We start from the raw sequence: 545,384 nt of genomic DNA, 5'->3' as shown, positions 1-545,384 counted from the left end.
GAGAAGAAAGAGAGAGAGAGAAAGAAGAGAAGGTGAGAAAGAGAGAGAAAGAGAGAGAGAGAAAGGAGAGAGAGAGAGAAGAGAGAGAGAGAAAGAGAAGAGAGAGAGAGAGAGAGAGAGAGAAAGAGAGAGAAGAGAAAGAGAGAGAGAGAAAGAGAGAGAGAGAGAGAGAGAGAAGAAAGAGAGAGACGAGAGAGAGAGAGAGAGAGAGAGAGAGAGAGAGAGAGAGAGAAAGAGAGAGAGAGAGAGAGAGATATCTACAACAGCTCAACAAGTTCAAGACTACAAACACCCAGGCCTGCACCTTTAAAAGAGGCTGTCCTCCTGAGAAGATTTCAATTGATTTACTGTAAACCACGAACACCTACCTCACTTTGAACTACATTCTATCCTTTTCTCTCTATCTATCCAGTGTGTGGGTGCGTGCGAGTGTGTGAATGAATGTGTGCATAAGTGAGGTTACAATCATTTCAGGAATTGTGTAAAAATAAAGAGTTTTTTTTAAACCTACAAGAAAACCTATCACTTGGCTGTTTATTTGACCCTAAAAACACTCAGGTGCTAACTTCTTATTTTAAATAAAACCCCAATTGCGGACTGTTGGGAGGGTGAACAGTGGGAACCACCCACACCCCTTACCACCCTAACACTATTTATATGCTATGGAAGACTTTTGAATCCCTTCTATGTTAGTTACCAGTCCTCTCTCGTACTCTCTTTTTGCTTCGGATTTCCTTTTTTACTTCCTCTATGAATTTCCCATTTTCAGCCTGGTTCCCATTTGTATTATCAACCTGACATCTGTCATGTACCCCCCTTTTTCTGCTTCATCTTACTTTCTACCTGTCTTGTCATTCAGGGATGCTCTTGTTCATTGGGCTGGATACTGATCAAGAAAATTCTCCTGAACAAACTTCAGTAACTCTTCCGGGCTCTGACCTTTACATTATTACTACCCCAGTCTATCTTAGGATAATTAAAGTCCCCCATTATCACTACTCTATAGGTTTTACACCTCTCCGTAATTTCCCATTACGGAGACTTGGATATCACAGGGGCAGGAATGGATGTTGGATGTTCCGGGGTTTAGATGTTTCAAAAGGAATAGGGGAGGGAGGTAAAAGAGGTGGGGGAGTGGCATTGCTAATCAGGGATAGTATCACAGCTGCAGAAAGGGAGGTCGTCGAGGAGGGTTTGTCTACTGAGTCAGTATGGGTGGAAGTCAGAAGCAGGAAAGGAGTTTTACTGGGAGTTTTCTATAGACCCCCCAATAGCAACAGAGACACGGAGAAACAGATTGGGAGGCAGATTTTGGAAAGATGCAGAAGTTACAGGGTTGTTGTCATGGGTGACTTCAACTTCCCTAATATTGATTGGAACCTCCTTAGTGCAAATAGTTTGGATGGAGCAGATTTTGTCAGGTGTGTCCAGGAAGGTTTCCTGACTCAATACGTAGATAAGCCGACTAGAGGGGAGGCTATGTTGTATTTGGTGCTTGGCAACGAACCAGGCCAGGTGGCAGATCTCTCCGTGGGAGAGCATTTCGGTGATAGTGATCACAACTCCCTGACCTTTACTATAGTCATGGAGAGGGATAGGAGCAGACGGGATGGGAAAATATTTAATTGGGGAGGGGAATTACAATGCTATTAGGCAGGAACTGGGGAGCTTAAATTGGAACAGATGTTCTCAGGGAAATGCACGACAGCAATGTGGAGGTTGTTTAGGGAGCACTTGCTGCGACTGCTGGATAAGTTTGTCCGATAAGGCAAGGAAGGGATGGTAGGGTGAAGGAACCTTGGATGACAAGAGATGTGGAACAGCTAGTCAAGAGGAAGAAGGAAGCTACTTAAGGTTGAGGAAGCAAGGATCAGACAGGGCTCTAGCGGGTTACAAGGTAGCCAGGAAGGAACTGAAGAATGGACTTAGGAGAGCTAGAAGGGGACATGAAAAGTCTTGGCGGGTAGGATTAAGGAAAATCCCAAGGCATTGTACACTTATGTGAGGAACAAGAGGATGGCCAGAGTGAGGGTAGGGCCGATCAGGATAGTGGAGGGAACTTGTGCTGGAGGTCCTTAATGAATACTTTGCTTCAGTATTCACTAGTGAGAGGGACCTTGTCGTTTGTGAGGACAGCGGTGAAACAGGGTGATATGCTCGAACAAGTTGATGTTAAGAAGGAGGATGTGCTGGAAATTCTGAAAGACATGAGGATAGATAAGTCCCCGGGGCCAGATGGGATATACCCACGGTTTTAACGGGAAGCGAGGTAAGAGATTGCCGTGCCTTTGGCGATGATCTTTACGATCTCATTGTCCACTGGAGTAGTACCAGATGATTGGAGGGTGGCAAATGTTATTCCCTTGTTCAAGAAGGGAATAGGGATAACCCTGGGAATTACAGACCAGTCAGTCTTACGTCGGTGGTGGGCAAATTATTGGAGAGGATTCTGAGAGACAGGATTTATGATTATTTGGAAAAGCATAGTTTGATTAGAGATAGTCAGCATGGCTTTGTGAGGGGGGCAGGTCATGCCTCACAAGCCATACTGAATTCTTGAGGATGTGACAAAACACATTGATGAAGGAAGAGCAGTGGATGTGGTGTATATGGATTTTAGCAAGGCGTTTGATAAGGTTCCCCATGGTAGGCTCATTCAGAAAGTAAGGAGGCATGGGATACAGGGAATGTTGGCTGTCTGGATACAGAATTGCTGGCCCATAGAAGACAGAGGGTGGTAGTAGATGGAAAGTATTCAGCCTGGAGCTCGGTGACCAGTGGTGTTCCGCAGGGATCTGTTCTGGGATCTCTGCTCTTTGTGATTTTTATTAATGACTTGGATGAGGAAGTGGAAGGCTAGGTTAGTAAGTTTGCCGATGACACAAAGGTTGCTGGAGTTGTGGATAGTGTGGAGGGCTGTTGTAGGTTGCAACGGGACATTGACAGGATGCAGAGCTGGGCTGAGAAGTGGCAGATGGAGTTCAACCTGGAAAAGTGTGAAGTGATTCATTTTGGAAGGTCGAATTTGAATGCAGAATACAGGCTTAAAGACAGGATTCTTGGCAGTGTGGAGGAACAGAGGGATCTTGGGGTCCACGTCCATAGACCCCTCAAAGTTGCCACCCAAGTTGATAGGGTTGTTAAGAAGGCGTATGGTGTGTTGGCTTTCATTAACAGGGGATTGAGTTTAAGAGCCACGAGGTTATGCTGCAGCTCTATAAAGCCTGGTTAGACCACACTTGGAATATTGTGTTCAGTTCTGGTCGCCTCATTATAGGAAGGATGTGGAAGCTTTAGAGAGGGTGCAGAGGGGATTTACCAGGATGCTGCCTGGACTGGAGGACATGTCTTATGAATAAAGGTTGAGGGAGCTAGGGCTTTTCTCATTGGAGCGAAGAAGGATGAGAGGTGACTTGATAGAGGTGTACAAGATGGAGAGGCATAGATAGAGTGGATAGCCGGAGACTTTTTCCCAGGGCGGAAAGGGTTATCACCAGGGGGCATAACTTTAAGGTGACTGCAGGAAGGTTTAGGGGAGATGTCAGAGGTAGGTTCTTTACACAGAGAGTGGTGGGTGCGTGGAATGCACTGCAGCGGCGGTAGTAGAAGCAGATACATTAGGGACATTTAAGTGACTCTTGGATAGGTACATGGATGATAGTAGAATGAAGGGTATGTAGGTAGTTTGATCTTAGAGTAGGTTAAAGGGTCGGCACAACATCGTGGGCCGAAGGGCCTGTACTGTGCTGTACGGTTCTATGTTCCCTACAAATTTGCTCATCTATATCTTTCCCACTAACTTTTAGACTTTTGTGAGGATACACACCCCAATTTATTTTCATCTTATAATGTAACAAAATTCAACATTTTGATGGTTTACTTATTGGAATGTTTCTTGTTGGCCACAATTCAGAATGTTAAAGTTAGGTACTATGAGCTGGCTTTCAAGGCTGCAAAAGGAATTGCACTAGTGTAGTTGACATTCACAATTCAGGATAAGGCAAGCATGCATGGATCGGGGGGACCTTGGTATGTATTGTTTGATTGTGATCACCTGCCTAAAAGAGCATCAGAGTGTTTGGTACCGATTAAGGAGTCATGCCATTCTATTCAATTCAAACATCATGTGAATCTTTGTAAAATTACTGGTTTTATCTGAGATACATGCATCTGAGATGGAGACATCAGTTAGGCCTGAGGGAGAAGCAGGGTCATAATTTTTTAAATAGTGCCTTTTTCTATAGATAGCTTTGTAACCAGGAATTGCCGATTGTGGCTTCTGTTTGGCCAAGTGACTTAGGAATTTGATTAACTGTTTTTCTACTAGCTATTCGTAGTTCAGGTCCATTTTTCTACTTTAGTTTACATTGTCAATTGGATATTTGATGGTAACTTAATAGATAAGCAAATACTTCAGCCAATCACTATTTTATTTACGTACCCAAGTGATGCCTTCGGAATATACATAAAATACTTTCTAGAAGCAAGTATTTTAATTATAGCTGCATAGTTAGAAATCTTGAATAAGGCAAGTATTTTCCGAGCGCAAACCATAACGCTTGATGTCATGATTTTGTGTCACACATTTCAGTCAACATTTACCATTGTAAATTTCTAAGTCACTATTCAAACCGTAGAATCATACACAATGAGGCCATTTGGCCCGCTGTGCCTGTGCCTGCTCTCTAAAAAGAGCTTTCAACCGTCACTGCATACTTGCAGGATTTGACCACTAGGTGACTCTGTGGGGCACATTTCTGAGGTCTTTTCCCAATCCAGTGATCCTCTTGTACATGAAAGAACCTTATATTTCTAATTTACTAGAAGATTTTTAGAACTGTGTATGCAAGTATAATTGAAGAATACTAGAATGCCAGAAAAAACTATGAAAAAAAATAAATACACAAGCTTTCTACATGAAATCAATTAAAAAGTTCACTGCCTCTAAAGCACACAAAAATATTTACAACTCATTATCTGCACCAATCATTCAGAAGTTATTCTAAAACAAAGCATTAAACAAAAAGTTCTAAAAAGTTTCAGTAACTCCAGCAGACTGTTGAAAGTACCATATTTGAATGCTGATCCCTACAGTCTATCTCAATCATTATTTCTACTCAATCACAATGAGTACCTTATTGTGCGTCTGGGTAGCCATCAAGTATGAACATAAAGAAAGACAGAAAATGCTGGAAATACACAGTAGGTTTGATAGCATCTGTGGAGAGAGAAACAAGAGTTAACATTTCAGGTCGATGACCTATCAGAATTAGGAGAAGTTAGAAATTGAACTGGTTTTAAGCAGGTGAAATGGAGGAAGGTGGGAAAAAGAACAAAAGGGAAGGTCTGCGATAGGGTAGAAGATAGGAGAGATTAAATGACAAAAGAGTTAGTCAGGCAGGGCCAAAAGGAGTGGTAATGGGACAAGAAAGAAAATAAAGAAACAAAAAGATGTGCCTAAAGCAGGTGTGAATCGCAGAATGAGGAACAGCTGCTGTCCAAAAGCAAAGAGAAGATAAAAACATGGGAATGTCCGAAACTTGCAAAGAAAAGGAAACAAAATGGAGGCAGAGATTATGGCCTGAAATTGTTGAACTTAATGTTGAGTCCGGAAGACTGTAAAGTGCATAATCGAAAGGCGAGATGCTGTTCCCGGAGCTTACTTTGAGCTTCACTGGAACACTGCAGTAGGCCGAGGACAGAGAGATCAACGTGAGAGCAAGGTGGAGAATTAAAATGACAGATGACCCATAGCTCAGGGTCATGCATTCAGACTGAACAGGTCTTCCACAAAGTGGTCACCCAATCTGCATTTGGTCTCCCTAATGTACAACAGACCCCATTGTAAACAGTGAATACAGTATACTAAATGGAAAGAAGTATACATAAATCACTGTTTCACCTGGAAGGCGTGCTTGGGGCCTTGGACGGTGAGAAGGGAGGAGGTAAAAGGGGAGGTGTTGTATCTCCTGTGCCTGCATGAAAAAGTGCCATGGGAAGGGGAGGGGTAACTGAGGAATGGACTAAGGTGCTGAACAGGGAACAATCCCTTCGGAATGCTGAAGGGGGGGGAGAAGATGTGTTTGGTGGTGGCAACATGCTGGAGGAGATGGAAATGGCAGAGAATGATCCATTGAATATGGAGGCTGGGGGTATAGAGACTGCTGGAGTGGAAGGCGAGGACAAAGGGAACCCTATCATGGTTCTGTGAGGGAGGGGGAAGGGGTGACAGCAGAAGTGCTGGAAATGGAATGGACACAGTCGAGGACTGCATCAACCATGGTGCGGGGGGGAATCCACTGTTGAGGATAAAGGAATACATAACAAAGACTCACCAGTCGGATCCCTGGGATGGTGGGACTGTCTATGAGAAGAGATTAAGGATACTGGGCCCGTACTTTCTAGAGTTTAGAAGAATGAGAGGTGATCTCACTGAAGCATATAAAATTCTTAGAGTGCTCAACAGGGTTGATGCAGGAAGAATGTTTCCCCTGTCTGGGGTGGGGTTTCGAACCAGGGGACACATCCTATTTTCCTATGTTCCTATATCAGAAGCGTTGATCAGAAGTATGAACACGTGCTGTTCACCGGTTTACTCAACAGCTTTTGTGACAGATGGGCAATGTAAAGGATGCACAATATTATTGATCATTCCTGTAAAATATAGGTATATACATCTTAAAAAGATTTAACTTTAGGTGGTCAATTAAAACTTAATAGTGGCATCTTCCCAAGAGGAGAGTGTTGAGGTAATGGTCAGGGTATTTATGTACTATTCACATAGAATCGAGAGCGCAGAAACAGGTCACTCAGCTTAATGGGGATACACCAGTACTTACACTCCAATACTAGTCTCCTCTCAATCGAATTACCTTTATTCATCCTACCTAGGTATCCCTTTATTCTCTTCTCCCCCAGATATGCAAACCAGAGGCACATTAATACACATGCATTGAGGCCTATGCCTTGAGGTCCTAGTCAATTCTGGGGCCCTTCAATTTTAAACAGTACCGCTTGTCAGTTTTATAGTTCTGAGTGGATTCCCATAGTTTTGTACTAAGGAGACTCATCTTCCCTGTACCTTGCAGCCAGCATATGCTCTTAGCACCATGAAGACAAGGTTGGAGGCTCTGGGCAGGACAGTGACCCTGGTGCCTTCTTGACAATTCTCAATTTATGCTTCACCTGTGAAAATGACAGCAATGAAGACAACATTGGGGTGAGCGTGGCAACAAATTATGGACCAGAAATTAGAATTAGATGGGAGTTGCAAAAGAACTTACATTTATCTAGTATCTTCCACGTCCTTAAGGACGTCCCAAAGCATTTTACAACTAATGAAGTACTTTTGAAATGTTGTGATGTTGGTTGAAGGATATAGGTTGGCCAGGAAAACTGCCTACAAACCCCAAGAATGTTTAATGTGACTGATGTAAACCAAGGCCACCACACTCACTCAATTGTGCACCTTCACGTTTGCATCAATGCAGTGTCCCATAAGTGCAGTCATTTGTCTTGCGAGCCTGTACGTTGACCAAAAGGCTTTCCCCAAATCTATTCTGCGACACAAGTGTAATCCCTTCTCCAGGTACCAGGCTGCATGGGTGCGAGTCGCTTTTCTGGACCTCAATAGTAAGGCACCAGTAGAGTCGCGACCTCCCTGTCGGCCACAGCCGCATAACGCTGAGACTGAGTTCACACGATCTTTCATTCTTTTCGCCCCGAGCGAAAACATCACAGAAAGACCCTCAGCCTGGGATAGTTGGACCGGACTTGCCTCGGCACAGTGAGAGGTCCAAGTACCTCGGCGTGTGTCAGTCACAATTCTCCCAGCGCAGCTGCCGCGGGGGTGGGGGGGGTGCATTTGTTCATATAAAATTAGGAACGGAAACGGATGGTGCTCACTCACTAAACTATCATTTTTCTTTTGGTCTATGAACTTTTCCACAAAAAAACAGCCCGACTTTACCTCATGAATTGACGAAAGCGGCCTGATCGCCGTTGCTGCTGTTAGTGGCGGCACCGCTATCCAGCCATCGCGCACTGGTTCCGCTCAGCGGCCAGTTCTTTTAAAAACTCATTTGAATAAAACGATTACGTGATTGCGTCACGTAGCGCACGTCTGTACTCCCCGCCCCCACGCTTTGGACTCGGCTTTATGGCGCATGCGTCACTCTCTGGGTCCGTTCGGCGTCTTCGCCATTTCGTTGTGCGCCTTGCAGTAGGTAACTGGACAGGGACTATCAACATTCCCAACAGTGTGTATTTATATAGCGCCTTTAACACAGTGGAATATCCCAAGGTGCTTCATAGCAGTGTTATCAAACAAACTTTAACACCGAGCCACCTAAGGAGACATTAGGACTGAAAGTTTGGTCAAAGAGTTTTAAGGAGAGTGGTAGAAAGACAGAGATGTTGAGGGAGAGAATTCCAGAGCTTGGGAGTGGTAGCTGAAGGCATAGCCACCAGTGATAGATGTAGGTGATTAGAAAGAGAGAGGGGCCAGGTCATGGAGGGATCTGTAAACAAGTTTGGGAGTTTTAAAGTTGAGGGTATTATGAATTTAAGTCTGAGATCTTAAGTAATATGATAATCTCTTGATTTCTTCAGAGATACTGCCTGAGCTGAGTGTACCTCACAGCCTCCATTTTCGTTTCATTTCCCTTTCTTTCCTCCACCCACCCCTGGCCTACATACACATTTCCCCCGGTTCTACACTTGCTCAAAAACTGTTAAAAGCTCTCACTTTCCGTTCTGATGAAAGGTCATAGACCTGAAACATTAACTTTCTTTCCACAGAGGCTGCCTGACTTGCTGTTTCCAGCATTCTCTATTTTTATTTCAGATTTCCAACATGCACATTATTTTGATTTTGGATATATTGTGGTACAGATATGCTCATAACATGGCAACTGCAATTTGTCCAGATCTAAGTGATCTTTATTGCTTCAACATCCCTCCTATAGTATGGAGCCCAAAACTACACAGTACTATAACTGCACTGTCACTAAGATTTTATAGATTGTTTGATTACATCAGCTTTTATATTCTGTCTCGTTGCATAAATCCAAGTTTCAATTAGCTTTTTTAAATTACCTTTTGCAGTTGAGGTGCTAATTTTAATGTCTTATGAACCTGAACTCCCAAATTCCTCTTCTCTTCCACATCGCCCAACCTTCCCTTTTCAAAATATAATTGTTAAATTTTCAACAAAATGTAACAACTCACATTTACTGCCACTGAATTACTTTTTTGCCAATTCCACCATCTTATCAGCACCCCCTTGCAGCTTTCTGGTCCTTACAATGATTTGCTATGCCTCCTATTTTAGTATCATCTGCATATTTGGACTGGGGTAAATAGTTTTTAAAAATCATTCTTTGGGATATGGGCTTTGCTAGCAAGGCTAGCATTTATTGCCTATCCCTAGTTGCTCTTGTGAAGGTAGTTGTGGGTCTAATTCTTAAACCACTGTAGTCCATGTGGTGAAGGTATTTCCACAATACAGGAGGGAGTTCCAGGATTTTGACCCAGTGACAAGGCAGGGATGCTTAAGTAAGGACATGGTGTTGCCGTGCATGTACTATTATGACTCAAAGCCTCATATGACTCAGTGTCATCCATTCCATCACCAAAACTATCTACTTGCACTCTGGATTATCACTCATTTGCATCCCTCCCTCAACCCCTGTATCTCATTCATGCTTTTATCATATTTAGACTCAATTTCAACAATGCTCTCTACCAGAGATCTACCCTATATAAATTTCAACTCATCCAGAATTCTGGTGCTGATAGGTGAGCAAGTCTTTGGGATAAACTATCACCTCTATAATTGCCAATCTCCACAGGCTCTCTGTCCCTCAGCACATCAATTTCAAAATACATGGCCTCACTCCACTTAATCTTTTGTAGTCCTGTGTATCTGTTTGCACTCTCTGATCTGGTCTACTGTGTATTCTCCACCGCCCCCAACCCCTCATTATTTGGTGGCCATTTAGTTCTCACTAATTCTGTCACTGACTAACCTTTGCTTCATCTTTCTCTCCAAAGGTCTCCTTAAAAACTACTCCTTGGGCCAGCCCCCTAATTTGCCTCCTAATCTTGGTAAGCCTTTGGTGCACTAACGATAATCAAATTTATTGTCTCATCATGACTGCCTTTAGAGATGCAGTTGGAGCTTCTTCTCAAATTGGATTTGAAACCACTGTATCGCATGTCAATCGCTTCACAAACTTCTCTAATGCTAACCCCGAGTAGCAAACACTAGCTCCAGGCATAAACTTGCTTATACTCAAAAATAAAATTTGAATTTATGAATTGTGATGGGAATGCTGCCATCTTATGCAAGAATAATACATTGCAGTTGGCATAATACATAATGGCCTATAAATTTGCCCACTCAGTTTCCCATTTTGTGGGTGCCAACAGGTCTACTGAGCTCCTCGTATGGCAGGTAGGAAATGGTACACATCACTGTCCCAAGGTGTGTTGCCTGCCATATTGAGAAAAGAAAGAGTAGGTGTTCTTTACACACTCCTGAAAAAGGCAGAGTTGCTATGCATATGCAAATAAGTGTTCTAATGCCTCCACAATTGGTTTTGTCAAGCTCAGGGAAACCAAACCATGGGGGTTGCCTGCAACCTACAAGGTAAATTTCCTACACTTACTTATCTGAATGTGGAGCCAGGAGGCACAGGTCACTCCCAACCCTCTTCTCTCCACCCCCCCAAAAAAAAACTCTTTTCTTGACCCCTGATCCCCTTCATCCCTGAAATCTCACTCCATCCCCAATCCCTGGATCCACTTACCTGAGGCCTGGTGTGATGCTAGCAGCAGTTCGATATTACACCACTCTTCACTCGGGCTCTGACATCGCATCAGCTTTATTATAACGAGAGCAGAGGCCCAGTATCGGAGGAGCATTGCCAATCAGGCACAGGGAATGTAAGCTGGGCATGCCCAAAATTCTGGGTCATTGAATACTGAACTTAGATGCTGTGAGGAAGTCTGTGAAAGTAGATTGTGGTGGTCCCTCAGTGATTTTCCTTCATTTTCAATGTGGAGGTATCTGACATTTACATGACACAAAAGTGATACAGCCCAGTGAGAGAGAGACTGGAGGGGGTGGGTTGAGGAAATCACAGTAATGAACATGAATCCAAACACCTATTTCACAATATGCAATCACAACATTTTTTAAGAACGTTTAAAAAAAAATCCAAAATGCAGATGTATCCACTTATCATGCACACTTTAGGCAATATTCTGCTGGAAATTTGCTTCAAGATATCGAATGTGTAAAGTACTATAGACTGGATGAAGGCAGTTTTATTATAACATCTGATAATGCTGCTAGATTTTATTATCTTTCAGTAGATGCATCTGCCATAACCATATATGATATGCTAGGGGGCCAGGGAAGGTGGTCAGAATTCCAAACTACATTAGTGTCTTTATCCTTTAAGTACTAGAGCTATATTCATCATCCCTGTGGTGCCGGTCTATGCCCTAATACACTGAGGTATGTTTTTAATTACATAGAATGTTCACAATACAGGAACAGGCCACTCACCCCAACAGGTCTATGCTGGTGTTTATGATTCACAGGAGTCTCCCCCCACCTTACTTCATCTAGCCATGTCAACATATATTCCTTTTCTACCTCAAAAAGAAAGATGGGGGAATATATTGAATTGCAGCAGGAACATATGGAAATACCATCAGAAACACTCATGCTGTGAGAAAGTGCTTTGTACTGCTCAGTCACACAGACAAATCAGCAAGATGCCCAACCTACTGAGATCCACAGCTGAGCTGGCTAGTTACAAACGAACAAAAAAAGTTTCTAAATTCTGCATTCAGAACCTACAAAAAATTCTTATCTACAAAGCATGATCTACAAAATATAAAATTTGCATTGAATGGCAAACACCCATATAACTGTCATAAATTGTGAAATTTGTCTCATTTTATTTCAACATAAAATACCTATGATTTAAAAGGATGACTTTGTAGTTTAAAAGAATTTAGTCACCTTAGTTATTGTAAATTAGACTAATTAGGCAATTACTGATTCTGATGTTTTGTAGGTGTTAATGGTATGTGGCCTTATGAATTGTTCCCAGCCGTTCCATTCAAATTCAAGAAATCATTTATACGAATTAAAAAGTATTAGAAAGTATTTACAGCACGGAAACAGGCCATTCGGCCCAACAGGTCCACGTCACTGTTTATGCTCCACAAAAGAATTTTTTCAAAACTTGCATTTATTTCACAATTTTCATGTCTTCAGGGCATGCCAAAATGCTTTACAGCCAATTTAAGTACTTTTTTTTTGCAAGTGCAGTCACTATTGTACTGTAGAAAATGCATGGATTTTTTTTGTTCATAGGATGCGTCACTCGCAAGGCCAGCATTTAAATGCCTATTCTTAACTGCTCTCGAGAACGTGGTGGTGAGCCGCCGCCTTGAACCACTGCAGTCTGGGGTGTACATATGCCTACAGTGTTGTTAGGGAAGGAGTTCCAGGTTTTTGACCCAGTGAAGTGAAGGAATGGCAATAAAGTTCCAAGTCATGATGGTGGGTGACTTGGAGGGGAACATGCAGATGGTGGTGTTAATGTGCATCTGCTGCCTTTGTCCTAGGTGGTAGAGGTCACAGGTTTGGACGGTGTTGTTGGAGTTTTGGTGAGTTGTTGCAGTGCATCTTGTAGATGGCACACACTGCTGCTACTGTGTACCAATGATGGAGGGAGTGAATGTGAAGGTGGTAGAAGGGGTGCCGATCCAGTGGGCTGCATTGTCCAGGGTAGTGTTGAGCTTCTGGAGTGTTGTTGAAACTGCACTCATCCAGGCAAGTGGAGTGTATTCCATCACACTCCTTACTTGTGCCTTGTAAGTGGCAGACAGGCTTTGGGGAGTCAGGAGGCTGGTTACTTGCTGCAGAATTCCCAGCCTCTGACCTGCTCTTATAGCCACAGTATTTGTATGGCTGATTCAGTTAAGTTTCTGGTAATGGTGACTCTGAGGATGTTGATGGTGGGAGAATTCAGCAATAGTAATGCCATTGAATGTCAAGAGGAGTTGGTTAGATTCTTTTTGGAGATGGTCATTGCCTGGCACTTGTGTGGCATGAATGTTACTTGCATTAATCACTGTGTATCATCAAACTCAGTCATTTTGTTACAGTTACATGTTAAAATTGGCCTTGTTAAGTGTAGATGTGGGATCGTGAATAGGCCATGCAATTAGATCATGCCTGATTTGCATCTAATCTCCATCTACTGGCTTTGATTCTGTAACCCTAAATATACTTGCCTAACAAAAAGCTATCAATCTCAGATTGAAATTTGCAATTGACCTAGCCTCAACAGCTTTTTTTGGGGAAAGAGAATCTAAGATTTCTACCATGCTTTGTGCAAAGAATTGCTTCCTGACATCACCCCTGAATGGCCTAGCTCTAATTTTAAAGTTATGCCTTGTTCTGGACTCCCTCACTAGAGGAAATAGAACACCTCAATTAGATCACCGATTAATCTTCTATACTCAAGGGAATACAAGCCAAGTCCATGCAACTTCCCCTCATAGTTTAACCCAGTATCATTTAGGTGAATCTGTGTTGCACCCACTCCAAGGCCAGTATTTCTTTCCTGAGGTACAATGCCAGAACTGAATGCAGTACTCCAAATCAGGTCCAGCTAATACCTTAAATAACAAACATAACTTCCACTTCTTTGTATTCCTTGAGACAAAGGCCAACATTCCACTAGCCTTTTAAATTACTTTTTGTACTAGCTTTGTGAATTCTAAGGGTTATTCCACTATATTTTTGTCTGGCTATATAATTTAACATTCAAATACTTAAGAGAAATGAATGTATCTTTAAATCTTGCTGGATTCTGATGATTGTTCAGTTTAAACAATTCTGTGAACATTTGGTTTTCATATTCCTCATTAAAATCTCAGGTAGTTAGTTTAGACAACATTTTGTTATCAAGGAGCATAAGAAAACTGGACCATATAATTCGCTGTGACAGTACTGAAGATATTTGTTTAATTCTATTCTAACTGTTGGACAGGTTAGTGAATGCTGTGATTAATTGTTATAAATCATAATTGCATTGTAATTTAGTATTATCTAATTTTGTACATAAGTTTGTTTCTACGATCGAATCATTAGTCTGCATGAAAATTTCTCCCTATCCAAAGTGACCTACCCTTAAACCAGTATCAGTACTACAATTGGGATAATTATTAATTGACAGATCTATAGATGCTACAGCAAAAGAAAGCAAAGAGATTTAGATCTTAACAGGCTCAGTCCTCTTCCAAAAAACTGTCATTGGATTGTTAAACATTGAATTAGAAATTAGAGCTTAATATTCCAAAACCAGTACATTTAGCTCATGATACACTGTCAAATCCAACCAACTCAATGTGTAAAACCTACATGAAGTACAGAATACTCAACAGAATGCAGCACAGTTGAAGAATTCCATTTTTTCCCCAATAAATTTTATTTCACAATCTTTCCAAAACTGTAGTTTCATATTCATCTTTTGACATCCATGAGGAATCACTTAATGAATAAAATTTAGCTTGACTCTGTTTGGAACATGTCATCAAAATTTAGATAAAAAAATCATCACTGTATTTACAGTTTAATCCAAAGCAAGGTGCTGTTTAAGATCACTGTTCTGTGGTTTAATAGGCAGCAATCAGAATTCCTGCTATACAAGAGCAGACTGTTTGCACAGAATGAGATCTGGGCTATTATTGCAACAAAAGGGATCATTGCTGAGTAGCAAGCTGTGTATCAAACTCAGAATCCAAATGATTAACATGCTCTCAGTCAGACATATGTTTAGTACAGCAGACTGCTCAGTCCATGATTCTCCTCTATTCACAAATCACTCTTCCAGTGATAGAAATCTCTCACCTTGCGATTAATGTTCTGTTCCCTGATCCTCAATCCATAGCTGCACTCGTGCTCTTGATCTGCCTTTCCACAAATTAAGCCTGGTACCCTGGATCCCCCAAACCATGATCAAAGCCCTGTCCCTTGGATCCACCTTGCTTTGGTTTACTCATTAAGACAAGCAAAGAATGAGGTGGGAGAACATTAGTCTGCTTTGTACCCCTAGTTAACTTGTCAAACTATCTTAATTCAGATCCAGTGCAGCTATTCCTCGATCCAAAAAACTTCCTACAAATTCATTTACCCAAAAGACCCAGATAGCTCGAAGTTCAACACTTCTAATTCCTGCCGAAATCAGCGGACTTCCCCCACCTTCAAGAGATCTGCAGCCATCTTTCTTTTCTCATCCTCCCTGGAAGAGATCCACAGACTCCTTCCTCCTTCTGCCTTTTCCTGTAATCCCCTCCTCCTTCCTTCACACATCTGAAGCCCTTTTCCCTTCCCCCACACAGACTTACAACTTTTTCCTACAGGGAACTGTAGCCCTTCTCCAGCACTGCACAAAAACATGCAAGTCTTTTTCTCCTTCCTGCAGAGAACTGCAGCTCCCTCTTCACCATTTACAGTCCTTCCCCAGCCTTCAGAAAAGTTATGCATCTCTCCTTCACTCTTTCGAGGGTGGTAGTCTTCCTCTGAGATCTGTAGCCCTCTGGGTCCATTTAAAAAAGAATCCATTATCCAATGTTTCACTTCTCCAGTCTACCTTCGAGGCAAGAAGATTTATTGCATTTTAATGTTTATCAAGAAGAAAGGACTTAATTTTCCCTTTCTAAGTACTTAAGATATGAACAGCTATAGCAAAGCATGCTGACGGAATATAGTTCCTGTACTGTTTTTCAACCAAAAGAACAGGATTAGGCCATCCAGCCCCTTGAGCCTTTTCCACAATTCTGTTAGAACATGGCTGATCTGTACCTCAACTCTCAAATATGCTCCATGTCCTTTGATACCCTTATTGAACAAAAATCTACTGATTTTAGTTCTGAATATTTCAATTGTCCCAACAACCACAGCCTTTTGAGGAAGTTCCAGATTCCATTACACTTTGTATGAAAAAGTCCTTTCTGATTTTACTCCTAAATGGCCTAGCTCTAATTTTAATTCTTATTCTGGATTGCCCCATCAGAAATAGTTTCTCTAAGTAAACCCCATCAAATTGCTTTAATGTTTTAAACACCATAGATCATCACTCAACTTTCTAAACGCAAAGGAATATAAACCAGGTGTACCCAACCTGTCTTGATTTAACCCTCTAAAACCCAATATTATTCTGGTGAATGTGTGCTGTATTCCCTCCTAAGCTAATATATCCTTCCTGAAATAAAGTGCCAAAACTGAACCTAGCAATCCAGATAGGAGCTCATCAAGGTTCCGTACAACTGAAGCATCATTTTTATTTTATTTAGAGATACAGCACTGAAACAGGCCCTTCGGCCCACCAAGTCTGTGCCGACCAACAACCACCCATTTACACTAACCCTACATTAATCCCATATTCTCTACCCACCATTCTCCTACCACCTACTTACAATGGCCAATTTACCTATCAACCTGCAAGTCTTTGGCTGTAGGAGGAAACCGGAGCACCCGGCGGAAACCCACGCAGACACAGGGAGAACTTGCAAACTCCGCACAGGCAGTACCCAGAACTGAACCCGGGTCGCTGGAGCTGTGAGGCTGCGGTGCTCACCACTGTGCCACCCTTTCTCTCTTATATTCCAGACCCTTTGAGATAAAGTCCAATATTTCATTATTGATTACCATTTGTACTGATGGACCAGCTTTTAACGATAAAGGAAAATACCTAACCTATTGTAGCACCTGTTTTTTTCTATCCTCCAAATCAGTTCAGGCCTTGACCGCTGCTAGATATCCCTTCATCATCCAACAGCCCAACCTTATTATAACACTGTACTTTCAGACACCCCACAAAGGTGAGGATTTAAACATTCTGCAAACAGTGATACATCAGGACAAATAAAATGAGAAGGTCCAACCAAAGCTCCAATGGTACTCTGCAAGCTCAGAGCAGCAAGTACCAGCTTGGCCACTACCCAAATCCTAGATTCCCTGAAGCTGGATACTTGTGGAATCACTTCTGCCATCATCACCTGGAGTCTTAAAGCCAGTTTCCTGTTGCAGCAAGTCCAACGGCATTGGAACTGAAAGGACGATACTGAACCTCCCACATCTGAAGTGGTACAGCAACTAGGTGAGAAAAAAACATTAAAATGCATTCAGTTAAGCAAACACTCCATTAATAGTTCCCTTCTTTCTTTACTCTTCAATTCTCGGCTGAAGGTATCGGTCTTCACTGTGCTATTATTCCATGGCCTCTAATCCACAATTTAATTAAATGGCGAAACAAGCTCAAGGAAAAAAATGGCCTTCTCCTGTTCCTATGTACCTCATCCAAGTGATCATTCTTCATGTGTGAGCCTAAACATTAGTGTTATCAAGCCACACAACTATAGGGAATATCTCAGTCACACTCCATTGTACTCTCACCCCATCACCACACAGCAGAGATGTTTGGATATTCTTTCATGGGATATGGGTGTCACTGGCAAAGCTAACATTTCTTAACCATCCCGAATTACCCTTGAGAAGGTGGTGGTGAGCTGCCTTTTTGAACCACTGCAGTCCATTTGGTGAGGGTAAACCGACAGTGCTATTAGAGAAGGAGTTTCAGGATTTTGATTCCGCTACAGTGAAGGGTCGGCGATATATTTCCAAGTCAGGATGGTGTGTGACTTGGAGGGAAACTTGCAGATAGTGGTGTTCCCATGCATCTGCTGGCTTTGTTCTTCTAGGTGGACAAGGTCGCGGGTTTGGAAGGTGCTATCGAAGGAGGCGTGGTGAGTTGCTGCAGTGCATCTTGTATATGGTGTACACTGCTGCCAATGTGCGTCGGTGGTGGAGTGAGTGAATGTTGAAGGTGGTGGATGGGGTGCCGATCAAGTGGGCTGCTTTGTCCTGGATGATGTTGAGCTTCCAGAGTGTTGTTGGAGTTGCAGTCATCCAGGTAAGCGGAGAGTATTCTATCATATTCCTGACTTCTGCCTTGTAGATGGTGGATAGGCATTGGGGAGTCAGAAGGTGAGTTACTCGCCATAGAATTCCCAGTCTGACCTGCTCTCGTAGGCAAAGTATTTATGTGGCTACTCCAGTTCAGTTTCTGTTCAATGGTAACCCCCACCCCAAGATGTTGATATTGAGGGATTCAGCGATGGTAATGGCATTGAATCTCAAACGGAGATGGTTAGATTCTCTCTTATTGGAGATGGTCATTGCTTGGCACTTGTGTGGCCCGAATGTTACTAGCCATTTGTCAGCCCAAGCCTGAATGTTGTCCAGATCTTGCTGCATATGGACATGGACTGCTTCAGTATCTAAGGAGTTGCGACTGGTACTGAACATCCCCAGATCTGACTTTACGATTGAGGGAAGGCCATTGATGAAGCAGCTGAAGATGGTTGGGCCTCGGACCCCAACTCTGAGGAATTCCTGCATCAATGTCCTGGGGCTGAGATGATTGGCCTCCAACAACCACAACCATCTTCCTTTGTGCTAGGTATGACTCCAATCAGTGGAGAGTTTTCCCCTGGATTCCCCTTGACTACAGTTTGGCTAGGGCTCCTTGATACCACACTTGGTCAAATGCTGCCTTGATGTCAACGGCAATCACTCTCACCTCACCTCTAGAGTTCAGCTCTTTCGTCCATGTTTGGACCCAGGCTGTAATGAGGTCAGGAGCCGAGTGACCCTGCCAGAACCCACCAAACTGAGCATCGGTGATCAGTTATTGCTGTTTAAGTGACGCTTGATAGCACTGTCGATGACACTTTCCATCAGTTTGCTGATGATCGAGAGTAGATGGATGGGGCAGTAATTGGCTGGATTGGATTTGTCCTGCTTTTTGTGGATAGGACATAACTGGGCAGTTTTCCACATTATCAGGTAGATGCCAGTGTTGTAGCTGTACTGAAACAGCTTGGCTAGGGGTGCAATTAGTTCTGCAGCACACGTCTTCAGTACTATAGCCAGGAGGTTGTCAGGACCCATAGTCTTTGCAGTATCCTGTTCCTTCAGCTGTTACTTGATATCACGTGAAATGACTCGGATTGGCTTAAGACTGGCATCTGTGATGGTGGGGACCTCAGGTTGAGATGGATCATTCACCTGGCATTCTGGCTGAAGATGTTTGCAAATGCTTCAGCCTTTTCTTTTGCACTGATGTGCTGGGCTCCCCATTATTGAGACTGGGGATATTTGTGGAGCCTCCTCCTCCTGTCAGTTGTTTAATTGTCCACCACCATTCATGAGTGGATGTGGCTGGATGTCAGAGCTTTGATCTGATCTGTTGGTTGTGCGATCTGTCTGTTGCATGCTGCTTCTGCTGTTTGGCATGTAAGTAGTCCTGTGTTGTAGTTTCCGCGGATTGACACCTAAATTTTAGGTATGCCTGGCATGCTCTCCTGCACTCCTCATTGAACCAGGTTTGATCCCCAGTGATCACAAATGAGTATCCCAGCTGATGTTTCCCTTCACAGCTCAGGAGCATGTAGTTTAATTGCATTATGTCAACTGCTGCCCCAACTAATATCAGTTAACTCAACACAGTTCAGAGATCAAACCTGGGACCTTCCTGATCTGCAAGGCCGAGTAGTGTGCCAGGCAATGGAACTGCTAATAACATTCATGAGTCAAGATTTATAAGTCCAATAAATCTCTCAGTTACAATGTTCCCATCAAACCATGTGTATCTGTGCAACAGAGATGTTATCTCAGTCATACTACATGGCAATAAATGGTAAGATTCATTTTAAAATTAAAATGTTAAAAAAAAGGAACAAAGTGAAAGTGGTATAAAAGACCAAAACTGTAAGAGGAAGACTTGGGGGACAAGGCTATTGGAAAGAATGAGTTTGAGTAGGGGATGCAATACTGAGCTATATTGGTGAGGATGCACATACTGAATGGCTACTGATGATATCATTAAATTGTTGTATTACTGATGACCTAAATCTGCAGGTAATGCAAGGCCCACACTGTTACCTGGAGCTCTAGTTCATCCACATGCTGAAACTCATCTCGAAGTACCAGTAGTTTCAAGAATTTGTGAGTAACGTCTGCAATTAGTAAGGTAGCATATTTCACTGCTGGCATATACCAATCCATGTCTGTATTAGAAAGAATAGGAATCTGAAGTATACATATGATATAAAATCACACTGTCCCACATCGCTATCCTGCATACCTGTTTCTCCAGGTGAAAGCTGCAGGGTGTAATGGGTGCATGTGCTTGCACATATGTCCTTGGGTAAGAGCTGAACCTCAAAGACCCCCTGTAGCTGAGCGATCCACATCAGCAGATCCCCATCATGATCTCGCACCTGTGCAAAAAAAAAAATCAGCATCTCTCTCTATCAGTTCACGGTTAATTCACATGGCTGCTCTAGTTGCCAGAATGACTAAGCTCACAAACTATCAGTATCAAAGAAATAAAGCAGTACCTGATCATCTATCTAAGGTCCAGAAACAGTTGTAGAAATGTTTGTGCAGATACCATCCAGAATCAAAACTTGAGAAAGGTGAGAAAGTATCAGGCCCATCAATGCTCATGCAACTGCAATGAATCACAAACCACTCATTCACATCCTTATCCAACTAAAGCAAATACTGTTTTACCTTCACAAATGTGTCCTCTATTCCACCATTCTCTTCTCGCGATGCCATCAGCAACCAGTTGGATTCTGCCAATTCCACTACTGGAGGGAGGAAGTAGGGTCGCTGGTAAAAGGCACGGATCACCTTTGCAGCTGCTTTGTTGCAATTCTTCCTGTGTAGAAACAACTGTCATATCTCTGTCACTATTAAATGGTTAAATATCATGGCTGAAATGAGCTCCAACAGCCTCAGCTCAGCTCACACAAACAACAAATCTGCAACACCAACTCGTGTGAACTTCATTCGCAATCTGAGCCAGTTCACCATACCCATTCAGTAAATCTGCTAATTCAAAGAAGACCATTACTGTTTCACAGAGTACTGATGAATACAAAAACCAAGACAGTATCCATGAGAAACAATATGGAGAGACATGATCTCAATGGAGTAGTGCTCTGCAAAATTAAAGATTTACAGGAAGATTTGCATCAGCAGGGCATGTATCCTTTGGATGAAGATTGGGACCCTCAGAAGATGACAATGAGTGGCAGCTGTGAATGACTATGTGGAAAGCCAAACTGAGATGGTGGGATTACATCTGGACGGAGGTTATTGGCAGAGTCAACAGGTACAGAATTGTGGGAGTGTACAGTGGCAGTGTGTCATGATATCCTTGGGAAGTCCAGTTCTGATAACTCAGCCAATTAGCAATCAACTAAGTGCAGGAAATGTTATTAAATGAATCAGATGCGAGAGGGTTGAAACTCCCCCATTTTATTTACGATTTCGGAATCTTCAAAAGATTTAAATGACAGTGCTATTGATGCAAAGCAAATGGCCAAGCCTTATGGACTCAAAACAGATCATAAAGTAGTTTCAGTATATGTTTCCAATAAAAATTAACCACCTACAACAGGACATAGATAGGCTAGCAGAGGGGGCAGATGGAATTTAATACTGACAAGTGTCAGGTGATGCATTTTGGAAGAAGGAACAGGGGGAGGCAATATATACTTAATTGCATAGTTCTAAAGAGTGTGCAGGAACAGAGGGACCTGGGAGTGCATGTGCATTGACCTTTGCAGGTGGCAGGACATATTGAGAGCGGTTAGTAAAACATATGGGATCTTGGGCTTCATAAACAAAGGCATTGAGTACAAAAGCAGGGGAATTATGCTGAACCTTTATAAAGCTCTGGTTAGGCCCCAACTGAAGTACTGCGTCCAGTCTGGTCACCACACTTAAGGAAGGATGTGAGGGTCCTTGAGAGGGTGCAGAGATTTACCAGAATGATTCCAGGGATTGGGGATTTTAGCTACAAGGTTAGGTTGGAAAAACTGGGGTTGTTCTCCAAAGAACAAAGGAGATTGAGGGGAGATTTAATAGAAATGTACAAGATTTTGACAGGCTTAGATAAGTTAGACAAGGAAAATCTTCCCACTAACTAATGGTACAAGGACTAGGGGACACAGATTGAATTTCTTTGGTTAAAAGATGCAGGGGGAATATAAAGAAGAACTTTTTTACACAGCAAGTGGTAATGACCAGGAACTTGCTGCCCGCAAGGGTAGTGGAAGCAGAGACAATCAATGACATCAAAAGGAAATTGGATGGCCACTTGAAGGAAATAGACTTGCAGGACTACGGGGATCGAGTGGGCGAGTGTGACTGACTGAATAGCTCCATGGAGAACTGGCAAGGACCCGATGGGCTGAATGGCCTTCTTCTGTGCTGTATATGGCTCTATGTCAATTCATGATTAAGAGCCTTTTTAACCACACAGGGATATGTTCGAGTAGTAAAGTGCATCTCCCCAGCCCCCAAGAGATTTGCCAACTTTAATTTGAGTGTGGAGTCACAACTGAAAAGTTAAGAGTCAAGAAATTTGGAGCAAAGCTATACAAGGCTGTAATGATTTTAATGGATGGCTTAAAAAGTACTCCAATCCTGCTGAAGAAATGATGGACAGGAAAGACTGCTGAAGTATTAGATTTGCTGTTTACATATAATAGAGACAAGAAGCAATGAAAAAAACTAAAGGGGCTCATCAGTAGAAGAAGTTTCAGAAAAAGACATTTTTGGTGATTAAAGTAGAAGTTTCAGAACTCAGTTCAGTTCAGAGAGAAGTTTAGCAGCTGTTCTGGCAAGTTAACCCAGTAATCAAAGTTCTCAAACTGTTAGTATAGAGTAACAGTTAAATGGAGAAGATGTCAAGTGAACCAGGAACTAAAGGTAACTATGGAGGACTCAGTCACTCTCTATGCTGCCATTTGTGGCATTTAAGCACAATGTAGTGATGGAACCAACTGTCAGAGGTGATATCAATTATTGAAAAGTACAGATAGTGAATCCATATTATCTCAAGAGCATCTAAATTCTCACCAAATTCCTCCACAGCCTTGCTTCACCCAATCTCGTGACCTTCCCCTGCTTTATAAACCAAACTCTCAGGCACTCAGTCCACTGACTGGCCTTTTGTGCATGCCCCTCCCTTCACCTGACATTAGTGGCAGAGTCCTCAGCTGCCTTGGTCCCTCTCTCTGGAGTCCCTCTCTTAAATCCCTTCACAGCTCCATCTCTCCTCCTTTAAAAGCCTTCTCAAGGCTCATCTATTGACCTTGCTTTAGATCACCCTGCTGAACCATTCCCTCGATTCCTTGGCATCTTTTCAGCAGTGTATTTCCATTGTGAAATATCCTGGAATAATTTAGTTTAGTTTAGAGATACAGCACTGAAACAGGCCCTTCGGCCCACTGAATCTATGCCGACCATCAACCATAATAATAAAAGGTGTTATATAAATGCAAATTATTATTGTTATAGTACATCAGGTCACAAGGACATAAATGTAATTAAGCCAAGATATTAGGAAAATTATCTTACTCAAAAGAGCAATTATTGTTTAGAATAACCTTCCAGATAAGGTTGTTGGATTCAAAGGTAAGTTAGTTAGGAATACTAGAGAGATGGGATTTCCTCATTCCTGACCAGTTTTGGGACTTTTAAACCATTAATCTAGGCTGGATACCTCTTTAGTCTTGGACAGGGTGCACCAATTCCCCCATACCCTCAACCGCCAAGTTCATTTTTCTTTAATTGGTGTTCTTAAAATACATATTAAATGGCGGGTGAAGTACGACGTATTTTCATCCAGCCTTCTCAGACTGTTAGAAAATAAACATATTGCTCCCGTTAAGTCAGAAAATAGTTTTCTAATAGGAACATTATATTATGTACTGCACAATGCATAATATAATTAGAAGAGTTTTTGTAGTTTGATAACCTTTCCCGAAAAGCAGAAATGGACTTTCTTGAAGAATGATGTCAGCTGCTAAAGTACAGTGGTGTCTGATTGTTGCCTTAAAAGGGAAGGCCAAAGTATAACTGAATTAGAGAAATTTTTCAACCTGCTTAACTATTTCCTGTCGGGACACAGTCTTAAGAATACACACCCATAGTCATCTACAGGTTAATTGCTATTTTTCAGCAAAGTTTATCTGTGGGGAAAAAAACTGAAGCAGCAATCCCATTTTTCTTCCTTCTGACTGAGCAGAAGGGAAGAATTAATTGGCCTCTTGATATTGTGGATTATCAGCTGCTTGCAAATCCCTCATTCCTTCCTTCGGGGGCAAGTCAGGTTATCATAGCCAGAAGAAATCAGCAAGAAGTTACCAATTTTCTTTTAAATGTTGCTTATTTATTAGTAGGTCATCTACCTGTTTGGTTGTGATTTCTTGCCTCAAGCAAAATATAACATACACTTTGTGTTACAATGCCAAGTGATACACTGAGATATAACCAAGGTGTTAGATGCAAGACTTTTACAGACAAACATTTCTGTGTGCCATTGAGTTTTGATGAAATCACGGCAGAGGTTTAGAAGAATCTAACATAGCATTTACCACACAAGCCTTGTATCTTACCACTGAATTGCCCACTGGGCAAGCCCCTTTCGATTGATCTTTTCCAGGAAGGCACCAGGGCTGTTCTCCAGTGAGTGATGAGAGTCCCAATAACTGCACACCTTTGTGTTCTGCAGTACTGGATGGCCACTGTATAACTGCAAAACAGACAGCAACTCAGGATCAGCCACATGCCCAAATCTTAGTGTTACTTGTCTGCTCTCCCCACTCCATCCAAGATTTCAATGTTACCATTTCGCCAGCTCCCCCCTCATGCCTGGAACTGCGTAATCCATCTCTTCTCCTGTCTCACCCCACAATGTGCGCTCACCCAACCCCATTCAGTTTCTTCCCCTGGAAGCAATGCAGTGCCGTTTCAGATTCCCAACTGTAAAGTGACTCCTGCAGCTCCAGCATAGCAGTCCTATCATTGCAAGGTGAGATTTAGGTTTGTTGCTCTGTCACCTCACTTCACCAACCAAGGTAGGAGACCTCACACCCTGGTGAAAAACATATCAAAAGCACTGAGATCAAGAAATCAAAGATCAAACAGATCACAAACTTATAACCATACAGTTCATAAGGAATGGCTTTAAGTCCCTAAATCTACCAGAGGTAACAAGTGAAAGCATTAACAAGGTTCACAAGTTTGGACATTAACTGTTTCTTATTCCCCTCAACTCAGGAAGGGCACTGTAACTCTGGAGCTAAGTGCTGAGATGGATTTACAGCGACAGCCTCTGGTAAAACCAGGGAGCAGCTGAAAAAACTGAGGAAGCAAGGGTTGAAATTGTATACCTAGAAGTTTTACTTTTCCCAGAGGGTGACTGAATGTGGAACAGGATTCCAGAAATGGTGGCAAAGACTTTTTTTCAAAAAGTAGCTCTTAAGGAAAGCAATAGATGGATATTTGGGACGTGAGTATGAAATCAGCCTGGATACAAGCGTAAACAACTCTTGCATCTACTACTATTTAGTTTACAAATGAGCACATTAACCTATTCACACATCAAGGATTAATGTACTTGTTTGTTAGCTGTAGATGCAGTGGTTAGGATCCAAACTAGATGTCTGGGAGCTCCAGCAGTCAAGCAGTAGGACTCCTGCCTAGGTGTTTCTGGGACAGAACAAAGGATCTCATTATAGGGCACTCATCAACAAGTACAACAATGGAACATTTTGAGGAGACAATTCCCACACCTGGAAACCAGAGTTTAAATCTTAGTTAGGCACTAGTCCAGTAGTTATAATTTCAGCTGACCATGATGCAGTATCACTGGCCATTGTGGGATTGCCTCTGTGCCCTCAGCACATTGTGTGATTCCTACTTCATGAGTGAATACAGTAGACAGAGGTTAAAATAAACTTTTTACTCACTGACCTGGGTTAGGAATCGCACATTAAACTCTCTTTGCGCAACCCATTCTTCTGCCCCATCCATTATTATAAGGGGCATATTTTGACGCAGGTAATTCTGGAGAACAACTTTTGGATCCACTCTGCGCAGAGATTCCACTGTTGGGTATCTTTGGCATATCTAAACAGATACCCAAACACGTCAGGTTTAAAAAAAAACTCAACTTAAAGCAGACGGACATGTAATTCCCAATGATCAGCACAAATTCCCTCCAAAAAAACTAACGGACACTACAGTATGGCTCACAGATGGTAGGCATCCTACAAGTAGTCGCTATCCATGCATGAACCTGGATTGAGAGTGTAGACAGGCTACTCAACTGTGGTGCCCAATACTATCCCAAACTTAATATCCAAACATGCATACTTTACAGCACAAGTCATTGGATAGTGACCAGGAGTTCAAACTCTGGCTGATTTTTCCCCTTCCTTGAACAGGGCACTATAATTAGCCCCAGTGCCCATAACATTCCTGAGTGAGATGAGCTACCACAGCAAAGACTGGGTACCAAATTCCAGATATTTTTGGTCTGCACTGCCCACTTGTACACCAAGAATCTTTATACACGGAGCCATCAGGAAAGTTCCTGTTCTCCAAACATTATAACTTAAGAAATATTTTACCATAAATTAAATAAATCAAATTACCATTTGCCTTTTGCTGCACTGGTGATTTAATCACCAACAGGAAACATAAGCTTAGGTCAAAAGGACTTTGTGTTTCTTATTTTCTACTTGACAATGTGTTAGCTTCAATATAGTGCACCTTCATTATGAGCATGAGACAGTCCAGTTGACATATTATTTTGGAGATGACAAAAGACACCTTGTTCAATCACAACCCTTGATAGCTTGACCACAATGAAGAAACTTGACCTCAAGGGGAACCTGAGTGCCAATGTCATTTGAGTTATGAATAAGATTTGAATGCTCTGTGGAGGTCCCACTCCAGCTTTATTAGGATCTCAAGGTATAATTTTAGAAACTCATGTCACACTGCTTCTGAACTCACAGTGATGCAGTCTGTGAGTTGCAAGGATTCAAGGCCTCTCTCAAAGTAATAGGGGTTCCTGATCAGGCAGTCAGTGTTGGAGTACAATGTCCAGTCCCAGTAAGGCAGCAACTGAAGAGAAGAAGAAATATGTTTCCATTAGAAATTCTCCATCATTCAAACTTGCTTCCTCTCAAGAGATTTTCATCTCATATTGGGTGAATGGGAACCCCAGAAAAAGACGGACCTAGATCTGACGTGGAAAACACAGTACTGGCACTGGCACTGTCACTGCCCTTGACCTGGAGCCAGGATCCCCAATACCAGCGTTTGCCCAGGGCTTGGGCCAGGATCCCAATACCACCATCAATATAGACTTGAGACCAAGATCCACAATACCATCAATTGCCTAGGCCTGTAGCCAGAGACCCTGACCAAGGTATAGCTGGGATCTCTCATGACAGCACCAGACTCAGCTTGGAACCAGGACTTTTTTTTTAAATTTCTAACCCTGCAGCTGAAATCACCAATACAGCATAAACAGGGTCTGGATCCCCTACCAGTCTAGTGTGGGCCAGAATCCCTGGTACCAACACCTATCTAGGCTTGTGGCTGAAATCCCTCTTGCCAGCACCATCCTCAGCCTAGAACCTGAATAACAAAACTGATGTGTAGTTTATAACTGAGCTGCCTCTATATAGGTTTTTCCCCCTTTCTTCAAAATCTGGCCAATATTCTCTGTATTGTTTGAACAGTAATTTAAAAATGATTTTTATAAAACTACAGCCACACAATCCCAATATGTTAAGTTACAACTGGTTCATCAGAAACCATGGCCATCTTCAAAGAATCATAGAAATTTACACCAAAGGAAGGAGGCCAATTGGCCCATCGTGTCCAAGCCAGACAACAAGGTGCCATCCAGTGTAATTCCACTTTCTGGCTCTTGGTCTATAGCCATATAAGTTACAGCACTTCAAGTCTACATCCAAGTACTTTATAATTGTTGAGGGTTTCTGCCTCTACCACCCTTTCAGGCAGTGAGTTCCAGATCCCCATCACCCTCTAGGTAAAAAGAATTTCCCCTCGAATCCCCTCTAAACCTCCTACATCTTACCCTAAATCTGTGCCCCCTGGTTATGGACCCCTCAGCCAAGGGGAATAGAGCCTTCCTGTTCACTCTATCTAGACCCCTCATAATTTTATACACTTCAATTAGGTCTCCCCTCAGCTTCCTTCGTTCCAAAGAAAACAACCATAGCCTATTCAATCTTTCCTCATAACAAATTCTGCAGTCCAGGCAACATCCTCATAAATCGATATCTTCCTGTAGTCCATAGCTTTCTTCATTATCAACCACATGGCCAATTTTTGTATCATCTGCAAATTTCTTAATCATACCCCCCTACATTCAAGTCCAAATCATTGATAGATACCACAAAAAACAAGGGACCCCACTGGAAGCAGCTTTCCAGTCGCAAAAACACCCATCGACCATTACCCTTTGCTTGCTGTCTGAGGCAATTTTGGACCCAACTTGCCACTTTTCCTTGGATCCAATGGGCTTTTACTTTCATGACCAGTCTGCCATGTGGGTCCTTATCAAAAGCCTCACTAAAATCCATATAAACTACATCAAATGCACTATCCTCTTCGACCTTCCTTGTTACCTCCTCAAAAAATTCAATCATGTTAGTCAGACACAGCCTTCCCTTAAATCCATGCTGACTGTCTTTGATTAATCCGTGTTTTTCTAAATGAAGGTTTATCCTGTCCCTCAGAATATTTTCCAATAATTTTCTCACCACTGAGGTTAGACTGGCTGGTAGTTACTCGGTCTATCCCTTTCTCCTTTTTCAATAACGGTACGTTAGCTGGTCTCCAGTCTTCTGGCTACACGTGTGGTGCTGGAGAGGATTGGAAAATGACAGTCAGAGCCTCTGCTATTTCTTTCCTTGCTTCCCTTAACAGCCTCAGATACATTTCATCTTGGCCTGGGGATTTATCCACTTTCAAAGATGTTAAACCCCTTAATACTTCCTCTCTGACTGTCAATTGCATCCAATATTTCACAGTCCTCCTCCCTGATTGCAATGTCTGTATCATCCCGTTCTTTTGTAAAAACAGGCGCAAAGTATTCAACAACCATACCAACATCCTCCACACAGTTACCCTTCTGGTCCCTAATAGGCCTTATTCTTTCTTTAGTTATCTTCTTGCTCTTCATGTATTTATTTTAAAAAACTGGGCTTTCCTTGTAATTGCCAATATTATTTCATGCCCTCTCTCTGCTTTCCTAATTCCCTATTTAATTTCACCCCTACACTTTTTATACTCCTAGATTAATCTGCAATATCTGTCATTAGCTTCCTTTTTATTCTTTATCCTCTCCTTTAAGCCCCTTGACACCCAGAGGGCTCTGGATGTTAGTCCCACACTTTTCTTTTAAACAAGGGAACATATTTGCTCTGAACCTCACTATCTCTTACTTGAATGCCTCCCACTAATCTGGCACTGATTTACCCAAAAGTAGCTGTTTCCAGTCCACTTTAGCTAAATCACAGCTCAGCTTAGTAAAATGAGCTTTTCCCCAATTGAGATATTTTATTCCTGGTCTACTTTTGTCCTTTTCCTTAACTACCCAAAACGTAACTAAATTATGATCACTTCCACCAAAGTGCTCCCCTAACCAATACCCCTTCCACCTGCCCAGCTTCATTCCCTAAAACTAAGTCCAGAAGTGCCCCATCTCTTGTTGGGCTTGCTACATACTGGCTAAAAAAGTTCTCTTGGATGCATTTAAAAAATTCTGCTCCCTCTGTGCCTTTCACACTAATTCTTTCCCTGTTAATATTAGGGTAGCTGAAATTGCCCGATTACTGCCCGATTGCTTTTGTACTTTTCAGAGATTTGCCTACATATTTGCTGCTCTAGCTCCCTCTGACTGGGGTCTATAGTACACTCCCAGTGGTATGATTGCCCCTTTTTTGTTCTTCAGTTCATCCCATATGGCCTCCTTCTACCGTATCATCCTTCCTCACAGCTATAAATTGTTTCTTTAAATCAATATTGCAACGGCCCTCCCTATTTTATTCCCCCCATCTTGTTGAAAACCATGTAACCAGGAATGTTGAGCTGCCATTTCTGCCCTTCTTTCAGTTATGTCTCAGTAACTGCTATATCATAGTCCCACGTGTTAATCTGTGCTCTCAATTTATCTGCCTTACTCTCTAGACATCTTGCACTGAAATATATGCCATTTTACCAAACTCCTTCATGTCTATTTTCTAGCTTTTGTTTCTTCTGCCTTCCAAAGACAGTCACTAATTTTTTGCCTTCCATTTTCAACATTTCTTTTCTCATTTCTGAATGTATTCTCAGGTTCCCATCCCTCTGCCAAACTATTTTAAACCCTTCCCAACAGCACGAACAAAATACGACCATATGAATTAGGAGAAGAAGTAGGCTATTCAGCCTGTCGAGCCTGCTCCGCCATTTAATAAGATCATGGCTGATCTGTTTCCATCTTGAATTCCACACTCCCATGTACTCCCAATAATCTTTGATTCTCTTGCCTAACAAGAATCTATCGTAAAATATTCAATGATCCCACCTCCACCACCTTCTGAGGCAGAGAATTCCAAAGTCGCACAACTCTCAGAAAAAATTTCTCCTCGTCTCGGTCCTAAAAGGGTGACCCCTAATTTTCTAACAGTGCCGCCTTGTTCTGGACTCACCCACAAAAGGAAACATCCTCTCCACATTCACCCTGTCAAGACCGTTAAGGGTCTTATATACTTCAATCATGTCTCCCTTCACTCTTCCAAAATCCCTGCGAGGGTCTTGACGTCGAAGAACAAAAACAGAAAATGATGGAAATTTTCAGCTGGTCAGGCAGTTATCTGTTTTTATTGCAGATTTCCAGCATTAGCAATATATTGCTGTTCTTGACATTTTGGGCTATGTGATCACCTGCAGTCTGGAAACAGAGTCCAATTTAGCTGCTTTGGGTAAGTTGCTAAATGGTCCAATGCCTTGGCTGGTTACGGATATAATTGCTAGGTACAGTATATCCTGAATCCAGTGAATAGAGTAACAAGACACTTAATTTGTGCAAACCATACACAGTGCATGGACCAAACCTATAACCTTCTTGATCTACATGGCTGACAGCTCACCTAAGGGTATTGGACATATATCCCCTAAGCTAAGTAGAGAAAGCTTTAACAGTTGTCAGATCTACCTGTTTATCCTAGCAGATCAAAAGTCCAGATAAAAAAATTACAAGTTCTGGAACTCAAAAGGCTTCTGACAAAGTACATGATAGATGTGTTGGCAAAATTGAAAACCCTGGGATTAAAAGGGACAGTGGCAGATACAAAATTGTCTAATGGACAAAAAGCAGTGAGTAGTCATGAATTGTTGCTCTTCAGACTGGAGAGAAGTATACAGTGGTGTTTCCCAGGGATTAATATTGAGACCACTGCTTTTTTTGATATATGTTAATGGCCTGGACTAGGGTTTAGAGGGCATAATTTCAAAGTTTTTAGATGACATGAAACTCAGAAATGAAGTAAAAGTGAGGATAGTAACACACTTCAGGAAGACATAGACAAGTGAAATAGGCAGACACACAACAGATGAAATTCAACAGAAGTGTGAAGTAGTACGATTTGGTCGGAAGAATGAGGAGAGGCAATATAAACTAAATGCCACAAGGTTAAAGGCAGTACACGAGCAGAGAGACCTGGGGGTGCATGTACACAAATCTTTGAAAGTGGTGGGACAGGTCGGGAAGGCTGCTGAAGTATGTGGGATCTTTGCTGCAACAAAGACATAGAGTACAAAAGCAAGGAAATTATGTTAAATCTCTATAAAACACTGGTTAGGCCTCAGCTGGAGTACTACGTCCAATTCTGGCCACTGCAACTGTAGGAAGGATGTCAAGGCCTTACAGAGGGTGCAGAAGGGTTTTACTAGAATAGTACCAGGGATGAGCGACTTCAGTTATGTGGAGACTGGAAATTCTTGGGTTGCTCTCCTGACAGCAGAGATGGTTAAGAGGAGATTTTACAAGGAGGTGTTCAAAATCATGAATGGTTTTAATAGAGTAAATAAAGAGAAATTGTTTATAGTGGCAGAAGGGTCCGTAACTAGAAGACACAGATTTAAGGCGACTGGCAAAGAACCATAGGGGACATGGGCAAATACTCTTTTTTGCACAAAGTTGTGATCTGGAATGCAATACCTAAAAGGCTGGTGGGAACAGATTTAATTAATAATTTTCAGAAGGAAATTGGATAAATACTTGAAGTGAAAAAATTTACAGGGCTATGGGGAGAGGGTAGGGGAGTGAGAGTAGTTGGCTAGCTCTACCAAATAGCCAACAGAGGCACAGAAGGCTGAATGGCCACCTTAAGTCGATCATTTTATAGATCCAAAAGCAGAAAATGCAGGACTGCTCATAACATTTACTTTAAAACAGAATGTTACAACTTGGAAAATTAACTTTATAAACCTCCCTTCACTTTAAATTGAGCCCCAAACCAAAGGTGAGTCCTAACCAGACAATGGCCACTTGAAACTCAAGCCCTCTCCAGACACCTCAAAGAGAAAAATAAACAGCTACCCACCCCCCCAATTTCTGAAGTTCCCAAAGTTGTTCAGTAAATCGCACCCACAGCAGCAAAGGGAGGAATTGCATAAGTAGAAGTGTATTCAATTTAGGGGAGTTAACTATCCTCAAGTGCACTGTACAAATCGGGGGGAACAGATTGATGAGTTCAGCGGATCATTTGATGCCAGCTCAGAACGGGCTGCTACTATTCTTTGGGCGTTGGGTCCATATTAGTGATTAAGATTTACGGTGTTTCTTAGAATCTTTCTCACATTAACTCTGATGTAATTACAAAAAATATATATATCAAAGTATTTTCAGTGCAAGCTTGTAGATGTCGAGAGGGACACCGACCTGAATGAGCAGAGCCCGACCACAGAAACTCAGGAATCTAGCGCCGGGGCGGCTGCATAGTAAGAGGCAGCCGAGCAAGAGGAGGAGGCCGGCGGCGAATGCAAACCTGGCGCGGCCACCGCCACCGCCACCGCCGCCGCCTCGGTTCTCGCTCGGAGGAGCCCCGCAACGCAGCAATGGTTCCATCACCCGGCACCATTCAGACTCGGAGACGGGGAGAAGCCGGCGCCGGTACAGCCTCTCGAACTCGCCGTCAAAGTAGGAGAGCTTCCGAGAGAAGGGCAGAGATCGCAGCCCCGCACAGTTCCTTCCCCGCCGACCCACCATCACTGCTTCTCTTCCGCCTTCCGCCAACATCACAGGCATTGTCTTAAAGCGGGGGCGGCAGTCCAGATGTTTCTCCACCCGCTCCCCCAAAAATGTAGAGACAGCAAAATGAAGAGTTTTACTACTGGCGGAATGCAACAATAATTCTATTCTAATAAATGCATTTATATAGCGCCTTTAAGGTACTAAAATATCCAGAGGTGCTTCACTGACCTTTATAAACAAAATGACAGCCACATAAAATATTAGGTCGAGACACCAAAAATTTGGTCAATGGGGTAGATTTTCGAGCGCCTCAAATGGAGAGACAGAGGCGTTGGGTTGACTACTCCAATGCTCTCCTGGCTGACTACCCATCCCCTCCCCACCCCACCCCACCCCTACCCCATCCAAAACTCTGCTGCCCTTATCCTAACTTGCACCAAGTTACCATCACCCCACCATTCCTCTGTTAGCTGACAGACACTGCATCCCAGCCCGGCAAAGCCTCAATTTTTAAAATTCTCTTCCTCGTTTTCAAACCCCCTCCATGGTCAGAAATCATGAAGGATTCGTTATAAATGCAAGTCTTTCTTTCTTTAAATCTCTCAACAGTTTGCATTTTGCAGTTTGCACCTCAATGAAGCCTAGTCTCTGCCAGTCATGGATGAGCCGGACGAACAGCCAACAAAATCGGAACTCAGTGATGCCATTGATTCTCTAGCCAGCGGAAAAGCCCCTGGGAAGGACGGCATTACCCCTGCAATCATCGAGTGCCAAGCCTGCTATACTTTCAGCACTGTACGAACTACTTTGCCAGTGCTGGGACGAGGGAGCAGTACCACAGGACATGCGCGATGCCAATATCACCACCCTCTATAAGAACAAGGGTGACCACGGTGACTGCAACAACTATCGTGGAATCTCCCTGCTCAGCATAGTGGGGAAAGTCTTCGCTCGAGTCGCTTTAAACAGGCTCCAGAAGCTGGCTAAGCGTGTCTACCCTGAGGCACAGTGTGGCTTTCGAGCAGAGAGATCCACCATTGACATGCTGTTCTCCCTTCGACAGCTACAGGAGAAATGCCGTGAACAACAGATGCCCCTCTATGTTGCTTTCCTTGATCTCACCAAAGCCTTTGACTTTGTCAGCAGACGTGGTCTCTTCAGACTACTAGAAATGATTGGATGCCCACCAAAGCTACCAAGTATCATCACCTCATTCCATGACAATATGAAAGGCACAATTCAGCATAGCGGTACCTCATCAGACCCCTTTCCTATCCTGATTGGTGTGAAACAGGGCTGTGTTCTCGCACCTACACTGTTTGGGATCTTCTTCTCCCTGCTACTCTCTCATGCGTTCAAGTCTTCAGAAGAAGGAATTTACCTCCACACAAAATCAGGTGGCAGGTTGTTCAAACTTGCCTGTCTTAGAGCGAAGACCAAAGTACGGAAAGTCCTCATCAGGGAACTCCTCTTTGCTGATGATGCTGCATTAACATCTCACACTGAAGAGTGTCTGCAGAGACTCATCGACAGGTTTGCGGCTGCCTGCAATGAATTTGGCCTAACCATCAGCCTCAAGAAAACGAACATCATGGGACAGGATGTCACAAATGCCCCATCCATAAATATCGGCGACCACACTCTGGAAGTGGTTCAAGAGTTCACCTACCTAGGTTCAACTATCACCAGTAACCTGTCTCTCGATGCAGAAATCAACAAGCGCATGGGAAAGGCTTCCACTGCTATGTCCAGACTGGCCAAGAGAGTGTGGGAAAATGGCGCACTGACACGGAACACAAAAGTCTGAGTGTATCAAGCCTGAGTCCTCAGTACCTTGCTCTACGGCAGCGAGGCCTGGACAACGTATGTCAGCCAAGAGCGACGTCTCAATTCATTCCATCTTCGCTGCCTCCGGAGAATACTTGGCATCAGGTGGCAGGACCGTATCTCCAACACAGAAGTCCTTGAGGCGGCCAACATCCCCAGCATATACACCCTAAGCCAGCGGCGCCCGAGATGGCTTGGCCATGTGAGCCGCATGGAAGATGGCAGGATCCCCAAGGACACATTGTACAGCGAGCTCGTCACTGGTATCAGACCCACCGGTGTCCATGGCTCCGCTTTAAAGACGTCTGCAAACGCGACATGAAGTCCTGTGACATTGATCACAAGTCGTGGGAGTCAGTTGCCAGTGATCGCCAGAGCTGGCGGTCAACCATAAAGGTGGGGCTAAAATGTGGCGAGTCGAAGAGACTTAGCAGTTGGCAGGAAAAAAGACAGAAGCGCAAGGAGAGAGCCAACTGTGTAACAGCCTCGACAACCAATTTTACCTGCAGCACCTGTGGCGAGTCTGTCACTCTAGAATTGGCCTTTATAGCCACTCCAAGCGCTGCTTCACAAACCACTGACCACCTCCAGGCGCTTACCCATTGTCTCTCGAGACACGGAGGCCAAAGATGATGAAGATGAATGTCCCAATGCACATCACAGGAGCATTATCAAACAAAATTTGACACCAAGCCATACACTAGGAGAGTTGACCAAACATTTGGTCAAAAGCTAGTTTTTAAGGAGCATCTTAAAAGGAGGAGAGGGCTGCCATGAGGCAGAGAGGTTTAGGGATGGAATTCCAGAGTCTCAGGCCTAGGTAGCTGAAGGCACAGCCAGCAATGGTGGAGCAATTAAAATCAAGGATCCACAAGGGAGCTAGAATTGGAGAAGTGCAGAGATCTCGATGGTTGTAAGGCTGGAGGAGGTACAGAGATAGGGAGGGCCCTGTAAACAAGAATGAGAATTTTAATATTACAAGTAACAACCAGCTTCCCACCATAATTCAGTTTGTACATGCTGACAGAAAAGGAGATGACAGGTGCAGTTCTTACCATGGGTTGTGTCGGGGGAGAATGTTACCAGAGGGGTTACCATTGGTCTCAATGCTTTTGGGCTAGGAAGATGGGCAGGACAGGGTTGAGAAATCAACAAGTATTCCTGATCCTATCCAAGAATTCCTCCTGGAAAGTGAACTGATTATGGATGCCAGGTGAGGCCCGTCAGTTCGGATCTTTGTCAAATGCAAGCACGTCTTCAGGCATAGGTAGTATTTATCCCAGAAAGGCTCTAAACAGGAGATTACAGAATAGTACAGCACAGAAGGAGGATATTCAGCCCATCCAGTCTGTGCCAGCTCTTTCGAAGAGAAATCCAGTTAGTTTCACTCCCTCACTCTTTCCCCATATCGCAATTTTATCTACTTCAGGTATTTATTTAGTTCCCATTTGAAGGCTATTATTGAATTTGGATTCACCACCCAATGAGGCAGTGCATTCCAAATCCTTACCATACATTATGTAGAAAAGCTTTTCCTCTTATTGCCTCTGGTTCTTTTGCCAATCACCTTCTCGTTATTGACCCTTCAGCCACTGATGCACTGAAAATTACTGGAAACGAGGGTAATAATAGACTGGTGCCCATATTTAAAAAGGTCACATACTAATACAGAGACATTGGTCTTATTTCCATTCATATAAAACAATGGAATTAAGTATCAGGAGTAAATATGAATATTATTTGTACAATAATAACCAAGTACAAAACAGTCAACGGATTCAGAAGGAATGGACCTGCCTGACCAAACTCCTGAACGTCACTGAGGAAGTGGCAACCCAAGTGGACTGTGATAAGTCTGCAATGTAGTGTGTCTAAATTTACAAAAGGCATTTGACAAAATTCTGCGAAAGGCTATTTCTAAACTCAAAACATTAGGGAATGGGTAAGAAATTGTTTTCTAACTTTCAGTCATTCATTTGAGGAGTTGTGCTGGTGTAGGAAGTACAGTGTGGGGTACCCCAGAGCTTGGGTTTGGGACCACAACTGTTTCTAATTGACATAAATTACGAATTCACAAACTCATTGCAGAGTGGTGAAATTTGCAGATGCCAGTGATTTTTTTTTAGAGTAAGCAGCTCATCGATTACAGAAAGAGTTGGATAAAATTTGCAAATGGGGAGAATAATGGCAGATGACAATCCCAGGCACTCCGGTCAAAGCCCCCTGTACATGGACGACGTCACCATCTTCTGCTCGGATCTGCTGTCAATTAGCAGACTGATGAGCAAGTACGACCAGTTCAAACTGGCCTCAGGAGCCAAAGTAAATTGTAATAAGAGTGAGGCCATGTTTTTTGGGAACTGGGCTGACCGATCCTTTGTCATCTTCGCTGTCAGGTCAGACTACCTGAATGTGCTGGGGATATGAATTGGAGGGACTGGCGTGTGCCCCAAAAACTGGAAGGAGCCTATAGCCAAGGTGGAACAGAAACTGGGCATGTGGGAGCGATAGTCCCTCTCCATTACAGGTGAGCTCCTGGTCATCAGGTGCGAGGCACTCTCGGTGTTGCTCTATGTGGCACAGGTCTGCTCCATACCCCGCTTCACCCAAGGCATCTTCCACCTTATCTGGAGATCAAAAATGGACCATGTCCGCAGGAACACGATGTTCAAACCTCTAGATAAAGGAGGATAAAACGTACCCAATGTCGCCCTCGTCCTAATGGCCACCTCTGTGTGCGGCTGCATCAAGCTGTGCGTAGACCCTTGGTGCACAAACACCAAGTGTCACTACGTGCTGAGATTCTATCTGTCCCCAGTGTTGCAAAGGATGGGTCTGGCCACGTTGCTGCGGAATGCTCCATTCAGTTGGACTGTGCCTTACCACCTGTCCCTCATGGAGAAAACTGTAGAGAAACACCTTTGACCACAAATCCATCAGGCGATGGTTCACACGTAACATCCTCGAGACCCTGTGGGGAAAGGAGATGGTGGATCCTGTTGGATGGTTCCCGAGGAGACCGTCAAACTTATTTGGCAGAGTACCTCATCACCAGAACTTTCAAACAAGCACCAAGATGTAGGTTGGCTGGTGGTGAGAAGGGCCCTCGCTGTCAGATCCTTCCTGCACACCTGGAGCCTCCACACGGTGCCCTCAAGGCAGCTGTGGTGGGGAAGAGACCATCACCTACCTTCTACTGGAATGTGCCTTTGCAAGGCAGGTCTCAAAAAAGATGCAATGGTTTTTTGTCGAAGTTCATCCCGAGCAGCTCTGTAATGCAGGATTCTATACTCGACAGGCTGTTCCCAGGGATGCACAATGAGATAAACATCAACTGCTACTGGAGGATCATCAACTTGTTGAAAGATGCACTTTGGTCTGCCCAAAACCCACTGGTCTTCCAGTGCAAAGAGCGAGTGAGTGTTGACTACTGTTGCAGACTGGCACATTCCAAGGTCCAGAACTATGTGCTGAGGGACACACTAAAGCTTGGAGCAGCTGCCACGAAGTTTCAATGGGAAAGGCCACTGTGTAAGGCTTTCCCACCACAATATATCGATGGGCTAGAAACCCCTTGGATTGTATGCACCAGAGAATGTTTGACATGTAATGTAAATGTACTTTGTAAATATAACTTGTACAGGCAAGTGTATGAGGCCCCTCATGTACTGTACTGAAAAAAACATAATTTTTCTATGACACAGAAGGAGGCCTTCAGCCTATTGTGTCTGCACAGGCCAACAAAACTAGCCTCCCATCTTCCAGCACCTGGTCCATAGCCTTGCAGGTGCAGGTCCAGGTACCTTTTACATGAGTTGAGGGTTTCTGCCTCCACCACTGATCCGGGCAGTGAATTCCAGACACCTACCACCCTCTGGGTGAAAAAGTTTTTCCTCATATCCCCTCTAATCCTTCTACCAATCACCTTAAATCTGTGCCCCCTAGTAATTGACCTCTTCACTAGGAGAATAAGGTCCTTCCTGTCTACTCTATCTAGGCCCCTTATGATTTTGTACACCTCAATTAAGTCACCCCTCAGCCTCCTCTGTTCAAAGGAAAACAACCCTAGCTGATCCAATCATTCCTCATAGCTGCAACTTTCAAGCCCTGGCAACATTCTTATAAATCTCCTCTGTACTCTCTCCAGAGCAATTATGTCCTTCCTGTTTTGTGGTGACCAGAACTGTACGCAATAAGAACATAAGAAATAGGAGGAGTAGGCCATTCGGCCCCTCAAGCCTGCCCTGCCATTCAATAAGATCATGGCTGATCTGCCCCAGACCTCAACTCCTCTTTCGTGCCAGCTCCTCATAGCCATCAACTCCCTGATATTTCAAAAATCTATCTACCTCCTCTTTAAACACTTTCAGTGATCTAGCCTCCACAACTCTCTGAGGTAGAGAATTCCAGAGATTCACTACCCTCTGAGAGAAGAAATTCCTTCGCATCTCAGTTTTATATGAGTGTCTGGCCTAATCAGTGTTTTATACAGTTCCAGCATTATGTCAAGAAATGCTGGAAATATTCAGCAGGTCTGGCAGCATCTGTGGAAAGAGAAGCAGAGTTAATGTTTCGGGTCAGTGACCCTTCGTCAGAGTAGTGTTCTGATGAAGGGTCACTGACCTGAAACGTGAACTCTGCTTCTCTCTCCACAGATGCTGCCAGATCTGCTGAGTATTTCCAGCATTGCTTGCTTTTAATTTCAGATTTCCAGCATCTGCAGTATTTTGCTTTTATTTCAGCATTACGTCCCTGCTTTTGTATTCTATACCTCAGTCAATAAAGGAAAGCATTCCATATGCCTTCTTCACCACTCTATCTACCTGTCCTGCCACCTTCAAGGACCTGTGGACATGCACTCCAAGGTCTCACTTCTACCCCTCTCAATATCCTCTCGTTTATTGTGTATTCCCTTGTTTTGTTTGCCCTCCCCAAATGCATTACCTCACACTTTTCTGGATTGAATTCATTTGCCACTTTTCCACCCACTCAACCAAACCATTGATATCATTCTGGAGTCCACAGCTATCCTCTTCACTATCAACTACACGGCCAACTTTTGTGTCATCAGCAAATTTCTCAATCATGCCTCCCACATTTAAGTTCAAATCATTAATATATACCACAAACAGCAAGGGACCCAACACTGAGCCCTGTGGAATGCCACTGGAAACTGCTTTTCATTCACAAAAACATCTGTCGACTACTACCCTTTGTTTTCTGTCACTGAGCCAATTTTGGATCCAACCTACTACATTTCCCTGTATCCCATGGGCTTTCATTTTACTGACCAGTCTACCATGTGGGATCTTGTTAAATGCCTTACTAAAATCCATGTAAACCACATCCACTGCACTACCCTCATCAATCCTCCTTGTTACTTCCTCAAAAAACTCAATCAAGTTAGTAAGACATGACCTCCCTTAACAAATCCATGCTGCCTATCCCTGATTAATCCGTGCCTTTCTAAGTGGCAGTTTAACCGGTCTCTCAGAATTGATTTGAATAATTTACCCACCACCGAGGTCAGACTGACAGGCCTATAATTATTTGGCCTATCTTTTGCACCCTTTTTAAACAATGGTATAACATTTACAGACCTCCAATCCTCTGGCACCTCACTCATATCCAGTGAGGATTTGATGATGATCCTCAGCGCATCCGCTAATTCCTCTCGGGCTTCCTTTAACAACCTGGGATGCAATCCATCTGGCCCTGGCAACTTATCCACTTTCAAGGATGTCAGACCCTCTAGTACTTCCTCTCTCATTATGCTTATCGTGTCTAATATTCCTCCTCTTTCACTACAATGTCTGCATCATCCCTCTCCTTTATGAAGACAGAGACAAAAAAACATCAAGAACTCTGCCCACATCTTCTGCATTCACACATAAGTTCCCTTGTACATATCTGATTGGCCCTACCCTTTCCTTAGTTATCCTCTTGCTCTTAATGTACTGATAAAACACCTTCGGGTTTTCCTTGATTTTACCTGCCAATAATTTTTCATGTCCTCTCTTTGCTTTTTTAATTTCCTTTTTTACTTCACCCCTGCACTTTCCATACTGCTCTAGGCTTTCTAAAGTATTACATTTTTTGTGACTGTCATAAGCTTACTTTTTCTGCTTTAACTTACCCTGTAAGCTTCTAGATAACCAGGGGGCTCTAGATTTGGCTGAACCACCCTTTATCTTTGTGGGAACATGCCAACACTGTGTCTGTAGAATCTCGCTTTTGAATGCCTCCCAGTGGTTTACCACTGATTTTCCTTCAAGTAACTGTATCCAGTTCACTTTCGCCAGATCACCTCTCAGTTTTGTCAAATTTGCCTTCCCCCAATTTAGAACTTTTAGTCCTGTTTTATCTTTGTCCTTTTCCATGATTATGTTAAAACTAACTGTACTATGGTCGCTATCTCCAAAATGGTCACTCATCACTACTTCTTCCACTTGCCCAGCTTCATTTCCTAAGACTAAATCTAGAATTGCACCCCCTCTCGTTGGGTTTATTACATGCTGGCTAAAAAAGTTCTCTTGAATGCAGTTCAAGAATTTTGTGCCCTCTGTGCCCTTCACACTGTTTGAATCCCAGTTGATATTGGGGTAGTTGAAATCCCCAACTATTTTTGCCCTATAGTTTTTGCAATGAGAAATTTGCCTACATATTTGTTCTTCTACCTCTCTCTCACTATTTGGGGTTCTATAGTACACTCCTAGTAGTGTGGCTGTCCCTTTTTTATTTGAGCTCCACCCATATGGCCTCATTTGATGATTTGTTTCGCACATCATCCCTCCTCACAGCTTTAATTGATTCCTTAACCAATAATGCTACACTCCCTCCTTTTTTATCTCCTCTCTATCCCGCCTGAAAACTCTATATCCAAGGATGTTGAGCTGCCATTCTTGCCCCTCTTAAAGTCAAGCTTCCGTTATAGCAATATCGTGTTGCCATGTGTCTATCTGTGCCCTCAGCTCATCGGCTTTATTTGCTATACTCCTTGCATTTAAATAAATACCTTTTAACACTGCCAAATTCCTGTGCTGCACACTTTTTAACCTTTGCTTCTTCTGTCTTTCAGAGTCACTTGCTAATTTTCTGCCTCCCGTTCCCTGCCCTGAAATTATCCTATCTGAAACTGCCCTCAGGTTCCCATCCCCCTGCCAATCTAGTTTAAACCATCCCCAACAGCACTAGCAAACCTTCCTGCAAGGATATTTGTCCCAGTCCTGTTCAGGTGTAGACCGTCCGGCTTGCACAGGTCCCACCTTCCCCGAACTGATCCCAATGCCCCAGAAATCTGGAACCCTCCCTCCTACACCATCTCTGCAGCCACACATCTGGTGTATTCTCCTATTTTTATTCTCAATCACAGGTGGCCTTGGGAGTAATCCAGAGATTACTACCTTTGAGGTCCTGCTTGCTAATCTCTTTCCTAACTCCCTAAACTTAGCTTGCAGGACCTTTTACCTCTTTCTTCCTATATCGTTGGTACCAATGTGGACCACGACCTCTGGCTGTGCACCCTCACCCTCCAGAATGCTCCATAGCCGCTCAGTGATATCCAGGACCTTTGCACCAGGGTGGCAACATACCATCCTGGAATCACGTCGGCAACCACAGAAACACCTATCTGTTTCCCAAACTATAGAATCCCCTACTATTGCTCTCGTCTTTTCTTCTCCCTCCCTGCATAGCTGAGCCACCCATTGTGCTCTGGTCATGACTCTCGCTGCACTCTCCAGAGGAACCCCCTCTCCCATTGGTACTCAGAACTGAATACCGGTTAGAAAGTAAGATGCCCTCTGGGGACTCCTGCACTACCTGCTTTGATCTTCTTGTCTGTCTCGCAGCCACCCAGTTCCTCTCTGCCTTTGCACTCTTAAGCTCCAGGGTGACTGCCTCCTGAAACATGCTATCCACTTAGTTCTCTGCCTTGTGGACGCATCACAGTGACTCCAGTTGCCGCTCGAGTTCCGAAACCCGGAGCTCAAGCTTCTGCAGCCGGTGACACTTCCTGCAGATGTGTTTGTCAAGGACACATGGTGCATCCACGACTTCCCACATACCACAGGAAGCACATTCCACTTGGCTGAGCTGCCCTGCCATTACTTAGCTTTCGAAACTAATTATTGTTAATGTAACAAGTAGAATACTTACCAGTTACTTGCCAATCAGCTTCTTTCCCTGTACCGTGGAGGCTTAAAAGGCAGAAAAGAAAGACTGCACCTCCCTCCCCTCGTCAGTGAAGTCCCTAACACACAATCACAGTCTTACACTCTGTCCAAGCAGCACTTTCTAATTAGTAATTATTAATAAATTACACTAACTAAAACCTTAGTAGTACTAACGTTACCACTTACAAGGTAACAATGAGAGTTTAAAAAAAAAGAACTTTTCTTCTCTCTGACTTTTTAAGCTATTTACAGGCAATAACAGCTGTTACTTACCAGCTAATCAGCTTACGGATTTCCCGTGATGTCACAATATTTTTCCACTTTTCAACCCAGCGCGCGGGGACACAGCTACAGACTGCTGCTCAGGTCTTCGGGTAAGTGTAGGCCTCGAGCCCCGCTCTTTATTTATATCTCCTTCTCCGGTCCCGGTTCCTCCTAGGTCCGCCGACTGCCACTCCGGTTTTCAGGTAAGAAAGAAACTGATCCATTTTGCCCTTTTGTAATGTCAATTTTGAACTGTCATGTAATGTATTTTTACAAATCTTATGAATAAAGTATATTTTTGGGAAAGAAAACCCTCCCAACCCAATGAGGCACCTCATGTACTGTATTGAAAGAAACTGATCTGTATTGCATTTTATGTACTCAAATTTGAACCATTAAATAATTATTTGTAAAAAATTTTAAAATACAAGTATATTTTTTGGGGAAAGAATCAAGGTCATCCACACCCCCGCATACCACTTTAATTACTTACCTTGGTAGTTGCTGCTAGCATCATAGCTGGCTGTTTCCTAATTTTTTTAATTCATGTTTTCCGCAAAATTCAGTTTCCCACAACTCTTTGGATCTGAAACTTACACCTTTAAGCATGTTATATATGGGAGTAGCGTAACATACAATTCACAAATCACAAAGACACCGAGGTTTGAAGAAGCCCACCATGCACTCTTGCAGTCTCTGAAAAGGCAGAAAACACCATGCCATAAGACCGCATGTTCAGGTTAAATCAAATGATCAAATTTATTTACACCATACTTAATTACACAGAAGCAAGAGATTATACAGCAGATAATTTGCAATACAAAGCTTGATTTACATACTACTTTAAACTTCCTGTATCCAAAATAATAGTTTGAAATCAGATTCTTTATAGAATTATTTTAATGAGTCTTTAATGATCATAATGTGGGTACATCTCTGCCTCTTAGAATTCTGTTTCACTCATGTGATGCAGAAACAAATGGTTGAAAATAGAGCTGTAGTATAGGGAAAGTCAGGCTTGTACTTGTACATTGCTACACAGGCCTTTGCCACCTGACAACAAAGCAGTTCTTTCACACTTGGCATGTTCCTTTGAAGAAACCCTTCAGTTTTTTCTCAGCAGCCTGGTAATTATATGGTTAATTATTTCTATCACTTGAATGATTGGGATGTAGACAACAGCCCCTTTGCTGTTTGTTTACTAGTTAAGGACTAAAACAAAAAACATTGGAATTCTCGCCTGCGGTAGCCATCTCAAACAAGCTCCTCCACTGCCATCGTGAAAAATTAGCACACATTACAATTTGAACAGCCTGAGAAACTAGCCAAAGAAATTTGATCTGATTAGATTCTGGTTACAAACAGACCACTAACAGAAGGGGCCACCTCCCCTTGAAACTAATAGCTATCAACATAGGTTTTCACACACTTTCACCATGCAACGACAAAAGAATTCTTCTGGAAGTGCAGCTGAGTGTTTTGTTTTAAAATTGCATTATTTTGACATGTCTAAAACTCACATTAGAAAGATATAATAGTAATTTTATGATTTAAAGTAAGACCAGGCTTTGCATCTGTCGTATACCTGTTCTGTGGAAGGAGCTGAATCATGTTCTTGTTCTAGCTTTCTAATGTACCAAATTCAACATAAACCACTGCCCAGCATGGCATCAGAAAAGAAACATATATGAAAGTGCTCTGCTCATCATTCCCAATGGCTTAAGGATACATAGCACAAATATTTGAATCCAGTGCATAATCAATTAAATATTTAATTGAGTCTGTGCCCTCAGAGAGGATGCATCCCTTTCTCAGAATTCCTGCAGAATGAATGGAAAGAAATATATTACATTAATTGGTAATCATATAACCTCTTTAATGTAGCAAAAACATCTAAAGGCTCTTCACAAAGTGGGCAGTTTGGCCTAACAGGCATAGGAAAAGTTAAGGATGATGGCTGAAACTATCGTTGAAGGGGCATATGCTAAGGAAGCTTTGAAGTTGGGAGAAATGTGGTAAAGCAGATGGATTTGCAAAGGAAACTGCAGAGTCCCGGGGCAAATTATTTAAAAGTTGGTCATCAGTAATGGGTAGGATGCCCAGTAGACAAACCTGAAAGCTGGAGCATGTAAGAGGTAAAGTGCAGCATGGCCAAGGAGGAATGTGCCAATGAGTCCAAGGTTTTTGAAACAAATCGACTGGCAGATGCACGGACATTAATAAAGATAAGAAAATGGAATTTATTGTGGGATAGAATGTTGGCAAAGGAGTTTTGGAAGAACTAGAGATACATATGATGGAGCTTGGGAGGCATGCAAGCAGAACAATAGAGAAGTGAAGCTAGGAGATGACAAAAGTATGGATGGTTTTATGATAAAGTAGGAAGGTGATGCTTTTTCAGAGGACAAAGTAGGTGATTTTGTTGAACTGGATATTGTGTTTAAAGCAATGACTTTACGCCCAGTTGGATTCCTCTTGAGGGATCAGTTAGGAAAGGGGATGGGATAAGGGGGTAAAGTGCTTGGTTTATGGCTGAAATCAAAACAGGATGGCTTTGGTCTTGGTAATGTTGAACTGCAGAAAGATTTTGAACAATGCTACCAAGATAGCTGGAATTAAAGGCAAGCTTGAAGAGGAAAAGCTGGGTTTTATTTGCATATATATGAAAACTAATCATGTTTATGAATTATATTGCTGAGTATTACTATTATATATTACTATTTCGATGACTACTAGGGAGCTGTGCAGGTCAAACAGCTCAGGAAGATAGTGTGATCAGCCTTATTGAAGGCCATGGAGTGTTGGGGAGGGATAATGAGCTGTAATTGCAGTCATGCATGAGGATCATTGCAGTCTTGGTTGAGGTAGAAATCAGACTGAAGGTGTTTAATTAGGGGTTGATGGGAGAAGTAAGACCAGCGATTGATGATGCTGCATTGGAGGGCATTAGAAAGGAAAGGAAAGTTGGAGCTGGGATGGTAGTTCATGTAATGGAGGAGTTCAAGGTGGCCTTTTTAAGGAGTAACTTATGATAGTAGTTTTGAAAGGGGGATATTGACAAAAGAGATGGGATGAAGAGAGGTAGCTAAGTGATCAGGAGTTAGGTCAAAGAAGCATCTTATGTGTCTCAGTGCCAGCTGTGGCTCAGTATTAGCACTCTCACTTATGAGTCAGAAGGTTGTGTGCCACTCGAGACTTGAGCACAAAATCTAAGATGACACTTCAGTGCAGTGGTGAGGGAGTGCTGCACTGTCAAAGGTACGATCTTTCGGACAAGAGATTAAACTGAGGCCCTGTCTAGCCTCTTAGGTCGATGTAAAAGATCCCATAGCACTATTTTCAAGAGCAGCAGGGCGATTTTCTCTGATGTCCTGGCAAATATTTATCCTGAACCAACATCATAAACACAGATTATCTGTTTATTATCGCATTACTGTTTTTGATAGCTTGCTGTGTGCAAACTGAATGCTGTGTTTCCTAGAACAGTGGTACACTTCAAAGTTACTTAAATGGCTGTGAAGCACTTTGGATGTAAAATATTCCATGGCACGATTTGAAGAGCAGGGAAGTTCTCCTATGGTCCTAGCCAACTTCATCCATCAGTCAAAACCACTAAAAAGAAAATTATCTGGTCATTAAATTCTTCTCTGTTTGTGAGACCTTGCTGCGCACAAAGTACCCCTGCTATGTTAGCCTATGGTTCTATGGCCTGAGGTTGTCAAAGGTGTTACATCAATCCAGTTTCTTTTTTAAAAATTATAGACATCTATTCTGTACTATAACTCTATTCCAAAAGAACAGCCTCCAACATTAGCATTTTTATTTCTCAAATTATTGATGCCTGTGGCCGCTTTGCTTTGCTAATTTGCGCTGAATTGTTTTGTTTTTTTATTTAGAGATACAGCACTGAAACAGGCCCTTCAGCCCACCGAGTCTGTGCCGACCATCAACCACCTATTTATACTAATCCTACACTAATTCCATATTCCTACCACATCCCCACCAGTCCCCCTATATTTCCCTACCACCTACCTATACTAGGGGCAATTTATAATGGCCAATTTACCTATCAACCTGCAAGTCTTTGGCATGTGGGAGGAAACCGGAGCACCCGGAGGAAACCCACGCAGACACAAGGAGAACTTGCAAACTCCACACAGGCAGTACCCAGAATTGAACCCGGGTCGCTGGAGCTGTGAGGCTACTGTGCTGCCCAAATTGTTTTGTGTTGTGGACCCACACCAACTAACTACTGACGAAACTCTTCACTACAGAAAGCTGTGAGGAAACTTTAATTCCCTTTAATGTGGGCTGGATTCAAACATATGCTGTTCATAGACATTTGTGCTGTGGGTGCTATTATCTGACTAGCTCATTACAGAATTCCCTCATGTTCTGATTTCTCATTCCAGGAAATAACAGACTGAAATAGAAAGTTCTATTGGACCTATTTGTGCCTGGAATCTTCCACACAATAAATCAGCCACTAACCACCAGGAGGGAGCAAAAAATGGCTCTTCCTGTGGCAGACTGGTTTCAGAGTGTTGGTGTACCTCAGCTTTCACTTAGGGATGGTGTGTAATCAGAAAAGAACTAATTTAAAGAGGGGCCCCAAAATTCCTTGGGATGTATGCAAAAATCTTGATTTCCACCTGTGGGGTCACAAATACTGGGTGGAACATGGTTACCCTGGGATTCTGGCTTGTTTGTACTAGCCTTTTAAATTCCAAAGTGGGAGGGGATTGTGGGTGGATCTACCCCTCCCCCCTTCAAATGAGTGAGTCAGGGGAGTTTCCAGGCCATAAGCTGCTGTCAGTCCCAGTAAGGGCTTTAAGAGACTGAAAGGTAATTCGTCCTAGATGGCTTACTTGCTCCAGTGGGAACAGAAAGTATGAGGAGCTTCTTTTGACCCTTGCTGGGCCTCCACTATGCTGGCGCCATTCTGCCGTTCTGGCTGGCAGCTTCGGGCAGATGCTGCAGAGCATTCTTGCTGGCATGATGCACTAATTGACCCCAACCCTAGGAAAAGTGGTCCTCTAGGAATTTCCAGGTCAGAAATTTCACCCTCAGCAAAACTGTCCTTGGTGAAAGTTGCAGTGATTGGATGATGTTCAGCATCCATCATGATGTCCAGATGAGTGATAGGGTGCAGGTATATAGCTATGATTCTCCACACACACTGGTGAGAACGAGAGGGCACAGATTTAAACTGATTGGCAAAAGAAGCAAAGTGACATGAGGTAAAACTTCTTCATGCAGCGAGTGGTTAGGATCTGGAATGCACTGCCTGAGTATGTGGTGGAGGCAGGTTCAATTGAGGCATCCAAAAGGTAATTAGAATGTCATCTGAAAAGGAAGAATGTGCAGAGTTATGGGGAGATGGTGGGGAAATGGCGTTCAGTGAATTGCTCATTCAGCCAGTGCAGACACAATGGGCCGAATGGCCTCCTTCTGTGCTGTAACAATTCTGTGATTCTGTTAAGTTGAAATTATTTCTGATCTGGAGCTAGCACCTGTATTTGGATGATGGGCTGGATGGCCTCCTGTGTTGAAATTTCTACAACTCCTCCAGTGCACATTCTTTAACCCCACACTAATTCAGCCCCATAACCTTTACTACTGCCAGCTTGTGCAGGTTTGGCCTTTACTGATTTTATAGCGTCATATAGGATTTCAAATAGTTGACTATATGAAGTGCAGTTAGGAGCTGCGAAATTATTTATTGGTCTGATCTTAAGTACTTTTAGTAGATTAAATTACAGGCTGCTCCTCTGCAAACAAGCATTTTCCAGATGCTGCTGCTATTATTAGAAGAAATCTTGGAAATATGTTAATCATTGTAAAATATTATACAGACAGATGGAGAAACTGACCATTTTCACTTCTTACAAAAGTACTAATCTGCACTTGGAAACCTGTGAGTCATGTCAGATATAATAGATTGAAATTACAATATAAAAGATGCACAGTTCCAGTATCCTGCTGGGGTGTGATTAACAGAATAATGTACTCCCACGCAGAGTGCTCGCTGATACATTAGCAACAAACTGTGTAAATAACATTCACTGATATTTCGTTCAAAAGCTTGTTTGTGTCAAAGTCCATTTAGAGTGATAATTGGAAATAGAAATCCTGATATCACTTCTCAATCAGTATCTTAACTATATATACAAGAACTGTCATATTAGTGGTTAAAAGCAATGAATGTGATTCACCTGAATTATATAATTTAACAGAACAAAAGTTAGTATGATGTAATCGTGCTCATGTGGAGTATGGTGAAATGGGATTTTTAACCACATTCTGCTGAAAAATTCAAATAAGTGACATGGTGCCATGATAAGTTGTGCAATATGTAAATCTCTTTGTTAAGGACCTTGTGGTTGCAGATTGTAAATATGGAATGTTGTAAAGAGCTTTGACTTTTAAAACCACAAAGATACCAGCACAGATGAGCAGAATTCTCAGATTAATCTATAAAGAAGAACGACTTGACAGTAAATGTTGAGTGAGTTCCCAGCAACAAAAGGAATAATAGTTTTAGCACAGATCCCAGCATCCATTCTGTTTATAGAACAAGTGTGGGAGCAGTTTAAATGAAATAAAATTTTAGTTTTTGCAGAGTGGGAGAGGGCTTTACCATTGTCCATTATGCCAATTAGATAGGCCCACACTTTTCTCTAAATGTGATCTGGCCATCATTTTGAAGTATTACATTCCTCTGAGGTTGTGGCAGGATTATTGCTGTCTAATTTCAATCTCTGTATAAGTGACTCATGGAACAAGTGTGAAGAATTGTATTTCAGGCAGATCCTAACTGTTTAATACATTATTATTTTCACCCCTGCTAGCTGTATCAAGATGAATGCTGCTCTAATTCTGTACACCAAACCACAAGTCACTGTGCTCCCAACAGTAATTAATCTGGTAAAGTGCTTTGAGACATTTCATTGTGATAAGGTGCTTTATAAATCCAAATGTTATTAATACTACAATACATTGCAAAACCACCTCAGTGGGCAGGTTCATGGCACTCCAGTCAGCTAGGAAGAAGTAGCTACTGTTACGATAAATGTCATGGTTCACATTGGAAGAATAAAATATTTTTTTCTTCCATTTTTTTTCCCTCCTCTCTGAAAGAGTTGACTCTTGCTGGGATATGGTTCCAATTGGTGCCAGCAGCCCTCTGGTACCTAGCCCAATTGGCGATTCTTCATGTGTAAGCCTACAGAGCAGGAGGAACCACAAACAAGCCCAATTCTGTTCTCACAATGCCCACACATGTCTACTTTCCAGAAGATGGTTATTGGATAGCAATTAAGAGTGGGAATGTTGGCTAGTTTTCTTTTCAAGCCAGTTTCAATGGCTCAGATCAGGTCATACTACAGAAACAGGAAACTGAGCTACTATTCTGTATTCAGAAGAAAAGTTAGGGAACACTTCTTCACACAAGGGTGGTAGAAGTGTGTAACTAAAAAAGCAGCAGATGCCAGTTCAATTAACAATTTTAAATTTGAGGTGGATAGATTTTTGCTAGCCAAGGGCATTAAGGGACACAGAGCTAAGAAGAGTAGATGGAATTAGGGCCGGAATTTTACATTGGGCGGGAGGCCGAAAAGTCAGTGGTGAGCCCGCCTCCACCAGGCCTGGTGAGCCAGGCCAGGATTTTTCGCTCTCCAGGCCATTAATTGCTCTTGGGTGGAGCTTCCATCTCCTTGAGGTAGGAAGTCCCGCCGAATGGAGCTGCTGGCTAATCAGCTGGCCGGCAGCTCAGTTCCAGCAGCACCACCTGGAGCGATGGCCACTGCTGGGACTACACACAGCCACCACAGCAAGAGGTAGGACGGCTCCGGAACTACGATAAGTTTTTGGGGCCTGGTTGGAGACAATCGGCTGGGTCCCGGCAAGGTGGGGGGGGGGGGGGGGGGGGGGTCAGTTGGGGAGGAGGAGTAGAGTGTAGTGTGTTGGGGGCGGTTGGGGCATTGGGGATTGCCCTCCGTGGGGCACAGGGTGCCCGATCAGTATGCCCCCCTCCCGGCCCGCTAGAAGGCAGCCTGGTTTTACCAGGCAGGGTTCTTAGGGCTTTTGCCGTCCAGCCGCTGAGGGTAGAATCACGGTGGTGGGAGGAGGCCCTTAACAGCCAATTAATTGGCCACTTAAATGCCTTGATTGGCCTCGGGCCACGGTTTCACGCTGCCGTCGCCTCTCGTAAAATTGCAGCAGGGGCGGGAAGGAGTCGGGAATGGCCTTCCCCCCCACCCCCACCGGCCTCCCACTCAATTTCACGCCACCACCAGCCTGCCCTTTTGGGGGCCGTAAAATTCCAGCCAATGATTCAAATCAGTCATAATCTCACTGAATGGCAGAACAGGCTTGAAAGGCTGAATGACCTACTCCCGTTCACATGTATGGCTCAGTTACATGCTGCCTTTAATAACTATTCCACCAGAGGAGGAGAGAATGTCCATTTACATTTTTGGGATCAATCTCCACACCTGAGTACATAAAAATACCTGAAAACCTCAGATTAGGCAAAGAATCAGAGAAGCAATAAAATGACCACATGCACAGTAATGATTCAGACGAGAGTTCAGTTTGGAATGTCAGAATGTCACAATGATGAAAGGACAGGTTCACAATAAATAACATAACATGTCTTTCTGGTCCCTCCCCCTGCCCCCACCCCACCAATTTTGACTTTTACACTGAAGATAGCATGGCACCAAAAATATACAGCTGCGTCCTTGGCACAGTACACTAGAATCCTTTTTAAAAAGATACAGATTGACGACTGAGGAATAGGGAAGAGAGGGAGGGATGAGGTCAGACATTCTGTATATAGGATGATTTTTTTTAGAATATATACACATCAGTTTTGATATACTAACAAGATTCAGTCAATAAACAAAAGCTTAAAAACATTTTTTCTTTTTTTTTTAAATTCAAGCACTGTATAGAAGTTGAAGATGCAGCATATCTTTGTGGGGGCTAATGTGGGCTTTGTACCAAACATATAGTCTGACGTATGTGTCCCACTGAATATGACAACAGATATGCTCAACCCTGGAATATCCCAGTCCTGGTGCTCTGCACCTTTTATTAGCATAACTGACCAGATTAAATAGCAAAGGGTTAGGGGTTGGACAAGTTTGAGGATATATGAGCTTCATGAGCTTTTACATGATTTACTTTTCATTTATTATGCTCTTTAAGTGAAACACTGCTGATGGTCATCCTTTCATTTGTTTGAAATGAAACAATCTTCTTGGTTACCAACTAGCCACTTTCTGTGTGGAATTCCAATTTTGGTCAAATCAAAGCCTTCCATGATAAACATCAGAATGTGCACATCCCCGAGCCCAAATTTCCTGGAGTTTCTTTATAAGATTCTCCACTGTGCTGCAGGTCAATTGTTTTGGGTATGAATCTGAGCGTGGTCAGATCTCCAGGATCAAGCTTAAGCATGCTCAGAAATCATTTGAAACACATTTGCCAACCACAGGAATCATGATCAAAATAGCTCATACCCCTCCCCGAAACAGCCCTCCCCTCCCACCAACTTACACCCGACTTCCTGGAACTTGATTTGTGAAACTTGGGGCACAGTAACAGGGGTTAAAGCACTTTTCTGTTAAACCACGTAGGCCACCACTAGAAATGCTGCAACTCTCAATACATCCTTAAAAGCATTTCTTCAGCAGTATAAAGTACAGGAATTAACCCGATTCAGACAGCCTCATTAATGCAAAGCAGCTTCTTTCACATCCCTGAAAACTGGTGCAAAAAATATGATTTTAAAGTAAAAAAAAACGATAGAGCTAATGAAAATCAAATTATTAATTGTGCAGAGACTCAAAAGGGCACAAAATTTACCACAAGCTGATGCCATAAACCACTGCTTCATTGCTATGACCTGCCAGTATGAATTTCACAATGAACAGTAATTAAATTAGATTTCAGCAGAAAGACCTGCCCACTTACCTAGCTGATAATGCCTTGTTGCTTTGTTTCTTGCAAATTTATCTCACTGCTCAACATTATCCCTCAATTGCTGATACAAGTCTTTCTGCCTGAAAGGTGAGGAAATGGCTAGCTTTAACAGGTCTAAATGAGTGGGGAATATTAGAAGTGAGAATTACATGATCAAAAAGAGTGAAATGGGTTGGAAACCCATTTAAACAGATGGAGATCTGCTTATTTATAGGAGTAAATTAAAATAATTATGGCGGGCAGCCATAAAGACAGGGCTAAATTGTGGCGAGTCGAAGAGACTTAGTAGTTGGCAGGAAAAAAGACAGAGGCGCAAGGGGAGAGCCAACTGTGCAACAGCCCCAACAAACAAATTTCTCTGCAGCACCTGTGGAAGAGCCTGTCACTCCAGAATTGGCCTTTATAGCCACTCCAGGCGCTGCTTCACAAACCACTGACCACCTCCAGGCGCGTATCCATTGTCTCTCGAGATAAGGAGGCCCAAAAGAAAAAAAGAAAAAAAAGAAAATTAAAATAAGTGAGACACACTCCAAACAAGTGAATGTTGGCATCCATGTACTATATCTGAGTGGGAAATACTTGGTTAAAAAAAAAAAATGGCTTTTAGGATTTTTTTCCACAAAGAATGCTCTTTGTTGTAGAATATGGGCAATGTGAGATGAGCCCAAGTTGAAGAATAACATATTTAGTTACATTTTGCTATCAGCCCTTGGTCTGTTAAAATCAGCGACTTCCAGATTAAAATCAACAGAGATCCTACAGAAAGGGTCTATTAATGGTGGCTGGTTATTTTTCCTTAACTTTGTCAATACAGTCCTGATTCTATCACATTAGCCCCTGCTTTGTAATGCATGCTTATGTTTCTTTAGGGTTCTCCCCATCAACTATAGGGCAGCCAAATGAACAATATTGAGAGACTGTATGCAGCAATAGTTTGTTTTACGGTACACCAATTAACCTTCCAAACTGTGGAAATGTTATGTGGATGCAAACAAGTGACAATGGCACAGTGTGTAGCTAAATTTGCTGGGGATTCAAAATGGTTACTTTAGACCCACAGAAGATTTGGATTGTCACAAACTCTTGATTTATTCTGTTTCATATACAATACACCAGTACAGTCATGAGCTAAGTGTGGGTACATTAGAAACATGAGTGATTGTTCAGAAATAAATGTCACTCTCAATATGTGGGGAAACTGAAAGATCTGCACTATCACCAGTGGGGTCAAAAGTATGAAAGAACTTCACAACCTTTTTGTAAATGAAGATATTTTTTAGATGTAATAATTGTTTTAAAATTCGAAACTGATGTAACCCAATCATTACTTCCTCATTTTCTCTACAATTCCTTTCAACCTTAATGATATCCTGCATTGAATAAGATCAGAACATTTACCAGAAATGTCAAAACCTATCTTCCAGATGATGACTAACCTGTTCAGTAGTTCCAGCAGTTTCTGTTTTTAGTTCACTTTTCCAGAATTTGCAATTTCCCTTTATTTGATATCCATGATTATGGGTCATGGTTTCCAGTTTAAAAAAACAATTGTTTTGAGTTCTAAACATTAAATTCAAAACGATAATTTAAACCAATACATGTCTGATGGGTAACAAGCGTAAACTCAACTGAGGGATTTCAATGATATTAGACTTAGTAAGAGTGAAACTTAATCAGTTTATAACCATTGGAACCCCAAGATTCGATCACAGCTGCACAATCATTCCTTGCTATCGTTAATATTGTAAGAACCGCATATGAGGTTCTTGGTGACATTTTTGGTGTACAGACTGAGAGTATGATGAAATTCTAGGATGTCAATGCACACAACAGCATTAACAATTGCGACTGAGAAATTCTGTGTCCACACTGACAGTGGGGCTGCAAATCCATGACTCTTCTGGCATACCCCTGCTGTAACCCTAGTGGGAGTGCACTGGAAGAGCTGCAAATTAAACTGAAACATTGATATACCAGGTCTTGACCTTACATTGAATATTCTGCGGAGCCTTGTTTGTGGTGAAGCCAAAAGCCCGCTTCCAACAAGGTCAACAGCATAGCAGGGGACTCCCAACACCATGACTTCACGTACATAGCTATGCATTAGTCAGATAGATCACTGGCTCCGCCTGTACACCATGTGAAAATATAAGTACAGGTTAGCTAATGGTGGATATGGACCCCAACTGGGATCTGTGGCTTGAGGATAGATTGGCCTTCTTTCTGGAGAGTAGGGGGCACGAGCATCCCCTGGACTGGTCGTGTACCTCCTATTTTCTGGCCTCTGGGTCAGATGGGCAGCCCACCATTCACATTTTAATGAATGGACCTCCCCTGACCATGCAGATTGCTGGCCCCAGAATGTTTAAGTTAGAATGTGAAGGTGACTCAAACAACATTAGGAATGCAAATTGGATGATTCTGATTGGATGACAATTACATCTAACTTCATAAATGTGGTACCCTTCATTCCCATTTTGATTCTGATATGTACTTATCAATATTACTGCACAAACTTACAAACAGATTTCTTTAGTCAGAAAATTGGTGGATTTCAATATTGAAAGACATACCTCAGAGGTTATTTAGCTGATAACAAAACAGGGGTTACAGCACCATTCCAAGTTACAGTGTCACTGCTGGTTGATTACCTGCAGTGACATGGTGGGGGTAGGGAGAAGAAAGCCCTCATCTTCACTAGAGATGCTTTTTAATGATCTGTAAATCCTTTTGCCATTGCAAATGAAAGTAATTTAAGGAATATTTCCAAACCTGCCTTTACCTATTTCATATTTATGATATTTCTACTCTTTGAAGATGGGCAGTTATTCCTTTCCCCTCATGGTACCAGATTGCATCATAAGTAAATAAGCAGTGTTAACTTAGTGAGTGTTATTGGTTTAAGCACCCCTGGTAAGATCGAGAAGACACGAACTGAAATGATGTTTACTCCTACCTCCCCTGCAGCTACCTTAACTTTTCAATGGGTTACCTGGGCTGTGGTTATATGATAAATAATTACTGTCCAAAAGGCACATTAACAAAACATAATACTGTAAAAAAAAAATTCAGATTTTACCTCTGCCCATTTGTTGCAAAAACAAAGACTAAGCAAATACTTGTCATCTATAATCTTACATACTGCATATGCAAGGCACAAGAATTAAAATCTGCAAAGTCATCCTTAAGCTCCCTTCCAAGAAAATTTAGTTCTGAGATTTCCCAGTTTATAGTGGTTTATGAAACATTATGGTCAAATAGTCCACTTGCAGATATGGTGGGAAGGGGAACCGTGTACACAACCAGCAGAAATGAGGGTGCACATAGTTGGCGTCCATTTGGGTATTCACTGTTTTTGTTAATGAAATATATAATGCAATAAATATAAAACCATTATAAATAAATATACAATCATCATAGCTACTTCAATATGATATGCCATAGTTTTACCTGCACTAAGGCCAATCCTGGACAGCCTAAAAAGTCTTGGGTACTGGTTAGGTGAAATTTTCTGAACATGTCTTTTGCCTATTAATTACTAAAGAATATCATTACTGAGGTACATCCACTTCATTCCTAAAATTATGCACAGCATTTTTTCAAGGTACTTTCAATCCATGGATGGCCCCTTGCCATCACAAACCTGCTTGCAGCCTCAATTTCCCAGGTTAAATTAAACCTTCCGTCCTAAAGTCTCATTGGCTATCTTTGAAAATGTTCAGAACAATGGCTGTTCAGTAGTCTGTTGCAAAGATAGAAGGAGGGCGCATAGAGGTGAAGGCATGTTCACATAAGAAACAATGCAGAAAGAAAGAGGAATAAAACATTTTTCACAAATAAATAAGGGGTTAGAAAGAAACTTTGATGATTGTCCTTTTGGGCAAGATACTATAGGACTTCTGACATCTGTGGAACTTTACCCCAGCATATGTCAGTGCCTTCAGGCGACAATGGAAGGAAAACTTGGAAAATACTTAGTACTTACATTGAAGATGATGTCACTTTCACAGTCTATCTTTCCCCAGCCCCAGGATAGCATGAAGAGTGAGAGGGTTTTCTGGAACTACCTGTGTCTCTTAAAATTTTCTGTTCTAGTGGAAAGATCCCAGTTTCTCTAGTCTCTTCTAATAACAGAGGTTTCTCATCTTAGTAAATCTCTTCTGTTCTTTATTCATGTCGTTGACAGTCTTCATAGAGTAAGGCACTCAGAATTGGACGTAATATTTTAACTGTTGCCTAACCAAAAATCTGTTCAGGTTTTAGCATTACTTCTTTGCTTTCATATTCTGTGACCCTGTTTTTATAAAACTTATGATTCCAAATTGCCGTGCAGTTTTACCTGAACCTGAACCCATAATTCTTGCTGTTTTCCTCCCCCTTTGCCATTTTATGCATATTCTCTCCCCTTGCTCTTCTTCCCACATAGTACCAACTTTGGGGGTAGAAAGAAACTTTGCAGAATTGTTCCTTAGGAGACAGAATGGTATTGGGTAGGATACATCACAAAGCAAACTGAACATGTTCTCTAGAAACAAGGGGCTTGATTGACCAAAATGGCATTTTATCATTCATGGTTTTGAATGTTCTTATGTGGTTTTGTAGCCTCATTTTGATCATATATTTCTCACCATAATACTGACAGAATGTGCATTGTTTAAGAATATTTCATTAATGCAGATATATAAAACCTCACTGCAACATTCAAAAGTAGAATGGGGGCTGCTCACTAATATGGAGATCATATAAAGCACTTTCTCTAAAACTCATTCCCCCCTGTAACACATTATAAAATGTGCATTAAGAATCTTTCAAAATTCAAAAGCCAGAAGCTCTCGATCAAAGAGGAGATACTCCCGAGTTAAAAGATCAGCTGCTTCTAATAAGCAACTTCCCTTTACCATCATTTGGGATTAGATTGGGCGGCTAGTTTTTCCAGCCGGCACGAATCCGACGGGCTGAATGACCTCCTTCTGTGCCATAATTTTTCTATGGTTCTATGGTTCAAATAAAAATATGTGCAATTGGCACTCTGTTTTTGTACTCAGGACTTACTTATTGGGTTCGGTCATCAGAATAGTTAGCCTTTTCCATGTTGCTTGTGTTTTTCAAGATTATTTTTATAACAATCTCAGCAATTGTACATTATTAAACCACCTCGGATCATGGTTAATCTATGTTGACTATTTTAGCTCTCAGATACAAAGTTGATATGTAACACTAACTGATATAATGTGTGTTTTTATGGCAGCCTCACTTCTGGAGGAATCATACCAAGCAATGATTGAAAGACAGTGGGATAAATTTTGTCTTTTTGTTAAGCACAGCTTGTGTGCAGCAAAGAGGGGGAAACTGGACAGGGAGGATGGCATGCCTTTTACAGAATCCATCTGATTCTCTTTCCATTAATTTAAATGGAAGGAATTCAGGGAAGTTCTGTTAGGGATCTGCAATCTTCCCCATCCAATTTTCCTCTCTACTCTCTGCCCGGATGAAAATGACAAAATTCTGCTGACTGTTACAGGATTATATGGTTACTATGGTAACAAAGTCATTATCAGAAAAGATTCTGTTGAAATAAGTTAATTTTTGACCAGAAAATAAAACTACAAAAATCAAACTGCACTATCAGAGATAACTCCTACAACAATACGGAACTGGAGAGTTATTGATTTAGCCAACTAATTGGTTGAATCATTTAACTGCATGATTTTGCATTGGCATACAACACTGTAGGCACTTTTTATTTGAAAGGTGGCCAGTACACATTGACCTTGTGCATCTCACTTTTAGAAACATATAAACTGCACCAATATTTCCTTTACGAGGCTAAAGCGTGACAATATTACACCAATTAAGAAAGCCTGAAAGTATTTTTGAACTTGAGAAAAATAAAATGATCTTTTGTCCATGGAATTGCTCACCAATGTTGCCTTAACACCAGGTGGCGCTGTGAAATAGAACAACTGCAGTGTATCTATTTTAATTTCTTTTGGCAGCGTGGGAAGGGAGGAGAGGAGAGGAAAGCAACCTGTTAAAATGGCGGTAAAATATTTTCCTGGAAAAATGAGAGATGTATATCGGTTTTCTTATTGCATCATAGGCACTAGTATTAACCAACCAATCCTATAACTTTCTTTAGGTTCAACAGTGCCGCCTCCGCACACCCTTCTGACAAGGCAAGGTACAAATTCATCATTGATTCAAAGAGAAAGCTAGTAACATCATCCTATGTGGCAACAAAAATCATTATTATGACATCATCCTTCATGGCAATCATTTGGGACTGACCACAGCCTAATTCTGTTCCATCATTCTGACTCTCATTTCTGTTAAAGCAGCAGACCATGGCAATAGTTGTGGCAAATTTTGTGCCCAGTCCTGTCCTTGTTATTATTATTTTTCAGTACGCACTAAATGCAGTAGTCCTAAACAAAAATATAAACAGAAAAAAACTATACACATCATCTTTGTGTTTTTTTTTTACAGTCGAAATATGAGGTTTAAACATTTTAGTGGTACTGTAGCTAAAACAAAATACAACAAAATAAAATGAATTTCAGCGTTGATGTTGCTCCCTAAATTCGGATTAATAGCTGACCCTTGTTGCGATTGACCAGTTATTAAGATGTAGCAATGCATTGTCACTGTTCATTGAAGACATGTCGATAAAGCAACTCATGCTACGCAATCACCATTTAAAGATATTCTCAAGTTGTTACCACGGATTCTTGGTATATTAGTTCTTAAACATTATGTACACTTGCACAGTAATATCTATGATAAATATTTTACTTTTCTCTTAGATCATTGTTTTTTGAATCTTCCTTTATCTGTAAAGTCCATTGGCACTTTGCACTTCACGGTGGGAAGGGGACAATGACTTTACAAAACAAATCATCTGCTGCGTGGATCAGAAGTGTTTAGAATGTAGGGATTCCTAAACTTTTTCATCTCATTGGAGTAAAGGTGTGGGTTGCAGCACACGCTAATGTCCCATCAACGCAATGATTTCAAAATCTTCCAAACTGTGACAAGTAATATAACAACGGAATGGTGTCCAGTAATCCTGTGAACACAGAAACCAGAAGCAGGCTGGGTCTGTAGATCAGCAGCTAATTAAGTACAATAACTGAAAATTGCCCAGCAGTAGCAGAATCGTCCACGGCTGGAACCAGGCATCACAGAAGCACGATGGGTCATGAATCAGTAACTATAGTTATATATCCAGTAACCATAGACACTTGGCAAAACACAGAGCCATGTCATTCGTTATCCATGGAAACTCGACAATGAAGAGTGACTGTGTCATCTAGCAACCACTGAAACCCTATCAACAAAACAGACCACAAAGCAGCATCCAAGTAGCCGTGAAAACTTAGCGACAGCTGAGAGAAAGCGGTTATTAACACGTTGGCAACCTGGCAATCCAGTGTGGTAGCAATCATTCTCTTGCCATCATTAGAAACATTGCAATTAGCAGGGATGTGGGGAAGGGAAGGGTGGGGGAGTCGGGGGAAATTAAGCACCAACACACCATTGTTTATCACAGTCCGTATAACAAAAATCAAATGTAACTGCTCTGGTAACCATGGAAACAAAGTAATTCATCTTCCAACTGATGTTGAGTACATACAGAAAGCAGCAGCTGGTAAACACAAGATATGTGGCATGATAGCGAGTCTGAAACATCAAAAGTAACCCAGGTTAGATGACGATGATACTTATTGGCACATGGTGCTATTGGTGACAGATAACGTCACAAAACAGCATTTTGAGAGTAGAGAAACCATGGCGACGGATGGACCACTGATGATGGATCAATGTTCTATGTGATATGTTGCAGTCCAGGAGCAAAGAAATCTGAGTGAATCAGTGACTGAAAACATAGGTCCAGTCAGCCACTTGCTTTATATGTCAATGTTCCTCCAACCCTCTGATATGAAGCAAAGAACACCACCAGGGCGCAATGACACATGGCAAAATAAATTCTCCAAAATTATTTGGCAACATCCTCTAGTCCATTCCTGTGGAGTTGGCTCATGAACCGCAGTGGTCACTGTGGTTGCAGTTAACAGATGCTACACTTGTTCATCAATACTTCCAATAGAAAATACACAGCCAAACTGTTCCAAAAAGTCTCACATTCTTATCTATATATGTGTATGCATATGTATGTATATATATGTATGCATATGTATGTATGTATATATATATATACACACACAAACACACACACATATATCTAAATATATATATATATATAGATTTCTATATATATATATATATATATATATATATATATATATACATACACACCCTGTTTTGTGGGATCATATAATTAACTAATAACAACACGCTGGACCACATACGAGGTGATATAGAAGTAGTTTGCACAAAACCATCCTCAGGTCTCTTGTTTCTGTTCCCCCACTCACACAAAAGTGCTCTCTCTTAAAGTCCATTGCTGTTCCTGTGGCTGAGAGGGGGTTTGGTCAGCTCTACCACCGCTGAACGTGACTTATTCAGCATCTTAGGGGCTCTTCGCAGGACCCTCTGAGCCTCGTTGAAGGCTTCCGTTAATTCTTTCTTCCACTGGATGAACTCTGGGTCACTCTGGAGAAAAAAAGAGTGCACAGAAATCAGCATGAGACACTGTGCTTTTATTTGGATTTCCCTATTTTCTCCTGAAGTCACGGATTAGTGGTAGGGTACTGGTTTTACGATACCTTTTGGTATCTTCCCCAAAGTTGTCATTCCTTATTTGGGATTCAAGACAGTCAGTATTAGAAAGATATTTGATTTTGAGGGAAATTTCAGCCCAGTCTGATTCTATCCTCACCCAAAGTTCTTCCATGGGTATTTTATGATAAGGGCTCCTAGACAGATTACCCAGGCAATTTTTCCCTCAAAAGAAATAGACTTGTTTAAAAGAGAAATGGCCCACTCTCTAGTTGTGATGCAGTACAATAACCCAAGGGTGAGCATGCTCCCTTTTTCCATTGTGTTACGTCTGCAATTCAACTTCGTCATAAAGAATTTTTGTTTTGGTCAACCTGAATAATGGACATCCTGGGGGATGGAACATTTTCCTACTACTTCTCCATTAAGTATAATGAGGTCATATGGATCGTAAAGCACCCTCTGTCTCAATTAGTGTGAGGATTTCATTCTGTGTATCACTCATCCTTGCAGCCTCTCTGAAAGAGAATGCTGAGTGTCAAATTGTGCACAATTCAGTGTGTGGGCCCATGCCCATTAAAAACTAAATTGAGATTGGCAAATCAGCTCATGCAGTGCCCTGAGAGAGAGTAGACTAAGGCTTTCACCCAACAGTCTAAGGTGGATTTATCTCTAGTCCCCAGAAGTGAAAGATCAATGTCTAACCAACACACCAACTGGCTCCTCTCTTTTTTTTGAAAGACAAATCAGCTATGGCACTAACCCGTGTACTACAAGTTATATTTCTTTAATACAAATGGCCTTCACAAACCCTCATCTAGTCAGAATGTTGTGTATTATGTTGAGCCAAGTCCACTCTTGCATGTCCTGGTGCAGCAATGTAACATTTCTATTTTATAGTCCATACTACCTTTATAGTCCATTGCTACAACCAGGCATGTATAAGGTTATGCTAATAGTTCACACCAATTGTATTCAAAATCTAGACTGTTGTGTGCCCTGAACACTTATTACCTAAAATCTAGGCTGAATGCACATCGTCACATGTCATTGGGGGCACTTACACAGATTATAGGGAGAAAGCTTCCAATCTTCATGTGGGATGAATTCAGAAACAATAAAACACACAAACTGCATGTGTGCAGCATCATGGGGAGAAAACCCTGCCAGAGTGGAAACCCAATTCTAGTGGTGAAAGAATAATGATCAAATTTCACTCACTTCAGGAAGAGGAAACCTTTATCAGTTAGGGAACCACACATGCTCTATGAATAGAGCCTTTACAAGATTGATATGATATTGAATAGTTGAAGAATAATTGTGAAAACCTTTCTTAATGATTGGGACTGTCACAATTCAGCTCAGCTCTTGAAATGCCAGACTTGTAAAATAAAAACAAATTGGGGGTAGTGGGAAGGGAATGAATGCTTTGCACCTCCTCCCTGTGACCACTGAACCAGTGCCAGCATATCTTCAGTTTGATAAGATACAGCACAGATATCCACACCTCCCTATCTTGCAGGAACCACTTACCTCACACTGCAGCACAAATTGCTTTCCTCCCTTAATCCGCAGGAGGATACATTTCTTATCCTTAACCTGAGTCTCTTCCACCGACACTATCAGCTCCATTGTCAGCAGGCTTTGCTAGATTAATAAAACAGAAAAGAAGTAAATTCATTCAGAGATACATCTTAAATGCATTGTTACTTTGATTTTGCTGTGGGTTGCATCTGGTTCTGTGCTAGAATCTTATCACTATTTACTACCTAAGATATAGCATCCTAGCTATGGGAGAAGCCACCTTAGAAAGAGAGGTGCCTAGCTAATAACACTTCTGACTACACATTAACAAATGCACAAAGTAAGAGGGATGTTGGATGAACAGCTGACATCTGAGTTGACTTTTACGGTGAAGCTCAGTGCTTTTTTGTGAGGGTTGACCTGCTGCTGGAAATATGTTGGTGTTTGGCAAATGGTAAAGTCTCTGAGACTCAGTTGCTGACAGTGCTCAGCCTTGCCTGCCCCCCACTTCCCACTTTATGCTAGGTCATCATATGCAGTATCAAGCACAGGTTCAGAGTCTGACTAACTGGAAGAGGGAAGGAGAAAAGTCAACAAGTGAAATCGGATTCAGACTGTAGGAATATCAATGGTTGCCTGCTCTTCCTCTGAGCCTGCGTCCACATCACATGACTGGGAGGATTAGATTAGAAGAAAATATATCAGTCTAAAAACCCAAAATATCACCATAGTTTTCTAATTTACAGCATATTTATCAGATATGTTATTTCAAATAAGTTTACTACCCAGTCTACAAAGGAATTGTAAAGCTTGTATGCTACAGTAAATGGCACAGCCAATAAAAAGATCAAATGACATCTACCTAAACATCTCCAGGCTCTGCCGGAGGATTAAATTAAGACACACTACCTAGCATTTTCTTTTCTGTCATTGTGCATTCATTGCTAACCTAACAAATCTGAAACAGAAGATTAGACATGACTTGCACATTGCAAATAGTGACCATAATATGGCTGAATTTGATATTAGGTTTGAGGGGGAGAAGGGAGAATCATAAACCAAGGTTTTAAATCTACGTAAGGCAAATTTTGAAGGGATGAGGAATAAATTGACCACAGTGAAGTGGGTGGACTATTAATGTGCAAATTTACGAACAGTGGGATTTACTCAAAGTAGTATTTGGTACGATACAAAACCAGTACATACCCCGAAAAGGCAAAGGCTCCACTTGTGAAGTTAACCAACTGTAGTCAACAAATGAGGTGAGAGATAATATCAAGCTAAAAGAAAAGGCTTACACAAATGCAACGGAAAGTAGAAATCCTGCAGACTGGGAGAGCTATGAAAAATAACGTAATACAGGTGCAAAAATGCAATAAAATTAAAACAAATTGCAAGGGTATCAAAGCTAACACCAAATGTTTATTTTTCTGGAAATATATCAAGAAAAAGAGTGCTGAAGGGGAATGTAGGACCATTAAAGATAGATTTAGGTGAGATTTCAATAAGTAATATTGGCGGCACAGTGCGGCAGTGGTTAGCACCGCAGCCTCACAGCTCCAGGGACCCGGGTTCAATTCTGGGTACTGCCTGTGCGGAGTTTGCAAGTTCTCCCTGTGACCACGTGGGTTTTCGCCGGGTGCTCCGGTTTCCTCTCACCACCAAAGACTTGCAGGTGATAGGTAAATTGGCCATTGTAAATTGCCCCTAGTGTAGGTAGGTGGTAGGGAATATGGGATTATTGTAGGGTTAGTATTAATGGGTGGTTCTTGGTCAGCACAGACTCGGTGGGCCGAAGGGCCTGTTTCAGTGCTGTACCTCTAAATAAATAAATAATAAATGCCAGACTTGTTGCATGAACATTTTGTATTCATTTTCACAGTGGAGTAAGAGGACAAATATAAGCAATACAGGGGAACCAAAAAATAATGGGAGGAATTTGGACAATTTGATGTAAGTAAAAAAAAAAATAGAGAAAACAATGGGACTTAAGATAGATAAATCTCTGGGCCGAACAGTTTTCACAGTTCTCTAGATTCAAGAATTGTGCCTTTGGATTGGAAATTTCCCAAAAGTCACTCCATTATTGAAGGAGGACAGGATTTAGATTACTGGAATTTATCATCGGAGACGGAATGACTGAGCACAGACAAGCATGAGCTAATCAAAGAGAGTGAGCATGGCTTTGTGAAGAGTAGGTCATGTCTGACTAATCTAGTTGAATTTTTTGAGGAGGTCACTAGCATAGCGGATAGGGGAACGTCTATGGATTTTGTCTATATGAACTTCCAGAAGACATTTAATAAGGGAGCATTCACTGATTGGTGGGATGTGACAGGTGGTGTTCCTGAGATATTTGTATTGGGCCCTCAACTTTTCACCATATATATTAATAATCTGAATGAAGGAATAGGGAGCTATATATCCATCACCTGTGCAGGTGATGTTAAATTAGGAGGCACAGTAAGCTGTGCAGATGATAGCAAGAAGCTACAAAGGGAGATAGACTGCATGAGTGAGCAATACTATGGCAGATGACATTTAATGTCGAGAAGTGTGAAGGAATCCACTTTGAATCTGAGAAATATGAATCAGAATTAATTTCTTAGCGATGAGAAACTGGAAAATATGGAGGGCAAAGGGATTTGGGCGTTCATGTACTCAAATTACTGAAAGCTAGTGCACATGTATAAAATGTAAGCAAAAAGGCTAATGGAATGCAGCCATTATCTCAAGGAGGTTGGAATAGAGAAGTGAGGATGTGATGTTTCAGTTGTACAGAGCCTTGGTCAAACTCCATCTGCAGTACTGTGTTCAGTTTTGGGCATGAAACCTCAGGAATTATTTATTGGCCTTGGAGAGAGTACTGTGCAAATTCAGCAAAAGAATACCAGTGTCTAAAGGGTTTGATTATGAGAACAGGTTGTATAAACTTGATTTGTATTCCACCAAGTTCAGAAAATTGAGGGGTGATCTAATCGAGGTCTTTAAAATATTAAAGGGATTGAATAGGGCAGATACAGAGAAATTATTCTTCTGGTGGAATAAGAGGGCATAAACTTAAAACTAGAGCTAGGCCATTTAGGAGTAAATCAGGAAGTAGTTTTTCATAAAAAGAGTAGCAGAAATATGTAATGTTTCCCCCATAAGGCTGTGAATGATGGGTCAATTGAATTTTCAAAACTAAGATCAATAGATTTTTGTTAGGTAAGGGTATCAAGGGATATGTATCAAAGGTAGATAAATGAAGTTGAGATACAGATCAGCCATGATCTAAAAGAATGGCAGAAGGGGCTCAAGTGTATGAATAGCCTACTTTTCTTCCAATGTACCTCAAAGAGTCAGCAGTGTTAGAATAGTGGAACTTGCCATAGAGAAGGTGGCCAGTCGGCCAATCATGCTATATTTTTGCTAAATATAAATGACTCGGATCTTTGAATACAAAATAGAATCTCAAAATTTGCTGATGACAACAAACTTGGAGGTGCGACAAACAGTGAGGATGCCATGAGCTGGAATATAATATGGACAAGTGAGAGTGATACATTTTGGCAGAAGGAATAGGGAGAGGCAATATATACTTAATTGCACAATTCTAAAGAGTGTGCAGGAACAGAGGGACCTGGGTTTGCATGTGCATCGATCTTCGAAGGTGGCATATGGGATCTTGGGCTTCATAAATAAAGACATTGAATACAAAAGCAGGGAGGTTATGTTGAACCTTTATAAAGCTCTGGTTAGCCCCCAACTGGAGTATTGCATCCAGTTCTGGCCACCACACTTCGGAAGGATGTAAGGGTCCTTGAGAGGGTACAGAGGAGATTTACCAGAATGGTTCCAGGGATGTGGGATTTTAGTTACAAGGTTAGGTTGGAAAAGCTGGGTTTACAGCAAAGGAGATCGAGGGGAGATTTAATAGAAGTGTACAAGATTATGACAGGCTTAGTAAGTTAGACAAGGAAAAACTGTTCCCATTAACAAATGGTACAAGGACTAGGGGACACAGATTGAAAGTTGTGGGCAAAAGTTGCGGGGGGAATATGAGGAAGCACTTTTTTACGCAGCAGGTGGTAATGACCTGGAACTCACTGCCCACATGGGTGGTGGAAGCGGAAACAATCAATGACTTTAAGAGGAAGTTGGACGGCTACCTGAGAAAAATAGACTTGCAGGGCTACGGGGATCATGCTGGGGAGTGGGAATGACTGCATAGCTCTGTGGAGAGCCGGCATGGACTCTATGAGCTGAATGGCCTCCTTCAGTGCGTAAACGACTCTATGCCTGTGCCAATTCATAGGAAGAGCTGTTCATTTAGCTGCACTTCCCTGATCTATCCCCATAGCCATGCAAACCTTTTCCTTTTCAAGCCAACATCCAATTCCCTTTTGGAAGTTAGATTGAATCTGCTTCCATCACCCTTTCAGGCAGTGCTTTAAGATCATAACAACTCACTTCGTAAAAAAAAGTTTCTTATCTTCCCTCTGATTCTTTTGCCAATTATCTTAAATCTGTATCCTCTGGTTACCAACCCATCTGTCAGTGAAAATAGTTCCTCTTTATTTATATCAAAACCCCATATAATTTTGAACAGCTCTATTAAATATCCCCTTAACCTTTTCTGCTGTAAGAAGAACAATCCCAGCTTCTCTAGTCTCTACCTAACTTAAATCCCTCAACCCTGCTATCATTCTTGTAAACCTTCTCTGCACTCTCCTTTTTAAGTGTGGTGCCCAAAACTGGACACAATACAATAGCTAAGGCCTAATAAATGATTTGTAAAGGCTTAACACAACTTCCTTGCTTTTGTACTCTTATAGCTCTATTTATAAAGCCAAGCAACAAAATGCTTTAATGGCTTTATCAACTTGTCCTGCCACTAAAAGTTAATAAAAGTTAAACATGATCAAGCTTACTGAGGTTAACAATTAGGAAATTGGAGGGAACTTTTTAGTTTCAGGTTACTAGAGTTATGGAATTAGTTAACAGGGAAGGTCATTAAAAAGACAGTATAAATGAGCTCAAGAAACAATTGGGTGCATTTCTAAATGAAAAATGGGTTAGTTTGGAGGTAAAAAGCCTTTTAGCTCATTCTATCATATCCTTTCAGAATACAAATCAAAACAGATATATACTGTCCCCATTGGATAGAACTGGATACAAAATACTCCCGTCATACTACCAGAGTGACAAGTATATGTTGCATACTCTGCTAACACTATCAGATGAGAATTAACACAAACTGCAGTGCAGGCAGATCATCACAACAATCAGCATGCAACGCTGATGTGATGCCAGTGGTGTCACTTTGGAGCTCAACACTCCAGCTATGCCATCTCTTAACAGTGCACAGATGAACACACAACACGAAGGACCCTCATTCAGTGCTACTTAAAGAGATCATCTATTAGTTACGACTTAGTTGCTAGCTGATTTCTTCCGACTATTGCTATGATTCTATAGGTGTTTGGTGCTTTCTACAGTTGTTTAAAATTGCAAAAGTCTACAAGAAGTGGTGTGACAAGTGCTGAAGAAGTTTTTGTTTACTTCAAGGCTTCTGCACAAACCAGTTGCTCCCAGACAAGGGTGCACAAGTAGGCCTTCCTCTTGGAATACAGCATGACTGGGAGAATGAACAGAGGGCATGTAATGCAGGACAAGAGGGAGATGGAGAAGACAAGATCAGTAAATTAGAGAGAGAGGATCTTAGATCGAAGGATCAAGATGTAGAATCAATTTGGGTGGAGCTAAGAAACAGCAAGGGGTAGCAAACATTGGTGGGAGTTGTTTATAGGCCACCAAACAGTCGTGGTAATGTTGGACAAGGTATAAGTCAGGAAATTAGAGGTGCATGTAACATGGATAATACAGTAATAATTGGTGACATCTATTTGTATATAGACTGGGTAAACCTAATCAGCACTAATACTGTGGAGGATGAATTCCTGATGTGTGTACGAGATGGATTTCTGGAGTAGTACATTGAAGAACCAACTAGGGATCGGGCTATTTTAGATTTAGTATTATGTAGTGAGAAAGGGCTAATTAATAACCTTGCTGTAAAGGAGGCTTTGGGAAATAGTGACCATAATATGACAGAATTTAACATTAAATTTAAAAGTGATATAATTCATTCTGAAACTAGGGTCTTAAATCTGAACAAAGGAAACTATGAAGGTATGAGGGGCAAGTTGGCTATGGTGGATTGGGAAAATACACAAATGACATTAGACAGGCAAAGGCTAGTATTTAAAGAAGTATTACATGGTCTACAACAAATATATATTCCTCTAAGACACAAAAACCCAACAGGAAAGATGAATCAACCGTGGCTAACAAAAGAAGTTAAAGATTGCATTTGATCAAAGGAAGTGGCTTATAAGGATGCCAGAAAAAGTGGTAAACTCAAGGATTGGGAGCAATTTAGAATCCAGCAAAGGATGACCAAGAAACTGATAAAGAAAGAGAAGAGAGAATATGAATGCAAGATAACAAGAAACATAAAGGTGGACTGTGAAAGCTTCTTTAGCAATGTGAAAAAGGAAAAGATCAGCAAGGACAAATGTGGATCCATTGCAGGCGGAGAAAGGAGAATTTATAATGGAGAATAGGGAAATGGCAGAAAAATTAAACAATTTCTTTGTATCTGTCTTCAAGGAGGAAGGTACAGAAAATCTCCCAGAAATACTAGGGAACCAAGGGACTTGTGAAAATGAGGAACTGAAAGAAATTAGTATTAATAAAGAGGTAATACTTGAAAAATTAACTGGATTGAAGGTTGATAAATCCCCTGGACCAGATGAGCTACATCCCAGAGTGTTAAAGGAGGTGGTTATAAAGATAGTAGATGCATTGATGGTTATGTTTCAAAATTCTATAGGTTCTGGAAAGGTTCCTGCAGACTGGAAAGTAGCAAATATAACCCCACTATTTAAGAAAGGAGGGAGAGAGAAAACAGGGAATTATAGTCAGCAGTAGAGAAAATGTTAGAATCTATTAAAAGGATGTGCTAACGGGATACTTAGAAAATAATGATATGATTGGGCAGAGTCAACATGGATTTATGAAAGGGGAAATATGTTTGACAAACCTGTTGGAGTTTTTTGAGGATGTTACTTGTAGCATAAAGGAGAACCAGTGGATTTGGATTTTCAGAAGGCTTTTGATAAGGTCCCACACAAGAGGTTAGAGTGCATGGGATTGGGGGTAATATACTAGTATGGATTGAGAATTGGTTAACAGACTCAAAGCAGAGAGTAGGAATAAATGGTTCATTCTCAGGATGGCAGGCTGTTACTAGTGGGGTACTGCAAGGATCAATGCTGGGGTAGCAGGCTCCATGAACATCCCCATTTTCAATGATGGCAGAGCCCAGCACGAGTGCAAAAGGTAAGGCCAAAGTGTTTGCAATCATCTTCAGCCAGAAGTGCTGAACGGACGATCTATCTCAGCCTCCAGCCGAGATCCCCATCATCATAGATGCCAGTCTTCAGCAGATTTTTATTCACTCCACTTGCTGAAGGCACTCGATATAGTCAGGGCAATGGGGCCCAACATTTTTTTTTTATTCATTCAAGGGATGGGAGCATCACTGGCAAGGCAAGCATTTGATACCCATCCCCAACTGCCCTCGAGAAGGTGGTGGTGAACTGCCTTCTTGAACCACTGCAGTCGATGTGGAGTAGGTACACCCACAGTGCCTGCATCGCAAGAAACAGATGTGGGTTAATAGCGCTTAGCGAGACTTGCACCTATTTTCCGGGATTATTGCATTTTGCCCCCAATGTCTCCGATAGCGCTGCTGAAATTGGCTCATCTGATTGGACAGATTGAATCTCTCTCCCAGCACTCTCCCAGGGTGCTGCCGTCCTTACCTGGTCTGGCCTACATGTGACTTCAGACGCACAGCAATGTGGTTGACTCTTAACTGCTCTCTGAAACAGTCTAGTAAGACACACTTGTCAAGGGCAGTTAGGGATGGGCAACAAATGCTGGCCTTGCCAGTGATGCTCACATTCCATGAAAGAATAAAAAAAATTGTGAAGTATTACCACACAGCACCAATTACTTTCAAAAGCTTTCAAAATAAGAAATGCCTAGCTGTTTAGCAGGACAGTGTTAACGAATGTTTCCACCAGATTACAGCAATAACCAGCTATGTCACTCAGTGACGTATCGTCAATTCAGTAAAGCTGTGTTTAAGAAACATAAAAGAGTGATTCACTTTGCAGAATCCCAACCAGGTATTTACCTGTAAAAATGGCAAGCATTTGTGGACAAGGTGGTTAACTGTCACTGAATGGTATTACTCCATAAATTATAGTAATGCTAAGTAGTGTGGAAACAATATGGTATAGTTGGGGCAGGTGTGTATATCTTATCAGTTTCTTCCACTCCTGCAGTCTCCCTATGCTGTGGACCTTCCCTGATCATGTACATGGACTGGGATCTTCTCCCAGTCCTTTGTCAATGCTCATTTATCAAAGGCACCCCTGTATAGTGAACCCAGGTAGCAACTGACCTCCATTCAGCACATTCTCGCAGTGATATAGCTACTTTGGAAATAGAAAAACCTAAGAAAGTGCATATTGAGAAAAGTCCATTCGGCCTATCAAGTCACCTTTTGCCACAGATCATGTACAATATCCTGCATCACTGACTTTACCCAATAATTTAACCTCGAGGAAAATGTCTTCAGAAAGTTCACAATCCTCAAAGATCTCACTATTATGGAGGTCATAATCCAACAATCTATCATTCCATATTACATTTCAATTCCTGTTGTTTTTGGTAATGTAGAATGCTGAGTGCAATATAGCAGACAGGCGGATACAGGTGAGCTGGCAGCTATCCTGGTCTGCACTTAGGTCACTGAATTCTGCCTGGGTTCAGTAAGTGTACTACAACTGACTTCAGTGTTCAGCGTCCCTGGATTAGGGAGGGGATAATTAACCAAAATTTCTGCTCCTGATTGCCGTTCTGTGGTCCCTGGTCGTCATGAGGATTTCTGTATTTTATGTTAATTTTTAATAGCTATGGGTAAAATGAAAATGGATATTTCTTTGTAATGTTTCAAAATGGAAGAAGGAGACAGGCTACCTGCAGGAACCAGATAAGGTTGATTGATCTGTAAATTACTCAAGATCAAAGGGGCTTTAAGTACCAATTGAATTCTCATTATCCTTGCCCAGCAAACAGTCAAGACCATCAGGACAGGAGGGGGCAAGAGAAAACTGGCAGAGAAGTATGGTTAAATAAAGGACTTAAAAAAAAATGAATCTATGGATAGTGTAATATATTTTTACTCCTCAAGGGCATAGTTGGACCTACTAATCGTGTAAGCACGGCATCATGTTGGTACTCACTGTACATTACTAACTGCAGGTACTTCAAACTTGCATTCTTATGCCACAGTGGTTTACAGAGAGTAGGGGAATGTTCTCAACAGAATTTTAAAAAAATACTTCATGAAAACAATCACTGCAGCAGGGATGTCACAAACAAATGAATCAGGAATATGGACACTGGATCATAAGGGAGAGTCCTTACACAGAGAGGGTGGGCCACCAGGGAAGATTCACACAGGAAGGGTGGTAATGAACATGGATTTTGTGTCCAGTATAACCCTACTTCCTGTGGCTTTATACTAAGTAATTTAATTGCTTCAATTTGATTGAGTTTTGTCAGTTTTCAGCTAATTTTCCAGAAAGACTGTCATGTGTCAAATCCTATTTCCTGCCACAGGAGAAAAGGAAATTTCAGCTCAAGTTGCTCTCCCTTCCCAGTGAAGGAGGGCTGAGGTGATGTTGAAGAAACTAAAAACAAAATACAACATTTAAAGGCATTCCTCAAGTTGAATAATCAAGATTGCAATTGCTAAGCTGCTGCTTGAAGGAGAGCGGAACAATGAGAGACAGAGACACGATGTAGGATGAAAAAGACTAACTACATGTTAATAAAGCTCATCGTGACATCCCCACAATACACTCATAAAACTTCAACTATAGCATGGGAGAGCAGGGTAGATGCTATAGTTTGATAGCATTGTTCTTACCAGCCTACGTCTTTTATAAATAATCCAGGCATCCTAGATGGAAAATAACATGACAAATCCTTTGTTTGATTAGATCTCACTTTATAGAGCATCGTTGCACTGATCTACTCACTGCAATGAAGCCCTGTTAAAATTCAAAATTTTTCAAATGCAGTCACATGAGCCTGAGTGCGCTCCTCAGAGTGAAACTTCTAATAGTGGCTTATCATCATGGCAATAAAATACCACTGTGTATATGTGCGTGATCAAACACGTGTTATCTGGCATTGACATTTGAAGTATCAAAAAAGTTATCCAAGATTCGCTACATTAGTGAAGATAGGATGTTTTCCATCACAGAGATGAAACCATTACTTCAAACAGTTATTTAAACAAAAAGATGTAAAACAACAAAAGCACACATTTGTGTATAGATTGTTACATTCAAATGGAGTTAGATGCTGATCTCATCTAGGACTGCACAATCAGACTGTGTACAGACATCACCACTCTGGATCTAACTTGTGCCGTGGCTGACATATATGCGAAACAACACAGTAAAGAGAAAAAGTCTGTTTACCAGAAATATCATCCCTCACTCCCATAAGCACAAAACATTTTCTGGAAAAATTCGAAAAGAGAAACCCAAAATAAATGATTAACTGTGGTGGACAAATGACAGTACGTTTGTGCGGCATGACCTTTCAACTCAGGCAAGACTGATGTATGTATGCAGTGTTCCTCAAATCAGTGGCTTATTTTCAATGTATGTCCAGCATCTGCCTTTTATCTTGCGCATCAATCCTTGGATTTGAGGCAGAGTACAACAATCTTACAATAGAGCCACTTATTCCACCAGCATGCTGGCTGTGGCTGGGTTAAAGATCATGCTGCACAAATATGATGCTGTTTGCCCACTGCAGTTAATCATTTATTTTGGGTTTCTCTTTGGATTTTTCCAGGGAATGTTTTATATTCATCATGGTGAGTGATGCTATATCTGCAAGACAGAATTTTTACCTTTGCTGTGTTATTAAACACTACAGGTCAGGTATGTCACAGAGTAGATATAGAGTGAAGATCCTTCTGCACTGCCCTCTCAGTCAAGCCCAAATCTGGCACAGAATGGGTTAGCTGCAGACTTAAGCTCCCTCTACACAGTATGATTGAGAAATCCACAGCTAGGTACAGGACTAACAAGATGCAGAGCAAAGTTCCGTTCCTACTGCCCCAATGTCAGCAGAGTGCCCTTACCTCATCATGGTGACATTTCCATTAGCACCCAGTTATTCTTCTGGGCTCTCTTAAAAAGCAATGAGTGTGTGACTGGGCAATGAGAAGGTACCAGTATATTGTAAGCAGGACAGTGTGATGATGCATATTCAAAAAGGCAGCAAATTAGACACAGGCAACTGCAGATCTATAATCTTGAACGCTGTGTAAAATAACAGAACCTATTACCAGGGGTAAAATCAACGGTAGTTAACAATGAGGCAGAAGGATTTCTGCCTGACCAAGCGCCTCAACCTCTTTGAAGAAGTGGCATCCTAGGTGGCCTATGATAAGCCCTACCAATTTAATACAAATATAAGGCAATGCATGTCGGAAGGAAAAATGGGCATAACATGTACTGCATTAATGATGTTGAAATAGCTAAGGGTGAAGATGAAAAAGAGCTAGGAGTCTTAATGGACTCAATGTTCAACATGTCCAACCAGTGCAGAGCAATAATTAACAAAGTCAACAGAATGATGAACTATATTGCCAACTTAGCTTAGTGGTAGCACTTGCATCTGAGTCAGAAGGCTGTGGGCTAAAGTCCCATTCAAGTTATGGTTTTGAGTCCGTAACTTAGGCTGACGCTTCAGCGAAGTACTCTCAGGATATTTCATTGTTGGTGCTGGTGCCTTTCTTAGATGTTAAACTATCAACCTATTCAAGTGAACATAAAAGGTACCGCAATACTATCTGAAGAGCAGCAATGGTGTTGTGTTGGTGTTCTGGCCAATATTTATTCCTCAACCACTACTAAATCATATGAACTGCTATTTGTGGGACTTTGCTGGGTGTGAAATGGCTGTCATGCTTGCCTCAATATCAGTTACTGCACTTTAAAAGAACTTAATTAGCTGTTAAGGGCTTTGAGACATCTTGAGAATGTGAAAGATTCTATATAAATGCAAGTTCTTTCTTCCCTTATATAGCCAAAACAGTAAATATAAGTGACAAAATCATGATCAAACTGTGGTCAGACCACACCTTGAGTACTGTGCCCAATTCTGACCACTGAGACACAGGAGTGTTGGACAGTTGGATGATCTCCAATCTTAGAGGTCTGAGTTATGAGGAAAGACTGAAGACACATTAGCTGATCAGCCTTGAAAGAAAGTGCCTGAGAGATGATTTTATAGAGGTATACAAGATCATAAATAGCATAAAAATGTTAATCTGGAAAATTAAATTGCAAGAATGGGACAAAGGAACAGAGGTTCAAACTAGTAAAAGCCAAGTTTAGAACTGCTATTAGGAGCTTTCTTTACAAAACAGTGATCAATACATGGAATGGACTCCTGGATAGAACTGTGGAACAAAACCTTTGAATTGTTCAGGAACTAACTAGATGTTGAAATGGACCGACTTTAAGGTCATTGACCGAACAAGATAGGTGGAATAGCACTCCTCAACCTCAATTATCTTGTAATCTTGTGGAGGTACAAAGTTTAAGAATGCAACACAAATTGTACTGACTGATTTTGCTGATGAAATACTGCCTCAAGAGGCTTCAGAGTGACTGACAGTGTGCTACAATCTTTAAAAGACCAAAGAGAGCAGTCTTTGGGGATACAGGTGAGGGTTACCTAAGTTTCCCTTGCCCCCACCCTTCTCCAAGGTCTCATGCAGTCTTCATTGCCCCATGCGTAAAGGGGCTGATCTACATTTTTTTTTTTAAATTGGGGTATTCTTCAGGGAACCAGCTCAATTTCCCCATTTCTTAATTTGTTTTTTAATTAGCATTTCTTTAAGTTAAAACCTGAACAAATTTGAAAAGTGTGTGGTGGGCACTCAAATTGAGACGTGTGAATAAAGTCACTTCTATGAATTTGTTTTCATAATTTATCCAGAGATGTCACAATCAAGAACAGGCCACACTGTCAGAAAAAATGTTTCATGGTGAAGTTACTGGAACCACTAACGTAAAATCCTTGTAGCAATTTAAGGAAAGACTATCTGCTTTGGCATTCTGGGTAAACACCACCAGGAAACTGAGCATCCTCAATTTCTGATTTTCTGTACATTAACATTAATGGATTAAAATTATGGGCTTCGGTTTGAAACTTTTTCTTTGTGCTCTATGAATGCACAGGCAGTGCTGAAGTGGAGAGCTTTCCATTTAGCTCCCATTTAAAGTTTAGCTTTATATCATGCCTTTAGCACTTTAATTTCAATTTCTTAATATCATGTGACAAAATAGATGATGAGGAACTGTAGAAGGTGATTGATACCCCATGCATGGTGTTGACGATAATTGACTTGGGGCTTTATTTCTTGTGTTATCAAATGAGTCCATAAATGGGATATAATGGGAGATTTCTCACGTTGGTGCTCCTGGCACATTATTTTTTAATAAAAATTCATGGGCTGGATAAGCAGAAAGTCACCCCAATTAAACCCACCCAAATGGTTTTTTTTTAAAACTTTAGTGCCCTATACACTCAACACTCAAAGATGCTGAGTGAAAGACATTAACCTTGGTAAAACCTGAATAGCCTGATGCTATTCTGATAGTGACATGCCTACTCACAGAACAGTCTCTTCATTTCAGTCAGTCTAACATTGCTTACCCGCGACTCGCCCTCTCCTCTCCACTCTAGCCGATTTGGAAAGAGGTAGAAATAACGACGTTGCCACTGGGTAAGGAAAGGGTTTCCTAATTTCAGCATATAACCATGCATAATGCAATCTTTCCCTAGGGCATAATCTGCAAATAATATAAAAAGTGATGTTAGTCCAGGTCCTCTTCAGGATGGGGATAAAGAACTCATTTTCACTCTTTGGATTTCTTAATGTAATTTATCCCTAGTTCTTTCATTTTGCTTGTAAGCATGGCTGTACCCCTGTGGGCAGGCAGACTACATGCTTTGTTAAAGTCACCTTTAGTACAAAAGGTACATGACACCACTCAGGCAGGGCACTTTCCCATTTTTCCTCTGCATATGCAAGGCCATTCTACAGCCCCTGCCTGATGCAGGCAGAGCAGAATGCTGGATTGTGCATGCAGCATTCTAGACCATGGCACTGAGCATTAGGGTTTCAGTGGAGTACAAATGGGTGGAAGCCATGTTACCATTATGTAATAGTCCAGTTAGATTCCAACTTGAGTACTTCATTCAGTTCTGGGCACCACACATCAGGAAGGATATTGTGGCCTTGGAAGGATGCAGCGCAAAGTCGTCAGAATGCTACAGGACTATAAAAGGTTAAATTACGAGGACAGGTTGCATAGACTAGGCTTGTTTTCTTCGAGTCTAGAAGATTAAGAGTGATCTAATTGAGGCATATAAGATATTTAAAGGAGCCGATGGAGTAAATAAAGAGAAACTATTTCCTCTGGTGGGCAAATCCAGAACAAGATCAATAGGGAATGGTTTTTAACCTTAAAATTAGGGTTGAGCTGTTCAGGGGTGATGTCAGAAAGCAATTCTTCATAGCAAAGGTTAGTGGAAATCTGGAACTCTCTCCCCCATAAAGCTTTGAGGCAAGGTCAGTTGAAAATTTCAAAACTGAGATTGACAGATTTTTGTTAGACAAGGACACTAAGGATTATGGAATTGAGATGCAGATCAGCCTCAATCTAACTGAATGGCGAAACAGGCTTGAGAGGCTGAATGGCCGACTGATATTCCAATGTTAAAATAGCAGACAGAAGAATTTCATTTTAATGCATCCATTGACATGCAATTTTAACCTTTTTATCAGGAGACTAGTAGCACATAAGAGAAATAAAAGACAAGAAAAAAAACAATAAATGACGAAAAAATGAAAATACTGAAAATACACAGGTCAGCCAGCATCTGTAGAAAGAAAAGTCAACATATTGCGTGTGAAGGTTCTACACCCAAAATGTCAACATGTCTTGTCGCTTTACAGGTATTTACTGTATTGCTGGGTATTTCAAAGCATTTTCAGTTTTTATTTCAGATCAATAGAGAATGGTTTATGAAGTATCTGTGTTGGAAATATTTCATAAATGAACTTTCCTACCTTCCTCGTGACCAAGCATCTTATTCTTTGCTCTCTTCCTGACCTCGTTTTTATCAGTGTCACCATTGACTGCATCGTACACAGTTTCTGCCACCTCCTGTTGCCAACGCTCCGATATCACCAGAGGAAAATTCTTATATAGCTCCTGGTCACTATCCAACAGCTATGAGGGAGAAATCAGAGAGACAAGGGGAGAGAGAGAGAGGGGTGGAGAATAAGGGAAGAGAGGGACATGGTAAGGAGAGCAAGAATTGAATATCAGGTGGTAGGGGAGAGAAAGAAAGACAGAAAGGATTGGTGGGAGCAACAGGAAGAGGAAGAATGGTGGGTGATGACAATAGAAAATTGGATGAAAGGGAGAGGGGGATACAAAGAGGGAAAGGGAAAAAAAAGTGTGGTAAAAAGATTATAGAGGGAGAGAGAAACAATAGTAGCAAATGAATTATTAGCATAGCTTTACTCCAGTGTATTCTTTTGTTATGAAAATGATTAAAAGTTTAATGAAGTTTCCCTTCCCTTAAACTATTATTTGGCGGTATTTAAATTTGGCCATTTTGTGTTGTGAGGACCATGTTTTTACCTGCTTAGAAACTTTTGTGATATACAGTAATATACTTTGTTCAGTATACAGTATTTTATTTTTTGATAACTTTAGACATTTACTATCTGAAAGCAAATTCTATCATAATCAAACTTCTTAAAATTATTTTGCATAACTTTTGTTTATAGATACTAAAACTCCAGACTAATAGGTATTGTGCAATTTACAGATAGACATTGATCACAAGTCGTGGGAGTCAGTTGCCAGCATTCGCCAGAGCTGGTGGGCAGCCATAAAGACAAGGCTAAATTGTGGCGAGTCGAAGAGACTTAGTAGTTGGCAGGAAAAAAGACAGAGGCGCAAGGGGAGAGCCAACTGTGCAACAGCCCCGACAAACAAGTTTCTCTGCAGCACCTGTGGAAGAGCCTGTCACTCCAGAATTGGCCTTTATAGCCACTCCAGGCGCTGCTTCACAAACCACTGACCACCTCCAGGCGCATATCCATTGTCTCTCGAGATAAGGAGGCCCAAAAGAAAAGAACAGATAGAGGTGCCCAAGACTTGAGACTCTATTGTATCAGATATAGGAAATGTCCGATATCAAACTAGAATGTCAAGATAGAGGAAGGATACCATCACAAATGGGACAAAACCACCATGCACAGACCATGCCAGTCACACAAGGGCCGATCACCAATCAAGAATAACCTGCCATTCTACTCAGTTATACATATATGGTTCACAGCTATCACCAGCATCCACTCATTACACGACTGTATAGAATCCACCGGTTACTTGAAACACTGTCTTTGTTAAGTCATCTACTAGTTATTTAGGTGTTACTAGTATGCACTGGTTGCACAAGTGTGATTAGTACAAGAAGCTGCACAGAAAGATCACCATATACTGGTTATACAGGTGCCACCAATATTGGGTGGTTGCATACGTGCAATTAGCACCCACTGATTACACAGATGCCACGAGCACCTACTGATCACAGGAATGCCACTAGTATTGCTTGTTATGCAAGTGCCATTAGCACTAGAACTAGTGCACAAAACCACAGCATTAGCACTAGAACACAGTTCTGGCAAAAGGTGATTGACCTGAAACATTAACTCTGTTTCTCTCTCCATAAATACTGCCTGACCTGCTGAGTGTTTCCAGAACTTTCTGTTTTTATGCCAATAGCATTTACTCATTACATGAGTGTCACTTGTTCCATTGGTACTTCTCATGTTACTGGTATTCACTGGTTACCAGCATCATGTCCACAGAAGAAAAAAAATTTAAGAACAGGCAAATAGTACCTTGATGCCTTTCGTGTCTTCTTCGTCAAATGATCCTATGTCAAATGCGTCAGCTGCATTCACCTCTCCCCGGGGAGGAATGAGTGGAGGTGGATACTTGAAACAAAGAAACAAGATGGAAGTCATTTTAACATTGTAGTAGATCGAGTACAATCCAAACAGAACCACAACTTTGGTAACATGACATCTGGCGCTATTAGTTATTTTTGCCAGTAACCACTTAGTAAAATTGTTCTTGGGGGTGAGAAGTTTTTGCAAAATAAACATCACAGCTCAGAGTTGGGTTCAATGCGATAGCCAGCTAGAATACAGTCCTTTCATATCTATTACCTGGTGTTGCGACTGAGGAGTAATGTACTGTCAATTCAGTTCCATTACTCCACAGGTCACAGCATATTATTAAAGTTTCCCACCTACCGGAAATTAGCCAAATTGAACACTTAGTTAACCCCCAGAAGAAAACACACCAAACCAGGTATCTTTAAACAACAACAAATTAACTATTTGTTAATAAGCTAAATCTTAAACAATACTGAGATAAATCTATGTCTGAAAAGACTTTATAACTTCTTATTCCTCCTAACCCTCATGCACATACATTCAAAAAACAATGGTTAACCGGTTCTAAAATGATGTTTTAAATTAGAGCTGTTTCTTAGGAATAATAAAACAACTGGGTTGTAAGTCTTGGCAGGTTACACTCCCGGTTTGGTGAGGTGTCCCAGAGTTGAATAGCCAGATGCCACTCGAAGTCTCCAGGTGAGTTTGATGAACAGTCTGTAATGGATAGGCATTCATGGTACTTTGGCTGCAGTAGGCGTCACACAGATCTTTCAACAAGAAGTATAACAACAGGTCTATTTAGATTTTTGAAAGGTGCAGTCTAAAAGTAGAAACTTTACTGAGTTTCCAGAACTCCCAGAAACATGAAAGGCAACAGAAACTCACTCCTGAAGTAGAGACTTCTTAGAGACTGGAAGTAAAAAGGAATAATGCAAATTTTCCTTTCCAGGGGTCGTTTCCTCTGTAGACGAAACACAGCCATTTTCTGCTGAGACAGACAAATTCTTCCTTCCTTCAAAAGAGCACACTTTGCCAGTCTGTTAGTTTAAACTGGTTCTAGCCAGTCTTTACACAGTCAAACTGATACAGCATGGCAAGTGATCTCTCGCTCTTGCTTAGGAAACAGGCCAGGCCTGCAGCTCACACACTGTTCCCAGAGAATATAAAAACTGCTCTCATTCTTAAAGGCACACGGACCCCATCAAGATTTTAAAGAGAGAGAGAAAAAAACACTTCCATGACACTGTTTTGAATCCAGTGGGAGGGTTAAACTCTTTTTTTCCTCTGTTGGTTGTAGAGTTCATAATGAAATGAGTTTGAGACAGTCTCCTCAGTTTTCATTTGGCAGAAGACCGTAGCACAAATTGGCTAGGTGTAGCAAAGTCACTTAAATTAGCAATCTCACTCAGAGGCCACATAGAAACAGTATGACAAATGGAGATATGGGCCAGCATTTTATTCAGGTGATGGCGGATGGGGGGGGGGTTCTTGACTACCGGCAAAAGCGCTGGTGAGAGCACTGCGTCGGTTCCTCTGAGGAGGGACTGCCGGATCAAGTGCCAATTAGGCACAAGTGGATAGGGCGGGCCTTCCCCAGGATCAAGGGCCCCAGAGGCTGAGGTCCCGCCTGGTGAGAGCTGCTGGCCAATCAGATGCCGTCAGCTCTTTAACTGAGCAGCGCCACTGCAAACGCTGTGGCTGTTGCTGGTACTGGACTCACCCGAAGCCCTGGACCCAGGCTACAGTTAAGTTTCAGTGGGAGGGGTTTCGCGGATGGGGGCCATGGAGGAGGTGGGTTTGGGGGGGTCGGCAGCAAGGGCCGGCTCTCTGTGGGCCCCCCTTCCCGAAGGCCCTCATTTAGGTACTAAGTGCCTTTTAACGGTGATCCGCATGGGTTTGCTTGGCGTGTTCCCTGTGCGGCGACAGGCCCGCCCACCACTGGGCTAATTCCGGTGGTGGCAGGATTAGGCTTCCAATTGGGCACTAATTTCCCACTTAAGGGCCCCAATTGGTGGTGGGGTGGGAAGGCTGTTCACAGGCCTTCCCGCCATAGACTTAATTTGGATGGAGGTCCCCCCACCCCGCACCACCATCCCGCCCGATTATATATCCTCCTTGCCTCCAAATCAGATGTGGGGAAGAGCTTAAAATTCCCTCCAGGGTGTCTGAGGATAGGGTTAAAGATGAACAGTTGAGGAAAAACGGAGGAAACATTATCCTGTATGTAACCCATGCTGCAACCTGAGTGCATGATGGGGCAAAGTACATCTAAAATGTGCTTTAGCTGACCTGGGAGAAATTGATGCGACAGTGTAGAGTAAGTTCTACTGCACATTTTTGGCCACAATTGACAACTTTTTTTTAATCAGTTGAGTGATTGGCACACAAAGACACTCATCACCATATTTGAGAGCCTCTAAATCAAGCTAGTGAGAAATCTACAACCACCTGCAGGCATTCCATCTGCTACAAACAGCCTCACACTCCTTCCCTGTAGGAAGGCATTTCACTTAGCTATATCCAGAGAACTTTGGATGCAGGTTGATAGAGCTAAAGCTTAAGGACTCGCAAGTCTGTGCAGTGGTACCACTGCCTCTCCAGTTACGAACATTGAACTCATTTAGGGGTTTGACCTGCCGGATCCTCTCCTCTGTGACAAGTCTCCTTGTTCGGGTTTCATTATTGTTCCAGGTTGTCTTGTAAATCATGAACAATGTCTTGTAGTATTGCAGAACTGTCTGCCAAAGTATCGGATTATCAAGCCTGCCGTGAAGCACTGAAGAGGTTCAAACTTCAGTTCCTTAACATGAATCACCTGAATTCCCAACAGACCTTGCTTACCTCTCCCCTCCCAGCCAGAGGAAAACTGCCAGTTGATTATTCGAAAACTTACAAGAGTGGGTTTGAGCCCTTGGTACGTGGACAGTAGGCACTGGAAGCTCCTCATAAGTGGCATGGTTCGACACATCTCACCATGAAATGTGAATACATTGTGCCATCCAAATCACAGCAAGAACACATACACCGTTGAATGGTGGTTCCATTACAGAGCAGCAGCTCCTTCTCTCTCTGCAACCTATTTGAGGGTAGGCACTGAGCACTGGCAATACAAGATCATGTCTTTGCATTCAGCCTGCAGTAAAACTTCCCTACAGCTGCTCTCCCAAGTCTCAGAAGAACCTATGCAAAGCAGTTTGTGTTGTGCCAGCGACACAGTCATTCAAGTCCACTGACATGGCTTAATCATCTGTTTAAGACAGATTCTCATGTGAGGTTCTTTGGCAGAGAAATGGACACAGAAGCGGCATCTCATCTGTGACAAATCCACCCCATAGCTTGGTCCTGGATCTCCCATGGCCTGGAAGAAGCTCTTCCATTGTCAGTCTAGGAGTTCTGAACCATGAAGGAGAACTGTTTAGACACCTCTTATATGCTACAAATCTAATCTGTAGCAAAATCATGAATGCGCAGACAGGAAATCTTTCCCTTAAATTAGCAATCTCACTCACAGAGGCCACATAGATATTAGTATGGCAAGTGGAGATTAGATGGCTGAGGATAGGGTTAAGGTGTACTGTAAGGAAAAAACAGACAGACTAAAATGCATTTAATCTCTTCTCACTGGTTTCAGAAGACCATCCAGGCTGAAGCTGGCATCCACCAGGACCCCCAAGTACTGATACAAATCAACAAACAATACCTTTAAGATTTTTCTTTAACCAAGGCCATAATGCTTGCTGAGAATTGCACCACCATTCTTATTTCATTTGCTTCTAAAGAAACACACAAAATGAGCCATGTCTTACCTTCTGCAAGTAGACCTGCTGCCAGTCAATGCCTTTAAAAAAAGGATGTTCTTTCACTTCTACCGCTCTGTAGAGACAAAATAAATTCAGTAACCTTGGCACTGAACAACAAAAATCTTCAGCAACTGTTGCACTAAGAAACAAGATATCATCAGTAACCCTGGCACTGAGCAACAAGAAATTATTTACTAGCCTCTCCATGTAACTGAAGTCCCTCATCCATGGAACCATTCTCCTCTGGACTCTCTCCAAGGCTTTGACATCCTTCCTAATGTGTGGTGCCCAGAATTAAACACAATAATCCAGCTGAAACCTAACCAGTGATTTATAAAAGTTTAGCTTAATTCCTTGCCTTCTCAACTTGCCCTGATATCATCAGTAACCCTGGCAGTGAGCAACAATAAATCATCAGTAACCCTGGCACTAAGCAACAAGAAATTATTAATCCTGGGATGAAGCAACAAGACATGATCATTAACCCTGGCACTAAGCAACAAAATGTAATTATAAAGCCTGGCACTGAGCAGCAAGATACATTTCGTACCTTGGGAGTGAGCAACAAGAAATCATTAAGCCTGGCAGTGAGCAACAAGATTATCATCAGCAACGCTGACATGGAAAAACAAAATATAATCATTAGCCCTAACACTGAAAATGATGTATAATCGTTAACCCTAGAATAGGAAACAAGGTACAATCATTAACACTGGCACTAAGCAACAAGGAATAATCTGTAATCCTGGCATCGAGCAATAAGATATGATCAGTGAACCTGGCACTGAACAACAGGATATCGTCAGTAAATGATCAGTAATCTGGTATTGAGCAATAAGGTATGATCAGTAGTTAACACACTACCTGATTAGAGGCAGGAACCCTCACAACATTTAAGAAGTATTTAGATGAGCACTTGAAATGCCATAGCATACAAGGCTACGGGCCAAGTGCGGGAAAATGGGATCAGATTGGATGGGTGCTTGATGGTCGGCGCAGATGTGTTGGGCCGAAGGGCCTGTTTCTGTGCTGTATAACTCTATGACTCAGCACTGAGCAACAAGATATCATCAGCAAACCCGGCACTGAGCAACAAGATATCATCAGCAAACCCAGCACTGAGCAACAAGATATGATCAGTAATCCTGGCACTGACCAGATAGACATGATCAATAACCCTGGCACTGAGCAACAAGATATGGTCAGCGCAGACGTGTTGGGCCGAAGGGCCTGTTCCTGTGCTGTATAACTCTATGACTCAGCACTGAGCAACAAGATATCATCAGTAAACCCGGCACTGGGCAACAAGATGGGCGGCACAGTGGCTAGCAGCCTCACAGCTCCAGCGACCCGGGTTCAATTCTGGGTACTGCCTGTGTAGAGTTTGCAAGTTCTCCCTGTGTCTGCGTGGGTTTCCTCCGGGTGCTCCGGTTTCCTCCCACATGCTAAAGACTTTCAGGTTGATAGGTAAATTGGCCATTATAAATTGCCCCTAATATAGGTAGGTGGGAGGGGAATATAGGGACAGGTGACGATGTGGTAGGAATGTAGGATTAGTATAAATGGGTGGTTAATGGTCGGCACAGACTCGGTGGGCCGAAGGGCCTGTTTCAATGCTGTATCTCTAAATCTAAAATCTAAAAGATATGATCAATGAACCTGGCAAGGAGCAACAAGATATGATCAGTAACCCTGGAAGTGAGCAACAAGATAAGATCAGTAACACTGGTACTGAGCAATAAGATATCACCAACAACCCTGGTAGTGAGCAACCAGCAATCATTCAATCTGACACTGAGCAACAAGATATTATTAGCCACATGACACTGAGCATCAAGATATCATTAGTCCTGGAATTGAGCAACTGGGGGAGATGGTGGTGTAGTGGTAATGTCACTGAACTAGTAATCCAGAAGCCCAGACCAAAGTCCTGGGAACATGGGTTCAAACCCTACCATGGCAGCTGGTGGAATTTAAATTCAATTAATTAATTTTAAAAATCTGGAATTGAAAGCTAGTCTCAGTAATAGTGCCTTGAAACTAGCATTGATTGTCGTAAAACCCCATCTGGTTCACTAATGCCCTTTAGGGAAGGAAATCTGCCGTCCTTACTTGGTCTGGCCTACATGTGACTCCAAACCCACAGCAATGTGGTTGACTCTTAACTGCCTTCTGAAATGGCGTAGCAAGCCACTCAGTTGTCAAGGACAATTAGGGATGGGCAACAAATGCTGGCTTTGCCAATGGCGCCCACATCCCATGCAAGAATTTAAAAAAGTATCATCACTAACACAAGTACCGACTAACAAGGTATTACCAGTAATAAAGACACTGAGCACCAAGGTAATATTCTAATTTAAGGTATATATAACTAGGATCAGCAATAAGCAAAATAATTGAACATTAGCCTGTAGCAAGATATTAACTTTGGCACGACACAAGATATTAGCCCTGGCACTTAGCAACAAGAATCAGCAGTAACCCTGACACTGAAAAAGAAAGTTTCATCATTAGCCTTGGCAATGAGTAAGAAGATATCATCCATAAGCCTGATACCAAACAAGATATCATTAGTTACCTTAGCACTGATCAATAAGATACCAACATTAGCTTTGGTCAACAAGAAACCAACATTAACACTGGCATAGAGCAACAAGATAACATTAGCCTTGACGCTGAGCAACAAGACACCAATATTAACCCTGGCACTGACCAACAAGATAACATTAGACTTGGCATTGAACAAGATACCAACATTAACAATGACACAGAGCAACAAGATATCAGTAGCCCTGGCAATACAATACAGTGCACACTTTACTAATGTTACGACCGAGGCAGGAGGAAAACATTTCCCACTTACTAATACGGTCAATCATATACTGTATTTTTTCCAGAATAGAACACACTAACCAGGTTTCTTTAATTAATAAAATTATCAGTTTATAAAACAAGTCTTAACTAGACCCTCACACTTACACACCAGTTAACTGGAAAAATAAAAGTTTATTTTTAAATTCAGAGCTCTGTTACAGACAAAAAAAGCATGTGGGCTTAATACTTGCTCATTCCTGAAGAAAACAGCAGATGAGATAGGTTGTGTTCCAAAACTGGCATACAGTCTAACTTCTCAGGACACGTAGACAGGTCACTGGGATCTTTTAGAACAGTTCTTTTCAGGCAGCGTTGAGAATTAATCTAGCAGGCTTTTCTTCAGAGACAGGGGAGGAGATGAATTGATACAGTGGACTTCTCGAGATCTTTTAGTGTTTCTGGAAATCGAGCTGGGTTGTTGTCTTCTCTCCTTTGACACTTCTTCAGCAGATTTGACTTTATCTCACTCCAGAAGGTAAAACACACTGATGCTACAACCAATAGCTTGTGAGTTTTCTGTCCTCTCAGGTGCTCTCTGCTGCTCCCCAGCTTGTCCAATCAAGGGGAGCCTATCACTTCTCTGCCCATTTCTTCCCGTTACCAGGGTTTCTGTTCTATTTTAACTTGATTCATGTGACAACCAGTAAACATTGTTGCTAAACCAGTCTGTCAGCGTCCCCTTGATGACTCTCTTGAAAAAAACTGGTCCAACATTTATTCAGTTTGACCATGAATTCCTTAAAAAATATTTTAACAAAAAACAGAAGCACCTTCATAACACTAATCATAGAATTTTGAAGAATATTTCTTCTGACAAACCAACATTTATGTTATTCTATCAAACATTATTATGAATATCCTGCAGTTTGCTGTTGGATTAAGGATGTATAGTAAAATGATCTTTCACAATAGGATCCTGTACATTGGAATCATTAGAGGAACTAGATCCCATATTTACTAATTTTCAATAAAAATTCTGTTATTTAATTTAACTCGTGGAACAGCTAGGAACCAAACATATTGAATGTAGTCTCAATGGACAGATTATGATTTCAATAGGGATTAGAGGGATAAGAGGGAACTGTACAAAGTATTATAAATGCTGGCACACTTTTTCACCTGAATATTAAGCTTCCAATACATCCAAACATTTTGGTTCACTATACTCATTGCAACCATGCATTTTTGCGATAGCTTCGATTCATCGATAATCAGGATTTTCTGATCTTTTAAATTTTCCCTATGCATTATTTTCTTTCCTTTTAAGTAATAGTTCTTTCCTGGATTTTCCCTCCACCAATATGAAGCACTTTGCATTTCTGTACATTGAATTTAATTTGCTACCTATCTTGGCAATTGCAAGCATATTCAAATCCTCCTATACTTTGTCCTGTTCAGCTTTGCAGTCTGGCAACTTCATTAGCTTTGTATCTATCATATGCAAATTAACTATTATGCTATCATTGCTAGTTTCAGATCATTTAAGAAGATATTAAACAAAAGAGACCACAAAATAGACCTCTGTGGAACCCACCGGTAAATCTCCCAGGCTGATGACTATTCCTGTACTCCCAAAATTTGGCTTCTATCAATCAACAAATTACATATCCATTGTAAACTATTTCCATCGAGTTCACCTATATTTATTTTTAGTAGCTAACATTCCTGAGGAACTGTATCAAAGGCCTTACTTAAGTTCAAGTACACCACATCCATTTGCCTTATCGCCCTCAAACTCCTTAATCACACCCTCATTGAAAGCCAGTAATTTAGATTGGCAAGATATCTCCTTCATGAAGTCATATTGGTTATATTTTATTTAGCATCATGTAACGAATTTCATCAAATTGCACATTAGGGGTAAATATTCCAGCTTTAGCTCTTGTTCCTTAAGTCATGAGGATCATAAAATTGAATTATAGCTTTAAAATAACAACCAACCATCATTTATCTTGGTGTATTCAACATTTGAGAAACCATATCCTCATACTGCTACAGGCCTGTAACCCACTCCACAGCATAAGAAAAGCATAAAGCTACAGCCTACCCTCGTCCCAGGCACCCCAGCCTCTTGGCAACATCTCGCTGTAGCAGGCCTTCCAAAAGAGACTTCAACTCCGCAGAGAAAGAATCTGGTAATTCCACATTCTGAGGGAGGAAATGAGAAAATTAAACACTGGTGAAGTCCAGGGCTCTAGTATGTATGGAATGGAAGTACACCGCTCCAATGTACTTGGGACTTTCTGACATTAAACAACACTGCTGAGAAAATCAGCAACAAAACAAAAGAACTTACATTTATAGTGCCTTTCACATTCTTGGGACATCTCAAAGTATTTCACAGCCAATTAATTTGTTTAGGAGTGTATTTACTGTTGTAATGTCGGCAAATGCAGCAGTAAATTTACAAATAGCAAGGCCCCACAAATAGCAATGAAATAAATAAACTGCTTTAGTGGAGTTTGTCAAGGGATAAATATTGACCAAGACATCAAGAGAACTTCCCTGCTCTTCTTTGAAAAATGCCATGGGATTTTTATGCCCACCTAAGGAGATGGACTTAGTTTAACCTTATTTGAAAGATGGTATCTCTGACATTGCAGTGTTACCTTAGTACTTCAGTGAAGTGTCAGCCTAGATTACGTGTTCAAGTCTCAGGAGAAAGACTTGAATCCACAACCTTCTGACTCAGAAGCGAGTGTGCTACCCAAGTACTGAAAAAAAAGGCTGTCTACTGAGGCAATCAAATCAGCTAATTTGCTGATTTTACTGTAAACCAAATCGTGTTTGGAGACTCAGCCTCTGAACACTCTGCATGCAGCTTAAACAGCATGCATACAGAAGTCACAAATTAACCCATTCAGCACCAGTACTTGAAAAGTTGCCTTTACCTGGTAGTTCTGTAAAATATTCTGAATCCCTTTCCAAGTAAAACAGCAAACTTTTACTGCTATGTATTTCCCCCTCACCAATATTTTATTTTTCTTTCTCTTCCTACCACACACCCCACCTCCCCACTACCCCCACAACCTAAACTTCAGGCTCAACCCCAACTCCCACTGCAACACATCATTCTCTTACTAACATGGCAGGCAGATACCTTTTCCTAGGCCTCTGCTGAGGTCACACCGTTTCTATGCATTATGAAATGTCAAGATGTTGAGTGACTTTCTTGCACAACGTATTCTCCTCTGCATCTCACTTTAACCTGGGACCTCCCCAGATTGTTTACAATGAGAATCTGTTGATCTCTGCAAAGAACTTGAGATACTAACTTCCATTCTTGTGCCAGTGGTCCTGATACCACTTGAAAGAAAAAATATGCGCTTTAGAACCTAATGCTTGACTCTCAATAACTGTATTGACATACAATATTGTCACTGGTGTAATATGAGCTGTTTTTACTTCAATGTTTGCCTTTTTAGAGTCTGAACTACTTCCTCTCTCTGTAGACTGCTGTCAGCAGCACTCCTTCGCAGGCCCAACAGAAGAAACAGTTTAAATAACAACTTACGCTTATATGACACATTTAACATAGTAAAACATCCCAAGGCGCGTAACAAGAGCGATATCAATAAAAACATCGAGTCACATGAGAAGATATCAGGACATATGACCAAACACTTAATCAAAGAGGTAGATTTTAAGGAGCATCTTGAAGGAGGAAAGAGAGGTAGAGAGGTAAAGAGGTTTAGGGAAAGATGTTCAGAGCTTAATGCCAAGGCAGCTGAAAACACGGGCACCAATGGTGGAGCGATTAAAATCAAGAATGCAGAAGAGGCCAGAATTGGAAGAGTGCAGAGATCTCAAAGCCTTGTGAGGCCGGAGAAGATTACAGAGAAAGGGAGGGGGGAGACTACAGAGGAATTTGAAAACAAGGATGAAGATTTTAAAATTAAGGCATTGTCAAACCAGGAACCAGTGGGAAAGCAAGCGTAGGGGGTGATGGGTAAATGGGATTTGGAGTGAGTTCAGATACAAGCAGCAGAGTTTTGGATGAACACAAGTTTATGGATTGTAGAATGTGGGAGGCTGGCCAGGAGTATGTTGGAATAGTCAAGTCTAGAGGTAACAAAAGCATGGATGAGGGGTTCTGCAGCAGATATACTGAGGCAGGGTTGGAGTTGAGTGATGGTATACAGGTAGAAATGAGCAGTCTTGGTGATGGTGTAGCTATGTGGCCGAAAACTCATCTCGGGGTCATACACAACAACAAGGCTGCGAACGGTCTTACTCAGCTCGAGAGTGTTGCCAGCTAGGACCTGAAACGATAGTCAGGGAATGGAATTTCTGGCAAGGACCACAGACAATGGCTTCTGTCTTCTCAATATTTATTTGGAGGAAATTTATGCTCACCCCATATTTGATATCGGAAAAGCAGTGTGACAGATCAGAGGCAGTGGAGGGGTTCAAAGAGGTGGTGGCGAGATGGAGCTGAGCATCGTCGGCATACATGTGGAACCTCATGTGTTTTCGGATGATATCACCAAGTGGCAGAATGCAGATGAGAAAAAGGCGGCGGCAAAGTCCTTGGGGGACTCCAGAGGTAACAGTGCAGGAGTGGGAGGTGTAGCCTTTTCTTTTCTTCTTTCAAGGCATGTGGGTGTCGCTGGCTAGGCCAACATATATTGCCCATCCCTAATTTCCCTTGAGAAGTGATGGTGAGCTGCCTTCTTGAACCGCTACAGTCCATGTGATGTAAGTACATCAACAGTGCTGTTAGGAAGGGAGGTCCAGGATTTTGACCCAGTGACAGTGAAGGAACGGTGATGTAGTTCCAAGTCAAGATGGTGTGTGGCTTGGAGGGGAACTTGCAGGTGGTGGTGTTCCCATGTGTCTGCTGCCCTTGTCCTTCTAGGTGGTAGAGATTGTGGGTTTGGAAGATGCTGTTGAAGGAGCCTTGGTGAGTTGCTGCAGTGCATCTTGTAGATGGTACACACTGCTGCCACTGTGCGGTGATGGAGGGAGTGAATATAGATGGTGGTGGATGAGATACCAATTAAGTGGGCTGCTTTGTCCTGGATGGTGTCGAGCCTCTCGAGTCTTGTTGGACCTGCACTCATCCAGGCAAGTGGAGAGTATTCCATCACACTCCTGACATGTGCCTTGTAAATGGGGAGTCAGGAAGTGAGTTACTCGCCGCAGAATGCCCATCCTCTGACCTGCTCTTGTAACCACAGTACTTTTATGGCTGGTCCAATTCAATTTCTGATCAAGGGTAATCCACCCCCCCCCCCCCCCCCCCAGGGTGCTGATGGTGGGGGATTCAGCGATGGTAATGCCATTGAATGCCAAGGGGAGATAGCTGGATTCTCTCTCGTTGGATTGGTCATTGCTTGGCATTTGAGTGGTGTGAATGTAACTTGTCACTTATCAGCCCAAGCCTGAATGTTGTCCAGGTCTTGTTGCAATATGGACACAGACTGCTTCAGTATCTGAGGAGTCGCAAATGGTGCTGAACATTGTGCAATTATCAGTTAACATCTCCACTTCTTATGATGGAGGGAAGGTCATTGATGAAGCAACTGAAGATGGTTGGGCTTAGGACAACACCCTGAGGAACTCCTGCAGTGATGTCCTGAGACTGAGATAATTGACCTCCAACAACCACAACCATCTTCCTTTGTGCTAGGTATGACTCCAACCAGTGGAGAGTTTTCCCCGATTCCCATTGACTCCAGTTTTGCTCGGGCTCCTTGATGCCACACTCGGTCAAATGCTGCTGTGATGTCAAGGGCAGTCACTCTCATCTGACCTCTTGAGTTCAGCTCTTTTGTCCATGTTTAGACCAAGGTTGTAATGAGGTCAAGATCTGAGTGGCCCTGGCAGAACCCAAACTGAGTGGCAGTGAGCAGGTTATTGCTGAGTAAGTGCCGCTTGATAACATTGTCAACGACACCTTCCATCACTTTGCTACTGATCGAGAATAGACTGATTGGGTGGCAATTGACCAGGTTGGATTTGTCCTGCTTTTTGTGTACAGGACATACCTGGGCAATTTTCCACATTGTTGGGTGGATGCTAGTGTTGCATGGCCAGTTCTGGAGCACAAGTCTTCTGTACTATTGCCAGAATGTTGTCAGGGCCCATAGCCTTTGCAGTATTCAGTGCCTTCAGTCATTTCTTTATATCATGTGGAGTGAACTGAACTGGCTGAACACGGACATTTGTGATGCTGGGGACCTCAGGAGGAAACAGAGATGGATTATCCACTCAGCACTTCTGGCTGAAGATGGTTGCAAATGCTTCAGCATTGTCTCTTGCACTGAGGTGCTGGGCTCCCCCATCATTGAGGATGGGGATATTTGTGGAGTCTCCTCCTCCTGTCAGTTTTTTTAATGGTCCACGACCATTCACCACTGGATGTGGCAGGGCTGCAGAGCTTGGATCCGATCCGTTGATTGTGGGATTGCTTAGCTCTGTCTATTGCATGCTGCTTCCACTGTTCAGCTTGCATGTCGACCTGTGCTGTAGTTTCACCAGGTTGACACCTCATTTTTAGGTATGCCTAGTGCTGCTCCTGGCATGCCCTCCTGCACACTTCACTGAGCCAGGGTTGATCCTCCAACTTGATGGCAATGGTAGAGTGGAGGATATGCCGGGCATGAGGTTACAGATTGTGGTGGAATACACTCTGCTGCTGCTGTTGGCCTACAGCGCCTCATGGGTGCCCAGTTTTGAGTTGCTAGATCTGTTCGAAATCTATTCCATTTAGCACGGTGGTAGTGCCATACTGTAAGATGGAGGGTATCCTCAATAAAGAGATGGGACTTCGTCTCCACAAGGACTGTGCAGTGGTCACTCCTACCTATACTGTCATGGACAGATGCATCTGTGGCAGATAGATTTGAGAGGACAAAGTCAAGTAGTTTTTTCCCTCACTACCTGCTGCAGACACAGTCTAGCAGCTATGTTCTTTAGGACTCAGTCAGTAGTAGTGCTACTGAGCCACTGTTGGTGATGGACATTGAAGTCCCCTATCCAGAGTACATTCTGTGCCCTTGCTACCCTCATTGTTTCTTCCAAGTGGTGCTCAACATGGAGGAGTACTGATTCATCAACTGAGGGTGGGGGGGAGGGGGGCGGTGGTGGGAGGAGGTAATCAGCAGGAGGTTTCCGTGTGCATGTTTGACTTGGTGCCATGAGACTTCATGGGGTCCAGAGTTAATGTTGAGGACTCCCAGTGCAATTCCCTCCCAACTGTATACCACTGTGCCGCCACCTCTGGTGATGGTGGTGTCTGGGACATTGTGAGGTATGATTCCGTGAGCATGACTATGTCAGCCTATTGCATGACTAGTCTGTGGGGAAGCTCTCCCAATTTTGGCACAAGCTCCCAGATGGCAGTAAGGAGGACTTTGCAGGGTCGACAGGGCTGGGTATGCCATTGTAGTTTCCGATGGCCTCCGTCGATACCGGATGATCTGCCTGGTTTCATTCCTTTTAGACTTTTCTCTAGCTGTTTGGTACAACTGAATGGCTTGCTAGGCCATTTCAGAGGGTATTTAAGAGTCAACCACATTGCTGTTGGTCTGGAGTCGCATGTACACCAGACCAGGTTAGGACGGCAGATTTTCTTCTCTATGGGACATTAGCGAACCAGATGGATTTTTACGACAATTGACAATAGTTTCATGGTCACCATTACTGAAACTAGCTTCTTTAATTCAAGATTTATTAATTGAGTTGAAATTCCACCAGCTGCTGTGGTGGGATTTGAACCCATGTCCCCACAACATTAGCTCGGGTCTCTGGATTGCTAGTCCAGTGACATTACCACTACGCCACCACCTCCCCTTGCAGATGATTCTCTGGCTATGAATTGACAGGTAAGAATGGAACCAAGCAAGGGCAGTTCCACTCAGCTGGATGACATAGGAGAGGCGTTGGAGGAGGATGGTGTGGCCTACTCTATCAAAAGTTGCAGATAGGTTGAGGGTGAGTAGGGATGGTTCATCAGGGTTGCAGTCACAAAGAATGCATTAGTGACTTTGACTAGGGCTATTTCAACAGTGGCCAGGGCGGAAGACTGATTGGAGGGTTTCAAACATGTAATTGCTGAAAAAAACGATGCAGATTTGGGAAATAACACATTCAAGGACTTTGGGGAAGAAAGGGAAGTTGGAAATGGAGTGGTAGTTTGCAAGGACAGAGGGATCAAGGGTAGGATTTTGAGGAGGGGATCGATGACAGCAGACTTGGAGGTGGAAGGAGGGGGAGAACAGTACCTGAAGAGATGGAACTATTAACAATATTAGCTAACATGGGGCCCAGGAAAGGAAGTTGAGTGGTCAGCAGTTTGATCGGAATAGCATAAAGGGAGCAGGAGGTGGGTCTCATAGACAAGATGAGGTCCAAGAAAACACTCCAGGAGATGGGATAGAAGCTAGAGAAAAATGAGAGTCTAGGGCTATGACAGTGGGGAACATTTGGGGGAGTTCATCTTCATGCGCTCTGGGAAGGGAGAGAAGTTGCAGAGGCAGCTGAATGGATCGTTGCGATCTTTATGACAAAAAAGTCCATGAGGTCATTGCATTTATTGTCGGGTGAGGGTGGAGGAAGCACAGAGGTTTAAGAAGATAGTCTGAGGTGAAGAGAGAAGTCAGGAATTAACTTTGCATTCCTGGATGTTGAGTAGTTTTAGTGATGGAGAGCATAATCTGATGATGCTTTTAAGTGGTCCAGCCAGATCTGGCAATAGATGGTTGTGCCAATTGTTTGCCAAAGATGTTCAAATCTGCAGCCCTTGAACTTAAGGGAGCAGAGATGAGTGGTATACCAGGGGAAGGATCAGAGTGAAAGAGAGTAACAGCTCTAATGGTGCCAAGGACATAAAAGATAGTGGAGAGGATATGATTTAGAAAATCGGTAGCTGCAGAAATATGATGACTTGTAGGCCAAAAGTTAGATAATTGGGAATTTGAAAGTGAATTAGTATGTGACTCATGGGAGAATGTTTAGCAGGGATGGGCACAGCAAGAAGTAGGGTTGAGAGGGTACAGGGGAATATGGATAGTGAACAATAGTGGGAACTGATCAGAGATTGCCTTATCAGCAATAGTTACAATGGGAGTAAAAAGGCAACATGAGATGACAAGATCGAGGAGGTGACCGTGTATGTGGTTAGGAGAGTTTCTAAGGAGGTAAAACTCACTCCCAAAATGTTTGCCCACGTTCCTCTGTTCAACCAGTACTGGAGAAACTTCACCAAAGAGGTTACATGAGTAGATTTTAGATGTTTTTTTAGATTTAGAGATACAGCACTGAAACAGGCCCTTTGGCCCACCGAGTCTGTGCCGACCATTAACCAACCATTTATACTAATCCTACACTAATCTCATATTCCTACCACATCCTCACCTATTCCAATATTCCCCTACCACCTACCTATACTAGGGGCAATTTACAATGGCCAATTTACCTATCAACCTGCAAGTCTTTTTGGCTGTGGGAGGAAACCGGAGCACCCGGAGGAAACCCACGCAGACACAGGGAGAACTTGCAAACTCCACACAGGCAGTACCCAGTATTGAACCCGGGTCGCTGGAGCTGTGAGGCTGCGGTGCTAACCACTGCCCCACTGTGGCAAGGACTAGAACTGAATTCATAATTCTTTATACAAAAGGAAAATACCGCAGATGCCGGAAATCTGAAATAAAAACAGAAAATGCTGGAAATACTCAGCTTGTCCGGCAGCATTTGTGGAGAGAAATAGAGTTAACTTTTCAGGTCTGTGACCTTTCATCAGAACTGATCAAGGTCACAGACCTGAAACGTTAACTCTGGTTCTCTCTCCACAGGCGCTGCCAGATATGCTGAGTATTTCAAGCATTTTCTGTTTTATTTCATAGTTCCTTAGGCTGCTGTTTCTAAGCTGCCCAAGAATTATTTTTAAAAAAACAAATTAAATCAAATAATCAAAGTTTACTATAAATGTTTATTTCCTAATAACTTGAGTTAACAGATTAAATCAGTTTAAATATAATGTTTCAGCAGTTCTTTGACAGAGTTCTGAAGCAGCTCAGCAGCAGGACTGATTCAATTTAGGAAATCTTGCTGCTTCACTGTTTCATTTGTGAATGATGTTTTTGTTGAGATCCATTTTCTTACCATTGTGAGTGTCATGCGGTCAATCTCGTGCTTGTCCTTCGTTTTGTGCTGCCGGAATGGGCTGTGCCTAATGGGGGAAAAAAATAAAGTTTAATATTAACAGACTGACTGTAACACTGTTGACTGACTAGATGGCCAATAGTGTGGGAATGATGGGGGAAAGGGGAAAGAAAGGAAAGGGAAAGTCTATAATGTCACTAAACTTAACAACTCAAATGTTAATACCAGAAATTTCTATTGGGAGGTTGGACATTTTGAGGCTGAAAGGCTTGCATCCTGTGATATATCAAGGATTACATGGAGAATGACAGGAGAACAACTTTTTGGTCGTATATTTTTTCAACACCGTTGTTTTAAGAAGCGGACTCATGCATTATTTTTGAATTGTTTTCTCATTCTTCCATTTCGTTCCCAATCGACTCTGTCCTCTTTGCTTTACGACTACAATGCAGGTCAGTTATAGGCATTGTGCAGCTACTGTCAATACAGTAGTGGTACATTCAAGATTTCATTTTGTTTTTTTGAAAATACATTTACAGTTGAGCCTCCAGCTAACTCTACACAGGAACAGAGAGATGCTTAAAGCATGAAGTATGTCAGCATGGACTCCCTATTAACTCAGTTGGTAGGTGCACTGCCAAGTGTGGAAATGAGCCATATAGACCAGGAATTCTAAGAGTCCAATCCTAGTCTGTAGTGAGTTAGCTTATCTGAGCAATGAAATTTGTGCCAGTGCATTTGGGCTAGGGAGGGGACAGTCAGCCAGGGCTTCTGCTCCCAATCACTGTCCAATAACTCATGCTTGAATTAGCCTGGTAGCACTCTATCCCCAGGCTCATACATGAAGAAGTCACTTGGGTGAGATACCAAAGGGTATGGAAAACTGTTGGTATTATAATCCAGCAAGAAATAGTGCCTTCAGGAGATAAAGGGAGAAAATTTGAGCACTAAAATAAATTACGCCATAATGCAGTCTCCTTTTCCAGGGACAGGTTCATCTACTTTTTAAAACTTAAATTCACTTCCCATCTTTCCTGAATGCATGACTTTTGCTGGTTTACAGCTGTATGGGCACCAACAGCCCTTCAGTACCTTCAGGTGTGAGCCAAAACAGTGAGTGTCAGAAGGCTATTCAACTACAGGGTCAAGACATTACATCTAAGCCAATGTTTTCCTCACCTGGGAGCCACATATATACATTTTCCACCAAGGGGCAGTATACAATGATTATGAAAAGGAACCCTGGCTAATTTTACCCTCCCTTGCCTAAGCCACTGAAGCAAACTGTAGTGCCCCATCTGCTGCTACAGCTGAGACAAGCTAAATTCACTGCAGACTGAGGATTAAGCCTGGAACTATCTAGTTTGCAGCATTGTGTAGCAACAGACTGGATAATCCCTTTACTCAAAAAGCCCTCTGGGGAGCTAGCAAAGATTTTTCTATTTTAACATCTGTGAATATACTTTATCTGTACAGAATTTGAACATTTCTTCATTCAGAGTATTTCCCGAATAGACTAAATTTACTGTAGCTGGGTTTGATGTACGAATAGGCTTATTGTCCCTTTCATCCGAAAAAAAATATTTTCTTTAGAATATATACTGGGGCATACCACTCCAAACATTGAATGGGTCGAGTTTATTTTTTAAAAAAATGTAATTTGTTTGTTGAACCACCAGACAGTAGTCCTGTTGCATGAGACTCCACTTCAGAGTGTACGTCTAACTCAAAGGTTCAGTGGCTGACGAGCTGCCTAATTTATTCTCCTGCTGCTTTGCCGACGAAGGGTCTAATAGCAAGAGGACCCTTTTTTTTTTCTCCTATCTGATCTCTCTGGCTTCTCTGACTTTTACTCCATGACACTTCAAGGTCTCTTTCACATCAATTGAATTGGAGCATCCCACAGGAGGTCACTGCTGCTGTCACTGCCATCTCTTTTCCTTTATTGGATCAGTCTGCACACCTCTTCAAAGGGCAACATCAGACAGTGATTTTGCTTCTGCTGCATAGAATCCTGCCTTCCAAACCACATTTAAAAAGAACTGAATCATGCCTTACTGGCAGGCTTTCTTTTTGAAGAGAATTGAGGAGAAGAATTAATTAAAGCTGCTCTCGGAATTGTGACTGTGTTGACTTGAGAAAATTCATTTTCATTATCCATGGTTTTGCTAATTTCTTTCCTTATTTTTTATTTTTCATAAAAATGAACTAATGGGAGAGTTTATTTGAAAAATAAGTATAGTTCTATTTCACTGTACTTGTGGAATAAAGGCATTGTGGAGGCAGGAGAGCATTAACATTCTGTTTCCTCTAAGCTACCAACACCAAAAATTCAGTTCCAAACTTCTCAGCATTGTAATTTAGGCTGTGGGTGTGCAACCAGTAGCCTCTGAGCCTTGGTTCAGCCCCAAAAGCCCAGATATATCCAATTTCTGTTCTTCTATTTCTTGTTTCCTGGTTTGCTGTTTGAATTTCATGAGCCTTTAGATTTGGAAAGTGTTGTTTTTAGTGCTGTTCCTTCATTGATCAGTACACCACTATCTTTTGGTAGCAGCAACTTGAGATATATGCATATTAATAGGAATATGGCTTTAAATCTTATGTGATCATTCTCCCTCCCAGGCCTCCCATGGTGGTCTATAAAGCCAAAAGTATGTCCACTGCCTACAAGGCACAAGTCAGGAGTGTGATGGAATACTCTCCACTTGCCAGGTTGACTGCATCTCCAACAACACTCAAGAAGCTCGACACCATCCAGGCAAAGCAGCCTGCTTAATCAGCACCCCATCCACCACATGAAACATTCACCCCCTCCACCACTGGCGCAAAGTGGCAGCAGTGTGCATCATATACAAGATGTACTGCAGCAACTTGCCAAGCTTCCTTCAACAGCACTTATCAAACCTGCGATCTTTACCAGCGAGAAGGATGAGTGCATCAGACGCATGGGAATGCCACCACCTGCAAGTTCCCCTCTAAGCCACAGCTCACTGAAGGCAGCAGCACAGGTAGATAAGGTGGTTAGGAAGGCATGTGGAACACTTGCCTTTATTAGCTGAGACACAGAATATAAGAGCAGGGAGGTTATGATGGAGCTATATTTATTTATTTATTTAGAGATACAGCACTGAAACAGGCCCTTCGGCCCACCGAGTCTGTGCCGACCAACAACCACCCATTTATACTAACCCTACAGTAATCCCATATTCCTTACCACCTACCAACACTAGGGGCAATTTACAATGGCCAAATTTACCTATCACCTGCAAGTCTTTGGCGGTGGGAGGAAACCGGAGTAAAATGCTAGTTAGGCCATAGCTGGAGTACTGTGTACAGTTCTGGGCACCACACTATAGGAAGGATGCGATTGCCCTGGAGAGGGTGCAGAGGAGATTCACCAGGATGTTGCCTGGGCTGGAGCATTTCAGCGATGAAGAGAGACTGAAACGGCTACGGTTGTTTCCTTAGAGCAGAGAAGGCTGAGGGGGGACATGATTGAGGCATACAAAATTATTACGGGCATTGATAGGTTGTAGAGGAAGAAACTGTTTCCCTTAGCAGAGAGGTCAATAACCAGGGGGCATAGATTTAAGGTAAGGGGCAGGAGGTTTAGAGGGGATTTGAGGAAAGATTTTTTCACTCAGAGGGTGGTTGGAATCTGGATCGCACTCCCTGAAGAGTGGTAGAGGTACGAACACTCACAACATTTAAGAAGTATTTAGATGAGCACTTGAAACATCATAGCATACAAGGCTATAGGCCAAGTGCTGGAAAATGGGATGAGAATAGTTAGGAGCTTGATGGCCGGCACAGACACGATGGGCCGAGGGGCCTGTTTCTGTGCTGTCTAACTCTATGATTCTATCATTCTGATTTGGAACATTGTCGCTGTTCCTTCACTGCCGCTGGGTCAAAAACCTGGAACTCCCTTCCTAATAGCACTGTGGGTGTACCTAACCAGATGGACTGCACTGGTTCAAGAAGGCAGTTCATCACTACCTTCTCAAGGGCAATTAGGGATGGGCAACAAATGCTGGCCTTACCAGCGACGCTCACATCTTATGAAACAAAACCCTTGCAGATTCATTGCTTCACCCTTTTATAGAACAATATATGAACTTCTATAAATGAGGACAGCTGGACTGCCAACCTGATTTTTATGCACACAGGAACAAGGGTGAAAATGGCAAGTCAGAATGTGGAACTCCACTAAATGTTGGCAACCTGGTATTCATAGCAATCACAGAAATCATAAAATGGTTACAACACCGAAAGAGGCCATTTGACCACGCTGGCGCTCTGCAAGAGCAAATCAGCTAGTTCCACTCCAGTCCTTTCCCAGAGCTCTGCAAATTTTCTCTCTTCAGGTACTTATTCAATACACTTCTGAAAGCTACAATTGAATCTGCCTCCATCACACCCTCAGGCACTGCATTCCAGATCCTAACCACTCACTGCGCAAAACGATTTTTTCTCATGTTGTTATTTCTTTTGCCATTTACCTTATATCGATGTCCTCTGGTTCTCAACCCTTCTGCCAGTAGGAACAGTTTCTCCCTATCTACTCTGTCCAGACCCCTCATGATTTTGCCATCACATCCTTCCTAAAGAGTGGTGTCCAGAATTGAACAGAGTACTTCAGTTGAGGCTGAACTATTGTTTTATAAAGGTTCAAATAAATTCCTTGCTTTTGTACTCCGTGCTCTATTTATAAACTGCAGAATCCCAGATGCCTTTTAAATGCTTCTCAACCTGTCCTGCCACCTTCAATGATTTGTTCACATATAACCCCAGGCCTCCCTGTTCCTACACCCCCTTCAGAATTTCACCCTTTATTTTATATCATCTCTCCTTATTCTTCCTACCAAAATGCGTCACTTCACAGTTCTCTGTACTAAATTTAATCTGACACGTGTCCGCTCTTTCCACCAGGCTATGTCCTCTTGAAGTCTATCACTATCCTCTTCACTACTCACAATACTTCCAAGTTTTGTGTCAATTGCAAATTTAAAACTGTGCCCTATACACCCAAGACTAGATCATTAATATATATCTCGAAAAGTAGTGGTCTTAGTACCGATCCACGGGGAAGGTATCCACTGCATACCTTCCTCCAGTCTGAAAAACAACCATTCTCCACTACTCTATTTCCTGTCACTCAGCCAACTTCATATCCATGCTGCCACTGTGCCTTTTATCTATGAGCTTCAACTTTGCTGGCATGCCTACTATGTGGCACTTTATCAAATGCCTTTTTTCGAAGTCTATGTACACCACATCAACCGCATAACCCCATTAATCCTCTCAGTTACCTCATCAAAAACTCAAATCAAGTTAGTAAAACACGATTTGCCTTTAACAAATCTGTGCAGGTATTCATTAATTAATCCACACGAGGTAGTGCTCAACCCAGTGGTCCATTTGTTTGCGCTGGTCAGTGATTATGTCCCCGATTTAGATTTGAGGGGGGCGATCTTCTTGATGGTTGGCCCAAGAGCTCTCTTCATGCCATCATACATTCCTCTGATGGTTCCGGTGTCTGAGGCCAGCTGAATATGACTGCATAGGTGTTGCCAGTAGTCGTTTGCGCAGCGCCTGGCTGTTCTTTGTGCAGTGCTTCTGGCTGCTTTAAGTGCTGTGGATGTTAAATCGCTGGGGGCTTTCTTGTAGTTCAACAGTGCAATGCGCTTAGCGGCTATGACAGGTTCCAGCTCTTCATTATGAGATTGAAACCAGTCTGCATTTCTCTTCGCACTTTTGCCGTAGGTGGTCAAAGCTGACTCATAGATGGCGTCTCTGATGTGGGCCCACTTGGTCTCAGCATCCCCTGTGGGAGTGTTTTGAAGGGCTGTTACAAGTGAATTTAGAAATTTTTGTAACAGCTGTGGGTGAGAAATTCTGCTCGTGTTGATGCGCGGGTGGCCCTTCTGCTTGGAATGATGCAACTTCTTTGGTCTGAGTCTAACCTTGCTGCACACCAGGGAGTGGTCGGTGTCGCAGTCTGCACTGTGGAAGCTGCGTGTGATTTGAACACTGTTTAAGGCGGCTCGCCTTGTGACAATGAGGTCTAGCTGGTGCCAACGACGCGATCTTGGGTGCCTCCATGAAACCTGGTGACAGGGTTTAGTGTGAAAGAACGAGTTGGTGATGCAGAGGTTATGATAGGTACACAACTCAAGCAGTTTCTGCCCGTTCTCATTCATCCTTCCAACGCCACAGCGTCCAAGGCAGGAGGGCCATGAGTCATGGTCGGCCCCAACCCTGGCATTAAAGTCCCCCAGCAGGAATAGGTGTTCGGTGTTGGGGATGCTGCTAATGATGTTATGGAGTTCCTCGTAGAACTGATCTTTAGCTTCAAGTGGGGAGCAGAGTGTTGGAGCATAGATGCTGAGTAGTTGTACAGGACCAGAGGTGGTGAGCAGTCGGATGGACAGTACGCGTTCCGAGAACTGTACTCCAGGGAGAATGCTGTCACTGAGACTGCCCTCAATGCAGCCCAGCCTCTACCAGTCATGGAGGAGCTGGACATACAGCCAACCAAATCGGAACTCAGTGATGCCATTGATTCTCTAGCCAGCGGAAAAGCCCCTGGAAAGGACAGCATTACCCCTGAAATAATCAAGAGTGCCAAGCCTGCTATACTCTCAGCACTACATGAACTGCTAAGCCTGTGCTGGGACGAGGGGGCAGTACCCCAGGACATGCGCGATGCCAATATCATCACCCTCTATAAAAACAAAGGTGATCGCGGTGACTGCAACAACTACCGTGGAATCTCCCTGCTCAGCATAGTGGGGAAAGTCTTTGCTCGAGTCGCTTTAAACAGGCTCCAGAAGCTGGCCGAGCGCGTCTACCCTGAGGCACACTGTGGCTTTCGTGCAGAGAGATCGACCGTTGACATGCTGTTCTCCCTTCGTCAGATACAGGAGAAATGCCGTGAACAACAGATGCCCCTCTACATTGCTTTTATTGATCTCACCAAAGCCTTTGACCTCGTCAGCAGACGTGGTCTCTTCAGACTACTGGAAAAGATTGGATGCCCACCAAAGCTACTAAGTATCATCACCTCATTCCATGATAATATGAAAGGCACAATTCAACATGGTGGCTCCTCATCAGAGCCCTTTCCTATCCTGAGTGGCGTGAAACAGGGCTGTGTTCTCGCACCCACACTTTTTGGGATTTTCTTCTCCCTGCTGCTTTCACATGCGTTCAAGTCCTCTGAAGAAGGAATTTTCCTCCACACAAGATCAGGGGGCAGGTTGTTCAACCTTGCCCGTCTAAGAGTGAAGTCCAAAGTACGGAATGTCCTCATCAGGGAACTGCTCTTTGCTGACGATGCTGCTTTAACATCTCACACTGAAGAGTGCCTGCAGAGTCTCATCGACAGGTTTGCGGCTGCCTGCAATGAATTTGGCCTAACCATCAGCCTCAAAAAAACGAACATCATGGGGCAGGATGTCAGAAATGCTCCATCCATCAATATTGGCGACCACGCTCTGGAAGTGGTTCAAGAGTTCACCTACCTAGGTTCAACTATCACCAGTAACCTGTCTCTAGATGCAGAAATCAACAAGCGCATGGGAAAGGCTTCCACTGCTATGTGCAGACTGGCCAAGAGAGTGTGGGAAAATGGCGCACTGACGGAACACAAAAGTCCGAGTGTATCAGGCCTGTGTCCTCAGTACCTTGCTCTATGGCAGCGAGGCCTGGACAATGTATGTCAGCCAAGAGCGACGTCTCAATTCATTCCATCTTCGCTGCCTCCGGAGAATACTTGGCATCAGGTGGCAGGACCGTATCTCCAACACAGAAGTCCTCAAGGCGGCCAACATCCCCAGCTTGTACACACTACTGAGTCAGCGGCGCTTGAGATGGCTTGGCCATGTGAGCCGCATGGAAGATGGCAGGATCCCCAAAGACACATTGTACAGCGTGCTCACCACTGGTATCAGACCCACCGGCCGTCCATGTCTCCACTTTAAAGACGTCTGCAAACGCGACATGAAATCCTGTGACATTGATCACAAGTCGTGGGAGTCAGTTGCCAGCGTTCGCCAGAGCTGGCGGGCAGCCATAAAGACGGGGCTAAAATGTGGCGAGTCGAAGAGACTTAGTAGTTGGCAGGAAAAAAGACAGAGGCGAAAGGGGAGAGCCAACTGTGCAACAGCCCCGACAAACAAATTTCTCTGCAGCACCTGTGGAAGAGCCTGTCACTCTAGAATTGGCCTTTATAGCCACTCCAGGCGCTGCTTCACAAACCACTGACCACCTCCAGGCGCGTATCCATTGTCTCTCGAGATAAGGAGGCCAAAGAAAGAAATTCACACTGTCCAAGTGACTGTTAATTTTGTCCGGATTATCGTCTCTGAAAAATTACCCACCGCCGAGGTTAAACTGACTGGCCTATATAGTTGCTAGGTTTATCCTTACATCCTTTTTTGAACAAAGGTGTAACATTTGCAATTCTCCTGTCCTCTGGCACCACCCCGTATTGAAGGAGGATTGGAGGATTTAAATCAGCGCTTCCACAATTTCCTCTCTTACTTCCTTCAGTATCCTCAGATGCATTCCATCCGGTCCTGGTAATTTATTAACTTTTAGTTCTAATACTGCCTCTTTATCAATTTTTATCCCATCCAGTGTCTCAACAACCTGCTCCTTCACTATGATTTCGGCAGCATCTTCTTCCTTGGTAGAGACAAATGCAAAGGACTCATTTAGTACCTCAACTGTGCCCTCTGTCTTCTTGAGTAGATCCCTTTTTTTGGTCCCTAATTGGCTCCACCCCTCCTCTTACTAGCTTTGTGTGCCTATGGAAAACTTTTGGATTCCCTTTTATGTTAACTACCAGTCTATTCTCATACTCTCTTTGCTTTTCTTATTTCCTTTTTCACTTCTCTTCTGAACTTCCAGTATTCCACCTGGTTCTCACTTATATTATCAACCTGACATCCGTCATATACACCCTTTTTCTGCTTCATCTTATTCTCTCTGTTGTGTGATTGCTTTTAAGAGTAATGTCCCTTTAAGATCTTAGTATGCTAATGAACTAGGCACTGGGATGCAGTCATGTGACTACATGCCACAGTCACTCTGCAGCTGTCATGCCCAGAGTAAGGTTTTGTAAATAGTTTGCTCTGTATAGTACATAATAAATTAGCTGTAATAAACCTGTTTGAGATCTTCAACCAGTTGGACTCCATGCATCTCATTTATGTTGCATCAAATAACATAAAGAACTCATTACATGGTGGCAGCTGTGGTGAGACACCAAGGGTACCCGCATTGAGTCAATCCACGACCTACAACAAATGTATCTGGACAGGCTTGACGCCATAGAAGATTTCAAAGGCGATGGCATATTGCATCTCAGAGAGGATGCAATTCCATCAATCGACCCTCCCAGAAAGTGCAATGGGCACATACAAGAAAAGCTTAAGTGCGAGTTAGATGACATGGAATGCAATGGCATCATCCGTCGTGTGCATCATCACACAGACTGGGGCAGCTCAATTACGTGCATGCTAAAGAAGGATGGAGCAATCAGGGTATTTCTAGATCCGAGGCATCTAAAGAGATACCCCCACAAGATTCCGACATTAGAGGAACTGAATACCAAGGTCACAGGAGCCAAATTCTTCTCCTAGTTGGACGCTATAAATGGATATTGGTCGGTACATATTTTGCTTTTATTATATTGGTCGGTACACCTAGCTGAGGAATCTCAATAAGTCACCACCTTCAGGTCACCATTTGGAAGATGCTGCTTCCAGAGACTACCCTTCGGCTTATCTGTCAGTCAAGATCTGTTTCAGCAGCATATGGACAGAATTCCAGAAAACATGCTTGGTTGCATATGCATTGCCAATGACATTGCGGTAAAGAGCAAAACCAAAGAACATGATCGAAATCACCATTCACTGATGGAAGTAGCTTGTCACGAAGGGCTCATTTTCAACAGCAAGATGTAAGTCAGATCAATTTCTTTGCCTCCATCTATTCCGGTTGCGGAATCCATCATGACCCAGGCAAAATTGAAGATGTAAGGCATTTGCCTACCCCACAAGACAAGGAAGACCTCCAGAGATGTCTTGGATTTTTCAACTTCTTGGCACCATACAACACTCTCTCTCTTTCGTCATCCAGGAGCCCTGGTTTTGCTTGCCCTACCTTTTCCCTTTGTGGGAAAGTACCGCGACTGTACCCGTACTGTGTCCTCCTTAAAGTCATACGAACATACGAATTAGGAGCTGGTGTAGGCTGATCTGATTGTAACCTCAACTGCACATTTACGCCTACCCCCAATAACCTTTCACCCTCTTGCTCATCAAAAATCCATCTACCTCTACCTTAAAAATAGTCAAAGACTCTGCTTCCACTGCCTTTTGGGGAAGAGAATTCCAAAGACTCACGAACCTCTGACAGAAAACATTTCTCATCTCTGTCTTAAATGAGCGACCCCTTATTTTTAAATCGTGACCCCTAGTTCTAGATTCTCCAGCAGGAAACATCCTTTCCACATCCACACTGTCAAGATGCCTCAGAAACTTATATGTTTCAATCAAATCGCCTCTTACTCTTCTAAACTCCAGCGGATACAAGCCTAGCCTGTCCAATCTTCCTCATCAGATAGCCCGCCCATTCCAGGCATTAGTCGAGTAAACCTTCTCCGAACTGCTTCCAATGCAATTGCATCCTTCCTTAAATAAGGAGACCAAAATTGTACACAGTACTCCAGATGTGGTCTCACCAATGCCCTGTATAACTGAAGCATAACCTCCCTACTTTTGTATTCAATTCCCTTCGCACTAAACAATAACATTCCATTAGCTTCCCTAATTACTTGCTGTACCTGCATACTATTGCAGTCAGCCCATTGTTCCGTTACAGATTTGCCTGCCAATCTTTGATTCCAATTTACCTGGGCCAGATCTGTTCTCACCCTACTGCAATTGGCTCTCCTCCAATTAAGTATTTTTATTCCAGATTGCTCCTTGTCCTTTTCCATAGTTCTTCCGCTCTGCCTTTCCCAGTTATCCCAGTTTATAGTAAGATAATTAAAATACCCCACTATCACTATAGTTTTTGCATCTCTCTGTAATTTCCTTGCAAATTTATTCCTCTATATCTTTCCCATTAGTTGGTGTTCTATAGAATACACCGAGTAGTGTAATGGTACCTCATTTGTTTCTTAACTCTAACCAAATAGATTCTGTTCTTGACCCTCTAGGACAGCCTCTCTCTCCAGCACTGTCTTGGACATCCTCTCCATTTATGGGACAGAAATTCCAGATGGTGACTTTTCCTCTCAATTCGATCAAACCCAGGTTCAAAAGGAAAGCACAGCTGCCATGACAATGCATATACAATTTAAAATGATGACAGTCTTCAAAGCTATTTCCAAGGCACTTACTTTTGGCACCAATAAGACAGACCTGATTACGCTTATTCTTATATAGCATTTTCTGTTTGGTGACTTACCCTCGAAGGAGTTTGAAGAGCATGCACCCCAGAGAGAACCAATCTGCACTGCTGTCATACGCTGTTCCTTTTTGTAACACCTCTGGAGCCATGTATCCATGGGTCCCACTACATCAATAGAAAAAAACTAAGCTTCAGCATCAATAAAAAAAAACCCCTCTGGTTACATATCACAATCTACCTCTCCTTTTTGGTAGCAACAACAAAAATTGTAGGGAAAAAAAGGACTTTAAAAAAAAATTCATTCACGGAATGTAGGTGTCACTGGCAAGGCTCATCCCTAAAGGTGCTTGAGAAAGTGGTAATGAGTCACCTTTTTGACAACTCAGTGGCTTGCTGGGCCATTTCAGAGGGCAGTTAAGAACCAACCACACTGCTGTGGGTCTGGAGTCACATATATGCCAGACCGGATAAAAACAGCAGATTTCTTTCCTTAAAAGGACATTCGTGAACCAGATGAGTTTTTACAACAATGCAATAGTTACGTGCTCACCATTACTGCTACTAGCTTTTTATTCCAGATTTATTTAATTAACGTAATTTAATTTTCCCAGCTGTTCTAGTGGGATGTGAACTTATGCCTCTGGATTACAAATCCAGGCGTTTGGATTACTAGTCCAGTAATGTAACTGCTATGCTACCTCTCCCAGGGATCATCTCTGCCAACAGCTCAAAGAGGAAAGGCACCACACAGTAAAGAGTCCTGCAGAGCAAGTCAGCTTCAAGTTTCATTCCTCATCTTGGATGAATTAGCTAATCTGAAATTGTTTGATGGTGATGATACTACTGTTGGTCTTGGCACCTGTGGGCTAGGGAAAGAAAAATAATCTGCCCATATTTTGGTTCCTGATTGTTATCGAGTAACTGTGCAGCAAATGCATTTGTGGGCATTGGATGCGGAAGGAATAGGTTGTGTAGCATGCTTGGAAAATGTGCTGGAGAGTTGCTGAAGCCTGTAGAACTGTATATCAGCAAGGATCAGAACCTTCAGGTGAGAAGGGCTAAAAGGGAGAAAACTGAAAAAGCTAAAATAAAAATTGAAGAAATGATGGCTATCACTCCAATTTGATATTTGTACAACTAGATCCAGCTGCAAAGTACATGAGTGAGGGAGTTGCAAACATATTAAGTAACCAATAGCCAAGGGGTATAATATTTATAAAATGAAAATTCTGTGACATATAGAGAATGGGTGAGCATGATCCCAACAACACTGCTCTGTTAAGTCTATCATTTAAATTTAAATACAAAACAAGAGTTGTCGCTGCCAACCTCAATGCATCACAAGGAGACACCTTTGGGGTCTTTCCCCCTTATTGTCTCCTTGAAGCTCTTGTTACGTCACAGATTTCCAGCAGCTGAGATAGGGAAGTGGTGAATTTTAAAAGATAAACAATATAAATAAGAGAGAGAAAAACAAAAGGGTGCACTTGTCTACCAGCACAAGACTGGTCTTGTTCATGCAAAGCTGTCCACATTAACAGGTTAACAAGTACATACACACTGGCATGGGGCTTCTTTTTTGAGAAATCGCAGGCAAGCCCTAGGTCTGATATCCTCACGTGACCATGCTCATCCAGTAGAATATTTGCTGGCTGTAAAACACAAAGTAACAGGGTACATTGCTCTAAATCATTTTAATTTCATAGTAGAACTACAGAAAAATCTCAACACTCATTCTGGTTTGAATACAATAGAACCTAAGTCAAGTCGATTTATCCTTTCCCTCCTTTCTTCCTCATTATGCACACTTTCCTTTTTGTCATTTGGTCCCACTTCACACAGCAGTTTTCACCCAAGACAGTGTCCAATCAATACAGCCACCAGTATGTGCATAACAGCAGTGAAGTATGACTGGTACTTTTGTTCTTCAACTTCATCCTCCCTGACTGTCAATGTTCCCTCTAAGCTGCGTGGGTGCAGAGTTGCACAGCAATCTGGAATGTACTACACAGTGCAATAAACAGGCTATGCACAACCAATGTTGCCTCTAAGATGCATTTGTGCCTCACTGCACAGCAAACTTGAAAGTACTGTGCAGTGCAATAAACAGGCTGCACACAACAAAGAAAAATTAATGGGAACATTGCTTACACAAAAAATAGACCCATCGAGCCTGCTCAACCATTCAATACGATCATGGCTGATCTTAGGCTTCAACTCCACTTTCCCGCCCACTCGCCATATCCCTCGATTCCCTGAGACACCAAAAATCTGTCTATCCCAGCCTTAAATGTATTCAACGATGGAGTATCCACAACCCTCTGGGGTAGAGAATTTCAAAGATTCACAACCCCCTGAGTAAAGAAATTTCTCCTCATCTCAGTCGTAAGTGGCTTGCCCCTTATTTTGAAATTGTGTCCCCTGGTTCTAGACTCCCCAACCAGGGGAAACATCTTACCTGCATCTACCCTGTCTATCCTTTTAAGTATTTTGTAGGTTTCAATGTGATCACCTCTCATACAGGCCCAATTTACTCAGCCTCTCATCATAGGACAACCCCCTCATCCCACGGACTAATTTAGTGAACTTTTGCTGTACCACCTCCAACGCAAGAATATCCTTTCTTAAATGTGGAGACCAAAACTTCACACAGTACTCCAGATGTGGTCTCACCAAAACCCTGTAAAATTGTAGCAAGACTTCTTTATTCCTGTACTCCAATCCTCTTGCAATAAAGGCCAACATGCCATTTGCCTTCCTAATTGCTTGCTGTACCTGCATGCTAACTTTCTGCATTCCAAAATGCTTACTGTCTGCCCTGACAGCAATTTACTAAGTGGAGAACTATGGGGAGTGGAATAATGCTCCAAAGAGCCACAACTCAGAGTTGCACTTAACTGACATATATTCGCAAATGAGCAATAATCGTGGGTAATTTAAACTTCATATTGATTGGACTAATCAAATTGGCAAAAGTAGCCTGGAGGATGAGCTCATAGTGTATTAAGGCCAGTTTCTTAGAACAATACATTCTGGAACCAACCCGGGAGCAGGCTATGTTAGACCTGATAATAGAACCAGGAAAGCTTGAGGAGGTTGGGCCCATACTCATTGGAGTTTAGAAGAATGAGAGGTGATCATATTGAAACATATTAGATTTTGAGGGGCTTGACAGGGTAGATGTTGAGAGGATGTTTCCCCTAGTGGGGGAATCTAGAATTACGGGGCACTGTTTCAAAATAAGGGGTCTCCCATTTCAGATGAAGATGAGGAGGAATTTCTTTTCTCAGAGGATTGCTAATCTTTGGAATTCTCTTCCCCAGAGAGCAGTGGAGGCTGGGTCATTGAATATATTCAAGGCCGAGTTAGATTTTTGATCTCCAAGGGAGTCAAGGGTTATGGGGGGCATGCAGGAAAGTGGAGTTAAGGCCACAATCAGATCAACCATGATCTTATCGAATGGTGTATCAGGCTCGAGGGGCTGAATGGCCTACTCCTGCTTCTATTTCTTACGTTTTATAACCGTAGCTTCAGATGTGATGTATCACAACATATTTGTCTCAATGGTTTGGCAAGTAAAATTGCCAGACAGGCTTTCTGCTAAAACTGGGCCACAAAAAATTAGTAATTGGGAAGTCCCTCCCATGAGTTCACTGTGACTCTAATCACCTGCTCGAAGTCCACCCAGATGTACGCAGATAAAGGAGGGAGTGGCATATCGATGGTTCCTGGGATTTCTCTACGTTCCTACCCACTTAATTCCCCAGCAAATCACTACGACTATAAAGATGACAGCTGATCCTGTATGGTGCCCAACAGGCGGAAGGAGATCAGGAAAATAAAACATCACATGGAATGCCACTCTGAAACACTGTCTTGGCTGGCAGTTATTTCCAATATTTAGAAATTACAGTTACACAGTACATAAAAAAATTACCGGATAGTTAAGGTACTTTGTGAAACTTACTATGAGCTTAAAGGGAACTGTGTATAATGAAATTATGGATTTCCCTATTATTATTCTCCATATTCCTGTGCTTTGATGAGGAGGGTAATGACGACATGGAGGAGGAAAGGATGATCCTCACTTCATGCCTTACCCTCCTTCATGGTGTGACAGATGTGGTTTGTGGCCTACTCCAACATTAACACCATCTGCAACACATGAAACAAGACTGCACTGCCTGTAGATAAAGAAAGAAAGAACTTGCATTTATTTAGCACCTTTCACAACCTCAGGACCTCCCAAACACGCTTCACAGCCAATATGTGCACAGCAGTGTTCCATAAACAGCAATGTGAGAATGACCAGATACTCTGTGCTAGTGATGTTGATTGAGGGACAAATATTGACCAGAACTCCCTTGCTCTTCTTCAAAATAGTGTCATGGGATCTTTTATGTCAACCTGAGAGGACAGACATCATCTGAAAGACGGCACCTCCAAAAGTGAAGCATTCCCTCAATACTGTGCTGGAGTATCATTCTAGATTTGGCGCTCAAGTCTCTGGAGTGGGACTTGAACCCACAACCCTCTGACTCAGAGGCAAGAATGCTACCACTGACGAACAGTTGACACCGTACTGGAGATCTTTTAAAGACTGAGCCCTTGAGATCCTGGTCCTTGTGATTCTCAGTCAACAGCAAAGTTGGGGGAATGGCTCTTTCGGAAAGCCGGTGTGGACACGATGGGCTGAATGGCCTCCTTCTACACTGTAACAATTCTGGTCTCTGGTGAGAAATGCCGGTTTCCTCAACATGCCCTCTCAACTTTGCATGTTTACTGGTGTTCTATGAATTATCTTGTTATATGCCCTTCTCCCAAGTGGGTGTATCTGGGCTGGTGCTGGAATAAGTAAGTTGCAATATTGGAGTGGATGAATCAGACATGGTCCTTTGGAGGTGCCAGATTTTCTTTGTCAAATCTTCAGCACCTGTGAGTGACAGATAGGACATTCATTTCAGGAAGGTGCACTCTGAGTAATGAATTAGAATGTGTGATTGATCAGTAATAGGAAGCCTTTAAAGTAATCAGAATGTCTGAAGAAAGAAAAAGCTCGCAATACTCTAAGTGTTCCATCCCATTACTAATCTGAACCTGACAGTTTTTCTCCAACTTCTCCATTGCCCACAAGCTTCCTAAAGTGTCTGCCTAGGGTTACAGATTTGCCTCCTTATGCCTACTCAGGGGCTAGATGCTTGCCTTTCCTTCATCTGTGGTAGTCTTTTGCTTCTGATTGTGTGAAAGCTTCTCCTTTGCAAAGAACACAAATATTTCACACTACAGACTAATTCACTATGTCTTTTCACTCAGTGTCTGCAGTGTCCCTTGTGAACATGCTGTCAGCTGTTGGCAATGCAACTGTCTCTTCACAAGTTCGGATGAAAGGTCACAGACATGAAACGTTAACTCTGTTTCTCTCTTCACAGATGCTGCCAGACCTGCTGAGTATTTCCAACACTTTCTGTTTTTATTGCATCTTCGCTGTCATTGTAACATTGCATGAAAGGTAATATGCAACAGAGGATTGAGAGGAGCTGTACCCTTGAGGGGTTTGGTGAGGGTATCTTGTATTTACAAATAGTCTCAATTCAAAACTTCTTTACATTATGTCCTCAATCTCTATTGCTCCATTAGGTTTTGTTGTTCACCAGCAGAAGAGTGTATTCATTCATTCATGGGATTGCTAACAAGGCTAGCATTTATTATCCATTCCTAAGTGCCCTCCAGAAGGTGGTGGTGAACTGCTTTCTTGAACTGCGGCAGTGCTGTTAAGTTGTGAATTCCAGGATTTTATTTATTTTTTATTTAGAGATACAGCACTGAAACAGGCCCTTCGGCCCACCAAGTCTGTGCCGACCAACAACCACCAATTTATACTAATCATACATTAAACCCATATTCCCTACCACATCCCCACCATTCTCCTACCACCTACCTACATTAGGAGCAATTTACAATGGCCAATTTACCTATCAACCTGCATGTCTTTGGCTGTGGGAGGAAACCGGAGCATCCGGCAGAAACCCATGCGGTCACAAGGAGAACTTGCAAACTCCACACAGGCAGTACCCAGAACTGAACCCAGGTCGCTGGAGCTGTGAGGCTGCAGTGCTAACCACTGCGTCACCCTTGACCCAGAGACAGTGAACAACAGTGAGTTGTAAGCAAGTATCCTGGGTAAGTTAACTTGTATATAAAATGACATAAGTTCTGGTGTAATTGTGTTCTAAAATCACAATGAGCAGCTTAGGCCCAGCAAACTTAAATGCAGAAGTGGTGTAACTACTGTAATTACAGTGTCTTCATTAGAGCACTTGGGATCAGCAAGAGTTGCAGAGATTCTTTCCTCAATCCCTTTGCAGTATTTATTTTTACACTCCAGGCATTCCCCCGCCCCCCCCAATCCAAAGAGCCTTTTGCTAGAACCATGAGCAGTCACAGGCCAGCTACGGGGCAGTATCTTAGTGAGAATCTTTCAGAAGATGACCTGCAAGCTCTCCTGGAAGAGATGAAACAGATGAGGGACAGACTCCTGGATAGCAAGCCTTGCCGCCAAGAGGATGGTCGCCCTGGCACTCTGCCAACTCCCTCATACTGAGGATTACACAGGATAAAATAGATCAGGGTAGTGCAGTTAATGTGGTCGAAATGGATTTTGGCAAGGCTTCTGACAAGGTCCCACATGGCAGACTGGTTATAAAAATAAAATCCCATGGGATCCAGGGAAATGCAGCAAGATGGATACAAAATTGGCGCAGTGGCAGGAAACAAAGGCCAATTGTTGACGGCTTTTTTAGCGACTGGAGGGCTGTTTCCAGTGGCGTTCTGTAGGGCTCAGTACTGGGTCCCCTGCTTTTTGTGGTGTATATTAACAATTTTGCCGTAAATGTAGGGGGCATGATCAAGAAGTTTGCGGACGACACAAAGATTAGCCGTATGGTAGATAGTGAGGAGGATAGCTGTCGGCTGCAGGAAGATATTGATAGTCTGGTCAGATGGGCAGAAAAGTGGCAAATGGAGTTCAACTTGGAGAAGTGTGAGGTGATGCATTTGGGGAGGTCAAACAAGGCAAAGGAATACACAATTAATGGGAAAATACTGAGAAGTGTAGAGGAAGTAATGACCTTGCAGTAAATGTCCACAGATCCCTGAAGGTAGTAGGACAGGTCGATAAGGTGGTTAAGAAGGCATATGGAATCCTTTCCTTTATTAGCCGAGGTATAGAATATAAGAGCAGGGAGGTTATGCTGGAATAGTATAACTCATTGGTTAGGCCACAACAGTAGTACTATGTGCTGGTCTGGTCACCTCATTACAGTAAGGATGTAATTGCAGGAGAGAGGGTACAAAGGAAATTTATAAGGATGTTACCAGGACTGGAAAAGTACTGCTGTGAGGAAAGATTGGATAGGCTGGGGGGAGATCTGATTGAAATGTACAACATTTTGAGGGGCCCGGATAGAGTGGAGGTGAAGGGTCTATTCACCTTAGCAGAGAGGTCAGTGACGAGGGGGCATAGATTTAAAGTGATTGGTACAAAAATTAGAGAGGAGATGTGGAAAAACCTTTTCACCCAGAGGGTGGTGATGGTCTGGAACTCACTGCCTGAAAGAGTACTTGGGCAGAGACCCTCAACTCATTCAAAAGGAGTCTGGATATGCACCTCAAGTGCTGTAAGCTGCAGGGCTAAGGACCAAATGCTAGAAGGTGGAATGGGAATAGGTGGATCGTTTTTCGGCCGGCACAGACACGATGGGCCAAGCGGCCTCTTTCTATGCTTTAAACTTCCCATGATTCTATGATAAGAATCAGGGCAGGTAAGATTCAAAGCATCCGTTCCTTTCTTCCTTGTTCACCCTGGGCACCATCTCACTCCTGACCCTTTTAAAGCAACACTCATACTTAATAACCCTTAAAAATCCACTCTGCTTAGCACCTATAACTCCCTATCCCACATTATGTCTATGCCCCTTGCACAATCACAAAATACCTTCCTCCAGTTGGCCCTATTCATTTCTCTCTCATCTCCCATTCCTATTACTCTTGCCACATTCTCCTCAAGTCATTTAATTGCCTTTTTTCAGATGTGGGTATATAATGCCCAAGAAGTTGACCACCAGCGGGGACAACAGATTTCTGACACCGACGAGGAGGTTCCAGACATCCACATCACTGCAGCTGATGCCAATGTTGGCAGAATATTGCCAGTGCCTGATGAAAACCTCAACATTTACAATCGCATCCTGCTAGCTCACAACATAACCACATGCACTCTCTCAACCTACCAACTTCTTTTCCATCTCCCTTTCAGCCCAAGGAGGTCATGATCACTCCTCCTCTCTTTCTGTCATTCTTCCCTGCATTTGCACCACAACTACAGAAGCTTCAAATTAAAGGAGAGTACTCTAGGAAGAGAAGGAAATGAACCATCATTAACAATGGAGCAGGAAGCAGATGTTGAGGAGAACAGGCCATGCCAGAGAGCCAGCATAGTGATTCTAGCTTGTTTAAGCTCATTCCCAACCCACCCGGTCTATCACCCATGGAAATTGTTTCCGCTGGGGGAATGTAGGCGGTGAGTGTTACGAAAGTACTTCTTTATTTTTTTTAATTATTTGTTTTTGAGGACTTGTATTTAAATTGAGGAGATGGATTCATTGGAAGGCTGAAGATTTCATAGAAACTGGACTTTGCTTTGTTGTTGACAGTTCACTGAAAGGACACTGCGATGTTGTTTAAAACAGCCTTGCTGGAAGTCATGTTCTTTAAACAATAAACAACAGAAACCTTAGTGACCTGGGGAAAATGTTTACAGAGATGTCATGATCCTGTACTTTTTTATCGGAATATGCCGTTTGCCTTTAAGGCTTGCAAGGGATCAGTATTGCTTTAAGAGCCAGCAAGCCTTGGGAGGCTGCTGCGATTTGGAGACTGCGATTCAAAGAGTGCATTCTCGATACCACAGAAACATCCACTGGGAGTGAGCCTGATGCGATACATTTGTTATAATTCAGTTTGAACTAGCAGTTAGTAAGACAGTTTGTCCTAACTGAACACAGACAGAAGACAGACAGCTGTGGTGTCACTTGACCATTTAAACTGAAGGAAATAGGTTTTTTGTCTGTTTAATTATAATCTCTCGAAATTCTAAAAAGTCAAGCAAAGACAGAGATCTCTGGTAATTTAAATTGAAGAACGGGAAGTTAGACTGTGACAATCTTTTATCCCTTAAAAAACTCTAAAGTCAGATTGATTCCATTGACAGTGTTTGCAAGTTGTTAATTGTTGAAATTCACTGGAGAAGGAAAGCATCACCTACTGAAGTTAGACTACGAACCTTTTTTCCCCACAGCAGACGAATGCGAGGGACTTCGAACAACATTGGACTGTAAATTTGCAAGGACTCCAATGTTTCTATTTTTAAATGTCCATATTGTTTAAGAATTTAGTTCTTTTAATTAAAGAGTTAATTTGTTGATTTAAAGACACCTGGTTTGGTTAGCCTCATTCAGGGGTTAATAGATGGTACAATTTGGTGGGTCTTCCTTTAATTTGGAAAGTTTTTAAAATGATATGTTAGCCGATCTGTGGAAGAACTGGATTGAATTAACAGTGCGTTGGTCCCAATCTGTGTGGAGTTTGCAAGTTCTCCCTGTGTCTGTGTGGGTTTTCTCCGGGTGCTCCGGTTTCCTCCCACAAGCCAAAAGACTTGCAGGTTGATAGGTAAATTGGCCATTATAAATTGTCACTAGTATAGGTAGGTGGTAGGGAAATATAGGAACAGGTGGGGATGTTTGGTAAGAATATGGGATTAGTGTAGGATTAGTATAAATGGGTGGTTGATGTTCGGCACAGACTCGGTGGGCCGAAGGGCCTGTTTCAGTGCTGTATCTCTAATCTAATCTAATCTCAGGATAAGGGGCCATTCATTCAGGACTGTGATGAGCAGAAATTACTACACTCAAAGGATTGTGAATCTTTGGAATTCTCTACCCCAGAGGGTTGTGGATACTCCATCATTGAATACATTTAAGTTTGGGATAGATAGATTTTTGGTCTTGCAGGGAATCAAGGGATATGCGGAGCGGGCAGGAAAGTGGAATTGAAGCCCAAGATCAGCCATGATCGTATTGAATGGCAGAGCAGGCTCGATGGGCCATATGGTCTACTTCTGCTCCAATTCTTGTGTTCTTGTGAAGGCCACATCAGTCCTTTGACCCTTCTGTTCAGCATTTGAAGCCACCCATCTCCTGCTAGCCTCACCCTGAGGTGGCGTGGCGCTCAGAGGCAGCAACAGATGACAGGATTGGTAATGATGTGCAGTCACAAAGGGAAATCAGTGTAAATAAGGAGTACATCATTTGTTTGTTGAAACTGGAAAATTAAATTTTTATTACTGTATATTTTGCACTTCTTCTTTTGGGCCTCCTTATCTCGAGAGACAATGGATACGCGCCTGGAGGTGGTCAGTGGTTTGTGAAGCAGCGCCTGGAGTGGCTATAAAGGCCAATTCTGGAGTGACAGGCTCTTCCACAGGTGCTGCAGAGAAATTTGTTTGTCGGGGCTGTTACACAGTTGGCTCTCCCCTTGCGCCTCTGTCTTTTTTCCTGCCAACTACTAAGTCTCTTCGACTCGCCACAATTTAGCCCTGTCTTTATGGCTGCCCGCCAGCTCTGGCGAACGCTGGCAACTGACTCCCACGACTTGTGATCAATGTCACACGATTTCATGTCGCGTTTGCAGACGTCTTTATAACGGAGACATGGACGGCCGGTGGGTCTGATACCAGTGGCGAGCTCGCTGTACAATGTGTCTTTGGGGATCCTGCCATCTTCCATGCGGCTCACATGGCCAAGCCATCTCAAGCGCCGCTGACTCAGTAGTGTGTATAAGCTGGGGGTGTTGGCCGCTTCAAGGACTTCTGTGTTGGAGATATAGTCCTGCCACCTGATGCCAAGTATTCTCCGAAGGCAGCGAAGATGGAATGAATTGAGACGTCGCTTTTGGCTGGCATACGTTGTCCAGGCCTCGCTGCCGTAGAGCAAGGTACTGAGGACACAGGCCTGATACACTCGGACTTTTGTGTTCCGTGTCAGTGCGCCATTTTCCCACACTCTCTTGGCCAGTCTGGACATAGCAGTGGAAGCCTTACCCATGCGCTTGTTGATTTCTGCATCTAGAGACAGGTTACTGGTGATAGTTGAGCCTAGGTAGGTGAACTCTTGAACCACTTCCAGAGCGTGGTCGCCAATATTGATGGATGGAGCATTTCTGACATCCTGCCCCATGATGTTCGTTTTCTTGAGGCTGATGGTTAGGCCAAATTCATTGCAGGCAGACGCAAACCTGTCGATGAGACTCTGCAGGCATTCTTCAGTGTGAGATGTTAAAGCAGCATCGTCAGCAAAGAGGAGTTCTCTGATGAGGACTTTCCGTACTTTGGACTTCGCTCTTAGACGGGCAAGGTTGAACAACCTGCCCCCTGATCTTGTGTGGAGGAAAATTCCTTCTTCAGAGGATTTGAACGCATGTGAAAGCAGCAGGGAGAAGAAAATCCCAAAAAGTGTGGGTGCGAGAACACAGCCCTGTTTCACACCACTCAGGATAGGAAAGGGCTCTGATGAGGAGCCACCATGTTGAATTGTGCCTTTCATATTGTCATGGAATGAGGTGATGATACTTAGTAGCTTTGGTGGACATCCGATCTTTTCTAGTAGTCTGAAGAGACCACGTCTGCTGACGAGGTCAAAGGCTTTGGTGAGATCAATGAAAGCAATGTAGAGGGGCATCTGTTGTTCACGGCATTTCTCCTGTATCTGACGAAGGGAGAACAGCATGTCAATAGTCGATCTCTCTGCACGAAAGCCACACTGTGCCTCAGGGTAGACGCGCTCGGCCAGCTTCTGGAGCCTGTTCAGAGCGACTCGAGCAAAGACTTTCCCCATTATGCTGAGCAGGGAGATTCCACGGTAGTTGTTGCAGTCACCGCGGTCACCTTTGTTTTTATAGAGGGTGATGATGTTGGCATCGCGCATGTCCTGGGGTACTGCTCCCTCGTCCCAGCACAGGCATAGCAGTTCATGTAGTGCTGAGAGTATAGCAGGCTTGGCACTCTTGATTATTTCAGGGGTAATGCACTGATCTCTTAATTTGTTAGTCATGGATATTAACACTATTAAAGAAAGGGAGCATTCAACATTGGGGCATTGAGGACTGCTCAACAGTCACGTTCTAAGGTTGGTAGTGGTTTCAAGGAAGATCTCTTTTTTGGCAATTGGCACAGAAGGAAGCGAGCGTGCAGTATGATATTGTAGCTGATCAGTGGCTGAACACCTCCTGCACAATCGGATTTCAGATGCCCCCTGCAGCAGCCAGGGATGAACCCTCCAACTCTTGATGCTCCTAAATTGCAGGGGCATGCAGCTCCCTTTCCTCGGATGGCACTGACTCCTCATCATCAAAACAAATTAGATAGCCTTCCTGCAGCATGCTATGATCGTCCTTGTGACCCTCTGGGGCACGTACCTTAGGCACACATTCCCTTGAATTTATAAGAATGAGGTGTGATCTCATTGATGCAGATACAATTCTTAAGGGGCTGAGGGTAGATGGTGGGAGGAGGTTTGTCCTGGTTGGGGAGTCTAGAACCAGGGGTCACAGTCTCAGAATAAGGAGTCAGCCATTTAGGACTGAGATGAGGAGAAATTTCTTCATTCAAAGGATTGTGTTTTTTTGGAATTCTCTACCCCAGAGGTCAGTCGATGCTCAGTCTTTGAACATGTTCAAGAAAGAGATCAGTAATTTACTGAATCTCTCCCCATAGGACAGTTCTCTCATCTCAGGAATCTCTCTAATGAATCCTCATTGCACTTCCTCCAAGGCTAGTGTATCCTTCCTTCAGTAAGGTACATGCCCCAGAGGGTCACAAGGACGATCATAGCATGCTAAAGGGCAGCACAGTGGGTAGCACCGCAGCCTCACAGCTCCAGGGACCCAGGTTCGATTCTGGGTACTGCCTGTGCGGAGTTTGCAAGTTCTCCCTGTGTCGGTGTGGGTTTTCGCCGGGTGCTCCGGTTTCCTCCCACAGCCAAAGACTTGCAGGTGATAGGTAAATTGGCCGTTGTAAATTGCCCCTAGTGTAGGTAGGTGATAGGGTATATGGGATTACTGTAGGGTTAGTATAAATGGGTGGTTGTTGTTCGGCACAGACTCGGTGGGCCGAAGGGCCTGTTTCAGTGCTGTATCTCTAAATAAATAAAAGTAGATTTCTGTATACTAAGGAGTTAAGGGATATGAGGATTGTTCAGGAAGGTGGAATTGAGGTAGAAGATCAGTCATGATCATACTGAATGGCCATATGACCTACTGCTGCTCCTATTTCTCATGCCCTTATGATTCCATTGGATCTGACCAGGCAGTCAACAGTCCTATGGTCATTTTGATCACAATGGCTGTTGCTGTATGGACCTGGTTGCATGCATCCTCTGCCTCATGTTCTCGGTTGCCTCAGTGGAGTCATGAGCCACAGCTGTATTGTCTGTGAGGAACCATCTTTGGACACGATTGCCTTCATGGAAGAGATCACAAAGTACTGAGTAGTGTAAAATGAATGCAAAGTGGCAGCTGTCTGCATAGTTGGGATTCACATGTAGGATCTTGTGGTTGGCATTGCAGATAATCTAAACATTTAGTGAATGGGACGCTTTCTTGTTCAACAAATCTTAGCAGTTGTTCTTCTGCTGCCTTCAACGTCATATATAAGCCAACAATGGCAGCCTGCACTCTGAGCAACTGAGTAATGTGGTAGAACTCCCTGTCTTCCTTTCTTTGCTGTCTGGGTTTGATACCAAGCGACTTGAACACTGCAGCTCAGTTGAGGATTATGCCCACGACCTGTCACATAACTACCATAACTACTCTCTGGCTGAAATTGCACAGATCCTCTGACACTGTGAAAGTATCCAGTACCAAAAAAATAAAGGGTAGTGGTCACTGTAATAGGCTAAACAGTGGAGAAAAGTTGAAAATCTTTGCAAAGTAGGTCACACAAATATTCAATGGCAGCCTTGGATAATCACACTTTTTGATCAAAGGCTCCTCTGACAGATCCTTGAAGTGCCTATAGACACACTGTGGAGGTCAGTTGCTGATGTCTTCTGCCAAGCTGTCTTATTGTTTTCGTCTCAGTAACTCCTCTCAGTCAACACCATGCATCTCTATTGATATTTATACAGGCCAATCACACTGTCAGGATCAGTAACTCCCTCCAAACAAATGTCTCAGTATCAAAAATTAAAGTTCAAAGAATGTATAAAAACTCATCAGCAATAAAAACTGATAAATGAAAAACTTGAGAAATGTGGACCTCTTTTCATTGTAACAGTTAATTTCATCTTTAAGTAGCAAAGGTCACAAACAGAAAAATGTAAAAGCTGATCTTAATTCTTTTCAAGTATCTACTTATTTTTTTTCTGAAAACAGCCTTAATGCCAAGGTTCTCTCTTCTTACTCCAGGAACAAATCTGAATATAATGATTGGTCACTTAATAAGTACTGGGATGTCTGACACCTCAGCAGTCATTACTGTGTGGTTCTCATAGGGTGGCCGATGTCTGATTATTTACATTCAATGAGCTCCAGAGGCCTGTGACAAATGAAGGCAGGAAACCTTGTTGCTTTGTCAGATCCCTGTAGAGAAAACAAGTTTTCAAAGCATTCTCTTCAATTAGAGTCGTCAACCCTCCAGGATTGCCCAGGAGTCTCCAGGAATTAATGTCCAATCTCCAGGATACTGCTGCAAGCAACCAAGGAGAGAAAACACAAGGGCAGTAAAAAAAACTGTGTTTTTGAAAAAAAATTCTTTCAACTCTTTTGTTCATTAGTTATAAAAATATCAGACTTGGGGACTGACAGTCAAGAATTATCCAATCAGGTAATGAAGAATCTACTGGCTTTTCAATTAGCCTGGGAAGGCAGTGCGCCACAAGCATGGACATGATGGGTGTGTGAGGTTCCAGCAGTTGGAGGCAGCAGGTCATGTGATATGGAATATGTTCAAGGAGAGCTGCCTACCCTACTTTTGATAAGCTGTTGTTGCTCTTCCTTCACTGCATGTGGTGCTGAATGTTCTGCTGAATTGATTTTAGTCATTTTTTAGAATCTAACTTGACTATAATGATTGATCTACAGACTGCATTTAAGGGGTTGGGTGTAACACAGTAAACAGGGTATTCCTGAATGCATTTACGAAGTTTCTACACATAGCACCATATGCACTTCAGTCTGTCTGTGCTCAACAGGTCCCCAGGAGAGGTTGCATTTTATTGATATAATTGCATAAATTTATTCAACTCATGATGACGAAAATTGCAGCCATGACTTTAGGTTTGATGAATATTGTATCGAGTGGGTATCCAGCCTGTTTCTTGTTTATTCTGTTACATATTGATTATAAAGCAACCTGAGTGAAGACTCAAGATCAATAACACCTTCATGGTTGAAAACAGCATGAGAGAAGCTGAGGTAAATCAAAAGGTATTGTTCAGATGATGATCAGTGTGGCTTTTAAAACTTGTAAGTTGTAGGATGAAGGTGAGGCTTAGGGCAATAATGTGAACCATCATTCTGCGGCGTTGGAAACAGATAATTTCTATTTTATGGTTTATTCAGTGAGACACCATTGAATACGTTTCACAATAGATGTTGGCTTTCCTTGTATACATTTTCTGAAGTGATATTTCTTCCTTATCAAGATGAAGAACACGACTGCTGGAGACTGAAATACTCTTCCACTATTAGCTTTAACATCCAGTATTGGGTACAGTACAAATTAGATGCAAAGGACCTTGTTGCGCCCCAACCTCAGGAGAACATCACACCATTCTGAGTTATTCTACCATTTTTGTCACATCCTTGTGCCTTTTCTGATCAATTGGTCCTGAACGATGATCAGTTTTGCGCTACACACTCAGTGATTACGACCACCCAACCATGCTTCACTCTCTGAATATTACACAGCAGAGAGAAAAGACTTATTTCTATTAATCTGGGCTGGATCAAACCCAGCTCCCAGAAGTGAGATTCATGTTCAGACCCAACACACCAGCCAGCCTCCCACCAAACCCAGCCTCCCACTTTGAGTTACACCGTTAAACTGTCAAACAGCAAAATTATCCCACTGCATGTTTACATCAAGTAATTGGAAATGTATCATTTTGGTCATAGAGTCATAGAGCTTTTTTTAGCACAATGCGCCTGTGCCGACCATCAAGCACCCGTCCTAACTAATCCCATTTCCCCGCACTTGGCCTTGTATGTTATGGCATTTCAAATGTTCATCTAAATACTACTTCAATGTCGTGAGTGTTCCAGCCTCCACCACCTCCTCAGGCAGTGTGTTCCAGATTCCAACCACCCTCTGGGTGAAAAAGTTTCTCCTCAACTTCCCCTCTAAACCTGCTAAGGGAAAAAAAAGTTTCTTCCTACCTATCCCATCAATGCCCCTCATAATTTTGTATACCTCAATCAGGTCCCCCGTCAGCCTTCTCCGCTCCAAGGAAAACAACCCCAGCCTATCCAGTCTGTCTTCATAACTGAAATGCTCCAGTCCAGGCAACATCCTGGTGAATCTCTTCATTGCGATCACATCCTTCCTATAGCGTGGTGACCAGAACTGTACACAGTACTCCAGTTGTGGCCTAACCAGCGTTTTATACAGCTCCATCATAACCTCCCTGCTCTTATATTCTATGCCTCGGCTAATAAAGGCAAGTATCCCGTATGCTTTCCTAACCACCTTATCTACCTGTGCTGCTGCCTTCAGTGATCTCTGGACAAGCACCCCAAGGTCCCTCTGTACTCCCTAGGGTCCTACCATCCATTGTATATTCCATTGCCTTGTTAGACCTCCCAAAGTGCATCACCTCACACTTCTCAGGATTAAATTCCATTTGCCACTGCTCCGCCCATCTTACCAGCCCATCTATATCGTCCTCTAGTCTAAGGCTTTCCTCCTCACTATTTACAACACCACCAATTTTCATGTCATCTGCGAACTTACTGATCATACCTCCTATATTCACGTCTAAATCATTAATGTACACTACAAACAGTAAGGGTCCCAGCACCGATCCCTGCGGTACCCCACTGGTCATAGGCCTCCATTCACAAAAACAACACACTATCATCACCCTCTGCCTCCTTCCACTAAGCCAATTTTGAATCCAATTTGCCAAATTGCCCTGGATCCCATGGGCTTTTACTTTCTTCACGAATCTCCCATGTGGGACCTTATCAAAAGCCTTAATGAAGTCCATGTAGACTACATCAACTGCTTTACCCTCATCTACACATCTAGTTACCACCTCAAAAAACTCAATCAAATTTGTTAGACACGATCTCCCCCTGACAAAGCCATGCTGACTATCCCTGATTAATCCCTGCCTCTCCAAGTGGAGATTAATCCTCTCTCTCAGAATTTTTTCCAATTTCCCTACCACTACCATCCCTACCTTTCATTATCAAAAAGGAGGAAATGTTGGGTGTCTTGCAAAGCATTAAGGTAGATAAGTCCCCAGTGCCAGATGGGATCTACCCCAGAATACTGAGGGAGGCAAGGGAAGAAATTGCTGGGGCCTTGACAGAAATCTTTGCATCCTCATTGGCTACAGGTGAGCTCCCAGAGGACTGGAGAATAGCCAATGTTGTTCCTTTGTTTAAGAAGGGTGGTAAGGATAATCCAGGAAATTATAGGCCGGTGAGCCTTACATCAGTGGTAGGGAAATTATTCGAGAGGATTCTTTGGGACAGGATTTACTCCCATTTGGAAACAAACAAACTTATTAGCGAGAGGCAGCATGGTTTTGTGAAGGGGAGGTCGTGTCTCACTAATTTGATTGAATTTTTTGAGGAAGTGACAAAGATGATTGATGAAGGAAGGGCAGTGGATGTTATATGGACTTCAGTAAAGCCTTTGACAAGGTCCCTCATGGCAGACTGATACAAAAGGTGAAGTCACATGGGATCAGAGGTGAGCTGGCAAGATGGATACAGAACTGGCTCTGTCATAGAAGACAGAGGGTAGCAGTGGAAGGGTGCTTTTCTGAATGGAGGGATGTGACTAGTGGTGTTCCGCAGGGATCAGTGCTGGGACCTTTGCTCTTTGTAGTATATATAAATGATTTGGAGGAAAATGTAGCTGGTCTGATTAGTAAGTTTGCAGACGACACAAAGGTTGGTGGAGTTGCGGATAATGATGAGGATTGTCAGAGGATACAGCAGGAGATAGATCGGTTGGAGACTTGGTCGGAGAAATGGCAGATGGAGTTTAATTCGGACAAATGTGAGGTAATGCATTTTGGAAGATCTAATGCAGGTGGGAAGTATACAGTAAATAGCAGAACCCTTAGGAGTATTGACAGGCAGAGAGATCTGGGCGTACAGGTCCACAGGTCACTGAAAGTGGCAACGCAGGTGGATAAGGTAGTCAAGAAGGCATACGGCATGCTTGCCTTCATCGGTCGGGGCATAGAGTATAAAAATAGGCAAGTCATGCTGCAGCTGTACAGAACTTTAAGTTAGGCAACACTTAGAATATTGCGTGCAATTCTGGTCGCCACACTACCAGAAGGACGTGCAGGCTTTGGAGAGGGTACAGAAGAGGTTTACCAGGATGTTGCCTGGTCTGGAGGGCATTAGCTATGAGGAGAGGTTGGATAAACTCGGATTGTTTTCACTGGAACGACGGAGGTGGAGGGGCGACATGATAGAGGTTTACAAAGTTATAAGCGGCATGGACAGAGTGGATAGTCAGAAGCTTTTTCCCAGGATGGAAGAGTCAGTTACTACAGGGCATAGGCTTAGGTGAGAGGGGCAAAGTTTAGAGGGGATGTGCGAGGCAAGTTCTTTACACAGAGGGTGGTGAGTGCCTGGAACTTGTTGCCGGGGGAGGTGGTGGAAGCAGGTACCATAGAGACGTTTAAGAGGCATCTTGACAAATATATGAATAGGATGGGAATAGAGGGATACGGACCCCGGAAGTGCAGAAGGTTTTAGTATCAAGATCGGCGCAGGCTTGGAGGGCCGAATGGCCTGTTCCTGTGCTGTACTGTTCTTTGTTCACTGATGTTAGACTCACTGGCCTGTAATTACCTGGTTTATCCCTGCTATCCTTCTTGAATAATGGTACCACATTCGCTGTCCTCCAATCCTCTGGTACCTCTCCTGTAGCTAGAGAGGATCTGAAAATTGTGTCAGAGCCCCCACTATCTCCTCCCTTGCCTCACATAGCAGCCTAGGATACATCTCATCTGGGCCTGGGGATTCATCCACCTTTAAGCCCGCTAATACAGCCAATACCTCCTCCTTTACAATGCTAATTTGATCAAGTATATTCGCAATCCCCCTCTCTGATCACTACACCTACATCGTCTCTCTCCTTAGTGAGCACAGATGAAAATTAATCGTTCAAAACCTCACCTATGTCCTCCGGCTCAACACACAGATTGCCTCTATGATGCCTAATAGGCCCCACTTTTTCCTTGGTTATCCCCTTGCCCCTAACATACTTACAAAACGCCTTGGGATTTTCCTTTATCTTGTCTGCCAGTGATTTTTCATGCCCCCTCTTCACTCTCCTAATTACTTTTTTTTTTTAAGTACTTCCCTACACTTTCTATACTCCTCTAGGGCCTCTGCTGTTTTCAGCACTCTGAATCTGCCATATGCCTCCTTTTTTTTCCCTTATCCAATCCTCTATATCCCTTGACATCCAGAGTTCCCTTGACCTGTTGGACCTACTCTTCACCTTTACAGGAAGATGCTGCCACCTGAACCCTCATAATTTCCCTTCTAAATGACTGCCACTGGTCTGACGTAAACTTTTCTATAAGAAGCTGCTCCCAGTTCACTTTGGCCAGATCCTGTTTTATCATATTGAAATCTGCCTTCCCCTAATTCAGTACTCTTATTTCCGGACCTTCTATGCCCTTTTCCATAACAACCTTAAATCTTACAGAGTTATGGTCACTATCCCCGAAATGCTCCCCCACTGCCACTTCTACCACTTGTCCAGCTTCATTCCCTAGGATTAAGTCCAGTACTGCCCCTTCTCTTGTAGGACTCTCTATATACTGGCTCAAAAAGCTCTCCTGAATGCACTTGAAGAATTCCGCCCCCTTTAAGCTTTCTGCACTAAGACTATCCCCTCTCATATAGGGGAAGTTGAAATCCCCTACTATAATTACCCTATTATTTTTGCATCTCTCTGAGATTTGCCTACATATCTGCTCCTCTACTACTGCCTGACTGTTTGGAGACCTGTAGTACACTCCCAGCCAAGTGATTGCCCCCTTTTTGTTTTTAAGTTCTACCCATATGGTCTCAGTAGAGGAACCTTCTAGGATATCATCCCTCCTTACTGCAGTAATTGACTCCTTAATCAACAGTGCAATGCCACCTACTCTTTTACCACCACCCCCCCCCCACCCCCACCAATCACGTCTGAAGATTCTATACCCTGGGGTATTAAGCTGCGAATCCTGCCCTTACCTCAACCATGTCTCAGTGATAGCAATATCATATTACCATGTGTTAATCAACGCCCTCAATTCATCTGCCTTACTAGTAAGACTCCTTGCATTAAAATAGATACAATCCAGCATTGCATTATTTTCCTGAACCTTAACAGAACTACATTTACTGTGTCCTCCAGTAACTTAGCTACACATTTATATTTGATTGTACATCACCCCCTACTGTGCTTCCACTCTGTATCCCATCCCCCTGCCAAATTAGGCCGAGCGCGTCTACCCTGAGGCACAGTGTGGCTTTCGTGCAGAGAGATCGACTATTGACATGCTGTTCTCCCTTCGTCAGATACAGGAGAAATGCCGTGAACAACAGATGCCCCTCTACATTGCTTTCATTGATCTCACCAAAGCCTTTGACCTCGTCAGCAGACGTGGTCTCTTCAGACTACTAGAAAAGATCGGATGTCCACCAAAGCTACTAAGTATCATCACCTCATTCCATGACAATATGAAAGGCACACTTCAACATGGTGGCTCCTCATCAGAGCCCTTTCCTATCCTGAGTGGTGTGAAACAGGGCTGTGTTCTCGCACCCACACTTTTTGGGATTTTCTTCTCCCTGCTGCTTTCACATGCGTTCAAATCCTCTGAAGAAGGAATTTTCCTCCACACAAGATCAGGGGGCAGGTTGTTCAACCTTGCCCGTCTAAGAGCGAAGTCCAAAGTACGGAAAGTCCTCATCAGAGAACTCCTCTTTGCTGACGATGCTGCTTTAACATCTCACACTGAAGAATGCCTGCAGAGTCTCATCGACAGGTTTGCGTCTGCCTGCAATGAATTTGGCCTAACCATCAGCCTCAAGAAAACGAACATCATGGGGCAGGATGTCAGAAATGCTCCATCCATCAATATTGGCGACCACGCTCTGGAAGTGGTTCAAGAGTTCACCTACCTAGGCTCAACTATCACCAGTAACCTGTCTCTAGATGCAGAAATCAACAAGCGCATGGGTAAGGCTTCCACTGCTATGTTCAGACTGGCCAAGAGAGTGTGGGAAAATGGCGCACTGACACGGAACACAAAAGTCCGAGTGTATCAGGCCTGTGTCCTCAGTACCTTGCTCTACGGCAGCGAGGCCTGGACAACGTATGCCAGCCAAGAGCGACGTCTCAATTCATTCCATCTTCGCTGCCTTCGGAGAATACTTGGCATCAGGTGGCAGGACTATATCTCCAACACAGAAGTCCTTGAAGCGGCCAACATCCCCAGCTTATACACACTACTGAGTCAGCGGCGCTTGAGATGGCTTGGCCATGTGAGCCGCATGGAAGATGGCAGGATCCCCAAAGACACATTGTACAGCGAGCTCGCCACTGGTATCAGACCCACCGGCCGTCCATGTCTCCGTTATAAAGACGTCTGCAAACGCGACATGAAATCGTGTGACATTGATCACAAGTCGTGGGAGTCAGTTGCCAGCATTCGCCAGAGCTGGCGGGCAGCCATAAAGACAGGGCTAAATTGTGGCGAGTCGAAGAGACTTAGTAGTTGGCAGGAAAAAAGACAGAGGCGCAAGGGGAGAGCCAACTGTGCAACAGCCCCAACAAACAAATTTCTCTGCAGCACCTGTGGAAGAGCCTGTCACTCCAGAATTGGCCTTTATAGCCACTCCAGGCGCTGCTTCACAAACCACTGACCACCTCCAGGCGAGTATCCATTGTCTCTCGAGATAAGGAGGCCCAAAGAGAAATGTGTTAATCAACGCCCTCAATTCATCTGCCTTACTAGTAAGACTCCTTGCATTAAAATAGATACAATCCAGCATTGCATTATTTTCCTGAACCTTAACAGAACTACATTTACTGTGTCCTCCAGTAACTTAGCTACACATTTATATTTGATTGTACATCACCCCCTACTGTGCTTCCACTCTGTATCCCATCCCCCTGCCAAATTAGTTTAAATCCCCAACAGCACTAGCAAACCTCCCAGCAAGGATGCTGGTCCCGTTCTGGTTCAGGTGCAACCTGTCCATCTTATGCAGATCCCACCTTCGCCAGAAACAGGCCCAGTGATCCAAGAATCTAAAGCCCTCCCTCCTGCACGATCTCCCCAACTATGCATTAATCTGCTCTAACCTCCTATTCATATACTCACTAGCCCGTGGCACCGGAAGAAACCCAGAGATTACAACCTTTGAGGTCCTACTTTTTTATCTGCTGCCTAGCTCTGTAAATTCTTTTTGCAGGACCTCATCCCTCTTTCTACCTATGTCAATGGTACCAATGTGGACCACGACCTCCGGCTGTGCACCCTCACCCTCCAGAATACTTTGTAGCCGCTCGGTGATATCCAAGACCCTTGCACCAGGGAGGCAACATACCATCCTGGAATCAAGTCTGCGACCACAGAAACGTCTATCTGTTCTTCTAACCATAGAATCCCCTACCACTATTGCCCTCTTGTCCCTTTTTCTCCATCCCAGCACAGCCGAGTCAGCCATGACATTCCGGTCATGACACTTGGTGCATTCTCCAGAGGAAACCTCTCTGTCATCGGTACTCAGAACTGAATACTGGTGAGAAAGTGGGATGTCCTCTGGGGACTCCTGCACTACCTGCCCTGACTTCTTTGTCCATCCGGCAGCCACCCAGTCAGCCCCCAACTGTGCTTGCCTAGGCACCGGCTTGACTACCTCCTGAAACATGCCATCCACATAGTCCTCCACCTCACGGAGGCGCCACAGTGACTCCAGCTGCCGCTTGAGCTCCAAAACCCGAAGCTCAAGCTTCTGCAACCGGAGACACTTTCTACAGACATGTTTGCTAAGGTCACATGACATGTCCGCTACTTTCCACATTGAACAGGAGGTACATTCCGCTTGGCCAAGCTGCCCTGCCATTACTTACTCTTACAATGAAAAAAAAACTTGCTTGTGTAATATCTTACCAGCTATTTACAATCAACTTTTTTCCCCTGTACCTTTTGAGGCTGAGAAAGAAAAAAACCAAAGAGTACATTCCACCGCCCCCAGACAACGAAAATACCCACACCTAACTTACAGCCTCACTCCATGCAAACGGCACTAGTATAGCCAGTAAATACTAAAAATTTACAGATAGCTATCCTAGGGCCATACTGAAAATAATGTTATAATTTTAGCAGACGTGCTGTCGCTGCTTTGGCAAAAATTCTGTCACCTCCAGCAGGTTGACTCAGCACCATTCCTCTCAAAAGGATTGCGCTGCTGTTCTCAAAGGTGATGATTTCTCAAGAACTGAGTACAAAGCTGGATCTCTGATGTTTAGAGAATTTTATATTTGGGTAGATCGTTGATTAATCCAGGATTTCCTCATAAATTGTTTATATACTGGAAGCTCAAGTATTATTGTACATGTTAGGAAATGAGTCTTTAATTATATTCAGACTTGGAATATACCACATTTGGACAAGTATTGCACAAAGTAACTCATTATTTTACACAGCATTTACGGATTATCATGATGCATTCTTGTATCATTTTATTTCTTTTTGTTTATTCCAAATGATCATTTAATTCATGCTTGAATGAGAAAACCACTTAATTAAAAGTTAACAAATAATAGTATATCACCTGGGGGAATAGAGGAACCAGAGGTTCATAAAAAGTTAAGCCTAATGGCAGGTCAGAGTAGTGGAAATTAAGGAATGGTGGAGGGTGGGGGATGCGGAAAGCTGTTTACATAGAACGATCGCAGTTTGGAGGATGAATTGAAGTACGAGAGCAAGCAGAACAGGAGGGACAATATAGAGAAAGCTATGAGGTGCATTTGGGCAGGGTAGCAACAAAGGAGAAGAGGGTCAGTGGGATATGTGGGAATGTTAGTGATGCGAGGGGTGGAGAAAAATGGCAGTGTTTCCTGGCAGGGTAGAAGCAATACAGAATAGAGTTGAGGGTGTCTGGGCAGGTTGTAGGTATGCAAAAGGGCTTAGTTTCTGTATTCACAGACATGAAAGCTTTGGAGAGAGTACAGAAGTGACTTATTAGAATGGTTCCAGGGATGAGGGATTACAGTTATAGGGATAGACTAGAGAAGGGGAAGAAAGTTCTACTTAGAGTAGAGAAGATTAAGAGGAGATATAATAGAGATCTTTAAAATCATGAAGGGTTTAGATAGAGTGAATAAAGGGAAACTGTTCCCAATGGCTGAAGGGTCCATTAACAAGAGGGCATAGATTTCAGGTGATTGGCAAAAGAACCAGAGACAACATGAGGAAATAACTTTATGCAATGAATGGTTAGGATTTGGAATGCACTGCCAGATAGGATACTACTGAATCTAGATCTACCACCCTATGAAAGGAAACTGGATAAATATTTAAAGGAGAAAAAATTGAAGGGGTATCGGTAGACTGGGGGAGTAGGTCTGATTAGATTGCTCTTTGAAAGTGCCAGCGCAGACTGGATGGGCCAAATGGTCTCCTTCTGTGTTGTACGATTCTACATTTAATAAATATAAATAACTCCCACGGCATTTCTCACAGTAAGTCAAATGATATACTGTTTTACAAAAGAAGTGCTACAGTGTGCAACACACAAAGTATTGTTCTGCTTCTATGGTGGAGTTATGTATCTTTAGTGCCACCAAATATAACTATTGTTCAATAAATACTACCTCAGGTCAATTAGTGTTTAATTGTTGCTTTGTATCACAACCTTGCAGATCAAAAATGCTTGTAAATTTCAAGCTCCTGGTCAACTACAGGCTTACTGGCTTGCTATCCCGTTATTTAAAAAACGGATTATTTTGCATCTGTATTGTGATGTTATATGATGGCAATATTTTGTAGATGTAATATACTAAAACAACTCCCATGGGCTTGCTCGAAGGTAATCTGGAGTCTGGAGCATTGGCCTGTCAATTTAAGGCCAGAGGTGAAGTGGGATCACAAGAAACTGTAGGCACTTGTAATTACAGCTAGTTGTAGCTGCCAACATTTAGGGGATCAGTAAACAGTTTGCAAAATTTCAGTCTCCAATAATTATATTTCTTTATTTAAATATAGCATTGCATTTCTAACAATGTGTGGTGTGTGGCTTGCAACATCTGGAGCATGATGAGTTGCATACTAGATGCAAGGATTTAATATATGCACAAGCAAATCCCCTGTACTGCTGTCACTGTAATTCAGAGGATGCTATGTTTTATAAATGCAGGAGCATTGTACTATATAAAATATGTGGGGGAAGAAATCCAACTCACGGTGATTCTTTTTCCACCTGAAAAATGGGCAGCCAGCAGTTGAACCTCAGCCACCCCACTGATGCCCAAAGCCAGTCAGATTTAGGCTAGCCTGTAAATGGGCGAACAGCCTACTCACTTGAAACAGGCGTACGGCTGCTTAAATATACAAATCAGGGTCCTTTTGTGCTGGATTACAAGATCTTTGGTATATTCTTCATTTCCTTTACAATGGGCGGTTTGTGATATGTTGTTGAGCATGTCTACATTGAGGTGGAGGGAAAGCTAATTTCATGTATATGGCTGAGACTGTTCACCAGAACACAATGTTGCCAGGGGTTTGAGTCCACGGTATGGATTTTTTTTTAAACTCTTCTCGGAACTAGCAGACCCACTATGTTCTGGAAGTATTTAGTGTTTTCATTTCAGATCTTCTCCATTTGTAGCTTTTCCTTGCTTCCTCTTTAATTTTGCTTATTTTCTCATCCTTTTGCTCGTGGACCTCTCTCATATCTTTTCACCCTCCTCTATTTGCACATTCTATTGTACCTTTTTAAGTTTCAGTATCACAGTGCTGATTTTTTAAAAATAGTTCCTATTAAGCAGTTTGCAGGTCATTCAATCCACTTACTTTCCCCTGTGATTGAAATATCTGTTGATCCTCTCCCCTTCTCTGTCCAGTTTTTCTCAACCTTACTAAAATACCTGTTTATCTTTCAGTCTTCAGTTCTGATGAAAAATTTACACATCCAAAATGTCAATAACCTGTCCTTTCAGACCTGTGTACAGTTAGCATTTAGTTTTGAGAAAATTTCCCTTAAAATCTTTTTCAAGCAACATTGTACGGAAGCTGACTCAACCTGCTCTGTACTGTTTTTATATGAAGTATAACTTTAAAAAAATTTACAGTTGTAGAAATCTTATCTTACCTTCAGGTCTCTGTACACTACAAATCGGTTGTGCATGTGCTCAAGGCCCAGCATAATCTCAGCAGCATAGAACCTCATCTCCTTCTCGGAGAACACTCCGTGCTGTGAAAGATGATAATGCAAATCTCCACCTAGAAACAGGACAAGCAATTAGACACATGATTCTGGATCTATTAAAACATACCATATGCCTTGTAGTCTGTTAGGCCTATACCAATGATCCACCTTTCATCTGTTTGGTCCATTATTGCTGCCTTCACAATTATTTAGTTAACTAGAAACCTGGTGTAGTTGGGACTGGTAGAGGAAGAAAAAAGATTTGCATTTATTTAGTGTCTTGTCTGCCAGGGCCTCAGTTTTATGTCTCATCTAAAGGACAGCACCTCTGGCAACACAGCATTCATGACTGAATCAGGATGTCTTTCAGGCGGCATTTCTCAAGTATTCGGGTGCACCTTTAACCTATTATCATCTAAATCAGAGGCGAGAATGCTACCAAATGAGTCAAGCCAATATGGCAGTGTTTTAATTTTTCAAAGGAGATTACAGGGTAATTTAATGTATTTCAAAATTGAGATGGGGTAGAGTAGATAGACATAGACTGTTTCCATTTATTGAGGGCATTACATAAAGGGGACATGGAAAGAAGTTTAATTGTAAGAGATTCAGGACAGAGAGGAGAATTTTTTTTTTTTTTTTACACACTGGCTGGTGTGGCTGTAGGATTCATTACCCCTGTCAACACTTAAGAATAGGTCAGATGAGTGGTTGAGGGAAAGGGAAACCGGGGGAATGGAAATGGGGCAGGTACAAGGGATTAGGACTACTGCTTCTTTGGAAGATAAACACCTACATAGACTATTGGGTTGAATGTTCTATTTTCTTATTGTTATTTCTCTAATTCTATGTGAAAGGTAACACTCGGGGAGGCATCATTAAATGCAACAAGAAGTAATTACTGAGTGAGCAAATACATAAATCACAAAGACCATGAGGTGCTAGATTCAACTTCTATTTTCTGATGAATGCTATTCTCAATTGGAACAGCACCTGGTGCACTATTAGCCTAACTGCCCCTGAGCTAGGTAGGAGAAAAATTAACCATTGTTCCCAGGGCTCATTGCTATTCAGTGATCAGTGATGAAAAGTATGCATGTACAACACAGAATCACAGAATTGTTACAGTGTAGAAGGAGGCCATTCGGCTCATCGTGTCCACACCGGCTCTCCGAAAGAACAATTCACTGACTGCCATTCCCCCGACTTCTCCCCATAATCCTGCACATTCTTCCTTTTCATATAACAGTCTAATTCCCTTTTGAATGCTTCAATTGGACCTGCCTCTACCACACACTCAATTAACCACTCACTACGTGAAAAAGTTTTTCCTCATGTCACTTTTGCTTCTCTTACCCATTACTTTAAATCTGTGCCCTCTCGTTCTCGATCCTTTCACGAGTGGGAACAGTTTCTCCCTATCTACTTTGTCCAGACCTCTCATGATTTTGAATACTTCTATCAAATTACCTCTCAGCCTTCTCTTTTCCAAGGAAAACAGTCCCAACTTCTCCAATTTATCTTCAAAACTGAAGTTCCTCATCCCTGGAACCATTCTCATGAATCTTTTCTATACTCTCTCCAATGCCCTCACATCTTTCCTAAAGTGCGGCACCCAGAACTGGACAATCATGCGAGGATCAGCTCAGCTGCGATTCCTCTCTGACTGAATACCCTATTGATATTCACTGTCTATTTAAAGAATGGCCATTTGGATAAGGTACTGGAAGGGTACCAATACCTGGCAAGAAACAGCATCTCAAAAAGAAGTGAGAAAACAGGTGAAAAACAATTAACAAGTTCACATGCAAGAGATATAAGGGTACAACTTTCGATCAAAAAAATTCATATCCCGGCACTTCATCTGCTTATATTTATTACCTTTGTGTGTGTGCAGTTTTTTGGGTTCATGACTACATAAAAGTAGCACGCACAAAACTGCAGTAAGCTTTAAACAAACTTTGTCAATTAGAAGCTATTAACTTCTGGAATACTCAGCACCCAGTGAAGTGAATGGGGAAGAATTCAAAAAGGAGATGGATAGTTTCCTAATCCAACAAGAAGAAAAATACTATCTTGCTGCCAACGAATATATTTGGAGTAGGTCAGGTATGTACTATCTCTCATTCCTACCATTACGAGTTACTATTCGGAATGTTGTACTCAACAACATAGCCTATCCTGGGTCACTTTTAATGGCAAAACTATTCATAATTTTGCCAGCAAAAAAGCAAGCAAAATGTTGCCGTCTTTTTGACTAAAAATGTATTGTTTAGGTTAAGAATACGAGGCAAAGAGACAGCCTCTCAAAGTGCCTTAAGTCCATCATTATTTTGTTAAATATGGGTTGTAATTTTGTTTTAAAAGTGAGAGCAATGTTATGACAGTACTGAGTTGTGAAGTACTTAACAATAGAAAGGATTAGGTAGCATAACCAGTTATGCTCTAACCTTATAGTGCTTGATGGGGCTGTGTTGAAAGTGATTTATTCTATTTCTAACCTGATGGGACAGTGCAGAGAAAGCTTTACTTGGCACCTAACTGTGTCATATCTGACCTGAAAGTGTTTGATGCTGACATTCAGCAACTGCATTTATCAACTGGTGGACACAAAAGTCACCTGAAATAGGTGATCATATAAGACGGAGCTGCTAATAAAAATTTGGTGAGCTTTAATGTTCACTGAACTATATAAATGAGGAATTAAACAAGAAAGCAGAGATGGACTCATCTAGACAACAGAAGAGTTTTAAGCTCATCCCTCTTGCCTCATTATACTGCCAGCTGATCAGTAATTGAGTGGAGCTAATCTGGGTGTCATCCCAGTGTACAAAGACCACAATATTTTGTCTTACCATTCATCAAGTCGAGAATAAAACACAACTTGTCAGGTGTGTGGAAAGCGTAGGTCATACAGACTATAAAAGGGCAGTCCTGGGGGAAAAAAGGAAGAAAAAGAGGCAGCAAATAAGTGATCAGACAGACTGTTATACAATGCAGCAAAACACCTTCTAAGTACTACAGTTAAGAAGACAGTTCCCCTTCATCCTTTATGGCCTGCAGTAAGAACTTTGCATAAATTCAAAAATAGAATGAAATTAAAATTTTTTAAAGCAAGGTTTCCCCAAGGGTGCTAAAACTTAAAAGTGATCAATGGGCCTATGCCCATGTCTCTCGTCCCCTCCATCTTTTTATGTCAACTGCAGCCTGCATTCCTTCTTAGTGACAAGCACCATCCCTCAATTAAAACCTTCTGCCCCACCCTCTCAGTGACACCCAGTAAAGAAGTAAGCAGAGGTTTACTAATGTTGAGCTTAAAATAATATGACACTTAGCTTATCCCTCGTGCAATTGTGACATGCAATTGGAACATGGCGTAAGCAAATAATGTGCTAAACTGGCTATTTATAAGACAGCAAAGAAAGCGCTGAACACCAATAGAAGGCTTGGGGGCCTAGGAAGTATTGGGGCTCTGTACATGTCTAAATGCAGGCCAGCAGGTTTATATCTGACAGTGTTATCCACTGCTTGGACCCCATACATCACAATTCACAGTATTATTGTAAAATATTGACCATTCTATATCACTTTAGCAAGGCCTGAAAGGACAGAACTGCCCCGTTTATGTTTCATTGGGGGAGTTTTACCAGGCCTTTGGAAGTGAGTTTGGAGGCAGGGGAGCGAGCAAAGTCAAAGAAACATAAATTGTGCCAGTTCCCCGTGTTCCTGCCGCCTCTCACCTTTCCTGGAGGCAGCTTCTGTGCAGTGATGGCAATCCGCTTGGCAGGGGTGGGAAGCCAGTTAAGCTTGTAAAGTAGGCCAATAGTAGCAAGTTTCCAAGGGCAATGCAATTTTCATAGTGTCACACAGGCCTCATGCTGTGTCAGAACCATGGCTACTCAGAGGAGGCGGCTGCACAGCGGGAGGTCAGAGCAGCATGAAAATAAAGATACAATCCAATCGTTTAAAGGTGCAAACGGCAAGCCTGAGGGCAGAAGCTGGCCATTGCAAGAGCAACTTCTAGAGGCTGCTCTCATTGACAGTGCTCGGGGTACAGAGATGACTGCCAGTTCCCTCAGACTTTTCTTGCAGCCATTTCACTTCGCCCTCTTTTGAGGCTTTCATCTCAGCAGGAGACTGACACTCCAGCTGCTGTGAATGCGGCTGGCACGCTGACTGGCCCTCCCTCCTCCTCAACCTGCCCATCGTCCCTAATTGGGAGGTGAACCCGGAGGCGTCTTGCTAATTGGTTGCTTTCCGGAAAATTGACCCAGAAGGCACTGCTCTGATGGCTGGGTTACAGACCTGGAAATGGTCCTGATGGCTGTAAATATTCTATACCTGGAAAATTCAGCCCATTATTGTATATTATAGGCAGGATAAAGACAAAGGCCTCCACTCTGAGGCTTCAAAGGACTCCCTACTAAGATTCCCTAACAATCTGGGATTCAGTGTTTCAAATAACTTGGATAAATATAGGGCTGCTTGACAAGTCACCTCAGGAGCAATGTTGATGTGCAATAACCTGATTTATAGTGATTTGGCATTTCAGTACATCTCTGACATTTTGCAAAGATTCTGACATTCCACTGAGCCTAATTCACTAATAAGTGCAGTGGTGTGGGCCTCACCAAATTGTACCAGTAAAGAGCATTGGTAATCTTCCCTTTTGTTTGTCCAGTCTTTAGTTTGTCTAGCCAGAGCCCCCTGTAGGGACCTTGGCTTGTAGAATTATCTGGAAGTGAGTAGGAAGAATCCCAGTATCCTGGGATCTACCCTTCTAGGCCCATCAGTGAGCCAGTCTGTTTGGGGAGCTCCGTTAAGGACTGACTAGAGCCTATCCGTCAGCACACAGTGCATGGAATAAATCCATTCCATGAGCTCCTTTCAACCAGTTCCTGCTTTCCATATTAAACACACAAAGTCAATTTGAACTTCAGTTAGTTTCACTGAGAGCTAAATTTTGCATGAATCAGTCCTCCAGCCCAGGAAGCCAAAGAGCTGAGGTCGTAAATTGCTCATTTTTGGGTATTTGGGGGAGGAGATGGACAGATTGGGAGGGTGGACAATGGGAAGGGTGAGACAGCTTGAATCTTTTCCATATATGCGCTCTAACTTTTACTGACAGCGCTGTTTTTTACATATGGACAGGTTTTCATTTTGGTCTATGGAGTCTTGCAATTTTTGTGCACAGGAACTTTAAAATGTTTTTATTCATTCTTAGGATGTGAGCGTCGCTGATAAGGCCAGTATTTATTGCCCATCCCTAAATGCCCTTGAGAAGGTGGTCGTGAGCCACCTTCTTGAACTGCTGCAGTCCATATGGTGTAGCTACACTCACGGAACTTTTTTTCAGTAGTAGTTTGCTATAACTAAGTGGCTTGCTAGGTTACTTCAGAGGGCAGTTAAGAGTCAACCACATTGCTGTGGGTCTGGAGTCACATGTAGCCCAAACTGGCTAAGGATAGCAGATTTCCTCCCCTGTTTGAACTTTATGTATACGTAGAAATGCAAGCCCCAGTAATCATTTGGCCCACTCAGTGGTTTTGACATGAGTATCCAATCTCCAGCTCCAAAAGGTTGGACTCTCTGCTCTATATTACTGCATACCTGCCTGGTTCAAGTATCAGATCATCATATTCTTTGCACTGGCTTGTTCCCAACAAAATTCACCTATCCCCCCTCAAGAAAGATGGTAAACCTTCATATAAAGTAAATATATACGTTCATAGTAAAAAGACAATTCTATAGTGTTACTCACACAGAACAAATAATTATTTTACTGAGTGTCAGTCTATTAAGAGACAGTCACCATATTATAATGTGGCCAGCATCTCCTGCTTTATCTTGCTGCATGCACTCTTTGCTGTTGCTGCAGGCATTCTACAGAAGACTTAAGGACATAGCCAAAAATAACTGAGACAGAAGATAACATTCTTGCCTTTCAGACAAAGATTCATGGGTTCAAGCCTCACTTTGGACTCGGGCACACAATCTAGGCTGACATTTCAGTGCATTGCTGAGGGGTGCTCCATTGTCAGACGGCATGCCTTTTGGATGAGATGCTGAACCAAGGGCCCATCTGCCAATTTTGGTGACTGTAAAAGATTCCCAGGCACTATGTAAAGAACAGCAGGGAGTTCTCCCTGTGCCCTGGCCAACATTCCTCCTTCAGCCAACATCTCCAATAACTGACTACCCAGCCATTCAATCATTTGCAGTTTGTAGGATCTATTTATATTGTATCAGGTGCTTTGTTTGCCGTTATGACATCAGAGACTGCACTTCAAAATGTAACTAATTGATTTTAAAGTCCTATGGGATGTCCTCGGGATGTGATAAGGTGTTAGACGTTTTTAGAAAATTAGTAAGCACATGCCTGAATGCGAGAGATTTGTTTTGTTATGCTGGGATGAGTTATCGATAAACTTCTCCAATTGCCACAGTCTTTGGCAAAGTTGTCAGGTATTAAATTGGCATGAGATTAAGATAATCTTTTTAAAAAGTGTTCCTGAAAATGGGTCAGCATTTGAAAGGCTGGGGCTAGACCGGACAGTGCCTGCAATCTGCCATTTACAGCACGTGGTGCTGTTATACATATATATACCCCATAATGGAGTTCGATGGACCTCCTAATTATGTGCATACTTCTGCATTATTGCTTTAAATTTGCATTTGTGTGCAAAGGAAAATGGTAATGAGAGGTTGGGGAAGAACAGATTTTAAAAATGGGGGGTGGGGGGGGTGGGGTTAACTATGGGATTTTTATACTTGCTGTGGGTGTAAAGATAGAAATGCCTAATTATGTTTTTTTTAGAACATTACAGCGCAGTACAGGCCCTTTGGCCCTCGATATTGCGCCGACCTGTGAAACCATCTGACCTACACTATTCCATTTTCATCCATATGTCTATCCAATGACCACTTAAATGCCCTTAAAGTTGGCGAGTCTACTACTTTTGCAGGCAGGGCGTTCCACGCCCCTACTACTCTCCGAGTAAAGAAACTACCTCTGACATCTGTCCTATATCTATCACCCCTCAACTTAAAGCTATGTCCCCTCGTGTTTGCCATCACCATCCGAGGAAAAAGACTCTCACTATCCACCCTATCTAACCCTCTGATTATCTTATATGTCTCTATTAAGTCACCTCTCCTCCTCCTCCTCTCCAACGAAAACAACCTCAAGTCCCTCAGCCTTTCCTCGTAAGACCTTCCCTCCATACCAGGCAACATCCTAGTAAATCTCCTCTGCACCCTTTCCAAAGCTTCCACATCCTTCCTATAATGCGGTAACCAGAACTGCACGCAATACTCCAGGTGCGGTCTCACCAGAGTTTTGTACAGCTGCAGCATGACATCGTGGCTCCGAAACTCGATCCCCCTACTAATAAAAGCTAACACACCATATGCCTTCTTAACAGCCCTATTAACCTGGGTAGCGACCTTCAGGGATTTATGCACCTGGACACCAAGATCTCTCTGTTCATCTACACTACCAAGAATCTTCCCATTAGCCCAGTACTCTGCATTCCTGTTACTCCTTCCAAAGTGAATCACCTCGCACTTTTCCGCATTAAATTCCATTTGCCATCTCTCAGCCCAGCTCTGCAGCCTATCTATGTCCCTCTGTACCCTACAACATCCTTCGGCACTATCCACAACTCCACCGACCTTAGTGTCATCCGCAAATTTACTAACCCACCCTTCTACACCCTCTTCCAGGTCATTTATAAAAATGACAAACAGCAGTGGCCCCAAAACAGATCCTTGCGGTACACCACTAGTAACTAAACTCCAGGATGAACATTTGCCATCAACCACCACCCTCTGTCTTCTTTCAGCTAGCCAATTTCTGATCCAAAGCTCTAAATCACCTTCAACCCCATACTTCCGTATTTTCTGCAATAGCCTACCATGGGGAACCTTATCAAACGCCTTACTGAAATCCATATATACCACATCCACTGCTTTACCCTCATCCACCTGTTTGGTCACCTTCTCGAAAAACTCAATAAGGTTTGTGAGGCACGACCGACCCGTCATAAAACCGTGCTGACTATCGCTAGTGAACTTATTCTTTTCAAGATGATCATACATCCTGTCTCTTATAACCTTTTCCAACATTTTACCCACAACCGAAGTAAGGCTCACAGGTCTATAATTACCAGGGCTGTCTCTACTCCCCTTCTTGAACAAGGGGACAACATTTGCTATCCTCCAGTCTTCCGGCACTATTCCTGTCGACAATGACGACATAAAGATCAAGGACAAAGGCTCTGCAATCTCCTCTCTAGCTTCCCAGAGAATCCTCGGATAAATCCCATCTGGCCCAGGGGACTTATCAATTTTGGAAAGTGTGAAAATAGATAACACCTCCTCCTTGTGAACCTCAATCCCATCTAGCCTAGTAGCCTGAATCTCAGTATTCTCCTCGACAACACTTTCTTTCTCTACTGTAAATACTGACGCAAAATATTCATTTAACACTTCCCCTATCTCCTCTGATTCCACACACAACTTCCCACTACTATCCTTGATTGGCCCTAATCTAACTCTAGTCATTCTTTTATTCCTGATATACCTATAGAAAGCCTTAGGGTTTTCCCTGATCCTATCCGCCAATGACTTCTCGTGTCCTCTCCTTGCTCTTCTTAGGTCTCCCTTTAGATCCTTCCTGGCTAGCTTGTAACTCTCAAGCGCCCTAACTGAGCCTTCACGTTCTTCATTGATATTATTTGCATCTGCTATCCTGTAAGCTCATTGGACATTGATTTGGAAAACAGAAAGCGGGGCTTTTGCACATAGGCAATAGGCCTACAGAAAAATGGAGCACTACATGGTATATTACATATATTCCTTTAAAAAAGAAAATCAGAGTGAGCTTGGGGCATTAACAAGCATTGAGCTTGCATCATACATCTGTGTATCCTGACACAATTAGACAAAACGAGCTTACTTATACGGGCATTAACAAGCATTGAGCTTGCATCATATATCCGTGTATCCTGACACAATTAGACAAAACGAGCTTACTTATACGGGCATTAACAAGCATTGAGCTTGCATCATACATCTGTGTATCCTGACACAATTAGACAAAAGGAGCTTACTTATGGGCCAAGGACAGATTGAAATGCTGGTTTCACAACAAAGAAACACCAAAAGAAACATGAAATGAGAACTGTGAACATCAGTAACATATGCGAAAAGAGGCAATCTACTACAGGGAGTGATAATGAGTTATTGAAACTTTAGAAGTTAAAGGAGGAAGGAGCCCCATGTCATAATGAAAGTCACTGAAACAGGTTATTTGCTGCTGAACTTACAGGGCTCAGCTATGATGTCCCACACAATCAAAAAAGCCTGTCAGCACTGTCTTTACTTACATTTGCAAAATAGTCATTTAGGTAGGGTATCAGATTTATTGAGCCTTTTACAGAATGGAATCTCTTGCCTTCTTCATACTGTTACAAGTGCTTCCATTTTTTTGTTAAATTTTGAGGATTTGTGTTTTAAAACTGAAAAGGAGTCATGGATTTTTTTTTTAACCAGGGTCACTGAGAGTTCTGGATTATAAACAGTTACTGGAAGGCACCTGTCTTCAAATAATTAACCAGCAGGGGTTGTTTTTGACTTGGGGAAAAAGGTTTACAAAGAAGTGACAGGTCAAGATTTATAGGTGTCAGGAGGCTTGACTCTTGTGACCTTTTTTTTGTTTTCGCTTTGGACAGTGAGTTGGGATATGGACAACGGTTTGAACAGACATTTGGAGAAAGTTTGCTGAGAGCAAAACCCCAGCTCAGTCTGTTCCAGCTCTTTGAAAAAGCCTGCCAGTTTTCCATCTCTTGAGAAGCTGAGAAGCAAGTGTAAGAAACTGCCTGAAATCCCTGTTACTGCATTTTCCCTGGAAAGCCTTCCCAAACTGGTCTTCAACATTGCCTGTTAAGAACTGTTCCAGAGAGATCGGAGTAATAACCATCTAGACATATTTGGGACGCCAAACCAGAAAAGGACTTCTAACATCTTTTCATAACTTCTCTTTTTTTCTTCAAGAATTAGCAAGTATTTTTGACCAACGTATTCTTGTTTCCTTTTTGTACCAGAGTTCTAAAGAGTAAATCTCTTTATTTTTTTCAGTTAACCGGTGTATGTATGTGTGTGTGAGGGGCTAAGGTAAAAAGGGAACTTTTATATTTCAAACTGTGTGTCTATGCCTTGCTTCATTACTGGTTAAAATTTGTTTTATAACAAACTGATAATTTTGTTGTTTATTAAAGAAACCTGGTTGGTGTGTTTTGTTCTGGGATAAAAATAGAGTTGTGTGACTGACCAGGTCAGTAAAGAACAAAGAACAGTACAGCACAGGAACAGGCCATTCGGCCCTCCAAGTCTGTGCTGATCTTGATGCCTGCCGAAACTAACACCTTCTGCATTTCCGGGGCCCATATCCCTCTATTCCCTTCCTATTCATATATTTATCAAGATGTCTCTTAAACGTCGCTATTGTATCTACTTCTACCATCTCCCCTGGCAGCAAGTTCCAGGCACTCACCACCCTCTGTGTAAAGAACTTGCCTCGCACATCCCCTCTAAACTTTGCCCCTCGCACCTTAAACCTATGTCCCCTAGTAACTGACTCTTCCACCCTGGGAAGAAGCTTCTGACTATCTACTCTGTCCATGCCGTTCATAACTTTGTAAACCTCTATCATGTCGCCCCTCCACCTCCGTCGTTCCAGTGAAAACAATCTGAGTTGATCCAACCTCTCCTCATAGCTAATGCCCTCCAGACCAGGCAACATCCTGGTAAACCTCCTCTGTACCCTCTCCAAAGCCTCCACGTCCTTCTGGTAGTGTGGCGACCAGAATTGCACGCAATATTCTAAGTGTGGCCTAACTAAGGTCCTGTACAGCTGCAACGTGAATTGCCAATTTTTATACTCTATGCCCCGACCGATGAAGGCAAGCATGCCGTATGCCTTCTTGACTACCTTATCCACCTGCGTTGCCACTTTCAGTGACCTGTGGACCTGTACGCCCAGATCTCTCTGCCTGTCAATACTCCTAAGGGTTCTGCCATTTACTGTATACTTCCCACCTGCATTAGACCTTCCAAAATGCATTACCTCACATTTGTCCGGATTACACTCCATCTGCCATTTCTCCGCCCATGTCTCCAACCGATCTATCTCCTGCTGTATCCTCTGACAATCCTCATCATTATCCGCAACTCCACCAACCTTTGTGTCGTCCGCAAACTTACTAATCAGACCAGCTACATTTTCCTCCAAATCATTTATATATACTACAAAGAGCAAAGGTCCCAGCACTGATCCCTGCGGAACACCACTAGTCACATCCTTCCATTCAGAAAAACACTCATCCACTGTTACCCTCTGTCTTCTGTGACCGAGCCAGTTCTGTATCCATCTGGTCAGCTCACCTCTGATAGCGTGTGACTTCACCTTTTGCACCAGTAAGTGGGGAAAAAATGTAAATATATGTTGTGACCTGTGGAGAAGTGGAACTAGAATAAACAGTGCACTCCTGCTTGGTCATAACAGTACACAGAAGAATCAATACTTCAGAGAACATTTCAACAAGTAGAAGTGTGCATCACTCAACTCCAGCAAGTGAATGTATTGCCATTTAATTCCCGCACCTATTCAAAGAAGCCTAAACATACAATTTGCAGTGACACAGAACATCCATCAGTAGCATGTTCCATCACAGGAATGGATGTTTCTACACCTGAAACCCGAGCATAAAAATCTAGGCTGACACTCCAGCACAGAACTGAGGGAAATGCTGCATGGTCATGGATGCCATATATGAATAAGATGTTCAACCAAGGCCCCATCTGCTCTTTCAAGAAGACGTAAAAGATCCCATGGCATTATTTTCAAGAAGAGCACAGGAGTTATCCTCAGTGTCCTGGTCGATATTTATCCCTCAAGCAACATCAGCGAAACAGATTACCTGGTCATTACCACTTTGCTCTTTGTGAGAGCTTGCTATGCCCAAAATGGCTGTTGTGTTTTCTACATTACAACAGTAACTAAACTTCAAAAAGTACTTTTTTGGCTGTAAAGCACTTTGGGCATCCTGAGGTTGTGAAAGATGCTATATAAATACAAATGTTTCTTTTTCTTCTTTTTCAATGTTATCAGCAAAACATTTTTACTGTTTGTCAGAAAATAAGATAGGAGGTAGAAAGAACATTAAAATTAGGAGCAAAAAAACTAAGGAGCACGAATTTAGGACTGAATTTTTGTAATGGGGTCGGGAGCATTTCTGGGTCCCAACCCCCTGCTGTGTCAGCTCTATTTTTAAGTGGAAATCAATTAATTAGCCTGGGTGCAAGTCTGGCGCCCAATTGGAAGTGTCCTGGAAGCGGGAATTGGTCATTGAAGGCAATCTTAAAAGGCAAGCAGCAGCCATGACTGGGTTTGCTGTTGCTTTCAAGGATGCAGCACCAGGAGAGATCGGAGGGCTTCTGTGGGCATGGGCACGCATCCCGGGATGGCACTCCGTTTCTCTGACGCCTCCCTAGAGGCACTAATTGATGCAGTATTCGAGAAGAGACAGCTTTTCTTCCCAGCCTCAGGAAGGAGACATCAACCTAGTGGGACCAAGAGGGCGTGGCTGGAGGTGGCCAAAGAAGTCAGCAGCCGGGGACCCACACGAAGGACCCGAGTACAGTGCAGAGGTGGTTCAATTACCTCGTGATCTGAAAAGATGAGTAGCCAGCAGCATCCAGTTCATTGGGCACTAACACTCCAAGGACCAGAATGCACGTGAGCTAACCTCACAGAATGTTCATCGTTCTCCCTCACATTGTCAGAGTAGGTCAATGGTTGCTACACTGAGACACAGCAACCCTCACATATGGGACAACATGCAGATGGAGACATCACTGAGGGGAGCATTAGCCTACAGATAAGTTTTATAAAGGGATGAGGGATACAGCCTATTCATGAATCTCTCTCCTCTCATCCTGCAGGTAAAGAGACCTATAATATGCAGGAGATGGCCAGAATGGGAGGTGGAGTGGCCCAGCTCCACACGCTAACAGCAGCGGAGGAGACAGCGCTGGAGATCACCAGGGAACCATCGAGGCATGCAGTGGAAGATGATGAGATGGGAGGCCATGAGCAACAGGGTCATTGGATGGTTCTTTCTTGAGATGAAGGGCATGGAGGAACTCCTGCCCAATGCAAGCTATGGATCTTACACCGCTGTCATCAGAGGTTGGTTGTGCTGGGGCACTTGTTGAGGAGGACCAGTTCTCCACCATTTTCTTGTGCCTCCCACAGGGCCATGATGCAGGTGCGGCAGCCTGTGGAAGGGCCCCCTTGGGCAAGATGAGGATGGAAACCAAGGGCATCTCAGCCGGTGGCAGAGAGTAGGGAGCAGGTTGCCTCCATCTCATCCTCTGCCACAGGGGGAGCACCCGTTGAAGTGCTCTGGAGAGAAAAGCATTGCGGCGTTGAAGTCACCTAATGGGCCAGCTGAGTGCTATTCTCTACATACGGCCGTAATGTTTTTTGCTTCACAATACAGTCTCTTTATTTCACCAGTCTGACAGGTGTGTTGTGTCTCATCTCAAAAGGGATCATCACATTGTGAGGTGGCTGACAGGGCCATGGGGTTCTATGAATATTATGTGCCATGCCGTATGATGTTGGACAATGGTGGATGGAGGAACCCTCCATGTGCATGTTCTTGGCTGCCAATGCGACCTTGCAGTTAAGAGTCATAGCAAAAAAATAGCTCTGTATGCTGGAAGGTGAGTTGTGGGGTTATCAGCCTTAAGGACTCGAGGGAGATCAGGTGAAGCGCTGCTGAATCAGCGTTGTCATTGCTGACAATGCCAGCCTGCAGTTCACCCTAAGGTATGGGACAGCATGACCAGGTATCCTCCGCTGCTTGGGCGTCTGCCATCCCTGGAGCTATCCCTTCCTCCTCTCAGGTGGAGTGGCATTCCAGCTTCTCCTCTTCATTCATCTCCAAGCTTCTTTCCAGTGTCGTCATGCAAGACTCACCAAACAACCATGAAACAGGACACTGGCTGACTCATATTGGAGGGCACCACCCGACTGGTCAAGACAACAGATGCGCATCTTCAAGAAGCCAATGGTCTGTTCAATGCAGGTCCTTGTTAGGAGATGGTTGTAGCACCTCTCTCCATCCAGGTCTGGGTCTCGAACGGGGTCAGCAGCCACCTCATTAGGGGATAACCCTTATCCCCCAGCAGCCAGCCATGGAGTCTGGATGTGGGCCTGAAGAGGTGCAGCACCTGGGACTCCTGCAACATCAAGGAGTCATGATAGCCGCCTGGGAACCAGGTGCACACATGCAAGATTCACTTCCTGTGGTCACAGACCAGCGGGACATTCAATGAACGGTAGCCCTTTCTACTGAGGAACCTGACTGGCTGGTGTGTTGGTGCCTTGATAGCTACGTGGGTGCAATCGATGGCAGTGGGAATCCACTGATGGCAGCAAACTCCAAAGCCCTCTGTGCCTGCGCTGGCCTATATATGTCAAAGTGGATGTAGACAAGGCTTGATGGTGTGATGAGCTGCTGATTGCGAGATGCCACCTAGGATTATCCAGGATGAGCTGCAGCAGATCCCTGGAACGGGCCAGTGCCATAGAAATTAAGGGCAACAGCGACCTAAACAGCTGCAAGTAAAGGACTGCCATGGGGGCCACTACACCTCAGGTCATTGTGGATCAGAGCACAAACGTCCAAGAACATCTGCCTGGATAGGCGTAGCCTCCCATGGCACTGGCGCTCTGTCTTTTATAGGTGGCTGACTCTTGGGCAGTAGACCTGATCTCTTGGGTAGTGTCTTCTTCCCCTTGCAGCCCCCCGCTGTGCTCCACTGACCGCCTCCTGTCCAAGAAGTTGGATCTGCTGCAGCTCATCCTGGATAATCGGTCCAACGTCAGAGTAGTGTGTTCCCATCTGGCTTCCCTCAGCTAGGCTTTGTGCATACACCAGAGGTGGAATCTTATCATTGCCATGGTGTTCCCGATGGTGGGACGGGAAGTTGTCGTAACTTCCCCTCCCTCTGCAAATCCAGTTTCCCACGTGATTTTGTATTTAAATTAGCCATGCGACAACGGACAAGGGGAATAGCGCGACGGGGGCGGCCTTTCATTGGTGGAACCCGCCGTCATTGCCCCAAGCACCATGATCGCCACAGATATAAAACATTCTGTGCTTACAGCCTCAAGGATCAGCAGCCTTCCTTTCATCTAAGTATCTTCAGAATAACTTAGTTGAAGCTTTCAATTAAATCAAAATGTTTTTGCCTCCCTTATTCTGTGAAACTCACCACCAACTTAATATCATTTATTTTCCCTACAGCCAAAGTGAATGACATGGCAGCCAGCAAGCAGAGTCCTGCCCCACAGTTCACTGATGCCTCCAGGCAGGTTCTCCTCCAGACTCTCCTGCTTCACGAAGGTGTCCTGGATGGAGGTAGTATAGGAGGTTTCGAACCATGGAGTAACTCTTAGAAAATGGGTACAATGCCGCAAGCGCATCAGCCACTTGCTCAGATCAGCGAGGCTAAGTGGTCTTGGCGAGGCAGCTCCATTGATTTATTCCATGGCTGGGTGTCTTTAAGGCAGAGGGTATGCAAGGAATGCAGTGGAACGCGTGAGCAACCTTGGTGCCATCTACTAAATGAAGACTGGCATTGTTTATGTGATTGGATGTGTTGTGTGAAAGACAAATGCAGAATGAGTGATGTTGATGCATGTATGCAATGGTTGTGATGCATCATTTGCTATGTCATTAAATTTGCACTGTCTGTTGCAGAAGAAACGAAGCCACAACCAGCATGAGCGTGCTAAGACAGGAGAAGGGGTCCCTGGCATCAAGCTGCTGACCAGGGCTGAGGAGGCAGCTTCGGAGCTCGCGAGAGAGGAGGAAGGCAGGACGAGCAGAGACGGCGATGCAGGAGCCACAAGGCGTAAGGATGAAGTGTCATCTCTGTTCTTGCAGCCATTAAGTGGAAACTGAAAGAAATTATGTGAACTCATGTGAAGCACATGCTTAAAGTGCCTCTGTTTGTGTCTCCACTGTAGGTATCCACACTCAAGTAGCAGAACACCACGTGGACCAAGAATGCTCCTCTGGGGAGGAACTATAGAACCATAGAAAAGTTACGGCACAGAAAGAGGCCATTCAGCCCATCATGTCTGTGCTAGCTGAAAAATCTAGCCACCCAATCCAACTCCACCTTCCAGCACCTGGTCCGTAGCCTTGCAGGTTACAGCACTTCAGGTACAGGTCCAAGTACCTTTTTAAATGAGTTGAGGGTTTCTGCCTCCACCATTGATCAGGGCAGTGAATTCCACCACCCTCTGGGTGAAAAAGTTTTTACTCATGTCCACTCTAATTCTTTTAAAATGAGGTTCTCCCTGATGTCTTTTGCATGTCGCCCCATGGACACACAGGACTCAGACGTCAACACCGGACCTCCCTCCTTTTAGGCCGCTCATGACCATCAGTTTTCTGACAGGAACATATCAACCCACCACCCCCTGCAACCCACACAGCCAGCCTCATCGTCAAAATCAGCCACTACATATCCCAGACTCTGTCCTCCTCCCTTCTCTGCTCCTCCATGCACCCAAGTCCCAATGCTGTCTTCCCCGAGTACCCTCCCCTGCTCCTCTATGTAGTCCCTGCTCATGCCGTTGCTGCCCTTCTCTGAGATGATTCACCCTTGCTGGTGCAGAGCCCGGAGGCAAACATCCATTTCAACGCTGGGGTTAGTTTAGTGGCTGACTTAAAGAGAGAGAACCACAATCCTGAAACTCAACTGCACAAATCCAACTGTGCATGCCACGTTGAAACATTTGTGAACCGGGTGGCATGGGAATATCGCTCGCTATTCACTTAATCTGGCAGGTAGGACTAAATTGTAACTATGTAGGGTAATCAGTATTCATGTTATTTAAATGAATGCAAAGCTGCAATCCGCCACCATGCTGGGGAACCCCGGAATGCCACAAACTCATTGCCAATTTAATTCCTCTAAAATATCCTGTTGGAAATCTGAAAAAACACCTCTCGCCTAATTATATCACCCACATGCAACCAAATCCGCCACCGTGGACTGCATAAAACTCCCCCCAGGTCTTCCCCTGCTGACCCCAGGTGCCCAAGTAATGCCAGCAGGCTAAAGTTTCTCTCTAGATTCCTGCCACTCAGCACTGAGAAAAGCAAGTCCTCCAGCTACGGCTACCCCATAGCACTGTTGGAGTAGCTGCGCTTTATTTTGTGCCTCTGCATTATTTTAATCAGTCCTTCCAATAGCCCTCATGGCCCCCCGCATTGTTCACATCTGATAATGAGCTCCTCAACGTTTCAACAGGCACTTAATTGCAGGTGTGCAGTGTTGCCATTCCCTCCCTCCCGGCATCCCTTTAAAAATGATGTTGCATTCCGGAAGCGGTGAGCCACAGTGCCAACCCCGAGAAGGCGATCTTTAAATCATCCTCGCACCCGCCCCCTCATCGAGCAGACTTCTAAATTCCAGGCCTTAGAGTCCCCTGATGACTCAGTTAATAACTGCGCTGTCCAGAGTAATACTGAGCCATGTTGACTCGGAAGGTCAAAGTTCCACTCCTGCTCTGTGTGCGAATTAGCTGATTTTAGCTGCAGGTGGCATTCTGGGTGCTGCAAGTGTCAGCATTCCCATCTCTGAAGCTGGAGCTCAAGGCCCACTCTAAGGCTTGAGTACATAGTCAAGGCTGAAGGACTACTATGCCATCTTTCAGATGAACTGCCAAACTGACGCCCTACCTACCAGTTCAAATAAATGTAAAAGATCCCAGGGCACTATTTGAAGAAGTTCTCCTGGGGTCCTGGGCAACATATATTCGCTCAACCAACATTAATAAAAAAAAGCAAGTGTACATAAAAATGAGATTGTAGCAGTACAAAACATTATTCTTTCATGTATAATGTTTAACTGAGGATTCCGATCACTTCAAAATAGCTTCATGAATGAGGAGTAAATTTGTTGAGACCTTCTCATTTTTATTAAATGTGAACTCATGCAATGTTCCACAGTGGCCTTATGTGGCTCAACTCTTGCTCAGTGATTCTGAAATAGCTACATTAATTTAGCTTTTTTCCTACATCATTTACTTTTAGATAATTATGAGGGATAGTCTGATCATACCTGATGCTGGCAACTAAAAGCATTAGAGAACCACTTTGTTACCAGAGAGTGCAGTTTACTGCAGTGGAGCAATAAAGCACGACTCATTTAACACAGCAGCAATGCGACACTCACACTGTCTTCTGCCATCGTAACCAGTGACTACACAAATCAGGCACCAGGTCAGCTTGATGACACTTTGAAGACCATGACTGAAAAATAAATATGAAATACTGTGTTGGTAGTGATGTACTACAGAAGTTCCATTATGACTTTGAAAAGCCTGGAAATCAGAAGTGGATTAAGTGCAATTACATAGTCACCCATCGATATGACTGAAAGAACCTCAGTAATGCACCATCTGTGATGTGAAAGCTGTTATCTGGTTATTTGTTTTTAAATGTGTTCTGAAACATGTTGGAAAGGAAGAACTTTGTATTTATGCAGCACCCAATCATGGTCTCAAAACTTCACATTGAATTAATTACTTTGGAAGTGAGTTATTTGGGAAATATAACAGCCAATTTCCAAATAGCAAAATCTCACTGGTTGCAATAGAATGGCAGCAATGATTTTGATGGGGATTCCCAGAGAAATTTTGAATACGATTGAGAGAACTCCCTGCTCTCCCTTGAATAGTGCCATGGGACATCCTTTTTCTCCAGCATTGCAATGCTCTCCTTAATCAATACTACTACCCCTCCCCCTTTTTACCCTTTCCTATCTTTCCTGAACACTTTGTATCCAGGAATATTTAATACCCAATCCTGCCCTTCTTTGAGCCAGGTCTCTGTTATAGCCACATCATCATATTTCCACGTCAATCTGCAACTGTACCTCACCAATCTTATTAACCACACTCTGTGCATTCACATACATGCACATTAACCCTGATTTAGACTTTATTACCTTCTCCCTTACTCTGATCACACCTAATAACTTACTATTCCCTACTCTTGTGCTAGCTATCTCTCAGTATTCTGTACACCTTGGTATTCCTCTCTGATATTTCCTCCTGGTTCCTGATAAGTTATGAGTTTTGTTTCCCTCCAATCTGAGCTCCCTCTCAAATTCCCATCCCCCTGCCAATCTAGTTTAAACCTTCCCCAACAGCGCTAGCAAATCTCTCTGCATATTAGTCCCAGTTCTGCTAAGATGCAACCTGTCCATCTTGTACAAGTCCCACCTGCCCCTGAACCAGTCCCAATGCCTCAGGAATCTGATGCCCTCCCTCCTGCACCAGTTCTCCAGCCACATGTTCAATTGATCAGTCCTCCTATTCCTCTGCTCATTTGCACATGGGACTGGGAGTAATTCTGAGATTACTGCTCAAGGTCCTGCTTTTTAATCTCCTTCCTAGTTCCCTAAAATCTGCTTTCAGGACCTCATCCTCTTTCCTACCTATGTCGTTGGTGCCAATGCGGACCAATGTGGTTGTTCACCGTCCCACAGAAGAATGTCCTGTAGCCACTCTGTGACATCCTTGACCCTGGCATCAGGGAGGCAACATACCATTCTGGAGTCACGTCTACGGCCACAGAAATGCCTGTCTGTTCTCCTAACTAATGAATCCTCCATCAATACTGCTCTTCCACTCTTCTTCCTTCCCTCCTATGCAGCTGAGCCACCTGTGGTGCCACAAACTTGGGTCTGACTGCACTAGCGAGTGACTTATTAGCGAGTGAGATCATCTCGGGGGACTCCTGCACTACTTGCTTGTTTCTCTTATACTGCCTGGCGGTCACCCATTCCGTCTGCCTGCACGTTCCTAACCTGCGGTGTGACCACCTCCCTAACGTGCTATCTAAGTAGTTCTCTGCCTCATGTATGCACTATAGTGACTTCAGCCATCTCTGAAACCTGGAACTCAAGCTTGTGCAGCTGGTGACACTTCCTGCAGAGGTGTTTGTCTGGAACACATAGTGCATCCATGACTTCCCACATGCCACAGGCTGTACATTCCACTCGGCTGAGCTACCCTGCCATACCTTAACTTTACAGACTGATTATAACAACGAGCAGAATAGCTTACCAGTTAGTCACCAACCAGCTCCTTCCGCTGCACTGAAGAATCAAATACTGGAAGGTGAAAGAGTACTTCCTCCCCCCTTCACAGAACTTCCCACTCACCAAAATCGTATCTCCACACTCTGCTTGCAATCTGCACTCTGTTTTCAGAGTGCATTCTTGGGCAATGTACATAAGAAAGCACATAACAACTAAAAAGCCACTTAACCTATCCAAGCTCACTCCACAAATAAGTACACTTACCCTATTATAGACCGTATCTTAAACATTTAATCTCCAGAGGGAAAACTCTGCATAAATGTTCCCCTATCCCAAAACCTGTGTTGAACTCGACAACATCTGTATTTCATTACAACTCTATTATTTCACTCAAAGCACAATTGTAAGCTCTTCCCTATGAGAATGATCCGGTCCTATGGAACATTTAATTATTTGTTTTTATGCTTAACTCTGCACCCTTTAATTTCTTACTAAACAGATATTTATCTGGGTTATTTTGAAGGAGTCAAGCTCTATCACTAAATAAACAGTCAAGGTTCATAAGGAGTTCAGGTGTTGTAATGAATTCGTGCATTGTCCCCTTCTGCCCTTTGAAATGGCCTAACAAGAAAATCAGTTGTATCAAACTGCAAGCACTTAAAGAAGGAGGCCTGCCACAACCTTCTTAGGGCAACAAAGGATGGGCAATAAATGCCATCTTTGCCAGCAATGCCCACATCCCGAGAATGAATTAAAAGAAAATCCCAGGCCAATGCCACATGCTTCCAAGTAGCTAGCTCATTACAGTACAAATGGGTTCTTTGGAGCAGGTTGCCTGACCACTCTCTCTGCACCAAACTCGTGAGGCTCCAGAAGATAAAAGAAGAAAAAAAGATGAGAAAATACCAGCAATTTAAATACACCCAAATTAATAACTAAGTAGCGTGAGTCAGAGGAAAAATTCAGTCATAACTTATAAACTAATTAAATACACGAGGCATAAAGTATAAGAGCAGGGAGGTTATGCTAGAACTGTATGAAACACTAGTAAGACCATGCTAAGAGTATTGCAACCAGTTCTGGTTACTGCATTACAGGAAGGACGTAATCACTCTAGAGAGGGTACTGTGGAGATTTACGAGAATGTTGCCAGGAATGGAGAATTTTAGCTATCAAGAAAGAACGGAAAGGCCGAGCTTGTTTTCATTGGAAAAAAGGAGACTGAGGGGAGATTTAATTGAGGTGTATAAAATTATGAAGGCCCTAGATAGAGTGGATAGAAAGCACCTATTTCCCTTACCAGAAAGGTCAATAACCAAGGGCATAGATCTGAAGTAATTGGTAGAAGGATTAGAGGGAAGTTAAGGAGCATTCTTCTCATCAGAAGGTTGTAGGATGTCTGGAACTCACTGACAGGATGGTAGAAGAACAAGTCCTTATCGCATTTAAAAATATACTTGGATAAGCACATGTAGTGCCATTACAGGGCTGTGGACCAAAAGCTGGAAAGTGGGGTTAGGTTGGATGGCTCTTTTTGGCGATGGGCTAAATGGCCTCCTTCTATGCCGTAAATATTCTATGTTTCTGTGTTACTGAGGCACACAGACCAGGCAGCCCATAGGTCTGATCCTTGGTCTTTGCCAAGTTAGCTGATCTCAACAAAGGGTGTTAATGGAGGTGCTACAATTAGCAACAATTTCCTTGAGCTAGAGATAGGAGGAAGAATCAGCCAGGACTTCTGATGATCCTTTACAGGGAAGTGCATGTGTGGTAGTCAGCTCAGAACAGCCCTGCTGACAAACACTGTTCAGGCTCAGGAATGAAAAGTATTTGTCTGAAGTGGTGAAATGCTCCCATACCACGTGGAACCATAACCTTGCAAGAGTTAGCACAAGCGTACAATTTGCTACATGAAATACTGGCAAAGCATGATGTGATACCTTTATCATTGTGCTAACAGGAAATCACTTTATTCTTTCAGACCTGACAATTTACAAACGTGCTTTTCCAGACAGGAATTACGACAGCAGAGCTCTTTAGCTGCCTGCCATCTGCTTTATGTTCTCATTGTCCAACAGCGACATTAAGACAAGTATTAATTTGAAAAAATAGACTGTTGCAGTTCCTATTCACTGCAATATTACAACTCTGACTTGTTGCTCATTTTCTCAAGGTCATTTAATTTAGTTTAGTTTAGTTTGGAGATACAGCACTGAAACAGGCCCTTCGGCCCACCGAGGCCGTGCCGACCATCAACCACCCATTTATACTAATCCTACACTAATTCCATATTCCTACCCCATCCCCACCTGTCCCTATTTTTCCCTACCACCTACCTATACTAGGGACAATTGCTAATGACCAATTTACCTATCAGCCTGCATGTCTTTGGCATGTGGGAGGAAACCGGAGCACCCGGAGGAAACCCACGCGGTCACAGGGAGAACTTGCAAACTCCACACAGGCAGTACCCAGAATTGAACCCGGGTTGCTGGAGCTGTGAGGCTGCGGTGCTAACCACTGCGTTATTGTGCCGCCCCTAATTTAGTAACTTATACAGGAAAATTGCTGAAAATACATATTTTTTAAACACGACACAGCAATGACTAACCTGTACAGTGCATAAATTTATGGATCATTTCTGAGTCCTGACCCTGCTGGTGTCTGCCATATGCATGGTGTTGTGTTCTTACAGGATTAAGGATGGCAGGCAGGACCACAACAATGGAGGCCCAATGAGTGGGCCTGCAGCATTGGGCAGCCAGCAGCCCAACCAGGAGAGGTGGGCACTGCTGAGGCAGGTAGGTGAGGAAGAGAGGCACTCTTGGATGGCTGCAGAACATTTTGGAAAAAAAGGCCCAATGGTGATAGGGCCATCAGTGTGGAGGGGGATTCACCCATTTGCTCTATCAAAACCTGTCATCTTGAAAACCTCTACTGGGTCAGCCGATTGGATCAGAATCCAAGAGAATCTGTGCTCCATGATAGAGTGCTTTTGTTTACCAGCACATTGCATCATTAGACATTTACCAGTTTCATATCCTAAAGAAAACTATACAGGTTCTCATTTTTAAAAAAATGTTCAGGGTGAATTGTTTGTATTGAGAATAGTGAGGAATGACAGCACTGGGGAAATGTGAGACTGAGCTTACTGGTATTCAGTTTTGAAGCATGAGGGGCATACTTTTTTATTGAGGACATGGCTGCATAGTATATGGAGTTGAGTACACACTGCCAGTTTCATAAAGGGCATTTATAGGTTATCAGAGATTGGAACCTGCAGTGGATTCAAAGCCAGATTCAAGAGGAGGAAGGAAAGCATTCTAAATGATGTATTATCAGGAGAGATAGGAAGAACTTAATCATTTGCCACTGGAGCCAAATGCAGGACAGCGTTTTAGTTCATGGTGGCACCCAGTTAACAAGGTCTGAATAATCCCAAAGTTGCTGGGTGGGTGACACTGATATTTGGCTAAAATAAAATGCAATAGTTAACATCAATCAGCTTAATATTTTCACCAGTGCCAAATTCAAAAAAGGCACCATCTTAAACAAACAACATGCATATAAAAATAAATTTCATCTGAACTCACCCCAGTGCTGACTAGTGACAACATGATTCGTTCATTGAGGGCTAACGTTTCTCCCTGTTTCATCTTGATTCGCTTTTTATCTAAACACTTCATGGCATACCTGAAAATCACAAGCAAAAGAGGATAATTACACAATCTGTCATGCTACAGAAAAGCATGATTTATCAAGAAAAAAATGCACAGGTATGAAATGGATCTATGACTCAGATTAGGTACAGAGTGAAAGCAAAGGAGGTGAGAAACTTGATCAGTCAATTCTTTCTCAATTCATACCTAAACTAGAACATCCAACAGAAAGGCAAATTACTTTGTTATAAGCCAAATATGACCCTCCTGGAATAAAATAATACATTATTAGAATGGTGTTCCTTTCTCCTTGGGGTGGGGCGGCAAAGAAGGAAATGAGGTCTCTTTGGGATTGTGTTGGCTTTAAAATGACATATACAGACATGGAAGATTGGAACTGAGTAAACCCTCCAGTGCAGACTGTTGAGCTTTGTCAGTACAGTGCAAGTCCAACACGGTCATGCTGAAGCTTAATAATGCTTTGGTCAGGCTCCACTTTGAATAATACATTCAGTTTCCATCACCAAGGCATAAGGGAAACACTGAAGATATGAATACAATGTACAGAAGCGTAATCAGACTTATCCCTAATGTCAGAGGAACAACTTATGAAGGTCTAAAAGCTTTGGCAGGATGTATATGAGAGGCAACCATATATAGATGTTTATTAAGGTACTAACTGAAACAGAAGAAGTCAATCATGAGCACTTTCAAATTCAACCACAACTGCAAGACAAGAAATATAGATAAAAATGCTAACGGGCGAGTTTACAATTGCTGTTAAGAAGCATTTTTCACATAAAGTGTGATTAAAACCTGGAATGGTATTCTGGATAGGCTGGTGGAGGTGTAAACTGTGGAATCATTAAAGAAGCTGGATGCTGTTCAGGAGTGGATTTTATATAAATATCAATTAGATTGGCTAAAAGGCCTCCCTCATCTTTACTTGTGTTTGTGACCTTTATAAGGGCATTCTTTTGGGCCTCCTTATCTCGAGAGACAATGGATACGCGCCTGGAGGTGGTCAGTGGTTTGTGAAGCAGCGCCTGGAGTGGCTATAAAGGCCAATTCTGGAGTGACAGGCTCTTCCACAGGTGCTGCAGAGAAATTTGTTTGTTGGGGCTGTTGCACAGTTGGCTCTCCCCTTGCGCCTCTGTCTTTTTTCCTGCCAACTACTAAGTCTCTTCGACTCGCCACAATTTAGCCCTGTCTTTATGGCTGCCCGCCAGCTCTGGCGAATGCTGGCAACTGACTCCCACGACTTGTGATCAATGTCACACGATTTCATGTCACGTTTGCAGATGTCTTTATAACGGAGACATGGACGGCCGGTGGGTCTGATACCAGTGGCGAGCTCGCTGTACAATGTGTCTTTGGGGATCCTGCCATCTTCCATGCGGCTCACATGGCCAAGGGGCATAAGGGCATTAGAAAAAAAAAATACACATCTACATTCTGCTCATGCATTATGAAAAAGACACCTTGCCATACATTATGAAATTGTATAATCTAACATTTTTTTAAAAGCTATATAGCAAGCTGTTTTCAATTTTTCTTATATAGCTGGTGTACTCTTACTGATTTATCCATCTTTAATTGAATGCCAGGCTACTATTCAAACTCTTGCTGTGTCAGGGAAAATCATCTAACTGCACCAGAGTTGACTTATTTTCAAACGCAGTTCTTGTCAGGAAGAATAAGGGTAAAAATATTACAGTTTGGAAAATCATGGACCTTGATTGCATACTTTTGTGATTCTTTTGTCCCATAATTAGGCAAATAGAACTGAACTCATGATTTTCAGGAGAGAGATAGAAGATTTAGAAACCAGTCTGTACTTCAACCAAAATGTGCCTATGTGACCTTCTGCAGCTGGGAGGACAGATAGCCTGGACTCCTCACTGGTAAATTCCCTTCCTCAGCCAGAAAGACGAGATGATCCGGGTTTCTAACCACCATGTGACTTCCCAAACTGAAAACATAGGATGATCCATGCTATAAACATTCCCAAGAGCACCCTTATTTTAAATCAGTGGATATCAAAAAGGAGGAATGCTCTTTTGTCTATAATTATTTTTAAGTTTTTTCTTGTCTTCCCTCTCTCCAAGTTAACCTCCCACAACCACACTCTTCATTTGGACATTTCAGTGATTGCGATCAAGAAGCTAGTGAGGAAACAAGTGTGTCACCATAAGAAGAGACATGGAGGTCTCATGCAAAATTTTATTGGTCAACCTGAGAGAAGCTATTGAGTAGGGCACAAACAGATACCCTTTTTGTCCTGAATAAACAATCTACAATTTGGCAAAATGTGGCAATATATTTAGGAGTGCTGGATTCCATTTTTCCTTAGATAGATACCTGGATACAAATTACAAGCCTGTAACCTGTTCGAAGTGTTTAATTAAACTTCCATTTGGTGGTATAGGATGTTATCATTTGATAGAATTGGTTTCTTAATGTTAGCATCAGCTTCCTATCCTGTCTACATAAAATTCTCGCTCAGATGAATTTCACTATAATTTTTTTGTCACAGCCATTAGAAGTGTCCATAACTCCTTCTAAATGCAGAAGTAATAGTGATATGCAACCAACTTATTTTGTAGCATTTCCATTGCAAAAATGGTTGATATTTAATTTCCAAGGAGAAGTCAAAATTGGGGTTCAAGTTAAACACCACTGTTGTCCTTTCAAACTTGAAGAATTATTTTTCCTTTAAAGCAATTCAGGTAGAGTGAATGTAAATGAAACTCACTGTACACTCAGAATCTGTAATGTAAAGGGTGACACTCAGGAAATGTTGGGCATACCAGCACACTGTGCCACCAGAAAACATGTTATTGCTCATACATAGCCAAGTCTGTTGGTTTTCAATCTTGGCTGAGTTGTCAAATAGAAAATATTCAGCCATGGGGTGGGCTGGGGTAGTGAGGAATTGACAGCTTCGCACTATGTTCTAACTTGTGTATTATTCTATAGGTGACACTCTGGCCTTTGTGCTATGCCGAATGTAATGTATTCTGGTTCCTATACTATTTTGTATGTAACACACTTTGGCCTGTGTATTATCCTGTATTTACTGCATGTCTGCCAATGTGTTAATCTGTATGTAGTAACTGCAGCCTGGATGTTATCTAGTCACACACTACAGTCCACTTATTATCCTCCATGTAACACACTACAATTTGGGTGCTATCTTGTATGCTACTGTACTGAATTAAAAGTGAAGCTTTTGGGGAACTAAATAGTGAAAGTAGGAATAAAATTACATTTTTCCAGTATCAGCTTTCCTGCATCCATACACCTCTCCAAATCCTCCCCTTCCGATTATTCGATGTACACTGAAGTCATTCATAGTTAGCTGTAAAGGAAATGAAATATCATTACTCCAGAGCACTGTCTGGCATAAACACACTGGTATGCCATTCAATAGGTGCAATCTCCACAAAAATCATGTTGAGAAAATGTGCCGCAAACATGTTGTGTTTTCAATGTTTTACGCAAATTTATACACTTTATTTTAAGTGAACTTGCACTTATTCTCTCAGAGAGGGTATTACTGCAAGATGTTATCTAAGACAGTTGTTACTGCAGGAGCTAATGCAAAAATGGAAGTATTACTTCCTGTACGGTGCAGAGAGTATTACTTCAAGAAGTGTCTTTGGACAGAGATTACTATTGCAGCATCAAATGTAGAACAGAGGCTGTTATTACAGGAAGGGGCACAGGACATGCAGTGATAATGTGAAACACATAAACCTTCAATTATTCAATAAATGTTTTATATCAGCATATGAAATGTCAGTTCCCTATATGTAAAGCAATGTGAATGGCAACAAATTAATGGCTTATTTGGAACAATTTGCGATTCTTGCTGATACCTCAGCAGTAAGAGCAAGCTCTGACGACTATCCAATTTCAACATCACTTGAATACAGCTCCCACTTCCTGCATGTTTCAATAAATGCAAATATTATTCTTTAGCTGCGATCAGTGGGATCAGATTTACTTCAAAACCAGAAATCTGGGCGTATGTTGCCTCAAATAGGGTGTGGATTAGGTGTGTATATTTAATGTGACTCCCTCCCATGGGTTGAGATAGGCATAAGTAGTTACAACTTGTAATGCAAAAAAAATCCAATCTTTCCTTGCTGCAATTTTGTTACATTAGTATTTATTATTCTACCTTCCCCTTGGAGTTATATTCACCTGGATCACAAGATAGGGTGGATATGAATTTCTGGGATACTGGCCAAGAGCTGTGATAGGCAATTTGGCTGACTTCAAGGACCACATTGCAGAGAGCTGCACACCCAGAATAGGCACCCCAAATCAGCTTGCCAGCATTGGGCTTGCACAATATCCAGCGACCTGCAGGCTGACCTAGCCAGGAATGAATAGGTCTGGAATTGGACGGGGGGGTGGGGGTGAGGACTGCGGGCTGGGGATGGGGTGTAAGCACAGCAGCAACCCATTTTAATTATCAGGAATGAGGAAGAGCACTCACTTCTTCTAGCTTCATAAGAATAATTTTTAACACTTGAATGGAGAGGCCTAGTCTGCTGTTGTACCAGATTCTATGAGCAGAGTGACCATGATGAATACACCTCCCAACAGTTTGTTAAAATGCCATCAGAGTCCTATATACATTGTTGAACCCTGATTTACACAATTTCATGATTCAGGCAGGCACCTCAGCTGCCAATGAAAACATAGGTGTGAGTAAGGCAGCGGACAGGAAGTAAGGTGTGTCAGTCCATCACTAACATTTTAACTCCACTACCACCTGGTTTCAACTGGGAGAAATCAGTCCCTACCTATACAACTGTTTGCTGTTGCAATTACTTAAAGGAAGAGTTAATGCTTGTGCAGCTTTGTGATTGTACTATTTAGGTTATAACTATCTGCAAAACCTGTGTGTTTTTGTGTACTGTGACATGAAGTATATCATAGAAAAGATGCGATACGGTTTATCTGTATGACGGAAGCATAAGCTACATATATCAGAGAGTAACTGTGAGGTACGTTATAGTGAATCTTTTATACTGTTTCTTTTTTAGTGACAGAGTCATAAGCAATGCGTGTTCTGTTGAAGTATAATACTGATGACTGTTAGAAAGAATTCTTTATGTAATTAATAATGGGAGATTCATAAACCACATGTGACATCAGAAACTGCAGTATATAAAAATAAACTTGTATTTATATTTAGAAAAGTATGTTGAAGAATATGGGATGTTAGAGAATTATAGTGACAGCAATGGGATAATAGAGTGATTCAGTGACACAACCCAAGATATTCATGTGCTGTGGAGCATGGATGTTTACAAGTGCAACTGCATAGCATTTACTTAAGTGTCAGAGGGATGTTAACAGAACTCATGCCTCTTGTATCAAAGGGATGTGGTTTCAAGCTCTACGGATTGGACACGCAATATAAGCTGACACTTTAGTGTGGTACTGAGGAAGTGCTGCATTGTCAGAGGTTGCAGTCCTTCGGATGAGATATGATCTGCCTACTATGGAGTTTCGAGTGGACATGAAAGATTCTATGGTACTTTTCAAAGATGAGCAGCAAGTTCTGTTTGTGACCTGGGTAATATTCTTCCATCAACCAATATCCCAAAACATTAACTGCTCATTCATCTCATTAATGTTTATGGGATCTTGCTGTGCACAAATGGCTGCTTTGTTTCCCTGCTTAACAAAGTAATTTATTTATATGCAAACTGCTTTCAACATTTCTTAAAGACACAATAATAACTGCAATTATTTATTTCATAACACCTGCCATTGAAGTTCATAGTACCTGTGCGTGGAGAGGGCGCATAGTACACCGAAGACATGGTCCAGATATGACTTGGGTGCTCACTTCAACTCAGGGGTGTCTTTGGGTAACTCAGTCTCAGGCATTGGGCTCCTATTCCCTGACACCCTTTGGACAGTCTAATTCTACTGTGCAATTACATCTGCAGTGTATCAATAATTGAGCTATGAGCGTCTTGACCTTATTGTGAAGTGCCCACTAAAATGGTCAGATCCCTATTCTGGGGGTAAACTAATAGAGGCAGTCCCTCTTAGCAAAGGTACATCTCATCCTGGGAAAAATGGACTAATTACAGGGCTAGAAATGGACTAATTTACTGGGCTAGAAATGGCCTGTTGAAGAACCCAATAACTGAAGCAACAGAATATTTCCAAATGAGTGGACCTGAAATCCTGTTTCTGCAGAACAGATAAGTTGCAAAACCTTTTTCCAGAGAAGGCAATCTCTCAGTGGAAGACTGGGTGAGATAGTAATGCTAGGCTCCTCCTGGGTAAGCATATGGTTCCAAGTGGGGCAAGGCAAGGTAACAACTATGTGCCCTTCAGGAGCATCTCGATGGGGATCTTGAAGCAAATTCCATTTTGTTTTTACTTTGGTACTCATTTGAATGTCCCTCAAAAAGTTTGGTTTGGGATCTGGGTTAGAGAGAGGATGGAAACTTATATGCTCATAAGACCATTAGTCACTTTATAAGTCACCATCCTTGATGTGCTTCAGTGATCATTCCATCATGGAAGTTTATGCATTTCTCTCAAAGGAAAACTGAGCAGGACCAACTCACAGTTGAAGCTAAGATGTGGTTGACTATCCTTGAATAATGCCTTGTTTGTGAGATCCATGCACACTTTCTCAGAATCTGCATTTGCTGAGCATCAAGAATCTACAACACTATAGGTACATTTCTAATGATCTTCTAGAATTGTTGCCTGGTGGCTCATTGCTTCATATAAGTGACTGAAAATGTCAGGCAGTGCATATTCCTTTATAAGTGGTCCTCCCTACTTCATTTCTAAAATTCACCAATTATGTGTAATCAGAATAGACCTCAAAGTGACAAAACAATTGAACTACATAATTGTGAAAAACTTGGCACATTCTTTATTCTCCAATGTTTCAGGAAATGGCTAACCATTGGCTGATTACTTTCTTCATCAAGAGTTCTTGGCTGTCATCAAAGGATTGCCGTCGAGCTGGACTGTCTTTGGGACAAGTGACAATGCTAAGGTGCTCACCAACAAGAAGAATTTTTTTCTAATCCATTCTCAAGGCTGGCATTTATTGCTCAAATCAAGCTAACTTGGGTGTAGCAGATGGTGGCGAGCCTTCTTCTTGAACCATTAGACCACAAAGGCTAACCATAAAGCTTGGACCACGTTTGTGTGACTGCCAATACTTTGAACTTGATGGCAAATCATGTGGCCACTGGCTGTCCTACCTCTACATCAAAAAAATAATAAACAAGCTGAAGGCAGAATCTGTTGGGCACTCATCCACTAAATAGGTTCCTGCTATGGGTATTGTGAAAGGAATGGAGCTCTTCGATGAATGCAAAAAGCCTCTAAGTAAACTTGAAACCTCTTCACAGCATTCAACAGCTACTGTGAAAGTAGATTACGATTCAACGTTTTGTCAGGATAAGAGGATCATTAGGGAGATGAAACAGGATCAGTGGATTTCATTTATCTGCAAGGCTGTGCAATTACACAGAAATTATACTAAATTATTTTTCAGTTGGATAAAGTTGTCTTAATTTGTGGTTTAAAGGGTCCCTTTGGGATAAACAATGACATACAAGTCCAGTAATCTTAAAACAAAAAGCTGTAATGGTCCCTTTGAGTTTAGAATGAGCACTATAATTGGCATTCAGCTAAATGGGCTGCAGTAAGGGCCAATTCACATGGAGGCTGGAAAAGTCAGTGGGGTGTGCCGTGTAGATTGAAAGTTTCAATAAACTGATCCACTTAGAAGATGTGAACTCCACAATATCCATCAGGGAGTTGAAACCCACACTTGTCAGCTATCTAATGATCTAATAATGCCTCCTTGGGGTGGGTTGGGATGGTAAGAAGAATTGGCTCCAAGGTATTATAACAAATGATGGAAGACTGCTGCGAAGTGAACTCTCTGTGGCAAACTCAGTAATATGATACCCGAGCTAGGCAGATATACAGTACTGTTAATGATTGACCAGCCAATTGATCCTGAGACCAGGGGAGTAAAGAACTTGTACTCTACCATGCTATGGCACACAGCCACCTTGTTGATATAAGAAATCAATATCTTCACAGGCAGTAAAAACACAGCTATCAGTACTTGCATAAGAAAATAAATGGGACATAGGATTAGGACTCAAGCTAAATTTTAGACAAACCCAGGAATTCCAAGAACCTGATGAATCTGGCACATCATATAAGCAACAGGATGTTGTGTCTTGAAGGAGCTTATAACTAATAAGTTCAAATTCAGCTTGCTACTGTTCTCTGAAGACAATACTCAAAAATAATCAATAGAAATAGCATACAATTAAATAGTAGCACTAAAGAAAAGATTATTTGCATTTTATAGCACTTTTATCATGTCACTTGAATGTCCTAAATCATCTTGCATACAATGAATTACTTTGATGCGTAGTCACTAATGCTATGTCGGCAAACACATCAGCCATTTTGTGCACAGTATGATCCTGCAAACAGAAATGAGATAAATGACCTATTAATCTGTTCTTGACAGTGTTGATTCAGGAGGAATGTTGGTCAGGACTCTCTGCTCCTCTTCTCTTGGTGCCAGGAGGTCTTTAATATTCAACTGAACAAGTAGATGAAGCCTCGGTTTAGCATCTTATCTGAAGGATGGACAGCACAAAACTGTACATAACATAAGTATATACATCCATGACTTTTATACTGGACAGCAAAATAACACCAGCACTAACTCACAAGTCAAACCCTCAGAGTTGCAGGTCATGAACCCTATGTAAAAACAACTTATGCACCATATTGTAACAATACTGCAATTGGTTCAAGCAGTAAACAGTGTACTTACATGGATATTGAGTTCTACATTCTTCCACTGGCAGAACCTAGTGAACCTGTCACTGAAAGAAATCGAAGGTGAGAATCGGTGAGAAATCCCTGGAGCGCAGCAGAAACTGCTGCTGAACTTGAGATATGGAGGCAATAAATCCATCAAGGACATTATATCTCAGATCAAAGAAGGTCATGGCAGGTATTTGCAATTCTCTTCTCTCTTACAGACACTGACATTTGCTACAGAACAATACCATGGGCATCAAACCCCCTCTCTGGTAACATGCCAAAAATAACATTCTTCATACATGACCTAGACAGTGAGTAGCAACAGGTGTCATCCATGGAGAGCATCCTAGCCAAGTCCAATACTTTTCTCCTCTAATGCCAACACATGTAATGTCCAGTAGGGTTACCCAATAGCAATCAGGAGCAGGAACTCCGATAGTTTTTTACTAGCTTAGTGGTGTTGAAGCCGACTGCAACACAACGCCTACCCCAACTGATATCAGGTCACCGACCACAGAGCAGAAATCAAATATATTGCCTTTGTTGGTCTTGTATATCATGGCAAGAGTTTTCACTCACAAAATCATTCAAGCATTAGATAATGTTGCTCAAGCAGTCAAACATTGGAACTAGGGGGCTGAGAAATTGCCTTGAATCTGTTACCATCAGATTTGTATGTATTTTGCATAATTTCTCAGCAATTTTCTATCACTATCCTTTCTTTCCTGAAGTAGATGACTCAAACTGGACTACTTGGACAGCATCATACTCTGCTACTTTCTTCATGTGGACCTGTGGACAATAACTGACAGTAGACGATTGCAAACAAACCAAATCCTATCCTCACCCTCACAAATTTCCACAGCTTCTATCAGCTGCAATCATACGTGCATACCTCTCCATAAGCAACACTCATAAAACACCTATCCTGTTATAACCAGCAGTCACATAGCACACACCCTGACATAAACAGCATTGGTACAGCATGTACCCATTACAGATGGCATTTGCACAGCACGTATCCTGACATGAATAGCACTGACACAGTACCTACCCTGTTATAACCAGCAGTCACACAACATATACCCTGATAGAAACAGCACTGGTACAGCATGTACCATGTTCTGAACAGTATTCACACAATGCATACCCCCTTATAAACAGCACTGGCACAGCACGTACCCTGTTGCAAACAGCATTTGCACTGCACATACCCTGTTATAAACAGCATCATACAGCACATACCCTGTTATAAGAAGCACTTCCACAGCACATACCCTTTTATAAAAGCATTTGCATAGGGTATAACTTTTCATAAACAGCATTCATACACTGTGCACTTTTCCAGAAACAACATTCACGTAGCATGTAGCATTTTATCAATGACATTTCCACAGTGCACAACACTCCATAAACAGCATTCAGACAGCACATATCTTCGTGTAAACAATATTTGCACAGCACATAACTCTCCCTAAACAGCAGTTGCACAGCAGATAGCGTCTATAAACACCATACACCCAGCAGCTAGCTCTGTATAGACCAGTACACTTGCACTGAACATACCTCTCTATAAATTTCTGAAATATTTTTCCCCGTAGGCTGTCACAGATCTCTTCTATGTATGGCTGGTAGAAAGAAATGACAATTAAAAATTGATAATGAACAGGTTGCTGGAGCTGGAATGTCCACATGCTGTACCCATGTGGTAGCAGGTGGCTGTGCATCTGTGAAAGCTTCATAATGAACCACACCACCGTACACTTACACTTTACAAAAGAAGTTTGTGTACTCCAGCTCTGTTCCTTTAGCTTAGTAACAAACTTTAATATAGTTGGTGTGCATTACACAGCATTTAAAAGCAAAAATTGGTGCATAATGCTTTAAAACAGAGTAAAACACATTAGAGGGATGTGACTTTGGACTGGAAATTTCTCCAGCAGTGGGGTGTGGAGATATGGGTGGGAAGGAAGGAGCAGTGCTGGCTGAATGTCACACACTGCACTATAGAGAGGAAAAGTGGCAATCTGGGGGAAAGGTTTACTCATAGCTGCTCTCCTGCACTGGAAATTTTCCAGGAACTGATCTCACCTTCTAAGCCTTTTGGATAGTGAATGTTGTATGACATAGGAGAAGAAAGAAAGGAAGATAACAAGGCATACAAAAATTGGGGGTGAGGAAGCACTGATATAATTACAAACTAAACAAGAGTTGTAGCCCATTTGTACAGGAGATCATTGCCATCCACAGGATTGCTGTAGCATTATAAGAATGCTTGCATTTTAAAAATGGAAGAATTTTTAGGAATAGGAGTAGGCCCAACAAATGTGTATCTGATGGCTAAATATGATTGAAAATATAATTTAGCTTGATTTGACCCATGATATTTGTTAGCAAAGTATTGGCTCTTCGTTTATCAGCTTGTCAAGGATAAAAAACTGGGGGAGGGATAGAAGGCCTCAAAATTCCAGGTCCTGCTGCCATTGAGAGAGGCGGTCCTTCACTTGCCCAATGAACAGAACACTAACCCTGCCAGATATTTCTAGAACACAAGTCCCACCAAGGAAATGTAGGAACAAGAGTAGGCCAATCAGCCCCTTGAACCTATTATTCTATTCGATCATAACTGATAAGTACATCAAAATCCATTTGACTCCATTTGCTCCAGATCCCTTGGTATGCTTACCTAACAAAAATCTACTGACCTCAGTCTTAAAAATTTCAACTGACCCAGATTCTCCAGCCTTTGGGGGAGAGAATTCCAGATTTCCAAACCCTTTGTGTGGAAAAACTGCTTGCTGATGTCACTCTTAAATGGCTCGGATTTTAAGGTTATGCCTTCTTGTTCTGGACTCCCAACGAGAGGAACTAATTTCTCTGCATGCAACATATAAAATCCCTTTATCATTTTAAATACCTCCATTAGTTCACCCCTTAACCATCTAAACTCAAGGGAACACAAGTCAAGTTTATGCAACCTGTCTTCATAATTTAATCGTTTAAGCTCTGGTATAATTCTGGTGAATCGACACTGTACTACTCCAAGAGCAATTATCTTTCCTGAGGCGCAGCACCCAAAGCTGAACACAGTAATTCAGATGGGATGCGACCAAAGCTCTATGCATCGGAAGCATCACTTCTTTTATTCTGGCCTGTACACACAGATGTCAGTCTAAGAATGGATTGTAATTGAATGTCTGACATCCTGCTCCTCCAAAATCTGTATATCAATAGAGAAGCTCACTGAATACCAAGATCGGCAGCACATATTGAAATATCCCTGGGGAAAAAAAGGAAATTCCAGATGGATTGCAGCAGTAAAAGGTGGCAGGAAGTATGTCTCAGTTCAAAACAGCTGGGCAGTATGGAAAACTAGATATAAAGTACCTGTAGCAAGTCCAAATGAATCAGGTCATTTTAAAAGCTAAGGCCCAACATAAAGGAAGAACTTCCTTACAGAACGTATTTATATGAGATCTAGGAATCTTAAGTGCTACTCAGACATTCTGACCATGTTAACCCTAACCCAGCCCAACTGGGTCCTTAATGAGCCTAGATCATCCAATCTATGCAAGTTCTCATTACTGTAATGGTTTCACGTTGCACTGGGCACTGGGTGTTGAATCGGCCTCAGCAACCCATAACTAGTGCCTAACACCAAATATTGCATTTTAAGTCCCAATGTTAGGGTCACCTAGTCTAAAAGCTACACCCTAGATCAGCATGCCATTAAATCTTGTCTTAAGGATGAGATATGCAACATTCGTTACAGTAGTTAGAATAAAATATCAAAAGTTGTTAGGGTGGTTCGCATAGGAACTACTGAATGTATTTTAAAGCTCAGTGGCTCCCATAGGTTGCCTTTTGTATTTAGGCAGATGTGCCATATGAACCTTTTTTAATCATGCCCGAATTCACACCAAATCCTGCTCACCTATCACTCCTGTGTTCGCTGACCTACATTTGATCTCAGTCAAGCAACATCATGATCTTAAATTTCTCATCCTTGTTTTCAAATCTCTCCATGGCCTCACCCCTCCTTATCTCTGTAATCTCCTCCAGCCCCACAACTCTCTTGAGATATCTGCACTCATCTAATTCTGGCCTCTTACGCAGTCCCGATTTTAATCGCTCCACCACTAATGACCATGCCTTCAGTTGCCCAGGCCCTAAGCTCTGGAATTACCTTTCTCTACCTCATTTTCCTCCTTTAAGACACTCCTTAAAACTTACCTCTTTGACCAAGCTTTTGGTCTTCTGGCCCAATATCTCCTTATGTGGCTTGGTGTCATATTTTGCTTTATATTGTTCCTGTGAAGCACCTTGGGATGTTTGATTATGTTTAAGATGCTATATAAGTTGTTGTTGTAATCAGGACCTACCTGGAAGAGACTGGGTGGCACCTGCTTCTTGGCCAAATAGGCTTGCACATGATCCACAGCTCGCTTGGAGAAAGGCTGCAACAGAACAAGTAGTGGATCTACATTAGCATCTCACTCATATTAATGCATCTAAAAACCTTTTGTATGAAATTAACCTTCCAACATCTAGGCTTTCAGTACCAATGTTAACTGTATATTAACAAGTGTTTAATTGTATTCAGGTGGTGGGCATTAACTGGCGATTCACCTGTGCTCCTATATATAGGAGTGGACTGAAACTGCTTGTTGGGTTTGGAGGTGCATGTTTGTAATATGTATTTCTGTAAATAAAAGCTTATAAAAGTGTGTAAAGATTAGGCTACAGTCCTATCCTTCACCGTCTGGCTATCTGGAATAGAACAACTAATGCTCTGTCCCGTGGTTACCAATTTACTTACCCAAAGGAAATAAGCTTTCACCTCAACCCCTTTCAAATTTTTAAATGCTTCTATTAGATACTCAGTAAGCTACTCTGCTTCAGAAGATAAATTCTTAGCTCGTCAAGTCTCACATTATAATCATAGCCTCTCATTCTGAGTAACATCAAGTAAATGTACTATACACCTTCACTATGGCTCCAATTTTCTATAATTTATGTAATGTAAACAGTACTTCAACTGCAGACTAGCCAACATCTCATACAGATTTACTAATGCTTTTGTGTATTCAATGTCTCTATATAGAAAATCCAATCCTAGAAATTTCAAGGAGGTGGTGGTGGGGGGGGCGGGGGGGTGGCACAGCGGGGAGGCAAGGTGGGTAGAGTGATGGTGTAGTTCACACCTTAATGGCAAGTTCGAGCCTCTCATGATATTGGGTCTTGGGCCTCACTTCAGTGTTCCCAGTGAAGAGTGAAGACCCTGCCAGTGGAGAGAATTCCAACTTTGGGCTGTTGTTAACATTGCAGGTAAGTGTTGGGATCAGGACAGGGGCATTGGTTGGGGATCAAGTCCTGGACCAGCGTAGAGGATCATGGGAGTCTGTGTTGGGGCTCGGTGTCGGGATTGCGGGATCTTCACCAGGGCCCAAAAGTCTACCCCCCACGTCTGGTATAAATGCAGTTACTGACACCCCATAATACAAATGAGGAATTACAGATCACACACGTGATACAAATGCAGAATTCAAAACCTCGTGTACAGTAAAAATATAATGCTTATAAATTTGTACATTTTTTTTTAAGAAAAACAAACTCACATGTGAACAGGACAGTAGTTCTTTCATTATATATTTGTCATAGATCTGTCGACTTCTACACAAACGATCTTCTTCAGAGTCTAGCTTTTCATAGTCTTTTATCTATAGTGGAAAAATATTTTTAATTATTATAATAATGTCTTATAAACAGAACACTATCTGAAGTTGCAATAGGGAAATCTTTCTAATCTTACATACAATTTAGTTTTGATTGTATGGAGTATTTTCACAAGAATACTAGAGTTACATTACTTTCACAAAATAACTAGCAACCTGAAGGGGCTATGATTTTGGTCATCTTTCTGGGTTTCATTGTTTATATTTAGTCAATTTAAGATTTCACTAAATTTGCTGTTTTATCAGTCCTTTCAGGTGTCTTCAACTCTTTGAAAGATGAAAATCAGTGGAAACTCTGGGCAACACAAGTTCTTATGATCGTAACTCTCCATGGCATGGGTACTGGGACCCAATCAACTAGAATGTGAGAGAGGCCATGCTGCATGGAGGAAAAATGAGATTGAAAGACATCAGAGCCTGAACTGCAGGAAAGCATGTCCAGACTGGAAAAGCACAGCCCTGGCCGAAAAAGAAAACAACCCTGGAAGGCTCCAGAGAACACTTCCCATACAATCCAATAACAACCTACAGTAACATAACAACTGACAGCACTGTCAAAATGAAATATAGTCACTTCTAACAAGAATTCAACACTTAAGGTAAACTCACACCATCATCTAGTGCGCAGTAATCAGGCGGACTGGATTGTCCACCCATTGTTGAATTTGCCTGACTTTCATTTCACAATGGGTTTGACAATGGGTGGGTCATCTGCTCTGGCAGATTACAACCCACACGGTGATGGAGACATTTTAATTTTATGACATTTATTTCACACTAATTTCAATGGCCCAAATTATTTTTGCTCCCACCGTGCCTCAAATACTTCATGGATTCGCTGCTACAAAATGAATGAACAATGCCAGAGATCAACAAGCCTCGGACCACATTAAGAATTGCGCAGCTTTCGGTCAATGACTAAGGACAACTGCCTTAGTTTCCAGTTTGTCAGCAGGGTGCCAGCTACAGATCTTTGCTATCTGCATCAAGCAACAAAGGCGCAGTATTTCTCTCAATGTTTTGCTTATAGGTCATTGCCAGCTAGCACTACAATATCAGTTAATGTACTGCTCACAGATCAAAGAACTGTCTGATCCATCAGCCAACATGGTCAGTGCTTTTATTTCCTTTCCCACTGAATAAAATGACACAGTGGGCATTGTCTGCACTATTGAACATCCTGAAATATAAGAGATCAACATTGGGCTGTCATGTGCTTAATCTGAAGCCCATTCTGCAAGTCAATAAGGCATCACAGTTGTGTTGTAATGGTTTGATGTGTGAAGCCCTTGGGAAGTGTCAGCGGGGCAAGATTTAACAATGCTTTTCCCCTTCTATATGTGCCCTGCTGAAGTATGGGTATGTATCACACATAATGAAAGGTTGTGTGTGAGATTGACATAGGTGAGCAATACATATAAGACAGGTTAAAAAGCAACATTTTGTCATATCTAATCTTGCACCATCAATCTGGTATATCGTACCATTGGGTAGCTTTTGCCAGGTTACTTATAGTACTCCATTTTCTCCTGCATCTGTTCCTAGGTTACGCAGATATGTACACGGCTTTCAGCCTGCCCACCATCTTCTGCTATGCATGATCCCCTACTATCTTGTGAGGAGGGTTCCCTACTGTGCCCTTCTTGCATTCACCTCATGTTGCAGCACATCCACTTCACTGGCCAGCAGGGATCAGAGTCTGTGCAACCTCACCATTTGGCTAGATTCTGCTTTGTGCCTCAACACTTGCACTGTCATTTTCCTTTTTTTGCTTCTAATGCAACCTCTGACAAGGTTGATAAGTATCTACAAAAATTAAAAGGTAGTAAAGTTAAAAAGGAAATCAAAAGAAATTCAAAGCTTTATCTCCCTAATGCAGCCAATTACCTTTAACTACTTAATTATTTCGCACAGCAGCCCTTAAGAGCTCTATTAATGTGTTTTCAATGTGTTGTATGCTAAGCCAAGAAAATACACAGAATTAGATCAGTTTTTGTCCTGCAGATGCAGCCAGTGCCTGATGCACAGTATTCTAGACACTGCTGCATTGGAACATTATCATAGAATGGTTACAGCACAGGAGGAGGCCATTCGGCCCATCGCATCTGTGCCAGCTCTCTGCAAGAACAACTCACCTCGTCCTATTGCCTTGCACTTTCCATGTAGTCCTGCAAATATTTTCTCTTCAGATAATTATCTAATTATCTTTTGAAGGCGTGAATTGATTCTGCCTCCACCACACTCAGATAGTGCATTCCAGATGCCACTCGCTGTGCAAAAAAGTTTTTCCTCATGTCACCGTTGCTTCCTCTGCCAATCACCTTAAATCAGTCTTCTTTGGTTCTGGATTCTTCTGCCAAAAGGAACAGTTTCTCCCTATCTATTCTGTCCAGACTCTTCATGATTTTGGACACCTCTAACAAATCTCCTCAATCTTTTCTTCTCTGAGAACAGCCCCAGCCTCTCCAACCTATCCACGTAACTGATGTCTCTCCTCCCTGGAACCATTCTCGTGGATCTTTTCTGCACCCTCTCTAATGCCTTAACATCTTTCCTAAAGCGGGTGCCCAGAACTGAACACAATACTCCAGTTGAGGCCAAACCAGTGTTTTATACAGGTTTATCATAACATCCTTGTTCTTGTCTCTATGCCCCTATTTATAAAGCCCAGGATCCCATACACTTTGTTAACCACTTTCTTAATCTGCCCTGCAACCTTCAATAATTTGTGCACATATACCCCCAGGTGCCTCTGCTCCTGCACTCCCTTTAGAATTGTACCCTTTAATTTATATTACCTCTCCTCATTCTTCCTACAAAAATGAATCACTTCACATTTGTCTGGATTAAATTTGATCTGCCAATTGTTCGACAATTCCATCAGCCTGTCTATGTCCTCTTGATGTTTTTCACTATCCTCACAGTTCACAATACTTCCAAGTTTTGTGTCATTCGCATATTTTGAAATTGTGCCATGAATATCTAAGTTTAGGCATGGGTAAGGCTTCCACTGCTATGTCCAGACTGGCCAAGAGAGTGTGGGAAAATGGCGCACTGACACGGAACACAAAAGTCCGAGTGTATCAGGCCTGTGTCCTCAGTACCTTGCTCTACGGCAGCGAGGCCTGGACAACGTATGCCAGCCAAGAGCGACGTCTCAATTCATTCCATCTTCGCTGCCTTCGGAGAATACTTGGCATCAGGTGGCAGGACTATATCTCCAACACAGAAGTCCTTGAAGCGGCCAACACCCCCAGCTTATACACACTACTGAGTCAGCGGCGCTTGAGATGGCTTGGCCATGTGAGCCGCATGGAAGATGGCAGGATCCCCAAAGACACATTGTACAGCGAGCTCGCCACTGGTATCAGACCCACCGGCCGTCCATGTCTCCGTTATAAAGACGTCTGCAAACGCGACATGAAATCGTGTGACATTGATCACAAGTCGTGGGAGTCAGTTGCCAGCATTCGCCAGAGCTGGCGGGCAGCCATAAAGACAGGGCTAAATTGTGGCGAGTCGAAGAGACTTAGTAGTTGGCAGGAAAAAAGACAGAGGCGCAAGGGGAGAGCCAACTGTGCAACAGCCCCAACAAACAAATTTCTCTGCAGCACCTGTGGAAGAGCCTGTCACTCCAGAATTGGCCTTTATAGCCACTCCAGGCGCTGCTTCACAAACCACTGACCACCTCCAGGCGCGTATCCATTGTCTCTCGAGATAAGGAGGCCCAAAAGAAAGAAAGGTCATTAATATAGATCAAGAACAGCAAGGGTCCGACCCCTGGGGAACTCCACTTCATCCCCTCTTCCAGTCAGAAGAACAAACGTTCACCACTACTCTCCGTTTCCTGTCACTCAGCCAATTTTGTATCTCTGCTGCTACTGTCCCTTTTCTTCCTTGGGTTCCAACATTACTGACAAGCCTGTTAAGTGGCACATTATCAAATGTCTTTTGGAAATCCATGTACACACATCAACTGTATTATGCTCATCAACCCTCTGTTACCTCATCAAAAAACTAAAGCAAGTTACTTGATAGTACAGAACTTGACTATTGCTGAAAAAGACATGCTATTGAAGCTTTTCCTCTTGTACTCATCAGGACAGACGCAAGAATGCAAAACTTGAAAGGGAGCAGCAATATATACTGCATGAGAAAAGGGTGCTGATTGGTTGGCAAGCCAACTCTGAGTGGTCAATACATTGCCCTGGAGAATGCACCAGGGAACTATTGCACCCCCACGCTGGCAAAGGGAACATGTCCAGGCATTGGGTCATTTTTAAATGAAACAAAAGCATGGGAGACAATAGTTCCCCGGTGCATTCTCCATGGCAACGCCTTGACCAAAGTCGACTTGCCAACCAATCAGCTCCCTTTTCTCATGCAGTACAAATTATTGCTCCCTTTGAAATTTGGCATTCTTGCATTTGTCCTGAGGAGTGCAAAACGAAAAGCTTTGACTGCATGTCTCTTTTTTCAGCAATACTAAAGCAAGTTAATTAAATACAATTTGCCCTTAGCAAATCTGTGCTGGCTTTCCTTAATTAATCCACATTTGTCCAAATGACTATTAATTTTGTCCAGAATTATCATTTATAAAAGCCTTCCCAACACCGATTTTAAACTGACTGGCCTGTAGTTGCTGGGCTTGTCCTTATACCCTTTTTTGAACAAGGGTGTAACATTTGCACCTCTGATCCTCTGGCACCACCCCTGTATTTAAGGAGGTTTGAAAGATTATGGCCAGTGCCTCCACAATTTCCAACATTACTGCCCTCCGTATCCTTGGATGCAACTCATCCAGTCATGGTGACTTATCAACTTTAAATACAGCCAGCCTATCTAATACCTCCTATTTATCAATTTTTAGCCCATCAAGTGTTTCAACGACTTTCTCTTTGACAATGACTTGGACAGCATCTTCTTCCTTGGTAAAGACAGATGCAAAGTACTCATTTAGTACCTCAGGCGTGCCACTGCCTCCATGTGTAAATGCCCTTTTAGGTTCTTAATCAACCCAACTCCTCCTTTTATCACACTTTTTACTATTTATATGCCTATGGAAGATATGTAGTGTTCCTTTTATGTTAGCTACCAATTTTTTCTCATACTGTCTCTTTGCTTCTCATTTCTTTTTTCACTTCCCTCTGAAATGTCTATATTAAGCCTGGTTCTCAATTGTATTAACCTGACATCTGTCATAGGCACCCTTTTTCTGCTTCATCTTATTCTCTATCCCTTTCGTCATCCAGGGAGCTCTGGATCTATTTGCCTTACCTCTCCCCCTCGTGGGAATGTACCTTGACTGTACCCGAACTATCTCCTCTTTAGAGGCAGCCCATTGTTCAGTTACAGTTTTGTCTGCTAATTTCTGATTCCAATTTACTTGGGCCAGATCTGTTCTCACTCCATTGAAGTTGGCCCTCCCCCAATTAGTTATCTTTACTCTGGATTTCTCCTTGTCCTTTTCCATAGCTAACCTAAACCTTATGATGCTATGGTCATTGTCCCCTAAATGTTCCCCCACTGACATATGACACTTGACCCATCTCATTCCCCAAAACCAGATCCAGCAATGCATCCTTCCTTGCTGGACTAGAAACATACTGATGTAGAAAATTCTCCTGAACACTGTCTAGAAACTCTTGTCCTTCTCTTCCCTTTACACTGTTACTATCCCAGTCTATATTAGGATAATTAAAGTTTGCAATTGTACATGACGTTCAGCATCATTGAAAGGTCTGCTTCAGTACATTCTGCCCCTCACAATCTGTGTTCTTTTACACAGATTTTGAAATATCCTGTTTTTGCTCTTCAACATCTTCCTTGACTACTCATTCTCCCAGCACAAGTATGCTCACTGCTGACCGCTCCAAAACGTGCATGTCACTTCATCCACACGATCCACTTCTGTCTCACCGGTCCCTTTTTTCTGATAATGGCCTCTGTAACTATATCTGACCAAGACTGATGGCTGTGCAGCAACATGAGAGGTGGGGAAGCCTCCATCAGGACCTTCACCTCATTTGAGAAGTGACCATTTCCATGTAAAGCTTCCATAGCCTAGATGAAGAAGCTGGAGGGCTAGTTCTGGCATGGGGTTTGTATCACAAGGCTCCTTCCTGTTTACTGCCAATAACATCCTCTCAGAAGAACTCTCACCATGTGATGAGCTGTTTATGAAAATTAAATACTACCATTCTGAGTTTCTTTTTACAACACATCCTTTTTGCATCTATGTGAAATCTTATCAGGCTTCCAGTGCTGACTCTTCCTGAGCTATGACTCTATAGGAAGTAGTGGCTGAAATGGCAGTACACCTAGCACGTCATCACTGCATGTACCTTACCCATGCACCTGCTCAAATACACCCTTCCCAATAACTATAAACAGCAAAAGGGGAGTACTGATACTGAGTTACAAAGCATGGTGACAGAAACAGTAGCGGATGGTGGAATAAGAGCAGGGAGCCCTGTACCAAAAGGGTGTAGTAATCGTTTCCCCACCCCATCCCTCCCCACCTCACCTCAGATCTCAGTGGTCCAGATTTCTGTGCACAATAGATTGCTGGAATCATTGGTGGATTTGACAAGGAGCTTCCAACAATTGGTGCCGAAAATGGAAGAATCCAGCAGCTTCATGAATGGGTTGTTGAGGGACCTGCCTTGGACTGAGCGGCAAGTCTGGAGCTATCCTGCCAAAAAGGCCACAATGACCATTCAAGTAGCTGCTATCCAGACTTTGGACTACACTTATCCACGTCATTGAGCATGGTTACGATGAAGTAGTTCAAAGGAGTATGACATAGTAACAAGGGTTGCAATGGAGTATTCTTTTTTTCAAGATAGCAGAGTTTCCATGCTACTCTTCTGTTCATCCCCATGCTGACTGCTTAAGAACTTTAGGCAACCTTGGCCAGGCTGTCCTGACACCAGTGAACATCTGGGGTCCGGGCTCAAAGTGGTGGACGGCATCTTTTTCACAGCACCGTGTAACAAAGACACATCTTAGCTCTTTCCCAGTCTCCTGTCTGGAGAAGTTCACTTAGAAAGGGCGCTACAATCGGTAACTGTACACCTCAACACCATGGGGGGAATTTTAACCACCCCCCCCCCCCCCACCCCATGATGGGTGGGACAGGGTCAGGGGGTTAAACTGGCAAATGTTCAAAACTCGACCCCACCTGCCTTGAACACTACTTCTGTACAAAGTAGGTTTGGGGGTTGCAGGGAGGGTGTTCTGGTAACCTGCTCTGGAGCAGTGGGTCTATGATTATAATATGTTAATGAGGCCCTGTTCCTCAGATTTTGACAGCCATTTGAATTTAATACTGGCAGGCAGAGTTTCCCAGGGCTCAGGAAACCTGCCAACTTAAAGTGGGTGGCTGGATGCAACAGGTATGTGCTTTCCAGCATTGCTGTGGGCCAGCAGGAGCATGTGCGCTCCCTCCAGACCCTCAGGCAAACCTTCTGCATCCTCTGCCATGATTGGCTGACCTACACCCAAACACCAACCCCATCTCTAACCGAAGCCATAATCTTTCCCAGTTCGCCTCCCATCCACCCGACCCCGCTTCCAATTGTCGGTCCAACTCCCCCCAGCAAACCCATAATGTTTCCACGTCCCCCCACTCCCTCTCTGCCCTCACAATTACCAGCGTAACTCCACTTTCTCCTCACGTCCCCAACCTGAAAATCTTTCCAGTTGCCAGGTACCGGCTCCAACAATTCCCAGCTATGGTCTTCTACTAGATTTGAGTTGCTAGCTGGGTGGAAAATGGAGTGAGAAAATGATAGTTAAGTGCTGCTACTAAATTCTGCAGGACCTCCACGTTGCTGACATTTCTGCGTTTCTCCCCTGTAAATACACCCCTGCCTAGCTACCCCACCCCACCCTCCCCCACCCTACCATGTCATGTTGGGGCTACATGTTGCTATGACAGAAGCATTGTCGTGATAGGTAGTGGACAGTCACCTTTTTGTAATCACTGCTGGAACACTATCACTGTTCCTTTCGTGCATTTTTAAAACAGTGAACAGGAAAGGCAAGTGTAGGTACATATCTTAATGGTTTGGGAATATGAGGAAGGTACAGGTTTGACTAAGAGGATTCTTTCTTTTTTTAATTTGATCTGGGATGGAGCTATGGTATAGACAGGTGAAAGGAAGATTCCTGATCTTTTGTAGGGAACCATTTAGTGGTGGTTCTGAAGAGGACCAGGCAAACTTCTTCAGCAGTTGTCAAGGGCTTCATGATTGGTGCTCCCCATCCACCTTCAAACAAGCCATCTTCAAAGGATGGAGATCCACTGTACTGAGCACAGCCTCCTTCAGTAACTCAAAAGAAAAATTTGCGATAAGTACTGAGGCAGGAAATCATTTTTAATTCATAAAATTTCTCAACAGTATTAATCTGCCCTTTGAGACAACCTGGAAAACAGTAGCTCTTAAAGCAGAAGTAATGCCAGGCTTTACTGGGTGAAGTTTTCACTTCAATTGCACCTGCCACTATTTACAGGAAATCTGTGTAGATCAACAAAAGCTTTGGTGTCATTCCAAGTGGATTTAGACAAGATTAGTTTGAGAGAAAATGTTAGTGAGGCTGCGGAATGCACTGCCAGAGTTAGTGACTGAGGTACAGAGACAATGTCAACATTTAGCAGGTTAGATGAGTGGTTGAAGGAAGGGATATGGAAACTGCAAGGGCACATAGATTTAAAAATACTGCTCACGTGGAGAATTAACACCAACAGAGACTGGTTTGGCCGAAAGACCAGTAATGGGTATATAATTCTGTATATTGTTGTGAAAGTGCTTCTTTTTTATAATTTTTTTTTTGAGGACTTGTGGTTGAAGATTGTAGAAATGGATTCCTTTGGAGGACTGAAATTATTCCATAGATACGGGCTTTGTTTTTTTTTAAAAAGGTCACCGAAAGGACTTTGAGACTTGAGCTTTCTGTTTAAGAACACTTACTGGAAGTCACATATTTTCAGCTAAGCAAATAGCAGGTGCCTTCTGACTATGGGAGTTGTTTACGGAGAAGTGGTATGACCACCATAAATCTTCACAAGAGTTGGTTTCATTTTGAATACTCTTTTGAGTCAGTTGGGGGTCAGCCTGCTAAGAGAGAAGAAATCAGTTCATCTTTTCTCCACCTCTGAGAAACCCTGCGAATCCAGTGTGATGGCTGAAACCCCTGATGCCGTATTACTCCTGGAAAGCCTGCCAGACTAATTCTCAACGTCACCTGAAGAGAACTGCTCCAAAAAGATCCCAGTGATAGCCATCTGCACGTATTTGGGACGCCAGAGGAAAGGGACAACTTTCATGTCTTCTCCTTTGCCTTCAAGAATTAACATGTATTTGGCCAAAGTTTTTTTTTGTCTTTTTGTAAAAAGATCTCTGCAGAGAAAACCTCTATTTTTTCTTTAACCTCTATGTGTGTGTGTGTTTGTTGGGCTAAGGTAGAAGGGAATTTTTATATTTCAATCTGCGTGTTAATGCTTTGCATCTTTACTGAATACATATTGTTTTATAATAAATTGATAATTTTGTTGTTTATTAAAGGAATCTGGTTGGTGGATTTTATTCTGAAATAAAAATAGAGTATATAATTGGCTGTATCGGTAACTGGGTAAACATCTAAATATATGTTGTGACCTGTGCAGAAGTGGAACTAGAGAAAGACAGTGTACTCCTCCCGCCTCAGTCATAACAATAGTTACTGGTTTACAAATCATATTCAGAATTGTTTTTAAGTTGCCAGCTTTTAAGGGGTTGTATCAGCTTTTTTTGAAGTTGATAGTTAACTTTCATTAGTTTTGTAAGTTGTCATCTGTGGAATTGAGATCGAAGAGCAGGGAAGCAATGACTGAAGGCTGAGACCGAGATTTTGGGAGCTGATATTTCTGAGATAAGGTTTGGAAAGATAGGACTTGGAGTGTAGATGGCAGGAACTCCAAATATTTGAATTTTATGACCCACAGTGAGTTGGCTTCCTTATCATGCTTTGTCTACTTCCTAATTGCTCACATCTTTAATGACCAAATTGCGGATCCCTGTTCCCAGAATAAAAACTAACTCTTGTTAAAATCTTGGCCTGGAGGACTTTTATTGGTGTATATCCAAAATGAACATATGAGGGCAGGATCAATGTAGGTGAGAAATAAAAACTTTCCTTCCAATATTAATTTTGGCGAATGAATCATTTGAGTCAACGAAACAGTCCTTTAAGTGTTGATACCACTGCCTTGTCAGGTGGCAGCAGCAATCATTCTCCCCTAATGGAAACAAGTTATAAAACCAAATGTCATTGAGAAACAATGTCCACAAGAGGCAATGGAGGCTCTGTTGTCGCCAAATCTGCCAATAAATTATATGGAGGCCAATCCATCTCCAGGATACAACACAGTCCATGCAACATTGAGGTGTAGAATATGATTTTATGTTGCTAAGCAACAGTAAGCTTTTCCAAAATCAAATTTACATACATTAGTCCTGCTACTTATGCTGTGTTACTTCTACTGCTCTTGACCCCTGATGAAATATTGAGCAAAGAGAGCGTAAACAAGTGAGCCTCGCTTTCCTAATCGTTAGAGTAGCTTTTGGAAAGAATTTTTAATTTTTTAAAAAGAAATTTTTGTTAGTGGATTTTCATCACATGTCATCATGAAATAGATAAAAAATATTTTTTTAAAATCCCATTTAAGTGCAAATGGATGTCATGGTCTATAACAACTCACCATTGAATATAACATCTCAGAGTGCTTTACAAAGGGGAGAGATGGCCAATGAACAGGAAGTGATGGGATTTGGGATAGCGAGGAGGGTTTTTAGAAGGCTTTTTAAAGCAGATAGAGAGAGACATAATGCAGCAAAATGCTTTTAGAAAATAATTCACGGGAACAGGAATGCAAGTGGCTGAAAGATGGACTGAAGAACAAGCTATAATCCAGAGTCACAGAAGAGAGGGTACAAAATAATATGTACAACTGGAAAAGATTTCCCACATAAAGTGGGACGGGACTGTGGATAGATTTTTAGACAAGAACATGTACTTCATTGGCTATAACGCACTTTGAGACATCCCGTCGTCGTGAAAAGCGCTATATAATTGTAGGTCTTCCTTTTTTCTTTGAATCTTGAAATCAATTTATTGAGACAAGAAATCTAACACAGCAGTTATGTATTTAATGGTGTATAATGATGCCTTAATAGCATGAGAGTAAGAAACAATGTGAATAAAAGATCATAAAATTCAGAACAAAGACTGTACGAATCTACCATGCTCACTCTATCCAGAGTCCAGGTATGATTATTTTACCCTAAACGTCCCTCCATACCACCTGTTGATCCCCTTTTTGGAAGATAATTATTTTCCCCAACTTTCTCTGGCTATCTCTATCTTCCAGGTTTAAATATTCTGTGGTAGCAATAGTCTGTCTAGCAGCATGGAATCATAGAACTTGAGAATATTATTGAGCCATGTCATAAACTGCGTTCATCCCAGAGTGCTTTCTAAGCTCAGCAATGCTGTAAAGGAGATAGCAGTCGATATTGGCCAAGAGCCTCCAACAGTGCAAGTACAGAATTGAGGGTGCAAATCACACTGGGTTTCACCTGCCAGCCAGCATTGTCTGAGGCCTTGAAGCAGGTCACCTGCTTAATCTCCTCACCAGAGTATGAAATTTTAGTTTTAGTTTTAGAGATACAGCACTGAAACAGGCCCTTCGGCCCACCGAGTCTGTGCCGACCATCAACCACCCATTTATACTAATCCTACACTAATCCCATATTCCTACCACATCCTCACCTGTCCCTATATTTCCCTACCACCTACCTATACTAGGGGCAATTGCTAATGGCCAATTAACCTATCAACCTGCAAGTCTTTGGCATGTGGGAGGAAACCGGAGCACCCGGAGGAAACCCACGCAAACACAGGGAGAACTTGCAAACTCCGCACAGGCAGTACCCAGAATTGAACCCGGGTCGCTGGAGCTGTGAGGCTGCGGTGCTAACCACTGCGCCGCCCAGTGTGATACTGCAGATGATTACTTGCATCTTTCACTGTACGAATCAATTTCTCGTATTGCAGATGTCATGCCCAGTAAAGACATATATTCCTAACTTTTAAGATACAAACTTTATTCAACGTGGTCTCCTTGAAATTGACTTTTCCTTAAAAAAAAAAGTGGACAATGTGCTGCAAAGGTGGCCCACGAAGGTCAGATGACCTGGCCTGTGTAGTCAAAAACTGTCTCACAGTCTCAAAAGAACAAAAGTATACATTCCAGACTAAGAGGAGTTCCAACTCCTTTTCTTGTTCTCCAGCAAAAGAAGGAAAGCAATACTATTTGGAGATATGGTTATCCCAGTTTCCACAGAGTAAGTTAAAGGACACTATGAAATTAAAGCCAATTAACAGATCTTTAAAAAAAACTACTCATTTAGGGAAGTGGCTGGGCTTCACTTGACAATTAATTAAAATCAGAAGCTCACTTGTTGGGACTGCACATCCCATACTAGGCAGCACTGTGGTTTTCTTCCCTCTTTCTTATGGAGCTGACTCTTGGTGGACTATGAGTCCTACGGTACCTCACCCAAGTATCTATAAGTGATACTATACCACCATGTAGAGCATCACAGCCAAGCTCAATTCTGTCCTCACCTGGCAAACACAAAAGCACACTTTCCAGCAGATGGCACTTCCTAACTCAGAGACATTTTGGCCATATTGTAGGACCCCTACTGCTGGCACTGGTACAGATTAGATAGTTTGGCAGAATCAGCAATCAAATTAAGGACCTTCTAGTTTGGATGTCTTGGTGCTTACACCAGGTGATGCCAATGGCAATGCATCTTTCAAGTGTAATTAATTAACCGTCCCTCTGCAATCACTCAGAGTTCATGCAACGTATAGTTGAGTCATAAAGACCGGGAAGGTTTGGCTGCAATCCAGCTCTGTATTGAGGTAGCCGATCCCAGTAAAAGTGATGGGAGGGGCCCTACAATTGGCCTCATCCTCAAGTTGGGGAGTACAACATTTTTACACATTTTCTAACTACAATCCAGCCAGAAGTTTGTATGTGTGATCCTACACACAGTAAAATTGGAAGTCAACATTGATGGCATTTTAAGCAACGCACTGAAGAGTCACTAACATCCATGTAACCGCAGGGGTCAGCATCAACATCTATGGAATCACACCCTGGCAGGGCTCTCCACCTCTAGAGCACGAGGGGAGAAAATTAGGGGAAAGGGTATTAAAATCCTGGGGGTTACTACTGACCAGAAATTGAACTAGACCAGCCACATAAATTCTGTGGCTACAAAAGTAGGTCAGAGGCTTGGAATTCTGTGCCGAGTAACTCACCTCTTGACTCCCCAAAGTCTGTCCACCACCTACAAGGCACAAATCAGAAGTGAGATGGAATACTCTCCACTTGCCTGGACCAGTGCAGCTGCAACAACACTCAAGAAATGCAACACCATCCAGGGTAAAGCAGCCCGCTTGATTGGCACCCCATCCACCATCTACTCCCTCCCCACCAACGTACAGTGGCAATAGTGTGTACCATCTACAAGATGCAGTGCAGCAACTTACCAAGACTCCTTAGACAGCAACTTCCAAACTCGCGACTTCTACCACCTAGAAGGACAAGGGCAGAAGCATGGGAACACCAACTGCAAGTTCCCCTCCAAACCACACACCATCCTGACTTGGAACTATATCGCTGTTCCTTCACTGTCGCTGGGTCAAAATCCTGAAACTCCCTTCCCAACAACACTGTTGGTTACCTACACCATAAGGACCGCAGCGGTTCAAGAAGGCAGCTCACCACCACCTTCTCAAGGCCAATAAGGGATGGGCAATAAATGCTGGCCTAGCCAGTGATGCACACAACCCATGGACAAATAAAAAAAATCCTATTTCTGCATTATTCAAACATGAACTGGAATGAAATCAGCTTGACTGTGTATTAAATGTGTGGTGGTAATGCTGAATAGAGAATCACCTGTGAAATTTCACTGCATAAAAAGGAAAAGTAGTAATCTACTGGCACTTTAGGCAGCCAGACAGTGTAGTAGAAGCTGTACAAGAAGTGCTTTCTAGGTCAGGTGCATTATAGGAAACTATAGTGCATAAAACTATACACAAACAAAATGCTTGAGAGATTATATAGGCCACACATGGAGTAGAATCATAGAATGGTTACAGTCACTCACTCCGTAAAACATTTTCCTCATGTCGCCTCTTGCCATGTTCTTTTGTCAATCACCTTAAATCAGTGTCCTCTGAAACTCAACCCTCCCGCCAATGACAACAGTTTCTCCCTTATATACTGTCCAGACCCCTCATGATTTAAAACACGTATCAAATCTCTTCTCAACCTTCTCTTCTCTAAGGAGAACAGCCCCAGCTTCACCAATCTATTCTTGTAAGTGAAGCTTCTCAGCCCTAGAACTACTCTTGTAAATCTTTTCCGCACCCTCTCCAATGTCTTCACATCTTTCCTGAAGAACTGGACATAATACTCCAGTTAAGGCCGAATCAGTGCTTTATAAAAGTTCACCATAACTTCCTTGCTTTTGTACTCTATGCCTCTAGTTATAAAGCCCAGGATCCCATATGCCTTATTAACTGCTTTTTCAACCTGCCCCATCACCTTACAAGATTTCTGCAGATACACGCCTAGGTCCCTCTGCTCCTGCATCCTCTTTAGAATTCTATCCTTTATCTTATATTGCCTTTCCTTATTCTTCCTTCCAAAATGTATCACAGCAGACTTCAACTTCAATGCAAGTTTGCTTAGTGCAGCTAGAATTTTCCCCAGTAGAATTAGATGCAAAGTCTAAGATGATGATTGAAACAGTCAACATGTGGTTTCAGAGCTGGTGCAGGAGTGAAGGGTTCCAGGGAAAATTTTGGGCCTATTAAGGGTCAAAGACAATCACAAAGTCTTACAGCACAGAGGAGGCCACTCGGCCCATTGTGCATGTGCCATGTCTTTGAAAAAGTTAGCCAATTAATCAAATTCCCTTGCTCTTGCTCCTTAGCCCAGCAAATTCCTCCTTTTCAAATATTTTTTCAATTCCCTTTTGAAAGTTATTATTGAAACTGCTTCCACTATCCTTTCAGGCAGTACAATCTAGATCATAACAACATGCAGTGTAAAAAAAATTCTCTCCATTTCACCTCTGGTCCTTTTATCAATTTTCTTAAACTTGTGTCCTCCGGTGGCTGACCCTCCTGCCACTGGAAGCAGTTTCCAATTACTTACTCAATCAGAACCCTTCATGATTTTGAACACTTCTAATAAATCTCCCCTTAACCTTTTTTGCATAAGGAGAACTCCAGCTTCTTCAGTGTTTCCATTTAACTAAAGTCCCTCATACCATTCCAGTAAATCTCTTCTGTACCCTTTCTATGGCCTTGATATTCTTCTTAAAGTGTGATGCCCAAAATTGGACATTACCATTCTTGAGGCCTTACCAGTGACAAAGGCTTAGGATAACTCTTGCTTTTTTATATGCCTCTATTTAGAAAGGCAATGTATTTTTTCAACAACTTTCTGAAATTGTCCAATCGCCTTCAAAGATATGTTCCTGCACCCCCTTTAAATTACAACATATTGCCTCTCCTCATTCTTCCCACCAAAATGTATCACTTTGCACTTATTTATGTTAAATCTCATCTGCTACGTGTCGACCCATTCCACCAGTCTGTCATGTCCTCCTGAAGTCTATCCTCCTCATTGTTTACTACATTTGGGTTTTGTGTCATCTGCAAACTTTGATATTATGCCCTATATAATAAAGTCCCGACCCCTAGGGGCTGTATACCTCCCTCCAGTCTGATAAACAACCATTCACCATTACTCTTCTGCTTTCTGTCCCTTAGCTAATTTTGTATCCATGCTGCCACTGCACCTTCAATCCCAGTTTTGCTAACAGATTTATTATGTTGCCCTTTATCAAATTCCTTTTGAAAGTCCACATACATATCAACTCCACTACCTTCATCAATCCTCTCCATTACCGTATAAAAGAACTTGATCACGTTCGTCAGACACAATTTTTGTTTATAAATCCATATTGGCTGTCATTTATTAACTCATTTTCCCAAGTCACAGTGTATTTTGGCCCGGCCTCTAGATGTTTCGTCACCACTGATATTAGGCTAACTGGGCTGTAGTTACCTGGTTTACCCCTCTCCCCTTTTTCGGAAAAAGGGTGTAGCATTGACAACCTTCCAGTCCTCTGGCATCATCCTCATATCCAAGGGGGGATTGGAGCATTGAGGTCAACGCCTTCAGCTATTTCCAATCTTACTTCCATCAAGGATGCATCCAATCAGACCAGGTGATTCTTCTACTTTGAGCATTGCCAACCTTTTGAGGACTTTATTTTTAATCCAATCCAATTTCTCTACTCCATCCTCTTCTTTGGTGAAGACAGATTCATTTAATAATTCAGCATGCCCTTTGTTCCACAAGATCATCTTTTTGGTCACTAATCAGTCTTCCTTCTTTTGACTACCCAATTCTATATATTCTATTATATAATACTTTAGTGTTTCATTTCATGTTACCTACTAACTTTATGTCATACACTCCCTTGCCCCTCTTTTTCTGTTCTCTGCCATACTTTCTGTATTCACCTTGATTCTCTACTGTATTATGAACTGGGCATTGATCATTAGCCTCCTTTTTTCTGCTTCATTTTAATTACAATTCATCACTATTCTAATGTTTTAATATCTTTGTGAAATATGCTTGCAGCTTTGCTCCCCTATCTCCTTCCTACTATTTGGAGGTCTAAAGTACACACACAGCAGCATAACTTCCTCTTCTGCTTCTTAACTCTAGCCAAATAGATTTATTTAACTCATTCATTGGGATGTGTTCATCGCAGGCAAAGCTGGCATCCACTGTCAATCCCCAATGCGCTGAGGATGGTGGTGATCTGCCTCCCTGAATACAACTGAGTGTCTTGCTAGGCCATTTCAGAAGGCAGTTAAGAGTCAACCACATTGCTGTGGGTCTAAAGTCATGTAAATGCCAGATTGGGTCAGGATGGCAGATGTTCTTCCTTAAAGGACACTAGTGAATCAGATGGGTTTTTATGACAACCTCGTAGTTGCATGGTCACCATTACTGAGACCAACTTGTTATTCCAGGTTTATTTAATAAACCGAAATTAAACTCCCCAGCAGCTGTGGTGGGATTTGAGCCCATGTAGCCATTAATGAGTCAAGGCCTCTGGATCACTACCCTTGCACTATGCTACCATAATGCCAAATCGATTCTGCTTTTCACATAGCGGTTCTTTATTTTCATTGCAAGGTAAAATAGGCAGTTATTTTAAGCGTCTCTGGGATCTTTGACCTTAGGTGAGAAACCTTTTTGGGCATTAACAAGGCCCACTAGAATCATAGGGTTGAATTATCGGGTTGGCGTTGGGTGATATGTTAAAACTTAAAAAATCTCAAACCCGACTCCAAATCACCCACTTCCAAGTTTAACAGTGGGTCCAGGGCCGGGGGGGAGGCGGTGGGCAGCTAGGAGGTGGGTTGGCCAATTAAGTATTTTAATGAGGTTCGAAGCCTCAGATTTAACCAGCTTTGCAGGTTTAACTCTGGCCAGTTAGGTTTCCCAGGCCTCAGAAACTGGCAGCTGAAGGGAGAAGCGCCATTATGGCACTGCTTATGGGCCAGGAGGGAGCAGGAACTCTTCCCTCTGATACCAAGTGGAGCTGCCCGATAAATAGATTTTCTCCCCAACCACACCCCCACCCCCACCCCCCCCGCCCACAATAGTCAGGGATCAGACCATCCCCACTTCAGGATCAGGGATCAGACTCCCTCAACTCCCAAGCTCAGGGATCAAACCACCCTCCCCACCCAACCCTCGCAGGGTCAGGGCTCAGACCGTTCCCTCCCCACCCCTAACTCCAGGGTCAGGGATCAGACCACCCCCCCCCATTCCCCCATGGTCAGGGATCAGACGCCCCCGTTCCTCCCAACTCCCTGGGTCAGGGATCAGCCCACCCCCCACTCTCTATCAGCTGAAGGCTCCTTACCTGGGGCTGAAACCTGCTCCAATGTGTTATAAAATTGACATTTAAGCACTTTTTCCAGTTGTGCCATTGGCAGACCTTACCCCAGAACCCAACATCACCCACCCACCCCCACCATGCAGTGCTTGATGTTGCTCTCTTCCGCCGCCACCACCGCCCCCCCGCGCCCCCCCAACTTCTCAGTAGGTGGAGGGACCACGGGAGTGCCTCAAGATAGAGGCACCCTCTAAAAACTTTAAAAGTTTAAAACATATCATGGCTACAGCTACCAGGCCATCAATGTAGAGAGGACACCCCTCCGCAGGATGGCTTGTGACTACAGCTGTGACCCTCTGGCACCCGCAGCTCTGGGGTCGGCAGGGCAGGGAGGAATTAAGAGGAAGCCTCACTGGCCCTCGGCCTGCCTTCAGGTGGCTCCCTTCAGCCATCTACCAGGCCTTGAGGCTTCGACCTATGCAGGGGACCCGTCCACCACCAGAAGATCCTGGCAGCATTGCCAATTTGCCCCTAAGTGGGCACTTAACTGCTCCTAATTAGCTACCCACCACTGGCGGGTGGGTGGCTGATGCTGGAGGTGGAGTGAGACCAGCAAGATCACTTCGTGGCAGCAATGCATGGAGGAGCCGCCCTGACGCAAGATTTTCTAAAACTCCCCTGCTCCGTGCTGCTGATAAAATTCCACCCAATCTGTCCTGTTCTGATCCCCTGACATGGTGGGAGGTATAGAGGCTCTAAAAAAAAAAGGGTCACGAGCTCAATACCTTGTTTAAAACCCATTACTTATTATGATAGACGTAGACAGTTGGTTCTTTTACTCTAGAAAAGTGGAGACGTTGGGGCGATAGAGACCAGACCTTGTCCACAAGGATAGTTACATAGTTTAGGGATAATGAGGAGACATGTGTAGAAGATATGAAACTATTTCCAGGAACTCATTTTTGATCGTTTTCTCAGATCAGAGAGGAATTTCCCAGAAATCTATTCTCCCTGAATTGACATAGGTTTTTTAAAAATTTGTTATTTATGCTTTTCCTAGGAGATTACATGGCTGCCGCTGGGCAGAGTGCATTAAGGGTTAAAAAGTTTATTTGCAACTTGACTAAGTCAGCCGGGCTTGATAGACTAGCTGGCATTTTTCTGTCCATCTTTGTCAGATGTTCTAACCTACTGGATTACCCAGTTCCCCACTCAATATAACCATACTTTCTGTAAGAAACACTATATCAAACATGGTACTGAAACTCAATCTCAAAAACAAATCTGAGCTAAAACTTCAGGGAAATGCTCAAGATCCGATGAAATAACAGTCTTCAGATTATAGGTGTACAATCTGACTGGAGTACGTTTGTTTGGTTGATCTTGCCAGGTGCCATGCTACAGATCCCGAGAGCCATGAAACTTGTTAGGGGTACTGCCTAGGCATGCTCTTCGGTGAATGCCATTTTGTCCTCTTGTTTTTTTTTAAGCCTCTTAAGAACATAAGTAATAGGAGCAGGAGTAGGCCATATGGCTCCTCAAGCCTGTTCCACCATTCAATTAGATCATGACTAATCTGTACCATCACTTAATTTACCCACCTTTGTTCCAAATCCTTGAAATATTTACCTAACAAAAATCTATCAATCTCAGTCTTGAAAATTTCAATTCATTGCTGATCTTCTGCCGCAACTCCACTTTCCCGCCTTATCCCCGATAGCCCTTGATTCCCTTAGTGTCCAAAAATCTTTTAATCTCAGTCTTGGATATATTCAACAACTGAGCACCCACAGCCCTCTGGGGTGGATAATTCCAAAGATTCACAACCTTCTGAGTGAAGAAAGTTCTCCCCATTCTTAGTCCTAAATGGTCAACCCCTTAGCCTAATACTATAACCCTTAGTTCTACATTCGCCAGCCAGGTCTCTTACCTCTTCATAAAATTTCAGCTGGGGAACAGCTTCATCAATTTCATTCAGACAAAAATCTTTGAACAGCAAAAATCCTGAAAAACAAGACACAAGAAATATTGTTATTTGAGGAATCATACAGATATCTAAAGGGTACAAATTATTGTTGCTGATAATGTCATACAGATGCTTAATGCACTCGTAATGAGGTCCTGCCTCATCTATTTTAACGCATTGAGTTTATTTTCTGCACATCCTGGAATTTTGTTCCCTTCACCAATGTCAGTTGTGTCTTCAGCTGCCTAGACCCTAAGCTCTGGAATTCCCTCCTTAAACTCCTCCGCCTTTCTCTCCTTTTAAGACGCTCCTTAAAACCTCTCTCTTTGACCAAGCTTTTGGTCACCTATCTTAATATCTTATATGTGGCAGGTATCAACTTTTGTCTGATTAACACTCCTGTGAAGTACTAGGTACTTTTACTACATTAAAGGCACAGTATAAATGCCAGTTTGTGTTAAAATGGTGGTGGGATGGGATGGGGAAATTCGGTACATTTGGATTAAGTGCCTGGGTGGTAACCTCACTAACAGTAACTGCCTTCCTTGTCCTTCTAAAAATATTTTTTTCGATGCACAGCACTAATGTGCCTTACTCAAATGATTGAATGTCAAATGTTTGTGGTGGGAATCTGCCACAGATGAGATAAGATGCAAGGCACAGCCAGATTGGTAGTTTTGTGCCTCTTTTCTGAATTGAACAACTTGTTAGGTTTCTTGTACAATTTCAACAGATCATGGAGCAAGGACAGAAAAGGTTATTTTTGATTGAATAAAAAAAAAAGAGAAAGCAGGAGCATGGGCAAGATTTGTTTTCTCGTGGGGTGAGGAGGGGGCGAATTTCAGATACGAGTTTGCTAGACCAATCAAAACTGCTTCAAAAGGTCTGTTTTTCAAATAGGAATTTCACAGTATGGTTCAAATAGAAACAAACATTTCCATTACTAAAATAATTCAAATAAAGCAAATGAAAAGAACATTTAAGAAGTCTTTAGAAACGTCATAGCATACAAGGCTCTGGGCCAAGTGCTGGAAAATGGGATTAGAATAGTTAGGTGCTTGATGGCTGGCACAGACACGATGGGCCGAAGGGCCTGTTTCTGTGCTGTATAACTCTATGACTCGATAAAAACCCTGTCAGACATTAATGCTTAAGCACCGTGTCACTAGTCTATCTCCACTATTACTGATGCAAGCCAACTAATTGGTTTTCACTTGTCAAATTGTGGGGTGAGGCAAGTACTTGAATATCCTACTTGCCTACGGCACAGAGAAGGATCTCCTTTTCTCCAAGATGCTTGTTTGCGAGTCAAAACTCAGAACTGCAGTATGTACACTATTACTGACTTATTTATATCCTGTCCTGTCACTGCAAGTAGAGAAAAGGCCATGTTGTTTTAACTGTTACTCTACTTTTAATAAATGCCTTTCCTCTCTCAAGTGAAATGAGAATATATGATTGAGAAGTGAAACAATCCTGCTGTTCACCTTAGATACTGTGATTCCACAAGCAGAATACCATTTCCCTATTCACTCCATCAAAACTCCATCATTTCAAAATCTCCGATTATTTTTTCTCTTAACCTTCTGTGCTCCAGAGGAAATAGTCCCAGTATCTCAAGTCTCTCCTCATAACTGTATTTTCCCATCCCTAGGCATCATCCTGGCGAATCGATGCTGTAAGCTCTCTATGACTTTAATATTATTTCAATAATGGGAGTGCCCAAAACTGCACACAGTACTCGAACCGCAACCTAACCAATGCGTTGCATAAATTCATCACTATTTCTTTACTTTTGTACTCCATGCCCCTACTTATAAAAATCAAACTTCTGTTGGACTTTATATGGTTTTATCTACCTGAACTCCTACTTTCAGGGATTTACGTACCTGAATCCCTAAATCTCTCTCCATCCACTCCCTTCTGTGTCTTCCCATTAAGTATATGCTCCCTTAACATCTCCTAAAATGCATTACCTCACACTGACATTAAATTGTACCTGCCACCTGTATGCCCATTCCATTAACCTATGCCTTCCTGAAATATTTGTCTTTCTCTCTGTTTACTAAAACTCCTACCCTCGTGTTGTTGCAACTTTCCAGATTATGTTCCCTATACCCAACTCCAAATCATGTATTTGTACACAGCACTAAAATGAGACTGGCATTGTCCCCTGGACTACACCACTTCCAATCCTTCTCCAGTCTGAGCAATACCCATTTGCCCTTGCTCTTGGCTTACAGTCCACCAGCCAACCTTCAATCCATGCCGCAGCGTTTCCACTTCCACTGAGGCATCCTGCATTTGTTGGATCATCTACTATGCATCTTATGCACACTACATCCTTTCACACTCTTCCCAGGTAGACAGAAAAATAACCGGCTTCACAACACCTCCCCTCCCAAAAAACACACACTGCTCACTCTCCAAAAATGCCTAAAGCAAAACTGCAAAGGCCTGAGAACAGTCTGCACACCTGACATCAGCAGGGCACAATGCAAGGTTAGCTGAGAGGAAACACTACAGAAAAAACAGTATGAAAATCAACCAGTATAATGGAGTGGGAGGGTTAAGCTAATGCACTGCAAAAGTCACAAGGAAGTACAAGGTTGGTTCCCTGTTTTCACAGTAGGCAGACTGAATCTGGCATCTGAAGTTATTCTGGGGTTTAACCAGAACATTCGAAAATGAAGAAGTTTGAAATTGGACCTCAAAACCTGCAGCATAAGATAGGTTAGCTCCAGATTACAGCGTGATACCAACAGCTACCTATGGTACAAGGAAGCACAAGAGCAGCTATATGGGCATTACCACAGATTAGTAGAAATAAGAAAACAAGCTGATCTTCGTATATCTTGCTGTCAAAAGTTTCTGGCCCTAGTTTCTGACCACTAGGCTGATAATATTGCCTCTCAAGAGTGCTTTCATCTACTGTCTTTAAACTTTACAAATGTAACAAAATAAAAGAACAGAAATATTATGCAGATATTCACTGTAGATATGAGAGGATTATTTAGCATGTTGACACCAATGTGCCATAGAAAAAAAAAATCTTACATGAGTACAGGTTGATATGATATTCAGTTCATAAACTCAAATTTCTCCCACCACTGGTGAAGAAATTGGAACTAACACTACTTTTCTCTAGTGTTACATAATCCAAAATACTCTCAACCAGACACACTGTGAAAAGACAGAATCTTTAATTATATTGGTTGGTGTCTTTAACATTTATTTATTTATTTAGAGATACAGCACTGAAACAGGCCCTTTGGCCCACCGAGTCTGTGCCGACCAACAACCACCCATTTATACTAACCCTGCAACAATCCCATATTCCCTACCACTGGCCTACACTAGGGGCAATTTACAATGGCCAATTTACCTATTAACCTGCAAGTCTTTGGCTGTGGGAGGAAACCGGAGCACCTGGCGAAAACCCACGCGGTCACAGGGAGAACTTGCAAACTCCGCACAGGCAGTACCCAGAATCGAACCCGGGTCCCTGGAGCTGTGAGGCTGTGGTGCTAACACTGCGCCGCATAATATGAAAATTTCACATGTCCACCATTATTACTGTTGGTGAATATGACACTAAACGTTGGAGGATACTATTTATATTGGACAGGTGAGCAATTTGTCAGAGTCAGGATATCATTTCCAACAAATATTCCATAGAAATGACATTGTTCCTGAAGGATTATCAGTCGAGGCTGCAGAACTGCATGATCCAATAAAAAGGATGCTGTTTTCTGTGTGATAATCTCCAGCAATGAGACAGTAAGGGAAAAGGGTCATGTAACTCTAAGTGACTGAGCAATGTATTGCAGGTTCTGGTTTCACTGTGTGACAGATTATCAGCACTATAAAATCCCACAGCAGAGAATAGAGATTTCATTCTCCCTCAGGCCTGTTACTTGCCTTCACCATTGAGTCAGGCAGTAGAGACAACACTTTTGAAATAATTATGTGAGCTCTGCGAAGATGGGCATATTCCCATCTGGATATTCTTCAACTCCATGAGTTGACACTGGGATTACTAATTAAATGATGAGCACAATGAACCTGCAACACAGGGAGAAAGATATTCCCAATGCACGTGTGTGTTATTTCCCTACACAGTCAGGCTTGGCAGCTACTTTGGCATAAGCCAAGCAGAATCAGACAGATGAAGGCACAGGCACAAATAGCTGGCCAAGTGCAGACATAAACAAAGAAAGAGAAACAGCGGGGACGCAGGCAGAGGAACAGCCATGGACACGGATACAGGTGGAAACCTTTTGACAACCTGCCTGACTGTTCCCTACAACCAACAAGGTCAACCCCTCTAGCTGACACAATACTGCATGTGACATTTCTGCCCTGCAGCCAGCTTATGCCGATATATCATGCACACCTGGCCAAAGACACACACTTCAATGGCCAGCATAATAGTTTTGCCCTGATGGCTGATGAAATGAGGAATAGAGCATTATCTGAAAATCTCCCAATGCAATGATCGCATCTCTGGAAAGGAACGTATGGAACTTGAAAGAACATTTATCTAACACTAAAGGAATCAAGAGATTTATGGGAATAGAGCAAGAAAGTGGCATTAAGGTAGAAGATCATCCCTGATTTTATTTTTTTTTAATTCCATCTTGGGATGTGAATATCGCTGGCAAGACCAGCATTTATTGCCCATCCATATTTGCCTTTGAGAAGGTGGTAGTCAACCACCTTCTTGAACTACTGCAGCCCATGTGGTGTAGGTTCACCTACAGTGCTGTTAGGAAGGGTGTTCCAGGATCGTGACCCAGCGACGATAAAGGAATGGTGATATAGTTCCAAGTCAAGACGGTGAGTAACTTGAAGGGAAACTTGCAGGTGGCGGCATCCCCATGCATCTGCTGTCCTTGTCCTTCTCGGGAGTAGAGGTCGTGGGTTTGGTAGGTACTGTTAAAGGAAACGTGGCAAGTTGCTGCAGTGCATCTTATAGATGATATACACTGCTGCCACTGTGCACTGGTGGTGGAGGAAGTGAGTGTTTAAAGTAGTGGATGGGGGTGCCAATCAAGCAGGCTGCATTAACTTGGATGGTGTCAAGCTTCTTGAGTGTTGTTGGAGCTGCACTCCTCCAGGCAAGTGGAGAATATTCCATCACACACCTGACTTATGCCTTGTAAATGGTAGATAGGCTTTGGAGAGTCGGGAGGTGAGTTACATGCAGCAGAATTCCTGGCCTCTGACCTGCTCTTGTTGCCACAGTATTTATATGGCTGTTCCAGTTAAAGTTTCTGGTGAATGGTAACCCCCAGGATGCTGATGGTGAGGGATTCAGCGATGGTAATCTCGTTCCCTGAGGAACTCCTGCAGCGATGTTCTGGGGCTAAGATGACTGGCCTCCAACAACCACAACCATCTCTCTTTGTGCTTTGTAAGACTCCAACCAGTGGGGTGCTTTCCCCCTGATTCCCATTGAGTTCAATTTTGCTAGGGCTCCTTGATGCCACACTCAGTCAAATGCTGCCTTGATGTCAAGGGCAGTCACTCTCACCTCACCTCTGGAATTCAGCTCTTTTCTCAATGTTATTGAACGGGAGAGGAGGCTTACGGTGCCGTTTCTGACCAATCCCGGCTCCTATTTCTTATGTTTTTATGAGTTGCATCGTGACACTTAGTTATTACTGCATCTAATGTAATCACTATCAAAAAATAGTTTTTTTTTATTTTGCCTTATGAAATTATTCTCTTCCCAGATCTTTTTACTGGTTTCTCTGTCCCATCCCCAGCCCGTTGAAGTCATGATTCTGGGTCAGTACAGCTCTATAAGTGGCCACAAGGTGGCGTGTGAGCCTCAGCTTGTTGAGGCTTGAATTTTCTCATCAGGTGCCATCCATCCTGACCACCCTGCAGACCCTACTGTAATTTGAAGACCTGCAGCAGCTTAAAGGGACATGAGAATTATTTTCACATTACAGAAAGATCAAAGATGTGTTATGCCTACAAGTGGATATAGAACCGACAGGTTGTCAGATGAAACAGTGGCAGTGAGGCTGGGGCAGGGCACCTTCTAGCACCACAGGATCCCAAACACAGTTACCTAGATTCAATAGGTGGTGGTGGCCAGGAGGGAAAATGCCAACTCTACCACCTTCTGCATGGTCAGGGAGTGCAGAAAACCTTTAATAACCTTACCAGAACAGACAGAGAAGCCATCCAATAATGCACTGAAATAAGCATGCCTGCCACTTACAATAATCCACTGTGCTATAGAAATTTAATTTCTTTAGACGGATGACCATGGTACCCGAAACATTCCCAACCTTCACCTGCAAGTGTTCCTTCATCCAGCAGACAAAAAGCCTCACGTGAACTGTTGAACTCACCTGTCATCAAACTCAAAACTCTAGATCTAGGGAGCTTAGTCTCAGAATAAGGGGTCCGCCATTTAGAATTAAAAGAAGAAATTTCTTCACTCAGTGGATTGTGAATCTTTGGAATGCCCTACTCCAAAGGGCTGTGGATGCTCAATCATTGAGACTGAGATTGGAAAATTTTTGGACACTAAGGGAATCAAGAAATATGGGGATAGGGCGGAAAATGTGGAGTTGAGGTAGAAGATCAGCCTTGATCTTACTGAATGGCAGAGCAGGCTTGAGGGACCATTTGGCCTACTCCTATTTCTTTCGTTATGTTTTTGAGTTCCATACTGACACTTGGTTATCACTGCATATAATGTTAACAATAAGTAATTCTCACTTTTTGCATTCATTTCCGTGAATGCATCAGTCAGAGCTGCAACAGATGGGAAGCCCAAATCTCTCACCTGCTGGGAAAGAAGCACTTCAAATCCTAGGGAGACTTAAGAGACTAGAAAGTAAGCGGGCAGGTGCTAGTACAGAATGAACTGTCAACAGACATATCATTAAATCTTCATGTTACTCTTTCTACTGTCAATTACATGTGAACTCTGATTATCAGGCTATTGTTATAACCTCTCCTCATCCTTTCCTTCTCATTTAACTCATCATGGCATGGGCTCAGACACATTTACTCTAAGCAAATTAAAAAGTGAGTCAGTAGGGTTTGTACTAGTTAACAGGCAGAGCAAGAATGAGTAGGACCAGCTGCTGGTGACACATGAAGAGGGAGTGTTATGTATAGGATGAGAGATGATAGGGATAGCTCCCCCTTTTCTACCTCTCAACTGACCCGAAGACAGCATGTTTTAAAAACAAGTGTTTCAACCAGAGTGCTTTAATTGTCAACAACAGACAAATGACAAGTTTTCTCATAAGTTTTAAAAGATAAATGTTTATTATTCACCACCCAAAATACATGCAACTACACCCACTCTCACACTCCTACACTCACATACTCAAGAAGAGCTAGAGGTTATAAAGTGACATGCATTTAAGGCCTTATGAATTTTTTTAAAGAGTTCTCTGCTGCACTTGCTTTTCCCCAGGGCCAAGACTTGAGATGCAAGCCTGTTACTTTTTACTTGTTCAATGAAGAAAAAAAAAACTTGGGAGGTTTAGAAGGATAGATGCACTGTTGCAGATTTCTCTTGTTATATTCCAGGCTAAGTTCCATGGCGAAACCCTGGTATAATTTCTCAGGTGGGGAGTTCAAGGCCAACTCCAGTCTCTGCCAGCAGGTAGCTTAAAAGCTGGTGGTATTAGGCAGTGTCCTTTCTCTTCGATGGCACAGATATTTTCCTCTGACCTTGTTTGCCCAGAAAATACCCTTATTAAAATTCCTTATCCAAAACCTAGTTTATGTTATCTGACCAGAGTTTCTCTTCCATTGAATTTATAAATAGTTTCTGATGGTTAGGCCATTGTCAGGCAATGGAGTTCAGGTGTCACTCAATTACATACCATCTTGATAAAGTAGAGCTTTTCACACCCATTCTTTGGCGTTCAAGCTTGGAGTCAAAAATTCTGCCACAGTATTGTTAGCCCAAGTGGTTGGAGAGGTGCATTCATTGCCATACCAAGTGCGGTTTGCATCTTAATGACTTCTCAATGATACGTCCAGTAAGACCATTTGTATTTTAATGACTTCGCCAAGACTTGTCCAGACATGAAAATTGTCTCAGGCTGCTTTCAGTTTCATGTGTATTAGCTGGAAAGAAAAGGTCACCCGACCTCTCAACTTCATTTTGTTTTACAGGAAAGGTGTCTGTTTTGGGCTTATTTCATAAGTTCATTTTATAGTTCATAAGTTTGTACTGCATGAGCGCGACAGAAGACATGCCAACAGGATCAGGTTGTATAGACCCATATCTGAAACAGCTGGAGATCTAGATCTCTCCAAATTTATTAAAATGGGGGCATAGTAAATAGTTTTAGGGACCAAAGGAATTTGCAAGACAACGTTATTAATGTGAGGTAGTGCTTATAAAGAACAAAGAACAAAGAAAATTACAGCTCAGGAACAGGCCCTTCGGCCCTCCAAGCCTGCGCCGATCCAGATCCTCTACCTAAACATGTCGCCTATTTTCTAAGGGTCTGTATCTCTTTGCTTCCTGCCCATTCATGTATCTGTCTAGATACATCTTAAAAGACGCTATCGTGTTCGCATCTACCACCTCCGCTGGCAACGCGTTCCAGGCACCCACCACCCTCTGCGTAAAGAACTTTCCACGCATATCCCCCCTAAACTTTTCCCCTCTCACTTTGAACTCCTGACCCCTAGTATTTGAATCCCCCACTCTGGGAAAAAGCTTCTTGCTATCCACCCTGTCTATACCTCTCATGACTTTGTACACCTCAATCAGGTCCCCCCTCAACCTCCACCTTTCTAATGAAAATAACCCTAATCTACTTAACCTCTCTTCATAGCTAGCGCCCTCCATACCAGGCAACATCCTGGTGAACCTCCTCTGCACCCTCTCCAAAGCATCCACATCCTTTTGGTAATGTGGCGACCAGAACTGCACGCAGTATTCCAAATGTGGCCGAACCAAAGTCCGATACAACTGTAAGTGGAGGCTAAACATCAACACAAATTGTTGGCCCAAATAGCCTGTTTCTTTGTTGTAATTCCTATGTAATTCTTTGCCCTGCTTTTAAAAGAAGAATGTTTGCAAAGCAACAAGTGTTGCCATTCGCTCAATCTGTCATATGCTGAGCTCAGACACATCTATTTAGGGGAACAATTTGGTGCAGGTATTGAAGACTGTGGTGTGGTGCAGATGGAAGCTTGAGTGAAAAGGCCTATGAGCAGCATACAACAGTACATTAGAGGATGGATTTGCAACTTTGAAGGTCCACCACACAGAGTGTAGCAGTTCCAGGACATCCACAAAAAAGCCCCCTATAACAGACACCCAAAGAACAATCAAGGTTTCTTCCATGGACTTCTGCCTAAGAAGCCTTGGCTTATCAGATTAAAGGTTGTTTTTTTCTGGCCTCCAGTGACCTTGATAGCAGTCTGTGGTGAAGCTGGAATGTGGGTCAGGTTGTAATTAGTGAAGTAACATTATTGCAGTTTCCTTTGTAAACTGCAGGCATTGCTGCTCTGACAAATACAGATGCATGCACCGCCATATGTACATTCTGGCATGGGGGTATGTTTGGGTAGGTGTCATGCACGTCCTGTGCTGTCTGCTAAGGGGAATCTCCTATTGGGATGCCCACTGTGCCCTATGTGAAAGGGTAAGAGGAGGGAAATGGGAGCCCCCAGAGCCAACAGTATAAAAGCAGATTATAATGTATTTGGCTAAGGCTAAAAAAAGATAAAACCTCAAAAAAATTACCAAAACCTGCTACTATGACCATAGCTGTCAGGCTGTCCTGCTGCTCTTCGGCCATCTCCAAGGTATGCAGAAACCCTGGATATGATGAGGAAGAAAAGGAAACACAGCAAATGATAGAAAATGGGATGAATGATGCATGAAACTGCCCAATAAATGGCAGGCTTTTCCTGCAGCTGCTGGAAATATGAGTGAAAAATGGGGCAGTTAAATATCAGAGAGATCAGCCTAATGGATATCAGCCTCACATTTTAATTGAGGCTGTTGGATTCGCACTCTCAAAGCAGGAAACCTCTGTAATGAGTTCCTTATTTTGTCTGATGCAACATAACTGAGATGCATGGAGTCCAGTTTGCTGAAGATCTCAAACAGGTTTATCAACAGCTAAACTATTATATACAGTACACAGCAAACTGTTTACAGAACCTTCGTCTGGGTGTGACAGTCACAGGACACCATCCTGGAACTTAGCTTATTAGCATATTAAGTTCTTAAAAGGGACATCACTCTTAAGGGCAATCATACAACATCCCCTTTCTTTCCAAAGATAAATCTAGTATGCTACAAGTAAAAACATAAAATTAGATATCAAAATTGGTTATACAGGATAGAGATTATAAAATTTACAGGTATAAGGATAGGGTTTCCGAAATGTACAAGCGCAAAGGTTTAAAAGTCCATATATTGTTTTGGTAGTTTGACAACTCTTGTTCGGGGAATCCGCGCCTCATCTGTTGAATTTACTAAAGTTTCTCCCTCTCTGCATTCAGTATCTGTTGCTCTGCCTTCAGCCTGCTAACATACTCTGTTATTTAGACTGCTTGGATGGAGAGGAGCAGGCGTTTGACAGTGTTTTCTGTTTATCTTACTTGCAGCACTTGTCTATTTACACAGCTGTTCAACAGGCAGTTCAATTGTTTTTTGTTTGCTAGTTTATGTTCTTCATGTTTGAGTGGTTTTAAAACTTTGGCTATGTGAATGGAGACTCTGCAGTGTTCAGAGTTTTCCTGCACTTTTTGCTATTGGACACCTCCTGTAATGGCGCCAACCTTGATCCGCCTGGGAGAGGAATTGGGGTTTCCTTGGTTTTTTTCCACGGAGCCTTTCGAAAAAAAATCAATCTTTGAAGCATTTCAAAGCTTGTTGTTTGTTAAAAAAAAACAGTATCCCTCGACTCACCAGATCATAAGAATTTACTTGTAGCCTGTCGTTCTGAGCTCTGTCTTCTACTGCCGGAGGTAAGTCCTTTCTTCTTTCCACTGTTTGGGCCTGCATTTCTTTTGAACTTTCTCGCTAGTGGCTGTACGAATGGTTGTTTAAACAGCTGCTTTACCCGTGGTCTTCAAATTAGACTTTGTCTTTTCATCACAGCTGCCACAATGTAATGCGTTCTTTATGTTGTCTGATACAACATAAATGAGATATGTGGAATCCAGTTTGCTGAAGATCTCAAACAGGTTTATTAACAGCTAAACTATTATACACAGCACAGAACAAACTATTTACAGAACCTTCATCTGGGTGTTACAGTTGCAGAGTGACTCTGGCTTTGAGTCACATGACTACATCTGGTACTTAGCTCACTAGCATACTGAGATCTTAAAGGGACATCAGTCTTAAGGGCAATCATACAACAACCTCAATAACAAGACCAAGGCTTTCCTGTCCTCCAGGTTTTTCCTCTCTACCTGCAGGATTGCTCAACAGCTTACCAACTTTTTAAACACTTGGTGGGCGTCTCCGCATGAGAACTCTCACCTGAGGATTGCCATCCCCTGCATGTGCATACTGGGCTGTTAATTCGTGGTACAGCAAAAAAAAAACACAACAGATTGCTTTAGAGGGAAGAATTTAAATGATTGAAAGAAAAAGAGAACTTCTCTTCTTCTTCAAAACAGTGCCATAGGATCTTTTACATTTCATCTGACAGATGGCAAAGTGCTGCACTCCCCCAGTACTGCACTGGAGCAGCAGTCGAGATGTGTGCTCAGGGTTCTGGAGTGTGACCTGAACCACAACCTTATGACTCAGAGGCAAGACTGCTATCAACTAAGCCCTGGCTGACACAGAAAGATGGAAAAACAGGTAAGGAAGAGGAGAGGAGAAATACATTATGTCATTTGACTCTTCTCTGCACCTTGTAACAGATGTAGCTTTCCACCTCTGGCTATAATTATGCATTTACCAAGATTGGATATGGTAAAAGATCCAAAATCTCACAGCTATGATCTGTCCATTTCAGATGAACTTATTTTGTAACTAATACCACATCCTATTTCTCTGTGGCACAGTGTGCAAGAACCCCAGCACCCCCCACCCACCTCACTCCGAGTGCTCCATGACTGTAAAACTGTGTTGCATTTCTTTTTACAAAGTTCAATATATATCCTTACAGTTCTCAATTTACTCTATCTTTATTTACTTTATTTCCATTCAATCAATAAAATGTCACATCTGTGTGACATTCTGCTGGTGAAATGTGGATAAAAGCAGATGGAATTCAACAGAACATACAGAACAGCAGCTGCCCAGGAGCACATCATGAGGTTCACTTGTGAATGTTGCCAAGGCAGGAAGTAGTGTTAGACACTTGTAAAAACATTTGAATAAGCACAACGTTGTGTAAAAAAAAACCCATACAGCAACTCCAACAGACTGCATTGTAGAGCCGCAGGAAGCAGGATTTCATCATAAACACCCCCTCCTCACACAATCTGAGCACTCAGTTTTATATATAGTGAGGTGTCATCAGAAAGTGTTACAGTGAACAATATGGAGCATATCAGAGTGTTGCAAGGAGGGGTATGCAGTATATCAAATTGTTACAGTAAGTGATGGAGGGTATGTCAAAAGTGTTATAGTTAAGAGGTTTGGGGTACACCAGAGATTATTATAATGAAGGATGTTTTATCAAGAAGGTATTTAACACAGTTTCCGTACCAGTGAGGGGAGGCCTTAAAATAATGTATTTTTACAGAATATTGTGTGTTACTGTGCACAATGAAAGCACTCACAATTAACTGTTGTAAAGCAAGCACAACAATGCATGGCTCCTGTATGGAGAGCAAGCTGTTGGGTGGAGGAAATGGATCATCATTAAATTACACTGCTGGCCTGACTAAGACAGGAGGCATGGACAATGGCCACTGGGATTTCAGTTGAAGGATCTGGATGGTGTGGATGATGAAAGTAACTGGGGGGGGGGAACAGAGTGTTATGGAAATATTTATTTATATTGTGAGATCTCAAAAAAACCGTACTCACATTAACCAGCTACCAGACAGCATACTTACATGAGAATATCTGCTACTGTGATACATCCTGCACTCCAGTAATTAAAGCAGAGGCTCAATTTCTGGGTTTGGGGCCAACAATTAAGGAGCACAAAGGCTACTGATCTTTCAGCACAAATCCTCCCAGCGCCACTTATTGAGGTTTCCTGTTCCAATAATGAGTAAATGCACAGAATAATAAGTGCAAGGACTGGTGGGAAATGAGCTTGCCCATGAGTTAATAAGGGGAGAAACTAAAATGGATAAACACAAGATGTAAGTGATAAGTTTATTTTCAAACAAAATAATCACCAATGATGCATTAAATGTGGCTAAATTGTAATTACCTGGTCAATTAATTGGAATAGGAGATACCTATACAAACAATGGGATTAGAGAAATAAAGTGATGTTGCTTGCAACATAACCCTGCAATGGCCCTAACTAATAATGGGAAGGTGAGAAGGAACTCATACCAGCTTGCCACACTAACCAAATTAAACTGTCAAAGGCCTGCTTTAAGTAAATTACATTGATATATAGGATATGCGTGTACACTGTAAACTTCTCAATGAATTATTGCACTGTGGATAACTGATCAGTCATACTGTAGCATCATCTGAGCCCTCTGCCTCTGGTAAAAGGGTCTGCTTAGAACAATGAAGTCTTGCATGTTAGAAAGATCCATCCGTCTCACTGAAATGCCCTATAGAACATCAGCAGGTAGTATAGACATAGCAAACATGTTCACGGATTACTTTAAAACAAATGTCCAGATGAGTCAAAGCTATTCGTCATTTATTTGTTTGTTCTGTATAATGCTGCAAATGGTAAAGGGCATATCACTTAATGGCATAAGTCTAGCAAACAGTGACCTGCAAACTATCACTGCAGCAGCAGAAACTGCAGACATGAATTTTATTCTCTGTACTGACACCAATAAAGAGACCTGAAAATCAGGATTACAATGGATCACCAGTTAAAAGAAGTAGCTTCATTTGTCTACTTCAGCATGCCCACAATGAATGCTGGCGGATGTTCAGGAGACATCATGCAGAAAATTTCAATTGCTTCACGACAACTGAAAAGACTGGATACTGTCTGTAAATCAAAAGCCATAACAGTGCAACTGAAGTCAAAGGTTTATTAATAGCTCATTGTTCACTCCATCCTTTATGGTGGCGAGGCATGGACATTAAAGGCAGGAAATAGATGAAAGATTCTCAATTTCAAAATGTTCTGCTTGTGTAAGTTTCACATATAATCAAACTGCAATGATGATGGAACAAGGACATCATGGAACAAAGCACAGTGGCGCAGTGGTTAGCACCGCAGTCTCACAGCTCCAGCGACCCGGGTTCAGTTCTGGGTACTGCCTGTGTGGAGTTTGCAAGTTCTCCCTGTGACCGCGTGGGTTTCCGCCGGGTGCTCCGGTTTCCTCCCACAGCCAAAGACTTGCAGGTTGATAGGTGAATTGGCCATTATAAATTGCCCCTCGTGTAGGTAGGTGGTAGGAGAATTGAGGAAGGTGGGGATGTGGTACGGAATATGGGATTAATGTAGGATTAGTATAAAATGGGCGGTCGATGGTTGGCACAGACTTGGTGGGCCGAAGGGCCTGTTTCAGTGCTGTATCTCTCTATGACTCTATTGTAGAAGTAACTCTGGCTGACAGTAAAAACACAAAACTTTGGGTGTGTTTAATAAATGCCCCACAGATTGATTGCCTATACCTATGCAATAATGCACACTTGTAAAAATGGCATCAGAAGTCACAAAACATGCCCAGTTGAAGTGTTGCTGAATTGTCCCATAGTATAAATGAGTTAATATAGCACTGAGGGAGACTGCCCATATGTAACCTAAGTAGACTGTAAACACTTCATTTAGTAAGAAAGAACTGCATTTATTTAATACCTCACCATGTCTCTCAGGGATATCCAAAGTGCTTCATATTAGTTATTTTGAAGTGTAGTCACTGTTGTTATCCAGGGAAATGAGGAAGCCATTTTGCATACAAGATCATTGCTCAAACAGCAATCAGATGAATGATCAACTAAGCTATCCTTGCTAGTGGCGCAGTGGTTAGCACCTCAGCCTCACAGCTCCAGCGACCCGGGTTCAATTCTGGGTACTGCCTGTGCGGAGTTTGCAAGTTCTCCCTGTGACTGCATGGGTTTTCGCCGGGTGCTCCGGTTTCCTCCCACCGCCAAAGACTTGCAGGTGATAGGTAAATTGGCCATTGTAAATTGCCCCTAGTGTAGGTAGGTGGTAGGGAATATGGGATTACTGTAGGGTTCATATAAATGGGTGGTTGTTGGTTGGCACAGACTCGGTGGGCCGAAGGGCCTGTTTCAGTGCTGTATCTCTAAATAAAAAAAAATTAAAAAAATAAAAATAGTGTTTGGCAAGGGCCGAATGCTAGTCAGGATACTGAGAAGTCCCCATTCTTTCTTGAATATTGTTATGGGGTCTTTAATTCCTGCTGAACAGGCAGACATCTCAGCTGAAGAATGACAATTTGAACAATACAGCTCATCCTTACTGCTGCACTGAAGTATCAATGCCGATTATGTGCTCTCAGCTCCTAAAGTGGAACTTTCTGACTCAGAGACTGAAATTGTTGATTAGAACAGGTGAGGCTGAGGTTGCTGATTAAAGTAGGTGGAGCTGAGGCTGCTGATTAGAGTAGCTGAGACCGAAGTCGCTGGTTGGAGATGATGGGGCTGAAAGGGCTGATTATAAAATAGGCAAGGCTGGGATTGCTGATTGGAGTGTGTGGGGATGCGGGCAGAGATAAGTCCGGGAGAACTGGTTTGTAATTTTCCAAGACATCTCTACAAACATTACATTTAGTGTTTTCTGATGGAGTATATTTCCATCTCTGTTTTTCTCTGCTGCGTTTCTATTGCTCGCAGGTGTCAATAATTATACTGTTTCCATTGGCTATCAAAAAAATACAAGCGGTAATCAGGTGATAGACAACTGGAGGCTGTTTGCTGACAAAAGAACTCAAATTAGATTGAGGAAAGACAGTCTTTTTGATTTCACTGGATGGACATTAAGTATCGCCTGGAAAGAGTCCAGAAAGGAAACCTAGCAGAGAGAATCACATACCCCCTCACAGAAGTTGTTGATTTTCCTTCTATAAATTTCAATTGAAGGAAAAGTAGGCAGGTTTTAACACAAACACAAAAGTAGAATACTGCAGATGCTGGAAACCTGAAACAAAAACAGAAAATGTTGGAAATTCTCAACAGGTTGGCAGCATCTGTAGAAAACAGAGTTAACGTTTCAGGTCTGTGATTTTTCATCAGTAGGATCTGTCATTTGCAAACAGAAACATTAATTTGAGCAAAAGTATCAAGTCCAAAGCCAAGCTTTTCAAACAGACTCAGGCCTTCAAATAGAAACTTTATGAGAGGCATTAAGAGAGATTTTTTTTTAAATTCCAATGCTCTGATCTTGTGAAATTTTTAATTTTTTTAAATCTAGGTTAGAATTTTATTTTGGACAACAAAATTTCCAGTTGCTGAGAAACAGGAGGTGTATGTGACCAAGATTTTTAATTGATTACATTGAGTACACCATACCCATCATCAGCGAGGGAATTCTAACCCACCTTAGAAAAACCAGGGCGAGTTAAACAGGGGACTTTCCTTAGCAATCTCTCTCTCATCTGGTGGACTGCAATTTTGAATTGCAGGTGACAAGAACACATCCCCTATGCCAGCGGGGTTCTTCTTAATGTTGACTGGGTTTCAACTGCACCCTGAGTCAGGAACAGTACTGACTTTCCCACCAGGTCAAACCTACTGGGAACATCACCCAGGTCCATGCAAGGGACCCAGTGAGGTAAGTTTTTGAAACATTTTTGTAAGCTGTCATATGGACGAGGAGGACCAGAAGATACATATGTATAAAATCCATCAGTTATTAACATTAGAATGGTAGCAGTAAAGTCTGCTTTTCTTAGTTTCTCCCAAAGGATGGTAGGATTGCACAGGTGCATGTGTAGAACCATATTGTGCTCATTGTCACTGCGAATTTTTTTTAAAAATTTTATTCATTCAGGGATGTGGGCATCGCTGGCTAGGCCAGCATTATTATTGCCCATCCCTAATTTCCTTGAGAAGGTGGTGGTGAGCTGCTTTTTTGGACAACTGCAATCCTTGGGGTGTGGGTACACCAACAGTGCTGTTGGGAAGGGAGCTCCAGGATTTTGACTCGGCAACAGTGAAGGAGTTCCTAGTCAGGATGGTGTGTGACTTGAAGGGGAACTTGCAGGTGGTGGTGTTCCCACATGTCTGCTGCCCTAGGTGGTAAAGGTCGCAGGTTTGGAAGGTGCTGTCGAAGGAGCCTTGTTGAATTGCTGCAGTGCATCTTGTAGATGGTACACACTGTTGCCACTGTGCATTGGTGGCGGAGGGAGTGAATGTTGAAGTTGGTGGATGTGTGCCAATCAAGCGGGCTGCTTTGTCTTAGATGGTGTCGAGCTTCTTGAGTGTTGTTGGAGCTGCACCCATCCAGGCAAGTGGAGAGTATTCCATCACACTCCTAACTTGCGCCTTGTAGATGGTGGACAGGCACTGGGGAGACAGGTGGTGAGTTACTTGCCACAGAATTCCCAGCCTCTAACCTGCTCTTGCAGCCACAGCATTTATGCAGCTGGTCCAATTCAGTTTCTGGTCAATGGTGACCCATAGGATGTTGATGGTGGGGGATTCAGTGAAGCCATACCTAAAAATGAGGAGTCAGCCTGGAGAAGCTACAACACAGGACTACTTGCATGCCAAACAGCATGCAGACAGGGCTAAGCAATCCACAACCAACGGATCAGATCTAAGCCAATGGGAGATGGTTAGATTCTCTCTTGTTTGAGATGGTCACTGCCTGGCACTTGTGTGGCATGAATGCTACTTGCCCAAACCTGGATATTGTCCAGGTCTTGCTGCATATGGACATGGACTATATCAGTATCTGAGGAGTCATGAATGGTGCTGAACATTGTGCAATCATCAGCAAACATCCCCACTTCTGACTTTATGATTGAAGGAAGGTCATTGATGAAGCAGCTGAAGATGGTTGGGCCTAGGGCACTACCCTGAGGAACTCCTGCAGTGATGTCCTGGAGCTGAGATGATTGACCTCCAACAACCACAACCATCTTCCGTTGTCCTAGGTATGTCTCCACCAGCAGAGAGTTTTCCCCGATTCCCACTGACTTCAGTTTTTCTCGGGCTCCTTGATGCCATACGCAGCAGCGTTTGACCTTGATGTCAAGGGCAGTCACTCTCACCTCACCTCTGGAGATCAGCTCTGTTGTCCATGCTTGGACCAAGGCTAGGAGCTGAGTGGCCCTGGCAGAACCCAAACTGAGTGTCACTGAGCAGGTTACTGCTGAGCAAGTGCCGCTTAACAGCGCTGTCGACGACACCTTCCATCACCTTACTGATGATTGGCAGTAGACTGATAAGGCAGTAATTGGCCGGGTCGAATTTGCCCTCCTTCTTGTGCACAGGATGTACCAGGGCAATTTTCCACATTGCTGGGTAGATGCCAGTGTGTAGCTGTACTGGAACAGCTCGGCTAGGGGCACGGCAGGTTCTGGAACATAGGTCTTCAGTACTATTGCCGGAATGTTGTCAGGGCCCATAGCCTTTGCAGTATCCAGTCCCTTCAGCTGTTTCTTGATATCACGTTGAGTGAATCGGATTGGCTGAAGACTGCCATCTGTGATGCTGGGTGTGACCTCAGCAGGAGACCGAGATGGATCATCAACTCGGCACTTCTGTCTGAAGATGGATCCAAATTCTTTAACCTTGTCTTTTGCACTGATGTGCTGGGCTCCCCCATCATTGAGGATGGAGATGTTTGTGGAGCCTCCTCCTCCTGACAGTTGTTTAATTGTCTGCCATCATTCACGACTGGATGTGGCAGGACTACAGGGCTGAGATCTGATCCATTGGTTGTGGAATTGCTTAGCTCTGTCTATTGCATGCGGTTTCCATTGTTTGCCATGCTTGTAGCCCTGTGTTGTAGCTTCACCAGGCTGACTCCTCATTTTTAGGTATGCCTGGTGCTGCTCCTGTCATGCCCTCCTGCTCTCTTCATTGAACCAGGGGTGGTCCCCTGGCTTGATGGGAATGGTAGAGTTGGGGATATGCTGGGCCATGAGGATACAGATTGTGGTTGAATACAATTCTGCTGCTGCGCATAGCCCACAGTTCCTCATGGATGCCCTTTTTTAAGTTGCTAAATTTGTTTGAAATATATCCCATTTAGCACAGTGGTAGTGCCACACAATACGATGGTGGGTACCCTCAGTGTGAAGATGGAACTCTGTCTCCACAAGGACTGCGCAGTGGTCGCTCCTACCAATACTGTCATGGACAGATGCATCTGTGACAGGTAGATTGGTGAGGATGAGGTCAAGTAGGTTTTTCCCTCTTGTTGGTTCCGTCAGCACCTGCCGCAGACCCAGTCTAGCAGCTATATCCTTTAGGAGTTGGCCAGCTCCGTCATTAGTGGTGCTACTGAGCCACTCTTGGTGATGGACATTGAAGTCCCCCACCCAGAGTACATTTTGTGCCCTTGCTACTCTCAGTGATTCTTCCAATTGGTGTTCAACATGGAGAAGCACGAATTCATTAGCCGAGGGGGACGGTAAGTGGTAATCAGCAGGAGGTTTCCTTGCCCATGTTTAACCTGATACCATGAAACTTCACTGGGGTCCGGAGTCAATGTTGAGGACTCCCAGAGCAATTCCCTCCCAACTGTATACCACTGTGCTGCCACTTATGGTGGGTCTGTCCTGCTGGTGTGACAGGACATACCCAGGGATGGTTATGGTGGCGTCTGGGACTCCGCCGCCAACAGCTTTGAAGCTTGGCTCCTGCAGAAACTTTGCACCTCAGGTGATGTCATCTCCCTTCTGGGTGATCACTCAGAATGAACAATCAGGTGTGAAGGCTTGGTGTCCTGCTCACTCCTGAACTCAAACCCTAGATCTGACCCACTGCAAGATTGCTCACTTGCACCTCTACAATATGGTTTATCTACACCTCTACTCAAAAGCTCATTGACGCCTTTCCTACCTTAAGGTAAGATTTTTCCAACATTCTCAATGACCTCCCCACCTTGACTCTACACATGACTCAATCATCCAGAATTTTGCAGCCCATAACTTATCCCAGGTCGGTATACCCATCACCCTTCTGCTTGTCCAAGGACTCCCTTATCCCAACAGACCACTTCAAAATTCCAACGTTTAAATCCCTCCATGGACTTGTTCCACCTTAAAAGTGCTGTGTTCTCCTGCTCTACATCCCTCCATGCACACTACGTTCTTCCAATTCTAGTCTTGCATTCACGCCCCTCTTCACTCAATTAACCTGTGACAAAGCCTTCAACCAGAATATTCTTGCACTCTAGAATTCTTTTCTTAAGCCTGTTTTTATACCCCTTCTCTGACTTTCAAAAGCCTTGTCAAAATCTCCTTCTATGACCATGCCTTTGGTTAAACCTCTAACTTCCTGCTGAATCTCCATAAAATCTACAAATTGTTGCTGTTGTTGTAAACCAAATGTTGGAAGGTTTCTTACTGTGTCCTCACCCAGTCTGCTGCAAAGGTAATTATTTGATCTGAGAGTATCTGGTGCACAACTGGTTTAATTATCTATTGCCAGATTTGACTGGACCACATCAAGCACAATTGGGTATTGCTCTCTTAGAATCACAGAAGGTTTACGGTTTGAAGCCCTGCAGGTTACAGCACTTCAGGTGCACATCCAGACACCTTTTAAACGGGATGAGGTTTTCTGCCTGTACCACCCTTTCAGGCAGTGAGTTCCAGACCCCCACCACCCTCTCAGTGAAAAATGTTTTCCACATCTCCCCTCTAATCCTACTACCAATCGTTTTAATCTTTGTCCCCTAGTCACGGACCTCTCTGCTAAGATAAATAGGCCCTTCACATCCACTCTATCCAGGCCCCTCACAATTTCGTACATCTCAATCAAATCTCCCCTCAGCCTCATCTCCTCCAAGGAGAACAACTCCAGCCTACTGAATCTTTCCTCATAGATGCATTTTTCCAGTCCTGGCAACATCCTCGTAAATGTCTTCTGTACCCTCTCTATTGCAATTACATCCTTTCTGTAATGAAGTGACCAGAACTGCACACAGTACTCAAGTTGTGTCCTAACTAATAATTCATACAGTTCCAGCATAACCTCCCTGCTCTTATATTCTATACCTTGACTAATAAAGGAAAGGATTCCATATGCCTTCGTAACCACCTTAATCAACCTGTCCTGCTACCTTCCGAGATCTGTGGACATGCACGCCAAGGTCTCCCAGTCCCTCTACAGCTCTCCGTATCCTTTCATTTATTGTGTATTCCTTTGCCTTGTTTGACCTCCCCAAATGCATCACCTCACACTTCTCTGGGTTAAATTTTATTTGCCACTTTTCTGTCCACCTGACCAGTCCATTGATGTATTCCTGCAGCCTACAGCTATCCTCCTTGTTATCAACCACCCGGGCAATTTTTGTGTCATCTGCAAACTTCTTGATCATTCCCCCTACATTTACATTCAAATTGTTAATATGTAACACATATGTACTGAGCCCTGTAGAACCCCACTGGAAACAACCTTCCAGTCGCAAATACACCCGTCAACAATTACCCTTAGTTTCCTGCCACTGAGCCAATTTTGTATCTAATTTGCTACATAGCCCTGGATCCAACGGGCTTTTATTTTTTTTTAACCAGTCTGTCATGTGGGACTAGGCAGGCAGTGCAGGAATCTCCTGTAGCTATTCCCCTGCAAAACAGATATACTGCTTTCTATACTGTTGGGGGGAATGGCCTCAGGGGAAAGCAGCAACAGCCCAATTCATTGCACCACGGTTGGCTCTGCTGCACAGGGGAGGAGTAAAAATGTGGGAATGCAATAGTTATAGGCGACTCGATTGGAAGGAGAATAGATAGACATTTCTGTGGCCGCAAACGAGACTCCAGGATGGTATGTTGCCTCCCTGGTGCTAGGGTCAAGGATGTCTCAGAGTGGTTACAGGACATTCTGAAGGGGAAGGGTGAACAGCCAGTGGTCGTGGTGTACATTGGTACAAACAAAGTAGGTTTAAAAAAAAAAGGATGAGGTCCTAAAAGCAGAATATAGGGAGTTAGGAAGTAAGTTGAAAAGTAGGACCTCATAGGTAGTGATCTCAGGATTACTACCAGTGCCATGTGCTAGTCAGAGTAGAAATAGCAGGATATATCGGATGAATACGTGGCTGAAGAGATGGTGTGAAGGGGAGGGTTTTCGAATCCTGGGACATTGGGCCCGGTTCTGGGGGAGGTGGGACCAGTACAAACTGGACAGGTTACACCTAGGCAGGACCGGGACTGATGTCCTAGGGGGAGTATTTACTAGAGTAGTTGGGGAGGGTTTAAACTAAAATGGCAGGGGGATGGGAACCTTTGCAAGGAGTCAGAGGATGGTGGATCAAAGATAAGAATAAAGGACAGGAAGGGGAATAAGAAAAGTGATAGGCAGAGAAATCAAGGGCCAGAATCAAACAGGGCCACAGTGAAAAATAGTGGGAAGGGGAACAAGTAATGTTAAAGAGACAAGCCTTAAGGCTTTATGCCTTAATGTGCGGAGCATTCACAATAAAGTGGATGAATTAATCGCACAAATAGATGTGAACGGATATGATATAGTCGGGATTACGGAGACATGGCTGCAGGGTGACCAGGGATGCAAAATGAACATCCAGGGGTATTCAGTATTTAGGAAGGACAGACAAAAAGTAAAAGGCAGTGGAGTTGCATTGCTGGTTAAAGAGGAAATTAACACAATAGTGAGGAAGGATATTAGCTCTGACGATGTGGAATCTGTATGGGTAGAGCTGAGAAACACTAAAGGGCAAAAAACGTTAGTGGGGGTTGTATATAGACCCGCAAACTGCAGTGGTAATGTTGGGAATGGCATTAAACAGGAAATTAGAGACGTATGCGATATAAAGGAACATCTGTAATTATGGGTGATCTTAATCTGCATATAGATTGGGCAAATCAAATTAGTGACAATACCGTAGAGGAGGAATTCATGGAGCGTATACGGGATGGTTTTCAGGACCAATACGTTGAGGAACCAACTAGAGAACAGACCATCCTAGACTGGATTTTGTATAATGAGAGAGGAATAATTGACAATCTAGTTGTGTAAGAACCCTTGGGAACGAGCGACCATAATATGATAGAATTCTTCATCAAGATGGAAAGTGACGTAGTTGATTCTGAGACTCTTCTTTGGCCTCCTTATCTCGAGAGACAATGGATAAGCACCTGGAGGTGGTCAGTGGTTTGTGAAGCAGCGCCTGGAGTGGCTATAAAGGCCAATTCTAGAGTGACAGGCTCTTCCACAGGTGCTGCAGAGAAATTTGTTTGTCGGGGCTGTTACACAGTTGGCTCTCCCCTTGCGCCTCTGTCTTTTTTCCTGCCAACTACTAAGTCTCTTCGACTCGCCACACTTTAGCCCCGTCTTTATGGCTGAATCTTAATAAAGGAAACTACGAAGGTATGAGGCGCGAGTTGGCTATGATGGATTGGGATATGTTACTTAAAGGGATGATATGATGGTAGATAGGCAATGGCAAACATTCAAAGAGCACATGGATGAACTGCAACAATTGTTTATTCCTGTCTGGCGCAAAAGTAAAATGGGAAAGGTAGCCAAACCATGGCTTACAAGGGAAATTAGAGATAGCATTAGATCCAAGGAAGAGGCATATAAATTCGCCAGAAAAAAAACAACAGACCTGAGGATTGGGAGCAGTTTAGAATTCAGCAAAGGAGGACCAAGGGATTGATTAAGAAGGGGAAAATAGAGTACGACAGTAAGCTTGTGGGAAACATAAAAACTGACTGTAAAAGTTTCTTAGATATGTGAAGAGAAAAAGATTGGTGAAGACAAATGTAGGTCCCTTACAGTCAGAAACAGGGGAATTTATTATGGGGAACAAAGAAATGGCTGACCAACTAAATGCATACTTTGGTTCTGTTTTCACAAAGGAGGACACAAACATCATACCAGAAATGTTGGGGAACACAGGGTTTAGTTAGAGGGAGGAACTGAAGGAAATCAGTATTAGTAGAGAAATGGTGTTGAGGAAATTGATGGGATTGAAGGCCAATAAATCCCCAGGGCCTAATAATCTACATCCCAGAGTACTTAAGGAAGTGGCCCTAGAAATAATGGATGCATTGGCGGTCATCTTCCAAGATTCTATAGACTGTGGAACAGTTCCTACAGATTGGAGGGTAGCTAATGTAGCCCCACTATTTAAAAAGGGAGATAGAGAGAAAGCAGGAAATTAAGACCGGTCAGCCTGACGTCGGTCGTGGGGAAAATTCTAGAGTCCATTATCAAAGATTTTATAGCAGAGCACTTGAAGAACAGTGGTAGAATCGGGCAGAGTCAGCATGGATTTATGAAAGGGAAATCATGCTTGACAAATCTACTAGAATCTTTTGAGGATGTAACGAGTAGAGTTGATGAGGGGGAGCCAGGGGATGTAGTTTATTTGGTCTTTCAGAAGGCTTTCGACAAAGTCCCACATAAGAGATTAGCGTGTAAAATTAAAGCACATGGGATTGGGGGTAGTGTATTGCGATGGATAGAAAATTGGTTGGCAGACAGGAAACAGAGTAGGAACAAGCGGGTCTTTTTCTGAATGGCAGGCAGTGACTCATGGGGTACCGCAGAGATCGGTGCTAGCACCCCAGCTATTCACAATATATATTAATGATTTAGATGATGAGGGAACTAAATATAATATCCCCAAATTTGCAAATGATACAAAACTGGGTGGGAGGGTGAGTTGTGAGGAGGATGCAGAGAGGTTTCAGGGTGATTTGGACAAGTTGAGGGAGTGGGCAAATGCATTATAATGTGGATAAATGTGAGGTTATCCACTTTGGTAGCAAAAACAGGAAGGCAGATTATTATCTGAATGGCTTTAAACAGAGAGGAGAATATGCAATGAGACCTGGGTGCTCTTGTACACCAGTCGCTGAAGGTAAGTATGCAGGTGCAACAGGCAGTAAAAAAGGCAAATGGTATGTTAGCCTTCATAGCGAGAGGATTAGAGTACAGGAGCTGGGATGTCTTGCTGCAATTTTACAGGGCCTTGGTGAGGCCATACCTGGAATATCGTGTGCAGTTTTGGTCTTATCTGAGGAAGGATGTTCTTGCTATAAAGGGTGTGCAGCGAAGGTTTACCAGACTGATTCCTGGGATGGCGGGACTGACGTATGAGGAGAGGTTGAGTCGGTTAGGATTATATTCACTAGAGTTCAGAAGAGTGAAGGGACATCTCATAGAACCTATAAAATTCTAACAGGACTTGACAGGGTAGATGCAGGAATAATGTTACCGATGGTGGGGGAGTCCGAACCAGGGGTCACAGTCTCAGGATACGGGGTAAACCTTTCAGGACTGAGATGAGGAGAAATTTCTTCACCCAGAGAGTGGTGAGCCTGTGGAATTCGCTATCACAGAAAGCAGTTGAAGCCAAAACATTGTATGTTTTCGAGAAGGAGTTAGATATAGCTCTTGGGTCTAAAGGGATCAAAGGATATGGGGGGGAAAGCGGGAACAGGTTACTGAGTTGGATGATCAGCCATTATCATAATGAATGGTGGAGTAGGCTCGAAGGGCCAAATGGCCTACTCCTGCTCCTGTTTTCCACATTTCTATAGATATTGTCCAGGTCTTGCTGCATTTCTACACGGACTGCTTCAGTATCTGAGGAGTCGCAGATGGTGCTGAACATTGAGCAATCATCAGCGAACATCCCCAATTCTGACTTTATGATTGAAGGAAGGTCATTGATGAAGCAGCTGAAGATGGTTGGGCCTAGGACACTACCCTGACGAACTCCTGCAGCCATGTCCTGGAGCTCAGATGATTGACCTCCAACAACCACAGCCATCTTCCTTTGCGCTAGGTATGACTCCAGCCAGCGGCGGGTTTTCCCCGATTCCCACTGACCTCAGTTTTGCTAGGGCTCCTTGATGCCATACTCGGTCAAATGCTGCCTTGATGTCAAGGGCAGTCACTCTCACCTCACCTCTTGAGTTCAGCTCTTTTGTCCATGTTTGAACCAAGGCTGTAATGAGGTCAGGAGCTGAGTGGCCCTGGCGGAAGTCAAACTGAGCATCACTGAGCAGGTTATTGCTAAGCAAGTGCCACTTGATAGCACTGTTGATGACACCTTCCATCACTATACTGATGATTGAGAGTAGGCTGATGGGACGGTAATTGGCCAGGTTGGACTTTTCCTGCTTTTCGTATACAGGACATACCTGGGCGAATTTCCACATTGCTGGGTAGATGCCAGTGTTGATGCTGTAACGGAACAGCTTGGCTAGGGGCGTGGCAAGTTCGGAGCATAGATCTTCAGTACTATTGCCGAAATATTGTCAAGGCCCATAGCCTTTGCAGCATCCAGTGCCTTTAGTCGTTTCTTGTTATCACGCCAAGTGAATTGAATTGGCTGAGGTCTGGCATCTGTGATGTTGGGGACTTCAGGAGGAGGCAGAGATGGATCGTCAACTCTGGCTGAAGATTATTGCAAATGTTTCAGCCTTGTCTTTTGCACTAATGTGCTGGGCTCCCCCATCATTGAGGATGGGAATATTTGTGGAGCCACCTCCTCCAGTTAGTTGTTTAATTGTCCTCCACCATTCACGGCTGGATGTGGCAGGACTGCAGAGCTTAGATCTGATCCGTTGGTTATGGGATCGCTTAGCTCTGTCTATCGCATACTGCTTCCGCAGTTTGGCACGCAAGTAGTCCAGTGTTGCAGCTTCACCAAGTTGACACCTCATTTTGAGGTATGCCTGGTGCTGTTCTTGGCATGTCCTCCTGCACTCTTCATTGAACCAGGGTTGGTCTCCTGTCTTGATGGCAATGGTCGAGTGGGGGACATGCAATTTCTCTGCTCACTATAGGTAACAACGTTTTTGAAAACAAAGGGATTCCTGACAACGCTGGCCCCCACTGATGTCATCAGGCTGCGCTACGGTGCGCACTTGTGCAGACGGTCTCCTGCTCTCTGCGCATGCGCTGCGTTCCAGCTTGCCAGGACTGGTTAGTGCATGCGCCGATGACGTCATCGTGTGACATGTGCATCTTCAGGCAACGCGCCTGGTCGGCCTCTGCGCATGCGCTTTATGCAACACCAACGGGTATTCACGCATGCGTCAACCTCCGGCACGGGTTTCTGAAAGTGGAAGGAGAGGTTTCGTCAGGCATTTTCCCGCAATTATTTAGTCATTTTGAAGATTTCAGTTTGCTTCATTTTTATCAGAAAGAGGAGATTGCTCCAAGGTAAGTTGTTCTGAAAACATTTCCATTGTCTGGGCCACTGCATGTGCTCCAGTCCACTGCACTGCACTAAAATCCTTTACATTGTCTGGGGCTGTGTGCAGGCAGTACATGTGCTCCAGTCCCTGTTGTAAGTTGCTCTGTTCCTGCACCCATCAGAGAAGTGCACGTGGACACACAGCCACCTGCTCCTGCACCCATCAGAGCCGTGCACATGGACACACAGCCACATGTTTCCCCATCCGCCCTTGAAACAACCATGCAGAGCCTTGTGAGACTCCGCAATTGCCAGCTGCTGCCTGTCAAGCAGAGAGGGCATCTAAAGCGGTCAAGCACTTGGGGAACATTCAGCAAGAAGAGACTGAGAACCGAAAGAAACAAGCATGCTGTGTCCAGTGGTAGCACAAATGTGAATGCTCTTGCTGTGTACACAACTGGTGAGGTGGGAGTGCAGCCACACTGTTCTCCATCCTCAATGTTGCTTTAAGGCAAAGGTAGATTAGAGCGAAAGAAATGGAAGGTGATGCTGATAGTAGTAGGCAGAACTAAATGGGAGCGGATGGGAAGGCGCAGGAGTAGCATAACCACTAGCAGGGAACAGCTGGGCTAAATGGCCTGCTTTATGTTCATAGTCCAAAAGAAATGTGCTTCTTTTTCCAGCACCCTCACATCATTCATGTTTTCCCTGAGAGCAGCATTGAACCATCACGAGATAGGGGCAGTAACATCATCCTGACTCCTACAGCTGAGGTGGGTACTAAGTGATTCATTTGCGGTGTTATCAGTACATGCCTTTACTGCAGAACATAAAGCATGCTCAACAGTAATTTCATTGGAGGGGGGAAGCTCTGACACTGATGTTCTTTCCTTATTTCTTTCCTTGTAAAACATGCCATCGAGAAAACAATCCTTGAGACTTAAGGGCAGCATTCAAACAACGAGGGCAACTGGATCATGCTGAGGAGCTTGTCACGATGTGGAAAGGAACCTTGCATTTATGGATGAAGTGGGAGCGCACATTATGATGTGTTTGGGGAACATTCACCAAGAATAGACTGAGCTCAGACTCTTGTGACTTTGCCTTCTTCACATGGACAATACAGTAGTGGAAGAGAGAGCCAAGCGTTCATTCACCACAAGGCTCTCCAAGAACAATCTCTTTAGTTCTGCATAGCAGAGACTCGGCCTGTCTGTCTCACGAGAATGCTGGCGACACAACACTCATGTATCCATGCACAGTAGTGCCTCGAATGCTTCATGTACTTAATAAAATTTCTCAATAATTAAACCTGGAATTGTTGAGGTTTTTGATGTTATTTTCCCGACTTTGCAACTGCACTTCAGATAGTCAACTGTAGTGTGGTCCTTGGGGGAAGAGAGGGGAGAGGGGAGAGAGGAGAGAGGAGGGGGAGGGGGAGGGGGGAGGGGGAAGGGGGAAGGGGAGCGGGAGGAGTGGGGGAGGAGGGAGAGGTAGAGAGGGGGTGTGGGGGTGTAGTGGGAGGGAGTTAAATTCAGAAGTTCCTGAAGAGGAGGATGCAAAAGGCAGGGACCAGACAGCTGCAATGCCTGAAGTTCAGTTGAGAAGCAGGGGAGAAAGCGGCTGGACGGGGAAGCTGCAGCGGGAGGGAACGACTGGTTGGAGAGGGCCAGAAGCGAGAGGCCGTAAAGAGCTGTGGGGAGCGAGCAGCCGAAGACCTTGGTGTCCCGGGTGCGGGGACCAGCCGGTGCGTCTTTTGCCGTTGCAAGTTTAAGGCGCATGTGCAGTAAAACGCACTCCCCCTCCCCCCTCCCCCCCATCACTGCTGTCTCCGGCTGCTCTGCTCCCCTCCGTCACCAGCCCGTTTGATCGCCCCCACTCGCCAGCCGCTCCGCTCTCCCCAGGCCCGCTCCGCTCCCCTCCGTCACCAGCCCGTTCGCTCGCCCGCCGCTCTGCTCCCCTCCGTCACCGGCCCGTTAGTTTGCCCACTCGCCGGCCGCTCCGCTTCCCTCCGTCACCAGCCCCTTCGCTCGTCCACTCGCCGGCCGCTCCGCTCCCCTCCATCACCGGCCCGTTCGCTCGCCCCCACTCACCGACCGCTCCGCTCCCCTCCGTCACCGGCCTGTTCACTCGCCCCCACTCGCCAGCCGCTCCGTTCCCCTCTGTTACCGGCCCGTTCGCTCGCCCACTCACCGGCCGCTCCACACCCCTCCGTTACCGGCCCATTCGCTCGCCCCTACTTGCCGGCCGCTCCGCCCCTCCCAGGCCCACTCCACTCCCCTCCCCACCCCAACCCCCCGGTCCCGGCCCGCTCCCTCGGCCTCGGCCCCGTCCCGCTCATTCGTTCTCTCACTCCACCATTGTGTGCTGATATGTGTTTGTTCAAAGTAATTCATGACAACGCTACTTCATCGGATAACGTCATCAGGATGCGCCGCGTTGCGCACATGCGCAGACGGTGTCATGCCCCTTGCGCATGCGCTGCGGTCCGACTCTCCAGGACTGATTTGCGCATGCGCAAAGGACGCGGTACGCGCATGCGCACACAGTCTATTCATCTCTGCGCATGCGATGCGGACCAACCTGCCGGTAAGGTTGTGCGCATGCGCAGATGACGTCATCGCGTTATTTCGTCTTCCTCCTGACGCGCCAGTTTGGCCTCTGCGCATGCGTCAAAGCTTCGGCGCGACTTTTTGAAAGTGGAAGGAGCGGAGGTTTCGTCGGGCATCTTATCTGAATTATTTATTCGTTTTGGAGACTTGCTTCATTTTTATTTGACACAGGAGATTGTTCCAAGGTAAGTTGCTCTGCCTTTGTAAGTTGCTCTGAAAACATTTCCATTGTCTGGGCCACCGCATGTTCTCCAGCCCTTGTTGTGAGTTGCTCTGAAAACATTTCCATTGTCTGGGCCACTGCAGGTAGCAGGATGAAGGCACAGTGACTGTGATTTCTGGCGCCAAACAGTACACATTGCAGATACATGATGGCCAGGCTACCTGCAGCTGCATCTTCTCCATTCAGACTTTGTTGCCCTGCAAACGTGCTGTTGTTGTGCAGAGGCATCTGGGTCTGCCTTTGGACAGGCTCACCCCCAATTGTCGCTGGCGTGCATCTTAGACACCAACGACGACAGGCATGGCTGCTGCCATTGTGATTACAGAGGAACAGCCAAGGCCCCTCAGCCACAATGAAAAATACCGCTTGCTTTCAGATCAATTGTACCAGCTGCAACAGGCCGTTCTGCAGAGTGGAACGGCAGCATTCATGAGGAGACTGGACTGGCTGCGGCAACAGACTCTCCGCTGGCAGCAAGGACTGGCTGATGAGATGGAGCCATTTACTATGCCCAACAATTGCCCGGAAGCACCTTCGGATGGAGGTGGCCGCGCGCTGGACATCAGTCACGTGTCACAAACCCTGGATCCTGAGCGTCTCACCCCCTGGCCTAATGATCTGATGGACCATACATATGCCTACCTGTTCAAATCTCCACTTCCCCTACCTGCGGTACCCTCTCCTTGCTGCTCAGTTACACAGTCACCTGCTCCTACACCCATCAGGGCAGTGCACATGGACACACAGTTACCTGCTCCTACACCCATCAGGGCAGTGCACATGGACACACAGTCACCTGCTCCTACACCCATCAGGGCAGTGCACATGGACACACAGTTACCTGCTCCTACACCCATCAGGGCAGTGCACATGGACACACAGTCACCTGCTCCTACACCCATCAGGGCAGTGCACATGGACACACAGTTACCTGCTCCTACACCCATCAGGGCAGTGCACATGGACACACAGTCACCTGCTCCTACACCCATCAGGGCAGTGCACATGGACACACAGTTACCTGCTCCTACACCCATCAGGGCAGTGCTCATGGACACACAGCCACCTGTTACCCCATCCGACGTTGAAACAACCATGCAGAGCCTTGTGAGACTCCGCAATTGCCAGTTGCTGCCTGTCAAGCAGAGAGGGCGTCCAAAGGGGTCAAGCACTTGGGGAACATTCAGCAAGAAGAGACTGAGCACTAAAAGAAACAAGCATGCCGTGTCCAGTGGTAGCAGAAATGTGAATGCTCTTGCTGTGAACACAACTGGTGATAGTAGTAGGCAGGATTAAATGGGAATGGATGGAAAGACGCACGAGTAACATAACCACTGGCAGGGAACTGCTGGGCTAAATGGCCAGCTTTATGTTCATAGCCCAAAAGAAATGTGCTTCTTTTCCAGCACCCTCACATCATTTATGTTTTCCCTGAGAGCAGCATTGAACCATCACGAGATAGGGGCAGTAACATCATCCTGCCTCCTGCAGCTGAGGTGGGTACTAAGTGATTCATTGGCGGTGTTATCAGTACATGCCTTAACCGCAGAACACAAAGCATGCTCAACAGTAATTTCATTGGAGGGAGGGAAGCTCTGACACTGATGTTCTTTCCTTATTTTCTTTCATGTAAAACGTGCCCTTGAGAAAACAATCCTTGACACTTAAGGACGGCATTCAAGCAAAGGAGGCAGTGCGGGAGAGGACGCAAGGATGTGATGATTCCTGCATCTGAGGTGGGTAATAAGTGCTTCATTGGCGACGTTATCAATTGGTGCCTTCACTGCAGAACTTAAAAAGGTGTGCGCAACAGTAATTTCAGTGGATGGAGGGAGGCAAGCTCTGACTCTGATTTGCTTTTCTTGTTTTCATGTAAAACATGCCGTCGAGAAAACAATCCTCGAGACTTACGGTCAGCATTCAAGCAACGAAGGCAACTGGATCATGCTGCGGAGCTCATCACGATGTGAAAAGGAACATTGCATTTATGGATGAATTGGGAATGAACATTGGATGCATTTGGGGAACATTCACCAAGAATAGACTGAGCTCAGACTCTTGTGACTTTGCCTTCTTCACATGGACAATACAGTAGTGGAATAGAGAGCCAAGCTTTTATTCACCACAAGGCTCTCCAGGAACAATCTCTTCAGCTGTGCATAGCAGAGAATCGGCCTGTCTGTCTAACGGGAATGCTGGACACAACACTCATGTATCCATGCACAGCAGTTCCTCAGATACTTAATGAACTTAATAAAACTTTTCAATAATTAAACCCAGAATTGTTGAGGTTTTGTTTTGCATGCTATTTCCCCGACTTTGCAACTGCACTTCAGATATTCAACTATGGTGGGGGGGGGGCATAGGGAGGGGTGTTTGAAGAGGGGGAGGGGTGGGGAGTGCGGGGGAGGGGTGGGGAGAGGGAGCATGCAAAATGCAGGGACCAAACAGTTGCAATGCCTGAAGTACTGAGGAGATTTAGAGAAAGCAACTGGGTAGGGGAGAAAGCAACTGGATTGCGCATCCGCAGCTGGAGGGAACGGCTGAATGGAGAGGGCCGGAAGCGAGAGGCCGTAGAGAGCCGCGGGGAGCGAGCGTGCGAAGACCTTTGTGTCACCGGGTCCAGGGACTGGCCAGTAAGTCTTTTGCTGCACTCCTCTTCCGTTCCGCTGCTCCCCCCCCACTCTCTCCCCTTCCTCCCTCTCCCCCCAGCTCTCCCCCTCCCCCTTCCTTACCCCTCCCTCTCCCTCTTTCACCCCCCCTCCCTCTTTCTCCCCCTCCCCCCTCCCTCTCCCCCTCTCCCTCTTTCTCCCCCCTCCCTCTGCCTCTTTCTCCCCCCCCTCCCTCTCCCTCCCCCCCTCCCTCTTTCTCCCCCCCCCCTCCCTCTCCCCCCCCCCTCTTTCTCCCCCCCTCCCTCTTTCTCCCCCCCCCCCTCTTTCTCCCCCCCCCCCTCCCTCTTTCTCCCCCCCCCTCCCTCTCCCTCTTTCTCCCCCCCTCCCTCTTTCTCCCCCCCTCCCTCTCCCTCTTTCTCCCCCCCTCCCTCTCCCTCTTTCTCCCCCCCCTCCCTCTCCCTCTTTCTCCCCCCCTCCCTCTCCCTCTTTCTCCCCCCCTCCCTCTCCCTCTTTCTCCCCCCCTCCCTCTCCCTCTTTCTCCCCCCCTCCCTCTCCCCCCCCTCCCTCTTTCTCCCCCCCTCCCTCTCCCTCCCCTCCCTCTTTCTCCCCCCCTCCCTCTCCCTCCCCTCCCTCTTTCTCCCCCCCTCCCTCTCCCTCTTTCTCCCCCCCTCCCTCTCCCTCTTTCTCCCCCCCTCCCTCTCCCTCTTTCTCCCCCCCTCCCTCTCCCTCTTTCTCCCCCCCTCCCTCCCCGGCACCGCTACCGCTGGTCTCCCCGCGCTGCTCTCCCCGGCCCCCGCGCTGCTCTCCCCGGCCCCCGTGCTGCCTTTCCCGGCCCTCGCGCTGATCTCCCCGGCCCCCGCGCTGCCTTTCCCGGCCCCCGCGCTGATCTCCCCGGCCCCCGTGCTGCCTTTCCCGGCCCCCGCGCTGATCTCCCCGGCCCCCGTGCTGCCTTTCCCGGCCCCCGCGCTGATCTTCCCGGCCCCCGCGCTGCTCTCCACGGCCCCCGTGCTGCCTTTCCCGGCCCCCGCGCTGCCTTTCCCGGCCCCCGCGCTGATCTCCCCGGCCCCCGCGCTGATCTCCCCGGCCCCCGCGCTGATCTCCCCGGCCCGCTCCACTCTCTCACTCCGGCCATTGTATTCTGCCACGTGTTTGTTAGGTTTCATCTCTGTGATTTTTTGAATAGCGCCATCTTTGGTCCTGGCAGCTGCAACAGTCGCTGGCTATGACGTTTTCGTGGCACATGCTGCATCTGCGCATGTGCCAAAACAGCGCCACCTACCGATCGCGTTGTCAACAATTGCGGTCGTGTTTGTTAGGTTGCCTCAGTGTGATTATTTGAGCAGCGCCATCTTTAGTCCTGGCAGCTGCCTAAAGTCGCAGTCTGTGACTTTTTAGTGGCACATGCTGCATTTGTGCATGTGCCACAGCAGCGCCACCTAGCGGTACCGTCAGCAAATGCAACCTTTAGAAAATTTCCCCTTATTTGTGGAGAAACTGTAAACAGGTTTTTGACAAAGTTGTTTTGCATAGCAGCCAGAGGAATTCTTCTCATTTTTAAGGTGTTATGAAAGCCCCACATGCCAAATGGCAAATATTCATTTCATTCAGTGGAACTTTGACTGAGACTTTTACTGGAAATTGTTACTCATAAGTTTTAAACAGAAAAGCTAGCAGCCAAGATGGCCACGGCAATTTGCACATGAATCAGCAACACAGCAGACTGGAGACAAACATGATTGACTCAACCTGGCCAGAACAATGGGGTGCTCTCTGATTCAATTACCTAAAATGATTTTGTCAACACAGTCGTCAAGAGTCATCAACACCCATTGATTTTGAAAGAGCCAACCCCCTCCAAGTGTGTCTAAACAGATTAAGGTGTGGCTCCTTGAATCTCAAAATAATTTTCCAGAAGGGCCTCACTAACCTAGCAAAGAGGTTTGGGAATATCATGTGACTACTGTGCAGCTTTGGAGAGGCTAAGCTTTGACAGTCAGATGGCAGACTACAACTGGAAGTGAGCAAGGGAACAGCTCTCTCTCCTTCTCCCTCTCTCCAGTAGAGAGCCAGAGAAACCTCAAGCTGCAGCTGGTGAAGCCAAGTCTACAGATCCTTACAACCAACTAGGAAACAAGCAAGTCTGCAACTGTGCATGTGGCCCAGTGGGAACTTCAGGATTACAATTTCAACTAAAGACACTGAGACTACTGAACTATATTTCAATTCCATGTGTTACAGACTCTACTCCAACCTCCCAACTCGGTTTTTACCTCTGTAATCTATTTGTATGTGTGTGTGGCTACGTAGTGTATTTTAGTAATATTAACTGGTTTAGAGTGATATGTTTAATAATCTTACATCTTTCTTGTTTAAACTCAAGAAAACCTGTCTGATTGGTTCATTTGCAATTGTATTAGAGGAACAGGAGCAAATGCTCACTGAGGTGGTAAGTTAAATTACTGTGTTAAAAAGGATAAACCCTGTTGCGGTCAAACAAGAGAAGGGGCGAAAGGGGAGCCTGAGACCCCTTCCTCACCTGGTCATACCAAAGGCAATTGAATGGACTTGACACGGTGAGGTGAAGAAGGTACCGCGCTACTATCACTCATTAATACAAGTCTGTAATACTCTTTGCTTCACATATGAACAAGCCCAACATGCAATGCATGATTGAAGTACAGCTTTTAACCTTACTTTTTGTCCTTCCATATCCTGCACACCCAATACCGCACCCCCTCCCCGACGCTGCCCTCACCTTCTGAATCAGTGGATATGGCTCCACGGGTAATGTCTGCCAAAGTACCTAGCTCAAGTCGTCATTTATTATGAGCCAACCTAGATTGTGAGTATTGGAAGTCTACTCTATCACACACCTAAATCTGAACCTTTTGACCAGACCACTCATACTATGATATGTCTGTTGTGAGGTTGATGCAAACACAATGAATCTCAAGTGCAGAACCACAGCAACACCATCATCCTGTACCACCAGGTTCTAACTACTCTGTACGCAAGATAAATTTCTGTTGGCTGCAGACTCACAGCAGGATTCCATGCCAAAATTAAGTTGACATTCACTGCTCCAATTTGGCTTCTTGTGGGCAGCTCAAGTAGGGCTTAGGCAGAGGTCTACTTCCCCTTTCAATGGGGAAACTATCCACAGAAACCTAATTTTTGGCGGGGGGAGGGAATGGGTGAAGGGTGGAGGAGATATTAAAAATGGATCTAAAATCTCAGTTCTCTCAATAACTAAGTTAGTAAATTCCCTACCTTGTGTGGTATTAAAGCATGGAGTCCAAGGCATTAAGGGTTCCAACTCCATCCGTCTCGAGCTGACCTTAGCCAGGACTGAAGTAGGGGAGATATAACAGGTCTCAGCTTCCCTGGGATAAGGTAGGAAAATCATCTCGGGTTCTCAGTCCTGATTTCTACCTCAGTGACCCGTGTTGGATGCTCTTGAATGGACAAGGTGAGGATTGTGATGCTTTTCATGACCAAACTGTCTGGGCCATTTAGTACTAGAGGCTACCTAATACCTGTTCAGACATATCTCAGAAGTCAGTGCTTTCAGGAAGGGTTTGAGGGAGGAAATAGCAAGGAAAGAAATGCTTATAAATAATGAATCCTAATCAAGATAAAGAAAAATGTTTTTCAACAGTGGTACCAGGGAAGTAGTTCCAGTGGGGTGGGAGTTAGGGAGAGGGCACTGCCGAGTTAAATCAATGCTTATTTTTAAAAGTGCTTCCAGATTGTGTTGTGGTGACATGTAGGTCAAGGAAAGGGAGCAAGGAGCTATGTTTACCAAACACAATGTTGCAGTAACTATTAAAGCCTGCTTCTCTACACTGATGTTCATTACAGACCAGGACAGCCTGAGACTCCTGTGTGGTGAGTATACTTACACAAACTAGTCTTGGAGCACTCCCAGCAAACTGCTGTTTTTGACCCTTGTTGAAGAGAGGTCATGGCTGTAGGATATGAGCAAGGGAGCACAGTGCCAAGAAACATTTTCACAAGACACTGCCAAATATTTCAGTTCTCTTTTATTCTTCCTCCAACAGTCTGCAGCGTTGTTTCAATTAAATCAAAGCTCTTGGTTTATCAGTGCCAGCAATGCACTGGGGTCACTAATGATTTGCTTCATGTCTCCTCTGTTACTGCTTTTGCACATTCTTGATAGCCCAACGTGGTTCACTGGCGTTTAGCCAACAAGCAGAAGATTCACACTCTAACATTCAGGAAGTGTGGGAATGAAACTGTTCTAAACTTAGTATTTTAAAATAGCAGGTCTCCAATCTATTTTTAACCTAATTTAAAAACAGATACTCCCTGGGCCCAATTGCCTCCATATCTACGTGGCTGAAAACAATTAACCCCAATTTTGCAATTCCACTATACGAGTGAGACAGTCCACTAAGTCTTGTTACAGGAATCTTGTCCAAAGACCTTGTCGGGCAACATACTCAGCAGGGGAGTGCAAAATACATTAAGGACCTTTTAATTGCTATTACAGGGATGATAGCAGAAAAGTGAACCAATTTTTCACAATGGTACAATGGATAACATTGTTCCTTATGATGCTGCAAGAGGTACACCTAAAGGAGACTGCTCTATTTAGGGCTGACGGTCACCATCCAGTAAAAGCACAAGTAGCAACTGTATCGAGGGAAGTTGCTAACAGAGTCAATGCATACCTGTCTGGTTAGGGAGTTCCCAATTTAGGTTTGTGCCATAATTGCTGCTCCTCAAGAATTATGTGCAAAGCTGAGGCGCACACTTACTTTCAACCTGCTTTTGATACCAACAAATTTAAGTTGTTGGAAATGCCCGCAACCACTGGAAAATACCATTTAAAGCTCCTTTTTGAGCACATTTCTTGTGCCCTAGCTGCATGGCACACTATTCTTGAAAATGGATCAGGCAGTTAAAGAGCAGGATTTTAGGGGGGGAAAAAACAGAAAATGCTATAAATACACAGATGCTGCCAGACCTGCTGAGGAGAGAGAAACAGAGTTAATGTTTCAGGTCGATGACCTTGAATACCATGAAAGCTGTGCACTCTGTCTTGCTGATGCCTTCTTTCCACAGAAGTGATGAAAGTATTTCTCCTTACACATATAGCAGTTATTGCTTGCTTGATGCATGTGCACACTATAGATTGTTTGATGAGGCAAAGGTCCCCTGTGCTCGCCTGTAAGGATTCAGCTGCACAAAACAGTTTCATGCTGCGATAAGCTTCATTGCTACAGAAAAAGCCATCCCTGATGCAGCCATTGCCCGCAGATAATTTGTGACACCGTTTGCACACTTTGTGGCAGCCTGTCTTGTGAAGTAGAGGTGGCAAGGACAGGCTGATATACAGCTATACACGAAGCAGTCTATAAACACTTCCCAAGATAGTGACAGCTGTGACCAAAATACTGAGAGGGTTATTGCGCTTGCAGTTGTTGGCCTGTCATAAACTCCTTTTCTTTAACTGGAGACCTTGTCCAGGTCATGCAAATACTTACAGGATATCTGCACTTGCCAGAAAGACAACCTCCTTTTTTTTTTACCTATTCTACCTGTTCGGAACTAACTGGCCTCCGTCCACAAACATCTGTGTTCCCACTGCCCAAGATTTTAGTCAATCAAAAGGGAAAATTATGTGCAAGATATTAACATATTATTGCACAGAAAGATGGGTGATATTTTAATGAAAAGAATACCATATACTTTTTCATAACATGCTTTGAAACAGTTTACAGATATAACAGTAAGTTTTAAGAGATTGCACATCACCAGCAGAGCCTCACACGCAACCAGTGAACATTGGACACAATGTAACAGATAGTATGCCTATGATTTTCTGCTAATGCACTGGCTGTAAGTGAGGCCCCTTTCAGCAAAGAGCCTCACAAAATTTTGTCAGTAATAAAAGAATTTCATGAGTTCCAATACAACACGGTAGCAGTGTCATTTTCAGGAGCCAGCTCTTTCTCTGTGTTGTAAGGACAGAGTGTGTCTGAGAGCTATCGTCGTTCCCTTGCATCAAAGGATGCAAAATAAGTGGGTGCTGCTGGTCCTACCTTCTGGTTCATTTCAAACTAGTCACTTACTGAAAGTAATAGAGTGGAGGAGAGGAAGAACTCTTAATGGCCACATGGTTCTCGATGGAAGATATTCCTTCCAACATACTTCGTACAATTTGCATCATGAATGTACAAACAGAAGAAAGGCCAACAGTCCCAACATGTCTGACTCTTTTTAAACTGATTGCCTCCCTACTTTTTCACCATATAACTTCATCTCTTCTCTCTCCAGAAACACATCTTAAGGCTGGTCAGGTGCTCCCAACAAAGAAACGAATGTGTACGGAGTGCAGCTCAGGAAATGGTGGGCTTGCAGCCCACAAGGCTATGGATCAAAATCTGGAAAGTGGATGGCTGGATGGCTCCTTGTCAGTTGGCACAGACATAATGGGCAGAATGGCCTCCTTCCACGCTGTAAATTTTCATAATTCTATGAATTTTGCATCCACTCATTTCAACAACAAAAATAATCATAGGCAGTGGGCCTGTCATAAACTCCTTTACTTTAACTTGAGACCTTGTCCAGGCCATGAAAATATTTACAGGATAGCTGCACTTGCCAGAAACACAACCTCTTCACCTGGACTTCTTGGAAACTAAATTCCTTGCTGAAAGCACCTGGTCATCGTAGCATCCCTCTTCTCTCTTGAACCCATTTAAATTGTTAACTTGGCTTACCCTAATAACATTGCACAATTCTATTACTGGGTGAAAGACCCATGGAATCTCCCCAACTCATTTAATATCCTGAGGGAAATGAATTATCAAAAAGGAAACTTTCAAGAGTATAATTCTGTGAAATTTGTCCCTGAACCACACACTGTCAACGTCCCCCCACCACCCGTAACCAAACCATAAAAAAGTCATTTAGCAAAACTCCCATATTATCAACCTAACATAATCAAAATTCTAAACACATTCTAATTGGCTGCATTCCACTGACATTCATATCATCCCAAAAGGAATGTAGGCACAGTGATTGACAAGAATATCTGATCATCTCTCTACTTATCCTACTTAGCCTTCAATCACATTATGAACCAGTCAACCAGCTCCTTTATAAGTGACTTAACTACAGCTTTTGGAAGGAGCTTTAGTTGCAATAATAGTCTAACTCTGTCGTGTTTGTGATGTGACCCTGGAGACTGCTTAACACTAATAACACAGCATTGTAACAACAAGTACACATTTACACAGAGGCTTTTATTAACAGACAAGTCATTAACCGACTTGAATGCAACTAGAAAACAACTGGTGAGAGGGCCTGAAGGTAACAGTCCCAGCCAAATGCACCAATGTGCTACACAATGACAGACTTATTCTGCAAAGAAAAGACCTTCAGTGCTGTTGTTTTGAGCTCGAGATAAAAAATAGGATGCCTGTTTCAGATTTAACATCAAACAACACAACTGAAGCATGAAAACAAGCAGGAATTTTGTCACTGTGTCATGCAAAATTTTTGGTGATATGCAGCATTCTATTGCACAGATTTAGTTATTAACTTTTTAACAGATATTTTGTCCCTCTGTCTCTGGTCTGGCGCAGCATATTTTGTCCCTGATCCAAGAAGACAGATAGCCAAGTACTCCCTGGCCACTGGGAGGTGCAAGAGACCAGTGAGGGCAACCATCAGATATGACTGCTCCCTCTCAGCAAAGGCCTGTCCTCTTCCCTCTGGTATCTTGCAAAGGCACAGCTAAGATTGAAGATGTGGCGCGTGGGGATCACAGGTGTGACCACATCCACAGCACATCACTGTACACCTCAATACAATCTGTGACCAGCTCATTCATTATTGGACTAATCTTAAAGCAAAAAGCAATTTATCAGATATCTCAAGCACAGGTCGAAAGATCGAAATTTGAACCATACTTCACTGTATCTCACCAGCTTCAGCTGAAAGGTTTGCCTGGTCTCAACTAAGTCTACAAATGTAACTATGTGACACCCAGATATGCAATCTCGGGGCAGGGGTCAATGGGAGAGAAGATGGGCAATGCCCATGTCAGCCACTAAATACTTCCCTGGTACTTGAATTGACTCGAATTATGATCCTTCTTAAAAAGGAGCCTTCCTGTTAATTTTAAAGGAACAGAAATCAAGAAGATTCCAGTTGTCCACAGAACCTGCTTAACAAAGAATGAGCATATTCTGGGCAAACATCTTTCTCGTCAAACCACTAGAGGTCAGTGGGAATAGATCAAGGCCAGATCTTACAGAAAGGCACGTCAATGAAAATTAAACAGAAATATTTTAGAGAAGGTGCTAGATTTGGACGCTGGGTGTGTTCTGAGTGAAACTCGTCCACACAGGGCTGAGGACACATACATCAGACATTCCAGCAATTGAAGCTCCTTCTTGTCATCATGTTAATGAGACCTTGGTCAACCTCTACACTCAATTTGCTTCAGTTGCATGTGCATGAATTACTTAAAAGGAGTGAACTGCTTTTTATTAACCATTGTCAGACTGTTAATTAGATTCCCTCTCTCAAGGTACATTAAATGTATAAGTATCTACAATTTTAAATGATACTATTTTAAAGGGGATACAGGAACAGAGAGACCTGTGCACAAATCTTTCAAGATGGCAGGACAAGTTGATAAGGTGTTACAATAGCATTTGGGATCCTAGGCTTTATTAATGGAGGCATAGAGTACAAATGCAAGGAAGTTTTTCCAAAGTTTTATAGAGCAGCTGGAATATTGTGTTCAATTCTGGGCACCACACATGAGGAAGGATGTCAAGGCCTTAGAGGGGGTCCGGAAGAGATTTACTAGAATGGCATCAGAGATGAGGGATGCGAAACGACTGGGGAAACTGCTGTTGTTCTCCTAACAGCAGGGAAAGTTAAGAGATTTGACAGGGGTGTTCAGAATTAAGAATGGATTTGATAATAAGGAGAAACTGTTTTCAGTTGTACAGACTAAAAGCAGATATTATGCATTTGACCTGACCTCCGTATCCCTGCCCAACTGACCTACCTTACTTCAGTTTATGATATTAAGAATTCTGGGCTGAAAGTGAGCTGTGGATTTAGATGCTACATGGGTTAGACTCTAGCATTCTGGGACCTGGGGTGAAATCCAGCTCAGACTGCAGGGATAAAAGCACTTTCTGTCCTACATGAAATGAATTTGGGCAGGCCCAATCTGGTTCCCAATAAACATGGGATGGATGATGTGGAAAATGAAAAAAGTGCAGTATGCAATGATTTTCTAGGGTTGGGGCGAAGGTATATTTCTCAGGCAGTGCATATGGACTTTGCATCTTACTTGTGTTGTACTTAATTTGTGATTCCTTGATGGTGACACTGAGTATCCAAAGTGGAAAGTGTTCCATTCTGCACTAACATCCATTGCATTGATGAACACTATTTTTTTAAAAAGCCGACAAACCAATTGATCTCACTATAGCTCATAGAGTGACTTTTTTGACCTCATTTTGCTGTGTGTATACAGCGAGGAAGTATTGCATTCCTTTGTCATGCTACTTTGGTTTATGAAAATTACTCATGGCAGTATTTTACTCATTCATGTCTTGGGGTTCAGATTAAATTTTACTGTCCTTTCAGTACACCCACCTCATAACGTGAGCTATGGACAGTGTTACAACCAACATGTGCCCAAGGCAATGACCCGACCAAATAAACTGGAACCTACACCAAAAGGGAATCCCAGGTTTGCAATTACTTGGTACCTGAAGAGTTAAGTGAAATGTTCAACTGCAAAAAAAAGACAACCGTACAATGCCCGATGTCTTTTCATGGCTACTGACAATGCAGTTTACTGTACACATCCTGCAATAAATCAAATGCTTGAGTCAATAAGGCTGTCAACCTACTTAACTGTAACTTTCAGTTCCATCAGCTTTCTTTGACTGGTTCACAGGACATAACTATATACAGCAAACACAGACTTTCATTCTTTGCTCTAATTTTGTTATGTTCTGCCGCTTCAAAAGAATACATACTTTGGTAGTACAGGACTTGAGTATTGCTAAAAATAGAGACATGTTGTTGAAGCTTTTTGTCTAGCACTCATCAGGACAGTCCGCAAGAATACCAAGGTAAGGGAAAACAACAACTTTATACTGCATGAGAAGACAGAGTTGATTGGTAGGCAAGTGAACTCTGAATGGTAGAGGCGTTGCCATTGAGAATGCACCAGTTTACGGTGACTGACAGTTAACTGCCAAACTTTGTTTGAAATTCAAACCAGGCAGCTTGACTCTGATCGATCAAGGCATTGCCCTGAGGAATGAACAAGCGAATAGTTGTCAATTATTTTGTTTAGCTGAAACAGGCGCAATGTTTGTACATGTTCTTTCTGTCTGCAAAGAACAGGGCCTTGTGTATTAATATATGTAACTTCCAGTACGCACAAATGCGCCACACTGCGAGCCCTGACAATCTTAAATTGGCTATCAGCATAATTCTTAGCACACTGCGGATTATTTAACAAATGTTGTCCAATTGCGGAATCACATCTAATGTTGGAGCAGAGAGTTATTTTCGACCTATTCAAGGAGATATTTCAGTGTAATAATTATTGTAAAATATGTTGTAATCTTATACTGTTCATTGAATTTGCTTGGCAGTTAAAACCCAAGTCAACTAGTTCCCCTGACAATCCGTTTCAGTTGTCAAACCATCCTCTGTGTAAATAAACAAAAACAAGAAATGCTGGATTCACTCAGCAGGTCTGGCAGCATCTGTGGAAAGAGAAGCAGAGTTAACGTTTCGGGTCACTGACCCGAAACGTTAACTCTGCTTCTCTTTCCACAGATGCTGCCAGACCTGCTGAGTGAATCCAGCATTTCTTGTTTTTGTTTCAGATTTCCAGCATCCGCAGTATTTTGCTTTTACTCTGTGTAAATAAATGCTTCCTGATATTTATCCAAATTTGCCTTTCACGTCCCTTAACCTACACTTTCTTGTTCTGCTGCCCTGGCTTATCTGTTGGGGTGGTATAAAAAACAAAGAACAGTACAGCACAGGAACAGGCCATTCGGCCCTCCAAGCCTGCGCCGATCTTGATGCCTGCCGAAACTAACACCTTCTGCACTTCCGGGGCCCATGTCCCTCTATTCCCTTCCTATTCATATATTTGTCAAGATGCCTCTTAAACGTCGCTATTGTATCTGCTTCCACCACCTTCCCTGGCAGCAGGTTCCAGGCACTCACCACCCTCTGTGTAAAAAACTTGCCTCGCACATCCCCTCTAAACTTTGCCCCTCGCACCTTAAACCTACGTCCCCTAGTAACTGACTCTTACGCCCTGGGAAAAAGCTTCTGACTATCCACTCTGTCCATGCCGCTCATAACTTTGTAAACCTCTATCATGTCGCCCCTCCACCTCCGTTGTTCCAGTGAAAACAATCCGAGTTTTTCCAACCTCTCCTCATAGCTAATGCCTTCCAGACCAGGCAACATCCTGGTAAACCTCCTCTGTACCCTCTCCAAAGCCTCCACGTCCTTCTGGTAGTGTGGCAACCAGAATTGCACGCAATATTCTAAGTGTGGCCTAACTAAGGTTCTGTACAGCTGCAACATGACTTGCCAATTTTTATACTCTATGCCCCGACCGATGAAGGCAAGCATGCCGAATGCCTTCTTGACTACCTTATCCACCTGCGTTGCCACTTTCAGTGACCTGTGGACCTGTACACCCAGATCTCTCTGCCTGTCAATACTCCTAAGGGTTCTGCCATTTACTGTATACTTCCCACCTGCAATAGACCTTCCAAAATGCATTACCTCACATTTGTCCGGATTACACTCCATCTGCCATTTCTCCGCCCATGTCTCCAACCGATCTATATCCTGCTGTATCCTCTGACAATCCTCATCATTATCCGCAACTCCACCAACCTTTGTGTCGTCCGCAAACTTACTAATCAGACCAGCTACATTTTCCTCCAAATCATTTATATATACTACAAACAGCAAAGGTCCCAGCACTGATCTCTGCGGAACACCACAAGTCACATCCCTCCATTCAGAAAAACACCCATCCGCTGTTACCCTCTGTCTTCTGTGACAGAGCCAGTTCTGTATCCAACTTGCCAGCTCACCTCTGATCCCGTGTGACTTCACTTTTTGCACCAGTCTGCCATGAGGGACCTTGTCAAAGGCTTTACTAAAGTCCATATAGACAACATCCACCGCCCTTCCCTCATCAATCATCTTCGTCACTTCCTCAAAAAACTCAATCAAATTAGTAAGACACGACCTCCCCTTCACAAAACCATGCTGTCTCTCGCTAATAAGTTCGTTTGTTTCCAAATGGGAGTAAATCCTGTCCCAAAGAATCCTCTCTAATAGTTTCCCTACCACTGACGTAAGGCTCACCGGCCTATAATTTCCTGGATTATCCTTGCTACCCTTCTTAAACAAAGGAACAACATTGGCTATTCTCCAGTCCTCTGGGACCTCACCTGTAGCCAATGAGGATGCAAAGATTTCTGTCAAGGCCCCAACAATTTCTTCCCTTGCCTCCCTCAGTATTCTAGGATAGATCCCATCAGGCCCTGGGGACTTATCTACCTTAATGCTTTGCAAGACACCCAAAACCTCCTCTTTTTTGATAATGAGATGACTGAGACTATCTGCACTCCCTTCCCTAGGCTCATCATCCACCAAGTCCTTCTCCTTGGTGAATACTGATGCAAAGTACTCATTTAGCACCTCGCCTATTTCCTCTGGCTCCATGCATAGATTCCCATCTCTGTCGTTGAGTGGGCCAACCCTTTCCCTGGTTACCCTCTTGCTCTTTATATATGTATAAAAAGCCTTGGGATTTTCCTTAATCCTGTTTGCCAATGACTTTTCATGACCTCTTTTAGCCCTCCTAACTCCTTGCTTAAGTTCCTTCCTACTGTCTTTATATTCCTCAAGTGCTTCATCTGTTCCTAGTCTTCCAGCCCTTACAAATGCTTCCTTTTTCTTTTTGACTAGGCTCACAATATCCCGTGTTATCCAAGCTTCCCGAAACTTGCCAAACTTGTCTTTCTTCCTCACAGGAACATGCTGGTCCTGGATTCTAATCAGCTGACGTTTGAAAGACTCCCACATGTCAGATGTTGATTTACCCTCAAACAGCCGCCCCCAATCTAAATTCTTCAGTTCCTGCCTAATAGTTATAATTAGCCTTGCCCCAATTTAGCACCTTCACCCAAGGACTACTCTTATCCTTATCCACAAGTACCTTAAAACTTATGGAATTATGGTCACTGCTCCCGAAATGCTCCCCCACTGAAACTTCGACCACCTGGCCGGGCTCATTCCCCAATACTAGGTCCAGAATGGCCCCATCCCGAGTTGGACTATCTACATACTGTTTCAAGAATCCCTCCTGGATGCTCCTCACAAATTCTGCCCCATCCAAGCCCCTAGCACTAAGTGAGTCCCAGTCAATATTGGGGAAGTTAAAATCACCCACCACTACAACCCTGTTACCTTTACATCTTTCCAAAATCTGTCTACATATCTGCTCCTCTACCTCCCGCTGGCTGTTGGGAGGCCTGTAGTAAACCCCCAACATCGCGACTGCACCCTTCCTATTCCTGAGCTCCACCCATATTGCCTCGCTGCATGACCTCTCTGAGGTGTCCTCCTGCAGTACAGCTGTGATATTCTCCTTAACCAGTAATGCAACTCCCCCACCCCATTTACAACCCCCTCTATCCCGCCTGAAGCTTCTAAAACCTGGAATATTTAGCTGCCAACCCTGCCCTTCCCTCAACCAAGTCTCTGTAATAGCAACAGCATCATATTTCCAAGTACTAATCCAAGCTCAAAGTTCATCTGCCTTACCTGTTATACTTCTCGCATTGAAACAAATGCACTTCAGACCACCAGTCCCGCTGTGCTCAGCAACATCTCCCTGCCTGGTCTTCCTCTTAGTCCTACTGGCCTTATTTACTATGCCCTCCTCATTTACTTCACTAGCTATCCTACTGCTCTGGTTCCCACCCCCCTTCCATACTAGTTTAAACCCTCCCGAGTGATGCTCGCAAACCTTGCAGCCAGGATATTAGTGCCCTTCCAGTTTAGATGCAACCCGTCCAGGTCCCATCTGTCCCTGAAGAGAGCCCAATGGTCCAGATATCTGAAACCCTCCCTTCTACACCAGCTGCTCAGCCACGTGTTTCGCTGCACTATCTTCCTATTTCTAGCCTCACTGGCACGTGGCACAGGGAGTAATCCCGAGATTACAACCCTCGAGGTCCTGTATAGAAGCAGCTGGGGATACTTGATACACTAGTTACCCAAAATGGAAAGTTTTCCATTTCTCATCGCTAATATACCTCTTATTGATGAACACAGTTTAAGAAAAGAAACCATGTCTACAAGACCAAGTGGTCAAACTATGACTCTGTCAATAATGCTGCTCTTGACCTTGCTCATCAAAAGAACAACAAACATTTATTTATGTATCACCTTTCATATCTTCAGGACATCCCAAAGCACTTCTCATCCAATGTATTGCCTAATAAAGTGTAATCACTGTTGTTTTGGAGGCTCGCATGGCAGCTAATTTGCACACAGCAAGGTCCCATGGACAGCAATGAGATAAATGCGGAAAAGTGTGAGGTGATTCACTTTGGAAGGAGTAACAGGAATGCAGAGTACTGGGCTAATGGGAAGATTCTTGGTAGTGTAGATGAACAGAGAGATCTTGGTGTCCAGGTACATAAATCCCTGAAGGTTGCTACCCAGGTTAATAGGGCTGTTAAGAAGGTATATGGTGTCTTAGCTTTTATTAGTAGGGGGATCGAGTTTCGGAGCCACGAGGTTATGCTGCAGCTGTACAAAACTCTGGTGAGACCGCACCTGGAGTATTGCGTGCAGTTCTGCTCACCGCATTATAGGAAGGATGTGGAAGCTTTGGAAAGGGTGCAGAGGAGATTTACTAGGATGTTGCCTGGTATGGAGGGAAGGTCTTACGAGGAAAGGCTGAGGGACTTGAGGTTGTTTTCGTTGGAGAGGAGGAGGAGGAGAGGTGACTTAATAGAGACATATAAGATAATCAGAGGGTTAGATAGGGTGGATAGTGAGAGTCTTCTTCCTCGGATGGTGATGGCAAACACGAGGGGACATAGCTTTAAGTTGAGGGGTGATAGATATAGGACAGATGTCAGAGGTAGTTTCTTTACTCGGAGAGTAGTAGGGGCGTGGAACGCCCTTCCTGCAGCAGTAGTAGACTCGCCAACTTTAAGGGCGATTTAAGTGGTCATTGGATAGACATATGGATGAAAATGGAATAGTGTAGGTCAGATGGTTTCACAGGTCGGCGCAACATCGAGGGCCAAAGGGCCTGTACTGCGCTGTAATATTCTAATTCTAATTCTAAAAAAATGACCAGTGCATCGTTTTTTTTTGGACTGAGGTGCTGACTGAGGGATGAATGCTGTCCAGGATACTGGGAAAACTCACTAACTTAGCTAGTGTTAAGGAGTCTTTTACATCCATTGGAGTAGGCAAAAGGAGTTTTAATTTAACATTATATCCGAAAAATAACACTGCTGATAACACAGCACGTCCTCAGTATTGCACTTGCATAGGACATATGGCACAGGAACAGGCCATTCGGCCCACCCAGTCCATGCCATGTTTATCCTCCACTCAAGCCTCCTCCCATCCTTCCTCATCTAAAATCCTATCATCGTAACCCTGTATTCCCGGAGTAAGGGGACTCACGGAGAGAAGATTATGCCTGAGTGAGAAGTAGACAGAGTATGTAGCTGGGAATTTGGTGCAGAGGGAGAAAGAGATACTCCTTTTTCCACTTTTTTCAGCCCTCAGTACCATGGCACTGTGGTATAGGAAGTCTTTCAAGCAGGGGGAGTAAAAAGGAATGTAGTGGTAGTGGGGGGTAGTATAGTCAAGGGGATAGACACAGTTCTCTATATAAGAGAGTGAGAGTCCAGAGGGCTGTGTTGCCTGCAAGGGTTCGGGACATCTGCTCTGGGTTGGCGAGGTTGGTGGGGGGCGGGGGGTGGAGGATCCAATTGTCGTGGTCTACGTGGGTATTAATGACATAGATTGGACTAGAAAAAGAGGTTCTGCTTGGGGATTATGAGCAGCTTGGGCTAAATTAAAAAGCTAAACCACAAAGGTAATAATGGGTGGATTATTTCCTGAGCCACGAGCAAATTGGCATAGGGTAAATTAGAGAGATAAATGCATAACTCAAAGACTGGTGTGGGAGAAATGGGTTTAGTTTCATGGGGCACTGGTACCAGCACTGGGGAAAGTGGGAGCTGTACCAATGGGACATTCTTCACCTGAACCCTGCTGGGACCAGGGTTCTGGCTTGTTTTATAACTAGGGTGGTCGATTAACTTTAAACTAAATAGTGGGGAGAAGGGATCATGTGAGGGAAGATGTGGTAAATTAAAGTGAAATGACAACTTATCAGAGTAGGGTAGCGAATTGGGTAAGGATAACCAGAGTCTGGCAGGAATGGACAGAGCACACAAACTTAAGAGTGCACCAGCAGATAAGGTCAGAGATTGCAAAACTGGTAAAAAGACAGAGTTCAAGGCTCTGTATCTGAATGTGCACAGCATTCATACCAAAATGGATGCATTGTTAACACTGATAGAAATAAATATGTATGACCGGATAGCAATTTATGGAAGACATGGTTGCAAGGTGACCAAGGCTGGGATCTGAATATTGAAGGGTATTTGACATTTCGGAAAGACAGGAAGCTCTGTTAATTAAGGATGACATTAGTATAATAGTGAGAGATGATCTTAGCTCAAAAGAGCAACATGTAGAATCAGTTTGGGTAGAGGCCAGAAATCGCAAATGTTAAAAGTCACTTGCAGGAGTAGTTTATAGGCCCCCAACAGTCTTAACACTGTAGGACAGAGTATACAGGAAGAAATAAATGGGGCGTGTAAGAAAGGTACTGCAATAATCATGGGTGACTTTAATCTACGTGTAGATTGGGTGTATCAGATTGGCAAAGGTAGCCTGGAAAATGAGTTCATAGAGTATATTCGGGACAATTTCTTAAGCATATGTTCTAGCACCAACCAGGGAGCAGGCTATTCTAAACCTGGTTATGTGCTATGAGACAGGATAATAACTTCGTAGTAAAGGAGGCTCCAGGCAACAGCGATCATGACACGATAGAATTTCATGTTCAGTTTGAAGGTGAGATGTGTGTGTCTAAGACTAGTGTTTTAAACCTAAATAAAGGTAATTATAAGGGTATGAAGGCAGAGTTGGCTAAATCGAACTGGGAAATCCGGTTTCAAGGAAAGACAGTAGAGATGCAGTGGGAAACAATTAAAGAGATATTTAATAACTCGCAGCAAAGATTTATCCCAATGAGAAAGAAAGACTCTTCGAGAAAGATGCATAATCCGTGGCTCAATAAGGAAGTAAAGGATAGTATCAAATTGAAAGAAATACTGTACAATTCTGCGAAGATTTGTGGCAAGTCAGAAGATTGGACAGATTTTAAGAACCAGCAAAGGATGACTAAAAAATTAAAGAGGGAGAAATTAGAATATGAGAAAAGCTAGCTAGAAATATAAAAACAGATAGCAAGTGTTTCTACAAGTATTCAAATAGGAAAAGAGTAAATAAAGCGAGTGTTGGTCCTCTAGAGAGTCTGGGGAATTAATAATGGAAACAAGAAAATGGCAGGAACATTGAACAGGTATTTTGTGTCTGTCTTCACTGTAGAAGACTTAGAAAACTTCCCAAAAATACGTGAAAATCAAGAGGAAAAAGGGAGGGAGGAACTTGAAACAATCACTATCACCAGGGAAAAGGTACTGGAAAAACTATTAGACCTAAAGGCTGACAAGTCCCCAGGACTAGCTGGCTTGCATCGTAGGGTCTTAAAAGAAGTAGCTGCAAAGACAGTAGAGGCATTGGATATAATCTTCCAAAATTCCTTAGATTCTGGAAGGTTCCCAACAGATTGGAAAATCGCAAATGTAACACCTTTATTCAAGAAAGGAGGGAGACAGAAAGCAGGAAACTCTAGGCCAGTTAACCTGACATCGCTCATAGGGAAATTCCTAGAATCCATTATTAAGGAGGTTATAGCAGGATACTTAAACAATCATAATCGGATCAGGCAGAGTCAACATGGTTTTGTGAAAGGGAAATCATGTTTGAGTTCTTTGTATTCGAGTTCTTTGAGGAAGTAACAAGCAAGGTGGATAAAGGGGAACCTGTAGATGTGGTGTACTTAGATTTCCAAAATGCATTTGATAAAGTGTCATATAAAAGTTTACTACACAAAATAAAAGTGCATGGTATAGGGGGTAACGTATTAGCATGAATAAAGGATTGATTAGCTAACAGGAAGTAGAGAGTGGGGACAAACGGGTCTTTTTCAGGTTGGCAAACTGTAACTAGTAGAGTGCTACAGGGATCAGTGCTGGGGCCTCAATTAGATTTAGATGAAAGGACAGAATGTATGGTAGCTAAATTTGCCGATGACACCAAGATAGGAAGGAAAGTAAGTTGTCAAGAGGAGGTAAAGAGTCTATAAAGGGACATCGATCAGTTAAGTCAGTGGGCCAAAATTTGGTAGATGGGAGTATAATGTGGGAAAATGTGAACTTGTTCACTTTGGCAGGAGGAATAGAAAAGCTGTATACTTTTTAAATGAAGAAAGATTGCAGAACTCGGTGGTACAGAGGGATCTGGGTGTCCTGGTACATGAATCACAAAAGGTTAGTATGCAAGTACAGCAAGTGGTTAGGAATGGAAATGGAATGTTGGTGTTTATTGCAAGGGGAATGGAATATAAAAGTAGGGAAGTTTTACTGCAGCTGTCCAGGTCCTTGGTGAGACCACATCTGGAGTACTGTGTACAGTTTTGGTCTCCTTATTTGAAAAAGGATACAGGATATAACCGCATTAGATGCAGTTCAGAGAAGGTTCACTCGACTCATTCCTGGGATGAAGGACTTATCTTATGAAAAATGGTTGAACAGGTTGGGCCTTTACCCATTGGAGTTTAGAAGAGTGAGAGGTGATCTTATTAAAACATACTGAGGGGACTTGAAAGGGTGTGTACTGGGAAGATGTTTCCTCTTGTGGAGAAGACTAGAACCAGGAGACAGTTTAAAAATAAGGGGTCTCCTTTTTAAGATGGAGATAAGGAAATTTTTTTCTCTCAGAGGGTCATTAGTCTGTGGAATTCTCTTCCCCAGAAAACCGTGGGGGCTGGGTCATTGAAATTATTCAAGGCTGAGTTGGATGGATTTTTGATAGACAAGGGAGTCAAGGATTATGGGGGGCAGACAAGAAAGTGAAGTTGAGACCACAATCAGATCTGCCATGATCTTACCGAATTGCAGAGCATCCTGAGGGGCTGAATGGCCTACTCCTGTTCCTATGCTCCCCCCTCATATGCTTGTCTATCTTCCCCTGTACCACCGAGTTCTGCAATCTTTCTTCATTTAAAAAGTATACTGCTTTTCTATTCCTCCTGCCTTAAATGAATCTATACTGTTCCCTTCAACCATTCCGTGCTGTAGCAAGCTCCACATTCTCACCACTCTTTAGGTGAAGAAGTTTCTTCTGAATTCCCTATTGGATTTCTTGGTGACTATTTTATATTGATGGCCTCTAGTTATGCCCTTCCCCACTAATGGAAACATTCTCTCTGCATCCACTCTATCAAACCCTTTCATAATTTTAAAGATCTCTATTAGGTCATCCCTCAGCCTTCTTTTTTTCCCCCAAGAGAAAAGAGACCCAGCCTGTTCACGCTTTTCTGATACATACCCATGCATTTCTGGTATCATCCTTGTCAATCTTCTTGGCAACCTCTCCAGTAGCTCGATACCCTTTTTATAATATGGCAACCAGAACTGTATGCTTTGTTCCTCTACCCCAGGGGAGTCCAACCTTATCGTGTGAGGGGCCACACTACAAATTTTGTCCTACACAGGGGGCTGGCGAGCAAATTTCAGAAAGACAGAGGTATTATAAATTTATCGTACTATTAATCACAACAGCATGCTCACCTCCCCCATCTCAGTGGGCATACCTCACCGCAGCACCGCCCCCCCAGTCTCAGCGTATTCACCACCCCCGTTTCAGCATTCTTACCTCCACCCCCCATCCCACAATCTCAATGTGCTTACCTCCCCCCACCACAGTCTTAGCAAGCTCATCCCCGCCCCCCCACACCAACATTCTCAGTGAGCTCACCTCTTCCTCACCTCCTGCTACCCCCCCACCCACAGTCTCAGCATGCTCACTTCTCCTGCTCCCTGACGGTCCTATTGGGCAACGCTCCCTCATTGATGGCACCAGGATTGACGGGCCAGATAACCCTGTGCAACCCCATCTAGACTTTCCAAGTAATAAATCACCTCCCTATTTTTCCTACCAAAACTTACTTCCTCATATTTATCTGTGTTGGACTTCATTTGCCAATTATTTGCTCATTCTACAAAATTATTCATCTCATCTGGTAATCTGTTGCAGTCTTCCTCAGTATTGACTATTTGGAGTCATCCGCAAACTTTAGAAATTGTGTTTTTGATTCCAAAGTCCAAATCATTAGTGTAAATTGTGAACAGCAGTGGTCCCAGCACTGATCCTTCACTTCCCATCTCCTGCCACTCTGAATAACTTTACTCCCACTCTCTACTTTGTCTTGAAGCCAGCTAGCAATCTATTCTGCCACTTGTCCCATGACTCTGCATTATCTAGTCTTATTCATTCGTTTAATATGGGGCACCTTATTGAAGGCCTTTTGAAAATCCAGATAAATTATATCTACTGGATTAACATTTGCTACTCTGTTTGTTACCTCCTCAAAAAATTCAATCAGGTTGATCAAGCAAGCTTTTCCCTTTTGAAATCCATGCTATAATCATTATTATTTCTCTTTTCTAGATGTTCTTCTATTCTCCACTTTGGTAGGCATTCCATTATTTTTTCTACCAGCGATGTTCAACTGACTGGTCTATAATTCCCTAAGCATGTTCTGTCTCCCTTCTTAAATATAAGAAATACATTAGCTATCTGCAGTCCTCTGGCACTACACCTTTTTTCAAATAAGTTATTAAATATGTGTAGCAATGCTCTGCTATCTCTTCCCCTAGATTCTTCTAGCATGTGTAGCTGCAATCCACCTGGACCAGGAGCTTTAGCCTCTGTTTGGATTAGTTTAGTCAATACATCTCCTATTTTTATTTTAAATGCATTATTGTGTGTTGTAGTTGTAGTTTAGCATAGTTAAGGCATTATGATTAAGTCTCGGAGTCTGGATAAGGTGAATAACTATTATTTACACATTTCTATTTGCACTCTCCACAAGCCTCTCTAGCTAGCATCCTACGTGCTCCTACTCCCTTCTTCTCAAAAGCCTAATACCATGTGACTGTTACATCATCAATACAGTGGGAGGGTTTGCTCTGTCTCCAACATTAACCCTTTCAGATCCTTATGCTACATGTCCGCACCCCCCTGCCCCACCAAGTCTTTATCCATACATTTTTTAAACATACATACATTCTTGACTTTGCCTACTACCTTTTCTCACCTCCAAGTCTCTGACTTCACAGATTTAAACTGTCAGGAGGTTTCGTGACTCTCCCTGATCTTGTTCTAGTCTGAGTGGGATGATTAGTAGGCTTCCTTGTAAGTCTGGAGGCTGACTTGGTTGATTTTTTTTTAAACTAAGGATTGTAGTATTCGGTTTTCTCTGGATTTCTTCATCATCATCTGGTTCGACCGAATATATATGATTGACTATTGCTCCTGGGGAAAAGTGATAATGTTTCTCCTATTTCTACACATGTTCCCTTCGGCTGTTGTACCACATATGATCTCTGGTAGTTTTCTTATCTGTGGATTACAGTACCTTCTCTTTCTAGGACACGTATCCATACCCTTTGGCCTTCATTCAGTTTCAAAAAGTCTCTGGCACAAACTCTTTTGTTACCTTTTATAAGAATTTTTCCAGTCTCCTACTCTCTCTTAGGCCCAGACATCCAATCCTGGAAGCAATTTTTTTAGGCAACACAGGAAGTTGCATTCTTATCTTCCTGCCCATCAGTAACTGCAGGTGACAGTCCACACATCAATGGTGTAGATCGATAAATTAGAAGTGCAGTTAGAAGGTCTTCATTCTTCTTCAATAAGGACTTTATGGTTCCCACACCTCTTTCCACTTCACCATTCAACTGTGCTTAATGTGAGATGGTGAAATCCCATTCTTATTGCAAACTGTGAAATATTCATTTGCAAACTGTGGTCCATTGTTTGACACTATCAGGGATACACTGTCTCACAAAGATGTCGTGTAGAACTCTTATAACAGCTTCTGTTGCTGTTGAATACAACCTTCTCACTTCTATCCACCTTGAGAAGTAATCAATGATGATTATATAGGACTTTCCATTGAACATGAATAAATCCACACCTAGACGCTCCCATTGTCTGGTCAGAAATTGAGTAGTTATCAGAGGTTCACACTGCTCTGGTCTTTGTATTGCACAGATCTGGTAGTTCTGGATCACATTTTTGATGTCTTTGGATATTCCTAACCACCACATTGATGACTGTGCCCCTGCTCTGCACTTCATTATTCCCATGTGACCTTGATGTAGACGTTCCAAGATATCCAATCTTAGTGAACTGGGAATGACTCGTCTGTCATTTTAAACTAGCAAATCGATGATTGTGAAGTATTTTCTATATTCCTAGAAAGTTTTCATTGTCTGCCCACAAGGACATTCTTCTGGCCACCCTTGTGTGCAATGCTGCCTTATACGAATACATTCTTCATCGCTTTTTTAAGCGTGACGAATTTCTTGCAATTTATGTATATTTGCCGGCCATTGTTGTGCAGTATACTGCGAATATGAGTCTATCTCATCCACAAAATTCACATCTTGTTGTGTCAGATGGTCTAGTGTCGCTCTTGATAGCGCATCAGTAGACGTTTGCATCTTTCCCTGGGCATATACGGTCTCGTACATATATTTCATCAATCTTAAATAAAATCTTTGGATTCTTGGAGGCATTTTTACAATCTCCTTTTCATTCAAAGATACAAAAGGTTTATGGTCCGTCTCGATGACGACACTCAACCCAACAATATAATCAGAAAACTTCTCACAGGCTCATATGACGGCAAGTGCTTCTTTTTCAATTACTGCATACCTTGTCTCAGACAAAGATCTAGATGTGTAGTGTATTGGCTACAAGAACCATCATGTTGCTCCTGGAAAAGGACTGCCCTTAACCCCATGGAGGAGGCGGCTGCAGCCATCGTTGTTGGTAGCATAGGGTTATAGTGTGCCAAGATATCCGGTGATATCAGCATTTCTTTAATCTTCCAGAATGCTTGTTCTTGATGTGAACTCCAACACCACACTTGATCTTCTTTGAGAAGTTGTCTTAGCGGTTCTGTTACCTGTGCTATATGAGGTCGAAATTTGGCTAACTGATTCAATATTACAAGGTATCTTTGGAGTTGCTGAACAGAAGTAGGAGTACGAAATTCTGTATTGGCCCCTGTCTTCTGTGGTTCTGCCATTATACCTTTACTGCTTACAATGAGGCCCAAGAAATTGATTGATGTCTTTGAGAATTTGCACTTCTCATTCAGTGTTAGCCCTGCTTCTTGGAGCCGTTGTAAAACTGTTGCATCTCTTTGGTCATGCTCCTCTACTGGCCCACCCATGTACCAGGATGTCAGCCATGTGACAAATAACTCCCTTGAGCCCTTCTAAGATGTTAGACATAGACCTTTGGAAGATCTCTGGTGTGGAAGTTACATCAAAAGGTAACCGATTGAAACAAAACCTCCCGAATGGTGTTATAAATGTGGTTAGTAATATTGAGATCTCATCTAAGGGTACCTGCTAAAACTCACGATTGGCGTCGAGTTTGGTAAACGATGCTCTGAGACAATTTTGCCAAGCTATCATCCACTGTGGACATTGGATGAATTTCACGTGCCATTGCTTTGTTAAGCTGCGTTAAATTCACACAGATACAAAGAGTACCGTTTTGCTTTTGGACTGGAACCATAGTCGACTCCCATCCTGGTCATCTCTTCCAGCTGGTCTTGAACTTGGTTCATCAGTGAGTGCGGTATCTTTCTGGGTGCAAAGATACAAACTAGCCTGGCATCTTCTCTAAGTGTGATTTTATACTCTTTCTGGAGTCTTCAGAGACCTGAGAAAAGTTTCAGATAGTTTGCTTGAAAGTGACTGTTTACCTATGGCTATTTGACTTCATCAATCTTCTTGATCAGATGCAGGTCTAAGCAATCTTTTCCACTAAGGGGGACAAACTCTTGGTTTTGCAAGACGCATAGGGTTTCCACAATTTGTCTCCCTCTATATTGGAGAGTTGCTTGAAATTTACCCTTCACTTTCAGTTGGGTCCCACTTGGACCATGCAACTGTGTGCCCGCCGGTTGTAGGCAATGTCTCATCAACTATGGCTCTTGGTCTTACAGACGTGACACTAGCACCTGTATCCAATTTGAAATTAGTTTGGTGTCCGTTTACACAAATGTCCGCTGTCCAAAATCCTTGATCTGGGTCATTAATTTCTCCTAGGAAATCTCCTGGTTCCTTTTCTGCTGGAAGTTGATGCAATTCATTCACCGCTCTGTGTGAAGGTCTTTTGCTTTGCAATTTTGAGCGAAGAGGTCTTGCGCTGACATATTTTCCCATAATGGCCTGTCTTTTTACAGTTGAAACATTCAGCTTTACTAGTAGGACACTATTCCCATCTGTGGGTCTTCCTGGCTCCACAGCGCTGGCACAGTTTCCCGGTGTCAAGCACCTTCGCACCTGTGTGTGTCTTGTCTACAGATTGCCTTTCCATCTTTGGCTTCAAGAACTGTACAGACAGTGGGTTTCTTCTAATCCAAGGCTTCTCTTCAGCCCACAGAACGGTTGTTTTGTCTTCAGACTTCTGCCTATCGTATGATCTGGATTGCCTTCTCAAGTGTAAGATCAGCTTTGAAAATAAGAGATCTGATAAAGACTCATCAGCCATTCCAACAACTATTCAGTTCCTTATCAGTTCCGCCTTCAATATTCCAGAATCACATCCCTCAGCCAATCTGTACAGATCATTTATAAAAGAATCTACAGATTCGTCTAGCTTCTGGATTAGCTTGTTAAATTTTGCTCTTTCCAGAATTTTGTTACTGTGTAAATTGAAATATTTTTTGAAGGGTTTGTATTGTAGCAACATCCTCAAATTTATCAGAAGCCTCATTTATTCCTTGCCTCACAATCATATCATCCGCAATTGCACCCATAAAGTAGAAAAGGGAATTTACTTGTTCTGCTTCTGATTTTGTATGCAGCTGGGAAGCTATCCTAAATCGTAGGAGTCTTTTTCTTCATAAGGACCGATGTTGCGTCTGATTGGGTCCTTCCTGACTGTGGAAGCTTTCAGGCAGTCTAAATTTTGAATCCATTTTGTTTCCCTAGGCTTTGTTAGGCTTTTTATGGTGTTCCCCTTTCTTTTTAAATGTTTAGACTTTAATGGAGGTGTTCACACTCTTTCTGGGGGCTTTCCGGGAGTTCCCGCATTTCTCTCTGCAGTATGGTTGAGTAATGGCTGCCGACTCCACCCGACTCCCGAATCGCCATTTCACTAGAGATCAGCTTCTCTCCCTGCTTTTCCAACCCAGTGCGCTGTTATCCAACAATCCCACCTTTTAAAATTCTCTCACCCGAACCTGGACCATCGCCCAGCACTGTGACTCGGAACCCTATCGCTGGATCTGGATGTTTCATTGCAGACCACCATGCTTTTGTGGAACAGTATGAATGCCTGCACAGCTGACTCACTGACTGTCCGCTTCTTCTTTCGCTATGGAGCAGCTCTGGGGCTCTTTGCAGTCTCCCGACGAGCTCTGCAATTCTCTTGGCGCTACCTCACGAAGTTTGGTGTTCTCAGTACTTTCTGATCATTTTAACCGGTGCCACCATGATGTGTGTTGTTGTTGTAATGTAGCTAGGGCATTATTGATAAAGTCTCGGAGTCTGGATAAGGTCAATTAATAACGCTTATTAATTTAATTTATTCTTTTATGGGATGTGGGCGTCACTGGCAAGGCCAGCATTTGTTGCCCATTCCTAATTACGCTTGACAACTGAGTGGCTTGCTAGGCCATTTTAGAGGGCTGTGGGTCGAGTCATATGTAGGCCAGACCAGGTAAGGATGGCAGATTTCCTCCCTTAAAAGGACATTAGTGAACCAGATGGATTTTTACAACAATCAATGATAGTTTTATGGCACCATTACTGAGACTAGCTTTCAATTTCAGATTTTTTATCAACGAACTGAATTTAATTTATTGAATTCAAATTTCACCGGCTGCCATGGTGGAATTTGAACCTGTGCCCTCAGGGCATTAGCCTGGGCCTCTAGATTACTAGTTCAGTGACATTACCACTATGCCACCATCTCCCCCTCTATTATTTACGCATCTCTATTTACACTCTCTACAAGCCTCTCTAGCTAGCATCCTTCATGCTGCTACTCTTCTTCCCAAAAGCCCATTACCATGTGGCTGATACATCATTATAACTACAGTGGAAGGGGTTGCTCTCACTGTCTCCAACATTAACCCTTTCAGGTCCTTATACTACACTTGTCTCATGACTCAGCTCATCATTTAATGTCATGTCCACCTGTTTTATCTCCCTGTTAAATACCGAAGCAAAATAATTATTCCACATTTCTGCCATCTCTCAATCGTTACCTGTGGTTTTATCCTGCCTAGTCTATCTCTCAATGGTCTTATTCCCATCCCAGCCTTCCTTTTTTAAATTGATATACCTGTAAACTATATTATTGTTTTATGTGCCTTGATATTTTTTAATTTCATAGCTCCTCTGCCTTCTCTCCTAATCACTTCATATTCTCTCATCATTCACTTCTCTGCTGTCTATGTACTTAATGTATGCCTCTTCCCTAACCCTCAATTGCTCCTTTATATCTTTATTCATCCATGGAGTCCTTAAGCGTCAGTCCAGATTATGTACTTTATTTGCTGGAGTATGGCCCCTGGCTCGGACGGGTGAGTGCTACTACTGGGCAAGATAGCACTTTATTACTTTGAAATATGTGTAGTGAAGCCTGCTCACGTCAGGAAAAAGAACCCGACCCGAATCCGACCGATCCACAGCAGACCCGAGCCTGACCAGGCTAGAGTCCCTCCAATTTTGCCCCGAGCCAGATTTGACCCAAACCTGCCCCAACTCGACCATCCCTTTACTTACCTTCTGACTGGGAAGCTCCACGAAGCTGCAGCGCATGGCGATGACGTTATAGTGACTTCACTCACTCACTGCGCAGACTCAGTTGCGTCCCGGACTTCCAGCTCAGGTAAGTTTTTTTAATTTCAATACTCACCAGCGTAGCACTTACCGTGTGTGTCCGGCCCGACTTGACCCGAGCCCAAAAGCCGGATCCTGAAGATGGGCCCGAACCCGACACGTCGTTGGGTCCCGTCGGGTTCAGGTCAGGTAGCAGACCTCTATAGTGAAGAGGTATCAATGTTTTATTGTCGTTATGTTATCTCTTTTATGGAGATTACTCACAACAGCAATTTACTTCTCATTTCCCTGGGGCTAATAATTTCTACTAACCTCTCAAGGCACCCACTGCATAATGTTAATTAATAATCGTCTTATCATTTACCTACATCCTTAGGTGTTTGGGGCATGCTATAATACACTGCTGAATAAACTAGAACCTCACCAGAATTTTAAGGGTTAAATCCTATGAGAATACAAAATAGAATTACTTTAATTGTTTAGGACTGAGATGAGAAGAAACTTCTTCACTCAAAAGGCTGTGAATCTTTGGAATTTTCCACTCTGGAGGGTTGTGGACGCTCCATCGTTGAGTATATTTAGGGCTGATATGAGAAGTGGATTTGAGGCAGAAAATCAGCTATGGTCATATTAAATGGCGGAGCTCCCTGCATGACTACTGACTTTGCAGCGTATTGTACACATCCTGCAATCCAACATCATACTTGAGTTTTCAGACCAAGTTCTTGAGAAATTCACATTGGTAGAATGCTTGTTAGTCCGAAATGAAGTGCATTCTCTCTCTATCCATAGGGGCACACCAACTTAGCTAAGCCCAGGTTTATTTTCTCTACTTTATTAATTAAATAGGCTATATACATTCATAAGGTCACCTCAATGATTTCCTTTTTCAAAGATGAAGATCCCTAGCTTATCTCATTATTCCTCATAGCTTATCTCCTTTGATATTAGAACTCCACCTTGTTGCTATCCTTCACACTCCAACACCCTTGCATTGCAGTGACCAGAGTTGTACTGATTTGGCAACAGCCCAGCATTCCATCTGCTCTGCTTACTGCTGCCTCATATTTCTGAGAAAGGGTCAGCAATGAGTCAAACAACCACCTCAGGACTCTTTCAGGTTGCCTTAATGCAAATTTTATCCCAACCATGTAGTAGACACACCTGTTTACTTCAATTTATGTGGTACTTTGCACTGGTTCAACTGAGCCTCATCTGCCACTCATTAGCCTATATGCTAGCCTGTCACATTTTCTTTGTACAACCTTGCGTGCCTCCACTGAATCCGCAGACGCCTTTTTCTTAGAATCCACTTTGCATTGAGACTGCAATTCCAGCATTAATTTAAGCATACAAGGAACCAGAGATCCCAGTGCACCCTCTTGGGACAATCCACTCATAAGGGCTGATTTTAACTGGCAGGACAGCCTGGCAAGAAAGAGGCAAAAAGTGCCCCTAAAATTGGAATGTTGCCGTACCTCCCATTCTTGCTCCACAAGGCTTTCACAAGGGCACCTCTGCCCTTGCATGAAGCAGTTTGAAGCCTATTAAAGTATGAAAATCAGAGTCTTAAGCTGTATAGACAACCCCTTTCAGCAGTTATAAATCCAAGTTCATGTCGTATCCTTGATATTTAGTGACCTTAGTTTTAGTTATGAACTCGCACAGGTCAGGAGACCTTCATGGTATGTATGGTTTAGAAACACAGAGGGGGTGCACGTCTCCCACACGTGTGCTTACAGAGTGATACTGATAAAGATACGACATGGGAATGGTTTGAGGTGCCAGGAAAAGTGTACTGACATAAGTAGGCTGAAAAAAAGGGAACTTTTTTTTTAAGACTATGGAGTATCTCAAGATTTGGGAAATCTTCATTATATTCACTGGGTTTGAACAGGGTTCAAGAGTCATGTACAAATTACTTAACACTATAAAAAGTCAAGGCCCTCGAGTTTTGTGGAGTAATTTGCTGGATTGGGGCTACTTCTGTTTTCTCTTCTGCACTATTCACAAACAAAATTTCAAAATTTGCAGATGATACGAAACTTGGAAGTGTAATAAACAGTCAGGAAGATAGTAATAGACTTCAAGAACCATAGAAAAGTTAGAACTATAGAAAGGTTATGGCACAGAAAGAGGCCATTCAGTCCACTGTGTGCGCGCCGGCTGAAAAAACTATCCACTCAATCTAATCCCACCTTCAAGCACAGTCCATAACCTTGCAGGTTATAGCACTTCAGGTGCAGGTCAAGGCACCTTTTAAATCAGTTGAGGGTTTCTGCCTCCACCGGGCAATGAATTCCAGACACCCACCCACCCTCTGGGTGAAAAAGTTTTTCCTCATGTCCCCTCTAATTCTTCTACCAATCACCTTAAATGTGTGTCCCCTGCTAATTGACCTCTCCACGGGGGTAAACAGGTCCTTCCTGTCTACTCTATCTAGGCCCCTCATAATTCTGTACACTTCAATTAAGTCACTCCTCTGTTCGAAGGAAAACAACCCTAGCCGATCCAATTTTTCCTCATAGCTGTAATTTTCAAGCCCTGGCAACATTCTTGTAAATCTCCTCTGTACTCTCTCCAGAGCAATTATGTCCTTCCTGAAATGTGGTGACCAGACTGTATGCAGTGGCCTAACCAACATTTTATACAGTTCCAGCACTACATCCCTGCTTTTGTATTCCATACCTCGACCAATAAAGGAAAGCATTCCATATGCCTTCACCACCACTTTATCTACCTGTCCTGCCACTTTCAGGGACCTGTGGACATGCACTCCAAGGTCTCTCACTTCCTCTACCCTGCTCAATATCCTCCCGTTTATTGTGTATTCCCTTGCTTTGTTTGCCCTCCCCAAATGCAATTACCTCACACTTTTCTGGATTCAATTTTATTTGCCACTTTTCTGCCCACTCAACCAAACCATTGCTATCATTCTGGAGTCTACAGCTCGCCTCTTCATTATTAACTAAACGGCCAATTTTTGTGTCGTCAGCAACTTTCCCAATCATGCCTCCCACATTTAAGTCCAAATCATTAACATATACCACAAACAGCAAGGGACCCAACACGGAGTCCTGTGGAACGCCACTGGAAACCATTTTCCATTCGCAAAAGCATCTGGCAACCATTACCCTTTGTTTCTTGTCTCTGAGCCAATTTTGGATGCAACTCACCACATTCCCCTGTATCCCATGGGCTTTTACTTTTCTGACCAGTCTGCCATGTGGGACCTTGTCAAATGCCTTACTAAAATTCATGTAGACAACATCCACTGCACTACCCTCATCAATCCTCCTAGTTACTTCCTCAAAAAATTCAATTAAGTTCATAAGACACGACCTTCCCTTAACAAACCCATGCTGACTATCCCTGATTAATCCATGACTTTCCAAGTGACAGTTTATCCTATCTCTCAGAGTTGATTCTAATAATTTGCCCACCACTGAGGTCAGACTGACTGGTCGATAATTATTTGGCCTATCCCTCACACCCTTTTTAAATAATGGTACATTTGCAGACCTCCAATCCTCTGGTACCTCACCTGCATCTAGTGAAGATTTGAAGATGATCCTTAACGCACCCGCTATTTCCTCCCTGGCTTCCTTGAACAGCCTGGGATACAATCCATTTGGCCCTGGTGATTTATCCTCTTTCAAGGATGTCAGACCCTCTAGTACTTCCTCTCTCATTATGCGAATAGTATCTAATATTTCACACTCCTCTTTTATGACAATGTCTGCATCATCCCTCTCCTTTGTAAAAACAGCCAAAGTACTCTAAGAACCCTGCCCACATCTTCTGAATCCACACATAAGTTACCTTGTACATCTCCGATAGGCCCTACACTTTCCTTAGTTATTTCCTTTCTCTTAACATACTGATAAAATGTCTTTGGGTTTTCCTTGATTTTACCCGCCAATAATTTTTCATGTCATCTCTTTGCTTTCCTAATTTCCTTTTTTACTTCACCCTGCACTTTCTACACTAGACTTTCTAAATTATTCAGTTCTTTGTGACTGTCATAAGCTTTCCTTTTCTGCTTTATTTTACCCTATATGCTTCTAGATAACCAAGGGGCTCTAGATTGGGCAGTACCACCATTTTTCTTTGTAGGGCAGGTCTACACTATTCCCCTAGAATCTTGCTTTTGAATGCCTCCCACTGGTTTTCCTTCAAGTAGCTATATCCAGTCCACTTTTGCCAGATCACGTCTCAACTTCGTAAAATTTGCCTTCCTCCACTTTAGAACTTTTACTCCTGTTCTCTCTTTGTCCTTTTCCATGACAATGCTAAATCTAACTGCATTATGGTCACTACCTCCAAAATGGTCACCCACTGCTACTTCTTTCACTTGCCCAGCTTAATTTCCTAAGACTAAATATAGAATTGCACCCCCTCTCGGGCTTGTCACATGCTGGCTAAAAAAAGTTCTCTTTAAAGCAGCTGAAGAATTTTGTGCCCTTCACACTGTTTGTATCACAGTTGATATTAGGGTAGTTGAAATCCCCAACTATTATCGCCCTATTGTTATTGCACTCAGAAATTTGCCTATACATTTGTTCTTCTATCTCCCTCTCACTATTTGGGGGTCTATTGTAGCAGTGTGGCTGCCCCTTTTTTTATTTCTGAACTCAACCCATGGGGCCTCATTTAATGATTCATCTAGCACATCATCCTTTCTCACAGCTGTAATTGATTCTTTCACCAATAATGCTACGCCCCCTCCTTTTTTATCCCCCTCTCTATCCCCCCTGAAAACTCTATATCCAGGGATGTTGAGCTGCCATTTTTGTCCCACTTTAAGCCAAGTTTCCGTTATAGCAATGAAATCATGCTGCCATGTGTCTATCTGTACCCTCAGCTCATCAGCTTTATTTACTATACTCCTTGCATTTAAATAAATACCTTTTAACACTGCCAAATTCCTGTGCTGCACACTTTTTAACCTTTGCTTCTTCTGTCTTTCAGAATCACTCGTTAATTTTCTGCCTCCCATTCATTCCCTGCTCTAAATTTGTCCTATCAGAAACTACCCTCAGGTTTCCATCCCCCTGCCAATCTAGTTTAAAACATCCCCAACAGCACTAGCAAACCTTCCTGCAAGGATATTCATCCCGGTCCTGTTCAGGTGTAGACGCTCTCGCTTGTACAGGGCCCACCTTCCCCAGAACCGGTCCCAATGCCCCAGAAATCTGAAGCCTTCCCTCTTGCATCATCTCTCCTGCCACACATTCATCTAGTGTATTCTCCTATTTCTATACTCACTAGCACGTGGTATTGGGAGCAATCCGGAGATTACTAATCTTTTAGGTCCTGCTTGCTAATCTCTTTCCTAACTCCCTAAACTCACCCTGCAGGACTTCATCCCTTTTTGTACCTATATCGTTGGTACCAATGTGGACCCTCGCTCTCCAGAATGCTCTGTAGCCGCTCGGTGATATTCATGATCCTTGCACCTGGGAGGCAACATACCATCTTGGAATCACGTCTGTGACCACAGAAATGCCCATCTATCCCCCTAACTATAGAATCAAATACCACTATTGCTCTCCTGTCTTTTTTCCTTCCTTCCTGCACAGTTGAGCCACCCATGATGCTCTGGTCACGACTCTTGCTGCACTCTCCAGAGGAACCCTCCCTCCCATCAGTACTCAGAACTGAATACCAGTTAGAAAGTGGGATGCCCTCCAGGGACTCCGGCACTACCTGTCTTGTTCTTCTTGTCTGTTTGGCAGCCACCCAGTCCCTCACTGCCTGCGCTCTCTTAATCTGTGGGGTGACCATCTCCTGAAACGTGCCAACCACATATCGATCATCCTCACGAATGCACCTTAGTGACACCAGCTGCTTGAGTTCCAAGATTCGGCACTCCAGTTTTTGCATTTGGTGGCACTTTCTGCACATGTAGTTGTCCAGGACATGGGTAGGGTCCTGGAGTCCCCAAATGGCACAGGATGTGCATTTGACAGGTGTGAGCAGCCCTGCCATGCCTCGAATTATTTATTTGCTGTACTAAAATTGGAAGTTAAATAAACACAATAAAATGGCTATAAATAGAACAAACGAGTAAGCACCTACCAACTACTGGCATTTTAGCATCTACCTGGTACATAGACTTAAATGTTGGAGAAAAAAATTAAAATCAGCAGAAAAAAAGAGTAAAAAAAAACCCACCAGATAATCACCGACTAGCTCCCTGGGTCTCGCCGTGCTCTCTCCCTTCTCGTGCTGTTTGGAGCTCCAAAGTCCCACCCAGCCAATCACCTATCTGCTTCCCTGTGATATCACACTTACCCAAACTAATCTACCTTACCACTATTAATATACCCTACCAATACTAAAATGTTACCAATAGTAGTAATAACCCCAAGCCTGGCACTGTATTTTTTCTCTCCCTGGTCCAGCTGCTTCCTCACAGTTTCGGTTCCACTCCTCTCAGCTCCCAAAGGGAAATGCCGGCCCCAAGCCTGACGCTATATTTATTCTGTCCCGGGTCTAGTTGCTTCCTCGCAGGTGCAGTTCCAGCCCTCTCAGCACTCGAAGGTAATTCAAAGAGGACATAAACAGGCTGATGGAATGGGTGGACACATAGCAAATGAAATTCAGTGTGGAAAAGTGTGAGGTGATACATTTTGATAGGAAGAATGAGGAGATATAATACATGCTAAATTATACAATTTTAAAAAGGGTGCAAGAAGAGAAAGACACTTGGGGGTGCTTGTGCACAAATCTTTGAAGGCAGACAGGTTAACAAAGCATGGGATCCTGGGCATTATAAAGAGGCATAGAATGCAAAAACCAGGAAGTTATGCTAAAACTATATAAACCACTGGTTCAGTCCCAGCTGGAGTATTGCATCCAATTCTGGGCACCACACTTTAGGAAGGATGTGAAGGCGTTAGAAAGGGTACAGAAGAGGTTTAATAGAATGGTTCCAGGGATGAGGGAATTACAGTTACTTGGATAGACTGGAGAAGCTGGGGTTATTCTCCTTAGAGAAGTGAAGGCGAAGAGCAGAGTTGATAGAGGTGTTTACTTTAGATAGAGTAAATAAAGATAAACAGTTTCCAACGGCTGAAGGATTGATACCCAGAGGGCACAGCTTTAAGGTAATTGGCAAAAGACCCAACTAACTGGATTGCTCTTCTAAAGAGCCAGCGCAGGTTCAATGGGCCAACGGCCTCCTTTTGTGCTGTACTATTCTATGATTCTATGATAATATGCCGAGGTACAAACCAGGGGATAACCTCAGCTTCAGGAATTTAAGCCTCTTTGCCAGTCCTTCAGGTCAGTATGCTGTTTCGTGGGATTTAATGCTCAAATGTTATTTCATTTTTTCACTTTTGTTATCTTTTTCCACATATCTCGGCAGCATTCCAAGAAATTGTTGGTGAGCCAAACAAAAATAATCTTAGGGATTCAGTGTTTCACTGGACAGGGTCCATTCAGAAATGTCTTTGTAGTTTCTAGTACTACTTTATAACACAAAAGAATTCAACAGTTTAGATTCATGTAGAATCAACTGAAAGCACCAGTGAAAGCTGACAGACCATCAGCAATCAGATCAGTTACAAACATCTTTTTCCCACACACATTCTCTGCTAGAAATACGGTACAAAGGCACAAAATGTGTCTCAAGCCCTGCAGTTCCACCATTGCTGACCATCAGAACTGGCCCAAACATGGTGTGCCTAGTCCCAACACCCAGAAAAATGATTTGCAGACACCCTTCGGGAATCCAGGCCTCTTCACTGACCCTTCAGGAGATCAATATGCCTCCTCTCCCTGGATGCACCAGCCTCCAACCTTACACCCAGTCATACTGAGATGAGGGAAGTTGGACTACCATCCATAGATAGTCCTTACCTTCTCTGATGCAGGGAATCATGTTTGAAGCAGATGGAGGTTTCGTCCTAAAGAAGACCACAGAAACTTCCAATTTATCCCATTTCCCAGGCCATCTGTTGAACTACTCCAGAGTTACAGCAGGAGTACATTTTTGGAGAGTACTATTTTTGTATCTTCACACTCTTCCCTACGCAAGTCTATAGGGTAGCTAGTCCTATTTGCCAGGAGGCTTCTATCAACATCATCAATCTATACAAGGTGGCCACCCACACCCACCGGATGAGTGTATCCTGCTGGATGTCAACTCAGAATTCAGAGCCAGAGTTCTGAAGCGGGGTTCGAATCCTGCTCCTTCTGACTCCGAGGTGGGAATGCTACCAAGCCAAAGGCTCACTCCAGTTAGTGGGATGAAACCTAATAATCTACAAATTACCTTCCTACTTTTGGAAGTGATGGCTCTCTTACATGGGTCTGTAGCATGTTTGCTTCTCACAAGGGTATGCCCAAAGATTTCGACAACCCAGGACTCAGCACAGATTGATCCAAACTCAGTTTTACATGATTTTCTTTCCCACTTGCTTAAATTATTTAACTATGCTCTTTAAAATTACTGAACATTACTTAATAGTTTTATAGATAGTGGGGCAGTGACAATCACCATTTTTCTGCATTTAAGCCAGTTTTCACACCGCTCTACTTAGATTTAAAATTAATGATGTTGGTGTGATTTACTTATTGCTGGTATAAAAAAATTGAACAAAAAATCAAATTGTACTCCATGGTGTTACATTCTATGCTCAAACGTCTGTGCTATAATTTTGTCATGGTGACTAGCCTGGGACTATTTCATTGCCCTCAAATCACAATAGAACCAAGGCAGTTTTTTCCCCATTCAGATATTTAGTTGTTTTGTTTATTCAGGCAAATATAGTTATAAATTCAGGCAAATATAGGTATAGATTCTTCTTACGTTAACTCTGCTTGGGGAGGGTATTTTACTCACATTTTCCCTGCTGAATATTTAGGGAGCGAGAAAAAGAGGCAGGAGAGATCAAGCATTGGTGTCTCTGTATGTGCGCAAATGATATTTCCGTGGAAGTCTTTGCATAACTGCATTCATCTCTATATTCATAGATCAGTGTGCAGCTGTCTTTGGGAGTCAGACAGAGAGTGTGCATACCAGCTAAGCAAGCCTTTGCCTGTGTCAGCCTTTGAATGTGTATATAACCGTGTCAATGTCTGTGTGTCTTTCTAAGTGTCTCTGAAGTCTGTGCACATGCATGTGTCTACACACTTGCGTGTCCTAATGATAAGTCTGTGCAGATGTCTCTGTGAACGTTTGTGTCTATGTCTTGCAGTTGTCATATGAACTAAAATAGATCTAAAGATAAAAGATAATTTATGCATTGTACTGCTGGGCTGAAGGCTGTGGTCAGGATCCACAATGTCCACTGTGATAAAGACAGACATAGTCTGCCTAAAGTTAAAGTGGCAACACAGAGTCTTTAAAAGATTCAAGTAATCAAGAGATATACCCATCTCAAACTAACATCAGGAATGTGCGGTTTATGTACTCTCATAGGACTCCGCTCTCATACACTGGATTCTGCTGATCACAAACTCAGAATGAAATAGTGTGTAGGAAGGGCAAGTACATAAACCACATTCCTGGAATACACTTCAGTTACAGAAACTTGAAACCTTCTGAATAGGCAGTAAAAGGGAGCTGCCCCTTCAATAAAAAAGTAGCCCTCCTTAACTCCTATCTATCTATACACTTAGTTTATTTTAGTGTTCTTGTCTCCAGAGGGTGTTGAGTCTTCTTGGGGCACAGTTTTAATATCACTGACTGCTCTCTAGTCCTTTGCCCATTTGGCCATTTTAATAGACTGGATAGTGAATGATGGCAAGATATTGAAGCAAAGGGAGATATCACAGTCAAGCTCAATCCTGTTCTTATGTAATGTCCACATCTAAACACTTTAAATCAGGGGTCAACAACATACCCGTGGTAAAATTTTTGAGGTCCATGGTTTCCATCCAGCCCGCTAATCCTGTGACCAACAGCAGGCTGCCCGTGGCTCGGCTTTGATTGATGGCTCTCCTATTAAAGTGTATGACAGGCGAACGGGGTAGGTGCGACTTCCGTCTGACGGACGGTAGCTGCCTGTCTGTGACTGACAATAGGCTGCCTGGGCAAGGTGAGCGCTGATTGGCAGTTCGCAGCGCAGCGGCGCTGGGATCAGCTGCCCCTGCTGTTTTCGCGCAGTTTGGGGAGTGAGTGGGAATGGCTGCTGCAGGGAAGAGAAGGAGAGGGAGAGGGAGAGCAGAAAGCAGGCAAGCACACAGTCAGAGGCGCATGTGACTCTGGAGGCAGCCCTTTAAAGAAGCACCAGCCCAAAGAGCAGAGGGGGAGAGGGGAGGGGAGAGGGAGGGGAGGAGAGAGGGGGAGGGAGGGAAAGAGATCAAGATCACTCCAGACAAATGGAAATCTATCTGAATTCTTCTCATCGCAACATCAAGTGTGCAAGCAAACACAATGCCAGGTATCTCACTAAATAGGAAGAAATGTGTTTTAAATCAGGAATCACTGCTTGAAATTAGCAGTAGGAACCATGGTAATTTTTCTCTCCTTGTGGTTCGAATGCATGGATACTAATTTTAACTCCCCAACTGAAATCAGCTAATGCAGTTCAGGCCAGAGAACTTCCTGATCTGTTCTGCACCAGGTATTGCATTTAATGACAAGCAGGCCAATCATCTTCAGCTGCGTGGAGATGTTCACTGATGATTGCACAGTGTTCAGTACCACTCACCACTCCCCAAATACTGAAGCATTCCATGCCCACATGCAGCAAGACCTGGACAACATTTAAACCTGGGCAGATAAATGGCAAGTGACATTCACACCATAAAAGTGTCAGGCAACGATCATCTCCAATAACAGAGAATTTAATGATCTCCCCTTGACATGCAATTGCATTACCATTGCTGAATCCCCCACCAACATCATCATCCTGGAGGTATTCACTGGCCAGAAACTTAACTGGACTAGGCACATAAACACCTTCTCAAGGGCAATTAGGGGTGGGCAATAAATGCTGCCCTTGCCAGCAACGTTAACATCCCATGGAAGAATAAAAAAAGTTAAATTATTTGATTTATTGTGGAAATATATGTCTAGATCTGACTTTTTTTTCTTACACGTCTGTGAAGCACCTTGGGATATGTTTCTATATTAAAAGCACTATAAAATGCAAGCTGTTAAATTACGAGCTACAACAGGTCAAATGTTGAGTGAGTGTGCCTGTTTAAAAGCCTTTGCACATACACAGCCACTAAAATCTCCAGGAAATGGTTATGAGAGAGAGAGAAAGAAAGAGAGAGAGAGAAAGAAAGAGAGAGAGAGGAAGAAAGAGAGAGAGAGAAAGAAAGAGAGAGAGAGAAAGAAAGAGAGAGAGAGAGAGAAAGAGAGAGAGAGAGAGAGAGAGAGAGAGAGAGAGAGAAAAGCTCTTTACAGTAATCTTATCTCCAAACAACAGTCATTGGCACATCTAACAGTGAAATCGATAGTCTCCAGGTATCAGAAGCAACTACTTTGAGATATTTTCCCACAAAATCTCCACATATTACAGTGTAACTGGCTGCACTTAAGAATCCTGAATTGGTGGCAACATAATGCAATCTGACATCCAGAACAGCTCATACAGAAGGGCACTCGCGTAAAAATATAAATTTATTAAAGACAGAATCTCATTCAATCCTAAAACAATTTATGCGTACACATGTCCCAGCTGGGAGTCATTGGATAACTTAACAAAAGACTGATATTTCCCTCCATATCCCAGGTACACAGAAGTAAATTGCAGCACCCAATTTTTGCCCCAGCTCACATCCACCAACACAGCATAGACTGAGGTTTGAAAGTGAGACTTCTGGATCAGAATGGTTCAGTACCACAGCAGGCAGTTAGATATTTATGCACTGAGCCATAAGAGTGACCATTAAATATTTATTTCCAGATATGTATGTAGCAGTTACCAAAATAATGTTCTTGATTCCCTAATGGCTTAGCATTTTCACCTATTAAGTAGATGCACCAGCCATACAGCTAAAGACTGTCTCAGGTTCAATCCAAATCTGTTCGCAGTGCGCTGATCTCATTCAGAATAGCAGCATGGCTGCTGCAACTCAGTGCCTTGGGCTAGTACACTTAGCCCTGCCATCTTCTACACTACCAGCTCATTTGGGAGAAGCAGAGGCTCTGCTCTCACAAGGCCTTATGCAATTTCTGACACTAAGCTGTGCAAACAGCCTAATTTCCACCCCAAAATACAACAACAAATATTGTTGTTAAAGAATAACATTGGTGAAATCAAGGCCATTTTATTAAAACTCACAGAAGCCCATGTCTGGAAGTTTGAGACACCCTTTCAAATGGGGCCAGACCTATAATGTAGGACAGCACAAAGGGTTAAAAAGTGTAAGACAAAGCAAGCCAAATCAGGAGTACTGAAATGGTGTCCAGCTTTTGATCTGAAAACATGAAGATTGTAGGAGGAAGGAAAGATTGAGCAACACAGAGAATTCTACAGTTTTGAAGTTCTAGGAAAGACAGGTTCACATAAGAGTTGATGTAATGATCTGGTTTCAACCAAGTGATGAAGTAGCAAGGAGGAGCAGCAAGTAACATGGAACAATAATAATTTAGGAGGAATAAAAACAAACAGCATGGGCTATAGAAACATCAACAAAATAGAAAAAGAGTGAAATAGGAAAGATTATGAAAGAGATTGGAGGCTGGGAAGGGATATTTTTTCCTCCAATCCAATCTGTAGATGTAAATTCAACCCCCATTCTCCTAGTAAATCAGAACACAAAGATTTAAGCAATTTAATTTTTTATTATATTAGCGACTTTAAACTTCTGAGTACTAAAATTAATATGTGGTGCATTACTAGTCATCAATATTTGTTGGCAATTTATTTTAAAACAATGCTTGTTTCCAGAAAGCCATCAGGAATAAATAATTTTGATAATCTCTTGTGATAAGTGAATAAATGCATCATTCATGTGTTACTAAATTAACAAGACCAGGAAGGCTCCAGGTTCCATTTTGGTTAGTTAATCTTGGTCATGGAAAAAAAATTATGGTCAGTTTCCTGGCTCCTAATCCACAGCCATTGATTCTTGCCAGAAAGCAAGTGCATCTGGGTATCAGGAAGGGATAGCATTGGGCTGAATTGTGTTGTCTCCACAGTCAAATAGTCTCAGCATTTAGTTCACACGTAAAGAATGGCTGATGCTCGCAGAACTGTAGCCCATCAAGAGTCAGCAGTTTCAATAGAGGAAAGGAAACAAACTCTCGAATGACACACTTACTATGTAGTATTGGGTTTGGAGATTTCCCATTTTAAACGATTTGCTTTCTTTATGTTGCAGAGATTCTATACACCCAAGTTTCTGGACTCTCTGATTGAATACTCTGCCTAATCTCTTCCAAGAAAAAAAGTTGATGAGTACTTTAAATAAACTTTATGGGGGGTGGCTGCAGTCACTAAGGACATAACCATAAAACAGAAGTGACATCAGCAGCTCTATGTTTAGGAGATATTTTCTGCTGGTGCTGGCTGAATGTTAGTACCTACAACACTCTATAAAAGGACATCTAACAGCCATCACTGGTAGCTATGAAAACAGCGAAGCTGCAGTAATTAAGTGCAACTTAATGAAATTCCCTTATTCATTTACCGATACAATGGGGAAGGAGAATAATATTGGTCAGGTCACAACTATGCAGCATTATAGGTGGTGACATCCTGCATTAATCCTTCTACCCAAGCACAACATTACCGAGACTGCTACTACACCAACAATATCGGATTGGATTCAGTTGTATTTATCATTAGCGACCCAGAATAGTCAGCCAATATTTACTATAACACAGCCTACCGTCAGCTGACATTTACCGAATCACAGTGCAGTACAGTAAGCCAATATTCACCATATCACAACCTGCCCAATAGCGTAGTTATCACAGAATCATAGCCCAGCAGCACAAATGTATACATTATTTGCATGTCTGTTAATAACAAAGAAAAAAAATTGTCTCGTTATGGAAAGAGCAGGGAAGAGGAACTAATTTAATAGTGTTTCACAGGCATGATGGGTTGGATGGCTTACTTCTGTGCTCTAATATGCTATAAGAAAATACTGAGGTAGAAAAAAAACGATTCAGCGACTCAGACCTGCTCCATCCAGAATAATATTGTGTTACGACCGAGGCGGGAGGAGTTGATATGGCCAATTATATACTCTATTTTTATTTTAGAATAATATCCACCAACTAGGTTTCTTTAATAAACAATATTATTAATTTATGATGAAACAAGCATAGTCAATAAAGATGCAAAGAATTAACACGCAGGTCGAAATATGACAGTTCCCTTCTAAATTAAACACACACACACAGGATTTTTAAAAAAATGAAGTTTTCTCTGCAGAGATTTCTTCACAAAAAGACACAAAAATACTTTGGCCAAATATTTGTTAATTCTTGAAGGGAAAAAAAAAAGACAAAATATGCGATGTTCTCCGCTGGCCCTTTTAGTCTGGTATCCAGATACTCGTAGACGGCTGTCACAGGGATCATTTTTTGGAGCAGTTCTTTTCAGGTGACGTCGAGGATTAGGCTGGCAGGCTTTTCAGCAGAAATGCAGCATCAATTTCTCCAGTCCACACACTGGATTCTCAGCATTTCTCAAAGAGGTGGAAAAGGGTGAGCTGGTGGCTTCTCTCTTAGCAGGCTAACCCAAAACAATATACAAAACAAAACCAATTCGACCACCATAAATCTTGACATGTCACTTCTCTGTTAAAAAAAAACTCCCCCTAGTCATCAAGGCTCCTACTGTTTACTTAGTTTAAGACAGGTGACATCCAGTAAGGGTTTGTTTTTTAAACAAAATCTCCAGTCCTTCCAAGTGACCTTTTAAAAAAGAACCAAAGTCCAGCATCTATGGAAACTCTTCAGCCTTTCAAACAAATACATTTCCACAATTTTTAAACATGAGTCCTCTTTAAAAAAAAATTATTTTTTTTAAATGGAAGCACTCTCAAAACAATTGCATTACCACAGACATTTCTTCTATACAGTTAATCCCTTACTTTAGGGAACTCTAATTTTTACTCCCTGCCCTTTGCAGGGGGAAAAAAATCAACATTGCTAAATATTTCAATCTCATTTCTCAACAAATTTACATGGAACACGAATGTATTTACAGACCCCATGCCAACAAAGAAACCTTATGAAATGCCCCAGCCATGTAAGAAACCTTCAGGATAAAACAGATTAACACCTACTGAAAAATAGAAGGAATAGGAAATTCAGACAAGCATGGGAAACATTTGTTGGTTACTGCAAAGATGTAATTTCAGATTCCCATATTTAGCAGGCTCCTCATTGGATTATAATGTTGTTTCAATGATTCCTATTTGCTACATGTATTGCCTCAGGTTTTGTTGGAAGCTGAGCAAAGATGTGTTATCAGAACCACTTGACTATTCTGACCATAAAACACTGAGTTGCATATTGTTAAGTAGATAATTAACACTTATTGTTGTTGATTGTTCATTGCTGTAAAATGTGTCAACAAATTCCTCATCTGTTTCATTCATTCTGTAATGATATCAAACAAACATTATTATGGCAGTTGAACAGAAGCTGATCTAAGATCATAAAGAAACTTCATTCTGTTTGCACTCTGGAGACCACATCTCAAGGGAAGCCAACAGCAGTCACCAGAGACAGTGATGAGAAGCACAGAGCTAATTTAAATGGATCTCTGGCAGACATTCAGTAAATACAAACCCAAAGTGAAATCAAGGGGGTAATTCGACAAGTTTACAAGTGGAGTTGAGGTTACATTTAGATCAGCCATGATCTTACTGAATGGTGGAGAAGGCTTGAGGGGCCAAGTGGCCTACTCCTAATTTGTATGTTTGTACGTTTGTGCCAACCTCTTCCACTAGTCTCACAAATGGGAAAAACACAGCCAAACTTTGTACCACTGGTCAGAAATGGGGCACACTACTAGTGATTTTCTGGCCATTTCCATCAGCTTTAATGGCTGGAATATCAAGGGTAGCATGCCACTTTTCCAACCATTAAAGTTAATGGACAGAATGTTGTTGGTTATGTTCCACCAATGGGCGATATTCCCTGCCAAGGGGGCAAATTAGGAGAATCAACCATAAAGAATTTAGTCTTGTGTGAAGATGGTTTCCTACTGATGAAACAATAATAAAATGACTGATAAAAAATTAACAATTTATTTAAAACTTGATGCTTGACCCATCATAATTGTACATACAGTGCACTAAAAACAGAGACAGTGCCTTAAGAAATTCATCCTACCAGTAGAAAAACAACACTGACCAGCAAATTGCTGGTTTAATCCCCATCCGAGTGTGCTGATCTCAACTAGGGTAGCAGCTGGGGCTGCACGATGAGCCTCAGGGCACATAGTTTAGCAAGAGGAAACTGGCAAGAACATAAGAAATAGGAGCAGGTGTAGGCCATTTGGCCCCTCGAGCCTGCTCCACCATTCAATAAGATCATGGCTAATTTGATTATGGCCTTAACTCCACTTTCCAGCCTGCCCCCCAATAGTCCTTTACTCCCTTGTAGATCAAAAAGTGGCAAGTGTTTCCACTCCTGATTGCGACCCAATGAACCCTGATGGAAGTGTGCTTGTGAAGCTATTGGGGAGGACAGCATCAGGCTTGATTGTGATGCCTCTTGGATGAATAGCTCAGGACACACAATGCCTGGGCATGATGTGATTAAAGATTGCTAGGTATTGGAAGTGGAATTGAAATATTGCAATTGGTCCTGTGGAACCAGACTCCTGGAAGTAGTCATCTGTTTCAGGAGAAAAATGAAACTGGTCTCCTGCAGGTTTTTTTCAGCTGAAAGTGAAAGAACAGGCTCTCTCTCCCATTGCCAGTTTGTGCTGGATTTAAATCTTGATACCACAATTGAAAGGATAATGTGCTAACCCACTGTGTTACTCAGACTCTGTAATAAATAGGTACTCTAATTGAAAGCATGTAGCATAATGATCTATGGTTGTTTTTCCATGTATCTGCACAGTTTCACACACTAGTGAGCAGAATATAGGCAGACTGTCAACTGTAGTACCATGCAGTACAAACCATAACTTTTATTTAAGACATACATCTTGTGCCTTTCCCAGCATCCATCCATCTAAAATCCAAAACAGGAGGGGAAAGAATTAATCTGTGGGGGCGCTCCTCCTGTAATGTCAAATACATACATAATTCAGGGAAATTTTCTTACTGGATTAAGAGTTCTCTTAACCTTTGACCCTGACTTTATCCATTTACCTATCCTCATTTGATTGCACTCCACAGGATAAGTAGTTGATGTCCATGTCCATTACAGAAACAAAAAGACAAATCAACCACTAGTACATCCACTTCTTTCAACCCCAATGTAAACAACAACTAAGATTGAGAATTATTGGCAAGCAACTTTAAGGGACAGTTAGAAGGGACCTTCTAGACAGTTCTGTCACCCCAAGACAAATTTCCTTTGATGACTACTTAATTTGCCTGGGTACTTGTAGTTCAATAGCAATTCAGTTTACCAAGGAGGGCTGATATATGCTTTAATCCTCTCTCCATGCTGATGAATTATTAGAATAAGCAATCAGATAAGCACCCACTGCAGGCTATTTACTACTCAAGTGTGCCATTTAAGCAAAACAGAATGTGTACAGTATAAGGATGTAATATCAACTGGCACAAAGCCATAAAGACCAGGAAGGTTCCAGGTTCAATCTCTGTAGTAATTCTGGAATGAATATTCTTGAAAATTTGTCTTTGTTTCTTTAACGGACTATGAAATCAGGATAGCACTTAGGATACCTGAATTATAGAGAGTCATAGAGAGATACAGCACCGAAACAGGCCCTTCGGCCCACCGAGTCTGTGCCAACCAACAACCACCCATTTATACTAACCCTACAGTAATCCCATATTCCCTACCACCTACCTACACTAGAGGCAATTTACAATGGCCAATTTACCTATCACCTGCAAGTCTTTGGCTGTGGGAGGAAACCGGAGCACCTGGGGAAAACCCACGCGGTCACAGGGAGAACTTGCAAACTCCGCACAGGCAGTACCCAGAATTGAACCCGGGTCCCTGGAGCTGTGAGGCTGCGGTGCTAACCACTGCGCCACTGTGCCAATTCTACTACCACCTACCTACACTAGGGGCAATTTTTACAATGGCCAATTTACCTATCAATCCGCAAGTCTTTGGCATGTGGGAGGAAACCGCAGCACCCGGAGGAAACCCATGTGGTCATAGGGAGAACTTGCAAACTCCACACAGGCAGTACCCAGAACAGAACCTGGGTCGCTGGAGCTGTGAGGCTGCAGTGCTAGCCACTGCGCCGCCCAAATTACTTCCATGCCCTATGCTAGCATAAGAAAAGACATATCAGCCAGTATTCTTGGTGATGGCCTCCAAAATAAAATAGCCTGCCAATACTCACCATCCACACTCACACATGAAGAACAGGTACTTGGACAAGATACCGGAGAGTTGTCTGTGGCATTAGTCCAGCAAGACTCAGTGTCCTCATAAGTGGGGAAAAAAATTGGGGAACCTTTTATTTTTGGAAGAACCTGCCATCACACTGAACTCAGCTGCACAGAAATCCTAACTTAGTCTGATCAGTGGGTTAAACCATAAATTTTTTAAATGATGTCATCTGACCCTGGCGACACTTCACAAATGTTCAACAAGAGAGATCAAATGTCTCCATCTCACCTGATTTCTTCTATATTTTTCTTTATCTGTTGTGTTAATATCACATTACTTCTATTGCAGTAATAAAAGTAACATTTTCTGCATCGATGGCACTGTTTGCCTTACACAGTAACACTGTATTTTGGAAGTTAGGACATGAAGCTCATTAAAAGTGTGCCAAGATTTGCAGGGACTCCCTAGGAGTGTCAGTGTTTATAGCTGGTTCTCAGGAGTTCTTACTCTCGGCAACATTTCACAGCACAAACACAGAGCAGAGGCTAAGTATGAGGAATGGCTTCCTATATGACCCAGAGATGTACTTCCAAACCCATATCTACTGCATCACAAAGAGCACCTACTCCCATCTCTGTAATACCACATGTCTGCATCCTGGCTTCAACTCAACTGCTGCTGAAGCTGTCAACCATGTCTTTGTTACCACTAGACTGGATTATTCCAATTCTTTCATGGATGGCCTTCCACCTTGTACCCTCCATAATATTTGACTCATTTAAGACTCTGCTGCCGTATCCAAACTCAAGTCCAATTCACCCATCACCCTTGTGTGCACTGACCTACATTGGCTCCCGGTTTGGCAACACCTCAATTTTAAAATTCTCATCCTTCTTTTCAAATTCCTTGTTACGACCGAGGCGGGAGGAGTGTACTGTTTTTTCTAGTTCCACTTCTCCACTGGTTACAACATCTATTTAAATGTTGACTTGGTTACCAATACAGCCAATTATATACTTTATTTTTATCCCAGAATAAAATACACCAACCAGGTTTCTTTAATAAACAACAAAATTATCAGTTTATTATAAAACAAGACTTTACCAGTAACAAAGCAAAGCACTATCACACTGATTTTAAAAAATATGAAAATTCCACAATTGCACTCACACACACTGGAAAAAATAGAGAAATTCACTCTGCAGAGGTCTATTACAAAAAGACAAAAAAATCTACTTTGGACAAATACTTGCTAATTCTTGACGAAAAAAGAAAGACACGGAAGGAAGTCAGTTGTCCCTTTTTTGGTCTGGCATCTGGGTATACAGAGATGGGTCACTAGGATCGTTGCAGAAGCAGTCCATTCTGGAGATGTCGAGAATTATTCTAGTAGGCTTTCTAAGAGAAATGTGGCATCAAGGTTTTTCCGTCAGCACACACTGGAATCGCAGGATTTTTTTTCAGCTCCTCAGGAGCTATATGGCACCAGGGATTTTTATCCCACACTGGATCCTGGCAGGATTTCTTCAGAAAGGTAGAGAAGCTGGTGAGCCGGGTGATTTCTTTTCTCCTTGGCAGGACAACACCAACTGTCTTCAAACAGTTCATACCACAACTAAAACGGAAAACAACGTTCAAACCCCAGTGAGTCAACCTCGTGACCTCCATAAACCTTGACATGTGGCTTCTTTGTAATGATTTTTTTCCTAGGTCACCAAAGGTTCTGCTGTTTTCTGAGCCCAAATCACAGGTGGCCTCCAGCATAGGTGGCTTTCAAACAACATGTTGTCCTGTCAGTGAACTTGGTAAAAAAAAACACCCATGGAATCTTTTCAGTTTTAACACAAGTTCTCAAAAAAAAAATTACAAATAATGGAAGCACTTTCGTAACCCCCTCCATGGCCTCACCCCTTCCTATCGCTGTAACCTCCTCCAGCTTACAATTTTCAGATCTCTGCGCTCCAATTCTGGCATTTTGCACATCTCCAATTTTAATTGCTCCACTACTGGCAGATATGCTTCAGCTGCCTCGGCCCTAAGCTCAAGAATTCCCTCCCTAAACTTCTCCGCCTCTCTACCTCTCTCCTTCTTTAAGACACATCTAAAAACTTACCTCTTTGACCAAACTTTTGATCATCTGTCTTAATATCTCATCGGCTGGGTGTCAAAATATTTTTGATAATGCTCTTGTGAAGCACCATGGGACATTTTATTATGTAAAAGATACTATATAAATACAAGTTGCTGTTGTTGGAAGAAAAATATTTATTTATTTTTTTAAATTTATTTAGAGATACAGCACTGAAACAGGCCCTTCGGCCCACCAAGTCTGTGCCGACCATCCACCACCCATTTATACTAATCCTACATTAATCCCATATTCCTACCACATCCCCACCTTCCCTCAATTCCCCTACCACCTACCTATACTGGGGGCAATTTATAATGGCCAATTTACCTCACAACCTGCAAGTCTTTTGGCTGTGGGAGGAAACCGGAGCACCCGGCGAAAACCCACACGGTCACAGGGAGAACTTGCAAACTCCACACAGGCAGTACCCAGAACTGAACCCGGGTCGCTAGAGCTGTGAGGCTGCGGTACTAACACTGTGCCGCCCATTGCACAATAAATTTTGAATACCATTGGCTTAAGATGTCCATCAGTGTTTATTCCAGTATATTACATTTATACTATTGTAAGATTGTAAATCAAATCAATTACATCTTTCTAAAGCAGCAAAAGCAGGTGACCCTGATGTCACAAGCATTTCTTGGACTGTCTTGCTGACTCTGACTGTATTACAGAAGTTAAAATCTGAGTTTTCTTGCTGCTGAATTCCTACCCCACAACATTGTCACATGTAATGCTACTGAGCAGGGGCAGGGACTGAGGAAGGGAATCAAAGAATAAGTCATTTGGTATTACTGACAATTGGTAATAGGCTTCCCAAGAATTCTGGATTGTTCTGGACTGTCCAAGGATTAAAAACTAATCTCTTGGACTTTGCTGTGAGCAACCCAGGGAAAAAAAAATCATAGGGGCATGAAAAACATTGTGGGTGTTTACCCCCATTTTCTTTGAAAACTTTTGTTTATTAGTTATAAAAAGGTTGGAAATGAGGGAGGAAATTTGTTTGATTGGATGGAGTGATTGAAGGCAGAATGTCATATAATTAAATTTCCAAGAATAGGTCGAACCAGAGTTGGCAACCCTAACTGGTAGCAATCTACACCCAAGAAAGCAGATTCCTTGCCTATTATCTAGACAGTGAGGCAAAGTTTTAGGGAGGACGCTGAGAAAAAAGGAGAACCTCAGAAAAATACTAAAGAAATTGGGGAGAAGGCACAATGCACACACACAGACAGAAGCCATTTCCTATCGTGTAACCATGGATATTCAAGATCACTGACACCACGCTTTTCCACACATCATAGGAAGCTATGTAGGGGAAGAACTGAGGAAACAGCATGATGCAGATAAGAAAAGATTTTACATTTTCTACTGTATGTCTCTGGTTTCTGAGCAGCCTGACATGACAAGGTTATTCACTTCTGCAATGTCTCAGACATCTGACTACTATGCAAAGCAAAGTGTCTGATTCGCACATGAAAGGATGCTGAAGGCCACAGTCTATGAGCACAACCTTATGTTGTAAATGCTGTGGTTAAACTGCAGCTTCATTTATCACTTGTGCAATGAATTCAAGGCCTTGATGAAATTTCAAAAACATGCGAGTGTTTGCTTATTCTGCTGATTCTATCAAGCTCTCTTCTGCTTCTCCAGTCTTGACTTCATTGCCCTTGATCTTGAATTGGCCTGCCGCAGTCCTGAATTTGCTTCCCCCCATTCTCACTAGCACTCCATCTCACTTCCTCTCTGCTCTAATCTCACTTCCTCCAGTGGGGTTTAATGCAGTACCAGTCACTGCCCTGAATTCAAAAAGATTCTGAGACTTCAAGTTTAACAAAGCAGTTTTACTAACCTCTCCACAGTATACATTTTTAAATGTTATTTGAATTTTGTATTCATTAAGGTGAAGCAGAACTGTATTTGAGAATTAAGCTATTTGTTCACTTTAATCACATGGGATGAGTACTTTCCGGGTTACAGTCTATGGAATCAGTACTGATCCAGAATCAGTTTGTGGGGTTAGTACTGATCAGGGGTTAGTGGGTGGAATCAGTCCTACCCCAGAACCAGTGAATGTAAGTAGCATTGGTCTCAAATCGATGCTTATGATCAGACATTGATTAGTGCCACTTCCCTTGGGTACCTTCACTGGACATTAATCACAGTGACTTCGGAACAAAAGTACTGCCTACAACAAGACAGCCATAAAGGCCATTGACCTGAAACGTTAACTTTGTTTCTCTCTCCACAGATGCTGCCTGACCTGAATATTTCCAGCATTTTCTGTTTTTATTACAGCTCGAAGCTCAGGGGGCAGCCACTCAAACATGCATATTTGCTCCTCAAGATTACAAAACTGCAGTGTGAGCCTAACAATTAATCCCATTTGTTTTCTTTATTTCTGACATATTCACATCTCTTTCAAAAGCTAGTACAGTTTCCTTTAGGGAAGGAAGTCTGACGCCCTTTATGTATGTGGGAGTCCAGACCCACAGCAATATGGTTGAATCTTAACTGCCCTCCGAAATGGCCTAGCAAGCCAATCAGTTGCCTCAAGAGAAATTAGGGATGGATAATAAATGCTGGCCATGCCAGCAACACCCACATCCTGTGGATGAAGAAAAAAACGTAAAGCATCAGTACTTGTCTGAGATACAAGACACAGTATCTTCCAATATCAACAACATAACTTCTCTGGCACTTTAGATACTCACTCTCTATTGTAATCGGTGTATAACTTGCACAGCATAGATATACAGCAGTGATTGTGAGACAAACTCAAGCCACATGGTGACTGAAATGCTCCTTTATGCTCAGTTTGTACTGTACATTTATAGGAACTGAGAGACCTGCAAGCTGTACAGTATGAGACAGGAGTAAACTGTTCTTACACCAGGTGCAAAACTGAGATCTATTTGCGCTGTACAGTACCACTTGTAAGCTTTATAGATACAGGAACTGACGATATACAAACATACATAAATTGTTCAATGGCTTACAACAGTTTTCATTGAGTGTGTGCTACACATGTGCAGGAACTAGCACTGAGACGTACAGTATAGATGTTCGGGATAGAAGTTTTGACTGCCAAACAAGTTTCTTGAACTGCAAGTGAACAAGCAAATAAAGAGCAGAAACTTATATAACTGCTACAGTAGTTATTAAACTTTGCTAACTCCCAATATAATAGAAACCAATATAATCCACAACCCAGTTCTAAACTAATTATAATCAACCTTATGTAACAAGAGTTGTCTACCTTAACTGATAGTCTTCAGGGGTCCTTGAAGCACTCTCTTCATAGGCTCCAGATAAACTTAATTGACAGTGCAGGATAATTATCACCACCATTACAGTTACTGGGGCTCCATTAAATTTAAATAGCTGTCAGTTAAATTCAAAAGAAACTGCCGGACACATTTGAACTGATCATTCAGAATATTTGTGTTTAAGATTGTGCAGCTTGCCTTCTCAATCAAATAAATTGCCTGGAGGCAACTGACATCCTCAAAACACTACATCAAGTTAAGCTGGGACTTGACTTCTATGAGTGAAGCTGGTTTCAAACTCCTTGTGTAACATGGAGCTAATAAACTAACATTTAGACATAAAATGGTTTATTTTTATTAATCACAACAGCATCCAACTGTATTTAGAACAACCACAATGTTTGAAATATTAACTTAGCACGCCAGTAATTCTACACTAAGCACAGGAAACTAACAAAATGCCTTGCCACGAGCGCATACTTGGAAAATTAGCTCCATTACGTTCAAAGCAAACCCACTTTGGGTGATAAGTCACATAATGATTTAACTACTCGCCCAATAATGTCCTCACATTACTCTCAAAGAAGAATGATTGTATTTGAATGGATCTCAACACATCCAGATCTAATCTGGAGACCGATACAGAAACAAAATGGATACTTTTAGTCACTGGAGCCCATACTAGCACAAGGCATTAGTGAGCTACTTAAAATCAATAAAAGCTAGGAAAAATTATACTTATGCCAAAATGCTCTAGTGTTGTACATTGCACTTGATGGACTTGATTCATAATCACTTTAAATAGCTCCCACTGCTGTCAGCATTAGTCTAATTACCAATACTCCACCCCACTGCTACGTAGTCCAAAAGGATCTTTTCAAACACTACACAAGTTTGGAAGGACAGGATCAACAAGTGTTTTTCCAAACTTCATGTAGGTATGGTTTGAAAATTTCAAATATCCACCATTTATGTTTTTCCTGAAATCCCAATGACAGTCCTTCACCTGCCACTGTAGCCAAAATCTGCTTGATTTTATAGCTGTTCTAGAGCTACATTTGTTATTAATTTCTGTGGCAGTTCTGTAGTTCAGAGATATAAGTTCGGCAGAAGGGCTGCACAAACCCTGGAGAAATACCATAAAAAGCAACTATGCCACTTCTCCAAGGTTTCCGTTGATCTTCTGCTGATGGTCAGGGGAACCAAAGAAATCTTGAGAACAGGAAACCCCAAAAGCAGTGGAGGGTCACTCTGCTTCTTAAGAGGCCCTTGCATGATTAGGTCCTTGCCCGTAATAAGGGTTGTGTGTTCAATTCAGTCTTTGCTAATGGTCTGGTCTTTGTGCATGATCTGGTTCCTGTTTGAGATCAATTCCCATGGGTGATCCAGCATCAATGTAAAACCCAGTCCTTCCACATGATCTAGTTCCCACTTACAATCAGATCCCAGATGTGAGCTGACCCCTAAGTGTAATCTGGTACATGAAAGGCAATGCTAAAGAAACGACGGTAAAAAGATTGCTAGCCTCATCTTGTTAAACGCAAAACTGCAATGCACAATGTCATAAGTGGCCCCCAGCTGCAAATTCTATGTGGCAAGTTCACTATGGTGGCTGTGCAACTGTAAATGTGGAATTGACACGCAGAGGTTATGAGCTTTATCAATTAGGAGGTCAAGAGCAAAAGAAAAAAAATCAAAAAGAGTACATCACAACAGAACCACTCTGCTGCAGCCCATGCAATGGATTTCAGCCTAGGATTCCAGATTTATCTGTCCACACTAAGGGCTATTGAACACTGCCTGGAGCAAGAGAACAGAGTCATAGAGTAATACAGCACAGAAACAGGCCCTTCGGCCCATCGTGTCTGTGCTGGCCATCAAGCACCTATCTATTCTAATCCCATTTTCCAGCACTTGGCCCGTAGCCTTGCATGCTATGACATTTCAAGTGCTCATCTAAATACTTCTTAAATGTTGTTAGGGTTCCTGCCTCCACCACCCCTTCAGGCAGTGTGTTCCAGATTCCAACCACCCTCTGGGTGAAAAAGCATTTCCTCAAATCCCCACTAAACCTCATTCCCCTTACCTTAAATCTATGCCACCTGGTTATTGACTCTTCCACTAAGGGAAAAAGTTTCTCCCTGTCTAGCCCATCAATGCCCCTCATAATTTTAGAAACATCAATAAAGGTCCCCCTCAGCCTTCTCTGCCCTAAGGAAAACAACCCTAGCCTTTTCATTCTCTCTTCATAGCCGAAATGCTCCAGCCCAGGCAACATCCTGGTGAATTGCCTCTGCACCCTCTCCAGTGCAATCACATCCTTCCTATAGTGTGATGACCAGAACTGTACACAGTACTTCAGCTGTAGCCTAACTAGCATTTTATACAGCTCCATCATAACCTCCCTGTTCTTATATTCTATGCCTCGGCTAATAAAGGCAAGTCTCCCCTATGCCTTCCTAACCACCTTATCTACCTGTGCTGCTGCCTTCACTGATCTATGGACATGTACACCAAAGTCCCTCTGACCCTCTGTACTACCTAGGGTCCTACCATCCATTGTATATTCCACTGTCTTGTTAGTCCTCCCAAAATGCATCACCTCACACTTCTCAGGGTTAAATTCCATTTGCCACTGCTCCGCCCATCTATATCGTCCTGTAATCTAAAGCTTTCCTCCTCACTATTTACAACACCAATTTTCCTGTCATCTGCAAACTTACTGATCATACCTCCCACATTCACGTCTAAATCATTAATGTACGCTACAAACAGTAGGAGTCCCTGCACCGATCCCTGCGGTACACCATTGGTCAGGCTTCCACTCGCAAAAACAACCCTCAACCATAACCCTCTGCCTCCTGCCACCATGCCAATTTTGGATCCAATTTGCCCTGGATCCCATGGGCTCTTACCTTCTTAACCAATCTCCCATGCAGAATGGGCAACAATAAAAAGGGAAGGGAGAAAGAGAGGGTCAGCTTCACAAATGGCTGTGGATAAATCTGTACAGATGAGGAAATTCCCAAATTCATAGTCAATATCGAGTTAGCGGATATGCACTAGGGCAGTACCATTGGCCTCACTGTCTCTGAGCTTGGCAGCAGTAAATCAAGTGAGATCTCCACTCTTGATTGCTATCCAGTGAGCCCTGCTAAAAAGTGCATGTGTGCATTTGTCAAGTGAGATGATGGGGCTTGAGGGTGGTGCTCTCCATAATTGAATAGCCCAACACTCATGTGAAGAATGAGACATGAGAGGCTGCTGTGAAACAACACCTGCAGCAGAGGAGGGAAAGAAATTGGGGAACCCTAAATTCACAGCGCTGGTTCAGCTATGGATTTATGTGGAAATGCAGTATTAAGCAGCGATGAGATAAGAACCAGTAGTCATCCTATGCAGAGGAGAAAGGAAAGTCTGCACTAACCTAAACTTCAAATAAAGATTTGAGCACTCCTATGTTGGAATTCGTTAGAAAATTGTTAATATGCCGGCCTTTTCGTAGAAGGGTTTTATTATAAAGCACGGGCCACAGCACCAAGGAAATGTGTCACAATGTGAGAATGCCCAAATATACTGAATGACGCAGCCTGAAACAAAGAACCTGCCTTTACTCATCACAGCTCTTGCCACCCTTTAGTGGTCATAATGGTTTATTTACAACGATTCTGGTGCTGCAGCAAGTAAAAGGAAATACAGCAGAGACCTATTTAACCTAACAACATATGGAGGTGATCTATGGATAAGTATATATACTTTAATAGAGCAGATTTCTCTTTCAAGTGGGCTATATTATCAAAAGTTAATTCTCAGATGTCAGCACATTTTCTAACCCACAACCCTTAAGCACTTCCTTTTCACCTCTGTCGCCCATTGTCAATCTTGCAAAAATTACAGCTACCCTCCAGGAAGAATTATTTTGAAATGGAAATGGACGTTAGGTTCAACAAGCCTGTCCCTTTTTGATAGAAGGCAGGTAAATAGAGTTAATCTATCTTATCGGTAAATTCTTCGTCTGTTAACCCTCTTGATCCCACATTATCTGCCTCAAAAGCCTATTCTGGTAAATAATTCCATAGAAGCTTTAATACCATTTTGGTGAAAATATTCCTTTTAAGACCACTTGGTCTTTATTCCCCATGTTTAATGCCATAAACGATTAACTATTTAAAAAGAAATATTCTTCATGGGACAGTGACCCAGCGAAATCTTTTAGCTATTGACCAAGAAAAGAACCACCACAACTCATGATGGTCTCAACCCCATTATCAATTAGAAATTGAGAAAGTCTGAAAGGTCATTCAGACTGCAGCCCAACGTACAGAGGCATCAGGCTACAGGGCGAATCAATATGGATAATATTGGTGGAGTAGATAGTGTGCTCGTTGCAGGAACTGCCCAATTTTCATCTCATTCATATTCACCATCCTCGTCAAATATTCACCAACTTTGTTAAAACAGAATGCCTGCCACACTTCTATTTTCTGTTTTTATTTCAGATTTCCAGCATCACTGTATCTTGCTTCTGTATTATAATCTTTTGTCATATGGACTCTGAAGTATGACGTTTGAGATGTTTGACAGAATGCACAAAGCTGAAAACAAGATTTTTAATGATATAGATTTACAGGACAGTATTTTCAGGATTACATGGGTATTATACTCCTTATTCTGTATTGTATACAATACCAGTCATACCAACAGTAAAATGGTTAAGATGCTTCTTAATCTCTACTAAAGAGGCAGTGGAATTAGGAGTGGAGGAGGAATATTCTCCTTACTCTGTATATAGAGGCAGTGTCACCAGGAGTAAAGGGGCAAAAAACTCCTTATGTACCAGTAAATGGGCAATATTATCAGTAGTAAAGGATGTAATACCTCTTTCAAAGAGCTGGCACAGGCACAGCGGGTCGAATAGCCTACATCTGTGCTGTAAGATTCTTTGATTCTATATTGTCATGCCAGAATGAGGGAAGAATTAACCAGATAATGTCCTTGTGTGACACAACAAACATGAAAACACATGACATGGACAATACAAGGACAATATTAGCCCTTTATACTGGATGGCCTGTGTGAATAGAGTGTAAGTACATCATCCCTTCACTCCGAATAAAACTGCCCCATGCACAATTCAGAACCAGGAGTTATATACTCCTGTTCTTCTGATAATGCTGCTCTCATTTATTGGTAATGAATAAGGAGAATATTTCTGCTGTATCACTACTAACAGTATTAGTGAAAATATGGGTATTGATACCAATTACACTTGATAGCATTGTACTGTGCAGAATGGCTTCCTTCTTTGCTGAAATTTCTGTGACTTCGAAAACATTATTTGTACACAGAATAAAAATATTAGAATCTTACAGCACAGAAGGAAGCTACCTGGTCCATTTTGCCAGTGCTGGCTCTTTGAAGGAGGTATTACATCAATAAATGTAACCATCGTTTAATGTTAGAAATGTCTGCAACAGGCTTCCCTCACACAGACCTAGACTTCTGACTGAAGCCTTGGACTTGCTGAAATTTTCACCTGGCCCTTGGATGTTGGGTTATCTAACTGCATTGAACAAATTGCTTTTGGATGAGCAAGTTCTACCTTTCACCCTGCCTGTATGTATCTAGAGTGAAGTGGACAAGCAAACAAATTAAAAACACTTATGAGACACAATGCAGTGGAAAATAAAAACATTTTATATTTTACAGTTTAAGCTTCTAAATTTAAAAACTTTATTTGCAAACAGTTGTTTTGCATCATTAAGGAGGCTTGATGATTAAGGTAGGGCCAAGGGACTTCTTTATCAGGTACCTAGACATTGTGGCATTAAATCAGTCAGCAAGCAAGATCCAAACCTTGGCAAAAATGTCCATCTGTTTAGGTGCTGGTCTTTGGAGATTCAACAGTGAAATAAAAACATGGATATCGCAACATCAAGAACAGCTTCAGCAAAAAGTAGAGATCCACCATTGGAAGCAAGGGGGAGAAATATTTTCCATTAATTTAAATAACTTAGAAAAAGAACAAAGGTTCTGGGGAAAGAAGAGAGAAAAATAAGCTAAATAAAATATTTGAACTGCTGTCACTTTTAGGCTGCAGCATAGCTGTGGTAAACTGCATGTCAAGTCCCAGGTTACCTTCCAGGAATATCAAGCGAGATCTCCTAATATTAAAGGGAAAAGGTGTATTATACCCTCTTACACCTGACAATACTGCCCTGTGTTTGGAAGGCATTGTAAGTGTCTAATGAAGCAGGAATTAGGTAAGCACTTGAATGGGAAAAAAATATTCAAGGATAAGAGGAAAGAGCAATGAAACAAGGTTAAAATAGAAAATGTTGATGTCTCCTAGTATGGTTTCATTCTAGACTAAAATTTCTGAGATTCCATCAAATCATCAAATGTGCAGTGTAAGTTGTACATTACCCCTTTACTATAGAAAATGATGCTTTTATGTACAGTAGAGGATAAGTACATTCATTCCTGTAACACTGCCTTCCATACAGAATAAGAATTTTACCTATTGTGCCTGATAATGCTGTTCCCATGAGCTGACAGAAAATGGCAAGTATATTGTCCTTTTTCTCTAATAACACTGCCTGAATACAGAAGGAGTGCATCACCTCTTTACAATTGATATTCCTGTTCCAGTGTGCAGTATAGACTGTGTACATTACCTACGTACTGCTGATAATGCTGCCCTGTCTACAATACATAGGATTATATTACCTCTTTACTTCTAACTGTAAAGCCTATTACCATTCATGTCTGCCTTTCATTAAGGGGTTCTAATTTTCCCCGTCAGAAAAATTATACCGTTTCCAACCCGTTAATCCATTGAGGAGACTATGTCAACAATAAAGCTAGAAAATAATGCCTCTACATGGAGTCCCTAGACAAAAAAAAAAATCAACCGTTGCAATGAGACCACTTAGCTTTTGAAGCAGTCAGTTGTGTGAAATGCCTATTTTGAAAAGCTAATTAAGTATGCACTGGGAGGTTATCCTACCATACTGAAATCAAAAAACCTTACACCAGAAAGAGACGAAAGATTGAAAGAAATTCGCACTTGAATAATTTACGCTCTGTATTTTGTCTTGGTTTTACATGCACTGAAAGAAACCTGGGACTGACAGCATTGCATATAAGCAACAGTACCTTGATAGAATACTGCTCTTATATAATATACAGATTCTCCTGAAGAGCGAGAGTCATTTGAAAACTGCTAGATTAATTCAATGCAATTACTCACGGTGTATGGAGGCAGCTGTTTCAAATATCCTAAACTGTTACCTGAGCAACAGAATTTGGGCAATGCCATTACTGCTTCTGAATTGATTTGAGATCAGTGATATCAGCAGTGATTGTTCAAAGACAGCCACCCATTATCATTGTTCCAACTGGGATTTGCTCTTCTGAGTTTCTGAAATTCGCCAAATTATGTCAGGATTATACCTTTTAAGCTATTTAAAATTAATTTACCTATAATAACAACTTAAATTTCTGCAGCACTCCTCACATTTAGAAAGTTGTCTCTCAATGCTTTAGAAGGAATAGAAAAACAATGGCTGTTGAGCAGGAGGGAAAAAGGACAATGAAAAGTTTGTGGGAGAGGAAAAGGTAGTGCTAAGGAGAAGTTGTTAGAAACCTTTTGAAAGCAGGAGGACAGTTGCAAGGTGAAGGGTTGTTGTGGGTATTGTGGGGGGAGTGGAAATTCCATAGAGTACAGTTATAGTAACTAGAAGAACAGTTTCTGCTGTTGGATCACAAGGTGCAGGGAACAAGGAGCAAACCAGTACCAGAGGAGCAGAGGGTATGCATAAAGGATATAACTAAGGAGATCACGGAGATAGAAGATGAGGACACCGGGGGACTTGAAAATGAGGACTAGGATGTTGCAGTCAATTCTTCATCAACGACATGCATTTATAGAATACCTTCAATGCCATACAATGTCCTTCAGAGGAATGTTAGCAAATAAAATCTGACACAAAGCCACATATGGAGACATTAGGACAGATAAAGAAAAGCTTGGTCAAAGAGATATGTTTTAAGGTGCACTTTAAAAGGAGAGGGAGGCAAAGAGGTTTAGGGAAGGAATTCCAGAGTTTAGGGCCTAGGCAGCCAAAGGCACAGCCACCAATGGTGGAGCATTTAAAATTGGCGACGCGCAAGTGGTCAGAATTGGAGGGAGTACAGAAATCGAGCGTTTATAGGTAATACTATTCCCTTTAAAATTTCAGTGTTGTGCATGGCCAGTTTTTTTTTTAATGTTCCCTTTAAAAGGGTGAAAAATAAGTTTCATTTTTTATATATCTGTCGCAATAGAAAACATTTCATATGGGGCAATGTCGCTTTCAATAAGAGTTCTGTTACTTTAAATCTTCAGCCAAATAAAATTCCAAAAGGTAATTTCTTAACTCCCTTAATTTTCTTCCTGATGGGAGTTGGTGCTACAGCCAATTCTGTCTCATTTGCACAGATCACAGAACAAATCTGTAATATCTGACCAGCACCAGCTAAACAACAACAAAACTGCTGGATGTTGGCATAGGTCCCAGACATGCAGAGCAGCAGCTTTCTGATCGGCAGGCTTGATAGAGAGTGAGCAGCACAAGGAGAATCATGACTGTGTTAAATTGCATTTGTGAAGCATTCCATTCTGACTTTTTTTTTTAAATGAAGCCCACTGTATAAACCTTCACCTATTCTGACTATCTCACTTGAAGTTGTGGTTATATTTTCTGCACTTTGTGGCCCTTATTATAGATTCTTGGGGCTTCTGTATTTTAAATTATGCTCATATAGAAAATATGCTCTTATGGTTCTTTATAATTTCAGAAGTATCTTCATTGGCCCTGATTTCTAAGTTAAGTTTTTGACAGTGAGTCCAGCATAATAAACAGAAAGCAACATTGTGTATTAAAGTTATAAGACAATATTAGGCCTCCACTTTGCTGTGTTCATGGTAGGATCATTGATAATCGTGGATGTGTTAGACTGTGGTCTATGTTGCAGCCTACTATAATCCTGACCCTTCTTATTTCTCAGACAATCAAAATGACAGGCTCAACAGACTCACAATCACATCCATTACTTTCATCAGAATGAGAGTCAAGAGATTTATGAGGGATATTTTCTTTCATGTAAAGCTTTGAGTATTTCCACAATATAACAAAGATGCTATATAAATGCAAGTATTCCTTTCTTACATTCCAGAGGGCTTCATCGTTTATTAGTATGTTAATTCCATTTGACAGTTCCTACATTTCATGTGTTCACCTGAAATTGCTGGAGTTACTTTTCTCATTTGACAATGTATTTGATGATTACCCTCCGAAGTGTGTGTCCCACTCTGGCTGTGCAGCAACCAGTCCACCTGGGATTACAGCACACTCTTTTCCCTCTGAACACAATTAAGCCTTTTAATTAATTGTTAATGCATGGTATAAACACATTATACTATTAAAACCTGTGGGATATGATTTTGATCCCATCGTTGGTACCAAATTAAACTTACCATCAGGCCAGTTCATTTGAGGGGTATGAATCATATCTCCTCGATCCTCCAGTTGGGGAATTGGATACTCGGAAATGTTAACATGCATTCATCTAAGATATTAGCAATCTAAAGTCTCCTGTGACACTTCACTTCCTGAAATTACATTTCTGTCACATTTTTAAAGTTAACATTTTGTATTATATATTCCTATGTATGACATGCCTTTCTCCATTATTTTAATAGAGACATGAAGCCATTTAAAATAATAGTTTTCCAGCCAACTCAATGCAATGCACCAGTCGGCTGTAGTTAAAAGGAAAGCCTAAAAGCTTGCCCACATTGGTGTTCAGGGGATCACAATGGGGAAAGACCTTTGGGCAAATGTTAGGAAGATTTATGATGAAAAAGAGAACCAACTCCTTTTCAAATATTTAAAGTTGCATGTATTTTTGTGCATGAAGTAAATCATATTTTATCCTAAAATGAGAGAGACTACAGAAGGCTGGTTAAGCAACAATGCAAAACTAGCACAGACGCAGCAGAAAACACTATTACTAAGTGCATTTTACGTGCCTGTAATCCCATTCCCACTCCTGCAGCAATCAATTTCTAAAATCAGCACTGTTTATATCCTGAGAATATACCACATATCCGCTCCATCACCAAAGCCACCTACTGCTACCTCTATCATAGCTCTGCCTCAGCTCATCTGCTACTAAAACCCTCATCCATGACATAGTTACCTCTAGATTTGACTATTCCAATATGCTCCTGGCTAGCCTCCCATCTTCCAATCTCCATAACCTTGAGCTCATCGAAAAGTCTGCTCCTTGCATCCTATTAAAATCAATGCGATTTAAATATTTCAATAAAACAAGGTAAGAATCTGTTCACCCACCAACCCGGCACTTGGTGACCTACAATGGCTCACTAGGCAGCAATGCCTTGATTTAAAAATTCTCAGGTTTGTTGTGAAATCACTCCATGGCCTCACCCTTCCCAATCTCCTCCAGCCTTGCAAACATCAGGCATCTTCTGCACTCAGACCCGAAACATTGGGTGGAATCTTGAGTGCCGCAGCATTCCAGATGGCGGGACCGGAAGTTGTCATAACTTCCGCTCCCACCGCAAATCCTGTTTCCCACGCAATTTTGTATTTAACTTAGCCATGCAGCGATAGGCACGGGGAACATATGGGATCATGCAGCGGAGGCGGCCTTTCTTTGGTGGTATCCACCATCACTGTCCCAAGCACCATGATCGCCACGCAGTCTCAAGGAGCAGCAGCCTTCCTTTCATGTAAGTATCTTTGGAATTGAAGCTTTCACTTAAATCAAAGTGTTTTTACCTCCTTTATTCCGTGAAACTCACCACCAACTTCATATCATTTCTTTTCCTTACAGCCAAAGTGAATGAAATGGCAGCCTGCGTCCTACCCCATGGTTCAGTGATGCCTCCCTGCAGATTCTCCAGGCCGTGCGGTCTTCTTCCCTGCAGATGGAGTCAGAAGACCCTCTCGCCTCACCATGGCTGCCTGGATGAAGGTAGCAAAGGAGGTTGCGAACCGTGGAGCAACTCTAAGAACATGGGTGCAGTGTCACAAGCAAATCATTGACTTGCTCAGATCAGCGAGGGTAAGTGGTCCAGGCAAGACTACTCCACTGACCTCCTCCATTGCTCTGTGTTTTTAAGGGAGTGGGCACACAGGGAATGCAGCCGAATGCGTGAACAGCCTTGGTGCCACTTACTAAATGAAGATTGGCATTGTTTAGGTGATTGGATGTGTCGTGTGAAAGCCAATGCAGAATGAGTGATGTTGATGCATGTATGCAATGGTTGCGATGCATCATTTGTCATGTCATTAAATCTGCACTGTCTGTTGCATGGGAAACGAAACCACAGCCATTGCAAGCATGCCAAGATGGGAGGAGGAGTCCCTAACATCAGGCTGCTTACCACAGCTGAGGAGGAGGCCTCTGTGATTGCGAGAGAAGAGGGAGGTAGGGCAAGCAGAGATGGCGAGGCAGGAGCCACAAGGCATAAGGATGAAGTGTCATCTCAGCTCTTGCAGCTATATGTAGAAACTGAAAGAAATTTTGTGTGAACTCATGTGAAGCAGAAGCTTTAAGAGCCTCTGTTGTGTCCCCACTGCAGGTGCCTGCACTCGAGTCGCAGATCACCGCTTAGCCCAAGAATCCTCCTCTGGGAAGCAAGAAGCCAATGCCCCCGAGGGTGCACCGTCATCTGCCTCTTCTTGCATCTCTGTTAGCGCAGATACATTCACATGGTCCGCAGGGGGTTTAAGACTAGAGTCTGGGTCACAAGTTGGTATGCACGATACAGCAGCTGAGGGAGCATGTGCTAGCCGGATCCCCTGACAATCGGAGGACAACTGCTGTGGACCAGGCCCCATGATAATTTTCTGTTTGTTACTACCATAAATCTGCTGGATGTGCAACAAAGCTATGTGGAAAACATGTTGGAGATGCCGGAGGTCATGCGTGGCTTAGTGCATGCCATGGAGGAGCCCATGCAAGCCATGACATCTGCCATGTCCCAGGCATTTGAGCATATGGCTTCCTCAGTCTGGTGAACTCCGTGGCGAGTCTGGTTGAGCACTCGAGCCATATGCGATCTGACCTGCATTCCATCGCTGTTGCCGTGGGCTCCATGCAGCAGAGCCTGTGAGAGGGGGTCAAGGAACCTGGACCGTCCTCCAGGTGCTCCTTCCCCTCAGGAAGACAGGCAGGTGCCATTATGCACACAGATGGAAGAGCAGCACATACCAGCTGCCCAGGGAATTCCTCTCAGGCCACCCCCAAGGAAAGCAGTGTCTCATCCTTCCCCCCACCCCCAACATTGACCCCCTTACTCCAGCAGGCAAGCACATAGGGGACGCTCAAGCCGCATGGCTGCACACCCCAGTAGGATGCAGCCATCAAGGCCCAGTTCCTCCAGAGGACGACCGCCAGAGTCATCCACACCAACGGGGCAGCACACTGAGAAAACTGCCTCCACCTCTGCTGCTAATGTTGGGGCAGCACCTAGACATAGCGGCAGGAAAAGAAAATAAACAGTTTTGAGCACAAAGGTGGCATGGGTGATGTAGAAATGTAAACAAATGCAAAGATGTATTAAAGCAAATGTATAAAAAATTTTTATTTTTATTTCTTGCAAAATGTGATCCACTCTCAGTAATATTTTGCTTGGTTACAGATGGACACAAAGAAGTTTTTTTGGAGGCCGATGGCAGGAATGCAATGACATTTGCCAAGTATCTCAGGAAATGTCCAGTGTCCATACCTCATTGGAATTTTAGCCATCACTCTTCCAGAATGGCTGTTTTCCTACTGATGACTAATAACTTTTTCCAATACTTTCATGCCTTACTTTTGTTTTCTATGGTCATAACTTAACGCTGCTTGCAGTGGTATGTTGCCGCATTCATTGTAGCCCATGGATGATTTCAAATGCCAATCACATGAAAGTGCAGCCACACTTCATTAAGATTGCCGAGATGAATAAGACCTCAGACAAAAAGGAATTTCTGTGGGGAATTGTTATGTTTCTCCTCCCAATGTTCCTTGACGATGTGGCTTATTTTTGGATAAAATGTGCATAAATGAGGTTCTCCCTGATGTCCCTTGCATGTTGATCCATGGCCCTCATTGTTGTCCTCCTCCTCACACTCTTCATAGTCAACCTCATCTGAGGAGGACTGGTGTTCCTCCACCTGCAGAATGTTGCCACGAATAATTGCAAGGCTGTGCAAGGCACAGCAGACAACGATTATTTGTAACACACTCTGTGCTGCGTACTGAAGAGCCCCTCCAGACCAGTCAAGGCAACGGAATCGCACTTTTAACATGCCAATGGTGGGCTCAATGATGGCTCTGATGGATGCATGAGTAACACTGTACCTCTCTTCAGCAGCACTTTGGGCATCACATACTGGTGTCATCAACCATGCACAAAGGGTGTAACCCAGCGCTGTCCAACCTTTTCGGGCAGAGGGCCGCATTATGACTTTTGCTTGGCCTCGGGGGGGTGAGCAAATTTTCAAAGATAAAGGCTTTAAAAATTTATATCTTACTAATAAAAAAATCATTAGGCCAAGAGCATTTGAATGCTCGACATTCAGCATCAATCTTCCATGGCTCCAGCAAGAAAAGGGCCATCTGTGAGAGCGAAGTGACTCAACTTCCAAATGGTTACAAAACTACCAACAAGTCTTTCCCTGGTTGACACTTCCCAGCACATAACTAAAACATTGGCCAATATCAATGGCTCTAATCTGGTTACAAGAAACAGGGCATAGGGTTTTTAAAAAAAGAATTACTAGATTTTCTTCAACAATTCCTCCCTTCACCCACCATGCATCAGGAGCTAAAACTCGCATCCTCCAACACAGTTCCTGCGAGCTCACCTCTCCACCAACTCCGACTCCCCTTCTACGCCGTTGATTCCCCTTCTTTCCCGCCACCATCCCTTCTCCACTGACCCCAACTTCCCTTCTCCGCCGCAGACTCCTTGAGCTCACCTCTTCGCCGCCTCAACGAGTTCAGCCACCTCCCTCAATGCTTTTTATTGGCCAGCGCCCATGATTGACATGCCTGAACGAAGCGCACGCCTGGATTGGTGTGCCAGAATTAAGCGCACCATGATTGGCGGGCCGGAGTGTGGCACACGGCCCGTATGTTACACAACCTTGGTCGAACCTTGGGGGCGGCACAGTGGCGCAGTGGTTAGCACCGCAGCCTCACAGCTCCAGCGACCCAGGTTCAATTCTGGGTACTGCCTGTGTGGAGTTTGCAAGTTCTCCCTGTGTCTGCGTGGGTTTCCTCCGGGTGCTCCGGTTTCCTCTCACATGCCAAAGACTTGCAGGTTGATAGGTAAATTGGCCATTATAAATTGCCCCTAGTATAAGTAGGTGGTAGGGAAATATAGGGACAGATGGGGATGTGGTAGGAATATGGAATTAGTATAGGATTAGTATAAATGGGTGGTTGATGGTCGGCACAGACTCGGTGGGCCGAAGGGCCTGTTTCAGTGCTGTATCTCTAAATAGAAATAAAATAAAGTAACCCACGTTACCCAGGATCCATCCATCCATTTTGGCTGGTTCCTCGAAAACTGCTGGAAGCTAGGAGTTCCTCAAAATGTAGGAATCATGACAGCTCCCTGGGAAATGTGCGCAAACATGCATGATTCTTTTCATGTGGTCACAAACCGGTTGCATGTTTAAAGAGTGGAAACCTTTGTGATTAATAAAAGGCAGCAGCCTGATCCCAGGGAGCTCTAATGGCCACATGAGTACAGTCGATCACCCCTTGCACTCTAAGCAAACCAGTGATGGCACTGAAGGCTGCAGACCTTGCTGCCTGGCTGTCCTTGTCTACAGGTAAGTAGATTAAATCACTGGCACGTCAAAAAAAGGCATTGGTCAACTCTTTGATGCACCTGTGGGTCGCAGACTGAGAGATGCCACATGTCACCCATGGATCCCTGGAAAATGACGCTGGAGAAAAAAAATTTGAATGCAGCAGTCAACCTGAGGGCAACTAGCATGAGATTTCCACCAAAGCCGAGCGGCTGCAGGTCATGTTGCAGGATCCTACAAATTTCTGTGACTATTTCACGTGACATCCTTAGAAGTCTCTGGCATTGCCTCTCTGATATTTGAAGGTAATTTGTCCTTGTCCTGAGGATGTGATGACGTGCTGGTGTCCATCTTCGATAAGGCCATTCCTGGATGTTATATTAGGGGCATCCTCACCTTCCTGTTCTGCCTGTTGCTAGCACTCAGGCACCATGATTTAAGGGAAAAGAGCCTTCCTTAGTCTCTCTCTCTCATACTTCCCATGGTACTGGACAAAGTGGGTGCATGGGACCCATGTCGCTATGGCTTTTCTGAACAATAAACAAGCAGAGTGTGGCAATTCAGCCTTCTGTTGCTGGTAAGCTGAAGCATTGAGGCAATGAACACCTCCCTTATATCTGCCTTCAAATTGCAGCCAGGTAGAAGATACACCCACTGTCATTTGCCTCCATCCACTCTCTTTGCAATCCTTGAATGTTCACATGGTTTCCGTTATCTTTAGAGAAGATGGTGTAAGTGGAATTCAGGGAAAGTCTCCCCACCTTCCAACCTCCTCCTGCAACCTTCTATTTTTAACCCATCAGCCTTGACCCACCCAATGTTACTGTTACGCTTCCCTCTGTTACCATTGAGCCTCCCTCTATTACCATGCAATGTAATGCACAGTGAAATCAATGTATTCATGTCATCCCTCCCCTGTTCCTACTCCCGTTACTATCGACATGCCAACTCATATCCTTGACCCTCCTCACACTGAATTGACCATTGTTGTCGAGTCCCATTCCCCTCCATATGAAGCTGTCAAATACCCACCCACCCATTAGTCTTGACCTACCTCGCCTACAGAATCCATTTGTGCCCATTGACTGTGACCGTTCCCTCTGCTAGCCAGTACCCTCTATTTGCTCCACAGCTCCCCAACGTCAACAGCATTCTTTAGACCCTTGCCAAATATCTGCACACAGTATTGATCTAATCCACCCACCACCCCCGCAGCATGGAGGATTCTGATTAAAATGTTGCAGCCAGAATGGGACTCAAAAGTAAAAGGCAACAACAGGAATCAAAAAACGCCTCAATAAAAAAAAAAATTGTACTTCCTTCAAAATATGAGCTTTTTCTACCATGTAACCACCATGAAAATGAGATAAGTTCCGCTGAGTTTCACAGTCTTGTGCCCTTGACCCTTAAGACAAGATCAGAATAACTGATGCTTGAGGGATTAATTTTCAACTTGACCATCTGGTGGTAACCTGGCACAGTAGAGATTGCCTGCCTATTGGAGAATCCCTGATATGCATCCAATTTGATCTCAATGGAACGGAAATCAGTCAGGTTCGACAACAGGCGACCGATCCAGTCCACCAGCTCCAATACCGCCTGCATTATTTTCCAGGATTCTGATGGGCAGGCAGCTTAAGAGAACACTACTCATGGAAAATGGGTACTAGAGGTGTGAGGCTGCCCCTTCAGATTGAAGGATCTGCAAAGGGGCAGCTAGCAACTTCCTAGAACCCCACGGAAATAGTCTTTACTTGACAACAGCTAGCAGATCCAAAATACCATTTGGGATTTATGCTGCCATTGACCAATAAAGGGTTGTATGCAACTTCCCTGCCCTGATTTGAAGCAAGCATAGATTTTAAGGTCATTGTAACGTCAGGCATGCAAAAAAGATATCTGAATCAACTGAACACATTAAAATAAAAAGCTGGTTCAGAAGTGGTGAGGTCGGACACATGCAGAAATTACACTCTTGACTTATTCTGGAGTGAGAGGATGGGAGGAAAATCAACCCTCACAAATTTAATTCTTGTACTCTTTTAGCCTATTTCACCTGTTTCAACAGTAACCTTTGAACTAACAAGGGGATTAAGTTGGTTTAAAGTTCCACCGATCACTACCCAGCTATTCTTATTGGAAACCTTGCATGAATGAGTTAGGACCTGATGAGATTCAGTTGTAACAACCAAGCAGCTTGCCAAGATTCAGTGTCCAAAAAATGCATGAAGAAGGGCCAGTTATGCATGGAGGGCAATTGGCAGCCACGTAACAACCCCCGCAACGAGTTAGCACCTTCAAGAGGGGAGGAGGAGGGGCAAGAAAATTGGTAGAGAAAACAGGTACATACAGCAACCTGCTGTCCCCCTTCACAGCATAGTAACACTCTAACATGAAGGATAAGACACAAAACGTGCTTATTCCTTCCCTTGTAATTGATTCACAAGCTGCATAAACAAACTTTAATTGTTATCACAAACTAAGATATAAAGGTTTTGAAAATCCATTTACTCCACAGTGTCTCAGGTATTTATTTATACCGTAAAATAAATGTATGAGTCATTGTCTCAAACACACGGAGTTCAGAATGTGGTTTAATGCGCCATCAGTAGTGTATTCTGCATCAGATCCCAGTATTCTGTTTCACCAGCTTGGTTGCTATTTGCTTTTTACCATCTTATGTGGTTCATAATGACTACTCTAAAAATGAGGAAAAGGCAGAAGAAGCAGGGAAATCATAAATTTTCTCACAATAACCCTATCATTAGTTCGTGGTTTTGTTTTATAAAGGTGTCATATGATGTTATAAATTTCTTTTTTCCTATATTAATATATAATTGTAGTGATTTAAGGTTATTAAAGAATTACTGAATTCCCATTCCCCAAAAAGCTCTTAAAAAACCTCACATTATCCGCAATATGTTTCTGCATGGATTTGAAAATTGTCACAGTCTGTCTCTTTTTATTGAATGATAAGGGTTCAAATAATAACAGCAAAGTTCAAAATGAAGAAGTTAAGAATAAGTGGATGAAACCAGATAGAAACCTTTTCTGGACAAAGCATTATAGGGTTGCAGAACATGGTACCAAAGAAGACCAATGAAACAGACACTATAAAAACAGTGTTGAAGAAACAGTTGTATGTTTCAGCAAAGAAGTGAAATTGAGAGATTGGGGGGGGGGAGGGGGCGGGGGAGAGTGGCGGTGCAGGGAAAATGAGTAAGTGAGACTGATCTGTGGAAAACATGAACAGGACTATTAGGCTCTTCCTGTTCCTGAAAGTTCTTAGCTTTCATGAAAGAGTAAAACAATTAACACTTCTTTAACATCAAATAATTTAGCCGCCACATTTAGCATATCACTAACTGTCTGAATTTATAAGCAGAAGGAATGGAATGTATTTAAGCCCACATAAATAGATGTACAGGTGCTTATTTTGGATGCACAGGATTAATGGAACGAGGTAACATGACATCAGCCATATTCTAAGAAAGTAAAGTTTGGCTTGGGCTGCACAGGATGCCACACAGCGACAGAATAAAATAAAACTGGAATCTGGAGTACAGAAAAGCTCCAGCCCCTGCCTGTGCTCTCTTCACTACTGGTATGGCAATGACTTTTAACTTCAATTTTTATAGAAAAAGTTCAACCACGTTCTCCTCTTAATCCTAACCTCTCTGCTTAAAGCACTCAAATGCACAGTCGAGAAACCATTTGCATTTTTGCCTGGTACGTTACACCAATTTACCTCCTTAGCCGGCTTTTTGTTTGACTAACATGTATTTTACAAAGTAACAGCAAAGCAAACTCTGACTGAGTCTTTAAAAATAAAACAAAGACTATACAAGATCACATGATACTTACAGATGAGGATGGTCATTTGGCCCATCTCAACTCATCCATCCAGAATGATCCAGAAGTGCCCTTACTGCAGCATTCATTTAGTTCTTAAATGATTGCTCTCTCCTACTCTACCCAGGAGTCTATTCCCAGTGTTGACCACTCATTATGTGAGAAAAACATATTAATAGCTTAAGTTGCTTTTACTAGTTAAAACCTGTGATCCTTCTTGTGCTACGGGTTGCACCTGAACAGAGCCGGGACTGAGTTCCTTGCAGGATGTTTTGCGAGTGCTGTTGGGGAGGTTTAAACTAGTTTGGCAGAGAGATGGGGACCTAAGGGTAGACTCAGTTGGGACAAAATCAGAAAAGAAAATGGAAGACAGAAAATTAATAGATGAGTTTGGAAGACAGAGGAAACAAAGGTTAGAAAATAGGAAAAAAAAGTTTGGCAGTGCTCAAGCGTATCTTTCAATGCAAGGAGTATAGCAAATAAAGCAAATGAGCTGAGGGCACAGATAGATACGTGGCAGTATGATATGATAGCTATTACAGAAACATTGGCTTAAGGAAGAACAGGAATGGCAGCTAAACGTTCCTGTATACAGGGCTTTCAGACGCGATAGGGAGGGGAAGAAGAAAGGAGGGGGAGTGGCAATTTTGGTTGAAGAAACAACTACAGCTGTGAGGAGGAATGATATGTTGCAAGATTCATCAAATGAGGCCATATGGATTGAGCTAAGGAACAAAAAAGGGGAAATCACACTGCTGGAAGAGTACTAGAGACCCCCAAACAGTCAGAGGGAGATAGAAGAGCAGATATGTAGGCAAATCTCTGAGAAGTGCAAGAACAATAGGGCAGTCTTTGTTGGAGATTTTAACTACCCCAATATTAACTGGGATAGTTTGTGTGAAAGGAATGGAGGGAGCAGAATTCTTGAGGTGCATTCAGGAGAACTTTTTTGGCCAGTATGTAGCAAGTCCAGGGCGCAGTTTTAGACTTAGTTTTAGGAAATGAAGATGGACAGGTGGAAGGGGTGGCAGTGGGAGAGGATTTTGGTGTAGCGATCGTAATTCAGTCAGTTTTAACATAATTATGGGAAAGGGCGAGTTCTCAATTGGGGCAAGGCCAATTTTACTCAGCTGAGGAGTGACTTAACGAAAGTGGACTGGAAACAGCTATTTTATTTAGAGATACAGCACTGAAACAGGCCCTTCGGCCCACCGAGTCTGTGCCGACCATCAACCACCCATTTTATACTAATCCTACACTAATCCCATATTCCTACCACATCCCCACCTGTCCCTATATTTCCCTACCACCTACCTATACTAGGGGCAATTTATAATGGCCAACTTACCTACCAACCTGCAAGTCTTTGGCATGTGGGAGGAAACCGGAGCACCCGGAGGAAACCCACGCAGACACAGGGAGAACTTGCAAACTCCACACAGGCAGTACCCAGAATTGAACCCGGGTCGCTGGAGCTGTGAGGCTGCGGTGCTAACCACTGCGCCACTTGAAGGTAAATCAGTGTCAGAGCAGCAAGAGGCATTCAAAGGGGAGATTCAAGGGGTTCACAGTAAACATGTTCCCAGAAAGAAAAAGGGTGGGACGGCCAAATCTAGAGCCCCATGGATGTCAAGGAGCTTATAGGGTAAGATAAGGCAGAGAGGAAAGCTTATGTCCAACACCGAGAACTCAATACTACAGAAAGCCGAGAAGAGTATAGAGAGTGGAGAGGTGAAATCAAAAAAGAAATTAGGAAAGCTAAGAGAGGGCAAAATGAAAGAACATTGACAAGCAAAATCAAGGTGAGCCCAAAGATGTTTTATCAATACATTAAAAGTAAGAGGATAACTAAGGAAAGAGTAGAGCCCATAAAAGACCAAAAAGGTAACCGAAGTGTTGGGGTGGAAGCTGTTGGTATCGTTCTTGATGAATACTTTGTGTCTGTCTTCACAAAAGAGGGGGATGTTGCAGATATTGTAGTTAAGCAAGAGGGGTGTGAAGTACTGGATGTGATAAACATAGGGAGAGAGGAAGTACTAATGGGATTAGCATCCTTGAAAGTTGATAAATCACCAGGGCCGGATGAAATGTACCCCAGGCCGTTGAAAGAAGCAATTGCGGAACGCCTGACCATCATTTTCCAGTCCTCACTGGATACATGTGTGGTGCCGGCGGATTGGAGGACTGTTAACATTGCACCTTTGTTTAAAAAGGGAGTGAGGGATAAACTGAATAATTACAGGCCAATCAGTCTAACCTCAGTAGTGGGCAAATTATTGGAATCAATTCTGAGAGACAGGATAAACTGTCACTTAGAAAGGCACGGGTTAATCAAGGATAGTCAGCATGGATTTGTTAAGGGAAAATCTTATCTGACCAACTTGATCAAATTTTTGAAGAAGTAACAAGGAAGATACATGAGAGTAGTGCAGTTGATGTGGTCTACATAGATCTTAGTAAGGCTTTTGACAAGATCCCACATGGCAGACTGGTTAAAAAAATAAAATCCCATGGGATCCAGGGAAATGTAGCAAGGTGGATACAAAATTGGCTCAGTGGCAGGAAGCAAAGAGTAATCATGGAAGGGTGTGTTTACAGGCTGTTTCTAGTGGCGTTCAGCAGGGTTCAGTACTGGGTCCCCTGCTTTTTGTGGTATATATTAACAATTTGGACATAAATGTAGGGGGCATGATCATGAAGTTTGCAGACGACATAAAGATTGGCCGTGTGGTAGATAGCGAGGAGGGTAGCTGCAGGAAGATATTGATGGTCTGGTCAGATGGGCAGAAAAGTGGCAAATGGAATTCAACCTAGAGAAGTGTGAGGTGATGCATTTGGGGAAGTCAAACAAGGCAAAGGAATACACGATTAATGGGAAAATACTGAGAAATGCAGAGTAAGTGAGGGACCTTGGAGTGAATGTCCACAAATTCCTGAAGATAGTAGGACAGTTCGATAAGGTGGTTAAGAAGGTATATGGAATGCTTTCCTTTATTAGCCGAGGTATAGAATAAAAGAGGAGGGAGGTTATGCTGGAACTGTATAAATCATTGGTTAGGCCACAACTTGAGTACTGTGTGCAGTTCTGATCACCTGATTACAGAAAGGATGTAATTGCACTGGAGAGGGTACAGAGGAGATTTATGAGGATGTTGCCAGGACTGGAAAAATGCAGCTATGAGGAAAGATTGAACAGGCTGGGGTTGTTCTCCTTGGAACAGAGAAGGCTGAGGGGAGATCTGATTGAAATGTACAAAATTTTGAGGGCCCTGGATAGAGTGGAGGTGAAGGGCCTATTTACCTTAGCCGAGGTCTGTGACGAGGGGGCATAGATTTAAAGTGATTGGTAGAAGGATTAGAGGGGGAGAAGAGGAAAATAATTTTCATCCAGAGGGTGGTGGAGGTCTGGAAATCACTGCCTGAAACGTAGTTGAAGCAGAAACCCTCAACTCATTCAAAAGGAGTCTGGATATGCACCTCAAGTGCTGTAATCTGCAGGGCTACGAACCAAATGCTGGAAGGTGAGATTGGAATGGGTGGATCGTTTATCGGCCAGCACAGACATGATGGGCCAAGTGGCCTCTTTCTGTGCCGTAAACTTTCTATGATTCTGTACTCTTGCAATTTAAGCTGAAGTAACCATTACAAGCTTGTATACCTCTGTAAGATCAGAGGGGTCATTTTCACTTTGCATGAACTTGAGCTGGCGATGAGAGATGTGCTTTCCCATCCTATGTCCGTGCCGGGAAACCTGAGACACTGAAGGGCAGGTCTCATTTCTTTTTATGACAGTGAGTTGCAAGCATTGTACCAGCTTACTGGTCAGGAGGCTGGCGTTCCTCCAGCTCTTCTGTGGTGTTGAGCATGAAGTTACATGTTAAAGCAGGGAAGGGAGGCCAGCAGGCCATCAGATTTTTTATAGGACCAAAAAGGAGTGCTAATGCTCCTCCTGCCACCACAAAACCTGTTAAAAAAATCTATCATGAACTGCTTAACAAATGGCCTGCAGAGATCATTTTAAGGACCGCTGGTTCGGCCATTCATTGCTGGTACCAATGGACAGAGCACGCCCACGGTACACGTTCCACCTACTAGCACCTCAAAATCGCAACAAGGTCCTACAACTGCACAGGATCCTGATTTGCATAATAAATGTGACAGACACTCTGGCCACCCAATTTCCAGCATGGGTCTGAAATGGCCGTGGCCATATTGAAAGTAGGAATGGGGCAGTAAGTGGTGCACTGCAATTTTCGGCCCACTCCCCAACCCTGCAGCGGTTCAAGAAGGCAGCTCACTACCACCTTCTCAAGGTCAATTAGGGATGGGCAATAAATACTGGCCTAGCCAGAGATGCCCACATCCCATGAATGAATTTTTTAAAAAAATTCCCCAGACACACTTGGTTAACTTTTTAAAATATCTATAGAAACTCTTACTATCTGTCTTTATATTTCTAGCTAGCTTTCTCTCATACTCTAATTTTTCCCTCCTTATCAATCTTGTCATTCTTTGTTGATTTTTATATTCTGTCCAATCTTCTGGCCGACCCCCCATCTTTGCACAATTATATATATATTTTTTATTCATTCATGGGATGTGGGCGTCACTGGCTAGGCCAGCATTTATTGCCCATCCCTAATTGTCCTTGAGAAGGTGGTGGTGAGCTGCCTTCTTGAACTGTTGCAGTCCATGTAGGGTAGGTACACCACAGTGTTGTTAGGAAGGGAGTTCCAGGATTCTGACCCAGTGACAGTGAAGGAACAGCGATATAGTTCCAAGTCAGGATGGCGTGTTATTTGGAGGAGAACTTGCAGGTGGTGGTGTTCCCATGCATTTGCTGCCCTTGTCCTTCTTGGTGGTAGAGGTCGCGAGTTTGGAAGGTGCTTTCGAAGGAGCCTTGGTGCATTGCTGCAGTGCATCTTGTATATAGTACACACTGCTGCCACTGTGCGCAGTGGTGGAGGGAGTGAATGTTTGTAGATGGGGTGCCAATCAAATGGGCTGCTTTGTCCTGGATGGTGTCGAGCTTCTTGAGTGTTGTTGGAGCTGCACCCATCTAGGCAAGTGTTCCATCACACTCCTGACTTGTGCCTTGCAGATGGCGGACAGGCTTTGGGTAGTCAGGAGTTGAGTTATAATTATATGCTTTTTTTTTTAAGTTTGATACTATCTTTAACCTTTTTAGTTGCATTTATATAGCAACTGTCACAACCTCAGGTCGCCAATCAAAGCACTTTATAGACAATGAAGTACTTTCGAAGTGCAGTCACTTGGTAATGGAGGAAAAACAGCATCCAATTTGTGCACAGCAAGCGGTCACAGTGTGAGTGACTAGATAAACTGTGTGATCTTGATTAAGGGATAAATATTGGCCAGGATATCGGAGATAACTCCCATGCCCTTCTTCGATATAGCGCCACGGGGTCTTTTTCATCCACCCGAGAGAGCAGACGGTCCTCAGTTTAACGTCTCATCCGAGAGGCAGCACCTCCAACAGTGCAGTGCTTGCTCAGGACTGCACTGGAGCATTAGCCCAGATTTTTTGCTCAAGTCTCTGGAGTGGGACTTGAACCTGCAACCTTCTGACTCAGAGGCAAGAGCGCTACCAACCGAGCTGAAAAGCTACTATCTTTTTCAGACTTTCACCATAATCGAGCTCTCTAAGACCAGGGATCATGCTTGTGATTCTTTTGTGCATTGGATCCAGGGCTTAAGTGTCTCCACTGTGCCTCAGCAACCAGAACTGAACACAGCATTTAAGATATAGCCTGACAGCAGCATAGTACAATTCGATCATGATTTCCTCAGACTTACTGAGTTCCCGAACGTTGCTATCCTTCCCTATTCTAGCACCTGGATTGGAGAGTAATCAAGAGATTTCTACCCTTGAAGTCCTGCTTCAAATATTCAACTGTAATCTACTGTTTTGGCTTTATAGTTCAACATCCTATTAGCTTCGTTAATTGCTGCTCTGCAGTGGCTTGACATTGTCTGTTGAGTCGAAGACTCCTAAGTCTTTTTCACCTTTATTCTTAAGTATTTCAACACCAGTATGGAGTACAGCTGTTGCAAATCATTCCTTCCTACGTGCAGCACCTTAAATTTCTCTGCAACAAATTTCATCTTGCATCTTTTATTTACAGCTCATTCTCTATTTTCTGAGAATCCTCTTTCAATTCAATTACCCTAATCAGGCTTAGGAAAAGGCCGTCAAGGGTGGTAATCTCTTAATTACTTCCCTACCTAGTGGTGGAATAGGAAAAGATAGCAAGAAAAGGGAACTCACCAAGTGACAAAAGGGGTGGTGCAGGAAGAGGGGTTCCATTATGTGGGGCATTGGCACAAGTTCTGGTGAAAACTGGAGCTATACTCAAAGGATGGGATATATCTTAACAGGCATGGAGCTAATGTATTGGCAAAATGCTTAAATACGGAACAGAAAAATCACTTAAATCAGGAAGTAGGGGGCAGGGAAAATAAACAAACAATCAGGAAGAGCAAATAGAGAAAGTAGACAAAGATGTGAATCATATATAAATGAAGAATTTAGCAAAAGGCATAGCATGCAGAAAAAAATAAAGGCAGCAAAAGGAGAAAATTAAATCCAGCAGTTACAAGCAGGAAAAAGACCGAGATGAAGGAATGAGGCATTAGTTTTGACAAAAAAAAATATAGTGCAAAAATTAAAGTTAAAGTATCTGCAATTTAAAAAAGATAGAATCTTACAGAACATAAGGGTGTTATTCAGCCCATTGTGTTTGTTCCAGCTATTTGAAAGAGCTATCCAATTAGTCACACTCCCCTATTTCCCATAGCCCGGCCTTTTTAAAAAATTTTTCAAGTATATATCCAATTCCCTCTTGACAGTTAATATTGAATCTGCTTCCATTACCCTTTAAAGTTGTGCATTTCAGATCTTAACAACTCGCGGGGGGGCGGGGGGGGAAATCTCATCTTCCCTCTGGTTCGTTTGTCAATTATCTTAAATCTGCATCCTCCTTTGCCAACCCTCCTGCCAATAGAAACAGTTTCTCCCTGTTTACTCTATCAAAACCCCCCATAGGTTTGGACACAATATGGTTAGAGATCAAAAATAAAAAGGAATTGTTACATTAATCAGATTGTGCTACAGGCACCCTAATTGTGGGAGGGAAACAGAAGAGGAAATCTATGGACAGATCAGGGAGATGAGTAGGAATAACATAATTATGAGATTGCAATTATCCACACAATGATTGCACCAGTAACAGTGCAAATGAAGAACTGAAAATGGAATTCTAAAATGGGTGCAGGACTCTTCTCACGCAGTATCTCCTACAAAGAAATGAGTGTTGTTCGATCTAGTTATGAGTAAGAAAATAGATCAAGCATATGAATTAAATGTGGGTAAGCATCTCATGAGTAGTGACTGTATATAATGATACAGGTTACGGTCCAATTAGAAAAAATTAGTACAAAAACAAGGACATCAGATTGGAATAGGGCAGATTTTAGAACGATGATGACTGAAGTAGCTGAGGTGAGATGGAAAGAGAAATAAAGGCACAAAATCCCATCAAGATGGGATTTTTTTTTTTTAAAAAGAGTTTGCAAATATGCAGAATATACAAATATGCAAATATACTACTTAAATCAGATTATTCCAGGTTTTAGGACACCATAGCTCAATAAAGAGATTAGAAACAAAATGCCAGCGGTGGTAGTAGAAGCAGATACATTAGGGACATTTAAGCGACTCTTGGATAGGTACATGGATGATAGTTGAATGAAGGGTATGTAGGTAGTTTGATCTTAGAGTAGGTTAAAGGGTCGGCACAACATCGTGGGCCGAAGGGCCTGTACTGTGCTGTACTGTTCTATGTTCTATAAGTTGGCCTCCCAGCCTATAGGTATGATCGAAATAATAAAAGACAAGAAAATAAGGAAAGATGTTAAGTGAGGGATAAGGAAAGCAAAGAGGGAGCAGAAGGAGAGAAGCTCAAAAATATTAAAAGGAACAGTAAAATACTCCACAAATATATCAGTACAAAGAAAATTATGTGCCAGATAGGATGCTTGAGAGGAGAGGATAATGATTTAGTTGAGCATAAACAGAAACTGGCAGGAATACTTAACAAGTACTCTGTACTAGTGTTTACCAAAGAGAAGGATATTGAGGAGGAGGTAAATTTTGAATGTTAAAAGTGAGATGAGAGATATTATAACTAAAAGGAAAGTATTAGATAAGTTAGTGAAGCTCAGGAAGAACCAGGTGCCAAAAGCTGAAGAGATATAATCAAGGATCCAGAGGGAAAAGGGGAAAGAGCAGCGCCCCTAGAAATTATAGTACTGATTTTAACTTGGGCCAGAAATCAGGTGGGCAAAAAAACTGTCTTGACCTTGTCAGCATGAGGCCCAGGAGGTTTTAACTTGTGCATCTATATTCCCCATTCAGTTTCCCAGAAGCAGTGGCTGATGAGCAGAAGTGCAATGCCAGGTGGCAGGAGGCCACCATCGGCAACCAAAGGAATGGTTCCTGGCATTTGGATGAATTAATTTGGCTGGGGTGGTGGGGGTTGGGGGGTGCAGAAAAGGGTGGTGGAAAACAGGAGAGGCCAGGTATGGAACTTTCCTTGTGGGCCTGGAACAGCACTCATTCCTCCTGGCCCCAGAGGAAGGTGAAATGAATTAAAAGAATTCCCTTTGCGGGCCTCCTCTGGCCGGGACTCCTCTCCCATTGGGTGGGCCTAGTCGGAAATCCACAATCATTTCCCTTTCAAGTCCACTATTAAAATAGTAGTCGGGCCCCAATGATATTATCAGGGCCCAATCTACATATTTATAAAAGACCCCACCAGCAGGCCCCCCCTCTTGCTTGCTCAGAAGAGCAGGTTCAAGTTGTAGCCCATGAAATCGGTGTGAACATCAGCGGCCGAATCCTACACAACTACCCACCCATGCATTTTTCATTGAGTGGAAAATATTAAGACTGCCCCTTATATTTCAGGGTTCTACTGAGAATGGATGTGTATGCCTGAGGACTGGCGAGTGGCCAACATAATACCCATTTCAATAAGGGAGACAGAGTTAATTCACACAATTACAGGCCAGTTAGTTTAACATCTGTGGTGGGAAAACATTTGAATTTTCTGAATACTTAGCTGAAGAGAAAATAATGAGGAACAGCCAAAATGGATTTCAGAAAGGAAAATCAGGTTTGCCAAACCTTGAGGAGGTGACAGATATGGTGTATGGGTAAATGCAGGAAATGTAGTGTCCGTGGACTTTCAGAAAGCATTTGACAGCAAGTGCGAGAAGTTCATGGACTTCTTTGTCACTGAATCCCACCAGGTTGGAGCCTGCTTGTTATAGAATCACAGCAGGCCAGCACATTCTAGGTAGCCAATCTGAAGCCCAGCAAACCAGGAACATGTTACATGGATAAAATATGCAAATATACAAATATACTGCTAAAAATCAGATTATTCCAGGTCAGTTCCTATTCCCTACTACATTCATGACAACTTTTATTTATATAACACTATTAACAGTGATGGACATCCCAGGGCATTTCACAGAAGTGTAAATGAAAATATAGACAATGAGCCCAAGAAGAAGATATTAGAAATGGGGATCAAAAGCTTGGTCAAAGAGGTGGATTTTAAGGAAGGTCTAAAAAGGAAGGGAAAATAGAGAGATGGAAGGTTTGGAGAACTCCAGAGGATGGGATCTTGACAGCTAAAGGTATACTCATTAATAGTGAGGTGAAGGGCAGTCGGATGCACAAGATGTCAGATTTAGAGGAATAGAAAGTTCAAATGGAGCGGGCGATCCGTGACCTGAGGGAGGGGTGGGGGGTGGGCAGGGGTGTATTTTGGAATAGGGAGGGGTGGAAAACCACTCCTGCTCCTCCTGGCCCACAAGCAATGCTGTAAAGGCACTAATCTTTTCCCCAATGCTGTCCTTGCATTCCTTGACGTACCATAATTCCTGGAAACCTGGCAGGTCAGGGTTGAGTATGTAAAACAGGTTAAATAAGAGACTCCAAGCCTCATTGTAATATTTAAAAGGCCACCCCACCTCCTGAACGAGCTGGCTTGCCCTCTCCTGTCCCACATCCATTAAACCTGAAAGTGGGCAGGTTGGAGATTTTTAAATCTCACCAAATCCTAACCCACCCATTTATAGGGATTAGAATTACCTCCTTTGTATCTACCCTATCAAACCACTTTTGAAGACCTCAATTGGATCACACCTTGACCTTTTAGCTTGTATTTGTATTCCCTTTCAAGGGAATACAAGCCACATTTCTGCAACCTTGCATCATAATTTAGTCCGTTTTAATCCCTCATGTCATTCTCCTGAATCTGTGCTGTCCATATTCCTAGCCCATGTAACTTCCCTGAGCTTTGGTGCCCAAATCTGAATACCATACAACAGATGGATTCTGAACAAATGAAGCATCACTTCCGCACTTTTGAACTCCAATCCCTTTGAGATAAGTACCAACATTCCATTATTCTTTTTGATTACTTTGTGTAGCTGTGAAGTCGCTTTTGATGATTTGTGTATATCTAAATCCCTTTGCTACTGCACAGCTCATAGTCTTTCACCATTAAGAAAATATTCCAATTGGTTTACTTTGGACCCAAAGTTCATGACCTTACACTTCCCAACACTGAACTCCATCAGTCAAAGATTTACTCACTCATGTAGTCTTTCTACATTCGATAGTAAATTCCACCTCCCATCCACACAACTTTTTGTTCCTCTTAACTTAGTGTCATCTGCAAACTTGGATATATAGCTCTATATTAATCATTAATACAAATGGTAAAAAAACTGAGGTCCCACTACAGATCCCTGGGGAAAACCATTTGTTCCATCCCACCATCCACAGAACTTTTTTTTAATTCATTCATGGGATGTGGTCGTCGATGGCCAGGCCGGCATTTATTGCCCATCCCTAATTGCCCTTGAGTGGCGCAAGGGCGGCACAGTGGCGCAGTGGTTAGCACCGCAGCCTCACAGCTCCAGCGACCCGGGTTCAATTCTGGGTACTGCCTGTGCGGAGTTTGCAAGTTCTCCCTGTGTCTGCGTGGGTTTTCTCCGGGTGCTCCGGTTTCCTCCCACAAGCCAAAAGACTTGCAGGTTGATAGGTAAATTGGCCATTATAAATTGCCCCTAGTGTAGGTAGGTGGTAGGGAAATATAGGGACAGATGGGGATGTGGTAGGAATGTGGGATTAGTGTAGGATTAGTATAAATTGGTGGTTGATGGTCGGCACAGACTCGGTGGGCTGAAGGGCCTGTTTCAGTGCTGTATCTCTAAACTAAACTAAGGTGGTGGTGAGCTGCCTTCTTGAGCCGCTGCAGTCCATTTGGGGTAGGTATACCCACAGTGCTGTTAGGAAGGGAGTTCCAGGATTTTGACCCAGCGACAGTGAAGGAACAGCGATACAGTTCCAAGTCAGGATGGTGTGTGACTTGGAGGGGAACTTGCAGGTTCCCATGCATTTGATGCCCTTGTCCTTCTAGTTGGTAGAGGTCGCGGGTTTGGAAGGTGCGGTCTAAGGAGCCTTGGTGCATTGCTGCAGTGCATCTTGTAGATGGTACACACTGCTGCCACTGTGCATTGGTGGTGGAGGGAGTGAATGTTTGTAGATGGGGTGCCAATCAAACGGGCTGCTTTGTCCTGGATGATGTCGAGCTTCTTGAGTGTTGTTGGAGCTGCACCCATCCAGGCAAGTGGAGAGTATTCCATCACACTCCTGACTTGTGCCTTGTAGATGGTGGACAGGCTTTGGGGAGGCAGGAGGTGAGTTACTCGCCTCAGGATTCCTAGCCTCTGACCTGCTCTTGCAGCCACGGTATTTATATGGTTACTCCAGTTCAGTTTCTGGTCAATGGTAGCCCCTAGGATGTTGATCGTGAGGGATTCAGCGATGGTAATGCCATTGAATGTCATGGGGAGATGGTTAGATTCTCTCTTGTTGGAGATGGTCATTGCCTGGCACTTGTGTGGCGCGAATGTTACTTGCCACCTATCAGCCCAAGCCTGGATATTTTGAGGATGGGGATATTTGTGGAGCCACCTCCTCCAGTTAGTTGTTTAATTGTCCACCACCATTCACGGCTGGATGTGGCAGGACTGCAGAGTTTAGATCTAATCCGTTGGTTATGGGATCGTTTCACTCTGTCTATCACATGCTGCTTATGCAATTTGGCACGCAGATAGTCCTGTGTTGTAGCTTCACCAGGTTGACACCTCATTTTGAGGTACGCCTGGTGCTTCTCCTGGCATGCCCTCTTGCACTATTCATTGAACCAGGGTTGGTCTCCTGGCTTGATGGTAATGGTAGAGTGGGAAATATGCCAGGCCATGAGGTTACAGATTGTGGTTGAGTACAATTCTGCTGCTGATTACCACCTACCGCCCTCCCTCAGCTGATGAGTCAGTCCTGCTCCATGTTGAACAGCACTTGGAGGAAGCACTGAGGGTGGCGAGGGCACAAAATGTACTCTGGGTGGGGGACTTCAATGTCCATCACCAAGAGTGGCTCACAGCGTCTCATGGATGCACAGTTTTGCATTGCTAGATCTGTTCGAAATCTATCCCATTTATCACGGTGGTAGTGCCACACAACACGATGGAGGGTATCCTCAATCTGAAGGAGGGACTTCGTCTCCACAAGGACTGTGCGGTGGTCACTCCTACCAATACTGTCATGGACTGATGCATCTGCGGCAGACAGATTGGTGAGGACGAGGTCAAGTATGTTTTCCCTTCTTGTTGGTTCCCTCACCACCTGCCGCATACCCAGTCTAGCAGATATGTCCTTTAGGACTCTGCCAGCTCGGTCAGTAGTGGTGCTACCGAGCCACTCTTGGTGATGGACATTGAAGTCCCCCACCCAGAGTACATTTTGTGCCCTCGCCACCCTCAGTGCTTCCTCCAAGTGCTGTTCAACATGGAGCAGGACTGACTCATCAGCTGAGGGAGGGCGGTAGGTGGTAATCAGCAGGTGGTTTCCTTGTCCATGTTTGATCTGATGCCATGAGACTTCATGGGATCCAGAGTCGATGTTGAGGACTCCCAGAGCAACTCCCTCCCTACTGTATACCACTGTGCCATCACCTCTGGTAGGTCTGTCCTGCCAGTGGGACATGATTCCGTGAGTATGACTATGTCAGGCTGTTGCTTGACTAGTCTGTGGGACAGCTCTCCCAACATTGGCACAAGCCCCCAGATGATAGTAAGGAGGACTTTGCAAGGCCGACAGGGTTGGGTTTTCCATTGTTGCTTCCGGTGCCGGGTGGTCCGTCCAGTTTCATTCCTTTTTATTTACTTCGTAGCGGTTAGATACAACTGAGTGGCTTGCTAGGCCATTTCAGAGGGCATGCAAGAGTCAACCACATTACGGTGGGTCTGGAGTCACATGTCGGCCAGACCAGGTAAGGACAGTAGATTTCCTTCCCTAAACGACATTAGTGAACCAGATAGGTTTTTACAGCAATCGACAATGGTTTCATGGCCTTCATTAGACTAGCTTTTAATTCCAGATTTTTATTAATTGAATTCAAATTCCACCTTCTGCTGTGGTGGCCACTTCAGAATTTTGTATATTTCAATGAGATCGCCTCTAATTCTTCAAAACTCCAGCCAGTCTCGGCCCAATTTACTCAGCCTCTCATCATAGGACAATCTCTTTATCCCAGGAACCAATTTAGTGAACCTTTGCTGTACCACCTCCAATGCAAGTATATCCTTTCTTAAATGTGGAGACCAAAACTGCACACAGTACTCCAGATGTGGTCTCACCAAAACCCTGTACAACTGTATCAAGTCTTCGTTATTCCTGTACTCCAATCCCCTTGCAATAAAGGTCAACATGCCATTTGCCTTCCTAATTGCTTGCTGTGCCTGCACGCTAACTTTCTGTGTTCCTTGTACAAGCACACCCAAGTCTCTTTGAACATTAACACTTACAAGTTCTCACGAGGCAGACAGATGATCCTTCTGAGAGGTATGGTGAGCAATGCTAATTAGCACAAAATGTGTAACTGCATCATTACCAACTTCCAAAACAGATCATGGATATTATTTTGACATATTATCATTCCTAATAAGTATAGCAGGACAAATTTTATATAAAGCAGCCTTGACCAGGAACTAATGCACAACACTATTACCTAAAGCAACAGACTTGGACTCTTCGGTCCTGAAATGTCAGGTCTGACATCTGTCAACACAGCAGAATCTATAACAACTCAGACCTTTCCCCATTCTGAAACTGTTGATTAACATGAATGAAGCTGCTATTAACAAATCCCCTCCTGCTGTTAAACCAGAGAAGATTGTGGACTGACCAATGAACAGTCATAATGTAGGCAAGATAGCTGCAGTAACGTTTCGGACATTAGATATCTTTTCCCTGCTTTAGTAAACAGCATTTACTAAATGTACTAGTGACTCTAGTGCAGATCAACAATACACTTGATTCATTTGACAGGCGTGAAATTGGGAACAGTTGAGATGTTCCCCATGAATGACTGGAGTATCAACTGCTGATTGGACACTTGGCCATATATCGTGATGTAACAATGAACAAAAAGACCACACAATAAGGATAATTTTATGACAAGGAATTTGTAAGCCACCAGTGTAAATCAGATATTTGCCTCTATTTTCTGTCTACTGCTTTCAATGGATAAAAATCACAGGAGTGTGTTCTAGATTTTCTGATATGGGTTGGCAGGAATGGCTCCTGCTGCTGGTGAGTACTTGGAAAATTACCCCCAGTAAGTTAGAATTGCTATTTACAACATTTTGTGCTGGAACTCAAGATAAGATGTTTTAAACAGCTACATATTAAAGGGAAATTATCAAATATGAATTTCAACTGCTTCTGCCTCCCCACCCTGTGATAATTCAAGGTCTAGCTGTTAAAGGGAGGGAGGGAAAAATAAGTGCCAATGCTCCTATTAATACACATTTTCTTTCCCTCAGTTATGTTATCTGTAACTCAAACTGAAAGGCTGATTCCACTGCCACTCACAAACCTCTGGTATCTTACTCAAGTGGTTATTCTTCATTTGTAAATCGTGATTGTCAGCGGGCTTTTCAAGTATGGCCATTACTGCTGTGCCAGACACTGTCCTCGCCTGACATGCACACATCCATACTTTCCAGCAAGAGTCACTGGATTGCAACTAGAAGCAGAAACACTGACTGTTTTTTCCTCCCTGTCACCCAGGAACATGCAAGTCAAGTCCTGTATCCTTACAGACACCCTGGGTGAGATCAGCTGGGTCAGCACAGATTGAGATTCGAAAATTTAATCATCCTGGTCTGATTGGCTTACAGTTGGCACCTCGACCCATAAATCCACTGCAGAAAGCAGTGTTCAATGGCCTTGACAAGATTGATGCGCTCATCACCAGCTCTCCTTGCTGCTATCAGGATGCATGCAATTTTACCAATGTGAGATTTACATTAAAATAACTTTTCCTGTCACTCCTTTTTCATAAACGGTGGCTAAGGAAATTAGTTTTTAAGTTAGGTATCCCTGGATAATCACGAGAAATACTGTGGCTTTCTGAACACTGCCTCAATGCTGTTACTTGCATCCCACATAGGCAAAATGAAAAAAAGCGTAAATCCAATCCACAGGGCTACCCTTTGGGCAAGTTTAAAGCTGCATTACATTGTCCATTAGACTTTAATCACCATCCTGAGCCACTCTGCAACACAATCCTGTTTTCGAGCCTATAACTGTCACCTTAAAACTCTTGGTTCAAGCTTAAAATACATTCACTGACTTCATAAACAAATAGTTTAAAAAATGGTTGCTGTCTCCCTAGGTGGCATAGCAGATAAGGCAGTGCCTGGCATAGTGCATAGCATAAAGACCAGGAGCCCCAAGTTTAATTCTCAGTCTCAGCCTTAGCAGCAGTGGGGTGACAGAATTGGGCTCAGTGCCCATGCACTAGTAACCGAAAACAAACCAGCTGGGTTCTGAGCTCTTGACTGTCATCCAGTGACCTTAAATGAAGAATACACACGTGGCGAGTGAGGACATAATCAGGCTGAGCTGTAATCTGTGATAATCTGTAATTCTGGCATGTCTTTTTCTGTTAATAAAAATTCAAATTGAATCTTAAAATTTAATGCCTCCACATCATTAGACATATAAAGAAGTGGGAAATAAAGTTCTATTTTAAAAACTGCAGCATAGGAACAAGAGTAAGCCATTAAGCCTCTCAAGCCTGTTTGCCATTCAGTCAGATTACAGCTGATCTGTACCTCAATCCAATTTGCCCACCTTTGCTCCATATCCCTTGACATCTTTACCCAAGAAAAATCTGTCACTCATCTTTGATCATTTTAATTGACTCAGCATTCATAACGTTTTGGAGAAGAAAGTTATATATTTTCACTCCTTCATGTGAAAAAAGTGCTTCCTGATTTCACACCGAAATGGCCTAGCTCTAATTTTAAATCGTACTCTCTTGTTCTGGAATCCTTCACCAAAGGAAATAGTTTCTCTGCATCTATCATATCACATTCCTTCACCATTTTAAATACCTCAATTAGATCATTCCTTAAACTTCTAAACTCAAGGGAATAAGAGCCAAATTTATGTAATTTGTTCACATAATTTTAACTCTTAACACTGGTATAATTTTGGTGAATCTGCACTGTATCCTCTCCAAGACTAAGATATCCTTCCTGAGGTTTGATGTAGAAAATTGAATGCAGTATTCCAGATGGGGTCTGTACAACTGAAGCATAACTTCCTCCCCTTTGTATTCCAGTTCCCTTGAGATAAAGGCCAGAATTCTATAAGTCTTTTTGATTACTTTTCAAGTTTACCTCCTTTACATGGTTAGGCAACAATGGTAGAATTACCTTCCAGGCACTGGCAAAGGCAATTTGTTTAGGTAAGCCACCAATAGGACTATGGCAACAGGATCTTGAAGACGGTTAAACTATTTTCTCTGGATGAAAGAATAGCCTCTTAAAAATAACATTGCCTAGCCACAGAACAATGTACATTGAACATGTCACAAAAGCAACTATATTCCAATCTATCCACCTGGGGCTATTTTCTTATGTTAAATCAGCTCCCTGTATTATATTAAATTTATCTCTACAATTCATACTTGCTTCACTCAAGTGCTTTTCCTTTTCTGAGTAGTCACTCTATGAGCTTATAGTTGCAATCAATGCAAATATCATAATCAATAGGCAGCAAAGATCATTTCTTTGTGGCTTGCACGTAGACAGTTGTGCGTTCAGTGGAATTTAAGGGAACCTGATACAGTGAATTAGTTGAACAATGAGAGATGCAATAACAACTGTGTGCCAGTGCGATATATTTCATAATGTTTCCTCCCCATTCTGGGAGGAACTTAAGTTCACCAGTCATTTATTTAGACTGTACTGTGTTGTATAAGAAGCAGGCAAGAGAATCTCCATGCAGCGAATTTTGGAATTGAGGATGGGAGCAACGTACATGAGGACCCAGCATGATGTTCACAAGAGGATCTTTTTCAATTTTCTCTCCTCCTCGCTCAATGATGCAGAGTTTTGCTGCATTCGGAGAGACAGGCCTCCTGTACCTCTCCGAAGTAGCCATTCTGCAGGTGTGCGCTTTGACTGCAAACACTGGCTGGCTCATGAAGCATGTTTCGCATACCTGGCAAGCTGTATCCTGTCCCCACCCAGCATCTATACAGACACACACAGAGACACACACAGAGACACACACAGAGACACACATTCCTGCCAAGCCACTGGATAGCAATCAGGAACAGGAATCAGACACCAGAGGTAATGAGGCTAATTCTAGTTCCTGACTGCTGCCCTAGACTCAGAATGTCCCAGGGTCAATGCCCAATCTATGCTGAACTGTAATTGGAGCTCTAATAATATTTCTACACTATGGAGGGGAAAGAATATCAGCTAGGGTAGGTGCTCCTGGGTGCAATTTGTGATACTCTTAACAATAAATGTATTTGTGTGGATGTCATGTGAAAGAGAACAGGACTCAGCTCAATTCCAGTGTCCTCCTCATCTAAAATAGCCTGCTGTTATTCAGTCTAGGCTTACAAATGACAAATAGCTATGTGCACAATACTGGAAGGCCACTCATACCAGTGGAACTATACTCAGCCAAACTCAGTAACTTTGGCATAGGAAGAAAAAAAACAGAAGAGAAAAAAAATGACAAAAAAACACAGGTCATAATTCAGATTTCCAGGTAGCCTTTCCTCCTCTAAAGGACCACCACTATGGAGGTTAAATTGCATAACCTCCCCCCCCACCCCACCCCACCCCCAAAATGGGTGTGACGTTCACAATTAACCCATACCTGTAGCACATTAAATTGATGCTGCCTGTTGTTTTAAACAATTGCCAACGCTGCCCACACTGTTCATTGGCTGCACACAACAGTAGGAGACCCGATATCACATGTTTAGCACCACTTAAAGGTAGCCTGCATCTCTTAAAGGGCAGGTGCATTGTAGCTGCAGTAAGAGATGGGAGATTTTCCACAAGTGAATTGGTCTGTTATACCTTGACGCATGACTGGACATGCATGAGAGTAAGCACCAAGGTATTCTGACAATACACTGGAGGTCTTGATGCAAGAGGTAGAAAGGAAAGATGTCGTGTATCCACAGGAGATTGGAGGCCTCCTTCCAGACAGTTGTTCAGGAGGCAGTGGGAAGTAGCATCAATGGAGGTCAATGCCAGAAGTGCTGCTCCAAGAACATGGATGCAAGGCAGAAAGAAGTTTAATGATCTGACACGAGTTATCAAGATCCGTGAGATCTGATCAACTGCACCACTAGCTTCTTCCTCTGCTCAATTCACTTCAGCCCCATCACCCACACACCAACTATCTCTGTCAATCAGTACTCAATCCTTCAATTCATATGCTTCACCTCACCCTCACACACTTAGCACTGTTGTAAGCCTCACACTCATAACTCACACACACTGGTAGCTATTCAACCATAACAGCCCCATCAGCCAAACAAATTCCAGTTCACCCACTGACACACTTCCCTCTTTCTTGCACGAGAATGTGGTGCATAACAGCAGACAGCAACAAAGACTGTAGGAGGTCAAATACACCTACATGGAGGAGACATTGCTGGTCATTATGGGAAGGGGCACTGCTTAGGCTGTGGCCGTTGGCAGGGCTAGAGGAATCAATGATGAGGGTACCTGCATACCTAACCCTCATTCTCATCCCACAACAACTTCTGACTCTCAAGCTGCAGATGGTGTAAACATGCATACCTTAATTTCTCCTCTCCAGTCTCCACAACCCAACCTTTATCCTTTTTTTCCCCCCCATTTCAGAACTCAAGCACTGGAACCTTCCCAGTCAGTGTAGGAGGAGAAAGAAGACAGTGAAGATGAAGATCACTAGATCTTACATTCATGGCCCCATTTTGCATACTGGCACTGCACATATATTAGATGCTAGAATAGAAAAGGGATCTGCATGTGATGAGATATCAAGCACAAGTGTGGAGGAGCCAGGGTGGGGTAAAGCACAGCGCAGATGTCAGCTCGCCCGAGGGCGACGTCGCACACTCGTTCTGTTACAAAGTAATCTGATGAGTAGTTCAATGGACCAGGTTACAGAAGGCGGCTGATGGTTATACAGAATCAAATACCTGCGCACCATATCAAGGAGCCTGCAGGAGTCCAGCACCAACCTGGCCTTTGCATAGAGCCTGGAGCCTATCATTTCCAAAATGGAATGGGTGGTTGCATTCATGAGCACCTGTGAATCCACCACGGTGCAGCCTACGATGGCTGCTGTCACAGCTTGCATTGCAGCATAAACAGCTTCCAAAGATCTGAGTGCTGTAGTGAAAACTTAGGCTGCTGTCTTGCAAGCTCAGACTGCTGCCACCACTGTTCAAAGGGCCTTCCAAGGCATCATAGCAGTCCATCAATCTATTCTTCAAATGATCAGTAGGATTGCAGAGGTGTCACCTAGGGAGTGTGGCAGTGGTTCGATGGAGCACGAATCTGCTGTCCTCTCTCAGGATGGCAGTATTTCTGCTCCCACTCCTGCCATTCTTTCAGCACACTGGCTGTTGACCATCAACCAGCCAGATCAGATTGCTGCAACCCAAGCCAAGATGGTGCAGTCTGAAGCCAGGTCCTCTAGATCCACAGCTGCTTGAGGTCACTTCCAAGGCCAGCTGTAGTTTACTCAATTGAAGGTCAGCAGCCTTCTACCACCAATACGACAGACACTGGGGTAACTCTGCGTAGGAGCACTAAGACAGACAAAGGCACCAGGGAATGCACAAGGGTAATTAGTTATTTTTGTATGCCTCATGTAATGACTGAATTTATAAAACTGGATTAGGATGTGCATTTTTTTCTATTTTTGTGTTGACAGCAAGAGGGTGATGTGATGGTCAGTGATGAAGGAAAGGCAAGGACCGTGGAACTATATTCAACTATAGTTGAATAGTGTTCAACTATTTGAACACATAAAGCAGAAAAGGCGCTGTGTCCTTTCTAGCCTCCCTTCCTCTTCACCTTCCACCATTTCCTGTTGTTTTTCCTCCTCCTCATGCTCTTCAGCTTCTTGCCTGAGATGAGGGAACAGCCCTGACCACCACCTAAAGGCCAAATTATGCAGCATGCAACATACTACCACAACTCTTGATAGCTGCTCACCTGAGTACAGCAGGGTCCTCCAGAGTGGTCCAGGCAGAGAATGCATTGTTTGAGGATGTCGATGGTGTGCTCCATAAAAGTTCCTTGTGGTAGCATAGCTCTGCTTGTATGCCTGCTTTGCATGTGTTCCGGAACGAATGCATGAGCTATGTCATGAGTGGACAGGATAACTCTTGTCACCAAGTAGCCAGTCATGGATTTGCCATGGTTGGTCAAATATAGGTGGCACAGAGGACTGCCACAAAATGATGGAATCACGATTACTGCCAGGATAACGGGCATTCATCTGCACACTGCACTGCCTGTAGTTGCACAGCCACTGCACACAGGGATTGGAATTTGTTTCGGTTTGTGAAAATAGCCAAGTTCACAAAGCGCACACAAGGCCATCTGCGTAGAGTCAATGGCACTCTGCACCTCGGGGAACCCTCATGCTCGTTCTGCCTGATGAAGCTGTCTCTTGGTGTATGGAGAGTCTCAGTGACAGCCCTTATTCAGCAGTGTGCTGCCAACTACAAGATACTTCTAGCAGCAGCTTGGAAGGAGCCAGGCACATAAAAGTTAAAAGCTACAGTCTCCTTGACAGTGACAGGCAATGCTGTACTTGCCCTACTTTTGAGGTTGCAGCACTGCTAGAACAGTGGGAGGTCCAAGAGCACAGCAGGGATAAAACAGCGGCCGAGAGGGAAGTGAAAAGGGAAGAGAAGAGCACGGGAACAAATTAAGAAAAACAAAATCAAGGAGTGACATCACAGAACAGCAGGTAGGTGATTGGTTGGTCAGTATAAAGCTTTTTTTCCCCACTAAAGTTGGGCAGTAGTTTAAATTAGGGCTGAGAAACTATAAAGTACTGTATTAAATTTAGTTAAACTAATTAATTAAATTACAAGTAAGTAAAACATTTAAGTTAACTCCCTATGAAATAAAGTGGCGTTAGCACAAGGGAAGCAGCTGATTGGTGAGTATCCGGTCTTTATTTATTTAAGTCTCAAGTTTATTTCTGTTCAGTTAATAGTCCAATAAAGAGAGACAATGCAGACATCTCAGTCCCTTGGACTGCACATCCTGTTCCATGTGGGAACTCCAAGCACTTCTCGTGAACTGGACAATCACGTGCAGGAAGTGTCTCAGCTGAAGCAGCTCAAGCTCTAGGTTTCAGAGCTTAAGCGGCAGCTGGAGTCACTGCGATACATCCGAAAGGTTGAGAGGTTTGTGGATAGCACGTTTCTGGATGTGGTCACTCCACAGCTTAATGATGTGCAGGCAGAGAGGGAAAGCGTGACCGCCAGGCAGTCGAAGACCAGACAGGTAATGCAAGAGTTCCCACAGTGCATCTCGCTCTCCAACCGGTATTCAGTTCTGAACACTGGTGACAGCAATGATTCCTCTGGGGAGTGCAGCCAAAGCCAAGTCCACGGCACCACGGCTGGATCGCCCGTACAGGGGCAGGAGGAAGATTGGGAAAGCAATAGCAATAGGGGATTAGGGGGTACAGACAGGCACTTCTGAGGCCGCAGACAAGTATTCAGAATGGTATGTTGTCTCCCTGGTGCTAGGATCAAAGATGTCACTGAGCGCCTGCAGAACACTCTGAGGGGGAAGGGTAAATAGCCAGTGATCGTGATCCATATCGGTATCAATGACTGAGGTAGAAAAAAGGACAAAGTCCTACAGAAAGAAATTAAGGAGCTAGGAAACAAACTAGCAAGCAGAACCTCAAAGAAGTAATTCCCGGATTACTTCTGGTGCCACACACAATTGAGTATAGAAATAAGAGGATGCAGCAGATGAATCAGCGGTTGGAGAGATGCTGCAGGAGGGAGGGCGTTAAGATTCTTGAGACATTGGGATCGGTTCTGGGGAAATGGGACCTATACAAGCCTGATCAAAGCTGGGACCAATGTCCTTGTGCTGCAGTTTGCTAGTGCTTTTGTGGAGGGTTTAAACTAACTTGGCAAGGGGGGGGGGGGGGGGTGGGGGAAAGAGGAACCAGGAGATAACATTAGAGAGGAGCTAGGTGCATGAAGAATTGGGAGAGACAGATAGCATTAGAGTAAGAAATAGTCAGGTATTAGATGGGGGTCAGAGTAAGAGGGAACACAATAAGACCTAAAGTAGGTTTCAGTGCAGTATGTGAAGGCATAGAGTGTGGTAAATAAGGTTGCCACGTGAGAGTATGACATGGCAATAACAGAGACCTGGCTCAAAAAAGGGCAGGACTGAGTACTAAATATTCCTGGATACAAATTGTTCAGGATAGATAGGGAAGGAAAGAAAGGAAGTGGGGCAGCAGTGTTGATTCAGGATAGTATTAGTGTTGGACAGAGAGGATGTCCTAGAGGGGTCAAAGACAGAATCTATTTTGTTAGAATTAAGCAACAATAGAGATACCATACACTACTGGGTGTAGTCTATAGGCCATCAACTAGTAGGAAAGATATACAGGAACAAATTTGCAAGGAAATTACAGAGAAGTGCAAAAACTACAGATTAGTTATAATGGGATACTTTAATTATCCTAATAAAGACTGGGACAGTAATAGTGCAAAGGACAGAGAGGACGAAGAGTTTCTGAAGTGTGTTCAGGAGAATTTTCTACGTAAGTATGCTTCCAATCCAATGAGAATTTTTTTTTTTTAATTTTATTTATTTTTATTATAAAAGGAGTCATTGCTGGATCTGGTTCTAGGCAATGTGCTGGGACAATTGGATCAAGTGTCAGTAGGGGAATATTTAAGGAACAGTGACCATACGATAAGATTTAGGTAGCTGTAGAAAAGGAAAAGGAGCAATTCAAAGTAAAGATAATTAATTAGGGGAGGACCAATTTCAATAGGATGAGAACAGATCTGGCAGGTAAATTGGAATCAAAGATTCGCAGGCAAAACTGTAATTGAACAATGGGCTGCCTTTAAAGAGGACTTAGTTCAGGTACCGTCAAGGTAATTCCCACCAGGGGGAAAAAAGGTAAGAAAAACAAATCCAGAGCTCCCCAGATGATGCAACAGATAAACAGTAAGATGAAGCAGAAAAAGGTGCTTATGACAGATGTCAAGTTGACAATACAAGGGAGAACTAGGCTGAATATAGAAAGTTCAGAGGGAAAGTAAAACAATAAATAAGAGAAGCAAAGAGAAAGTATGAGAAGAGAATGGCAGACAACATAAAAAGGGAATCCAAAAGTCTTCAGTGGATATATAAATAGTAAAAGGGTGGTAAAAGGAGGAGTAGAACCAATCAGGGATCTAAATGGGAATTTACGCATGGAGGCAGAGGGCATGGCCAAGGTACTAAATGAGTACTTTGCATCTGTCTTTATCAATCCCTTTCTCTTGTTCCTCCTCCCTCTTCTAGCAGCTTGTCCTGTTCTGCATGGCCTCTCTTCATTATCACAGTAATACTCAATTCCCAGAGGATGAAGCCCTACCAGGCTACCCATCTCAGGAAGAAATTTGTTTCAGCACAAGCTTTTAAATGAACAAAAAAAGTACTTAGCATCAGCTAGAGTACTCCCTGTAGACTATTCAAACTTTGGCTGAGTATAGGAAAACTCCAAAAACACATACAATTGGACCAGCAGCCAGATGAAATAATTCAGCAACTGGCCGGTAAATAGTTCAAGGTCCCTTTAAGTAAAGATGATCGGAGGCCCTTCATTCCGTTTAACATCGTCTTCAGCTGTGCGAGGTTAAGGAAGGCTGTTGGCTAGACTGTGAAGTTCATATGAACATACGAATTAGGAGGAGTAGGCCACTTGGCCCCTCAAGCCTGCTCTGCCATTCAATAAGATCATGGCTGATCTGATTGCAACCTCAACTCCACATTCCTGTCTACCCAGGATAACCTTTCACCCCCTTGCTTATCAAGAATCTATCTACCTCTGCCTTAAAAATATTTCAAGACTCCACTTCCCCTGCCTTTTGAGGAAAAGAGTTCGAAAGACTCACGACCCTGAGAAAAAGACTCTCATCTCTGTCTTAAATGAGTGATCCCTTATTTTTAAATAGCGAACCCCCTAGTTCTAGATTCTCCCACAAAGGAAACCATCCTTTCCACATCCACCCTGTCAAGACCCCTCAGGATCTTATATCTTCAATCAAGCCACCTCTTCTAAACTCCAGCAGATATAAACCTAGCCTGTCCAACCTTTCCTCATAAGACAACATGCCCTTACAGGTATTAGTTTAGTAAATCTTCTCTGAACTACTTCCAACGCATTTATGTCCTTCCTTAAATAAGGAGACCAATCCTGTAGACAGTACTCCAGATGTGGTCTCACCAACGCCCTGTATAACTGAAGCATAACCTCCTTACTTTTGCACTCAATCCCCCGCGCACTAAACAATAACATTCTATTAGCTTTCCTAATTACTTGCTGAACCTGCAAACTAACCTTTTGCAATTCATGCACTAGGACACCCAGATCTCTCTGCATCTCAGAGTTCTGCAATCTCTCACCATTTACATAATATGCTTCTTTTCTATTCTTTCTTCCAAAATGGACAATTTCACATTTTCCCACATTACATATACTCCATTTGCCAGATCTTTGCCCTCTCACTTAATTTATTTCCATTGGAAAATGGCAGCACGTTGGCATCAAAGTAAAATTGTACCCTGTCTGCTCGGCTTGCTGCCAGCAATTGTTAGGTAAGTGGATGCAAACCCTTTTACCAAGGTGGTGTCTTGTGCATTTCCCATTGGAAGTGTGCATATGCATCTTGGACCTCATTTTAGAGCATTAGATGGCCACATAGCACTGAAAAAACAGGCACTACACAGGACAATTTAGCCCCCAGTATGTGCAGATAGTAGCTTTTCCAATGCAACGGGATATATTTTCAACTTACTGCCCAAAAGGAAAACAATGGGGTAATAAATTGACAATCAGGTGGTTTTGAGAATGGTCAGTTGATCCATAACACTTGTTTCAGCAAGTTGAAAATACTCCAACATCTTCAACTAATAAAAATAACTTCAATTTTGTTTGGCTTATGGCATGAATGAACAAGTGCAAAATTACTATGTCCAGAAATATCCCAATTAGGGAATTTACATTATTCTTTGACTGCATGGCTTGTTCCATTTCTCGGGCCACATATGATTGTTAACTTGGGCAACAGTGAAATCTATCATTGAAGATCACCCTTAAAGTTTTACTTTAGTTTAAATTTTAATCCATTAACATGGCAAGCTGTTGTATAAATCTTAGCCAAAGTGTTTTCACTAGGATTACAGTAACACACAAAAGTGAATGTGTAACATTTTTATGCAACATCCTCTTGAACTGTGAAAGATCAGTACAATTACAGACTGCGTGCACCAAAACAAGGGTTGGGACAGTGGACTGTATTTTGAGATGAACTATCAGTAGTAAACAACTCTGTCACTAGTTGTCATAGCATTGAGAACAATCTGAGTTGATAAATTGAGAGTATCATACATCATTCAAGCTTATCGACGCAAGTGTGTTTTCTGAAACTTATCAGTGCCATTATGCTAAGTAAATCTAGAGGCAGCACTGCCAAGGATCTGGAAAATGATTTGAGCGACACCAAAAAAAAATTACTGAAGTACTTTCAGTGATAAGAAATTCAATATTGTGCAGGTGGGCTGTTGTTTTCTCCCTCCCAGATGAGTGATTGTGGTGAAGTGTTAAAATGGATTAATACCGTGCTGATTATCCTATTGGAGATAGTAAGAGTATACTCAAAATCACTCCACGCAGAGTTCCTGATCTCACTCCCTCATCGGTCACTATCCCAGAGAGAGGGGACTTAAAATCAGAAAGTAGGTCTCTCTGCGTTATGGTCACATGCATCTTGGTAGAAGGTCTCCAGTCACCCGCTCAGTCAGGAAAAACAAAACCACTTCAAAAATAGTGGTGTTAAATGGGTCTCAGATGGCAGTGCAAATTGCATGTTAGTTAATTGGCAGCCTGTTTTCCACTAACTTCCATTTCACTATTACCAGTTTTGTGTTACCGGCCAATACCTGTTTCACCCCCCAATGTGTTTTGCAAAGATTTCAGGAGATTTGTAGTCTGCCATCATCATGGATAATGGAAATACAGCAATCTCTTGGGAATGGTGGTGTAACAGGTTAAACAACAGCTTTTCATCACTAGAACCTGGGTTCAAATTCAGCCCAGACTGATGGAATGAAAGTCTGCTTTGTCTGCGGGCTCCAAGAATCCCATCCAAAACAACTTGGGCAGTACTTATTCCAGTTCCTCCTGAACAGAAGTCTACAACACAAAGACATCCTTAATTGGGCACGAAATGGCAACTTCATAGGAGGTCACAAGATATCTGGTGTGGGAAATGGAAGAATGTCACACTAGGTTTAGGTTGGGAATGGGGAAGAGGAAGCCTTACTTTGTATCTGGCTGTACTTTACCACACCTGACTTGGTGTGCTTGATGCTATACTGGGTGCCTGAAAACTGAGGGGAAAAATGTACTTTCAAACAGGAAATGACAAATCACCAGGACATTTAAAGGTTAATTCTCATCATCTAGACCCCTTTTAAAAGAGAATTTCAATATCCAGACCATTTTAAAGAGGGGTCTCTTTCCAAGGATCAATTTTAAATATTGAACTGTTTTATATCCTAGCTTTTTTTTTTCTATTTTTATGTTCTTTAAAAGAGTGAGTCAGAAGAATCAGCTTGAAGAAGTTACTGATCCTAATGGTGTGTAGCTCAATTAACAGTCTGAATGATATGTTCACTATGGCACAGTAAATGACTTTACTTAATATTAATTCAGCTCCATCAAACTCAGCAACTCCTCCAGCCAGCAATTCTCATGTAATCTGACATTAAAAGAATGTCAAAAACTGCTGTCCAAAAAGAAAACAGGCTGTTTTAATTAAGTATTATTTGAGAGATGAGCAAAACATTTTTAATTATCTATATGCTACCTATTAATATTAGGAAGCTTTTTTTGTGATTATGCACAGGCCCCTTACTATGCAGATATAACATAAAATCTATCTGTATAGCCTTCATCCTGGCCCCAAGGAGCTGAACATGATGGAGAGCATTGAGCTGAAGTTGACTGCACGGGCAGGCAGCCAGCCTCTCACTAACTCCTACACTGTTCTCACATGGCTCATTCAATTTGCTTTTAAACTCTTTTGGCTCCTGGAGCACACTGCTTAGTTCAAGCTACACTGCGGCTGCTGAACTCTCCTGGGAAGATGGTGGGGGGATGGGGAAGGGTGAAAAAATTCATCTTTTGCTTTCCAAAGCAAAGGTAAAGGGTTACAACAAGAGAATGGTCCTGCAGCATTCTAGAAACAACATGCCTAGCCCAAGTGAGGGAAGAGAGAGAGGAAAGAAAATGTGAAAGAGATTCTAATGTTCGCATCAAAGGGCACCTTCCATCAAAAAATACACACTTCTATCATTCTGGCATCCAGTTTATACTTTCAACCTTGGTGGCATCCCATACTCTGAAATCTACATCTAGGTTTCTCTGGTTGGTGGGCAAATATACTTCTAATATAATGCTAAGCCATATATCCTCAATTTGATTCCTGGTCTGTGCTGAGCTAGCTAAAGAAAGAAAAAAAAATAAAGCACTTGCATCTATATGCTGCTTTTCTTGTGTGGATTTCTTAATTTGATTTGGAAAATTTCCAGCATTGTGATGGGTTCCCGTGCAAGTCATAACCACCTGGGTGGCCAAATAAACTTATACTGGATTGTTATTCCCAGGACTCAGAACGATAGAATAGTACAGCACAGAAGGCGGCCATTCCTGCTGGAAAGTGTACATTTTTCAATATTGGATAGGAAGATGAGTGGACTTGACTGTCGTAGTCTAGTCACACTTATTGTCTAAATTCATATGTGAAGAATAGTAAGCTTATCCAGTGAATAATTGTGTACAGACCAAGAAGGCCCAAAATTCAAAATCGAAGTTGGCTGAACTCAGTTGGAACAACGGTAGAAGCACTATAATTGGCATACTGTTGTGTAATCTGATTTTTTTGATTATATGTATTTATTCTCAATAAAATACATTCTGATATCTACCTAACCCATACTTCCAAGTCAGGATGGTGTGTGGCTTGCAGCGGAACTTGCAGGTGGTAGTGTTCCCAAGCATCTGTTGCCCTTGTCCTTCTAGGTGATAGAGGTCACGGGTTTGGAAGGTGCTGTCAAAAGAGCCTTGGTGCAGTGCATCTTGTGAATGGTACACAATGCCACCACTGTGTGTCAGTGATAGAACCATAGAAAAATTATGGCACAGAAGGAGGCCATTCAGCCCATCGTGTCTGTGCTGGATGAAAAAACTAGCCGCCCAATCTAATCCCACCTTCCAGCACCTGGTGCATAGCCTTGCAGGTTACAACACTTCCGGTGCAGATCCAGGTACCTTTTAAATGAGTTGAGGTTTTCTGCCTCCACCACCATTTCTGGCAGTGAATTCCAGACACCCACCATCCTCTGGGTGAAAAAGTTTTTCCTCATGTCCACTCTAATCCGTCTATCAATCACCTTAAATCTGTGTCCCCTGGGAATTGACCTCTCCGCTAGGGGAAACAGGTCCTTCCTGTCTACTCTATCTAGGCCCCTCATAATTTTGTACATCTCAATTAATTCACCCTTTAGCCTCCTCTGTTCTAAGGAAAACAACCCTAGCCTATCCAATCTTTCCTCATAGCTGCAACTTTCAAGCTCTGGCATCTCCTCTGTACTCTCTCCAGAGCAATTATGTCCTTCCTGCAATGTGGTGACCAGAACTGTACGCAATACTCCAGCTGTGACCTATCCAGCATTTTATACAGTTATGAAGACAGTGAATGTTGAAGGTGTTGGAAGAGGTGCCAATCCTGCTTTATCCTGGATAGTGTCAAGCTTCTTGAGTGTTGTTGGAGCTGCACCCATCCAGGCAAGTGGAGAGTATTCCATCACACTCCTTGTGCCTTGTAGATGGTGGACAGGTATTGGGGAGTCAGGTGCGAGTTACTCACTGCAGAATTCCCAGCCTCTGACCTGCTCTTGTAGATGCAGTATTTATGTGGCTGCTCCAGTTCAGTTTCAGGTCAAATGGTAACCCCCAGAATGTTTATAATCGGGGATTCAACGATGGCAATGCCATTGAACATCAAGGAGAGATGGTTAGATTTTCTCTTATTTGAGATGGTCATTGCCTGGCACTTGTTGGCGCAAATGTTATTTGCAACTTAGCCCAAGCCTGGATGTTGTCCAGGTCTTGCTGCATCTGGACACAGGCTGCTTTGGTATACTTGACTTTGTGCAATCAGCGAACGTCCCCCATTCTGACCTTTTGATGCAGGGTAGGTCATTGATGAAGCAACTGAAAATGGTTGGGCCTAGGGCACAACCCTAAGGAACATCTGTGCAGCTTTCCTTGATTTTGGCTGGCCCCACTTTAATGGACATGACTCACCCATTTGGCATTCATACACCTGCCTTTCTGCAGCTCAACCACGATGACAATTATCTCCAGCAACAGCACATCAGCCAGACTGTTTAAATAAGGCTGACACTGGTAATTAACAGGCTTCTATTTAACATCACTAAATCTCTGCTTCATTGCCTGCTGTGATACTGCTATTCTGAGCTGTTTGGACTTCTAATGCTTAGCTGCATGAAGGAGCTAAATGAAAAGTTAACAGCGATCCATTATGGACAGATTCCCATCAATGCCAGAGACCAGAACTCAATGAACAAGGGTAGCAACAATCGTTATACAGTAAACAGCTCTTATTAACTCAAAATCATAAGCTTGGACTCACCATCAAGGACTGAGGATCAGATTTTATTTTTAAATTTTGTCCCCCATTTGTTCAGTAAATATATGTATCACTTGATTTGAAACCGAGCCCCAGAGATCAGGAAGATCCCAAGTTCAAACACTGGTCCATGCCGAGCACGCGTATCCCAGATCAGGCAACTGTTGGGCTCCCTACAACTGCTCTCGGCACTCTTGTGTTCTGAAGGGAGGGGGAAAAAGAGCCCAGATTCCTACAACCGATTGTTGTCCAATGATTCCTACTGGAAAGGGCGCATGGTGGACAGCAGATAAGAAAAAGTACAGGCTTCACTTTGCTGTCATCACTGTGCAGGTTCATAAATACAACTTGGATAAGTTACCAGAAAGCATCAGGCACTGTCCAATTTTTCCTCAGCAAAGTATTTAAGAGATGAGGTAAGAAAGGGGAAATTATATAGTCTAAAGGAAATGCAGTTAAAATTATGCAGGCACTTTTCAGGAAATAGTGGATTGAAAAATGGCACAGGTGTTGCAGCTAATGGCAGTTACATTCCTCAAACTTTTTCATATTCAGCAACAAGGATTGCTTCCACAAGCAAACCCTTGCTTCCCACAAACCAAAGAAAGAGTGACCTTATACACACAATATCTGGTAATGTAGAGTTATTCAGAATCAAAGAGAACACCTTTTTTAACCATGAGTTGCTCATTGGAATGACACAAGCCCCCTCATGTCCTTCTACACTTCTGATAATGGTGGAAAGACCACTATCAAAGTGGCTTGAGCTTTTACTTATGAATCAGGTTTGTTAAAAGTAAAAATGTTTTAAGCAGTTACAAAAGATGAACAAAGCAGATTTCACTTAAGTACACAAAATAACTTGACTCACAATCTATCTGGAAATATTCGTCCCGTTAGCCCAGGTATTCAATTATAACATTTTTACATGGAGTTTCTACCCACTCCAGCTTAGTCAATTGCCTGGCAAGCACAGAACCACTGAAGAGCCTTGTGCAGGGTAGTACCCTCTGAAGATTGAATCGACACAAACACAAATGTTTTCTTTCATAAATGAAGTAAAACTATCACCAGTACAATTAAATACAGAGATTGCCGGCTGGAACAGACTGACACCCCTTGGTGTCAGTTACCACAAATGATTAACTCTGGTTTATTCTCATGATCAGATTTAACCATTTCTAACCTGATGTTTAGCCTTTATTGCAAGGGAATTGAAGTACAGGAATAAAGAAGTCTTACTAAAATTGTACAGGGCTCTGGTGAGACCGCACCTGGAATACTGTGTGCAGTTTTGGTCTCCACATTTAAGAAAGGATATACTTGCACTGGAGGCAGTCCAGCAAAGATTTACTAAATTTGACCCTGGGATGAAGAGGTTGCCCTATCATGAGAGGCTGAGTAAATTGGGCCGATATTCTCTGGAATTTAGAAGAATGAGAGGCGATCTAATTGAGACATACAAGTTTCTGAAAGGGTAGAAGCTGAGAGATTGTTCCCACTGGTCAGGGAATCTAGAACACAGGGACACAGTCTCAGGATAAGGGGCCAATAAAATGATGAGGAGAAATTACTACACTCAAAGGGTTGTGAAAGCTCCATCATTGAATACATTTAAGGCTGGGATAGATAGATTTTTGGTCTCGCAGGGAATCAAGAGACATGCGGAGCGGACAGGAAATTGGAATTGAAGCCCAAGAACAGCCATGATCGTATTGAATGGCGGAGCAGGCTCGATGGGCTATATGGTCTACTTATCCTTCTATTTCCTGCGTTCTTGTGATGTGACGTAAAACCACAAACGCTGAAAAATAGGGCATTATTGTACAGCCTTAATTTTGCAAGCACTCCTGAGTATAATCAACATTGGTGAAGAAAGGAATTCAAAATTACAATCTATAAAGCTATTAGTAAATCAAGCCCAAGTGTAGTCGTCTAAAGGTGAAATGGGATGAGAAAGCTTGGGATAATTGGACCAGGGTGTGCTGACATAATTTAGTACCTATTTTTAAAGTGCTACATTCTGTCCCTATTTTGCAGCAAAATGTGAGACCCAGAGCAGTCGAGTTGGCTGGAGCACTGGAGGTACACTGCAGTACTGGCTAAGCTGCTGGGAAATGCACAACTGAGATGCTGCAGTGTCTCAACTGAGACAGAATAAAAGTTTACATTATCAGCCTCTATTATAAATATGAACTAAGAATATATGAGGTGAAATGAGAGTGACTGCCTTTGACATCAAGGCAACATTTGACCATATGGCATCAAGGAGCCCTAGCAAAACTGGAGTCAAAAAGAATCAAGGGGAAAACTCTCTGCTGGTTGGAGTCATACCTAGCACAAAAGGAAGATGGTTGTGGTTATTGGAGGTCAATCATCTTAATCCGAGGACATCACTGCAGGAGTTCCTCAAGGTAGTGTCTGTCCTAGGCCCAACCATCTTCAGCTGCTTCATCAATGATCTTCTCTCCATCAAACGGTCAGACGTAGGGATGTTCCTTGATGATTGCACACTGTTCAGCACCATTTGCGACTCCTCAGATACTGAAGCAGCAAGACCTGGACAACATCCAAGTTTGGGCTGATAAGTGGCAAGTAACATTCCTGCCACACAAGTACCAGGCAATGACCATCTCAAACAAGAGAGAATCTAACCATCTACCCTGGACATTGAACAGCATTACCATCGCTGAATCCACCACTTTCAACTGAACTGGACCAGCCACATAAATGCTGTGGCTACAAGAGTAGGTCACATGTTGATAATTCTGCAGTGAGTAACTCGCCTCTCGTCTCCCCAGTGCCTGTCCACCATCTACAAGGCACGAGTCAAGAGTGTGATGGAATACTCTCCACTTGCCTGATGGGTGCACTCCAACAATACTCAAGAAGCTCGACACCATTCAGGACAAAGCAACCCGCTTGATTGGCATCCCGTCCACCACCTTCAACATTCACTTCCTTCACCGCCGATGCACATGGTAGCAGTGTGTACCATATACAAGATGCACTACAGCAACTCGCCAAGCTCCTTCAACAGCACCTTCCAAACCCATGACCTCTACCAATTAGAAGAACAAGTGCAGCAGATGCATGGGAACACCACCAACTGCAAGTTTCCTTCCAAGCCATACACCATGAAGGTGAGGCGAGAGTGACTGCCCTTGACATCAAGGCAGCATTTGACCGAGCAAAACTGAAATCAATGGGAATCAGGGGGAAAACTCTCCACTGGTTGGAGTCATACCTAGTGCAAAGTAAGATGGTTGTGGCTGTTGGAGGTCAATCATCTCTGCTCCAGGACATCACTGCAAGAGTTCCTCAGGATAGTATCCTAGGCCCAACCATCCTCAACTACTTCATCAATGACCTTCCTTCAATCATAAAGCCAGAAGTGGGGATGTTCGCTGATGATTGCACAACGTTCAGCACCATTCGCGACTCCTCAGATACTAAAGCAGTCCATGCAGAAATGCAGCAAGACCTGGACAATATCCAGGCTTGAACTGATAAGTGGCAAGTAACATTCGCGACACACAATTGCCAGGCAATACCCATCTCCAACAAGAGAGAATCTAACCATCTCCCCTTGACATTCAATGGCATTACCATCACTGAATCCCCCACCATCAACATCCTAGAGGCTACCATTGACCAGAAACTGAACTGGAGTAGCCATTTAAATACATTGACTACAAGAGCAGGTCAGAGGCTAGGAATCCTGAGGCGAGTAACTCACCTCCTGACTCCCCAAAGCCTGTCCACCATCTACAAGGCACAAGTCAGGAGTGTGATGGAATACTCTCCACTTGCCTGGATGGGTGCAGCTCCAACAACGCTCAAGAAGCTCGACATCATCCAGGACAAAGCAGCCCGCTTGATTGGCACCCCATCCACAAACATTGACTCCCTCCACCACCGACGCATAGTGGCAGCAGTGCGTACCATCTACAAGATGCACAAGTAGCAAACGTACCAAGGCTCCTTAGACCGCACCTTCCAAACCCGCGACCTCTACCAACTAGAAGGACAAGGGCAGCAAATGCATGGGAACACCACCACCTACAAGTTCCCCTCAGAGTCACACACCATCCTGACTTGGAACTATATCGCTGTTCCTTCACTGTCGTGGGATCAAAATCCTAGAACTCCCTTCCTTACAGCACTGAGGAGTATACCCCAAAGAATGCAGCAGTTCAAGAAGGCAGCTCACCACCACCTTCTCAAGGGCAATTAGGGATGGGCAATAAATGCTGGCCTTGCCAGCAATGCCCACATCCCAAGAACGAAAAAAAAATGAAGTCAGATCTTGTAGGCAGAAAATACACTCAAATGCAACATTTTTTATTTATATATATATATATATATATATATATATATAAATAAATAAATGAGTCATAGACATTAATTATTAAGCCTTTTTAAAGGATTTGAAATGCAACAGATCTCGCTATCCATCAAAATCCCATTGGTCATTGCAAATTCCTAGGGGGTTATTTTGGTGAAAGGGTAAATACAGGCGCTAAATGGGTGCTTTGCTAATAAGACATGCCTGTTTGAAAGTCTGATTTTAGCCTGAAGTTTTGGAGCTAAATGATTACAATGTCTTAAATATGTTTGGAGGCACTGAAACAGACACCTGCAAGTTTAGCACTCAAGAACTAATTAGAAATAATTGCATGGAGTGGTTTTTGTAGCCTCCGTGCACCCACTCCACCGAAGATGTGGAATGTGCTAGCTGACACGCAACTAAACGTTTCAGGATAGCTCACTGACAGAGGTTTCAGGATGGGTCAGCGAACAAGTGGGAAGGCACACAGGTTCTCGGACATTGGACTGGAGGTATTGGTGGAGGAGGCAGAATGCCCTGTACCTGTGGGAGTTGGGGGGGGCCAGCGGGGGGTAGGAGCCCACCTCACCCTCTTATCCCTCTCTCCTGCAGCAGCTGATGCTGCTCTGTCCATTCCTCCTCCCATTCCTGCTCCAGACCAAGGGGGACCCCTACCGAGATGCTGATGACCAAGTACTTCCTTTCTACTGGTGACTCCTATAAAGGTGTCCAATAAGGTGCAGCAACACAGTATTCACTCTCTTTAGGTTAAGTCCTCAGAGAATTTCCAGAATAAATGTTGATAGAGCATTGAAGTCTTGATGTGTCCTCGAAAGTCTTCTGATGTGTCTCAAAAGTCCTATTCAAACCTCCAGCAGCAAGTGAACAAGCTAAGCATAGGATGAGCAGTGCTCAAAATCCTCAGCAATGATTTGTTTATTCCTGTTCAGCTGGTCGCTGTTAGGAAAGGTTGTTAAATGAAGTGCTAGCCACCAAACAGCCTCTTTAATGAGCACGAAAAGGCACTTAATTGTCAATCAGACCTTTGATGATCCTGCTAGCCGCCGTTCCTAGTGCATGCTTCAACTCCTTTACCAAGATGGTGCCTTGCACTAAAGGCAGTCTAAACCGTTGTTGCAACTCAAGACCCCATCTTGGCCATATCAGAGGCTTTTTAGTGCCTAAAGATAATCACCCCCTTAGATTTTGTTTTGAATTTTAGCTTAAATAAAGCAAGCAATATTGTATTCTAGATATATAGGGGGTAATTTTAACTTCACCAATACAGCAGGAATCTGGTAGGAGCAGATATGTTAGCCTTTTTGCACCCCACCCGATTTTATTTTTCACAGAAGTCAATGTAAAACGAGTAGCCAATCCCATCAGTTTCCTGCTGGAAGGGTTAGGTTTAAAATTGGCCTCACAGTGGCTAATGAAGTGGGAAATCTCTGGCAGCTGCTTCAAGCGACTTCATTTTCAGAGCTGACTGTTTAGGGCTGCTCCAGACTAAACCTCAATGAGACTCTTCCATTGTGATAATACTGGGCGTTAAAAAACCAAACATCATGATATATACACAAGACATGGACAGATAAAGAGCAATATTGGCCCAGATTTTGCTCTCAGCAGCAGAGGAACAGCTTTTGCTGTTCACCTCCCGTACAGTTGCCCAGAGACTTGTCGCAGGTTTGTCAGCCAGGATTTCTACCAATTGGGCATCTGATCCAGCATGGCGCCCTCTACAGGGGATCAGTAGGGTATGTGAGCCAGACAAGCAGCAGTGAAGCTCTTCAACCAGTGAAGTATTCTCACTCTCATGACTGCAAACCAGGAAGTAAAAAAAGGAAAAATGAATTACAATTAATTCATCATTTTGCTTCCTGTACAAAGATTTTTGACATACAGATGGGATTAAGGGAGAAAAACAGACAGAAAAAAAAAATTGTTTTAAAAATCTGCAACATTGATCTTTTTCTGAGCGAATGAAACTCCACACTTGTAAAATTAACTTTTCAGGGCTAGAGAGGCTGTTTGGCGGTAATTAGCACTTATTACACTGTTAAAAACTCACTACCTGAATACACCAGCGCCAACCTTTTCATCCATCTTTAGTGCAGAACAAGCAGGTAAATTCCCAAGTCCATGCCATTACAGTGAATTCAATGCAGAGTCAATTGGCAAGGACTGCCACAATGCACCCAGTGGACAAGCAGGGCATTTCTCACAGCAACTTCTGGTTTTCTATGTTTAACTGCACATGTGCAGGCAGCAGATGTTACCGTCAGATTTAACCTGTAATATCGGTGATGCAGATAGCCTTGCCGTTATTATCACAGCAAAATCTGAACCATCACTAGTCTAAATTCTGTCTCTTCACCGCTGGGATCTGGCCTTAAACCAATCCAGACTAATGGGACGAAAATCTTCTCTCTACTGGCCTCAACAATCTTAGGTTAAATTTGGATAATTTTAATCTAATCTCACATGAGCATGTGTCTACAACATAAAGTTGCCTCCAATTTGTGATTGTTTGAAATTTCATTCAAAGGCAGAAGAATGGTTGGTGGAAAACGGAAATGTATCACTGCTGCACTCTTCTGAACAATTACTACTTGCATTTGTATAGTGCCTTTAACATAGTAAAACATGGGATTAAGATATTCTGTTGAGGCAGAATTAAGTAAAGGGCTTTGCTCTGTATGAAACCATGTTATATCTGACCTTGGAGTGCTTGATAAAGAAGTGTAGAGGGAGCTTTATTCTGCATCAACTCATGCAATATTGATCAGTGCCTGATGGGGCAGTATAGATGGAGATTTATTTAGCACTTAACCATGCTATACTTGACTTGAGAGTGCTAATGCTGATACTGGTTGTCAATGCTGAAAAACATTAATGTCTCCAGCAAGCACTTCTCTCACCTTGAACAGCAAAAAAAATTAACATCTCCATTGTGAAAAATGTACTACAGACTCTTGCTATTAACAAGCTCTCCTACATGGTGCTGCTCCATTGTAATCACAACCAACAGCCTTTACAATTAGTGATGTGACAGTGATTGCTGGGGATATCATCACATAAAACTTGCTTACACTAAAAGGGCATCACAACCAGTTCTGTTGGTACCCAGTGTACATAGGTAAAGTTGACTTGATCGCGATTCGGGAGTGGAAAGCCAAGCTGATTTTACCTTCCTTAAATCAGATTCGCTAACACCAGCTACTCAGCAAAATTACACCCTTCTCAGTGGACTAGCCTGCTGGTTAGGCTGGGAAGCCAGCAGCAGTTAGTGCTCAGAGAACTGTTGCCCAGTAAGTGTCACCAGCTCTGGAACAGGAAGGGAGAAAATTAGGACAACTTGCATTTCTGCCAATTCCCACTCAACTTAATGACCGTCAGCCAAGAGCGGCTGCAGACAGTCTTTCACAGCTGATTTTCAACAGGCTACTTTTTCCATGCAGAAAACAAATTTAAACAAATTCTGTTATATACGAACATACGAATTAGGAGCAGGGGTAGGCCTGCTCCGCCGTTCAACAAGATCATGGCTGATTTGATTGTAACCTCAACTCCACATTCCCACCTACCCCCAATAACCTTTCACTCCTTGCTCATCAAGAATCTATCTACCGCTGCCTTAAAAATATTGAAAGACTCTGCTTTTGCTGCCTTTTGAGGGAAAGAGTTCCAAAGACTCACGACCTTCAGAGAAAAAATTTCTCCTCATCTTTGACTTAAATGGGCGACCCCTTATTTTAAAAAACTGACCCCTAGTTCTAGATTCTCTCACAAGGGGAAACATCCTTTCATCCACCCTGTAAAGACCCCTCAGGATCTTATATGTTTCAATCAAATCACCTCTTAATCTTCTAAACTCAAGCGGATACAAGCCTAGCCTGTCCAACCTTTCCTCAAGACAACACACCCATTCCAGGTATTGGTCCAGTAAACCTTCTCTGAACTGTTTCCAGTGCATTTACATCCTTCCTTAAATAAGGAGACCAATACTGTACACAGTACTCCAGATGTGGTCTCACCAATGCCCTGTATAACTGAAGCATAACCTCCCTGCTTTTGTATTCAATTCCCCTCACAATAAATAATAACATTCTATTAGCTTTCCCAATTACTTGCTGTACCTGCATACTAACCTTTTGCGATTCATGAACTAGGACACCCAGATCCCTCTGCATCTCAGAGCTCTGCAATCTCTCGCCATTTAGATAATATGCTTTTTTTTTAAAAATAAATTATATTATGCTTCTTTTTTTTTTAAATTCTTCCTGCCAAAATGAACAATTTCACATTTTCCCACAATATACTCCATTTGTCAGATCATTGCTCACTCATTTAACCTATCTATATCCCTTTGTAGCCCCCTTATGTCTTCTTCACAACTTACTTTCCGGCCTATCTTGGTGTCATCAGCAAATTTAGCATCCATACATTTGGTCCCTTCATCCAAGTCATTTATATAAATTGTAAAAAGTTGAGGCCCCAGCACTGATCCCTGTGGCACACCACTCGTTACATCTTGCCAACCAGAAAATGACCCATTTATGCCTACTGTTTCCTATTAGCTCGCCAATCTTCTATCCATGCCAAAATATTCCCCCCTACACCATGAGCTTTTAATTTCTGCAATAACCTTTGATGTGGCACCTTATCAAATGCCTTCTGGAAATCCAAGTACCATACATCCATAACCGGTTAATACCAGTTCTGAGACGATTGAAAAAATTACCCAAGAATATCACTTCTCTTTAAAGAATGACAATCCATAGCATAACAGTCTGCCTTGCTGCCCCAATGTTGCATAGTTTAACCCTCTTGAATTCCGTCCATCTTACCAGATACGTTGTTCTCAGTACCCACTGAATCACAGAGGCTTCTTGTATGATGTTCCCCTGTTGAAGACAACAGTAATGGCACTGTCATGTTCACACAGCACAGAAATACTTCTGCAGGAACCACAGTACTCCAGAGATTTGACTCTTGGTAGCGGTCTGTTTCGTGCCCTTGGATAAAAATTATATGATTCACTGATGTGATCCAGCTGGGATAACAATTACAAATACAAGAGATCATCCAACCTTTATTGGTTTGGAAATCCATTTCTGGAATTTGTGTAAAAATCTCAAGCTGATATTGTCACAGCAGTTTGTGAGGTCAATTTAGAATCAATTGTACGGATGTTGAGGATGGATCCTAGATAGATGATACAGCAGTAGTCATAAATATTAGATGTTAATTACTTTTTGGGAATTTACGTAATAAAACCTCATTGTAACGAAATCCCTTTCTTCAAGCCCCTCATCTGTTAAACACTTCTATTCATCTAATGATTTTCAATGATGTTCATGGTAAGTCAATCGAGAACATTCTTTTATAACATAAGGAGTGTTATAACACATTGTGCGTAACATGGTATATGGTAAGTAGAGAGAGTGTATGTGTCTTGATAGCCCTTTCCTGGTAGACATAAAGCAGTGTTTTTCAAACTTGCATTTGTAGCACCCCTTCGGACAACTGACACACTTCCAGGTACTGCCCCTTTCCAAACTCCTGAAAAGTTTGGTCAAATACATCAGTTAGAAATTGCTCGGCAGTAAGTCAACAAATATAGACATACAATGACTCTGTAAATCCCCTAGGGTCACTGGATAGTTTGAAAATTTGGTGCAAAGGGACTAACCATATTTTCAGTCACTGTTGTAATGTAGGGACATACAGCAAAGTTTCACAAACAGCAATGGGATAAATGACCAGATAATCTGTTTTAGTGAAACACTGGCCAGGACACCGGGAGAACTCCCCTGCTCTTCTTTGGATAATGCCATGGGATCTTTTACATCCATCCGATGGGTAGACAGGGCCTCAGTTTAAAATCTCATCAAAAAGATGCCACCTCCAATAGTGCAGCATTCCCTCAGTCCTGATCTGAAACGTCAACCTATATTATGCGCTGAAGTCTCTGAAATGGGGCTTGAACCTATGACCTTTTTATTCAAAGATAAGAGCTCTACCACTGAGCCAAGGATAACACCTATTGGATTAACCAAGGTCAGTCATTATTGCATCTTTATTGCCCTTGCGTACTGTCAGGCAAACCCCCTCACCTGCCAAGACTAAGGCACACATTATTTCGCTACATGAACATTAAAACTTAAAATTGCCAGCCCTGCCTGGAAGGACATTTGCATAGTACCAGACAATGTTGAAACAATGGGGACCCAGCAGTTGCTTCCCCAATACACAGAAGTGGTCAGACCAGTTTTAATCACATGACTAACTGGCTGGAGTTTCTGAATTTGAACTTCCAACAAAGGATTTGAACTCAAAACGTTGTGCGCTCATGGACTGAGAACATCTCCTGCCTGTTCACCTCTCAGGGAACTGAAACCATTGAAGACACATAAACTCGGAGAGAGAAAAGGTTTCCCACGTGAACAAGGTTTTAAGAAGACTACTGGGCCCCAACGAAACGCAAGACTCAAGGGCTTCAATCAAGGACTACAGCGAACTCAAGAAACAGTAACAAGTAGAACAGTTTGAGGCAATACCTTATCTTTTCCTCTGCTCTTTTCTGTCCCTATCTGCATGTTTATATTGCGTGTGCATGCATGGGTGTGTCGTATATCCGTAGGCGTGAACCGTATTAGAGTTGAAGTTTAAGGTTTAATAAATTTCATCTTTCTGCTTTAAACCAAAGACAGTCTGTTTGTGGTCATTTCTTTGTCTTATAATTGGAAACAATGAACAAGGAGTCACAAAAAGAGGAGCTCAAAACACAGTGTGTTTAAAATTAAACCCTGTTACAATAAGACCAGGTGAAGATAGAAACAGACCCCTCGACATTGCTCACCTGGTCGAAACAGTACCCATTTATCTCATCATACCTTATCCTTCCCAGGTGTTTGTAGCAGACATCTTTCGCCAATAAATGTGGGGTGGTGGGGGGGCAGGAATAAAATCTTATGAAAGTTTGCCTCTGCTTACACAATTTGCTTAAAAATGAAGCAATTTAGATTTAAGAGAGATGAGGAAAACGTCAGAAGCATATTTCAGGACTTAATATAGACAACAATAAAGACCACGTCCAGGTGGTTACCGAAAGGTGGCTTTTAAAATCATCTTGTTTATATATTTCAACAGTTCACTAGAGTCTGGGATTGTTCCCATGGACCAAGGGAGGCTAATACTGTACCAATATTCCAAAAGGGAAATAAGTCAGAACCAGGAAATTAGTTTGACTTTGGGTGCAGGCTTGTTGCCAGAAGGGTAGATTAGAGATACTTTGTTTGCCTACCTGGACAGAAAAAGGCCATTAGAGACTCTCAATGTTGCTTCTGGAAAAGGTGGTCAAGTCTCACCAAGCAGGGTGAATTTTTTTTGAGGAGGTTATTAGGTTGATGGATAAAGATAGCCAGATCGATGCAGTATACTTGGATTTTGAAAAGCTTTTGACAAGGTACCACATGATAAACAAATCAGTTTTGCCTCTCTTCCTATTCTCTTGTCTGTTTTCATCGGCTAAACGTTTATATTTTGTCTTGGTCTTCTGCTTTATTTTCTCTGCTCATTACTTTACATTTTCTCTTTTTTTTCAAATTTGCTTCTTCTCACACCCCATTACATGTTTTCTCTAAATTCTCTTAATTTTTCCTCCCCTCTTCCTCGCCAGAAAGCGAATGAAAAAAAAAACCTAGAAATCACCTTCAATGCTTCACTTAGGTGGCTGTTCTTCACGTATAATAGTAAGTGGCAATAAGCTATTCAACCACAGGGTATTATAGCCAAGTCTGATATCATCCTCAGTCCGCATCCATATATGTACTTTCCTAAGGGGCTGAGGCGCTGGATTGTCATCAGAGATGGCAATTCTGGTCAATAGTCTCCTCCTTAATTCATGGTCAGTGCGAACATTGTAGCACCCCAGCTGTGAAGCTGGCTGAGATCAGTTAACTGACTGCAAAAATATGCATCAATCATTTTGGGGAAAACCCAGGAGAGAAATGCAAGACAAGTATAAAAGACAAATAGACATCTTCCATGTTATTCTGCCAGTGAGGAAGAACAAACAAATGTGGGTTCCTTGCAGAGTGAAAATCAATGGTGACTAACTTTGCATGAAAATGATTCAAACACTTGTGAAACAGTGGCCCTGACTGTCCACCATCATGTTGGAGAGTGCAGAGTGCTTGTGGCTCAACGGTAACCCAATAACTTTGAAAACAGTGGCTTTTGCCACCTATGCCCCTTCCTTCCCTATACAATTAAACAAAAAGGCTTACAGACACCTCTCTGGTTAACGGAAAGCGACCTTCTGAACACCGCTCACAAGCTTCACATGGGCTTTTTCTTTCCCTTCAGGTTTCTTTGTAAGTTCCTCACTGCCCCATTCTAAGTTTGTTTTCTAACTTTTTTCACACAACAAATTTTCACAGGATTAGCTTTGAACAGAGCAAACTTGTTTTGACCAGCTGTGTGGTGTTTATGCCTAAGGTATGGGATCTGTTTGAACATAGCACGTGTTGCAATGACATGTTGCAGCAGTAACTAGCAAGGAAGTGTTGCAAACAAAACTGCACTCTGGCTATCAGATTTGTAATTGAAGAGTTGGAAAAAATAACTTAACAAAGTCAGGATCCAGCAAATTTTTCCCAGTCGGACCTCTTCCACATATTCTGCATGGAAGCCACATTCATTCATTCCCCTGATTTCTCCCCTTGTCTGCTACAGGTACCACAATACAGCTTTATATGTTCCAGCAGGTCATAGAAACATAAAAAAGAGTAGGCCGTTCGGCCCTTAGGGCCTGCTCTGCCATTCAAAAAAGACCATGGCTGATTGTCTAATTTAGTACTCTGACCCCGCTTTCTCCCCATATATCTTGATCCCTTTGGCATTAAGAAATGTATCTATCTCCTTCTTGAATATATTTAATGACTTGGCCTCCACTATCTTCTGCAGTAGAGAATTCCACAGGCTCACCACCCTCTGAGTGAAGGAATTTCTCCTCATCTCGGTTCTAAATGGCATAACCCATATCCTGAGACTGTGACCCCTGGTTCTGGACTCCCCAGCCATTGGGAACATCTTCCTTGCATCTAGCCTATCTAGTCCTGTTAGAATTTTATAGGTTTCTATGAGATCCCCTCTCATTCTTCTAAACTCTAGTGAACAAAGGCCTAGTCGACCCAATCTCCCCTCATAAGTCAATCCTGCCATCCCAGGAATCAGCCTAGTAAATCTTCTTTGCAAGAACATCCTTCCTCAGATAGGGAGACCAAAACTGTAGACAATACTCCAGATGTGGTCTCACCAAGGCCCTGTATAACTGCAGTAAAACATCCTTGCTCCTGTACTCAAATCCTCTTGCAATGAAGGCCAACATACCATTCACCTTCCTAACTGCTTGCTGCACCTGAATGCTTGCTTTCAGTGACTGGTGTACAAGGTCTCGTTGCACCTCCCCCTTTCCCAATCTATCACCATTCAGATAATAATCTTCCTTTCTGTTTTTACAACCAAAGTGGATAACCTCACATTTATCCACATTATACTACATCTGCCATGCATTTGCTCACTTACCCAACTTGTCCAAATCACATTGGAGCCTCTCTGCATCCTCCTCACAGCTCACATTCCGCTCCCCCCCCCCAGCTTTGTGTCGTCTGCAAACTTGGATATGTTATATATCAATGACTTAGGTGAGGGAATTAAATGTATTACTGAATAGCTGGGGCCCAAGCACTGATCCCTGCTGCACCCCACTAGTCACTGCCTGCCACCCGGAAAAAGACCCATTTATTCCTACTCTCTGTTTCCTGTCTGTCAACTAATTCTCAATACGTACCAGTATATTACCCCCAATCCCATGTGCTTTAATTTTGCACACTAACATCTTATGTGGGGCCTTATCAAAAGCCTTCTGGAAATCCAAATACACCACATCCATTGGTTCTCCCTTATCTATTCGACTAGTTACATCCTCAAAAAACTCCAGTAGATTTGTTAAGCATGACTTCCCTTTCGTAAACCCATGCTGACTTTGGCCAATCCCATTTATTCTTTCCAGATGTTCTGCTATCACATCCTTTATAATAGACTCTAGCATTTTTCCCCACTACTGATGCAAGGCTAACTGGTCTTTAATTCCCTGTTTTTTCTCTCCCTCCTTTTTTAAATAGAGGGGTTACATTTGCCACCCTCCAATCTGTAGCAACTGATCCAGTGTCTATAGAATTTTGGAAGATGCTCTATTCTCACCTGCCAACCATATACACACACTTTTCAGCAAGGGGTCACTGGATCACAATCAAGAGCAGAAACTCCTATTAATTTAATCTCCCATTTTAGGCTAGGGTCAGTGAGGCACTGACCAGGAATTGAAGCTGTGATCTCCTGGTATGTATAGCTTAATACAATAGCACACCAGGCTGGGCCTTTACATCTCAATGAGATCCGAAAGGGTTTGTTTGTACAATGGTTGTGTCTGCTTCTATGTGCCTCGATAACTGTTACCGCCTTTACATGTTTCAGGGTATGACATAAAACTTAAACAAATTCAAAATTCATTTCACAAACTCTGGTTCCCACTCCAGGGGCTTGATTTGTAGCCCCTGCTGGGGCCAAGATCAGAGGTGGATGGGTTCTAAACATAGCACCGCCAGCCTGCATGCAGGTTCCCCGGCTCCATTCTGCCCTCAGGCTATCTTTGCAGAGGCAGAATGTGGGACCGCAGGGCTACCCTCCCAATTGTGTTGGATAGCCGATCGAAGTAACTAGGGCCACTTAAGATCAATTAAAGGAGGCTGACTGAGATTTTCCAGTCGCCTTCCAGGTTCCTGCAGGTGGCATCGGCTAGTTTAGCTGCCTGGAGACAGTCTCCTGGTAGCAGACTGGGTTGGGGGGGGGGGGGGGGGGGGGGGGCGGTGGTGGTGGCAGTGCTCCAGGCGGGCCTAGAGGTCCTCCCTGCCTGCTTGAGTGCAGAAGCAACAGGGGGCCCAGCTGTAACACCCTCCCTCGACGAATAGCCTGGTAGCACTCACTGCAAGATTCCCTGAATGGATTTGTGCCATTAGGAGAGGGAGCATGAGATAAATAAAAAGCAGGAAAAACTATAAATAAATGAACCGCAACAATAGTTAGTTTCCACAGCAGACTTAACGAGCACATTAGAATATAGCATTTCATTACACAGCCCATGCTCGTTTCCTTGAAACCGGTTATGAATATGTAGCGCACTAAACTCAAGTGTTTTAAGCCTGTCCAAACCCTACTCCTCCTGAGGGAGTCAAATGCAAAAATTCCCAGGTTCTGGGTGGTTCCCACTAATTGGTACAAATTGGCTGTTTTCTAGACTGCGACGTTTAGTGTTCAACCCTCACACAGATAATCGCCAAAGATTTCAGATCTCGTTGTTTACCTTAAACCTTTCACTGGAATATCAATGTCTCAAGATTATGGTGGTTCCTCACATTATCACAGTCACCGCATCAATAAACTTGCAAGTCCTTATGCCCAGGTGACCATGCACTTTCAAGTGACGTAAGTATACTAAACAAGAAACATTTGATTGCAGAAACCATTAAAAAAAAAAGCATCTAAGCATTGTACATGATAAAATTACAGGAGAGAAAAACTGTTCTATGACTTTCTGATCTCAGCTTGGATTTTTGCAAGTACATTTTTTATATGAAGGAAAAATTTCAGAGGGCAAGTTAACTCTAGACTGCTTCCTAGTGGGTCCATTTAAACTGGCATAAGGAGAGTGCAGAGAACAGGTCACTATCGCATCTTCTCACTTAAGGAACACTGCACAGCACAAAGGGCCAAGAGACAAAGGAAAGGAGCAAACTAAAAGAGGGTGGGGAGCTAACTTGCAGATGGGTTGCACAGCAAGAGCTTGACAAGACACCACGATTATTGGAGCTGCTCCTTCTTTTACAAGTACTGTACTATATATGTTGTCTCTAATTTACAGAACATCCCAAGGTACTGCACAAATAGGTATAGAAAAGGTATACTCCTGTGATTCATTATCAAAATGAGCCTGGGAAATAGGAAACCATCTACATCACAAATTCAATATTTAACAATAGCTTTAGGTCCTTCATCTCAAATACCAGTCCTACAGGTGCTACATATGCTGCATCTCCAAATGGTAATTGTTAGTCAGTGACCCTGCTGATATGTATACATGTGTGGGAAATGAGAGAGGACAGGATTGAGGTCACTTTTGATGTCCCCTCAAAATATCTGACAGCATTCACTGTCGAGGTTCACAGGTGAAGAAAACTAGGACTGTCATATGTTAAACTGTACCCCATCATCAGCTTTCACCTTCAGGAATGGGAGAGAATGGTCAAAATTAAACTATGATTTTTGGAACATGGGTTAGCCATTCAACGACTAAAGCCTGTTCCACCATTCAATGAGATCATGGCTGATCTGTTTCTTAATTCCATCTACCCACCTTAGTTCCATAAATCTTACCTAACAAAAAAGTCAAACTCAGTTTGAACATTTTCAGTTAACCTAGCCTTAACAGCTATTTGGGGGAAAGAGTTCCAGATTTCCACTACACTTGTAAGACAGTAATCGAATTGTTTCTTGGAAGGGTGGGGGAGGCGGGGGGGGGGGCGGAAAACTAAGGATAGGGAGCAGAAGGCAGTTCAAGTGACAATAGAAAACCACTTGAATCTTGATTAGTTGCCTGTAAAATCATCTGTACCCATACTGTATTGCTGTAATGCACGGAGAGGTATGCAGTTCCCACTAAATAATGGGGAAACTAGGACAGCAAAGAGTCTGTGTGGGTGGTTTATTATTGATGCAGCTGCTTACACAACACACTTTAAGTGGAGACGAATGCAGCAAGTTTTCAAGCTAAAATGGGAACTGCACAGAAAGCCTTCCTTCCTCTTTGCCTTAAAAGTCCTATGGTGCAACACAGCTGCTATATTCAATCAGAGTATTGACCTGACAGTGCATTTTCATTTTAGAATCGCCTTCCGCTCTTTCATCCACAGTACTGACCAAACCTCTACTCTTAACAAAACAAGTCAGGCATCTGCTAGAATTGACTGTAATTGAAGCAATAGCTCACCGTGCATTGTACTCTTACTCCTGATGAAAGTAACCGATTCTCTAAAATATATACTGAGTGGATGAATAACAAGTGCAGACAAAAAAAGCCGAAAAATCAAAAAATAAATTTATTTGTAAACTGCTCTTGAATATTTTCAATAGCCAAGTAGCTGAAAGAGCACAGAATACATCAACTGGATGAAAGTCTAGTATGTAAATGAAAATGGTCCTCGGGCAGGCAAGATGAACTGATCAAAATGTGCAAAGATTTTACAGCACAGATCACTGTGCTACACCACAGATTGCAGGAAGAACCCATAATCCTCCACAATGTGCTGGGTCTTAACCACATTACTCTGGTGAGCAAAGACTAGACGCTTCCAGATAGAGAGAGTGGGGGGAAACCAAAGACATCCTGGGTTGCTCTTCAGCCATTTTGAAAGAATGATTGAAAGAGGGATGAGAGCAAGTAGCTTTCTAACACATTGAATTTGCCAGCCAGAAACCACAAAAGGGGAAAGGAAAAAGAAGTTGACAATGTCTCACCCTTCAAAACAAGCAGAATAACAGGAACTGAATGGATTAAACTCATATATAATGATATGAAAATAATCTTACTTTGGAGGCCATGTGATGTTACATTGATGAGCCAACGTTTTGGTGATAAAACATGTTTTCATGCGTATGGTTTCTTAAACAAGTTCATCTCAGCCTCGAAAATGTTGACCTTTTACTATTTCATTCCAATTTTCTCATTTCCTCTCTTCAACTGAAGGCACTAATCATGTTGTGATCCATTTGCATATACAGCTGGCATATATACCTCACCCAAATGCTCATTATTCTCATGTAAGCTTTAACCGTGAGTACTGACAAACTATCCAACTGTGAAGGGCATCACAGCTGACCCAATTTTGTCTTCACCCAACACACACACACTTTCCAACAGGGGTTGCAACCTGTCATCAAGAGTATAAACTCCTAGTTGATTTTTTGTTCTGTAACTGAGGGCCAAATGCAACACCTAGCTGAGGAGACTTTGGTTATAAGTGCCAGCCTTGACTCAGTGGTAGCACTCTGGCCACTGTCAAGCTTCACTCGAGGCTTGAGCATATAACCCTGGCTGATACTTCAGAGCAGTATGGAGGGACTGCATAGCAAACCCATGTTTAGAAGATTCAATCCTTAGGTTCACGCTTTTGCCAAAATCCACACTCTCCGTCTTTAAGACATTGCTTAAAATCTCTTGGACCAAGTGTTTGGTCACCGGTCTTAATTTAATGTCTATTTCTTTGGCTCGGTGACTTTTTGTTCTAATTATGCTCCTGTGAAATATCTCAGGATGTTTTATTATATTAAAAGCACTATATAAATGCACGTTGTTGTTGTTGATCAAAACTAACAGGGATGAGATAGGAGCAATCAATTTACACCTTAAAAATCTTCAGACATCCTACTCAAAAATTGTCACTTTGTAACCTTGAAGACGACATTTGCCTGCATGCATCAATTGAATGAGCACATTGGTTTAAAGACTGGCAGATTCACCCATGAAAAGTGATCACCAGTAATATTATAGGCGAGTTGAAGAGTTGTCACTGACAGACTGTTTTATGTGCAAGCTGCATCAGAGGGAGTGCAGCCCTCTGTTTCAGAGGCTTACTCAGAAGATATTTTAGCATTGCTGCTAGAGCTCCAGAAGAAGCAATAAGAATCACAGAACCACAAAAGCTAAGCAATGCTCTCTATTTGCTACACATGTATGTTATATGTTTGAAGGCTAATAAAAAGGGACCTATATTTTCTGTACCTCTGATGGACACTCTCAGGACTCATGAAGGATTGGATGACTGATTTAATTATTTTTATATGACAGCAGGAGAAGCTGCTGCCTCCCAGCAAAGGCACACTATCCATGTAAAAGTTGCTTCAGCAGAGCTACATTTACGAATCGTTTCAACAGCATAGGAACCTCCAGCTGCCAAAATAAATATTTTAAAAAGACTGACTTGTCACTGCACAGATTGATACAATATCATACTCTGGGTGGTGTAGGAAAGAAGGACTTGAAAATTCTCTCGAGAATTCATGTGACGTGACAAAACATGTTGAAAGATAGGCAATGCATTACAAAGGTACAGAATACATCTTGACATGCTATATGTTCAACAGTCTCATCTTCTAGTATCATTTTGGAAACAGTACAGAAATGCTAATGAGACATCCAACAGCTAAGACAGGCGTAAAACACTGCAACAGGCCTCTTTCCTCTCCACAGGCCTACCTTCCCCCATTACTTCCTGCTCGGCTCAGTACTTCCTGTATTCTCAGGTTACAGATTTTCTACAGAAACTCTGCCTCGCCCAGCCGTGTGGTATTAAAAAAAATGCGAGAATATTTGAGGGTGTTACTGGCTCCTATCACTGAGTGATAGTGGGAGCGATGGAAATAAAAATATTTCAATTCATGCACTATAGGATACTCCAGGACTGAAAAGAACTTTGGTGATCCATGGGGCATCTAAATGGAACTGGGTGAAACATAGCAGCAATCCTATTGTATTTGGGATCTATCCAATAGAATCCACAATATAGCAATCCTAGGATATATAGTTCTTTAACCAGAATAATTTATTCCAAAATTAATAATCCTATATTTTGCAATTAATCCATTAGACTTCTGCAAGAGTCACTAACAGCCTTACATATCTCCATTTATCTTGTACAATCCATTAAGAGACAGTAGAAATCCAATAGAATCATAGGTTCAATGTAAAGTCCCTATTAAGCAAAATGATTTCAAAGTAGCTGTTCTTCGGGATGTTCAGTGGCAAGGTCCCTGGTCTTGTATCACGAGGTAACAATTAGCTCATTGCAGTTCAGTCAGTACAAAATGTTATGCAGTTCCTTCCAGTGTAATCCAGTACAGATTTTCCTTACTATCTGCCCAATGAAAATCTGACACCAGTACTGTCAAATTTAAATAGACTGCTATTGTGAAGGTGGGGACAAGAGTGTGGTTAGTAATTAATGCACCACACAACTGCCCCTGTATATCGTGAAGTAACGCTTCCAGGCCAGCTAGTTTCCTTTCTTATTTCAAGTGAGACACCATTTGCGCATATGTACAGCATTTGCCTGTTTCCTCTTCTAATCAACGGCCACTGTTCTATACGGTTAGCACAGATGTATCACACTCATTCATCATACTCATCAAACACTCACTCCTGGCTAACGCACTATGAGCGACAGACAACAGCTGTCCTAAAGATGCACTGCATTGTTACAACCCCACCACCAGCAACTTCAGGAGACTGTTACCTAACTTCATTTGTACGCACACTATGCATGTAGGGTGGGGAGGTGGTGTGGTGACGAAATGGCTCATTACTTTTTAAAGTATTTCTCAACAATGAGATTCTTTTTGTTAAACTGAAAACCCAACTACCTGCACCAGTGGTTCAGAAGGATATTAAAGATCCCAAAGAGCAAGGCATTCTCCCAGGAACCTGGCCAACAAGCCTCCTTCAACTAACAGCACAAAATATAAACAGATTAACTGTTCAATCATCTCACTACTGATTATGGAGCACTGCTGCTGCAAAATGGCTGTTGCATTTGCCTACATGTCAGATATCAGGGCTCCAAGGTTTAGATTATGAGAAAGGACATAAACTAGGCTTGTATTTCCTGGAATATAAAAGATTAAGGGATGACTTGATTGAAGATTTTAAGATTTTGAAAGAAATGTATAGGGCAGATAGAGAGAAACTTTTTCCATTGGTGGGGGAGTCTAGGACTAAGGGGACATAATCTTAAAATCAGAGCCAAGCCATTCAGGAGAGGTGAGGAAACACTTCTTCACACAAAGTATGGTAGAACTATAGAACACTATCCCACAAAAAGCTGTAGATGCTAGCCCAATAATAATTTTACACTTGCAATCAATAGATGTTTGCTAGCCAAGGGTATTAAGTGATATGGAGCCAAGGCAGGTGAATGCAGTTAGGATTCAGATAAGCCAAGATCTCACTGAATGGCAGAACAGGCTCAAGAGGCTGAATGACCTACTCCTGTTCCTATGTGCATAATAACAGTCTGTCTACTTCAAAGAATCCATTATATGGTTAGCACATCAAAATTTGCACTAGACACACTAAGGTGCTATATAAATCCAAGTCTGTTTTCCTTTTGTTAACAAATGTTTGGGGAAAAACTGCACAGTAAAGAGTGTTGCATAGCATCTTTTTCCTGGGATAGGGCAATAGTGCCTCAAGGAACTCCTTTAATATTTCAGTTCCTAAATACTGCCACACACGAAGGATACAATATGATTAATATTACACTGCCAGGGATAATATGGTGCAACATAAAGGCTCATTTGTGCAGTTTGTTATCAGCTTTACAGAAGAGGATTGTGGATACAATGCAAGTCCACGTCTAATTACACTATCCTACAGGCACCAAGTGATGGGAGGACAATATGGCAACTGAAGGCAGAGCATCTGCTCCCATCGGATGGGCAATTAAAACAAAAAGAGTAAATGGAAAAAGGCATAAGCCCAGGAGTGTTCCCAAGTATCTTCCAGCAACCAGTTCCACAGCATCATTAGCAGGTGCCTAGTTTAACAGCCCCAGTAGCTGGCACCTGGCTCCACTGCCCAATTAGCAAGTTAGCTACCTGTCCTCGAGACCGGGAATCATCAGTGGGGCACAAACACCTCAAGACGGGTGATAAATAACTTCCAAATATAATGTTTCCAAAAAAAAAACTCACTAAACTTAAGGAAGTGCCACTTCATACAGTAATTCTTTTGGGCCTCCTTATCTCGAGAGACAATGGATACGCGCCTGGAGGTGGTCAGTGGTAATTATTTGCAACTAAAAGGTCCAGGACAGAAACGGTGTACTCCACAGAACACACTGGTTTCTGCCTTGTACGGCGGGACCAAAAATTTGGAAGGCAACAGATCAGGGTTAAATGATGGAGCTACGAGAGTCGATGAACACTCAAATTTTGTTTGAATATTGTTCAGGATCAGAGAGTATTTACATAAGAACGTAAGAAATAGGAGCAGGAGTAGGCCATTCGGCTCCTCAAGCCTGCCCCGCCATTCAATAAGATCATGGCTGATCTGCCCCAGAGCTCAACTCCTCATAGCCCTCAACTCCCTGATGTTTCAAAAATTTATCTACCCCCTCCTTAAATACTTTCAGTGATCTAGCCTCCACAATTCTCTGGGGTAGAGAATTCCAGACATTCACTACCCTCAGAGTGGAAATTCATTTGCTTCTGAGTTTTAAATGAGTGCCCCCTTATTCTGTAACTATGTCCTCTAGTTCGAGATTCCCCCACTAGTGGAAACATCTTCTCAACGGCTACCCTGTTAAGTCCCCTCAGAATCTAGTACGTTTCAATAAGATCACCCCTCATTCTTCTAAACTCTAATGAATAAAGGCCGAACCTGTTTAGCTGTTCTTGATAAGTCAACCCCTTCACCCCAGGAATCAGCCTAGTGAATCTCTTTTGAACTGCCTCCAATGTCTGTATATCCTTTCTTAAATACGGGGACCAAAACTGTACACAGTACTCCAGGTGCGGTCTCACGAACACCCTGTATAGTTGTAACAAGACTTCCCTATTTTTAAACTCTAACCTCCTAGCAATAAAGGCCAAAATTCCATTTGTCTTCTTAATTACTTGCTGCACCTGCATGCTAACGTTTTGTGTTTCATACACAAGAACACCCAGATCCCTCTGTGCTGCACTTTTTGGGAGTCTCTCTCCATTTAAATAATAGTCTGCCTTTTGAATCTTCCTACCAAAGTGCATGACCTCACACTTTCCGACATTAAACTCCATCTGCCAAGTTTTTGCCCACTCACTCAACCTATCTATATCCTCTTGCAGATCCCTTATGCCCTCCCACCTATTTTTGTATCATCAGCAAATTTGGATATATTACACTCTGCCCCCTCCTCCAAGTCATTAATATAGATAGTAAATAATTGAGGCCCTAGGACTGATCCTTGTGGCACTCCATTAGTTTACGCCTTTCCAACCTGAAAAAGACCCATTAATCCCGACTCTGTCTTCTGTGTGTTAACCAATCCTCAATCCATGCTAATACATTACCCCCAATACCGCATGCTCCTATCTTGTGCAATAATCTTTTATGTGGCACCTTATAGAATGCCTTCTGGAAATAGATCAATAGATCTATCTATCAGGAGACCACATTGAAGGGATTGAGTTTATGCTAAGGTAGATTGTGCAACAACTGCAAGAACAGGTTCCAGTGGCTTCAATGGAAATGAAAATCAAGAGATTTATGTAACAGGCAGCTAATTGGAAATTGGCCATTTTACACTATTGCCGAAAGTCAAAATTACCCGCAGTGAATTGCATCCTGTTTTGAATTTTGATTCCAGTAGATTTTTAAAACTCTACTGAATGCCATAAACTTGGGTGAATAAACCTACACATCGTGAACAACATCTGCTGAGTTAGTGTCATGCCACATGGCTGGAGTCTTTTCAGTGTGCAATGCCACAGAAATCAGATTAATTAGTAACATCCCTCAAACCATGCAAGAGCTGGCTTGCATTTGCCAGAGGTGTTTTTAAAACAGCTAATTCTTAAATTGTAACATTTTTATGGCTTCATGTTGTGATGAAGCCATAGCCAGTACTGCTTTACATGAATAAATCACAACTTGTATTATTTACTGAAGGCTGCAGATGGACATTAGAAAAACAGGGCTACAGATAGAGAAGGTGCTGAATTAAAAGGCCAAATATCTGCTGCCACAGGAAGTGACATCAGCCATTGTTAATCATCCTTCATACCATCACCATTTTATAACAAATTTTACTGATATACTTCAGAAAATTATCTTTCCCGACAAACAAATTTTTCTGCAGCACCTGTGGAAGAGTCTGTCACTCTAGAATTGGCCTTTATAGCCACTCCAGGCGCTGCTCCACAAACCACTGACCACCTCCAGGCGCTTACCCATTGTCTCTCGAGACAAGGAGGCCAAAGAAGAAGAGGAATTCTGTCATATATCAACCTATACAGCTTCCTGTACATCTCATGAAGGCAATTTACTGCATGTTAATCAGTCTATCCAGCTCCCCATGTAAAATAATGCTGAGTCTGTACAGCCCCCTGATCAATCTACGCATCCACCCCATGGAATGCTTTATTCAATCCATAGACGCTGTACAGTGCATACAGTCCTTTATACATTGCTTAGTTCATATAACTTCCCATGTAATGCATCGTTCAGCTCATCCTGAACTATCACAGCTCAGCGCCTCTACAACTCACCCGTTTGATTCACATAACTCCACACCTTATGCCCACCCATCAGCAGAATACTGTTCACTACAGCTCCTTCTGTGGAGTCCACTATTCAGTCTGCACAGCTCCCTGTGTTGTTGCTGGATGGCCTTCCATTATTTGTACATGTAATGCTGACTAGATTAAAGATGCTGATGCCGTTTTGTTGGATCAGTTCAGTGAATGACACAGCTAGCTCCAGTCTCTCACACTTGAAACACCAACAGGTATAGGACACCAGCAACTTGTAAAGTCAGATATTTTTCACAGGTAGCCTGGATTCCTTGGAATAGGCAAGGACCCACAAAATTAATAGTAGACAAAATATAAAGCAGAGGTTGACTGTCACAATCACCAGCAGTGCCGACACCTGAATCCTCAATGACAGAATGCACACCCATCAGTCAGAAGCTCAATTCCATATGTTCATGCGTATTCACATATTAAGTGACTTTTAGGTTTCCTAATTTTAGGCTACAAAATTGAAATTAGATTGCTGCAGTTGTCAGATAGTGAAATTGTCCGCCAACACATTTTTAGTCATAGTCATTACAGCACAGAAGGAGGCCATTCAGCTCATCTAGTCCATGAATCCTAAACACTGCTTGTTGCTGGCATTGTTACCAACCTTTAAATCTTATTCCAGATCTGCGATCGACATCTGTTCTGTGGGTGCTGCTGAAAACTTGTTTTTCAAATAGATTCATTAGTTTCTATTAAGTTGCATTTGTTTATCCTACCCTCCCCAATAACCTCCACTTTGAACAGGTACTGTGTTACCATCATACAGGAATTAGATCCCGTATCTAGCTTTGATTTATATTTTTATTAAGCCATACGTAAATTGCAAAATTGTTCTTTTTTAGCGACAGCAGAATCAGTGTCCATTGCAGCAATCTTTCCAAGTGCTAACAGAAAAATCTGTTTGGCATTTTCATTTTAAATCAAAAAGCAAAAGCTAACACAATGACATCATCAGGTGCAGACCAGATACTTCCACAAGATTGGACCAAAAGGAGGGCTTTGCCTCTTAAAAAGTGTGTATCAGGAAACCAACTATGTAGTACATTTATCAACATAAAGAGAACAAGAACTTTTAAAATGAAGCCAAGGCAGCTACTGACGTTTCTCAAGAAGATACCATATTGCTGGTGTTGACTATAGGTTCATACTAAATTTAACAATTATGTTTAAATGCACAGAAACACGAGCAACTTCTCTCCAAGTGTGCCCATTACACACTGAACATTTTAACTCGGAACATATAACAATACTGAGGGGGCTTTAATGGTACTCTGGACTGTGCAAAGGAAGGACAGCTAGTCAAGTTAACTCCATCAACAGCTGCATTACTTCCATAATGCTGTTCACTCTGTCGACTCCCAGCATCTCAGACACCTTCTTTATATGTGTCTGAACAGTACAGCACCAATTTCTGATAATTTTCAATGAAAATGTAACAGGCAACATCAGATAAATTGTAATAACCAAAATATTGCACAACATGACCGGGAGATTGAATCATGATTTGAAACTTGAAACAAATATTTAGTAACCTGAATTAGGAGTGTAAAATGGAGCAGAGAGTAGGAAAATCAACATTTTTGCTTGGTGAATTGCAAAAAAGTTCTAATGATTTTGCATCTTGCAATTGCCCAGATTCGAGTCAACATTTCTGCTAGAAATACAAAGCAAAATACTAAATGCTCAATTTGGCAAATATATCTGAATTATTAACCAATGCACCTCAGCAAACGTCTCATTGCTAAATTTTAAACATTTCCATTGAAATGCTTCTGGCTATCACATAGAAGCTAGTTCTTCTTTCTCTATACTTTCCTATCCTTACAGAAAAGCTTCGCAAACTGCTCTCTCATTAGTGATTTCCAGCAGCAACATCGCCATTTACTCTATTCTGCAGATCTCTCCCTACAGAGGCACTGGTGAGGTACCTGTGGAGCTGCACCAACTGCATTTTTTATTCAGGCTGTCATGCAGGCCCCCACCTGCCAAGAATGAGGCACATTAATTTCACCACATGGACATGAAACTTCAAATTGTTACTGGGAAGAAAAGAGGGCCTGTTACAAGGAATTGCCAGGCCCCTAGCCGGAAAGACATTTTTGCATACTAGCACGCAGCGTTGGAACAAAGGAACCAGTCTCTGCTCCCAATACACAGAACAGACATGATCAGACCAGTTTAGTCACATGATTAACTGGCTGTTGCAGAGTTTTGAACTGAGAGTTTAAATTGGAGAAACAATGCTTGAAGACAGAAAGCTCCTGGCTCCTGGGTGGAGAACATCTCTCTCCTGTCTGCTCCTATCTCTTACTCACCAGCTTCAGAATCCATTCATGCCACATGAACCCCAAGAGAGAAAAGACACCTACAGTGAACAAGGTTTACGAAGAATACTGGGCCCCAATGAAAAGCAAGAACTACCAACAAAAGGACTCTACAGTGAGCTCGAAGAACCGTAACAGCTCTTCAGATATTGCCTCAAACCTCTCCACTTTATTTTTCTTCCGCTCTTTTCTGACTCTATTTGCATGTGTGCATCACGTATGCATGCTAGCGTGGGCACGTCGTGTATCTGTAGGCGTCAACCAAATTAGAGTTTTAAGTTTTAATAAAATTTCACCTTTCTTCTTCAAACCTAAGAAAACCTGTTTGTGCTCGTTTCTTTACCTTATAATTGGAAAGCAGTGAACAAGGATTCACCAAGGGGGAGCTCAAAACACTGTGTTTAAAAATAAAACCCGGTTACAGTAAGTTCAGGTGAAGGCTGAGAGGGATCCCTAGTAGACACCTTTCTCACCTGGTCGTAACAGAGGCCCTTGCTCATAGGTGCAATGGGGTAGGAGGGCACTGTGGATCTAAAAATCAGCAAAAATTGCTCATCAGGATTCGCTTTACAGAGTTTTTTTTTAAGATCCACTGAGTAACATATTTAAGAAGCTACCCAAGGCCATATCTACACACAATCTACAATTCTTATGAGAGTTTGTTCATCTTTAACATTTCTAATATACATATTTAGTGTAGATAACAATATAGTTAACTTCAAATTAGGGCATGTATGATCCAAGCACAGAAATTCCATTGGACCAAACCCTTCCAATGTACAGTATTCCAAAGAACCAACTCCTCATTCCACCATAGAGAATTCCAAAAAATTAAAACAAATCATTCATTCTCTTTATATAAAATGCAAGTGGATCAAACCACTTCCCATTCACTCAACAAATTTCATTTCTATAGTACCTTTAACATAAAAATGCCCAAAATCATTCCACAGAGGCATGATGAAAAAAAAAGACGCCAATCCAAAAGAGAAGATATTAGAAAGGGTACTTGGTTAAAGAGGTGGGTATTAAGGATGGTTTTAAGGGAGATAGTGGTAAATAGATGGTGGGGTTTAGGGAGAGAATTCCATAGTATGGGGTCAAGACAGTTGAAGGTACGGCCATCTACAGTGGGGTGAAAGGCAAAAGTGGCCGCAGTCAGGGGAATGGAGAGTTTGAGGGTTAGTTGTGTAAAATTCCAAAAGGACTAAACCCCTTTCACATTCACTACCTTTATTTAAAATTATAACAGATCAAACTGCTTCTCATTCAATCCCAATATATAAATTCCAAAGGAACCTTGGCAAACACTCACATTGTATAGAATTGCAATAAACCATTCCCCTTCTCATATGTATTGGAATTTTACACAATAACAGTGAGCAGCTTCTTAAACTTTGGAGCAGTACAATGAAGCAACTTTTACAGACAAGATTTGATATGAAGATCAGGGATATTAAACTGACCAAAAACACATTTTCAGCCCTTCCATCACATTTCATTCTCTAAAGTAGCTGTTTGTACATTTAACTCCCTGAAATGATGGACAATAGTCTCTTTAACAAACACAAACTCAGGTCCAATTTATTGAACTTTACTCAAACAATATTCTTCAAACAGCTAAATACTTGTGAACACAGCAACTCCAGAATATTAGATATATAGATCAGACTCCCGAATTAATGCTATGTCAGCTAACCTAAAGTAAAAACTGGATATCCATCTAGTTAGTAGAAGGATGAATCCATAGCTGTGGTTTCTTGGCTGTCAAGACTTTGAAAATGGCAAATCAATGTCACATGTCAAATGTCATGAAGAGATACAGACAAAAATCAAAAAGGCCAATGGATACCGAGAGGACTAGAATAGAAGGGGGTACATGTTATGTTACAGCTGTACAAAATCCTGGTTAAACCACACCTGCAGTACTGTGAACAGTTCTGCACCTTAGGAAGGATATATTAGCCTTGGAGCGAGTGCAGCATGGATTTACCAATATGATGCCTAGGGTTAAATTACAAGGAGAGGTTACAGGAATTTAGGTTGTATTCCCTGGAATTTAGAGCATTAGGGGGTGGTGATTTGATCAAAGTTTTCAAGATATAAAGGGGAACAGATAGGATAAATAGAAATTATTTCTGCTGGGTGGGGAGTCTGGTACTGGGGCACATAGTCTAATACTTACAGCCAGACGTTTTAGGAGTGTAATTAGGAAACACTTCTACGCACAAAGGGTGGTAAAACTTTGGAATTTACTTCTGCAAAAGGCAATTGATGCTAGATCAATTGTTAATTTTAAATCTGAGTGATAATACCTTTGGTTAACAAAAATCTAAGGGATATGGTGCAAAGGCAGGTATATGGTGTTAGGTCACAGATCACTGAATGATGGAACAGGCTTGAAGGGTTAAATGGTCTACTCTTGTTCTCATATTGCTATATCAAAGAAGGTCTAGAATGTATATTATAGGATTTATTAGCCAAGTGTTCTCTTGTTTTACTTAATTTGCCGTTTGGAGAGAACAGACATTTTACAAACCATTTTGTCAGACCTATGGTCTGGTAAAGTTGATGACAGACCAGCTGTTATATCATGGCTCAATAGCCTTTACCTGTCCTATTTTTGCATTTGTTCTTAATAATTGAGGCACAGAATAAACTACCCAGTTTCTCCACCAGAAGAACAGGTTGGAGAACAATCAATTCTTTCCAATATTAATGTTTCTAGACCCATTGTTAGTTTCTGATGTTTTGTGCAGTGCTCTCAGACAAAAGGACATTAAGATTTTGAGATGGCAAAACAAAGTTTCCGTGAAACCTTTGAGCAAAATTCAACTAAATAAATAAAACATTCTGTGCATCACAGTAGTTGTCCTCATAGCATCTCAACAATCATCCATAGCCCTGAAGTTGCAGAAGCCTTTATTTTGTTAATTTTTGAGTATAGAATTTAGTCATTTACCATAATTGTGCAGGAGGATGGTGATGTATTTGGTAGGACATTAGTGACATTCAGCAATGTATGGGAGTAAGTTCGTATTGGCACCAGAAATGGAAGCTGCAGGACTGATCCAGGTCTGAAAATTAGCTGCCAGATTGAGTACACTAGCAAGCTGAGGGCAGGCCCATCAGTTTGGGAATATGAAACCAGCAGGCTAGAAATATGATCAAGCATTCAGGAGGCAGCAAAGCAGCAGCTTTGGGTGGGCAGGACAGGAAACATGGGAATACCACTGAAAGTACTTCAGACTGGTCTAATTAGGACCATTTCTTTCTCCCATTTCAATCCTGCTGGTACGTCTATTTTTTCATCAAACTTACTTGATTGGATCAGGGCTGCAGTGCATTGGTCAATGAACAGCTTGTTCAAATGCTTTTTATTCTCACCCTGTTTGACAACACTTAACATTAAAATGTGACAACAGTTATTCTGACATGTTGTGATTAAAAACAGGTTTGTGCTCACACATTGGCTTAGCTGGTTAACTTAGTGTATCCCTGATCCATTAAAACCAGAAGGTCTCTGGTTCAATCCCTATCTGTCCAGAACTAGCTGCAGTTAGGGGAAACTACATTTGGCATCAATACTCTCAGGCTAGTAGTGTGTGTGGAAATAAAGGAGGGTTTCCATTGCCTAGTCAATTATCTCGTGACTCCTGCTGGAAAGTACGCATGCGCGGGTCATGGTCAAGTACGATGCCCTGCATGGTTGAAACTTTTTTTTTTTTTTTTCATTCTAAGCCATGCATAAAGAATAAGTACTTGGATTATGTGTCGAATGGCTGCAGGCACATGCAGAGTCACACCCCAGCAAAAGTCGCAACTTCAGGAGAGAAGTGAAGAAAAAGATAAGAAAAATTATCAAGTGACCAAAATGCGTGATCTTTTGAACGCTAGGAACAGCCAGCATTCAAAGGCTTGAATTTCACACCCCCTTTGATAGCATCTGCTCACGTATGACTATGAAAAACAGAACTCAGAAAATCAAACCCCAGCAGCACAAACCATTATCATTGAAACATGTGTAATTCTTTAACTCACCAATTTTCTGGTTGAAGATCTTCTCAAAGGTCAGTTCATCTCTTTCCTCCAGGTATTTTTGCATAACACTGCGTATGCTGAAAATTAAGAAAAAATAAAAATATAGCAATCGCCCAATTGTTCCATTAACAAGCAACATGTTGACTCCCGAAAAACTGCATAAAATCCCGTACATTTCACTACACACTAATGAATAACAAATTATGCTTGAGTGAGGAGGGAGGATGCTGCACAATTTTCCTTTCAAAACAGTAATTGTCCTGATATATGGTACCTCTTTTAAAAATAGCTTTTTTTTGGGGTAATATTTATTTTCAGTCTTTCTACTTTTCTTTGGTTGCCCCATGCCACAAGCCCTACACAACCAAGGGATAAGCCAGCAAACCGATGCTGATGTCAATGCTGATCTCCGTATTTGACCACTTGTAGATTTACAGCAGCTCCTCCCCCTCCCTCTGGCGAATGGATTATTTCACCCCTCCATCTTGGAATGACTCTTCCTCTGATTTTAGTCTCTTCTATCACACAAATGACCACCCACCCACTATTAACCAACACTCTTAGGTGATTCTACCTTCTTTCCCTGTGAGTAACAGTTGACCCTCCACTCATCAGAGTAGTTTGGCTAAGATCATGCATGGGAAGTTACAACTGCAAACAGCTACAATCTCATGATTTACTATGTAATCGTATTCTTCTTAATTGAACACATTTAGAGGGTAAGGCCTTGACCACCAAGTGTACCAATTATTTGTAGAAAGTTTTGGCCATCAACTTCCTTCTCACCACTTATTTAAAGATTATATATCATTTGGTCATCTGATTTAACCAGCTGCAATCAAATCCTCCACTAACTGGACAGTAGTTGACAACTGCACTGGCAGATAAAAACCCACCAAAGATTAAAGTGTTTCAGTCTTCTGATATTCTTCATTGATTCTTTCTTTTTTTCTTTTGGGCCTCCTTATCTCGAGAGACAATGGATACGCGCCTGGAGGTGGTCAGTGGTCCGTGAAGCAGCGCCTGGAGTGGCTATAAAGGCCAATTCTAGAGTGACAGGCTTTTCCACAGGTGCTGCAGAGAAGTTTGTTTGTCGGGACTGTCGCACAGTTGGCTCTCCCCTTGCGCCTCTGTCTTTTTTCCTGCCAACTACCAAGTCTCTTCGACTCGCCACATTTTAGCCCCGTCTTTATGGCTGCCCGCCAGCTCTGGCGAACGCTGGCAACTGACTCCCACGACTTGTGATCAATTTCACAGGATTTCATGTCGCGTTTGCAGACGTCTTTATAGCGGAGACATGGATGGCCGGTGGGTCTGATACCAGTGGCGAGCTCACTGTACAATGTGTCTTTGGGGATCCTGCCATCTTCCATGCGGCTCACATGGCCAAGCCATCTCAAGCGCCACTGACTCAGTAGTGTGTACAAGCTGGGGATGTTGGCCGCCTCGAGGACTTCTGTGTTGGAGATACGGTCCTGCCACCTGATGCCAAGTATTCTCCGGAGGCAGCGAAGATGGAATGAATTGAGACGTCGCTCTTGGCTGACATACGGTGTCCAGGCCTCGCTGCCATAGAGCAAGGTCTTCATTGATTACAAGAACAAAAAGTGCTTGCATGACTTCACTGGGAGGCTGTCACTTGCTTTTTTAAAAAACTGTGTTGATCTCAATAAGATATAAAGAGAAATTTTATACCAAATGTACAAAATGCAACTGTTAGCTCATCATTTCAAATTGCTCCCCCACTACCACCTGCACTGTCAGATCTATAACCACCAGGACTTTATTCTAGTATTAAGCTGATTTTCTATTAAGCTTGACATTGTAGTAGTACCACTGGTTACCAAGACAAGGGTCTCATGCAACCAACAACAAAGTCAAAGTAAAAATTCCTCCATGGTCTGGCTATCCCTTGTGTCTGCAACCTCCTTTAACATTACATCCTTAACCATAACTTCCATTCTGCCAACTCTGGTCTTTTGTGTGTGTCCCCTCACTTCCCCCACCTTTCAGCCACCAGTGCCGTACTCTCTGAAAATCCCTTTCTTAAGTTCCCCGCCCACTTTAAGAACCTTTTCAAAACTCTCCTAACTCTCATCATGGCTCACCATTTTTTTTCTGTATTGCTTTTACCTATCTTGTCTTTGCCCTCCCTATGTAAAAGTCCCTGGACACATTTTCTGCATTAATGGAGCAATATAAATCAAGCTGCTACTTGTTTTACATAAGTGAGAATTTCAATCAAAAATTGTTTAACTTTATATTGCAACTGACACAGTCCTTGCAGGGGTCAGTCTCAGTTTTCTTAGAATCGCTCATTTATCTTTGGTTACATAGTAGGCAAGAAGGCTGCAATAGCCCAGCAGCCTAGCATGTTGCTGTACAAACATGATGTGCTATCACATGCCAGTTAGTTGGGTCTACATCTACAGTTCCTGATCTCATCCCTTTCGGGAGCTAAGAGACAGCAAGCCACTTCCCCCAAGAGAAGAGAGCAAACTCATCCACTAGAATGGTTCCTAACGGACATACACACACAGCATCATTGGCAAAGCCTTGTGAACAGATCACTTGCTTACTGTGCCAATCCAAGTGGACCGATGGCAGTGCAGAATTTAAGGTGAATAAGTCACTGAGTCCTGATGGCATACACCCAAGAATGTTGAAAAAGTGGTCAGACAGCCAGAGGCTTTGTCCACAGTTTTCCATTCCTTAATTTTGCAAATAGTGTCACTGAACTGGAGAGTAGCCAACACACACCTTTGATCAAAAAGAGAAGGAACAATAAATTGAATAACTATGGATCAGTCAGACTAATGTCAGTTGTGAGCAACTCTAGGGATCTATAATTCAAGAAAAAAAATTGAGTGTATTTAGAAATGCAAGGAATAATCAAGGACAGCCAGCAGATTTGGTAAAAGCAAGTCATGTCTGAAAAATTTGAGAGAATTTTTTTTGAAGAACTAACTAACTGAATACAAGTGGATTATACATCAGGTATAATGTATACAGTGTTCAGTAAAGTGTTTCTCAAGGGGTTTGTTTTAATAAAAATTAGCCATACACAAGAAATGTAGTTGCACAGATAGAAATCAAAGAGTTGGAGTAAAAAGGTTTTGCTTGGATCGGAGAAGAGTTGGAAGTTTTATACGCTTGGGGTCAGCGATGGGCCCTTTTTTGTTGTTGTTATATAGAGATTATTTGGACTTGAGCATGAGAAGCACAATCTTAAAATTAGTTGGAAAAAAAAAGTAGTGGTTTTGACAAAGAATGGGAGCTGTAAAAGGCTTCAGGAAAACAGACAGGTTAGTGGAATGGCAGACAGGTGGCAGATACATTTGAGGTCATACCTGGAAGGAAAAAAAAACAATGAATGGGAGTACACATTCAATGCAAAGATGCTGAAGGATGCAATAAAAGGATGCAAATACATAATTTTCTGCAAGCGTAAGGCCATATAGCCATCAAATACCAACAGTACTTTGGGTTTTATAAATAGCAACATAGAACATAAGAGTAAAAAAAAATCTAAAAATTTGTACAAAACATTGGTTGGACCACAGTTAAAATAATTTATGCAGTTTTAGTGGCCCCATTGTGGAAGTATTATTAAAGCCACTAACAGCAGACAACAGATTGACCAGGATGAAGCTGGGATGAGGAACGACAACTAAGAAAAAATTTGAAATTGTGGGATTATTTCCACAGGTGCAAAGGAGGATAAAATGAGATTTAAGAGAGATTTTTTCTAATTATGAAGGTTTTTGATAGAGTGAATAGGGAAGGAATATTTCCTCTGGCTGGCGAGTCAGAGACAAGATGCCATCAATTTAAAATTGTTTGTAAGAAAGAGAGAGAGATTTCGAGAAATTCCTACACAGTAATTTTTTGGGAGTATGCAATGCTTTGCTGCAGGGAACGCTTGAGGCAGAGACCATGGCACTGAAAATTGAATAAACATTTGTAACAAAGGAAAATACAGGGCTATGTAAAGGGAGCAGAATAATAGGATTAGCTTTTGATTGGTCTACTGAAGAGCCAGCATAGGCATGCTGGGCTGAATGGCCTGTTTCTGTGCTGTACTCTTCTGTGGCTCTATGTGTGCGAGAGGAGGGACATGCAACTGTACAAATGTTGTCCTCAGTACATTTATTAGAAAAGTATTGACATTCCCTTACCAGTGGGTTCCTGTCATTGGACAGCCACAATCTAGCAGTGTAGGAACTCCATGTTTGAATCTCTCCAATCAGGTTTCCACCCCTGCCTTATGACCAAAACAGCTCTTAAAGTCACAAATAACATCCTATGTGATAGTTTACTTCTGTCACAATCGCTCCTCACCCTTCTCGAACTGTCTGCAGCCTTTGACATGGTTAACCACACCATCCTCCTCCAATGCCTTTCCACAGTTGTCCAGCTGTCGTTCATTCTTATCTATCTAATTGTATCCAGAGTATCACTTATAATGGCTTCTCTTTCTACTCCTGCACCATTACTGTTGCTGTCCTCCAAGGATATGTTCTCCACGCCCCCCCCCCTCCTTTTTCTCATCTACATGCTGCCCCTAGGCAACATCATCCAAAAGGACAGTGTTAGTTTTTACATGTACACGGACGACACCCAGCTCCACCTCACCACTGTTGCTAAATTATCAGGCTGCGTATCCAACATCCAGTATTTGGTGAGCAGAAATTTCCTACAATTAAATATTAGGAAGACTGAAGCAATTGTTTTCGGTCCCTGCTCCAAACTCTGTTCTCTAGCTACCAATGCCATAATTCTCCCTGGCAACAGTCTGAGACTAAACCAGTCAGTTCACAACCTTGGTATCATGATTGACCCCAAGGCAAGCTTCCAACCACATATTCCAGCCATCGCTAAGACCACCTATTTCACAACATCGCCCAACTATGCCCCTGTCTCAGCTCATCTGCTGCTGAAAACCTCATTCATGCCATCATTACCTTTAGACTTGACTATTCCAATCCACTCCTGGCCGGTCTCCCACATTCTACCCTCTGTAAATTTGAGGTCATCAAATACTCTGTTGCCCATATCTATATTGGCTCCCAGTCAAGCAATGTTTGGTTTTTAAGTTCTCATCCTGTTTTCAAGTCCCACCATGGCCGTGCCCCTCCCTATCTCTGTCATTTCTTCCACCACCACAACCCTCCGAAATATCTTCTCTCATCTAATTCTAGCATCTTTAGCATTCCCGAATTTAATTGCTCCACCATTGGTGGCCGAACTTTCAGTTGCCTAGGCCTTAAGCTCTGGAATTCCCTCATGACAACTACCTATCTCGCTTTCCTCCTTTAAGACACTGCTTAAAACCTACCTCTTTGGCCAAGTCTTTGGTCGTCTAATCTAATATCTCCTTATGTGGCTCAATGTCATATTTTGTTTTATAATGCTCCTGTGAAGCAGCTTGGGACATTTTATTACATTAAAGCTGCTATATAAATATAAGCTGTTGTTGTAGCAGGACACATATCAGTGCCAAGTGTACTAACCACAAATTCCTGTTATTGACACCCGCCACAAAAAAAACCTCCACAAAAGGAATTGCACGAAAGGTATTCAATAAAGTTGACTTTTATATCTCCAAGCTTTTTTTTTTAAATTCATTCATGGGATGTGGGCGTCACTGGCTAGGCCAGCACTTATTGCCCATCCCTAACTGCCCTTGAGAAGGTGGCGGTGAGCTGGCTTCTTGAACCGCTGCAGTCAATGTGAGGTAGGGACACCCACTGTGCTGTTAGGAAAGGAGTTCCAGGATCGTGACCCAGCAACAATGAAAGAACGACGATATAGTTCCAAGTGAGGACGGTGTGTGACTTGGGAGGGGAACTTGCAGGTGGTGGTATTCCCTGCATTTGCTGCCCTTGCCCTTCTAGTTGGTAGAGATCGCGGATTTGGAAGGTGCTGTCTAAGGAGCCTTGGTGCATTGCTGCAGTGCATCTTGTAGATGGTACACACTGCTGCCACTGTGCGACGGTGGTGGAGGGAATGCCAATTAAGCGGGATGCTTTGTCCTGGATGGTGTCAAGCTTCGAGTGTTGTTGGAGTTGCACCCATCCAGGCAAGTGGACAGTATTCCATCACACTCCTGACTTGTGCCTTGCACACAGTGGACAGGCTTTGGGGAATCAGGAGGCTAGTTACTCGCCGCAGGATTCGTAGTTTCTGACCTGCTCTTGTAGCCACAGTATTTATATGGCTACTCCAGTTCAGTTTCTGGTCAACGGTAGCCCCCAGGATGTTGATAGTGGGGGATTCAGCGATGGTAATGCCGTTGAATATCAAGGGAAGATGGTTAGATTCTCTCTTGTTGGAGATGGTCATTGCCTGGCATTTGTGTGACACGAATGTTACTTGCCACTTATCAGCCCAAGCTTGGATATTGTCCAGGTCTTGCTGCTTTTCTGGACAGACTGCTTCAGAATCTGAGGAGTCGTGAATGTGCAATGTTCAGCACCAATCAGCGAACATCCCCACTTCTGACCTTATGATTGAAGGAAGGTCTTTGATGAAGCAGCTGAAGATGGTTGGGCCTAGAATACTACCCTGACGAACTCCTGCAGTGATGCCCCGGAGCTCCGATGATTGACCTCCAACAATCACAATCATCTTCCTTTGTGCTAGGTTTGACTCCAACCAGCAGAGAGTTTTCCCCCTGATTCCCATTGACTCCAGTTTTCTAGGGCTCCTTGATGCCATATTCAGTCAAATGCTGCCTTGATGTCAAGGGCAGTCACTCTCACCTCGCCTCTGGAGTTCAGCTCTTTTGTCCAAGTTTGAACCAAGGCTGTAATGAGGTCAGGAGCTGAGTGGCCCTGGAGGAACCCAAACTGAGTGTCACTGAGCAGGTTATTGCTAAGCAAGTGCCGCTTGATAGCACTGTCAATGACACCTTCCATCACTATACTGATGATTGAGAGTAGACGGATGGGGTGCTAATTGGCCAGGTTGAACTTGTCCTGCTTTTTGTGTACAGGACATACTTGGGCTATTTTCCACATTGCCGGGTAGATGCCAGTGTTGTAGCTGTCCTGGAACAGCTTGGCTAGGGGCGCAGCATGTTCTGGAGTACAGATCTTCAGTACTATTGCCGGAATACTGTCAAGACCCATAGCCTTCTGTCGTTTCTTGATATCACGCGGAGCGAATCGAACTGGCTTAATACTGGCATCTGTGATGCCGGCGGTCTTCAGGAGGAGGTCGAGATGGATCGTCAACTCAGCACTTCTGGCTGAAGATTGTTGCAAATGCTTCAGCCTTATCTTTCGCACTGATGTGCTGGTCTCCCCCATCATTGAGGATGGGGATATTTGTGGAGTCATCTCCTCCAGTTAATTGTTTCATTATCCACCACCATTCATGGCTGGATGTGGCAGGACTGCAGAGCTTAGATCTGATCCGTTGGTTACGGGATTGCTTAGCTCGGTCTATCGCATGCTGCTTACGCAGTTTGGCACGCAAGTCGTCCTGTGTTGTAGCTTCACCAGGTTGATACCTCATTTTGAGGTATGCCTGGTGCTTCTCCTGGCATGCCCTCCTGCATTCTTCATTGAATCAGGGTTGGTCTCCTGGCTTGATGGTGATGGTAGAGTGGGGGATATGTCGGGCCATGAGGTTACAGATTGTGGTCGAGTATAATTCTGCTGCTGCCGATGGCCCACAGCGCCTCATGGATGCCCAGTTTTGCATTGCTAGATTTGTTCGAAACCTATCGCATTTAGCACAGTGGTAATGCCACACAACACAATGGAGGGTATCTTTAATGTGAAGGCAGTATTTCGTCTCCGCAAGGAATGTGCGGTGGTCACTCCTACCAATACTGTCATGGACAGATGCATCTGCGGCAGGCAGATTGGTGAGGACAAGGTCAATCAAGAATGTTTTTCCCTGTTGTTGGTTCCCTCACCACCTGCCGCAGACCCAGTCTAGCAGTTAGGTCCTTTAGGACACGGCCAGCTGAGTCAGTAGTGGTGCTACCGAGCCATTCTTGGAGATGGACATTGAAGTCCCCCACCCAGAGTACATTCTGTGCCCTTGCCACCCTCAGTGCTTTCTCCAAGTGTTGATCAACATGGAGCAGCAGTGATTCGTCAGCTGAGGGAGGGCGGTAGGTGGTAATCAGCAGGAGGTTTCCTTGTCCATGTTTGACCTGATGCCATGAGACTTCATGGGGTCCGGAGTAGATACTGAGGACTACCAGGGCAATTCCCTCCCTACTGTATACCACTGTGCCGCCATCTGTGCTGGGTCTGTCCTGCCGGTGGGACAGGAAATAACCCGGGGATGGCGATGGCAGCGTCTGGGACATTGTCTGTATGTTATGATTCCGTGAGTATGATTATGTCAGGCTGTTGCTTGACTACTCCGCGGAACAGCTCTCCCAACTTTGGCACAAGCCCCCAGATGTTAGGAAGGAGGACTTTGCAGGTTCGACAGGACTGGATTTGCCGTGGTCATTTCCGGTGCCTAGGTCAATGCCGGGTGGTCCGTTTGGTTTCATCCTGTTTTATTGATTTTGTAGCAGTTAGATACAACTGAGTAGCTTTCTAGGTCATTTTAGAGGGCATGTAAGAGTCAACCACATTGCTGTGGGTCTGGAGTCACATGTAGGCCAGACCAGGTAAGGACAGCAGATTTCCTTCCCTAAAGGACATTAGTGAACCAGATACGTTTTTACAACAATCGACAATGGTTTCATGGCCATTTGCTTTTAATTCCAGATTTTATTAATTGAATTCAAATTCCACTATCTACTGTGATGGGATTCGAACCCATGTCTCCAGAGAAATACCCTGGGTCTCTGGGTTACTGGTCCAGTGACGATACCACTACACCACCGCTGATAGTTCATTCGGCACAAGATTAAATGTTCCATTAAATGAACAATTAACCCATTGGAGAAGGCAGTAGCAGTTTTGTACCATGGTAGGCTTGTGTTGGTTTTGTGGGAATTTTCAAAAATCTGTAGAATGCAGTTCAAAACACAGTTTAAACAGAATAAGAACATAAGAAATAGGAGCAGTAGGTTATCTGGCCCTTCAAGACTGCTCTGCCATTCAGTATGATCATGGCTGATCTACCCCAACTCCACCTTCCCACACTATCCCCATACCCCTTCATCCCCTTAATATACTTAATATTTGTGGTGGTCACTCCTGTTTTTTTAAAATAAAAATCCAACTATTTAAGAAAATTGGTGGTTGTAACTAAACTCTTGTGTTAGCGAGGTCCCAATGGTGTGATATGTCATCGAGAGCAATGAGTCGAGAGCTATCAACTACTGGGACTGAAAAATGGGCTCTCTGGAATGTTATTGTTCACCTCTTTGACAGCATAGAATTGCACTTGTGTAAACTATGAAGATAACCTAATATATTTAGCAATTATTTTGTTCTTTGCCCTTTAAAAAAAAATCAATTTTCTCACATCTCCCTTTCCACGGTTGCAGGTTGTCCTCCAAATTACTAATGTCTGAGCATCAACAGTGACTGCTTAGCTAAGGAGGCGAGGTGTGAGTCATCACAGCCATGCCCAATCTTGTATCCATTACCTGACACGTGAACTATTCCCCTCCCTAACCCAGGGCCACTGAAGGTATTTTAGCATCCTTAACATTGCCCAGATAACTCAGCATACAACAACTATGAAATGGGGACCTTTCCTGGTTTTTATGGGATGAGGAATTTCATTTATGATAGATTGGAGAAGTTAGGGCTGTTTTCCTTGGAGAAGAGAAGGCGGAGAGGTGATTTGATGGAGGTATTCAAAATCATGAGGGGTCTGGATAAAGTAGATATAGAGAGAAACTGTTACCACTTGTGAAAGAATCGAAAACGAGAGGGCACAAATTTAAAGTATTTGATAAGTGATGCAAAAGTGACAAGAAGGAAAACTTTTTCACGGAGAGAGTGGTTAAGGTCTAGAATGCACTGTCTGAGAGTGTGGTGGAGGCAGGTTCAATTGAAACATTCAAAAGGGAATTAGACTATGATATGAAAAGGAAGAATGTGCAGGGTTACGGGGAGAAGGTGGGGGAAATGGAACTGAGTAAATTGCTCTTTCGAAGAGCCGGTGCAGACATGATGGGCTGAATGGCCTCCTTCTGCACTACAACAATTCTGTGACTTATAGTTGCTACTTGCCAAATAAATTCACCGAGCCATTGGGCAGCTCAAGAATTCCTTCTTGAATTAAAAAAGAGCTTCAATGCAAGATGCCTTGAGCCTGCCTTGAGCCAACTGCCCAACAGCTCGGGTACAAGACACAGCATTGGGAAAGCTAGAGGAAGCATAAAATTTATTTTAAAAGGAGCAAATAATAATAGAGATGTTCCAGAAACCCAAGATATTGTCGTGATGTACTTGCAGGCATGGTGTAGATAAATTTCTGTTTCTGCATTAAGCTTCATGAACAATAACTCCTATCTAAACACAGAACTGGGCAAATTTTAACAAATGTTTAAAAAATCAGATTTCAGACTATTTATGTATATTTTATATATATGAAAATTATTTTTAGTGAAATTTTGTGCTCAACCATGTCAGGGTTGGCCATGCTATGCAATGGAACATCTTCTACCCTGTGCACATCAAGCACTCCCGGGTCAGATACAGTACATCTGAGTAAAGAAAATAAAGCTGCCTCTGCTGTCCTGGGGGTAGATCCCGAGTGAAAGTCATTCGGCAATTCTCTGTCAGGCGCTCTGAGTTCAGTTACAAACCAGCTAAATGCAGAATAATGCTCCATCTAAACTGCCTCCTTCAACGAGATGAAGGAAGCACAAATTAGATGAATGAGTAAAACTTCCCGTGTTGCATCTCACAACATTCCCAGTTCCAACTACAACAGAAAACCCCGAATCCCATTCCACACATCAGCCATTCTTTGACCTCTCTAAAGTCCCTTTAATACTGACAGTGTTCTACTTCAGTAAACATACACTAAATCTGCCTGTCATTCCAGTGGCAGAATTGTAGACCCATGAAAAAGTGCATGCATTAACCTGTGTTGCAGCACAGTTCCATGATTGTCAGCAGCTAGCTGGTACCTCGCCTAAGTGATTATTCTTCCATTGAGAGTTTAGAGCGTGTCAGGTTGGTCTTCAACCAAGAAGGACAATATTAACTCCACATACATTCTAGCAGAGACCACTGGGTAGCAATCAGGAGAACCTTGGCTGATTTTTCTCATTCCTAATCCCAAATCACTAATATCAATTCTAACCACCCAGATTAGGTCAACTAACTCTACACAGACCAGGTACTGAATCTGGGATATTTTGGTCTATATTATTTGCCACTACACCTGGTGGTGTCTTTTCTCACTAGACCAAAGGGGAACTTCCAAGCTGACTGGAAATTCATCAACCACCAAAGAACGAGTATTACAAACTACCACAGCAAGGCGGGTATGATGCATTCAGACTCCTCTTTCATTAGCAAGACAGCTCTTCCTAACTCACTCCCGCTGTGCCTGTGTATTAAGGGCCTTTCATGCTTGTGAAGTCATTCAAATTATATTATAAACAGAGGCTCATTCCTGAAATCTACATTTGCTTAACTCCTATTTTCATAATATTCCTCATTATGGGATTTTTTTCTCAGATTATCATTTTAGGGAAATAATCTAATATGACTGAAAGAAATGCTTTGCCAAAAAAAAAACCTGAAAAAGCCTTTCAAACGCAGGCTCAAAATATGGATGAGAGAATACTTTATCACCATCAGTCATACAGAATAGATTATATCATCCAGACAACAACGTAGTTACTCTGATATTCGTCTTTAAAGTCTTTTCTTATAAAAAGCTTTAAAACTTTTTTTTTAAAATGATTTCCAACAACTAGATTCCCTCTCTGGAAATCAGCTAACTTGTTTTGTTTTCTGTGAGTGCATCAGATGCACACAAAAATTGCAAGGCTGGTCAACTGAATTGAAAATTTGATCAAAACTGACAAGTGGGTTTCTTTGGGGAAAGAAAATGGTATAACTTAATTTTTATTATGTCCTATACCAGACACTCCACGTAACAAATATACAAAACTTGTGTATAGTTTCAGAAGTATATATTTTATATGAATACACATGATCACAAACAGAACACTGTATTTACAACAAAGTAGTTTTTTTTTAAGGGTTGTGAGGAATAATCATCAGCAATTTAGGCAAATTCAATATCAGTTTACCTCCTCTTTCTCAAACATTTAGTTTTTCAGGACGGATGGAGTTACACTCCTTACATACATGCAATATGTAACAATCAAAACACATGCACCATATTTGCACTTAAGTTCATTTCATTTTCCAGTTCACTTAATTTCCCCCATGCCCTTGTGTTAACTTGAATTTCTAACATATTATTGTGGAAGCAACGTATCCACAAGTTCCCTCCCATAACTCACATTGCACTCTCTGCTGTGCTTGTGTTTGTTCAAATCACAGGAAGGAACCATAAAACCTACAATCTCATTACTTCTAGCGTGAATGGCCTATTTACAAAAATTAAAAATGTACATAGCATCCTTTCCTCCAAAAATGGATTTGGCTGCATAATATACACCAAATTTTGTATTCACTTTTAAATAATATTGCATTCACATTTAATCTCACTTTACATATGCCTTTCTAAAAAAAAATCTTTTACATATTTATGACACATTGCAGGAAGAGCTAATCCTAAAATTGATAAGTGCTGTCTTTTATTTTTTAAAAACATTTTCTCCAATTTAATTTCCTTGAGAAGGTGTTTTTCATTTTAAGCCAGAGATTTTGTTATTCAAATTATTTCCGATCAGCTGAAACAAATTCTCAAATATAATTCTTACTGGAGATGTATTAATGCAGAAGACTCACGTGATAGCTAGACAAAAACAAAATAAATCATTCTAACCTATATTATTTTGAGGTTGCACATTTTTCGTGCATTGGGAATGTACATTTTTGATTTTTCATAAAAGAATATACAAGACCCTGTAGACATGATGTTGTTTTAGACATTATACAATCACTTAATACTACTGCTTTAAATTGATTTTAATTAGTTTTTTTTCAAAAAAAAAAGCAAATTTGAGATTCACTCAAATGGGGATATTAACGGTTGCAGAGAATGTCTCCAATCTATAACTATCGATTGGGTCCCTTTGGATGTACACCGAGGTTAGGCGCGTTTGATCTCTTTCGCTTCTGTTAATAACGTGTTTTATGTTTTAATATATTATTAAGAATTTGTGCAATAAATGACAACTGCTGCTGTGTTTTGATGATGATTCGAAGGTGCTACGCTTGACATGACAAACGGGCTGCAGCTTTTAAATTCGGATTTGGAGACATTTTTACCTGAGGATTCATTCTTTTTTTCTTCGATTTCTTACCTGGGCTCTGGAAGTACAATTTTCTTGCTGGCTCTGGCGGCTGGAGTCGATTTGCTTTTCTCCATCGCCATTAAATAGCTCACATCAGCCAGCACAGCCTCCAAGTCCGCCATCTTGGTGGGAGAGAGAGAGGGAGGCAGAGAGACAGCAGCAAGGGAGGCTCTCGGAGACGGGCAAAAGCAGAGGGATACAGGCACCCACAAGCAGCCAGAGACAGGGAGAGGAACAGTGCAACCTCCCCAGGGGACAAAACAAGAAGCCCTGCTCCAGAGAGAGGAAAAACAAACCAAGAACTTCTTCAAGGAACTAACAGCCAGAAACTCTGTCCAACTGTATCATCTGGGAACCAGCCAGGCTTCAGTCCTCATTCCTGGAATAGGAAGCCTCCAGGATGGCTGTTGAGAGAAGGCCCTTTTTCCTTAGATCTTCTCTGCTCCTACTGCTTTTATTTTGCCTCTCTTTTCTTCGTGCAGACTGATGCTCTCTGTTGTGCTAGTGGCCATGAGCAGAGACTGAAGCTTTCCACTTCCTCCTGGTGTCAAGAAAGGATCTCTCTGAAAACGTGGAATTGGAATTCTCATTTTTCTGGATCAGGGTCTCTCACTGACTGCGGGTTCTTCTGTAGTAAATACAGGGATTTGAGAATAGCTTTTATCTTAAGAAAGCCAAAAAAAAAATACACATCGGAAAAGAGAAACAATAAATGACTATTTGTGTGTCACTTGTTTTGCCACTAAGCCAGCCTGGACGAGCTTGTTTCACATTTAAACTACTGCAGCGGGGTTGATGTCAGAAAGAGCGACGTTATCAAGGTTTCGTCAGATTCAATTATAATTCATGGTATTCAATGAGATAAGGACTGCAAGACACAAGAAGGCAGGTGCGCCTTGCTCAATTCAACCTACCATTTACAAAACAAAAACTCCCAAGGGTTGTAATTGATCTCGGGCAGTGGCGAAAAATGGGCGGTATCGGATCGGCCGCCCGTTTTCCACAGAGCCTGATATTCCGTTCCATTGCAGTTAATGGAATCAAATATCTCTGGAGCTGGTGGACGATCCAATGCCGTCCATTTTGCACCAATTCTTGGGATGATTTTCTGGCTCCCCACCCCCTCAATATTAATTAATTAATGGGATAGGTTGGATATTTTAATTAGAAAGAAAGTCTAATTTCAATAGTAAGCCAATTTAAAAACAAACAAAAACAATTCTGTACATATGAGGTTTAAGGTCGGTTATATTGGTGATTAGAGGTGGCATAAACCAATAACTAGTGGTTTTTATTTACCGTCAGACTTGTGACTTGCTAGAAAGTGCGCCTGTACAGATATCAGGATCATAGGCTCACACATGAAGATTGATTATTTGAACCATCCTGATATGTGGGACCCATGGAACAGCACAAATCAACACTGTCAGGAGCGAAGATGTGAAAACGTAAAGAGAAAAAAAAATCATTTTCTTTCTGATACCCCACCCCTAGTTTTCTTTCCTCTTTTCATCGAGGTGCTCATTCTTGCTGGGGTACAGTTCCATAAATAACTGAGGCTGCTGCCATGTTGATTCAACAAGTGCAGAGATCAGAAATCAACCTGCGACTTTCATAGACTGAATTAATGACTACAGTGTACCACGCAGGCTGATGCATTTACCTCTCCCACTGAATCACTCTGAGGAACCAGAAGAGGTTTGACTTAATTTGATTTTTTTGGTGAGCTGTCTGCTTTGCAAGATCAATTTTTGAAAGATTAATTTATTTTTTGTTTGCTAATTTCAGGTAACGTTCTACCTGTGCTATGATGCTACTCACATTATCACATTGCTGCTGTGAATCCACATTGGTAAGTTTGCCTAAAATCAGCAAAATTACTTTGAAATAACAATTAATTTAAACTTCAAGCCACATCAATTGTGCTGGATAAACATGAGGAACCCGGGCCTTAAGTGAGAAAGAACACGTGTCACGCCTATGGTAACTCATTTGAATACAACTTTCACTTCTTTTTTATGTTTTAAAAAAAGTAACTGTTTCTTCTGTCCCCTGGAAGTATTCACTCTCATTGCTAAATCAGAATCGTGTAAAATGTGCAACAATTTGTGCCCGAAGGACACTTTTTCCCCCCAATCTGTAATACTGACCATTGTTCCCTCTAAGCTGCGGTGCAACCGAAAGTTCCTGCGCAGCCTGCACACAAGTCGGCCCCTTTAAGTTACCACGCATGCCTGGCAATGCAGATTTTTTTTCAAGGACTACGCACTTAAACAAGTCACCCACACGCTCCAAAAAGAAAAAAAAATAGAGGGTGCGTTGATACTGACTCATAGGGCAGTGATTTTCCCTTGATTGGCCAATTGGTGGCCAGAGGGAGCGCTCGCCATACAATTAAGGATGGTGGGCGTGCTCTCATGTTAGAGGGCCTACAGGAGGCCCACCAGCACAGAAGGAGCTGAAGCTTGCTGTTCCAGGTAAGGGAAAGAGAGGGCGCCTCCATCTTGAGGTGCCCTCTCAGCAACTATAAAAAAAATCTGAACTAAAAAATGGTCAGCTGCTGGGCCACCATTGTGGAGGGGGATTCCCTCCACAGGGCAGCCTGTGGCTGCAGCTGTGGCTAGGAGGCAGAGGTGGAGGTTGCGGTCCTGTCTGCCTGGAGCACTGGCACCCTGGTCTGCTGCTAGAAGGCTGCCTCCAGGCAGCTGCTGTGCTACCGATGCCAAAGTGGAGCTGGCAGGCCAACTGGAAAATTCCAATCAGCCTCTGATAATTGGCCTTTAACTTACTTGAGTTAGCTACCCACCACTTGCAGGCGGGTAGCCCTTCCACCCCCGATCCCACCTCCTGTAAAATGGCTTGAGGACGGGATTGTGCTGGCAAACTGGCATACCAGCTGGTGGTACAAAATTACATGCCTGCCCACCTCCATTCTTACCCCCATATCAGGGTGAAAATTCTTATAGTTAGAATGGCGTATGTTTTTACTACATATATTTGATGTTGCATCTAACAATGATTATAGTCCCTTAGTCTTCTAAAAATGTTGACTTTTGCTAGGATACAGTTCTATACACCACCGATGGGGGAGGGAGTGGTGTAGTGGTATTGTTACTGGACCAGGAACCAAGAGACCCAGGGTATTGCTCAGGGGACATGGGTTCGAATCCCACCACAGCAGAAGGTGGAATTTGAATTCAATTAATAAATCTGGAATTTAAAAAAGCTAGCTTAATGATGGCCATGAAACCATTGTCGGTTGTTGTAAAAATCCATCTGGTTTACGAATGTCCCCTTAGGGAAGGAAATCTGCTGTCTTTACCTGGTCTAAATCTGCTGCCCTTACCTGGTCTGGCCTACGTGTGACTGCAAACCCACAGCAATGTGAACAAAGAACAAAGAAAATTACAGCACAGGAACAGGCCCTTCGGCCCTCCAAGCCTGCGCCGATCCAGATCCTCTACCTAAACATGTCGCCTATTTTCTAAGGGTCTGTATCTCTTTGCTTCCTGCCCATTCATGTATCTGTCTAGATACATCTTAAAAGACGCTATAGTGTTCGCATCTACCACCTCCGCTGGCAACGCGTTCCAGGCACCCACCACCCTCTGCGTAAAGAACTTTCCACGCATATCCCCCCTAAACTTTTCCCCTCTCACTTTGAACTCGTGACCCCTAGTAATTGAATACCTCACTCTGGGAAAAAGCTTCTTGCTATCCACCCTGTCTATACCTCTCATGATTTTGTACACCTCAATCAGGTCCCCCCTCAACCTCCTTTTTTCTAATGAAAATAATCCTAATCTACTCAACCTCTCTTCATAGCCAGCGCCCTCCATACCAGGCAACATCCTGGTGAACCTCCTCTGCACCCTCTCCAAAGCATCCACATCCTTTTGGTAATGTGGCGACCAGAACTGCACGCAGTATTCCAAATGTGGCCGAACCAAAGTCCTATACAACTGTAACATGACCTGCCAACTCTTGTACTCAATACCCCGTCCGATGAAGGAAAGCATGCCGTATGCCTTCTTGACCACTCTATTGACCTGCGTTGCCACCTTCAGGGAACAATGGACCTGAACACCCAAATCTCTCTGTACATCAATTTTCCCCAGGACTTTTTCATTTACTGTATAGTTCACTCTTGAATTGGATCTTCCAAAATGCATCACCTCGCATTTGCCCTGATTGAACTCCATCTGCCATTTCTCTGCCCAACTCTCCAATCTATCTATATTCTGCTGTATTCTCTGACAGTCCCCTTCGCTATCTGCTACTCCACCAATCTTAGTGTCGTCTGCAAACTTGCTAATCAGACCACCTATACTTTCCTCCAAATCATTTATGTATATCACAAACAACAGTGGTCCCAGCACGGATCTCTGTGGAACACCACTGGTCACACGTCTCCATTTTGAGAAACTCCCTTCCACTGCTACTCTCTGTCTCCTGTTGCCCAGCCAATTCTTTATCCATCTAGCTAGTACACCCTGGACCCCATGCGACTTCACTTTCTCCATCAGCCTACCATGGGGAACCTTATCAAACGCCTTACTGAAGTCCATGTATATGACATCTATAGCCCTTCCCTCATCAATCAACTTTGTCACTTCCTCAAAGAATTCTATTAAGTTGGTAAGACATGACCTTCCCTGCACAAAACCATGTTGCCTATCACTGATAAGTCCATTTTCTTCCAAATGGGAATAGATCCTATCCCTCAGTATCTTCTCCAGCAGCTTCCCTACCACTGACGTCAGGCTCACCGGTCTATAATTACCTGGATTTTCCCTGCTACCCTTCTTAAACAAGGGGACAACATTAGCAATTCTCCAGTCCTCCGGGACCTCACCTGTGTTTAAGGATGCTGCAAAGATATCTGTTAAGGCCCCAGCTATTTCCTCTCTCGCTTCCCTCAGTAACCTGGGATAGATCCCATCCGGACCTGGGGACTTGTCCACCTTAATGCCTTTTAGAATACCCAACACTTCCTCCCTCCTTATGCCGACTTGACCAAGAGTAATCAAACATCTGTTCCTAACCTCAACATCCGTCATGTCCCTCTCCTCGGTGAATACCGATGCCATGTACTCGTTTAGAATCTCACCCATTTTCTCTGACTCCACACATAACTTTCCTCCTTTGTCCTTGAGTGGGCCAATCCTTTCTCTAGTTACCCTCTTGCTCCTTATATATGAATAAAAGGCTTTGGGATTTTCCTTAACCCTGTTTGCTAAAGATATTTCATGAACCCTTTTAGCCCTCTTAATTCCTCGTTTCAGATTGGTCCTACATTCCCGATATTCTTCCAAAGCTTCGTCTTTCTTCAGCCGCCTAGACCTTATGTATGCTTCCTTTTTCCTCTTAGCTAGTCTCACAATTTCACCTGTCATCCATGGTTCCCTAATCTTGCCATTTCTATCCCTCATTTTCACAGGAACATGTCTCTCATGCACGCTAATCAACCTCTCTTTAAAAGCCTCCCACATATCAAATGTGGATTTACCTTCAAACAGCTGCTCCCAATCTACATTCCCCAGCTCCTGCCGAATTTTGGTATAGTTGGCCTTCCCCCAATTTAGCACTCTTCCTTTAGGACCACTCTCGTCTTTGTCCATGAGTATTCTAAAACTTACGGAATTGTGATCGCTATTCCCAAAGTAATCCCCGACTGAAACTTCAACCACCTGGCCGGGCTCATTCCCCAACACCAGGTCCAGTATGGCCCCTTCCCGAGTTGGACTATTTACATACTGCTCTAGAAAACCCTCCTGGATGCTCCTTACAAATTCTGCTCCATCTAGACCTCTAACACTAAGTGACTCCCAGCCAATGTTGGGAAAATTAAAATCTCCTATCACCACCACCCTGTTGCTACTACAGCTTTCCATAATCTGTTTACATATTTGTACCTCTATCTCACGCTCGCTGTTGGGAGGCCTGTAGTACAGCCCCAACATTGTTACCGCACCCTTCCTATTTCTGAGTTCTGCCCATATTGCCTCCCAGCTCGAGTCCTCCATCGTGCCTTCCTTCAGCACAGCTGTGATATCCTCTTTGACCAGTAATGCAACTCCTCCACCCCTTTTACCTCCCTCTCTATCCCGCCTGAAGCATCGATATCCTGGGATATTTAGTTGCCAATCATGCCCTTCCCTTAACCAAGTCTCAGTAATAGCAATAACATCATACTCCCAGGTACTAATCCAAGCCCTAAGTTCATCTGCCTTACCTACTACACTTCTTGCATTAAAACAAATGCACCTCAGATCACCAGTCCCTTTGCTTTCATCATCTGCTCCCTGCCTACTCTTTCCCTTAGTCACGCTGACTTCATTATCTAGTTCCTTACAGGCTTTAGTTACTACCTCCTTACTGTCCACTGACCTCCTCATTTGGTTCCCAACCTCCTGCCACATTAGTTTAAACCCTCCCCAACAGTGTTAGCAAAAGCACCCCCAAGGACATTGGTTCCAGTCCGGCCCAGGTGTAGACCATCCAATTTGTAATAGTCCCACCTCCCCCAGAACCGGTCCCAATGTCCCAAAAATCTGAACCCCTCCCTCCTGCACCATCTCTCAAGCCACGCATTCATCCTGACTATTCTTTCATTTCTACTCTGACTATCACGTGGCACTGGTAGCAATCCTGAGATTACTACCTCTGAGGTCCTACTTTTTAACTTGGCTCCTAACTCCCTAAATTCTGCTTGTAGGACCTCATCCCGTTTTTTACCTATATCATTGGTGCCTATGTGCACAACAACAACTGGCTGTTCACCCTCCCCCTTCAGAATGTTCTGCAGCCGATCTGAGACATCCCTGACCCATGCACCTGGGAGGCAACATACCATTCGGGAGTCTCATTTTCGACCACAGAACCGCCTATCTGCTCCCCTTACAATCGAATCCCCTATGACTATAGCCCTTCCACTCTTTTTGCCGCCCTTCTGAACAGCAGAGCCAGCCATGGTGCCATGAACCTGGCTACTGCTGCCTTCCCCTGGTGAGCCATCTCCCTCAACGGTATCCAAAACGGTATACCTGTTGTGGAGAGAGATGACCACAGGAGACACCTGCGCTGCCTTCCTGCTCTTTCTCTGCCTTTTGGTCACCCATTCCCTTTCTCCCTCAGCAATCCTAATCTGCGGTGTGACCAATTCGCTAAACGTGCTATCCACGACCTCCTCAGCATCGCGGATGCTCCAAAGTGAGTCCATCCGCAGCTCCAGAGCCGTCATGCGGTCTAACAAGAGCTGCAGCTGGACACACTTCCTGCACGTGAAGGAGTCAGGGACATCAGCCATGTCCCTGAGCTCCCACATTGAGCAAGAGGAGCATAACACGGGTCTGAGATCTCCTGCCATTTTTAATCTTAAGCTTAACTTAGTCTGAAACTTAGAAAAAATGAAAAAGGAACGAAAAGCTTTTACCAATCACACGATTAAAAAAAAGTAGAAAAAGCCTTAACTTATCTACACACCACCGAGTCCTTTTTTTTTTGGTTAGAGGAGGAGGGCGGGTGGGAGACACTACCCGTGTAGTTTCTCGGGTTCAGAAAAGGCCCAAATATATAGGGTTTTACTTACCCAGCAGCCCCTTGGTCCGCCGAAAACAAAAGGGAATTAAGTTTAAGCTGAAACTGACCTTCCCAGCTGCTCACTCGCTCGCACTCTCTGCTCCCGAATAAGCTGCTGCAATGTGGTTGACTCTTAAATGCCCTCTGAAATGGCAAGCCACTCAGTTGTATCTAACAGCTACAAAGTCAATAAGGAATGAAATCGGACGGACCACCCGGCATCGACCTAGGCACCAGAAACGACAATGCAAACCCAGCTCTGTCAATCCTGCAAAGTCCTCCTTACTAACATCTGGGAGCTTGTGCCAAAGTTGGGAGAGCTATCCCACGGAGTAGTCAAGCAACAGCCTGACAAAGTCATACTCACCGAATCATACCTTGCAATGTCTCAAACACCGCCATCACCATCCCCGGGTATGTCCTGTCCCACCAGGAAGATAGATCCAGCAGAAGTGGCGGCACAGTTGTATACAGTCAGGAGGGCGTTGCCCTGGGTGTCCTCAACATTAACTCCAGACCCTATGAAGTAGCATGGCATCAGGTCAAACATGGGCAAGGAAACCTCCTGCTGATTGCCACCTACTGCCCTCCCTCAGCTGATGAATCAGTACTCCTCCATGTTGAACAGCACTTGGAGGAAGCACTGAGGGTGGCAAGGGTGCAGAATCTACTCTGGGTGGGGGACTTCAATGTCCATTACCAAGAGTGGCTCAGTAATACCACCACTTAAAGGCCTGATCGGGTCTGCAAATGAAACTCGACCCGAGCCTGACAGAACCACGCCCGACCCAGCCCGAGTCCTTTGTTATTTTCCCGCACCTGACCCGACCCAACCCAACCACCGGAATGTTCAGTTAACCTAGCTTCCATTTTTCACTTTTTAAGCTTGTGCAAATAAGCAACAAAAACTGTAACTGGGCTTGCAAGGTTGTTTAAAAAGTACATTAAGATTGGAGCCATATAGTGGTGATGGTGTACCCCACCCAACCCAACACATGTCATCTGGTCCCGTCGGGTTCTGGTCGGTTTCCCATGCTCTACCACCACTGACCAAGCTGGCCGAGTCCTAAAGGACTGGGTCTGCAGCAGATGGTGAGGGAACCAACAAGAGAGAAAAATATACTTAACCTCGTCCTCACCAATCTGTCTGCCGCGGATGCATCTGTCCATGAAAGTATTGGTAGAAGTGACCCTCGCACAATCCTTGTGGAGACGAAGTCCCGTCTTCATATTGAGGATACCCTCCATCGTGTTGTGTGGCACTACCACTGTGCTAAACAGGATAGATTTTGAACAGATATAGCAACTCAAAACTGGGCATTCATGAGGCACTTTGAGCCATCAGCAGTAGCAGAATTGTGTTCAACCATAATCTGTACTTCATGGCCCGGCACATCCCCCACTCTACTATTACCATCAAGCTGGGGGAATCAACACTCATTTAATGAAGATTGCAGGAGGGCAGGCCAGGAGCAGCACCAGGCATATCTAAAAATGAGGTGTCAACCTGATGAAGCTACAACACAGGACTATGTGCATGCCAACCAACGGATCAGAGCCAAGCTCTGCAGTCCTGCCACATCAAGTTGTGAATGGTGGTGGACAATTAAACAACAGGAGGAGGAAGCTCCACAAATATCCATATCCTCCACGATAGAGGAGCCCAGCACATCCATGCAAAAGACAGGGCTGAAGCATTCACAACCATCTTCAGCCAGAAGTGCCGAGTGGATGATCCATCTCGGCCTCCTCCTGAGGTCCCTAGTATCACAGATGCCAATCTTCAGCCAATTCGATTCACTCCACATGATATCAAGAAATGGTTGAAGGCACTGGATATTGCAAAGACTCTGGGCCCTGACAATATTCCAACACAGGGCTTAGTGAGAGAGAGGAACTGAAAGAAATCAGTATTGGTAGAGAAATGGTGTTGGGGAAATTGATGGGATTGAAGGCCGATAAATCCCCAGGGCCTGATGGTATGCATCCCAGAGTACTTAAGGAAGTGGCCCTAGAAATAGTGGATACATTGGTGGTCATCTTCCAAGATTCTATAGACTCTGGAACAGTTGCTACAGATTGGAGGGTAGCTAATGTAACCCCACTATTTAAAAAGGGAGGTAGAGAGAAAGCAGGGAATTATAGACCAGTCAGCCTGACGTCGGTAGTGGGGAAAATTCTAGAGTCCATTATCAAAGATTTTATAGCAGAACACTTGGAGAACAGTGGTAGAATCGGACAGTCAGCATGGATTTACGAAAGGGAAATCATGCTTGACAAATCTACTAGAATTCTTCAAGGATGTAACGAGTAGAGTTGATGAGGGGGAGCCAGTGGATGTGGTTTATTTGGACTTTCAGAAGGCTTTCGACAAAGTCCCACATAAGAGATTAGCGTGTAAAATTAAAGCGCATGTGATTTCGGGTAGTGTATTGCAATGGATAGAAAATTGGTTGGCGGACAGGAAACAAAGAGTAAGGATAAATGGGTCTTTTTCCGAATGGCAGGCAGTGACTAGTGGGGTACCGCAGGGATCGGTGCTAGGGCCCCAGCTATTCACAGTATACATTAATGATTTAGGTGAGGGAACTAAATGTAATATCTCCAAATTTGCAGATGACACAAAACTGGGTGGGAGGGTGAGTTGTGAGGAGGATGCAGAGAGGCTTCAGAGTGATTTGGACAAGTTGAGTGAGTGGGCTAATGCATGGCAGATGCAGTATAATGTGGATAAATGTGAGGTTATCCACTTTGGTAGCAAAAACAGGAAGGCAGATTATTATCTGAATGGCTATAAACTGAGAGGGGAGAAAATGCAGCGAGACCTGGGTGTTCTCGTACACCAGTCGCTGAAGGTAAGCATGCAGATGCAACAGGCGGTAAAAAAAGGCAAATGGTATGTCGGCCTTCATAGCGAGAGGATTCGAGTACAGAAGCAGGGATGTCTTGCTGCAATTATACAGGGCCTTGTGAGGGCACACCTGGAATATTGTGTACAGTTTTGGTCTCCTTATCTGAGGAAGGATGTTCTTGCTGTAGAGGGAGTGCAGCGAAGGTTTACCAGACTGATTCCTGGGATGGCAGGACTGACATATGAGGAGAGATTGAGTCAGTTCGGATTATATTTGCTAGAGTTCAGAAGAGTGAGGGGGGATCTCATAGAAACCTATAAAATTCTAACTAGACTTGACAGGGTAAATGCAGGAAGGATGTTCCCGATGGTGGGGGAGTCCAGAATCAGGGGTCATAGTCTAAGGATACGGGGTAAACCTTTCAGGGCTGCGATGTGGAGAAATTTTTTCACCCAGAGAGTGGTGAGCCTACCACAGAAAGCAGCTAAGGCCAAAACATTGAATGTTTTCAAAAAGGAGTTAGATATAGCTCTTGAGTCTGAAGGGATCAAAAGGTATGCAGCGAAAGCTGGAACAGGCTACTGAATTGGAATATCAGCCGTGATCATAATAAATGGCGGAGCAGGCTCGAAGGGCCAAAAGGCCTACTCCTGCTCCTATTTTCTATGTTTCTAATAGTACTGAAGACCTGTGCTCCAGAACTAACTGTGCCCCTAACCAAGCTGTTCCAGTGCAACTACAACACTGGCGTCTACCTGACAATATGGAAAATTACCCAAGTATGTCCTGTACACATAAAGCAGGACAAATCCAACCTGCCAGTTACTACGCCGTCAATTTACTCTCGATCATCAGCAAAGTGATGGATGGTGTCGTCAATAGTGCTATCAAGCGGCACTTACTCAGCAAAAACCTGCTCAGTGACACTCAATTTGGGATCTGCCAGGGCCAGTCAGCTCCTGACCTCATTACAACCTCAGTTCAAGCATGGCCAAAAGAGGTGAACTCAAAGTGAGGTGAGAGTGACTGCCCTTGTCATCAAGGCAGCATTTGACTGAGTGTGGCATCAAGGAGCCCTAGCAAAACTGAAATCAATGGGAATTGGGGTAAAACTTTCCACCGGGTTGGAGTTATACCTAGCACAAAGGAAGATAGTTGTGGTTGTTAGAAGTCAATCATCTCAGTTCCAGGACATCACTGCAGGTGTTCCTCAGGCTAGTGTCCTAGACCCAACTATCTTCACCTACTTCATCAATGACCTTCCTTCAATCATAAGGTCAGAAGTGAGGATGTTCGCTGATGATTGCACAATATTCAGCACCATTCGCGACTCCTCAGATACTGAAGCAGTCCCTGTAGAAATGCAGCAAGACCTGGACAATATCTAGGCTTGGGCTGATAAGTGGCAAATAACATTCATGTCACACAAGTGCCAGGCAATGACCATCTCCAACAAGAGAGAATCTAATCATCTCCCCTTGACATTCAATGGTATTACAATCGCTGAATCCCCCACTATCAACATCCAGGGGGTTACCATTGACCAGAAACTGAACTGGAGTAGCCATATAAATAGTGTGGCTACAAGAGCAGGTCAGAGGCTAGGAATCCTGTGGTGAGTAACTCGCCTCTTGACTTCCAAAGCCTGTCCACCATCTACAAGGCACAATCAGGAGTGTGATGGAATATGCTTCACTTACCTGGATGGGTGCAGCTCCAACAACACTCAAAAATCTCGACACCGTCCAGGACAAAGCAGCCCACTTGATTGGCACCCCATTTACAAACATTCACTCCTCCACCACCGACGCACAATGGCAGCAGCAGCAGAACTGTGTTCAAACATAATCTCTAACACTCCGTGTCCGTATGCAGCAAGACCTGGACAACATTCCAGTTTGGGCTGATAAATAGCAAATTACATTCGCGCCACACAAGTGCCAGGCAATGACCATCACCAACAAGAGAGAATCCAACCATCTCCCCTTGATGTTCAATGACATTACCATCGCTGAATCCCCCACTATCAACATCCTGGGTGTTACCACTGACCAGAAATTGAACTGGACCAGCCATATAAGTACAGAGGCTGAGAATTCTGCAGTGAGTAACTCACTTCCTGACTCCCCAAAGCCTGTCCACCAACTACAAGACACAAGTCAGGAGTGTGATGGAATGCTCCCCACCTGCCTGGATGAGTGTAGCTCCAACAACACTCAAGAAGCTCAGCACCATCCTGGGCAAAGCAGCCCGCGTGATTGGCACCCTATCCACCACAATCAACATTCATTCCCTCCACCACCGACGCACAGTGGCAGCAGTGTGTACATCTACAAAATGCATTGAAGCAATTCACCAAGCACCTTCCAAACCCATGACCTCTATCAACTAGAAGGACAAGGGCAGCAGACGTATGGGAACACCACCACCTGCAAGTTCCCCTCCAAGCCACACACCATCCTGACTTGGAACTTTATCGCTGTTCCTTCACTGTCGCTGAGTCACAATCCTGAAGCTCCCTTCCGAACAGCACTGTGGGTGTACCTAAACCACATGGACTGCAGCAGTTCAGGAAGGCAGTTCACCACCACCTTCCCAAGGGCAGTTAGGGATGGGCAATAAATGCTGGCCCAGCCAGTAACACCCACATCCCGTGAAAGAATAAAAAAACAGTGACTTCAGGAGACCATAGACAGATTAACAGATTAGATAGATAAATGTCAAATGGAACTTAATGTGGAGAAATACAAAGTGTTACTTTTTTGGAGGGAAAATGAGAGGAAATGCACATTAAATGGTAACATTTTAAACTGTATCGAGGAATGGCAAAACTTAAAAGTCCAAATCATTAAAAGTGAGAGAACAAATTAATAAAGCTTTTAAAAAATAAACAGGATCTTAGGTTTTATAAATAGAATCATGAAAATCAAAAGCAAAGAGGTAATGCACAATTTATACATGTGCTTGGTTTGGTCGCAGTTAATATATTGTGTCTAGTTTTGGGCACCCTACTTTCGGAAAAATAACAAGGCCACAGAGATGGTGCATAAGCAATTCACTAAGATACCACGTTGAGAGGCTTTAGTTCTCGGGAGAGAATAAGCAAACTGGGGCTTGTTTATAAATTGGAAGGAAAAGTTGCATACCCTCTCTGTTACTACTTCAAATAATTCAATAAGGTTGGTCTAGCAAGACCTTCCCTTTTGAAGAAAAGACTTGCATTTATATAGTGCCTTCAAAGTTCTGTTGAAATGCAGTCACTGTTGTAATGTAAGAAACACAGCAGCCAATTTGCACGTAGCAAGGTCCAACAAACAGAAATGTGATAATGAGCAGACAAACTGCGTTTTAGTGATGTTAGTTGAGGGATAAATATTGGCCAGGACACTAGGAAGTAGTCCTCTGCTCTTCAACTAGTGCCGTGGGATCTTTTATGTCGACCTGAGAGGACAGATGGGGCTTTGGTTTAACATTTCATCTGAATTCATTTACATTAATTTCAAATTAAAAGGGGTAACTGGCAAATAAGATTGCATCCCAACAACTTTCAAAAAAATATTTTGAGCAAGTTAGTTGATTCTTCTAATTTATTGGCTGTTGTATATTGTCTGTTAATTTTTGATTGGTAGTTTTTTAGCTGATTGTGTCTTGGTACATTTTGTACCTGTTTGGTTGTGCTGTGTTGGGATTTTATGAAAACAATATTTGAGCCAGTCAGTTGCAAATGTCACGTGCATATTCAAGTGTAACACTTTTAGGTCTGACAGTTTGAATGTTTGAGGCACTTTGACAGTGCGACAAAAGTATCATAAGTACTAGAAGTACTAGCAGACTCCCAGTGATAATGCTTATGATGTTGGAGAATATATTGTTTTAGAACAACTGGAATGTTATTCCATATAATGTAGGATGTATTCCGTAGTTTGGTTGGAACTGTGTTCATTTAGGCTGCTATAAAGGAGAAAGTACAACAGTATGGAAATGTAATAGTGCTGGAGGACATCAATAGTGAAAGGATTCAGAAAGAAGTTCTTCCCTGGAAATAGCAATGTGTTTTTCATTGTTCCCAGGAAAATTATGCTTTCCTTATGCATTGCTACTGTATAAATAAGTGTATTAATATTCTTTTTCTCCCAGGAAACAGCAAATAAATGAATGATTTATTATACATGTAAGCTGCTTAAATAAATAACCCTGCCACATATGTCATGTGAAGAAGCAAAAATTTATCACAAATATTACTTGTCATGCTAGGCCCCCACCTGCCAAGAATGAGGCACATTAATTTTGTCATGAACATTGATTTTAAACTGTTACTGGAGTGAAGAAAGGACTTGTTAAACAGATCAACCGTGGCTGGAAAAGGCATTTGTATATTTACAGACGGTGATTGGAAGGACAAAGGACCATTCCCTGACACATTCAACCCACAATGGACCTTGATCACCAGGTATTGTGTGTAAGAGTCCTGCTAAGATGATACAATCCACAGAGCCAAGACATGGTCAGACCGGTTAGTCACATGACTAACCAGCTTGGCAACCTGGGGTTTTCTGAATTGTACAAACAGTTTGAACTGAGAGTGTCTATTTGCTCCTGGACTGAGAAGATCTCTCCTGTCTGCTCCCATCTGTCTCTCACAAGCCTCTGAATCCACTGAACACACACGAACCCCAAGAGAGAAAAGTCTCCTACAGCGAATAAGGTTTAAGAAGAATACCCAACAAAAAGCAAGATCTACCTACAATCAAGGACTCTACGGTGAGCTCGAAGAACTGCAACAAAAACTCTTCAGATATTGCCTCAAACTTTTCCACTTTAATTTTCTTCTGCTCTTTTCTGTCTCTATTTGCATGTGAGTATCGCATATGCATGCTAGCGTGGGCACGTCGTGTATCCGTAGGTGTTAACCGAATTAGAGTTTAAGTTTAATAAATTTCAACTTTTCTTCTTTAAACCTAAGAAAGCCTGTTTGTGCTGGTTTCTTTGCGTTATAATTGGAAAACGGTGAAGAAGGATTCACCAAGGGGGAGCTAAAAACACGGTGTGTTTAAAATTAAACCCTGTTACAGTAAGACCAGGTGAAGGCTGAGAGGGATCCTTGGACACCTTGCTCACCTGGTCGTAACACTTGTTACATAATGTTTATTTAATGTCTTTAGTGTATAAAAAGCCAGTACACGTTTTTCAGCTGTTTGTTCCTTTCGTTGTTTTTAGTTTTCTTGTCTAGATAACTGTGCACTCTGAGTATAGCTAGTACAATTGCATAATCAAATCTTTCTATAAACAATTACTTTGGAGTTCTCTGTATAAACAACAGAAAAAATGAATATTGTAAAGATGTTTTCACTCTCTCTCTAGTCTCCCTTTTCCAGCTAAGCTTCCTGAAATAATAAAAAGCAGTCGATAATAGTGCAAATTTTACTCAAAATGCTTCTGAATTTTTTTCCAGCTTAATCTTTATATGTTTGAAAAATGATAGAAACTCAGAAATGCTCTTACAAGATGAGGAAAAATATGGTTTAACGTTTGCACAGAGAAAAATAAATATATTCTGTTTTTGAATTCTCAACTAAGGTTCCTGAAATAATAAAAAGCAGTCGATAATAGTTTTGATTGTACAAATTTTACTCAAAACATTCCTCAAGTTTATTTTCAAGCTTAATTTCTAAATGTTTGGAAAATGATAGAAACTCAGAAATCCTCTTACAAGAAGAGGAAAAATATGGTTCAACATTTTGTTACGATCCCGTTGAGACCCGTAAATGTTTAAGAGAAATTCGCACTCCTCGTTATTAACTGAAAGAATTAATTTGAACGAAACCTTTCCTGTACAAGAGTTAAACAAAGGAAGCACTACTAACTTAATACTATAATTTGTAATCACTTATACTTTAAACCCAAAATCTCAATAGAACACTCCCTGTTTGACTCTTACTTCCACCCAAGAGTCCCCCTATACTTTGCTGGATCTTGAGGGTTCCTTCATTTCTCCTGGGACCAATACAAGGCATAATACAGCACTCAGGAATTCACTTTGACTCTTCTTAGTGTTATAGCTATCCTCCGAGGTATGAGATCTCTTGGGGTTCGTCCACAAGCATCTGGCAAGGTGAACCCCTCAACTTTCCTTCAATGCCTCATGATCGTGGACTTCCCAGATCAAGCATGGGCCTCAATGGCACTCCTCTGTAGTCACTTTGAATCAGAAACCACCCTTGGCTCCTGATAGCCCTTTGCTACTAGCTCCAGCTGCTTCCAAACACTAACGGCTGGCAGCTGGTAAAACACCAGACCAAAATGCATCTCCCTGCATAATCTATCTCCATGGCAATGTGGTACACTCAGGATGTCCAGATAGAAATTTAAAGTAATTAACTGCAACTCCAGAACATTCCTTTGATTCTGGGTACCCACATGAATAATTTACACCTCTGATGGGGACATCTGCAGTCTCTGCAGACTTTCTGGCTCCATTAAGAAGCTACGAGAAGGGCCACCCATTATTTAGTGTTGTCACACTTCTAACTCTGACCTCTGTAAATAAACATGGGCCATTCTTTGATTTGTAATAAGCTTGGGTGGTCAGGCAACTTCTGAATTTCAATTACCTTACATTTATCAATTTAATTTCCCCTAAACTAAAAGTGACCTCTAAAAATATTAATATAATAATATAAACGAGTAACTCCCCTCCTGACTCCTCAAAGCCTGTCCACCATCTGGATGGGTGCAGCTGCAATAACACTCAAGAAGCTTGACACCATCCAGGATAAAGCAGTCTGTTTGATTGGCACCCCATCCACAAACTTTCACTCCCTTCACCACCGACGCACAGTGGCAACAGTGTGTACTATCTACAAGATGCACTGCAGCAACGCACCAAGGCTCCTTAGACAGCACCTTCCAAACCCGCGACCTCTACCAACTAGAAGGACAAGGGCAGCAAATGCATGGGAACACCACCACCTGCAAGTTCCCCTCCAAGTCGCACACCATCCTGACTTGGAACTATAATCGCCGTTCCTTCACTATCGCTGGGTCAAAATCCTGGAACTCCCTTCCTAACAGCACTGTGGGGGTACCTACCTCACATTGACTGCAGCGGTTCAAGAAGGCAGCTCATCACCACCTTTTCAAGGGCAATTAGGGATGGGCAATAAATGCTGGCTTAGCCAGCGACGCCCACATCCCATGAATGAATAAAAAAAACTAGATGATCGTAACAATTTGTACTGAGAAAAATTAATACATTCTATTTTTAAATTCTCAACATAAAGCAAAGAAAACGGAAATTCTGTAATCGTCCCCTTTTGTTGCAAAGTTGCTCACAGTGGCACAGTGGTTAGCACTGCAGCCTCACAGCTCCAGCGACCCGGGTTCAATTCTGGGTATTGCCTGTGTGGAGTTTGCAAGTTCTCCCTGTGTCTGCGTGGGTTTCCTCCGGGTGCTCCGGTTTCCTCCCACAACCAAAAGACTTGCAGGTTGATAGGTAAATTGGCCATTATAAATTGCCCCTAGTATAGGTAGGTGGTAGGGGAATATAGGGACAGGTGAGGATGTGGTAGGAATATGGGATTAGTGTAGGATTAGTATAAATGGGTGGTTAATGGTCGGCACAGACTCGGTGGGCCGAAGGGCCTGTTTCAGTGCTGTATCTCTAAATCTAAATCAAATCAAAAGTTTGAACCTAGGCGTCAGATCAACTTGACAGATTTTACTGGATAGTGCACAATGAATAATACAGGTAAGCTATACATCTGGACACCCACTCATAAGCAACTGATCTGGATCTAAACGCATCACCAATCCAGACTGTTCCTTGCACTGAATTCACTTGACAGCGTTTAATTACTGCCCCATCAGTCTACTCTCAATCATCAGTAAAGTGATGGAAGGTGTCATCGACAATGCTATCAAGCGGCACTTGCTTAGCAATAACCTGCTCACTGATGCTCAGTTTGGATTCCACAAGGGTCACTCAGTTCCAGACCTCATTACAGCCTTGGTTCAAACATGGACAAAAGAGCTGAATTCAAGAGGTGAGGTGAGAGTTACTGCCCTTGACATCAAAGCAGCATTTGACCAAGTATGGCATCAAGGAGCCCTAGCAAAACTGGAGTCAATGAGAATCAGGGGGAAAACTCTCCGCTGGGTGGAGTCGTACCTAGCGCAAAGGAAGATGGTTCTGGTTGTTGGAGGTCAATCATCTCAGTTCCAGAACATCACTGAATGAGCTCCTTAGGGTAGTGTCCTAGGCCCAACCATCTTCAGCTGCTTCATCAATGACCTTCCTTGAATCATAAGATCAGAAGTGGGGATGTTCGCTGATGATTTCACAATGTTCAGCACCATTCGCGACTCCTCAGATACTGAAGCAGTCCGGGTAGAAATGCAGCAAGTATCCAGGCTTGGGTTGATAAGTGGCAAGTAACATTCGCGCCACACAAGTACCAGGCAATGACCATCTCCAACAAGAGAGAATCGAACCATCTCCCCATGACATTCAATGGCATTACGATTGCTGAATCCCCCACTATCAACATCCTGGGGATTACCATTGACCAGAAACTGACCTCGAGTAGCCATATAAATAGTGCGGCTACAAGAGCAGGTCAGAGGCTAGGAACCTGCAGCGAGTAACTCACCTCGTGACTTCCCAAAGCCTGTCCACCATCTACAAGTCACAAGTCAAGAGTGTGATGGAATACTGTCCACTTGCCTGGATGGGTGCAGCTCCAACAACACTAAAGAAGTTTGACACCGTCCGGGACAAAGCAGCCCACTTGATTGGCACCCCATCCACAAACATTCACTCCTCCACCACCGACGCACAATGGCAGCGGTGTGTACCATCTACAAGATGCAATGCACCAATGCAGCACCTTCCAAACCTGTGACCTGTACCACCTTGAAGGACAAGGGCAGCAGATGCATGGCTACATCACACCAGTAAGTTCCCCTCCAAGCCACACACCATCCTGACTTGGAACTATGTCGCCATTCCTTCACTGTCGCTGGGTCAAAATCCTGGAACTCCCTTCCTAACAGCACTGTAGCAGTACCTACTCAACATGGACTGCTGCGGTTCAAGAAGGCAGCTCACCACCACCTTCTCAAGGGCAATTAGGGATGGGCAGTAAATGCTGGCCTCGCCAGTGACGCCCACATCCCAGGAACGAATAAAAAAATTACATATTTATACGTTGCTTGAAACACACCTACTTTGTCTGCAACTGCCACTCATACTGACTCAGTAGGTATCATGTGATTGGTTTGATGTCATAGCATGTGAAATAGGTGCCCCAATTCCCATCTATACCTCTCCTCAAATTAAATCTGCATTCATTACCTTCTTATATTAAACTCACCTCTCAGTATTTTTCGATATGATGTTGCATTTACTTGACTAACCTTGGCACTATCTCTTCACATTGTCCATCTGATGATTATCTGGACCTAATTCTAAGATTACCTTACACTTATTCCAGTCCTAACTAACACTTATTCAAGTTAGATACACCATACACCAGCTGTCTTTGTTCTGTTTTAACTCAACCACCCTGTCAGCTAAGTTCAGCTAATTCTTCATGCTCCACTGCACATACACACTTTGTTCCTTCACATTATATGCAAATATCTCATCATTCTCTGGGATATGCCAAGCCATTTAGCCTGTCATGGTACACTATCATTAACCTTTCTCTTCATTCTCTCTTGGAGCTAGACACACCATCTGAATTAAAAATTGATAGTTTAAATTCAAAATCTTACCTGCAAAGAATTCTTCAAATTAATTTCCCAGCATCTTCTCTAATCATTTGGAAATTCTTCATTTTGCATCTGCTCAAACTGTGGCATTATGGAACTTGCAGGCACAGGTGTATTTGATAACTCATATCAGCTAACAGAGTGAAAGCTCTGGAAAAGGTATCAGCTGCAAGCTCAGTCATTTGAAAGAAACTGAGGCCTCCAAGTGAAAATGTTAACAAAGGCAGTCAAAGGTACAAAACACAATTTTATAGGTTAGTCTAATCATGCTATTAAGAATATGTTTATGTGTTAATTATCCTCGAAGCCTTGGGACTTAAAATCTGAAGCCTTTCCAAAACACTCCTGCCATGATGATGGTGAGATTGCAGCAGAAGGACAACAACTTGCATCAGAATTCAGATATACCAGGTTAGTACAGTGTCTCAGTTTTCACAGGGTCTTGTGAGGGCAGAGTCTGTACCATCCCAAACAAGCCCATTGGCACAAAAGGGGGAGGGCCGCTTGTCGGGACGCACAACTCCGGAAGTTCCTGTGTCCCTGACCTAGCAAAGGTCCTCTGGCAAGGAGATGTGTAATCAGGCTGTGAAACCGTGTGGGAGGGGGCCAGCTGTGGGGGGGTGGGGGGGGATGGTGGGTGGTCCAGGCTCAGAACTGGACCCTGAATACCTAGGCTTCATTTTCACTGACATTCGGTTCCACTTACAAAGGTGAAGAATTTAGTGGTTCTGCACCAACTGTAAACCTTGACCAACATTTTTGAAACATTTTATCTGATCGTTATTACATTGTTGTTTGAGTGATCTTGCTGTGTGCAAATTGACTGACGTCTTTCCTACATTACAACGGGGACGACACTTCAAAAAGTATTTCATTTGATGTAAAACAATTTGGTATGTCCTGAGGTTGTGAAAGTTGCCATATCAATGGAACGACATTCTTTCCTTATCCCTATTGGCATGGGTATGCACTATTTGTAAGGCAAGGTCAGTGCTGGAGATCCAAAGATGGCAGATCATATCGCATCCTCCCTTTGATGTATGAATTTTCTCCTCACCTATTTTGAACTCTGGATATTTAAGTTTGGGATTTTTGAATGTTTTGACAAATCCAGTTTATTTTATTGGTAATTGTTACTGACTGCCCATCCTGATTTGTGCTTCTTTTAGTTTCGCAATTAGTGGTTTGCACGCCCCTTTACTACTTGCCAGTTGGAATGGTGTCTACCTACATAGTTCTTATTTGTCACTGTTTTGATGAAAGTGAAATTTCAGCCAATGAACTGCAGAAATTTGAATGATGTGCTGTGTGATGTATGTAGTTGTAGTATAAGGATATAAAGGGTTAGCACCGAAGTCAGTGAGAGACCCCTCCTATGATACAAGTGATAATGTAACAGTCACATGAGATCATCTTGAGAAGAAGAATGTATAGCAGCACGAAGGATGCTAGCTTAGGTGACTTGTGGAGAGTGTATATAGTAACTGTAAATAATAAAGAGTTGTTAGTTAACCTTTACTGGAGTCTAAGACTTTCTCTGGAACGCCCTACAGCGCTACTAATATAAACCCTACAACACAATATGGTGGCAATGGTGAAAGCGACCAAAAAAAACTGTTTCATAAAGGGGAACACTCTTTAAAAAAAAAAAATAGGTCTATTAAATAAAGCAATATGGATCCAAAATTGGGAATGCCGGAGAGTTTCCAAAATCAAGAGGGACCCAATCAGATTCAAAACTGCATATTATGGAGAAAAAGGTTCCTAAAGTTCAGACTCGTTTTGCAACTACATACAAAATCTAAAGTGGAACAAGTGAATACCCTTCTGTATACAGTAGGAGCGATTGTGGAGGACGCAATTGTCCGACAAGGGATCAATGAGGCTACCGATAAATTCGAAGAGGTACTCCAAGCCTTTGATAAATATTTTAATCTCCATACTGTAACGCCCAGGTGAGAAAGATGTCTAGGGGTTCCTTTTAGCCTTCACCTGGTCTTATTGTAACAGGGTTTTGTTTAAACACACTGAGTTTTGAGCTCCACCTTGCTGAATCCTTGTTCGCTGCTTTCCAATTATAAGGCAAAGAAATGAGCACAAACAGGCCTTCTTAGGTTTAAAGAAGAAAAATGAAATTTATTAAAACTTAAACTCTAATTCGATTAACACCTACGGATACAAGCCGCTCCCCACGCTAGCATGCAAATGCAATATGCACATGCAAATAGAGACAGAAAAGAGCACAAGAAATATAGTGGAGAGGTTTGAGGCAATCTCTGAAGAGAGGTTTTTATTACTGTGCTTCGAGCTCACGGTAGTCTTTGATTGTAGGTAGATATTGCTTTTCATTGGACCCTGTATTCTTTTTAAACCTTGTTCACTGTAGGAGACTTTTCTCTCGTGTCTTCAATGGGTCTTCAGTTCCGTGAGACAGAGATGGGAGCAGACAGAAAGAGGTCTTTGCAGTCCAGGAGCAAACAGCTTTCTGAGTTTTTAAAAACTCTGTGGCAAGTTCAAATTCAAAAAAACTCCAACAGCCAGTTAGTCATCTGACTAAATTGATCTGACCACATCTGTTTGTGTATTCGGCCATTTTAGCAGTTAACCTGGAATGCTAGCCTCTCCACCTTCAATACCTGGTAATCAAAAGTCCAGTGTAGATTAAATTAGAGCAGGGAGTGGCCCCTTTGTCCTTTCCAAATACTGTCTGTTACGATGCAAAGGTCTTGCCAGTCAAGGATCTGGTGGGGTTTTTTAAAACAAGTTCTTTCTTTACTCCAGTAGCAGTTTAAAAATCAATGTGGCAAAATATGTGTCTCATTCTTGGCAGCTGGGGGGCCTGCATGACAATACCAATAAAATCTTGAAAAGAGCCAAATTTAATAACTGAGCACAGATGACTGGGGACTCTGTAGACTCCTATATTAATGACCTGTATAGATTGGCAGAAGATTGCGAATACGGCGAATTAAGGGTAGAACTAATCAGAGACAGGATAGTCATCGGCATAGCGGATGAATCCTTGTCAGACCTGTTGCAATCCAAGAAAGACCTTACACTGGAAAAGGCCATTCAAATTGTAAGACAGGCTGAAGGTCATAAACAGAATAGGGACATTCTACGAGCTGAAGACAAGCCATGGATGAGAAGCAGTCCAATGCTCGTCCGACTGGTTAAGCCAAAGCCAGGGAAACATTTTGAGTGACAGAAAAGACATACAGGTCAGAAGGCACATGAAATAGGAAAACTTTGCCAAGGTTGTGAAACCAAGAAGACCCACAGACGAGAGCACTGCCCAGCAAGTAAAGCTGAGTGTTTTAAGTTTGGAAAAACTGGAAATTATGGGAAGACGTGCCACAGCAAAATTTCTTCACTTAAAGGTACAAAGCCGAAGAGATTCACGCAAACAGCAGTGAATCATGTACAGTAATACCCACAAGAGAAAGAACCAGGAGAATTGGTGGGAAAAATCAGTAATCCAGACCAAGATTTATGGACAGCAGACATCTATGTGAATGGACATCTCATGAATTTTAAGCTTGACACAGGGTCTAGGGTCACGGTATTGTCTGAACAAGAGCCTTGGGTGAAGAGACATTACCAGCAACTGACAGGTATACAGTAGCATGGTCCAGGCGGGACGCAACTGCGAGTAAAAGACCAACTCCAAGCAACTCTTCAGCATAAAGGCAGGCAACTGGTGGAGACCTTACACATCTTACACTATCAAGAATTTTCTTTACTGAGCAGGAATGCATGCTTGGAACTTCAGTTAATTGAAAAGGTAGCCGAACTCAAACAAACAAAGGTAAACAATTCCTTATTATCATTAGCAGAATTACTAATGGGAAGGAAGTTAAGAACACAGCTTCCAGTATTGCATGAACAATTGAAGACTCAAGACTTTTTGTTATTCATTCATGGGATGTGGACATTGCTGGCTAAGCCAGCATTTACTGCCCATCCCTAATTGCCCTTGAGAAGGTGGTGGTGAGCTGCCTTCTTGAACCACTGCAGTCCATGTGAGGTAGGGACACCCACAGTGCTGTTAGGAAAGGACTTCCAGGATTTTGACCCAGAAACAGTGAAGGAATGGCTATATAGTTCCAAGTCAGGACGGTGTGTGACTTGGAGGGGAACTTGAAGGTGCTGGTGTTCCCATGCATTTGCTGCCCTTGTCTTTCTAGTTGGTAGTGGTCGTGGGTTTGGAAGGTGCTGTCTAAGGAGCCTTGGTGCGTTGCTGCAGTGCATCTTGTAGATGGAACACACTGCTGCCGCTGTGCATCAGTGATGGAGGGAGTGAATATTTGTCTTTGGGGTGCCAATCAAGCGGGCTGCTTTGTCCTGGATGGTATCGAGCTCTTTGAGTGTTGTTGGAGTTGCACCCATCCAGGCAAGTGTACAGTATTCCATCACACTCCTGTCTTTTGCCTTGTACATGGTGGACAGGCTTTGGGGAGTCAGGAGGTGAGTTACTTGCTGCAGGATTTCTAGCCTCTGACCTGCTCTTGTAGTCACGCTATTTATATGGCTACTCCAGTTCAGTTTATGGTCAATGGTAACCCCAGGATGTTGATAGCGGTGGATTCAGCGATCGTAATGCCATTGAATGTCATGGGGAGATGGTTAGATTCTCTCTTGTTGGAGATGGTCATTGCCTGGCACTTGTGTGGCATGAATGTAACTTGCAACTTATCAGCCCAAGCCGAGATATTGTCCAGGTCTTGCTGCATTTCTACACGGACTGCATCAGTATCTGAGGAGTAACGAATGGTGCTGAACATTGTGCAATCATTAGCGAACACCCCACTTCTGATCTTATGATTGAAGGAAGGTCATTGATGAAGCAGCTGAAGATGGTTGGGCCTAGGACACTACCCTGACGAACTCCTGCAGTGATGTCCTGGAGCTGAGATGATTGCGCTCCAACAACCACAACCATCTCCCTTTGTACTAGGTATGACTCCAACCAGCGGAGAGCTTTCCCCCTGATTCCTATTGACTTCAGTTTTGCTACGGCTCCTTGATGCCATACTCAGTCAAATGCTGCCGTGCTAGCAAGGGCAGTAACTCTCACCTCACCTCTTGAGTTCAGCTCTTTTGTCCATGTTTGAACCAAGGCTGTAATGAGGTCAGGAGCTGAGTGGCCCTGGCGGAACCCAAACTGAGTGTCACTGAGCGGATTATTGCTAAGCAAGTGCCGCTTGATAGCACTGTCGATGACACCTTCCATCACTTTACTGATGATTGAGAGTAGACTGATGGGGCGGTAATTGGCCAGGTTGGACCTGTCCTGCTTTTTGTGTACAGGACACACCTGGGCAATTTTCCACATTGCCGGGTAGATGCCAGTGTTGTAGCTGTACTGGAACAGCTTGTCTAGGGTTGCGGCAAGTTCTGGAGCACAGGTCTTCAGTACTATTGCTGGAATATTGTCAGGGCCCATATCCTTTGCAGTATCCAGTGCCTTCTGTCGTTTCTTGTTATCACGTGGAGTGAATCGAATTGGCTGAAGTCTGGCATCTGTAATGCTGGCGACTTCGGGAGGAGGCCGAGATGGATCATCAACTCGGCACTCCTGGCTGAGGATTGTTGCAAATGCTGCAGCCTTATCTTTTGCACTGATGTGCTGGGCTCCCCCATCATTGAGGATGGGGATATGTGTGGAGCCACCTCCTCCAGTTAGTTGTTTAATTATCCACCACCATTCACGGCTGGATGTGGCAGGACTGCAGAGCTTAGATCTGATCCACTGGTTATGGGATTGCTTAGCTCTGTCTGTCGCCTGCTGCTTACGCAGTTTGGCACTCAAGTAGTCCTGTGTTGTAACTTAACCAGGTTGATACCTCATTTTGAGGTATGCCTGGTGCTGCTCCTGGCATACTCTCCTGCAATCTTTATTGAACCAGGGTTAGTCCCCTGGCTTGATGGTAATATGAGAAAATTCCAGAAAGAGAAAACTCCTACAGAAGGAAACAAACCCAGAATTACAATAGGAGATTTCGAGCAAGAAGCTTACCCAAATTAAACAATTGTCAAAAAGTTTGGATACATGACCTGGAACAAGAAGGTACAGTAATCCATAAACATGAAGACTATCAGCGATTGTATGTTATATGAACGAATGAAGGGAACATACAAAGGAATCGAAGGAATATGATTCCCATTCTGCAAAAGCAACAGCCAGTAATCCATCTGCAAGATCCAGAAGAAGATGAACAAATCCAAACCAAATGAAATACTACAACCCATAGAAACAAAAAACCAAGTCAGCAACCCAGAATGCCTACGAAGACTACTGATCGTCCCAGACAGATTACAACCAGATCGGGGAGAGTTGCCAAACCTCCAATGAGACTGAATCTGTAACGTGAGAGACTTGGGAGGAGAGAAGTTATAAATGTGTATATATATTTGGAAAAATGTAGGATAAAGACTTTGGTGGAGATGTAGTATAAGGATGTGAAGGGTTAATACTGAAGACAGTAAGTGACTGACCCCTCCCACTATACAAGCGATGATGAAACACTCGCATGAGATAGGCTTGAGAGGAAGAAGCTATAGCAGCACAAAGGATGCTAGCTTAGATGGCTTGCAGAGAGTGTATATAGTAACTGAAAATAATAGAATTGTTAGTTAACCTTTACTGGAGTCCAAGACTTTCTCTGGAATGCATTACAATGCTAGTAATACAAACCCTACAATGCAACAATAGTAATACTGCCAACAGATCCTCGATGGAATTGCTCACGTTGATTTAGAAGATACATTGTTTTATAACAATAGGGATGTTATATTGTGTAACACGAATTGTTTGATCAAAGCTACTGTTTAGGCCGAGTCAATTAGTTAAATTGTATTTTTGTCAGGTGCTATTCTTGGATTTTTACAAGTATTTGGAAATCAATTTTCATGACTTTTTTGGTGAAAGCTATAGATCAGTGGATTTGATTTATTATTAAATGTCTTTATTTATGTGGTGAATTATATCTTCAATCTTTTTAATATATAGGGTACACAAAAAGATAGTAAACAATTTAACAGCTTGCAGATGGGTACCTCACATTTAGCAACATTTGGGAAAGGGAGAGTTGTGCACTGGAGGAGAGGGAACTAAGCTTTTGGCAGCAATGGAGTTGATCCGGGGTGGCAGATTTGGAAGGAGATCCCAGCACTTAGAAGTCCTGGAGATTGGTAGCATATAGTAGAGGCGCTGGGATTTGGATGCAGTGAGAGGGTGGTTCTAAAGTTTAGTTGTATGGGGAGAAAGTCCTGAGTTCTTGAGGATCCTTGGATTTGGTAGCACTGGGGAGAGAGACCCAGGATTTTGGGATCTTTGTGAGGTCCAGGATTTGGCAGTTCTGAGGGAAATGTGGGTTTACAAAAGGAGATAAATGTCAGGGGTTTGGCTCAGTGAGCTTTCTAGGGCTGGATTTTCAGCCCTTGCTGGGGCCAGGATCAGAGGCGGATATGTGCTAAAAATAGCCCCGCTGGCCTATGTGCCAGTTCCCTTGCTGTAATCTGCCTCTGGAGCATTTTTGCGGAGGTGGGATGGGGGGCCAGCAGAGCCACCTGCCTGCAAGCAGTGGGTGTCCTATCAGGATTCATTAAGAGCCTAATTGAGGCCAATTAAAGGAGGCTGACTGGAATTTTCCATTTGGCCTCCAGGCACCAGTTTAGGTGCCTGACAGCAGGCACCTTGCCTGCCTGGGCACAGGAACAGCCATAGGCCGCCCTGTAGAGGGGTTCCCCCCCATCCCCCATTCCCCCCCCCCCCCCCCCCCCCACATTGGTGGCCTGGCTGCTGAATCTATCTTTGTATGAAAGATTTTAAAAAGTTGGAAGAGGTTGCCACTATCTTGAAGTGCTCCCTCTCTTACTTACCTTCCATTATAACCTGTTGCTCCTCTCAAGCTGGAAGGCCTCTGATTGGCCTTCCTGCTTCCAAGAGCCCAACACTGTCCTTAATTGGACCGTGTACCTGTCTCCAGGCCATTAATTGGCCACCCTGGGGAAACTCAAATCCCAGGGGCGGATTCAGCATCCAGAAACAGTCCTGACCTTTATTTCCTGCTCCAAAAGGGAAAGTCCAGCTCCTATGATCAGGCAGCACTGGAAAGCAGGAGCACAGGGTTTGGCAGCACTGAGGGGAGAGGCCAAGTCTGACAGCAGTGGAGGAAAGATAAAAGGGAGACATAAATAATCAACTCTGGGGTATGGGAATAATCAATGTAAATGCTTGACATTGCTTCCATGCTTTTCTGCAAGATAGAAAATTTATTTTTACATTCAAGCTAAAAATGGTTTATAGTTTTAGTCTGTCAACAATTTTAATGACTTGGAAAGAGGTGAGAGTGGACTAACAAACATAGCCTATCATAAATATTCTAGAATTTTCCTTGAACACATAAATTGAGTGATTTAATTGATTTACCTTTGCCTTTCTAAGAAATGTGTCCATGATCAAAATATAATGAGTAGATTATTGCTCCATAATGAATGGATAGCAAAGGAAAAATACACAAGAAAAAAAAGAACAGTCATTATTGTGCTATACCCTGTCTACCAAGCAAACTGCACTGAAATAGACCACATATAACGTTCCTCGGACTGCTGTTCTCACCACATCCTGAGATCCACACTCAGTGCCGTGTGCCGCCACATGTACACGCTCAACCTCTCTCCAGTGGCACAGATTCACCCTATCTCAAAGCTGTCCTGCTCTGCAGTTTCATTTCATTCTTCGTCTTATCTGACATTTTAACAAAAACCTTTTTCTCTTCTTTTCAGGTGTTAAGGAATGCAAGCTCTAACAACTCATGGGTACCAATGCACCCCCCCCAGATCTTTCTTCCCCTTCACTTCCCTTTGACCCCCACCCCTTCTTCTAATCTCACCCCTTACCATGTATTCAGAATATCCTCTCACCTTCCCTCCCTGATGCTGAATGATCTGTACTTAGCAAATGACTCAGCTTTATCCTTTTACGTCCCCACTTCAATGAATTTCACGCTCGACACGGCGTTGAGCTCTTCTTCCATCACTTTTGCCTCTGTGCTCATTTCTTTGGCCAGGAGTCCTCCCCCAACCAGCGGACCCATTCACCCACCTCCAGTATTCGCCCTCCACCTGGACCCTCCCTCTGGCTTCTTACCTGCTCTTGATCTTTTCATCGAGAACTGTTGGCATGATATCGGCTGTCTTAATTTCTCTGCTCCTCTCACTCACTCTAACCTATCCCCCTCTGAACTTCCTGCATTCCATTCTCTAAGGTCTAACCCCAACATTGTGATCAAACCTGCTGACAAGGGTGGTGCTGTGGTTGTCTGGCGTGCCGACCTCTACCTTGCAGAGGCTGAGTGCCAACTCTCAGACATTTCTTCCTACCTCCCCGGACCATGACCCCACCAGCGAACATCAAGTCACTTTTTCCAGGACTGTCACTGACCTCATCTCCTCTGGAGATCTTCCCTCTACAGCTTCCCACCTCCTGATCCCACAGCCCCGAACAGCCTGCTTCTACCTCCTTCCCAAAATTCACAAAGAAGACTACCCTGGTAGACCCAGCGTTTCAGTCTGTTCCTGCCCGACTTATTTCTTCCTATCTTGACTCTTTTGTTTCTCCCTTTGTCCAGTCTCTTCCCACCTACATCCATCACTCTTCTGGCACCCTGCGTTATTTCTACAACTTCCAGCATCCTGGCCCCAACGACCTATCTTCACTTTGGATGTCCAATCTCTCTACATCTCCATCACTCACCAGGACCTTCTGAGGGCTCTCTGCTTCTTCCTTGAACAGAGGCCCAACCAGTCCCTATTTACCACCATCCTCCTCCCCCTGGTTGAACTTGTTCTCACATTGAACTCTACTCACTTTCTTCAAATAAAAGCTGTTGCTATGGGTACCAGCATGGGTCCTAGTTATGACTGTCTTTTTGTGGGATATGTCAAACAATCCTTGTTCCAGTCCTGCTCAGGCCCCTGCCCCAACTCTTTTTCCAGTACATTAATGACTGTATTGGTGCCATTTCCTGCTTTTGCTTGGAACTAGAAAACATCTTCAACCTTGCTTCCAATTTCCACCCTTCTCTTATCTTCACATGGTCCATCTCCAACACCTCCCTTCCCTTCCTTGATTTCTCTGTCTCCATTTCTGGGGATAGACTGTCTCCTAATATTCATTTTAAGCCCACCAACTCCCACAGTTACCTCAACTGCACTTCCTCACACCCTGTCTCCTGTAAGGACTCCATTCCATTCTCCCAGTTTCTCCATCTCCGCCGCATCTATTCTGATGATGCAACCTTCTACAACAGCGCTTTTGATATGTCTTCCGTTATCCTCAATACACAGGGCCTTTGACCATGTCCAACCCATTTCCCACACTTCTGCTCTCACCCCTTCCTCCCAAAACACAATAGGGTTCCCCTTGTCCACCTCACAACCTTCCAACGCATCAGCCTCCACATCCAAAGAATCCTCCACCTCCAGCATGATGTCACCACCAAACACATCTTCCCTTCCCCTCCCCTACCCTACCCTGTCAGCATTCCAAAGGGACTGTTCCCTCCGCGGCACCCTAGTCCACTCCTCCTTCACCCCTGACACCTTGTCCCCTTCCCACAGCATCTTCCCATGCAATTGCAGGAGGTGTAATACCTGCCCTTTTACCTCCTCTCCTCACTATCCGAGGCCCTAAACACAGCTTCCAGGTGAAGCAGCGATTTACTTGTGGTTCTTTCAATTTAGTGTACTGTATTCGCCGCTCACAATGCGGTCTCCTCTACATTGGGGAGAGCAAATGCAGATTGGGTGACTGCTTTGCAGAACACCTCTGTTCAGTCCGCAAGCATGACCCCGAACTTCCAGTTGCTTGCCGTTTTAATTCACCACCTTGCTCTCAGGCCCACATTTCTGTCCTCAGCCTGCTGCAGTGTTCCAGTGAAGCTCAACGCAAGCTCAAGGAACAACACCTCATCTTCCGATTCGGCGCTTTACAGCCTTCTGGACTCACCATTGAGTTAAACAATTTCGACCATGACCCCCATTTTGATGGTTTAAAAAAGTGCCCCTCTTCAATTTGTTTTTCATGTTTTTGCTTTCGGATAGAGCTGTTCATTATTCTGCCATTAACACTCTCTCTGGGCAAATGCTTTGTCTTTTACTCCAACTGTTACTACTTCTTTTGCCTTTTCTTCCATGACATAAGATCATAAGATCATAAGAACTAGGAGCAGGAGTAGGCCGTCCGGCCCCTCGAGCCTGCTCCGCATTCAATAAGATCATGGCTGATCTTTTCGTGGACTCAGATCCACTTACCCGCGCTCCCACCGTATCCCTTAATTCCTTTATTGTTCAAAAAGATATCTACCTTAGCTTTAAAGACGTTTACTGAAGAAGCGTCAACTACTTCACTGGGCAAGGAATTCCATAGATTAACAACCCTCTGGGTGAAGAAGTTCCTTCTTAATTCAGTCCTAAATCTGCTCCCTCTAATCTTGAGGCTATGCCCTCTTGTCCTAGCTTCACCTGCCAGTGGAAACATCCTCTCTACTTGTATCTTATCTATTCCCTTCATGATTTTATATGTTTCTATAAGATCCCCCCTCATTCTTCTGAACTCCAATGAATATAATCCCAATCTACTCAGTCTCTCCTCATAAGCCAACCCCCTCAACTCCGGAATCAACCTAGTGAACCTCCTCTGCACCCTCTCCAGTGCCAGTATATCCTTTCTCAAGTAAGGAGACCAAAACTGCACACAGTGCTCCAGGTGCGGCCTCACCAGTACCTTATACAGCTGCAATGTAACCTCTCTGCTTTTAAACTCAATCCCTTTGTCTTTGTCATTTAATTTCTCCCACCCTCCACCCTATCACAAACCTTCCCTTTTTTCTTCCTCCCCCTCCCCCCTTTCAACAGCATAAAACCCATCACGTTTCTACCTTCCTTTGGTTCTGAAGAAGAATCATATCCAACTCAAAATGTTAACTCTGTTTCTCCACAGATGATGCCATACCTGCTATTTCCAGCACTTTCTGTTTTTATTCCACATTTTAATGTCTCCGGCACAAGTTATGTGGAAGAAGATTATGCTCAACAATCCTCCGATCAAGGAGCAGACGTCCTCCTGCTTATTTGTTCCAGATCAATCCCTTCCCTGCCAATCAGGGAACAGTGCTGGAATCACTAATGGACCAGAGCTACTGTCTTTTTCTTTCTCTATATGCTGCTTTAACATCTCACACTGAAGAATGCCTGCAGAGTCTCATCGACAGGTTTGCGTCTGCCTGCAATGAATTTGGCCTAACCATCAGCCTCAAGAAAACGAACATCATGGGGCAGGATGTCAGAAATGCTCCATCCATCAATATTGGCGACCACGCTCTGGAAGTGGTTCAAGAGTTCACCTACCTAGGCTCAACTATCACCAGTAACCTGTCTCTAGATGCAGAAATCAACAAGCGCATGGGTAAGGCTTCCACTGCTATGTCCAGACTGGCCAAGAGAGTGTGGGAAAATGGCGCACTGACACGGAACACAAAAGTCTGAGTGTATCAGGCCTGTGTCCTCAGTACCTTGCTCTACGGCAGCGAGGCCTGGACAACGTATGCCAGCCAAGAGCGACGTCTCAATTCATTCCATCTTCGCTGCCTTCGGAGAATACTTGGCATCAGGTGGCAGGACTATATCTCCAACACAGAAGTCCTTGAAGTGGCCAACACCCCCAGCTTATACACACTACTGAGTCAGCGGCGCTTGAGATGGCTTGGCCATGTGAGCCGCATGGAAGATGGCAGGATCCCCAAAGACACATTGTACAGCGAGCTCGCCACTGGTATCAGACCCACCGGCCGTCCATGTCTCCGTTATAAAGACGTCTGCAAACGCGACATGAAATCGTGTGACATTGATCACAAGTCGTGGGAGTCAGTTGCCAGCATTCGCCAGAGCTGGCGGGCAGCCATAAAGACAGGGCTAAATTGTGGCGAGTCGAAGAGACTTAGTAGTTGGCAGGAAAAAAGACAGAGGCGCAACAGCCCCAACAAACAAATTTCTCTGCAGCACCTGTGGAAGAGCCTGTCACTCCAGAATTGGCCTTTATAGCCACTCCAGGCGCTGCTTCACAAACCACTGACCACCTCCAGGCGCGTATCCATTGTCTCTCGAGATAAGGAGGCCCAAAAGAAATAAAGGCTTATTTAGAAAGGAATGAAGAGGTATAGTCAGAATGTATTGTGACACTTCTTAAACTGGATACACTTATACTGGTGAATGTTTCTTTTGTAGTTTGTGATTCAGTTCCAAAAATGACTATAAAATCTATCCATAAAATGTGTAAACTTGGTAACTTCTCATGTGTTTCTGATAATTTGCTAGAGCCTATGATATAGGAAAACGATCACAGAAGATCATCTGTTCATTTTGCAGCGTTCAGTATGTGGTTCATCCTCCTAAGTCCACTATAGTTTGCTACTGTTGTTAATGTTTATTTCTTGCCCTTCTCCATCCCTAAATATTCACTACTAATTTCAATTCTGCTATCTAACAGGACCTGAATGTCCCATTCTGTAAATGCAGATTAGTTATTGCGCCTTCTAAAGAAACTTTGAATGTATGAATTAAATATTTTCTACATTTACCAGTTATGTGTTAAGACTGAAAAGCAGCATTTTTTCACAAGGCTCCTTCGCTGATTTCCTTTCTTAATGCCAATGGATTTGGATATATTGGGAAAATTCAGCAACAAAATGACATGCACCTATCACTTTGATTTGAGTTTGTTATTTTCTGCCGTATAACAGTAAATAACTCTTTATTCATGATAAAAACAAAATATTCTCCTTAAATCTTCACTTGCACAGTGACAAAGAGACATTGTGGAGCGGATCTTGTGCTCGGCCCAACTTCGGGTTCAGGGGCAGGGGGGTTGGGGCTGGAGAATCCGAGCGGCAGTGGTCACAGAACCTGATTCTGGGATTGCCGGGCCCAATCGTCCCAGAGCTGGGGAAGCTCCATGGCAGAACCTCCGCCGCTCTGCAACGGAACCCTATTTTAAATATTTAAAATACCTATATGCATACATTTCAATATCATCCGCTGCAATCTTCCCATCCGTTCCTGATTTTGAGCTTGACGTGCGGCACTCACATGCCTTCACTTTCCCGTCCAGGAGATGCTGGTGCCACTGAGGAGGGAAAGGGGTCACCTCTGCATTCTGTGTAAGGATAAGGGGGGGGTGCAAAAGGGGTCACCTCTGCATTGTGTGTAAGGATAGGGCAGGGACTGGGGGCAACTCTGCATTGTGTGTAAGGATAAGTGGAGGAAGGGGTCAACTGTGCATTCTGTGTAAGGATAAGGCGGGGAGGGGGTCAACTCTGCATTGTGTGTAAGGATAAGGGGGGAGGGGGTCAACTCTGCATTGTGTATAAGGAAAAGCGGGGGAGGTGTCAACTCTGCATTATGTGTAAGGAAAAGCGGGGGAGGTGACAACTCTGCATTATGTGTAAGGAAAAGCGGGGGAGGTGACAACTCTGCATTATGTGTAAGGAAAAGCGGGGGAGGTGACAACTCTGCATTATATGTAAGGAAAAGCGGGGGAGGTGACAACTCTGCATTATGTGTAAGGAAAAGCGGGGGAGGTGACAACTCTACATTGTGTGTAAGGATAAGGGGGGAGGGGTCAACTCTGCACTGTGTGTAAGGAAAAGGGGGAGGAGGGGTCAACTCTGCACTGTGTGTAAGGAAAAGGGGGAGGAGGGGTCAACTCTGCACTGTGTGTAAGGAAAAGGGGGAGGAGAGGTCAACTCTGCACTGTGTGTAAGGAAAAGGGGGAGGAGGGGTCAACTCTGCATTGTGAGTAAGGAAAAGGGGGGGAGGTGTCAACTCTGCATTCTGTGTAAGGATAAGGGGGGAGGGATCAACTCTGTATTGTGTGTAAGGAAAAGGGGAGGAGGGGTCAACTCTGCATTGTGAGTAAGGAAAAGGGGGGGAGGTGTCAACTCTGCATTCTGTGTAAGGATAAGGGGGGAGGGATCAACTCTGTATTGTGTGTAAGGAAAAGGGGGGGGGGAGAAGGGGTCAACTCTGCATTATTTTATGGATTGGGGGGAGGAACAGAGGCAACTCTGCATTTTGTTTGCTGGGCTGGCAGCCTTTTGAAAATGGCACCAGCACCTGCTCCCACCTCAGGTGACGCCGATCATGGCGTCACTGATGCCACCCCTGCCATGTGATTGGGGGGGTGGGGGACCGCCGTCAGTATATCAAGTGGCCTCCTGCCGCAGAATTGTGCGGAGAGACTGCCATTTTCTGCACCCACCGCCGCTCCTGGCAGCGGGACAAGATCCAGCCCTGTGTAAGGCAGTTGGCACTCAGAAAGAGCATAAAAAAGCAAAAATGAGAAAAGGCCATTATCGGTATTACATCTGCTTCCTCAGCAGACTGCAAACAAGCATGTGGCTGGATTTTTGTTATGGAGGCAGTAAACAGGAGTCTGGTCTGGTTTTAGGTCAGAAACCCGCCTCTGGTGGGAAACGGATTCAGATTTTTATTTATTTGTGGAAACCCTTAATTGGTATTGAGATGGGTTTCCTGTCCACTTAGAACCGGGGTGGGGGGGGGTGTTGGTGGGAGGGGGGTCTCATTTAGACCTCCCACAGTAGCCATTACTGAGGCTGCTGGTTGTCTTGAAAGATAGATCTGCGTTTTGTGCCAAAACCTTCCATTATACCAGAGGGAAGCTAGATGTCACAGGGGTGTTGGAGGCCTGGCACTAGGGGCAGGGCAGACCTTCGCTTTATCAATGCCAACCTGGATCTAGTGCTGAAGGCTGTGAGGGAGAGGAGAGAGGTTCTGTTCCTGGAAGGTGGCAAGAGGAGGCCAACTTATTGTGCAGCAGGGGCAGTTTAGTGTTATCTTCCTCTCCCCTCTTCCTCCTCCTCTTTTACCACATGCTCCTCCCCTGACGGGTTGTCTCCTTCCAGGGCCTCACTGTCCTCAAGGTCCACACCTCTCTGGAGGCACCGGAATCACTTTCAGAAGCCCAAGGCCTGCTCAATGGCTGGTCTGCTGAGCCGGTGGCATTGATTGTATCCCCTCAATGTCTCTGTCTGGGGGTCCCATAGAGGGCTCAGTAGCTATCTCTTCAAGGGATTCCTTTTTGTCCTTGGCTCCATGCATGCACTTTGGGGGATAGAGTGATGATCTGAGGCAGCCTGGACTGGCAGAGAATGAAGGAGCCATGGCAGATGCCAGGAAAGCAAGCGTACACATGGAGGAAGCTCGTGTTGTGGTCACAGACCAGTTGGACATTGAGGGTGTGGAAGCCCTTCCAGCTGATGGATCTCACTGGCTAGTTGCTGTGTGCCTTGATAGCCACATGGACGCAATCAATGATGCCCTGCACCTGGGGGAATCCAGCATTGGAGGCGAAACCCAATGCCCTTTGTGCCTGCATAGGCTCATCTATGTCAAAGTTGAAATATTCCTCAGCCCTCCTGAATATGGCATCCATGACCTGCCTAATGGTGTGATGAGCTGCCGACTGCAAAATTCCAAAAAAGTCCACAGATGATCCCTGGAATGACCTGGTCGCATAGAAATTCAGGGCGACGGTGACCTTGATGCCTGCAGGTATGGTACTGCCATGAGGGCCACAAGGCCTCAAGTCATTGTAGATCAGAGCGCACAGGTCCAAAACCATCTGCCTGGATAGGCGCAGCCTTCTATGGCACTGGCACTTTGTCATATCACTGTTTTTGGGAGCTTGCTGTGCGCAAATTGGCTGCTGTGTTTCATAGACTACAACAGTGACTACACTTCAAAGTACTTTATCGGCTCTAAAGCATTTTGGGAAGTCCTAAAGTTGTGAAAGGCTCTATATAAATGTACGTCTTTCTTTCTCAGTGTCACTTCCATCACTTCTCTACCTCGTCTTATGTGCCGCCATACCCACTTTAGCCCAGTGCAGGATTGTATGCTGCAAAAATGTAAATCAAGTCCTTTGAAGCATTTCACTTAATTTGCATCCTTTGACTGCAGGATCCAGGTATTAAAGGACAGTGGAAGGTTTGATAAAATGCTTTTTGTAAGTCGGGACCTGTGCAAATGCTTGGAGAGTGTAGACTTATACAGAATAAAGTGGCATTGCCAACAAAATACAGAAAATATAGGTGAGTTTTGCAGGTAGTACAGAGGCTCCTGCACATTTTTATGCTCTGGCAGGCATCAGGGCCGCCTGCAGCGAAGTTCCACCCCTATCCTTCTGGGAGAGCAGCGAAGAGGAGTGAACCAGCGGGAAGAACACGGAGTGAGGAGCAGATAAATAGAGCCCGAGGATCGCAGCTTAGATCACTTACCTTCCAGGAGAGCAGTGGCTCCAGAGTTTGAAAACAAAGTGAGCAGTGATGTCACAGGAAAGCTGCAAGGCGATTGGTTGTTGAGTAACTGCTGTAAGAGAATAACTCTAAATAGCTGAGTTAGTACACCAGTGTTAGGGTGCGTGTGTAAATAGCTTAATATTAAGGAATAAGTGAGTAGCTTTTTTTTTGAGTAAGGTTTATTTTAACTAGTGAACGGTATTGATTTTTAGTAGGATTTATCAGAAGCTTCAAAAGTAAAGGTAAGGAATTTTCGATTGTAGTGGGTAGTGTTTGGAGTAGAACAAGGCCCCTAGCGTAATTAGTATTTTTTAATTAAAGGGACTAACTAAGTAATCTAAAGGTAAGTCATGGCAGGAGAGCTCGCACCCATGATATGTTCCTCCTGCGCTATGTGGGAAATCAGGGAAGCTTCCAGTGTCCCTGACGACCATGTGTGCAGGAAGTGTATCCATCTGCAGCTGCTGGCTACCCACATTACGGAACTGGAGCTGTGGGTGGATTCACTGTGGAGCATCTGCGATGCTGAGATCATCTTGGATAGCACGTTTAGCGAGGTGGTCACACCGCAGGCAAATGCTGCAAAGGCAGAAAGGGAATGGGTGACCGCCAGCCAGAGTAGAGGAAGGCAGGGAGTGCAGGAGTGCCTTGTTGCCATCCCCCTCTCTAACAGATATACGACTTTGGATACTGTTGGGGGAGATGGCTCAGGGGAAAGCAGCAAGAGCCAAGTTCATGGCACCATGGGTGGCTCTGCTGGTCAGGAAGGGAAGAAGAAGAGTGGCAGGGCTATAGTGATAGGGGATTCAATCGTAAGGGGAACAGACAGGTGTTTCTGTGGCCGCTAAAGAGACTCCTGGATAGTACGTTGCCTCCCTGGTGCTAGCGTCAAGGATGTCTCTGAGCGGCTGCAGGGCATATCGGTACCAACAACATAGGTAAAAAAAGGGATGAGGTCCTATAAGCTGAATATAGGGAGTTAGAACATAAATTAAAAAGTAGGACCTCAAAGGTAGTAATCTCAGGATTACTACCAGTGCCACATGCTAACGAGAGCAGAAATAGCAGCATATATCAGATGAATACGTGGCTGGAGAAATGGTGTAAGGGGAGGGATTCAGATTCCTGGGACATTGGGACCTGTTCTGGGGAAGGTGGGACCAGTACAAGCTGGACAGGTTGCATCTGAGCAGGACCGGGACCAATTTTCTCAGGGGTCGGGCGGGGTGGGTGCAGCGTGGTTGGTGTTTGCTAGTGCTGTCGGGGAGGGTTTAAACTAGAATGGCAGGGGGATAGGAATCTGAGCAGGGAGACCGAGGAGGGGAAAACAAGGATAGAAATGAAAGACAGAAAGGTAAGAAGCAAAAGTGGAAGGCTGTTTTCTGTAGACTGCTTAGTGCACCTCAGACTGTGGATCATTTGCTGTGTAATTCTAGGCCATCATAGAATGGAAAATGCATTGAAAAAATGTGTAAAGAATAGAGAAAATATAAAAGTAGACTTGGAAAAAAACTGGAGACTAGAAGGTGGGAAGTTATTGGAATGACTGTAAATTTGTGTACTCATGTTACAAAATCATTTCACAAGAAAAAGTAAAATTAAGGCGATAGAGCTGTGCAGAGAGAACTGCAAGGGCATCACTAATGTAATTAACAGCCATCTGTTCCTGGAATCTGAGTGACGAGTTTGTAAACAGAATTTTAATGACAGTGAAATTTTACAGGTTCCCTGAGAAGGATTACATGTCCTTAAAGGCAATGCTGGCAATATTATACCAAAGCCAAGGGGGCTGATTTTAACACTGCACGTAGCAGAAATAGGGGCGGAGTGGGGAGTGTGCGGGGGAGGGCTGGGCAATTAAAATTGTCCAGGTTACTCACCCACCCTGGAACCACTGGGAACTGATTGTTACTGATTTTTAACCTATTCAACTGAGCAAGTTAAGAACATAAATAGGAGCGAGAGTAGGCCATTTGCCCCTTCAGGCCTGCTTCGCCATTCAATAAGATGCTGGCTGATCTTCTACCTGAAATCCACCTTCCCACACTCACCCCATATCCCATATATCACTGAGTACCCAAAAAATCTACTCTGTCTTGAATATACTCAATGACTGAGCATCCATAGCTCTCTGAGGTAAAGAATTCCAAAGATTGACAACCCTTTGTGTGAAGAAATTTTCCTCATCTCTGTCCTAAATGGCCAACCCCTGATTCTGAGACTGTGACCCCATGTTCTAGATTCCCTAGTTGAGGGAAACGTTTTCTCAGCATCTACTCTGTCAAGCCACTTAAGAATTTTATATGTTTTAATTAGATCACCTCTCATTCTTTTAAACTCCAGGGAATGTAGGCCTAGTTTACTCAATCTCTGTTCCTCAAAGGACAATTCTCATCATCCCGGGAACCGGTCCAGTGAACCTTTGTTGCATTCCCTCTAGGGCAAGTATGTCCTTCCTCAGGTTCACAGTAGTCCAGGTGTAGGGGGTGAGAGTCCCCTGTGGAGGCTCACTTAAGTTCGGAGCCAGACACTGGACGTAACAGGAATCAGTTACTCAATACCAAATAATGTGTTAAAATAGTTATTTTATTGAATAATTATTAAGTAAGTGTTAAATAATTATTAATAAAAAAGGAAAGAAATATAACTTTATTAAAAAGAAAGGAAGGAAAAGAGTATAGAAAGACAAAAAAACAACTGCTATAACCCCAAATTAGTCTGAACACGACTGCTCCCTAAAGTGGTACAGTGTTCCCCCTGTTCCATACACTACCAAGTTTCCAAATCTTATTGTACAACTGCTATAACCCCAAATTAGTCTGTTCACGACAGTTCCCTAAAATGGTACCAAGTTGCCCTTTGGTACATAAATTACCAAGTCTCTGGAGAACCTTGCACGGGGGTGGGCTCTCTGGTCAGTCACTCTGTCAACGTCCCTTCCTCCATAGTCTTCAATGGTTGACTAGTCCACTCTGGCAGCAGCCCCGAACAATGGATACTGTGCCCCTTTAAGTCTAATTTCTGGCTCCATTTCAGCTTTCCAAGGCCTCCATTAGACTTTTTCAAAGCAAGAGTCTGTCAATCATCAGTCCTTATTGAATTCTTCTCACAGGCCTTACAAGGCAGTTCAAGCTGTTTACAATCCTTTGATGGTGTCTCTCACCTGCCATTAATTAGGTTATACTGTCCATCAATTAAACTCCATCTTCTGATTTCACACCATATTGGATCACCCCATGTGCAAGGTTATCCATTGTCCTGGCTTGTAGTTTTTTTAATTCATTCATGGGATGTGGGAGTCGCTGGCTAGACCAGCATTTATTGCCCATTCCTAATTGCCCTTGAGAAGGCGGTGGTGAGCTGCCTTCTTGAACCGTGCAGTCCTTGGGGTGTAGGAACACCAACAGTGCTGTTAGGAAGCGAGTTCCAGGACTTTGACTCAGCGACAGTGAAGGAATGGCGATGTAGTTCCAAGTTACGATGGTGTATGGCTTGAAGAGGAACTTGCAGTGGTGGTGTTCCCATGCATCTGCTGTCCTTGACCTTCTAGGTGGTAGAGGTCACGTGTTTAGAAGGTGCTGTCTAAAGAGCCTTGGTTTGTTGCTGCAGTGCATCTTGTCGATGGTACACACTGCTGCCACTGTACGTCAGTTGTGAAGGAAGTGAATATTGAAGGTGGCGGATGGTGTGCTAATCAAGCGGGCTGCTTTATCCTGGATGGTGTCAAACTTCTTGAGTGTTGTTGGAGCTGCACTCATCCAGGCAAGTGGAGAGTATTCCATCACACTCCTGACTTGTGCCTTGTAGATTGCAGACAGGCACTGAGGGGCCAGGAGGTGAGCTAGTCATCGCAGAATTCCCAGCCTCTGACCTGCCCTTGTAGCCACAATACTTACATGGCTGGTCCAGTTAAGTTTCTGGTCAATGGTAAGCCCCCAAGATGTTGATAGTGGGGGATTCAGTGATGGTAATGCTGTTGAATGTCAAGAGAAGATGATTAGATTCTCTCTTGTTTGAGATGGTCATTGCCTTGCACTTCTGTGACACGAATGTTACTTGCCACTTATCAGCCCAAGCCTGGATGTTGTCCAGGTCTTGCTGCTTCAGTATTTGAGGAGTCGTGAATGGTGCTGAACATTATGACCTTATGATGGAGGAAGAGTCATTGATGAAGCAACTGAAGATGGTTGGGCCTAGGACACTGCCCTCAGGAACTCCTGCAGTGATGTCCTGGGACTGAGTTGACTGACCTCCAACAACCACAACCGTCTTTCTTTGTGCTAGGTACGACTCCAACCAGTGGAGAGTTTTCCCCCAATTCCCATTGACTCCAGTTTTGCTAGGGCTCCTTGATGCCATACTCGGTCAAATGCTGCCTTGATGTCAAGGGCAGTCACTCTCACCTCATCTCAAGGGCCATGGAATACCATAAGAACTGACTTCTGTTTAAACTATGGAAAACAGCCGTTATTTTCAGAAGGGAAAAACAGTATAAAACAACAGTTGTGCATGGCCTGCCCTGATTATCATGAAAACAAAAGGAAAGAGTTCTTGGGAAAACAAGTTCATAGTTAATAATATTACTACTGATTGCCATTAATTACTTGACTTATTCAGAGCACAATCAGAGCAGTTAGTTTTAAATCAATGTCTGCAAAGTACCTTTTAAAATTGACTACAGGTCTAATACGGTTTTTTTAAAATCAAAAGCAAAGCAAAAAAGCAAAGTGGAAGTAAAATGCAAAACCATAGAAAGTACAAAAAGTAGTGGCTGCAGGCATCAGGCCTACATAGGTGTGGCCTCACCAATGCCCTATATAACTGTAGTGAGACTTCTTCACTCTTATACACCAAGCTCTTTTGTAAAAAAAAGCTAACATACCATTTGCCTTCCCGGTTGCTTGCTGTAACTGTGATTCATGCACAAGGAGACCCAGGTGCCTCTGAATGCAAATATTTCTCAGTCTCTCATCATTCAAAATATATTCTGCATTTTTATTTTTCCTACCAAATTGGATAACTTCACACTTCGCCACATTGTATTCCATCTGCCATGTTCGCGCTCACTCACCCAACCTGTCGAAAACCCTCTGCAGTAGGGTTGTCTGACATACGGCCCACAGACCAGCACTCGGCCCACCAATGGTTTCCATTCATCCCGCGGCTGCATTTTAGAGATGAGGAATTTTCCATTGTTTTCTTCCAGACCAGCTTTTTCAAAAAAAATTGCAAGTTAGTTTCACAGCTGACAGCTGCTGACATCGGAACTGCGGTTTCCCAACTTCGGACAGATTCAGGGTTTTCTGGCGGGTTTTCTCAAAACCTGCCAGAAGACCCAGTTTCTGTCCGAAGTTGGAAAACCGCAGTTCCCGAAGTCAGCACCTGTCAGCTGTGAAACTGAAAAAACTGACCTACCACAAAGCTGCTGTGCTGAGTGTTCCTACTGCCTGCAACTGACAGAGAGAGAGGGACAGAGAGAAGGGGGAGGGCAGAGGAAGAAAGAGAGAGGGACAGAGAGAAAGAGGAAGCGACGGGGGGTGCAGAGAGAGAGAGGGAGAACAGAAAGAGAGAGAGAGAGTCAGAGAGAGGGGGACAGAGAGAGAGGGGGGGCAGACAGAGAGAGAGGGGCAGACAGAGAGAGAGGGGGACAGAATGAAAAAGAGGGGTAGGGAGAGGGGAGATGGAGAGAGAGGGAGCGGACAGAGAGAAGAGGGGGAGAGAGAGCAAGGGGACAGAGAGAGAGTGGACGGGGGGAAGACAGATAGAGTGAGGACGGGGGATGACAGCGCGAGAGAGTGGGGGTAGAGGGGGAAGAGAGAGAGAAATGGGGCAGAGAGAGAGAGTGGGGGGGCAGAGAGAGAAAGAGAGAAAAGGGGGCAGAGAGAGAGAGAGAGGGGCAAAGAGAGAGGGGACAGGGAGACAGAGGCTGTGGGGGGGGCAGCGAGAGAGAGGGGGCAGAGAGACAGGGAGTAGAGAGAGAGAGGGGAGGCAAAGAGAGAGGGAGGGGACAGAGAGAGAGGGAGGGGACAGAGGGAGAAAGAGCGGGGACAGAGAGAAAGAGGGGCGATAGAGAGGGGGATGCAGAGCGAGTACGAGACAGAGACAGGGAACCCAGAGAGGGGGAACACAGGGAGCGAGAGAGACAAACAGACAGAGACAGAAAGAGGGAGAGAGTGATGAAGATCACTCCTGATAGACGGGCATCTATCCAGAATACTGCACATCGCTCCAACCAGTGTGCGGACAACCATTGATTACTTGAGCAAGCAAAAAAATGTCTGGTATCTCATTAAATCAGTGTCCAACATAGTGACAAGAAAGCAAATCAATAAGTTAATCTCATGTAAAGCTTCTTCACAAAAATACACATTTTGTTGTTTATTTAATAGTAAGATAAATTTTTAATGCCTTTATCTTTGCAAAATTGTCTCACCAGCTCTCTATGTAAGACAAAAATTGTGAGGTGGCCACTCACCCCGCACCCCCCCCCCCCCCCCCCCCCCCCCGCAATGCGAAAAGGTTGGACAACCCTGCTCTGCAGCTGCTTTGCATTCTCCTCACTGCTTACTTTCCCACCTAACTTTGTATCATCAGTAGACTTGGATATGTTACACTCAGTCCCTTCATCTAAGTCATTAATATAGAGTGTAAAGACGCAGGAAGCATCAAACCATGCTTGATCCTGTCTTTGAGCAAAATCATTATAAACATGCTATCTAGCTAGGGTTGCTGGATAGAAATGCAGAGTGGGATCCTCTGCTGATCTTTGCATCGTTTGTTCAGAGAAATTGTGGCCCTCTTCTCATATTCTGACTAAGATCACCCAAATTGCGATAGTTTGGTAAATAAACCTGCAATGGTCCAACTTTGAATGGCTTTGTGCATAAATTGACTGAACCATTGGGGTGCAGTATTATTTATAGTTATACAGTGCAAGATGCATGACATATCAAACAGTGTGCAGTGCATGGTATATCAGTATTACAGTGAGGAGTACGCTGCAGTTTGGGATAATTACCAATGCTTTTTTACTCATACTGTTCACAAATGTCAGCTTCCACAGGTAACTCTGAATTGAATCTTGATCTTATGTGCAAAATATCTGCGATAGTGTTGCCACCAGGCTGACCAACTAAGTCTTCTACCTTTGGAGTACTCATCGGAAATAATATGAATTACCCACCACATGCTCTAGGTCTCTCCAAACCAATACCACACTGTCAAATCATTTTGCTGAAGCTAAAATTTAATAATTTGAATTTATTAAGATGTAAAATTATACAGAAGCAAGGCCTAATCATCAGAAAACATAACATGCATGTACTTAGTTAAATGTGATATGCTACTTCCAAAACAAATAAAGGAATTTGCATTTTCAGCTCTCTTCAGCACATTTTGAACATGAGGTTTTAATTTTAAAAAAACTTTGCAAGAGGAATTATCTCTGAGACCCTATATGACCCAACTGATAGAATGGCACAGAAAAATGGGAAAGTGAAAAGCATGGGCGTCAGGTTGGTTATTTGTGTTTCTGTTCTTTGATCCCCTGGTGACACAATAGAGGGTAAATGGTATCCTTCACAATTGATAAAAATGGCCCCATTTTGAGATACATCCTGTTAGTCATAGACCAGAGACAAAAGGAGTGCACAAATATAAAGAAATACAGCAAAGTACAGAAAATCAAACAAGAGCTATTATTGCTCATATCTAAGTCCCACCCTGTAGCCTCCTCCTTCTATAACTGCTTTGAACATTAGCCTGGGGAACATTGTGAAGTTGGCAGTGATTAATTTCCCTAAAAGCTTGTGTCAATGGATTTAATGTCTATTCTGTTTAAACACAAATTAAAGCCACAGTTCCTTCTTTAAATATAGCTGTCAACAAGTCGTAAAATGATGGTGGATCCATCGAAATGTTTATTCATTCTTACCAAATTCAGGATCTTTTAATGCTTGTCTTCACCTTAATTTAGAAACTTGACGCTTCCTGCAATATACTATAATACTGAGCTGGAGTATATTAGATTTGTACAGTCATTTATTAGCTGGTAAGTAGTTTCTACATTAAAGAAAGCTCTAAGCTTTTAAAAGGCTTTACGTGAATTCTAAAATTCATCACTTTAACAAGTTATTTCAATGATCTCAACGGAGGGGATGGGATGATGTCACTTTGAACACTGTCTTTCTTTTCTGTGGGAACTGGACTTGAATCCAGCCTACGCTTATGGGACAAATGTTCTTCTTTGCCAAGGCAGGAATTGCTGGTAAAATAAGTTAGGATTATTTCAACCATTGCATAAAACTGACCCTACTTCAATATTAAAGTATTGCAAGTTGGCATTCTGCACCAAGGGTGGCTTTGTCAGGGGGATGGGAACCAAATGAGGTCAGTGGAGAGTAAGGATGTAGTAACTAAAGCCTGTAAGGAACTAGATAATGAAGTCAGCGTGACTAAGGGAAAGAGTAGGCAGGGAGCAGATGATGAAAGCAAAGGGACTGGTGGTCTGAGGTGTATTTGTTTTAATGCAAGAAGTGTAGTAGGTAAGGCAGATGAACTTAGGGCTTGGATTAGTACCTGGGAGTATGATGTTATTGCTATTACTGAGACTTGGTTAAGGGAAGGGCATGATTGGCAACTAAATATCCCAGGATACCGATGCTTCAGGCGGGATAGAGAGGGAGGTAAAAGGGGTGGAGGAGTTGCATTACTGGTCAAAGAGGATATCACAGCTGTGCTGAAGGAAGGCACTATGGAGGACTCGAGCTGTGAGGCAATATGGGCAGAACTCAGAAATAGGAAGGGTGCGGTAACAATGTTGGGGCTGTACTACAGGCCTCCCAACAGCGAGCGTGAGATAGAGGTACAAATATGTAAACAGATTATGGAAAGCTGTAGGAGCAACAGGGTGGTGGTGATAGGAGATTTTAATTTTCCCAACATTGACTGGGATTCACTTAATGTTAGAGGTCTAGATGGAGCAGAATTTGTAAGGAGCATCCAGGAGGGTTTTCTAGAGCAGTATGTAAATAGTCCAACTCAGGAAGGGGCCATACTGGACCTGGTGTTGGGAATGAGCCGGGCCAGGTGGTTGATGTTTCAGTAGGGGACTACTTTGGGAATAGTGATCACAATTCCGTAAGTTTTAGAATACTCATGGACAAAGACGAGAGTGGTCCTAAAGGAAGAGTGCTAAATTGGGGGAAGGCCAACTATACCAAAATTCGGCAGGAGCTGGGGAATGTAGATTGGGAGCAGCTGTTTGAAGGTAAATCCACTTTTGATATGTGGGAGGCTTTTAAAGAGAGGTTGATTGACGTGCAGGAGAGACATGTTCCTGTGAAAATGAGGGGTAGAAATGGCAAGATTAGGGAACCATGGATGACAGGTGAAATTGTGAGACTAGCTAAGAGGAAAAAGGAAGCACACATAAGGTCTAGGCGGCTGAAGAAAGACGAAGCTTTGAAAGAATATCGGGATTGTAGGCGCAATCTGAAACGAGGAATTAAGAGGGCTAAAAGGGGTCATGAAATATCTTTAGCAAACAGGGTTAAGGAAAATCCCAAAGCCTTTTATTCATATATAAGGAGCAAGAGGGTAACTAGAGAAAGGATTGGCCCACTCAAGGACAAAGGAGGAAAGTTATGCGTGGAGTCAGAGAAAATGGGTGAGATTCTAAACGAGTACTTTGCATCGGTATTCACCGAGGAGAGGGACATGACGGATGTTGAGGTTAGGAACAGATGTTTGATTACTCTTGGTCAAGTCGGCATAAGGAGGGAGGAAGTGTTGGGTATTCTAAAAGGCATTAAGGTGGACAAGTCCCCAGGTCCGGATGGGATCTATCCCAGGTTACTGAGGGAAGCGAGAGAGGAAATAGCTGGGGCCTTAACAGATATCTTTGCAGCATCCTTAAACACAGGTGAGGTCCCGGAGGACTGGAGAATTGCTAATGTTGTCCCCTTGTTTAAGAAGGGTAGCAGGGAAAATCCAGGTAATTACAGACCGGTGAGCCTGACGTCAGTGGTAGGGAAGCTGCTGGAGAAGATACTGAGGGATAGGATCTATTCCCATTTGGAAGAAAATGGACTTATCAGTGATAGGCAACATGGTTTTGTGCAGGGAAGGTCATGTCTTACCAACTTAATAGAATTCTTTGAGGAAGTGACAAAGTTGATTGATGAGGGAAGGGCTGTAGATGTCATATACATGGACTTCAGTAAGGCGTTTGATAAGGTTCCCCATGGTAGGCTGATGGAGAAAGTGAAATCGCATGGGGTCCAGGGTGTACTAGCTAGATGGATAAAGAATTGGCTGGGCAACAGGAGACAGAGAGTAGCAGTGGAAGGGAGTTTCTCAAAATGGAGACGTGTGACCAGTGGTGTTCCACAGAGATCCGTGCTGGGACCACTGTTGTTTGTGATATACATAAATGATTTGGAGGAAAGTATAGGTGGTCTGATTAGCAAGTTTGCAGACGACACTAAGATTGGTGGAGTAGCAGATAGCGAAGGGGACTGTCAGAGAATACAGCACAATATAGATAGATTGGAGAGTTGGGCAGAGAAATGGCAGATGGAGTTCAATCAGGGCAAATGCGAGGTGATGCATTTTGGAAGATCCAATTCAAGAGTGAACTATACAGTAAATGAAAAAGTCCTGGGGAAAATTGATGTACAGAGAGATTTGGGTGTTCAGGTCCATTGTTCCCTGAAGGTGGCAACGCAGGTCAATAGAGTGGTCAAGAAGGCATACGGCATGCTTTCCTTCATCGGACGGGATATTGAGTACAAGAGTTGGCAGGTCATGTTACAGTTGTATAGGACTTTGGTTCGGCCACATTTGGAATACTGCGTGCAGTTCTGGTCGCTACATTACCAAAAGGATGTGGATGCTATGGAGAGGGTGCAGAGGAGGTTCACCAGGATGTTGCCTGGTATGGAGGGCGCTAGCTATGATGAGAGGTTGAGTAGATTAGGATTATTTTCATTAGAAAGACGGAGGTTGAGGGGGGACCTGATTGAGGTGTACAAAATCATGAGAGGTATAGACAGGGTGGATAGGAAGAAGCTTTTTCCCAGAGTGGGGGATTCAATTACAAGGGGACACGAGTTCAAAGTGAAAGGGGAAAAGTTTAGGGGGGATATGCGTGGAAAGTTCTTTACGCGGAAGGTGGTGGGTGCATGGAACGCATTACCAGCGGAGGTGGTAGACGCAGGCACGATAGCGTCTTTTAAGATGTATCTAGACAGATACATGAATGGGCAGGAAGTAAAGAGATACAGACCCTTAGAAAATAGGCGACAGGTTTAGATAGAGGATTTGGATCGGTGTAGGCTTGGAGGGCCGAAGGGCCTGTTCCTGTGCTGTAATTTTCTTTGTTCTTTGTTCTTTGAAATGGTGCAGTAGAAGTTGTTTTTCTGAGATTGGAATTGAAACAAATTGGTTGAGCAGAGTAGCAGACTTGCTTTGATTTGCTCCTAACCCATGCCACCCCTGGCCTGTGAGTGCCTGATGCTGGCACTAGATATTGGTAGAAAGGATTCTTTTCCCCAGCAAAGACATCCCTCATTTTGATAAACCTAAAAAAATCAATGTTGCAGATTAGAGAGGCATTGCAAAGGATCCAGTGCACAGAGATCATCCGATTTTATTTTTCTCATTTGAGAAAGGATGCCAAGTATCAGTGGTGGCCAAAAGGGATGGCAGAGGTGTGAATTTGCTCATGGGTATCTCCCAGTGGCGATCTGAGCCAGCTGCTCAGAAATGTGGGTGAATTGTTTGGGGCTTACCCTTCATAATGAAACTGCTCTCAATCACTACCTCTCTGCTGAGTGGAGAACATCTCCTGTGTCCATCAGACCATTATTTTTTGATTAAGAAACTTAATTGAAAGGCCAAGATCCATGGTGTAGGGCACCACCAAGTTTGTAAAGAGTAGAAACAAAGATTAATTCAGTGATTAGACGACAGAAACATTGGGGGAAATTTTCCCAAGCCCATGGAGGCGGGTTTGGAGGGGAGGGGCTGAGAAAGTAGGAAAAAAAGACAACAGGCCAGTTTCCCAACATGTTTCCACCTCCTCACACTTTTCCCAGGGGGGGGCTTGAGTGCGCTGCCAGCAACCCACCAGGCAGCGGTGGGAAGCCAGTTGTACTTGGTAATGAGCCAGTTACCAGCCTTTTTCCCAGGGCAATGGCACTTTACTAGCAACGCATGGGACCAATGAATCTGGAACTCGTCAACTCAGAGGAGGTGAGTGCACAGCGGGAAGTCATTGAGACCAGAAACTGACATGCACTCAATACTATAAAAGTGGAAAGCAGCAAGGCTGAGGTCAGCCATAGACACAGGCTTGCCGTTACGTGAGTAGCTCATTGAGACTGCTACTACTGATAGTGTTGGAGAGAAAGCAAGTACTGAAGCTTCATGCAGCATAATCTGTCAACTTAAAGGGGTCCTAGACCCTTGTGTATTTGATACTCCAACGGGACATGGGTTCTACCTATTCTGACGTAGGGTGGACCACTGAGGAGGAGCAGCAGAGTGACCCAACTCAGCAGCCACAGGCAGAGGGGCAGCAACCGGAGGAAGTGCAGCAGATGCAGCAAGCAAATTACCCACATGCAGCTGGATGTAGCAGAGGGGTTGCCACAGACCAGGACGGAGAAGAAGGCGCTATAGAGGGAGTGCAGCAAAGGTTTACCAGACTGATTCCTGGGATGGCGGGACTGACGTATGAGGAGAGATTGAGTCGGTTAGGATTATATTCTGTGAAGTTCAAAAGAGTGAGGGGGGGTTCTCATAGATACCTATAAAATTCTAACAGGACTTGACAGGGTAGATGCGGGAAGGATGTTCCTGATGGTGGGGGAGTCCAGAATCAGGGGTCATAGTCTAAGGATATGGGGTAAGCCTTTCAGGACTGAGATGAGGAGAGATTTGTTCACCCAGAGAGTGGTGAGCCTGTGGAATTCGCTACCACAGAAAGCAGTTGAGGCCAAAACATTATATGTTTTCAAAAAGGAGTTAGACATAGCTCTTGGGTCTGAAGGGATCAAAAGGTATGGGGCGAAAGCGGGAACAGGTTACTGAGTTGGATGATCAGCCATGATCATAATGAATGACAGAGCAGGCTTGAAGGGCTAAATGGCCTACTCCTGCTCCTATTTTCTATGTTTCTATGGTTCTACCCTTATCACAGAGTGTACAGGCAAAGGGTCAGCTTCCTGGACCTCTCAGAGCAGCAGTGCCTCTGAAGGCTGCAGTTCTCGCAGCAGGTGGTCGCAGACCTCACACCCATTTGGAGGAGGACCTGAGGGCAGAAGAAGCAAGTGGACAATCATTGCCTGTGACCATGGCAATGAATTTCTTTGCTTCCTTATCATTCCAAGGGTCAGCTGCTGACATCTGCAGGATCTCACAATCTGCCACTCATAACTGTATCACACAGGTGACAGATGCCTTACAAACGAGGGCATTGGACTAGATCTGGTTCTGAACGGATGATGCCGGTCAAGCCTAGAGCGCTGTCAGCTTCGCCTCCATGGCAGGATTCCTTCAGGTGCAGGGCGTGATAGACTGCACCCATGTGGCTATTAAGGCTCTGTCAGACTGGCCAGGTGTAATTGTAAATAAGTAAGAATTCCACTCCTTCAACTTGCAGCTGGTAGGTGACCACCACAAAAGAATCCTGCAAGTTTGTGTAAGGTTTCCGGGCAGCTGCCATGACACTTTCATGAGGCAGTCTCAGGTCTTCAACTCTTCAGGCCACCGGACAACCTCTGTGGATGGCTCCTGGGTGACAAGGGATATCCGCTGAATACATGGCTGATGACACCTGTGCAGAACCCCACCACAGAGGCACACGAGAGACAATGTAGCCATTTGATGACCAGGGTAATCATTGAGCAAAAGAAGAATGTTAGGAATATGAGGAGCGCAGTGTGCGAATCATAATGCACATTGAAATTTGATGGACTTCACTGTATGTCATTTTAGAGCCAAGTGTGAGTGTTCTCTGAGTATATGAAAGGTGACGAAGGAACACTGTGAGACATTCCTTTGAAATTAAAACAAAAAATGCTGGAAATAGCAGGTCAGGCTGCATCTGTGAAGAGAGAAACAAAGTTAACGTTTCAGGTTGATGACCTTTCACCAAACATTCCTCTGTATTTCTGCCTACCTGTGCAGAAGACTACTAAGTGGGTGAGAGAGTCATGGTTGCCAGCTGATAATTGTAGAGCATTCCCCTTGCCAGCCCTCAAGAGGTCATTAAAGTGCTTGCTGCAGTGTATCCAGGTCCTGTTGATGACACCTCAGTTGCTGACCTCTTCCGCTACCTCTATCCATGCCTGCCTGGTCATACTGGCTGGCCTCCTCTCCTGTCCTCTGGAAACAGCAGTTGCCTCCATGCCCTCACTGCCTACACCATAACCTCGATCCAAGAAGGCATCAGTGAAGCGGGGTGCAGCCCTTCTCTGTTTGGCATCCATGTTCTGCACAGCTCTCTGCTGAAAAACACCACCTCAATTGTCTCAAGGCAGGCACTGTGAAGGCTGCCGGCAGCCCTTTAAATCTTGCGCGCTTATTCGGGGTCCAGAGGCGGGTTGTTAATTGGATGCCTCCTTGAAGATTGGACCCGAAGTCCCGCCAATCATGCATGCTATTTGCCAACCTGGAAATGGTCCCAATGTCAAAAAAAAAGTGAAGGCAGCAAGATTCTGTCCATTGAGTTTTCAAGGCCTATAGATTGTAGGAAGGAAGGACAAATGAGGAGGTCAGAAGTTCCACAGTTTTAAAGTCCTGAGAGTAAAGTAGAAGATCTTACAATTAGTTTTTATTTCATCAAGCAGGAGGAAAATGAAGTAGAGCAGAATATTTGGAGTACATCCATTGATCTGTTCCAAACATGAACTTTTCAATGTGTTTCCTAAAAAAAACTGTTAAACAGCTACTTGTAAACACACAGAATGTGGGTGGCTTTAAGCAGAATGATTTATTTGTATTCTTCTGGTAAATCCTCAATCAGATCCTGAAGCTGGTTTGCAATTGGTAATAATTTACATATAACATCACCAGGCCTGTTAACAAGTGCTCAACATTTGGTAGTAGAATGAAACTCAACTGGAAGCATAAGACATTCCTAAATGATCTTTTACGTCAAACAGCTGCTGAATCAAATGTAAATATCACATCATGTCAGGAGCCCCAAATATGGTGTTGAACGAGCAAACCTCATAAATTTTACCACTGTATGAAAATAATTTATATAGCTCAATGCTAGAGGCACATTGTGCTGTTGTTAACTACTTCTATACCTGCTTTTCATTAATGTTTTCCATTTTTCTCCCCTTTTGGCTGACTCCTTACTGAGGTATGGTTTTGGCAGCACCGCTGTTAATTTGGCCAGGCAGCTATGAATCATGGGTAATTCTACACAAAAGGATGAAATTCCAGTGCGTAATATCAGACAGGATACAACGGAGAACATCAGAAAATTCAGGAGCTGACTGAGGCCTACTGAAACCTCACCAGCCAATCAGGATTTTCCCCTCTCAACCCTGCTGGGACCACCACTGACCACTCCTTCCTGCCCACGGCATGTAAATGGTGACAGGGTGGTTGAGGCCTGGGGTCCAGGAGGATTTTCCTGCTTTCCACTATTGCTTCCTCGGCCTTGGGACATAGTAGTAAATAGCCAATTGGAGGGAGAAGGCTTTGTAGCAGACTTCTTCCCCTCCAGATAGGCCCAGCAACTTAACTTCTCAGCCAAGGCCCTCAGTGGGAATCTTGAATCTTCTGGTGTTTCAGCAACAGATTTCTGTTCTGCCAACTGGCAGGCTCCATCTCAGCAGCAGGAATCCCTTTGGTAGCTCAGCGTACATTTTTTTATTCATTCATGGAATGTGGGTGTCGCAAGCTAAGTCAGCATTTATTGCCCAACCCAAAATGCCCTTGAAAAAGTGATGGTGAGCTACTGCCTTAAACTGCTGCAGTCTGTGTGGTGAAGGTACTTGCATGGTTCTGTTCGGTAGGGATTTTGACTTAGTGATGATGACGGAATTGCAATATTTTTCCAAGTCAGGATGACAGGATGGTGTGTGACTTGGAGGAGAACTTGGAGGTACGTCTTGTAGATAGCACAAACTGCAGACACAGTGCACTGGTGGTGGAGGGAGTGAATGTTTAAGGTAGTGGATGGGGTGCCAATAAAGCAGGCTTCTATGTTCTATGCTCGCCACTGGTATCAGACCCACCGGCCGTCCATGTCTCCGCTTTAAAGACGTCTGCAAATGCGACATGAAATCCTGTGACATTGATCACAAGTCGTGGGAGTCAGTTGCCAGCGTTCGCCAGAGCTGGCGGGCAGCCATAAAGACGGGGCTAAAATGTGGCGAGTCGAAGAGACTTAGTAGTTGGCAGGAAAAAAGACAGAGGCGAAAGGGGAGAGCCAACTGTGCAACAGCCCCGACAAACAAATTTCTCTGCAGCACCTGTGGAAGAGCCTGTCACTCTAGAATTGGCCTTTATAGCCACTCCAGGCACTGCTTCACAAACCACTGACCACCTCCAGGCGCGTATCCATTGTCTCTCGAGATAAGGAGGCCAAAGAAGAAGAAGTATGTTCTGATAGAGTCTTCTCGGGGAGTAGTTGAAGCTGCACTCATCCAGGCATGTGGAGAGTATGTCATCACATTCCTGACTTGTGCTGTGTAGATGGTAGACAGGCATTGGGGAGTCAGGAGGTGAGTTATTTGCCACAAAATTTCCAGCCTTTGACCTGTTTTTATAGCCACAGTATTTATGTGGCTGGACCAATTAAGTTACTGGTCAATCATGGCCCCCTAAGATGTTGATGATAGGGGTTTTGACAATGGTAATGCCATTGAATGTCAAGGGGAAATGGTTAGATTCCTTCTTGTTAGATATGATCATTGCCTGGCACTTGAACGGCACAGATGTTAAATGCCACTTATTAGCCGAAGCCTGAATGTTGTCCAGGACTTTCTGCATGTAAGCAGGGACTGTTTCATTATCTGCAGAGGTGCAAATGGAATTGAACATTGTGCAATCATATTTAATAAGCACCAGCCAGGAAAGTGGGTCAAGCACTGGGGTGGACATGGAAAATTAGCAGGAGTTCCACCTTGCTGAAACTTCACCCCAAGGAGAAAATTGTAAGCGTCAACAGGCAATTTGATTTTGAAGCCAGCCTGACTGACTTAATCCTGCTTTTGCCCAATCTCCAATTTTCAGCAGAAATTATTGTTTAGTGATCAGAAACAGAAGCCTGGCTGAAATTTTACCTCTCTTTGGGCCTATTGTGTTGCCCCAGCTGCTGATGTTGGCTGAGATCAGCTAAGATACTACAAGCCAGAGATTGAACATGCACTAAAATAAAAGCAAAATACTGCCAATGCTGAAACTCTGAAATAAAAACAGAAAGTGTTAGAAATACTGCACGTCTGGCAGCATCAGTGGCGAGAGAAATAGAGTTAATGTTTCAGGTTGATGACCTTTCGTCAGAAATAGCAACAGTTAGAAATGTAATAGATTTTGAGCAAGTGAAAGGGGGGGACGGACGAAGAGGAACAAAAGGGATGGTTCGTGATAGGGTAGAGGGCGGGAGAGATTAAATGACAAAAATGTTGTGGAATAAAAGGTAGAGTGGTAATAGTTGTGGTAAAAGTCAAAGCATTTGTCCAGAAAGAGTGTTAATGGCAGAATAAAGAACTGCTCTGTCCAAAAGCAAAAACATGAAAAACAAGTTTAAGACTGGGACATGGTCTGAAATTATTGAAATCAATATTGAGTCCAGAAGTCTGTAAAGTGCCTAATCGGAAGATGAGGTGCTGTTCCTCGAGCTTGCGTTGAGCTTCACTGGAATGCTGCAGCAGACTGAGGACAGAATTGTGAGCATCTGAGCAAGGTGGTGAATTAAAATGGCAAGCAATTGGAAGTTCGGGGTCATGCTTGCGGACTGAGTGGAGGTTTTCCGTAAAGGAGTCACCCAATCAGCGTTTGGTCTCCCCATTGTGGAGAAGACCCCATTGTGGAGAAGACCGCATTGTGAGCAGTACCTTCCCATGCAATCACAGGAGGTATAACACCTGCCCTTTTACCTCCTTTCTCCTCACCATCCAAGGCCCAAAACACTCCTTCCAGGCAAAGCAGTGATTTACTTGTATTTCTTTCAATTTAGTATTCTGTATTCGTCATGTGAAATGGTCACAGAAATTTGTAGGATCCTGCAGCATGACCTGCAGTCACACAGCTCCAGTGGGAATCCCATGCCAGTTACCCAAAGGTGACTGCTGCACTCAATTTGTTTTCCAACATGTCCTTCCGGGGATCCACGGATGACATATGTGGCATCTCACAGTCTGTGACACACAGGTGCACCAAAGAGGTGACCAATGGCATTTCTCCACATGCCAATGATTTTGTCTACTTACCTGTAGACGAGGACAGCCAGGCAGCAAAGTCTGCAGCCTTCGGTGCCATCACTGGGTCCCCTAGATTGCAAGGGGTGATTGACTGTACTCGTGTGGCCATTAGAGCTCCCTGGGACCAGCCTGCTGCCTTTGTCAATCACAAAGGCTTCCACTCTTCAAACATACAACTGGTTTGTGACCACAGGAGAAGAATCATACATGTTTGCACACATTTTCCAGGGAGCTGTCGTGACTCCTATATTTTGAGGAACTCCCAGCTGCCAGCAGTTTCCGAGGAAGTGGACGGATGGATCCTGGGTGATAAGGGTTACTCACTTTGTACATGGTTGATGAAACCAGTACATCATCCCCAAAGCGCTGCTGAAAAGAGGTTCAATGCTGCACTGCATCCACCAGAGCCATCACTGAACACATCATTGACATGCTGAAAATGCGATTCCGTTGCCTTGACTGGTCTGGAGGGGCTCTTCAGTACGCACCAAAGAGGTGTCTGCTGTGCCTTGGATAACCTTGCAATTAGACATGGAAACATTCTGCAGGCGGAGGAACAGGAGGAATGCCAGTCCTCCTCAGATAAGGATGACTATGACGAGGATGAGGAGGAGGACAACAATGCCATCATTGATATGAGGACCATGGAGAGACATGCAAGGGACATCAGGGAGAACCTTATTCATGCATGTCTCAGGCAATCATAAGCCACATCATTAAGGAACATTGGGAGGAAAAACATAACAATTCCCCACAGAAATACCCTTTTGCATGAAGTCTTATTCATTTCTGCAATCTTAACGAAGCGTTGCTGCATGTAACATGGGTAATACAGTAATAATGGGTGGCTTTGATTTACATATAGACTGGGTAAACCTAATCAGCACTAATGCTGTGGAGGATGAATACCTGGAGTGTGTACGAGATGGGTTTCTGGAGCAGTACATTGAAGAACCAACTAGGGATCGAGCTATTTTAGATTTAGTATTATGAAATGAGAAAGGGCTAATTAATAACCTTGCTGTAAAGGAGCCTTTGGGAAATTGTGCCCATAATGCAATAGAATTTCACCTTAAGTTTAAATGTGATAAGGTTCATTCTGAAACTAGGGTCTTAAATCTGAACAAGGGAAACTATGAAGGTATGAGGGGCAAGTTGGCTATGGTAGATGGGAAAATACGCTAAAAGATTTGATGGTAGACAGGCAATGGCTAGTATTTAAAGATGTACTACATGGTCTACAACAGATATATATATTCCTCTAAGGCACAAACACTCAAGGGGGAAGGTGAATCAACCATGGCTAACAAAAGAAGTTAAAGATTGCATTAGATCAAAGGAAGTGGCTTAAAAGGATGCCAGTAAAAGTGGTAAGCCCGAGGATTGGGAGTAATTTAGAACTCAGCAAAGGATGACCAAGAAACTGATAAAGAAAGGGAAAAGAGAACATGAATGCAAGATAGCAAGAAACATAAAGGTGGACTGTGAAAGCTTCTTTAGCAATGTGAAAAAGGAAAAGATTAGCAAGGACAAATGTGAGCCCATTACAGGCAGAGACAGGAGAATTTATGGTGGAGAAAAAGGAAATGGCAGAGAGACTAAACAATTAGTCTGTGTCTATCTTCACGGAAAAAGATACAGAAAATTTCTCAGAAACACTAGGCAACTAAGGGACTTGTACAACTGAGGAACCTAAAGAAATTAGTATCAGTAAAGAGGTAGTACTTGAAAAGTTAACTGGATTGAAGGTTGGACCAGATGAGCTACATCCCAAAGTGTTGAAGGAGGTGGCTATAGAGATGGTGGATGCATTGGTGGTTATCTTTCAAAATTGAATAGATTCTGGAAAGGTTCCTGCAGACTGGAAAGTAGCCCCACTATTTAAGAAGGGAGGGAGAATGGAGAACTACAAACTGAATAGTTTGACATCAGTAGTAGGGAAAATGTTAGAATCTATTATAAAGGATGTGCTAACGGGACACTTAGAAAATAATGCTAAAATTGGGCAGAGTCAACATGGATTTATGAAAGGGAAATCATGTTTGACACACCTGTCTGAGTTTTTTGAGGATGTTACTTGTAACATAGATAAAGGAGAACCAGTGGATGTGATGCATTTGGATTTTCAGAATGCTTTTGATAAGGTCCACACAGGAGGTTAGTAAACAAAATTAGAGTGCATTGGATTGTGGTAATATACTAGTATGGATTGAGAAAAGGTTAACAGACAGAAAGCAGAGAGTAGGAACAATCAGGTCATTTTCAGGATGGCAGGCTGTTAGTCGTGGGGTACCACAAGGATCCGTGCTAGGGCCACAGCTGTTCACAATCTATATAAATGATTTGGATGTCGGGACCAATTGTATTATTTCCAAATTTTCTGATAACGCAAAACTAGGTAAGTTGTGGGGAAGATGCAAGGAGGCTTTAAGCGGATTCCGACAGGCTAAGTAAATGGGCAAGAACATGGCAGATGGAATATAATGTGAATAAGTGTGAAGTGATCCACTTAGGTAGAAAAAACAGAAGGACAGAATATTTCTTAAATGGTGAGAAGTTGGGAAGTGTTGATCTGCAAGGGACCTGGGTGTCCTTGTTCATGAGTCACTAAAAGCTAACATGCAGGTGCAACAATCAATAAGGAAGGCAAATGGTATGTTGGCCTCCATTGCAAGGGGATTTGAGTACAGAAGTAAAGATGTCGAGCTGCAGTTGTGTAGAGCCTTAGTGAGACCTCACCTGGAGTATTGTGTACAGTTTTGGTCTCCTTATCTGAGGAAGGATATACTTACCATAGAGGGACTGCAACAGAATTTCACCAGACTAATCCCTGGGATGGCGGGATTGCCTTATGAGGAGAGATTGAGGAAACTGGGCTGTGTTCTCTAGAGTTTTGAAGAATGAGAGGTGATCTCATTGAAACTTACAAAATTCTTACAGGGAGTGACAGATTAGATGTAGATAGGATGTTTCCCTTGGCTGGTGAGTCTAGAACCAGGGGACATAATCTCAGAATAAGGGGAAGGCCATTTAAGAATGAGATGAGGAGGAATTTTTTCACTCAGAGGGTGTTGAATCTGTGGAATTCTCTACCCCAGAGGGCTGTGGAAGCTCAATCAGAATTTTTTATTTTTTTTTTAGAATTAGAACATTACAGCGCAGTACAGGCCCTTCGGCCCTCGATGTTGCGCCGACCTGTGAAACCATCTGACCTACACTATTCCATTTTCATCCATGTGTCTATCCAATGTCCACTTAAATGCCCTTAAAGTTGGCGAATCTACTACTGCTGCAGGCAGGGCGTTCCACGCCCTTACTACTCTCTGAGTAAAGAAACTACCTCTCACATCTGTCCTATATCTATCACCCCTCAACTTGAAGCTATGTCCCCTCGTGTTTGCCATCACCATCCGAGGAAAAAGACGCTCACTATCCACCCTATCTAACCCTCTGATTATCTTATATGTCTCTATTAAGTCACCTCTCCTCCTCCTTCTCTCCAACGAAAACAACCTCAAGTCCCTCAGCCTTTCCTTGTAAGACCTTCCCTCCATACCAGGCAACATCCTAGTAAATCTCCTCTGCACCCTTTCCATAGCTTCCACATCCTTCCTATAATGCGGTGACCAGAACTGCACGCAATTCTCCAGGTGCGGTCTCACCAGAGTTTTGTACAGCTGCAGCATGACCTCGTGGCTCCGAAACTCGACCCCCCTACTAATAAAAGCTAACACACCATATGCCTTCTTAACAGCCCTATTAACCTGGTTAGCAACCTTCAGGGATTTATGCACCTGGACACCAAGATCTCTCTGTTCATCTACACTACCAAGAATCTTCCCATTAGCCCAGTACTCTGCATTCCTGTTACTCCTTCCAAAGTGAATCACCTCACACTTTTCCGCATTAAACTCCATTTGCCATCTCTCAGCCCAGCTCTGCAGCCTATCTATGTCTCTCTGTACCCGACAACATCCTTCGGCACTATCCACAACTCCACCGACCTTAGTGTCATCTGCAAATTTACTAACCCACCCTTCTACACCCTCTTCCAGGTCATTTATAAAAATGACAAACAGCAGTGGCCCCAAAACAGATCCTTGCGGTACACCACTAGTAACTAAACTCCAGGATGAACATTTGCCATCAACCACCACCCTCTGTCTTCTTTCAGCTAGCCAATTTCTGATCCAAAGCTCTAAATCACCTTCAACCCCATACTTCCGTATTTTCTGCAATAGCCTACCGTGGGGAACCTTATCAAACGCCTTACTGAAATCCATATACACCACATCCACTGCTTTACCCTCATCCACCTGTTTGGTCACCTTCTCGAAAAACTCAATAAGGTTTGTGAGGCACGACCTACCCGTCACAAAACCGTGCTGACTATCTCTAATGTACTTATTCTTTTCAAGATGATTATAAATCCTGTCTCTTATAACCTTTTCCAACATTTTAACCACAACCGAAGTAAGGCTCACAGGTCTATAATTACCAGGGCTGTCTCTACTCCCCTTCTTGAACAAGGGGACAACATTTGCAATCCTCCAGTCTTCCGGCACTATTCCTGTCGACAATGACGACATAAAGATCAAGGACAAAGGCTCTGCAATCTCCTCCCTAGCTTCCCAGAGAATCCTAGGATAAATCCCATCTAGCCCAGGGGACTTATCTATTTTCACACTTTCCAAAATTGCTAACACCTCCTCCTTGTGAACCTCAATCCCATCTAGCCTCGTAGCCTGAATCTCAGTATTCTCAACAACATTTTCTTTCTCTACTGTAAATACTGACGCAAAATATTCATTTAACACTTCCCCTATCTCCTCTGATTCCACACACAACTTCCCACTACTATCCTTGATTGGCCCTAATCTAACTCTAGTCATTCTTTTATTCCTGATATACCTATAGAAAGCCTTAGGGTTTTCCCTGATCCGATCCACCAATGACTTCTCGTGTCCTCTCCTTGCTCTTCTTAGCTCTCCCTTTAGATCCTTCCTGGCTAGCTTGTAGCTCTCAAGCGCCCTAACTGAGCCTTCACGTCTCATCCTAACATAAGCCTTCCTCTTCCTCTTGACAAGCGCTTCAACTTCTTTAGTAAACCACGGCTCCCTCGCACGACAACTTCCTCCCTGCCTCACAGGTACATACTTATCAAGGACACGCAGTAGCTGCTCCTTGAATAAGCTCCACATTTCGATTGTTCCCATCCCCTGCAGTTTCCTTACCCATCCTACTCATCCTAAATCTTGCCTAATCGCATCATAATTTCCTTTCCCCCAGTTATAATTCTTGCCCTGCGGTATATACCTGTCCCTGCCCATCGCTAAGGTAAACCTAACCGAATTGTGATCACTATCACCAAAGTGCTCACCTACATCTAAATCTAACACCTGGCCGGGTTCATTTCCCAGTACCAAATCCAATGTGGCATCGCCCCTGGTTGGCCTGTCTACATACTGTGTCAGAAAACCCTCCTGCACACACTGGACAAAAACTGACCCATCTAAAGTACTCGAACTATAGTATTTCCAGTCGATATTTGGAAAGTTAAAGTCCCCCATAACAACTACCCTGTTACTCTCACCCCTGTCGAGAATCATCTTCGCTATCCTTTCCTCTACATCTCTGGAACTATTCGGAGGTCTATAAAAGACTCCCAACAGGGTAACCTCACCTCTCCTGTTTCTAACCTCAGCCCATACTACCTCAGTAGACGAGTCCTCAAACGTCCTTTCTGTCGCTGTAATACTCTCCTTGATTAACAATGCCACACCCCCCCCTCTTTTACCATCTTCTCTGTTCTTACTGAAACATCTAAATCCCGGAATCTGCAACATCCACTCCTGCCCCTGCTCTACCCATGTCTCCGAAATGGCCACTACATCGAGATCCCAGGTACCAACCCATGCTGCAAGCTCACCCACCTTATTCCGGATGCTCCTGGCGTTGAAATAGACACACTTTAAACCAGGTTCTTGCTTGCCAGTGCCCTCTTGCGTCCTTGTAACCATATCCCTGACCTCACTACTCTCAACATCCTGTACACTGGCACTACAATTTAGGTTCCCATTCCCCTGCTGAATTAGTTTAAACCCCCCCGAAGAGCACTAGCAAACCTCCCCCCCAGGATATTGGTACCCCTCTGGTTCAGGTGAAGACCATCCTGTTTGTAGAGGTCCCACCTACCCCAGAAAGAGCCCCAATTATCCAGGAAACCAAAACCCTCCCTCCTGCACCATCCCTGCAGCCACGTGTTCAACTCCTCTCTCTCCCTATTCCTCGCTTCGCTATCACGTGGCACTGTTTGTTCTCGCTCTAAGCTTCCACCCTAGCTCCCTAGATTTCTGTCTTAAATCCCCATCTCTCTTCCTACCTATGTCGTTGGTGCCTATGTGGACCACGACTTGGGGCTGCTCCCCCTCCCCATTAAGGATCCCAAAAACACGATCCGAGACTTCACGAACCCTGGCACCTGGGAGGCAACATACCAACCGTGAGTCTCTCTCGTTCCCACAGAACCTCCTATCTGTTCCCCTAACTATGGAGTCCCCAATGACTAATGTTCTGCTCCTCTTCCCCCTTCCCTTCTGAGCAACAGGGACAGACTCTGTGCCAGATATCCGTACCCCATTGCTTACCCCTGGTAAGTCGTCCCCCGCAACAGTATCCAAAACGGTATACCTGTTGTTGAGGGAAACGGCCACAGGGGATCCCTGCACTGCCTGCTGGTTCCCTCTCCTTCCCCTGACGGTAACCCATCTACCTACTTCTTTTACCTGAGCATGTTCAAGACTGAAATTGATAGACCTCTGGAGACTAATGACATCAAGGGATATGGAGATAGCGTGGGAAAGTGGTGTTGAGGTAGATGATCAGCCATGATCTGTTTGAACTGCGGAGCAGGCTCGATGGGCCGAATGGCCTACTCCTGTTCCCATGTTCCTAGGAAAATAGCCATCATTGATGAGTGGAGGCTCAAATTGCAGAGATATGGACACTGGACATTTCCTAAGATGCTTTGCAAACATCATTACATTCCTGCCATAGGCCTCCAAAAAACTTCTCTGTATCCATCTGTAACCAAACAAAATATTACCAAGAGTGGATCAAATTTTGCATGAAATAAAAATATATTAATAAATCTTTGCAAACATCACCATTTGTACAGCACCCGTGCCATCTTCATGATCAAAACTCTTTCAATTTCCTTTTTCACCCACTACGTCTAGGTGCTACCCAGACATTAGCAGCTGAGGTGGAGGCAGTCTGCTCAGTGCGCTGCCTCGTTGGCGTGGATGGCCATAGCGGGCATCCTCTGGAGGAATGGTTCCTTAATGGCTCCATCCTTCTGGGGGTCTGCAGCAATAGTGCTTCAGTATCCTCTGTGTGCTCACCTGCTGGAGGTAAGGGGGTCAATGTTGGTGGGGAGGACGAGACGCTACTTTCCCTGGGCTGTTCTGAGAGGAAGGCCCTGGGGCAGCTGGCACACACTCCTCCTCCATCTGTGTGCACGATGGCACCGGCCTCTCTCCCTGAGGGGAAGGAGCACCTGGAGGGAGTTCCATCTGCAGAGAAGAGGACCTCCCGCCTTTCCCTGACAGCCTGGAGGAGAACCTGCAGGGAAGCATCACTGAACCATGGTGCGGGTTGCTGCCTGCTGGCTGCCATTTGATTGACTTTGGCTATAGGGAAAATAAATGATATGACGTTGGTGGTGACTTTCGCAAAATAAGGGAGGCAAAAACATTTTGATTTAAGTAAAAGCTTCAGTGTAAATTAGTTTGAAGATACATGAAAGGAAGGCTGATCATTGAGGTTGCAAGCGCAGAATGTTTAATATCTGTGGCAAACATGGTGCTTGAGCAGTGACGGTGGGTTTCACCAATGAAAGACTGCCCCCGCTGCATGATCTCACATGTTCCCCATGCCCCTCACCGCATGGATAATTTAAATACAAAATTGCGTGGGAAACAGGATTTGCGGCGGAAATGGAAGTTACGATAATTTTCAGTCCCACTGTTGGGAACGTCACGGCACTCGTAAGATTTGTTTTTCTTTCCACAGATGCTCCCAGACCTGCTGAGTATTTCCAGCACTTACTGTTTTTATTATTGAACATGCACTGTCTGGTCTGAGTGGCTCTGTACCACATGATGCAATACCTTCACCCACTAAGCCATCCAGAGAGCTTTCAGCTGTTTTTGCACATTCAAAAAGGCACCCGGCAGTGTTGTCTGCAATTTTTGCAGTGCAGTGACACCTTTTGGCATAAATTTTATTGCAGAGTTTATCAAAACATTGCCAGGTTTTTTTTGTTAAAGGTTGTACCAGTTTAAACAGGATGTAGTTTTTTTTGTTTTATTTGTTGAAACAGGGTGTATTTTTATAAAAATTGTGGATTTTTTTTCAAATTGCTCCAACTCATCTCCAACCCTGCTGCTTTTGTCTCCCCCTACATCAGCTGTAGTACTGGAGTGATGGGCTCAATAATCATTAGCTATCCCACAGGTATGTGGACTAAAGGGAGATCGGATTGAAGCTCCTTGTAAAAGCATGATTGCAGTCTACTCTGCCTATACGTGTCGAGAATGCCAATATTGGCAAGGTAATAGGACTGTGACTACACTTAGAATTTATTGCAATTTTTTTTTTACAGTATATTGAGGCTTAACAGATTGGTGATACTTGAATCATAATATTGGATGGATTACTGCCAACAGCTGCAGTGTAGGAAAAGCACTTCAGAGGGACTGAATAAAGTATGCCCTAGTGCATTAAACTCATCTCCTGATTCTCCAAAGGTGTTCCTTCTCTGTTGCTGGGTCAAAATCCTGGAACTCCCTCCCTAACAACACTGTGGGTGTACCTACATCAAGTGGACTGCAGCCACCTACCACCTTCTCAAGGGCAATTAGTGATGGGCAATTAATGCAGAGCCCTTTCCTATCCTGAGTGGTGTGAAACAGGGCTGTGTTCTTGCACCCACACTTTTTGGGATTTTCTTCTCCCTGCTGCTTTCACATGCGTTCAAGTCCTCTGAAGAAGGAATTTTCCTCCACACAAGATCGGGGGCAGGTTGTTCAACCTTGCCCGTCTAAGAGCGAAGTCCAAAGTACGGAAAGAACTCGTCTTTGCTGACGATGCTGCTTTAACATCTCACACTGAAGAGTGCCTGCAGAGTCTTATCGACAGGTTTGCGGCTGCCTGCAATGAATTTGGCCTAACCATCAGCCTCAAGAAAACTAACATCATGGGGCAGGATGTCAGAAATGCTCCATCCATCAATATTGGCGACCACGCTCTGGAAGTGGTTCAAGAGTTCACCTACCTAGGCTCAACTATCACCAGTAACCTGTCTCTAGATGCAGAAATCAACAAGCGCATGGGTAAGGCTTCCACTGCTATGTCCAGACTGGCCAAGAGAGTGTGGGAAAATGGCGCACTGACACGGAACACAAAAGTCCGAGTGTATCAGGCCTGTGTCCTCAGTACCTTGTTCTATGGCAGCGAGGCCTGGACAACGTATGTCAGCCAAGAGCGACGTCTCAATTCATTCCATCTTCGCTGCCTCCGGAGAATACTTGGCATCAGGTGGCAGGACCGTATCTCCAACACAGAAGTCCTCGAAGTGGCTAACATCCCCAGCTTGTACACACTACTGAGTCAGCGGCGCTTGAGATGGCTTGGCCATGTGAGCCGCATGGAAGATGGCAGGATCCCCAAAGATACATTGTACAGCGAGCTCGCCGCTGATATCAGACCCACTGGCCGTCCATGTCTCCACTATAAAGACGTCTGCAAACGCGACATGAAATCCTGTGACATTGATCACAAGTCGTGGGAGTCAGTTGCCAGCGTTCGCCAGAGCTGGCGGGCAGCCATAAAGACGGGGCTAAATTGTGGCGAATCAAAAAGACTTAGAAGTTGGCAGGAAAAAAGACAGAGGCGCAAGGGGAGAGCCAACTGTGTAACAGCCCCGACAAACAAATTTCTCTGTAGCACCTGTGGAAGAGTCTGTCACTCTAGAATTGGCCTTTATAGCCACTCCAGGCGCTGCTTCACAAACCACTGACCACCTCCAGGCGCTTACCCATTGTCTCTCGAGATAAGGAGGCCCAAAAGAAATAAATGCTGGTGTTGCCAGTGGCGTCCACATCCCATGAACAAATATATACATATTAAAAAATTCTAGTTTGGAAAATGCTGTATAACCTTCTCATAACATGAAAAGTCAGGATGCTTAAAGAGACCTGAGTGTGACAAGATTCTGCTGCAAACAGTGGCAATCAAAAGATTATTGTTTGTAATAGCAGAACATTATACACATATATTAAGATACATTTGCAGTGTTGCAAAATTAACAGTATAGACTTATAGTTTAGGATATTAACATTATACACTTACAATATAGGACAATAAAATTCATAGAATCATAGAATGAAATAGCACATTAGGAGGCCATTTAATCCATCATGCTTGTTCTGGCTCTTTGAAAGAGCTATCTGTTTGGTCCCACTCCTCTCCTGTTTTCCCATAGCCCTGTAAGTTTTTCTCTTTCAATTATTTATCCAATTCCCTTTTGAAAGTTATTATTGAATCTGCTTCCACCACCCTTTCAGGCAGTGTCTTATCTTTGAAAAGTAGTCCACTGGTTATAAATACTTGAGGATGTCATAGGATGCTGCAAGTTTTTCTTTCTTCTTTATAACCAACTGCCAATCAGTGAAAAGAATGTCAATAGTACAAGTTAAAAAAAGAACTTGCAATTTCATCCACCATTCACATCTTCAGAAGGCCCCAAAGTGCTTCATGCAGTGATATTATACACATATGGAACAATTAACATATATCGCAGTAACATTATACACTAACAAGATAGGCCAGCAGCACAGCAGACTTAGAGTAGCATTGTACACTCATAGAATAGGATAGCAATGTAAAATACTTAATAGAAGAGCAACATTGTACACTTACAAGTCAGGATAGTTCAGTGGTATTTTTTTTTAATTTTAGAGATACAGCACTGAAACAGGCCCTTCGGCCCACCGAGTCTGTGCCGACCATCAACCACCCATTTATACTAATCCTACACTAATCCCATATTCCTACAACATCCCCACCTGTCCCGATATTCCCCTACCACCTACCTCTACTGGGGGCAATTTATAATGGCCAATTTACCTATCAACTGCAAGTCTTTGGTGGTGGGAGGAAAGCGGAGCACCCGGCAAAAACCCACGCAAACACAGGGAGAACTTGCAAACTCCACACAGGCAGCACCCAGAATTGAACCCGGGTCACTGGAGCTGTGAGGCTGCGATGCTAACCACTGCGCCACTGTGCTGCCCAATTGTGGGATTACAATATAGGTCAGTTATAGTATACATGTTCGGAATAGGATAGTGATATTATACAAATACAGGAAAGGACAGCCACATTAAACATATAGGGAATAGGCAGTCTTATTACACAGATACAGAATTATTCAACAACATTAAATATGTACAGGGTAGGGTAATGACGTTCAGGCTAGAACAATGACATTATACAGATATAGGATAGGACAGTAACGTAACATTAAACAAATTCAGGGTAAACGATGACCTCATACAGATATAGGATTGGACCAGTACATTATGCATTTACAAGATAGGACAGCAATCTTAAACAAGTACTGAATAGGACAGTGACATTGTATATTTAGAGGATAAAATATAAGCACTAAATATTTACAGAATAAGACAGGAATCACTATATACATACAGCATAATGCATTGACAAGAAAGAACAGTAGTGCTATAAAATTATAGGAATGGATAACATATTTCACTTTGAGGATAGTGCAGCATTAGATGCTTAGAAGTTGGCATCCTCCCATCTATGAAAGATGATAGGCATGCAGCAAACAATCCATTTAGATGGAGTGTCTTCTCTTGGTGCACCTTTGCTGATGGCTGTGAAGGCTAATCCTCGAGAGGCAGGTTCTGCCACAAGTGCTGCACGTGAAGCTGCCAAGTGATACTGTGAGCTGTTGTTTTTGACGTTGGTATCTGTTGCTAAACTGCTGTAGCAACTGGTTGTCATGATAGTGCACACCAGTCCACAGGACATGTCGCCATTTCCCTCTTTCGCCAGCTCGTGACTCCGAGGTGCGATAGTCAACATTTAGGGCCTTCATGTCATGCTTGCAAGCTTCCTTGAAGTGGAGCTTTGGGCATCTCACTGGTCGTCTGGCCCCGGCTACCTCACCATACAGAAGATCCTTGGGTATTCGACCGTCTTCCATCCTGCGCACGTGTCCAATCCACAGAGCTGTTTCTGTTTAACTAGTGCCAACACACTTGGGAGCTCTGCATTTGAGAGGACTGCCGCATTTGTGATTTTGTCTTGCCAGGATATACCCATAATGTGCCACAGTCAGCGAAGATGGAAATTATTGATGTCTGGAGGATAGTCAGTAATATTATACACTTGTAGGATAGGACAGCAACATTATATACTCAGTGGAATACTAACTTTACACTTACAAGACAGGACAGTAACATTACACGAGTATCGGATTAGACAGCAAGATGAAATTATTACAGTTAAGTCAATAAAAGTGGTTCCTTACAGGATAACACAGTAACATCATGCATTTATTGACCAGGTCAATCATAAGATCATAAGTACTAGGAGCAGGAGTAGGCCGTCCGGCCCCTCGAGCCTGCTCCGCCATTCAATAAGATCATGGCTGATCTTTTCGTGGACTCAGATCCACTTACCCGCGCTCCCACCGTATCCCTTAATTCCTTTATTGTTCAAAAAGATATCTACCTTAGCTTTAAAGACGTTTACTGAAGAAGCGTCAACTACTTCACAGGGCAAGGAATTCCATAGATTAACAACCCTCTGGGTGAAGAAGTTCCTTCTTAATTCAGTCCTAAATCTGCTCCCTCTAATCTTGAGGCTATGCCCTCTTGTCCTAGCTTCACCTGCCGGTGGAAGCATCCTCTCTACTTGTATCTTATCTATTCCCTTCATGATTTTATATGTTTCTATAAGATCCCCCCTCATTCTTCTGAATTCCAATGACTATAATCCCAATCTACTCAGTCTCTCCTCATAAGCCAACCCCCTCAACTCCGGAATCAACCTAGTGAACCTCCTCTGCACCCTCTCCAGTGCCAGTATATCCTTTTACAAGTAAGGATGATCAAAAAATACAAATGACAAAACCAGGAACATACGAACAGGAGGAGATTATTCAGCCTCTGTATCCTGTCCCAGCATTCAATTAGCTCACAGCTGATATGTATCTTAACTCCATTTACCTACTTTTGTTCCCTATCTCATTATACCGTTGCCTAACAAATATTTATCCTTCTCAATTTTTTAATTTTCAGCTGACCTAGCTTCAATACCCGTTTGGGGAGAGAGTCCAGATTTCCACTACCCAATTGTATTATGAAGTGCATCCTGACACGGGGCTGAATTGTTTTGCTGACAGTAAAGTCCCGCCATCAAGGCCGAAAGTGGATGCTGACCCCACAGTGGTGGGTGGTGGATCCATTGGTGGAATTTTGCCAGTGGCGGTCAATTAAGAGGCCACCGCCTGGGCCACCCTTCCATTGAGTATGGCAGCCCGCCCTCAAGAGCTGCTGGCCCAACCAGAGGACCAGCAGCTCGACAGCCTCAGCAGCGCCACCGCTACTGATGGCCATTTCTGAGGCTGCATCACCAGGGAGAGTGTGCCTAAATGGCAAGGCACCCTTGAAGAGTTGTGAGCTTGGTTGGGGGAAGCTGGGGCCGGGAAGGCAGGCCCCGGCGATTGGGGAAGTGTGAGTCGTGATGCACCAGTGGCGCCGTTGCGACCAGGAGCGGCCATTGTTACTGGGTGTCTCCTCCATGGGGCATTGAGTGTCCATCAGGAGGGCCCCTCCCACCTGGAACTCTTGGGAGGCTGCCAGGAATAAACTGGCGGTCTCCCCTTGCGTTGGCAGGACCTCCCAACATGGGAAAAATGCCTGCAGGGGTGGGAAGTGACCCTTGATTGGCCAATTAAGTGACTTAATTGGCCGCCAAGATTCCCACCACTAGTAATGTGCCATGGCAACAGGAAGACATCAGGCTTCCCTCCTAACACCTACCCCGTCATATTGCCAGGCCTCCCACCTCCCAGCCTGTCTCGAGTGAGGTAGAAAAATTCAGCCCAGGGTATCATCTTGACATCCCAATGTAGCATAATGGAGACAATGCTTAGACTTGGACAAGAGCGATAGCTTCAAAGTCCTGGATATAACATTTTTTGTAGAGCTAAGGAGGAGAAAAAAAGAGTAGTGTTGCAGTGTTAGTAAGATTGGGGCAAATTTTACACCCCCCCCCCCCCAACGTTGGGGGCCGTGGCGGGGGTGGACTGGAAACTGCTTCCGGGAGAGGCCCCCATGGGCCTCGATGCCAGGAAGGCCCGACCTGTTATTGCTGGTGATGGCGAGGCCTTGTGGCAGCCCCCCACCACCACCACTTGGCGGTGGGCTCAACATTGAAATATGTTAATTTATTTAAAGTATTGAATTAAAAAATTACCCTCTCCCATCCGGAGATCCAATACGGGATACTGGTGGAGAGGGGGCAGCAGGTAAGTATTTCAGTGCGGGGGTGGGGGAGCGGGGTCAAAGAAATCTGATTGGTCTAGGGGATGGTGGGAAGAGGTTGAAGTGAAAACTCCATAAACTTTGCCGGGGGGAAGGTCAGGTTCGGAAGGTAAGTATTTTGTTGGGGGAGAGGGCAATGAATGAACCGTATGGTCATTGGGGGGGCGGGGGGTGGTGGGAGAGGTATGAGAAACATTACGTTCATTTTTTCAATAAAATGTAAAAGGCCTATAACTTTAAATATCTAAATGAAATTGATGGGCTCGAAGCCCTTTGAAAATGGCATCGACTCCTGCACAGTGGTGCCTGCCCCCTCCATGTCATCGGAGTGGGGGGGTGCGGTTCGCCCCGACCATGTATATGAACCACATGTTTAATATCGCGGCGGCTCCACGGAGTAAAGTCCGCGCATGCGGCTGCCATCTTTGAAGCTTGCCGCTGATCTGATCTCCGCGACAAGCTTGTAAAATGCAGCCCATTATATCAGCAGTAGAATGTAAGGAGGTCCTGGAATTGTACTAAGACAGAATCCATTTGGATAGAGCTTAAAAAAAATGGAAGGGAAATGGTAAATTTTGGTCTGCATTACAAGCCCCCAAACAGAGGAGATAAGATAGAGGAGGAGATCTGCAATTAGTTCAGAGAGATATGTAAGAACAGGCCAATAATATTTGTTTATTTCAACGATCCGAAGACTGACTGGAATAAAGGTAATACATATGATCAAAGTGTAAAACACTGTTTGGAATGTGTTATGATCCCGTTAGGGACTGTTAACTTTTAAAAAGAGAAAGTCGAATTCCCAGTTATTACTGAAAGAATTACACCACAAGATTCCACGTTTTAAACAAAAAACATTACTATACAAGAGTTAAACAAGGCAAAACACTACTAACTTAACACTACAATTTGAAAACACTTACACTTTAAACTTAAAATCTTAACAGAACATGACGACGTATATTTTAAACTCTAAATTTCAATGGAACATTCCTGTTTGACTGTTACTTGCACCCCAAGAGTTCCCCTATACATTACAAGGATCTTGGCAGTGTGTTTACTTCTCCTGGAACCGATCCAAAGTGTACCATAGCTCTTAGAAATTCAGTTTGATTCATGGTTTCTCAGCTGTCTTCCGAGATATGAGATCACCTCCCGAATTTGGACTTCCCAGCTTGAGCACAGGCCTGCCTCAAAACAGAAACACCCCTCGTTCCCAATGGCCTCTTTGCTCCTGAGTCCAACCGACTTCCAAAAGCCAACTGCTTGTCTGGCAGCAAGCACACAGAGCAAAACACCAACAGTCACCCTGCATTATCTATCTCCATAGCAACTGGTACATTTGGGATGTCTCAGATGGCAATTTAAACTATTTATTTCCAACTCCAAATTTTCTCTTTGTTCTGGGAAGTCATATGAATAATTTAAACCCCTGATGGAAGCAGCTGCAGACACACTACCTCCATCAAGAAGTTCAGAGAGGTTCCCATTCTTTAGGATCGTTACACTTCCCATTATGACCTTACTGAATAAACATGGGTCACCCTATGGTTTGTAACCACCCTGAGTTTTTTTGCCAGCTTCTCAAACCAGGTGTTTTAATTTGTCTTGCATTAAAAAAATTCAATCCCAAATTAAAAGTTACCTCTAGAAAACTAATACAAACCATGAACTAGATGGTCGTAACAAATGTAGCCAGGACTACTTCATAGTGTTATGACTGAGGCAGGAGGAGTGCACTGTTCATTCAGTCCCACTTCTCCACAGATCACAGCATGTCAATGAATTTTCCCACTTACCGAAAGCATACCAACCAGGTTTCTTTAATAAACAACAAAATTATCTGTTTATTATAAAACCAAGTCTTAACCAATAATTAAGTAAATATATATGTGAATTGAAATATTAAAGTTCCGTTTTATTATTCTAACCCTCGCAGACGCACATACATCCAAAAACCGATTAACTGGAAAAAAAGGAATTTTTGTTTACAGCTGTTTCAAAGGAATAAAAGAAATAATTTTAAAACTTAGACTGCGATGATCTGGAAGGAAGTTCATGGTTTGGCGAGGTGTCCCAAAATCGAATAGTTGGATGCCACTCGAAATCTTTCCAGGCGAGGTTGATGAACAGTTTGTGTTGGATAGGTGTTCAAAGAAACTCAACTGTAGAAGGCTTCACATACATCTTCCATCAGGGGTGTAGCAACAGGTGTCAGTTCTCACATTCGAAGCAAAAGTCTTTTCTTAAGATGCAAAATGCAGGAGGCAACAGTACCATTTCATACAAGCTTTTGCTTTTCAAGAACAAGGATTCTTTACAGAGAGGTAATACTTGTCTGGTTTTTCTTCTGATCTCCTGGCAGATCCAAACCAGATTCCAATTACCTGCTTTTGTCCAAATCCATTGGCTATTAAAGTTAAAAATGAAACTAAAATTTTGCAGAAACGAGACACATGCTTAATCATAAATTCTCCCTTGTCACACAAAGGGTAGCTCTTAAGTCAACCCACTGCAAGTTTCCTTGAAATTACCTGGTTTCCAGTATTTGTTCACTGGTCAACACCAGGAACCTATTGTTGACCTTGCTTTTTTTTTAAAGCATCCATAAAGTTCAGCTATCTCCAGCTGTTTCAATGTCCACTGAAATCCTTTTCAGTTTTTTTTAGAAATATAGATTCTCATGTTTTAGCAAAACATATGGACTCTCTATGACAATAGATAAATATGTTTTAGTCCAAAAAGAAGCATTGTTTGATGTAGTTCAGGGAAATGAAATGGGACAAAAGATTTATGTGAGAGTAGGTGAAAAATTGTTTCAGTGATCACAACATAGTTAGGATCAATGTAAGGATAGTAAAGGATGATGAAGAATCAAAGATAAGGCAAGGTTCAGTAAGATAAAAAGACTCAGGTCCAATTTAACTGGGCAGAAAGCTTAGCACTGGTTGATTAGATAAGCATTGGGAAATCATTAAAAATGAGGTGCGTGTAAAGTGAAAGGTGGTACATCAAAGAGCAGAGTTCCATGAATAAGCAGAGAAGATTAGTACTGAACTGAAACTTAAACAAAAAGCAAATGGCTAAATTAGAGTTATCCTTTCTAAAGATAACTGTAAGAAAGAAAATGTAGTCAAGCGGTGAAAAGGGTGATTAGAACAGCTGAAAGATGGTGAAAGTGGTATACCTGAGGTTTAAGTGCTGTTGTGAAAGTGCTCCTATTTTTTTGAGAACTTGTGTTTAAAACTGAAAATATTCCATGGATGTGTTTTTTTTTACAAGGGTCCCTGAGAGATCTTTTTTGAAAACACCCTTAACTGGGAATCACATGCTTTAAGCTCAATAAACAACAGAAACCTTGTTGACTTGGGGGAGATGTTTACAAAGAAGTGACATCAGGATTTATGAGGGTTAGGAGTTGGTTTCGCTTCTGAGATGTTGTTTTGGTTCAGTTGTGGTGTGGCCTGTGTTTGAAAGCTGTTGGAGATCCACCTGCCAAAAGAGAAACACCCAGCTCATCTCTTTCCTCCAGTCTCCATGAAATCTTGCAAAGATCCAGTTTGTGAGAGTTAAAAACTCCTGATGTTGCATTTCTCCTGAGAAGCTGGAAAAACATGCCAGATTAATTCTCATGCTGCATGAAAAGAACTGCACCAGAAAAGATCCCAGTGACCTGTCTACGTGTTCTCGGATGCCAGACTGTATACCATTTGGGACAGAACATATCTCATCCATTTTCTTCAAGAATTAATGTGTATTTGGCCAGAGTGTTATTTTTTTGTTTGCTTTTTGTAAAAAGAGCTCTGCAGAGAAATTTTCTTTTTTTTTTCTCTTTAACCAGTGCGAGTGTATATGTGTGTGTGTGGGGTGGGGGGGGGGGGATACTTAAAAAAGGGATTTTCATGTTTCAATCTGTGTGTTGATGCTCTTCTTTACTGGATAAGTCTTGTTTTATAATAAATTGATAATTTTGTTGTTTATTAAGGAAACCTGGTTGGTGTATTTTATTCAGGGATAAAGAGTAAAGTATATGATTGACTGTATCGGTACCTGGTAAACATTTAAGTATATTGTTGAAAATAGAGACATGTTGTCAAAGCTTTTTGTCTTGCACTCATCAGGACAATACGCAAGAATAACCAATGTAAGGGACGACAACAACTTATACTACATGAGAAGAGAGTGCTGATTGGTTGGCAAGTGAACTGTGGTAGAAGCATTGCCATGGAGAATGCACCAGTTTACAGTGACTGACAGTTAACTGACAAGCTTTGTTTGAAATTTAAACCAGGCAGCTTGACTCTGATTGGTCAAGGCATTGCCCTGAGGAATGAACCAGCGAATCGCTGTCATTTATTTTGTTCAGCTGAAACAGGTGCAATGTGTGTACATGTTCTTTCTGGCTGCAAAGAACAGGGCCCTGTTTATTAATATATGTTGCTGCCAGTATGCGCAAATGCGCCACACTGTGAGCCCTACTGACAATCTTAAATTGGTTGTCAGTGTAATTATTCTTAGCACACTCCAGATTATTTAGCAAATGTTGTCCAATTGCGGAATCACATCTAATGCTGGACACTGTGTTTTGAGTTTTGCAAGCAAGGGCTCGTTGTGTATAACCTGTACCTTGCCCATTGCGAGGAAGGCGAATAGTATGTTGGCCTTCATTGCAAGAGGATTTGAGTACTAGAGCAAGGATGTCTTACCGCAGTTATACAGGGCCTTGGTGAGACCACATCTGGAGTATTGTGGGCAGTTTTGGTCTCGTTATCTGAGGAAGAATGTTCTTGCCATGGAGGGAGTGCAAAGAAGATTTGCTAGGCTGATTCCTGGGATGGCAGGATTGACATATGAGGAGAGATTGGGTCGTCAAGGCCTATATTCACTAGAGTTTAGAAGAATGAAAGGGGATCTCATAGAAACCTATAAAATTCTAACAGGACTAGACAGGCTAGGTGCAGGGAGGATGTTCCCAATGGCTGGGGAGTCCAGAACCAGGGGTCACAGTCTTGGCAGTTAACTGTCAGTCACTGTAAGCTGGTGCATTCTCCATGGCAACGCTTCTACCAATCAGAGTTCACTTGCCAACCAATCAGCACTCTCTTCTCATGAAGTATAAGTTGTTGTTTTCTCTTACATTGGTTATTCTTGCGTATTGTCCTGATGAGTGCAAGATGAAAAGCTTTGACAACATGTCTCTATTTTCAAGTTCTATACTACCAAACAACTATTTAAATATATGTTGTGACCTGTGGAGAAGTGGAACTAGAAAAGACAGTGCATTCCTCCCGCCTCGGTCGTAACAGTGCCAAGTCTACTTTTACTCTTAGCATATATGGTGGACTGGGGTATAGGGAACACAATTTTGAAATTTGCTGACAATAAAAAATTAGGAAAACAAAAGCAAAATACTGCGGATGCTGGAAATCTGAAATAAAAACAGAAAATGCTGGAAATGCTCAGCAGGTCAGGCAGCATCTGTGAAGAGAGAAACAGAGTTAAGGTTTCAGGTCATTGACCTTTCAGCAAAATTGGAAAAAGTTAAAAATGTAATGGGTTTTAAGCAGGTGAAACGGGGGAGGGTGGAAAAAAGAACAAAAGAAGACAGGAGACAAAAATGTTGGTGCAGAGCCAAAGGGATTTTGTTATGTAAAAAAATTAGGGAGTTTGTCAAATGCATGGAGGGCTGTCAGCTGTGGCTCAGTTGGTAGCACTGTCACCTCTGAGTCACAAGGCTCTGCGTTCAAGTCCCATTCCAAGGCTTGTGTACAAAAATCAAGGCTGACACTCCAGTGCAGTACTGAGGGAGTGCTGCACTGTCGGAGATGCCATCTTTTGAATGAGGTGTTAAACTGAGGTCCCATCTGCATTTGAAGAAAAACAGGGGAGTTATCCCCAGTGTCCTGGCCAATATTTATCCCTCAATCAACAACACAAAAATCAGATTATCTAGTCATTATCACATTGCTGTTTGTGGGAGTTTGATGTGCACATACTGGCTGCCGTGTTTCCTGCATTACAGCAGTGACTACACTTCAACATATAGGAAGATAGGAACAGGAGTAGGCCATTCAGCCCCTCAAGCCTGTCCCGCCATTCAATGAGATCATGGCTGATCCGCGGCCTAACTCCATATACCTGCCTTTGGCCCATATTCCTTAATATCTTTGTTTAACAAAAATCTGTCTATCTCAGATTTAAAATTAACAACTGTTCTAGCTTCAATTGCTGTTTGTGGGAAAAAGTTCCAAACTTTTACCACCCTTGGCGTGAAGAATTGCATCCTAACATCTCTCCTGAATGGTCTGGTCCTAATTTTTAGACTATGCCCCCTAGTTTTAGAATCTCCAACCAGTGGAAATCATTTATCTTTATCTAGCCTGTCTTTTCCTGTTAATATCTTGAAGACTTCGATCAGATCACCCCTTAACCTTCTAAATTCTAGTGAAAACTGGCCTAATTTGTGTAATCCCTCCTCGTAACTTAACCCCTGTAGTCCAGGTATCATTCTTGTAAACCTACGTTGCACTCCCTCCAAGGCCAATATATCCTTCCTAAGGTGTGGTGCCCAGAACTGCTCACAGTACTCCAAGTGGGATCTAGCCAGGGTTTTGTACAGCTGCAGTATAACCTCTGTCTTTATACTCCAATCCTCTAGATATAAAGGCTAGCATTCCATTAGCCTTTTTGATTATTTTCTGCACTTGCTCGTGGCATTTTAAAGATCTATGCACCTGAACCCCCAAGTCTCTTTGGACATCCACTGTACTTAACCTCTTCCCATTTAGAAAGTACCCTGCTCTATCCTTTTTTGGTCCAAAATGGATAATCTCACACTTGCCCGCATTGAAATCCATCTGCCACAGTTTTGCCCACTCACCTAGTCTGTCAATATCTCTGCAATTTTATGCTATCATCTAGACTGTCTACAATGCCGCCTAACTTTATATCATCAGCAAATTTGGATATATGACTTACAATGCCATCATCCAAGTCATTAATTAATAATGTGAATAATTGAGGTCCCAACACAGATCCCTGCGGGACACCACTAGTCACATCCTGCCAATCGGAGTACTTACCCATTATCCCCACTCTCTGTCACCTACCACTCAACCAACTTCTTAACCATGTTAATAATTTTCCCTCAAATCCATGGGCTTCTATCTTAGTTAACAGTCTCTTATGTGGGACTTTATCAAATGTCAAATGCCTTCTGGAAGTCCATATAAATAACATCCATAGACATTCCCCTGTCCACTACCTTAGTCACCTCTTCAAAAAATTCAATGAGATTTGTCAGGCATGACCTTCCCGTCATGAATCCATGCTGGCTGTCCCTGATTAACTGAAATTTTTCTAGGTGTTCAGTCACCCTATCCTTGATTATAGACTCTAGCAACTTGCCGACCACAGATGTCAGGCTAACTGGTCTATAATTTCCTTGGTTCCCCCTTTCACCCTTCTTAAAAAGTGGAGTGACATGTGCAACTTTCCAATCCAGAGGGACCACTCCTGAATCTAGGGAACTCTGAAAGACTATAGTTAGGGCAGCTACAATGTGCTCCCCTACTTCCTTTAACACCCTCGGATGGAAACCGTCAGGTCCTGGGGATTTCTCACTCTTTAGTTCCATTAATTTCCTTGTTACTGATGTTTTACTTACATTAATTGTATTAAGTCCCTGTCCCCTATTGGCTATTAATTTTTTCGGGACTTCCGGCAAGTTATCCTCCTTTTCAACTGTAAATACTGAGGTAAAGTAATTGTTCAACATGTCTGCCATTTCCCCATTATCAATGACAATATCTCCATTTTCAGCTTTTAGTGGACCTACATTGCTCTTGACCACCCACTGTCCCTTTCTGTAACTTATAAAATTTCTTCTTATTGATTTTGATGTCCCTCGCAAGTTTCCTTTCATAATCTCATTTAGTAGATCTTATAAGCTGCTTTGTGACCCTTTGCTGGTCTTTGTATCGATCCCATTCATGCCAGATCTGTGCTGCGTTTTGCATTTTTGTAAGCCCTTTTTGTTTTATGCTATCCCTAATCTCTTTAGTTGCCCATGTCTGTTTTTTCTGAGAAGTGGAGCTTTTTCCTCTCAGGAGTATATATTCATTTATAGATACAGCTCTGAAACAGGCCCTTCGGCCCACCGAGTCTGTGCCGCCCAACAACCACCCATTTATACTAACCCTACAGTAATCCCATATTCCCTACCACCTACCTACACTAGGGGCAATTTACAATGGCCAATTTACCTACAAGTCTTTGGCAGGAAACCGGAGCACCCGGCAAAAACCCACACGGTCACAGGGAGAACTTGCAAACTCCGCACAGGCAGTACCCAGAATCGAACCCGGGTTCCTGGTGCTGTGAGGCTGCGGTGCTAACCACTGCACTATACTCACTCTGTATTTCATTAAATGTTTCTTTAAATATTCTCCACTGTTCTTCAGTCGTTTGACCCATCAATAGATCTACCCAGTTTACCGTGGACAGTCTCTGTCTCATCCCGGTAAAGTCAACCTTACCCAAGTCTACAATTCTAGTAGTTGATTCGTGCTTTTCACTTTCAAACGCTACCTTAAATTCGATCATGTCATGATCACAATTTGATAAATCTTCACGCACAGTTAGGCTACTAATTAAATTTGGCTCATTATTCATAACTAAATCTAATATTGCCTGTCCCCTTGTTACATCTAGGATATATTGCTGAAGGAAACTATCCTGGACACATTCCAGAAATTCACTACTTTTCTGACAGATGCTAGTCTGCCTCTCCCAATCAATGTGTAAGTTTAAATCCCCCATTAATACTACTCTGCCTTTGTTACACACTTGCCTAATTTGTGCATTTATACAATCTAACACCTCAGAACTGCTACCAGGGGCTCTATACACAACACCTATTACAGTTTTTGATCCTTTTTGTTCCTCAATTCCACCCATAAGGTCTCCACTGGCTGCTTTCCCCTCATTATATCCTCCCTCACCAATGAGGTGATATTATTTCTAATCAGTAAGGCTACTCCGCCCCCTCTGCCATTTTCCCTGTCCCTCCTGTAAACTTTATAACCAGGTATACTTAGTTCCCAGTCCTGACCATCCTGCAGCCACATCTCCGCAATGGCCACCATATCATAATCTTCCATTTGAATTTGCGCCTGCAGCTCATCTAGTTTATTCCTTACACTCTGTGCATTTGTATATAGAACTCTTATTTGGGCTATACCCCCTAACCTGTCCCTCAGCACTGATGCTTTATTCACCTGTTTATTATTTCTCTCTTCTGGTTTAACCAGTATACTTGTTGCAGTTTGATAACAATCAGCCTCACCACTAACCTGCACTCCTACCTTGTCCTTTAACTTCCTGTTTTTCCACGCAACTGAACCCTCCCCCCCCACTATTTAGTTTAAAGCCCTATCTACAGCCCTAGTTATGCGATTCGCCAGGACTCTGGTCCCAGCATGATTCAGGTGGAGCCCGTCCCATCGGAACAGCTCCCTCCTTCCTCAGTACTGGTGCCAATGTCCCACGAATTCGAACCCATTTCTCCCACACCAATCTTTGAGCCATGCATTTACCTCTTTAATCTTATTGACCCTTTGCCAATTTGCTCGTGGCTCAGGTAGTAATCCAGCGATTATTACCTTTTTGGTTCTGCTTTTTAATTTAGCCCCTAGCTGCTCATATTCCTTCAACAGAACCTCTAACCTCGTTCTACTTATATCGTTGGTACCTACGTGGACCACGGCAACTGGATCTTTCCCCTCCCACTCCAAGTTCCTTTGCAGCCCAGATGAGATATCCCGAACCCTGGCACCAGGTCGGCAACAGAGCCTTCGGGACTCTCGATCCTGGCCACAGAGAACAGTGTCTATGCCCCTAACTATACTATCCCCGATTACGACTGGTAATCATTGGCTGTAAAGTACTTAATTGGCTGTAAAGCACTTTGAGACATCCGGTGGTCATGGAAGGTGCTATATAAATGCAAGTCTTTCTTCTTGACTATAAAAAAACTTCATGAAGACACAGATAAATTGGTGTTGGGGCAATTAGATGGCAGATGCCATTTCATGTAGATAAATGTAAGGTCATACTTTTGAGACAAATGAGCGTACACACTTAATAGAAAGACACTGAAGGGTAGGATTCAAAGAGTCAAATATATAATTCCCCGAAAATGCAAATACAGGTATGAAACCATTTTAAAATCTGGGCAGAGAGTACAAGAGTAAAGAAGTAATATTTAGAGTATATAAAATGTTAGTTAGGCCACAGTTAGAATACATTGTGCAATTTTAGGCATTAGAGGTAGACAGAGTGCACCACATTGATTCACCAGGATGATGCCAAGGATGGGGCCCCATAATAATGAAGACATAAGATAATAGGGCAATTTCCTTTGATGGTTTTTAAAATTATGAAGAGTTTTGTTAGTGAATAGTGGAAGACTCTTCTGTTTGGGTTATTTGTAACGGAGGTTCATTAATTTTAAATTATCACTAACAAAATGAGTAGTGAGTTTAGGAGAAAGTTCTTGACATGAAATATTGTTCAGAGCATGCAAAGCTTTGCTACAGGGAATGGTTGAGGTAGGGACCATTTGTTTAAAAGAAAATTGGATAAATATTTGAATTGGAAGAAGTTATAGGACTACGGGAATAGAATGGAACAATGGGATTAGTTCTGGATTGCTCCAACAAAGAACTGGATAGGCATGATGGGTTGAATGGGCTCTGTCTATGCTGAAAATTTTTAAGGATTGGATAGTAAAAATATACACTTACAGGATAGAGAAAAAAGTACATGGAATTCCAAAGGTACCATTGCATCACTGGAAATGAGGTGGAACAGGACTTCCCTCTGCCATGACATCCTGGTGCTGCCCTCAATCTAAATTTTGAAGTTAGGGAATTTAAATATACAACAGTGTGCCAACTATGCAAATCCCACTTGCAATTCCTCAGATACACTGGATGGGGAGTACAGTACTGGACAGTAACATTATATACTGATGGAATAGGACTGCAGCATCATACATTTACAGGATAGGACGCTTTTATGTGTATATTGGTAGTTGCTCCGGACTCGGGCTCTGCTACCATAGGTGGAGCAAATAGAGGGAGGATACACAGAAGGCCATAGTCAAAGGACCAAAGGATTGACATTAGAAGGGTGATTTCATGATCTGGTGCTTCCAACAGGCTTGGAGCATGCGGGGGCAGATTTACAAGTTGCAAAGAAATCAGCAACATTGTATGCAGGCATCTCTGGTCTGTATTGAGTTAGCTGGTTTCAGTGGTGCAACAGTTAGAACACCATAATAGGTTTGAGTGCCACCAGTACAGAGAGAGATAAATGAACTAAAATTCCTTCCTTGTTTGGTATCCAGTGATATTTATTGGATAATGTGCATGTATGGACTTCAGGTGAGAAGAGAGTTCGGCCGTGATACCTTCCTTCTCTGCAGTGGAATAGTTTGCTGACAATCAAGCCAGGATTTTCCAATCGGTGATATTATAGTGCTGGTGGTAATTAATTTATTTTAAATGTGTTACTGCTGACATTAAAATAATATTAATCAGAAAATCAGGGCTCCATTGTCCACATTCACACATGAAGAATTTTTAATATAAAAGATGACATTTATGAAAGGTACCCCTACATGAGACCCCCAACATGGGACAATGTGTTCAGTCATTGCTGATATCCTATACATCAGATTCCAGATTCATCATTGATGTCCTGCACGTCAGACCCAGATAGGAAAGATATTGATGTGAAATGTCTCCTGCATCCACAGAAATTTACAGTAATAAGAATAAATGTTAAAGCTGTGGTTTTACATTGAATTGGATGACAAATATATTGGATTATCAGTTTATATTTAATGTTCTGTATAGTTATTATCTAAAATCATCATTAGTAATAATATTGGCTATTATGACAATTCTGTGCTGTATGATTTGGGCTGCCACAGTTGTTACTGATGCTGGAAGCTTTCTCTTCATGAAAAAGAAAGTTTCATTTTTGCACCGAACATTGGATGTGTGGAATAGACTGCCAGCAGAAGCAGTTAATGTTGTACTCATTTGTACCTTTTTTTAAAGAAAAAAAAGATGGATGAATATCTGGTCCAGGACATGATTGGGGATTATTTGGGGTATAGTAAGAGATAATAGAACACTTAGTGTTTCTCAGCTGCTGGGAGCATAGAAATGCCTTCATAAGGAGGCAACCCAGTCAACGATGAATTTTGTGGAATGCAGGGATGGATTGACATTCAGGATCTTTGCTTGATTTGCCTTTGTGGGAATAAAGATGACATTTGCAGAACTATTCTTTTGGAAGTGTGTGCAATGACAATGATATACATTGTACATGGTCTCAATAAACCATTCTTACTTGGTACAACCGAACTGAAACTATTCAGTTTGCACTGTGGTCGGTTACAAATGTCCAGCCCAGATTGTTCTTTATCACAGCCCTGCACTGACACACAGTGGCCACACTGCTTTATGACAAGAGATAAAGATTAGTAACATATGCAGCTGCAGATTTCACCTTTTATCCACGTTAAATCTTATCAGATAATTGTTAAGTAGAAAACCAACCCCAACAAGAACAATTTAGCACAATGTTAGGGTCCTGTTCAAGGGCCAATGTCACCTAGGATGAACTGTGCAAAAACCTAATCATCTAATTGAATGGCTCAGCTTTGCATTGGTGATAAAATAGTCACATTTTGGATTGAAAAAAATAGTTTTACATTGCTATCTATGTAGTGTTGTATAACATACACAGAATACAATGGGACCCTTTTGGTTTGTATAGGCTGTGCCAGGGAGTTGCAGCCTACTGGTTATATAATCCTCTTCCTTGCTGCAAGGTATGCACAGGGATTTAAATTGGTAGATCGTCTTAATTTCCTCCTCCCGACCAAAGACAGTGATCCTGCACACTGTAGGGAGCATCACAGTTGATCCACACCAGTTGCATGCTTTCTAGCACAGATCACTGGATAGTAATCAAGAGTAAAAGCCCAGGCTGATTTTTGTTTCATAGTCCAGGGATGCTGAGGTAAATTATAGCCACTTACTGTCTCCTTCTCCCCTGCTGAGATTATTCAGGTTGGGAGGCATTCTTTGTAAAACTCAGTTGCATACTGCCTTAACCAGCTGTCATTGAGACAATCTTTACTACAGAACCTCACTGTTGTCAGCATCCAACAGGACCAATTTTGCATGAAATCCAGTCTTTGCATCCTCCCCTTCATCTCCCTTCTGTTGTTAAGTCAGTTAACATATAAAAAGAAAAACACACAATAGAGAAGGTGAGCTTGAAGTGCAGTATTTTATTTAATTGGCTCAGCTGTTGTATTCATACAGAACACTGTGGGGAGGCATTCATTTATCCTGTGGTTAGGAGTTTAGCAGCAAATCAGTGAGAAACTGATGGCAAGAAGCTTGGGAGCAGAGGTGCCTTTCAATTAGTGGGATGAAAGATTCCCCTCTGGTGCCATTGCATATCCTTAATACGTCTGACAGACTGGATCTGAGGTGTCTGGGCTCCAAATTCATTTGTGTCCTTGTACTCTCTCTTCTCAAGCAGGTACTGGTAACCTCTGTATCCTGGGTACTGATAGCCAACCCATCTGGAAGAAATACATAAACAGGAGTTACTGAAAGAGGAGTACCACAAATCTGATCCTTTCAGGCAAAGGAAGTCCAAAGAAAAGACTTCCAATCCCAAGGCAGTGCTGAGCTAACTGATCTCAGCTGGGACAGTCATTGAGCTGCTACAGTTGGCCTCACAGCCCTCAGTGAGGGAGGGAAAGTCATTAAGGCATCATCCTCTTGATCCTTATTCAATGACTACTGCTGGAACATGTGTATGTATATGTGGACGTCAAGGTGAACACAGGATTGGGTTGAATGGTTCAACACCCAGTTGATATTCACTGTCAAAGATAGACGTGAAAAACAGTCATTTGGGTGAAAGGAAATTGGGAATATTAAGTCACTCTCTCTTCCCAGGTCAAGGTACTCCATATAAAAATTTAACCCTTCCAGAGCAGAAGAACGCCAGACCTGCACCAATGTCCAGGTCAATCAAAACACAGAGTCAAGAAAGGTGCTATATAAATGCAAGTTCTTTCTTTTAATTAGCTTTTTTGGGGGAGGAATGTGAAATGAAAACATAAGGAGGAAACAAAAATGTAAAAAACAACAACATAAAGAAAGGAATTGGGGAATAAATTCCACAGGGTTCTCCAATCTCTCACAGCAACCTAAGTGGAAACCCTGTAGAAATGGCATAAATGGTCATTTACTCTATTTCTCTAGAGGTCCTGCTTATCTCCCATCAGAGAACCCCATGTGGGAATTCCAGACGATTGAAATGATGAAAATAATGGTGATTGGACTGATGTTGTTAGTGTGTGTGTTATCAGAGCTGTGTGTTAGAGAGACTATGATAAACGAAGATTGTATTTAGGGGCCCTTTTATACTGACGATTGCATCTTTGGCTTAAAAGACAGTCTGGAGAGTACTGCTTAAACAGGCAGTATCTGGAACATGTCCAATCAGCCCAGATCTTCAAGCTCATAAAGATAATTGTTTGTTCTTTGTTTAGTTCTCACCTTCTGCTAGATAAGGAATAGCTTTTTACCACTTTTCCTAAATGTAGCTTATTAGTGAAGGCTGTGTATCTCTCCTATAGAGACTGCAAGTCTCTGGAATGCTGAGCCAATGGAAGCTAATGTAATCTAAGGGTAAAGGTCATAGGAGGTTAATAATGCAATAAAAACAATGTGCTGGAAGTACTCAGCAGGTCTGGCAGCATCTGAGGAGAGAGAAACAGTTACTGTTTCAGGTCTGTGACCTTTAATCAGAGCTGGCAAAGTTTAGAAATGTTGAGCAAGTGAAAGGAGTGGGAGTGGGGGCGGGGGGGGGGCGGTGGGGAGTGGGGAGAAGAACAAAAGGGAAGGCGTGTGATAGGGTAGAGGGCAGGAAAGATTAAATGACAAAGATGTCATGGAACAAAGGCAAAGAGAGTGCTAATAGTTGTAGTAAAAGACAAAACATTAGCCCAGAGAGAGTGTTAATGGCAGAATAATGAACAGCCCTGTCCAAAAGCAAAACAATGAAAAACAAGATTAAGACAGGAACATGGTTAAAAAATAAAATAAAAAAAGGCAGTCATGCTCTGAAATTGTTGAACTCAATGTTGAGTCTGGAAGACAGTAGATTGCCTAATCGGAAGGAAGTGCTGTTCCTCGAGCTTACATTGAGGTTCACTGGAACACTGCAGCAGGCCATGGACAGAAATGTAGGCATGAGGGCAGGGTGGTGAATTAAAATGGCAAGGAACCGGAAGCTCGGGGGTTATGCTTGCGGACTGAGCAGCAGTGTTCCACAAAGCAGTCACCCAATCTGCGTTTGGTCTCTCCAATGTAGATGTGACCGCATTGCGAGTAGCGAATACAGTATGCTATATTGAAAGAAGTACAAGTAAATTGCTGCTTCACCTGGAAGGAGTGTTTGGGGTCTTGGATGGTGAGGAGAGAAGAGGTAAAAGGGCAGGTATTATACCTCCTGTGGTTACATGGGAAGGTGCCATGGGAAGGGGATGAGATGTCAGGGGTGAAGGAGGAGTGGACTAGGGTGTTGCGGAGGGAACAATCCCTTCGGAATGCTGACAGGGGAGGGGAAGATGTGTTTGTTGGTGGCATCATGCTGGAGGTGGAATAATGTAATGGCCTAGAGCTGAGGGTATAATAACCCGACCATTGTAATGCAACATTATGGAACTTTAAGGGTTGGCCACCCTGCTACTGAGCCTGGCAACTATAATGTAAGGTTTCCCACAGCGTATGCATCATGTGTGTGTTGTTGGTGAGTATCTACAAATCTGTATGTGAAAATCTATGTCTCGAACTTTCATTTCTGGCATAGAGCCAACAGCTCCAAGCTTGTCTCTTTAGCATTTCAAACAGTTTGCTCAGAACTATTTATGTTGTGCTTTTACTTATGACATCAACATAATTCCTGAACATGGCAAAGGCCTCACACAATCTGAATTCCATTCTTTTCCTTTATCTTTAGGGCTGCCACCTGTATAGTTTTGAACTGGATAGTTCGGGCTTCATATGGGAAATATGAAAAATTTAAAATGTAAATCAAATCCAAAGTGTTTTTTAAATAAAATATAGATCCATTTCTCTAATTTTGTGTTTCATAATATGGAGGCATTAAGGTTATAGGAACATGGGAACAGGAATAGGCCATTTAGTCCCTCGAGCCTGTTCTGACATTCAATGAGATTGCGGCTGATCTGTGGCCTAATCCATATATCCGCCTTTCCCCCATATTCCTTAATACCTCTTGGTTAACAAAAATCTATCAATCTTAGATTTAAAATTAACAATTGATCTAGCATCAATTGTCATTTGCAGAACAGCATTCCAAACTTCTACCATCCTTTGTGTGTAGAGAGTTTCCTAACTTCACTCCTGAAAGGCTTGGCTTTAGCTTTTAGGCTATGCCCCCAATCAGTGGGTTAAGGCTTTCAGAGAACTTTCAACAGCAGCAAAGCTCAGGTTGGAACCAAAGCCATAATGCTGTACCCTACCCTCCACTGATCTGGATTTGCAACTGGGAAAAGCTGGCAATCCTACTCACATAGGTATCTTACCAATGTATGTATTCACTTGGTGGAAGGCATGCTAAAAGCAGCTGGGGCACCCAGCAACACTATACCTTGCATTTAGAAGATAATGGCCTGGATTTTGCGGTCAGCGGTGAAGTGAAGGCACTCGCTGTTGACCTTGAAGAAGCTGTCCACAAAAATCTAGTGATCTCTGTGGCCTGGATTTAATCTTTCCTGATGTTAATTTGAAAATGGCGCCAAGACAAGGGGATCTCCCAGTATCCAGCAATAGTGATATCATCAAACAGCATAAACAACCATTCACATTGAAGTATTCCCACAGACAGAATAACAGGAAGTAAAATGCCCTGATTATCCTTCACTTTTAACAAAATTTTATAGAGAGGGAGATAAATGAATAGAAGGTGAAATATCATAAGCAAACTTTAATTTTCTTGATTATATTAAACTTGGAATTTTTATCAGAGTGGAAATATTTGGCATTACACAAATATAAAATTAGTATTCCAGGGAGAGAGAGGTTCTTCAGCAGAGTTTATGTATGACTGAGTACACTGTTGAAAACACAGTAAACATCACATTAAAAAGGCGCAGCTTTTTCTGGGGCTTTTAACAGGGATATTATGGCACAACAGGAGAAGCTCTTGTCATTTCAGGGATTTCTAATTGATTGCAGTCTGTGGGGACTTCAACAGTGTACCCCATTGGAGAAGTGCAGAATCACTGACAGCAGCTTCTGGATTTCCACATATAATTGTGCGTGTGCGAATTCCAAAAGTTTCTGTCAGTTTCATAGAAGTAATTGTTGCGAGCGCTGGCAGTTTCACCATCATTATTACAAAATCCAAGTCAATCATTCAATTACTCAAAGTGGGTAATTTCCCAATGCACTGATGACCCTTCCCTAGTCCATCATTGGAAAATTACTTCCAATATGTCTGCTATCAAGTGGAGTCAAAAGATATTAAAATAATAGCTTTTCTAGAAGTCCTCTCACAGTACTCACGTTCCATTCAGAACACGGATGGATGACACTTTCTCCTGGTAGCCATGAGCGTGGAAACTTGGCACATCATCATCTATGATTTCAATTTTCTTTCCAGTAAAGTTAGGATTTTCATAAAGTATGATCTTGTGTTCATGTCCATCCTGCAGATGTAATGACACAAAAGGGTAAGTCCTTTTCAGAATAAGAGTCATTAAAATTCTGATGAATCTTTTAGTGGCCACCCTTTGATTTTTACATTAAATTTCCTCCCTCTTTTACTCCCCTCCTATCTGACAGCAATGCTTCATGGTGGAGTGTGGTTTCACAATTGCCAGCAGCCCTCCAGCAATCACTTAAGTGACGACTCCTCATGTGGGAGCCTTGAAAGCAAACATCAGTAGGCTGTTTGACTTTGGGGATATCATAGTCAAGTTCAGCTCCATCCTCGTCCACTGTCCGCACGTATATTTTCCAGCAAGAGTCAATGGGATCAATCTGGAGTGAGAACCCTAATTCCTCCCTTCTACAGACTGGGAATAATGAAACAAATTGTAGAATTTGACTGCTGTCTGGACAAGATTGCAGATTAGTGATGGAAACTAGGACCTTCCTGATCTGTATCAGCACTACATGAGCATGTGTGTTTACTATCTAGGCTATCAGGCTATTCTAAAGATTGTTCAGAGTGGCAATGCTTGTAGCATCTACCAGTCCACTTTACTAGCCATTAAACTGAATGTAAAGTCCAGATCATTAACTACTTCTGCTGCATTTGGCTACTTATTTGTAATTAATTAATTGACATTGGCAGATAAAATATCACAAGGAATTATTTGCCAATAAGCCAGAATGTCCAGTGTGCAAACACTGAACAGCACTTCAACTCATAGCTTCCTTAATAAAAAGGGACTTTATATAGTTATGTAATGCTTGATGTGATTGATTCTTAGCCCATTTTGTACAATAGCAAATGGAGGATTTAAATTTTAGGGAAATAATAGTTTTCATAAAAAATGTATAGTTATTTCCTTTAGCTATATAATCTAGTTAATTATAGAATTTAATTCCAATAGTCCAGGTTAATGGTTGGGAGATTTTTGACTGTAATTGTGAGACAATAAGCACTGTATAATTTTGATACTTTGCATTATAACCCATCGGTTTTAGCATGTGACTCTATTCTAGATTATATAAAGCTTAGTGTTTCAATTTGAGGGGTGCACAGATCAGCAGAGTAGCAAGGAAAGTAGCTGGGGGGCTTGAAGCTGAAACTTGTGTGAAGACGTGATTCTTCCACTGGAGAAGTCCTGAACAGAACTTGCAGTATTATTGTGCCCAATAAATAGAATCTCCATAAAGTTAGAAGAACAACAGCAAGATAGACATATTAACTATTACCCAGCTAAATAGTAGACAGAATCTCCAAACTGTGGAACAACATTGAAAATATTGGCCATTTTGGAATCTGACTAAGTAGAACATGTTTAAAGTGTGAGTTGCCCTAACTTCCGCACTGTGTAAGGGATTACCAACATTTTCCCTCCAATTGCACTCATGTCAAACTCATTACAGGTGCCTATGGAGGGATGCAACCTCCAGGTTTCTTAGTTTCTTTTTTTGAAAAAAAAATTCTTCCCTCTCCTGCAAGTGTTGATTCATGCTGAGGCACAGTGTCAAAAGCAGACCTTTAGTGTTTCATTCAAGCCACCATTCTTCTTTCATGAGCTCTGATGATGTGTGTTGACAGGCAGATCAACATTGAGGAATTTCAAATGTCAGCCTGATACATTCCACACCCAATCTCCACACATATGCATTGACAATCTGAGATCAATGAATCAGTTAGAATCCCCCTCCCATTTTTCCCCTCCCTAGCCCAGAGGTGCCAGCAGATTTTTATATCACCTCAGCTGCTGCCTTGGTTGAGATCAGCTAACTAAGCTTAGACAGGAATTGAACCTGCTATCTTCCTTATCTATAAGGCTTAGTACCACACCAGGCAGTCAGTAGGGGGTTCCAGATTTTTGTTGGTCTGATACTGTTTGGTTGAGGTTTTCTTCTGTTTTAGCTCTGTGATCAATACCAACATACCAGTTTTACAGGTTTGAAGGAAGCAAGACTATCACTTTTGCGGCTGTTTGTCCAAGTATCCCAGCGGGGATATTCTCCTTTCTCAAATACAAACTGTTCACCCTTGCAGCCTGCTTGCTCATAGCCAACCCATCTGAAAATAAAGCGAAGCAGATTTGACGTCAGACATCAATGGATGTTATCCACCTTGTAAAAACAGAGACAGGTGATCTCGTGCTACCACTACCAAATTCAGAGTCCAGAATTTTTTATTCAATTTAGGAATCTCTCAAAGTGATGACTTTCACATTTGAACTTCCTACGATAAATGCACTTGAGTTTGAATGGAATGACACTTCCATGAAAATAATGGAAAGAGCAATGTCATATGAACATATTAAGCATTCGCTACTAATATCGTCGTCAATTCTATGCTTTTATTCCCAGAGATAAAACACAAAAATATTAATGCTGAAAATCTGAGATAGAAACAGAAAATTCTCACATAGCAGGTCAGCTAGCATCTGGAAGGGAGATTGATGTTATACACTGTACATTTCCAGCATTATGTTTTCATTTTCTTAAAGCCAGAAACTTGACATATTGTTCTCATAGCTGTGCGATCAGTGCAAGTTTTCTGTTGCTTCAACTTTTCTCCTTCCCTTTCCTGAAGGTGCTGACTCATACTGGGGTGTAGTTTCATGGGTGCCAAAAGCCTTCCAGTTACTCAACCAGGTGGCTATTCAGCTGTGGGAGTGTGACATGTGATGCATACAAACATACAAACATTCGAATTAGGAGCAGGAGTAGGCCACTGAGCCCTTCGAGCCTGCTCCGCCATTCAATAAGTTCATGGCTGAAATGATTACTCCACATTTCTGCCTACCCCCAATAACCTTCCACCCCCTTGCTTATGAAGAATCTATCGACCACTGTCTTAAAAATATTCAAAGACTCTGCTTCTACCGCCTTTTAAGGAAGAGAGTTCCAAAGACTCACGACCCTCTGAGAGAAAAAAATTCTTCTCATCTCTGTCGTAAATGGCCGACCCCTTATTTTTAAACAGTGACCCCTAGTTCTAGATTCTCCCACAAGGGGGCACATCCTTTCCACATCCACCCTGTCAAGATCCCTCAGGATCTTATATGTTTCAATCAAGTCACCTCTTACTCTTCTAAATTCCAGTGGATACAAGCCTACCCTGTCGAATCTTTCCTCGTAAGACAGTCCGCCCATTCCAGGTATTAGTCAGGTAAACCTTCTCTGTACTGTCTCCAATGCATTTACATCCTTCCTTAAATAAGGAGACCAGTACCGTAAACAGTACTCCAGATGTGGTCTCACCAATGCCCCATATAGCTGAAGCAAAACCTCCCTACTTTTGTATTCCATTTTCCTCGCGATAAACAATAACATTCTATTAGCTTTCCTAATTACGTGTTGTACCTGCATACTAACCTTTTGCACTAGGACACCCAGATCCCTCTGTATCTCAGAGCTCTGCAATCTCTCACCATTTAGATAATATGCTCCTTTTTTATTCTTCCTGCTGAAGTGGACAATTTCACATTTTCCCACATTATACTTCATTTGCCAAGTCTTTGCCCACTCACTTAACCTATCTATAGCCCTTTGTAGCCCCCTTATGTCCTCTTCACAAGTTACTTTCCTACCTATCTTTGTGTCATCAGCAAATTTAGCAACCATACCTTTAGTCCCTTCATCTAAATCATTTATATAAATTGTAAAAAGTTAAGGCCCCAGCACAGATCCCTGTGGCACACCACTTGTTACATTTTGCCAACCAGAAAATGACCCATTTATGCCTACTCTGTATTTCCTGTTAGCTAGTCAATCTTCTATCCATGCCAATATGTTACCCCCTACACCATGAGCTTTTATTTTCTGCAATAACCTTTGATGTGGCACCTTATCAAATGCCTTCTGGAAATCTAAGTACAGTACATCCACCGGTTCCCCTTCATCCACAGCACATGTAACTCCCTCAAAGAACTCCAATAAATTGGTTAAACATGATTTCCCTTTCACAAATCCATGTTGACTCTGTCTGATTACCTTGATTTTTTTCTAAATGCCCTGCTATAACGTCTTTAATAATAACGTCTAACATTTTCCCTAAGACAGATGTTAAGCTAACTGGCCTGTAGTTTCCTGCTTTCTGTCTCCCTCCCTTTTTGAATAAAGGAGTTGTATTCGCTATTTTCCAATCTAACAAACCTTCCCCGAATCTAGGGAATTTTGGAAAATTAAAACTAACGCATCAACTATCTCACTGGCCACTTCTTTTAATACCCTAGGATGAAGTCCATCAGGACCCGAGGACTTGTCGGTCCGCAGCTCCAAAAATTTGTTCAGTACCACTTCCCTGGTGATTGTAATTTTCTTGAGTTCCTCTCTCCCTTCCATTTCCTGACTTGCAGCTAATACTGGGATGTTACTTGTATCCTCAATAGTGAAGATTGATGCAAAATATATGTTCAATTCTTCTGCCATCTCCTTATTATCCATTATTAATTCCCCAGACTCACTTTCTATAGGACCAACGCTCACTTTGTTAACTCTTTTCTTTTTTAAATATCTATAGAAACTTTTACTATCTGACTTTATATTTCTAGCTAGCTTTCTCTCGTACTCTAATTTTACCTTCCTTATCAATCTTTTAGTCATTCTTTGCTGTTTTTTATATTCTGTCCAATCTTCTGACCTGCCTCCCATCTTTGCGCAAATATAAGTTTGATATTATCTTTAACTGTTTTAGTTAACCACGAATGGCGGGTCCCACCCTTGGAATTTTTCTTTCTTGTTGAAATGTATCTATTCTGTGTATTCTGAAATATCCCCTTAAATGTCTGCCACTGCATCTCTATTGATCTATCCCTTAACCTAATTTTCCAGTTCTCTTTAGCAAGCTCTGCTTTCATGCCCTCATAATTGCCCTTATATAAGTTTAAAATACTAGTCTTGGACCCACTCTTCTCTCCCTCAAATTGAATGTAAAATTCAATCATATTATGATCGCTGCTACCTTAGGGTGCCTGAACTATGAGGTCATTAATTAATCGTTGCACAATACCAGGTCGAGTATAGCCTGCTCTCTGTTTGACTCCAGAACGTATTGTTCCAATAAATTATCCCGAAAACATTCTATGTACTCCTCATCTAGGTTACCTCTGCCCATCTGATTTTTCCAGTCTGTATGTAAGCTTAAATTCCCCAAAATTATTGCTGTACCTTTCTGACAAGCTGCCATTATTTCTTCTTTTATACCCCGTCCTACAGTGTGGTTAATGTCAGGTGGCCTGTACACCACTCCCACAAGTGACTTCTTGCCTTCATGATTTCTCATCTCTACCCAAACTGCTTCTACATCCTGGTCTCCTGAACTTAGGTCATCCCTCTCTATTACGCTAATACCATCATTAATTAACAGAGCTACCCCTCCACGTTTTCCTAGCTTCCTGTCCTTCGTAAATGCCATGTACCCTTCAATATTAAGGTCCCAATCTATGTCATCCTGCAGCCATATCTCTGTCATGGCTACCAGAACATACTTATTTATTTCTATTTGCGCTGATTGTCCAATCTATCCTCACCTTGCTTTGTGCCATCATCTCTTTTGTCATTTAATCTCTCCTGCTTTCCCCCTCCCTCTTTCCCTGCCTTTGTACTTGCTTAATTCTCTACATCTCTAACTTTTTCCAGTTCTGGTGAAAGGACATTAACCTGAAATGCTCACTCTGTTTCTGTCTCTACTTATCAGAACTGATGATTAATTCCAGCTTTTTCTGTTTTTATTTCAGATTTACAGCATCTGCAATATTTTGCTTTTGTGGAAGTGCTGTATAGTCAGATTCATGAGACTCCATTTTTATCCAGTGCAGTCCCCAGTTAGCCATATGTGTGGTAACAAATATTAATCCAATGTAGCCCACCAATGTCACACTTGTCCTCAGTTACCCTTACATGGCTAATCTGGTTCATATTTCTCTAGTATATATGTTTATTTGACCTCAAACTATCCAGACTTTCCTGCAATCCTCCAGTTGCTCGTGTGAAAAATTCAATTGGGCTGAATGGACTGTTTCTGTGCTGTAAAGTTTACATAATTCTATGTAATACTCACGGTCCAGTGTGCACCACAAGGGAGCCAACTTTCCCCAATCCAGTCTCTTTCAAGTTGGGACAAGGGCCACTCACCTCATGGAAGCGGCCCTGGAAATTCTCTTGCTCATACAGGGTAATCTGAAACAGTGCAAAAAAGTGTAATTCAGGCTAGTCATTTCATTATTTTGAATAAGAATGGGGAAACCAATTTTAATAATTTTTGGATTGTAAAGCTTACAGCTCAGAATATCATCCCATTTCCCTTGTTTAAGCAGGACAGAGTGGAGGTCACAAAATTTATAGATAGGTGGATATGAAAGAAGAAAGGAATGAACCAACCTTGTGGGCACCTGTGGAGGTGGGGTGCTGCTTGGGAGTTGGGTTCTGTTCAGATGCCATTGTTGCTGGGAGTGTTTCTGCCAAACTGTAACAGAAAAGACAAAAAGGAGTAAACTGATTACTTCTGTCTGATAGGGATTGAAACAAACCACAAATGGCCTGGATTTTGTAGTTGTAATGACAGTGAACCTGTCAGTGTTCACCAGTGTTATTCTGTGAAACTGACAACAACTTCTGGTGTCTGCGAGTGTGCAGTTAAATGCAGAAATCTAGAAGTTTCTGTCAGTGATTTCCTGCTGCTGCACAGGCTGCGCTGTTGAAATCCTCGCAGATGGATATCAATTAGAAATCACTGAATTGACATGAACTTCCACTTTCATGCTATTTGTCTCACTGTAAAAACCCTTGAAAAAGTTACACCTTGTTGAATGTAACTGGGTTTAATGGCATGCTAAGTCAGATTTACTGCTGAGCAACTTTTCTGGCCCTGAAAAAACTATTTTTAATATTTATGGAATGTCAAATGTCTTCATTCCATGATTTAAAAAATATGGATTTTTAAAATTATGGGCTGGATTTTACCTTCACCGGAAGGGAATTCACCACCGACGTAAAAGTCGGTGGCGAACCTGCTTCCGCCTAGCCCGGGGATCTGTTCCGCATTTTACGGGTCCCCGAGCTTTAATTGTCCCGAGGCAGGACATCCCCCGCTTGTGGGAGGAGGTCCCACCTCAGTGAGCTGCTGGCCAAACAGCGGGCCAGCAGCTCTTAGTCCCAGCAGCGCCACTGGGAGCGGTGGCCACTACTGAGACTGCAGCCCAGCCGACCAGATGGATCCAGGAGTGAAGGTAAGTTGGTCATGCCTCACCAGGGGAATTGGTCCTTCCCTGGTGAGGCTGGAGTGGTCGTTTGAATAAGGGGGGCGTCATGGGTCCCGGGGGTGGATTGGGGGGCAGGGGAGGCCCTCAATCGGGACCCCCCCCCCCCCCGCCCTCCGGGGAGTGGAAAAGCTGGCAGTTATCGCTGGGCGGCCTTTCACGTCCCCAGCACACCTGCTTGCACTGGGGAAAATACCCGTGGAGGTGGGCGAGGGCCTTTAAATGGCTGTTCCCCCCCCCCCCACCCCCACCCAACCACCATAAAGTCGACTGGAGGCGAGAGCTGGGCGGGTAGGCCTCCCGGAGCTTCCCGCTCAATTTTACGCCACCCGCATGCCACCAACCCACCCACTGGGGCAGTGTAAAATTTGGCCCTATGTATTTTTTAAAAAAATGTATTTGATATTTCAGCTTCCATTGTAATTCCATCTGTGTGTCCCAATCTTTTTTCGGTTTCTGTAAAATTATAAGAAGTTAATGACAGAATCTGCTTGTTACTGTGAGAATTCTTCAATCTGATCGGCTGCTAAGCCTGCTTGATAACATCACTGTTGCTGGATATCAGAGATCCCCTATAGCTGGCACTGGAATAAAATTAATGTCAGGAAAGGTGAATTCCATGCCACAGAGCTCACTCGATCTTTTTGGGCAGCTTTCTTCGAGGGCAGTGGTAAGTGCCATAACTTTGTCGCTGACCATAAAATCTGGGCCAACATTTCATACTTTGAATCAGGAATAGGTAACTGGAATCCAGCTGTTGTTTGTTAGATAGGTCAATTATCCACGCAACAAATGAGTGAGACTTGCCTCCATTAACAGAATTAAAACGCAAGTTTTCCCATTTTGATTCCTCTCAAAGTAAATCATGTAAATTAATCCTCCCCCAAATTCAAGCAAACCAATTGCCTAAGGTAATTCAATATGCCCCTGTGCCTAGTGACTTCTGCCACTTGCTACCACCGAGGTAGTTCTCTAACAAAAAAGTTCAGGAGGAACCTTTCAGTTTTCCAAATGCATGTCTCTGCCATCAAGAAAAAATATTTTTTGGTATATTTGAAATGATCAATTTTAGAATAGAGTCAGACACTGGTGTTAAACTACAAGGATAATCCTTAGCTCACAATATTCCAAGAGGTACTGTAATGGTACAACACTCGCTGGCTATAAAAATTCTTGGTAATAAACTGCAGATTATTTCTCAATAATATTCCAATAATAATGTCACAATGTCTACTCCTTCATGTGAATATTATCACTCAATAAGAGGAACATCAACAGTTACTTTATACATTGACAATTGCTGTTGGCGTAAAAACTTACCCAAAGTTGTAAAAAAAATAATGAAGTATTCAGAAGTCAATAATATAATCACAGGGTACAAATATCACAAGCATCTCTCTCACTATTCATGATGTTACTTAAATTCCTTGATTCATCATCATTTTTTCTTTTTACAATGTTGGTGACGTACTGAATATTTCCAGCATTTTCTGTTCTCTTTTTTGATTAATTACTACCTTGTAATCACTCCTGAGTATCTGTCATTCTTTCTATAAACTATCTCAACTCCTTGTTTAGATTCGAGACTGAAACTTGCCATCTGCTATCTGTTAATCTCTCTCTCTCTATATATATATATAAATCACATAAATATATTACTCATGGTATCCATTATTATTCTTGTAATATTGATCTAATTTCTTGTTACAAGTAGAAATGCTGTTTAAGTTTTTAAAGTAAGACCATCAGAAGACTGACTTTAGTTTCTAAAACATTAGGGCTGTTTTTAACCTTGCTCGCCAGCAGTAACCATGCAAGGTAGTAAATGCCCCCCATGGGAATTACCCACTAAGATTCCACTGTCTTCCCATGGGTTCTGATTATGACCTGCTCATCTGAGTAGGCGAGAGGGACAGCCACCAAAAGTCAGCAAGGTTCTTTTTTAAATATGCAGATCAGGCTCCGATGATGTTATCAGGCCCATCTGCAAATTTAACTGGAGGCCTCTGGGGGGAATTCATTGTGGCTGCCCTGCCAGGTGAACAAGAGGAGCTAGGTCCAGGTCCCAAAAAGGTAAATGCATTTCCTTTTTTTTAGTTCCCTTGTAGGGCCAAGAGGAACAGAAGTGCTCCTCCTATTCCGACAGACTATTTTTGTTACCCAATTGGATTAATCTTGTCTGTTGGTGAAACAACCTTCTTACCCATTTCCAATATTTTTATAACTAGTAAATGAAAATTGTTCAAAAAATGAAAAAAGCACTATTTTATTTAGGAGATTAATCTTCAATCCCTGGCGTCTCCCAGGCAATCTTGGAGGGTTAACTACTCTATTTGGGCAGGTAACAGATGGGTCCTGTGCACATGAGACCCAGTTGTTAAGACCTCACTGGCCTCATGTTGCTGTAGTCTAGATGGTTTGCTGTCCGACTCAGTTCCTTCCCGCACAACTCTCTCCCCAAGTTAAAATCGGTGGTCATGTATCATTCAAAGAAGCATAAACTATTTAATCATATGAATTAATTCATATGATTATTCTATGCAACATTAAAAATAACGAGCACTTTCATCTTAGCTTATACATATTTGAGGGGAAGCGGTGGCGTAGTGGTATTGTCACTCGACTATTAATCCAGATGCCTAGTGCCTAGGCTAATGCTCTGGGGACTTGGGTTTGAATCCCACCATGACAGATGGTAGAATTTGAATTCAATTCATAAATCTGGAATTAAAAGCTAGTCTAATGGTGATCATGAAACCATTGTCAATTGTAAAAACCCACCTGGTTCACTAATGTCCTTTAGGAAAGGAAATCTGCCGTCCTTACCTGGGCTGGCTGACATGTGACTCCAGACCCACAGCAATGTGGTTGACTCTTAAATGCCTTCAGTGGGCAATTAGGGATGGGCAATAAATGCTGGCCTAGCCAGCGATGCCCACATCCCATGAATGAATAAAAAAAAAATAATGTTGAGATCTGTGGCATTCATTATTGGTTGTTTAATCTTGACTTGTTAGCGACACACCCTATTTGACACTCAAAACATACCACCCATTACCTCCTGCCCCTGCACATGCACCCATCCCCAAATCTGCTCATTACAATTACCTACATCTAGTTATCTTACAAGACGCAATCACAGAAGACCCACTGCTTTCTCAAGTAACCTTCAATGGAAAATAGTTGACAAAGGCAAAACAAGAGAGAAGCATCAGTTATATTAAAATATTAGAATTCTTGTTATTTTACAAAAATAAACTATTCTGCTAGAATTGCCTGCAGATGTAAAAGCTCTTACCAGTACCCAGTCGTGTCAGTACAGGATGATGGTCTGTCTGAGAATTTATACTGAACTCAAACAGAACCATGCCAAAAACTATTTGTTAAATGGTTACAGCGGGCATGCAGATAGATGGATTGGGATTAATGCTAAATAAAGCATCGCTTTTACTGACATGCAAAGAGCATTGTTTTACTGAACACAAGATGGGTAGAATTATTTCATTAGCTTTCAAATTCACCGGGTGCCCACATTGTTTGGGTTTAGAGCAGAGAGATTTGAAGAGTGCCTGCATCAGCTCTCCTAGAGCCAGCAGCCACGAGCGTGACCCTGCAGACAAAGCACACATCAGCCCTACTACAGTGGTTTCTGAGCCAGACTTCTAGTCCCTATCATAAACCAGAACTTCACCATAGATCTGGAAAAGACTGGGAAAGAGAGTCGGCAACCAAGTCAAACTCAGAGAGAGAAACTTGCTGAATGTGGTGGGGAGAGAGAGAGAGAGAAGGGGCATAGAACCTCTTGCCTGGATTACCCATGTGGAGTTGAGTTATTGATAAAAGCACCACAGTGCAGTTACTGATCTAACATTAACATCAATTACCCCTATTTAAGATGCACCTTTTTTCTTTTGAATTTTTCTCTGAATGTATTGAGGGATGAATGTTTTCTCTGTTCTTGGCATAATTTATGTTTATGTTTAGGAACAAGGTAGGATTCTTATTTTTTTCCATTTGTGCACCTGCAACTGAGTTTCCATGTGCTTTATAAATCTTGCTGCAATCTGTCCGCTGGGTAGCCCCCGGCTTTATTTGCATATATAGGAGTAAGAACCAGTGATCTGGCAGCTCTGAGTTACCTGGATTTGCACTGCTATTGTACTCTGGGTAAATTAGATCAAGATAAATGAGGTGCAACAACCGCAGTGATTCCTCATCAAGGCAGAAATGAGGAGTTTGTGAGTTTGAAGTCTGGAAACTTTATATAGTGTAGTCTGTCACTTGGAAATGTTCTTTGAACCATTTTTGCAAATGGTGAGTTTGTAGGGCTTGGGGCAGGGGAAGACAGGGCAGGATGAGGCTATTGCATGGGGAATGTTTCCTGGTTCTCATACTCCGCTTCCTCATCCTTGTCACTGTCATGTGCAAAAAAGGGAGAAATATCCCACCAACTCCTCCTCCTTCATCATCATCTGCTTCCTCCCATGCCATGCCACCCTACCCCACCCCTCCCCTCTGTGGAGGATCAGCAGGAAAGGAGAGTAAAAGCTAAGAATAAGTAAGTATTGCCCCTCTGGGATTAAAGAGACAGAGGAAGGGGTTGAAAGCTATGTCTGTGTGGTTCTTCACAGAGGTGCCAGGGCAACAGTGTAGATGCTAAGCCACTAGCCTTGCAAACTGCCACCAACCTTGCCATCTCCACTGGTAAGAGCTAAGTTAGTTACTGCGAGCTCCATAGCTGCCTTCTTAAATGTCCAGGAGTTTAAAGGTGAGGATGTCCTCTTTTTTCTTTGACTAATGTCCTTTGCTCTGTGGAGTTTCTTGCCCTGGCAGAGCCTTCATTCTCTCTATTAGAGCAGATGCAACATATATTAATCTTTTTCCTCCCACATCTATGTCCAACGACCATAACATATTCCCCATGAGCAGTGCTTCATAAACACTTCTTGCAATCTAGTATTCTGTATTTGCTGCTTAGCATGATTTGCTCTATATGACAGAGACTGAGTGCAGATTGGATGAATGCTTTGTCTAAAGTCTCAGTGTTCTGTCTACAACATGTGCTTGACCTCCCTGAGACCAGCCACTTCATCTGCTGCTCCCACTCTCATTCTAATTTTTTGCTTTTTGATCTTCTGCACCTACACTGCTCTGACCAAGTTCAATCCAAACTTCAGCAACGGTGGAGGTCATTTTCTGAGTATGTGCTAATGATGGGGAACCTTGTCTGTCACCAAAACAAATCGTAAAATTGTGTGGAATGTGCCTGTGATTTGATGACAAAGGACAGGGTTCCCCCACTACCAGCACATATTCCAAAATTTACACCCAGTGGGTTGAATTTTACCGGCCCCTCAATGCCGCGGGTCACAGCACCGGGGCTGGTAAAATCCTGCGGGGAGAGGCCCACCTCTCCCCGCGACATCGAGAAGGGCCCACCGCATATTACCAGCGGCGGGGGGACCTCGGTGCGGTGCCCCTGCTGCCTGACAGTGGACCCTTCATCTCCCTATGTAGATTGACATTAAATATATTCAAATTACCTGCCATCCCATGCTGATTTTATGGCCTCCTTTTTGCCTTCACGCGCCTTCGAAACTCCGCACAGAGTTCCGAGGCGAGAATCTGGTGGGGAGGGGGGAGTAATAAAAATTTCAGGGCGGGAGTGGTGGAGGAGCGGGGAAATCAATTTTTATTGGATGTGCGGATGGGGGGAAGAGGTTGATGGGCAAAAGATTGAAGGTTGGGGGGGAATGTTTGGGTATTTGAAAAACCAATTGATGGGTCATTTCGGGGAACGAAATGGCCATGGGGAGGGGGGGGCGGTGTTGGTGAAGGGCCTCCATCACTTAATTTTATATTTAATAGCAATCACTAATGATTTCCCTTTAAAAATTAAAATTAATTGAATGTGCTTAAAGCCCTTTAAAAATGGTGCCGGCGCCTGCACAGTGGCACTGTTGCTAGGGCTGCAGCAGCTGTCCCCCTTACATCACTGGGGGCAGCCACACTATTTAAATTAGCCCCCGCACGTAATATGGCCGCTGACTGCGGGCACGCCGCTGTGTTTAAAGGATGCACGGCGCCCGAATAAAATTCAGCCCAAGTATATCATATTCCTCCTTGATGTTCTCTGGCCCTCGGACCTGAACAATGAATTTTGCAACATCAAACCTCAAATCTCCTAGATTTTTCTGTCAGTTTCTGCCATTGCCATTCCATCAAGTTTCTTTCTAAAGCTGCTTGCTTCAACTTAAGTTTCTCTAATGATTTACTGATGTGACCTTTGTAGGTCACCCAACACTTTCACCTGTTTCCATTTCCATTTCATTTTTTTTACTGGCTGATAATCTCATAGCTGCTATTTTGTTGTCTTTACTCTTGAACTTTGATTTGTTTTAGGGGGCTTTCTTACTTTCATTTTTCAGTTTTGATAAAGGGTCCTGTCAAAATGTAGAGCTATAATTTTTCTTTTCAATGCTAGCAGACCTGTTATGCATTTTCCACATTTTCTGCTTTGGGCTTAATTTTCACTGTTCTTCACAGGCAAAAAGCCAGTGATGGCAAATCAGCAGCCTGTTTTGCACCTCACCCATTTTTATTTCCACCAATAGTTTTCTCTTTGGAACTAGTGTGCAAATTCCCAATGTAACAAATGCTTGAATCTGACAGAAAATTTAATGTTATATGTTATATTTTTATTTGATCCTAAAATTTTAGACAAAGTAAAATCATCCGAAGTAACTGTTTCTATCATATTCAGAAACATAGGGCTAAAAATTGGTTCTCCCCCGTTATTTTGGACACGGAGGTCAAGATTTGCGATCTACTTGCACCTGTTCCCCTTGAGGCAGGCAGCATGTAAATATGGTGCTGCCTCCTCATTTCCATGATTGTAGTATTGGTCCAAGTTGGGTCTTCACTGCTAACTGCCAGAGCGCTCAGCAGGGGAATGAGCAGCATGTGCTGATATCCTGCAGTGCAGCCAGTCTGCTCCTCTTAAAGGGGAGCTTCACTCAGTGGAAGGGAGTTGCTACTGACTGCCTGTACTGACACTGGCTGCAAGTTGGAACTGAACATAAGAACATTGGAAATAGGAGAAGGACTAGGCCATTCAACCCTTCATGCCCACTCCGCCATTCAGTGCGATCATAGTTGATCTTCTACTTCAACACCATTTTCCTGCACTGGCCCCGTAACCCTTGATGTTTTTAATATGTAGAAATCTATCGATCTCAGTCTTGAACATATTCAACGACTGAGTCTCCACAGCCTTCTGGGGCAGAGAATTCCAAAGATTCACCACCCTCTGAGTGAAGAAATTCCTCCTCATCTCAGTCCTATATGGCCTGCCCCTTATTCTGGGACTGTGCTCCCTGGTTCTGGACTCCCCAGCCAGGGGAAACATCTTTCCTGCATCAACCCTGTCGAGCCCTGTAAGAATTTTGTATGTTTGAATGAGATCACCTCTCATTCTTCTAAACTCCATAAAATAAGGTCCAGTGTATTTAATCTTTCCTCTTAGGACAATCCCTCCATCCCAGGAATAGGTCTAGTGAACCATCATTGCACTTCCTCTATGGCAAGTATATCTTTCCTTAGGTAAAGAGACTAAAACCGTGCACAATTCTCCAGGTCATACGAACATACGAATTAGGCGCAGGAGTAGGCCACTCAGCCCCTCGAGCCTGCTTCGCCATTCAACAAGATCAGGGCTGATCTGATTGTAACCTCAACTCCACATTCCCGCCTACCCCCGATTACCTTTCAACCCCTTGCTTCTCAAGAATCTATCTACCTCTGCCATAAAAATATTCAAAGACTGTTTCCACCACCTTTTGAGGAAGAGAGTTTCAAAGACTCACAACCCTCTGAGAGAAAAGATTTCTCCTCATCTCTGTCTTAAATGGATGACCCCCTTATTTTTAAATGATGACCCCTCGTTCTAGATTCTCCCACAAGAGGAAACATCCTTTCCACATCCACCCTGTCAAGATTCCTCAGGATCTTCTATGGTTCAATCAAGTCACCTCTTACTCTTCTAAACTCCAGCGGCTACAAGCCTAGCCTGTCCAACCTTTCCTCATAAGACAACCCGCCCATTCCAGGTATTAGTCTAGTAAACCAAGGCTCTATATAATTGCAGTAACATATCTTTACTCCTATACTCAAAATCCTCTTGTAATGAAGGCCAACATGCCTTTTGCCTTCTTAATTGCTTGCTGTACCTGCATGTTAGTTTTCAGTGACTTATGAACAAGGACACCCAAGTCCCTTTGAAATTCAACACTTCCCAGCCTCTTACCTTTTATGAAATACTCTGTATTTCTGTTTTTCCTACCAAAATGGATAACCTCACATTTCTCCACATTGTATTCCATCTGCCAAATTTTTGCCCACTCGCTCAGCCTCTCCAAATTCCCTTGAAGCGTCTTCGTATCCTCCTCACATCTCACACTTCCACCTAGTTTTGTATCATCTGCAAACGTGGAAATATTGCATTTAATTCCCACATCCAAATCATTGATATAGATTGAATAGCTGGGGTCCAAGCATTGATCCTTGCGGTACCCCACAAGTCACAGCCTGCCAATCCAGAAATGACCCACTTATTCCTACTCCCTGTTTTCTGTCCGCTAACCAGTTCTCAATCTATGCTAGTATATTCCACCCAATCCCTTGTGCTCTAATTTTGTTTACTAACGTCTTGTGAGGGATCTTATTAAAAGCTTTCTGAAAATCTAAACATACCACATCCACCAGTTTTCCCTTATCTATTCTGCTGGTTACATCCTCAAAAAACTCCAACAGGTTTGTTAAACATGATTTCCCTTTCATAAATCCATGTTGACTCTGCCCAATCCTACCATTATTTTCTAAATGTCCTGTTATCACATATTTTATTATAGATTCTAGCATTTTCCCTACAACTGATGTTAGGGTAACAGGTCTGTAGTTCCCCATTTTCTCTCTCCCTTCTTTCTTAAATAGTGGGGTTACATTTGCCACCTTCCAATCTGCAGGAACCATTCCAGAGTTTATAGAATTTTGAGAGATGACCACCAATGCATCTACTATCTCCATAGCCAGCTCTTTCAACACTCTGGGATGTAGATCATCAGGTCCAGGGGATTTATCTACTTTAAGTCCCATTAATTTCTCTAGTACTTTTTAAAATAATAATATTTTGCAGTTCCTCGTTTACACTAGTCCCTTGATTTTCCATTATTTCTGGGAGGTTTTTAGTATTTTCCTCCATGAAGACAGACACAAAGTGCTGGATTTTATAGGGTCTCTGCCGGGAATGGTGCTGGTGGGGGGGGGGCATGAAGATTGCTACGGATGAGGCCTGCCACCCACCTCGACGCCGGTAGGGTCCGTCTGGATGTCGGCAGCGGAGGCGAGGCCTCGTGGCGGCCTCCCCACTGCTTGGTGATGGAACCCGCATTACAATATGCAGATGGCTACTTACTTAATATGCAGGCCGCTGAGATTCTGACAGCAGGTTGAGATCTTCATCCTGGCGGCCGGCAATGCCGCGCCTTTGAATCCCCATTCGGGGAAATGAGGTGCGACACCTGTGGGGAGGGGGGAGGAGGTGATTGACTCAGTGCAGGTGCTGGAGGTCAAACACTTTGGATTGGTTGGGGGGATGATGCAATGGGGTTGAGGGTTAGAGTTCATGAATTTTGGGGGGTGGAAGGTGAGGTAGTCAAGGTAAGTATTTTGGGGGTGAGTGGGCAAGGCATTAAATGTAAGGCAATGAGGGGGGATGAGGTGATGGAAAGAGTTTATTAATTAGTTTCAATATTTTTTAATGGACTGTGACTTTAAAAATTCAACCTGTCATTTAGGACTCTAAGCCCTTTAAAAATGGCGCTGACGCCCGCGCAGTGGCGCCGGGCACCATTGCCGTGGACAGCTCGCCTACCCCCTCCACGTCATTGGGGGTTCAGCTGATGAGCCGCCACATTTGCAATCGCGAGCACTCCGTGTGTGCAGGCTGCCATTTTTCTTGACCGCTGCCTATTTCGGCAGCAGGCTTTTAAAATGCAGCCCAAAGTATTTGTTTAGTTTCTCTGCCATTTCCCTATTCCCCACTATAATTTTCCTGATTCCACTTGTAATGGATCCACATTTGTCTTTGCTAATCTTTTCCTTATTACATACCTATAGAAGCTTTTACAGTCTGTTTTTATGTTTCTCGCTAGTTTACTTTCATATTCTATTTTCCCTTTCTTAATCTTTTTCTTGGTCCTCCTTTGCAGAATTCTGAAATACTCCCAATACTCAGGCTTACCTTTCTTATGGCAACTTTATGCACCTCTTCCTTTGCTCTCATACAACCTTTGATTTCTTTCGTTAGCCACAGTTGGAACATTTGCCTTGCTGCGTTTTTGTGCATTAAATGAATGTATTTTTGTTTTAAACTAGGTATTAGTTCACAGAATCACAGAATAATACAGTGCAGAAGAGGCCCTTCGGCCCATCGAGTCTGCACCGATGCATTAAAGACACCTGACCTGTCTACCTAATCCCATTTGCCAGCACTTGGCCCATAGCCTTGAATGTTATGACGTGCCAAGTTCTTTAAATGTTAGCCATTGGTTGTCTACCATCTTACCTTTTAACGTAGTTTCCCAATCCACCATGGCCAATTTGCCCCTCATACCTTCATAGTTTCCTTTGCTTAGTTTTAAGACCCGAGTTTCTGATTGAACTACATTACTTTCAAACCTAATGCAAAATTCTATCATATTATGGTCACTCTTTCCTAAAGGCTCCTTTACAACAAGATTATTCATTAGCTCTTTTTAATTGGACGATACTAGATCTAAAATAGCCCATTCCTTAGTTGGTTCCTCGAGATACTGCTCTAGAAAACCATCTCACATACATTCCAAAAATTTGTCCTCCACATTAGTACTAATAGAGTTTGCCCAGTCGATATGTAGATTGAAATCCCCCATGTTTACTGTATTATCCTTGTTGTATGCACTTCTAATTTCCTGATTTATACTGTGATTTACATTACCACTGCTGTTTGGTGGCCTATAAATGACTTCAACCAACGTTTTCTGTCCCTTGCTGTTCCTGAGTTCCACCCAAACTGATTCTATGCTATTATCTTTAGAACAAAGGTCATCTCTCACTACAGCACAAATGCCCTCTTTAATTAACACCACCACCTTTTCCCAGCTTCCTGTCCTTCCTGAATGTCATATACCTTTGGATATTCAGGTCCCAGCTTTGGTTTCCTTGTAGCCATGTCTCTGGCTATCAGGTTATACACATGAATTTCTGTTTGAGCTGCCAATTCACCTGTTTTATTGTGAATGCTGCAGGCATTTAGATACAGAACCTTTGATTCAGTTTTTTTAACTGTTTTTGTAAACTCTGGCCCTATGTGGCAGGCGGAGCCAAGAGGTCCACAACGCAAACCCTCAGAAGGGAATAGGAGCATGTAGCCAGGGAAGTCAATGCAAAGAATCCCAGGGACCAGGCAGGAATGCCAGAAGAAGTTCAATGACCTCACACAGGTTGTCAAGGTCAGTGATAGCATCTTCAAAGGACATCTTCTACCCACTGCACCACCAGCCCTATGTACCATATATAAAATGCACTGCAGCAACTCGCCACACCTCCTTTGACAGCACCTTCCAAACCCGTGACCTCTTCCACCTAGAAGGAAAAGGGCAGCAGACGTGTGGGAACACCACCATCAGCAAGTTCCCCTCCAAGCCACAGACCATCCTGACTTGGAAATATATCACCGTTCCTTCAGTGTCGCTGGATCAAAGTCCTGGAACTCCCTCCCTAACAGCACTGTGGAGATACCTACACCAGATGGACTGCAGTGGTTCAAGTATGGTAGTACACCACCACCTTATCAGGAACAAATAGGGATGGACAACAAATGCTGACCTTGCCAGCGACGCCCACATCCCATGAAACAAATTTTAAAAAACTCTCAGGTTGCTCAATGCACCACACCCCCATCACTCACCCATCAGCAGTTCCTAGGAGTCAGGACTCAGGCCTAACATACTCCACCTCACCCTGACACACTGTCCAATGATGCCAGCCTCACATTCACTTTCGCTGCTTTCGCATTCTTCCAGCTATTCAGCAATGGCAGGCACATCACCCAAATACAATGCAACACTATCACTGACATAGTCTGATGGAGGAAATGGTGCTTACAACGTGGGGGCCAGCTGTGACAGAGCCCACAGCATCCGGTATTGCTGAGAATATTCAGAACATTGATATGTTACTGCCTTGTGCCCCTTTTCAATTCCCACCTCACCCTCATCCTGCTCTCTGGCAACTGTAGGTAATGTGACTGTGGATAACTTGCTTTACACCCAACACCCCCCCTCAGCCCAACCCTCCCTTTCTGATTTTATGCTTTCAGATGCCAAAAAACTGTCACCTGTTCAGCCACAACAGCCCCAGAAGGAAGAGAATCGAGCAACAGTGCTGATGAAGAGGCCCCGTCACTTGATCTGACACTCACAGCCACAAGCGCAAATACTGGCACTGTGCATACCTTAGAGGCTGCTATAGAGTTGGTATCTGTATGTGGTGAGTCACCAGGCATTCATGGGCTGCAGCCAGGCCAAAGCAAAAGGGTAGTTTGTGTGTCACTGGAGGGCGGCAGACAGGTTCTGCTACAGAGGACTCAGATAGATCTTCGACGCGGGGGGGGGGGGTGGGGGGAAGCGGGGGGGTGGTGGCCTAGAGGTCAATGGTTATGAGGATGCTTGGTGTATTGGCAGGCCTGCCAGACAGCCTGCTGTCAATGTCGAGGAGCATGGAGGGGTCCAGCTCCAATGTGGCAGAGGGCATCACGCAGAGCTTAGATCCTATCCTTTCCCACTGTGGAAGTGATGGCTAACTCCAAGACTGCACTAGCAGATCCACTTATGATGTGGAGTCTGGTAGCTGATGTCTCAGTTGCCACAACCGCACAGGCAGAAGCATCTGTGGTGGAGGTTCAGATGAAAGTCATGAGATCTACACTTGCTTCCATGCAGGCTCAAACATGCTGCCATCATGGCTGTGGATCTCAGTGCTGAAAGGAGCATGCAGGCTCTCACAGCAGTTCAGCAATCTCCAGCAGATTACTGGTTTTGCTGATGTGTCGCTCCATGGGAGTGGCAGTGGTACCATGGAGCATGAACCTCCTGTCGTCTCTCAGGAATACTTGTGCTCCCACCACTGCTACTCCACCAGAGCCTTTCTATTGCCTCTCAGCCAGCCAGCCCAGACTTCTGCTACCAGTGTCAAGGAAGTGCAGTCTGAAGATGGATCTTCAAGGCTCAGACATCCTGCAAGGCCATCTGATGTCTACCCCCGTGAAAGTCAGCAGCCTTCCATCAGCCATGCTGCAGCCACAAGGGTAGCATTGCATAGGAGCACTAGAAAAGGTGAGGGCGTCTGCAAGACAAGCACTTCAGGAATGCTCAAGGATGAATAGTTCATTTTCACTTGTATCATTGGATGTGTTGTTTGATAAAGATGTTATGGCAAAGCTTTTGTTGGTGGTTTTTATTGCAAGATTCTGGCCAAGAGGTCTCTGTGATGGGATGTCACAGATGAATGGGAAGGTGGGATGTAGTGGAACAATGGTGGTGAAGGGATACCATCTTAAGGGAACTGGAATCTGAGTAGGTGCTCACAGGCAGTCTGTGCAGAGCGAAGGCATCTCAGATGTCTCCTCCCTATACCCTCCACTTCCTCCTCCTTCTAGGCAAAGCCTCTCCACAGCCTGTACTCCATAATCCTTTTGTGTTACAGACCCAGAGGAACTGCAGTTGCAGCACCCATACCTGTTGCAGCCTTTGTGTGGACAGGTCACCAAATCATTTGCATTCCTTGTGAAGATGCAGCAACACTTCTTGCCAAATCGATTGGGGGCCCCTCTTGCAGCTGCACTTATGTTCTTTGCTGAATGACAAGCAAATGTGTTGAGTGGACCTGCATGGCCCAAGTTGGGAATACGTGCATCAAATGAGCTGGAATAGCTGTTTGACGTCACGAGCCGGCCAGTTGGGAAGCTTCCGATGCGTGCATGGCACGCCTGCATGAGCACCCTTCCCAGCATGGAGCACCACGCGGGCCACACCGGAAGTGGTTGGGAGCTGTGTGCTCCATTCAGAGGGCCTCCGGCTTCTGTAGCAGTGGCTACAGTGTCGCTACGGGAGCCAAATTTCTCGGCCATAATTTTAATGGTTCATTAAAGAAATTTTAAAGATATTTTATGTTTTATGAACTTTTTAATGTTCCTTATCTGATTGTGTGTGAAACCTTTTGCCATTTATAAGCATAAATTATTTTCCCTGCACTTTTTCTTAAGTTTTATCTCAAAAGGCCTCTTTTTTGCATTGACATAGGGGTCCAAACAGAGTATACTGGAGGTTATTGAGATGAAATTGTTTATTCTATCAGTGAAATCTTTACTGTGGATTTAACTGTAAATCCCTTGATCCGACTTTGCCCTGCTGTGTAACTTCCATTCCATTATTGCATTTTCCACATCACTGTTGCATGTTGGGTAACACAAAGGCTTGTTGTGTTGGGAGGATATAAATCCATTTGCTGCGAGAAGGCTAACGAGTACAGGTCTTCAGCAAGCACCTGTCCATTGCAAGATACAACGGAATATACTTATAGTTGTATAATAATCGCTAATATTTAATCCAAAAAAAGATTTGTGTATTTCTTTTAATAGCTAATTTTTGAATTTTATGATCAAAGGCAGCTGTGTTAATAACACTTGTGTCCTGGATCTCATTTTTCAACAGTAACAAGTTAAGATGATTTTACAACTGGGACATTACAAACAACTTAAAAGAGCATACTGGATATGTGCACCCCCACAGGGAAGAAACCAACGATCAACATCACTTAAGGTGCTGGTTGCATTAGCAGAGGGATAGAGCACAAAACAAAAGTGTTATTAAAGGCTGCTTTTGTTGCATAAAGCATTGGTCAAATCTAGAGTAGTGTGCAATTCTTGGCACCTAAAATAATAGGAAGGATATTAATGTCCTTGAGTGTGGACAGTGGTCCAAAAGCAGGATGATTATATCAGGAATCTAAATTACGAAGAAAGGTTAAGTATGTTGGCCTTATTCTCTTCAGAGCAAATCATTTACGATAACTTAAATTTGCAACAATGGGCTGGATTTAGTTCTCTCTAGGTGTTAGGGCCCGTGGTGGGGGTTGTGGGGGGGGGGTGGTGCCTGAAGATGCCTCCAGGAGAGGGCTGCCATGCACCCCGACGACAGGAGGGTCTGGCCCGATATCGCCAGTGGCGGTGAGGCCTTCTGGAGGCCACCCCGCTGCTTGGCAAACAGACCGGCATTGAAATATTTAAATAAATGTAAATTATTTGATTAATTAATTATGTTTCCGCTGTCCCGGTGCAATCGTCATGCCGCTGGCCGGTACTCCTGCGCCTTCGGATCCCCTTCCGGGGAAATGAAACTCCACACTGGTGGGGAGGGGTGGGGGTGGAGGTAAGTTTCTCAGTGCAGGGGTGGGGGAACGGGGTCAAATTTACATCATTGGTGCACAAAGGCAGCTGACGTCATTGCTGGGGACAGACAGCCCGCCCCCTCCACATGATCAGTGCGGTGGTGGGGGGGTGGGGGGGGGGGGGGGGGCAGTCCATCCCGGCCATTCAAATGAGCCGCCGCACAGAAGATTGCAGCGGCTCCGCGACATGCGGCCGGCCGCCATTTTTTTTGCTTGTCGCCGACCTTAGCGGTGGGCACGGAAGATTCAGCCCAATATGTGAGGAATTGAGAATTTATTTTTGTAAATTGTTCACTTTTGGTAAAGGGTTTGACTGTTAGGGACACAAGTTAAAAGGCACTATGTTAAGATAAGAAGATAAACTAGGTGAAATTGTTTTACACAATGGATAATAGAAGTATGGAATAAGTTACCCAGGACACAAGCGGCACAGTGGCGCACTGCTGAACACCGCAGCCTCACAGCTCCAGCGACCCGGGTTCAATTCTGGGTACTGTCTGTGCAAAGTTTGCAAGTTCTCTCTGTGACAGTGTGGGTTTTCGCCAGGTGCTCTGGTTTCCTTCCACAGCCAAAGACTTGCAGGTTGATAGGTAAATTGGCCATTATAAATTGCCCCTAGTATAGGTAAGTGGTAGGGGAATATAGGGACAGGTGGGGATGTGGTAGGAATATGGGGTGAGTGTAGTATTAGTATAAATGGGTGGTTGATGGTCGGCACAGACTTAGTGGGCCAAAGGGCCTGTTTCAGTGCTGTATCTCTAAATAAGTAAAGACCACTGTTTCTTGAACCCACTAGCACTATTCACTTCAGTCATCCAGGGAGAGCACTGAAATGAATATTGTTAGTTGGTTCAAGAGGCAATTAGATGCGCTTCTGGAGAGACAGAGGGTAGATTGAGGAATAGAGTCCGATGGCTCATTGGTCTGATAGCTTTTTGTTGTTCCTAATAAATCAAGTATTCTAAGGGATGGAGACTTATAGTGAACACACTGAGCTACACTAATCTCAACCAGGTTGGAGTACTGTACTTTGTGTGACATTATCATCAGCACTTGACTAATCATCATGCAACAGAGTGGTCAGTTCCAGAGTAGCATTGGGCAAAACCTGGGTGAGGAAGGGGTCTCAGGCCCCTTTCCTGGTTTGGCCATAACGGGGTTTAACTTTTAAAACAGTGTTTTAGCTAAACAGCTCAATGAGTCCTTACTCACTGCTCTCCAATTGTAATTGTAAATGAATCAAGCAGACAGGCTTTCTTAGGTCTAATCAAGGCAGATGTAAGTTGATTAACCTTACCACTCTAACTCGGTTAAAATTACTAAAATACACGACACAACCATGCTGGCATGCATACGAGATAAACTCACACACACACAAATAGATATAGAGGGGGAGAAAGAATAAAGAGCGGGGGTGGGGTGGTGGGGTGGTGTTTGGAGTAGTAAATGGAATTCAGTTACTGTCTTTAGTTTGGATGCGAAGTCCTTGATTGGAGTTAAGTCTCGCAGTTCTTGCTGGGGCCCAGTGCACACTTTCAAACTTGTTTTGCTGCTAACAGAAGGCTGAAGAGGTCCTCTGTCTTGAGGCTTAAGCTGCTTCCATGGGTCCCGGAGTCTTTGTTTGAGAGAGAGACAGGGGCCTTCCTTCTCTTTGGTCTTCGAATTGCAGTCTGCCCTTTCTGTGTGGTACAATTCAAAAAATCCCTAGGATGGCCAGCAGGTTAATCATATGACCAACTCTTTGTTTGAAACAGCATCGTCTGTGAGGATTGTTGATTTCAAAAGTTCTCCAGTTACACTCAGTGTGGGGATGAGAGTGTTTGAGTTTTGTCTTTTACAAAGTCAGTGGCTCTCAATGTCTTTTGATCACCACTATTGACAAAACCCATCTTGCTAATTGAACCAGTGAGCACTCCTATTGTTTCTCTATGCAACGGTGTCTCGGAATGCAAATGTGCAACCATGTTTTAGCTTTTCAGCTCTGTGGTCTTTTTAAAAAAGTTATGTTCAAAGTCCAGTGAAAAGTTCAAATAGTGTTCCATATAACGAAACTAATATGTTTCCATTTGGGCAGTGTGGTTTCCATCACACCAGGGTCAGGGCCCGTCTCCTCTTTCAGCTGTGAGTTAATCTAAGAATATCGTGAGGCTATGGATATTTATAGTAGCTGACTTTTGTATGAAGAATTTGTCTTGCAGTAATCATTTTTCCTCTTTCTGGGGACATCCTGAGGTCACGAAAAGCATTATATAAATGCAAGTCTTTGTATTTTGCGGGAATGAAGAAAAGAGGAAGATCCAAACAAACTCAGACTATCAAGACCCACTCATTAATAATGGTAAATTCTCAAAGAAAGACTCTGAAACACAAATAAATATAGAATTTTAACAGGCTGAATCTACTGACTGTTTCCTCGTGATTGTCAGTTGTAGTTTATATGGATGATCAAAGCTATTCTGATTTGTGATGGTCTTCCAATTGATCGAGAGTACTTCTGACACCATTGGCTGCTCCTTGCGGGGTTCGATATTGTACCTTAATTCATTTGCAGAATGAAACTGGGTAAAACACTCATTTTGTTGTTTACGTTAAAGGGAAGGATTTTTGACCCTATCAGAAGAGAAGGTTACCCCTCAGCCTGAGACTCACGATTACCAATGTGATTCTCTGTTTATTATTTGGAGGTCAGTGGACTCAGATGCCTTTTAGTGAGGTATTGTAAAGGTTCTCTGGATTTATTTTTACAGCTAAGTTACTGCAGCATTCAGGACTAACAGTGTGCCTTTATTAGAGGTTCTGTCATGTTAGTGGCTAGGGTAAGATCACAATACAACAGGTGTTTCATTGGAACAGTTTTAACATCCTTTAAAAGAGATACATTTATAGCTCAATTTTCTTGCCTCTTTCCCTGAAAGTTCTGAATGATGGAAGGGTCCAGTACCATGGTCACTGACAGCCCTCTGGCATCTTGCCCATCCATCATGTGGCAGCCTGGACAGTGAGCTATTTCTCAGGAGCATCATAATCGACTCTCGCCTTGTACTCACCCAATGCCTACACACAGGCACTTCCCAGTTGGTATCATTGGATTGTGCTCAGAGCAGGAAATCTGGCTAATATATTTTCTCCTTCCTAGTCAAGGGGTACCATTAAATTTTATTTTGTTAAAGAGGAAAAAAACAGCAAATCTCTGTGAACAAACACACACATGTAGGTGGTTCCAGTCAGGCACCATTTTATTTGCAGCGGTATTATTTACACAACACAGGGATGAAAGGCATGTCAGGTTCGTGTTCTATTTCATTCTTCTTTTCTTTGCATACACTCTGCCCCTGACCTCCAGGTCCTCCTCCTGTCTCTTTCAGCTGCTAGTTGGGGTGGCCTCGAAGCAGCCTCGCTTGTGCCACTGCATATCCCTGATGCGGCGGATAGACTGGATCAATGGCTGGTTAGAATCCCATTCATTCCAATGTTTATAGTCTGCCTTCTCAAAGATGTACTGGCGTCCTCTATAACCAGGGTACTGGTACCCCACCCACCTGTAGGACAACAGAACACAGAATACTTATTAAATCTTTTTTATATATCAACGTATCCTACCAACCACTGCAATCTTCTGGTCCTCAGGTGCAGCTTTTATGTTGATGAAGCATCTAGGTAAATGAACCAAATCCGTGCCTGCTTTCCTGAGATTCTTTGGTTGATTCCATCAAATTCAGGTTCCATGTAGATATTGAAGTGCTAATTCCCAGCAAGAAGCAGTATTCACAGGGAGCACAGGTCAGGCAGTGCCAGCTTTCAGCCTGTAATTTTCATCCATTAAAATTAATGGATCATCATGAATAGTGGGCCTGCAATATCCCACTACTCACTTAGGGCTGGATTTTGTGCTCAGTTGGAAGTGGGTTTTATGGCGGTGGGGGGGTGGGGGGGGGGTGGGCCAGGCCGGAGAACCGGCGCAGATTCGTCCACCACGGAACCCAACGCCTAATGCCGGTTTCCAATTTTCCCGGAGGCGGCGAAGTTCCGTGGCAGCACCTCTGCCACTCTGCAATGGGACTATGCTTTGAATATGTTAAATACCGTTTTGCATGAATTAGTATTTAATTCGCCATATCCTACCAGCTGTTGCAATCTTCTGTATGATGTACGACACTCATATGCCTTCACTTTCCCTTCCTTGAAAAGCTGGCGCCACTAAGGCAATAGTCCTCAGTGCCTGCAAAGGTTAGGTAAGTTATGCGTTGTTATCCTGTTGAATTTGTTTTAACATCGGACATTACCACTAAGGTCAATCTGCAGACGTGAGGGGGGGGTGGGAGGGTTGAACTCTGCAATCCAACATCAGACGATGCCATAAACAGCATTGCCACTGCCACCCCCGCCACTTGATTGGGGGGGGGATGGCTGCCGTCATTATGCTAAGTGGCCGCCATGTGGCGGCACATCTGCGGACGTCACAGGCGGGACTGCCGACATTTTGCGCACCTGGGCAGCGTGATAACAAAATCTAGCCCTCCCTGTCAGCAACCCTCCTTGATGGGACCACCTTATTACAGAATCCGTCCTTTAATTTCTTGAGTTTATTAGTATCATGTTTTCGTGACTTCTAAATATATATGGATTCCTTAGCTAAAATGTTGAAATGTCCAGTCTTTGTTTGCAAAGCATTCATTTAATGCATCTTCCAGTTCCTGATCCTCTGCAATATTTATATCTAACTTATCCTCTGAAGATCAGTCAGGCACAGTTAAAAAGATTTATCTGGATTTTTGTTGCTACTATCTATAATCTGCCTATCTATTACTTTTTTCAGTCCTAAAATTCCTTTAACTTAGTCTCAGCTGACTTTCTGGAGGAGACTTTTGGTTTGGGGATTGAACAGACAGCTGATGCATTTGGAAGGCACAAACCATTTTCAGATCTGGGGCTTATTGGCATTTCTTTTTGTGTGCACCAGGTATCAAGTGTGCTCGAGTCTGTTCAGCAGTAAATGTGGCCAGCTACGCTATTGATCGCCCGACATGTCCAGCTTCACATGAACCCCGCTTTCCCACGCCAATTGAAAAGTGAAAAGACTTTTCATTACCCGATTGGATGATTCTTGACTGTCGATCAACAGCACTTTTTCCCATCTCTGGTATTTTTATAATTAATAAATAGAAAAAAGCAATTTGTTTTAATGCCCCTATGATTTTTCTCCTGGGTTGTTCAAAGCAGTATCCTGGAGATTAATCTCTAATTCCTGGAGACTCCAGGCCAACCCAGGAGGGTTGGCAACCCTCGTTTGGGAGTGGGGGGGATGGGACTGAGGATAAGAACGGGTCACCAATGGGCTGGAAGATTTTAGTGGGACCAGGAAGATTACTCCTGTTCCTTCCAAAAACTCACCATTTGGAACAGGGTTTCAATGGTCTGGAGAAAATGGGACAGTATTGCACCATGCACTCTTCACCCATCTCAGAATCTCAATTTACATGTTTAGGTTGCCTCCCGCATGTTTACGCCATTTTAAGGCCTTAATGGAAGTTCATTTGGATAGGCAAATGCGTCCTCATCAGATTATCCACCAGAGCACCTATCCTGAGTTACTTCCCTCTATCTAACAAAACATTCAGTGATCTACAAGATCACTTCCCTTTGGTGAGCATTACATAATAACCACTCTAAGAAATCATTTTATTTCATGTTCCGATATGGTATTGGCAACAATCCTGGTAGCACCACTTTGGACCCTTTGTCATACCCTCACCATATTTTTATGCTGCTTCTTTAGTTGTTCATTTCAGTCCAGGATATCATTTGTTCCCAAGCGTAATACAACAAATTGCTTAACAGACCCTCCTGCCCTTATTTCTGTATCCCTTACTCTTTATAGTTCTATAGTATGGGTATACCAGAGCATGCTACATGACAGGTATGGGCTATATCAGGAAATGTTGTAGTTACAGATTAGTCTTTCCAGACATGATTTCAAAAGGAAATTGGATGGGCACGTGGAGGAAATAAACATAAATAAACGGGGATCAAGTGAGCGAGTGGGACTGACTGGATTGCTCCGCAGAGAGCTAGCATGGACTCAGTGGGCTGAATGGCCACTTTCTATGCTGTTATTGACTTTATGACATGCAGCAAAAGATCTTCGCGCAAGCCTCAGTGCTGCTACAATAAGAGAACATGAGAACATGCAGGGAAATTTCAGTGCTCTAAACGATGTAAGGTTGTCTTACGTTCCATTAATGGCTTTGATGCTGGCTACCCTATTCTGGAATCCATAAGCCCAAAGGCTGGGAACATCATCTTCTACAATCTCCATCTTCCTTCCACTATACCCAGCATTCTCAAAGAGATTGATCTTGTGCTCACCACCATCCTAAAGGAAAGCAAAACAAAGAGTGTAGATTCAGATGCCAGAAGGCAAAATGTCTGTAGTGATCCAGAGAACCTAGAAGTTAGAGTTGTCCAAAAATATATCAGTGACTTGACAGGTAGTCCAAAGGTTTAAATCCCAGTCTTAATTGACATTTATGCAACAATAATAATTTGCATTTATACAGCACTTTTAACATAAAGTGTGTCAAGTTGTTTCACAAATGGAAATAAACAATGATAAGGAGCTGAGATAATGAGTGCGAGATTAGGAAAGTGATTAAAACAGAGAAGTGCAAAGACAGGGTGCTTTAGGAAGGGAAGTGCTGAAAACACTGTCACCAATTGGGAAGGGGGCAAAGGGAGGAAGATACACAAAAGGCCAGGTTCAGAGACTAATGGATAGTGGGATGAATACAAGGCTGGAGGTCATTGCAGAAATAGATTGTTGCAAGGCTGTGAAGGGGGTTTACAGACAAGGTTGAGGAATTTAAATTTATTATGTGGGGGAAGGCAACCCAGTGTAGGTCAATGAGATCAAGGGCAAGGAGTAACTGATACTGTTCACTTCTTTATTACAATGTCTGCTAGTCTTTTCTCATGTTTCTTTTTAGTCCTTCTATTCCTCTCTTTCAATTTCTTTAGTACACTTACTATATTCCTCATAATTATCTTTAGAATTTTTAGCCCTAAATTTACCCTGTGCCACTCTAAGTTTCAATTTTGTTATAATCTCTGTTCTTTGATGCACCCCTTTTTGCCTTATAAGGGTGCACTACATTTATGTTGTACTCTATATAAAGTAAGGGAAGAGCCAACTGTGTAACAGCCCCAACAATCAAATTTTTCTGCAGCACCTGCGGAAGAGCCTGTCACTCTAGAATTGGCCTTTATAGCCACTCCAGGCGCTGCTCCACACACCACTGACCTCCTCCAGGCGCTTACCCATTGTCTCTCGAGATAAGGAGGCCAAAGAGAGACTCTGTATATCTTGTATTTAAAGATTTTCCCTTGCTTATTTGTCAACCAGTTGACAACTTTTCTCCCCAGTTATCTTAGGTCAGATCCCTATTTATCTTGCCTGTGCATTGTATGCTCGACGTGTGGCTTTCTATTCCTCATTGGCTGTGATTTTACTGAGCTCCTGACATCGGGCTCCATGCCGGGAGTGGGGGGGGGGGGTGGGTGGGGAGTACTGGAAGATTATTTCGGCAGTGGCCCGCCATGGAGCCCATGCCGGGAGCGCCAGATCTTCCTGGCGGCTGGGAAGCTCTGTGGCGGCCCCCTGCCTCTGGGCAACGGAACCTGATTTAACATATAAAATCAACAGCAACCTTGCCTTCGGGCCATGATCTTCCAAGCAGCAGCCGGCACTCACGTGCCTTCACTTTCCTGTCCAAGGAAAGCAGGCATCACTGTGGTGGGGAAGGGAGGAACTTATTATTTTCAGTGCAGTGGAGGGAGGATGGGGGGACTGGTGTCGGGGAGGGTGGGAAGGGGAGACCTCTGCACTTTGATCGGTTTGGGGGTGGAGGGGGGGGGGAAGGTCAAGTGTTGAAGGTGGGGGGAGGGCAAATGTTGAATTTAATTGTTATTGGGGGGGGGGGGGGGCCGAAGAGGTGATAGATTCTTCAGCGGTACATTGGAGGGGATAGCTCTTTAAAAATTTAAATGACCCAGCAGGGCTGTCTGCCCTTTAAAAATGGCACCAGCTCCTGCGCACAGGCTGCTGATGCCATTATTGGCATCGGCAAACCCGCCCCCTCCACATGATGGGGTGGGGGGAGGGGGGTGGCCCAACCGGCTCATTATCCTGGGCTGCTGCGAGGAAGATTGCCGACATGCAGGCCACCATTTGATTTTGCCCACCGCCGTTCCTGACAGCGGGTGAAGAAAATCCAGCCCATTGTGTGGTATCAGCCTTTCAATGCCATGATCACCGTACATGTTTTCGAACATACGAACATATGAATTAGGAGCAGGAGTAGGCCACTCGACCCCGCTCCACCATTCAATAAGTTCATGGCTGAACTGATTACTCCACATTTCCACCTACCTCCGATAACCTTCCACTCCCTTGCTTTCTCATTGAGTGCTTGTCCCTCCCTGTTGTTCATTCTTTTTCTTTCTCATTTACTGCAAGTTTGTTTTTCACTGTGTTTTTCTTGTGGGGTGTGTATGTGTGTTTCACTCTTAACATATGTCTTTCTCTTCCACTTCTGTGTGACTGTATTGCTGCTTGTGCATCTCTCTCAATGTGTGTGTCTTTCTCTCTTCTGCGTGGCCCTATTCCTTGCCTTGCATTGGATGTTTCTCGGACTTCTCTTGCTGTTTATGTGTCTTTCTTTCTCTCTTACTGTGTTTCTCATTGACTGTCTCTCACTGTCTGTATCTCTTACTATGACTTTCTCTTCCTTTTGCTGTGAGTTTATATTTTGATATTACTGTGTGTCTCCATTTCTTACTCTGCATTGCTATATGTCTATTTCTCACTCTTTCTCTTAGATTGAGAGTCTCACTGGGCTGGATTTTGTTCCCAGCCTGATGTCAGGTTCCGTGGCGGGGGTGGAGGGGGTGGTCAGAGAATCGGAATGGTAGCAGCCCGCCATGGAAGCCGACGTTGGGATTGCTGGCCCTATCTTCCTGGCGGTGGGGAAGCTACATGGTGGCCCTTCCGCTGCTCTGAAATGGAACCTGAGTTTGCATATTTAAATTACATCTTTGCATTAATTAAAATGTAATCTGCAGCGATCTTACCTTCAGTTCCTGATCTTCAGCGCAACGTGCGGTACTCACGCGCCATCGCTTTCCCGTCCAGTGAAAGCTAGCGCCACCAAGGTGGGGAAAGGATCAACTATGCACTATGTAGTGCATGGGCTGAAGGAGACAACTTTGCACTATGTAGTGTATGGGGGGAAGGAGACAACTCCGCACTATGTAGTGTATGGGGGGAGGGGGCGGGGAAGGAGACAACTCTGCAGTATGTAGTGTATGGGGGGAAGGAGACAACTCTGCACTATGTAGTGTATGGGGGTGGGGGAAGGAGACAACGATGCACTATGTCGTGTATAGGGGGGTAGGAGACAACTCTGCACTATGTCGTGTATGGGGGGGGGAAGGAGACAACTCTGCACTATGTAGTGTATGGGGGGGGGAAGGAGACAACTCTGCACTATGTAGTGTATGGGGGGGGGAAGGAGACAACTCTGCACTATGTAGTGTATGGGGGGGGGAAGGAGACAACTCTGCACTATGTAGTGTATGGGGGGGGAAGGAGACAACTATGCACTATGTCGTGTATGGGGGTGAAGGAGACAACTCTGCACTATGTCGTGTATGGGGGGGAAGGAGACAACTCTGCACTATGTCGTGTATGGGGGGGGAAGGAGACAACTCTGCACTATGTCGTGTATGGGGGGGAAGGAGACAACTATGCACTATGTCGTGTATGGGGGGGGAAGGAGACAACTCTGCACTATGTAGTGTATGGGGGGGGGAAGGAGACAACTCTGCACTATGTAGTGTATGGGGGGGGAAGGAGACAACTCTGCACTATGTCGTGTATGGGGGGGAAGGAGACAACTATGCACTATGTCGTGTATGGGGGGAAGGAGACAACTCTGCACTATGTCGTGTATGGGGGGAAGGAGACAACTCTGCACTATGTAGTGTATGGGGGGGGGAAGGAGACAACTATGCACTATGTCGTGTATGGGGGGGAAGGAGACAACTATGCACTATGTCGTGTATGGGGGGAAGGAGACAACTCTGCACTATGTCGTGTATGGGGGGAAGGAGACAACTCTGCACTATGTAGTGTATGGGGGGGGGGGAAGGAGACAACTCTGCACTATGTAGTGTATGGGGGGAAGGAGACAACTCTGCACTATGTAGTGTATGGGGGGGGGGGAAGGAGACAACTCTGCACTATGTAGTGTATGGGGGGGGGGAAGGAGACAACTCTGCACTATGTCGTGTATGGGGGGAAGGAGACAACTCTGCACTATGTAGTGTATGGGGGGAAGGAGACAACTCTGCACTATGTAGTGTATGGGGGGAAGGAGACAACTCTGCACTATGTAGTGTACGGGGGGGAAGGAGACAACTCTGCACTATGTAGTGTACGGGGGGGAAGGAGACAACTCTGCACTATGTAGTGTATGGGGGGGAAGGAGACGACTCTGCACTATGTAGTGTATGGAGGGAAGGAGACAACTCTGCACTATGTAGTGTATGGAGGGAAGGAGACAACTCTGCACTATGTAGTGTATGGGGGAAGGAGACAACTATGCACTATGTAGTGTATGGGAGGGAAGGAGACAACTCTGCACTATGTAGTGTATGGGGGGGGGGAAGGAGACAACTCTGCACTATGTAGTGTATGGGGGGGAAGGAGACAACTCTGCACTATGTAGTGTATGGGGGGAAGGAGACAACTCTGCAGTATGTAGTGTATGGGGGGAAGGAGACAACTCTGCACTATGTAGTGTATGGGGGGAAGGAGACAACTCTGCACTATGTAGTGTATGGGGGGAAGGAGACAACTCTGCACTATGTAGTGTATGGAGGGAAGGAGACAACTCTGCACTATGTAGTGTATGGGAGGGAAGGACACAACTCTGCAGTATGTAGTGTATGGGGGGAAGGAGACAACTCTGCAGTATGTAGTGTATGGGGGGAAGGAGACAACTCTGCACTATGTAGTGTATGGGGGGAAGGAGACAACTCTGCACTATGTAGTGTATGGGGGGAAGGAGACAACTCTGCACTATGTAGTGTATGGGGGGAAGGAGACAACTCTGCACTATGTAGTGTATGGAGGGAAGGAGACAACTCTGCACTATGCAGTGTATTGGGGGGGAAGGAGACAACTCTGCACTATGTAGTGTATGGGGGGCAGGAGACAACTCTGCACTATGTAGTGTATGGGGGGGAAGGAGACAACTCTGCACTATGCAGTGTATGGGGGGCAGGAGACAACTCTGCACTATGCAGTGTATGGGGGGCAGGAGACAACTCTGCACTATGTAATGTACGGGGAGGGTAGGAGACAACTCTGCACTATGTAGTGTATGGGGGGAAGGAGACAACTCTGCACTATGTAATGTATGGGGGGGAAGGAGACAACTCTGCACTATGCAGTGTATGGGGGGCAGGAGACAACTCTGCACTATGTAGTGTATGGGGGGAAGGAGACAACTCTGCACTATGTAATGTATGGGGGGGAAGGAGACAACTCTGCACTATGCAGTGTATGGGGGGCAGGAGACAACTCTGCACTATGTAGTGTATGGGGGGCAGGAGACAACTCTGCACTATGTAATGTATGGGGAGGGAAGGAGACAACTCTGCACTATGTAGTGTATGGAGGGGGGAAGGAGACAACTCTGCACTATGTAGTGTATGGGGGGAAGGAGACAACTCTGCACTATGTTGTGCTGTTTTCCAGGGCTGGCAGCCTTTTAAAAATGACGCCAGCACCTTCTTCATCAGGTGGCGCCGTGAACACCATCACTGATGCCACCCCGGCCACGTGATTGAGAGCGTGGCTGCTGTGCATATGCTAAGTAGCCGCCAGACGCAAGATCGTAGCAGCATAGTGCGTGGGGCCTGTGCGCGACAGCCACCATTTCCTTCAACCACCGCCGCTCTCAGCAGCAGGAGAGCAAGATCCAGTCCACTATATGTATGTGGAAGTGCATGTACACAGATGTCTCATCATGCATGCCTCTCATATTGTATATTGGTCTCTATCTCACTGCATTAGGACTGATCCATTGTAAGATCATGCTTGCAACTTCAGCTCTAATAGAAAGTGTAATTTATAGAATCCCTGAGGATTAGCCAACAAAGTCGGCCTGTGTTAGAGAACATAGTTCCTGGGCCAATTGCACTTTGGCATCAGTGGCCTGATGTGCAAGCACACCTTCCTTCCTTCCCTCTGCCTGGACACCTCTACAAAACCCACAACTGCTATTAGGTCCAAAAGATTGCCCTTGCTGAGCTGTGGTTGGATCTGCTGTTGACAGCAGCAATGCTGGGGATGGAGGTTTGTCCAAAAGGAGCTTTGTATTGCAAAACCTCAGGAGCAAACTGCAGAAAGGTATTCCACAAACAACAACATAGAACTATGGTAAACCAAGAAAGCAAAACACAACTTGCCATAAATTAGTCAGTTCCAGCTTTAAGAATGTGAACAACACAGAAAATCAGAAGCAGCCATTTTAAACTGTTGAGCAGTGCATAAAGAGGGGATCAGCAAGGAAGAAAGAGAAATTCATTATGGGACTTGTCAATATGTATTTAGATAATTTGGGACTATAATAAAGCCTGCATGATCTAAAAAAGGTACCAATTCTGTTCTATGGTGCTCCCTGTACACAGATCTGTCTACTTGTGCGCTTATCAATGTGCAAGGGATCACTCCATGTGTGGGGCATCAGGGCCTTGGCCCTACTGTCATTCTTATATGTGTGCATCTCTCTCTCTCTTTCTTGTGCATGTGCCATTCTCTCTCTTGCTGAGTGCATTGTGTGTGTGATGTCTCGAACATACGAATTAGGAGCAGCAGTAGGCCCCACAGCCCTTCGAGACTGCTCCGCCATTTAGTAAGTTCATGGCTGAACTTCTTACTCCACATTTCCACCTATCCCTGATAAATTTTCATCTCCTTGCTCATCAAGAATCTATCTACCTCTGCCTTAAAAATATTCAAAGACTCTGCTTCCACCGCCTTTGGAGGAAGAGAATCCCAAAGACTCACGGCCCTCTGAGAGAAAAAATTTCTCCTCATCTCTGTCTTAAATGGGCAGCCCCTTATTTTTAAATAGGTGACCCCTAGTTCTAGATTCTCCCACAAGGGGAAACATCCTTTCCACATCCACCCTGTCAAGATCCCTCAGGATCTTCTATGTTTCAGTTAAGTCACCTCTTACTCTTCTAAATTCCAGCAGATACAAGCCTAGCCTGTCCAATCTTTCCTCATAAGACAGCCCGCCCATTCCAGGTATTAGTCTAGTAAACCTTCTCTGTACTGCCTCCAACGCATTTACATCCTTCCTTAAATAAGGAGACCAGTACTGTACACAGTACTCCAGATGTGGTCTCACCAATGCCCTGTATAGCTGAAGCATAACCTCCCTACTTTTGTATTCAATTCCCCTCGTGATAAACAATAACATTCTATTAGCTTTCCTAATTACGTGCTGTACCTGCATACTAACTTTTTGCAATTCATGCACTAGGACACCCAATTCCCTCCAAGTGTGTCAGTCTCCCACTATGGCTGGGATTTTGTAGGGGCGGCGGTGGCCTCAATGATAGGCTGGAAAACTGGGGGCAACCCCCACCTCGGCCATTTCTGGAACCCCAACCGGATTTTGCATCCCTCAGGACGCTAATGAGTTGCTGTCGGGGCTCCCTTCCCTTTAAGGGACAAGATCCTGCCTCCAAGAGCTGCTGGCCAATCAGAGGACTGGCAGCTCCGGTCCCAGCAGTGTCACTGGGGTTGAGGCCAGTCAGGCCGGCCCTGGTGAGGGGGTGGGGAAGGTAGTTGGTGAGGGCAGGGAGGATGTTGCCGCAGGGGCAGCCATTGCTGCTGTGTGAGGCCCTCGGTGGGTCACAGAGTGGCAACAGGAAGGCAACAGATACCCCACCCCCACCCTTAGTCCCAATTTTTCACCTGCCCACCCCCCTGCCTCCCAGCTCTCCCCTTGAGGTCCTGTAAAATCCTAGTCTATATGTGCATTTCTCTCTCTGTCTGTCTGTCTGTCTCACACTGTTTAATCTTCCACTGTTTGTTCTCTCCATCTGTCTCTCTTACATTGTTTGCTCTTTCTCTCTCTATGCATCTCGCTCTCTCTTACTGTGTCTGTCTATCTCACACTATTGTCTGCCTCTTTCTCATTGGCCTGGATTTTAGCTAGGAGGTTGGGAGGGTGTGGAGTGGGTTGTAGGGCTGGTGCTGTTTTGAGTTCATGAAACCTGGAAGGATAGGCGACGTCTTTCAGTATCATTCTGTATGTTTCCTACTCAAAGCCAGCTTAATGACAGGCTACAGGCCTATTGGATAGGAACTCCTATAGCACAAGGCTGTAGGCAAGCTGGCTTGACAGCAGGTAGATCGAGTTTGTGGGGGGGTGGTGTAGGGGGGTGGGGAGGGTCATGAGCAGTCCAGTCGTGGATGGGAGGGTCCAATTGCCGGGGGGCATGTGGAGGCCGGGGAAGAGATGGTTGGGGGCTTGACATAGTGGAGCGGTCCGCTGGTGGTCAGGGGAGCAGATGATGATTGAGGGGGAACAGACAGATCATGGGGTAAGAGAGTTTACTGGGTAGCCTGTTGAGCTTGGAGGAAACATTCCTGCTCCTCCTGGCCCACAAGCAGTGCTGTAAAGGCACTTACCTCATGGATTCATCCTTCATGTCTCCTTTCACCAATTGGGTTTCCTGAGGCTTAGGAAACTTGGCCGGCATGAGTTAAAAATAGAATAACTATTAAAATGAAGGCACACATCCTCACTATAATATTTAAATAACTAATCCACCTCCTGCAAGGGGAATGGTTGCCTGACCCTCTACCCACCTCTATTGAAAGCTGAAGTGGGCAGATTCGAGGCGGGTTGGTTTCCTGTTTCAGTTTTTTGAATTGTAACCACTGATCATCCCCAACCCATCCATTTTTGGGAGTTAAGATCCAGCCCACTGTGTCTGTTTCTCTCACGGTTTCTGTTTCTCTCATGCTGTTTGCTATCTCACACAATGTCTCTCTCTCTCACAGTATCTGGCTCTCTCTCTCACACTGTTTGCTCTTTCACAGTGTCTCTCTCTTTCTTTGACTGTGCATAGTTCTCTTTTCTCTCTTTTTCTTTGTGTTGGATGTGGTGGGAAATATATGTAACAAAGTGGTACTTACGATGCAGAGGGGTCGGAGTGACAGTAGCCTCTCGCTACTGTGACTGTTGGACCACGTGTCCCATCGTGGATATTCTCCCTTTTCCAAAACAAACTGTTCGCCAGTGAACTTCTGTCGCTCAAACCCCACCCATCTGGGGGAGAAAAACAGCAATTGCTAAGCACTGCAGAGATACAGCTCAGAGACTATCACAGCTTAACCTCATGTAGTTAAGATTTGGCAGAGGAGAACTTTCAGACAAATTGGGCTGAATGCTGTTTCAGCAACAATCAGCAGAATTGACAATGGCATGTTTACCAAATTGCTGTTAACTGTATTTCTATTGAGTAAACTGGGACAATCACCAACTTAAAAAAAATATTCCTTGCTCCTATCTTGAATGTGCTGGCTCTTGCTGGGATGCCATTCACAGAGTGCTAGCTGTTTTTCAACACCTCACCAGTTCATTTAACCAGGTAGTGGTAAAGAAAGGCATCATAGCCAAGACACAGCTGATCCTTGCCTGACATCCAGAGTAAATAACAGGAATCAACAGGACAGCAATGAGGTTCAGGAATTACAGTTAATTTTGGAGTTGAACATCGGACCTGCCAAATCTGCATGTGGTTGATTATGTGGCCCGAGTTCAGTGTTTCCAGGAGCACTGTTCCTCAGACTGCAGGTATCTGCACCCCCATATAGCTGACCTTCCACCACAACTGTGTGATCAGCCCATCTGGCACTACCAGCACTTAACACATGATATGCTGCAGCAGCATGGGACTTGGGATGGAATTATCAGGGTCAGTAGCTATTAAATGACTAGGTGAAGAATGCCCCCATGCATGAATTAGCTTGTGGAGGGCAACAACAGGAGCAGCAGCAATGAAGGATGGTTCAGGGATAGGACTACTAAGAGAAAAAAGTAATGTTTTTCTTCTGCCTTTTTAGCTGGACACCGAGTGACTGGAGTATTTTGCAATGATATTATGTACAATTTGGATAAAATTAGGGCCTTAAAGATCCTAGTGTAAGTTTGTGTGTATAATTCTTGTCCTTAAAGAACTTGAATCTGGATTCTCATGTGCTGTGTGCATCAGACAATGACTAAGTGTTAGTCTTCAACACATGTTGGTTCAGGGCCCTAGTATATGCAGCACTTCAGATTACATCAAATCCTAGATCTCAGGACGACAGAAGTACAGTAATGCACTTAACAATTACAAACTCTGGCTTTAACAATGATTTATCTCTCATGGGGAGACAGCTTTGGCTCAGTTAGTAGCACTCCTGCCTCTGATTCTAATGGTTCTGGATTCAAGTCCCACGCTAGGACTTAAGCATCAAAATCAAGGCTGACACTCCAGTGTAGCATTGAGGGAGTGCTTCGCTGTCAGAGGTGCTATCTTTTGGATAAGATGTTAAACCAAGGCCCCTTCCACCCTCTCAGGTGGACATAAAAGATCAAATGGCACTATTTCGAGGAAGAGCAGGGAGTTATGTCTAGTATCCTGCCAATATTTATCCCTCAATCAACATTACACAAGAAAACAGATTATCTGGTCATTATCAAATTGCTGTCTGTGGGAGCTTTGTTTGTGCAAATTGGCTGCTGCATTTCCTACATTACAACAGTGACTATACTTCAAAAGTACTTAGTTGGCTGTAAAGTGCTTTGAGACATCCGTGATCATGAAAGGTGCTATATAAATGCTAGTCCTTCTTTATATTCTGTAATATACACACACAGCCTTTTTTTAAAATATGAAAGGGACTGTTTTGTCAATATGGGGCGATTCCTTATTGAGGAAAGAACTAGAAGACATGATTAGCACAAAATCAGAACTGTACCATTGATATTTCTAGGGACATTGATAGAATTAAGCATTCCAGCCACATTAGCCTCTTGTAGTACATCCAGTGAACTATAGAAGTTGATCTCTGACTTCCTCAGGCAATGCAAACATTGGATCATAATAGATAGATATCTGTTCATATCTTCTCAACTACCACACAGGTCTCTCAAGACAGTGCTTGGTCTTGCTTTTAGTCTTCAACAACAATTTGCTAAATGTCATCAAGAATAAGGTTGTTCTCTTTGCTGATGACACTGATGATCAAATGATTATAAACAGATATAACCAGACAGTGGGCACACTGTCATGAATTATCTTTGGTGCTGAAAAAAACAAGGCCACTAACAGTTGAGAAGGATTCACTGCAATAACGGCCCAGACTAAAAGGTTTTCAAACTCTATTCAACTACTTTGTTGTCTAATCACAGTTGATCTATCCTGAGCCAAAAGGAGTGGTGAAGATGGATCTAAAAGGTTGGTAGAAGCTGCATGACCTCAGCACAACTTCTCAAAGTCTTTTCATGCTTCTAGCCAAATTCTTGAGATAACTCTCCTTACTACAGTTTAGAAAGAAAACTTCAAGTTAATGCTACTTAAGCAGTAACTACTTCACACTTAACAGATTGTTACTCAGTGCTTTTTAATAGGAACAGAGTTGAAAAAATGCAAAAACAGAAATCAGGAGATGAAGATCATCTGACAGAGATCTTTTGGATTCTCTACAACAATCAGCCTTTATATCCATTTAATCTGTCCCATCGTTAGGCTGTCTCTGTTCTTTTCACATTTACATAAATGTATATACTTACGGACCGCTTTCCACATGGATTGATCCCACTTTTTCAAAACCTTTTTCTGCCAAGTTCATACATTCTCCAGTAAACTCAGACTTGCGCCCCTGGAAATTCTCAAGCTCATATACTGTGAGCTTAAAAATATTAAAATAAAGTAGGTTAATGATAAATAATGGGTAGCATCCTGGATTGTGATATTACAAAGCTTTCAGGGCTGGATGGAAAAACATCATGGGACCATAATTTGCTGCTGCAGGGCATCTAACAGCATTTGCTGTTAGTTAGACTTGTCCATGCATATTTAGGTTTTAAGTGTTTTGTGTGGCAAGTTGCTGAAAGTGTGAGCTGATAAAGTAAAAGCTTGGGAAACTGAGCATCTGGGACCTGACTGATCAAGGCAAGCAACTATGTATCTCCTTAACAAATCAAATTGAAGGATTATGAAAAACAAGGGAAAGGACTGAGAAGGAAGTGTAAATTAGAGTGGGTGAATTTAATGTCAGATCAGAAAGAGAAATAAAGAGAAAGAACATCCATTGGGTGTTTGAACTTCTGTCTGCCTACAGCCCTGAGGGATACCAGTGCTGCAGAATGCAGCACTTTTCATTTCAGGCATCCAATGTTAACATTAAACTCTATCAGATTAGACGCTGCACAGCCAGATGTAGGGAAAAGTACTGTCTCTGCTGACCCAGCAATATGTCTTAATACTAATGTCAAAGTGGCACAATTTACTGGTTTCTAATTAACCATTATTTATTTGCACATCAGCCATCCTTCTAGGCCCTCTGTGAAATTCCAATTTAGCAAAAGTTAGTGCAAAATTCAGGGTGGTTTTGTGCTATGGACTCATGCCCAGTAGTAACTAGTAGGTTGAGAACCCCAAACTTAGTTAACAAATAGAATTCTGTAACTGACAGACAGTGTTGATTTTCACCCATTAATCTGTGTTGTGATTCAAACCCAGTGCCCAGCAGCTTCCAGATGCATTTATTCAGAGAATTGCCAATTACTTTTGCAACAGAAAAGTCAACAAAGCAAAATACTGTGATTGTTGGAAATCTGAAATAAAAACAGAAAATGCTGGAAATGCTCAGCACTTCTGGCCGCATCTGCGGAGAGAGAAATGTTTCAGGTCTGTGAACTTTCATCAGAACTGGGAAAAGTTAGAAAGATAATAGGTTTTGAGCAAGTGAAAGAGGGGAGAGTGGGAAGAAGAACAAAAGAGCAAGTGATAAATTGGAGAACAAGAGAGATTAAATGACAAAAGGTTGGTGCAAGGCCAAAGGGAGTGGCAATGGGACAAGTAAAGAAACAAAAGATGTGTCTAGAGGAAGCATAAGTGGTAGGATCCTGAATAGCTGCTGTCTGAAAACAAAGGAAATAAAAGGGAAAGAAGAAAAAAAAAGCAAAGAAAAATGAAACAAAATGGGGGCAGAGATTATGATCTAAAATTGTTAAACTCAATGTTGAGTCCGGAAGGCTGTAAAGTGCCCAGTCAAAAGATGAGGTGCTGTACCTCGAGTTTGAATTGGGGGTTCATTGGAGCATTGCAAAAGGCCAAGGACAGAAAAGTCAAGAGTGAGAGCAAGGTGGAGAATTAAAGTGACATTGTCAGCAACCAATACAATACACTAAATTGAAAGAAGTAAATGTATATCACAATTTCACTTGGAAGGAGTGTTTGGGGCTTTGGACATCTCCTGCACTTGCATGGAAAGGTGCTGTAGGAAAGGGAGGAGGTGTTGAGGTTGACTGAGGCATGGACCAAGGTATCACGGAGGGAATGGAGAGAAAAGTCAATAGCTTTGGAATTGAATGGAGGATGATCAAAAATTGACCATAATTTAGATGAGTGGTATAACTAGGGTTTAACTGCATTGCGTCTGACTTGGGAGTGGTTGATTAATGATTAATGAATATTATAGACTAAAACACAAAACTGCTTTTTTAAGAAAAAGTGAAAACCGATCTGATAACGTATGGTGATATCACAGTTCAGCATCCAACAAACTCAATAAAACAATTGCAGTCCGTTTCTCGCTCAATTGCAACAATCATTAGAAAACGGAACAAAAGTTGATCTAAGATGCCAATTTACCAACAACAGCAAAAAAGAATCGGAAACTAACTTTATGTCAATCTTGAAGCTCTGTAGGCGAGTCCCAGGTGAAGGGCTCATATTTGGTACCTTGTAATTTGCTCCTGGTGCATCGTGGCTTTTCCCAGCTACCTGCTCCTCTTGGACGCTTTGCTCCTCTGCCATCGTATTACCTTCAGATGCAATAAAACTTGTTACATTGGACACTGTAATGTAGCCTGGATCACATTGGGCCAATTCTTTGGCAATAGTGGAGCGGTGCAGTGCTTTCTTGCTCCAACACCCAATGCAGTAGTGTCAGAGCGAGCGGACTTGCAGCCGCACACCGAGGTCTTGCCAATGTCAGGAGACACTGGCCCCGTCCCCTATATTTCCCATGCCTCACTTTTTGACCGAGAAAGCAATTCGCTCCACTTTTCTATTGTAAGAGCTCCGGGAGCAAAGTCCTGCCTTCCCCCGCTCCGCAACCCACATGCACTTGGTCGCAAAATCCAAACGGAAAAGGGGGGCAAGTTACTATCAAAGAACTATGAGCAGCTTTCAGAACTTGGTTTACATGTGGTGGGAAATAATTTAAAAATAACGTGTGAAATATGGATTAGTCTGCATTACATAGAGAAACAGAGATAACTATATCAGAGCTAAAAGCGACCAGATGTGGGGCTGAATAGATTGAATTATCCAGCCAATTTTATCAGAAGAACGACACGAAATAAAATCTTCATATCGAATTTTACAAAATACAGGTGTTATGGGAAAGGAAAAGAAATAGTCTTTTAAACGTTAAATATTGAAACAAAATTACAAACCTATTGAAATAAAAATTGCAAGCCTTTGATAAAAAAATATACTGAACATAAAACATAATTATGATCAATTTAAACTAAAGTGCAAATGTTGGAACGATGTGCGTTAAATTTCTATTTCATCAAAAACAAGCAAACAAGATCATTAAGTGTCATAAAAATAGCAACTTGTAACTGGGAAGCAAAGTGACCAGATGGCTTATTGTTAAAGGACAGCTGTTGGGTACCGTGCGGGCTGGCCTCGGTTCGACTCGGTCACTCTCCTGCTCTCTGGTTCCAACCTGGATGCTGCTTCCTTCTCCGCACCTGCCGTCCTATTTATGGCCTTAGATCGGTAGCAAATCTGAATTTGCTGTTATCTCCCGTCAGCCGACGCAGCAGAATCGAGCCAACATCATCGGATCTGATTGTCAGCGGCATGGTCCAAGCGCACAAAGTGCAATCCCACAGACTCCCCAAAATCGTCTAAACCCCGCCCGGGAATTTGAAAAAGATTAAAATCTGGACCCTGATCAGCAATTTTAGAACAAAATGAGAACTAGAAGCACCAACCATGCCAAAACCAACACTGTCCCAAACTGCTGCCATCGACACTTTCATTTGGATCTAACTGCCGTCGCAACCATTTCATTAATGATTTGTGACAGCCTTAATGAGGGGATAAACAGCTTGATATTTTTCAACTATGAGGGAGAATCAAATTGGACAGTAATGTTGATGAAGTGATTTAGCCTGGTTAAGTTGAACCAAATGAAAGTCACAGAAAGCACAGGGCCAGAGATTGGCTACTTTTGGAATGTGCTACACAAGGATGTTGGCATTAGCAGAAAGGATGGATCAGCTGGCAGACCAAACAGGCTGGCTAACTCTGAAGAGCGGCATATGTGATGCAGCAGAGTATGTTACAGTGAGAAGATTGTGATTGTAAGGATACATCTGCTATATGGCTGAAGACCTGAGGAAATGACATCTCAAGTTGGAAAGCTCCATCAGGTGTTGTATCTATACTTCCAGAAATTTGTTTACAGGTAGAAAACAGCAGGTACTCTTCGAGGAGTTAAGTTGGGGTAGGGGGAACAGATGTACTGAATGGGGTGCCACAGTATTCAGTATTGGGACTGTTACTAATTCTAATGTACACCGACAACTTGGACTTAGAAACTCAACGCAAATTAGTCAAATTTGCTGAGAATATCAAACTACAACAACAGCTTGCATTTATATAGGCCAGAATTGTAGGAGAGCAGATCTCAGACGGTTTGTATGGTAGAGGAGGTTGCAGAGAGAAGGAGGGGACAAGGCTATAAAGGTATCTGAAAACAAGAATGAGCATTTTAAAATGGAGGTGTTATCAGACTGGGAATCAATGTACAGCAGTGAGCACAGAGGTGGTGGGACTCGGTATGAGTTAAGATATGGGAGAAAGTAGACAAATAGGAAACTAGGAGGGGTCGTGCATTTGGAGGCAGCTTAGAAATTACAGAATCCATTGGACCAAATATGTAATTGAGCAGAACAATGCAGATTAAATTTAATACGGAAAAATGTATAGTGCACAGGAAGAAAGAATGGGCAACACCCCCACCCATAAATGGTGTAATAGCTAAAGATGGAGCTGAAAAAGCCCTAAAGCGATAATCAGCAATGGAGGCAAAAGTTCTGGAAACAGGAAACATTTGGATGTTGAAACATATGGACTTCAGGGTCATTCTCGGTAGATGAATTAAGTTTGGTCAAATGACCTTCCTCTCCGGTAATTATCTTATGATTGCAATAAGAGGCCAATCCTATTCTAACCACTGACTACTAATGCAGTTACAGCAGGAGTCATTGGACCATGAACAGGAGCTGTTTACTGCTTTGACCAGTTAGCCATTAGTAATCCCTGATTTCTTGTCCTCACATTAAAAGGAACAGATATGTTTTCTCAAAGACACAACAGGCAGGAACTCAGAATAAAGTTTTTTTTATTGCATATGAAACTAAGTTGTACAAAAAATTTAATACCACAATATATTAATCTTACTGTGATCTGTATTTACAGAGCTTGGTAAGGCTGTCTGGAACAAGTATCAGGAAAAGAGAAACGATCATTTGAACCACGTCCTCTAACACAAAGCTGCAACTGTGTTCCATGTACAAACCAAACAAGCTCCTTCTCTTGTGGTGGGGAGATCAGTAGTTCTCAATTACAGCACTCAGCTAGGGCTGTGACTAAAACTCAGATTGGGTCTTTTTGTATAATATTAGATCAAATAATTACTCATTCACCTATCCCTTGTTCAGCATTGTAAGTAAGTTTTGTGGACTAATTTCTGCCGGAAGTGGATCAAGGCTTTCTCGATATTTCATCAAAGACAGATAACCATCACCCTGCGCACCAGGAGTGATTTTGTACCCAGACTCCAGTAAAGTTGTCAAGAGAAAATAACCCCCAAAAAATAACTTTTCTATTACTGTAATCTCAACTATCTTTTGATAAAATACCTAAAATAGAATTCACAACATCACATCAACATGGCGCCATTATTCCAAATGAGCTTCTTGGTAAATCAGTGTACAATATTGCAGGGTCAGCAACTACAGTTGACTTTTTATTCTCACCTACTCCCAATATCCACAAAACTTGTTAATTCATTGTTAAATTTACTAAAATCCAAGCACTTAATCCTGAATGAGTTATATTGTTTTGACAAGATTTGTATGATATTACTTTAATTGCCTTCTAATATTGAAAACATTCTAAAATTTGAATCATTAAACCTCCCATATTGGCACATATTCAGACGGATTAAGGGGACACTGTATTCTAGTTTTTGAAGACTCCAAATAGATTGGTTCTGAACATGGATAATTTGATGTCAGATATTGTGTTTGATCCAATTTTCAGAGGACATTGGCTACCCCTCATAATTAACACAAATGATTTTTCCACTATGGGGACAGTCAGAATTAGAGCAGCCATGAAGCTTTGGTACCACTTCCTTCAAATGCTATGCTTTGGTACAACACAAATATTAAATTGCTTCTATCTGCTGTGCTATTTTCCTCTCTAAATGCACATTTAAAATATCAATATGATTAATGCAGTTTCGGTGCATTCAAAAAACTACAGTGCTTTAAAAATGGAGCAGGCCCTATCTAAAGAAAACAATGTTCTCTTCCATCCAGTTCCACATCCCTGCCCATCCTTCCCCACTGTGCCTCCCCATCCCCCTCCCCTCCAAGCACAGGGTGGACACTCAAGATAAAATGAGCCTGGAATAAATGTTAAGCTGGTTTTTCAATCCAAATTGACCCATTTGAATCAGTTTGGAACCCAGTCATTACATCTGCTCTTTCCAATCAAGAGTTGATGGGGTTAACAGGGGAGGGAGCCCAACAAACAATGATACAATGGAAGTATTTGCTACTGTCCTCAGATGAGATCTAAATGATAACATTCCAAATTTAGAGCTCGGCTTCAAATGCATCCCTCCCATCCCTAATGTGCTCAAGGCTAAGGGACACCGATGTGTTATCAAACCCAAACACTTATTTTTATGTTATCAGCTCCTGATAAGTTATTCATACCACCAAATCATATAAAATCAAATTTCTGGGCCTCCCCATATAGCCTACTGACTTTATCCAGTGATTAGCTGAGTCACACAAATCAGGAAGGTCATAAGTTTGATTTCTGGATTGTACTGACTTAGCTAATAGCAGGCAAGTTGGTGTTGGGCCCTTGGGCCAAGGAGGGAAATAGCAGAGTTCCCATTTCTAATAGCTATCCAGCAATCCTTGTTCCAAAAGCACGTATTTATTTTATTTATTTAGAGATACAGCACTGAAACAGGCCCTTCGGCCCACCGAGTCTGTGCCGACCCACAACCACCCATTTATACTAATCCTATATTAATCCCATATTCCCTACCACATCCCCACCATTCTCCTACCACCTACCTACACTAGGGGCAATTTACATTGGCCAATTTACCTGTCAACCTGCAAGTCTTTGGCTGTGGGAGGAAACCAGAGCACCCGGTGGAAACCCACGCGGTCACAGGGAGAACTTGCAAACTCCACACAGGCAGTACCCAGAACTGAACCCGGGTCGCTGGAGCTGTGAGGCTGTGGTGCTAACCACTGCGCCACCCCATATATGGGCTCTGCTGTAATGGTCCTAAGGGGGAAAAGTCTGTCATCATTGACCATCAATGCCCATGCATGAATAAATAGCTATTTCAATGAGATACCAAAAGGCAACCTCTTCTGTGTAACCATAACCCAATAAGGACAGAGTACATTTCAGGATAGGGAGGAGACAAATCATTCAACCAAAATAATATTTCTCATCTCTCACCTTCATTACTTTTAGGTATCTGGTTGTAGTCCAAGTAGCTCAAATTTAACATATAGTATAAAGGCCATCTCACTTCCTCAATGGACACCTAATGCAGACAACTGTACAATAGCCTGGAGACAGTGTGTTAGTGATACCATTTTGCTTTGAATATTCTTGCTGGAAGGTGTAAGTTCTGTCCCTTAATCCTGTACAAATATTTAAGATTCCTCCCTTATCTCCTGCTTTCCCCAAATGCACTAGTTTATTTAATAATTTTTTGGCATACTGCTATGATTTTTTTATGATAGTGATACTGCCCAATGCTGACAATTCAGGACTTCATAAAGAGCAACTCTCACCATTACCTTCTGCACACTCCATTTGAGTTTGGTCCTGAACAGGTTTGCTATGTTGCTCACTAGTTTGATTTACTGAGGAGGAGCTGGTAGTTGTACATTCAGGCTTTTTCTTTTCCCCTCTTAACATTTGATTGGACAAAGTTTTATGATTACAATCAAAAATAAAATTATACTAGTAACCATTTAGTACTTTAGTAAAATCTTTCCAAATTAAAAACTTTTCTATTTGTCCTATATCCAGAAGAACAAATGCAGGTAGTTAACATTTTGCAGCAGATGCCTTGATATCACATCTGTACTGACTAAATGCTACAAAGCCTCAATTTTTACATTTACATTGGTTGAATTTTTGGATAAAAGCATAAAAATTACTTTCCCAACTGTGATTGAGGTGGTTATTCTCCCTTTCCCAAAAAGGTGGCAGGTTTCATCAGAAATGAACACGACTGCTGTGTGGCTGGAGAGACGCCTGCAACATAGAGAGAGGACTGAGACTTTTCCACCACTGTGCAAGATTAGTTTGATTTCCTATTGTGCTATACATTATTTCTTCTGAAGTTGAGTCATCCTTGTTTAGAAAAATACAAATGCATCACAACTTTAGTTTAACTGCCATAATGCCCAAAAAGTCAGAAGTAAACACAATGTTCCTTTCATCAATAAGTAACTTGCAAAAGTGCCGGTAAACCACAAACCCCTTGTCAATTAATAAGTGCTTATCAGCCACTTACAATGCAGACAATTCAGAAATCTATTTAAGATCCAGCATCGCGTCAAAATTTAATTCATGTGCACAGACTCAGCCTGTACCAGGAGAGAAGTTGCATTATCCTGTACCTTTCATTTGGCTCTGATGGAACTGAGTTGTAGCATTCATTATGAAAGTTCAACTTCATAAACTTTGTGCATGTGTCTGCTCTTCCACATGGAAGAGATAATTTATTAAAAAAAACCTAACTTTTCAATCTTTACCAGTGATGTGAAGGTATGCCTCAAATGAATTAAAGACATGGGCAGCATTCAAGCTGCACTGGAGGCTAGGATGGGCGAGTTGAAATATTAAAAGGATCACACTAATACAAAAGCAAAATACTGTGGATCCTGTAAATCTGGAAAAAAAATGCTGGCAATACTCAGCAGGTCTGGCAGCATCTGTGAAGTCAGAAACAGAGTTAATGTTGCAGGTTTATGACCTTTCATCAGAACTGGGAAAAGTTAGATATGGGTAGAATGGCCTTCTTCTGTGGCGTAAATCTTTCTACGTTTCTAGGTAGTAGGTTTTAAGCAACTGAAGGGGGCGGGGGGTGGGTTTTCTCTTTTTTTGCTTTTGGACAGCAGCTGTTCATGACTGCCATTCACACCTCCTCTAGTCAACTTGTGTTTCTTTACTTGTCCCTTTACCACTCTCTTTGGCCTTGTACCATCAACCCTTTTGTCATTTAATCTCTCCTGCCCTCCACCCTATCACAGACCTTCCCTTTTGTTCTTTTGCCAACCCTCCCCCCTTTCACTTGCTTAAAACCTATTACATTTCCAACTTTTTCCAGTTCTGATGTAAGGTCACAGACCTGAAACGTTAACTGTTTCTCTCTCCACAGATGCTGCCAGACCTGCTGAGTATTTCCAGCATTTTCTGTACTTATTTCAGATTTTCAGCATCCACAGTATTTTGCTTTTGTGTGAACTTGATGGATGAATGGCTTTTCCTTGTCCTCACATCTTATGTTCCTGTTTTCAGAGTGTTACTGAGTTCCCTGGGTTTACCATTTCCAAACTCAGATCTTCAGAGCAAAAGTTCAAAGAAGAATTTCCACCTTTACTGCTTGGGACATAAACTGGTGCAGCCTGTTCTAGCACCCGTCCAATTTTCACTTGTTTACTTCAATGTGGGGATGATTTTCTCCAGAAGTTGACTATCCTTCGGAGCACTGGCTCTCAACAAACAATGGTGACAGTTCTCCAAGTATTTTTGAAGCTTCTGAGGCAGATACTGTTGAAGTGATTTGTTCCATCACCAAATCGGTCAACTCATTTGTTCTGTTAAGTGAACTACATAAAATGATGTTTAAAAAAGGACAGAATTATACCTACTCTCAAAGAATAATGATGAATAATCACTCCCTCCACATAATGTAAAACATGATTTGGGCACCTCCTGGCAAAATGCACCATCCAATTTCTAGAAGTTACTAGATGTAGACAAGGGGCTGGATTTTGTGGTGCTGGCGGTGTACCCGGCTCCTGGCCAAAAAGATGGGTGGGAGAACCCCGCTTCAGCCTTTCCGAGCACATTCCCCCCTCCCCCAACTTTATGTTGCATTGTTCTGGCACTTCCCGTCCCTTTAAAGATGGGGATCCTGCCTCTAAGAACAGCTGGCCAATCACAGGGCTGGCAGCTCAGTAGCATCGGCAACGTCACCAGGAGCAGTGGTCACCGCCGGTACTACAGAGGCCTTGGACCCAGGCCCAGCGCAGGTCACTGTGACCAGTCTGGCAGCCCCTGGCGAGCAGGAGTGGGAGGGTGGGTGTGAAGTACAGGGGGACGTGGAGTTTTTCCCTGTGGGGGTCCTCCGTGGGCCACAGATTGCACACGAAAGAGGGACCTCCCCCAGATCAAGCCCGCAGGAAGGGAACCTCAAAATACTGGGCAACCTCCCCGTGAGGTGGAGGTACCACCCTGCCGCTGGTTAAATCCCAGAGGTGTTGGGTAGGAGCAGGGAAAAGAGGCCCTTAAGTGGCATTAATAGGCCACTTTCGCCCCCGACAAAATTGCTTGGTGACAAGGAGGCAACACTCCCTCTGCCCCTGTCCCCCCCAAGCTGCCTACCGTCACAATTCTATCGGACCCCCGCCTCCGGCCCTGCCTCATGGGAGCCCATAAAAAGTGATTAATTATATCTGCAGAGAAGGTGGTTGCTTTACAAATGTCAGTGTGTCATTAGTGATGTATAATGGGTAGTTCCTTCAGTAAAAATGATAAAAGATCTTCAAGGGAGACATAAGGTGGCAGGCCCCATTGGAAGCTTCCAATGTACTTCTCTACAGCGTGCTAGGGCAAATTGAATCCATAAAACTCTCAACAGGAAGTGAAAAAATTAATCAGTCATTCCAGAGCTCTACACACCTATCAGCGGCTAATATGAGAGCAGTGTAGGTTGAATTCTGGGAGGACATTATCTGCCTATCCTATTGGCCATGAGAGACCTAAGACAAGGACTAGGATTCAGGACACTATGCTGAAAAACCCAAATGGATGTAGCTGCCCTGCTCAACCAATACTAGAAGGCACTGAGCACAAAGGAATTGCACTAGCTAGAATAATTCTAGCTTGATGTTTGCTTCCACTGTTGTAAACAATCACACTAATTCCACAAGCTAACACAGCTACACATGTACATCTTCAAACAGACAGATAAATGAGTAATATATTAGCTAGTTCTTTGAGATGCAATTGAAATTGGCTGTATTGGTGTCTACTTTAGACCAATTAGGTTTGGCTTAGTCCAGCTTTGTACATCACTGTACCAAAGTGGAATGTGATGCACTAAGGGATTGAATTAAAAGGCTTAATTTTACTTTCAATGCAGCAATTAACACTGAAGAGCGCAATGGGTTGAAACAGAGAAAAAAGGATTGTTGGTGGGAGGATAGGAATTCCACACCTCATTATTCATTAAACACAACAAGGACTCATTTATATACAATGAATAGACTTTGATCAGATTGTAAAACTAAAATACAAAAAAGGAAAATTTAGTGATTACAGATATCATATTTACCATCATTGATCTTTTAAAATATAAAATACCACATACTTAGTTATAATTCTCAAACTTACATTCAGAATAAAGGTTTAGAAAGACTTGTGCAACATAAAAGATTACCTGGATGCCAACTTTACAGAGGAATTCAATTACTTCCTGATTTGGTAGAAATCCAAAACTGTGCAGGAAATTCTTCCCGCAATCACACATCACCACGTATGGAGAAAATGACAATATGGCTGATACCTGGTCTTTAATTGATAAAAAAAAAGAGAAAACCCAAGACATTGTCTGTGCAGGTGAGTTTTTGTCATATTCCATGCCAATCAGTAAGGAAACAAAATAGGAAACATGGCAATTGAAACAGTAAGTAATCTGAGCATACCCAGCTAGTCCAAGGGATGATGGGACAATTACAGCAACATTTCAAAATTAAGGTTCCCATGATTCAGTGGGATATTTTGGGAAAGCTCTGTATATAGCAATGAGGCAATATCATGCTTTTGTTAAAAATGCTTCATTTTAGCCAAAAGACGACCATGGCTGCAGTCAGGTGGCAAAGTTAGAATTACAGTGGTTTTAAATCTGGTCAGATTGGTATAGGCGAGATGTGTTTTCCATGTTAGCCTTCTAAATTAGCTAGAAGACATCAGCTGGTTGGTTTTCTTCTAAGGGGCTAAAGTTTGAATAGTCAAATAACCAGAAACCAATCTTAGGAGCTTGAGTAAGGTGAGTCTAAGGACAGGCACTTAACATAATCTCAGTGTGGAAGGTTGAGCATGTACATTTGGCCAAAATCACAGGAATTCCACACTCTGTAAAGCTTTATTCTGAATGTTTCACCATAGAAAATATACAACATCCAGACTTCCTCTCAGGAGTTCAGTCTCATTTCAGTGCATTCTCTGAACATTGAGAAACAAAACCCAGATCTGAACCACAGTTATGATACAGGAGTAACCAGGGATTCCTTTACAGAATGGTGGGAATGTAAACACATGGCACAAGATCTATGGTAGCTCACAACCAGATAAGGTTGTGTGGGGGTGGTGACTGGAAGCTTGCCCTGGTTAAAGTACTGGATAACTGGAAGCATATCCTAGCAGTTCAGTACCCCTTTTACATCGGATCAACATCAACCTTCTTTCTCCCCAACAATTCAATAATTGTGTGTGATAGCACACGTATCAAATGGACTCACGGGAATCCCTCATACCCGTTAATATGTATGCTTTGTCATGTTGCAACCCTGTTTGTACTGGGTGAAACAAAGAGGAGAAGAAAGGCAGTGGAGGAAGAAAACATATGTAGGATGCACCAGAGGCACGTTCACTTCCTTTGTTCTTCTGTTGTCTGTGGTAATGTTGTAATGCTCTGGAGCTGTTATCCTTAAATTGTCTCTATTTTAGTCATGGAATTTACATTTTTTTGCCTTTCTATAGATCCACCCATTGTGAGGGCAGACTGCAGCCAGTTAACTCTGGGACTTGGGAGGAAGTTGAATGTTGGGTTAACCTGCTGTCTGATATTTCATCCCAATGAATGGTGGAGCTCATGACTGGTTATCTGGTATCTCTTTTACTCAGATATTGCCCTAATATCTTGGGGGTATTCACTGTCTACTGGGGAAAGTGAGGAGGAGGGGGAGGGGTTGGAGCTCCAGTCAGCCACACTGTTAGGTATCGAGCCAGTTCTTTTTCTTGCCAGATTTACTACCTGTTTACAAAGGCAAACCAAAAAACATACAAATATTTACACCGGTTTGTGCAGTTACTAAGTTTTAACAGGTTATTGCTTTTGACCCTGCATCTGAAGGAAAAAAAAAGTAATAAAAATAAGAAATATTTCTCTACATATTGAACAGAAGCACAATCTTTAAATGAGGCGTTTTGCATACCTGACAGGTTGGCAGATATTTCAATAATTCACAAACACAGGTGAGTGCTTCTTGTGAAAATCAGTGTCCAAAAAAGCAAAGAGGTTTTGCCAATGATACAAGTATTTAGCCAAAAGTTTTCTACATCTAGCCCATCAAATGTGACATAACCAGTCAGTCATGCTTGCATTCCTGTCATGGTGGTAAACACTTTGTTCTTTTGTTTACATTTTATAAAAACAGAAAACACACACACCGTCTAGTTCTTATTAACAAGAATTCAAGAGAAGTGAATGAAGCAAGGATTCTACAAATCAATTCCAAGTGCATGGAGGAGGATAGGGAAGGTGATTGGTGGTTTAATACTTACTCTCCTGATACACACATACACTGCTAAATACAGGGGCACAAATGATGTAAAAATGTACATTATATGGAACTCATCATCATATTATTGTGAAACAGGATCACCCAGAAAGATGATGCAAACATGTTTAAGTAAGGAATTGATTTTTAGAGCCTTGTTTTTGTTTTATTACCACTAGCACCGAAGCCTCAGCAGTACTCAAACAGAATGAACAAGATAGGGTAATCCTAGTCAGGTGGGTGGCGAATTCCATTCCAAAGCATTCGGTTCATCTGCTTTTTGCATTGCAACAGTATCCAAGAATTTCTTGGTGAATAGTTGTAGTTTCAGCAGGCGAGAGTGACTCTGTACACCAGAATTTCCAGGGTCACATTCTCTCCAATCCCTATCCTCCACACACAGTATCTCTGAACTGAAGCACTGTGGAGAGCACCCAGCTCAATCACAGCCATTAGATTTTAAAAAATTTATTATTTGTTTTAAAGTGACATTTTTTTTTAGGGTTTCAGGCAATGAACCCTAGCATCTGACAAAATAGAGCATTATTCTGATTCATGTATGAACTTTTAAGCAGCCTATTCACAAAGTACTATGGGAAGGCACCATGCAGGTAGCGAGGCAGGAAGCAACAGCAGCAGTACATGTTTTTTTTCTTTTTCTTTCTTTTCAAAGTTGGTGGACAGTTAAGGCTTGTATCAGACTCATTTTCCTCTTGAGGTTTATTCATTCATTCTTCTGTAAAATAAAACAAACCAAACATTTCAATAATGAAAAGACGACTTACTCAAATCATGATTGGAAAGGGCACCTTTTTAACAAGTACACACCTCTCTATAAGTCAGCCAATGGGCATAGCTCATACATCCATCACTCAGCTAAGCACTCCAGCCCTATTTCTGTCCAACAACACACAGACACTAGTATTTGTTGCCCAATGGGTCACTTGTGCTCTCCAGTTTGATGAAGATTCCCATTTGAGAGTCAAGATCTGATGGCAGAAACAACTGATCCTCACTCTGGGGATCCAATTCTAGTCTTGACATACATTTCAGGCCATTATACCATCCCAACAATATCCTTTAACCATTTGCAGAAGAGCACCCAGTACTACACTACTCTGGAAATATTCATTTCCCACAATAATTATTCCTTTCTGAGTGCATCTCTGCCCCGCCCACAACCCAAAGATTTATTGTACAAAAAATTGCAGAAATCTCTGTGTGCAGAAATTTAGAATGTTGTGCATTTTCCCTAGCCGTCACTGACCCTCATGTCAGCATAATGAAGATCAACAATGAGGGAAGGTCAAGGCTGCCCTGTCTAAGCATTCACTTGGTTGTGATTTTTTATTTTTACAAATCCTGAATTCACTCCATTAACAATCCTTCCTTCCACCACCACCCACCCTTGCTCAATCTAATTTGATTTCATAGAATGACTAGGGCTGGTGATTTTTCATGGCAAAATATGGTAAAAAATTAAGGGACAGCAATCTATACAACTAGGAAATTCAAGCTCATTGAAAGCTTGATCCAATTAGGACTGATCACTCTATACAGGGGATCGAACTTTGATGAAAGCTTCAAGTGACAGGTTCACAGCAGTTCATGAGCTCTTACCGAATCTGGAGAACATGGTTGATGCTGACTCAATCTTTTCTTTGATTTTAGTTCCTGTAACCATGGAGGAGGCAGTTCTCCTGACCTAAAGGAAGGAATGGAAATGTCAAAGTGTCATTATAATCATATACATTAGTGAGTAAAAGACAGCCGCTAGTGCACTATGAAGTTGTAACACACTTATGGGATTGACTTTGTATCATATGTTGAGGCCCTGAAACTGTCCAAACCCAGACAGTTTGAACACACTCATCACTGGATAACAGGAAGAAGAGCAGGACCAAGAGTCAGCCCCTAAATGATGACCTGGAATAAGGTTCAAGAGAGATGTTGGGAGCATATCTCCTGCTAGGCTTCTCAGCAGCTTGACTCAGGAAACTAGTGAGAGAGCAGAGGGCATAAAACACCCTAGAAGTCTGCATTGGAAACACAGTTTCAACACACTGAAAAATCTCTGCTTACCCTTCCCTTTTGCTAGTTGTAGCTGGCAGCACTCTGAACCCTTGCTGAGCAGGAGGGCTACAAGACCCGTAATGCTGCTCACAGTTTGATAGATCTGCAGCTTCATCCTCTGGTCGCTTTCTCCGTAGACTGGCCTATAAAAAGGAGATGGAAACAAAACTGGAGTAATTAGGCACAGCCATGCTGACACTGGGCACAATTAGTTGAAATCAGAAGAGAGCAGTCACTGCAGGGACGATATTGTGTATGATAAATGTGCAGCTGCATGATTCAGGTTTAAATAGAGTTGGGGTATTTGTGTGTGACTACAGCCAACTCTACCTCAAGAGAAGGTTATAATAAAAAAAAAATCAATAAATGAGAAAAGACTGTTCAACCCATCAGGACTGTGTATAAGCTGATCTATCATGTCACTCATTTAATCTTCTGAGGAATGAACATAGAACATAGAACAGTACAGCACAGTACAGGCCCTTTGGCCCACGATGTTGTGCCAAACCTTTAACCTACTCTAAGATCAAACTACCTACATACCCTTCATTCTACTATCATCCATGTACCTATCCAAGAGTTGCTTAAATGTCCCTAATGTATCTGCTTCTACTACCACCGCTGGCAGTGCATTCCATGCACCCACCACTCTCTGTGTAAAGAACCTACCTCTGACAGCTCCCCTAAACCTTCCTCCAATCACCTTAAAATTATGCCCCCTGGTGATAGCCCTTTCCGCCCTGGGAAAAAGTCTCTTGTTATCCACTCTATCTATGCCTCTCATCATCTTGTACACCTCTATCAAGTCACCTCTCATCCTTCTTCGCTCCAATGAGAAAAGCCCTAGCTCCCTCAACCTTTATTCATAAGACAGGCCCTCCAGTCCAGGCAGCATCCTGGAAAATCTCCTCTGCACCCTCTCTAAAGCTTCCACATCCTTCCTATAATGAGGCGACCAGAACTGAACACAATATTCCAAGTGTGGTCTAACCAGGGCTTTATAGAGCTGCAGCATAACCTCGCGGCTCTTAAACTCAATCCCCTTGTTAATGAAAGCCAACACCCCATAAGCCTTAACAACCCTTTCAACTTGGGTGGCAACTTTGAGCGATCTATGGACGTGGACCCCAAGATCCCTCTGTTCCTCCACACTACCAAGAATCCTGTCTTTAAGCCTGTATTCTGCATTCAAATTCGACCTTCCAAAATGAATCACTTCACACTTTTCCAGGTTGAACTCCATCTGCCACTTCTCAGCCCAGCTCTGCATCCTGTCAATGTCCCGTTGCAACCTACAACAGCCCTCCACACTATCTACAACTCCAGCAACCTTTGTGTCATCGGTAAACTTACTAACCCAGCCTTCCACTTCCTCATCCAAGTCATTAATAAAAATCACAAAGAGCAGAGATCCCAGAACAGATCCCTGCGGAACACCACTGGTCACCGAGCTCCAGGCTGAATACTTTCCGTCTACTACCACCCTCTGTCTTCTATGGGCCAGCCAATTCTGTATCCAGACAGCCAACATTCCCTGTATCCCATGCCTCCTTACTTTCTGAATGAGCCTACCATGGGGAACCTTATCAAACGCCTTGCTAAAATCCATATACACCACATCCACTGCTCTTCCTTCATCAATGTGTTTTGTCACATCCTCAAAGAATTCAATAAGGCTTGTGAGGCATAACCTGCCCCTCAGAATGGATCTGCAAACATTCACCCTGCCCCAAGAAAAATAAATAAATCGAAACTTGAATATCTATCTAACCTCACACCCTATATTATACATCCTAGATCAGTTCCCATCTGTGACATATCCATAAGCCCAGTATTTGATTATCTCAGATTATCTCTCAGAGGGTCCTGAATCTTTGGAACTCCCTTCCTCAAAAGGAAGTGGAAGCAGAGTTTTAAAATATTTTTAAGGTAGAGGTAGATAGATTCTTGATAAGCAAAGGGGTGAAAGGTTATCGGGGGTCGGTGGGAATGTGGAGTCGAGGTTACAATCAGATCAGCTATGATCGTGTTGAATGGCGAAGCAGGCTCGAGGGGCTAAGTGGCCTACTCCTGCTCCTAATTTGTATGTTCTAGCAGTCCTTATCCTAATAACCTTAAATCCTATTCGTATCCACATAGTCAACCAGTTCCTTCCAAAGGTGTTAATTGGCATAGCATTAATTCCTCTATCTGGGAATCAATCAATACACCCAGAAGTTTTTAAAAAATCCTTCTCACCTCAAGTCTTGCATAAGCCTCATTAATGTTCTACTTGTCTCCTTTAGTTTTATGCTTATAGGCCAGGTTGAATAATGTGTTTGCACCTACATTATCCATTCTTCCCAACATTTAAAAAGCTGGATAATTTCTCCCCTCTATCTTTTGTTCTCAGTGTAAATAAATTTAGTTCTTTGAGTCTCTTATAACCTAGAACCACCAAGTCTCAGCTAATTCTTCCTTAATCTTCTCTGAGCTCTGATGAATATCCTTTTGGAGAGTAGGATGGCCAAAATTACACAATTTAAATGCGACATCACCAATAATTTACACAAGGTTGAAATTAACTTGTTTTGACATAGTCAAAATAATTTTGAGATAGATTCCTGTATTTGATAATAAAAGTAGAAATTGCTAGAAACACTCAGCAGGTCACGCAGCATCTGTAGAGAAAAGTAACAAGTTAATGTTTCAAGTTCAAGTTGGTATAACCAAAACAGATTTGATGAAAGGTCATCAACCTGAAACATTAACTTGTTCCTCCTCTCCACTGACACTGCCTGACCTGCTGTTTAGCAGCTGGTTACAGATTGACTTTGGCAAGAACCTAGGAGCAGTTTGGCTGCATGGCTCCTTTGACTCAGATAGAGTCATGCAATGTGGGTTTGGAAATATAGGGACGTTTTTCTGCATTTCCCTCATTTACCACAAGGTGCCCCCATGATCTGTGCTGGGTCAAGATCTCTCAGGGCATGTTCCCAAAACCACAAGGTTTGGAACATAAGACATAGGAGCAGGGGTAGGCCATTCGGCCCTTCAAGCCTGCTCCGCCATTCGATAAGATCATGGCTGATTCGGTTGTGGTCTCAACTCCACTTTCTTGCCTGCCCCCATAACCCTTGACTCCCTTGCCTGTCAAAAATCTAACTCAGCCTTGAATAAATTCAATGACCCAGCCTCCACTGCTTTCTGAGGAAGAGCATTCCACAGACTAACGACCCTTTGACAAAAAAAATTCTCATCTCCATGTAAAAGGGAGACCTCTTATTCTTAAATTGTGTCCCCTAGTTCTAGTCTCCCCCACAAGAGGAAACATCCACTCTTATCAAGTCCCTCAACATCTTGTTTCAATAAGATCACCTCTCACTCTTCTAAACTCCAATGGGTATAGGCCCAGCCTGTTTAATCTTTCTTCATAAAATAAGTCCTTTATCACTGGAATTATTTGAGTGAACCTTCTCTGAACGGCTTCTAACACAATTATAGCCTTTTTCAAATAAGGAGACCAAAACTGTACACAGTACTCCAGATGTGGTCTGACTAAAGTCCTGTACAGCCGCAGTAAAACTTCCCTACTTTCATACTCTATTCCCCTTGCAATAAACGCCAACATTCCATTCACCTTCCTAATCACTTGCTGTACCTGCATACCAACATTCTGTGATTCATGTACCAGGACACCCAGATCCCTCTGTACCACCGAGTTCTGCAATCTCTTTCCATTTAAATAGTATGCAGCTTTGCTATTCTTCCTGCCAAAGTGGACAAGTTCACATTTTCCCACATTATACTCCATCTGCCAAATTTTTGCCCACTCACTTAACCTATCTATATCCTTTTGTAGACTCTCTACCTCCTCTTGCCAACTTGCTTTCCTTCCTGTCTTGGTGTCATTGGCAAATTTAGCTACCATACATTCGGTCCCGTCATCCAAGTCATTTAAGTAAATTGTAAATAGTTGACGCCCCAGCACTGATCCCTCTGGTACTCCACTACTTACAGCTTGCCAACCCGAAAAAGACCCATTTATCCCTACTCTCTGCTTCCTGTTAGCTAACCTTATCAAATGTCTTTTAGAAAACTGAGTACACCATATCTACAGGTTCCCCTTTATCCACCTTGTTTGTTACTTCCTCAAAGAACTCTAATAAATTAGTTAAACACGATTTTCCTTTCACAAAACCATGTTGACTCTGTCTGATCCCATTATGATTTTCTAAGTATCCTGCTATAACCTCCTTAATAATGGATTCTAGTAATTTCCCTATGACAGATGTTAGGCTAACTGACCTATAATTTCCTGCTTTCTATCTCCCTCATTCTCGAATAAAGGTGTTACATTTCCTATTTTCCAATCCGCTGGGACCCTTCCAGAATCTAAGGAATTTTGGAAGATTATAACCAATGCCTCTACTATCTCTACAGCCACTTCTTTTAAGACCCTAGGATGAACGTCATCTGATTCTGTGGACTTGTCAGACTTTAGGTCTAATAGTTTTCCCAGCACCTTTTCCCAGGTGATGGTGATTGTTTTCAGTTTCTCCCTCCCTATCACCTCTTGATTTTCAAGAATCTATGGCAGGTTTTCTAAGTCTTCTACAGTGAAAACAGACACAAAGGACCTGTTAAACGCCTCCACCATTTCCTTGTTTTTCATCATCAATTCCCCAGACTCACTCTCTAGAGGACCAACACTAGCTTTAGTTATTCTTTTCATTTTTAAATACTTGTAGAAACTTTACTGTTTCTATATTCCTAGCTAGTTTTCTCTCATACTCTACTTATTCCCTCAATTATTTTTTTTTATCATTCTTTGCTGGTTCTTAAAATCTGTCCAATTTTCTAACCTACCAGTAATCTTTGTAGATTTGTACTGTATTTCTTTTAACAAAGTGATTCCTGACAACGCAGCCCATCACATGACATCATCAGGCTGCGCCAAGGTGCGCACATGCGCAGATGGGCTCCTGCTCTCTGCGCGTGCGCTGCGTTCTGACTTGTCAGGGCTGGTTAGCGCATGCGCCGATTAAGTCATCGTGTGACGTGTGCATCTTTGGGCAACGCACCTGGTCGGTCTCTGCGCATGCGCTTTACGCGTACAGCAATGCAATGCCAACAGGTATTCACGCATGCGTCAAGCTCCGCTCCTCACCCCCGCCCCCCCCCCCTCCTCACTGCTCTCTCCAGCTGCTCCGCTCTTTCGCCTGCTCCACTCCACCACCCCACCCCCCCCACCCTGACCCCGGCCCGCTCCGCTCCGTCCCATTCCGCCCCGTCCCACTCCGCTCCATCCTGTCACCAGCCCGCTCGGCTCACCAGCCCGCTCGGCTCCCCCACCCCCCCAGCTCCCCGCCCCCCTCACTCGCTCGCTCCCTCCCGCCATTGTGTGCTGCTATGTGTTTAGGTTAGGTTGCTTTCGTGTGATTAGTTGAGCAGCACCATCCTTAGTCCTGGCAGCTGCCTGAAGTCGCAGACTGTGACGTTTTAGTGGCACAGGCTGCATTTGCACATGTGCCACTGCAGTGCCACCTAATGGTAGTGTTGTCAGCAAACGCAGCCTTCTTTTAATTTGATACAATCCTTAACTTCCTTATTTAGCCACGGATGATACATCCTTCTCAAAGAATCTTTCTTTCTCACTGGGATAAATCTTTGCTGAGTTATTAAATATTTCCTTAAAAGTCTGCCACTGCATCTCTACTGTCTTCCCTTTTAACCAAGTTTCCCAGCTCACTTTAGCTAGCTCTGCCTTCATACCCTTGTTCCATATATACCTACTTCCATATATCAACAACATCCCTGGTACAGCATAGTCCCTGCTTCATTACAGAAACCATATCAAGCACCCAACTGAAAATACATTCTTAAACAGTGTGATTTAGAGAGGAAGTAGTGTCTCTATTATATTTCTATCATTGTTGTCTGACTACTGGGCCATATTAGGTGCAAGATTCTTTCACGCATCTGCCTTTCCCAACTGAATCTTTGCTCGGTGTTTTAAATTAATAAAACTGTATTATGGTATTAGAGTCATCAACACCTAATCAATGCAGGTGTCGCACAATGGAAAGTACTTTGTAGCTGGAATTGCCTGCTTGAGGCTGGAATGTTGAATTAGTGAGGAATTATAGTGTGAAGGGACATTAGTGCCCTCTTTGTTAGACCAGCTGTGAGAAGCTCTGTGAGCATTTTCAGAGAGCTTTACCTTTAGCACTGAGGGGTCCATCCCAGGAAACATTGCGACTCTTGGACACTGTCTTCTTGTAAGCTTCTCAGGTCGTCTGACCTCCTCTTCAACCAATTCTTCCTGTACAGCTGGCCTGGATTCTGATGAGGGGGGTGTAGAGGCACAGTAATTAGCATTAGAATGACAAAAATACACCAGTATCTCTTGCTTTCTTCGTCTCTTTAGTTTCCCCACATCACAATTGTTGGCCAAGAAATTCTGATGAAAGGTCATCAACCTGAATTGTTAACTGTTTCTCTCTCCACAGATGCTACCTGACTTGCTGAGTATTTCCAGTGTTTTCTGTTTTTTTTTTTTGGATTGCCAGCACTGCACTATTTTGATTTTGTACTTGGTTTGTATAGGGACAATCTAGACTGAATCTAACAAGTCTACTTCCTATGATTACTGTTCTCAGTTAGTAAAAACTGGTGCTTCCCACCCTGTCCTATTCTGACTTACCTGTCGAATCTTTATACATCCAGGATTCTTCACATCTTTGAAGGAACTGATCTGTGCCATTGGGCTGGTCTCCAAAGCCTGTCTTCCTGTGTTTTGTTGGTGCCCGACGTACAGTCTTCCTGCCAAGTTGTATCCGACTCTTCAGGGCACCGCTGTCCAGTGTGGTTACGGGCTGGGGGAGGGCAATTGGGAAAGATGGGTTCAAGCTTAGTTTTGTATAACTTTTTTTCCAAAACAAATATTTTGTGCTTATCAATGTGAAGGATGTTATTTTAGGGAATGGAACCTGTATCAGAGTTGTCACCAAATATCAACATCAAGCACTCCCAGGTAGGACAAGTTGTTAAAAAAGCAAATAGGATCTTTGGCTTTATTTATGGAGGCATAAAGTACAAAAGCAAGGAAGTCTTGCTAAACTGTTTTAAAAACACTGGTTAGCCCTCAGCTGGAGTATCACATTTTAGGAAGGATGTCAAGGCCTTGGAGAGAGTGGAGATGCTGGCGTTGTTCTCAATAGGAGAGAGAAGGTTAAGAGGAGATTTGATAAAAGTGTTTAAAATCACGAACAGTTTTGATAAGTAAATAAGGAGCTGTTTTCCGTGGCAGAGGGCTTAGTAACTGGAGGACACAGATTTACAGGGATAGGCAGAAAAACTTGAGGTGACATGAAAAGAAATATTTTCAACACAGCAAGTTGTGATCTGCAATACATTGCCTGAAAGTTTGGTGTAAGCAGATTCAATGGTAACTTTCAAAAGAGAATTGGATAAATATTTGAAGGAAAATCATTTAAAGGTGATCTGGACAGAGCCAGGGAGTGAGACTAATTGGACAGCTCTTTCAAAGAGCTGGCACAGGGGTGATGGGCCAAATGGTGTCCTTCTGTGCTGTATCATAATATGATTCTGTATATGAGAAGGCTCCATTCGCAACTCTCACAATTTTTGACTAGATACAGGGCAAAGTTTGTTTTCTTGCAGGCAATTTCATGCCATCAATCTGCAGAGGTTAGATTTGAATCCAGAGATGAAAAGAAAACATGTTAACCTCTGCACCACTCAGTCTCCAATTTCACAAATAAAAAAAATTTAGGCATGACTCATCTCCTACTTGAAATGCAGCTTTTTCTGCATTCCCAGTACATGACATGACAGTGTCTGCCAGTCACTGAGCCACTAATGATTTACAGTAAGACCAAAGTTGCCATGCCTGTTATGACTTAATCAGTAAATGCTTTATGTAGTACTGAGGCACACAGACCAGAAGAAGCGTTGCCAACCTGGATTATGCTAGAGTCTCCAGGAACTAAAGGTTAATCTCCAGGACGCTGCTAAGAGCAATCCAGGAGAAACATCATAAGAGCATTAGGGAAAAGAAAAGTTTTATTTTCATTTTCTTGGTTCACTGGTGTTTGTTAGTTTTCAAAATATTGGATATGGGAAAAGACTGGGTTAGAGTCAAGACGTCATGGGATGACACCTCCAGGAACATGTAAAACCAGAGTTCGCAACCCTAACCAGGTTTGTGTTCAGTTAGCTGATCTCAGCAGGGCATCTGTTAGGGTACCATCTTCTTCTTTGACCTCCTTATCTCGAGAGACAATGGGTAAGCGCCTGGAGGTGGTCAGTGGTTTGTGAAGCAGCGCATGGAGTGGCTATAAAGGCCAATTCTAGAGTGACAGACTCTTCCACAGGTGCTGCAGATAAAATTGGTTGTCGGGGCTGTTACACAGTTGGCTCTCCCTTGCGCTTCTGTCTTTTTTCCTGCCAACTGCTAAGTCTCTTTGACTCGCCAGTCTTTAGCCCCGCCTTAATGGCTGCCCGCCAGCTCTGGCGATCACTGGCAACTGACTCCCATGACTTGTGATCAATGTCACAGGACCTCATGTCACGTTTGCAGACGTCTTTAAAGTGGAGACATGGACGGCCGGTGGGTCTGATGCCAGTGATGAGCTCGCTGTACAATGTGTCCTTGGGGATCCTGCCATCTTCCATGCGGCTCACATGGCCAAGCCATCTCAAGCGCCACTGGCTCAGTAGGGTGTATATGCTGGGGATGTTGGCCGCCTCAAGGGCTTCCATGTTGGAGATACGGTCCTGCCACCTGATGCCAAGAATGCTCCGGAGGCAGCGAAGATGGAATGAATTGAGACGTCGCTCTTGGCTGACGTACGTTGTCCAGGCCTCGCTGCCGTAGAGCAAGGTACTGAGGACACAGGCTTGATACACTCGGACTTTTGTGTTCCGTGTCAGTGCGCCATTTTCCCACACCCTCTGGCCAGTCTGGACATAGCAGTGGAAGCCTTTCCCATGCACTTGTTGATTTCTGCATCGAGAGACAGGTTACTGGTGGTAGTTGAGCCTAGGTAGGTGAACTCTTGAACCACTTCCCGAACATGGTCGCCGATATTGATGTATGGAGCATTTCTGATGTCCTGTCCCATGATGTTCTTGAGGCTGATGGTTAGGCCAAATTTGTTGCAGGCAGCCGCAATCCTGTTGATGAGTCTCTGCAGACACTCTTCAGTGTGAGATGTTAATGCAGCATCGTCAGCAAAGAGGAGTTCCCTGATGAGGACTTTCCGTACTTTGGTCTTCGCTCTAAGACAGGCAAGTTTGAACAACCTGCCACCTGATCTTGTGTGGAGGAAAATTCCTTCTTCTGAAGACTTGAACGCATGGGACAGCAGCAGGGAGAAGATCCCAAACAGTGTCGGTGTGAGAACACAGCCCTGTTTCACGCCACTCAGGATTGGAAAGGGGTCTGATGAGGCGCCGCTCTGCTGAATTGTGCCTTTCACAATGTCATGGAATGAGGTGTTGATACTTAGTAGCTTTGGTGGACATCCAATCTTTGCTAGTAGTCTGAAGAGACCACGTCTGCTGACAAGGTCAAAGGCTTTGGTGAGATCAATGAAAGCAACGTAGAGGGGCATCTGTTGTTCACGGCATTTCTCCTGTAGCTGGTGAAGGGAGAACAGCATGTCAATGGTGGATCTCTCTGCTCGAAAGCCACACTGTGCCTCAAGGTAGACACGCTCAGCCAGCTTCTGGAGCCTGTTTAAAACAACTCGAGCGAAGACTCTCCCCATTATGCCGAGCAGGGAGATTCCACGGTAATTGCTGCAGTCACTGCGGTCACCCTTGTTCTTATAGAGGGTGATGATATTGGCATCGCGCATGTCCTGTGGTACTGCTCCTTCGTCCCAGCACAGGCAAAGCAGTTTGTAGAGTGCTGAAAATATAGCAGGCTTGGCACTCTTGGTTATTTCAGGGCTAATGCCGTCCTTCCCAGGGACTTTTCCGCTGGCTAGAGAATCAATGGCATCACTGAGCTCCGATTTTGTTGGCTGTACGTCCAGCTCATCCATGACTGGCAGAGACTGGGCTGCATTGAGGGCGGTATCATTGACAACATTTTCCCTGGAGTACAGTTCCAGGTAGTGCTCCACCCAGTGGTCCATTTGCTTGCGTTGGTCAGTGATCGTGTCCCCTGAATTAGATTTGAGGGGGGCGATCTTCTTGATGGTTGGCCCAAAAGCTCTCTTAATGCCATCATACATTCCTCTGATGTTTTCGGTATCGGAGGCCAGCTGAATATGACTGCATAGGTGTTGCCAGTAGTCATTTGCGCAGCGCCTGGCTGTTCTTTGTGCAGCGCTTCTGGCAGCTTTAAGTGCTACGGATGTTAACGCGCTGGGGGCTTTTTTGTGCAATGGGCTTAGCGGATATGACAAGTTCCAGCTCTTCAAAGTGAGGTTGAAACCAGTCTGCTTTCTGCTTCACACGTTTGCCATAGGTGGTCATTGCTGAGTCATAGATGGCGCTTCTGATGTGGGCTCACTTGGTCTCTGCATCCCCTGCAGGAGTGTTTTGAAGGGCTTTTTCAAGTAAATTTAGAAAATTATGTAACAGCTGTGGATAAGAAATTCTGCTCGTGTTGATGCCCGGGCGGCCCTTCTGCTTAGAGTGATGCAGCTTCTTAGGTTTGAGTCTAACTTTGCTGCTCACCAGGGAGTGGTCAGTGTCGCAGTCCGCACTGTGGAAGCTGCGTATGATTTGAACGCTGTTTAAAGAGGCTCGCCTAGTGACAATGAGGTCCAGCTGGTGCCAACGACGTGATCTTGGGTGCCTCCAAGAAACCTGGTGACAGGGTTTAGTATGAAAGAGCGAGTTGGTGATGCAGAGGTTGTGATAGGTACATAACTCCAGCAGTCTCTGTCCATTCTCATCCATAGCGCCCAAGGCAGGAGGGACATGAGGGCACCATAGTTGGGGGAAAAAAGGAAGAAATCACCCATGGTTCCTCCTCCTGATTGTTATCCAGTGACCTGTGCTGGACATTGCTTGTACTTCTACACATCAGGTTAAGAACAGGTGTGATGTCCATCTGGTCTAACAACCTGTTGGTATATACTCTCTGCATGGACAAATGAAGAATGCAGAGTTGAGCTCTGTAATGTAACTGGAGGGCCACTGGTGTACATACAGATGTCCATCAACATGAGTACATATGGACTAATTAAATAAATAAATGAAAGCCCAGTTCCTTCTGGTACATCTAACTTAAAGATTACTTTTCTGTACTATACTCCATGCAAATCCAATTAGTTGTGTAACATGTTAGCAAGCCCACATCCACTTAGACTCATGCCTCAGATGCTCCATTTGCAGCGATTGGCTACTTCCCAGCTTATCGACTGAGTAAAAAAAATGGAGGGGCGTTATCTTTAGCAGCTCTCAAATGCCTCACAACTGCCAGATAAAGTATGCAGACGGCACAATATTAGGATTTTATTGCCTGTTTGGGCTTTCCTCTGGGGGCTGTGCCTGAGGAGAATGTTCAGAGAAATGGTTTCAAGCCTTGGCTGATTCTTACAAGAGTAGGCACTCTGCTTACCTCCAGAAATGGGAATCCCTGGGGACTTGGACCAACATCCGTTAGTTGGTCGGTGGACTGGCAACTGTCTGTATCATCTGGTGATTCCAATTCACCACTTGAAAGGCCGGAACTGATATTTCTTGGGTCCTGGAAGAAACTCAGCCGCTCGCTCGCAGAGGTCACTTCCGATTGCGAGGACATTGATATTTGGCTTTGTACCCGTTCCCTTGTGGGGGAGGCAGCCGGAATGGAGGCTGGTTCGTTGTAGGGTAACACCGGCCTGTAGCTGCAATTGAATAAAAGGAAAATTGGTCAATAAGAAATGTAATGAGCGTTTGTTGATGGAGTTGGGCTGCAGTAAAGTTTTTACCCTTTTTGTGTCCTGCAGCTTGCAATTCAAGCCCATTCCTGCTTTTCCAGAGAGCAGCATATCTTGGAAGGCAGTGGAAGCTTGTGATGCTCTCTAGAACTCATTTGCTCTTGAAACAGATCCGTAGTCAGTAGCTGAGTTTTAAGACACTCTGAATGGAGTTTACTAGTGCAATCCTTTCGAGGAGAATTATTTCACAAACAGTAAAATGTCCTTTAGAGACACAACTATTTCCCTCCACTATTTACCCTGCTCTCCTGGAAACCGATCCCTGATAAGGTACGGTGTCATGGCTGTCAGCAATCAGTTATTACCTCACCCCAAATGATCATTCTTGATGTATGAATCTAGAGTGGCAGCAGAACATTTGGACGTTACTGCTAAGTTTGATCGTCAGCTTCACTTAAGGTCCAAAGAAGTATCATTTATCAGGGGACAACGTATCACAATCAGGAGCTGGAACCCTAACTTGATTTTTCTCCCTTCCTTGTCCAGGGGGTAGCTGTCGCCCCTCAACTGTTGATTCAGCAAATACCAGGATCAAATCAAAGATCTTATAGTTTGTTTGGCTTAGTGCCTTAGGGCTTTTGACAACTAAAGTTATGAGGAATCCCCCCAAAATATATTATAAAAGACTTAACTCCATTCCCACCACACTTGTGTAAAGTTCTTTACCAAGGAGATCCAATCAGTATTAATTTGATGCCCCCATAATTGGTGATGTTGGGTGAATGCACCCAGTTGGCAGAGACTCATTGACCCAGAGCTATGCTGCAATCGTGCCCAGTAATGGGAATGACAATTGAGCATGTTACAGCCCTGCTTTGCTCCCATCAGCAGCTTGACCAGCAGAGTAATCAAATTTGAGCAAACCAAGAGCAGCTTCAGAATCAGGCAATGGCCTCAAACCATTGTTCCACAAGAGCACATGACTTCAATCACAACTGATGTTTCATCATTCAAAGTATTCTAGTACTTCTGCAGCAGCCTTTGAGCTCTTACTTTTCTTCCTCGCATTGTTTGCGTTCCAGGTATTTGCTGTATGGTTCGCCCTCTTCGTTTGTGCTGGATCCTCTCTCATCGTATGTGCCATATTGATCTCTCTCCTCGCAGTTGCAAAACTGGTCTTTCTCTTGTACGAGGGTGTCGGTGTCCTTTACCTTTGTGGAAGGGCTTATACACCACTGCTTCACCCTGTCCTGAAACACAAGACGAGAGATTTAGAAGAGGAAGAACCAATGTATCATTTTACATAATATTTACAGCACAAAAAAACAGGACATTTAGCCCAACACCATGCCAGTGTTTATGCTCCCACCCTTTTTCATCTAACCCCATTAACATATCCTATATTCCTTTCACCCCCATACATTTATCTAGCTTCCCCTTAAACGCCTCTTTACTATTCACCTTAACTATTCCATGTTGTAGTGAGTTCCACATTCTAAACATACTCTGGATCAAGATGATTCTCTTGAAATCCCTTTTGGATTTGTTAGTGATTATTTTATATTTATGGCCTGGTTCTGGTCTCACCCCCACCAATGGAAATATCATCTCTATGTCTACCCAATCAAACCCTTTCATAGTTTATCAGGTCCCCTCAGTTTCTCTTTTCTAGAGAAAACAGCCCCACCCTGTTAAATTTTTCCTGATATGTATAACCTCTCAAAATTCTAGGAAATGTTTTTTTTACATCTTTCCCAGTGCTTCTGTAAGATATGGAGACCAGAACTGTTCACAGTACTCCCAGGTGTGGTCTAACCAAGGTTCTCTATAAGTTTAACATGAAAGCAAAACACCGTCTTAATGGTTTACCATTGCTGTTCTATTCCTTTGTTTTTCAGTAAACGTTTCCAGTTTCTTTTCCTTTGTTCCATTCTCATCCCCTTAAAATCCACTTTTTTTCCATTTACTTGTTTCCATGTTATTACATCAATAATCTTTCAAAAAACACTGCACTCTCTCCATTATACATTTGGTTATATCACATTGTAGCTTTCCTCTTATTCGATAGTTGTTGGTTATTACACTCTGGGTATCTGGATTTGAACTTGCAGCATCTGCAAATGACCCAACACGAGCAATACCACTGAAATAGTCATCAAAACAACAATGGGTGACATACTGGATCAGCATGTTGATCATTCACCTCTCAATTCTTCATGCTGACATTAAGGTTCTATGTGAAACGAATTTGGAGAGACTCAACTTTACTACATTTTCCTCCAGCACCAGGCCCAATCTCCGCAGCTCAGGTTATTTGATTAACACTGCTGAATGTGAAGGGAAATCCATCCCTCCCCCTCCTTATTTACTGCAACTGGGCAGCAAACACCCTCATACCTGCAACTGGGGAGCAAACACCCTCATTCCTGCAACTGGGGTGCAAACACCCTCTTTCCTGCAACTGGGGAGCAAACACCCTCTTTCCTGCAACTGGGGAATAAACACCCTCAGACCTGCAACTGGGGAATAAACACCCTCAGACCTGCAACTAGGGAGCAAACACCCTCAGAACTGCAACTGGGGAGCAAACACCCTCATTCCTGCAACTGGGCAGCAAACACCCTCAGACCTGCAACTGGGGAGCAAACACCCTCATTCCTGCAACTGGGGAGCAAACACCCTCATTCCTGCAACTGGGGAGCAAACACCCTCATTCCTGCAACTGGGGAGCAAACACCCTCATTCCTGCAACTGGGGAGCAAACACCCTCATTCCTGCAACTGGGGAGCAAACACCCTCATTCCTGCAACTGGGCAGCAAACACCCTCAGACCTGCAACTGGGGAATAAACACCCTCATTCCTGCAACTGGGGAATAAACACCCTCATTCCTGCAACAGGGGAACAAACACCCACATTCCTGCAACAGGGGAACAAACACCCACATTCCTGCAACTGGGGAATAAACACCCTCAGACCTGCAACTGGGGAATAAACACCCTCATTCCTGCAACTGGGAAGCAAACACCCTCATTCCTGCAACTGGGGAATAAACACCCTCATTCCTGCAACTGGGGAATAAACACCCTCATTCCTGCAACTGGGGAGCAAACACCCTCATTCCTGCAACTGGGGAGCAAACACCCTCATTCCTGCAACTGGGGAGCAAACACCCTCATTCCTGCAACTGGGGAGCAAACACCCTCATTCCTGCAACTGGGGAATAAACACCCTCATTCCTGCAACTGGGGAATAAACACCCTCAGACCTGCAACTGGGGAGCAAACACCCTCTTTCCTGCAACTGGGGAGCAAACACCCTCTTTCCTGCAACTGGGGAATAAACACCCTCAGACCTGCAACTGGGGAATAAACACCCTCAGACCTGCAACTAGGGAGCAAACACCCTCAGACCTGCAACTGGGGAGCAAACACCCTCATTCCTGCAACTGGGGAGCAAACACCCTCTTTCCTGCAACTGGGGAGCAAACACCCTCTTTCCTGCAACTGGGGAGCAAACACCCTCTTTCCTGCAACTGGGGAACAAACACCCTCAGACCTGCAACTGGGGAATAAACACCCTCAGACCTGCAACTAGGGAGCAAACACCCTCATACCTGCAACTGGGGAGCAAACACCCTCATTCCTGCAACTGGGGAGCAAACACCCTCTTTCCTGCAACTGGGGAGCAAACACCCTCTTTCCTGCAACTGGGGAATAAACACCCTCAGACCTGCAACTGGGAAATAAACACCCTCAGACCTGCAACTAGGGAGCAAACACCCTCAGACCTGCAACTGGGGAGCAAACACCCTCATTCCTGCAACTGGGCAGCAAACACCCTCAGACCTGCAACTGGGGAGCAAACACCCTCATTCCTGCAACTGGGGAGCAAACACCCTCATTCCTGCAACTGGGGAGCAAACACCCTCATTCCTGCAACTGGGCAGCAAACACCCTCAGACCTGCAACTGGGCAGCAAACACCCTCAGACCTGCAACTGGGGAACAAACACCCTCATTCCTGCAACTGGGGAATAAACACCCTCATTCCTGCAACAGGGGAACAAACACCCACATTCCTGCAACTGGGGAATAAACACCCTCAGACCTGCAACTGGGGAATAAACACCCTCATTCCTGCAACTGGGAAGCAAACACCCTCATTCCTGCAACTGGGGAATAAACACCCTCATTCCTGCAACTGGGGAGCAAACACCCTCATTCCTGCAACTGGGGAATAAACACCCTCAGACCTGCAACTGGGGAATAAACACCCTCAGACCTGCAACTGGGCAGCAAACACCCTCAGATCTGCAACTGGGGAATAAACACCCTCATTCCTGCAACTGGGGAATATACGCCCTCATTCCTGCAACTGGGGAATAAATGCCCTCATTCCTGCAACTGGGGAATAAATGCCCTCATTCCTGCAACTGGGGAATAAACGCCCTCATTCCTGCAACTGGGGAATAAACTCCTTCATTCCTGCAACTGGGGAATAAACGCCTTCATTCCTGCAATTGGGGAATAAACACCCTCAGACCTGCAACTGGGGAATAAACACCCTCAGACCTGCAACTACGGAGCAAACACCCTCATTCCTGCAACTGGGGAACAAACACCCTCATTCCTGCAACTGGGGAGCAAACACCCTCATTCCTGCAACTGGGGAGCAAACACCCTCATTCCTGCAACTGGGGAGCAAACACCCTCATTCCTGCAACTGGGAAGCAAACACCCTCATTCCTGCAACTGGGGAATAAACACCCTCAGACCTGCAACTACGGAGCAAACACCCTCATTCCTGCAACTGGGGAACAAACACCTTCATTCCTGCAACTGGGGAATAAACACCCTCATTCCTGCAACTAGGCAGCAAACACCCTCAGACCTGCAACTGGGGAACAAACACCTTCATTCCTGCAACTGGGAAATAAACACCCTCATTCCTGCAACTGGGGAGCAAACACCCTCAGACCTGCAACTGGGGAACAAACACCCTCAGACCTGCAACTGGGGAATAAACACCCTCATTCCTGCAACTGGGGAGCAAACACCCTCAGTTCTGCAACTGGGGAATAAACACCCTCATTCCTGCAACTGGGGAGCAAACACCCTCAGACCTGCAACTGGGGAATAAACACCCTCATTCCTGCAACTGGGGAGCAAACACCCTCAGACCTGCAACTGGGGAATAAACACCCTCAGATCTGCAACTGGGGAATAAACACCCGCATTCCTGCAACTAGGGAGCAAACACCCTCAGACCTGCAACTGGGGAATAAACACCCTCAGACCTGCAACTGGGGAATAAACACCCTCAGACCTGCAACTAGGGAGCAAACACCCTCAGACCTGCAACTAGGGAGCAAACACCCTCAGACCTGCAACTGGGGAATAAACACCCTCATTCCTGCAACTGGGGAGCAAAAACCCTCAGACCTGCAACTGGGGAATAAACACCCTCAGACCTGCAATTAGGGAGCAAACACCCTCAGACCTGCAACTGGGGAATAAACACCCTCAGACCTGCAACTGGGGAGCAAACACCCTCAGATCTGCAACTGGGGAGCAAACACCCTCAGACCTGCAACTGGGGAGCAAACACCCTCAGACCTGCAACTAGGGAATAAACACCCTCAGACCTGCAACTAGGGAATAAACACCCTCATTCCTGCAACTGGGGAATAAACACCCTCAGACCTGCAACTGGGGAATAAACACCCTCAGACCTGCAACTGGGGAATAAACACCCTCAGACCTGCAACTGGGGAATAAACACCCTCATTCCTGCAACTGGGGAATAAACGCCTTCATTCCTGCAATTGGGGAATAAACACCCTCATTCCTGCAACTGGGGAGCAAACACCCTCAGACCTGCAACTGGGGAATAAACACCCTCATTCCTGCAACTGGGAATAAACACCCTCATTCCTGCAACAGGGGAACAAACACCCACATTCCTGCAACTGGGGAATAAACACCCTCAGACCTGCAACTGGGGAATAAACACCCTCAGACCTGCAACTGGGGAATAAACACCCTCATTCCTGCAACTGGGGAGCAAACACCCTCATTCCTGCAACTGGGGAATAAACACCCTCATTCCTGCAACAGGGGAACAAACACCCACATTCCTGCAACTGGGGAATAAACACCCTCATTCCTGCAACTGGGGAATAAACACCCTCATTCCTGCAACTGGGGAATAAACACCCTCATGCCTGCAACTGGGGAGCAAACACCCTCAGACCTGCAACTGGGGAGCAAACACCCTCAGACCTGCAACTGGGGAATAAACACCCTCATTCCTGCAACTGGGGAATAAACACCCTCATTCCTGCAACTGGGGAATAAACACCCTCATTCCTGCAACTGGGGAATAAACACCCTCATTCCTGCAACTGGGGAATAAACACCCTCATTCCTGCAACTGGGGAATAAACGCCCTCATTCCTGCAACTGGGGAATAAACGCCCTCATTCCTGCAACTGGGGAATAAACGCCCTCATTCCTGCAACTGGGGAATAAACTCCTTCATTCCTGCAACTGGGGAATAAACACCCTCATTACTGCAACTCCTGAGCACTCCCTCTTCACTGTTGTAAATGCCAATTGACCAGAGAATGAAGAGCTCACCTGTGAAGTATACAATGCAATTCCCACAAAGTGCTTAGGAGACCCTTATCTTCAATACATATTCAACATGAGTACATGTGAAGTAGGCTGGAGAAGATCAGTATTTTTTATAACAGCTTAGTAGAGCAGAACTATGACCTGAATACATAAAAATGCAAACACAGCAGCTGTATTGTTCCTGAGCTCATGTTCTATTGCAAAAACCCAATAACCCTAAACGTAGCCTGACATTGAGGAACACACCATTCATTATATAGTTGTCTATGTATTATATCGATAGCAATATAGACAGTGACTAGAGACTGCAAAATGTTGATTAATTACAAGGCAAGTTCTTCTCTTCTGCTGGGTGTGCTTCTCTGCACACTGCCCTCTCTGCTACATACACCCCTACACTCTTTCCCTCGCCTTTCACCTGTCGCTTTGAGTCCGCCTCACACTGCAGCCCTGCACACATCCACTCACAAAGACACTCAACAGTAATCTCACTCCGAACAAACAACATTGGCTTTCTGCTATCTCCTTTGCCTGGAATCATGCAGAAGTGAATCAGAACCCTCCACAACAGATTCCTTGGCTTCCCAAGTGGCCTGTACTCAAAAGCCATGAGATCGTTTTGATTCCCCCTCAGAATTCAAAACTGGATCAATGGGAATCAAAAAATTAAAAAGAGCTTTCAATGCCTGGAGACTCCACTGAAATCATACCTCCAATATCTTTTGCCTAATCAGATGCATAGATTGCACTGTGTACAAATTGTTTCCTGGTTTTTCATGTTATTTTGGTAAAAAAGTGCATATTTTAGACCGGTATACAGGTCACACACCAGCATACTCTGTGGACATTGTGGACTATCCCTCGCAGGTGAGGGTGATTGTCTTTCATGAGTCCAAAGATGGCTGATGAGACCGGTTTGTGATCTACAAACTTAATGGAATGTAGGGCATCTGTTGTCATGTGGGATGTCTGGTTGTGTATTATTAGTTCGGGTCATAGCTTGTTCTTCTCACTGCTCCCGCTTTCCCTCTTCATTTTGTCGTCATTGGGTCGCAAAATGCTGCGATCCTTCCCACAGACTCTTACTCCATCTGGTTCAGGCCAGGGCGATGGTCTCCCAAGAGTTGACGTCAATGTTACATTTTTCATGTTGACTTTCAGCACAGCCTTAAAGTGCTCCTTCTGTCCTTCTCTGGTGCATCTGCCATGCCTGAGCTGGGAGAAGACGACCTGCTTTGGGAGCCTGGTATCTGACATCTGAACTATATGACCAACCCAATGAAGCCGATGGCAGATAATCATAGCCTCAATGGTTGTGATGCCTGCTTGAGAGAGGACACTGATGTTGATGAGTCTGTCCTCCCACTTGATATGTAGGATCTTCCACAGGCAGTGTTAATGCTATGACTCCAGTGCTTTGAGGTGCTTCCTATAGGTTGTCCATGTTTCAGCCCCGTAATGTAAGGTAGGGATCACGACAGCATGGTAGACCATGAGCTTGGTTTCACTACTTGTGTCTTTTGTGTGCTTTTACCGCAGAAGGTTGATGCTTCTGGATGCGGCTATCCAGTCGGGAGGGGTGAGGCGGACTATGTTTAGGGCACCTTTTCTAGCCCCCTCCCCAGTAAGGGGTAAGCAGAGTGGATCCTAAAGAGGACTAATGCCTGGCTCGGGTGTAAAATTAAAACCCGACCCGGGCCTGACCGGACAACAGCCAATCCGAACCAGAGTCCTTTCATTTATTTTCATGCTCGACCCGACCTGACCCGAAAAGAACTAACATATTACTGAAACAGAAAAAAATCGTAGATTAAAATGAAAACAATTCGAAACAAAACAGTACAGTCCAGCCCGACCCGAACTGAGCCTGAATGCTGGACACAGAATACAGACCCGACCGGAACCCGGCACATGTAGTCGGGTTTGGTCAGGTTCTGGTCAGTTGGCCAGACTTTAAAGAGGACTGTTCACTTGCAGTTACAGCTGCCTCATCCAAGTGATATATAGCCATCTTGTAACTGCCGCCTCCATGCTAGATCATGACATGAAGTTCCCAGACAACACAATCCTGCTCCCGTCGGCATTTGCTGGTCACCGAAGGGCTTGGAGAATGTGCTCGGAAAGGAAGATGCCTGTCCATGACATCTTTTAACGTGGAGAAACCATTGCACACCAGCTTCCACATGTAGCTTGACAGAACAACACCTTAATCCAATGGCAAGGAAACCAAGACAATTGGAGGGTTTCATTCTGCTGCAGCCCTCGTCCACCAGAAGAGCCGTTGAGATATTTCAGATGGCACATCTTCCTCCATCTGTTCTACCGTTGAGGACTTGTTTCCAGAGACATAAAACATGTTTGAATTGGAGACTCATACCATCGTTTCCTTAGGTGACACAGCACATTCCCAGCACCTCTTGATTCAGCATTTTAACTACACAGGAGAAAAACGTAAATAAAATCTTTTCAAATTGTCTGACATGACCACTTACTGATGCCACCAGCCAACCTCACTCTGCTTACTAGCACTGGTGAAATCAGACCTGTTAAACTTCTCACATTTTCAGTAATTTCTGAGAAGAATTAATGTGTTTTGTAGTCAGTAGTAACCACAGTTTGATTCAATTCAGTAGGTCTGCAACATGCTTCTTTCTTCATAGTCCAGTTCCAATAGTCTGACCTGGACTGGTCTAAACTGCACATGCTAAACTAAAAAGATCAAAACAACAGAACGATCGTTGGAGGATGCAGTGGGTTATCACACAGTGCCATAAACTCTGAGACTTGGGATCAAATTAATCTCAGAAGCCTATTAAGCCCTACATAAAATGATTTTGAATCAATCTCAACCCAACTTCTGGTGTAATAGAAACAAGAAATGCTTGAAATACTCAGCAGGTCTGGCAGCATCTGTGGATAGAGAAGCAGAGTTAATGTTTCAGGTCAGTGACCCTTCATCAGAACTTGTGTTTGGGCCCCTAAGTTGTCACTTATTACCCACGTCACCCATGGCACTAGTGTAGGAAATGGGACACACTGGCAGTAAGGGAACCTCTTCTGAATTGGCATTGAGGAACATTGCCTAACCTCCACTACGTTATATCTGGGAGGACTTCATGGTACCACTGGGTGCCTGAAAATATAAAGTGTTCTGTTCCACAGTACGGAGTTCTCTATTCATGATTAGCAAAAAAAAAATTACCCTCTCTCCCTAAATTACCAAACTGGCTTGAACAGGATTAGTTTCTTTTTATTTGGGAGGGAAGTGTGTGTACTTGTCCTGCTAAAACCCATTTCCCCGTGTAGATAAAGATGAAAATGATTCATTCTTAAGATTCAATAGACATTGAAGCAGACTAGACATTCTAGTCTGGAGATTGTGTTTCAGTTTATTGTTAACAAAATCCACCATTTAACATAAAAACAAAATACTGCGGATGCTGGAAATCTGAAATAAAAACAAGAAATGCTGGAACCACTCAGCAGGTCTGGCAGCATCTGTGGAAAGAGAAGCAGAGTTAACGTTTCGGGTCAGTGACCCTTCATCGGTCACTGATCCGAAACGTTAACTCTGCTTCTCTTTCCACAGATGCTGCCAGACCTGCTGAGTGGTTCCAGCATTTCTTGTTTTTATTCCACCATTTAACATAACTAGTTTCTAGAAATTGCTGGAAAAACTCATCAGGCAGAATCTGTATAGAGAAAAATGATACACACACGAAACATTAACTCATTTGTTCTCTCTACAGATGCTGACAGACCTGCTAAGTGTTTCTAGTGCTTTCTGTTTAAGTTTCAGATTTCAAAGTTCGACTTTTTTTTTGCTTTTTGTTTGTGGTAGTTTCCAGGCCTATTTTACTATTTTAAAGGTGCGACATAAAATCAATTGCAGCATGCAGTTAGAGTCTACTTTATGTTTATGATGCAAAAATATTTTAATTGGTGGAGGAGGGGAGAGACAGATTGGTCTGAGCCTTTCAGAGCCCGAGTCAAAATACTGATATAAAAGTAGACTTGCTAGCATTTGTTCCAAAACAGCCACAATGGACCAGAATCTCCTCAGCAGAAGTACTACCATTTTGCCCTTCTGTCAGCTTGACTCACCACAGTTGCATAAACCTTGAAGTCAAATGGATGTATGTGAAACCCTAATAATGTGAGCCACTGAATCTCTTGGTTAGCAAAGCCAATTCTTTGAACTTCTACTGATGCAAGTACACCAACAGGCCACAAGAGGGAGAATACATACTCTGAGCAAAAGCTTCAGAAAGCATTCAACTCTTCCCAATGAAAGCTGAGCTTCTGGAACCAAGATACTCTGGTCTCCATTTTAAGGATCCTAATGATGGGCTTGGAGCAATGCCTGGACATATGTTTGATGCAATATGCTACTTCCTCCTTTATTAGCAGTGCTTGGATGTAAAAACAACCATACGTCAGGACTAGCATCATCCTGGGAAAGAGAATGCAGAGAACCAAAACAAAAATTAGCCTATCAACAAAAAATAAAATATTAGAATCTATTTTCAGAGGTTGGCCAGAGAAGTGCCTGTATAGCAATAAACAGTCAGAAGACAGATTTGCATTTATTTATATCATGTCTTTCACAGCATCAGAATGTCCCAAAGTGCTGTCCAAACAATGATGTATTTTTGAAATGTAGTCACTGTTGTAATACAGAGAACACAGCAACCAATTTGCACACAATAAAGTCCCACAAATGGCAATGTTATAATGACCAGATAATCTATTTATAAAAGGGAAATATTCTACATGACTTTCAGGACAGACAGATTGTGGAACACTTGGAATTTTAGAAAGGCTAAGAAAACTTTTTCCTAAGTTCCACAAAGAATTCTGGTTAAGCTAAAAATCACAGGCATCTAAAGCAAAACATGGGCTGTTTATGAAGGTGGTTTAAAAAAAAAAATCAGGAAACAGAGTACTAATGAGAGGCACGGTATGGACTCTTGAGGGGGGTCAATGCTCAGACTCCGGTTAAGTCTAATCTACATAAATGACTTGGATACCAGTATCAATAACCTGGTCAAGTTTGTCTAATTTACTGCTGACAACTGAAATAGGGATTGAAATGTTGGAAATCCATGTTTGATCTGATGCCATGAGACTGCATGGGGTCCAGAGTCGATGTTGAGGACTCCCAGGGCAACTCCCTCCCTACTGTATACCACTGTGCCACCACCTCTGGTGGGTCTGTCCTGCCAGTGGGACAGGACATACCCGGGGATGGTGAAGGCAGTGTCTGGGACATTGTCTGTAAGGTATGATTCCGTAAGTATGACTATGTCAGGCTGTTGCTTGACTAGTCTGTGGGACAGCTCTCCCAACTTTGGCACAAGCCCCCAGATGTTAGTAACGAGGACTTTGCAGGGTCGGCAGGGCTGGGTTTGCCGTTGTCGTTTCTGGTGCCTAGGTCGATGCCGGGTGGTCCGTCTGGTTTCATTCCTTCTTATTGACTTTGTAGCGGTTAGGTACAACTGAGTGGCTTGCTCGGCCATTTCAGAGGGCATGTAAGAGTTAACCACATTGCTGTGGGTCTGGAGTCACATGTAGGCCAGACCAGGTAAGGACAGCAGATTTCCTTCCGTGAAGGACATTAGTGAACCAGATGGGTTTTTACAACAATCAACAATGGTTTCATTAGACTAGCTTTTAATTCCAGATTTATTAATTGAATTCAAATTCCACCTTCTGCTGTGGTGGGATTTGAACCCATGTCCCCAGAGCAATACTCTGGGTCTCTGGGTTACTAGTCCAGTGACAATACCACTACGCCACCGCCTAGTGGAAGGAAAATAACACACCAGTGTGGAAGTAGTGATTTTGATTGTTGGAGAATGTAAAGATCATTTCAGTCAAGTAACATAAAGCAACATTAAAGAGTTAAAGAAACAAAGAATATGCACTGGGAGTTTAATTTAAAAAAAGCAAGAAAATGGGGGAGAGGGTAACCATAGAAAACCTGGGTCAGATTTTAAATTAAAACAGGGGCAATGTACAGTTGGTCTACCAATTGCAAAAAGATAAAAGACAGGTCAAATGATAAATGATCTCCTCTCAGCCAGTTGGCATTTTGGGTTGGGGAAGGTGGGCAATAGACACTCGAAGTGAGTCAGCCTCACAGTGGGCTTTGTCTCTTTGCCAAAGCCCCTCACATGAGGACCCAGATTAAACAGTTGCTAATAAATCAGCATGGTATATTGCACTGGACTTCAACATCTAGGATATTAAGGGGTTAACAGAAAAACAGAAAATTCTGGAAATATTCAGCAGGTCAGGCAGCATCTGTGGAGAGTGAAAGAGTTAACATTTCACATTAATGACCTTTCATCAGAAATGTTCACCCTGTTTCCCTCTCCACAGATGCTGCCCAACCTGATGAGTATTTCCAGCAATTTCAGTTTTTATTTCTAACTTCCAGCATCCACAGTATTTTGCTTTTGTAAGGGGCTTGGTATGTTGCAAGCTATCCTTTCTAGATTCTTCAATTACCATTGCGAATATCCATCATATAGTCAATGGGGAAACTGGAGGCTTAGGACAACAGTTGTTGCAATCTAATGTCTGGAGCCCAAGAGTGACAGCGTATGTTCTGAAATGTAGTACATAAATTTTAATCTCACCCTCCCAACAGGAAACTGATGGATTGACTTTCAGTTTTCCACAACTTCCTACCCTGTGGGTTAATTAAAATTACCCCCCAGGATTCCTACCATGATTGGGCTTCAGGGGGATAAGAAAATGCTGCCAAAGCATCACATGGCCAAGCAGTGGAACCATCATTTAATGGAGTATGCTGGGTGCCCATTTTGTGATTTGGCTGATGGTTGCAACGCACTCTCATACTTTCTGACAAGTTGTGCGACCCACATGCTCCTGGTACCTACTGTCTGCCTAGTCAGTTTTTTTTTATTTCCAAAATATACTTTATTCATAAAAATCTGTAAAAATTACATTAACAGTTTCAAACAGCACCAAGTCAAAAAATACAAACAGTGCAAAGGAGGTCCGTTTGCTTCATTACAATCACGAGTAGCCTCACAACCCTTCCATTTCACATTTGTCATGCCAATTACATTTTAACATTTTACAGCAAATGAAAATTTTTCCGATACAGTTCGGGGGGTTTCCCATGGGTCCAGCCCCTCAGTTCAGTTTGGTGGGGGGACCGTTCCCCATTGAGCCTTTGCAGCGGCTGCCCCAAGCTTTAGTGCGTCCCTCAGCAAGTAGTCCTGGACCTTGGAATGTGCCAGTCTGCAACATTCGGTGGTGGACAACTCTTTGCGCTGGAAGACCAGCAAGTTTCGGGCAGACCACAGGGTGTCTTTCGCCGAATTGATAGTCCTCCAGCAGCAGTTGATGTTTGTCTCGGTGTGCGTCCCTGGGAACAGCCCGTAGAGCACAGACTCCTGTGTTACAGAGCTGCTTGGGATGAACCTCGACAAAAACCACTGCATCTCTTTCCACACCTGCTTTGCAAAGGCACATTCCAGGAGGAGGTGGGCAACCGTCTCTTCCCCACCACAGCCACCACGGGGGCATTGCGCGGAGGGGGTGAGACTTCGGGCATGCAGGAAGGATCTGACGGGGAGGGCCCTTCTCACCACCAGCCAAGCTACATCTTGGTGCTTGTTTGAAAGTTCTGGCCATGAGGCATTCCGCCAAATGACTTTGGCGGTCTGCTCGGGGAACCATCCGACAGGATCCACCGTCTCCTTTTCCCGTAGGGCCTCGAGGACATTCCGTGCAGACCACTGCGTGATGGATCGGTGGTCAAAGGTGTTTTCCCGCAGAAACTGCTCCACGAAGGATAGGTGGTACGGCACGGTCCAACTGCATGGAGCGTTCCGCGGCAATGTGACCAGGCCCATCCTTCGCAACACCGGGGACAGATAGAACCTCAGCATGTAGTGACACTTGGAGTTTGCGTACTGGAGGTCTACACACAGCTTGATGCAGCCGCACACGAAGGTGGTCATCAGGATGAGGGCCACGTTAGGTACATTTTTCCCGCCCTTATCCAGACCCGGAAAATGGCTCGGGTGACCACCACTGCGCAGGAGTGGGGTATGGGCCAGACCTGCGCCACGTACAGCAACAACGTGAGCGCCTCGCACCTGATGACCAGGTTCTTACCCACAATGGAGAGAGATCGCTGCCCCCACATGCTCAACTTTTGTTGTACCTTGGCTACTCGCTCCTCCCAGGTTTTGGTGAACGCCCCGGCCCTTCCGAACCATATCCCCAGCACCTTCAGGTAGTTTGACCTGACGGTGAAGGGGAAAAAAGATCGGTCAGCCCAGGTCCCAAAGAGCATGGCCTCGCTCTTGCCGTGGTTAACCTTGGCTCCCGAGACCAGTTCGAACTGGTCGCAGATGCTCATCAGTCTGCGCACGGACAGCGGATCCGAGCAGAAGACGGCGACGTCATCCATGTACAGGGAGGTTTTAACCTGATTGCCTCCGCTGCCTGGGATTGTCACCCCTCTTATGCTCGCATCCTTTTTCTTTATTTCCAAAATATACTTTATTCATAAAAATCTGCAAAAAATACGTTGCCAAACAGTTTCAAACAGCACCAAAAAATACAAACATTGCAAGGGAGATCAGTTTCCTTCAATACAATCATGAGTTGCCTCACAACCCTTCCATTTCATTTGTCATGCCATTAACATTTTTACATTTTACAGCAAATGAAAATTTTCCGGATACAGTTCGAGGGGTTTCCCATGGATCCTGTCCCTCAGTTCAGCTTGGTGGAGGGGCCTTACACAGTGGTCTTTCCCCATTGAGCCTTTGCTGTGGCTGCCCCAAGCTTTAGTGCGTCCCTCAGCACGTAGTCCTGGACCTTGGAATGTGCCAGTCTGCAACATTCGGTGGTGGACAACTCTTTGCGCTGGAAGACCAGCAAGTTTCGGCAGACCAAAGGGCGTCTTCCACCGAATTGATAGTCCTCCAGCACCAGTGTGCGTCCCTGGGAACAGCCCGTAAAGCACAGATTCCTGTGTTACAGAGCTGCTTGGGATGAACCTCGACAAAAACCACTGCATCTCTTTCCACACCTGCTTTGCAAAGACACATTCCAGGAGGAGGTGGGCAACCGTCTCTTCCCCACTACAGCCACTGCGGGGGCATTGCGCGGAGGGGGCGAGACTTCAGGCGTGCAGGAAGGATCTGACGGGGAGGGCCCTTCTCACCACTAGCCAAGCTACATCTTGGTGCTTGTTTGAAAGTTCTGGTGATGAGGCATTCTGCCAAATGACTTTGGCGGTCTGCTCGGGGAACCATCCGACAGGATCCATCGTCTCCTTTTCCCGTAGGGCCTTGAGGACATTCCGTGCAGACCACTGCGTGATGGATCGGTGGTCAAAGGTGTTTTCCCGCAGAAACTGCTCCACGAAGGATAGGTGGTACGGCACGGTCCAACTGCATGGAGCGTTCCGCGGCAATGTGACCAGGCCCATCCTTCGCAACACCGGGGACAGATAGAACCTCAGCACGTAGCGACACTTGGAGTTTGCGTACTGGAGGTCTTATGCATCCTTTTTTCTTTATTTCCAAAATATACTTTATTCATAAAAATCTGTAAAAATTACATTGCCAAACAGTTTCCAAACCACACCAAAAAATACAAACATTGCAAAAGAGATCAGTTTCTTTCAATACTGTCATGAATTTCTTCCCAACCCTTCTGTTTCACAATTGTCATGTCAATTACAGTTTTACATTTACAGCAATTGAGAATATTAACGATACAGTTCGAGGGGTTTCCCATGGATCCAGCCCCTCAGTCCAGCTTGGTGGTCT

General features: G+C 43.2%; 6 protein-coding genes and 1 long non-coding RNA gene across 21 annotated transcripts in view; 1 reads left to right on the top strand and 6 right to left on the bottom strand.

Moving 5' to 3' along the window:
• LOC137382645 (protein-tyrosine sulfotransferase 2-like) overlaps positions 1 to 8,066 on the bottom strand; it is a 179,746-nt gene extending 171,680 nt beyond the window's left edge. For 7 of the 11 annotated variants that reach the window (XM_068054853.1, XM_068054855.1, XM_068054857.1 and 4 more), the window contains exons 1-2: positions 7,970 to 8,066; positions 5,135 to 5,218 (exon numbers count right to left, since the gene is read on the bottom strand). The gene's annotated coding sequence lies outside the window, so the exon portion shown is untranslated. Of the gene's footprint in view, positions 1 to 5,134; positions 5,219 to 7,081; positions 7,186 to 7,969 lie in introns of all 11 variants that reach the window. The other 4 variants (XM_068054862.1, XM_068054860.1, XM_068054856.1 and 1 more) reach the window with 2 other exon arrangements.
• A 6,429-nt stretch (positions 8,067 to 14,495) lies between these two features.
• On the bottom strand, positions 14,496 to 33,320 carry LOC137382644 (uncharacterized). Of its 4 annotated transcripts, none has more exons than XM_068054850.1 (8): positions 33,255 to 33,320; positions 26,981 to 27,091; positions 25,934 to 26,089; positions 24,574 to 24,710; positions 20,672 to 20,822; positions 20,241 to 20,376; positions 17,092 to 17,188; positions 14,496 to 15,679 (listed from the first exon to the last, which is right to left on the bottom strand). In XM_068054850.1, exons 1-7 carry the CDS (start codon positions 33,294 to 33,296, stop codon positions 17,100 to 17,102), a joined length of 822 nt encoding a protein of 273 aa, XP_067910951.1. In that variant the 5' UTR covers positions 33,297 to 33,320; the 3' UTR covers positions 14,496 to 15,679; positions 17,092 to 17,099. The 4 variants fall into 4 exon arrangements, with proteins under 4 accessions (XP_067910951.1, XP_067910949.1, XP_067910948.1 ...); XM_068054848.1 differs by having other exon boundaries at positions 14,496 to 15,683; positions 32,931 to 33,311; XM_068054847.1 differs by having other exon boundaries at positions 32,931 to 33,311.
• A 25,881-nt stretch (positions 33,321 to 59,201) lies between these two features.
• grk3 (G protein-coupled receptor kinase 3) lies at positions 59,202 to 374,325 on the bottom strand. The gene is made up of 22 exons (XM_068054842.1): positions 374,294 to 374,325; positions 372,153 to 372,771; positions 358,763 to 358,839; positions 194,301 to 194,374; positions 174,195 to 174,296; positions 172,959 to 173,033; positions 170,143 to 170,204; positions 168,584 to 168,635; positions 162,984 to 163,075; positions 159,649 to 159,748; positions 138,712 to 138,790; positions 135,800 to 135,930; positions 110,675 to 110,769; positions 109,175 to 109,282; positions 97,691 to 97,757; positions 89,628 to 89,728; positions 84,713 to 84,779; positions 80,844 to 80,939; positions 78,993 to 79,155; positions 77,573 to 77,709; positions 63,710 to 63,823; positions 59,202 to 62,110 (listed from the first exon to the last, which is right to left on the bottom strand). The coding sequence occupies exons 2-22, from the start codon at positions 372,263 to 372,265 to the stop codon at positions 61,949 to 61,951; spliced, it is 2,067 nt and encodes a 688-aa protein (XP_067910943.1). The 5' UTR covers positions 372,266 to 372,771; positions 374,294 to 374,325; the 3' UTR covers positions 59,202 to 61,948.
• On the top strand, positions 372,279 to 375,962 carry LOC137382643 (uncharacterized). The gene is made up of 3 exons (XR_010977246.1): positions 372,279 to 373,841; positions 373,932 to 373,995; positions 375,443 to 375,962. It is a non-coding gene; the product is annotated as an uncharacterized lncRNA (long non-coding RNA).
• An 80,360-nt stretch (positions 375,963 to 456,322) lies between these two features.
• Positions 456,323 to 467,113, bottom strand: LOC137382642 (beta-crystallin B2-like). 2 transcript variants are annotated; one of them, XM_068054844.1, is made up of 5 exons: positions 467,032 to 467,113; positions 466,712 to 466,830; positions 462,589 to 462,721; positions 460,516 to 460,658; positions 456,323 to 456,491 (listed from the first exon to the last, which is right to left on the bottom strand). In XM_068054844.1, exons 1-5 carry the CDS (start codon positions 467,089 to 467,091, stop codon positions 456,323 to 456,325), a joined length of 624 nt encoding a protein of 207 aa, XP_067910945.1. In that variant the 5' UTR covers positions 467,092 to 467,113. The 2 variants fall into 2 exon arrangements, with proteins under 2 accessions (XP_067910945.1, XP_067910947.1); XM_068054846.1 differs by having other exon boundaries at positions 467,041 to 467,091.
• A 19,634-nt stretch (positions 467,114 to 486,747) lies between these two features.
• On the bottom strand, positions 486,748 to 504,557 carry crybb3 (crystallin, beta B3). Its single transcript, XM_068054843.1, has 6 exons — positions 504,499 to 504,557; positions 503,556 to 503,638; positions 501,380 to 501,498; positions 498,736 to 498,868; positions 489,686 to 489,828; positions 486,748 to 486,994 (listed from the first exon to the last, which is right to left on the bottom strand). The coding sequence occupies exons 2-6, from the start codon at positions 503,628 to 503,630 to the stop codon at positions 486,817 to 486,819; spliced, it is 648 nt and encodes a 215-aa protein (XP_067910944.1). The 5' UTR covers positions 503,631 to 503,638; positions 504,499 to 504,557; the 3' UTR covers positions 486,748 to 486,816.
• Positions 504,558 to 506,221: 1,664 nt separating this feature from the next.
• LOC137382638 (uncharacterized protein KIAA1671-like) overlaps positions 506,222 to 545,384 on the bottom strand; it is a 255,619-nt gene continuing 216,456 nt past the window's right edge. Inside the window, exons 6-12 of the mRNA XM_068054841.1 lie at positions 529,975 to 530,171; positions 528,621 to 528,888; positions 523,722 to 523,893; positions 523,239 to 523,360; positions 517,046 to 517,179; positions 516,584 to 516,668; positions 506,222 to 515,699 (exon numbers count right to left, since the gene is read on the bottom strand). Of these exons, the coding sequence (XP_067910942.1) occupies positions 515,688 to 515,699; positions 516,584 to 516,668; positions 517,046 to 517,179; positions 523,239 to 523,360; positions 523,722 to 523,893; positions 528,621 to 528,888; positions 529,975 to 530,171 (990 nt within the window). The 3' untranslated portion in view covers positions 506,222 to 515,687. The remainder of the gene's footprint in view (positions 515,700 to 516,583; positions 516,669 to 517,045; positions 517,180 to 523,238; positions 523,361 to 523,721; positions 523,894 to 528,620; positions 528,889 to 529,974; positions 530,172 to 545,384) is intronic.

This window comes from Heterodontus francisci, chromosome 23 (assembly GCF_036365525.1).
Source record: "Heterodontus francisci isolate sHetFra1 chromosome 23, sHetFra1.hap1, whole genome shotgun sequence".
Classification (NCBI taxonomy): domain Eukaryota; kingdom Metazoa; phylum Chordata; class Chondrichthyes; order Heterodontiformes; family Heterodontidae; genus Heterodontus; species Heterodontus francisci.
Note: the sequence above shows the minus strand (reverse complement) of the source record. Positions and strands in the feature narration are given on the sequence as shown.

Coding starts and splice junctions, on each gene's coding strand:
- grk3 (XM_068054842.1), bottom strand. CDS start 372,265: ATGGCGGACTTGGAGGCTGTGCTGGCTGATGTGAGCTATTTAATGGCG. Junction 194,375..358,762: donor GATCTTCAACCAGAAAATTG/GTGAGTTAAAGA, acceptor CTTGTTTTTCAG/GATTTTTGCTGTTCAAAGAT. Junction 89,729..97,690: donor ACCGCATGACACTCACAATG/GTAAGAAAATGG, acceptor TTCCTCCCTCAG/AATGTGGAATTACCAGATTC.
- crybb3 (XM_068054843.1), bottom strand. CDS start 503,630: ATGGCAGAGGAGCAAAGCGTCCAAGAGGAGCAGGTAGCTGGGAAAAGC. Junction 501,499..503,555: donor CACCAGGAGCAAATTACAAG/GTACCAAATATG, acceptor AATATTTTTAAG/CTCACAGTATATGAGCTTGA. Junction 498,869..501,379: donor ATCCATGTGGAAAGCGGTCC/GTAAGTATATAC, acceptor TTTCTCCCCCAG/ATGGGTGGGGTTTGAGCGAC.
- LOC137382644 (XM_068054848.1), bottom strand. CDS start 33,296: ATGCCTGTGATGTTGGCGGAAGGCGGAAGAGAAGCAGTGATGGTGGGT. Junction 24,711..25,933: donor ATGTGCGATTCCTAACCCAG/GTCAGTGAGTAA, acceptor TCTGTTTTGCAG/TTATACAGTGGCCATCCAGT. Junction 17,189..20,240: donor GCTTTCACCTGGAGAAACAG/GTATGCAGGATA, acceptor TTTCTCACCTAG/TTGCTGTACCACTTCAGATG.
- LOC137382642 (XM_068054844.1), bottom strand. CDS start 467,091: ATGGCATCTGAACAGAACCCAACTCCCAAGCAGCACCCCACCTCCACA. Junction 462,722..466,711: donor CTTGTGGTGCACACTGGACC/GTGAGTATTACA, acceptor CTTTATTTTCAG/ATGGGTTGGCTATGAGCAAG. Junction 456,492..460,515: donor ATCCGTGTTCTGAATGGAAC/GTGAGTACTGTG, acceptor TATTTCTTCCAG/ATGGGTTGGCTATCAGTACC.